Source organism: Mus caroli, unplaced genomic scaffold, assembly GCF_978045245.1.
Source record: "Mus caroli unplaced genomic scaffold, Mus_caroli_1 scaffold_20, whole genome shotgun sequence".
In the NCBI taxonomy this organism is placed as follows: Eukaryota; Metazoa; Chordata; class Mammalia; order Rodentia; family Muridae; genus Mus; species Mus caroli.
Window position 1 is genome coordinate 44327000 of NW_028227275.1, and position 412728 is coordinate 44739727.

A 412728-nucleotide genomic window follows, 5' to 3' on the forward strand; every position below is an offset into this window, starting at 1 on the left:
TCAATCTTATCAGATATTAGAATGGCTACTCCAGCTTGTTTCTTCATGCCATTTGCTTGGAAAATTGTTTTCCAGCCTTTCATTCTGAGGTAGTGTCTATCCTTTTCTCTGAGATGAGTTTCCTGTAAGCAGCAAAATGTTGGGTCTTGTTTGTGTAGCCAGTTTGTTAGTCTATGTCTTTTTATCGGGGAGTTGAGTCCATTGATATTAAGAGATATTAAGGAAAAGTAATTGTTGTTTCCTGTTATTTTTGTTGTTAAAGTTGGCATTTTGTTCTTGTGGCTGTCTTCTTTAGGTTTGTTGAGGGATTACCTTCTTGTTGTTTCTAGGGCGTGGTTCCTGTCCTTGTATTGGTTTTTTTCTGTTATTATCCTTTGAAGGGCTGGATTCGTGGAGAGATAATGTGTGAATTTGGTTTTGTCGTGGAATACTTTGGTTTCTCCATCTATGTTAATTGAGAGTTTGGCTGGGTATAGTAGCCTGGGCTGGAATTTGTGTTCTTTTAGTGTCTGTATAACATCCGTCCAGGATCTTCTGGCTTTCATAGTCTGTGGTGAAAAATCTGGTGTAATTCTGATAGGCTTGCCTTTATATGTTACTTGGCCTTTTTCTCTTACTGCTTTTAGTATTCTATCTTTATTTAGAGCATTTGTTGCTCTGATTATTATGTGTCGGGAGGTATTTCTTTTCTGGTCCAGTCTATTTGGAGTTCTGTAGGCTTCTTGTATGTTCATGGGCATCTCTTTCTTTAGATTTGGGAAGTTTTCTTCTATAATTTTGTTGAAGATGTTTGCTGGTCCTTTGAGTTGAAAATCTTCATTCTCATCCACTCCTATTATCCGTAGGTTTGGTCTTCTCATTGTGTCCTGTATTTCTTGGATGTTTTGAGTTAGGATCTTTTTGCATTTTACATTTTCCTTGATTGTTGTGCCGATGTTCTCTATGGAATCTTCTGCACCTGAGATTCTCTCTTCCATCTCTTGTATTCTGTTGCTGATGCTGGTATCTATGGTTCCAGATTTCTTTCCTAGGGTTTCTATCTCCAGTGTTGCCTCATTTTGGGTTTTCTTTATTGTGTCTACTTCCCTTTTTAGGTCTAGTATGGTTTTGTTCATTTCCATCATCTGTTTGGATGTGTTTTCCTGTTTTTCTGTAAGGACTTCTACCTGTTTGATTATGTTATTGTGTTTTTCTTTAAGGATTTGTAACTCTTTAGCAGTGTTCTCCTGCAGTTCTTTAAGGGATTTTTGTGCTTCCTCTTTATTGTCTTCTGCCTGTTTAGCAGTGTTCTCCTGCCTTTCTTTAAGTGTGTTATTAAAGTCCTTCTTGAAGTCCTCTATCATCATCAGGAGATATGCTTTTAAATCCGTGTCTAGCTTTTCTGGTGTGTTGGGGTGCCCTGGACTGGGCGAAGTGGGGGTGCTGGGTTCTGATGATGGTGAGTGGTCTTGGTTTCTGTTAGTAAGATTATTACGTTTACCTTTCGCCATCTGGTAATCTCTGGGGTTAGTTGTTATCGTTGTCACTGTTTAAAGATTGGAGCAGAAGCTGTGTTCCACTCACCAGCAGTCTCTAAATCCTGCGGCGGGGGTCGTGGGTAGCTGACGGTACCCCGGTGCTGGTCCAGCCGGAAGAGGCCTGTGGTCCTACTCAGGCCGTTTTTCTGCTTCCCTAACTAATGCAGTCTCTGGTCCCGCGTGCAATTGGATTGGAGCAGAAGCTGTGTTCCACTCTCCAGAAGTCTTAAGATCCTGTGGCGGGTGTTGTGGGTAGCTGGTGAGTGTCAGCCGACCCTGCGCCCCAGCTGTCCCGGTGCTTTTCTGACTGGAAGAGGGTTGTGGCCCTATGTAGGCTGGATTTCTCTCTCCCCAACCAGAGCAGTCTCAGGTCCCGCGTGATTGGACTGGAGCAGAAGCTGTGTTCCACTCACCAGCAGTCCCAAAATCCTGTGGCGGGGTCGTGGGTAGCTGGCGGGTGTCAGGCAACCCTGCGCTCCCGCTACCCCGGCGCTGATCCGGCCGGATGAGGCCTGTGGCCCTACTCAGGCCGGTTTCTGCTTCCCTAACTAATGCAGTCTCAGGTCCCGCGCAATTGGATTGGAGCAGAAGCTGTGTTCCACTTACCAGCAGTCCCAAAATCCTGCGGCGGGGGTCGGCTGGGGTCGTGGGTAGCTGGCAGGTGTCAGGCAACCCTGCGCTCCTGCTACCCTGGCGCTGATCCGGCCGGATGAGGCCTGTGGCCCTACTCAGGCCGGTTTCTGCTTCCCTAACTAATGCAGTCTCAGGTCCCACGCAGAGCTACATTTTCTTTATCCATTGTTCAGTTGAGGGACATCGAGGTTCTTTCCAGTTTCTGGCTATTATGAATAAAGCTGCTATGAACATAGAGGAGCAGGTTGTCCTCAGGTTATGGTGGACTATCTTTTGGGTATATGCCCAGGAGTGGTATAGTTGGGTCATTAGGTAGAACTATTTCCAATTTTCTGAGAAACCTCCTGTAGCCAGGCAGGATCCCCAGTGGAGGGACAAGGATGCCAACCCACTCACAAAACTTTCAACCCAAAATTTGTCTGGTCTAAAAGCAATACAAGGACAAAGATGGAGCAGAGACGGAAGGAGTAGCCAACTTGAGACCCATCCCACGGGCAAGCACCAATCCCTGGCACTATTAATGATACTCTGTCTGTTATGCTTGCAGACAGGAATCTAGCACAACTATCTTCTGAAAGGCTCTACCCAGCATCTGACTGAAACAGATGCAAATTTCCACAGCCAAGCTTTGGATGGAGGTCAGGGACTCTTATGGAAGCTGGGGGAAGGATTGAAGACCGTGAAGGGAACAGGGACTCCACAGGAAGACCAACAGACTCAATTAACCTGGACCCTTGGCAGCTCTCAGAGACTGAGTCACTAACCAAAGAACTTATATGGGCTGGACTGAGGCCCCAGCACATAGGGCTGCCTTGTCTGGCCACAGTGGGAGAGAATTCACCTAACCCTGCAGAGACTTGATGCGCTGGGGTGGAGGGATGGCACTTAGAGAGATGATACCCAGGGGGAATGCCTACCCTCTCAGAGGAGAAGGGGAGGGAAGGGGGGAAAGAGACTCTCTGAGGGGGTGAAGCAACATTTGGGATATTAATTAATTAATTATAAAGGACTAAATGAAGTAATGTGGGAAGCCAGCATAAGTCTCTTTCAATTCTTAAGTCTTTTCACCGTTATAAATACTTTATTGACCTATCATTATATATATTTGTAGGGTCAATGTGATAATTTGATACATGTATACAAAAGGTCCAATATGCTAATCATTACTTGATCTCCTTAAGCATGCATTACTTCTGGTTGAGATATCTCTTCAATCCTAGGTTTTTTTGTTTTTGTCTGTTCATTTTGTTTTGTTTTTTACAGAACATGTGGTAATGGCGCTTGAGAATCTGGGACAGAATAATCACAAGTTTGAGGGCTATTTAAGATAAATAACGAAACCTTGCCTCAAAAAAAAAAAAAAAAAAAGTTTAAGTTGTGAAAAATAGTCACTCACATATTCTGCAAGATATGAGAAAACTAGTTCTACCTATGCAGCTTCTTTTTGGCACCATTGCCTAAGCGCCCTCAGAGCACCTCTGCTCTCTCCCCTCCTTCACTGTTTTTGTTTACAGAGGTTAAAGAAAATTTATAATTCTAAAGGTGTAAATTGGCTACCTCTTCTGGCCAATACTTGCTGCCACCTACTGGCCAAAGGAGAGAACTGCAATGAATAAATGACCAAGAACGGGAATGGTGAATTCTGTAGTAGCATTTGTGTGTAGCAGAGAGAGGGTATTAAACAGAACTGTGCCTTTAAAAAAAAATAGACTATCCCACATTAAGAGAAGGAAAATATGTATCTGATTTGCATCTGCCCAGAGGATAACTACTTTGCTTGCTCAACTATTCCTTTATTCCAAGTTCCTCCTCTCAGCTACAAAATTGTAAAGTTGTAGAGATCATTTCTTAATTACGATGATAATATTTCCTAAGATGTTATCTTAAGGAAAACTGGTTCTTCTTGACAAGAAATTGAAAATTGGTGAGAATTACAGAGCCTAAATGTAGTATTTTTATTAACATGAAAAAATGCAAGTGTTAGTTTTAAACTAAAGAGTTCACGAAAAAAATCCAGATTGTCATTTTCTGTCAGAAAACTGGATCAATGGACCCCTGTGAGCCCTGTTTCTACATGGCAATGACAGGACATGGCTGAGCGTCTCAGAAGAGACAGGAGCTTTTCTGCCCATCACAGTCCTTACCACTTCCTGTTACCACCATAGCAGAAGCCCAACGGTCAGTAACCAGTCATTAATCTTCTCCATTATATACTTTCCTATGGAGACTTTTCTTTTAACCTGTGTAGAGCAGAGCTGTCTAGCTGTCCTCTCATGAATACTTCTACTTTTTGTCAAGAAATGACATCAATTGTCATCAGGAATGACACAGATCATACTAAAGACTCCATTTCTCCTCCTTTTCACACATTAGTAAGCAAGAAAATACATGTGAAAATTTGTTGACAAACTTCTGAGACTCATTAAAGATGATTGACTCAACTCTACAGAACCACTCCCACAAACCCTCAACACACACACACACACACACACACATGCCCTTCCATCCACACACACACACTCTTCCATTCTCACACATACCCTTCCATTCACACACACACATACACACACATACACACACACACACCCTTCCATTCACACACACACACCCTTCCATTCACACACACACACACACACACACACACACACACTTCCATTCACACATACACCCTTCCGTTCACCAACACACAAACACACACACACACACACACCCTTCCATTCTTTCCTTGCCCTCTGTCTTCCTGTTCAAAGAAAGACATGAATGATGACAGAGGTGTGGGACACTCTCCTGGATCCTGAGATTAGGTGAGGATGAAGGTTCAGGGCTCAATTTTAGAAAGATAGATGTAAAACACAAACACACACACACACATACACACACATACAAACACACACACACATGTACACATACACACACACATACATACACACACATACACACACACATATACACATACATACACATGCACACACATACACACACACATACACACACACATACACACACATACATACATACACACACACATACACACACATAAACACACACACACACACATAAACACACATACATACACACATACACACACATACATACATACACACACACATACACACACATAAACACACACACACACATACACACACATACACACACATACACACACACATACACACAGACCCTGATAACCATGAAGCTAACAAACTAGTGAACATGATCTAATTGACAGAAATATAGAAGTATTTCATATGAGCCAGCTATTCATATTTTCTCTCAAAAATACTAAATTCAGTCTTAATGAACATATAACATTTTTAATAACACTGAAACAATTAAAGTCTGAGAGGCCTGTGTGCAACAAGAAAAATGTAGACTAGAGCCAGCAAGATGACTTAGCAAGTAGAGTCTCTTGCTTCCTAGCCTGACAATCTGAGTTTAATTCCTGAGATCCATGAAGTAGAAATAAATAACTGAGTCTATGAAAAAACTTAGTTTATTGCTTATATGTATGACTTATGAAAATCCCCAGGGCATAGACAGAATAAAGCCAGCTTCTTTGCCAAAACATCACAGAAAGGACCCCTAGCCCAGTTGCTAATGGAGTCTTTGTTCCCTCTGAAACTTCATAAGCCAAGTCTCTACTGTCTGTATTTCTCTCAGGAGTCTTATCTCTCTAGGAACTGAGTATATAAAGAAAATGTGGGTTGTGTGAACATGGAATATTACACAGCTAAATAGAAGAATGACGTAATGTATAAATGTCATTATTTACAGGCAGGGAAGCCTGACCTTCTGAGAAACAAGCTCTCCGGATAACTAGGCCCTGAACTGCCAGATGATTATACGCAAGACAAGTGACCCCTGTCACATAATCTTGGTCACATGTTTAGGCCGCACTCACTAAACCAGAGAAAGAGTGGTCCCTGTCACATGGCCTAAGGTTTGTACACCCTGTTTTCATAGCACTGTCATGAAGCACGGGCCACACACTAATAAGCTCTCCCTAACTCCTCCTAAGGGACCTTTAAAGACACTTAACTTTGTTTTACAAGGCTGATACTACCCCAGAATTCCACCACATTTCTGTTGGTATTAAGGACCCTATTATCTAAAGGGAAGGGAGGACTCTTAAACCAATGATGGTTCAATTTAACAAGAAAAAGCTAAAAAAGATTTTCAATGTCCCTAGCCCCTAGATCACCACTTCTCTTTTCTTCTCTTTCTTCTTCTTCTTCTTCTTCTTCTTCTTCTTCTTCTTCTTCTTCTTCTTCTTCTTCTTCTTCTTCTTCTTCTTCTTCTTCTTCTTCTTCTTCATTTTAAAATAAACAAAAAGGCTGGAAATGTATATTTCATGCCACATAGGTAAGGAACCGGGCCCCTCCTAGAAACATGCTCTCCAAATAACTGAGCCCTAAATGGCCAGCTGACTACAGGTGGAACAAGTGACCTGTCTAATAATACGATTATCTTTTAACTAAGCACTATGCCCTGACCCAGAAAGTGACCCCTGTGTTGTGGTTTGAATATGCTTGCTCAAGGAGTGGCACTATTAGGAGGTGTGGCCTTGTTGGAGGAAGTGTGGCGTTGTATGGGAGGGCTTAGAGAACCTCCTCATAGTCATGTGGGAGCCAATCTTTTCCCGGCGGTCTTCCAATCAAGATGTAGAACTCTTGGCTCCTCTAGCGCCATGACTGCCTAGACACTGCCTTGATGATGTTGGCCTGAATCTCTGAACCTGTAAGATAGCCCTAATTGAATGTTATCTTTTATAAGAGTTGCCTTAGCCATGGTGTCTCCTCACAGCAACAGAAAACCTGAGTAACACACCCCTGTCACGTGGTATAAGTCATGACTGCTCCACTCTCTTACTTCTGTCACACAACACAGACCACATATTGATCAGGTTCTCTCTGCTCTCTCCCAAGGGACTTCAAAATAAGACTGTTTTGTCTTCTGGGACTGACTCTACATCACATCTCTCTATTGTGGTACTGCTGACATTAATAAAACTCTTACCTGAAGGACAATTCAACTCAGAGCCTCTTCTCAAACTTCCTCTCCCACCCTGAAACCTAACATAATGCTTTTGGGAAATTAGGTTTAACTGAAGATCATCATGTTGGTTGAAATGATTCAAACTCAGAAAGACAAATTCTCAATGTTTGAACTCACATATGGAATGTCATATTAACAGCAGCAGCAACAGCAACAACAACAGAAAAGTACATGCTAGACTGTGAAGAGCCTGGGGAGCAAATGAGAGAGAAGCAAATGAAACGGTAGATTCGGCCAGAAAATTCCAGTCCTGTGTGACTCAGAACAAGTCCCTACGGTTTTAGCTTAATTTGAGACCAGGAGTTTGTCTTGGAACTCTCAACTGAAGCCCATGATGAAAAATTATATGAAAATAATTGATATCATCACTAAAGTAATTTTCACTTTTTTGTGAGGAATTTAGATTTAAAAACAAAGGTGTGAGAATGGAAGGTAGGTTATTTGGAAAGTGGAAGGAAGCAATAGGAAACAGGCAGGGCCAGAGAAGCTAATGGGGTGAATGTAATCAAAGTACTTTACATGCATGTGTGTAAAGCTTAGAAGCACCCTGTGTATATTTAATGCACACTTTTTTTTTTTCAAAAATAGAGATAAAGTCTTATCATGTAACCCAGCTGGTTTCAAACCCATGAACCTCCTGCCTTAGCCTCCCAAGTGCCAGAATCACAGGTATGTACCAGCATGCTGAAAACAGAAAACAAGAAAAAAAATAACAAAGAGGAAGAAAAAGAGAAGAAAATAAACAAAAAGCAAGTGATGTAAGCAAAGACCCAGGACAGCAGGCTGGCAGGAATAAGATGAAGAGGAGAAAAAACAAAACACGTGAAACACTTCTATTTGCATTATTCTAGTGTTCTGCTTCTCTAATAAGAATTAAAAAGTGTCCACAGTACATCAAGTATTTACTTGGAAGGAAATTTAAGAGGCAATTTTTGTGTGAATTTTCCTAAAGAGTTAGCAACAAACCTTTATTTACCCCAGATAAGGCACTGATAACAGATCAAAGAAAGAATTCCATTCAAGTACAGCTTAGTGAGTTTATTGGAGTAGATTTCGGAAGTGTGGGTAAGGAGGATACTTATGGGAGCTTTCATGAATCAGCAACAGCATCACCAAAAAGTCCAGCCAGGATGAATAACAGCTTACACAATTTGCCATCCTGGAGCTTCCTACACAGGTCACAGGCAGGTGAATCATCTCTTTTTGTTGCTTATATAACCTTGTGGAAAGCTTTTGTGGATCTTGTACATTATAGGAACTTTCTGAGTCTTGTAAGTTTCCATTACTTCCTGAGTCTATGAACTTCCCCTTTCCCAAGAGGAGGGATTATTTCAACTCAGAGGAAATATCTACACAACATTGCACCCTGTCCTGTGGCTTTTACATCGATTTGTTGCCTTTTTCATATGGTTCCCTTGTTCTTGGAGTGGGTGATACAAGTTTAATTATTTTTCTTCATCTATTACTGAGCATTGGACCCAGTGACTGAAGAGTCACTTATTCTCAGAAGCTTCACTAGTTATATGTCTCTGCAGTAATTACTGCCCATTGCGGGAGAAAAATCCAAAAACTAAAAACAAGTCTCCCTCCATGACCAGGATTGACAACAACAGTAATCTAAGAGGTTTTAACACAAATATTTTAGAAGGCAGTTTGACAGGCACATCACATCAAAATTATACCAGTGGCCAACTTACTGGGATGAATGACCTACTTAGTCATAGAATTTTGCCCTGTTTACAGTATCAGTTTTGAGTTCCCTTCTATGGCACAGACCTTGAGACAGTCAGTAAGCAGTTGGTTGCATCCACAAGAATTATGCCACTATTGCCCTAGTGGGCCCATATTTTCTGGTAGGTTGGCACCATAACATGCAAGGTCAATAACCAAGGACTTGTAGTGATAAACCTCCCCAAGTCTGCATGGCACCTCTTAACAGCATGAAAGCCTATCAGATGGGATAGAGTTTTCAGCTCAGTCACAGCTTGACTTCTTCATGTCCTTTAACCAAAGTATGTTTAGTCTTTGGCAAAAGAGACTCAGCATCTAATTCTAGCAAACGACATTAGCAATATCTTCAGGGGCCTCACTGACCAACAACTCATAGGGAGGTAGCACACTGAGACTTTCATTCAATAACCTATGTCTCTTGGGAGTAGGGTTTTTTTTTTTTTTTTTTTTTTTTGCTTATAGGATACATTCATTCAAGCACATTGATTTTACTGTTATTTTAAATGTTTTTTCAAGTCTGTAAGACATTCAATGCTTGCTATTGTATTATATAACAAAACTCCTTTCTTTTTTTTTTTTTTAACAAAGGCTGGCCAGCATCTCTGAAGGCCCAGCACTGGTTGCTCCAAGCAAGTCAGTTGATCTCAAATGGCTAAGAATTAATTAACTAATTGATAAGAAAGGAAGGAAAACAAAATGTTAAAAGGATGAATACAACATTCTTTTAAATCCCATCATCTGTATTAACTATTTAATAATTTATTATTTCTGTGAATTGTTGCACAGGTTTTAAAGCTTTCCAGAAGCTAACATGGCATTTAGGTTTTTGTTAATTTTCCCTAAGGAAATTCAGTTCAACACCAATTATGCCACCTTTGTCCTTGAGTGATCCAGATAGACCCACTCTATGGGTTACCTTTTTATTACCCCCCCCCATTGATTGCCTAAACATTTCACAAGCCTTACTTACAGTCCAATCTAAATTGCTCAGATCCACTGAAGTCTACCCTGCCTCATAAAAATTATGTCCCGTTATGGAGCTCAGCAAAGCCAATAAATCCCCATTCTAGTCCTTAGGTTTCTACTGGGTCAACCTCTTCCTTAACTCTCCTACCTGGCCCAACAAACTGGGCATCAAACAACACAGCATCTCTCATGTCCCATTTGGTCAGTAACTCCTGGATTTCCTCTGTTGTCCTCTAGTCCTTGACATTCACAGAGGTGTCAGTCAGCCTGTGGTCATCAAGTGTCCCTAATGGCCCATAGGAACCAGTTCATCAGAGTATGATTTCCCTCATGTCATCTCAGGTTATGTAGTCCCATGAGAAGTGGATAGTTTGGCTCAGTTTAGGTTAGGGTTAGGGTTAGGGTTAACCTATTACATCTACCCCCGTTACTATAGCCTCACAAGCCAGGATATTTCTTTGCTTATTTAAAAGTCTTCCCCAATTCAAGCAGTTCAAAAAGACAGCACATTCTCTGATTACCAAGTTCCCCTGTGTTGCTGTTATGGAGGCTCTATTGGCATGCTGAATTGCAGATGTTTCCTTCTCTCTGTTAAAGATTGGGAACAAGAAGCATCTTCTATCACTTCTACCATGTTCTCATCTTTCTCACTACTTCTTCCCATAGGTTTCCAGCTTTTTAAACCCAGGAAAGGCTATTTAGGACTGATATAACTTGTACTCTTTTTCTTTGGATCCAGTCAGGGTAAGAAATGGCAAGCCAACACCTCCATCTCTTCCTCCCCTTCTCCCGCTTTTGCTGTGGAATCAAATGCTAATGCAGTAGACAGTATCTTCTTGTCTTTCTCCTACTGCAATTCTTCTCTTATATGAGTAAGTTTATTTTGAGAAGATAGCCGAGCCTCAGCTGCATGTCTTATCACCCACGACAAAGGCCACACAGAAGTGATACCACAGATTGCTAGCAATCCAATCTCACACTTGCCTATTTCAGGGATGTCCATCTATTCTCTAGTCCATCAAAGACTTGGCTGTAGTCGATATTTGGTGGTAGTTCTCATTCATTAAAGTGGCAAGCTATGAGAAAGATGGCTAGGCTGTGATTCAGTGCAAGGATACTCCATTCTCAGATGGCCTGGCCTTGGTCTCATATCATACTATCCCATACCACATGGAGAAGCATAGCCATTGAGATGCCCCAGGAACTTCTACCTGCCCATAAATCAACCTAGTTGCATAAATCAGCACCCACTGCAGCGACAATGTAACCATTACTTCCCAATTCACCCTTGGTTTCCTCAGTCCCTGTCTAGATTCCAACTGCTTGACTTTCCCTGGGATAGGGGTGTGTGAGCCAATGTCTGTTTGTCTCGTATAGGACACCAACAACAGAGCAAAGAAATGATTCTACCCAAGTCTCACTTAGTGAACCAGTGAGACTTATTGGGACTACTCATGGAAGCCATGAGTGAGAGGTTAGTTATATGAGCACGTGCCAGTCAAAGGCAATGACACTCCTATTTTAGTTACTTTTCTATTGCTGTGCTAAGACTCCATGACTAAGGCAGCTTATAGAAGAAATAGTTAATTAGGCTTATAATGGCAAAGGCTGAGTCTGTGACCATGGCAACTGGCATGGCACTTCAGCAGTAGCTGACAATTTACATGTTGAAACACTAACCTTAAGGCATAGAGAGAGACGAGAAGAGAAGAGAAGAGAAGAGAAGAGAGGAGAGGAGAGGAGAGGAGAGGAGAGGAGAGGAGAGGAGAGGAGAGGAGAGGAGAGGAGAGGAGACGGGGACAGGGACACGGACGGGGACGGGGACGGGGACGGGGACGGACAGAGGGGATGGACGGAGGGGAAGGAGGGGAAGGAGGGGAAGGAGGGGAAGGAGGGGAAGGAGAGGAAGGAGAGGAAGGAGAGGAAGGAGGAGGAGGAGAAGGAGGAGAAGAAAGAGGAGGGGGAAGAAGAAGAAGAGAAGAAGAGAAGGAGGGAGGGGAAGGAGGGGAAGGAGAGGAAGGAGAGGAAGGAGGAGGAGGAGGAGGAGGAGGAGGGAGAGTTCACTAATTCAGAATGGCATGGGATTTTTGTAATCTCAAGTCTACTCCCAGTGATACACCTTCTCCAACAAGGCAACACTTCCCTAATCCTTCCCAAACAGTTCCACCAACTGGGGACCAAGTATTTTAATATATGAATCTATGGGGGTCAATCTCATTAAAAGCATCACACACCACCAAAAAGCCCACCACCAGGAGTGACAATTTACCTATACAGCATTTCATGACAGTCCACCCTCTCAAGGACTGAGAGTGACAGAGCCCCAAAGAGCAGACTGTTCATAAAATTCCTGGCTGAACTAAATTGACAGCCATTTTCCTAAAGCATGAAAGCAGCAAGCATGCTGGAAGTTTCACCATGGCAACTGTGAACAAAGGAAACTTCCTTACAAGTTTTCCCATCTGTACTTAGAGACCTGTAGATCTGACTTTGAACTTTTGGCAAGCTCACAATTTTTCCTCTCCCCCACATTATTTGACAGCTTTTCTCTAATTGGTCTATTTATTTTTCACTTATTTTATTCATTTATTTACTTCAGTCCCTCAGTTAAGACTCAACTGGCTAGTTCCTTATAAATTTGGACACTTTGTGGTTTTAGAGGCAGCCTTCGGAGCCCAGCTCCCATGGACCCTAACTCTGGATTGTTGGGAACTAAAAAGGGGGGCCCAGGTGAAAACGGTGAAGGGGAAGACCCACACCCCGCCAGAGTTCCACTTATTCTCTGGTCAGTCAGGCGTGGGAGGGTTGCTATCTACCTTCCACTCATCCACCGGTGGGCATCTAAGCCTCTGACCCACTCTTAGGGGGGTGGCAAAGGGACAGCCCTACCTGGGATTCCTGGAGCCACTTTGCTAAAGCCACCAGGGTTATGGGAGAGAGGGATGAGGGAAGAAAGGTTCCCAACACCGGTGAGAGTGAGTGCAGCGGATATTGATGAGCAGAGACTTTCTATGGTTCTAAAGCCTTATTATAGAAAGGCAGGGAGAGAAAGAGAGAGAGAGAGAGAGAGAGAGAGAGAGAGAGAGAGAGAGAGAGAGAGAGCGCTAGAGTGAAAGAGAGAGTAAGAGGGAGAGAGGAGAGAGGAGAGGAGAGGAGAAGACAAAGAGAGAGGAGAGAGAGATTGAGAGTGAGGCATAAGAAGAGAGCAAGCAAGAAGAGAGACGAGTAAATAGAGTAAGAGAGCAAGCAGAGGCTGAACAGCCCTTTTTAAAGTATGCTGTCTTATCTTCTTGTTGCTAGGTAACTGGGGAGGAGTCTAGCATGAAGGTCAGAGCTTGGGCCACTGCCTCCGTGATTTCTAGCCAGGTTTCTCTTGTGGGGGATGTGGGGGGCAGTAACTTAGGCAGGAGCCAGAGTTCCAGGAGCATGAGGAAACGCCTACCGTGTCATGTAGGTGAATTATCACCATTTCTGGGGTTCAGACCTCCGCTCAACTGGAGACCAGCCTGTCTATGCATAGCCCAATTCCCCACACTGGATGGCCCTTCTATTTCCAGAATATGAAACGCGAAGATTAAAGACTGCCTCAAGAGTTGCTGAAAACAGACTCTTTCAAGGCTTCCCCACTCTTGAGGTTTCTGCCCTGGGCAGGGAGTTCACTTAGGCAAGCCGCCAAGACTTCACCTACGATTGCAGGAGAGGGAAATCCCCTTTTTCAGAACTGCAGCTGCAGACTTGAGACTTCATTCTCTGAAAATCTACAAGATCTCAAACACTTCCCAACACTCTAACACTTCCTAGAGCTGTAACACTTTTCAGAAATGTAATGGATATCTGCCAACATCCGTCTGCTACCAAGAATTCAAATCCATTTCATTTAAGTCCTACCTGAGAATCTGTTGATATGTTAAGCTTGTTGGTCCTGAAGTGAAAATAATCTACCCTACGATTGCAGGAGAGGGAAATCCCCTTTTTCAGAACTGCAGCTGCAGACTTGAGACTTCATTCTCTGAAAATCTACAAGATCTCAAACACTTCCCAACACTCTAACACTTCCTAGAGCTGTAACACTTTTCAGAAATGTAATGGATATCTGCCAACATCCGTCTGCTACCAAGAATTCAAATCCATTTCATTTAAGTCCTACCTGAGAATCTGTTGATATGTTAAGCTTGTTGGTCCTGAAGTGAAAATAATCTACCCTATCATACACTCCTCACTACCCACTTCATTTCTAGAGGAAAAAGTCTGCCTCTACAATGACACAAGTCCTCCAACAAGGCCACACCTACACCAACAAGGCCACACCTCTTAATAGTGCTATTCCCTATGAGCCAAGCTTTCAAAATACACAAACTTATGTTCCATTCCTAGTCAAGCTTCCGCAGATATCATGACCAAGGAAATGTATAGAAAAATAGAATTTGTTGGGGCTTAGAGATTCAGAGGGTGAGTCCATAACCACCAGGACAGGGATCATGACAGCAAGCAGGCAGGCATAGTGCTAGAGCAGTAGCTGAGAATTCACATCTGATCCACAACCACAAGGGAAAGAAGGCTGAGAACTAAATGGGCTTTTCATATTAAGAACTAAAACCTCAAAGTCCACCCCCAGTTGACCCATCTCTTTCAACAAGGTCACCCTCCTAATTCTTCCCAAATAGTCCCATCAACTAGTGACCAAGCATTCAAATACATGAGTCTATGGGAGAAGCACAAGAAGATGACTTTAAGTCAAATCTTAGAAAAGTGATAGAGGTATCTAAAGAGGAAGTGAATAAATCCCTTAAAGACATATAGGAAAATAAAATCAAACAGGTGAAGGAAATGAATAAAAACGTTCCAGAACTGAAAATGGAAATAGAAGTAATAAAAAACCCCACAGACTGAGGGACTTGTGGAGATGGAAAACCTAAGGAAGAGAACAGGAACAACATGTGCAAGCATCACCAACAGAATACCAAAGATGGAAGAGAGGATCTCAGGGATAGAAGATACAACCGAAGAAATTGATAATGGGTCAAAGAAAATGCTAAATCTAAAGTGTTTATGACACAAAATGTCCACGAAGTCTAGGACACCATGAAAAGACCAAACCTTAACACTTCTTATAGGGGATCTCAGGAAGGTTGCAGGGCAGAGGGCGAAGGTAAATTGCTGAGCAGCTTCATCCAAGATATTTGCTGGGCCGATGAAGGTGTTGGAACTGGGACAGCCTTTCAGAAGATATTCTCCATCAAAATGTGAGCGTTGAACCTTTGTGTCCTGGCGTTAACCAGTCAGCAGGTGTAGGCTCTTCCTGGGGAGGAAGGCCATTAGCCTGGGAGAGACAGCTCTCTTCTGCCCAGGGTAATGTGCAAAGGGCAACTGATGTATAACCCATTGGTGGTTCTCAGAAGTTGGGGACTGTCTTCGTCCTGGTGGATTGCTTCCTGCAGCATTCTTTCCTATTATCTTTCCTTCATGAGTCATAAGTAACTATTCTTAGACCTTTATTTCACGTTCTTGGATCAAATACAGAACCAAATTTAATTAGTAGGAGGAGTTACTATGAACAAGGCAAATTAAAAACTAAGTTCAATTTGTTCAACCCTTTTGTGTAAAAGAAATGATGGTTATGAGTGAATAAACAAGGATTAGTCTAAATATTGTATTTGGAGGACCAGATGTTCGAGGCAGACAGATACCAGTAATATGAAGCAACCAGGGACAAAGGGAGCAGTCTTTTCTCAAGGAAAGTGCCTCCTATGGTCCCCACAAGGCTCTCCTAATCCCTGACACATCCCTCTCCTCCCATCATGATGACTGACACGCAGCCTCTGGCTCTCCTTTTGATGCTCTCAGCTGTTCTTCCTCCTTGCTGCCCTAATGATTCTCATATCAAGAAGAAACATGATTGACTTTCATTCATTTTGAGTCCAGAGCTAACAGAAGTAGCCTGGGTTTCTAGCCAAGGTAAGCTTCCCCACCATATGGGTGTTAATTACCGACTCATGTTAGCTGATTGATTTAATGCTAGGGCAATTGAACATATCCATGGTTTTCTGCCCGTCCTAAGAAATGCCTTTTAATTGCCTGCATAAATGTGTTTAATGGCCTCTTTAATGCTGAAAATAAAGCTTTAAAGTAGGTCATTTGGGGAATTAGAGATTTAAAGATTGAGGTGGAAATTATGGCTACGTTCAACAGTGATTAAGCACCTAGTTTCTTGAATAATATTAAAACATAACATTTGAAATAATCAGAATATTAAATTATATATCTAGTGTGTGTGTCATTTAATTACAGGTCCAGTGAAACAGAAAAATAAATTCAACTATACATCATTTATTTACAGCTGTGTTCAAACATTTCTTCAGGTTCTCAGGATGAAATTTTTAAATGAAATTCCCAATGGAGGAAACACTGAGATAGGTGAAGGTGTATTAAAACAACCGTGACAGACAGATGAAAGTATTAAAATAGCTATGACAACATCTTTTATCTACATTGTTTCCTTTAAACATTAGTAAGCATATCTGGAAATGTATTTACATTAAAAAAGAGGGAGAAGAGGGAAAGACACTTGATGTACAAGCCTGAGTGTGATCACTGGGACCCATGTAAAAGTAGAAAGAGAGAACTACTTCCATAAGGCTGTCCTCTGACACACACACACACACACACACACACACACACACACACAATGACACATGTCAGCCACACACATAAATCATGTACCCACACAATAATTAAAATTAAAAAAATATGCTCATTACGTTTTCAAGGATTACTTGGTTTACAAGTTAATTACTATCAACTCTGAGTGACATCAGGAGAGCAAAAGCATTCTTGGAGAGCAAGACTTTTATTGGTATCCCCAGACCAAAAACAATTTCTGGCATAATAGTGACAGGTTGCAACAAATATGCATTGAATGATGTGATGGTTTGTATATGCTTGGGCCAGGAAATGGCCGTATTAGGAGATGTGGCCTTGTTGGAATAGGTGAGTCACTGTGGGTATGGGCTTTAATACCCTAGTCCTACCTAGCTGCCTGGAAGTGAGCCTTCCACTAGCAGCATTCACATGTAAAACTCTCAGCTCATCCTGCACCATGCCTGCCTGGATAGAACCCTGCTCCCACCTTGATGATAATGGATTGAAGCTCTAAACCTATAAACCAGCCCCAATTAAAGGTTGTCCTTATAAGAGTTGCCTTGGTCTTGATGTCTGTTCACAGAAGTAAAACCTAATTAAGACAAATGGATAAATGGAAGGATAACGAAATCAAGCACATGATCACCAAAAGCCTTTGGAATGTGGCCAACCTACAGCCTATGGACCATATGAGGCCAAAAAGAGCAATGAATGTGGCCCAACACAAAATCATCCACTTAATTTTTGGAGGTTTTTGTTATAATTATACCATTAGCAATTCTAATGCCTTCCTCTCTACAGATTCAATGTCCCTTGAAAGAGTATGTGTCCATATCTAGATGTAAGCTAAATTTAATAGATATAAATTCATTAAGTACAAAATGGTCTGGATTTATGAGCTACAATATATCTGTTAATATTTTGAGGGGAGATTAGCTTTGGTCATTTATACTTAAGGGGATTTTACCCAACACTTGAAGTAAGGAAAATCTTTTTGTGTTGAAGCACTGCAGATGTTCTCTTCCAGATCATCTGCTTTACTCTGCCATTACAGTCTGTATTTTCCCATTAGATTACACCATGGGGAACTGGTGAGAAAAATATTGTAACCTAGGGAACTCAGTACTATAATTTGACCCAATCCAACAGTGTCAAAGAAGCAGACTCTGCAGACAGTGGCTGGCAAGGTAAAGGACAGGAGACAAAGACTCAACAGCAACGACTTAGGTTTTATTCAGGAGAAACTATAAGTCATCCAGAATTCTGATAGGGATATAGAGAATGTGAGGGTTGTGGGGATTGTGTACATCAAACAAGATAGAGCTCCAGGGAAACAACAATGAATGGAAACTATACCTGTGGTCTGCCGTGGAGCCAGAAAGGAAGAAATTAGTAGGCCCATACTACATGTAAATGGAAACTATGCCTATCATGGACAGCCATGCCCCAGAAATAAGGGAAAAGAGTAAGCCTGGGTGGGATGTGCAAATGCATCAGAGAAACTAGAAGTCCAAAAATACTCCTCTTGTTACTATTCGTTTTTTTTATGAGTATTTTGCTATTTCAAGTATTTTGAAAACAAAATCACAACTCTGTAGGTTCTATTATATAATCTGTTTTATAATTCACCCTTGAGTTTTAGGGAGGCAAGCATAGCACACTCTCCTAGCTTACACATGTTTCAAAACAACGTGAAGAGCTCCACTCATTCTCTTTTGTTAATAAACAGTTTGCAAGATTCCATCTCTCCCCTCCTTTCTCTTTCCATCATTTCTTATTTTGAAAAATTTTTCCCTTATTGGAAAAAGAAATACATGGCTGATTAAACAAATTTAATGATCAGGAGATATGAAAAAAACTATGCCGAATTCCCTTAATCATGTCACCTGCAGACAGACTGTTCAAATACCTCAAGATGACAAGTGTCTAACACTCTGCAGCCCCCCCACACCCCCCTCATATAAGAAAGTCAGACAGTGCTGGGCAGTGATGGCACATACCTTTAATCCCAGCACTTGGGAGGCAGAAGTAGGCAGATTTCTAAGTTCGAGGCCAGGCTGGTCTACAGAGTGAGTTCCAGGACAGCCAGGGCTACAAAGAAACCCTGCCTCAAAAAAAAAAAAAAACCAAGAGAGAGAGAGAGAGAGAGAGAGAGAGAGAGAGAGAGAGAGAGAGAGAGAGAGAGAGAGAGGAAGGAAGAAAGAAAGAAAGAAAGAAAGAAAGAAAGAAAGAAAGAAAGACAGACAGACATTGGCACCATTTTTCTACCCATCTTTTTAACTCAAGTGTACCTTATTAATTATATTAATTTAATATAATTTAATAAAATGTAATTTCCCAGACTAGGTTCCTGTCTGCCCCTATTGTGAGCTAATCCTGTGCCACAGCACTCCATACCCAAATACTCACTAGGAGTGCAGACGCACCTGTGAGCATAGGTAAGACCACTACTTCTGCTCAAATTCCTGGCCCAAAAGGGACCTGCCCAGAGCCATCAGGACACAGGAGCCAAGGAACAACCAGTGACAGGATCCTTCTAGTTTCTGTCTGCACCCTGAAGCTGACCCTTGTGCCACAGCTCTAAATACCCAAATTCCTCCCAGAGAGAACTGGTTTCCCAGGAGTACTGATACAAAGGCTTGCAGGAGGGACAAGGCACAGTCAAAGACAGAAAGACCAGATAACACCAGAGATAACCAGATGGTGAGAGGCAAGGGCAAGAACATAAGCAACATAAACCAAGGCTACTTGGCATCATTAGAAACCAGTTCTCCGGGGCATGGTGGCGCACACCTTTAATCCCAGCACTTGAGAGGCAGAGGCAGGCGGATTTCTGAGTTCGAGGCCAGCCTGGTCTACAGAGTGAGTTCCAGGACAGCCAGGGCTACACAGAGAAACCCAGTCTCGAAAAACAAAAAACAAAACAAAAAAATACAGGAGAACACAGTTAAACAGCTAGAAGTCGTTAAAGAGGAAACTCAAAAACCCCTTAAAGAATTACAGGAAAACATAACCAAACAGGGGAAGGAATTGAACAAAACTTTCCAGGATCTAAAAATGAAAATACAAACAATAAAGAAATCACAAAGGGAGACAACCCTGGAGATAGAAAACCTAGGAGAGAGATGAGGAGTCATAGATGCAAACATCATCAGTAAATGCATGCTGTTCCGAGTAGCTCTCACTTTTCCTCCCTCCCTTTCCCTATCCCACTTCTGTGATCTTCATTCTTCCCTAGATAGTTTCACTTCAATCTTATGTCATTTGTACATCTGTGATTATGATTGTATTTATCAACATAAAAATCTAGGAATGACAATGAAGGAACACAGAAGATATTTGCCCGAGCCTGCCTTAATTTGCTGACTAGGATTGTTTCCAATTGTATTCATTTCCCTAAAAACAGCATAATTTTATTTTTCTGTATGGCTAAAAAAGATTCCAGTGTGTATAGAAAGCACATTTGCTTTAATCAATTCCTCTGTGGCTGGATAGCTAGGTCATTCCAAAACTTAGCTGTTATGAGAAGTGTTGCAGTAAGCACTGTTATCCAAGTATCTCCAGGATGCACTGACTTGGAGTCTTGTGTGTAAGTATCCAGGAGTGGAGAGCTTATTTTTAGATTTTGGGAACCCACCTTCTTGACTTCCACAGTGGCTGAGCTTGTGTACATTCTTGCCACCTGGAATGTACGATAGTTACCTTCTGTCCACATCCTTGCTAGCTTTTTTTTTTAAATGTGTATTTACCTTTTTTAAAAAATGTGTATATACGTGTCTTGTGTTAGTGTGTCTTTGTGTCCGCAAAGACCAGAACTGCTGAGTTATTCCTCTAGCTCCTGGTGTTTGTTTTCCTGATTGCTGCCATTCTAATTGAAGTAAGAAGGAGCCTCAATGTAGGTTGCAAATGTAAATGTCGATAATATTTCCTCAGATGAAGGGATGAGATGAGAGATGTACCTGAGCTGTGCAAATACACAGATTGGGCTAAGCCCAAAGCATTTCTTTCCAGGGCCTAGACCTGGAAGTTTCTAGCCTCCATACAATATAATCTAGGCCTAATAGGTTTCAGCCTCTGAGACGTACTTCCTACAAACTCACCCTTTCTAGTTCTTTCTGATCTCTGGCTGGCTGGTTCAACTTAGCTGTTCTGGTTCAAACTACCCTTCAAGCTGACTGATTCAGTCTGGCTTCTCTTGGCTTCTCACTGAATTGTTCTGCTTGGCCTCAAACCAACTCTGGTAATTTGTTCTAATCTTCTGACTCCTCCTTATTCTCTGGCTTCAACTGCCTTTGTATGAATTCACAAACAAACTCAACTCCACTGAATTGCACTGCACTGCAGTACACTGCACTCATTCTACTCTACTCCACTCCACAGAACTAACTCTGCTCTCCCTGCAAGGTTCTTAAATAGCTTCTCTTTCCTATGCTACTCTCATGAGAGTTGGGGGGTATTTTATCTCTGACTCAATCTGTTAAATCTTTCTCTGGTTTGTCACTTTGTCTGCCCGTCAATTAGACATCACTTTCAAACATGGCTGCTTCCTTCTACAAACTAATATTACCTTAAAGGTATGTACAAGGACATGCCTGTATTCCAACCAGAGGGATTACAGGTGTGTGTCATGGTTGCAGTGCTGCCGGATCACACAGACCTATGCCTTTGGATGTGATCCCTTGTCAGAGCAGCCATGTTGCTGGATTAAAATTCCTCTACAGCAGGTAGTTTGTTTTGAGTCAATGTCTCATGTATGTCATGATGGTCTTGATTTCCTAAATCTAGCCAAAGATGATCTTGGACTTCAGATACTGCTGCCTCTACCTCTCCAATGCTGGGATTACACTAGCAATCAGGAATTAATGAGGTTCTACATGTTGAATTCTGGGTTTTGTGCATACCAGCCAAGTACTCTACCAAATGAGCTGCATGCCTCACTCTCTTAGTTAGGGTTTCTATTGATGTAAACAGACACAATGACCACTGCACCTGTGATAAAGAAAAACATTTAATTGGAGCTGGCTTATAGTTTCAGAGGTTTAGTCCAGTATCATCATGGCAGGAAATGTGGTGATAAGCAGGCAGACATGGTGTTGGAAAAGGAGCTGAGAGTTTTACATCTTGATCCACAGGCAGCAGGACCCTGTTCCATACTGACCAGACTTGAGTTATAAGACCCCCAAAGCCCACCCCCAGTGACACACTTCCTCCAATAAGGCCACACCTATTCCAACAAGGCACTACCTCCTAGTAGTGCCTCTCCCTGTATGCTAAGCATTCATACACATGACTCTATGGGGGCCATTCCTATTCAAATCACCGCACCCTCATGATTTCAGTTTGATTGCTAGTGAGGTTGAACATTTTTTTCATGTGCTTAATAGTCATTTGTATTCAATCTTTTCAGATTTATTTGAGGTTAATTTTATTGATTTATTTATTGTTATTTTTCTCTTTTAGGTGTTTGAATTCTCTATATATTCTAGACATCATTCTTTAGTCAGATTTATTTTAGTTGGCAATGAGACACATTCTACAATTACATGAAAAAAGAGTCTCAATAAGAGACTGCCTTCACCAGGTTTACCTGTAGGCATGCCTATGAGAGATTGTCTTTATATTAATTGATGTGGGAAGACCCAATTTGATGTCGCTGTTCCTGGATTTGAGACTTGCCTTGTATAATAGAGGAGACAGTGAGTTGTGGGAAGCCCAGATCCATCCATTTCTCTCTGATTGTGGATGTGACTAGCTGTTTTAAATTACCTGATATGATGGTCTGTAACCTGGGATTGTGAGCTAAAACAAACCCTTTTTCCAATGTTGCTTTTTGTTGAGGTATTTTATCACAGCAACAGAAAAGAAACTAAGACAGATGTATAGCTAACTAAAATGATCTTTCATTTTTTTTAAAGATTTATTTATTTATTATATGTAAGTACACTGTAGCTGTCTTCAGACACTCCAGAAGAGGGAGTCAGATCTCATTACAGATGGTTGTGAGCCACCATGTGGTTGCTGGGATTTGAACTCCGGACTTTCAGAAGAGCAGTCGGGTGCTCTTACCCACTGAGCCATCTCACCAGCCCCAATCTTTCATTTTTGTAGGCTGTTTCTTCATTTATTGTTTTCTTTGCTGTGCAAAAACCGTTTTAATCTTTTATTTATTCTTCTCTAATACATTCTGAGTCTTTTAAAATGTTCATGAGGTTCCATTTGTCAATTGTCCTGATTTCCAGAGTGACTTTTTTCTGTACTTTTCCCTCTAGCAGTTCAGAGTTCCATATCTTACATTAAGACCTTTGACCCTTTAGAGTTTATTTATAAGGTGAGAGAGAATATCCCACATGTGGATATTCAGGTTTCTGAGTACCATTTATTGAAGAGGACATCTTTTATTCAATGTGTATTTTTTGACATCTTTGTAAAAAAAAAAAAATCAAATGTTTATTGCCGGGTGGGTTCATATCAAAGTCTTCAATCCTATCATATCAATCCATACATCTGTTTTTGTGCCAGTGTAATTGTTACTCTGTGACAGAACTTCAAGTTAACTTGAAATTAGGATCATGACTTTTGAAACCTCAAAGTCCACCCTTAGCTACACATTACCTCAAACAAGGTCACACCTATTCCACCAAGGCCACATCTCCTAGTTCTTTCAAAAGTTGATCAACTGAGGACTAAATCTGTAAATATATAACCTGTTGAATACCCATGGGGAGAGTGGGTATGCTTCTCTTATTCTTTTTAGTGAAAATGATTTGAGGTTTTCTCCCCCAATTTAGTATAAGCATGGCTATGAAAGGACCTTATAATTTCTATTGAACCTCAAAAAAGTGCAAGTGTCTAACATAACAAGTAAAGAATTAAAATTTTGTTTAGAAATTAATCTGATAACCATGCAATATTTGAAGCAAAACGGTGAAACCAAATTTATATTTATTATCACGAAGTTGCAACCAACTAAGTCTTTCCTTAATTCTACATGAGAAACATAATGATTCAAGGGGGAGAAAAAAAGAGCAGTAAAAATTAATCAAAATGTCATAAAATAATATTATTAATGTTGTCCTTCTAATTTGAAGTTTAGTTTAAAAGATATCTCAAATTTATTTTATAAAAAATAAGAAGTTGTGTATACCACCAGCATTTAAAAAGGACGTTTAAATTGGTGATTATAGTCAGGAGTGGTGGTACACACTAAACAAATAAAGAATCCCCAAATTCAGGAGGCAAATCACTGCCAGCCAAGGATACATAATTGGACCCTATTAAAATTATGTTAGTAATAATTTTATTATTATTACTATTATCATTGTTACTATTATTGTTTCAAAGGTGATCACTTCAATTCGAAGTAGAAACTTCAGTTCGAGTTTTCTACAACATGCCACTAGATGGCGCTCCTCTAACTTCCTGGAGGGAAGAAGATCTGCAGCAGTTTGAATCCGTAACTGATGTCTAATTTAACATTTAATGAAACCAACTTAGTGGATCTGACTCAGACTCTCCTTAGATATAAAAAGGAGACTAGACAATTTGAGAATAATATAAATAGTTAATTATGGTTCTCCTGAGCAGCAACAGCGTGTTACTTTCAGGCAGAGATTCTGGAAATCTGTACGTGTTCCTTAGGAAGTACTTTATGTCTTATCAACAATGAGGAGTTCTAGACATTTGTAGATATTGCTTAATAACGGATCTTTGAACTAAATCTTCCCAGCAAAACACATTAACAGTATTCATTAGGTTCAAATATATCAATAGCACTGTTTATAACTATGAATTTATTTTTATGGCTGACATTGCACATGGATTCCGTATAAAGGACAAAAGCTACTTCCATGTGCTGTAGACTTTTCCCCCTTAAATTATCACCGAGGAAGGAACATGAACAGGGAAAGGAAATTGAGATTTCTGTCAATATTCAAAAGTGCAAGTCAGCAGAGAGTTCATTTCTGAAAGATCTCTCATCCGGATAAATTAATATTGACGCAAATGTGGAGGCTGGTTAGGGCGAATGAACAAGGTTAGCCAGTATCGATTGTGCATTCAGTTCCCAGTGGGCTACTGAACATTGTGCTCTTTGCTACCAATCAGAATGAGTTTTAGTACTTCCGGTGGATGTCTTATCTTCCTCACTCTTCATTGACCCACTTCACTTTTTTCTCTGACCGATTCTTGATTCCCCAAGTTCCTGACTCTTGGATTCTTTACCTATTTATATGCTGGCAGTTGCCTTCACTTTTTTTTTTTTTTTGATAAATGTCTAGGCTTATAATTGCTAGTTCGCATGGACATTGTTTGCTTAGATTTTGCAGACATGATCTAACTTTTCCAGAGAGGCTATAGCATTTCACATTCTCATTTTTAGTATATGAATGTCCCTGGTTCTCAATAGTTTCACCAGCATTTGGAGATCTCACTATTTTTAAAAAGTTCACTGCTGGTTAAATATGGGACAAATTCACATGTATGACTGCAGCTCTGATTTTCTTTCCCCAGCTGTTAGTGATGTTGAACAAGATTTACTTTTGCATTTATGTGTTGCTCACATTAAGTTTTTAGGCAGACTTTTGAGCATTCAAATCCAATTCCGTATGAGTTGTCCAGTGAGGTTTGGACTGCGTCTGTGTATGTCTCTTGGCTCTGATTCTGGAAAGAGCATTTCCATGTAGTTTCCCAAAGAGTTTATCGAACAGCAAACGATGCAATAACAACTACGACAAATTCTTCTTTGCCAGTTTAGAAGAACAAATTTATACTTAGCATTAAAAGATTCATCTTCAAAACAAAAAAAAAAGCATAGAAAATAGACATTGTCAAAAGCCCTATCATCTAGAGATAGCTGTGGTTAACGTTTGGTGAATATATTCCCAGACTTTTGTATATTCTGTACAGTCAAAATTAGCTGACAATTCACAATTCCGTCCTTTCTCCCAAGATAAGAGTGATAACCTCTCATTTTATAAATCTTTGTTTTCATTTTAATTCCTGCATTGTTAACCTAGTGTATGTATGTATATGTTAATTTGCCTAGCTTCTCTACTAATGAGTATTTAAGTTTGCTTCTTTAAACAAAGGTTTAATAAATGTTCTTCTAAGAATAGGTTTTAAATTTTAAAAATTCTTTTCTTAGCTTAAATCTCTGGAAGGATCGCTAAGCCAAAATTCATCCACGTACATGCATGTAAGTATGTATACACTAACATATGCACACACAGATGGATCAGCTTATTGGAACTTACAGGCTGGCATTTACAAAGATTATGTTTACTTAGATTACCATCAATATTGGCTGTAAGATTCTTTAAAAATTGTCTCCTTTGCTTGTCCTTCCAACAACCTTTGTTTTCTTCCATTTAAAAATAGAAGCAATAAGTCAAAACAAGTTGTTATTATTATTATTATTATTGAGAAATATGTGAATATTCTCATATATGGTGAATCAGGAAGTCCAATTTCGTTTTTTTGACTTTGGAAAAATTCCTAATACCTCAGTGTCCCTGAGATCATGAAGTTGACTTAGAAATTCCATAAAGGCCCTTCAAAAGAAAAACTATGTGAAACTATGTCAAATAAGCCAGGTGTGGTGACTATAGCCTTTATTCCCAGCATTTGAGAGGTAGAGGCAGGCACATACATCTCCACGAGTTTGAGGTCAACTCCATGTACAGAGTTCAGGAAAATGTGTCTCAGAACAAGCACACAACAACATTCGGCAAACATCCTCAGATGTTGCTGTGACTGTCCTCCTAGCCAGGCATCCTTCATCTTGTGGAAGTTCAGCTCTAGTCCCTTGTAAAAGTCTTGTCTCAGCTAGTGGAGGAGTGTACCTGTGGTGTGTGACTGTGCTTGAATTGCACATGGCCTCAGGGAGGGACTAGAACGGTGGTTCTCAACTTTCTTATTGCTGAGACCCTTTAACACAGTTCCTCATGTAATGGTGACTCCTAACCATAAAGTTATTTTTGTTGCTACTTCACAACTCTAATCTTGCTATTGCTATGAATTGTAATGCAAATATCTTTCTTTTCCAATGGTCTTGGACAACCCCTGTGAAAGGCTCATTCAGGACCCTTGTGGATACCCACAGTTTAAGAACAGACGAACTGGAGCTGTGAATGGGGAAGACTAGAGGAGTGGGGTTCTGTCTATGAAGATACAATGGAGAAGCCTTCATCCCTGTTGGGTAGATGTAAGGAGCCGTCCTCACATTCGCCATTATAAGATGGCACTGACACCTGTGTTCTAAGTAATAAACAAACCATCTGCACATGCGCTGGGGTAGTTTCCCACCCCATGTGCTCTGCCTTTCCCGTGATGACAACTCTGGCTGATAGGCTGCAGCCAATCAGGGAGTGACACGTCCGAGGCGGAGGACAGTCCTCCATAAAAGGGAGGGGGCTCCGCCATCTCTCTCTCTCTCTCTGGCTCTCTTCTCCACTGGCTCCTGATGGGGTAAGCAATAAAGCTTGTGCTGCAGAAGATTCCGGTTGCCCTGAGTGTGTTCTTACCAGGGGGAACAAAAGCGGCGGGCAATAAATGGTGCTGAAACCCGCGAGCTACTACATCACGGGGAAGGAGCAGTTAATGAAGTGTTCCCGGAAAACAGACTGTTGAGAAGGATCCGGTGTGGATTCAGAACTCTTCAGCTGGGGAACTGTGGTAATGAAGTGTTCCCACAAAACAGACTGTTGAGAAGGATCCGGCGTGGGTTCAGAACTCTTCAGCTGGGGAACGGATGCGCGTTCGTTACAGCTTTACAAGGTATGTCTGGTCTTGAACTTTCTCTAGTGTTAAAAGCCCTTTTATTTCTTTTCACATGTCAACAAGTGGTTAAGGCAGGGTGGAGAATTCTGGACAAAATTCAAGACAGTCTATCAGAAGTAAAGCGGGGAGAGAGAGCAGGAGCAAAGAGGAAACATGGCGCGCCAAATAAGTACACAGGCCTTTCCACGGGTCTTGAACCCAAGGAAAAGTTAATGTCAGGGAAGAATACCTGGGGAGAGATTAGAAGGAAAGAGGAGAAAAAACAAAGGAAAAAAGAAAAGTTAATGTCAGGGAAAAATACCTGGGGAGAGATTAGAAGGAAAGAGGAGAAAAGAGATGAGTTTAAAGAGCCAGTTCTTAGTAGCTGTAAATCAGATGAAAAAATTAGCCCTTCTGAGAAAACAGACTTGGAGGAGGGAGCAGCTCGTTATGAGAGAGAAATGCGAGCTTATAGGTCAAGAAAAAAGCCAAAAGCAGCTGGCAAAGGCCAGCTTGCTGCTTGGCCTCAAGGTCATAGTGCACCTCCGCCCTATGCGAGCCCCCTCCCTGCGTAGTGCATCAGCCCTGTGCAGAGAGGCAGTGCGCGGACTCGTTCATTTCAAGAGAGGCACAAAGGAAGATACAACAGGCATTTTCAGTCTTTGAAGGAGCCGAGGGTGGGCATGTCCACGCTCCAGTAGAGTATTTACAGGTTAAAGAGCTTGCTAAGTTGGTTCGTAAATATGGAGCCAATGCTAATTTCACCTTGGTGCAGTTAGGCAGGCTTGCTGGCGAGGCATTAACTCCTGCCGTCTGGCAAATGATTGCAAAAGCCGCTCTCCCCAGTGCGGGCAAATATATGGAATGGAGAGCTCTATGGCAAGAGGCTGCACAAACGCAGGCCCGAGCAAATGCTGCCGCTTTGACTCCAGAGCAGAGAGATTGGACCTTTGACCTGTTAACGGGTCAGGGAGCTTATACCGCTGATCAAACAAATTATCACTGGGGAACTTATGCCCAAATTTCCTCCACGGCTATTAAGGCCTGGAAGGCGCTCTCCCGAACAGGAGAAGCCACTGGACAATTAACAAAGATACAGCGGCTGAACGTCATTGTTCAGAGCCAGATAGGCCCAAAGAGATGGTTAAATGGAAAGATGTTTTAAGTAACAAATGGAAAAGACCGGATCCTAATTTGATAAGATCCAGGGGAGCTGTTTGTGTTTTTCCACAGAATGAAGACAACCCATTTTGGATACCAGAAAGACTCACCCGAAAAATCCAGACTGACCAAGGGAATACTGATGTCCCTCGTCTTGGTGATGTCCAGTGCGATAACAACAAAGGGAGAGCAGCGTTGGGAGATACAGAATTGGACGGCTAAATTTGAACAGACCCTTTGAAAATTGAGACTTGCCCCACGCACTTGGACCTGTCCCTGACCTAAGGACTATCTTTTCAACATTTTCCTTCTTTAAAGAATGGGTGGGGGTGGAATTATTTGGAGCTGTTCTTTGCTGTGGATTAGTGTTGCTTCTCTGATTGGTCTGTAAGCTTAAGGCCCAAATTAGGAGAGACATGGTGGTTATTTCCCAGGCGCTTGCAGCACTAGAACATGGTGCTTCCCCTGATATATGGTTATCTATGCTTAAGCAATAGGTCGCTGGCCACTCAGCTCTTGCACCCCACGAGGCTAGTCTCATTGCACGGGATAGAGTGAGTGTGCTTCAGCAGCCCGAGAGAGTTGCACGGCTAAGCACTGCAGTAGAAGGGCTCTGTGGCATATATGAGCCTATTCTAGGGAGACATGTCATCTTTCAAGAAGGTTGAGTGTCCAAGTGTCCTTCCCCCAGGAAAAACGACACGGGAGCGGACCAAGACCCCTTTGGGTGATGAGCCTGGGAGGAGGTTTTGTGTAAAGCCCCTATTTTACACACTGGGGATTTGACCTCTATCTCCACTCTCATTATTATGGGTGGCCTATTGCTCTTAAATAAAAGAAAAGGGGGAGATGTAAGGAGCCGTCCTCACATTCGCCATTATAAGATGGCACTGACACCTGTGTTCTAAGTAATAAACAAACCATCTGCACATGCGCTGGGGTAGTTTCCCACCCCATGTGCTCTGCCTTTCCCGTGATGACAACTCTGGCTGATAGGCTGCAGCCAATCAGGGAGTGACACGTCCGAGGCGGAGGACAGTCCTCCATAAAAGGGAGGGGGCTCCGCCATCTCTCTCTCTCTCTCTGGCTCTCTTCTCCACTGGCTCCTGATGGGGTAAGCAATAAAGCTTGTGCTGCAGAAGATTCCGGTTGCCCTGAGTGTGTTCTTACCAGGGGGAACAAAAGCGGCGGGCAATAGGTAAGTACTTCCCACACCCACACTCCTGTAACTAAGTCCTCAGATATGCTCTAAAGAGCCCAACAAACTCATTGGTTCTCCAACGTGAACTTTGATGGTATCATATCTGCGTTTGTCCTTGGGGACCATAGGAGAAGCAGTCCAGTGTTTTATATCTTCCCTGGGGTGAAATTTTAGAATAGGCTCAAGAGACGACTCTGCCTAATAGCATTTGTTTCAGAGGACCTGAATTCCGTTGCCAGCACCCACCCACATAGAGGCTCAAAACGTCCTGTAACGCCAATAACCAGAGAGCTATTCCTGAGGGTAACCAGGTACGGATGTGGAAAACACTTATACACACACAAATGAAATTTAAAATTGTGCTAAATAAAAACTCATTAAAAAAAAAAAACCAACAGGGATGAATGTTTAGAATCTTGATAGAAAAATCCATGAAAACAGAAGGGGTCCTATTTGGGAAGAAGGAAAGGAATCAGTCAATAGGACAAGAAAGAGTCATGGGTAATAAACGACCAAAATATACACATATATCAAGATGTTATAATGAAACCCATTATTTTGTAAAATATATGCTAATATATTCTTTAAAAGCTTAAAAAAAGTTTACACTATTTTTGCTCTTTGTTTTTTTTCTGAAAAAAAAAGTTAGGTTAAGCCTATAAATTTGAGATACTTGATGGCTATGCACAAAATACACTCAGTGCCAAATCAGGATGTGCCTTGCGAAGAGAAAGTTGACAGTGTACTGCTGCCTCTGAAATCCTCAGAGGATTAATGTCGGTTCTGTAAGTTGCACCTCTGTCTTGTGGACCTCAGGACTTTGGGACCAATTTTCTCTAAGTCCAAGCGTGGAGCGGAGGACACTACTTATTTTAGGCTGGCCACTACGCCTCAGGGGTGTCTTCCTTGGTTCTTGGCAGGCTCTCTGCTGTCTCCAGACTGACTCAAACGTGCTACTCTTTAACATGACAGGCGGCTTCCACATAAATGATTTGACCGAAAAAGGTGCCAAGAGCAGTTGCACATTAAGAGCTTGGAATTTATCTCCCAACTTTACTCTCCCTCGCCCCTCCTCAGCACAGATTCGTAGCTGAGGAAGTAAGTGAAGGCAACTGAAGGGCCAGTTCGCATCCTTGCCAGGAGCCGGGAGAACGTCAGGAAGTACCCAAGCATCGAGGCTGGCCGAACCTCACAACTGGTAATAATGGGGGAAAAGCGTCCTGGGAAACTGCCTCAGGAAACTTCCCGCAACCTCGCACCAAGCTGTACACTCTCCACTCTTTGGATCCCGCGATCTTAGTATTTCTCTTTCCGAATCCGCGTTCCTCCATGCCCCGCCTCCTAGAGAAAGTTCGCTGGGGGTAAAAAGGAGAATCGTTCCGGGGCGGGGTCTCTAGCGCTCGATTGGAGTTCTGTTGCTAAGCGACGGATAGGAGGCGCGGCCGGCGGGAGAGGCCCGGCGGTCCGCTCGCGGGCAAGGGCGGGCCCGCGGCTGCGCAGCCGCCGTCCTTCGCTCTCGCTCCGGGCCGCGCCTCCAGTTCCGCGTCGGTCACGCCCCCACGCGCAGTCCGAGCTGCGCACGCGTGGTGCGAGCGGCTACCTTCCTTCTGTGGGGCTCGCGGTCGGGTTGAGGGGACCCGGCAGCACCGGCACCGTAGCTGGAGCGGGCCGGGAGCTGGTAAGCCGAGCCGTCTCGAGGGAGGAGCAGCCCGGGTAGTGCCGCGGTGCCCTCCGCGGCCGAGAGAAAAAAAAATGGTATTCGAGTCGGTGGTCGTGGAAGTGTTGAACCGGTTCCTGGGAGACTATGTGGTGAACCTGGACGAGTCCCAGCTCTCCCTGGGCATCTGGAAAGGTAACGGGGTCGCCGCTCCAGGGTCGCGGGCGACGGCGGCGCGGTTTCTCGTGGCTTCGGTCCTTGGCCAGCCCGGCGCCGCCACCTGCAGCTGCCCGCCTCGCCCTTCAAGTTATGTAAAGCGGGGCGGCGGTTCCCGGGCGGGCGGGCGGGCGGGCGGGCGGCGCGAGCCGTGAGGTTGGGGGAGGCGCTGGCTGAAGCCTCGCGTCCCGGTGGGGCCCGGTGCTGGTGACCCTTGGCCTCCGCTGGGCAAGGGAGGCATCCCTGGCAGTTTCGCCCCGGGCTGTCAGGAAGGCTCGGGCGAGCCCACGGGGAGTCGCACGCCGACTTGCACGTGAAGGCCAGGCGCCGTCCGCGAAGACTCTCTTCGTCCCTTCCCTGCCCCACTTCACCGTGCTTTCTAGACCAGTTCCGGTCCGGCCAGGCCACTGAACTTGAACTTGGGTGTTGCTTAGCTGGGACAGGCAAATGACAAGGGGAATAAAAGGAAAGGAAAGCCCCTTTCAGAGTATCTCAGAGTTACTTAGATCTTCAGGTCGCAGCCTGACCAGGTGGGAATGTGGGTGTTTGTAACACCTGAGGTTTTTTGTTTTGTTTTGTTTTTTTGTTTTTAAAAAGAACGAAAAGAAAATGCAGGAAAACAGACGGGCAAAATGTAATTTGGGCTTTCCGTTTCTCCGACCTGACGAAGACGTGATGAGCACTCCTCTCTGTTGCTTAGATGGGAAGGGCTGCATCTACCCCCTTCATTGCAATGGTTTACCTAATACAGTGTCTTATTTTTGGTGCTTCCATCTGTGTTGTATCACACTCTTGTTTATTTTAAGTAGCTATTAGCAAGTAGAGGCCTTTTTTGAAATGAACGTTCCAGGCCAAAGTTAGGGTTAATTATTTGTGTAAATAGTGTGTGCATTCTCTGATAATGTACTTACTTAAAGCTTTCTAAAAGTTCTCGTTTATCTCGAGCCTTCTCATTTTTGAAATAATGAAAACAAGTAATTTAGTTTTATTAAACAAACAAGCCCTCAATGTAGCTAGGTACCTTCTTCCATGATAACGTGGGCAATTGATCTGTAAGAGCTAGCACAGCCTCTTTGAGATCAGATGCTTGCAAGTTGCTTAATCTGCGCTGCTTCTCAGTTGCAGAGTGAAGATAACAAAACTCTATAGCTCAGAAAAAAGCCTGGAAGACTATCTGAGCTGGTACCTGGAGAGATGGCTCAGTGGTTAAAAGCGCTGGCTGCCTTTCCAGATGACTTGGATCCAAGCCTGGTGTCCACATGACAGCTTACAATCATCTCTCCCAGGGCATCTGTCTTTCTCTTCTGGCTCTAGGGGCCACTGCACACAAGCGTGTGGTGCACAGACACACACACAGGCAAAACACTTATACATACAGATGAAAACAATAAAATGAACAAGAAAAAGTTACTTGAATAGTGGTTTGATTTGTAGTGAAATGTTTTTTACATTTAAGGTGCAGGCTGTGCAAATTTATGTATTTAAAGTTGACCTAAAATAAAGTTGAGTCTTGTGAATAGGTTTTTTTTTTTTTTTTTTTTTTTTATAAACCTTAAGAATGTTTCAAACTATCTCAATAATGATACAAAAAGACTACAAGCCTAGGAAATTCCCTCTTCTATTTCTTTGTAATTGATTCTTCCTGGAGTGGCAACTACTTATCTGTTTACAGTCTGCTGGTTTGCTTTTATTTTTAATGCACACCTTTAATCCTAGCACTCGGGAGGCAGAGGCAGGCAGATTTCTGAGTTCGAGGCCAGCCTGGTCTACAAAGTGAGTTCCAGGACAGCCAGGGCTGCACAGAGAAACCCTGTCTCGAAAAACCAAAAAAAAAAAAAAGAGTGTTATAAACTGAATCCTTTGACTATGTAGCTTTATGTAGCCCAGGCTGGCCTGGAACTTAGAATCTTCTTGCTTCGGTTCCTGAGTGCTGGGGTTAAAGGCCTGTGCCATCACACTCGGCTTCTGTGTAGTGGCTTGAGTCAGGCTTCTTAACAGAATGCAGAGAAGTCATCCATGCGTCATTCATGTCCTGCATACATCACCTTGTCCTGCTCAGAAGTATGGGAATGGCAGGACTAGGTGATGTACGCAGGACTTTATGGCTTGTTATAAACACAGGTTTGCCATCTTTGCAGTGTTTCCTTTTTGGCAGTTAAAGGGAAAGCTGCATCAGTTTTTAGTGTGAACATAAATTCTTTCTTTGGAGTAAATACCTAACAGTGGGATTGTGAGTGGTAAGTAAATATGTAACTTTATGAGAAGTGAAATGATATGATTTGGTTAAGGTCTGATTGTCTTCTAAAAGTTCTATGTTGGAAGCTTAGCCCCTAGTCTGGCAATGATAAGAGGTGCTGGATCTTTTAGATGTAGGCCTAACAAGGCATAGTGGCCTCTCACCTTAGCTTTCAGTTTCTTTTTGTGAGCTTTCTCTCTGACTCTCTGTGTGTGTCTCTCTGTCTCTGTCTCTGACTCTGTCTCTCTCTGCCTCTCTTTCTTTCTTCTCTCTCTCTCTCTCTCTCTCTCTCTCTCTCGTGTGTGTGTGTGTGTGTGTGTGTGTGTGTGTGTGTGTGTGAGATCTTCACCATAGCTACTGTTATGCTGTTTGAATTTTCAGCCTGCAAAGCTGAGCCAAATATATTATTTTGTCTATAAGAACCAGTCTCGAGCATTTTATTATGGTCCCTGCCCCCCCATGAATCCAGCCCTCAAACTTAACTAATACACCTTGACACTGATTTCTGAAATGGTTATATTATCTTGCACTATCACCAGTTTTGTATCAAGATTTAGTTGTGCACTATCCTTGAGCATTTGCTAGCCTCACTTCTAAAACGGTTTTTGTTGCGTGTGTATGCAGTATGCAGGTATACATGGTTGCTTGCACGTGTGAATACTTGGTGATCCCCAGTTTGTGGAACTGTTTGGGAATGATTAGGAGGAGGAGGTGCTGGAGGAGGAGGTGTGTGTGTCACTGGGGGCTGGCTTTGAGGTTTGAACACTCTCAGTGCCTCTGCCTGGTGGTTGTAGATCAGGACATGAGCTCTCAGCTGTTCCTTTGCTCTGCCATCATGGACTCTCAACATTCAGAATCTTGAAGCCAAATAAAATGCTTTTATTTTATTTATTTATTTATTTTTCTAAGCTTGCTCTGAGGAACCCTTTGGAGGCTGGAATTACGGAGGGCCTCCATGCCCACCTAGCATTTATGTAAAATTTGAAGATGTGAACTCCAGTTCTTGAGTTTCTGTAGCAAACACTTTACTTGCTAAACCATCTTCCTACCCCTAAAATAGTATTTTAAAATGATGTTCCAGTAGGTATGTAGTATTAAGCACTGTGATTAATTAAGCCTTTAATTTGCAGCTTCTTTGCTACTGGGTGTTGGGTACATTTTCATGATTTTTGCTGTTTGTCAGTGAAATGGCCAGATCTTTGGTTTACTTTAAATTGGGTTGCTTAGTCTTCTTTTTTTCTATTGGGATTTAACTTATGCATCATAAAATTCTCTCTTTGTAACTCTCCAATTTAGTGTTTTGTTTTTTAATGTAACAGTTGTACAGCACTTACCACTAATTGTAGAACATTTAACTACCTCCCACAGCCCCCCCAAAACTTCTCAGCTCATTAGCATACATTACATATTCTTTATTCATGAGTAACCCACCTTTGGAAGCCATTTGTCTTCTGACTTTATAGATTTGCTGACTCTTGACATTTAAGTGTAGCCATGTAATATTCTTTTGTTACTGGCTTTCTTAATTTAAGATATCTTAGATGTCTTTACTATTGAAGGATGGATTAAATAGTATTTAATGGTGTGAATATTTATTGAGTCATCAGTTGGGCATTTATGTTCTAACTTTTATGATATTATAGATACCACTATGAACATTCATGTGAATATTTTTTAAAGCATGTTTAAAATTCCCACTGCTGAGGTGGGTGTGGTAGAATGTGTTTGGAAAACACTGTTTCTTTGATGTTATCCACCACCTCTGGGCTTTCATAATCTTTGCACCCTCCCTTCTTCAAGATCTCTGAACCTTCACTGATAAGTGGATATTAGCCCAGAAACTTAGGATACCCAAGATACAAGATACAAAGCACATGAAACTCAAGAAGAACGAAGACCAAAGTGTGAACACTTTGCCCTTTCTTAGAATTGGGAACAAAACACCCATGGAAGGAGTTACAGAGACAAAGTTTGGAGCTGAGACGAAAGGATGGACCATCTAGAGACTACCATATCCGGGGATCCATCCCATAATCAGCCGCCAAACGCAGACATCATTGCATACACTAGCAAGATTTTGCTGAAAGGACCTTGATATAGCTGTCTCTTGTGAGGCTATGCCAGTGCCTGGTAAACACATAAGTGGATGCTCACAGTCAGCTATTGGATGGATCACAAGGCCCCCAATGGAGGAACTAGAGAAAGTATTCAAGGAGCTAAAGGGATCTGCAACCCTATAGGTGGAACAACAATATGAACTAACCAGTACCCCCCCCCCCCCAGCTCGTGTCCCTAGCTGCATATGTATCAGAAGATGGCCTAGCCGGCCATCATTGGAAAGAGAGGCCCATTGGTCGTGCAAACTTTATATAAGCTCTGGGGGTACTGGTTAGTTCATATTGTTGTTCCACCTATAGGGTTGCAGACCTCTTCAGCTCCTTTGAGCCATTTTTGACTTAGAACATGTCCAGTAGGTTAGACTGGCTTGCCAGTGAGCCTAAGGGTTCCATTAGTCTCTGCTTTCCCAATGCTCAGAAAGGAAGTCCATTGAGATATTGAGTCTCAGATGTTCTGCACTCCTTATGCTTGCATAGAAAGAACTTTACTAGTGGCCCTTTTCCCTAGCCTTGATGTTTCTCTAAATGTGATTTGGCTGTTCTCTCTTGCGATATTTCATGCTTGTTCTTTACTCTTTGATAAGCCTTTTGGCAGTTTAACTATGGAGTGTTGGGGAGATGTCCTTTGTTGTTATGATGTTTGAAGTTCTAAATGCTTCTATACTTAGAGTATTACCTTTCTTACGGTTTGTAGCTTTTCTGCTCTTTGCTGAGTCGGTTTCCTGTGTTTCAGTTCATTATGTTTTCTAAGTATACATATGTTTGTGCTTTTGATGGCATCCCAGAGATTTTATGTATTATGTTCATTTGTTTGTTTGTTTATTTTTACCATATATTTTTTTTACAAACCTGAAAGTCAAATTCTGGTCCTTGCATATGAGATTGATCCCAGCACAGAATAAACTCAGCATGTTGTTACACATCTGTAATCCCAGCACTTGCGAGGTGAGGCAGGAGGATTAGGAGTTCAGAGTTGTCGTTGTTACATAGTGAGTGGGGACCAGTTTAGGTTTCATGAGATAGCTTGTCTCAAAAAAAAGTTCTGTCAAAACGTTCAGTTATACTGGCAAGACCGGCTAATCATAACTAATCCCAATAAGCATGTTCTTCATTGTCTTGGGGTGTGTGTCCCCTGTAGAAAATGATGCTGAGGGTCATCCCGTTCATTGTGGTGGCCCTCAGACACATGGTGGTAGTTGTGGCTGTAGCTATGTGGACTACCTTTCAGTTTCCCAGCACACCGGCATGAATTAAGGAATGAATTATTCGGGTTGCATAGTCCAGAGCTGAGCGTGTGCTGAGGTTTCAGTGTGTCAAGTCAGTGCAGGCACGCATACGGCTCAGGCTCTCCCCCAGAGCCCTTCTTCTGTGTACTCTAAGGGCAGATGTGATGCTGTGCTGCAGTGTTAGCGACTCCATTTCTGCGCACATTGACAGCGAGGGTTATGGAGTCTTTGGTACCTGTGCTAGGAGGTCTCATTTCCTGTTAGTCTAGTATGCAGAAACAACCCCTCTAAGAAAGCACACTTGACCATTTCCCTCTAGCCTTTGAACATCTTGTGAGTTGCTGAGTTTGAAGGGGAAACACCTTCTTTATTCCATTATGCATAGCAATCCACTTTTCTACTGCAGAGTAATTGCTCACCGAGTCCACGGTATTGTGTTGTGAGGACCTGGAGATGAGAAAATACAGGTGGTTTTAGTTCCTGTAGCTAGAAGCTCACAGAAGACTGGTTTTACATGGTACACAGGACCCTCTTACACAAGATGGCTCTCTCTAAGTTCTGTGAAAGCATGCTGTGAACGTGGAGAATGTCTCCAAGCCCTTTTTGCTATGTAGATTCAAATCATTTTTGTCTGTTCAGGCAGTATTTCCTTTAGGTGCCAGATTCTGTGGTAGCGGCAGGTGCTGAGATTTCCTCCTTCGTCCTTCCCCCACATTCTGCCTCTTTCACTTTCTCTTACATTACTGGAAAATCTCTCTTTGTTTACTGTTGAACTTGAGCATTTTCTCACACCCACCCATTATAATAAAGCACTGCTTTTCAGTTCATTGTGTCTTGTGGAGTGATTGAGGAGAAATGAACAAGCGCTGGCTAGCTTTCTCCACTCTCTAATGTCCCCACTGCCTCTTCTCCCACCCAAACCCGACCAATCAATACAATGTGATTGTTGTTGGAAAAATAAATCCTTTCCTGACTCTTCTCTCCAAATCCCTTCTCACTCCCGGAGGCAGTTACTATTTAGATTCTTTAAAACAAGTCATATACACTGTATTTTATTGAGACAAGGTTTTTACTATGCTGCCTAGGACAGTCTCAAATTTACTCTATAACATGTCTGACCTTGAATTTGAAATCTTTAGCTTGTTGTTATTATAGATTATATGGATTATTTTCTACTTGCTGAATTAGACTTGTATTTGTGGTATAAATTATACTTCATTAGGGTATTTTCTATTTACTTATTCTGTTTACTTATATTTTGATTAGGATCTTTGCATCTGTTCATGTTAGTCTCTTGTAATTCCTCATCTGATTCTTAGGGTAGCACTTGCCGCAGAAAGTAAGTTTGGATGCATTCCCTCGGTTTCCGTTTGTTGGAACGCAGTATATAGACCAAGATGGCCCCAGACTTACAGAGATGTGCCTACCTTTGCCTTTCGAGCGGTGGGATTAAAGAAGTGTGTCATCATGCCTGAAATGAAGTGAAACTGAGATTTTTTTGATTGTGGATTTTTCTTTTCTAATGTCTGCATTCAGTGCCACAGTGTCCCCTGTAAGGCTTGCTGTTATTGTACTTACATTTTTTTTAAATTGTATTTTCCTATGATTGAAAATGCCTTTTTGACGTCTTCAGCCTGACATTATTCAGAGCTAGAACTCTGAAATGTTTTGTGCTTTTCTCCCACCCTTCCCTCCCATTGGACTGATTTTTAGTTCAGGTGTGTTGTGATCACTGACTATATAACTTAGAATCTTTCACACTGGCTCAGACACAAGCCTGTCCTATAGGCTGGAGTAAATCTTACCTTGTGAGTGTTGCATATGTGCTCCAGAGGAATGTGCAATCCTCTGTTGGATGAAATGGTCCATAAATGTCAGTTACAGCCAGGGTTTGAGTGATGATCAAGTCAATTGTGTCTGTATTTCCCCCCTCACTATGTGTATAACTGAGAGTAGTTATCCAGATCTCTGACAGTAATAGTGGATTTGCCTTTTTCCAGTTGTACTTCTATCATTTGACTCACATATTTTGACAGTTGTCAGACACATACACATTAAGGAAACTATTACATGACTTTCCTTGGGAGATGTCAAAATTGCTTATTCATCCTAAATATGGTACCAGTGACAGACAAAAGAAATGAGTCCATCCAAGTCTACCATTCATGTAGAACACAGCTCTCACTTCAAAGGGAAACACAAGAATTTATTCTGAGCCAAATTTGAATGACCCATGGCCTGAGAACATTGATTCTGGTTGCCTCAAATAATGTGTTCAGTGTGGATGCAGTTGTGTGAACTTTTATAGTTTAGGACAAAGGAAATTAAGGCATTTACAATACACCGGTGAGAATATTAGCTAGATTTCTAACAGCAAATTTTGAAAAATTCAGCTATAGCTTTTATCAGAGCAAAAGTAGATATATTAAGGGAAACTACTGAAAACTCCTGAGAATGGGAGGGATTCTAAAGGAGGAGTACCTTCAGCTATAGATTTTACATTTTATCTGATCTATTCTTAGTTTGGGGGTTGATTGAAACTAGTGGACTAACTAACTCCAGAGGATATTAGGTTAGATACAGGTTAGCAATGAATGGCAATTAAGAGGACTAGAAAATAACAAGATAATTTAGCTCATGATCTACAAATTCCAGTTACTTATAATTCAGAGTTGGGATGCGTCAGATTTCCTTGCAAAATCTTGACTGTTGTAGCCTTTTGGAGGCACTTATTTAGTTTGTAGCTCTGCTGTTAGCCACGTATCACATGAGGCTCTTGTGCATGTGGAGGCTCTTTCTAGCAAGAAGAAAGCCCATTTCCAGGATTGGTAAAGATTAGTCTGAGGAGGCAGGACAGCAGTCTTCAGGAGAGGGAAATGCTTGATGAAACCTTAATGGAACAGGCCCCAGGGTCATATTAACATAGTTTGGAATTATGACTTGAGTCTGTTTTTTTATATCCTTTGTGTCTGATACAGCATTTGTGTGGACATATTATGGGAGTATATTATACCTAACATTAATCAAGACCTAAGTATGACCTAAAGAAAACCAGGTAGTTTTGGCAACCATACTCCTTTAATCAGACTGGGTTTTTTTTTTTTTTAATTCTTCTTCTGTGTTTATACTTGCTATTTAAGTATAATGAAATATTTGATGTTTCAAGTATTTGAAATAATTTATTATTGTTTTAACTTTTAGTCTTTCAGTCAATTTCTTTTTACAATTAACCTCATGTGGAGTGGCTGGTTCTAACTTAGGAAATATTTTTGTTGTTCAAATTATTATAATTGTTATTTGTGGCTAATAATTTCATTTGTCATACTATTTTGGTATTTTACCAGATGCCAGTTTGTAGAAATAATTGTATAGTTACGTTGTAGAAGAAATCAGATACTAATACAGTATCATTTTAGTTTTTTTCTCCAATAAAATTGAGCTTTTCCCATACACAAAATATTAATCAACAGGGATAGAAACAAAAGGCCAGAAATGTAGGGAATCAGGGTTTCATAGATTTTTTTTCAGTTTAATAAAATTATATTTCTTACTTTATAGTCAGAAATGGAAATGGGACTCCATTAGCAATTGTTTTTATAATGTCCATGTACTTCTCATCATTAATATCTGAATGCTTAGTAGTGTTTTTGCCCTGGCTAAGTGTACCAAGCCCATAAGATTCATGGGCTCATAAAGTATAGTCTCTTGGATTAAAAGTTCTTTAGTTTTGAAAAACAGTTTAATTGTCTTAATTTTAAACAGTAATACTTTTAAGAGTATAACTTTGTTATGACTTTTAGCAAATTTAGCGTGTTAAGAAATATTTAGTTCAGTACTGATGACTCCAGAGAATTTTGGGCTCCGTGTCTGGCCGGTTTTGGTGCATGAATGCTGTTGCCATTGGAGACTGCATTTGGATAAAAGGACCAACCCAAAATCCTAACAAGAGTTAATATAGTTAGTACGAGATCTGGATAGGACATAGGCTTCCCAGAAACTTTAGTTTGTGTATGACAGCATTTTATTATCAAAGAGTAATGCCATAATCCAGTGTTATGTACAGTTAATATTCTTCCCTTTTTCTTAGTAGGAAGAAATTCTATTGTTTTTGGCTGTAGGAGTTTGGATTTAAAGGTACCTCCCAAATATAATCAATCTCTGTCAGTCTGAAAACTATTTAAAAATTCAAGTTATACTGAATATGGGAGAATTCTTTTTATGATGATAGTGAATAATTGAGATTTCTTTAAACACAAAGATTTTATTCAAGTAAAGCCAAGTCTTACTTTACTGGATAAGGCATCAGTCATAACACAAACATGACAATGACAGGATGAAGCGTCTTGTTGTTTCACTGAAACCAATAGTATACCTAAAATTTAGGAAAGTATTTCTACAGATTTCATTTTAAAACTATTTAACTATGAAAGGATTTAACTTAGGTGTGATACTTGTCAACATAGCTAAAGGTGAACACCACCCAGCCTTTTTGAAGTTTGTGTGGATGTATGCTCAGGCATGAGTATAACCTTAAGGTGAAGAATGTAAATCTCAGAGTTTATTTATTGAAGTTTTATCCAACAGGATAAATGTTGGAAATACCTAATAGGTTTCTTTCTGTCCAGGCTGAATGAAATTTCTGATGTGTTATCTTTTCCAATTGATGAAATTCCATCTTTAGCTCCCTGTAGTGGTTGGAATTGGTTTGGCCCTCATGGAGAGATGGCTTTGCTATTAAGAGCACCACATGACTGAAGCTGCAAAGTTCTGCTGCTTGCTGGGACTGGAACATGACCCATTTCCTTTATTTTTTAAAATCAAAGTTTTGTTTCCTGCCTTCTCTGGCTTTCATTAAGCATGTTGTATAACCCTTTCTTCTTGCATATTAAGTATACGTTCTATCAGACTTTCAAAGACGATCTAATCCCAGTTCTTCACAAACTATTCCACAAAATAGAAACAGAAGGTACTCTACCCAACTCATTCTATGAAGCCACAATTACTCTGATACTTAAACCACAAAAAGACCCAACAAAGATAGAGAACTTCAGACCAATTTCCCTTATGAATATCGATGCAAAAATCTTCAATAAAGTTCTCGCTAACTGAATCCAAGAACACATCAAAACAATCATCCATCCTGACCAAGTAGGTTTCATCCCAGGGATGCAGGGATAGTTCAACGTAATCCAGTATATGAACAAACTAAAGACGAAAACCACGTGATCATCTCGTTAGATGTGGAGAAAGCATTTGACAAAATCCAACATCCATTCATGATAAAAGATCAGGAATTCAAGGCCCATACCTAAACATGATAAAAGCAATCTACAGCAAACCAGTAGCCAACATCAAAGTAAATGGTGAGAAGCTGGAAGCAATCCCACTAAAATCAGGGACTAGACAAGGCTGCCCACTCTCTCCCTACCAATTCAACATTGTACTTGAAGTCCTAGCCAGAGCAATTCAACAACAAAAGGAGATAAAGGGGATACAAATTGGAAAGGAAGAAGTCAAAATATCACGGATAGTATATATAAGTGACCCTAAAAATTCTACCAGAGAACTCCTAAGACTGATAAACAGCTTCAATGAAGTAGCTGGATATAAAATTAACTCAAACAAGTCAATGGCCTTTCTGTACACAAAGGATAAACAGGCTGAGAAAGAAATTAGGGAAACAACACCCTTCTCAATAGTCACAAATAATATAAAATACCTTGGCGTGACTCTAATTAAGGAAGTGAAAGATCTGTATGATAAGAACTTCAAGTCTCTGAAGAAAGAAATTAAAGAAGATCTCAGAAGATGGAAAGATCTCCCATGCTCATGGATTGGCAGGATCAATATAGTAAAAATGGCTATCTTGCCAAAAGCAATCTACAGATTCAATGCAATCCCCATCAAAATTCCAACTCAATTCTTCAACGAATTAGAAAGGGCAATCGGCAGATTCATCTGGAATAACAAAAAACCTAGGATAGCAAAATCTCTTCTCAAGGATAAAAGAACCTCTGGTGGAATCACCATGCCTGACCTAAAGCTTTACTACAGAGCAATTGTGATAAAAACTGCATGGTATTGGTATAGCAACAGACAAGTAGACCAATGGAATAGAATTGAAGACCCAGAGATGAACCCACACACCTATGGTCACTTGATCTTTGACAAGGGAGCTAAAACCACCCAGTGGAAAAAAGACAGCATTTTCAACAAATGGTGCTGGCACAATGTTTATGTTCTTTACTGCACCCCGTATCCAATTCTTGGACCTGAGTGAGGCAAGTTTAGCCAGGTATGGGTCAGTGCAGTGCAGGATCTCCACAATGAGTGTGCAGGTAATTAACAGACCTGGGGACGGTGGTGTGGGGGTGGGGGGTGGAGGATGGTCTTTGTGCCTCTGGGGAGGTTGCAGGGTCTCGGGCAAGGTTTTTGTGCCTCTGTAACATTGGCCAGAGAAGGGATGTTGGAAGGTGCTTCATCTGCATCTTCAGGGGCTGAGGGTGGGATGGGTAGAGGGAGGCCTTATAAGGTCAAACAAGGAGTGAAGTCTGATAACTGTCAGGGTAGTAAATTCTAAATAGGGTTTGTGATTGGGGAGCCAGCTTTATGGCACTAGGTTGGGAGAAGGGGGGGGAGGGCAGCCAATTCCTGCTGTCTACATGCTTGAGGTATCCCTGGTTGAAGCTCCCTCAACATGTAACCATCACTAAATTCACAATATGTTATAGCATTGAACTATTTATCTGTAGAACAAAAGTCAAACCCTGTACCCACTAAGCAGTAATTACTCATACTCTACTATCTCCAAACCATGATAGAGATTGTATTTGTTCTGCTTTTGCTGGCTTCTTTCATCTAACAGTGTGGTCTTGTAGTTCATCCCCGTTGTAGCATGAATTCAACTCTTTTTTTTTTTTTTTGGTTTTGGTTTTGGTTTTTCGAGACAGGGTTTCTCTGTGTAGCCCTGGCTGTCCTGGAACTCACTCTGTAGACCAGGCTGGCCTTGAACTCAGAAATCCACCTGCCTCTGCCTCCCAAGTGCTGGGATTAAAGGTGTGCACCACCATGCCCTCAACTCATTTTTTTAAAATAAATATTGTCTTGTGTGTGTGTCTGTGTGTCTGTGTGTCTGTGTTTTGTTTTTCCCTCCAGTTGTTGATGAATACATGAGTTGCTCTTGCCTTTAGAATAATGCGGTAGGAATGTGAATATTTCTCTTTCATCCATGCGTTCAGATAACTGGGGAAATTCTTACAAATAGAATTGCTGAATCATACCATATCCCTCACTTGTCTTTGTGGTTGGTTATCTGGTTGGAATTTCTTTTCCTGTGATTTGGCTTTTTAGCTTATTGTGTGCCCTTACGAGGCAGAGAGAGTCACTTACAGATTATTGTTAGATGCTGTTTTTCTGTTTTCTTGAATCCATTCTGCCAATTTAGTCTGTTGCAGAGCATTGAGCCCGGGAGTTGTACATGTTGAGCAAGTGCTCTACCACTAAGCACTGTCCCAGCCTGTGCAGCTCGCTCACACTGGTCTCACACTTGCTACTTAGAACATTTAGAAATGTTTCCTTCCTGCTAAACCATTTGTGTGTAATTAAAGTGAGAGAGAGTAGTTTTGTGTTCTCATTTTGTCATAGCTTTGTGTGAGTGCATATTGTGCACATGTGTGTATCTTTTTCTCTGTGTGTTTGTGTGAGTGTGTGTGTGAACTCAGAGGAGAGAGGAGGGCATCAGGTATCCTACCCTATTGCTTTCTGCTTTTCCCCCTTGAGACAGATAAATGGCATCTGGGGTATTTTGTGTCTAGGCTAGTGGTGGGCAAGGATTTTCCTGTCAGACCTTCTTAGGTTAGGCAGAAGAATGAACATGAACTGGTCAAAATAAATAACTGTTTTTTTTTTTAATTATATACATTTTTACCTCTGGTGTCATATTTAAAATGAAACATTTAATTTAAAAATGTAATACATTTGAATATATTATTTTCTTTCTTTTTTTCTTTAAAGGAGCTGTGGCCCTCAAGAACCTTGTAATTAAAGAAAATGCATTGGTATGTCTTGCTTATGGAAATTTATGATATTAGTGCATTTAATTGCTACACTTATTTCTAATTTAACATGCCACCATAAAAAAATTACTTAACTATGAAAAAGATTTTGAAAGTTGTTTTTATAAAATGTGAATTTGCAAAGTAGGTCTTTAAATCGTAAAAGATAGAAACTGAATGTACTGCTTTCTCATTTAAAATATTTCTATTTATTTCTCTCCATGTAGTATTACTGTGTAGAGTTTAACTTGTCATCTGGTTTATTTAACATATAACATGAAGTATATTAAACTCTGTGATGTGAACTGTATTCACAATCTTTTGCAACTCTTCCAGCGTCTGTTTTCACAACTCTTTCACATTGCCAAGAGAAACTCTAAGTATTGAATAATAACTTCTGTTCTTGATTTCCACTGGCCTTGGGGATATTTCGTCATTGTACACTGCTACTATACTCATTAAATAATTTTCTAAACTTTGTCTTCCATCCCTACAAATTTACTTCATCCAAATGATACCATGTCATATTCGCACATTGTTGTATGTTTTCTTGGGTCATCCAACTTGTAGCATGGTGCCATTTCTTTTTACGACCTAATAGTCTCCCTCTATGTCACCTTTTTGGGTTTCCATTCAGCCTTATTTTTTTTCCCTCTAGCTTTTGATGAACACTTAGGTTGTTTCTGCTTTGGGTTGTTTCAAGTGGAGCTGCAGCAGATACTTGCTTATGCTCACATAGATCTTTAAGGGTCTGCTTTCAGATTTTTGAGTATATACTTGAGTGAGTGTTTGGCTTTTCTAATACACTTAGCTTTTCCCAGAATGACCCAAGGGTTTTTCTTGCAGCAGCTGAACCACTTTACATTCCCTTCCTAGCAAGTTCTCAATTTTTGACATTTCTCAAATCTTGGAAAAATTACTTTGTATTTTACGAGTTAACCACTATCTTAGTAGATATGAAGTGGTATCTTGATGTCTTTCTTGATGAGCAGTTCTCAGGTAATTACTATTTTCTGAATAGCTAGTGATGTTGAGCATCTTCTCACATACTTGTTCCTGTCTGCCTATGTTCTTTGAAGAGATCTCTATTTAAATCCTTTGTGTGTGTCTATGTTTCAGATGCTCTCACTATGTTCTCTTTGCTGGCTTGGCACTCACTATGCCAGGCTGGTGTTGAACTTAGAGATTTCCCTGCCTTTCCCTTCCAAGCGCTGGGATTAAAGGCATTAGCCAACATACCCAGTTTGCCTTTGTTTTAAAAAATAGAATATAAAATTTATTTAAACCTGCTCACAGAGTTCTATGTGATCAACAATAATAGAATTTGCTAGGATTTAAACAAACTTAGGACAATGATTTAAAATTATAGTATAGCTTTGGGTTAAGCTTTGATTTAGCTTTATTTAGTTAGAGCAGTTTTTAAAAAAGAAATTTTATTCTCTAAACAAAATGTGAAATATATACAGTTTTCTACCGCTATTTTTAATTTATGTTTCAATTATAGTATATTTCATTGCATTTTGCTAATTAAATGTGAAATCATTTACAACTACTATGCACCAAAATTTAACTTAAGTTTTTCAAATAACATGTTGCAGTTCACAATTATTCAAATACTACTAGTGAGTGTTCTGTTGTGTGCTGAGGAATCAATATTGATCATGTGTTAAAACTAAATATGCTAATTTTCATGATAATAAGATTATTTCTTTGCCTTCTGTGTAGTCAAATGTTTTCCTCATCTGTGAGTGTCCTAGGTTGGGTTACTATTGGCGTATTAAAGCTCCAGGACCCAAAGCAACTTTGGCTTAAACTTCCACATTATTGTTCACTATTGAAGGAAGTCAGGGCAGGAACTCAGATAGGGCAGGCACCTGGATGTGGGAGCCAAGTCCATGGAGTAGTGCTGACTACTGGACTCCTCCGATGGCTTGGCCTGCTCGGGCCTGCTTTCTTATAGGACCCGGGACCACCAACCCAATAATGGCACCACCCACAACAGGCTAAAAACTCCCCCATCAGTCACTCATTAAAACAAACAAACAAACAAACAAACAAACAAACAAACAAAAACTGTTTGCCTACAGCCCAGTCTTGTGGAGGCATTTTCTCAGTTGGGGTTCCCTTCTCTCAGGTAACTCTAGCTTGTGTCAAGCTAACAGAAAACTAACCAGTATAACTGACCACTTGTCAACGTGATATACAAACACATCGCTGTTAAGCCACAACTTTTCTTGTTCATACTCACAATTACCTATTAATATTGATATCACAGTATAAAATATTTGTAATTTAAAAGTCCCATGTAGAGTCACACAGTAAATAACTAAATGAGAATGAGCCAAAGTGAAATTCATGTTGATCTCTAGTAGAATTCTAAAACTTTCTCTTTAGAAGACTTTATGATTTCCTAGTAACTGAAACATATCATTTACCCACACATTACAATGCAAAGTTGCCCAGTGTTTTTGCTGAAATGCCATTTCTGGATACCTATTTTTCGTAAAGGACTTAACACAATGGTAACTATAAAGGCTTAAAAATGACTATATAGCACAATAAAAACATCTGCTCTTCCTTATACTCTGTGTTTGTAAAGTCAGATATAGCCGGCCATTTTATCATAACACAATAGGTAGTGATCAGGACACTCACCAACATCATCAAGAGGTGGCCTCACTTGAGTAGTCAGCGTTATTTATTTGGCCAGTTACACCCTTGTCTTGTGATGCAGGATGTATTCACCAATAGTCAGAATATACTACCTTGCTGGGCGCAGTGGCGCATGCCTTTAATCCCAGCACCTGGGAGGCAGAGGTAGGTGGATTTCTGAGTTCGAGGCCAGCCTGGTCTACAGAATGAGTTCCAGGACAGCCAGGGCTACACAGAGAAACCCTGTCTTGGGAAAAAAAAAAAAAAAAGAATATACTACCTCTATGTAGAGAGGTTGCTAAGAATAGCCTCTATAGAGAGGCTACTAGAATCTCTACAAACTTTCCCAGTCTTCCTAACTCTCTATGCAAAGGTATATTTGCTCCAAATACTGAATGTGGCTACAAACATGGCAAGAGAAGAAGAAAAAATAACAAATCATCCTGTTAGAGATAACAATTTTTCATATTTCTCATGGTGAGCTAAAAACTATAAATGTTCATTTAATATCCATTTCTTCATGAGATCTTTTTTAATCAGGAAATCTTCATGAATATATTTAAACAGATAGGTTATACTTTGTTAGGGGCTGACTACAATGTTTTTCTAAGCTGTATATTAAAAAAAAAATTTGGAGGAAAGATTACTTTGTTTTCCTATTTTAATACTGAAGAGATCACCATCCTGACCATCACCATCAATCTTCCTCCTCTTCCTCCTCCTCCTCCTCTTCTTCCTCCTCCCCCCCCCCTCTCCTCCCTCCTCCTTTTCCTTCTCTTTCCCCCTCCTTGCGACTGAGTGGTTTCCACCTAAAATCCCAGCATTAGTGAATGAAGCTAGTCTGTACTACCTGGAATTTTCCAGGCCAGCTAGAGCTATGTTGTGAACCTGTCTTCAAAAACAAGGTTGGTAGCTCAATCCTTCAGTCTCAGCACTCAGGGCGCAGAGGCCCAAGAATCTATGAGTTCCAGGCCCCAGCCTGGCATCTTAAAAATGAGGTTTTGTTGGTGTGATTAAAGTTTTTGAGCTCTTTCATTCTGCATAATGATACCTGATCAGCTTCTTGATTTACAGCATTTCCCCTCTTCTGATATTTGGCTAATCTATTGATAGTGTTCTTTGATATATAAATATTTTTAATTTGATGAAGGACAATTCATCCTTTTTACATTGCTTATGTTCTTGTTATCATTTCCATAAAGATTTTTTTGTATTTTCCTTTAAATATAAAGCTTTAGTTCTTGTGTTTAGTTTTGATCCATGCTGAGTTTTATGTATTGTATAGTTCAGAGATTCTACTTTTTATTTTTACTGTTTGCTACCCATGTTCCCCAGCACCGATTATTGTTAGAACTGTTCTCCCAATGAGTAGGAGAAACAATTGTGAAATTATTATTTTGTAAAATGCCAATTTAGGGAAATCAAGCCTTAATCTATATAAAAGCTCTTCTGTTTGTTACTACTTAAGTATATATTTAGCCATTTACTTTGGAAAGAGAGGCTTTTGGTTATTAAAATATTACATTTAAATGAATACTGAAGGTAAAGAATATGTAAGGTAACTAAAATATCTTGAGGTAATTTTAGGAAGAAAATAATTATCTCTATTTTTGAATTATATGGATAATTTTTTTTGATAAATTTACTTTTCTTTATAGCATGAATTGGATGTACCATTCAAAGTTAAAGTTGGTCATATAGGTAAGCAGTATTTATCCTTGGGGTGTTCTTGGTGGGCATACAGTGTAAATAAAAAACCTGTTGTTGCTGAATTGTGGTTTTCCTAATGTTTATGAGCATTAATTGAAAATAAATTTGTATGCTTTTATGTAGAACTTGGTGTATGCAGTATTTGAACAATAATTGCTCATTTTAGTGGATCTTAATGTTGAGTTGAGAGTCAAAGCAGTATGCAACAGACCTTAAGGAACTATGTCCATTTCTGTGTTTCTGACTAGTTAGCTTGGTATTATTGGATAAGTTCAAAGTGCACAACATCCAGGTTTGGATCACATAGACACTATCCAGGACCAAATGAGCTTGATTGTGCTGTAAAGAATTTCCAGGTTTTTTATTCTAGAAAATAAAGTGCTTTTTTCTTTGTTTGTTTGTTTTGTTTTGGGTTACTTTACCTATGTTTGTAATTTACTAAAGTATGAATTTAAATCAGATAAAGAATGAACTTAGTAGTTCATGTATTGGTAGAGCATAAACTAAATGTAAAAATTTAACATGTTTAGTAAAACTGTCTGGTAGGATCCCTAGCTTGTTCTCTTGTGCATTTATTTAAATGTCAGAGAGGTTGATTGAGATCATAGTGTCTTAAGTTGGAACTTTCAGTTTAGTGTTATTTTTTTTAGTTCCTGTAGTTGGATTTATATAGTGTTATGCTGTGAGAGTATCTGAGAAACTTACATAAAACTATTGGGATGGCTGTCTTCCCAACTTTGTATATTGTACTTACCGTTACTATTAGACTATATACCACCGAAAACTTTTGTCATTGTTAGAATGTAAATTGTCTTGTTCCTTTAATGAGAGTTTAGCATAGTTAAGAAGTAGAAAATAGCAGCAGTTATTTTCCTTCTGACATGTTAGTTATTGGCTGTTTCTGATAGTGCAGGCTGGTAATTTTCTTTTGTTTTGAAGGCTTGTAACCATAGTGTAAGGATTTTTTGTAATTCAAGTTGATTTGATTTCATTTACTGCAACACAGTAATCTAAGGACTATATACTTGGGTGGAATATTCATACTATATTGTAAAACAGCCTTATAAATAAATGTGTTATATGTTGTTTTTAAACATTTGCCAGAAGTTACTTGTTTTACATTGATGATTTTTGAATTTTAGTGTATGTCAGTGTAACCTCAATTCAACAAAAAATTTAAAATATACCAAGAGAGGTTGAGAGCCTGAGTAGTTCTGTTTCTCATTGCAGTGACAGAGTGCCTGACAGAAGCACCAGAGGGAAGGAAGGCTTGGGTTGGTTGGTTTGAGGGTGCAGATCATCATGACATACAAGGGGTGACAGCAGGAGAATGACACGCCTGTCGCATTTTGTCAGTAGTCAGGAAGAGGAAAGGAATGCTGTGTTCAGTTCTCTTTCTCCTCCTTTCTCAGTGTGGGATTCTAGACCTTGAGATTGTATTGCTTGCCTTTATAATGTTTTTCCTCCTCTGCTAATTTCCTTTGGAAATTATCTTATGGACATTCTCAGAGGCTTGTTTCATAGGTGGTTGCAAATCCTGTCAAGTTGATAATCAGTATTAATCATCGCAGGGTTAATTCCAACATCATCATGAAAAACTGTATAAAACAAAATATATGTTTATGTTTATACATATATAGAAGAACAGTAGATAAACCCATTTTATTAAGAGCTTGTTTTTTCCCTTTTTAAAAGCTCACAAGAAGTTAATTTTCAGATACTAGAAATAGAAAGTTCACTAGACAAACAGAATCAATTAAGATGTTAATTGTATATATTTCTCATAGTATGTGCCATCCTTTAATAATATATTTCATTTGTATATGTTGCTTTTATTGTGTTCCTAGTACTTTATTTTTGTATTTATTGTTGTATATGCCACAGTATATTCCCTGATATATTTGTTGAATGAAAAAGTACCCATTTCTAAGTTAGTTGTATAAAAGTACAGTTAATTTTATAGGATTGTATGCTTCCTCTGACACTATTGCTTGTTCTCCATAACTTTCAAAGATTTCTTCTAATGCTTTATAGTAATCGATTGGTAGATGTATGTTGAATGAACAATATTCTTGTCTTTATTATTTTAATGTAGGTAGTCTTAAACTTAAAATTCCATGGAAAAACCTTTATACTCAACCAGTTGAAGCTGTTTTGGAAGAAATTTTTTTACTCATAGTGCCTTCTTCTAGTAAGTCATTTGAAATTTATAATTTAGATTATTTTTAGATGGAAAAATTGTTATATTTTATATTTTTGTTCTAAGAACTCTTGGTGAAGATTTTAGCATCTCAATTTAGGATTTGTTGGTTCCGATTGAATTGCTTTTTTGTTTGTTTGTTTTAATTATCAGTAGATTTTTTTCATATTATTTTCAATGTTGATTTTTGGAATTGAGTATATTTAAATTTGAAGTCATTGAATATTTTACATGATTTTTATAGGAATACAGTATGATCCTATCAAAGAAGAAAAGCAACTCATGGAAGCAAAGCAACAGGAACTAAAAAGAATAGAAAAAGCAAAACAGAAAGTATTTGATAAAGGTAAAATATCAATAAACTGGTAGTAAATATTTATTATATTAGCATATTGTTTTTGGCTGGATGTATTGAGATTATGTTACAAGCAGGAAACAATCTTATTACCTGGAAAGTTACATGTTTTGTGTGTTTTGTTACATATGCCGAAATTTTACCTTACAAAATTTAGGGCAAATAATTGTGAGGATAAAGTCAGTTTTTAATATTAGTAAGTTTACCAAGCACATCTTATTACCTTTCTAGCCTTTGTCTTTATATCCCCCTTATATTGATTAGTCTTGAATATACTTAGTCCTTAAATGTGTTTATGTTTGCCTTAATCTATCCCCCCCTCAGTTCATTGTAGGTCAATGACTCATGACAGTCCATTGATCATCAGTGGAAGGGGAGTCCCATAGAAACCTAATTTTTTCAACTATGCCTTTGTTACTATCACTAGGGACTTTCTATATCTTTATTCTCACATCTTTCCTTTGTAGGTCTTTCCTCTTAGCTTATAAATATACTATATCCAATTCTTATTTTAAATCATAAAATTTTTCCACTCATCTGCTTTTCTTCAACATTGTTCTTCATTGAATAGCTACATATTTTAAGATTGTATAAATGATGAGTTAAATATTCCTACAATATTCTGATTTATGTTATTTTTCTGAGGGAAGAAAAGGGTGCTGCTTTTTAAAAATTTATTATTAATTTTTTCTTAATGAGAGAAAGGCCTTGCTGTATGGCCTAGCCTGGCCTGGAATCCAGCAAGTATCCCTGGTTTTCCTTGGATTCATAGTGGTCTTGTGTTTGTCTCCTTAGTTGCAGGTGTCTGGCCTCTATCTGACTATGAGGTTGTTTGTTTGTTTGTGTGTTTTGTCCTTAGTAAAAACTAAAATAAACTCCCAATAATTCATATTTTACCTCTTGGCAAACATCAATGGAAACTTAACATAATCTGTGGGAATATCACATGTTATTCTACTTTCTTTGACATATTTCTCTCATATTCTTTGTAGTCATCCATTTCCCTAGTCCTCCCTTTCCTAAGTCTGCTAGACCTTTTCCTTTGAAAATTACTTTGTCAAGATAATACATACACACGCACATGCACACACAGATTTAAAAATAACATAGTACGATAAGACTCAATACTTTATAAAAACCAAGTTTGTTAAAAACCAAGTTTGTATCCATCCCTTTAGCCATTCCCTAGAGAAGTACCTTATTACATGACTAGGATGTGAGCTCACAGCTACATTAGGCTGCTTATCTTAATGTGTACACACTTTCTTTTATGTTGACTGTGACAGTCGACCAAGTGTTGTAAATGTTTACTACCGAGGCAGATATTCTGCTCTAGTAACACTTTGTTTGTTTGTTTGTTTGTTTGTTTGTATGATTGTTTGTATATGGTGAGGCAGGGTTTTGCTGCATATGTCTGGCTGGTCTGGAACTCAAAAAGATTTGCCTGCCTCTGCCTCTCTGCCTCTCTGCCTCTCTGCCTCTCTGCCTCTCTGCCTCTCTGCCTCTCTGCCTCTCTGCCTCTCTGCCTCTCTGCCTCTGCCTCTCTGCCTCTCTGCCTCTCTGCCTCTCTGCCTCTCTGCCTCTCTGCCTCTCTGCCTCTCTGCCTCTCTGCCTCTCTGCCTCTCTGCCTCTCTGCCTCTCTGCCTCTCTGCCTCTCTGCCTCTCTGCCTCTGCCTCTCTGCCTCTCTGCCTCTCTGCCTCTGCCTCTCTGCCTCTCTGCCTCTGCCTCTCTGCCTCTCTGCATCTCTGCCTCTCTGCCTCTCTGCCTCTCTGCATCTCTGCCTCTCTGCCTCTCTGCCTCTGCCTCTCTGCCTCTCTGCCTCTCTGCATCTCTGCCTCTCTGCCTCTCTGCCTCTCTGCCTCTGCCTCTCTGCCTCTCTGCCTCTGCCTCTGCCTCTCTGCCTCTCTGCCTCTCTGCCTCTCTGCCTCTCTGCCTCTCTGCCTCTCTGCCTCTCTGCCTCTCTGCCTCTCTGCCTCTCTGCCTCTCTGCCTCTGCCTCTCTGCCTCTCTGCCTCTGCCTCTCTGCCTCTCTGCCTCTCTGCCTCTGCCTCTCTGCCTCTCTGTGCCTCTGCCTCTCTGCCTCTCTGCATCTCTGCCTCTCTGCCTCTCTGCCTCTCTGCATCTCTGCCTCTCTGCCTCTCTGCCTCTCTGCCTCTCTGCCTCTCTGCCTCTCTGCCTCTCTGCCTCTGCCTCTCTGCCTCTCTGCCTCTCTGTGCCTCTGCCTCTCTGCCTCTCTGCATCTCTGCCTCTCTGCCTCTCTGCCTCTCTGCCTCTCTGCCTCTCTGCCTCTCTGCCTCTGCCTCTCTGCCTCTCTGCCTCTGCCTCTGCCTCTCTGCCTCTCTGCCTCTCTGCCTCTCTGCCTCTCTGCCTCTCTGCCTCTCTGCCTCTGCCTCTCTGCCTCTCTGCCTCTCTGTGCCTCTGCCTCTCTGCCTCTCTGCATCTCTGCCTCTCTGCCTCTCTGCCTCTCTGCCTCTCTGCCTCTCTGCCTCTCTGCCTCTCTGCCTCTCTGCCTCTCTGCCTCTCTGCCTCTCTGCCTCTCTGCCTCTCTGCCTCTCTGCCTCTCTGCCTCTCCTCTGCCGGGCTGGGCGAAGGGGAATCCTACACATTTGACTGCTTATCAGAATGATTTTTTTTTTTTTTTTTTTGAGACAGGGTTTGTCTGTCTGTCTTGAAACTGGCTGTTCTGGAACTCACTCTGTAGACCGACCATGCTGGCCTCAAACTCAGAAATCCGCCTGCCTCTGCCTCCCAGGTGCTGGGAGTGTGCACCACCACTGCCCGGCTATCATACAGATCTTAAACTAATTATTTAAAGTAATTTTAATTATAATTTTATTTTACATGTAGGGGTGTTTTGTCGAAAAGTACGTGTGCAACATTTGCATGCATGGTGTCTGGGTATGTCAGAAGGGGGGCAAGTGCAGTTACTCCACCTTGTGGGTCTGGGAATTCAACCTGAAACAGCAGCCAGTGCTCTTAACCAGAGCCATCTCTCTAGCCCTACACTGAGTTCTGTAATACCCCTTCCCATTAAGGACACTCCCAGATGGCCATTTTGTTTAGTGTGATTTATAGTCCCTGAATCTTTCGTTGTCCTGGTTTTAAACTATCTTCCGTTTCAATGACAACACCATCCTGGGTTGTTTACGATTTAAATTTCTTTTTCAGTTTGGCTGAAGCCATCTTCTTTTTTGTTGCTTTTCCCCAAGTCTTTCACCTTCTTCTGGCCTCGTGGATTTACCATTTTTGTTTGTTTTCTTTTCCTTTATTTTTTTCCTTAATGATGCCTTACTGAAAAATGGAAATTCATACAATATTGACCATGTTTAATGAGAATTTATTAGGTCCAAAATACTAATATTTAGTTCTATTTAAAACACTGATGATGCCTCAGTATCAGGATAAAGTCTAAGTGCTTCAGCAAGATGTATTAGATTTAAGCTCACATTGGAGGCATCTACACTTCCCTCCCCTTCATTCCTGAGTCTGCATCTGGCAGCCTCGTCCCCTGCCATGCTGACTGCTCCATAGTTTACTGTCACAGTCTCCCCACTCTGCAGTTTACTTTTTAAATTCAGTATTGTTTTGAAAGTTCTCAACATTAGGGTAACAGTTAAATATTTTAAGATGTGAGTAATGTTCCTGCAGCAACAGTATAGAATGAGAAGAAAGATAATTCTAGGATTAAGTTTAAGGGAACCTGCCACCTCGTGATTGTACAGAGGAAGAAGACACAAACAAGGCTATCAAAGGATGGCAGAAGGAAAATTGAAGTTTATGGTTGCATGGGAAAGGAGCCATATTAAGAAGCAAATAATATCCCACGTCCTGATGGGATTTCAGCTAATATAAAAATGATCATTTTATTTTTGACATCTGGGTCATGTGTTACCTTAAAAATAGTTGGAATCAAATGATGATGACAGAGGAATTGTGGATTGCTGTAGATACGCAGGTGAGGGCAGGTAAAAGATAGAGCTGTGATTGGGCAGTGGAAAAGGAAGGCGGGCTGAGAGTTTTAGAGACAGGACAGAGAGACAGAGAAGAGAAAAGGACAGAGAAAGATGAAGAGGACGAACTAGATCAATGTGGCTTGAAATAGCCACAGGTAGCTATGAGTATCATAGAAGAGCAATAGAATAACATAGGGTAATTTGTCCAGTCTAAGTGGACAGCTTGTGTTTATATCAATTGAGTTTTGAGTTCTTTGAGTGGGCGTTTTATGAGTTAAGAATTTACTGTTATAAATCTGACTGATAATTTACAAGCCTCTGCAGTTTGGATTTGACTGGGTTACAGGTTTGTGACAACTAGCCACAGGGTGCGGATGACTAGGAATGTGAGCGGGTTCAGCAGCAAGTGAACCATGGGGATAGCCATGGGGGCGGGGAGACCGCTGTGGCCTGAGAGTAGCCTGTGCTAGCATGGATTGTTTTTTAATAATTACACACAACAAGGAGTTATCTTCCTATACCTTTACTTCCAAGGTGTGCTAGAAGTAGAGAGCTGTGTGAGTGTTTGAGGCTTCCACACCTCCCTACCCTCCTCTGCTCCTTCTATGTCCCTTATCCCTCTCACATGTATGACCACTTCTATAATAACAGTAGTAATTATTACTTTAATAATAATTATTAAACAATATTAAAACTATTTAGAAGTTTAATATATATGTTTATTCATATATTATATACAATATAAAATATTTATAAATTTAATACATAATATAAATTTGATAAATTGAATTATTAAATAATAATAATAATAATTCTCTGTGTGTGCACATACACAGTGTATGTATAAATGCAACCTGCTCAATCTATTTAGAGTTACGCTGATGTACGTATGTTCAGGTCTGACATCTTGGGATTGGATGACCTTTTATGAGGCTTTTCTTATGAGGAAAACACTGATTCTCCCTTTCTAAGCAGTCATTCATTGTCTGTAGGTCTTGATGTAGGGATGGGGCCTTCTGAGTCTCCTTATCAATGTTGGCATGTCAGCTAATGCTGTTATTGTGCAGTTATTGTTTAGGTAATCATGTTGTTAACAATTGTATGGTTGGGTTTTCTGACAATTGTAGAAGACACTGTGTCATGGCCGATGTGCTTGTCCTCTGGCCCTTACATTCAGGTTATAAAGTTTAGCACCAGTAAGTTTAACACAGTTGGCTGCAGTCTAATGAGACAGGAAGCTAGCTTTGAAACATTGTGCATTTAGTTGCTTTGAGAGAGAGAGAGAGAGAGAGAGAGAGAGAGAGAGAGAGAGAGAGATACCTTTGATATGAGAGATTTGGCAAATCTCAAGTGATCTATTTAAAGTGTTTTACATTTTAACAAGGAAATATGTTACTTTAATATATGGATAATTATAGGGTTTGTGTTTCATTCAATTTAAAAAGGAATATTTGCAATTTTAGAAAAACCTCAGGAGGAGAAACAGGACACTTTTACAGAAAAGTTAATTACTCAAATCATACAGAACCTTCAAGTGCAAATCTCCAATATCCATATTCGTTATGAAGATGATGTAAGTATTGTATCCTCATGTATGTATTTGACTACGTGTGGCTTTTGCTCTGTAGTGGGCAGCTTAGTAAATACAGAGAGCTGATGGCCATGAAGTCTTTTTGTTTTATCGTTGTTTTCAAAGAGAACTTGATTAGACTTTGCTAAACTGTTTGAACATTGAGTTATGAAGGCAGTGTCTTGTGAGTTAATGAGTTCCACAGATTTTTGCCTCCAGCAAAGATCACTGGCTTGAGAATAAATAGAGCTAACTTAACTTCTCTTCAGTAGTTTATTGTTTTAAATACTTACTTAGTTGCTGTTCTAGTTTTTTTTTTTTTTTTTTTTCTGTTGCTGTGATAAATACCCTGACAAACGCATCTTCCCTGCACAGCATTTCTTTCCTTATTGATTGATTACATACCAATTGCAGCCCCTCCCTCCTCTGCTCTCAGTCCTGACAAATTCCTCCCCTCACTACCAAGTCCAGCCTTGGGTGCCACCCTGCCCTGGGACATCCAGTTGCATCAGGACTAAGCATCCTCTCCCACAGAGGCCCAGTCAGGCTGTCCAGCTAGAGGAAGGGAATCCAATGGCAGGCATCAGAGTCAGAGACATCTCCTCCTTCATAAGGAATCCACATGAAGACCAAGCTGCACATCTGCTACAAAAGTGTAGGGGGCCTGATAAAAGCATCTTTGAGAGAGAAACGTCTTACTGTCTACAATTCAGGTCACAATCCATCATTGCAGAAAGTCAGGGCAAGAATGTGAAGCAGAGAGTTGCATGCACATTTGTCAAAGCAGAAACAGTGAATATGCATGCCTATATTCAGCTCACTTTTGCCACTTTTACCCAGCACAAGACCCAAACCCAGGGGTGATGTCATCCAAAGAGGGCTGCATGCCAGTTAATATCATCAAGACATTCACCCCACCTTAAACACTTGACAATTCCTCATTGGGATCCTCTGCTCAGGTGATTCCCGATTGTGGCAAGTTCACTATTAAAGATAACCATTCAATTTGCATTAAATGTTGTTGTATCATTTTTTAAGAGCTGTAACATTTTTGACAAGTTTACTAAATCCTGTGTGGTAGAAAAGGCACAACTCCAGTACATGCGACCTAGAGAATTGTCATTGACCTGGCTTTCTCTTGGTTCTTAGAAGAAACAACTCTTTAAAGAGCCTCCTTGGATTCAAACATTTTTTTAACAATTAAAATTTAACAAGAAGTTGGATTTTTACAATGAAAATATACATAGATTTTTGCATGTACCTTTCTCCTTTACCCTTTTAAAATAAAGTTATTCTTATAACACAAGTTTCATGAACTAACACTTTACACCTGTGAGAGGCACTCAACAGCTATGCATGTGAGAGAGCTTCCAGATGCTGCAGCTTTAAAGATGACAGAAGAGTCTGAGATTGAAACAAAACAAAGTCCAGTGTATACATGGAAAGACCAAGTCTATTTAAAAAATACTCAAAGGAGTATGTCTTTGAGTCTATAAAGTATTTACTATTATTTTACATGCTAAAGTGCATAGAGATTGTTATTTTCAAACACATTGGTGGAGAATTTATGTGCAAACAGAGTGTTTTTTTCTTTCTGCCAAAAGTTGGGGCTGAAAACAGTGGGTTTCTCAGCTACTAAGTTTCAGTCCATCCCAGGAAGGGGCGGAGCTTCTGTGCCCACACAGGTGGCAATGGTGATGGCCTACCTAGTGTGCTTAGCTGCAATCTGGGGCTGAGACCAGGGCCTTGCATTTTGCCTGGTTTGCTCTTAAGGAGAATAGTTGTTACCAGACAGGAGCCTGGAGTAAAGGACTCTCAGAAGGTTCAGGTTCTACAGCAAAGCAGCGGGCTTACTTTTGCCTCTGCCACCCGACTTTCTTTACTGGGTGACACAGAATGTCGTTTTTTAGGAAAAAAAAAATAGAGAGAGAATTGTCCTGAAAAATAATGATTTTGAATATTTGAAATAAGATATTTCTCAGATATTTGACTGTTTCTATGAAGTGATTTTTGCCCAATTGACAAACCATCTAAGTAGTTTATTTTGTTTTTCTTCAGATCACAAATGGAGACAAACCACTCTCTTTTGGTATTTCCCTTCAAAATATCAGCCTTCAGGTATTTGATTCAAAAAGAAAATGTAACTTTTAAATTGTGTAATATAGTTAGATATATGGTTATGTCAGTATCAGAAGTATGCCAGGTATGTGTTTGGTTGGCTGTGGACAGCTGGTCTAGGAAGACATTAGATTTGATTGGAATTGTCGAGTTAACTTTTTAAGTTGATACAGGGATTTTATGTGGTTCTTCTGTAAGTTACCTCTTTTTATTTTACTATGCTTTTCACTTTTATCTTTGTAGCTACATATAATACAATTCAGATTTACTCTAGTTCAGTATTGCATTTTCTATTTAGTTTTTTTTGTATAGATTTTGTTTGTTTATTGTTATTTTTGTTTGTTTGTTTGTTTTAAACATGGTTCTGCAGGTAAAAAAGAAAAGATCAGGAGTCAAGGGGCAGACCCAGATATTACTAGGTAACAGTGGATGTTGTCTGTTGTCAGTGCTGCTGACAGATTGAAAAATATAGGGAATTGCTAGTTACATTTAGTAGGACAAAAATTATTGCTACACTAACAACAGTAATTTTATTTATTGAAAAGCGTTTTATGTGTATTTGTGTGTGCCTGAGTTTATTTTATGTGCACCATATGCACATGACAGCCCACAGAAGTCAGAAGTGGGAGTGTTGGACTGTGTGTAACTGGAGGAACAGGTAATTGTGAGTCACAGTGTCAGTGCTAGGAACTGAACCCTGGTCCTCTGCAACAGTCATCCTCACTCTAACCACTGAATCATCTCTGCAACCCCACAGACAGTGCCTTTCATTATTAACTTTGCAGGTTCCGGGAGACTTGTCTGCCAGACGAGATTCATAGTGTTACAGACTCTCGGCTTGGTGTTCTGATATGGCTTACTTGTATGTTTATTACCACTAGTGGCTGCAGTGATGGGGCTGGGCAGGTTAGATCAGCAGTCTACCACTAAGCCAATTCTTTAGTCTGAAATCTGTGCTTTAAAAGTCACCTCTGGTGAGCATAATTCATGCTAAAGTCTGGGATCCATTCTTCTAATCAGTTCTTCACAGAGCAGCGGCCCATCTCTAATACCAAAGATCTAGCAATCAGTTCTTCACAGAGCAGCGGGCCCATCTCTAATACCAAAGATCTAGCAATCAGTTCTTCACAGAGCAGCGGGCCCATCTCTAATACCAAAGATCTAGCAATCAGTTCTTCACAGAGCAGCGGCCCATCTCTAATACCAAAGATCTAGCAATCAGTTCTTCACAGAGCAGCGGCCCATCTCTAATACCAAAGATCTAGCAATCAGTTCTTCACAGAGCAGCGGGCCCATCTCTAATACCAAAGATCTAGCAATCAGTTCTTCACAGAGCAGCGGGCCCATCTCTAATACCAAAGATCTAGCAATCAGTTCTTCACAGAGCAGCGGGCCCATCTCTAATACCAAAGATCTAGCAATCAGTTCTTCACAGAGCAGCGGCCCATCTCTAATACCAAAGATCTAGCAATCAGTTCTTCACAGAGCAGCGGGCCCATCTCTAATACCAAAGATCTAGCAATCAGTTCTTCACAGAGCAGCGGGCCCATCTCTAATACCAAAGATCTAGCAATCAGTTCTTCACAGAGCAGCGGGCCCATCTCTAATACCAAAGATCTAGCAATCAGTTCTTCACAGAGCAGCGGGCCCATCTCTAATACCAAAGATCTAGCAATCAGTTCTTCACAGAGCAGCGGGCAAGGTGTTAGCCAACACTCTGGAAGCTGAAGCAGCAGCATGAGCTCAAGGCCAGCTGGGCTCCATAACTGAACCCTGTTCTGAAAGAAAAAAATCATATACAAATAAAGATTTGATTACTGTATCTCCCATTTCTTATTTCTAAAACTTTTAATTGTTTTGGTTTGAACCTGGGGCCTTCTGCAGCATTCCTTGATAAAGATTCTTCAGGCACCTGGCCCTGTCTTCAGTGACTGATTATTTTGAGTTTAAAATCTGGAGTCTTGTCTTTAGTGTGTATAAAATCTTTGAAATCTGACCCTAAGTAACATTTGGATTTTTACTTTTCCTTCCTGTGTTTATTCTCCGACCATATCTTGGGCATCTTTAAAAATATGAACAAAAACAAAAAGAAAAACAAAACAAAGCCAATCAATTTAAAACAAAGAAATAAAACCAAAACAAACAAGCTAACAGAACCTACTCTATTGTCTTGCCTTACAATAAGTAGTATATGGTATATATATGTATATATGGTATATATAGCCTATGGTGATTATAAAGCTTTTGAAAGGAGTTCTTTGAACAAGTGTTAGGTTAGTCATCATATCTTCATATCTGGCATGCCTTTGAGCTTGATTTGATTCTTTTTTTTTTTTTTTTTTTTGCCATGTTTTGTCTGTTGTATATTGGGCCTCCAAAATTACCTGTTTGAAATTGCTCATTTCTGTTTGTATTTGACCAGTGAGTTCTTTGAAAGCAAAGGGTTAGTGTGAGTGGTCTGATAATACTATTGTTGACTAAATGATAGATAACTTTTCAAAGGCATTTTCATGGGAAATTGATCTTAGGGTATGATAATGATCTGCTTATTATATATAATGTTCTTTTTTCACACTCCTCTTCAGACAACTGACCAAAACTGGATCCCATGTTTACATGATAATACTGAAAAGCTAGTCCGGAAGGTAAAATCAATTCTATCCTATGGACTTGATAAAAGGGAATTTTAGACAAATGATGATTTGTGTGTGTAAACATGTGAATTAGGTCTATTTACATTACTTCTGAGCATAGCAAAACTTAAAAATTCTTTTAAAAAAGTAACAGACAACCTTTTTATTTTCAGCTAATCCGCTTAGATAATCTCTTTGCTTACTGGAATGTGAACTCTGAGCTGTTTTATCTGAATGATTATGATGAATCGCTGGTAAGTAGATAGATATTTATGTGCATATTTGTTGTATTATATTTTGTATAATGCTTAACTCCTACCAATCCTAGATCTAGTATTGCTTCTAAACAAAATCCAGTAGGAGTTTTAGAAACATAATTAACTGGAGCATTCTTTCATAATAGTTAATAATACATTTTGAATTATTTTTCAGTTGCTTTTAAATACTCATGTAGATAATAGAAATTTGTAGGATAAAGGTATATTTGCATAAATATAAATAACAACTATTTGTCTTTTACTAGAAAGCCTTGAAAAATGGTATTGTGAATGAAAATATTGTTCCAGAAGGTTATGATTTTGGTAAGTTATTAGATAAAATAAAAATATAATTAGAAAAATTAGTAAAACTATTATGTTAATATTGCTGATATACTGGGTTATTTTATATTAAATTTTCTAGTTCAATATATATACATTCAGTATATATATATATGTATATATATGCATACTTTTCACCTTATTAAAATCAAAATATAATCTTTTTAACATATTTTATTGGAATTTTTAGTTATATTTCAAAACTAGGAGAAAACATCTAACTCACAGAATGTTAATGAATTGTGTTAAACCTTAATTACTATTCAATATTGATTATAGTGATGTTTATTAAGACATTTCAGAATCCTAAGTACAGTTTAATAGCTAGGTAGTATAGCTGTAGTGGTGTTATAATCTTTTTGTTTATAAAGTATCCAAATATATATATGTTTTTGAGACAAACTCTCATTCAGTAGCCCAGGCTTGCATCAAACTTATACCAGTCTATCTGCCTTACCTAAAGGCTATAATTAAAGATATATCTCACTTAAAAATGTACTTCTTTTATTGTTATTTTAAGTGAGCATATATAACCCTCTGGCCCCCACTTGGTGTAGCACTGGCCATATGGTACTCACTGTATAGTTTAGGGTGATAACAAATGCACAGAGAAGATAGATCCTCCTGCCTCAGCCTTCCAAGTGCTGGGATTAAAGGCATGTGTCTCTGTGTCTGGCCTGTGTATTACTTTTATAATGATAAGATAATTACTAAAATATAGAGGAAAAAATTATTTTAAAATATTTCTTAGCTTTGCAGATATTCAATGTTAACTGTTCATGCTTAACTTAGTTCTTGAATTTTCTTCCTGATATTGTAAGGCATAGAAAGTCATTCTTCAGAGTGTTGTTGGCCTCCGTGAAAGTTTCCTTTATGTATTGCTATGGTTTTTTTTTATAATCTTTTCATAATTTCCTTAGCTGTCACTTCTGCGAACTCTGGCAGGTTTTGTTATTGCTGCCTTTGTCTTTTGTTTTCAGTTCTGGAGATTGATTGTTACTGAGCTATATACCTGGTTCCTTTGACAGAATCTTATTCTCAGTATTTTAAAATTAGTTTTGTTCCTATTTCCTTCTCAGAGGAAATAAGAAGTCAGATAACTATTACATGTTTGTGATTCTCAGATACATTTAGATTTGACTAATCTGTGGATTAGTCAGAGCTAATTGAAGAAAGAAAATAATAACTGTAAATGGAGATTTGGATAATAGAATCAGATGGTGGAAAGTAGAAAGAATGCTACAGGAATGATGTAGGAATGACAGACAAAAGGAATGGATCCTAAATCTGAGGAACCCTGTGTTCTAAAGAAGACCATCTATCCATGAACATTGTCGAGGGTCAGAATGTTTCTGTACTACTCCGTTAGCAAAACTGGGCGGAAATTGACCTCTGTAACTAGTGAGGCCTCATGGAACTGTATGTTCTGGCTGTGCTCAATGTAGGACTGTCTTAGCACGTTCCTGGCTACTGTTAGCTGCTGTGTAGTGCAGAAGGCTGATACTGAGGAAGTCCTTTGTGCAGTAGGAACCTGACACTGGGGAAGCCATCTTCTATCAGAGTTAGGTGTAGTGAACCTTCCTCTGTAGAAGTCTGTTAAATGAACATGCTGGGACCTGACAGTATAACTCCTGTTGATTCTCTTAACATAGCATTATGCCAGCTGGTAAAGGAAAAAAATACTAAAATGCTAATGGCCTAAAACTATTTTTCCTTTTTTTTTAATAAGCATTGAAAAGTGAATTTGATGTTCATAAGTTGATAGCTGCATACTCATCTCTCTTGCCTTCTACCTACTCTCCTTTCCTTTCTCCTAGTTATTGGGATAAATATAGGCTTTTATATATTGAGCTAGGAATAATTCAGTAGAACCTGAACTTTTAATGATAAAGAGATTTGGGAAGGTTTCTTGATTGATGTGGAAGAAGGGGTTGGTATCTGTTGCATAAGTGGGAGTGGATTTTTAGGGACAGGACGTAATCAGTTCATCTTGTAAGACAGTTTAGTTGTAAGAGAAGAATCTGTGCATTGACTAAATAAGGATGGAGTAGGAGTTCATGGAGTTTCTCTTCAGAGTATGCATGCAAGCATGCTAAAACCATCTTAGCATTGAAGGCATCTGAAGAGAGAAGAGGCTACAAAATGATGGTCTGCATCTGCATCTTTTTGAAGTATGGTTCAGATTAGTAGCATTATCATCACTTGGAAGCTTATTAGAAGTGTACATTTCTTTTTATGTATACTTATACAAAGTTTATTTAGAAAAAAAAATAAATAGCCCATTTACGATTAGCTCCCCAATGGAGGAGCTGGAGAAAGTGCCCAAGGAGCTGAAGGGAACTGCAACCCTATAGGTGGAACAACAATATGAACTAACCAGTACCCCCGGAGCTTGTGTCTCTAGCTGCATATGTAGCAGAAGCTGGCCTAGTTGGCCTTCATTGGGAAGTGAGGCCCCTTGGTCTTGCAAACTTTATATGCCCCAGTACAGGGGAATGCCAGGGCCAAGAAGTGGGCGTGGGTGGATAGGGGAGCAGGGCAGGAGGAGGGTATAGGGGACTTTCAGGTTAGCCTTTGAAATGTAAATGAAGAAAATATCTAATAAAAATTTGAAAAAAAAGTGAGAAAAAAAATCTATTAAAATTTTTACCATCAACAAAATTGAAAAATTAAGCAGATATGTTTGAACTGCTAATAACTAATGTTTACATTAATTATACTAACTAACATAATTATACCAGTGTATAATTGCAAGGTATACATGTCAAAATAGTACATGGATCACATTAATATGTGTAACTTTTGTGTTTGTGTCTATTAAAATAAGGAAGAAATAAAATGAGCTTTAATTTCAGCAGGGTAAGATTGGAACTGAGAATATAAGTCAAAGGTGAAGGGTGGAAGAGAGGCGGCAAATCAATGGTGCATAGATTTGTAGTGTTCAAGTATGGATTTGTATTCACACAGCATATTTATGTTTACTGTATAAAAGATGTGCTGGGGTGATCAGAACAACTATGTAATGTTGTTATATACAACTTAGACTATGATTCAGTATTGGGCCGTGTGTAGATCACACTTTTGCTGCCCTCCTGCGTACACTTGTTACTGTTGGTGCTGTCATTTGATCTGGCTGCTAATCCTGGGCACATGTTTGCCAATTGAAAGGAATAATAGGAGTTTACACAAAGATTATCATAAAGTAGAATCAGTGATTAATACAGTCTTAAAATTTCTATTATTCTCTAGATTAAATCTAGAACTGAAATGGAATCTTCTTAACTAACTTGTGTCTAACCAAACAAAGCAGTGTGGGTACTGGGGCTGTGGAGGGGCTGTGGTAGAGGTTCAAAGATCTTTAGTGTAGATCTATTTAGTGCTTGAAGAGGTTTTAAATAGAACTCTAATTTTTTTCATTTTGTATTATTTTTCAGTTTTTCGACCTATATCAGCTAGTGCCAAACTTCAGATGAATCGACGATCAGATTTTGACTTTTCTGACCCCAAAATAAACCTGGCTGTTGATTTACATACCATAGCAATTGAGTTTAATAAACCACAGGTGATTTCCTTTGATGACATTTAGATTGACTTACTGTTTGATAAAAACAATGTTGAGATTTAAGTGTTTTCTGAAATTCATAGTTTTGTAACATGTCCTTAAAAACTTGATAATTTAATTTTCTCCTTGAGTAGCTGAACAGGAACCCGGAAAGATGTAAGAGTTGTAACTGTCTTTTCCTAGTATTTCAGTCTCATGGAGCTTCTCGAGTCAATTGACATGATGACACAAAACCAGCCGTACAGGAAGTTCAAGCCCAGTGTGCCTCTCCACCTCCACGCCAAAGAGTGGTGAGCACTTTGGTTTTTGGGAAGTTTTAGCAAACGTCCATTATTTCTAACATTTCTAATAGTTACGAATGTATCAAAGCCAGATTTACTATTTTTTTTTAAAAGCTATTCTAAGAGTTGATGCAAACTAATTGGGGGCTAGAAATAAATACAGATTTATTTGTTAATGAATTGATTCCAGAAATTCTTCAAAGTGGAATTTACAAGTAGAAATCTTAAAGTACTGTACTTTCATGTACTGTAGAAGGATCAGTCTAGCGTTCCCTCTCCAGACTTCCCTATTGACACTTTAGACCTGTGTTAGCTTGAACTTTAGTACCTGAGATGGTTCTGAGAGTCTTAGCTGTAATTTCATTTTTAAAATTTTAAAATCTTACTTTTTAAGTTATAGCTCAATTTCTAGAACTTCTAGCCCTTCTTTTAGGTAACTTTTTCTGTAATTATTGACAAATTTTCCCCTTATGCCTTAAGTTATACAGTTTTTTTTTTTAAAAAAAGCAAAATTGAATGTTTTATTTTTATGTTGTAACATATGGTAATAATCAATGGAATATTATAGATTGTTTAGATAGCATACTGTTTTTATAGTCTCCTTATTGTAGTTGTTATTCATGTTAGAGAAGACAAATTAAGTTGTTTTGGTATTGTTGATTTGGGTGTAAGTATGGGGTCTCTCTCTTTCTCTCTTAACTAGGTGGGCTTATGCTATACATAGTATTCTTGAAGTAAATGTTTGTCCCAGTTTACGGATGTGGTCGTGGGAGCATATTAGAAACCATAGATACAAAATGAAACGATACAGAGAATTTTATAAGAAAAAGTTAACAAGTAAGAAGCCATCTCCTGAAATTCTCATGTCTTTGGAGGTTAGCATTTTAAAACAATCATTGAATATTTTACTATGCATAGTTTCTCCCTAGTCTATCTGTCTGTCTTTTTTTTTTTTTTAAACATTTATTTGTGTTTCTGTGTACATGTTCACTGTGGTGCATGTCAGAGGACAACTTGGAGTCTGTTTTCCCTCCTACCATATGAGTTCAAGAGATGAAGATAGGTAGCCTGCTGAGCCTCTTCCAAGGCCCTTCTCGCAGTGTTTAGTGACTGCTGTTTTTTAATTACTTAGGCTGCTTTTTACTGACCATTCTCTGTCTCTCTCATTTGGGTATTTTTGTACTTTTACTTACTGCTTTAGTTGTGTAATAAAAGACTTGTTGAAATCTTCCAGTGAGCTTTTGAAATTTAAATTATTTTCAGGTAAAAGATTTTTGATTCATATATATCATAGTGTGATGCTTCATTTTCTATCATCTTTTGTCTCAGAAGCAATTGCTATGTCACTTTTAATCTTTTGTTGATATCCAGGAGATCTTTCTGCTCTTGTCTCGCTGTGTGTTAGTGGAGTTTCTTCTGTATGTGTAAGCCCCTTCCTAGCTATGAACTTGTGCATCCCTGCTCGGCTCCACCCACCTGTTCTCTCCCTGCACTTCTGCCTTAGTCCTTCATCCTTAAACGGGCGGGCTTCCTTCATTTTCTGCCTAAACATATAATTTGTATCTTAGTTTTGTGGCGGCAGTTATAGTTTTTATCAGCAACATGTTTAATTATCTGTCTTGAACTACATAATACTTTTGTATTACTCTTGACTTTGAGCATTAGTAAGGACCATTTTTAATCGAAGGACCCTTTTCTTTTAGACAAAGTACAGTTTGGATGGACCTGGGGGGACTAGTTTCTTGAAAGAGATGCAGTCATTCTGAGTCTAGATGAATTTCTAAGTGGAAAATTCTGCAGAATTTTAACATTTTTCTTTCAGTTTTAACATAGATGACTTTCTAAAGACAAGGAGCAATGAGGAAATCTTGGGTTGAGAGGCCTTTTAGGTGTTTTTTTTCTTTCCTTAGTTATGTCTTAACCAGAATTTGTTAAGTATACTAGATAGCACAGCTCTGTGTTATGCTATTTTGCTAGAGGAAAAGTAAGTCATAGTCGCTTGTTGTACAGGAGAAAGTGTGACCCTGAAACTTGGAAGTCATCATGGGAAGGCACAGTTGGGATAGGACTGCCTCAGTTTCTGTCCCTGTCTGTAACAACTGGGGAAGGAGAAATGTTAGAGTAGTTTAAAACAGATTCCAAGTACATGTCTGTCTACTTGATTTATCTTAATAATGCCATAAACTATGCCATTATTATAAGATGAAGGATTTACTACATTAGTTAATGGTTTTGATATCTTTACCTTTATTTGAAATTAAAACCCAGGTGAAGGACATTTTAAACAGTGCATGTATGTATCTTTTTGAATGAATTTCTATCTATTTTTGTAAAGATTGTAATGCTGTGATCATGCAGGGACGTTTTATCTGTTCATAAGTTACTCTGTTCTAATTCCCAAGCTCCTAGATGGTGTGCATCAGTGTGTGTTTATGTAAATAAGTCTTGCATCCAAGGATGTAAGAGATAACATACTGATGGTTTTCTATTTTCTGTTTCCCACTGTCTTTCCTTAGTGTAAGTAGCTTATATTCTAAAGTCGAATATGTAAAATTAATATACAGTTAACACATTTTTCCCTATATTTTCAGGAGTTGGAGAAAACTTTGGATGTTTTTAATATAACCATAGCTAGACAACAGGCAGAAGTTGAGGTAATTTCAGATTATCATTAAATTAATAAAAATAAATCAAATGTATTAATATGACAGCTAATGTAATATCATTATTATTTTGCAAAACACTGTTTTCTGGAGAGTTCAGATGTGCTTTTTGTGTGTTATATGAGAAAATGTTATATAAGTTTTTGTAGTACTTGTTAAAATAAGACAAAAATTGCTTGTAAGTTATTGGGCTTATAAAACTTCAGAGTTCATATGTAGATGCAAAGTTAATTCCACCTGCCTGCAGTTTCTGTACCTTGTTAGGCCACAGGGAGAACCATGTATTATTCCAAAGCCTTGTTTGGTAAATGTTACAGCTACTGTACTATATTGTTAGTATATACATTTATTTATGTTTTTCAACTCAAAATAAATTCATTTTGGAAATATCCTGTTTCCATTTCTTTTGATTGCTAAAGCAAGGATGCTTTCTTTTCTATTGGAAATTTTTCTTATTTTAGGTAAAGAAAGCTGGATATAAAATTTACAAAGAAGGAGTAAAAGATCCAGAAGATAATGCAGGATGGTTTGGCTGGTTGTGGACTTGGTCCGAATCAAATGCTAATCAACAACAAGATGTTAAGCCTGGAAGTACGTTCAGTTCATGTTACAGTCGTATAGCTAATCAAGTGTTGACATAAAGTGTTTCCAAAAGTTTTCAAATTAAAACAGATGTAATTATGTATTCATAATGATAAATTGTTAATTATAAAATTGCTATTATCTTAAATATATGTTTAATCAAATAGTTGAAACAACCCTCCTGATGCTGTAGAAGAGCTGAACAGTGTGTGCAGTTGGTGCAGCTCACGTAGTGGAGTAAAAGATAAACACAAACTGCACAGTGCTCTAAGCTGCTGGAAAGCTTTTTGGAAGTTACTTCTTGGGAAGATTTTTTTTCTTCCCTCTCTTTTTGGGATGTGTATGTGTACTTGCCGTGGAGTGAGCCCAGGGCCTTGCTTATTTGCTGGCATGCACTGTACCACTGAGTTGCTGCCTCAGCTCCTTAACCATTTTACATAAACAGGTTTTTGGTTTTTGCTCTGAGGTCTTTGTTTGTTGCTGAGGCTGAGCTTAATTGCCCTGTCTTTCTTTTCTTTTCTTTTCTTTTCTTTTTTTTTTTTGGTTTTTTTTCGAGACAGGGTTTCCCTGTGTAGCCCTGGCTGTCCTGGAACTCACTTTGTAGACCAGGCTGGCCTCAAACTCAGAAATCCGCCTGCCTCTGCCTCCCGAGTGCTGAGATTAAAGGCGTGCGCCACCACGCCCGGCGCTGCCCTGTCTTTCTGACTCAGACTCTGGATATCTGGGAACTGACAATGTGATTTTTACTCAAATAATGAAGATCATAGAGTGGCAGTGTTAGGGACTTAAATACATGATACATCCTGGATTTATCACTTGTTGGCAGCATGATTAAGTTAGGTGTGCTAATTCTAGTTTATCCATCTGAAAACTGAGAGAAAATTAAGATAGTCTATTTACCACTTTGTATTGATTAATGCAGTGCCAGTAAGGATTTGCTCAAAACATTGAAAAAATTATATTGCCAAAGTTTTGATTAGTAACTTCAGAATCATTTCTAAAATTGCCAACACAAATATAAGAATTACTTATAAAAGATACTATAATAACAATAAAATTTGTAGGCCAGCAAGATGTCTGAGTAGATATTGTATTTGTTTCCAAATTTGGTGATCTGAATCTGATCTTTAGGTCCCACATAGTAGGAGAGAATCAAATCCTTAAAATCATTCTCTTACCTTCACACACTCACTCTGTGGTGAACACACACACACACAACACACACTCACAAACACAAATAAGACAAAAATCTAAAATGCATTTATTCATGAAGCTAGGTAAATTATGTTTGTTTTCCATTGTCAGTATTGAGACCATACTGCCCTTATTTATGATTTTAGTTCTGGAAGAAATGTTGACACCTGAAGAAAAGTCGTTACTTTATGAAGCAATTGGTTATAGTGAAACAGCAGTTGACCCAACCTTGCCAAAAACAGTAAGATAGTTTTCTTGTTTTATATCTTTTAATGTTAGATATGCCTGCTCTAATTCTTACAGCAATTATATGTTGCTAACTTTTTGTGTGATATTTTTTGGTATTTATAAATACAGCATTTATCTTAATTTCCAAACTGGACAAAATTATTATTGTAGACGAAGGATTGCTTTTGGTTTTGAGAACACAGGAGTTACACAAATAAGATTGTTTTGTTTATGCCTCTCTCCTCATCCCCACCACTGTTTTATTCTGAATATTCTCTAGTTTGAAGCCTTGAAGTTTTTTGTGCACTTGAAAAGCATGTCTATTGTTCTAAGAGAAAATCACCAAAAGCCGGAGCTGTTAAACATTGTAGTGGAAGGACTTAGTACTTCTATTGTGCAAAGACCAGGAGCACAAGCCATAAAGTGAGTATAAATGTTATTTTCTTTATAGGTTAAGTAGCACTAATCTGAATGTGAAATTCAGAATTTTCAAATGTTTTGATTCTTGATAGGATAATTCCCCATTTGATTTGGTGTGGTGTAGAGACACAGGCACACTAAAAACATTGTGTAAAATTACCTTTAGACTATAAATGTTAGGTATGTGTAAAGTATAAATTCCATGCTTAGACCTAGGTTCAGTCTCAAAGAGATCACATCCTCTATATGGAAATATTAAAAAATTTCCCTAAAATCTGGAATTTGGTTCTAAGCATTTTACATAAATGCTTAGTCTATATCTTTTTTTTTTTTTTTTTTTTGGTCAGCCTATGTCATGAGTAGGCCCATTTTCTAGCTTGGATCACTTGACAGCTTGACACAGTGGTTCTTTGGATAACACAATTATGCCATGTGTCCTTTTTAGTGACTGGAATGTAGTCAAAGACTCGGGCTGGAAGGAGGGCCTCCTCTCCATGTCTTCATTCAGCTTATCAAGGTTTTCAACCATCTGTTGTGCTATGAGCATCCTTGGCCATGGAATATGGTTTTGGGTTTAAAAAGAAAAAGTTGCCTTGCTTTGTTGGGGCACTTAAATTTTTGAAGGGTCATTTTAACCACATGACAATTTTAATTATTGGTTAGCTTTGGAACATTTTAAATAGGATAAGGCTCCACTATGTCAGTAATAGAGTTCTCAGACTGGTCAGTAATTTTCTTTAAAAACAGAACAACAATAAGATATGGTATTGCCAGGGCCAAGAAGTGGGAGTGGGTGGGTAGGGGAGTGGGTGGGGGGAGGGTATGGGGGACTTTTGGGATAGCATTTGAAATGTAAATGAGGAAAATACCTAATAAAATATATATATATATATAAACTTAAAAAAAAAGATACGGTATTGCTGGTAAATAGTGCTCGGCTGCACCCTGAGTTTGATTCCCAGAGCCCTTGTCAAAAGCTGGGGTGGGAGGGAGCAGCCTGAAGTCCTAGAGCAGGCAGTAGACACAGGGAGATCCTTGAAGCTTAGTCCAGCCAACCCAGTTGAATTGGTGAGCCCTAGGTGCCAATAAGAGACTGTTTCAAAGAAATACCAAGGTGGATAGTGTTTCACGAACCTCTGTCTTAAAAAGTATTAGTGTAAGGCTGGAGTTCAGCTTTCAGACATCAGAGTCTTAAGTGCAGCGACTTGTGCTTCAGTGCAATCTTTGTGTGTGACTTTACTGTGCACTATGTAAGTTTTTGAAATTTTTTTTAATATTTGTTTTATTACGTATTTTCCTCAATTACATTTCCAATGCTATCCCAAAAGTCCCCCATACCCCCCCACCCCACTTCCCTACCCACCCTTTCCCATTTTTTGGCCCTGGCGTTCCCCTGTCCTGGGGCATATAAAGTTTGCAAGTCCAATGGGCCTCTCTTTCCAGTGATGGCCGACTAGGCCATCTTTTAATACATATGCAGCTAGAGTCAAGAGCTCCGGGGTACTGGTTAGTTCATAATGTTGTTCCACCTATAGGGTTGCAGGTCCCTTTAGCTCCTTGGGTACTTTCTCCAGCTCCTCCATTGGGAGCCCTGTGATCCATCCAATAGCTGACTGTGAACATCCACTTTAGTGTTTGCTAGGCCCCGGCCTAGTCTCTCAAGAGACAGCTATATCAGGGTCCTTTCAGCAAAATCTTGCTAGTGTATGCAATGGTGTCAGCGTTTGGGGGCTGATTATAGGATGGATCACCGGGTATGGCAGTCTCTAGACGGTCCATCCTTTTGTCTCAGCTCCAAACTTTGTCTCTGTAACTCCTTCCATGGGTGATTGTTTCCAATTCTAAGAAGGGGCAAAGTGTCCACACTTTGGTCTTCATTCTTCTTCAGTTTCATGTGTTTTGCAAATTGTATCTTATATCTCGCTATACTAAGTTTCTAGGCTAATATCCCCTTATCAGTTAGTACATATAATTTGAGTTCTTTTGTGATTGTGTTACCTCACTCAGGATGATGCCCTCCAGGTCCAACCATTTGCCTAGGAATTTCATAAATTCATTCTTTTTAATAGCTGAGTAGTACTCCATTGTGTAAATGTACCACATTTTTTGAATCCATTCCTCTGTTGAGGGGCATCTGGGTTCTTTCTAGCTTCTGGCTATTATAAATAAGGCTGCTATGAACATAGTGGAGCATGTGTCCTTTTTACTGGTTGGGACATCTTCTGGATATATGCCCAGGAGAGATATTGCGGGATCCTCCAGTAATAATATGTCCCATTTTCTGAGGAACCGCCAGACTGATTTCCAGAGTGGTTGTACAAGCTTGCAATCCCACCAACAATGGAGGAGTGTTCCTCTTTCTCCACATCCTCGCCAGCATCTACTGTCACCTGAACTTTTGATCTTAGCCATTCTGACTGCTGTGAGATGGAATCTCAGGGTTGTTTTGATTTGCATTTCTCTGATGATTAAGGATGTTGAACATTTTTTCAGGTGCTTCTCAGCCATTCGGTATTCCTCAGGTGAGAATTCCTTGTTTAGCTCTGAGCCCCATTTTTTAATGGGGTTATTTGATTTTTCTGGAGTCCACCCTCTTGAGTTCTTCATATATATTGGATATTAGTCCCCTATCTGATTTAAGATAGGTAAAGATCTTTTCCCAATCTGTTGGTGGCCTTTTTGTCTTATTGACAGTGTCTTTTGCCTTGCAGAAGCTTTGCAATTTCATGAGGTCCCATTTGTCAATCCTTTATCTTACAGCACAAGCCATTGCTGTTCTATTCCGGAATTTTTCCCCTGTGCCCATATCTTCGAGGCTTTCTCCCACTCTCTCCTCTATAAGTTTCAGTATCTCTGGTTTTATGTGAAGTTCCTTGATCCACTTAGATTTGACCTTAGTATGAGGAGATAGGAATGGATCAATTCACATTCTTCTACTTGATAACTACCAGTTGTGCCAGCACCATTTGTTGAAAATGCTGTCTTTCTTCTACTGGATCGTTTTAGCTCCCTTGTCGAAGATCAAGTGACCTTAGGTGTGTGGGTTCATTTCTGGGTCTTCAACTCTATTCCATTGGTCTACTTGTCTATCACTATACCAGTACCATGCAGTTTGAAGGGCTGGATTCGTGGAAAGATAATGTGTGAATTTGGTTTTGTCGTGGAATACTTTGGTTTCTCCATCTATGTTAATTGAGAGTTTGTGCGGGTATAGTAGCCTGGGCTGGAATTTGTGTTCTCTTAGTGTCTGTATAACGTCTGTCCAGGCTCTTCTTGCTTTCATAGTCTCTGGTGAAAAGTCTGGTGTAATTCTGATAGGCCTGCCTTTATATGTTACTTGACCTTTCTCCTTTACTGCTTTTAATATTCTCTATTTAGTGCATTTGTTGTTCTGATTATTATGTGTCGGGAGGAATTTCTTTTCTGGTTCAGTCTATTTGGAGTTCTGTAGGCTTCTTGTATGATCATGGGCATGTCTTTCTTTAGGTTTGGGAAGTTTTCTTCTATAATTTTGTTGAAGATATTTGCTGACCCTTTAAGTTGAAAATCTTCATTCTCATCAACTGCTATTATCTGTAGGTTTGGTCTTCTCATTGTGTCCTGTATTTCTGGATGTTTTGAGTTAGGATCCTTTTGCATTTTGTATTTTCTTTGATTGTTGTGCCGATGTTCTCTATGGAATCTTCTGCACCTGAGATTCTCTCTTCCATCTCTTGTATTCTGTTGCTGATGCTTGCATCTATGGTTCCAGATTTCTTTCCTAGGGTTTCTATCTCCAGCGTTGCCTCACTTTGGGTTTTCTTTATTGTGTCTACTTCCCTTTTTAGGTCTAGTATGGTTTTGTTCATTTCCATCACCTGTTTGGATGTGTTTTCCTCTTTTTCTTTAAGGACTTCTACCTGTTTGGTTGTGTTTTCCTGTTTTTCTTTAAGGACTTGTAACTCTTTAGCAGTGTTCTCCTGTATTTCTTTAAATGAGTTATTAAAGTCCTTCTTGATGTCCTCCACCATCATCATGAGATATGCTCTTAAATCTGGGTCTAGCTTTTCGGTTGTGTTGGGGTGCCCAGGACTAGGTGGGGTGGGAATGCTGCATTCTGATGATGGTGAGTGGTCTTGATTTCTGTTAGTAGGATTCTTACGTTTGCCTTTTGCCATCTGGTAATCTCTGAAGCTAGTTGTTAATAGTTGTCTCTGGTTAGAACTTGTTCCTCAGGTGATTATGTTAGCCTCTATCAGCAGACCTGGGAGACTAGCTCTCTCCTTAGTTTCAGTGGTCAGAGTACTCTCTGCAGGCAAGCTCTCCTCTTGCAGGGAAGGTGCCCAGATATCTGGTGTTCGAACCTGCCTCCTGGCAGAAGTGTTCCACTCACAAGAGGTCTTAAGATCCTGTGAAGGGTCCTGTGAGGACCTTGGGGGTGTCCAGAATCTCTGCTCACAAGGAACCCCGGTGCTGGAGTGGACCAGAAGGGACTTGTGCCCCTGATCAGGCCTGGTTATCTGCTTCCCTAGTTAATGCAGTCTCAGGTCCCGTGTGATTGGATTGGAGCAGACGCTGTGTTCCACTCACCAGAGGTCTTAGGATCCTGTGGGGGATCCTGTGTGGGTCCTTGCAGATGTCCGGAGACTCAGCGGGCAAGGAACCCCGGTGCTGCAGTGGACCGGAAGGGACTTGTGCCAGTGTTTGAAATTATTAATGTATTCAGTAGAAAGTAACATGTTGATAAAGCATAGAACACTAAAGAAAAATTAAAAAGTAATATTTGTGCATGCAAAAAGAAACAACAAATGTTGCTGCATTCAGCACAACTCTAAGTACAGACTGACTTGAGTGGTAAGTAAGTGAAGAAAAGAAAGACAGACAGGTAGACAGACAGATACAAGCTGGGACTGGGAGAACTGGGCTCTCTGGTGAAGAAACTGCAGAACCCCAGAAGCCCAGTGCATTTATTATACACAGAGAGGCCGGGGTTATAGTGCAGCAGACCAAGGAGGCAGGCTTAGCTCAGTAGTAGGAGCAGTCCTGTAGGCTATAAATGCAGGGGAGAATATAAATATACTTTCAACTTCAGAACATGGAGCAGATGGAGGCTTTCCTACCCTTGTGTGCCTCAATTCCCCCATACTCCTCAGGGCAGAGGGCAGTCACCTTTGCCATTTTCCCAAGCAGCTGAGGCTAAGCTCCATGGCATAACTAGGCCATATCAACCACACACATTACTCAAGACTTCATACATTTAAGGCTTCCTTTACTCCACAAAACCTAACTTGCTTTCTTTATTTTAATTTAATATTTTTAATTACTCAGTTTATATCCCACTCACTGCCTCCTCCTTGGTCACCCCTCCCACAATCCTTTCCCTATTCCTCATTCCTCTTCTCCTCTGAGCAGGTGGGGCAGCCCCTGTGTATCCCCCCAATCCTGGTACTTTAAGCCTCTGAGAGGCCAGGTACTTCTTCCACTGAGGCTAGACAGGGCAGCCAGCTAGAAGAACATATCCCAGTACAGGGAACAGCTTTTGGAATAGCCTCTGCTCCAGTTGTTCAGGACCCACAGGAAGGTCAAGCTGCTCATCTGCTATATATGGGTCCAGCCCATGTATGTTCTTTGGTTGGTAGTTAACTCTCTGAGCGCCCCAAGGGTTCAGGTTAGTTGATTCTATTGGTCTTCCTGAGGAGTTCCTATCCCCTTCGGGCCTGCAATCTTTTCTCCTATTCTTCCATAACAATACCCAAGTGCAATCCTCTGTTTGGCTGTGGGTGTCTCTGTCTTTTTTTTTTTTTCTGTCTTTTAAACATGCTCCTCTGTCCACCTTGCTTCTTCTCTTTGTTCTCCTGCCCTCTCCTTCCGAACTCTTTTGTTATTGTTTTGGGTTTATTATTATTTTATTTTTTTACAGTCCAGTCAAGTCATTTCTCCCCTTTCACAGTTCCTCAGCTAATTCCTCCTCCCCCATTCCTGTTTCCAAGAGGATGTTGCTTCTATCCTCCTACCCCCCCCCACCAGGCCTCCACCCTCCCTGGGGCCTCAAGTCTCTCCAGGGTTCTCTCACTGAGGCCATATAAGGCAGTCCTCTGCTGTATATGTGTCTGGGGCCTCATACAAGCAAATGTATGCTGCCTGTCTGATGACTCATTATCTGAGAGATCTCAGGGGTCCCAGTTAGTTGAGACTGCTGGTTTTCCTATGGAATCACCCTCCTCCTCAACTTCTTCCAGCCTTTTCCTGACTTCAGTTCATTGGTTTGAATGTAAGTATCTGCATCTGTCTTATCTGTTTGTTGGATCTCACTGTGGGCAACCACGCTAGGCTATTGTCTGTAATTACCCATAGCATCAGTAATAGTGTCAGGCCTTGGAGCCTCCCCTTGAGATGAATCCTAAGTTGGGCTGTCACTGAATCTTCTTTCCCTCAGTCTCTTCTCCTGTTGCGGCCGGCCAGCAGCTCGCAACGAACGTTCAACTGAGATGGCAACTCGAGCTGAAAGAGAGGAACTAGACGGGGCGAAAGAAGAAACGGAGCCAAGACAGTTTCATTCTGATCAAAGCTCCATTTTACTTGTTCCGACACTCAGTTATAAAGGAAGGGGGAAGGGACCCGATTCCCGCCAAATAGTCTCGGGGTCCAATAGCAGGGTGAGCACGTGTGTGGCTCCAAACAGCAAAGCAGCATGGTCTAGCAGTGGGCGTGGCAGAACGAATGAGCAGGAAACTCCACCCCTGAGCAAGCAGGTTCCAGGCTGGGGGAGGGGAGACTATATTCTCCATTTTTGTTCCTTGAGTTCTTTTAGACAGGAACACTTCTGGGTCAGAGTTTTGACTGTGGGATGGCTATCCCATTCCTCCACTTGATGCTCTTGTCTTTCTATTGGAGGTGGACTCTACAAGTTCCCTCTCCCCACTGAGGGCATTTCATCTAAGGTCCCTCCCTTTGAGTCCTGAGATTCTCTGACTAACAGGTCTCTGTACATTCTAGAGGCTCCCCCCACCTCCCACCCCCTGAGGTTGATTACTTCCATTCTTTCTGCTGGCCCTTAGGGCTTCTCTCCTGTTTGCCTACCCCACTCCCCAGTACCTGGTCATGTTCCCCTTTTCCACTCCCCCCTCCACTCCCCTCCCTCCCCTCCCCAGTACCTCCCTCCCTTTGCTTACTGTGATTACTGTCTTCTCTCTCCCAAGTGGGATTGAGGTGTTCTCACTTGGGCTCTTCCCCTTATTAACCTTCTTGAGTTCTGTGGATTGTATCCTAGGCATTCTGTACTTTTTAAAAGGCTTATATGCACTTATTAGTGAGTACATACCATGTGTGTCCTTTTGGGTCTGAGATACCTCACTCAGGATATTTTCTAGTTCTATCCATTTGCCTGCAAAACTCATGATGTCCTCATTCTTAATAGCTGAATAGTATTCCATTGTGTAACTGTGCCACATTTTCTGTATCCATTCATCTGTTATGGGACATATGGGTTGTTTCCAGCTTCTGGCTATTAAAGATAAGGCCAATATGAACATAGTGGAACACGCACCCCTGTGGTGTGGTGGGGCATCTTTTGGGTATATCCCCAAGAGTGGTATAGCTGGGACTTTAGGTAGATCTAATTCCAACTTTCTGAGGACCCTCCAGATTGATCTCCAGAGTGGTTGTACTAATTTGCATCCCACCAGCAATGGAGGAGTACTCCTCTTTCTCCACACCTTCACCAACATGTGCCATGGCATCAGATTCACTATTAAATTCAATATCTTCCTGCCTCAAACCTCTTAGTTTCTAGATTATAGGTGTGTATCAACATGCTTGGTGTAGTTTAACCTTTGTTTTAAGAAATAGTTTTATTGAGAATCAGTTCAAATACCTGTAGTTTATCTATTTAGTATATAATTCATTGGTTTTTTTGCAACTATATTAATATGCATTTTTAGATTTATAATGTACAAGGTTATATAACCAGTATCCCTATATAATCTCAGACATCATAACATATGAAGAAACTATTTTACTTCTCAATGCTCTCTTACCCTGCCTCTGACAACTAACTTGGTTCCTATTTTTTTTTTTTTTTCTGGGGCTGAGGAGATATATCAGTGTGTAAGAGACAGACAGACAGATACACACACACACACGCACGCACGCACGCACGCACGCACGCACGCACGCACAGAGATAGAGACAGAGTCAGAGAATTAGTATTGTTTTGGACAATTTATATGAAATCATCTAGTATGTGACCTTTACTATTCTCCTTTTTCACTTAGCATGATGTCTTTAAGGTTCATTTATGTTGAATGAATTTGTAATAATTTTTTATTACCTATATTTTATTATATTGCTGTACCATATTTTGTGTGTCTTCTTTAACCGACAGATAATTGAATTGCTTCTATCATTTCACTACAATGAATACAGATATGAACATGGACAAAGTTTTTTCTGTATATAGGTTTTAAATTTGGATAGTATATCTATGAATAGACTTACAGCCTTTTACTGTAACTATTAATGTTTAACTCAGGAGGAAGTACCAGTTAATTTTCCAAAGCAGGCACATTTTACATTCCTACTACCAGTGAAAGAGATTTCCATTTTCTCCATACCCCACCAGTATTATCCGTTCTTCTGATTATGGTAGCTTAGTAAAAAGTGATACCTCAGTGTGGGTTTAATTTCTATTTCGTTCATAGTTAATGGTTTTAAACATTTTTTCCTTATTTATTGACCATTTTATGTTTCTGTCCATATCTTATTTAGAGAAATGACTTAATAAGCTTCCTCTTCCTTTTAATTGATATGTCTTGTTTTGAGTTAACAGGTTGGTATGCTTCTTGTTATGTATCTGTTTTACATTCTCTCTGGTGGGGATCAAATTCAGGGCTATGTTTATGCTAGACAAGTATTTTACAACTACACTATAGCTCACCCCCAACACCCCCCAAGATTTATGTGGAGTTTGGATTGTAAGGATTGAACTCAAGACACTTCACATTCTAGGCAGGTGCTGTAACCATCCAGCTATACCCTTACCCTCACAGGTAAAATATTCTCACCTTTTCCTGTTCAGTATATTTCTTTTTTTAAAATCATGTCCATTGTAGCAAAAATATTTTAAATTTTGACCTGCTTTGATTTACTTAGACTTAGTTTATTGTATTTGCATTTTGCTATATCTATGAAATTTTCCTTAAACAAAGGCACAATGTATATCTTACATATTTCTATAAGCATTTTATGATGTTACCTCTTTAAATTTAGCTTATGTGCCCCCTTCAAGTAAAGATATCAAATACCAGCTATCATAGCTCTTTATTATAAAACTTAAGATTAATATAACTCTTAATGAAATTATCTACTAAAATGTATTTTATATGAACTGAGTTATAGAAATACAAAGAAAAATATCTTTATCGTGTTTTATAGTTTTATAAGCTGATAAACTTTAAAATTATATTGACTTCTAATTTTTGTTCTTTTATACAGATTTGAAACCAAAATTGATTCATTTCATATTACTGGCTTACCAGATGATTTCAAAAAACCCCACCTACTGTCTTCATTGGATGATACGTCACTCCTCCAGATTACATTTGAGATAAATCCTTTAAATGAAACTGTTTCTCAGAGGTGCATCATAGAGGCTGAGCCTCTAGAGATAATATATGATGCAGTAAGCATTTTCTGTATTCCTAAGTTTCAGTGTGTTTTTGTTCACTTTGAGTTGTGCTTCATGTTAGCGATGCTTATTTTAACAGAGGACAGTCAATAGTATAGTGGAGTTCTTCAGACCTCCGAAAGATGTCCATCTAGCCCAACTTACTTCAGTAACTTTGACAAAACTTGAAGAATTTCGAGCAAAAACAGCAACAGGTAATTTGTGAATTAAATAAAATTTTAAAATTTTACTTTAAATGCATTTCTAGACTGGATATAGTTGAGTAGAAAGTAATCCACTGCATTTGCCAGGTAGATATAAGGAAAATTATATTTTATACTCAGAGCTTAATTTAATAATCACATTTAAGTTAATTGAAAGTTTCCACTTAGGTATTTAGACCTCTGTTTGTGGTAGTAGGAGGCTTCCAGGTTTCATTCTATTATAATGAACTCCAGAATCTGGTGGATTAGGCTGAGGAATCAAAGTCTGTCTTGTTGTGTTCTCAAGGAGAATAGAAGGTATCAGTATATAGTATCTCAGCTTGGATTTACACATTTTCATCTTTGTTTATTATTCATTTGTGCTTATTCTTCTACTGTTTGCTACAGATTCCATTTATATTTCAAATTTCTGAATTTTGTTCCAGTTTATGTACTGTGGAGTATGCAGTAGAAGCCAATCAAAAGTATTCATTAGTAAAGCTGCTGTTTTAGTCATTTCCTCTTACCACATAGAGACAGATAGAACTCACGAATAAATGTAAATTAATTGTATTGAAATCCAGTAGCCAGTCAGATTTAGATATTTTTTCCTCCAAGACTACTCTATAAAAGTAATAAAACAGTAGATTTTCACTCTATAAAATTATAAAAATATCTTAGAAAGTTAAAAAAAAAGAAAGTGGTACACACCTTTAATCCCAGCACTTGGGAGGCAGAGGCAGGTGGATTTCTGAGTTCGAGGCCAGCCTGGTCTACAAAGTGAGTTGCAGGACAGCCAGGGCTACACAGAGAAACCCTGTCTCGAAAAAACCAAATATATATATATATATTAATATATTTTTAATCTTAGAAAACTAAAATTAACTTATTTTGGAATGGACTGACAACTTTTATCTGTTTAGTTTCTTTTCTTTTTTCCCCTTCATTTTCATCTTTAGTTTTGTTGCATTACCCTGTATTATTTCCTTTTTTTTCTTTCTTGTGTCATTGACTTCATTCTTTGTAAATATTTCAGGTAAATGGGAACATGCCCATATTTATCCTTTGTCTCTGATAAGAAAATGGAAAATCTCCCACTTTGAAGTGGGAGATTCTCTGGTAGCTTGATACTTATTTTTGGTTGTCATCTTGCTGGGATAGAAGACAGCTAGGAAATAGAGCATAACCTTTGAGTGTGCATGTAAGGGTATTTCCAGAAAGGATTGACTGAGGCTGGAGACCTGCCTTGAATGTGTAGCACCATCCTATTGTCCTGGAGGGCCACATGAAAGGACAGCTGAAAACAAGAATGGAATAAAGGGGGGTGGAGGGTAGAAAGCCACAGGTTACCTCTGCTTCCTGTCTGCCATGATGTGGACTTCTCTGAGCCACAGCTCTCTGAAACCATGATTCTAAACAGATCCTTCCTTTGAGTTGTTTAATGTGTTGTTCTTCCTGTGACCTGATGTCTAACACCTGAGGATGGCAGTAATAGAGATTGCTTTCAGTGTTTATGAAGAGTTCAGTTGATGTAGCTGTTGATGCTATGCTCAATTTTGGTATACACAGCAGAAATCTAAATGGATGTAATTAATTTTTTTTTGAAATTGAAAGTAGAGTTATTTTCATGTGATATATTCTGATGATGGTTCCCCTCTTTCATGGCCTTCCAGATCCTTTCCACCCTTCCAAGTCTGCACCTTTCTTTTTATTAAGAAAACAAACAGGCAAACAAATAAGACAAACAAGAATAAAACAAAGTGAACAAACTAACAAATAAAAAAGAAACAAAAAACATGGGAGATACATACACCTTTAGAGATATACACACACAAACCCCATAAAAATAGAAAATTGGAAATCATAATATACTAGGGATAAAGCAATATGAGACCAAAAAGAACCCACCAAAAATATGTTTGAGTTCCTTCTGCTTTGGCCATGTACTTGATTATGTGGGGCCTGCCTTTAAGTATGGTTTATGTATCCAGTGAGACTCCCTTGGGGAAACTAGTTATTATTTGTTAGCGTTAGTTAATTGGTGATAGCTTCTTCAGAAAGGCAGCTTGTGTCTACCTCCTCATCTCAGTGATGGGACCCTGTCTTCTTTGGATGTGTGCAGGCCCTATACATGCTGCAACAGTCTCTGAGTTCATATGGTAATGTATTAGTCCTGTTGTGTCTGGAAGATACTGGTTCCATAATATCATCCATCCCTGCTGCCTCTTAGTCTCCTCTTCAGCATAGTTCCCTGAGCCCTGAGGGTAAGGATTTGCTGAAGACTTCCTTTTTAGGTTTGAACGTTCCAAGGTGTCTCATTCTCTGTGTTGTGGTCTCTGTATTAGTTCCCATCTACTGCAGGAGGAAGCTTCTCCGATGATGGCTGGGTGAGATACTTATTTACAGGTATAGAAAATGTTGTAAGTAATTTTACTGCTATATTACTTTAGCAGAACGGTAGTATTTGTTTTTCTTGTGGGCCCATGGCCTACCTAGTCTCAGATTCTTCACCACTGGAGCATTGTCAGGCACAAGGTTGTTAGATTGGGCCTTAGATCCAATCAGATAATGGCTGGTTACTCCTACAGTGTTTGTGCTACTATTGCACCAGCATATCCTACAAGCAGGTCCCCCTTGTAGATTGGAGGGTTTGTAGTGGGTTGTTCATTTACCTTCTCCAATGGTGTGCAGAGTACCAGTATTGTGAACACTATAATCAGTTGGGGTGAAGGCTCTAACTTGGCACCAACCAGCTTAACTTCTGTCTTCAGAGTGATACAGAAGTAAGTGTTGTCTTCAGAAATGAGTCTTTACCAATTAGTTTGTGGAGAGAAATATGTTAAGATTAAATAAGTTTTTTCCTTCTAGTCCCTGCTCCCAGAATGATGGCTCTGAGACTAATTATTTATTAATAAATGCCTGGACCACAATCTTTGACTCATTCTCCTACTAGCTCATAATTTATTCAACCCATTCAGACTATTCTATGTCTTCCACATGTTTAATTACCTCTCTTCAGCTTCATGTGTCCAAGTCTGGGGGAGATATCTTTATTCTATCCTGAGTTCATCCACTTACTGGTTTATGTCTGTCTCCTCAGCATTCCATCCCAAATCTTCCACACCTCTCACTATTCCCAGAATCCTCTTTTACATCCTTGGTGTCCCTTCTCATATTTCCTACCTCTGCTCATTGGCTGTAGGTTTTTTTTTTTTTTTTTTATTGATTGGTGTTGCTTATAAGAGATTCCCTCTACAGACATAGCATTGGCAATAACCTATGTTGTTTAGGGGTTTTCTCAGGCCTCCGTGGCCAACAATTCAATTAGATGGCACTGGAGGCTTCATTTGGTTGCAAGAGATGTCTAGTTGGGACTTTGTTTCTCACCACTATCTTATGATTCTGTTCAGACTTCTTTCATATGTATACATTTAACGAAGCTTCTCCCACAGTGAGTTTCTATGTAATCTCTCAAATGGAGCTTACTGTTAAGTGTCCCACCTCCCACTTCATTTCATCTTCCCTATCCAGTATACTCAGTTTCTCTTTAACTGTGCATCCTGTTTGTCCTCATTTAAGAGAGCCTTCCCTGCTGCCTAGTTCCTTGCTCTGAACCTAACCCTAGTTATTCAGTACACATTTTGGATACTTAAAAGCTAGCATCCACATAAAAGAGAATACATACCATATTTGACTTTTTCTGGTCTGGATTACCGCAGGATGATTTCTTTTCTAGCTCATTTACCTGCAATTTTCTTTCTTTCTTTCTTTCTTTCTTTCTTTCTTTCTTTCTTTCTTTCTTTCTTTCTTTCTTTCTTTCTTAATTTCAGGCTATTTTGTTTGGTTTGTTTTGCTTTTATAATAGCCAAATAATATTCCTTTCATCTGTTGATGTACATCTAGACTGTTCCAATGTCTTGCTGTTATGACTAGAGCAGCTGTGAACATGTTTGTGCAAATGATCTGTAGTAGGATATAGAGACTGTGGTAGTCTCTATATTTGAATATGCTTGGCTCAGGGAATGACACTATGTGGAGGTGTGGCCTTGTTGGAGGAAGTGTGTCACTGGGGGCGTGGACTTTAAGATCCTCATCTTAGCTGTCTGGAAGCCATTCTTCTCACAGCAGCCTTCAGGTGAAGATGTAGACTCAGCTCTTCGTGCACCATGTCTTCCTGGATGCTGCCATGCTCCTACCTTTATGGTAATGGACTAAATGTCTGAACTTATAAGCCAGCCCAATTAAATGTTGTCTTTATAAGAGTTACCTTGGTCATGGTGTCTATTCACAGCAGTAAACCCTAACTAAGACAGAATCCTTTGGGTATATGCTCCTTTGAAGTTTTAATATTCTGTCTTTGTTCTTTATGTTCAATGTTTTGATTATTATGTGTTCTGGGGAATTTCTTTTGGTCCTGTCTGTTTGGTGTTCTGTGTGCTTCTTGTATTTTGATTAGCACTTCCTTTTTAGATTAGGAGAATTTTCTATGCTTTGTTTAAAAGCTAGGTTTCTTCTCTTTTCTTTATTCCTATCAGTTATACATTTGCTCTTTCATGGTGCTCTTGATTTTTGTTCCTAGATATTTTTAGATTTAAAATTTCTTTTGACCGATGTATCCTTTTTTTTTTTTTTTTAACCTTATCTTCTACCTGAGATTCTGGCTTCCTTGTCTTGCGTGCTTGCCTCTGAGGTTTTTTTTATTTGTTTGTTTGGTTCTTTTTACCTCCTAAATGTTTTATCGCAGTCCGGATTTTTGTTAGTAATTCTGTTTATACTGCCATGTCTTGAATTTGTTTTTGTTATTTCATTCCACTGTTCATGCTTGCATAGACTTTATTACGAGATTTATTCCTATCCTCTTTAACGTCCTCAAAGATATTCATGGTTGTTATTTTCAATTCCATGTCTTATCTTCACTTATACTACATTTCTCAGGGTGTGCTGCAGTGGAGTTACTACAATCTGAGGGAGACATTTCTTGGCTGTTTTTGTGATTTGTACTGCTGTCTAGGAGTCTGGGGTTGTGATGACGAGATGATTATAGTTGCTGATATCTGGTTTAGTTTTTATTGGGTAGATGTTTCCGTCCTTGCTCTCTGCTGCCCTCTCTGGAGCCTAGGAATGTTTGATGGTTGTGTGTTGCCTGGTAGAGGAGAGAGAGGGTACTTCCTCAGGTTGATGGGTGGCAGACAAGAATAGAGGTCAGCTCGTAGAAAGCCTGAGGGGACATCAGGAAAGAGCTAAGGGGAAGTTGTTCACACCTTGAGGTACAATTTCCAGGGAACTGGAGGTGTGGTGGGAAGAGGGGATTCTGTAATGTAAGTAGGTTGCATTAAGGCGTAGATTATCTGGAGAGACAGGGATGAAGGGGCTAGGTAAACCCTGGGTCTGAACCAAGAGTTGGAGTCTCCAGTGAATGGGGCAGGGGAACCTGTAAGAAGGTTGTTATTCAGCTGAGGGTGAGAGTAATATGACAGGAAGGATAGTATAATTCCCTTATGTGAGTACCTGCCAGATGGGGCCACTGTGGATGGCTGGCAGAGAGTATTTTCTGAGTATGGGTGGCTGACATAAAGCAGGGAGAGAGGGAGGGAAGCTGGATGCACAACAAGACTTAGAAGAGTCCTCTATATTAAGCAGTCTTATATCACCCACCTAGAAAAAAACTTTAGAATTTCTTTAAAATGACAGTTTTTATATTTCTTTATATTTTCAGGAAAAGCTTCTCCCTATATATACTACTTATTCTGTACATATACAAGTATATATTTTATATACAAGCATTTTTAAACTTCATCATTATCATCATCATTTTGAGACAAAGCCTCACTATATAGCACAGGCTAACCTAAAAGTATCCTTCATTCTCAGTTTCTCAAGTGCTAGAATTATAGGGGTGCACCACTTTACCTAGAAAATTATCAACTTAATTCTCTCTTTTTCTTTCACATACACATGAAACTAATCATTATTATATTTGATAATGGGCATTTGTTTTTAAAACTTTACTTTTCTCTGTTATTGTATATATAACATAGATATTTACTAAAGCTCTTGACTATATTCAAACATATATTCTTAATAAGTCCTTGGTCTTAAAAATTAAAATTCCGATGTGTTCCTACATTTATGCATTTTCTACTTTAACCCTTCTTAATGATAAATTAACATGGTGTTACAAAGCATTAAATTGTTTTCTTTGTAAGATTTGCTTTTGCAGGACAGAAGTAGATCATGATAATGGCAGATATATGAGTTGCTCAAGTATTGAACTTTCTGAGTCAGTTACTTTATAAAAATCATTAGACATCTCTGAAACCTGCTCTGTGATTCAGTGACTCTTCTTACACTCTGGTAACACTTCTTAACCTAGGCGTACTCTGAAGAAAGAAATCACATGTATCCTTGATCTGAATAGCAGGGCTTACACAATAAGTAAACATTATCCTTCGGTATATTACTTTCCATTACAGTTGAGGTCGTAATGAAAATCTGGTTGTGCTGGCTAGTTGTATGTTAACTTGACACATGCTAGAGACACACCTAGGAAGAGGAAACCTTGATTGGGGAAAATGCCTCCCTAAGACTGACCTAGAGGCAAGTCTGGGTGGTATTTTCTTGAGTGATGATTTGTGTGTAAGGGCCCAGCTCATTGTGGATTTTGCCATCCCTGGGCAGGTGGTCCTGAGTGTTATAAGAAAGAAAACTGAGCTAGCCATGAGAAGCAAGGCAATAATCAGCTACTCTCCATGACCTTTGCTTTGGTTCCTACTCTGACTTTTTTCATGATATACTTTGATATGAAATAAATTCTTTCCTCATAAAGTTGCCTTTGACCATGGTGTTTTATTATAGCAACTTAGAAAAATAAATTAATTTAGTATGCTAATTCCATAGATAGGAATGAGTTAAATTTGTTAGAAGATGATGGCCTAAGTGAATGAAGTATTTGAGTAATAAGAAAATTGGGTTTGCTGTTGTTCTGGTTTCCATGTGGTTTTGTGGAAGATGAATTAGTGACTGAGGGCTTTTCATCACTGTCATAAACTCAGTAAGCTATATGTCATTGTTCAGTGTGGCAGTTGTAGATGTATTAGATTCCTGAATTGGGAAAAGTCTAAACAAATTTGAATAGATACAAATAAATGTTTTCTACCACCTAATATATATATTTTAAAGAGTTTGTATTTTTTTTTCTCTATTTCACCTAAATTAACGATCTGGTTTTAAAAACCTTCTTTTTTTTTTTTTTTTTGGTGTCTGTAGATGTGGATCAGTTGAGGACTTGTGTTTGGATCCCCAGATCCCAGGGTAGAAAGGTATCTTTCACAGACAAAAACCCATATCACAAGCCAGGTGTGATCATGCTCCCCTGTGGTCACAGCAGTAGTGAGATGGAGTGGGGAAAAGATGTTCCTCTGGAAATTACAGTAGCCTACTGGGTCTTGTTGCAGGCCAGTTAGAGATCCTGTCTCAAAAATGGAAGTTGTCTGAGGACCAGCAGCAGAAATTGACCTCTAATCTCTTCAGTACACATGCTATGCATGCCCCCATCCTGCGGCTCAGAGGCTCAGAGCACTGGACAACCTTCTAGGGGACTGGAAGTCTGTTCCCAAACCACTTGGAACTCTAGTTACAGGATGTCCAATGGTCTCTTTTTTGCCTCCATCGGGAGCTGGAGGCATACAGACTTATAAACTTAAGTAAAAACAAAATATTTTTTAAACTGTCCCTAAGACTCCCATTTATTATTTTGGGGGATGCTCCAATTCTGTTTTTTTAATTAGTTGTGTGTGTATCGATCATTTACAGAAGATGTAAATTTACACTTCTTTAGGGTATTTCTTGTTTGTATTTTTTATTTTTGAAGAGTAAAACACTTAGGTATAACTTTGAAATCTATAAATACAATTCTCACTATATAGCTGTCCTGGCTAGTTTTGTGTCAACTTGACACAGCTGGAGTTATCACAGAGAAAGGAGCTTCAGTTGAGGAAATGCCTCCATGAGATCCAACTGTAAGGCATTTTCTCAATTAGTGATCAAGGGGAAAAGGCCCCTTGTGGGTGGGACTATCTCTGGGCTGGTAGTCTTGGTTCTATAAGAGAGCAGGCTAAGCAAGCCAGGGGAAGCAGGCCATTAAAGAACATCCCTCCATGGCCTCTGCATCAGCTCCTGCTTCCTGACCTGCTTGAGTTCCAGTCCTGACTTCCTTGGTGATGAACAGCAGTATGGAAGTGTAAGCCGAATAAACCCTTTCCTCCCCAACTTGCTTCTTGGTCATGATGTTTGTGCAGGAATAGAAACCCTGACTAAGACAATAGCCTTGGGTAGTTGAGAATTTAACTTGTAGATTAGGCTGGCCACAAACTCACAGAGATCAGCTTTCCTCAGTCTCCCCATTCTAAACCTTGTCACCACACATGGCTTTTCTAGGACACTTTAAAATCAGTACTGACTTTGTGTATTCTTAAGTTGTATTACCAATTTGTGTTTGTTGAATTTTTATAAATGAAATTGTGAAAAGTATTCATTGCAAAGATTTAATCCTTTTACAGGTTTGCTGTATGTTATTGAAACAAAGAAAGTTCTTGATCTCAGAATTAATGTAAAGGCTTCATATGTTATTGTCCCACAATATGGAAATTTTAGCCCTACATCAAATCTACTTCTCCTGGATCTTGGTCATTTAAAGGTACACACTAATAAATGCTTGATTGATGATATGCCTTGTATGATACTCTTGTTTAAAATGTACTTTGATTTTATTTATTAAGATTAACATATTTTTATGTGTGAGTGTTTTTCTGCATGTATGTAGGTATACCACCTACATGCACTGCCCAAGGAGGTCAGAAGAGGCTCCCAGAGCTCTGGAGCTAGAGCTGCAGGCTGTTTGGAGCCACCATGTGTGTGCTGGGAACTGAACCCAGGTTCTCTGCAAGAGCTGCAAGTGCTTTTAACTTCAGTGCCATCTCTCCAGCCCCAGAATGTACACATTAGGTAGTTGATTAGGCTTGTTGATATTTAAATATATAGCAGAAAAATAATCCTTGTGGTCGGTGAATAAATTTCACTTCATCAGGTAGTTCTGGTCATCCTTGTATTTTCAAAATCAAAGATTTTTGAGACCTGTAAGCCAGTGATAATTGTAAGAATTGTATTTATAGATTTGAAAGTTATTCCTAAGTTTTTTTACTCTTTAAATCTTATTTGATTAAGAATGGAGACAGTTCTGGAAGTAATTATTTTTCTGAAATTTTTACATCCATACACATGACATTTTAATTGCAAATATAAAGTATTAAAGTAATAATTATAAGTATTAATAATTATAAGTATTAAAGTAATAATTATAAGTTTAAAGATTCTTATTTTGTGTCATTTTCTTTTTGTCTGTATGTACATTTTCTTCCCAAAAGTTAAGTAGAAACATTTTTTTATATATCTGCATCTGAATTGTTCAGTATAATACCCATTAGCATCATAAAATTATTTAAGTTAAAGAAAAAGTAATTAACTAAAAATAAAAAATTCAACTTATGAGAGTGTTTCCTAGTCCGAGCTGGTTAGTGGCTTCTGTGATGGACAGTCCAGAGGCACAGTGTTTCTATTATTTCTATTCTACTGTTCATAGCCATTACATGTGGGAGAACAGCTGCAGAAGTCTGCAGACAGCTGAGGCTGGCTTCAGCTGCCTAAGAAGTTTGTTCTTTCCCTTTTCCTTTGTACTTGGTAGTTAAGTAGACCCAGGGGATATATATTTATACTATGAATATAATAAAGTGTGCATAGCTAATTATTCATATTTGATTTGGATTTATTTTTAAGTTTATTGGTATATTGCCTATATTGTATATCTGTGCAGTCTTCGAGTGCCTGACGATTGCATGGGCTAGAAGAGAACTTTGGGAAGTGATGTGAGCTGCCACATGGGTACCAGAAATCAAACTCATGTCCTCTAGAAGAGCAGCTAGTGTTGTTAACCACTTAGCCACCTGTCCAGCCCCCAATCTTTTTAGTTTTATGTTTGTTTTTTTTTTGTTTGTTTGTTTGTTTGTTTGGGTGGTTGGTTTTGAGACAGGGCTTCACTATGTAGTCCTGGTGTCCTGGGACTTACAGTATAGACCAGGGTGGCCTTGAACCCACTGCCTGCCTCTGCTTCCTTAGTGCTGGCTTTAAGTACATATACTACTATGCCTGATGAGATAATCATTTTTGACAGTCTACTTCCCATGAGCTGTATGTAATAGAGTAAAAAAAAGTTAATATATATGTATATTAGTTGTATATATATCTATATTTACTTATAGATACAAATACATATACAATGTGAATGTGTGTTAATACATGTTTTTTGCATGTCTCATGGATATTGATTTTTTAATAGCTGTATATATCTTTGTCTGTGAATTTATCCTGTCCTATTGATTTTTTATGTTATATATCTAAACAGTAATTTAATTTTGAAGGACTTTACGTAGTCTAAACTATAAAAATTAAATTTAAGGTGACAAGTAAACGTCGATCACTGCTGCCAGATGTGAGACCCAGTGAGGCCAGCCGTGAAGATATAATGCACAGAGCATATGACTCCTTTGATGTTCAGCTTACAAGCATACAGTTGCTCTACAGTAGAGTGGGTAAGTACAACAGATGCTAATGGCTGATTTTTACCAGTGATCAATTAGGTTTGGAGACACTCTGAAGATGTATCTGAAGGCTTTCTCTGTAAGCCATTGGAACTTTCCTGTATTTGAGTTAAAATTGCCAGTTAATATTGCCTAGTGAATATAATTGATAGTGAAAGTGTAAAACCCTAAACACAGATCCAATATTTCAGAGTAGTCATTTACTAAGATGTATATGACATGTGTGTTTGGCTGGCTGTGTTAATACATCTGAGTGATGTTTTTATTTGTAAGCCCATTATAATGATTTTATTTAAGTAAGAAAACAAACTGACTACTAACTAAATAAAAAATGAATGCTAACATTTCCTGGCTTGAAACCAGGAAATTTTGTCCCCCAGTCCATTTAGGTAAAATTTTATCTCTTACTGGGACTGGGTCTTGTTCATTTTAGCCTAGACTACTGGTTAGTAAGCTCCAAAAACCTGTCCGTTACTACTTTGTTCATGCTGGGATTTCAAGAGTGCATCAGCAGCCTATCTTTTTTTAAGTGGGTGCAGGGGACTGAACTCAGGTGCTCATCGATGGTCAAGTACTTTACAATGAGTCATCTCTGCAGCCCGGCCTCACTTACATCTAAGGCTGTGAATTACGTATTTGCTCACTCGCATGTGGCTGTTAACAATATAGTGAATGTTTCAGGTCATATGTTTTGTAGGTCTGAGTATGAATTGCAGGGTTAGTCTTAGTATTTTGACTATAGGAAAGTTTTGAGTCTGTTTTCTAAAAGGTAATGGTTATAAATCCCTGTGAGAAAGTATAAACATTGCCAGAGAAGTGCTAATTAACAATCTTAAATCAGTGGTAGCATTTATTAGTATTCATCAAACACACATTTTTCTGACTTTTGCTTTGCCTTACAATGGCATTATTTTGGTGGTAAAATATCTGGTTGGCATAGTGACTGTTAATGGATATACAGTAGGTTTAACTAAAACTGTGCTGCCTTTTACAATGTGAAGCAGTATAGGGGAAACAAATGGCAACGTAAAGACTTCCTGGTTTTGTGTCATCTAGATAATTGTAGGTTTTTATGTTATAAAGAGTATGCTAATAATCAGCATGAACTGATTCTCTACTAGGTGATAATTGGAAAGAGGCACGAAAGCTCAATGTATCTACACAGCATATTTTGATACCTATGCATGTCAATGTGGAGCTCTCTAAAGCCATAGTTTTCATGGATATCAAGATGCCCAAGTATGTATTATGTATTATCTGTTTTATATACTTGTAGATTTTTCTCAATAAATCTATAAAGAACGAAATACTGTATTTCATTGACTTTACTACATAGTATGCATATTATACCATCTGTCATTGACACTGTTTTCAATGTATAGTTCAGTGGCATCTTAGTAAATTCACATTATTATGTAGCCTTCACCATCATCCATCTCAAGAATTTTATTAACAGTTTTCCAAGGTGAATGTCCTTGCTCATTAAATAGGAACCTTCCGTTCTATTCTGCCTTTTGCCTCTGGCTTCCAACCCCTTGTTATATTTTATATTTATGAATTTTATGGTTTTAGGTACTGAATATAAGTGAAATCATATCACGTTTATCCTTTCTTCTTATTGTTATATCACTTTACAGTGTATTCAATGATCGTCTATGAAATGTATGATGATTAATGCTTTCCAGTCCTCTTTTGAAAACAGAATTTCTATTGATCCATGCCTGGTCCTATCAATTCTTAAAAGTAGGGTGTTGGGCTGGTGAGATGGCTCAGTGGGTAAGAGCACCCGAATGCTCTTCCGAAGGTCCAGAGTTCAAATCCCAGCAACCACATGGTAGCTCACAACCATCCGTAATGAGATCTGGCGCCCTCTTCTGGAGTGTCTGAAGATAGCTACAGTGTACTTACATATAATAAATAAATAAATCTTAAAAAAAAAAACTTTAAAAAGTAGGGTGTTGAAGGTTACTACAATTGCTAAGAGTCTCTTTCTTCTCCTTAGTTCTTTCAGTATTTAATTCATTGATATGAATTGTGTAATCACTTTTAAACCATACTGTATAGGATTAATTACAAATATTTAGGTTATTAGAAATAAAGCTATGGTTTTCTGAATGAATTCAGATACATTTTTAGAGACCAATGTTTAACAACCAAAATGTATAATTAAAGAAAATGAATTTTAGGGAAAAGGTGGGAGTAAAAGCAATGAGTTAAAACAGTCTGATGAAGACCATACTTTTAAAAAAATTTTTACACCTGTGTGCATGTACATATTTGTGCATGTGTGCATGGACAGATGTGTGGAAGCAGAGGTTGACATCAGTCTTCTGTTACTCCTTACCTTGTTTTTTGACACTGAACCTAAAGCACACTGATTGTCTAAGACAGTCTGGGAGCACCAGAGATGCACCTGTCTCTCTTTTTCCATTCGTGTCTCAGGATTCCAGACACTGCCACTGTGTCCTTCTTTTCGTTGGTGCTGGGTATCTCACATCATGGACTTGCATTTGCTGGCAGGCACTTTCCCAATGGAACCATTTTCCCAGCTTCTCTTCATTTTTAAAATGTTATTTATCTTATGCTTCTGGAGTTGTGGAGGTGCTTGCCTGGGCAGGTACCACAGTGGGCATGTGAAAGTCAAAGGACAACCTCATGGTGTCATTTCTCACCTTCCACATATGGGTTCTGGGGAATCAAACTTAGGTCACTGGGCAAGTGTCCCTTAAGGATACGTGCCTTTACCCCCTGAGACATCTCTGGGGCCCCAGCTCCTCTTTAGTTGAGTAGTTTATCTGTAAGCAAAGGAGACTTGTAAGAGAGTTAAAAATAAAACAACTTAGATTTAGTCTTGAATTATGTCTCAGATGTAAAGTCTCTTGCTGAAGGGTTCTTGAAGGAACCATGCACGTATGAGAACTTACACATCGAGTGAGCAATGGGTTATGACCCTCACAGGTCTAAGTACACCTTGATAAGCATACATAAACTGTAAGACAGTCACATAAGGAACTGGTCATTAATGTCTGTACTTGGCAACTACTAGACAATAAATGAAATAATATAGAAAAGAACCCTCTGAAGACTATTAAGGCTGGCTCATCTAGGGTTTATAAGGTAAGTTGTAATTGTAGTGATTTGTAGCTTCAAAATTGTGTTTTTAAATATTTGCTGAATTTAAGGGTTTCACGCTAGTCCTCTTCCTTTTTCTGCCTTGTTTAAAGAATGGGGTAGGTGCTAAGCATTGAACTCAGGACCTCCTGCTTGCCCAGCAAGCTTTCTGGCACTGACACACCTCCTCAGTTCCATCCTTTATTAATTAGTATTCTTAAACCAGAATGAGAATTACTCTATAATGATTCCCATCTCTAAACAATAGATTCAAGATTTCTGGAAAGTTACCTCTTGTTTCATTACGAATCTCGGATAAAAAACTGCAAGGCATTATGGAGTTGTTGGGAAGCATTCCAAAGCCTGAACCTGTAACCGATGTATCTGCCCCTGCCAGATCATTCCAGGTATTGCCTCTTTCAGAATTAATGAAAGATTACATTGAAAAGTAGATTTCAAAGTAGTAGTTGAAATAACCATAGGAGAAATTATTTATAGTTATTTTAATTTTCAATAGAATTGTGTCTTTTTAAAACCAGCTTGATGGCCATTTATGAGTATTTAAAATTATGAAAAAAATAACCCACTGCTTTGAATTTACTTGTATATGTAATAGATTTTACTTCTGTCTATTACATAAATTCCTAACAGTGAAGTGGAGGGAAAATATGTAAATTTTAAATTTTGGTTAATTTTCTAACTTTTCCCTGTTGATTACTTAGTTATTAACAGTGAAGGAGTGTCTGCTACTCTAATTAGTCTTAAGTGTTAGCCATTCTTAGTATTTTACACTAGGAAGATGTTGCCTTCTGCATTCAATTTGTATGTCTTTTAAAGAACATGTTTGCCTAAAGCTAATGACTGCTTGAATTTTACTTTTTGAACTGTTACTGTTATGAAATATATGTATGCATTATGGTATTTTAATTATGGAAATTTATTGGTCATTTTTAATTTTTCACATTTGATTTTTAGTTCATTTTTTTCACTTAGTTTTACTATGCATGACGGTTTAATTTGTACATAGTCACAGGTTTTTTTTCACACCTTTGATTTCATGACTGTATATTATGTATTTTTCTCTTTCTAAGATACTTTAAGAAAGAAAATCTCTAAACTTATTTTTCTTTCCACCCCCTTGGATTATTCAAAGATCATTAAATTTTCTTCTTTTCATATAATTTACAATTTGACAAAAATAGCAGCACTAGTCTGGATAGCCTTGTTTTCCACTGCATTTGACAGTGAACTGCTGACATTCTGTCCTCTTACCCTGATCACGTCAGTGGTTCATAGGATCCGCCTGCTGTGCGGTTGAGCTTCCTGCTTTATTAACACTGATGAAGAGCATATGTTTTGAGTTTTGATCAAATAAGTTTTATTATTTTCTTTTTGGATAAAGCTTTTTAGTGTGATATCTCTGAAATCTTTATCTAATAATAAAGTTGAAATTTTTTTCTTGTGTTTTCTAAAAATTTAATAGTCTCTTTTTTAGAGTTGCTTTTAAAGTGTATCTGAATTTTACGCTAATGTTCATAATGTAATCTTTATGTATTCAGTCTAGTTTTACATGTCTTTCTAATTATGTCAGTTTGTTTCTTTCTTTTTCTAAAAAGGACTTTTGTATTTATTTTATGTACATGGGTACACTGTAACTGTCTTCAAACACCCCAGAAAAGGGCATTGGGTCCCATTACAGATGGTTGTGAGCCACTATGTGGTTGCTGGGAATTGAACTCAGAACCTCTGGAAGAGCAGTTTGTACTCTTAACCGCTGAGCCATCTGTCCAGCCCTCAGTTTCATTTTTGAAAACTGTATAGTTTTTCTATATGTTAAATATATATGTATGTGTCTGTTTCTGGTTTTTGGTTTTGTTTTTTTGTTTTTTTGGGGTTTTTTTTGTTGTTGTTGTTGTTTTTGCCAAGTTAAAATAGATCTCAGAATCCTTACAGATCCCTAACGAATTTACTATAGGAGCTCCATGAATATACTTATAATCAAACTTATAAAAGTACTGACTTTAAAAAATAATTATTATAGAGATATTTTTATGCAAGTATATGCTATACTTGAGCATATTACCTCTGTAAAACCACTTCTTCCTCTTTTTAGACTGGGCCAAAGATGACAGATTTGTTATTCTGCTTCGTCTTCAAGTTTTAGGATTAATGCCATGATCTCCAGTGACTACCTTGGTGTGGTGTCAGGGTCAGGGGAAGTGAGTGCTGGAAGGGGAGTCAAACCCAGAATTTTTCAGCAAGCACTCTCCACCAACTGAGCTACAACTCCAGTCACTCAAAAGCACTTGCCCTTTCATATATTTTATTATTAATTTTCTTACTTTCGACCTGTTTTCTTTTAACATTGTTTGAATTGATTGAGTAGCTTTTTGTGCAGATTATCATATAAATTTGAATAAAAGGTCTGTGTTCTAATTGACACTAAGTTACTTTTGTTTCAGATTCAAGCATCTACTTTGCCAGTATCACACATTTCTCAGAAGTTAATCCCTTTATTGGAACAGCCTGTTACTGAAGATGGTAAAATGAAACTGCTTCATAGAATATTTTCTATTACATATGCCTAATTGAAGTAGTTTACATTTTGAGGGATATTTTCTTCAAATGACTATGTGTAGGGTATAAATATCTTTTCCTTTTAACCTTTCTTTCTCTATAAAGGATCATTAGTAAGAGCAATGTCAGTAAAGGTATTAAAATTTATGTTATGTGTGCATGGGAGACAATCAGAAATGAGTCATTCAAAGAAGTGATTAAAAGTTGGGCTTCTAGGCCGAGGGAGGCAAGTTGAGGAAGGTGACTTGGAAAGAATTGCCAAGATGGAGGTGAGGCTATCATGCAAAGCAGAGTTAGCAAGCTTATCTAAAGCCTGACCATGCTACAGGGGAAGGCAGCACATTGGCAGTGATGAGGAAGAAAAACACAAAACCCACAAAGTCAGTGGGTGGGTGGGTCTAGGAAGAATTTGGGGAGGGACAGTGAATGTGATCAAAATACATTGTCTGAAATCCTCAATAGTTTTTAAATAATCAAAAATACTATGTTTTTAAAAAAGAATGCCTATATTATAGAGGGAGACAGCAGTTCAAATGTAACTTCCTATGTGTGTTTTAAAACCCATGTAAAAAGAAGCTTGTTTCTCTAAGCTGTTGTAAACCAACCATCACGATATCATGCTTATGCAAGATGGCAGGTATCATTGGAAATACAGAAAATGCCAGGCAGCAGCAGTGTTCCTAAGTTGCTGAGACATTTTTACCAAATTCTTTAAATAATACAAATATTCTTTAAAGTTACATTTGTACTGGAATCACTTTGACAAGAATAAGTTCTAATTTTTTTTTTAAGATTTATTTATTTATTATATGTAAGTACACTGTAGCTGTCTTCAGACACTCCAGAAGAGGGCGCCAGATCTCATTACGGATGGTTGTGAGCCACCATGTGGTTGCTGGGATTTGAACTCTGGACCTTCGGAAGAGCAGTTCGGTGCTCTTACCCACTGAGCCATCTCACCAGCCCATAAGTTCTAATTTTAATCTAAGAATCCCTAACAAGTCATTATTGAGTTTGGGATTGAAAAAAAAAAGAAAGTTTGTGGATGCCTAATTTAAAATGTATTACTTGAAGAAATTTAAGATAGTGAGCTTTTTATTTCTATTTTTCAAGGGAAAGGAATCAAATTAGCATCTGCATTTACATATAAAACTTATTTTTAATTTTTAAAATATCTCACTATCAAGTATCTTTTTTTTTTCACGGCCATGTTCTACATTTTAAAGACTTTAGAAAAGACTAGCAGAGAAAATGTTGTGTTCTCTTGTTTTCAGAGAGCATGTGTATGTGGTAAGCCGAGAGATTTTTAAGTCTGAGTTAGTTGATCTAACAGGGCTAGTTAATTAGGGATGTACTTCATTTTAGTGTGCGTGTGTTTTACTAATTTCTTTTTAGATATTTTTTCTTCTTTGACCGTTTCATATTTGCATAGTGTTTTTCATTGTATCCATCCACCTCTACTCATTTTAATTCCCCCTAGAGCTTAGCATTCTGTCTTCCGTGACTTATGCCTCCCTTTCAACGGCACTAATAACCCCAGAGTCCAAATAGAGCAACACATGTACACATGAGTATGGCTGTCCTCTTGAGACTTGACAGCCTGGCAGTGGCCATGTCCGTAAAGAATCACTTTGCCTTCCCAGGATCCATCTTCTTCCAGTAGTGTGACTAAGTGGCTTAATAACTCAGTTTTAGATCCTAAAGTTTTAATATAAATTCAGAGGAGTCTATGGCAGCGTGCTCACTTAAAAGTCCTTGTACACGTGATAGAAAAGGCTTTAAGTAAGATACCACAGCCCAACCTGCTAAAGAAAACAAGTTATCAGCAGCTAACAATAGTTTCTTCCTAAATTCTCATTAACCCTTGCCTATAGTGAAAGTTTAAAGAATGTCACCGCCCCTGTGCTGAATTTGCACACAGGCAATGATTAATCAATATAGTATATTTCATTCTCAAAGAACTTTCCTAGCCAGTGTCTGAGCATTGGAACCATCTATTTACCTAAGTAATTTACTCTTCCCTAAAATTGTTGTTACAGTCCTCCTCATCTTCCCCTCCTTTGTAAAGAAGACTGTGAATATATGAACCTCCTTGGGTCACGTGGACAACCACAGTCTTGTGTTGATTCTCTTCAGTTCACATTAATTCATTTTTCTACCTTTACCACTGTCTCTGGCTAGTTCCTTCCAGCAAGCCTGTGAATGTTAGACATCAAAGGGAAGCTTCTCCTTTTTAGGCCATAGTAAGTTTACTGACACATGATAAGTCATGCTTGGGGCAGGAGGATGAGAGCTCCTCATGTTACTCAATTAAAAACGGGTTTTTTTTAATTTTTAATATTTTTATTACATATTTTCCTCAATTACATTTCCAATGCTATCCCAAAAGTCCCCCATAGCGCCCCCCACTTCCCTACCCACCCATTCCCATTCTTTTGGCCCTGGCATTCCCCTATATTGGGGCATATAAAGTTTGCAAGTCCAATGGGCCTCTCTTTCCATTGATGGCCGACTAGGCCATCTTTCGATACATATGCAGCTAGAGACAAGAGCTCCGGGGTTCTGGTTAGTACATCATGTTGTTCCAACAATAGGGTTGCAGATCCCTTTAGCTCCTTGGGTACTTTCTCTAGCTTCTCCATTGGGAGCCCTGTGATACATCCAATAGCTGACTGTGAACATCCACTCCTGTGTTTGCTAGGCCCCGGCATCGTCTCACAAGAGACAGCTATATCAGGGTCCTTTCAGCAAAATCTTGCTAGTGTATGCAATGGTGTCAGCGTTTAGAAGCTGATTATGGGATGGATCCCTGGATACGGCAGTCTCTAAATGGTCCATCCTTTCATCACAGCTACGAACTTTGTCTCTGTAACTCCTTCCCTGGGTGTTTTGTTCCCAATTCTAAGAAGGTGCACAGTGTCCACACTTTGGTCTTCATTCTTCTTGAGTTTCATGCGTTTATCAAATTGTATCTTATATCTTGGGTATCCTAAGTTTTGGGCTAATATCCACTTATTAGTGAATACATATTGTGTGAGTTCTTTTGTGATTGTGTTATTTCACTCAAGATGATGCCCTCCAGGTCCATCCATTTGGCTAGGAATTTCATAAATTCATTCTTTTTAATAGCTGAGTAGTACTCCATTGTGTAAATGTACCATAATTTCTGTATCCATTCCTCTGTTGAGGGACATCTGGGTTCTTTCCAGCTTCTGGCTATTATAAATAGGGCTGCTATGAACATAGTGGAGCATGTGTCCTTTTTACCGGTTGGGACATCTTCTGGATATATGCCCAGGAGAGGTATTGCTGGATCCTCCAGTAGTACTATGTCCAATTTTCTGAGGAACCGCCAGACTGATTTCCAGAGTGGTTGTACAAGCTTGCAATCCCACCAACAATGGAGGCGTGTTCCTCTTTCTCCACATCCTCGCCAGCATCTGCTGTCGCCTGAATTTTTGATCTTAGCCATTCTGACTGGTGTGAGGTGGAATCTCAGGGTTGTTTTGATTTGCATTTCCCTGATGATTAAGGATGTTGAACATTTTTTCAGGTGTTTCTCTGCCATTCGGTATTCCTCAGGTGAGAATTCTTTGTTCAGTTCTGAGCCCCATTTTTTAATGGGGTTATTTGACTTTCTGGAGTCCACCTTCTTGAGTTCTTTATATATATTGGATATTAGTCCCTTATCTGATTTAGGATAGGTGAAGATCCTTTCCCAATCTGTTGGTGGTTTTTTTGTCTTATTGATGGTGTCTTTAGCCTTGCAGAAGCTTTGTAGTTTCATGAGGTCCCACTTGTCAATTCTCGATCTTACAGCACAAGCCATTACTGTTCTATTCAGGAATTTTTCCCCTGTGCCCATATCTTCAAGGCTTTTCCCCACTTTCTCCTCTATAAGTTTCAGTGTCTCTGGTTTTATGTGAAGTTCCTTGATCCACTTAGACTTGACCTTAGTACAAGGAGATAGGAATGGATCGATTCGCATTCTTATACATGTTAACAACCAGTTGTGCCAGCACCATTTGTTGAAGATGCTGTCTTTCTTCCACTGGATGTTTTTAGCTCCCTTGTCGAAGATCAAGTGACCATAGGTGTGTGGGTTCATTTCTGGGTCTTCAATTCTATTCCATTGGTCTATTTGTCTGTCACTATACCAGTACCATGCAGTTTTTATCACAATTGCTCTGTAGTAGAGCTTTAGGTCCGGCATGGTGATTCCACCAGAGGTTCTTTTATCCTTGAGAAGAGTTTTTGCTATCCTAGGTTTTTTGTTATTCCAGATGAATTTGCAGATTGCGCTTTCTAATTCGTTGAAGAATTGATTTGGAATTTTGATGGGGATTGCATTGAATCTGTAGATTGCTTTTGGCAAGATAGCCATTTTTACAATGTTGATCCTGCCAATCCATGAGCATGGGAGATCTTTCCATCTTCTGAGATCTTCTATAATTTCTTTCTTCAGAGACTTGAAGTTTTTATTATACAGATCTTTCACTTCCTTAGTTAGAGTCACGCCAAGATATTTTATATTATTTGTGACTATTGAGAAGGGTGTTGTTTCCCTAATTTCTTTCTCAGCCTGTTTATTCTTTGTGTAGAGAAAGGCCATTGATTTGTTTGAGTTAATTTTATATCCAGCTACTTCACCGAAGCTGTTTATCAGGCTTAGGAGTTCTCTGGTGGAATTTTTAGGGTCACTTATATATACTATCATATCATCTGCAAAAAGTGATATTTTGACTTCATCTTTTCCCATTTGTATGCCTTTGATCTCCTTTTGTTGTCGAATTGCTCTGGCTAGGACTTCAAGTACAATGTTGAATAGGTATGGAGAAAGTGGACAGCCTTGTCTAGTCCCTGATTTTAGAGGGATTGCTTCAAGCTTCTCACCATTTACTTTGATGTTGGCTACTGGTTTGCTGTAGATTGCTTTTATCATGTTTAGGTATGGGCCTTGAATTCCTGATCTTTCCAAGACTTTTATCATGAATGGGTGTTGGATCTTGTCAAATGCTTTTTCCGCATCTAACGAGATGACCATGTGGTTTTTGTCTTTGAGTTTGTTTATATACTGGATTACGTTGATGGATTTAAGTATATTGAACCATCCCTGCATCCCTGGGATGAAACCTACTTGGTCAGGATGGATGATTGTTTTGATGTGTTCTTGGATTCGGTTAGCAAGAACTTTATTGAGGATTTTTGCATCAATATTCATAAGGGATATTGGTCTGAAGTTTTCTATCTTTGTTGGGTCTTTTTGTGGTTTAGGTATCAGAGTAATTGTGGCTTCATAGAATGAGTTGGGTAGAGTACCTTCTGTTTCTATTTTGTGGAGTAGTTTGTGAAGAACTGGGATTAGATCTTCTTTGAAGGTCTGATAGAACTCTGCACTAAACCCATCTAGTCCTGGGCTTTTTTTAGTTGGGAGACTATTAATGACTGCTTCTATTTCTTTGGGGGATATAGGGCTGTTTAGATCATTAACCTGATCTTGATTCAACTTTGGTACCTGGTTTCTGTCTAGGAACTTCTCCATTTCATCCAGGTTCTCCAGTTTTGTTGAGTATAGCCTTTGGTAGAAGGATCTGATGGTGTTTTGGATGTCTTCAGGATCTGTTGTTATGTCTCCTTTTTCATTTCTGATTTTGTTAATTAGGATGCTTTCCCTGTGCCCTCTAGTGAGTCTGGCTAAGGGTTTATCTATCTTGTTGATTGTCTCAAAGAACCAGCTCCTTGATTGGTTGATTCTTTGAATAGTTCTTCTTGTTTCCACTTGGTTGATTTCGCCCCTGAGTTTGATTGTTTCCTGCTGTCTACTCCTCTTGGGTGAATTTGCTTCCTTTTGTTCTAGTGCTTTTAGGTATGTTGTCAAGCTGCTAATGTGTGCTCTCTCTAGTTTCCTTTTGGAGGCACTCAGAGCTATGAGTTTTCCTCTTAGAAATGCTTTCATTGCGTCCCATAAGTTTGGGTATGTTGTGGCTTCATTTTCATTGAACTCTAAAAAGTCCTTAATTTCTTTCTTCATTCCTTCCTTGACCAAGGTATCATTGAGAAGAGTGTTGTTCAGTTTCCACGTGAAGGTTGGCTTTCTATTATTTATTTTGTTATTGAAGATCAGCCTTAGTCCATGGTGATCTGATAGGATGCATGGGACAATTTCAATATTTTTGTATCTGTTGAGGCCTGTTTTGTGACCAATTATGTGGTCAATTTTGGAGAAGGTACCATGAGGTGCTGAAAAGAAGGTATATCCTTTTGTTTTAGGATAGAATGTTCTGTAGATATCTGCCAGATCCATTTGATTCATAACTTCTGTTAGTTTCACTGTGTCCCTGTTTAGTTTCTGTTTCCACGATCTGTCCATTGGTGAAAGTGGTATGTTGAAGTCTCCCACTATTATTGTATGAGGTGCAATGTGTGCTTTGAGATTTACTAAAGTTTCTTTAATGAATGTGGCTGCCTTTGTATTTGGAGCATAGATATTCAGGATTGATAGTTCCTCTTGGAGGATTTTACCTTTGATGAGTATGAAGTGTCCCTCCCTGTCTTTTTTAATGACATTGGGTTGGAAGTCAATCTTATCAGATATTAGAATGGCTACTCCAGCTTGTTTCTTCATACCATTTGCTTGGAAAATTGTTTTCCAGCCTTTCATTCTGAGGTAGTGTCTATCTTTTTCTCTGAGATGAGTTTCCTGTAAGCAGCAAAATGTTGGGTCTTGTTTGTGTAGCCAGTTTGTTAGTCTATGTCTTTTTATCGGGGAGTTGAGTCCATTGATACTAAGAGATATTAAGGAAAAGTAATTGTTGTTTCCTGTTATTTTTGTTGTTAAAGTTGGCATTCTGTTCTTGTGGCTGTCTTCTTTTAGGTTTGTTGAGGGATTACCTTCTTGTTGTTTCTAGGGCGTGGTTCCTGTCCTTGTATTGGTTTTTTTCTGTTATTATCCTTTGAAGGGCTGGATTCGTGGAGAGATAATGTGTGAATTTGGTTTTGTCGTGGAATACTTTGGTTTCTCCATCTATGTTAATTGAGAGTTTGGCTGGGTATAGTAGCCTGGGCTGGAATTTGTGTTCTTTTAGTGTCTGTATAACATCCGTCCAGGATCTTCTGGCTTTCATAGTCTCTGGTGAAAAATCTGGTGTAATTCTGATAGGCTTGCCTTTATATGTTACTTGGCCTTTTTCTCTTACTGCTTTTAGTATTCTATCTTTATTTAGAGCATTTGTTGTTGTGATTATTATGTGTCGGGAGGTATTTCCTTTCTGGTCCAGTCTATTTGGAGTTCTGTAGGCTTCTTGTATGTTCATGGGCATCTCTTTCTTTAGATTTGGGAAGTTTTCTTCTATAATTTTGTTGAAGATGTTTGCTGGTTTTTTGAGTTGAAAATCTTCATTCTCATCCACTCCTATTATCCGTAGGTTTGGTCTTCTCATTGTGTCCTGTATTTCTTGGATGTTTTGAGTTAGGATCTTTTTGCATTTTACATTTTCCTTGATTGTTGTGCCGATGTTCTCTATGGAATCTTCTGCACCTGAGATTCTCTCTTCCATCTCTTGTATTCTGTTGCTGATGCTCGTATCTATGGTTCCAGATTTCTTTCCTAGGGTTTCTATCTCCAGTGTTGCCTCATTTTGGGTTTTCTTTATTGTGTCTACTTCCCTTTTTAGGTCTAGTATGGTTTTGTTCATTTCCATCATCTGTTTGGATGTGTTTTCCTGTTTTTCTTTAAGGACTTCTACCTGTTTGATTATGTTATCCTGTTTTTCTTTAACGATTTGTAACTCTTTAGCAGTGTTCTCCTGCAATTCTTTAAGGGATTTTTGTGCTTCCTCTTTAATGTCTTCTACCTGTTTACCAGTGTTCCTTTGTATTTCTTTAAGTGTGTTATTAAAGTCCTTCTTGAAGTCCTCTACCATCATCAGGAGATATGCTTTTAGATCCGTGTCTAGCTTTTCCGGTGTGTTGGGGTGCCCTGGACTGGGCGAAGTGGGTGTGCTGGGTTCTGATGATGGTGAGTGGTCTTGGTTTCTGTTAGTAAGATTATTACGTTTACCTTTCGCCATCTGGTAATCTCTGGGGTTAGTTGTTATCGTTGTCACTGTTTAAAGATTGGAGCAGAAGCTGTGTTAACTCACCAGAAGTCTTAAGATCCTGTGGTGGGTGTTGTGGGTAGCTGGCGAGTGTCAGCCGACTCTGCCGACTCTGCGCCCTAGCTACCCCGGTGCTTTTCTGACCGGAAGAGACTTGTGGCCCTACGTAGGCCAGATTTCTGCCTCTCCAACCAAAGCAGTCTCAGGTCCCGCGTGATTGGACTGGAGCAGAAGCTGTGTTCCACTCACCAGCAGTCTCAAAATCCTGTGGCGGGGGTCGTGGGTAGCTGGAGGGTGTCAGCCGACCCTGCGCTCTAGCTATCCCGTTGCTGGTCTGGCCGGATGAGGCCTGTGGCCCTACTCAGGCCGGTTTCTGCTTCCCTAACTAATGCACTCTCAGGTCCTGCCTAAAAACGGTTTTGATTTCTTAAGTAGTTGATTAGCTCGATTTTTCATGTAGTATTTTCAGATTATGGCTAGTTACACACAACTTAAATGACACTAAATCAAGCTGCAGTCAAAGGGGTGCTTTATTAACATTTCTGGCCCTGGGCTCTGTGCTAATATTGCAGAGTTTTAAACTAAGTTCTATTATACTTTCCAAGTTCAGTGAGCATGGTAGCTTATTACTTTTAGTATTCATATTGTACACAATCACAGGTATTGTTTTCTGCTATAAACATTTTTTATCTAACTTTGAAATATACTAATGCTTTTTTAAAAGTTGATTTTTTTTTTTGAGTTGGAAGAGATAGCTCATTAGTTAAGAGTTCGTTCTGTGCTTGCATAGGATCATAGTTCAGTTCGTAGCACTCAGCTCAAGGGAGTCTGTGGCCTTTATCCACTCCCTTCATTCATATGCCTGCCAACAGATACATATGCATAAAATAAATAAAAATGACTCTTAAGAAGTTGGTTTTAATGGATGACTGTGAGCATCCACTTTTCTATCACACAGGCACTGGCAGTGCCTCTCAGGAGACAGCTATATCAGGCTTCTGTCAGCAAGCTCGTTAGTATCTGTGATAGTGTCTGGGTTTTGTGGTTGTTTATGGGATGGATCCCCAGGTGGGACAGTTTCTGGATAGTCATGCCTTCAGTCTCTGCTCTCAACTTGGTCTCTATAACTCCTTCCATGGGTATTTTGTTACCCCTTCTAAGAAGAATCAAAGTGTCCACACTTTGGTCTTCCTTCTTCTTGAGTTTCATGTGTTTTCAGTCATCCATTAAACGGAGCACATGGTCCCCGATGAAGGAGCTAGAGAAAATACCCAAAGAGCTGAAGGGGTTTGCAACCCCCTAGGAGGAACAATATGAACTAAACAGTAACCCTAGAGCTCCCGGGGACTAAACCACCAACCAAAGAAAACACATGGAGAGAGACTCATGGCTCTAGCTGCATATGTAGCTGAGGATGACCTAGTCGGTCATCAATGGGAGGAGAGGCCCTTGGTCCTGTGAAGGTTCCATGCTCCAGTATAGGGGAATGCCTGGGCCAGGAAGCAGGAGTGGGTGGGTTGGGGAGCAGGGGGAGGGTGGAGAGGATAGGGGATTTTCGGAGGGGAAACTAGGAAAGGAGATAACATTTGAAATGTAAATAAAGAAAATATCTAATTTAAAAAAAGAAATTGAGGCCGGGTATGGTGGCGCACGCCTTTAATCCCAGCACTTGGGAGGCAGAGGCAGGCGGATTTCTGATCTCGAGGCCAGCCTGGTCTACAAAGTGAGCTTCAGGACAGCCAGGGCTATACAGAGAAACCCTGTCTCGACCCCGCCCCCCCCCCAAAAAAAAGAAATTGGTTTTAAGCTAAATATAAAATATTTTATAATTTTTATACATTTTGTCCTTTGCAATGTTAAATTTATTTAAAAGTAATTTCTGTATTCTTTTTTCTAAGCTTTTGTGTTGGACTTTTAATATATACCCATAGCATTTTAATGCTTAAATTTATTTCAGAAAAATTATAAAAATCTTAAGCATATGTTATTTCTATTGTTGACTAAAACAAAATATTTCATGAAATTTAGACTCAGAGGAAGAATTTTTTGATGCACCATGTAGTCCCTTGGAAGAGTATCCTCAGATGTCATGTAGAGATAAATGTACTCGACAGAAAAAATTACAAAAGAAAGATTGTGTGATGAATCTTGTTCAACTCAGGATGAGATTTGAAGTAGCAGAGGTAAGTTACATTAAATGTGGGCTATGTGAATTGTCATTTATACTTTGTACCGTTTACTCAAATAGTCTTCTTGCTAATAGACACTGCCCAAGGCATATGGTGTATGGTTTTCTTCCCTTTTTTTTTTTTTTTTTTTTTTTTAAGATCTATCTTACTTAAGAATTAGTGTTTAAGTGGTATATTGTGGGCAGTTTTTCAGTACATGTTTTTGATGATGATTCTGTAAGTATGCTTTATATGTGTGTTGATATAAAATCAATATTAAATTTTGTAATATACTACATAATACATCTTGTGTATTTATATATTGTTATCACATATGGACCTGTGTACTTTGCCTTTCCCCTGCAGGTGTCCATTCAGTTTTATCACCTTGTGGGAAACTGTGAGCTACCTGTGCTGGAGATGGGTGCTTTAGGATTGGGGACAGAAGCTGAGTTTAGAACATTTGACTTGAAAGGAAGTGCCTTTTTGAAAGAATTATGGTTAAAATGTCCAGAATATTTAGGTAAGACTATTAAAATATGTACATTATTTTCATAATTTGATTAACTTCTGTATTAGTCAGGGTTTTACTGCTGTGAACAGACACCATGACCAAGGCAAGTCTTATAAAAAAAACAACATTTAATTGGGGCTGGCTTACAGGTTCAGAGGTTCAGTCCATTATCATCAAAGTGGGAGCAGGGCAGCATCCAGGCTGTCATGGCTCATCCAAAGGCTGCTAGTGGAAGACTGACTTCCAGGCAACTGGGGTGAGAGTTTTAAGCCCGCACCCACAGTGACACACCCATTCCAACCAGGTCACACCTATTCTACCAAGGCCACACCTCCAGAATATACAAACCATCACACCTGCTACGGAATTTTCTGTTGATCAATAAATCATGCTCCTTTGTCTAGAAACATTATTGGTTGCCTATCCACTAACTTCATAAACAACATTTTGATTTCTTCTGGGTTTTGGCAGTTATTAATAAAGATGCTATAAATATCTATATACAAACTTTGGAATAGAGCTAAGATGCGCCTTTCTTTGGTAACTACTAAGGAGCATAGCCCCTAGATTATATGTGAAGTATAGAACGTTTGTACTGAATCTCCAAACACTTCCTGGGCTCATGTCACTTTTTCATTTCTGCTGGTAATAAATAAGAGTGCTTGTTGTTCTGTCCTTGTCACATCTTGTTAGTGTCCAGACTTGAGTCCTTCTAATAGGTATGTAATGGCAGTTTGATTTTTTTCTGATTTCATATGATGCAGAGAATCCTTTCATGTTTGTCCTAACTTCTTTGGTGAGTAACATCTGCTAAGTTCATTGGCTTTTTTTTAAAATCATATATCAAATTAAGTGGTTTAGCCTAAAATTAAGTCAGAGATGATACATGGTACAGTTTCCCAGTCTACTTGTTTTCCAGCATGTGGGAACTTGAGTGAGGTAGACTGTGTTACAGTTATCTCTCAGTCTCTCAAACTTGAGTGTGGTAGATTGTCACAGTTGTGTATTTGTATTTGTGTAATTATACTACAATTATCCCTTAGTCACATGTAGAAGGTGTTAAATTCTGTTCTGTTATGCCAAACTTATGTGTAAATGAAGTGTGGCTCTTCTTTAGGATTGGAAACTGTAGTGAGTAGTACCTCAAATAGAAAACTGGTTCATATACTCTTAAGCTTTTAGGTTTGAAGGACTGTATGCACATTGTTCTGTTTTCTCTGCAAGACATGGTCATTAGTTTGTGGTTCTTTAAGTCTCGAGATGCTGATTTTCAACAGCCCTAAGTATTTGATAATGACGTTCTAAGTGCTATACAGATACCTCTTGCCTAGGAGTTCTCATAGGATTTTTAGTTTTGAACTGGATCAAAAATATAACTAGTAATTATTTTATAGTGCTAAGACTGATTTCTATCTGGTATATAGAAAATAATATATTTTTTTTGATCCATCTCAACAACTAGTGTTTTCAGTGATACTCACTGTTTTCTTTCAAGGCATAGTTATGACTCAATACTAGAATTCTTCATGCCCTAAAAATTAGGTTGGTTCTTTAACAGCTTGCTTGTTTTAGTTACAGGCTTAAGACCAGTGTTAAAGTACAAGAGAAGAGTACATTGTATGGAGAATGAAATTTTTTTGAGTTTAAAAAACTCTCCTTATTGAGGAGAAGCTAGGGAAATAATTTTCAATCATAATTACTAATTTATCTTCAGTTAATTTTCCCACCAAGAAATAATTGTTAAATTATTTTTAGATGAAAACAAGAAACCAGTTTATTTGATCACGACCCTGGATAACACAATGGAAGATTTATTAACATTGGAATTCATGAAGGTAAGTAGCTTTGATCTCACCTCATAGGCATGTGGATGTGCTATTGAAATTCAAAATTTAGCGTACTTAATCCACACTCTTAACATAAGCTTGTCTCTTCCTCTAAGGTTCTTTTTGTTTTGTCATTATTGTCATGTGGTCTTGATTTACAAATACTTCATACAGCAAAATAAGTTCCCTGTGTTCCAAGAAAAAATGCCCTATAGGTTGACTTTATGCCTTATTGTGCGGTACAGGAGGATGAATTTACTTCATTTCTGCCACTGTCTAGTTACTTGCTTTTTAAGTGTCCTTTGTGATGATTCATAATGTCTGTTTTAAAATTTTGTGAATATTAATATTTTTAAAAAGGGGGTGGGAGTAGGGACTGGAGAGATGGCTCTGTGGTTAAGAGAACTGAATCCTGAGTTCAATTCCCCACAACCATCACAGTGGCTCACATCCATGTGTAATGGGATCTGATGCCCTCTTCTGGGGTGTCTGAAGACAGCTACAATATACTAATATATATTAAATAAATACTATTTTAAAAAAATTTATGAGTCTTCTGTATGTGCTGTGGTCTATTTATGAATTATTCTTTATTTTGCCCTTCTGATGCTTTCATAGTTATTTTGAAATGAATTTTGCCAAGATAATTTTATTGTATTTAAAACAATTTTTCTTTCTATTATTAGTGGAGATTTAAAAAAATTTTTTGCTATTAAAATTGTATCAGGTTTTAGAATACACAAAATCTAAAGAATATAAATAAAACAATTGTATCATATGCATATTAAATGGATATATATACACATATAAAGTGGCTTGCAAACTGATAATTTTGAAAAAGGCACAATTTATTCTTTTTGAATAGTAATCCATTTAATTTGCATATACATATATATATACATACATACACATACATACATACACATATATTGTGCGTGCATATTTATAGTATATGTATATGATATACATATCTATAGCACTAAGTATAAAGCATAATATTCACTGACACTTATGATTAATGTATGTATAGTGTACAAATCTTGAGAATTTTACACCTATCAAGCAATTGTAGGTATAGATTACATGCATTTCTAACATGTCCTAACTGATACATTTTCTTTTTGGATAGGTTGAAAAAAATGCACCAAATTTGAATAGTACCTATAACAATGTTTTACAACTTATTAAGGTATGACTATATAATTATTTATTTAAAATTAAATACTGTATTCCTGTGCCTAGATGTTTTACTAATAGTTATTTTATAATTGAAATCATAAGATCCTTGAGCATAAAGCTGAGTATTTTATTTTATGAGATATTTTCTTTATTTACATTTCAAATGTTATCCCCTTTCCTGGTTTCCCCTCCGAAAATCCCCTATTCCCTCCCCCTCCCCTTGCTCCCCAACCCTCCCACTCCCATTCCTGGTCCTGGCATTCCCCTATACTGGGGCATAGATCCTTCACAGGACCTAGGGCCTCTCCTCCCATTGATGACAGACTAGGCCATCCTCTGCTACATATACAGCTAGAGCCATAAGTTCCACCATGTGTTTTTTTTTGATTGGTGGTTTAGTACCAAGAAGCTCTGGGGGTACTGGTTAGTTTATATTGATGTTCCTTCTATGGGGCTTCAAATCTCTTCATCTCCTTGGGTACTTTCTCTAGCTCCTTCTTTGGTGACCCTGTTCTCCGTCCAATGGATGATTGTAGCATCCACTTCTGTAGTTGCCAGCCACTGGCAGAGCCCCTCAGGAGACAGCTATATCAGGCTCCTGTCCGCAAGCTCTTGGTGGCATCTGCCATAGTATCTGTGTTTGGTGGTTGTTTATGGGATGGATCCCCAAGTGGGGCAGTCTCTGGATGGTCCATCCTTTCGTCTCAGCTTCAAACTTTGTTTCTGTAACTCCTTCCATGGGTATTTTGTTCCCCCTTCTAAGAAGGATTCTGAGCTTCTGGGCTAATATCCACTTATCAGTGAGTGCATATCAGGTGTGTTCTTTTGTGATTGGCTTACCTCACTCAGGATGATGCCCTCCAGATCCATCCATTTGCTTAAGAATTTCATGAATTCGTTGTTTTTAATTGCTGAGTAAGTACTCCATTGTGTAAATGTATCACATTTTCTGTATCCATTCCTCTGTTGAGGGACATCTGGGTTCTTTCCAGCTTCTGACTATTATAAATAAGGCTGCTATGAACATAGTGGAGCATGTGTCCTTATTACAAGTTGGAACATCTTCTGGGTAAATCATGTGTTTTATATCACAAAACATATGGTATTATTAAAACCATCAAGTCAGATTTTTATTGACCTAGTACTAAAGTCAGTTTTGTTCCATAGGTGAATTTTTCCTCTTTGGATATTCATTTACACACTGAAGCACTTCTGAATACAATGAATTATCTTAATAATATTCTTCCGGAATTAAGGGAAAAATCTGCCTCAGTGCCTGCTGCAGAGCCGGAAGACAAAGGGGACATCATTAAAAAACTTGGTATATTTCTTTTAAGTTTATTTTTTGTTTTTGTCACCAATTGAAACAGTAATTTTAGGCTCCTTTTAATTAGACAAATAATCTAAAATGATTCATCAGATACCAGGTTAATTTTAGAAAACTGAAATAAAGGAAACTGATTACTATTAAAGAAAAATTGCTTATGTTATAATAGATTTAAGTTGTAAATTAGATGAGAAATATTTAATTTAAAGTTTGTGTATGATATTTCAGATTTGAAAAATGTAACTGGCAGCATTTGAGTATTATCATGGTTTCTTTTTAATCAGGGTGCAGATTAGGATTGAAGATGCCCTCAAATCCAAATGTCCTTGAGTATAATAGTGATGTTCCAAAATCCTTTGATTTTGGAGCATTTGAAACTTCGCACTAGAGATGCTCTATCTGTTATCATTTAGAATAATGAGCACCTCTGCTTTCCATGATGATGGTGTCTCAAAGATTCAGTTATTGGTATGGTTTCTCAGTTTCAAAGGATTAGTCACCTCTAGGACCATTCTTTGGCCTGCTTGTTTTTGTATTCATTAGGTAATTGTTTTTTATAGTGTTCACAATTCAGTAGGGAATAATTTATTTTCGCTTATAGTTGAATTGTAAATCTGATTACTTATGGTGATATTTTATCTGCCTTCTATGTGTAGTGTGGTAATTTCTAAACCTTTCCTTGTGTTGTTACAATGTGATTTTTGTTTTGTAGCTTTAAAGCTACCCACGAATGAAGATATTATTACCTTGCAGCTTTTGGCAGAATTATCTTGTCTACAGATTTTTATTCAGGATCAGAAACAAAACATTTCTGAAATTAAAATTGAAGGTAATAACATCTCATAAAATATATTTAATATTAACAAATTGAAGAAGACAGAACAATCATTTATTGTTTTATTCCCCTAGGGCTTGATTCTGAGATGATTATGAAACCTTTAGTCACTGAAATAAATGCAAAGCTAAGGAATATAATTGTGTTAGATTCTGATAAAATGGCTATCTACAAAAAGGTGAGATTTTGTTTTTATTAAATACTAATACATCATTAATATGTAATGTTCATATCAATTAAATAGTAATTGTCATATATTACCAGTGTTTCTTATGCATGGTGGGGCTAGATTAAGGCACAAATGATTTATTAGCTTTGATGCTTAAGATTTGTGTGATCCTTTTTGTTATATAATTTAGCTTTTATTTATAAAATTAAAATTATAATTTTTCCCAAGTAAATAATGTTCTTGGAAGAAAGAACCTTTGTGGTGGTTGGGAGAGGAGTGTTGCTAATAATTCTTCTCTCTCCAAAATAAATATTCTGTTCTTCAAATATCCTAAGCTGCCTGTTTCGTATTAGAAGGTGTGAACGATTTCAAGTGTATTTTCAAGGATGCTCACCAGTATATATAACTATTAAAATAAGAGAATTCTTTGAAAACAATGTCGATGGCTAGTTATTTTGTTAGTAATTCTTGAATAATAAGGAATTTAAGCAGACTATGTGTTGAAGGAAGTGGTGATAAATACTAAAGTGTGAGATAAGAAAACCCTGAATCAGTTCTCTTTGAGTCAGTATGTGAGCACTTAAGAGTTTAACAAGAGAGAATAGTTTCTTCATTGCTGGACCAAGTCTGTTATCAATATTATTATTCATTTCTTTTTTCTTTTTTTTTATTTGTTATTTTATTTATTGACATTTCAAATGTTATCTCCCTTCCCAGTTTCCCTTCCACAAATTGCCATCCTCTCCCTTCTCCCCGCTGCCTGTATGAGGGAGGGTTCTCCCCAACCCACCAACCTACTTCACCACCCTAGCGTTCCCCTACCCTTGGTCATCCAACCTCCACAGGACCAAGGGGCTCCCTCCCATTGATGCCCGACAAGGCCATCCTCTGTTACATATGCAGCTGGAGCTGTGGGTCCCCACCATGTGTATTCTTTGGTTGGTGGTTTATTCCCCGGAAGCTTTGTGTGTGTGTCGGGGGGGGGGGGAGGATCTAGTTAATTGATATTGTTGTTCTTACTATGGGGTTGCAAACCCCTTCAGCTCTTTTATTCCTTCTCCTAACTCTTCCATTGGGATCCCCATGCTCAGTCCGATGTTTAGTTGCTTGCATCCACATCTGTATTGGTCAGGCTCTGGCAGAGCCTCTCAGAGGACAGCTATACCAGGTTCCTGTCAGCAAGCACTTCTTGGCATCAGCAATAGTGTCTGAGCTTGGTGTCTGCAGATGGGATGGATCCCTAGGTGAGGCAGTCTCTGGATGGCATTTCCTACAGTCTCTGCTCCACTCTTTGTCCCTGCATTTCCTTTTGACAGGAGGAATTCTGGGTTAATATTTTTGAGGTGTATTACATTTTGTGATCATTTTGTGTTAGCCATACATTATTGTCCTCTGGGTTTGGGTTTTACTGTTAAACTAAACTCATTATTGCTAAAGATTTTAACTTTCAGATCAAGTCATTGTGTACTGGAACACTATTCTCTATTTACAAGTGAATTGTTGTCTAGTGCTCTAGTTACTGGTAAAGACAAAAACCATGTCTGATATCACTACCTGATAGTGTACTGAAATAAGACAGCTTGATGCTAGTTTTTATAATTTCTTTTTATAAAAAGGACATCTTGGAAATAGTGAGATTTGTTTGTTTGTTTATTTAAAGGTTTATTTATTTAATGTATATGAGTACAGTGTTGCTGTCTTCAGACACACCAGAAGAGTGCACTGGATCCCATAACAGATAGTTGTGAGCCACCATGTGGTTGATGGGAATTAAACACAGGACCCCTGGAAGAGCAGTCTGTGCTCTTAACTGCTGAGCCATCTCTCCAGCTCCAGAAATTATGAGTTTTTAATAATTAGCTTTTAGTGCTTGTTAATTCTGGGTAACAAATGCAAATATTTGGGTTTTTTGTGTGTGTGTGTGTGTGTTTCTCTGTTTGTTATCAAGTTAATTATGGCTTCATAAAATGAGTTGAAAAATTTGTCTTCTCTGGCCCACATTGGACCACTCCCCTGGTAATCTCTTACTTAGTCCAAACAATTGAAAAGCACTTGCTTGCTGTAACTGTAAGACACTTCAGCCTCAATCTCTTGACACTCATACTGAAAGTAACTTTGAAATACTTTACCTGTGTCTAGTTTCTACTTGGCTCCTTGTACTTTGGCTTGGTCGCATAGAATGCTTCTCCTTATACACCCCCCATACCTCATTAGAAGTCGTTATTTTTCTTTGGTCTTGGGAATTGATGCTTTTTTCCCCTTCAGGATTCCATCATGCTATTCACAACAGCTATCTCTGTAATGAAGCTCGTCATTGGCCTGAAGGCTAAGTTGTCCTGGGCGTGATCATGGTTGCCCACGATCATCAAACTCTGTCTTTTTCTGAATAAAGGTCTTCTGAAGGGTTAATTTATGCCAGCTACTTTCTACCACAAATTTGTATGAAATTTGTGTTGATTTCTTTTTTAAATGTTTGGTGTGCTAGCAAAGAATGTGTATGGTTAAGTCTAGGATTGATTTTACTTTTTTCCTACATTATATGTTGAGGCCGACCAGCGGCTCACATGTCCGGGTTCGAGCCTGGAAGGCATCTTGGAATCTGGAAGAAAAGAGGGAGCCTAGGCGGGTTGAGAAATAATGGAACCAAGACATGCTAGTCTGTTCAAGGTTCAAGGTTTAATGTCGAGGAACACGCCTTATAAAGAAAAGGGGAGGGCTGGTGAGATGGCTCAGTGGGTAAGAGCACCCGACTGCTCTTCCAAAGGTCCGAAGTTCAAATCCCAGCAACCACATGGTGGCTCACAACCACCCGTAATGAGATCTGATGCCCTCTTCTGGTGTGTCTGAAGACAGCTATAGTGTACTTACATATAATAAATAAATAAATCTTTTTAAAAAAAAAAAAAAAAAAGAAAAGGGGAGAAATTCCATTCCTGCCAGTTCATCCTTGGAGCCTAGAACCAGCTGCAGGTGATGACTTGCAGAATAGGGCGTAGTCTCCAGAATAGCTCCGGAGCCTCTCAACATGTAGCAGTATCTTGAGGAGGAACAGCCAGCAATGGCAGAACAATAGAGTGATCTAGGGAGGAAGGCTCCACCCTAGATAATCTTCTTAGTGGCAGCAAGGTCAAGTTCTGGCTTAGCCTGCTTCAGGCTTATGGGAGACTACAATTATAAATTACTACTATCACTTACTGATTGTAACAGTAAATTATTAATCCACTCTGAGCTCCCAGCGGGCACATGCATGGCTCTGCACCTGCCCAAGAGCTCTGGATTCATGAAAGAAAGGCATGCATATGCAACCTATATATTTAATAGCCTTAACTAGCTCAATGGCTGGTCACTTGCAAACTTCCCTATGGCTATCACATACTCCCTTCAGGTATTTCTGAATTAATCTTCACTAAATCTGTATTTTATTTCTGCTATCCCAGACCCAATTGGGGGAGTGGCCGTTTGGACCACTTTCCCAGATTCTTATATTTGGCTGCCTCTTAAGTCTGATCTCTCTGTTTCCCATCATAGTGATTCTTTTCCTCCTCCTAACCTTTGTGCCTTGTCCAGAAAATCTAAAAGTTCCGCCTCTGTTTCCCTATCCAGCCATTGACCATTGGCAACTTTCTTTCCCAATTAGAGCCAACTGGGGGCAGGTTTCCTAAAGCCTAAGTGCTGGACACAACAAAAAGTTATTTGGGTCGCACAATTGGCATGAGAACGCAAGCTGCTACTTTTTAATTTAAATAATTATCATACATTCCATTCACATCTGAATATTTTTTAGCCTCTAGACTACAAAAAGCATGTAAAGGTTTACTACTGAGGTCACTCAGCTGGCAGAGTTTCATCTGCCAACCCGGATGTGAGTGCCAGGTATTCTGGGTCTTTATTTTAGACTGTGTCTTGTTCTACATACTTTTTCTGTTCCTACAATAAACCACAGAGGCAGGCGGATTTCTGAGTTCAAGGCCAGCCTGGTCTACAAAGTGAGTTCCAGGACAACCAGGGCTACACAGAGAAACCCTGTCTCAAAAAACCAACCCCCCCCCCAAAAAAAAAAAAAAACTTGGGGAAGATAGGACTTATTTTATCTTACAACTTCAAGATTATAATCTATCACCAAGGGAGCCAAAGTTGGAACTCAAGCAGGAAACTTGGAGGCAGCATAACCATGATGAACAAGCCAGTTTGCAGTGTTTCTAGTGATCTAACTCAGTAGGCTCTAGGGATCCAACTGAGTAACAATAACAAGAAAAGTAACTAATAGACCTCCTGTCTACCAACCTCAATACTAAGAATCAAGTCTGCATGCATCAGGAATATGGGACAACACCAACGTTATTAAGGAAAGCGCTAAACATGTAAAAAGGCAACTTCCTACAGGACTAGAGTAGAGGGAAGGTCAAAATGTTAGCACAGAGCAGAGTCCCAGCAATGTAGCCTCCCTCCACTGTAGGCAGACTAGACAACGGCAGGAGTGTGAAGCATTGGTGAAGTCCGTAGACTGGGCATGGCGGTGCACCTTTTATTCCTGTGATCTGGAAGCAAAGTGTAGAGCCACGTGTAAGTAGCAAGTGGCAGACTAGCCAGGGCTACATAGAGAAAAGGGAATGCTGTTACTTAGATGGCTTTCTTCTTTACCTAGCCCATAGTTATGATCTTTCCCCAGTTAGTTGGTTTTCTACCCCCTACAGACAGACTGAAAGCTGGGCCTCACTAACGTCCAAGGTATCTTTCTCCCATTCCTCCCTCCCTCACCCCCACACCCATGCTTTGGACCTTTTAAAATAATTCATTTATTTATTTTATGTGAATGAATATTTTGTCATCTGTCTCTGTGTCTTTTGTTCTGTGTACCATGGTTGTGTCTGATGTCCATGGAGACCAGAAGAGGTTGTTAGATCCTGTAGAACTGGAGATATAAGTGATTTTGAGCTACCATGTGGATGCTGGAAATTGAACCCCAGTTCTTTAGAAGGGTGGTCGGTGTTGATAGCCCCTGAGCTATCTTAGTAGCCCAGTATTTGAGTGGGATGAATGGAAATGTTTTCATTTTTCCAGGACCTGTTCCGAGTAAAACCCTAATTCTCCTTAGTCTTTCCTTATGCATTCCCAGCAGAGGCCAGCAAAGGAAGGCCCTGCCATGGAGGAAGGACTGTTTCAGTTTCTCAGGGACTTGGTGTCCTACATTGGTGTTCCCTCAACCTCCATGTTTTAGCTGAATTGTTCTTACTTAACTCACAATATTTGCCATCCCTTCCTCTTGGAATCTTCCTGATTTTTCTTAGATGATAGTATACTTTGTTGTATTGTTACTTCATATTTCTAATAGCAATGAGAAAATTATAATAATTCTTTGGCTATTTGTTATTTTTAGGGTGTGAAATGGTCTTCAGTCTAGCTCTGTGCATCACATCGGAAGCCTAACTTCCTGTTTTGCATTTCGTCCTTCTGCCTTCCAAAATTGCTCATACTTTTTGTTCTTGGGACTTGTTGTTCTGTGGTTGGTTTTCCTGGTGCTTTTCAACCCCTAGTTACTGCATTTAGAATTTAAGAGTCAAGAAAACTATAAACTTAATACTGTGTTCCAAAAAAAAAAAAGTTTCTTGTCTCCTACATTTTAAACTGGCAATATGGAGCTGGAAATTTTAAGCAATTCTATTTTAGTAATTAATTCTTAATCAATTCTTAATCAATGAAGAATGAAAAGTTTAAATCTAAGATATTCCAATGAAGAATATGAAAAAAAAAAGATTCAAAGTCTCAGACCTAGAGGAATGAGACATTTGAGTATAGGGAACCTGTGCCTGTGGTGTGTCTGTCTCAGCTTTGAAAGTTAACTAAAGTTGTTTCTGTGATGCCTCAGCGCAAAGCAGAAAATCCAAGAGAGATACAGATCTCTTCTCCTCTGTTATCAAACATAAGACAACAACAGAAAACACATTAGGGTACAAATTCTAATAAAGCATTTTCAATTGTTGTCTCATTTGTACTTTCTCAAATTTCTGGAAGATTTTCCAAATAGTAGAATATTTTATTATTTTGCTTCATTTCATTTTTGTCTTGGAGTATAATATTTCAAATATTGATTTTTGACATTTGGGGTTCTTGTCTCTTTAAGGCTCTTTATATCACTGGAAAAGAAGTTTTCAGCTTCAAAATGATTTCTTACATGGATGCAACTGCTGGCTATGCATACACAGATATGAGTGTGGTTGACATTCGGGTTCATTTAACTGTTGGTTGCATTGAAGTAGTGTTCATCACAAAATTCCTGTATTCTATATTGGTATGTATTTTAATAAATTATTTTTCTAGAAAGAAATTGCTATGTTTTAAAAATAGATGAAGACCCAGCTTAAAAATTATGCATGCATTAAAATTTTAGATTATGTACATAAACACACATGTGTGTATGTAACGTACGTTTACACACACAAATATATACATATATACATACATTATATATTTATGTGTACATGTATATATATTATATATTGTGTTATATATACATATATATGTGTGTGTGTGTATATATATATATATATTTTTTTTTTTTTTTTTTAAGATATGTCCCTAGCTGGCCTAGAACTTAGAGAATAGACCAGGATGACCTGGAACTTACAGAGATCCACCTGCCTTTGCTTCCCAAGTGCTGAGAATTAATGTATATTTCATCATGTCTGGCCTAACAATATATTTTACAAATTAAAACTAAAGTAACAAAGGATATTTCTTCATGTTGCTTTTTCCTTATGCAAAAATACTTCATAGAAAAATTTTATGGTAGCTTCAGGATAAAAGACCACATTTGATTAAAAGAAGTCCAAAATAGAATAGAGACCAAGCTAGGAAGATTTGTACAAATATATATATATATATATATATATATATATATATATATATATATATATATATATATATATATATATACACACACACACGTATTTTAAACAATTTCTTATATACCATAACAACCAAAATGTTTAATATGTCTTTTATATAATATTTTATATAATATTTTGATAAATATTTTAGTTAATTTAGATAATTATTTTAGTTAATGTATAGTATACTATATGTATGTGTGTATATACATATATATATATTACAGTATACTTTAATTGAACTTATTGTTTAAATCATAAATGTAAACATTTGCGTTTTCTACCTTTTAGTTCAAAAACTATATACCAAATATACATAAAGTCACCATTAAGAAATGAAGAAAAGTATACTTTGGATTCAAAATTATTCCATTTTATAGATACCATAGACTTTGAGAAATAAAATTGAATCTTGAAATGATTTTTCCATAGAACTTCTGAGTTCTTTAGTTCTGCCTTTCATAAGTTTTTTCTATTCCTATTGTACCCTTGCTGTCAGCTATTTAATTTTCCTGGTATTATACTGATTTCTAGTCTCTTTTGTTGTTTTTGTTTTTGTTGTTGTTATTGTTGTTGTTGTTGTGTGTGCTCTCTCCCTTATAAATTAGAGCAGAGTCTCATTTAGCTTGCTGGTTTGCCTAACTCAGTCTGTGTATTACCTCCACACTTACTGACTGCTGAGATGAGAGGGTAACACACCTGTCTGGCTTTGTTTGTGGGTGCTGAGGATACAACCTCCATCCTCACAGGTGTGAATGAGGGCTCCCTTTCCCCTCCTCCTCAACAGCATTTATTTTTAGTTGTTTTCTTGATCTTAGCCTTTCCAACTGGGTAAAGATGGAATAATTTGAATTTTCTTAGTTAATAAGGACATTGAACACTGTGTGAGATATTTTGTAGCTATTTGTTTTGAGGTATTTTTGTTTAGAGATTTGTCTCATGAATCTTTGGAGTCTTGATTGTTGAGTTTTTTGTTTTGGCACTTTTTTTTTAATTCTTTATGTAGTCTAGATAGTAATCCTTTATTGGATGGATGTCTGGCAAAGATTCCTTCATAGTCTATGAACTTAATCTTCACTCAGCTGCTGGTTTCCTTGGTGTACAATTTCTAGTTTTGTGAGTCCTAGTTGTCAGTTTTTGGCTTTCCTTCAGGAGTACCCTGGAGACTAAACTTGCGTGTTCAGCTGGTAGCAGACACTTGGGTGAACCATTTAACTAGTCCTGAGAGTTCTTAAATACTTCATAGACTTTAAATCTAAACTGCAAACATGAGTGAAGTGTAAAAAGTGATTAGGTCTTAGAGAAAGTACACCATAAGGAAATAATACTATTGAACATTCAGATATCCCTCTTGGCATTGTTCTGGTGACTAAATTTGTATTTTATAACTATATTTGCTGTTCTTTATTTATTTATTTACGTATTTATTTTGCTTTATGGAGGTAGAATTACAGTTAATATAATTTATAACTGTTTAATGTTTTATTAAATATGATATGATTAATATTCTATCACCTTTATAGGCATTTATAGATAATTTTCAAGCAGTTAAAGATGCCTTGGCTGAAGCAACTGTTCAAGCAGCAGAGATGGCTGCTGATGGTGTAAAGGAACTGGCTCGAAAGAGCTCTAGGTTTGCATTGGATGTTAACATCAAGGCTCCAGTTGTGCTCATTCCACAGTCTCCAGTGTCTCAGAACGTTTTTGTTGCTGATTTTGGATTAATTACAATGAAAAATATATTTGTTACTGTAACAGAGACCCAGAGTAATATCCCACCTGTAATTGATTTGATAACAATAAAGTTGAGTAAAATGAGACTATACAGGTAAGCTTTTCACAATGTATTTGTATAAAAGAAAATGATCCTTTTCTTATTTTACTGTAACTGCTGTGTGATTTTTTTTTGAAGATGTCTTCTAGTTAGATCAATTATAGCCTTTCAAAAGACAACCTAGAAATACTTGAAAACTGCTTCTTAGATAATGAAAAAAAATATTTATGATGCTTTTGTCTTTGTTTTTACTTGGGTGATTTCAGCCCTGAGTCTGATTATTTCCTGCCATCTCCTCCTCTTGGGTGCATTTGTTTCTTTTTGTTCTAGAGCTTTCAGATGTGCCGTTGAGCTGCGAGTGTATGACCTCTTCAATTTCTTTATGGAGGTGCTCAGAGCTATGTGTCTTCCTCTTAGAACCTGCTTTCATTGTGTCCCATAAGTTTGAGTATGATGTGCCTTCATTTTTGTTAAACTCTTAAAAAGCTTTAATTTTTTTTAATTTCTTTCCTGACCAAGTTATTATTGAGTAGAGAGTTGTTCAGCTCCCATGAGTCTGTGGGCTTTCTGTTAATATCATCCTGAGTAAGGTAACCCAGACACAAAAGAACACACATGGTATTTACTTACTGATAAGTGGATTTTTAGCCCAAAAGGCAGAATACCCATGATACAACCCACAAAACATATGCATCTTAAGAAGAAGGCAGACCAAAGTGTGGATTATTCATCCCTACATAGAAGGAGGAACAAAATAATCACAGGAGCCCTGCAGTGTTGGCGCATGCCTTCAATCCCAGCACTTGGGAGGCAGAGGCAGGTGGATTTCTGAGTTTGAGGCCAGCCTGGTCTACAGAGTGAGTTTCAGGACAGCCAAGGCTACACAGAGAAACCCTGTCTCGAAAAACCAACCCCCCCCCAAATAAATAAATAAATAAATAAATAATAAAAATAATAATAATCACAGGAGGTAGAGGGAGGGAGGGGTCTGGAAGGGTTAGAGGAAGGGAAGGAAAAAGGGGAGGCAGGATCAGGTATTGGAAGGGACAGGAGAGAAGTACAGAGTCAGGAAATCAAATAAAAATATGTAGCCATGGAGGATGAGGAACTGGGGGTAGCCACTAGAAAGTCCCAGACTGCAGGGAAGCAAGAGGCTCCCAAGACCCAATGGTGATTACTTAAGCCGAAATACTCAACAAAGAGGAGATACAGCTTGTAAAGACCACAGCCAGTAGATAGGCATGGCCCCAGTTGATAATAGCTCTTAGTATACAATGATAACTCTAATTCTAAGCTAAAGCTATTTTATAAACTTGGAGAATCTAAACTGCAAAAACTATCTTGTTTGGTTTAAAGAAATGATAGGATGTAATTTAAATGGTCTGCATTCAAATTATATTGATGGCTTTTATATCAGTATTTGTGGGTACTTAAATTATAGTACTTGTTTGTTGTATCTCCAAAATAATTATCTTTACTTATAAAAGTTGCTAACTCTTTTAAATATCCAGAGTTAACAGTTAATTTATTTGTTCTGATTTGTTTTATTTGCACATATCTTTAACAGTATAATTATATTTAAGTTTCATGTTTTAAATTTTCTTCTATCTTAATAATATGTCTCAGTACTTTTTCAAGTTCATTACTTTTTTTCAGTTATATTTATTTATTTATTTACACTCTAGATTTTATTCTTCCCTCCACACCCCCTGGTTCACCCTCCAACTAGACTGTTCAACATCCCATACCTCCTCCTCCCTTCTGTCTCTACAAGGATGTTCCCACCTCCCACCCCATCCCCACCTGACCTCTAAATTCTCTGGGGACTCCAGTCTTTTGAGGGTTAGGTGCATCATCTCTGACTGAGCACAGACCCGACAGTCCTCTGCTGTATATGTGTTGGGGGCCTCATATCAGCTGGTGTATGCTGCCTGGTTGGTGGCCTAGTGTCTGAGAGATCTTTGGGGTCCAGGTTAATTGAGACTGCTGGTCCTCCTACAGGGTCATGCTCCTCAGCTTCTTTCCACCTTTCTCTAATTCAACCACAGGGGTCAGCAGCTTCTGTCCATTGGTTAGGTGCAAAAATCTGCATCTGACTCTTTCAGCTGCTTGGGTCTTCTAGAGTGAGGTCATGCTAGGTCCCTTTTTGTAAGCACTCCATAGCCTCAGTGATAGTGTCAGGCTTTAGGACCTCCCCTTGAGCTGGATCTCACTTTGTGCCTGTCACTGGACCTTCTTTTCCTCAGGCTCCTTTCCATTTCTATCCCTGCAGTTCTTTCAGACAGGAACAATTACGGGTCAGAGGTTTGACTGTGGGATGGCAACCCCATCCCTCATTTGATGCCCTGTGTTCCTGTTGGTAAAGTAGTCTTTTTACACAGCCATTACTTTTTTTTTTCTACAGAGTAGAATTTTATCCAGAAATATTTATGGAATTTTTATTTTCATGAAAAACAAAAACATGTAACATTGTATGGCCTTGTGTATTCTGTTATGTATATTTCCCTGTGGGGCTTTAGATGTCTTTTCTCACTACCATTAAATGGAGATTTTAACTATTTATACTTATTTAAATGTAATTTTATTCTAATGGCCTCATACAAGATATTCTGAGAGATTCCCTAAATAAGCCCATGTTATTAAGGGTGAGCTGGTAGCTAAAATTGAAGTCACGACTTACCCTAGTTTAAAGATTTTGAAGGTAGTTAAAATATAAGGGATATTATGGTTGAGTAGCCGTCGTTGTCCCTTAAAGGTCCTAAGCAAGCTTCTGGGGATTACAGCATCCTGAGTGGGATTTGGCTTCGCTATCACACCATCTGGAGTGACATAGGGGGCATCTTTGTGTGCAGTTGTACATCTTCTACTGTTCTGATCCACAGATAATTTCATATGGTGCAACTTTGTTTCTTGCAGAGTAGTATGGTGTTCTGACACATGTGTATTCATATAAAATGCTTTTTTTAAAATGAGATCTGTTTACTGAATTTATAGAGGTAATCTTTCCCAGCTTAGTGGTTTTGACCTTTCTCTGAAAAATCCTATTTTTAAGTCTTACTTCCCTATGATATATGTAACAGTTTAGAGAAAGTCACTTAAGTTTTTAGTGAGATGGGACATCCCATTTTGATATGTAATTTTATTTTTCTCTACACAAAAGTTGCCAGTGTCTCCTATTTAATAAAGACCAATACTCTAAAGTTAATCATCCTCTCTTTTCTTCTTACTGAATGTATATAGAACAATTTATATTTTCCAAAAGGTCTCAGTTTATGAATGATACATACCAGGAAGTGCTGGACCTGCTACTACCTTTGAACTTGGAAGTGATTGTCGAACGGAACTTATCCTGGGAATGGTACAAGGAAGTCCCTTGTTTTAATATAAAAGCTCAGCTAAAGCCCATGGAGGTAATATTTTCATTGCTCTGATTTCTTTTAGGTTTGAATAGGATTTTCTTGGCAACATAAATTTCTTTGCTACATTTTAAGAATAATCCAGTTGGTTAGAATTAAAATAGTAGCTTATAAACTAGAATGTATTTAATGTTCTCTGTTCTTTCTCAATCAGATATTTGAGTGCCTGCTCTTTGCTAACCTTTATGCTAGATATTAAAGATACATTGACAGGAATGCTATGATGTCTCTTTCTTCATAAGACTTGCTACCCTAAGCCAGGTTGTTGGTGAAAGTGGTCTAAATAAAATATGTAATTTATAGCAAGGAAGTAAAGAAGTGGATAAAGCACTAGTAGTGCTCTATTCCCTCGTGTAAAGTGAAGCCGAGCAAGTACTGTAGCTACTTGTAATCTCAGCACTAAGTCAGTACAGACCGGACTCTTGGGGGGCATGCTGTCTATCTGGACCCTAACCTCAGTAAATAAAGAAGGGAACAATTGAGATGACACCTAACATCAACTTTGGGCCTCCTGCATATATACATGTGGACATGTACTTACATACATGTATAAGGACCACACACATATTCAAAACAATAGACAATTAAACTTATAGTTTATAATAATTTACATGAATGAAGTTTATTTGATAGATATGTTCGTGAAGAATTTATGGAAAGGTCTAGGCTTGCAAAATTGAGGAGTCATTAGTGATATTTGACACTATTGAAATATATGGAATAACTTAGCAAAGCACATATAGATATGTGTGTGTGTGTGTATGTATATATACACATATATATATGTATATATATATATACATACATACATACACATATATACACATCTACCATGGAGAAACCCTTTGCTCTGAGATCAGTTACAAGCAGAACTACTTCCTTTACAGTGTCCCAGGAAGAATCCTCTGTAGCAAGTTAAGGTGATGCTGCAGCCTGCCTGTAAATACCTGGCTGTCCTCTGGAAGGGAGTTCTGAGGAAGAGGAGTCTTCCCTCTGTCCCAGTTCTTCAGATCAGTTAGCCACCTTTGCAGTACATTCTAGAAGAGATATATTTAGATCACTCCCCCTTTAATCTGCAGTGTCAGTGAGAGAATAGAATTGAATCTGTTAGTCCATGCATGCATACCAATTACTCTAGTTTGTGAGTTTTTAGCTTGTAGTATTCTTTTTAGGGTTATTCTTAGAGCTTACTCTTACATGTAAGATCAGCAGTCCTAGGATCTTTACAGTCCTTCTAACATCTCTTTCTGGTTGCTTAACAAGAATAGAGAGTGACAATTAAAATCAGTATCTGATGGACATTTACTAGACTGTACTAATTAAGAAATAGAGTTTGTGATTATACTAGGTGCAATTCTTGTTTGATAGTAACCACAAATCCAGTGCTCTAACAGGAAGAGGAGCACAAATTCCCAGGCAGAGGCAGTGTGAGCAGTTAGATGCAACAGTTTAAGTAGGTGATATCTTTGAAGTATAATGGGGCAGTGCAAATAACAGTTAAATTTTGTGAGGTTAAAATTACTTCATTTAAAAAGTAGAAACTAAACACTGGACAGCTGAGTACAATGTAGTTAGGAAAGTTGTCTTAATTAAATGCATAAAATTAGGATGAGCTCAAATCCCTAGAATCCATGTTTAAAAAAAATGATTGTAATCTTAGCTCTTAAGAGGGTGGACAGATCCTGTTCAAGGAGCAATTCTCTCAAAAACAAAACAAAACAAAACAAGACAAAACAAACAAGAAGCCACTCATAGTGCTGGAGCAGTGGCTGAGAACTACATCCAAGCCAGAGACTGTGGCAGGACTTTTGAAACTTCAAGGCCTACTCCCATACTTCCACCTACTGGGGGATACCTCCTAATCCATCTAATTCCATCCAAGAGTTCTACTTCCTGGTGACTAGGCATTCAAACCAATGAGTGTATGGGGCCATTCTTATGCAAACTATCACATGAAAGCATTTACTTAGAAAAAAAGCCTGACCTCCCCCAAGCAAGAATTCTGTTAACAAACTACCTTTGACCGGGGAAATACCTCCTCCCCTTGTTTAAATATCCTATAGACTTATCCTGCCAATTTTGACACTGCTCATCACTCCCATACTTTTGTGTTGTTTATGTTTCTCTGGAGACCTGCAATTAACATTAAAGCATAACATAAAAAGAACCTGCAACTTTCATTCTTTTGTGTGTATGTTTGTGATGGTGATAAGTGTGCCATGGTGTAATGGACTAAACTTGTGAAACTGTACATAAGCCTCCAATTCAATTTTTTCTTTTGTAAGAGTTGCCTTGGTCATGGTGTCTCCTCACAGCTATAGAACAGTGACCAAGACACCTCAGATGATTAGATAAGGCACTCTTACATTGTGGAAGGTAATGGAGTTTACTCATTCTTTTTGAATTAAACATTAACTTAAACTTTACAAAAAATAATGTTTATAGAAACATTTTAAGTAATGTTTAAAAAAATATCTACATATTATGACAAAGTGAACATGACACTCAATTATCTGTCATGGCACTTAAAATAGGTCTTTGCTTTTGGTTTGGTCACAACAAAGAATTTTAAAGTTGTTGAATTAGTTCTTAATTATTTGTAAGGTAAGTGTCTTACTCCTTTAGCTACAGCTTCTTATAAAATCAAGATTGCGCTCTTTATATATAGGACTTTTGTGAAAAACAATAATTCATATAAATCATATTGTAAACTTTATTTTTCATTACACAAACATATTTGTTTATTCTGTATTTTTACAATAGTGTGCCTCCTAATCAAAATCTAAAGTGGTTAGATGGGTACATGAAGGTGAAAGCTCACTTTAAAAATTTAAAATGACTGAGTTGTATAGTACATCCATAAAAATACTTTATTGGAATTGACAAAAATCTGTATTTTATAAACTACTAATTACCACTTGTTCTGCAGAAAACTGGATATTCAGTCAGTAAAAATTTTTAGAGCCTTAAAATTTTGTCTATGGCAAACCAGTGTACATTTCTCTTCTGTGAATTCAGGGAGTGGGAGCAAATCTTGGGGTCAGGAGAGATATCTCAGTGTTAAGAGAACTGGCTACTCTTCCAGAGGACCTAGAAATAAAGTCCCAGCATCACGTGGCAGATTATAAGTTATTGTAACTCTAGTCCTACCGGACCTTTTGTCCTCCTCTTCTGCCCTCTGCCAGAAGCAGACATGTATGTGTTGCACAGACAAAACACCCATACGCATAAAATAACTTCTTTAAAAGCAAATCTTCTCCCTTTGTGTGTGTATTTTCTTTTTGTAAAGTCTTACTTTGTTTTTAACAGTTCATTCTTAGTCAGGAAGATTTAACAACCGTGTTTCAAACATTGCATGGCAATATATGGTATGGACAAAATCCGAATGCTCCACCTTCTGCAAATAAAGACCCAGAGGCCGGGACCAGCGGGGTCACCAGCGGGGTCACCAGCACTCCCGCCCATTCGCCAGGTCTGTGCTCAGCTTGACTTGCTCTCAGGACTCTCCCTCCTCTCTTCTCTCTTGCCTCTCTATTTATTCCACAACGTTTCTTTCTTTAGTTCTTGGTAAAAGAGGACTTAATAATTCTCTAACTAGTTAGTTTCACATAGGCAATTTTAAATAATCTGTTTTTAGTTCTGTGATTTTATATGTAATATATGTATGTAATCAAAGTTCTTAGTTCTGTTTTGACAAAACTGTGAATTCTTGTTTTTCTTCCTATAAATGCTTATATTCCGTTTTGCAGCATATGTAATAGATGGCTTCTTATATACTGATATTTTAGGAATATGAGAAAACTAGAAATATGACAATAGGATAATCACTGTAGTTGATGGATTTTAACAGAAGTTGGTGTTAGTTTGGGTTTTATGGCTGTTCAGAGACACCATGTCCAAGGCAGCTCTTATGAAGGAAAACATTTCACTGGAGCTGGCTTACAGCTTCAGAGATTTAATCCATTATCACCATAGTGAGAAACATGGCAGCATGCAGGCAGACATGGTGCTGGAGGAGCTGAGAGTTCTACTTCTTGATCTGTAGACAACAGACAAAAGGAGACTTGTGTGTCACACTGGGCATAGCTTGATCATAGGAGACCTCAAAGCCTACCGCAACAGTGACATACTTCCTCCAATAAAGCCACACCTACTTCAGTAAGGTCGTGTCTCTCCTAAAAGTGCCACTCCCTGTAGACCAAGCATTCAATCACAGGAGTCTGTGGGGGCCACTCCCATTTAAACCACCACAGTTGGAGAGTTGGATTGTTGAAAAATAGTAAAAGGAATCCTAATAGAAAAAACAAAACCTTGTTCCAGTGTTGGGGCCAAGGTGCTGTGTAAATATGGCTGGTTCTGACTATGGCACCAATACATGAGCCAGTAGGCTTAGGTAGGGGACTAGGATGATTTTGAGGCTCAAAAATAAAATCATATCCTTATTTTAATTTCTATATGTGATCCCAAATCTCTGTTTTTAAAGTAAAATACCTGCTTTTCCAAAACCCTGAAATATGTTACAGCATTACTACTCAGATCATACACAGTCAATAAAATATGAACTCCATTCTTTATTGTGAAATATGAGTGGTACCAAATGAGGTTAAAGCAATAGAACACAGACATAAAAGAAACAAAGAGAAAAAAGACATTGTATTGTGAGTGAAAAAGAAGAGGCACACTGAATTCTAGGGAAAGTAGGCCGACAAATCAAACAGGGTCTTCCTAAGGACTTTGCAGTGGGGTAAAAGTAACAATTAAATGGGCCCTCCGAAGATAGAAAAGAATTCTTGGAGACTACAAGTACAAGATATGTGATTGCTCATTTTTTTCAAAATAACATTAACCAGAGTATTAGAATGTAAGTGTTGCAGCATACGACCTGAGGTAATAGCCATAGTCTAAAAGAGTCAAACACCAGGGATGGAGAAGTGAGATGAAACGAAGAATGATGCTTCAGTTCAGAGGTTCCTTCCAGTCCCAGTATGCTAATTTTCAGTGGTAGAGATACCTCAGAGAATGGAAGAAAAAGTTTGAAAGAAGTAACTTAGTTCAACGTGCCACACTTACGAAACTTGCTCAGCCATAGAGAACACATGATATCAACAAGCTGGGTGAACTAAGACTCAGATGTAAACTCAAATTACTGAAATGTTAGGCCTAAAATAGGTAAGGCTTTTAAAATTTTAGAGAAAAACAGTCTGCCTATGAGAAGCTTATAAGGAGCAATAAAAAGAAAATTGGTTTTTGCTGTTGCTGCTCTTTCAGTTAATGTGGTAAAGTAGGACTGCTGAGTGATAAGAGACAGTGAAACTATTTCAGATTTAAACAAGGTGACTTTGAAGCTAGGATTCTGTACTTGATCAAATATTACTCCCAAATTTGAAAATAAAATAATTCTATTGTAGTAACTCACAGTTTACTCAAATCCTTTCAAATCCTCTTCTAAAGAAATTATTTCTAAAATATATCCCAGCAAGAAAAATGAAGACTCAGGAAAGAAGAAACTATCCCAAACAATAGCAGTAACCTTGGAGAACAATAGGGACCCAAAATCGTCCCCTGGCTGGAGTCAGTGTCATTGCAGAGGAGTTCACAGTGCTTCACACACAGCGGCCTCCCAGTCAAGTGTTGGTTATTACATTCACCTCCCCCTCACTCAGAAGGCTTGCGGGAGAGGCTAAGCAGACAGAGACTGAGGACTGCTCAGAGGGAGAGTGCATACTTAGTATACATAAGACCTGGCTGTGACCCCCTGATGATACAAAAGGAAGAGGAAAGGAACGGCATCGATTTCATAAAGGATGTATAAAAACTCAACTACATATGTACATGATAAGCTATCTGGTCTTAAACATCTACAGTAATGTGGTACAGAACTGAGATACACTAAAGTTTAAATGATTTCTTAGTAAATTAGTTATCTGTAAAATAAGAGAATCTGCTTGTATTCGAGAGATACATTAATAAAGTTATCTAACAGAAGCAGTAGTATGATGAGCTGTAGCATGATGAACTCTTAAGTCGCTTGCTTGGTTGGAGCCTGGAGTCAAATACATGAAGCGTTCTGCATGGTAAACCTTTGTAGGTGACCTCTAGACCAAGGAGTACCGTGGTTCTAGAGCTGTTTTCTGTCCCCGTCTACTGAAAGCCACACATGAATGGGGAAATGACAGAGAAAGACTGATTAAATAAGAGAATAATTGTCACTAACTTGAGATAAAACAGGTGAAGCAAATGATAAAATTCACAAGGTCACAGTGTGTAGATGATTGCCAAGCAAGCCTGGAAACCTGAGTTGACCCACTTTCAGTCCACCGAAACCATTATGTATCCATACACACAATAATGCCAATAAAGTATTTCTTTATTGGAAAGACTGATAAAACTGATAACCCCTCAAGCAAGAAAAGTGAAACAAGAAAGAACACAAAATAGTGGTATCGTTTTCATCAGAGCAGTAGAGACCACAAGCAGATCAGGAATAAGTGTGAGTAACTTTTTGCAGCAGAGATGAAATGTATGCATGAAAAGAAAGAAAAGGGCTGGTGAGGTTGCTCAATTCTATTAATGTTTTAAAAATATTTTATTGAATTATTAAGTTGGTGCATATATATTCCATTTTAAGTAAATTTATCTCCGTTAAATTACAAATTACTTTTGTCTGAAGTTAGGTTAAGTGAGAATTAAGAGTTGTTTTGTTTGTATTATAAGTTAAATTAATATATACATGTGTATATATTTTGATTTAAAATTTAAGTATATAGAAAATAAAAGTTTCGAATACCAATTAGAACAAGTTTTAAAATAACATCTAAAATACATTGTTTTGTCTTAGTTTCTTTAAAGTAAAATTTGATTAAAAACTGTTAGATAATATATGTATATATGTGCATATATATGTATATAAAATATTCATCTTAAACATTTTATTTAACCTCCAAAGTAAGTCCCATGTTCATGATTCTAGATTTATAAAAGTAGGATTGTAGTTTCTCAAGAGGAAACAGAAGTTCTGAGTGTTTAATTCTTTCTCTCCCATTATTATGAAAATGTTAATCCAGAGTTCCATGTGAGAGTTTTTAACCGTTTTAATTTCTTGAATATCATTTTATTGCAGCCATTAATCAATAATTTGATAAGTCTTAAGGGTGCTTTGATTACCTGGTCTTAGGATGGTTTTCTCTTCTTCCTTATCTTTAATCTCTCAGCTACTGTGGTGACTGCTGCTGTGGTGGAGGTGCATCCACAGGCTTCTCAAGCCCACACGACACTGAACGTAAGCTTCCACACTGATTATCTCACCATGGCACTCTACAGTCCGGGCCCTGATCAGGTAATAGAAACTGTGTTTATATTTGTAAAGAAATTATCTAAATAAAAGGTATAGAACTAATTACTAATAGCTATTAATTAATTGTTGTTACTGTTTTATTTGTATTTTGTAGTATAATTGATATTTGTAATAATTATCTCATACATTTTTATTGAGTTATCTTTATTATGATGAAAATATGAAAAAAATGAAAGTAGTACACATATATTTGTAACCTTTTCATTAGAAAGCCCTTTGAAAATAGAGGATTCGAGGCTTATAGTGCTGAGCACTAGAGTCTGTTTAACATGCACAAAGTCCTGGGTTCAGTCTAGTGTCTAGAAAAGAATAAAAAGAGAAGGACCAGGTATGGTGGTGCACACCTTTAATCTCAGCACTTGGGATGCAGAAGCAGGAAGGTTTGTGGGAGTTCAAGGGTAGCATGGACTACAAAGGACAACCAAGGCCATACAGGAGACCCTCTCTCAGCAACAGCAGCAACAACAGCCACTACCACCAGCACCACCTCACCATCATCATCTTCATCATCACCATCATCATCTTATCATCAATGAAAATTAAAAGAGAAAGAAAATAGAGAAGTTGATGGTTCATATAGGTCAGAGTCATAACTTGTAGACAGTTCTATCCTGAAGTATTCTTTGATCCTGTATTTCTGTGTGATTTTATGTGGATTCCTTTTCTACAGGCCTCCTTTACAGATGTTCGCGATCCTTCTCTGGAACTTGCTGAATTTAAGTTGGAGAATATTATAAGTAGTTTAAAAATATATACAGATGATTCTACAGTCTTTTCTTTCTCAGTAAAAAACTGTATTTTAGATGATAAAAGGTCACATGTCATGAAAGCCACTCCTAGGTATGTATTATCATCATTTTGAGCTATTGTACAAAGATTGCTTCATTCTTATAGATCTCACCCTGAGAAAGTGCCTTCCACTCCAAGTGTCTTCATGAGGGCTTGAGAACTGTACTTCACTGCATCATGATACGTGCTCAGAGTGGGAATGTTGATGGAGTTTTTAAAATATAGAGAAATAGTGTAATTAGATGGGAAATGTATGAAACCCTGAAGAAAAGATAAACTAACATTCAGAACTCGATAATTTTTAGATACAGTTTTTCCCCCTTTGTGAAACAATTGTATTCTAAAAATTTTATAAGTTCATTTTTCCCAAGATATATGTTCCCAGAACATTTGTTTGCTCTCGGTAAGGATAGAGAAGTCTTTAAGCTTTATTACTATGCTTAGTTATTTTTAATTTACCCATGCATACCACCTTGTCATTTTGTTTTCAGAATGATAGGACTGACTGTTGGCTTTGACAAGAAGGACATGGTAGATATAAAGTATAGAAAAATCAAAAATTTTGTTGTGACTGATGCAGTTGTCCAAGAAATGTACGTTTGTGCAAGTGTGGAGTTTCTGATGACTGTTGCCCATATCTTTTTTGATGCCTACATGACTAGTATGGCTTTAGAAACCAGTGTTCAAACAAGGACGACTAGAGAAGGTTAGTTACCAAATAACAATTTTAATGTCTATATTGCTGCAACTATAGTTACCATGATTAGTGTTTTCAGTAATCAGAGTAGACACATTAATACATTGAAAATCTATTTTCTTAATAAGGAAAAAACCTTAATGTGTTTTCTAAGAGGATAAGCAGATTATATTTTTACCATAATACTTTTATTGATTATTTTGGGAATTTCACATTATGAACCCTACATACTCAGTTTGTATTTTTAGGATGTGTTTTGACTTTTGTGTTTTTGAAACCGGATCTCATGTAGCTCATGCTCTACTCACACTCACTGGTGAGGCTGAGGAGCTTCCAGTTCTCTGCCTGCCTGGCCTTCGCTGTTTGAAGGTGTGAAGATGGGATTTAAAATTATGAGACTTGAGTTAAGTAACTGTTCTCTAAAGTCAGTAATAAGCAGGAAAGATAAGAAACCAACTGTTCTTTAAAATTATGTTATTTTAATTTAAAGTATTCATAAACTTTACATTCACTTTTAGCTTTTACTATATAGTTTTTCTGTTACCTTTTATATATTCATTATGATATAGTTGGAAGAGTTGAGGTTGGAAATTTGATTTAGATCCAATTCTGCCATTAAACAGTAGAGGCTTTTTCCCACGCTCTGATTCATATCTAAGTAAATGGAGGTTTGATGGAGGAGCATGTTCATAGCATATACACAGCTAGTTCTGCTTACATTCCTGGGACGAGGCCTCGTGGGGAGGATAATTCCTATGTCAAAAAGAAATACACAATTGATGCCTTTGAGATGAATTATTTTATTTTATTTTTCACATTGAATGAAGTAACTACCTATTCCTCATAAACTCTTCCTAAGTAATATTGGTAATCAAAATGTATGTGTTTATTTTTATTTTAGCACCTGCACAGGAATTAGGGAAGTGGGAAATGAATATTCTTATTAAAAATCCAGAGATTGTGTTTGTGGCTGACATGACAAGAAATGATGCTCCTGCCTTAGTCATTACGACACAGTGTGAAATTTGCTGCAAAGGTGAACCTACAAGCAATACAGTGACTGCTGCCATTAAAGATCTCCAAGTCAGAGCGTGCCCATTTCTTCCAGTCAAGAGAAAGGGCAAAGTCACCACTGTGAGTTTAGGATCTAATCTACTTAATTGCAATTTATTTTGGGGTTACTATAACCTCTTCAGAAAATGATTACTGTCTTTTTTTTTCAGTCTTGTTAAAATTGACTGTTTCTGGAGTTCTCAAGGCTGGTGGCTCATGACTAAGAAAATGGGGGAAATAGAAAGTGACATCTATGACTCAACTTTGTTGAGATTATAGTTCTTCCATTCACCATGCCCTTTTGGCTTGGATATAGCCATATAACCTTGAAAGACTAGAAGTTAGACAGATGCCCTCATAGGAAGGCAGTATGTTGAGGGGCCATGACTGGGTACTCCTCATGTGCCTGACCCAAGACAAAAACGTCTGGCAGCCTAAACCATAGGCCCCTGTTTATAATGTGATTCAAGGAGTTCAAGACCAGATCTGTAGATGTTTACACAACAGCTGTGGACCAGTCCAGCATCTGTGAGAGGGAAAGTGCTGCAAGGAATCCTATGATCCAAACTGCATCTATATTCTAACATTATATTCTTACTCTTTGCTCATCCAGTCAGTAAATCACAGATAAGTCTGACTTTACAGAAGTATTGATCTTATATTTTCAAAATTAGGATACAAAGTAGTCCGCTATTAGCAAGACGCCTGCTCTCCCACAGTTTTACAGCACAGTAGAGATATACTTCTCTTTCTAGAAACATGATAATGATGGTTACTGCTAAAGCAAAAAACACTCTTGGTAAAAATATCACCAAGAACACTGCCTCTCCCCACCCCAAAAAGTATATAAAGAACATGGTATAGGAAAATCGAGGGAGGATGGGCTCAGTGACAGAAAACTTGCAATGAATGATTTTCTTTTGTGACTTAGAAAGTGGAACTCGTGACAAACTTCTTGTATATGTAGTTAGGGAAAATACCAAGTTTTCTGGTTTCTTGCTGTGAATAGCAAAAGGCTAGAAAGAAGGAAGCAAATGAGAAAATTTAAACAGAAAGAACCAGGACTTAATGCTTTCAATAATTCTCAGCCTTTCCAAATGGAAAAAAACAAGGTCTGAAAATCATAAATGGATAACCAAAGTGTAAAGGAATAGTGAAGATTGTGACTGTGTGCCTATGCAGTCTTTCTCAAATGAGACCCTTAGGAAACTTTGGAGAGAGTGAAATATCACTTGGGAGAGAAGTGACTTTCAAGAGCCTAGAAGTTACAATTCTGCTTGCCATAATTAGGAAAAAGTTAATTCATTGACCATTCCAGATTATTTAGTGAGTTTAATGAAATTATAGTTTTTCCTAGTACCTTGCAACTTTAACTTTTCCTATGAGTGGCCTTTTTATACACATTTTACTGTGGAACAAATAGTATGATAGACTTTTGTAAACTGAAATAATGACATAATATAGCCAGAGCTTCGTGTAGTTTTCAAATACTTAAGCATGTTTTTAAAATTTTGTTGTGTGTGTGTATTTGAATAGTTTTACCAGTGTTTGTTATGCTTCATTAAGCTTAGTACATGTCAGATAAACCCCTAAGTTTACCTAGTGAACTTTCAGAAGGAAATAAGTGGTATATCTTCTTAGCAGCAGGACAAATGAAATGAAATGAGGTGAGACTGAGTCCTCAGAAAATCAGTACAGGGTAAACGCTGCATTTTACTTAGGGAACCCAACTTGAAGATGCCTAGGGTCATGACCTGAGGATTTGCAGCTGAGTAGTCCAAGCTTAGTAGCTTTCCTGTAACTACAGTAAAGCTCTCACCCAAGGGTATTAGTCTTCTGAAGTGCCACTTGGACCACATGATCTCGCTCAGAACTCATTGTTCTTATCACATCAGGTTCTCCCCAGACCCACTTCTAGGCCAGAGTAAATGACCAAAAAAGAAGCATTCTTATCAATGCTGGGAACTACAGTAACTTTGAGAACTAACATAATAGCAGCATTGAGAAGTATATCTGATAGGTTGCCACTGTATACTGCATAACCTCCCTATCGTTAGCATGTGCCGGTAATCACTGAGATAAAAAACGTTACAGATCAGTTGCTCTGGGTATGACTAGCTGATATGCTCATGCCCAAGATCAGAAATACTTTTGGTACCATTCTTGCATATCTCAGCATTCACTATGAGGTTCTTAAACTTCTTCAAATAAATGTCAGAATTGGGCTGTGGACGATAAATGCTGCTTTTTGCATTGTCCTATTTATATTATTGCTAATATATTTGTTTATGCTTTATTTTTATAACAATAGTGTGTTGATTCACTTTTTAGTTACATTATTTACTTTTTAAACGTAATTATTATTAGAAAAGACTTTAAGCAGAAATATTTGAACACTTAAATATGAGTTTAATGATTTTTATTTTGCAGGTTTTGCAGCCTTGTGACTTGTTTTATCAGGCTACTCAATTAGGTAGAGATCCACAAATGATTGACATATCAGTAAAATCTCTTACGCTAAAGGTAAGTTCAAACAAACATTTAAAGTTGATTTGCTGATAGGTTTGGCTCAGCTACTCAAGAAGCTAAAGTGTGAGAGCTGTGAGTGCTCGGGCTCTCTCTGAAGTACAGAGCACTGAGCTCCCAGTCAGTCTGGGCACTTTAGTGAGACTCTGTCTAACCACTACTAGTACTACCCAGGGTAAAGCACTTGTAGCATTTACTGGGACCAGGTTGTGCCCCTCGCTCACAAAATAATTAAGTAGTTTTGGAAGTATATAATTATAACTTCATAAAATATTATTAATGGAAACTTCATGATATGTGCTATATCTTATTGACTTAGGACTATTTTATGGTTGATATCTAGTATACGTATAATTGTCATATTTAATTGGCTTAATAATAACAAAAAACAAATATTTTAACAAACTTATCTAAAAATTTTTGTAGTTGAAAATTACATTTATTGTCTACAGTACATTTCTAGTTCTGCCTTAATTGAATTCTTCATGTTCATTCAGCAAATATATTTAACCCATTTTTTAAATTGTTTTTTTCCATTTAGGTTTCACCAGTTATCATAAATACCATAATAACTATTACTTCGGCACTTTACACAACTAAGGAAACTGTCCCAGAAGAAAACACGTCTAATATAGCGCACTTATGGGACAAGAGGGATACAAGGAATTTAAAACTGTGGTTTCTGGAGGAATCAAATGAAAGTGAAAAAGTAGTTCCCACGAACGAACTGATGCCGGGAGGAGAGACGCTGAGCTTGCATATTGATTCTATTTTTATTGTTCTGGAGGCTGGCATCGGTCATAGAACAGTGCCGATGCTGTTGGCAAAGGCATGCTTCTCGGGGGAAAGCAAAAACTGGCGCACTTTAATAAATCTTCACTGTCACCTGGAACTGGAAGTAAGTGTGTCTATCACTTTTCAGATTTTATAATGCTTCACATAGAATATTCTGGAATCTTTTATCACTGTTTAAATTGACTTTATTATAAATAATGATACTGGCTTTAAAGCTTTTAGAAAAAACCTTACAAATTTATGCCCTGGAGTGATTGCTTATATGTATATGTATGTGTATGTGCATGTATATACACATATGTTTGTGAGAGAATATATATGTGTGCTATGTATAATATATACATACATATATATTGCTTTTATATATCCATACTACATATTTGAGCTGGTTTTTATAACCTTAAGAGGGAATTCAGTGGAGACAACCCAACAGTTAGTAGCTTCGTGCTCTTCCAGAGATCAGAGTCTGGTTCCCAGCACCCATATCTCTCAGCTCACAACTGCCGGCCGGCAGCTCTGCCCCTGCCACTTCTGGGAAAATCTGACACCTTCTTTGGACCTCTTTGGGCACAAGCATATACACGGCACATATTGACACAAACACACATATGTACATAGAAATAAAATGAAAATCTTCTTTTAGTGAGATTATCAATAGATAGTTGTTCAGGTTGAAAATTCTTATTTTTAAGAACTAAAGTTAAATTTTTCTTTGAAAGGTAGATTAACTGTATGAATACTTGGGTAATCTCTTCTAATTATTAAAGCATCATTACTGGGGATATTCCTGAGGTGTGGAGTGGTTCCTTAGAATGTGTGAGACCTTGGACTTCAATTCTAAACCCTACCAAAAAAATTTTTTTAAAGAGAGAAAAAAGAATCACAGTAAACATATTTTACCTTAGAATATATAAAATCATTTCAATGGATATTTGAGATAAAATTAATTATGAAAATGGCTGGAAATGTAGGTCAGTAGTGGGATATATGTGTGTGTAACACTAATCTTAATACCAGTGCTGCAGACACAGAAAAATTACATACAGTTATCTCCAGTGATACTTAAAGTTATTTTACTTAATATTTATTGGAAAACAACCTAGTAGTCTACATTATAAAAGTGAGAGTGAAAATTTAAAAGCTTCTACTTTTACATGAAATGAAAGAGAATTGTGTCCTAACAGAATCGTAACTGATTGTGACTACACTGCTGATTTCAAATTGTGGTTAGAATTATATGTATTTTGTAGAGGACTTTATCTTTGCTATCCAAGAGGTACAGGGCATTCAATCACTGAAATCATATGGAAGGTAGGAAAGTCCACTACAATACCCCAACACTGTGTGTTAAATCATAGTCATTGGTATAGATTGGCACGTTTTCAAGTGTCAGTAATATGTAATAGATGAGTACAGGACTTACTGCTTGGTACAGGAGACACTCCAACGAAAGGTGCTCTAGAAAAGGTTCTAGGGTTTACAGGAAGGCTCTAGCAACCAGGGATCAATTCCCAGGACCTTTGTGGAGGAAAAAGAAAGAACTGACTCCTATAAGTTCTCCTCTGACTGAAATATGTGTACACGTGTGTAAATAAATAGAGCTTTAAAAGAGTACTGTTGTACTAAAATGTGTAGGTGAAATTTTGTGTCCAAAGGTAAGTCAGGTGAAGAAAGTATGGAAGGAGAGTGTATAGACAACTACTGATTGGCATGTAGAAGAGTTTTGTGAAGAAGAAACAGCATACTCACAAGGTATGGTGGAAAGATTTTATAAATTATTTTAGATAATAGAATGCGCTATTTAAAAAACTAAAAATTCTCCTTTTAGGTTCACTATTATAATGAAATGTTTGGTGTTTGGGAACCCTTACTGGAACCCTTAGAAATTGATCAGACTGATGATTTTAGACCTTGGAATCTTGGCATCAAGGTATGTATGTATATGCTATTTTCTTAAGGCAGTTTCAGGTTTACTGAAAAATTGATAAAGTATAGTTTCTAAATATATCCTCTGCATATATATAATTTCATTATTAACAGCTTCAATCAAAGTATATTTGAAGTCTGCGAAACAGTTTTGAAGGAAAAGCTTTCCAGAGCTTTTGAGAGGATATCTATATTACATTATACAGTTTATCTTATTTACTTGTTTGTTGTTTATTTGTTTGTGTGTGGTGATTTTCATGAATATATGTCTGTGAGCCAGGCAATGGTGATACAAGCCTTTAATCCCAGCACTTGGGAGGCAGTGGCAGGTGGATTTCTGAGTTCGAGGCCAGCCTGGTCTACAGAGTGAGTTCCAGGACAGCCAGGGCTACACAGAGAAACCCTGTCTCGAAACTCTCTCCCCCAAAACCCTCCTAAAAAAAAAAAAAAAAAAAGTATGTCTGTGCACCGTATGCCTTCCTGGTATCCACAGACAGCAGAAGAAGGGGTCAGATCCCTTGAAAGTTGAGTCACAGGCCATTGTGAGCCACTATTGTGCTGGGAGTCAAACTCAGGTTCTCTGCAAAAAAGCAAGTGCTTTTAAGCACTGAGCCATCTCTTAAGCCCCATATAAGACCAGACACGTAGTAGATTTCTGTACAGTCAAAGTCTATTGACTGTTCCCTTACACTGTAGCTGTGGTCTTTTAGGTTGTAGTCAATCCCAAATTTTGTTTGTTCTGTGACTGACTGACTGACTGACTTCCTCCCACCTACCTCCTTTCCTCCTTCTCTCCTTTTTTTTTTTCCTTCCTACTTTGTACCTCCATCTTTCAGGCCTACCTTTTTCTAACTTTCCTCTCCTCTACTATTTCTTCCTTCCTATAACGTATAAAGCAAGGAATTATCTAATTACAGTATGTTTCCTACCTAATGATGGACTCTACTTGTAGACACATCGTTAGGGTCTTAAAGTAAGGTAAAATATCTGTGAGTTCAAGGCCAGCCTTGTCTACAGAACAAATTCTAGGACAGGCAGGACTGACTACACAGAGAAACTCTGTCTTGAATAACTAAGAAAAGACAAGTAAAGTAAAATAACAACTGAATGTCTATCTTGGCGTGCCTACCATAGTATATTTCAATTACTCAATTCTCTAGGTTATATCAGATGAAGGATTTGGATAAACAAATTTCATTGATAGATTTTAGATTAGACTGTACATGGGACATGAGTCTTTGAATTTTTGGAAGAAGTAAACAGTGCGTAATCTTACAAATTCCCCTTCACAGCACTGCTTTGCTACTTTTGGGTGAGTGTGTTAGTCCCCACTTCTGTTTGTTACCAGGACACTAAACTGTCTCCTTGGCTGTTGTCAAGTGCGTGCCTTTGATTTACCCGAAGAATCCATACATACTTAGTTACTTTCAAAGTTTTTCTTCTAAGTTACCAAATTTATTGTATAGAATTTATTTTCCTTTAGTATTTCCTCCTGTAAGCTTTGTGACATTACTTGTCATGTTTAAGAAATTTCATCGGACGATCTGACCCATGGGGTCCACAACTCTCTCTCTCTCTAATGATGCTTGTTTTTACTGCATAGGTAAGTTATGGTACATTCCTAAAATCAATTCTTATGTCTAATTTTAATTCATCCTTTTAGATGAAAAAGAAAGCAAAAGAGGCCATTGTTGAGTCTGACAGTGAAGCAGAAAACTACAAAGTACCAGAATATAAGACTGCCATAAGTTTTTATTCTAGAGACCAGTTAAACATTACCTTATCCAAATGTGGCCTTGTGATGTTAAATAATTTAGTTGAGGTAAGAAAAAACAAGAATTTGAAAGTTTAAATATTGAAATATTTCACATTGACCCTTAAATGAGTTAAGTTGTTATATACCTATTTACTGTGCTCATATCCTTGCCTCTCATGTCCCTTCCTCCCATATTTCCCTGCTAGGCGTTTACTGAAGCTGCTACTGGATCGTCATCTGTCTTCCTAAGAGATCTAGCACCATTCATGATTTTCAATTCTCTTGGACTTACTGTCTCTGTCTCACCAAGCGATTCTTTTAGTGTTCTCAACGTTCCTTTGGCAAAATCATATGAACTGAAAAATGATGAGAGTTTAAGTATGGATTATGTACGAACGAAGGACAATGATCATTTCAATGCAATGACCAGCCTAAGCAGCAAGCTCTTCTTCATTCTCCTTAGTAAGTGAGATATTTTCCTTCTTGGGGCTTTGTAAAGTAATTTTCAAAAGCAATTTTACTCATTTGTAGTATCTTAGCAGTTTTTTTATAACAATATGTTTTCTAATACATTGGGAACTATATTAATTACTTTTCTATTAGTGAGATAAAATAGTGTACCCAACACGAGTTACAGCCGAAAGACTTGGCTTGGCCTTATGGTTCCAGAGGTTTAGAGTCTCTGATGGCAGAGTAAAGGCAGCAGGCATGGGGATTGCAAATAACAAGGAGCATTCACATCTTGAACTGCAAAGAACAAGATGAGAGTGATGTGCTTCCTCCAGAAGGCTACACCTCCTAAAGAGTTCTTAAACAGCACTGCCAAGTAGGAATCATGTGTTCACATGCCAGAATCGGTGGAGGGCGATGTCATTTAAACCACCAAAGGGACATTAATGTCTTCTCCAGTAGGTTGATTTCTTTGGTCACTAACTCTTGGTATTTCAATTTCCGACTTTGTTTGTCCAGACCATGGTATTATTAGAACATTGACTAAGGATGATAAATGCTGGATCTCACTTAGCTTTTCCTTATTGTGTCTGTCAGGTGTTCTCACTGTGTTTGTTATGACTAAATATGCATTTTACAAAAATGAATGAATTTTTAAATGTTTGAGTTAATACAGATATTGTATTTTCTTTGTTTTCATATATGTGTGTATACCACATGTTTATTTCATCCCCTGAAACTGGGTTATGGTTGATTGTGAGCTACCATTTTGATGCTGGGAACTGAACCCAGGTCTTCTCCGAGAGCAACAAAAACTCGTAACTACGGATCCATCTCTCTAGCCCCTTTAAAATCTTAATATTTTGCCTTGTAATGTGGAAGTCATTTCTGCTTTCCACAAATTTTATATTTTAATTGGAAGTAAAAAAAGTATATAATTTCTTTAATTTCTATAAAATGTGCTTTTCTTACGCACACTACTCTGATTCTCCGCACTTGAGTAAGATACTGAAGGCAGGATTTGAGTAAGCACTTGAGTAAGATACTGAAGGCAGGATTTGAGTAAGCACTTGAGTAAGATACTGAAGGCGGGATTTGAGTAAGCACTTGAGTAAGATACTGAAGGCAGGATTTGAGTAAGCACTTGAGTAAGATACTGAAGGCGGGATTTGAGTAAGCACTTGAGTAAGATACTGAAGGCGGGATTTGAGTAAGCACTTGAGTAAGATACTGAAGGCGGGATTTGAGTAAGCACTTGAGTAAGATACTGAAGGCGGGATTTGAGTAAGCACTTGAGTAAGATACTGAAGGCGGGATTTGAGTAAGCACTTGAGTAAGATACTGAAGGCGGGATTTGAGTAAGCACTTGAGTAAGATACTGAAGGCGGGATTTGAGTAAGCACTTGAGTAAGATACTGAAGGCGGGATTTGAGTAAGCACTTGAGTAAGATGCTGAAGGCGGGATTTGAGTAAGCACTTGAGTAAGATACTGAAGGCGGGATTTGAGTAAGCACTTGAGTAAGATACTGAAGGCGGGATTTGAGTAAGCACTTGAGTAAGATACTGAAGGCGGGATTTGAGTAAGCACTTGAGTAAGATACTGAAGGCGGGATTTGAGTAAGCACTTGAGTAAGATACTGAAGGCGGGATTTGAGTAAGCACTTGAGTAAGATACTGAAGGCGGGATTTGAGTAAGCACTTGAGTAAGATACTGAAGGCGGGATTTGAGTAAGCACTTGAGTAAGATACTGAAGGCGGGATTTGAGTAAGCACTTGAGTAAGATACTGAAGGCGGGATTTGAGTAAGCACTTGAGTAAGATACTGAAGGCGGGATTTGAGTAAGCACTTGAGTAAGATACTGAAGGCGGGATTTGAGTAAGCACTTGAGTAAGATACTGAAGGCGGGATTTGAGTAAGCACTTGAGTAAGATACTGAAGGCAGGATTTGAGTAAGCACTTGAGTAAGATGCTGAAGGCAGGATTTGAGTAAGCACTTGAGTAAGATACTGAAGGCAGGATTTGAGTAAGCACTTGAGTAAGATACTGAAGGCAGGATTTGAATGGGGCCATCTGAAAGGCTCACTAGACACAGAAGGCTACTAAAACACAGTTGTTCTCATCGAGAAGTAGTGTTAACTGAAGGGGATTACTGCGACATTGTCTATGATGTCTATTACTTTTACCTGTCAGTGAGATTTAGTTTTAAGAGTGGGGAGTCAAATTTATGCAAATTCAGTAATTTCACTTCCAATATAATATGTACATTTGTTAAGTGCATATTTCATTAATCAAATCTAAGTTGTATCTTAAAAGTGACACAGTTAGAAAATTAAAATGGAAAACTACCCTCACCTTGCTGTCTTTAGCCTCAGGAAGACTGAGACAGTGCTTATCATGACAGCAAACTAGCAATAATAACTGTTGGATTTTACAACCATCCCTCTCATTACTGTTTGTTTTCTTAATTATCATGGTTTTAGCTTAAATTCCTAAGTGAGAAATTTTTTCAGTTGTGTTTTTGATAAAATGCTTTGAAGGATTAAGGTGAATATTGTCAAAATAGGTGAGTTCTTAAAATAATCCCTTAATGTTGATTATATTCAAAGGCTTTTTTCATTTAGTAGATGGTTATCTGGTACTTAACATACATTTAAAATTATTATGTGGTGCATTACAATTAACTCTGGAGTATCTGTATTTAATTTAGCGCCTGCTAACCACTCTGTCGCTGACAAGATCCCTTTAACAAAAGTGGGACGCCGTCTGTACACTGTAAGACACAGAGAATCTGGGGTGGAAAGATCTATCATTTGTCAAGTTGACACCGTTGAAGGAAGTAAGAAGGTGACAATCCGCTCACCAGTGCAGGTATGAAGTAAAGACGTTGCTTAGAGGACCTTTGTATGCATCTGTGTGAGGTGGGCCACGGATGTCAGCCTTGCAGGAAGGGAGCCCTGAGTTGATCCCAGCAGCACACACACACCTGTGCTGGCATACATTTGTAATCCCAGCACCCTGGGGGGAAAGGCACGAGGGAGCATCCTTCTTTGCCCAGTCAGTTTTGTACCTGCCTTGGATACAAGAAACCCTGTTTCAGAAAAATGGAAAGAGACATATTCGAGTAAATCGTTGCTAAAAGCTTACACACTGTTACAGAGACATTGCCAATGGTAAGCCTCTCATCCTGTGACATGAGCAGCGGGACAGTACCATTGTTCATAGAGCTGCTTTATACAAGGTGCTCAGTATTCTATCAAAGTCTTCAGCATATTTTGCTTAGTCTTTATACCATGTTTATATCTTAATAGTAAAACTTATTAAAGAAATTATAGACTTGTTGAGATATACACAATACAGCATATGAAGTTTTGACATAAAGATTCATTTCAGAAACCTTCCTAAGCCACCAAGGTAATGAATGTATTTAATACTCTAAACACTTCATTGTGTCCTTACTTTCTCATCCTACATATCCATTAGCGCAACGTAGTTATATGGTCTTAAATTTAATACAGGTGTAATAAAGAACAGAATTTGGCATTTTCACTCAGCAGCGTATGTAGCTGCACTGGTTACTGAGAAGTAGATCTGCAATGTGGAGAATACCACGTTTACATTTTGAGAGAGTCTTTGTAAATGGAGAGGAGGTGAGGTTTGAGGCTCCGAGTTTCCATTTGGTTTTCCAATTGCTCCAACCCAGATGATCGTTTTTCCCTAGATTGTAACTGGCTTTATCTATTGGTGATTTATTTCTGCACTCTTCTGTTTTTCATCAATCTGTTTATTGTTATGCCAATACCATACTTTCTTAATTACTCTCAGACTCAGAGTAATAAATCATAATATACCACTGTAATTTTTCCTAAGTTCTTTTAACTATTTTAGTTTCCTTTTTAAAAAATAATATGGGCTTTTTATAATTAATTTTTAATTTTGATTATCCATTACTATAAATCAGAATATAGATTATTATAATACTCATAGATAATGTCTCCTTTATTAGACTTATATACTTGTTCTAGTAGATTTCAACAATTACACTTGCAAATAAAGACATTTTTACTTAATATATGTTAGTTGATCTTCTTGTCATTTTTATCTTTATTGAAAGGATATAAACAAAATTATTTATGTGATAAGTGACCTAGATTTTCAAACATTAAGCAAAAATATTCCTATTATAAATCCTTGTCTTAAAAATATTAAATTTCTATCGCACTCTTAGATTTGGTTTACTAAAATTATGTTTAAATTTTTTTGCATTATTTCCTGAGCCTTAAGTCGACATTGTGTTATGTTTTAATTGGGAGCAGACAGTCCACAATCAGTTGGTGTCTGCATTTACACCAATTGTGGCTTTCTGTAATGACCTTTGTCTGCTGTAAAAGAAATTGCTTTGATAAGGGTAGGAGCGACATGTATTGGTGAGTATACAGTTAGGTGGCTGTTGGTTAGCCCCAGAATTAGAGCTTTCAAAATGTCTTGCCATTGTCATCATTGTTGTGGCTCAGGTGGGCAGAAATATTGATTTGCTTTTTCTCCCATGGCAACTAGGATGGGTCTTCTGTACTGTGAGAGCTAGTCTTCAGGAGGAGGCTTCCAGATCAGCTCCAGTTTAATTCCTTAAAGTTGTGTGTCTGTAGTGGACGGTGTTTGGTAGTCGGGCGTTACCTTCTATTTCTGGAAGGCACCCGGGACAATAACAATACCCTGTATCGTTTTGAGGGCTGTTAACTTGCCTTACCTACATTTTAAAAGGTTTCCTATACCTGGGACTGGGATTTTTATTAGTCTATAATTTTGAAAGGAACATGGTCTCCCAAAGTAGTATGACTTCAGTTAAACTGTGTGTGTGTGTGTGTGTGTGTGTGTGTGTGTGTGTGTGTTTATATATGTAATTTTAATTTAACATAATATGATTCTCCATGGCTTTTTTTATATGTGTAGTCATCTATAACACCTCAAACCTTTGCTTTTTGACCAAAGGATGCAACAATGTTACAGATAAGCAAAATACTTTAGAGATTTTTACCAAAATAATTCTTATTATTGACAATGATAATTTACTACATTTGGTATATTTTAAGTGGTTTAAAATTTTAATTTCTTGTATTTAATGAGGAAAAATAATATCAAAAATAAAATTTATACACTTGACCACACAGCATGTAATTAATAGTGTCAAGAATTGGTTTTAGGGGTTTTGTTCCTTTAGATCCTCTTAGTGTCCATGTTGATTTCATTGTACTGCTGTTGATGGTCATGAACATAGGAATTGTTCAGCAGAATGACTCAGCTGCAGCCATGTTTTCCATTAGTTTATAAAGATGAGGCAGTTTGTATCTATCACGTTAGAGACTCTGTCATCTGAGGTGAGGCACGGGCACTGGTGTTTGATGAGAGCTGCTGCTAAGTGCTCTGCTTCCAAAGCAGTAACTTGCAGTGGTTCCTCATCAGGGAAAGTCAAGGAACATGGAACATGATGGGATTCAGATATGTTTGAGCATGCGGTCCCCAACTGATGACTCTGTTTGGAAGGTTGTGAATATTTTAGAAACTGTAGTCTCTTTGGAGAGAGTTGTTCATGGTGGCAAGACCTTGAGGCTTTATATCTGAGACCCATTTTGTGACTAGCAGTGCAACCAGTGGCTGCAAACTTCTGCAACTATGCCCTCCTCACCAGGGTCGGCTGTGTCCCCTCACAGTGCAAAGCAAAAGACATCTTCCTTCTTTAAGCTGCTGCTTGTCAAGTATTTAGTCACAGATTAGTCACAGGAAAAAAAAAACACAGAGCACAAGATTAAAATGGACATTGCTGCAGTGTGTGTGTGTGTGTGTGTGTGTGTGTGTGTGTGAGAGAGAGATGTGTATGTGAGAGTCTGCAGTTGTGTGTCTATGCTAGTATGTGTGAGAGGGTGTATGTGAGTGCATGGATATAGAACAGTTTTTTATTATGTACTTACTATTCTTTTCCTTTCTTTTTCTTAGAATTATCTCTTTTTTTCAGCGTTACTGTCTTTTTGATTTTTAAAATTGTTATTATGTGTATGTTTTTCTGCATGTATGCCTGTATAGCATTTGCATGCCAGATGCCCACAGAGGCCAGAAGAGGGTATTGGATGCCCTGGGACTGGAGTTTAGGTGGTTGTGAACTGTCATGGGGGTTCTGGGATGAAACCCTGGTCCCCGTGAGAGCAGTTTTGAATTGGGCCACTGAGCCCTTGCTTCAGTGCCTCTTCCAAATGTTAAATTTGTTTATGTGCTAGTGTTTCCCGAATTAAATATGGTAGGAAAACAAGGAGACAGATTCAGGCCTCAGTAACTAGCTGTACATTTTAAACAATATTGGGGTCTTCGAATGTATTTACATCAGCAGTTAATTGAATATAAAATTTATTTATATAAAGATTATGATCAGCAGAAATGTGATTATAATTTTAACTGTCTTGACCTTGTGTAAGTAATTACAGATATGAGTTCATGTCCAGAATGCAGCATTTCACAGAACTCCTTCCTCCAGCTCTTAGATTTTTCTGCTTCTCACATTGTTCTCTGAACCTTGAGAGTTGAGTGAGTGAGTGTGTGTGTGTGTGTGTGTGTGTGTGTGTGTGTGTACTTGTACTGGGCAGATTCATACATTTATAAGGTATATTTTACTTACCATAACTCTCAGCTCTGTTCTCCCTTAAGTTTTGTTTATTCTTTGATACCTATTACAGCATATTTTTACCACATCTATCCCACACCCCATCTCCAAATGCTCCCTAAACACTCTCCTCTTAAATCCCTTTCCCAACTTCATGCCTTCTTATGTTTTGTTTTGTTTTTTTAAATAGCACATGAATCCCAAGTAATGCTGCTCTAATGTGCATCTGTATAGGACCATGCATTGGAACACAGACAGCCTACCAGGGACAGCACTCCTGAAGAAAACTGGCTCTCCCTCTGCCCCAGCAGCCATCCCTGACAAAGCTCCCCATCTGGGGTGCTGCCTCATACACTCCTCTCTTGTCTGTGGTGGAATGTTGGGTGGCTTAAAGTTATAATTTCATTTTCAAAAGATAAATAACTGTGTGTTTGCTTCTTCTAATTTATATGACCAAGCTGAGGATTGCCTGATCCTTTCTATGTTAATACATAGATAGACATTTTTAAAATATCTTTTCTTATTTGAGTATTAAAAATATTTTGCTATTTTCCAGATTAAGAATCATTTTTCAATCCCAATTTCCGTTTTTGAAGGAGATACTTTATTGGGAATTGCTTCACCTGAAAATGAATTTAACATACCATTAGCATCTTACCGGTGAGTTTGTCTTTTTAACTTACCCTAAACTATTTTAGAGAATTTTCAGTTTCAGATTCATTATAGATATTTTTTTGAATTATCAAACTTTGACTATCTGTACTCTTAGATATCTAATCTTGATTTCGAGGTACCTAGGCATCTTCTCTAAAGTAAAAATTATTGCATTTTAACCTGCACATTATTTATACTTTTATTAATACAGTTATTACATATTCACATGTTCATGCGTTTTAAAATGTCTAAAGTAACATAATATGGTTTCTACATTTGCAGACTGAAATGATATTTACTTTTCAAAGTTTTATAGTAGAAGTTTTAAAAATTTCTTTAGAAAGCAGTATCATTTATATGTGTCTATTAGTAGTTTGGGAATAGAACTGTAATATTAAATATTTAAAGTAATTAAACTTGATGTAAATGTTATATTTTCAGAAAAATAAATTATGATAAAATAAGACTTAACATTATATCTTTTTGTATCATAATAAATAATGGTTTTGGAGATTGAATTTTAACTGGAAGATACCTTCTGTAGCATTCAGCAGTATAGCTTGGCATTTTGGAAAGCACACTAACTGCTTGAGCATACTCAGTTTTGTACTTTCAGTTATATGTTCTGGTTGGTGCTTAATAGGCCCTATAAGTGTTTTGATATCCAGGCATCTTGCCTCATGCCTATAATTCCAACACTTGGAACTTGAGCCAAGAAGCTGCTATAAGCATGAGGGTAGCTTAGGGTCCATAGGGAGTTCCAAGTCAGCCAGGGTGATGGCTTCAACCTTGTTCCCAGAATTTAATATAAATAAATAATGAAATAAACAAATGCTTTGACAAACTATGAATGTGCTGGCCTTCATTTAAGGGGATTTAATTTTATGTAATACTAGAAATCAGAATGTAAAGTAGATTCAAAGTTAGATAATATAGAGGTAAAAAAGACAAACTGTTTTGACATTAGTTTAGTGTGTGAATCAGGAGAGCATATTTAAATATCACCTCTGACTCCAGAGCACTAGTAGCTGGAAGTCACAAGAAATGACAAAAAGGTGGAAGGTTCAATGTCCCATTGAGTCAAGTTACAGTAGCATTACATGTAACACAGAAATACAGAGAAGATGTTGAAACTTGTACAGCTAGATGTTAGGAAAATGATGAGAGATAAAGACTGTTCTGACAGATCATCCATAAGAGATAGTTAGAACTATAACTAGATTGACAGATGAAAGAGAGGATTAGTTTAGAAGCAGCGTGTTTGCCCAAGAAGTACAGTTTTATCCCCAACACTGTGGAAAATGGTAAGTTAATTAATTAGTTAACTAACAATTTTATAATACATACAAAGATATGTCTTAAAAATGATTCTTGGTTGTAGCTTAGTTTTAGAAAGTTATGCTTAGGGCTGGGGAGATTGATCAACGGGTAACATGCTAAGACGTGAACTCTTGAGAGTCATGTAAAAGCTGTGTGTGGCAACGTGTCTGTAATCACAACACTGAGACACAGGAGGTGACTCTCTGGCTTGGAGGCAGCCAGTCTACCAAACCGGAGCTCCACATGGTTTCCACGTGCAAATGCATGCACCCTCACACACATACACGGACCACATGTAAATGCACACATCCTATATACATGCACACATTACATACACTTTTCTTCAAAAATATTGAAATTTAAACATATATTGAATGTATGAATATTGAAGCTTGTAGTTATAATAATCATTAAAATAGTTTGGTGAGCCTCTGGAAGATGGGTTTTTGGTGGTGCTTGCTGGTTGGTTGGTTTTATTTTTTGGCGGTGTCGGAGGTGGGGGTGTTTGTTTTAGTTTTATTTTGTTGTTACTTGTTTATTTTGTTTTGTTTGTCTGTTTTTGGAGTCAGGGCCTCCCTGTGTAGACCTGGCTGTCCTGGAACTATAGACTGTGTCTACACTATGCTGGCCTCAAACTCAGAGATCTGCCTGCCCCTACCTCCTCCACAAGCCACTGCCACCTGGCCTAATTTCAGGTCTCTTAAAATGTTTTTAAATTTTACTTATTATATTCTTGGTGCAGATCATCCCTTTCCCTGGTGCCAGAAGGCCAGGACTACCAGCTATGTGAAGGAATCGACTTTGAAGAAATCATAAAATATGATGGACAGCTTCTGAAGAAGAAATGTAGATCTACAAACCCTTCTAAGAAATCATTTGTTATTAATATTGTCCCAGAAAAGGATAGTTTGACTTCCCTGTCAGTGTATTCGGAAGATGGCTGGGACTTACCATATGTGCTGCACTTGTGGCCACCCATCCTCATCCGCAACCTTCTGCCCTACAAAATCGCTTATTACATCGAGGTACGGCCCAGCTCTGAGTGCTGTCCTGTCTTCAAGGTGTTAAGCCTCATTCTTTTCAAGTTCTGAACAGAATGGTTTGAAGCTGTAACAGAGGTTGCAGCATTATTTAATAACAGGCATTTACCAAATGAAAACTTTCATATCATGTTTTAAAAGATAATTTAGGACCTGCAAGCCTGATGACCTGAGTTGAGTGTCCACAATTCACATGATAGAGAGAACCCACTACAGAAAGTGCTCCTGTGACCTCCACAGCAGGTCGTAGCATGTGCACACACGTGTGTGAGCTTTGTTTTTCACACATATAATAAATAAACTAAACTAAAACATTTTCCAAAAAAAGGTCATTTATAAGAAAAGATTTTTTTATTAATTTATCTTAGAAATAAATCTATTGAACTGTACATAATTATGTACAAATATGGTATATGACTTGTACAAAAATGTGTAGGAATGTATCATAAATGGCATATAATCACCCTCTAAAGATGGCACTTATTTTGTAAGATTTATTTTTCAGTCTTTTGATATGAAGTTCAGATGTTGTATGTTTAAGTATGATAGATAATGAATTACAAAACAACTGAGGGCATTGATATTGAAGTGATATTTAAGTGCAATACTGGGCTGGTGAGATGGCTCAGTGGGTAAGAGCACCCGACTGCTCTTCCGAAGTTCAAATCCCAGTTCCAGAGTTCAAATCCCAGCAACCACATGGTGGCTCACAACCATCCGCAACGAGATCTGGCGCCCTCTTCTGGAGTGTCTGAAGACAGCTACAGTGTACTTACATATAATAAATAAATAAATCTTTTTAAAAAAAAGTGCAATACTTACATAATTAATGCTTTACAGACAGTTTTATTTCATATAAAGATGCTTTTTTATTAAGTACTGTCCATTTTAGATTAAATAGGGTTTTTTCTTTTCTAAGTTTTTTTTGTAAATATTTTTAAATACTTCTCAGTATAATAAAGTAGCTCTTCACTGTTGTCTGTTATTCTCTGTAGGTTTATTTAGCTCTGTGAGTTACAGTATGTTTACAGTTCTGCGATGCATTTTTAAGTAGGAGGAATTAACTTACCTGTGGTTATATTTTTAATGTGACAGATTACCATAATGATAATAGTTGATTCTTGGCCATCATGACTTGTAGTTATATCCTAACTCTAGCAGTTACTAACTTATGTTTTAGGTAGATTATATTTTTTGTATTTATATATTTGTATTAAATGGAAATAGTTATAAAACTAGCCGTTCATAGTAGTTTAACCTATATCATTTTATAGGTACAGTAGCCCAATGTAGATCAACCACTGGGGTAGATTTACAGCTTGAAGAACACTGATGGCTTGTTCTGACAGTTATTTCAAGAAGAGTTCTGGGTGGTATTTTGAAAGACTGAGTGCATTTGGAAGTGTGTTTTTCAGAAGCATGTTTAAGTTTGGTTTTTGTTTTACTTTCTTACTCCAGGGCATTGAGAACACTGTTGTTACTCTAAGTGAAGGACATTCATCACAGATCTATAATGTAGAAATGGACCAAGCCAAGCTACACTTAAAATTACTTGACTATCTTAATCATGATTGGAAAAGTGAATTTTATATAAGATCTAGTCAACAAGACATCAATTTCATCAACTTTACCTGTCTCACAGAAATGGAAAAGAGTGACTTGGATATTGCTATCCATATGACTTACAACACTGGTCAGACAGTTGTGGCATTTCATAGTCCATATTGGATGGTCAATAAAACCAATCGGATGTTACAGTACAAAGCAGATGGAATTCACCGAAAGCATCCACCCAATTATACAAAACCAGTTCTCTTTTCCTTTCAGCCAAATCACTTTTTTAACAACAATAAGGTGTGTGTCATTTTTTCCCCTAACTTTTCCTCTTTAAATAAACATTCTGTTTCAGTTTTTAGATCTTTGACCAATAAAATCTGAAATTTAAATAAATATTTGAGGTTAAAGGGTTAGCATCGCTGGGGACAGTAGCACTTACAGCAAATCCCAGCATTTGGGAGGCAGGAGGATGTTGATTCTTGATGCTTGTGTATGTATGTACATGCTAAGTTAAATCCAGCCTGGATCTTAGAAATATCTAACCATAAAAATACTGTGAGCATTTAGTGTTAAGAAAAATGTATTACATTATTCATATATTTTTGGCTAAAATGTGCAAGGCTTTTGAGTTTGACCTTCCACATCGCATATAGCTGGATGGTATATAAATTATAATTTATCTCAAATTCTCCCCCTAGGTTCAGCTTATGGTAACTGATAGTGAGCTTTCAGATCAGTTTTCAATTGATACTGTTGGTAGTCATGGAGCCATTAAATGCAAAGGTCTGAAAATGGAATACCAAGTAAGTTTCTTCTGTGCTAAAGAAACTTTCATTTACATTGTATCTATTAGATACTTAAGTTTTATAAGTGTACAATGGTTTTCAAACAGTTTTCATGTTTTGCTTATAGGTTGGTGTCACTATAAATCTCAGCAGTTTTAACATTACCAGAATTGTGACATTTATTCCTTTTTATATGATTAAAAACAAAAGCAAATACCATATATCAGTAGCAGAAGAAGGAAGTGATAAATGGCTTTCTCTTGACTTAGAGCAGGTATGTAAATGAATTTTATAATGTACTTTCTACTCCTGTGTACAATGTACATGATAGACATATATGAAAATACCACAGGGAAGCCTGACTTGTAAAGTGGAAGTATGCAGATTAAAGCATTCTTCTTTTAATTGTGTTTTATTTTTAATGTTACATTCCTTAAATTATCATACAGTTTTAATTCTCCTGCACCCTAATTTTGTTTCAGTTCTGTCTTAGGGTTTTACTGCTGTGTAGAGACACCATGACCAACACAACTCTTATAAGGGCAAACTTTTAATTAGGGCTAGCTTATAGGTTTTGAGGTTCAGTCTGTTATCAAGGCAGGGAGTATGGTAGTGTCCAAGCAGACAGGGTGCTCCAGAAGGAACTGAGAGTTCTACATCTTCTCCCAAAGGCAAACAGGATAAGACTTAACTCCCACGTGGCTTCGGGAGGAGGGTCTCAAAGCCCACCCCCACAGTGACAATTTCCTTCAGAAGGCCACATCTACTCCAACAAGGCCACATATCCTAATAATACCACTTCCTGGGCCAAACATATTCAAATCATCACAAGTTCCATGAAATGTTACTGACTTCTAGGCTTTACCTAATTATTAAAAAGTGGGCCTTTGCTCCCTAATGTTACTGAGCTTAAATATGACAAGAGACCTTGCAGGTTCTGATAAGCTTGGTTAAATAACCATAGTAGACATTTGGAAATAACTAGAAGTATAGATAAGATATCATTCAAGAGCAGCAATTAATATTCTTTATGAAGCTGATGGAAATGTCTTTATATGCTAAGTCAAACTTATTTCTTGAAAGAAGGTAAGAGTCACTTAAAGTTTTCATTTTGTGTCAGGTAGCTGGAGGTGTTTTCTAATTGATGAACTGAGGTTTATGCATTATCTAGATTTAACGAGCTATTATTCTAAAGTGGTAAGATGTTAGACAAGTGTTTATTATTTCTATTCATGACTCCTTCCTATCTATAAGAACTATTCTTGGGCATATCTTGAAGTTTTAAATTTTCTTCTAGGGTTGAATTTGAAGTAAATGATAAAAGTTTTTTGTCCACATGAGTTTTAATCTTTTTTTTTTATTAGGTATTTTCCTCAATTACATTTCCAATGCTATCCAAAAAGTCCCCAATACACTCCCCGCCCCCAGTCCCCCACCCACCCATCCCCACCCCTTGGCCCTGGCTTTTTTTTTTTTTTTTTTTATGCCAAGTTCTGGTCCTAAAGTCTTACAACTTTGCTACCAATATCTTTAGTTTCTATTTTCTTGAAAATTATGCTATGATTCTCTCATTTCTTTAGAGGTAACAAGGCTTCTCTGCTGCATTATATGTTTTTTCTCTTTTATTAATATATTGCTATATCTGTATATGAGTTACTGGTTATTTTTCCTGAGTTACTTACACATCTGTGGATTACTGCTGCTTCCTGTAAAACATGAAACTAATGTCTCTTTAAACAGTAATTCTGTTTCATTTTAAGGTCTACTAATTTAAGCTTCCATAATGCCTAAAGTTTTTCCTTAAAAAATAGATTGGGGACCATGAGATAGACTTCTTAGCAGCATGGATATATTTAGGCTTAGATTTAAAAACCTATGTTAATAAAGGTTCTTAAACACTTCAACCTCCATTATAGTCCACTGGCAAAGGTGAGGGAGGATAAAAGGCTAATGGACAAGGAGGACATGGACCTGTTTAGAATTAGTTCTTTAGGGTGATTCCAATCTCTATGTCAGCAGTCCATTCCACTAGCCTTATACCACGCACAAATCAACAGTGGCAATTGGATTCAGAAGAAACCATGAGGCTCCGCCAATCGGCCAGCATCCACAGGAGTCCACAGAAGTGGCAAAAAGCCACGAGACTATCACCAGAAGTTCTTTGGTGCATTTCTTTCAATGAAGCCACAACAAATGATCTTCTTTTCAGAGATCAGCTAAATAAAAATAGCCCAATGAAGACCAGCAAGGCGCACCAATGCCAGAGCATCATCCACTGTCTGTTATGTTATACTCTTTTCAAATATCACTCGCCTCCCTAGCCACCTGCTCCAGCAAAACTTCCATGCCTTTTCACCAGGCAGCTTAGAATTCTAGATACATCTATATGGTGGTAACTATAGCTTTCTTTTACCTTTGTATACTTTGTAGACATATCTTTTCTCTAATTTATAACATTCTCATCTTGCATATTTTATCACTCACAGATAATGTGAGTGATTTCAAAAACTACACCTATAGTGTTTTTCAATTTTTATTTTATCTTTTTCAGTCTTATCTATGATAAATTTTCTTTTGCTATCATAAAATTTTGCATTCTTATTTGACTTGTAGTGATTATTTTAAGATGTATGGCCAACATTATTACCTCTTGTTAAGCTTACTCTCTCCTTTCCAGGTACAAAGGTTAAAAGAAAAACAACAACAACAAAAAACAACAACAAAAAACAACAACAAAAAAAATCTTGGCATATTGTCCAGTCTTAAGAGATCCCCTACATAGTACTGCATTGTTATTTTATATGTTAGGTTATTAAACATTAAAACACACTGTGAAACTTGGTCTCTAAAGGAACACCAGGCTTGAGGATGGTTAGAATGCACAGCGGTTTTAATATATTTACTTCCTCATTGAGAATAGGTTTCTATGAGTATTGCTTCTATTTTGAGTCTTGCAGTTTCAGGAGTGATGGCAGCAGAGTGGACAGAAATGTTTAAAGTTTACTTGCTACTCTCTAAAGCTATTAAATGACATAAGTATTTATGATGATATCTACTTAAATATGTGTTTTTAGAGTATCCCCTTTTGGCCTGAGAATGCCTCCAATATTCTTCTTATTCAAGTTGAGAGGAGTGAAGATCCTCCAAAAAGGATATATTTTAACAAACAAGATAATTGTATTTTATTGAGACTGAATAATGAGGTGAGTGCTTTGTTTTGAAATCATTATTTTGTGTATATTATTGGAAAGACTAATGTTTACATTTTAGTGCTACACTTTGCTTTTTGTAGCAAATAATTTTCTGATAATTTTTCTCCTTTACTATAAATGAGCCATCATTCATTTTTATGAAAGAAATGTACAATAATTTTTTATATAGAAAGTTGGCAGGCATGTCTAGAGTAAACCCTGGGATATACTGAAATTTCACTTGCATATAATATCATTAACTATCATTTTTTATCATTAACTAGAAGTGACAAAAGTCTGGACTGTCTTCTAATTGTTCACAAAAAGCTAATTGTAAAGTTATGAATAGTTTTATTATTAAATGCTATCAGTTAATATTCTGAGCAAAATGATCACATTAAAATTTTTTCCATCCTTTAAGCTTGGAGGTATTATTGCAGAAGTTAATTTGGCTGAGCACTCTACAGTTATTACATTTTCAGATTACCATGATGGAGCAGCTACATTCCTATTAATAAACCATACCAAGAGTGACCCTGTTCAGTACAACCAAAGGTGAGGAAATTGTCACAGTACTGTAATTTATGATTAGCATGTTTGGATGAGGAAACCGCAGCTCCTTCTAGCAATTCCTTAAGAAATTGCTATTAATGTTATTATTGTGTTTTGTTAAAAATGATTCCTTTTATTCAATTATATAGAAGTTGAACTGATTTTGTAATTAAAGTCACTTTTAAATGAGTCAAAGACACATGAAAGAACTAAAGTCCTTGCCACGGATATTAGTCATTGTGAGGTCTGCTGAAGAAATACCAGAATCAGTCAAGGGTCTTCAAATTTTGCCTTTTGTCTTTTGTCTTGTTTTGGTGTATGACATTTAAGGCAGGATCTCACTATGTAGTATAGGCTGACTTTGAACTTAGTATGGAGTTGGCAATGTCCTTAAGCTCAGGAGATTCACCAGCCTTGGGGCCACTAAGTACTTGGTGTATGTGTGTGAACCACCACAGTTAGCTAATTTACTCTGTCTGACTCTCCTTCTTGATCTCTCTCTCTCTCTCTCTCTCTCTCTCTCTCTCTCTCTCTCTTCTCCTCTCCCTCTCTCTTCTCCTCTCCCTCTCCCTCTCCCTCTCCCTCTTCTCTTCTCTTCTCTTCTCTTCTCTTCTCTTCTCTTCTCTTCTCTTCTCTTCTCTTCTCTTCCTCTCTCTCTCCCCTCTCTCCCCTCTCTTCTCTCTCTCTCTCTCTCTCTCTCTCTCTCTCTCTCTCTCTCTCTCTCTCTCTCTATCTGTCATCTCTCTATGTCTTTATGTGTGTGTCTGTGACTGTCTTCACTCTTTCTGGGTACGTGTGTCTTTCTCTCTGTCTCTCTATGTCTCAACTGTCTGTCATCTATCACACATGTATTATGTGGTCTGTATGTAGATATAAACATGTTTGTACACATGACTGGTGTTATAGATGTGTATTTGCATGGAGATTAGAAATACATGTTGGTTATCTTCCTCTCTGGCTCTCCATCTTATGGACAGGGTCTCTTACCTAACCTGGCGTTTAATGAGTCAACAAGACTGACAAGGCATTGAGTTCCAGGTGTCCTCCCGTCTCTGCTTCCTCGGTTGTTAGGATTACAGGTGCATGCTTTTAAACTGACTGAGCCATCACTGTAGTCCTGAAATGTTTTTCATGGTTTAAAAAGATATGATGTGTCAAATTTTCACAAATTTCAAGCATTTTTACTGTGTTTCCGTAATACTGCTTGTTGACTTGCTCTCCCTGGGTTGCTTTGATTTCTTACACAGCCCAAGACGACATGCTCACAATGGGCTGGGTTCTCTCATGTCAGTCATTAATCAGGAAAATACCCCATTGACATGCTCACAGGCCAGTCTGATGGAGGAATTCCTCAGTTAAGGTTCCATTTTCAAGTCCCAGAAACTACCCAGTATATACAGCAAGACCTTTGCTTACAAAATAAGAACTAATTAAGCTAAGATTTTATGTGGATAAGAATATTTTAGAATAAAACAAAAGGTAACTTTAAATACTTGAAGATCTTTATTTCCTCATAAAAATGTTTGCCTTCAAATATTTTTGTTCTCTTAGATATACATTTTTCATTGGAATAGGTATAATATTCTGAAAGAAAGCTGACTTCCGCTTTTCTTGTAGAAGGAAAAAAATCCTTTTCTAGGATTTTTTATAGATCTCAATTAATAGGATAAGAATGAAATATTATTTAGTATTTTTATGTATTTGTCAACTGCATTTAATTTAATACATATTTTTACTGTCTAATGTCAGTTCTCTCGGTGAAATAGAAGATTCTCTACCTCCTGGAAAAGCAGTCTATTATACATGGGCTGACCCAGTGGGCTCTAGAAAGCTGAAGTGGAGCTGTGGGCAAAGCTATGGTGAAGTAACCCATAAGGATGTAAGTACCAAGAACTGCAAGTCTGACTGTCTTCATCATCTGTTTTTACTGTGAGGAAAGATGGTGGACTTGAGGAGGTCTTCATTCAGCATTCATCCCTTAAGTACCTGTACCCTGTACTTACAGACACCTTAAGTAGATTTCAGCTCTGTAAGATACCTAAACTAAAGAGAGTTCATTTCTCAGTGGCAAGCTGTAAAAACAAATGATGATCATTTCAGGCCCTGAAATCACTGGTTTTACAGCTCTTGACCACTGTCCGTCCTGTTGCCCTCTATAAGCATTTTTACTTTGTATACTTTTCTTCAGGAAAAAGTATGTTTACCAGTTAAGAAATGCTGTGTTCAAAGTTTCATATGTGCATATCACATGTGTGTTTTTTAAACTTTAGTTACTTTTATGTGTTGGTGAGTGTGCCTGAGTACTGTGTACGTGTACCACATGCATCCAGGTTCCCATGGACATCAGAAGTGGGTGTCAGATCCTTTCATCCTGCCTGCGTATGGTGGTTGTGAGCTGCGTGGTGTGGATGCTGGGAAATGAACCTGAGTCCCCCTCCAGAGTGACATGTGCTTTTAACCACTAGCCATTTCTTTAGACCTCCTGTACTAGTTGGATTTTTTAAAATTTTCTTTCAATAGTAGTTGATTTGATTTTGATTTTAATGCAGATTTCATATCATTAGCACTGTAATCCTTTTAAAATTCTTTACTAGTAGGGTTTGTTTTCTTTCATTTGATTTGGTTTACTTTGTTTTTTGAGAACAGGACCTTTCTTAATAGCCCTGGCTGTCCTGGAATGTGCTATGCAGGCCAGGCTGGCATCAACTGACCAAGATCCACCTGCCTCTCTCTCCCAAGGATTAAAGGCCTAGATGATGTCTTGATTATCACATTGCATAGTTAAATAATAATGAGTGTTTGAAATTTATAAAGATAAGTCTGAAATTTGGAATATTAGAGATTCTGATTTGAAAATACATGTTTTCATATGAGCTAACCAGTACCCCCAGAGCTCATGTCTCTAGCTGCATATGTAGCAGAGGATGACCCTAGTTGGCCACCAATGGGCGGAGAGGCTCTTGGTCTTGCGAAGATTCTATGCCCCAGTATAGGGGAATGCCAGGGCCAGGAAGTAGAAGTGGGTGGGCTAGGGAGCAGGGGGAGGGGATAGGGAATTTTCGGAGAGGAAACTAGGAAAGGGGATAGCATTTGAAATGTAATGAAGAAAACATCTAATTAAAAAATAAATAAAAATGTAAAAAAAAAGCAAAAGAAAATACATGTTTTCTTAATTGTCTGAACTTCCAGTACTATGTATTTTATTTTAAAAGTTTTTGTACGCTGTGTTATAGTAACTAGATAATAATTTTATGGTAACTTCAATTTTTAATTTCTTTGTAACATAAATGTAAACTAAATATTAAACTTTTCTATTAATCAGAATATTTATTAGCTAGAATTTATGGTTAACTGTTAATTTACTTCATTTTTTAATCATTGGATTTAAAGACCTGATATCAATATAGTATTTATTCATTAACTTGCAATTTTTATCTCTATGGTATTATTATGTACATGGATATGTATATGGACATATACACATGAGTGCAAATGTACCACAGGCCTTCATGAGGACAACCTATGTGAATCATTTCTCTTCTGCCATGAGTCCTAGAGACAGACTCAGGTCACAAGGCTTTTGTCGAGTCATCTAATGTCTCCTAAAGCAGTATTTATAAAGGAGTTTCCTAAGTCATTAGCCCTGTGGAAAACATCAGTACTGTATTTTGTTGTTGTTATATATGAGTTTTACTTGTCTTATAATTTGAAACAAGGGCTCCCACTGTAGCCCTGGTTAGTTTGAGCTCATGGCAATCCTTTTGCCTTACCCCCCCCCCAAGTCCTATGATTACAGATGTGTAGATTGTGAGTTATTGCACCGGGCTTCATCAGTGCTTTATAAGGCTTTTATAATGACTGCATCAGTGCTTTATAAGGCTTTTATAATGACTGAGATAGCAAGTACCCTTTCTTACTCTTCAATGTAAGGAAATGTGAACTTGAGGTTTAAACAACCTTTAATATGTACTGTATTTACCATAGAGTTAAAATGAAGTAGGAAAAAATATTTTGTGTTACTGATTTAGCCTATAAGACTTCAGAGTTTATTATGATCTAAAAAGCATTTAACTGATTTGGCTTTATGATTAACAATGTCATTATAATGTAGCAGCTGACATGAGATTATTTTAGTAAAAAAATATTCAAAGTATTATACAGATATTCATTCTGTTGATTGTCATGAATTGTCTGAAATAGCTCATGTGAGAGGTGTGTTCCTTTGTTTGCTGCCTCAGCTTTAGGCAGTTTTTATTCTTACCGTGTAAATGTCAGGTATAGACTTCCTTCTCATTGGGTTCTGTGCAGAGTACAAACTCCGATTCCCTTTTTTTTTTTTTTTTTTTAGGATATGATGACACCCATAAGTGTGGGGAACAAAACAATTTATTTAGTGTCGTTCTTTGAAGGCCTGCAGCGTATTATTTTATTCACTGAAGACCCAAGAGTGTTTAAAGTAACGTATGAAAGTGAAAAGGCAGAGTTAGCAGAGCTGGAAGTTGTGCTGGCGTTACAGGATGTCGGGATTTCACTTGTCAATAACTATACAAAGCAAGAAGTAGCCTACATAGGCATTACAAGGTTAGAGCCGTTCATATTTGAAAGCTAAAACTCAAGAGTGTGGCCCTCAAAGGTTTTTACCTTGCTGGTCTTCTCACGAGCTTCTATTCTCTCTACCCCCATGTGTTCCATCATGCTAGTCTCTATTCTCTGTGCACTGCAGAACTCTACTGCTCAAGGGTATTTGGTGAAGCTGCTCATGTGTCTGAAATGTCTCCCTCATTGTCTCCCTTAAGGGGCACCTTCTTAATGGGGCCTAGTGACCATGCCTTTTTAAATAACATTCCTGGTAGATTAGACTGCAGATCCATCTTAGACTATAGACATTTTCTTGGTTCAGAAACATTTCTCTCTCCCAGATCCTCAGATTGATTTGTTCATGATAACTATTTATTCTCTCTAACTCCCTAGCTAAAATGGAGAATGACAGGGATGTTCAGCAGTGTTTTTCTTCTACCTAGAATACTAACTGAATAAAAGCTAAAGCATATTAAATAAGTAATACACTAGCTAAATGGCTATAAACTAATACACTGATTTCCTATGTAAGTTCTGATGTGGTTTGGGAGGCAAAACCAAAGAAGAAGGCCAGGTGGAAGCCTATGAGTGTGAAGCACACAGAGAAGCTGGAGAAGGAGTTCAGGGAGTACATGGAGGCCTCGCCCTTGGAGGACAAAGTGGTCGAGTTGGACAACAGCATTCCGGTAAGTTCTAAAGTGCTAATGGGAACTTGTAGTTTACAGTCTACTTTGAATTACTTCTGAATTTTAAGGAGAAACTGACTCCTACGTGAAAAACCACATAGTTAACACAAATGTATAGACTTCATATCAGCTTTGTTTAAAAGAATAGTTATGTTAAAAAATTGAAACATGCTCAAGATTCTAGTAACTAAATCTATGATGTAACAAGAAACCAGATTTTCTTTTTTTTTTTCTTTTTTTTTTTTTTAGATTTATTTATTTATTATATGTAAGTACACTGTAGCTGTCTTCAGACACTCCAGAAGAGGGCACCAGATCTCGTTTCGGATGGTTGTGAGCCACCATGTGGTTGCTGGGATTTGAACTCCTGACCTTCGGAAGAGCAGTCGGGTGCTCTTACCCACTGAGCCATCTCACCAGCCCCAGATTTTCTTATTTTAAGGTTATTTTTCTTTTATTGGGTTATTCTATTAAAACCAGTTTTAGAAATTAAATATAAAAGTGATGTAGCCAAGCTATAATCTTTATATAAATATATATTCTAATTTAGGGGTATGAACATAAAGTTTTAGAAACTTTTTGTTTGGGGTTTGATTTGGTTTAGTTAGTTTTGCCCTAGTTGGCCTGACACTCGCCATGTGGACCAAGCTGTCCTTGAGGATGGCAGTCCTCCGTCTCTGCTGCCACAATTCTGAGATGCACATATGAGTGTTCAGCTTTAATGTGTTTTCTCAGCTAGCATACAAGGTCATGGCTTCACAACTGTATCATTATACTTTGCTTCTACTCGTTTCCCACCTCACCACCCTCTTCTATAGACTTGACATTTTAAGTTAGGGTGCCCCAAAGTCATTTTTATATAAATTTATAATTTTAATAAATGGTCAAAACAAAAACCCATCTCATTATGGAGGGGCAATATTTTTCAGGTTCGTTTAACACCTAGTGGCAATGACATGAAAATTCTGCAACCACATGTGATACCTGTCCGGAGAAATTACCTGCCAGCACTAAAAGTAGAATATAACACATCTGCACATCAGTCGTCATTCAGAATTCAGATTTATAGAATACAGGTGAGTCTGAAAGGGAAGGCAGAGCAGTAAAAACCCAGCTATGTCCGCCTAGCCTGTTTTATCTAGTGTGAAGCCAGAGAAGACAAGATGGAAGCTCTTGAGTAAAAACAAACTGGAAAAGCAACCAGAATTACACCTGTCTGTAATCACAGCACTAGAGAAGCTGAGGCAGGAGGCTCACCATGAGTCCAAGGCCAGCCTGTGCCATGGAATGAGACTCTCTGTCTGAGAAGGAAAGATGGCATGAAGCGGGGAGGGTCAGTTTGAGAGAAAGAGAGATAGAAAGAAAAAGAAGAAAGAAAGAAAGAAAGGATAGAAAAGATAAGGAGGAAGACAAAGAAGGGAGACCGGAAGCTGCGGACAGGAGGGATGCTTGTAGTCAGGTTGTGTGTGATATGCTATAAACTAATTATTGTCTCATTTTCTTAGATCCAAAATCAGATTCAGGGTGCTATTTTCCCTTTCGTGTTTTATCCTATTAAACCTCCAAAGTCTGTCACCATGGACTCAGGTTTGTGCTACTTTTAGGTTGTGGTATACACTTGTGTGGCTAGTGGGTCTATTTGGCTATAACAGTAGCATTCTCAAATTTAGTTTTTATAGATGATTAGATAATAAAACTGCTTAATGAAGGACTAGGAGTTCTCCATCAGAACCTTAAAGTATAAGAATGGTTATTTTAAAATATATATATTAGAGTTTTTAGAAATAGGAATTTTAAGACATAGTACTGATACATAAACTAATAACCTATAATGTTTAAAATATTAGAAAATAAATAAACAATGAGAAAATTTAGATCCAGTGGGTATTTTTAAAGATTGTATTGTTTGCTTTATGCATATGTCTTAAGAATGTATGTGTACATCATGTGCATGCCTGGTTCCTGCAGCGACCAGAAGAGGTCATCAGATCCCCTGGAACTGGAGTCATGGTGGTTGTGAGCTGCCAGTGTAGGTGCGGTGCTGGGAAGTGCAAAAGTGCCATTAACCCTTTAGTCAGTTCTCCAGCCCTTAGGTTCAGGATCTTCTGAATGGTCCTGTGTTCTCCAAACGAGAGCAACTGACACTCTTTTCAACCTCTCTTCGTTCTTTCGTTTTTCTTCTCTTTCTTGTTTATCCCTCGTCACTGTACTTTCTCTCTGCTCCCTGCCACCTTTACATTCTACCTCTCTTTGCTTCCTTTTTCTGTGTTCCCACCACAGACCTTAAATCATGGACGGCACACTTTGTAGTGGCTTTTTACAATTTCTTTGTAGGTCTTCTCACTCTGTTACATACATATGCTAGTTAACTTAGGAGCCGAACCATGCAAGCCTCCAGACTGTGTTTGCACAACTTGCTGTTGTCTCTTAATTCCTACTTCTATTATAAAGTCATTAATTTTTATAATTATCCTTCAAGTGGCTGCAGATAACTAAAAAGGTTGTTCTGAGGACTGAGAGGAAGACTAAATGACCTTAGAGATGCCATTAATTGTATTTGATGCTGCTGGCTAACTACATGATGAATTTGATATGTATATTCAGTTTAAAGACAATGCCCAGCCTTTGGCTTAAAATGTGATGAGCATAATCATATTTTTAACCTTCACAGCACCAAAGCCGTTTACAGATGTCAGTATTGTCATGAGATCTGCAGGACATTCCCAAATATCACGCATTAAGTAAGTGTCTTCATATAGTTCTTGTGTGTTTATTTAATTGTTTTGTCTAAACATTTGAATATATTTTTGTTCTTGTTAAAACCAGATTTTATGTGAGCCAGATATTTAAGTGTAAAATAATAAAATTTAAAGGTAAAATAAAATCTATTAAGTATTTCATAATCTTAGAAAGTCGGAAGATTCTAAATGTGATTTATGTGAAGGTTAGCAGTAGTTGTCTCTAGACCTCAGGTACTTTATTATTTTCTGTTTATACACATTTTTTCCTGTCTCGAGTTATTTATAATGACCATACATTGTTTTAGGAACAGTGACAAAAGTAAACTTTCCATCTTTATTCACAACTCACGCATTCCAAGAAGCAGATTCTGGAGCACAGCATCCATCCAGGTGATGGATTCCTCTCTGTTTCTCCTGGCCACTGACATGAACTGTTATGGGCTAGGGGGAGATCTCAGTGCACAGAGTCTCTTGAAGCACAAGCCTAGTAAAACCTGACTTTGATCCCTGGAGCCACATGCCCACCACACATGCACACTGATAAAAAGATAAAATTTAAAAATAAATAATAATATTATTATGTATATGTATAGTTAAGCATTCTCATATTTTTATTTTCTAATTTAAAATTTTCCCTTTATTTTTATTTTATGTGTATAAGTGTCTTCCCTGCATACCATTATATATGTGTGGTGCTTGCTAAGACCTGAAGAGGGCATGTGTACCCTGGGGCTGGAATTACAGACAATTATGAGCCCTCTGTGGGTGGTGGAACTCAAACCTTTGTCCTCTGGAAGAGAAGCCAGTGAATTCTCTTAACCACTGAGCCATCTCTTTAGCTAGCTAGATTAATGTATGATTTTCTCAGAATATTTCAGACTATAAAATACTTTTAGGACTTGCTTTTTTTAATTAATTTTTTTATTTAAATGTAATGATTTACCACATGTATTTGTTCATTGTGGTTGTGGTGTAATTGCCTGTTCCATGACTTGTCAGTAGTCAGTTTCTTTTCTGTGGCCACTTTCCTATGTGGAGTTACTTGCTGGTACAGTGTAGCACAGTTCATTGCATTTGTTCATTTAGTCCCAAGTTTCCAAGCTCTAAAGTTGATCTCATTTATCTTATCTAAGTCCCTGAATGTAGTTACTGGATTTGTTTGTTTGTTTGTTTCCTACATTTTAATACAGGTATTTCAAAGTGTTGATTCAAGAAATGGACCTCAGTTTGGATCTTGGATTTGTGTATGCTCTCGCAGAACTTGTCACAAAAGCGGAAGTGACTGAGAAAACAGAGGTAAGATGTGGAGTGACAGCATTTGACAGAAAATATTATGAAAAGAGAAGGTCTAAGAAAATACTACAAACTCTGTGAATAAAGTTGTCATTACCTGATGAAATTCAAGACTCTCTCATCACATCTCAGATGTCTTAATTCTGTGTAAATGTTAATATCCTCTTTGCCCATAATATTTATATGCACAAAATCTTAGTGTATGGTGTTTGTTGAGGACTTAGTTCATACTTTTTATGAGAATTTCATACTTGTATACAGGGAAATAGCCTATTCATCCCCATGACTCCAGGCCACTTGTACCCCCATCACTTAGCATATTTTTAAGGTCTCTCTATGTTGTAACATGTATTAGTACTTCATTCCTTTTTATGACCGAGTAATAACTCTTTATATGAGTTTGTTACATTATGCCTATTCATTGGCCACTTGAAATCTGGATTGCTTTTACATTTTACAAGTATGATGATATTTAGTATGTACGTATTTTTATGTAAACTTAAGCTTTTCATTTCTGATGTGTGTATATACCTAAGAGTGTGTTTGCTGAGTCACATAGTAATAATGTTTAATCATATTTAGTCTTTTAGCAAATTCACTCTAATAATTTCCCATGTGGTTTACAGTGACTCCACCATTTCTCATCCGTTCATTTTTCAGTATATGAGCACTGTGACTCCTCAGCCTTCCCTACAACAATTACTATTGTTTGTGGGGTTTGTTCATGCCTTCCTAGTGGGTATGAACTTGCTTCTCACTGGGTCTTGTATGACTGAAAATGATGCTATTTATCTAAACATTAATTTGTGGGAAGATGTAGAGCAGTACTATGGCATGCATATGGAAGTCACATTTACAGCTCCCAGGCTTTGTTTCTCTTCTGCCTTGTGAGTGCCACCATCAGGCTTGGCCGTAAGCATATTTACCCACTGAGCCATCTCAGCCCACTGAGAAGAATCTTTTGATGTGCTAATATGTGTGCACCTTACTGCTCTGGCTCTCCAGGTTGTGTAATGGGTTATCTGTCTTCTTATTGATAAATTACCAAATTCTTTGTGCATTCTAATTGGTCTTTTACCAGCTGTATGAGTTTCAAGTGTTTTCTACTGTTCTGGCAGTATTTTAGAAGCATGGATATTTTTAATGTTAATGAGGTACAAGTTAGTTTTTCTTTTATTATTTGTGCTTTCTAAGTGTCATTTGCTAAAATAGTAAAACAATAGAAAAAAAAAACAATGAAAGTAAAAGACAGATTTTTTGAAAGAACCACAGAAGGACGCTTACGTCTGACTTTACCCAAATAAGTGAGTGATAAAGAAATACCACCAATAGTTTTATGCCAATAAATTACAAAACTTAGATGAAATGGACAAAATCTTAAAAATCAGAGGGAAGTAGTGAAAATGACTCAGAGGAAACCAATCATTTAAAACAATTCCTAAGACAGGAGGTGCGACCCTAGATCTACCTGAACCCTAAGATGTGAAGCCTGACCCTAAATCTTCCTGATCTCTAAGATGCAAGTTGTAACCTGATCCTAAATCTCCCTGAAGGGCAATGCTAACCCAGCTGCATCATCATTAGTTCTGCTACACATTGCACAAGTGGCTCCAATAAACAGGAAGAGGGAACCTTCTTCTCCTTCTCCACCCATACTATAAAGCCATTACTATTCCAACACTAAGATAAAACTTAAAAGGCACTAAAAGAAAACCACAGACTCAGATCTTTCATGAATATGAACATAAAAGACCTCAGCAAAATACTAGGGAACCAAGTATATCTGTCTGTCTGTCAAGATATATAAGAACAATACTGTATAAATGTAGGTATTAAATATACAGTCAAAAACTACAAAGAACTCAGGGTAAACACTGAAAATCTTACCCTATAGATAAGAAACAGCCCATTGATGCCTGTTCTCACGTCTGTCCAACATCTCACTAGCTTCAAGAAAAGCAAGTAGGGATGAAAAAGCAAAAGCACATACATCCAAACCACAGAATTCAAACGACCTCTTTTCTCAGATGATCTAATCTTTCATGCAAAAAGCCAAAAGAAGATACATACCTAAAGGTAACAGATGAATTATGTAAGTTATAAATGACAAGAACCAGCATACCAAAATCAGTTCTATTTCTTATGTATGTATTATAACCCCACACCGAAACTATATAAACAACTTTAACGCATAATAATCCAGCAAAAATAAATACCTGAGGATAAATTTAAACTACAAAATCTACACTCTGTAAATCACAGTGTAGCGTTTGAAGAACTTGACAAACTGCTCTTAAAATTTAGTGCAATCACAAAGGCTCAAGTCAGCCTAAATAATTTTGAAGAACAACAAAGTACTGGATCATACTCCAATTTAAAACTTAGCGCAAAGCATGATGGTAAGAACAATTAAGGCTGGCAGAAGGATAGACACACAGATTTCTGGAACAAAAGTGTATGGTTTTTTTTTTTTTCCACAAAAACCACAAGTATGTAATAAAGTAATGAGCAGTGTTTCAAGACCTGTTGCTGAGATGGCTGCCAGCCACTTCAATGAGAATTGGGGTCTTTACGGCCTAACTGTCAACGTCCTATTATCTTTTTAATATGTGGTTGGACAGGTGAGTGATTGATATACAATATAAGAAAATGAGATCTTTTCACATCTGCATAATTTCTGTAACTTAAGTTCTTGAGACATTTTTTTAGCATACATAAGTAACTTAGGTCTATGCTTATTTGGAAAAGAAGTGTTGGTGATTACCAAAAATAAAACCACCACTACCTCATGTGAAATTGTTTAGTGCCATCTCCTTTGTACATCATCTCACTAGCCTCTAAATTGTGGTAAGACAAGTACCAAAGTGCTACAGATTGTTACAGAACTCAGTTTAAAGAAGCAAATAGCCACAGAGGATGTTGCTGGAATGTATTAGTGCTCTTTTCAAGTAAGATGTATAGTCACATGAAGAAAAGCTAAGTATCATTTAAGAGAAACATAAAAGATACATCTCTCATGTAATTTGTGCCAGACTTCCCTAGCAGTAATGATACAAGTTAATTCTGAGACAGTAACTTCCAATTAAGGATAATGCTGACTGGGTGTTAAGGAAGGATTTTCTTCCATGTGAGAGGCATTGGCTTTAAATATCTTTCATAAACGGGTCCTTTCGGTGTTTGTATTCCTGGTGTAGGTGGAATATTTTCATAAGGATGTAGAAGCATTTGAACAAGAATATGAAGTGGTTTCATCAGTAGATCAATCACAAGTCAATCTCTTTGAATATTTTCATATATCTCCTATCAAGGTAAGAACAATAAATCATTTTTATTTTATAAACTAAATAATTATAAATTGGTTTGATCTCTTTGAAGGGAATTAGCACTTAAATTCTCTCCTTTAACAGCATAGTAGCTGTATAGTTTTACGGCTACGTAGAATGAAGGAGAAGTAGTGATTCTTAACAGTTTTTTAAAAATCTTTTTACCTTTTAGAAATAATACTGAAATCCTCTACAACCTGAGTCTATATCTTAACTCTGTTTTTTGACTTTGATTTTTTTTTCACAAATTATGATGTATCATTTCATGTATGGTGTATGTTTTAGCTAGAAATTCATAAAGTGGACTTAAGAGACACAGGGCAATACACCTTCATGTACACACACATGTACATGCATACATGCACACTGAAACACAAAAAGAGTTGAGCACAGAATATAGTTGTTTTAATTTTATTAACATATGTGTGTATGTGTGTGTGATGAATGAATGTGAGTATAGGCTGCATTTGTCACAATGGGAAGGAACTTAAAGGATAACATTCTCTGCTTCCATTGTGGGTTCTGGGTTTGAACTCAACCTGACAGGCTTATGTACCGAGTAACTTTACCTGCTAAGCCCATCTCACCAGCCCAGATGTCAGTTTTGGTTTTTCTTTAAATGTGTGTGTGCACTTGTCACTGCAAGCATGGAAGTATGCAGGAGGCAGTTCTCTCCTGTGAGCATGTGATTTCCAGGGATTGAATTCAGGTTGTCAGACTTGGTAGCAAGCCCCTTTATCTACTACTAGGCCATCTTGATAGTACTATCTAAATGTCTAACACAATTTCTGCAAGTTATTTGTAGCACATTCAAGTTAGTACACAATCCTGTCTGTGGGATTTATATACAGTACAACACAAAAGTCCAAGGTTTGTTTGCTTCCTTGCTTGCTTGTTGGGGAATAGAGTTTCTTTGTGTAGCGTTGGCTGTTCTGGAACTCAAGAGTTTCATCTGCCTCTGCCTCCTGAGTGCCAGGAATTAAAGGCATGCACCACCATTCCTGGCTATAAAAGTGGCTTTATGGTGATAACTTAATTTTAATAGTTGACTTTGTAAATTTTCAGAGATATGTGGTTATTTTTAACAACTTAAAAATCTAGGTTGTTAGTGTCACTATCATATATTTTCCTAGGTTCAGCACAATGTCAAGGGAATAGAGTTGAAGCTGCTTGTGGTAGTATTTGTTCAGCATTCGTTATGCTGAGGCAAGAGGGGTTCAAGTCCAGGTAACTTGGGCTAAGTAGTCAGATCCTGTCTCATAAAAATCAAACAGGAGGAGAATTCAGTCCATATGTGTAGTTGAACTAAGTGTTTAGCTGAACATCTTAAATTATGAATTTTAAACAGAGCTATGTTGGATTTTGACTTTGTTAAACGTTTTGTTATTAAGTTTTGGCATAATTCAGGTAACTTTTGAGATCTTAGTTATGATTTAGTGAACTCATTATCAAACTGTTTAGAAGTTAAAGTTGCCACACTGCGGGGAAAGTGCTTTAATGAATCTCTCTCTCTCTCCAGTTGCATTTGAGTGTTTCCCTGAGCTCTGGGAGAGATGAAGCGAAAGACTCAGAACAACATGGCGGACTAATTCCTGTTCATTCTTTAAATCTTTTGCTGAAGAGTATTGGTGCCACCCTTACAGATGTACAAGATGTAGTTTTTAAGTATGTTCAATACTTATATCTATAAACTGATGAATGGTTCATTTATGTTGATTTAAAATTTTTGTAAATGTAAGAAGAATATTGAAAATTATAGGCAAAATGTGGTTTCTGTCTTTAAGTGGATTATAATCAAAATAACACCAAGTATTTTGTCTACCCTTAATGACTAAATTAAGAATAATTTTTGAGTATTTCTTAAGGAAAGGAAGTATCAGATATTCAGTTTTATGTACATTAGAAACTCTGGCCTGAATAAAGATCTCTTAAAAGAAGTCGATACTTAAGAGGTGTGGTGTTAGAAAGGTAAAGCTTTCAAGCCCGTAAGAGGAAGGCTTGTCAGATAGTAAGTGACTAGACAGAGGACAATGAAGGGATTGATTTATATGTACTATAGTCAAACATTGGTTTTTAGGCTAGGCACCACAGGACACACACATAGTCACAGCACTGAGATCTAAGGTGGGAAGATGACTTGAGTTCAGGAGTTCAAGATGAGCACGAACAACATATTGACTCATCCCAGAATCAGACAAAACCCATTTCTGTTTGAATGAGTCAGAATAGAAGCTCATGGCTATCAGTGATTCAAAGAGGCTGAGTAAAGACTGCTTTACAAAAGAATGGCCTTCCCAGGTAACATGTCTTAGCAAGTCTACTTATTAAGAACAGCATGAAAGTCAGAGCTAGCTGTGAACCTAACTGGGAATCAGTCAAAAACAGGAACATAGAATCTAAATAAGGTGAACTATATATTCCTGTTCTCTTTTTTTATTAGATATTTTCTTCATTTGCATTTCAAATGCTATCCCAAAAGTCCCCTATACCCTCCTCCGACCCTGCTCTCCAACCCACCCACTCCCACTTCCTGGCCCTGACATTCCCCTGTACTGGGGCATATGATCTTCCCAAGACTAAGGGCCTCTCCTCCCATTGATGGCCGACTAGGCCATCCTCTGCTACATATGCAAGTAGAGACACAGCTCTGGGGGGTACTGATTAGTTCATATTGTTGTTCCTCCTATAGGGTGGCAGACCCCTTTAGCTCCTTAGGTACTTTCTCTTTATTAGGGGCCCTGTGTTCCATCCCATAGATGACTGTGAGCATCCACTTCTATATTTGCCAGGCACTGGCATAGCCTCACAAGAGATAGCTATATCAGGGTCCTGTCAGCAAAATCTTTCTGGCGTATGCAATAGTGTGTAGGTTTGGTGGTTGTATATGAGATGTTTCCCCGGGTGGGGCACTCTCTGGACGGTCCTTCCTTCCATCTCAGCTCTGAACTTTGTCTCTGTAACTCCTTCCATGAGTATTTTGTTCCCCATTCTAAGAAGGAGTGAAATATCCACATTTTTGGTCTTCCTTGTTGAGTTTCATGTGTTTTGCAAATTGTATCTTGGGTATTTTAAGTTTCTGGGCTAATATCTGCTTATCAGTGAGTGCATATCATGTGGTACATTTACACAATGGAGTACTACTTAGCAATTAAAAACAATGAATTTATGAAATTGTTAGGCAAATGGATGGATCTGGAGGATATCATCCTGAGTGAGGTGACCCAGTCACAAAAGAACACACATGATATTCCTGTTCTCATAGGCTGATTAAAAAAAAAAAAAAAAAAAAAAAAGAACTGTCCAGGTAGTACATCGTTCATTACCTCTGCTTCCCAGAAGGAAGACCTGCAGCAACTGACCATCTTCAGACAGCCCCTGCATTCACCTCAGCTTGTCAAAACATTTTCTTTTGGGCCCTTATAGGGTAAAGTTGAGAAATAGTTCTACAGGTACACAACCGAGGTCTTCCCCTTGGTCTTTGGTGGTTTTCTTCATAGGATAAGAGTTATAGATTTTACCAGACTTCTAGAGAATTTCTTTGACTAGACTATGCTAAGAATTGCATAGGATAAATATATTGGAAGAGATCTGGAAAAGAAAATTCTAAAGAAAATAAAACTAAGTCATCAATAGTTAACGTTTTTTTTTTCTGCCTCTATGCATACATATTTATGTATACATAAATATATATGTTAATATGTTTTTTCAGGCTTGCCTTTTTTGAACTCAACTACCAGTTCCATACAACATCTGAATTGCAATCTGAAGTAATAAGACACTATTCCAAACAGGTTAGTATGAGATTATCTTACACAGAGAAAGATGTAAGCTAGTGAAACCTTGTGTCTGCTGTGGTTCTGCATTTCTGCTGGCCTCTGGGGTGTCAGGATGCTGCTAGGGGAGGCAAAATGCAAGGGCATTAGGCTGCATTTCTTCCTTACCACTGGGGTGCCAGGCTCATAGGACGCCATCACGCCCACCGCTCAGGGGAGGCAAAGCGCAGTCTAAAATAGGGGTCCCAGTTATGTTTCTCCAGGAGATAAAAGTGGGGGGCTGGGATGGAGGCTGTGGTTTTCAAACTCCTATACACTCAGATACAGCTAGGAACTGCAAAGAGTTGAGAATGGGGGCTCCCATCCTCCTGTGTACCAGATGCTGCTGGGAAGAACAAGGAGATGGGAACAGGCCTGTGATGAGCCCATGGTGGGGAAATCCAGCTTAGCTTCAAGTGAGTGCCAGAAGTGTGGAAGGGCCTTCAGTGGGAGACTTAGGTGAGGCTCTGTAGGATGAAAGCCGTCCCACCCAGCCCCCAGCAGCCCTTGCTTGTCCAGACTGCTTTATTCGTGGCAGATGAGGACGGGTATGACACTTACTCAGGGTGAACCCGAGATGAAATACCTCTTGCAGGAAGGGATTCCCAGAAAGGGATGTTCATTGACTAAACACTCGGAACCTGTCTAGAGACCCAGTCAGCATGGAGAACTCTAGGCAATATGCAACATGACCTATTGTCATGGTCCTCTTAGTGGTGTCTCGTGGTCACATGCTACAGGACAGGAATCTGTACGGGAGCTACTCCCAACACCTGTTGTTCTCAACTATGAGTTTTATAAGGGTTCTGAGCTTTGCTTACCAGTTTTTCTGTCTGGTGGCACAGTCCACTGTCCCACATCTGTCTGTGCAGGTATAGTACAGATTTTTCAGGAGTACAAATTGCAAGTTTCAAAATTTTGAACTTGGGTTTTTTCTACCCTCAAATTTATTCACATGAACTTAAGCTAAACCACCATTTGAATTTTTTATACTTGTTCTTAAAACAAAACAATAAATAAAAATAAACACTATTAGAATTTTTCTGAATAAGTGTAGATTATAAATATATGAACTTTTTATTACTGTTTAATTCATCATACTTTGTTACTTGAAATGATCGGTCAATGATGAACACAGCTATTTTTACTGTGGAGTTACTGAGTCAGCTCTATGCCTGTTTCTGTGGATCTTGTCAAGTCTAGAAAGATTCCTCAATCTCAGGGTTTAGACCTGAGTTCTGGTCAGGCATCTGCTTTTTCCATGTACTTTGTGACCCTGGGAAATCTGTAAGATGCAGATGATAGTAACTCACAAGAAATGGAACACTGAAAACTTTTTCTGTATTCTAGACTCTAGAATCTAGTTTCATTTTATCTCTTCTAAGTTGCTTTTCAAAAACTAAGTATAGTCGGCTGTAGAGAATGGCTCAGTCACTAAAGAGGGCTTGCCTTGCAAGCTTGGTGAGTTGAATTTCATCCCCAGAACCCATGTGAAAATGCTGGATACGCTAGTAATACTAGTAATCCCAGCCAGTGCTGAGTGGTCAGAGACAAGATCACTAGGGTTCTCGTGCCATTAGTCTAGGCTAGTTCGGCCCTGTCTCAAAGAAGGATAGTAGTGTTCCTCAAGATGATGCCTCAAGGCAGGTTGGACTCTGCCTTCCACAGTTACCCACACATAATATGCACTCCCACGCTAATATGTATCTTTAATAATTATATTTTAAATGAAGAATTGTGATAAGGGCTGGACAGTACTTGCTGCTCTTCCATTGGACAAGGTTTGATTCTCAGGACCCACATGCAACCCATAGCTCTCTGCACCTTCAGTTCCAGAGGATCTGACACCTTCTTCTTGCATCCAAGGTCACTGCATGCATATGGCACTCGAACATATATGCAGGCAAAACAATCATGCACATAAAATAAACTGAAAAACAAAAAGAATAATGATAAGATTTGGGTCTTGAAATTTCTAGTAAAATGTTAGCCTGAGCAAACTGGATCTGAATACTAAATAATCTATAAGGATAGATATTGATTGGTATATATATTTTTTTATTTTTAGGCTATTAAACAAATGTATGTACTCATTCTTGGACTTGATGTTTTGGGAAATCCCTTTGGCTTAATTAGAGAATTTTCAGAAGGAGTAGAAGCGTTTTTTTATGAACCTTACCAGGTAAAATATTTGTTTGCATTATTTAATGAATAATGTGAAATGGTGCTTTCTTAATGTATAATATATTTTAGTTGTTAACTTGAGCTATACATGTAAACATGTACATTTGAGAGACCCACAGGGGAAATTTCTACTTTCTCCTTCAAAATTTCAACTTGCGATTTTCTTATGATTCCTAATTTTAAGCGTTGATTTGTAACAATAGTAAGTACAGTTCAGGTTGTAGAAAATGAAGTACACTGTGTATGGTAATTTTGTTTTGCACAAATGTATATAATAACAAGGGAATAGAAAAGTCTTAAAAAGGGAATAGAAAAGTATTCTACATCTCTTCAACTTTTCATGAGCACATTTAGAGTATCCCTACTTATAAAGTGCATAACAAAAACAAAGTAGAACTAATTTTTCTATACATTGTGATTTAAAAATTAGAAATGATAAGAATTTTAAGTTTTAGTTTTCTAAGAAATGATTAAGACTACTGTAAGCTGTGCACGCTTCTGTCACTACAGTTGACAGTGAGGAGCAAACTTCTTTCTTTGTCTGCATCTGTTCCGTCTGTTAGACTCTGTCTAACATTACCTAGGGGCTGTGGTTTCGCTGGCATCATTTCCTTTGTTCTTCCAGTCCTATCACACCATGTCTTTAATACCACTCCTTTTATCACTGTAGGGGGCCATCCAGGGTCCTGAAGAGTTTGTGGAGGGAATGGCGCTAGGATTGAAAGCACTGGTTGGCGGAGCAGTTGGTAAGCAGCAGGAAACCCAGCAGCACTGCCCAAACCAGTGACAGCTGAGTCTTTGCTTGACATACTGCTTACTCTCTGTTAGGTGGACTAGCTGGTGCCGCCTCCAAAATCACCAGTGCTATGGCGAAAGGAGTAGCGGCCATGACAATGGATGAAGACTACCAGCAGAAGAGGAGAGAAGCAATGAATAAGCAGCCTGCTGGCTTTCGAGAGGGCATCACTCGAGGAGGAAAAGGCCTTGTCTCTGTAAGACTTCCCTGGGCTTATAAACACATCGGGAAAATCACTTTTAAGTCACAATTGTATTTGTAAAGAAGTAGGTACAAGTCTACTTAAGTTAACTAACCATTGTAATGTGGCATATAAAATAGTCCCATAATCTCCGAAAACATTGTTTAAATAAAACACCTAGGAAATAAATGTGCTAATCATTGTGATCTATAGGAAGAAAGAACTCTAAAATTTTGTTTGTAGCAAAATGGTCTTATAAGCATCATATGGAAATATAACTTTTCACTTGTGCTTTTCCTGCAGGGTTTTGTAAGTGGCATTACAGGGATTGTTACAAAGCCAATTAAAGGCAAGTGTTGTAGTTGCTTTGGCTGTCACATAGCTCACAAGTTGCATTTTCATTTGGTCCAGTTGCTTGAGCTGATTGTGTTTTATAGGTGCTCAAAAGGAAGGAGCAGCGGGTTTCTTCAAAGGTGTTGGAAAAGGTTTAGTTGGAGCAGTGACAAGGCCAACGGGTGGCATCATAGACATGGCCAGCAGTACCTTTCAGGGAATCAAAAGGTAAATTCTCTTTATGACTGACAGATGAATAACATTGAAGCCTTGACATATAGCTACTGTTGGTTTGCAGGCTCCTCGTTGTGAACACTATGGCAGATTGTGTGCCTTACAAATTTTGATTCTAAGTTGCTGCTGTAATGTGACTTGAGCGGTATAGAGTTCTCTTTGTCATCTGTTTCCAGCAGCTGGTGTCAGGAATGCTTTGGCCAGCTACACTCTAACTCACTGCACCACATCAGTGTATGCTGTATGTGGCAGTTTAGTTTTAAAGCCACAAGCCATGGAGCAAGGTATGCAGACTTGTCACAGAGCTGCTAGATTTACCCTCATTTGCCAAAACCTCGCCATTCTTTATGTTCTTTCCTCTGTGAATATGCTAGGAAAGAAGTAAGAACAACAGAATTGAAAGATGCCTTGTAAATTTATTGGGCTTTACATTTCTGATACACACCCAAATGGAAAAACCAAGTTACCTAGTATGAGAGTCTGGAGTTTAGGAGAGAGGTCCCAAGGTTCCATTAAAGTTTGAGTCTAGGTCCTGAAATGCCATGTTTATAACAGAGTTTGTGAGTTCTTAAGAGTAAAAATGGAAAAGAGAAAAACCTCTGAGGACCTGAGACTTGGGAACAACACTTAGGAGGTAGGTAATGAGGACCCAGCAAAAGAGACAGAAAAAGAAATGGTCAGGAAAGTGGGATGATAATCAAGAAAGCAGTATTTAACGACTGCAAAGTAGACAATCAGAGTTGGTACTACTGTGTAAGAGAAAGAACTCACTTCACCCTACAGGACTCACTTCTGGGACCACTCTAAAATTTTATTTTACCTGTACTTTAACTCGGGATACTTTGTATTTTCTTTCCTTTCTTTATTTTTATCTTTTTTTGACCAATATTTAATATACTGTATATTTTACCTACTGTCTCTTATTAAAATGCAACTTCTGTGGGTGCAGTGACTCTTACCTCTTCCCACGACTAGCACTGAACATATGGTAGTCTGGGGTTTTGGTAGTGGTGGTGGTGATGTTTTGTGATTAAGCTAATAGTACATTTATATGCACTGGTAGGAAATAATGTAGAGGGAACTCTCCCATACTGCATCATTATATGTCCTCTGGCCACTGTAGCAAATTACTGTAGACCTGGTGACAAGAGAGAACCTTTTTCTCACAATTCCATTTGGAGAGAATTTGTCCCTTGAGTGTGCTAGCGTCAGGTAGCAGTCCTTGCTTTGTAGCTGCAGTTTTGCTTCCTGCCCTCCTCTTCATATTCCTGTCTCCTTTGTATATCTGGTGCCATTTAGAGTGTACGTGTATTATTCCCTCACTTTGCAGTCCTCAATGTAGTCACACTATATAGACTCTGCCACAAAGGAACACTCACTCATTCTGGAGATTATAACATTAGACTTCTGTGGGTCTACCATCCAGATATTATAGAGACCTTTTCCATCTTCCACAGTGACATTTTGGAAAATTACAGTGTAATAAGACAAACGGGATATTGGCAGAGTCTGCTGATCTAATTGAGATTTTCCCAGTTTGACATACTAATGTACTTGTCTGTTACCAATTGTGCATGCTTTTGTTTTTGTCGTTCTTGTAGGTTAATTTAGCTACAGCTATCGTAAAGTTATCAAACAGTTCCAATACAAAAAAAAAAAAATCCCTCCTGGTTCTTTTTATACTTAGATTAAAAACTGCCTTTAAACCCTTTTCACTTTTTTCAGTTGGCATGTTGATCTTTTATTGGTGAGTGGTAAGGGTTCTTATACATTCTGGGTACATACTATAAAAATCATCAACTTGAAGCGCATGTCACATACACTAGGTTTTAGTGCTGTGCTGCTGCCATTGCCAACAGAGTCCCCCTTCACCTTCCCCAGAAGAATCGTCACGCTTGTTAGCAGTTACCATTTCCATCTCCCCTTAACATTCGCCATCACCATTTCCTTTGTGTGTGTGGCTTTACCTGTTTTAGATAATGTATGTAAATGGAATCATACAATGTGGAGCCTTTCGTGAGTGGCTTCTGTCATCGACCAAGTTTTCAGAGTTCTTTTATGATGTAGGAAAAAGTAGAGCTTCCCTTTTATTGAGTAATATTTTATTATGTAGATCTATCGCAGTATTACTCTCATTTCTGTTCCTCTGATAAAACCATGTTAGTCATATCCATGTCCAAGGGCAATTTATAGAAGAGTTTATTTTGGTTTGCAGTGGTTGTCCAGGTCCAGTCTATAGTGGTGGGGAGGGCCTGACAACCCTGACAACAGACGACGCGGGTGGGAAGGTTGCGGTCACACTTCTACCCACAAGGAGGAACAGAGATGTGAACTGGACATGTGGCAAGTCTATAAGCTCTGAAAGACTACCTCTAGTGGCACACTTCCTGCAAAGTGTTCCACATCCCTCAAGTCTCAGACCCCTCTGCTACAACCAGTACTACCAGCTCAGGGCCAGGTATTCAAGTGCATGAGCCTATAGGAGACATTTTTCATCTAAAACTATCTTTAGTTGCCTGTCAATCAGCATATGAATATTTAAATTTTGTTCACCTTTTAGGACTGTTACCCACAGTCAAAGATGTTGGCATATATCTTTAGTCCCAGTACTTGGGAGGTAGACACAAGTAATTCTCAGAGAGTGTGAGGCTGCCCTGGTCTACGTAGCGAGTTTCAGTAAAACCGTGTCTTAAGGGGAAAAAAATAAAATAAAACCATGTTAGTCATATGCCACTGAAAACACACATGAGCTTTCTGTGGACAAATGGTATGTGTTTTTTTCCATTGTTCCATTTTCCCAAGGGTTTTCACCTCCTCTTTAAACACTGTACTATAGGTATCCTAGTCCTCTGTATAAAGGCGATACTCAACACTCTCTTCTCAGAAAAGCCTTTCATCTCACATTGTGTTTTACCTAGGCTTTTACTGCTGGGAACAGACACCATGACCAAGGCAAGTCTTATAAAGAAAAACATTTAATTGGGGCTGGCGTAATAGGTTCAGAGGTTCAGTTCATTATCATCAAGGTGGGATCATGGCAGCATCCAGGCAGACTTGCTGTAGGGGGAGCTAAGAGTCCCACCTCTTGTTCTGAAGGCTGCTAGAAGACTGGCTTCCAGGCATCTAGGACAAGGGTATTAAGGCCAACACCCACAGTGGCACACCCACTACAACAAGGCTACACCTCCTAATAGTGCCACTCCCCGGGCCAAACATATACAAACTATCACAAGTATGTAGGGAGACAGATGGATATATCTAGGCAGGCATGATGCAGGCAGAGGTGAGAGTTCTACATCTTCATCTGAAGGCTGCTAGTGGAAGACTCAATTCCAGGCAAATAGGACTAGTGCTGTAAAGGTCACATCCACAGTGACACACCTATTCCAACAGGGCCACACCTCCTAATAGTGTTACTCCCTGGCCCAAGCATATACAAACCATCACAGGTGCATAGGTGACAAAGAACATACATTTGTTAACTTGATGGTGGAGGTAGTTGCTGAATGGACAGAGGTAGAAGATGAGTGTGGGAAAACAAGAAGGAACAAATGAGGAAAGTACAGAATACTCATTGGATTAGGTTTTCCCTCCCCAGATATCACATCCCTATCCAAAACAAGGTATTTATATATATTACACTGTATTCATTCTATTAGAGAATTAGCTAAATCTCAGATATAAAATATGACAGAATAGTTCAGGTTAGAGTATGCGCAGGATACTAGCCACAGTTTAACTGGTTTATATTTCAGTATGAGGGGAGTAGTTTCCCTTCACATAATGTTGACTGAGGAAGGTTCCTGTCCACAAATAAGACAAGCCCCTCTCTTCACTGCCTTTTCTCTGTTCCTCTATGAGATAGTCCTGGCAAGAGCGGCATGAGGGCAGAAGGGTTTCTCTGCTCATGTCAGTGAACAGTCACAAAGCAGAGATCTTTGTCACACGTGAGGAGCAGGGTTCAACACCTTTTCTACCTCATGTCCTTCCTTATAGAATTTTATGATTTTGTCTGGTTCTGGCCTTCCTCATCTGTGCTTGCTCTGCCTCATTTTCATAGCTATTAGGTATAAAGTAGTATCTCATTGAAGTTTGAAGTTACAGTTGCTTAATGGCATATGACATTGAACATCGATGTGGGTTTTGGTCAAATGTGTACTTCCCATTTAAAGCAAACCAAAACAAAATCTGTTTTCTGGTTATTATCATTACAAAGAAAGTCCAAGGAAATTAACAGAATGTTTATAATTTTCCTAGGAAATTTACATTATTTTTTTTAAAGATTTATTTATTTATTATATGTAAGTACACTGTAGCTGTCTTCAGACACACCAGAAGAGGGAGTCAGATCTCATTACAGATGGTTGTGAGCCACCATGTGGTTGCTGGGATTTGAACTCTGGACCTTTGGAAGAGCAGTCGGGTGCTCTTACCCACTGAGCCATCTCACCAGCCCGGAAATTTACATTATTTATGTCATAAAAGCACTTAGAAGTTGAGATGTTATATGGTGTTCTTATTTATCTAAGATTATGTTAGTCTTATTTTTATTATTTTACTATTAAGATTATTTGGTAGTTGTTTTGATACTGTTTTAAAGTGTTTTTGATGTTTTTAATTGATATAGAACCGTGTTACTTCCTTTCCTCCAGCCCTCCCCAGCGACCCTCCTACAAACCCCCTCCCAAGTCCCATACTCTCAAGCTGAGAGCCACTTTTGCTTAGATTATATTTTTACATGCATATTTCTGTGTATGCGCAAATAAATATAAGTACCGCTTGCTCATTATTTGTGTGAATATTGTCTTAAGGCTGAGCACGACCAATGGGGGCTCATTACTGGAGAGGTTAGTTTTCTTTCTCCCAGCAGTCACCAGTTCTTTGTCCAGGAGGGGACTCCAAGAAATGGTTCCCTTCAACAGTAACATGGCCACTGAGACCATTGTTGTAGTCTTGTTTTTACAGCCATTTCTAAGAGGTTGGCCCACAGTCGACTGCCTTGAATTCTGGCTCTTAGGATTCTTTCCACTTCTTCTTCTTCTCTGACATTCCCTGAGCCACAAGTGCAGATTTTAAAAATTCATCTTTATATGTTTATATACATATAAGAAGATATATGTTATACACATATATGTGATCTTATTTTTGGTTTTAGAGCTACAGAGACTTCTGAAGTAGAAAGTTTGCGGCCGCCCAGATTCTTTAATGAAGATGGGGTCATCAGACCTTACAGGCTGCGCGATGGTTCAGGAAATCAAATGCTACAGGTAAGTGAAGAAATGTCTTACAGACTCAAATCACAGTTCATAACTTAGGGTGCTTTAAAATAGTTTCACAATACCTTAAAATAGAGTAGGCTTTTATTTGGCTTATTTAACCTTTTTATACTTTTATTTACTTAGTGCATTTATTTACTATGAGATTTTTTTTTCTTTTTTACAGGCATCAAAAAGTTTGATATGAAAACTGTTAATGCATGACTTTGCAAGTGAAAGCCAACAGTAGATTTTAGTGTTAAACTTTTACAAACTCTGTGCAGCTGTTTCAGTATTTTGAATATAAAGAAAAGATTTTGTGTTATGAACATCAGTCAGTCTAATCTTTCCATAGACTATTCCTGGTTCTGGGTGTTCTAGATCTGGCCAAAGCCAGGGTGCCTTATAAGCCCTTTAAACTTGGTAGCATATACTTATCTTACCTTCTTAGGTTGTTTGAGGTTCTTCTTCCACCTTTCATACCACTACCAGTTTTTAATATTAAATATAATCTTCATTTCTAACTTATTCATGAAGGAATGGAAAATAAAACTCAAGAACACTGCCACTATTGGTCCTCTGTGGTTCTTCAGCATCCTTTGAGGATGCTTAGGTTAGTGTGTGTAGAGCCTTGTGGGATTTGATGCAGTATCTTCTCGTAAGGAAATACGATTTGGAGGACAATAGATAGCCTGAGGCTAGAATGCTTTGTCAGTTCAGACAGCTTTGTTGCTTGATACCTCAAGTTTTAAAACTTAGATTATGGTGGAAACAATACCTCATATCCCAGATTATCCCATTGTAAGGTGGTTTCTGTGGGTTTGGTGTGGAATATTAAATTAAGCCATATATTTGAAAATAAGGAGTCAGTATTTTTAAAGGTTTGAAAAATATTCATGATAATAATAAACTATTGAAACATGAAGTTTCTCAAGTTTAAAATAAGCAGGATAAACTAAACTTCTACTTAGCTACTGCATGTAGAGTATGCATTAATTCATTGAGTGTGCTGTATATCTTCTCTTGATCTTCTGTTCAATATATTAAAATGTACCTATAGCACAGAAGTGCAGTATTTAGTAAAGTAACTTTTACCTCAATTTTTACATCTTATTACCAAAATACTTGCAAATTGAGATAGAATTGGTAGTGTCTTGGGAGGTTGTGCCTAAAGGACATGTTCTGAAATCTCACCTCTGAGAGTTTATTCTTCTTCTTCAAAGACAGGGAAGTTGTAGTTGTCATATCTGCCTAGTCCAGTTGAAGCATTTCTACCCAGGTCTGCCTGCGCTTTTTAGAGAAGAATTAACAAGTAACTTTTTACTACATGGAAAGTTGAATAGTTTTCATAACATAATTAAAAAATAAGAATATTTCTCAAGAACTGTTTTAATATATTTGCTACAAAATAGGAATTCATAGTGAGGAGAATTTAGAAATATACTGTCCTCATTATCCAGGAACAGATTATATTCGAAGTTTCTCATTATTGATAATAGGATTTCAGTGGCAAGAAAGTTTATCCCACACCTTAATTTATTTCTTGAATTTAAAACCATGAATTTTTATTTGTCATATTTAAAGATACACATTATTTTTAGTAGACAAGTCTCTGCTAAAGATTCTGTTTCAGTACATAAAATCTCCTGATCTTTGTCAGCTTTGTATATTTTTCAGCAAGAGTGTTAAACATGCTATAACTTGAATACTTACAGGAATTTATAAGATGTTTACTGTTAGCATTATTTGTTTATAGATGTTAAAAAGTTAGTTGCTGTTCTAATAGTAGTAGTGCTTTTCTAAAATAAAACTGCTAGTTTTAGCACAGTTCTTAAAATAGAATGGAATAAAATACAAACTAAAAGGGATAGAGTTCTTCTATAGTAAGCAAGAACTCTTAGTATAGTAAGCAAGAAGTCTTCTCTTGAGCACTACATAAACCAGGCGTGGTGGTACCTGCCTGTAATCCAGCAGGTGGGAGGCGGAGGCAGCATGATCAGAATTCCAAAGTCATCTTAAACCACATAGCAAGTTTGAAGTCAGCCTGCAGTAATGAGACCCTGTCTCAAAAACTAGCAATGTAATCTGCCTGGGTTTCACCTAAATGAGTCAGTGACAGTGCTTTAGAAAGTATTTGTTTTACTCTACCTTCTGATGTTTCTCTCTCTCTTTTTTTTTTCCTGTTTTTCTACAAAATGGTTCTGTCTCGACTAAATTACATATGCTTATACATTATAGTTAAATATAAAATATATTCATTTTATCTATCTAAAAGGCAGGATATTATTTCAGTGCTTCCTAGTAGCCAGTTAGGTGACTTATAAAGAAATAAAATAATCAGTATATTCTTAGAACACCTCAGTGATACACAGAGCCATTTCTGACATGAGTTTGTATGTGGAAGTTGTTTTAGGCCTGTTAAATTAAAAGTATTATATTCACAGTTACAACATGAGTCACAGATGAAAACTCTGCTTTCAAATTAACGCCTTAACATTTCATAACTTTAACATCTTTTCCTGCTACTTAACTAACCTTTATGCTTCTTTTTCCTTTACCATGCTTACAGAACATTCAGGCCTACAGGGGATGGATTCTGACTCACAGTAGCAGTAGTGAGGAGGAGGAAGAGACTTAGTCAGAGCTTAATTGAGAAAGTGTGTATGGTCCTTTGCATTTCCCTGGATTGTTTGTGTATCTGCTGTCAGTCCATCCATGTGTCCATTGTTAGGGACAAAAGTTAGCACTGTTTCCTTTGAAAATGTTTTTCTGACCATCATGATAAAGCAAAGTAATTTCTTTATTTACATACAGGAAAATGTATTTATCAGTCAGAGTGTAGAGTATATCATAATTATAAATTTGCTTTTATATATCCTAGCTTTGTATCCCACAGTTTGTCATTAAGATCGGAAGTGAGATTTAAATGTAGTTTTAATGTTCATGAGCTCTACTCCAAATCATCTGCATATTTGTTAGCAAAACATCTTTTTAAAAATAAAAATATTCTGTGAAATTTTGAGCTGTAATGTAATATCATTGTTTAAAGAAAAGAGTGGGCGGGAGAAAGCCTAGGAATACCATTGAATGTTTTATATGTATTTAGCACTTAAAGGCATTTTGTCAAATTTCTTTTCATAATAAACTTGCATAACTTGATGTTGTGTGGATTTTTTTTCTATTCCAAAATCATCTCTAAGTTGAACTACTATATAAAAATACATGAGTTGTCGTAGAAGGTTAGTTATACATAGAATCCAAAGTCTTTGCTAGTCATTCTGTTATTACTTGTTTTCTCATATACTTCTGAGACGACAGTTAACAAGTTGATTGGGCAGTTATATTTATTAGCTAACTAACATATCAATATATTATATCCCTATCAAAATAGTATTAATTAATTCAAGATAATAGAATTTATATAATAAATTGTAAATTTAGATATATTTTTCTAAAAGTTATGAAGAAAAGCTATGATTGTCTCTGAGTTTTACAGGCAAGTTTGTCTTATATTTTGGCACTGAATTTTTTTTAACTTCAGACAGACAATTCTCTCATCCTACTTTGCTACTATATTGGATGTTGTAAAACCAGCAAAACCCAAATGCCTTACAAAGGTGAATTAGTATTTAGTAGTTATGATATATCATCACTTATGACTACTATGTCTTTTGATCAATAAAGGAATAAGGAGTATCTAACTTACACTAAACATTTGGCTTATATTGGAATTAAATTGGGTGTCAGGAGATCATTTACTTACTATTTTAGATGTTTGGGTTTTTTAATTGACGATTTGACTTTTGTATTAACTCCTGCATTTACCAAGTTTTCATTCCATTAATCATCTCTTATGTTAAGTATGGCCACCCTACAACAGCAGAAAGGGACAGCTCTTTGAAAATTTGTCATGATCCAAGACCTATTTAGCTAGACCTAAAAATAAGCAAATGTCGAAGATGTTTTTAATACAATAATCCTCTAGAAAATATGTAAGTCAATATAGTGACTATAGAATAACAGCACACTGAATTTGACACACACCTACTGCTTTCTAACCTGTATCTAGTATCACAAGATACCTCTTCTGTGAGACACTGGAACAACACAGTTGTCATACCTTGTTGGCATAAAGGAGGAAAAGTGGAAAACTGGTTTTCTGCGCTTGGAGATTTACAGCATAAGGCACTTTTCAAAGACCAAGCCCCAAACTCTTGGTTTGCAAGACATCAGTTGCGTTTTCCTGTGATCAGACCATGACGCTTACTTCTGTCTTCCCAGTTTCACGGAGATGCCCTTAACCTATTAAGAATTTAGCTTGAAAATGTTCTGATTATGTTGGCAGTGGCTTGCCATTTTAGTTAAAAAGAAATTTAGAGTAAAATCACATTTCCTTAAAATCTCTTCAACAGTAAGATTAAAAACATCGCAGTCGTCTGTAAGCTTTAGTGTATTCTTCAGGCTCCTCTACTTAGCTTAGTCCCTAGGAGTGTGGTATATCCTTAGCCGTATAATCGCCCCTTTCTGTTTCTCTGCCACAGTGAAAGCTTTTCAAGTGCTAATTGGTTTTCCAGTTTTACTTTTTAAAAAGCATTGCTTTTATCAGAGAAAAGTTTAACGATGAGAAGCATCGCTCTGTTGCTTTGTACTACTGTCATCTTGGTTGGAGGTGTAGAGCTGGAGAGACAAGTGCTTAACTGTTCCGCACCTACCTAAAGGATAGCGAGAGTCACATTTGAGGGTCTTATGAGGTAAATCGTTCCTTCCTTCCTTTCTTTATGACAGTATAATGAGCAAGGCTTTCTTTTTTAATTGTTAAAAAAATGTTTAATGTTGTTTCTCATTAGGGAAATGAAGTTCAAAGGTATAATAAGCATGATTGTGGCCAGCTAGTGCCACTAATACAATCAATACAGTATGATACAATACAATACAATGTAACACAGTACAATATAACCCTAAATGAAGGACATTTCTCATAAGTTGGTGACATTGTAGTGTAATTGGAAAGTTTTATGCTGCCCATGAGAATGTAAAAGTGTACATATACTTTGGAAAATAGATTTGTATTTTATATAATAATTAAACACAGTAAACATATGATTTAGTTATTTTTATCTTGAGAAATAACGCATTTCCGCACAGGTTTTTCTATTAGTGCTTATAGAAGCACTGTTTAAATATGAAAAAGTGAATATAATTTCCATAACCTCTAAAAAGAAAAAAAAATGTTCTTCCAATTAAGTGGGAAATTATTGAACCAAAAGAAAAAATACTGATACATATTTTCCTGTGTACATTGAAAAGCAAAATTAAAGGGAAATGAAATAGCGGGTCACAAACACTTGAGTTTTGTAGTTTAATTTCCATTCAGCGTCAACATTTTATCTAAGGAGACAAGTATTTCTCTGGTTGCCCAGAGCCACTTGAGGGTAGCATTTCAGAGACTTGTACCTGTTATGCAGGTGTTCTGCCTATAAGCTATACTCCAGCTCACCAAGGCATCCTGGTAACTGATGTGATTTATAGATATCATGCCTGGTTATGACTGTATATGGCTTCCCTCCTTTGGAAGAAAGAAGGCAGACTAGTAGAGCAAGCTGGCCAGTCCTGGTATAGAAGCACAGGTGGGCGATGGTGTGCGTCCAGCCAGAAAGTCTACAAAAGAAGCAATATTTGAAATTTCATTTCGTAATACTGTACCTTTTTATATAGCTTAACTTTATATTCTAAATTTCTCCATGTTCTTTGCTTCTGTAAATAAAATAGGGATAGTCTTTTTTCCCTGAGTAATTACCATTGGGAATTCTTTATTCTCAGCTGTGTCTCTCTGGCATTTGAATAATGTACTGAAAACCAGCAAGATAAAAATTCTGAAACCATATATATAAATAAATAAGTTTCTAACAGCCTTTAAATCAGTTAGCACTCGCATTATAGATGAATAGAAATCCAGAATAACATTAATTTCAATATTTTTTTTGAACCAAGAAGGCAAAACAAATATCAATTTAATCAGACTCTTACCAATTTTAGCCTTGAGCCTGCCACGATGGCTTAGTGAGTAAAGGCACTTGCTGCCAGGCCTGACGACCTGACTTGGATACCTAGAGCTCACATGGTGTCCTCCACACACATTACCCAGCCTACACAGGACCAGATCATAGGCACACACACAAACAAATAAACTCTAGCTTTTTTTTAAATCATTAAAAATGCTTTTAATTGGTGCAACACTGAGTTCACATTTAAGATCATGATATAAAATTTACAAACTGGAACCTTGTGGATGTCTTTTAACTGTGATATTTCATACTTGATATGAAAAATATTCTATTATATTTATGTCTCAAGGTCATTATACACTGGAGAACATTATTACTCTCATGGCTACTGTTTTGTCTGGCTTAAATCCTATAGGAAAGTTCCACATTCAACTTTACAATGGAAGGATGGTCAGAACAGGCTGCCCTCTTACCTGGTCTCTTTCTGATGCATTTTCAAGCCTCAGTTTTTTGTTACAGATTTCTATACAAATGAATTTATCAGAGTTTCCAAATATTAAAGGTCCAAGAGACTTAAGTAAAATACTATCAAGTACAGACAATAATTTAGATAAATAATGGTGAGCATGTAAAAAGAATGGCTGTTTTATTCATTATCTTCACCTTGCTCCTTTGTAATAAACCACGATGAATTAGAAACTTGCATACTTAATCTAAGTTCAATGAATACATGAATAAAAGACATAGGAAATGTTGAATCAAAGGATAATAAAGTACATGATTCAGTATAGCCCTGAATTAGAGAACAATTTGAAAAATTTAGGATTTTCATAAGTTAATGGTTTTAATATGATAAAGCACTTTTATATTCATAATTACCTCTCAATATGGTTAAGTCAGTGTAGAGAAAGAGGAAAGCAATACTGAAATGTCTTCTGATCTCACCCACACACCATGGCACATGCTCCTCCCCCAGGCATTATGTAACCTGTCTCACACAACTTTTAAAGTAAGAATTGACGGAAAAAGATTGTTCATCTTTTGTTTTCTTACCACTTATGGGTTATTTCCTTTTTAAGTCTTAGAGACACAAATGGGCAGCTGACATAGAAGTTTTCCTTTTTCATTAAGTGTATTTTCACCTTTTGACGTTTCTTGTTCTATAAAAATTCTTACCTTTAAAAATTAAGTCTCTTGGACTATATTCTGAGAGTGCATGGGTATATATGGTCCATACTTCCTTAGCATGTAATTATTGAGAGCTTAGTTGCCCAGGACAGTAGTACACTCTTTACCATTTCAGAGGTTTTAATTTGACCCATATTGTCATTGAATTCTTTACAGAGTTATAATAGTTGTAATTGTGTAAGTTGTAGGAAGGAGTCGTTGTTGTTGTTGTTGTTGCTGTTGTTGTATGTCTTTTCTTTCAGAAATTACAGGTCTTTAATTAGCTTCAAACACTTCCTTAATAGCCATTGGAGGATAACTACCTTCAGCATCGTGGTCTTTCCTTTTACTTCAGGAAGTTAATCTGGAAGAAAGGGCTTAAAACTAGCAGTCAGACCACCAGAATAGTACTGGACACACTCCTGGCTTCATCTAAAGTTTTGAGTAAGTGGACAAGAAGTAGGAGGCATAGTTTATTTAGTCCCACTCTTCGTTTTGTAACTTTCCCTCTCCAGAAAGATATTTCTGAATGGAAGGAGAAAACTGAAGAGAGACACATTTATATATGTGGCATGCATATGTATACATATATATGTATGCCAATTAGAATGTGTAATGTCTCAGCGAAAGCAGAGCTTGGGGGAAGGGCACAGACTACCTTGGGTGCAATTTTGATTGCTACTCTAGCAGAACTTGTCACTCCAGGTGCTGGTGAATGTCCCACTACATTTGTTTGCAGTGGACACTGCTAGAACTGTCTGGTAGTGTGTAAGCAGTACTTTATAAACAAGACTTTGAAGTTTATTATGTCTTCTTTAAAGTGATGGCTCTACTTAGGGGAGTTTCCATTCATTTTAACAGAAATTGTATTAATATAAATTACCTTTATAAATACAGTAAATAGAATAAGATTATTTGACTTCTAAGTCTTTTTTTTTTAATTCGTTATCAGTACAGTTGTTACATGTAAATATAATAAGAACAGGTAAATTACTATAATAGAAGTTTGATACATATTAACACTTTTAAACCCTTGGATGTTAAACTAAGGTAGGTTCCATTTGAACTTTGTCCCCTTTTTTAACCAAGGAGTAGATGGACTTTATTATTTATTTACACACACACACACACACACACACACACACACACACGCATGCTTAAACACTATTGTTAGTGCTAGTTTAGAAAATATGTAGCCCTAATTAAGCTAAATGTGCAAAATTCTGAGTCTAGGCCCATGATGCCTGTTTATTTGCTAGAAGTTTGCTCGTTATTCCTCAGTTTCTGGGAACAGACAGGTTCTTGCATGGGGGAAGCTCACTGAGGTCAGAGATCTACCACGCTGGTTGTCAGCACCAACTAGTATTATGAAAGGTATTTTTGGTTTGTTACATGAAATAATTTTCATACAAAATTGACTATGAGCCTGCTTTATCCATCTGTCCTATGTGTAGAGAAATGCCATTTGTTTCTCAGCTGTGTCTGTAAAATTCAAATGATATTGGTATCTTAGTCACTTATGATAATTCTGATGGATTATATAACAGTCTTCCATCATACAGGACCCTTTGGGATGTACTGTAGAGAAACATACCCTGAGATATGTTTGTGGCACCTCAGTTCTGAGGAAGTCTCTAGGGTAGTTGCAGTGTTGGAATGCAATGGTGAGAGGCTGGATATGTCTTGTGAAATTAACTTGTGAGTAAGTTGCCAGGCTACTCTGAAGTTTAAAATTGCCTGAACAAAAGAGATGTTACATATACATAATTGATTTTTCTGGACCTGACTTGGAGTTATGGTTTATGTGAAACTATAAAGCAGTATACAGTTTTAATACTATTTATTCAATTCTCTATTGAATTCCTAATATTTGTATCTTATGGGATTTTGTTGTTTTTGGTTTTTGGATTTGGTTTTGTTTTGGGTTTTGCGGGGGAGTTGGAAGAATTTCAGGTCATAGTGCTTAACACAGTAATCAAAGTTTTGGTTCCCTCATAGCCTTGATTATTCAAGTGATAGGGAATAAGCATATGCAATGATAGAGGCTGTGTCTGTAACATATAACAGTTCTTACAGTCTCATCCCGTTCACTAAAATGCCAAGCTCTACAGAATATAGGAATTAAGACACGAAATACCCATCCAAAGAGAGAATGATCTCAGGGGATGACTTCATGAACGTTGAAGCTCTTTAAAAAGAGACCTCTGTGGGAACTAATGGGGGCAGGGGAAGGAGGGGGAAGGGAGGATAGCCCATGTCTGGCCAGAGGTCCTTCTGTGCTCTGGGCAGGCAGACACCGGAGGGCATCTAAGCCACTGACCCCACTCGACCTGGGGGGGGGGTGTGGAAAGGGGCAGCCCCCGACCAGGGGCCCCTGGGGGTGACACCCTGTAGTCCCAGGGTTATGGGAGAGAGGGCTGGGTGAGAAAGGGTCCCATGCGGGCGAGAGTCTGCACACTGGGCCTTGATGAACAGAGACAGTCTGTGGTTTTAGAGCTTTATTGTAAAAGGCAGGGAGAAAGAGAAAAGGTGGAAAGAGAGAGACCAGCCATGGCCAAGAGGAGAGAAGGGGGAAAGGAGAGAGAAGAAAGGCTAGAGAGTGAGAGGAGAGCAGAGGAGAGGAGAGCAGAGGAGAGGAGAGGAGAGGAGAGGAGAGGAGAGGAGAGGAGAGGAGAGGAGAGGAGAGGAGAGGAGAGGAGAGGAGAGGAGATAGGAGAATAAGGGGAATAAGAGAGCGAGGTGGGGCCAAGCAGCCCTCTTACAGTATGCTGTTATCTTTACTGTTGCTAGGTAACTGGGGAGGAGTCTAGCCTGAAGGTTAGAAGCGTGGGCATTGCTTAAGTGACTAAAAGCCATGCTTCTCCTGTGGGGGCTGTGGGGGCTGTGGAGGTGGTAACTTTGACAGGAGCCAGGGTCCAGGAGACATGAGAGAACTCCTTCCATCCCATGTAGGTGAATTATCACCACCAGGTCCCGGGGTTCAACATCTCAGCTCAACTGGAGACCAGACTGTCTGTGTATAGCCCAATGCCCAACAGACCTCTTAGAATTTATAGGTTATTTAAATCTATATCTCAGCAAATTACCAAAATGAGATTCCACAGCATTTGCTGTAATATTCTATAAAATACATATAGTCATCTATCAATGGAAAAGAGAATTGGTTCCAGGACCCTCCGAGATACCTAAATCTCTGGATGAATGTGCAGTGGCATAGTACTTACAGAGAGCATAAGTATATTCTCATATATCTTAAATCATCTGCAGATGACTTATAATTTCAAATTCTATGTAAGTGCAATGTAAATAGTTATCATATTCCTCAGGAACATTAATGAAGACCATTCATTTACAGTTACAATTTTTAAAAAATACTTAGGATTCCAAAGATGATTGGGTGCCAAAACCACAAATACAGAAGTCAGCTATAATGCTGTGCTAACTCATTTTGATATTTAAAATGATTACTTGAGATACAGTAAGCCCTTCTGAGTCAGAACTTGGCTTCTTGAGCCAAATAAACCTTAATTTATGTTTAACCTTTCAGTTTATTAACTTCTTAATATCTTGTTATGGCTGCCTGACCTCTGCTCCACACTGCAAAATGGATAATTGTAGTTGTCTTTGATATTGTTGCTAGGATTAAAACAAGTAAGGTAGTGGATGTGTTTATTAGTGTGCCTAATAAGAACTCTATTGTATGTTTATTATTCCAGATGAATACCAATTTTTGCTAGCTCTTGGCCACCATTAATAAATTATAAATTCCTCACTTGTCTCCTCTTTGCCAAGATAAAAGCATCATTAAATCTCATCTTTTTTCTTTCCTTTCAAGGTTAGTAGAATAGTTAAAATACCATAATTTCATCATACTAATTGTTTAAAATAGCAATAACCTCATATGGACTGTTTCTAATTATACAGTATTGTAAAGAAATGTGTTATCTCAAGTCTGTATAGGAAGGATAGATAAATACTAATGAGTAGCTGTTGAGCTTGAAGTGCTTGGATGAAATTCTTGGAACTCTGCACTTCATGATTTTTCACGCACAGGCTGTACTTGTAGAATGTATTAGGTGAGCTAAGAGTCGGCCAGAGCAGTGCGTTTAGCTACCTCATTAGCATAATTCTTTGCTTTCTCCGGGCTGTCTTTTAGCTGTATAGATGGTAACAGTTCACATCTCTTGAGATTTCACTTTTTTTGCTTGATTGTATATAAAAGAGTTATACTCAGCTTTCGTTACCTAAGCTATCACCATAGCCTGTGCTTCAGCTCACAGTCAGGATAACTGGTGAAAATGCATTAAAATTTAAATTTTTTAACTGACTTGCCTTTCTGTTCATTGTGTAAGAAAGTACTGAGCTTTGAAATCCTTGTTTCTACCCTGGCTCATTATGAAACTTGGTTGAAAACGTTCCTCTTTTATCATGGATTTAAGTTTCTAATTAAGGTGACTTAGTAAAACTTTTATCTACTCCTCAAATTTTCTTAAAAGATAAGATTCTTCTGAGCACAACATTCAGTTGCCTGCCTTTCTCCCTGTTCCTTCCTCTCCCTCACTCTCCCTATCTTTCCTGGGACAGTCTTGTAGTAGTATGTAGTACTATGTAGTAGAGGCTGACCTGGAACTTGTGAGGAAATGCAAGCTGGCCTGTGTCATCCTGTTTAGTCCTGGATTACAGATGGGCACCACGTGGGTCACTTTAATTTTAATTCCACATGTTGCTATCTTATTTATTTATTTATTTATTTATGTTTTTGAGATGGGGTCTCTGTGTAACTCGCTTTTCTGGAACTCACTACTGTGTAGATCAGGCTGGCCTCAAACAGAGATATGCTTGCCTCTGTTTCCCATGTTCCCAAGTATTGGGATTAAAGACATGTGCCACCATTCCTGGTGTGGCTATATTTAAAAAACAAAGCACACACCCACACCATTATAAAACACTGTTCTATGAGAGTAATGTATTTTGATCATATTTTAATTGGATTTATATTTAATAAAGTACCATAGAAACTTGTCTTTTCCAAATTCAGACAGTAACAAAAACCATGTGACTTGTTACCTTACCTTCAAATCCTGGCTTACATAGTGAATACAGTTTTAGTTCTGTTCCTATTTCTTTTAGAAAGTCATAATTAATTGATATATACTATTAATGAATAGGGAAAAATTGTTTTTCATTCATCACTACACTACATATGTCCTAAGGTACCGGTTGTGGTAAAGTCCTTGTACTTCAGCCAAACCCTTTATCTAAATCTTGGACCTATCGAGGCCCAACTTCTGTTGCACTTGGTCTTTTATCTTCTACATGCTACCTGAAATTGTTGTGATGGACATTTTCAGAACTAGTATGTTTGGAATAAATGGGTGTAGGATTTTGACCTTTGATCAAAAACATTCACCTAACTTTAGTTGCTTCAGACTGCCTCCATAACTGGCATCCACCAGGATTATCAAAGACATTTTTAAGGTAGCATATGGAGAGTGTCGCTGAGACTGTGAGGGGTACCATGACATAGTGGAAACTGGGCACTGAAAGTCAGAGAGCCGGTGTTCTGAGCCGTGTTTGCAACGAATCCCACTCAGCCATCTAACTGTTAGCTTACTCCGCAATTGTGGAGCACGAAGCCCCTAGACCTCAGTCTCTTCGTGTAGAAAGGAAGGACTGCGGTGGGTGAATCGTAACATTGACGTCCAAGTCTGTGGGGTGTTTGCTGGTATTTAGGAAAGCATGAATCTTCATATAAAATATATTTCCAAAGCCAAATAATGAGCTATGAAATTGTGAGCCAAAGTCCATTTCTAGACTGTGATGTGGCTGGTCACCTGTCACATCCTCTCCTTGGCTTCTGCCACCTTAGTTTCAAAGTTTTAGACTCTGCCTGTGCTGTTCTTTCTCAGTTTACATGTTGATGATGGAGACACCTGCAAAGCTATGCTGCGCAGTGACTGTCTTTGTTTATTAAAGCATATCTACTGTAATAACAGGGACACAGTTTATTGCGTTCCATAGTGTGCTCTGACCAGAATGTCCACTTGATTTTACAGTGTTGTGTACAAAATTGAGGGTGAATTACAGAGAATATTGCACCAATTATGCGTTGTGACTATTGAAATTGGTTTAAATTAACCAAGCACATCTTAGAATTGGCCTTAAGTGAAAAGCAATGAAAGATTCAACTATAATATCCTGTCTTGATAGTGACATAGAAGCTATGTACTGGGAGTTGAACATTGGCTCTTATGTGCTTTGAAGGTTATTATTTACTAAAGGGATGTATAGACTTTTGACTTTCATAGTAGTGGTGTAAATTTGTATTCTTGGTTTCAGAATTTGGCCATAAAAGCAAAGAGAAGATGTTTATAAGCTTATTTATTTCAAATGAAAACACATTGACGTGTGCAAAGTTAGAAAGATAACCACTTCTGCTACTGTCAGTTCTCTCCCCAGTCCAGAGAACAAGGGCAGAGGAAGAATGAGGAAAGGAGGGAAAATCCATCAGGGCACGGGGTCCCCAAGATGAGTAACAGTCATCCAAGAAGATCACATGTATTTTCCCTCCCCCCGCCCCCATCAGTAAAAGATGCTCTGCTGCTTGGTGGTGCACATCTGCATCTGCAGCACCAAGCCAGGAGGATTGGGAGTTTGATGTCAGCCTGCAGTACCAAGTCAAACTGGATCTTAGAGCTTTATAGTTTTATCATGAAGGCAGTGCATATTATTTATAAAGCAAGAATAAATTGTCTTTTCCTTACCATTATGAAGGGGGATTTTTTTCCTTCCATTTTGAAATGAGTTACTAGGTTTTTCAGATACACTGCTATCTATAAATAATTTCTAGCCTTCCTTTTTAAAATTTGATGCTGTTTTCTCTTAGCTTAATGCATTTATCTATTCTACCTAAGTTTTTATATTTACTTACATAACTTATAAACTATCTGATAATCCCTAGCAATCTCTCCTCAATCTGTGTCTGTGTCCCCTTTTCATTTGGTGTTTAACTTCCCTACATATTGAAGAAGAGAATGAAGATATTTTCTATAATATTAAAATCTCAGAGTTAAACTCTTGCATGTCAGCTACTTGTAGACCTCACCCAGCTTCCTGGCATTTGGTTTCTTTCCTTTGTCAGTAAAGAGGACACTCTTCTTAGTCTTTGGTACCAAGATGTTTAGGAAGTTACCGATTTTTTCTAAACTAAAGAATGGTTTTTAATTTAATGTAGCTTCATGGGACCCAATCTTTTACACTGTTCTTTTATAACCCCTTGAGATTTCTGCATGGCTCCTCAATTCTTAATATGCATCTTTTTTAGTATTTTTAGCTAAAAATACATTGCTTGCCTTTAAAACATTAGTCTACCCTAATTTATATTTTAAAAAGCCAAGGTACTTGAATTCTAAACAAATGATGTTGAAACAAATAATAGCTATATTGTATATCCTGGAGCAAAGGATTGTTAGCAGGCAATATTATAGTATTTTAACAGTCTTGAACATGAATTGTTGGTAGGGTTTAGGTTTGTCTAGAAACTCTGCTTCATATTTTTTAAACCGGTTCTTAGACTGGTGAAGAAAATCATATGTGGAAAAACAGATGGGCCACCTGTCTTTTTACTAGTAATTTCTACATTTAAATATATGTACTTAAATGTTCCTGTATAAATGTAGTACGAGGTACTGTAATACCTATTGGATTGAGTTTGAACCTGTAAACTAACATCTTCTAAAAGGCTACTACTTAAATATTTCCATTGGGTATTTGTTTAATCTCAAATAAAGGAGTTTGATAAACACCTTTACAAAGGAAAGAAGTAGTAACTTATGCACATTTAATTCAGTTTTTGGTGTATTTACTATATTATGTTAATGATTTGCTTCCTTAATAAGCCTTAAGAATTTTTTTTTGAGAATCATAAAATGGAATATTTTAGTTTTCTTATTTTTTTATAGGTCATGGAAAATGGAAGATTTGCAAAATACAAGTATTTTACCCATGTCATGATCAATAAAACAGATATGTTCATGATAACAAGACGGTAACTTCTTTTCCTTCTCTAATATAATTGATATGAGTGGCAGGTGCTTGTGTTTATCAGTTCCATATAGCCAGATTGCATTCAACTCTGGTCCTATGTTCATGGTCTGCTCTGTGTGTGCTGGCAGATGAATACAGTCATACATAAACAGAATTAGAAGGTAGTTTACACTTACCTCAGCCACTTCACGGGGTACAGAAGTTTTGTATAACTGACCAAACAGGTAGACTTTATCCTCTAGTACTAACTACTGCATTTATTCTAGACGGTACCAGTAGTCTTCATCAGAATGTATACTTTTTTTCTCATTACTGGCTCTACCAATGGGAATAGAATTATGAACAGCTATGACATCTTTCAGAAGGGCTATAGACCAGAGGACCACAGGGTGGTTTCAGCATCTAAGACTGATGTATATAACTGAGATGGAAGAGCCTGACTGGCTTCTTTCTCAGCCATGGTCTGTTTCCTAAGTAAGTCTCTGAAAGTGTATGCTATCAACTTAAAATTGATGTCTCAACTTTAAAGAACAACTGCAGGAGACTGTCCTGTGAGGGAAGTGTTAAGTAGAATCATAGATGAAATGCATGTTTCTAATTTCTCCTCCAAAGTAGAACAAGAAATGATTGAAATGTTAGATATTTTTTTAAAATTCTCTCTGATTTTTGATAGTGATGGGCTTGATTTCCTCTGGAAAACTCCAAGGATTTTCAGTATGTTGACTCTTTAGGCAGGCATTTTACCATTAAGCATAATAAATTAAGCATACACAAGCCATAAATTAAATTAATATTGTTTGTAGAGATGTAGAAATGTCTCAGCAGTTAAAGACAACAGTTGAACCATTGCAGAGGATGCAGGTTTGGTCCTTAGCACCTATATCAGTGCTACACAGTCACCTGTAACTCCAGTTCCAGCATGGTCCAATGGCCTCTTCAGACCTCTGCACACGTATACATACATACACTCAGGCCTACACACATAAAAGTTTTCTGAAAAATAAGCTTTTAGTTTGATTTACAGTTTGTCTAGGTGAATATTCCATGTGTGCTTGCAAAATTATAAAAATAAAAATGAAGCCAGGCGTGGTGGCACACGCCTTTAATCCCAGCACTCGGGAGGCAGAGGCAGGTGGATTTCTGAGTTCGATGCCAGCCTGGTCTACAAAGTGAGCTCCAGGACAGCCGGGGCTATACAGGGGCTATACAGAGAAACCCTGTCTCAAAAAAAACAAAAAACAAAAAAAAAATGAAAATCTTACACATTTTTGACTTAGGTTCATCAATTCTCAAAGTGAATTATCTCTTCCCCTTCCCTTAGTGGCGTGTTGTTCGTAACAAAGGGAACATTTGGACAGCTTACATGTGAGTGGCAATACACTTTTGATGAATTCACCAAAGAGCCATTCATTGTCCATGGGAGAAGACTGCGCATTGAAGCCAAGGTATGTATGTAGAATGGACTTTTTTGTATACTTATGTGTTCTAAAACAGTGCATCGATTTTGTCTCTTTGATCTGTCTTTTTTGAATGCTGCTTTGTGGTGGAATAGCTTTCCTTTACATTGTAAGCATCTGTAAACAAGAAAAGGCATTTCTCCACTGTGTTTCTACAAGGGTTTTCTTTTAAATAAAGTTATGAATTCTGTTCTATGAATTCTGTTTCTAGGAACGGGTGAAGTCTGTATTCCATGCCAAAGAATTTGGAAAAATAATTAACTTTAAGACTCCAGAAGATGCTAGGGTAAATATAATTCATCTTTTATTTAAGCTACATAGAAGCATCTCACTTTGAAGCCATGTAAGTGAATTATTTTTTCACAGCAGGTGAATTTTGTTTAGGGTTTTTGTTTTTAATAGCCTTGGTACATATAACTAAATGGTATCCTTCAAACACTTGCCAGTACATTCAGCACTTCTTAGGCTTTTCAAATCAAATTGCTCCTCTTTAGTTTTTGGGGTTTTGTTTGGGGGTTGTTTGTTTGTTTGTAAGACTGGCCTCGCTGAATAGTCTAGGATATTGTAGATCCCACAGTTCTGCTTTAGCCTCTGAAGAGCTGGAGTCACAGGTTTCAGCAGGTTCTTTTAAATGGTTACTTCAGTTTTTACAAGTCAGCAAACACTAAGAATCATTTTGTTCAAATGTTAATCTGTCCATTCCCCCACATTGTTAATTTCATGACTGCACAGTTACAGTGATGTACAGAAAAAGTAAGAAACCAGTAGTTATCCCAGGCAGTGAGGCCTGGCCTGTAGTCAGAAAAGCTAGATTTCAGGATTTCCTCTCTCGCTTGCTACAACAGCTGAGGGAAGTCGTTAACCTCAGTTCCCTTGAAATGGGAATGGTCTACACTGAAAAGTACTATGATCCTTTGGTGATCCTGACAGTTAGAAGAAAGCCTATGAACTGATGTCACATTAATTGTAATGTAGACACAGCTCGGCACAGGATTGTAATGTGTGAGGGAACTCACTTGAAGGGCACCAGGCCTTCCACCTCATCAGTGTGCCCAGAATCAGAACAAAGACTGACCTCCTGGCTTCTTGCATCTCCATTGAGTATGATTATCTGCCAGTTCACTTGTCACTTCTAGACCCTAATTGTTCTCCTCCTTGTACCCATTAGCACATGCTGTGCAATTTCTATCAAGATGTTGTGATTAAAGGCAATATTGGCATGGTAATCCTAGGAAGTGGGAATGAATTACCAAGAAACAGGAATAAGACACTGAAGCATTAATACACATGTGACCTTGTACAAGAGGACAGAGTATGCTTACTTTATTAATGATTCCATTTCATTCATTTTTATTGAGCTATATTTTATGGATTTGTGTATGTGTATGACTCACTCTTGGTAAGGTACGTACATCTAGGCTTTTTTTCTATCTTCTTGATTACCATTTTTTGGCACACAGCTATTCATAATAACCTCTAATGAACTTTGTTTCTCTGGTATCATTATGTAATGTCATTTCTATTTCTGACTCTTTATTCTAGACAAGACTTTGTTTAATGTGTTTATCTTTTCAAAGAACAAGTACTTCATTGATTTTTTTTTCTCCCTTCATTTATTCTGTTTTGATTCTTTCCCTCAAATCTGGAGTTTGGTTTGTTCTTCTTTGTTAAAATACAGTGCTAAGTGGTTAAATATGTTCTAAGAGATGCAGTCATTTCTTATAAATTACATATTAGAGTTGGGTTTGGGGTTGTATGGGGTCCTAGTCCAGTCAGTCACACTGTTCTTTTAGTTGAAGTTTTTATGTTCTACGTAATTATTCATAGATGTGGTCTTAATGTAGCCCATGTGGGACTTGAGTTTCTGCTGAGTGCTAAGTTTGTCATGGCCATGCCTGTTCTAGCCTTGGTTCTGTTCTCCAGCATGTGGGATCTCGCTTAATGTTCTGCTACTAAGCTAGAGCCGTGGTCATTATCATCAGCCCTACCATAGCTCCACCGTACCATTGGCCAGGAGTTAGCCTTGGCTCTTCACCAGTTTTGCTGTGACATGGCTGGGGTTCACGTGTGAGACCGTGCTTAACCGCCTCTCTTGCCGCCGCTGTGTGAGGACTTCTTTCCATGCTGAGTTGCTTGAAGTTGAGGCACAGGGTACTGTGGGCAACTCTTGTATTTCTTCTCCAGTGTCTTTCTGTTTCCTTACTTAACAAGCAAGGGTCTGGTCTGACCTGATTTCCTTGTCTCTAGTGAGAACAGTTCCATGGACCTTAGAGAAATATTAGAGACTATGAGCTGTGTCCATGCTCTCTTCTACAGTATGTAGATTAACTATTGGTTATCAGTTTATGTCTAAACTTTATGATGGCGTTGAGATTTCTTTATATTTTGTTTCATTGCAAATTCACTGAGAATTAGTAAGTGTTGCTCTACTTCCCCCCAACAGTGGATCCTCACAAAGCTGGAGGAAGCAAGAGAACCGTCCCCGAGACTGTGAAGAGGGCGGGCACGCTGTGCAGAGACATGGAAATCCCTTACTACAAAGTCCTGTGGAGAAGAGGAGTCATTTCAGGGATCCTGTGGGCTTACATGCTTTTTAAAGAGACAGAATCAATCGGAGAAACAGCTCTGTGATTAAAGTGCAGATGGTCCTTTCAGTTTCCTAATCTGAATCATGCATCCGGTTATGATTCTTAATATTTTATCAAAAGAACTGTTTACCCCAGTATCTCCTCAGCAGTGCTAGAGAGGTCGTTCCCAGTCTAATGAAGGGAATGTGCTCTTCCCAGTTAACAGTACAGCCTTCCCTCGTGCGCATGGAGAATGAGCACACTAAGCACTGCCCCAGGAGTGACAAGACTTGGGCAGTTTCTGCAGAATCATGAAGTTCTTTTTACAAATAAATATTTTGGTATTTTCCTTATTTTTTTAAACAAATCATTTGGATTTTATGAACATGCATAGTATAACTGTGAAAAACAATCTTTTTTAAGATTGGACATAATACCCCTTGGGCCATAAACTAAAGAAAGGCTTTACAAACTGAATATCATACCCCTAAAATAAAGACCCTTCCAGATCCTTTTAGCCTTAGAAATGCTTCCTCAGGAGAACTCCATGGATTTACCCAGTTTGGTTTTTTAATAGACAGTTGTTTTCAAAGTAAAAATGTAAGCCTTAATAATGTTTACCTTCTGTTCACTGGTAACAGGAATTTTAAAAATGCAAAAAAGATAAACTCCAACATCTTAGCTATAATGAATTATGCTCTAGAATGAAGAGCCCTTTCTTGAGTTACAGTGCAAATCCTAAAATCTAACCAGTTACCTACCCTGTTGCTTGAGGTTAAGGTTGTTATCCAGGCGAGGAAAAATACTTGTTTAAACAGGCTTGTCACTACAACAATTCTGAGCCCTGCCATAATAGAAAACTAAGGCTGCAGGCTTCTCCCCTTTGGTTTTTGTCCAAGCACTTTGCTCTTTACTGTTGACGGACTGTTTAAAGTTAAACAGGATGTACTGGATGTCCAGTTGTGAACTGTAAACAGAATGTCTTAATCGGTTATTGAATAACACACAGTGTTTAATGTATATTGCATGTGTTACCAACTTGTCATAAACTGGTGTTGAAAGTCTGTTTGGTCAATGGATATTTAATCCGCAGGCTTGCCAAGCCCTTGCTTTGCTGTAAAAGCTGAAGTGAATAGCATTGCCAGACTGTAAGTTGCTGCCCAATCCTGCCTGCTATTGTTTCTATGTCATTGCCAAGAAAATAGTGCTATTGGTAGCATCCCCCAGAATGCTTTCCCTGCTAAACATAAATTGGATCAAAAGATGACAAATCTCTATAGTTGTATATCCCGAAGATGACCTTTCTTCAAGGTAAGGTACACATTTTCTCTATGGCTGAGCCCCTCCACGTTTGCAGATTAAATCTGTGAAGATCGGTATTATCTCCTCACCTGGAATGTTGCTTTCCTTGCATCCCAGTCACTGCCGAGAGCTAAATTCCTTATTGATTACTTCTTTCATGAGCTCAGAAAAAGTAGATCCATAACTCCCCTGGTATGCCATGGTAAAACCCAAAAGTAATAGCACAGCAATTCTGTACCTTCTGCCACAGCAGCACGGGCTTTATTACTCTACACACACATAGCTTATGTGCCTAGCCTCCTCGTTCCTATATCAATGAAACCCAAGACATAGCTCTCATTCTTTATGAATCCTATACCCACCACTCTCTCAGACTATGCAGATTGTTTTAGATCATCTGTCTAAACAGTAAAAACTAGGAACACTAGCCATTCAATGAGGCATTAGCTTAACTAAGTCTTATCATTTACAGTTACATGTTTGATTCAGTAGTCTTTTTCAGAATCCAGCATGTTTTTAAAAAAAATCATCCTGGAATCACAGTGTTCAGGCTTGTTGTGGGGGGTGGGGAGGAGAGAGAGTGTGTGTGTGTGTGTGTGTGTGTATGACATACACACACGTGAGCATTCTCTAGCATCTGATATCTTGGAGTTTTCCATGGTCTCTATCATGATTGTCTCCTTTTCTTCTGATATATGCAGTAGCAGTAGAATCCCAGTGAGTCACTATGCTAGTATCTTATCTCTTAGAAGCATCCCACAAGGTGGTGTCCCATGCCTTCCTGATTTTAAAAATCAAAATACTCAGCACTGAATGTCCTGTAGTTTGTTCTTGCCATGTTGTTTGATTCTTCACCATGTGCCAATTGCTCCCTTGCACAGGCCTCTGCATTAATAACTGAGACAAAAGCACAGAAAGCATAAGCCATATGTGTTTATAGAATAGGGGCCTAGAGTGGTCAGATCTGCCTGTGCTGCAGGCCTTTGCTTTGGGGGCTTTTCTGTGTGTTTGATGTAGTTGAAATCCTCAATGGCAGTGTTTTTCAAGTTATAGATCTTAACCAGTGGGTCATGAAGTCAGTTTAATAGCTAAAGACAACCATATTTCAAAATTGGAATGTAAAGAAGTACATGAACAAGAGAACACATAAGAACAAATACTCTTTGTTTACAATTTAAAGTGGAATATACCACTTTGTACTGTTAGATTTCTTTAAACAACAACAAAAAAAAAAGATTAAAAAGAATAAATAGCCCGAAAGACTAGGGAGGGCATCGTGGGCCATCTGGTAACTGTTGGAGCTGTGCTCTCCATCCTGGGAATAGGATGGCTTGAGTTGGTAAGGAAGAGCAGATTTGGAGCAAGCAGTAATCTTTAGGGTGGAAAGTCAAGAGAACTCTTATTCTAGTATCTGAAGTGTTTTTACCTCCGTTTCCTCATAGATCAGTAGGATCAGATAAGGCATAGAAAATGAATTCTGCAGATGACACCTAAAAAGTCCACAGGCTGTGGTCATCTTACTCCCATTTGCCTTCTGTCTGACTCATCATGCAGGTAGGAAAAAAAAAAAAAATCCTGAAAATGGGTAGCTAGCTATGTAGGAGACATTATTGTAGAACCAGTGCACTCACTTGCTGAGGGTGCCATATACATATCAGTACCCTTTAACTAGATTACTGCATGTCCTCATTTTCACAAGACCCAGATAGGAAAGACTTGCATTTCTTACACCAGATTGAATATGACCTCATCAGTCTGGTTTCCTTTGGTGCTCCACAGAACCATGTATCACTCCTCCCTCTAGAAAGGAGCCCTTCACACTGCCTGAGCATTTACCTTTATACTTCATTGTTAATGCTAACCAACTGTGTTCTTTATGATCTGTTCTATGTAGCATGGAGATGTGAGCACTAGTCCCACTAGCATGGCTTCCCCACTGACCCAGGAGGTGCTGCCTTCTAAATTTGAAGGGGCTGCATCTTACACAGAAACCCCATGGATGCTTGTTCGATTGGAACCTCTTCTACTTTATTGCCTTTCTTGTAAAATAACTTACCTCATGTCATTTAACGTATTTTTATGTTAACGTTTTGGGCTCTTGATTTTTTTTTTCTTTTTTAAGCATTATAGCATTCTTTAAATAAGGAAAATTCAGGTTACCCAAAGCTTGACACATAGGAAATCTAACTTCAGATTTTATAGGTCAATAAGAGTATTTTTTCAAAATTGAGTTATTTATACAAATATAAATTTGAGTTGTAGTTTAACACTGACTGTGATATATATCAAGTTGCCTTGATTTAGAATCTCTGTCACTGAACATATTTGTGTGATATCAGTGTTTCCTTCTAGTAACTTTGTGACAAAGCTGTTAAAGTAAAAATGTCTAGTGGTTAGAAGGGTTGCCTAAAGCAGAGCATGATGCAGGCCTCAGTGTTTCTTGTGATGTCCTCATACCGCTGTTGATTAATTGACTATCCAAAAATCGCCGGTATTTGGGCAGAAAAACATTTCAAAACCAATATTACTATCATTTATAATAGAATGTTCTAAGTGTCGATGCTAGTACACTTATGCCCACCAGTAATTATAGATTATATTTGGGACTTATTAGAACACTGTATATAAAGTTTTTTTTACATGGTCACCTCTGTACACAAGTGTATTATAGTTAAGAAAATTGCCAGGGAAGATATACTTTAAAAGTACTTCATAGGTTTGAAATTGTATAGTTCCATTTTTATGAAGTGTCCAGACTAGTGTCTTAATTATTTTCATACTGACTAAGTAGCCTGCCCTTCTTTGGTATGTTTATGATTTGGTGCAAACATGGCCAGTGGTTATTATGGTTTTTAAGCATCTCTTTCTTCACTGTGTCTGTATCCCTTCAGTTTCCTAGTCCTGGTAATCCATGACCTATGACCTATCACGTAGTGGCTGCCTTAGTTTTGTGTATTTTGATATAGTCTTGTTAAATAACACAGGCATTTCTAATGTGGTTCTTATTCTTAAAACTCAGCTTAGTCTCTTTCTTGCTAAAACTTTGTTGAAAATCCCAACTAACACTTGAAACAGTGTTTCTTGAAGGGGTAGATTTGGATTGCATGCTAAGATGACTCTAGTTTAACCACATGTGAGTCTAATAAAGCTTTCTGGTCCATCTGGTTTGGTTGTTATTGAGTAGAACCAGGAGCATTCTCCTTCTCCTGCCTGTCTAAAATCTGAGTATTTAACTAATACTGAGATTCATCACTGTTAGATTAATAACTAAGTTACTCCGAGAGATCAGTGTCCTGACTTCTCAGTTGCCTTCTAGCCAAGCATACTCAGCATTGACTAACGGCTTGATGGAATACATGATGGACTCGGCTACCACCTTCAGGTGGCTAATTTCTTCAGTAGTTGGTACGTATACTTTAAAAGAAGGGCTAAGGGAGTACCGACAGAAATTACTAAGTTATCTCTGACGTGGAGAGTGTGGCCTTGCTGTAACTAGAAAAGGTGTTTGTTGCCAAAATTTGATTTATTCCACAACTGCCTTGCAACGAAAGAAATCATTTTCTTGTATGTGAACCAAAAGCTAAATTGTCAGTAGCTCAGTGCTAGAAAATACTTGAAAACAGGAATCCCACATTGTTTGACCCCTTCGTTCTGATTACATTGGTATGCTGCTTTTTAGTGTAGTGGCAAGTGATAGGGATCAGGAAAGTGAATGCTGGCTGTGCCATTTTCAATGTCTTGAAAAGCTCCTCCTTTGTCTCTGCCTTGATGACTAATGGTTTCAAATAAGATTTAGCATCTATCTGATTGTCCAGTTCTTCTGCCTGGAGTGAAGACCGACTTTTTAAACATAATGCTACTTTGGTTTCACACTTGAAATTGTTCCAACAAATGGACAAGGTGGAGGCCCAGGCACCGGGTTAAGGAATGGCTTCTTAGTTCAGGTCTAGGAATTAAGCCATGTGCTTCTGCAACAGCTGTAGCCAGTCCCAGAATTAACTACGTAATCCCACACTGACCAAAAGCATTGAAGCTGAAAATACATGTAGTCTACTGCCCCTCTAGAACCCCCAGTCCAGCAGTGCACTATGGAGAAGTTAAGGCTTCCCCTCATGATGGTATGGCTGACTGGGAGCTGCAGCTTACAACTGCCCAGCGTCTCGAGAGTACCAGGCCAAAACTCACTAGCTTGAGAAAGGATCGTATTTCAAAGTACAGTTTCTACTGGATGCATGTCACTTTCTCACTGTTGTAAATGCTGAACCATTTTAAGTTGGAGACCTCTGAAGATTGGTGAGAGATGGAGCCATCCGTAAGTACAGACATACTTATGGGTCAGCAGTCCGTGCAAAGCCACCCGAGCCCTTAAGTATGATGAAGTACTCTGCTTCCTGGGAGTCAGGACCTGCACCATTTACTGAGCCAGCCGTGAAAGAGCTCCAGCACACCGTGATGAGTGAAGACTCATCAAAGGGAGGAATCCGAGAAGCTGCAGAACCATTAAAACGGTAACGTTTTTCTTTGAACCAGAACGGTCAGGCACGAGCTCTAAGAAGCACGTCATCCTTGGTGTTCAGGGTAGAACAGTGTATTCTTAGTATCCAGAAAGGCACAGCGCACACAGTTCAAACAGCACATTGGAGATTGCCATCAGAGCTTTGGCAAGGTTTACATAACATCTGTTAACAAGTTCTGCTTTAGCCATTCCATAAGCTATAAGACCTGGCCATACACATTAGGACATACACACATGCAGTATCTAAAGTCTACTTATCATGTCAGAGTTGGTTTTATCAAATTGTGGCAAAATCAATGTTTGAATAATATTAATTTGGATTAGAAAGTTGACATGAAAAGAACTGCTTTTTAAAGAAATCTTTGGTTTGGGATGTACCTCGGTTGGCAGAACATTTGCCTAACATGCACAAAGCCCTGGGTCCCATCCCAAGCATCACATAAACTAATCATGTGACACATACATCCAAGCATTACTAACCTGTAAATATCAATGTGAAATCACACTATTTGAGACCTCTTAATGCTAGGAATTAGCCACAGTGTGAGAACTGCCTTAAATAAGTTGTGTATATGAATACAAGGGAATCAGAAGTCCAATGCCATCATTGGCCACATAGCATGTTTGAGACCAGAAAAGAATACGTGAGGCCCTGTCTCAGAAAAGAAAAAAAATCTTAGCTAAGTATGGACCAGCTAGGCAGGAGGACCAAGGGCCATGCTCAATTACACAGCAAATTTGAGTTGGAAGCCAGCCTGGGCTACTTAAGATCCTGTTTTTAAAATTAAAAAACAAAAAAAAGCATAGAAAGAAGTCTTTGGTTGTTTAGTAAATTGTTACATGAGTCATACTTCAGCATTAAGGGGAAGAAATGTTAAAAATGTTTCTTAAAAGATTTATTTTAAAATTATCAAACCAATGAAGATGTTTAAGTCACCTAAATGAATCTCAGAGGTCTGAAGGCATGATACAAGTCCCTCTGTTGCATGAATTTTTTTGCATGATTTTTAATAGCTGTTGAACACTAGTTTAAAAAAAGGAGAGGAAGAATCACTCAAAAATTATACCTAATCTTTCAACCAAAAGGTGAGAAAAGAGTTAGACAATCAAGAATTAAAGACACTTAAAAGGGTTGCTAAAGTATTTTTCACATTGCACTACCCATCTCTGTCCCTGTGGGCTACGTAATGTCCTTAGGTCCTGGTCCAGATGGTCAGAAGCACTTGTAGATCAGGCAGGAAGAGCTCAGATCACCCTCTGTTTGGGTAGGCCCTCCATTTACACCAAGTTGAACTCCCGTAGGTTTAGCTGTAGGATGGTGTCTTTGACAGCAGCAAACACAAAGCGGATATTCTCGGTGTCTGTAGCACATGTGAAGTGAGAATAGATAACTTTCTCTTTGTCAGGATTCTGATCTTGGTACAGCTTCAGGATAAAGTCCCTGGCCGCTTTGACATCTTGCTTTGGTCCTGGTCATGAGAAGAATAAAGGAAGATACACTCACTATCATGTCCTCTCACAGTCCATTTTTAATGTATTTTTGTTCTTATCTGGGATCAAAATCTAACCAATATAACTTACCTTATATCTAAGGAAAGTTTACCTGGAGCAATTAACATTTCATTTTGAATCCATGAAATTGTGTGTGTGTGTACACACGCACATGCATATGATCTTGTTACTCTCAAGAATGTCATGCATCTCTATAAACAGATAGACAGGGTCTTTCATTGGCCTACAGCTCACCAACTAGGCTCAACTAGGCGGGCAGCAAATCCCAGGGATCTGCTGTCTCCCTGTCCCAGCTCTGTGATTACAAGTCCTCACAATATGCCTGGCTTTTTTATGTGGCTTTTGGTGTTTTTACCAAGCCATTCCCTAGCCCAATATTTGGTCTTTTTGCTCTGGTGTATCTAATAATTTTACTGTGAAGTGGTTTGTCTAAAAATAGTGGCCTAATGGCCTAGTTTTGTTTCTAACACTTTTGAAGTGATACATACTAATTTGTACAGGCAGCTTTGGGCTGGGGGGCCAGGGGTGTGTTGCAAAATCTGGTATTGTGAGGTTGATCTTAAAGCTTAACAGTCCTAAACTATGCTACCATTAAATACCAGAGTATCTAATCAAAGGAAAAGGGGGTACACTGAAATATTAACATATAAATATCAATGTCAAGAGTATACTATCTGAGACCTCTTGTTCCAGGAGTGATTAGGAAGAGTGAGAACTCCTGCCTTGAGCAAGCTTCATGCGTGCAAGACTTCAACACACTCCCTGTGTCTAAGATGATGCCACCCTGTAACCCCACAAAGCAGCAGGTCTGCTGACTAAAGAGCCAACTCTGCTCCGAAGAGTCACCAGGGGGACAGAAAGGGCCTGGCACACAAATGGAAGGCTGTGGTGCAGGAAGGCCACAAGGTCTTTGCTGGGTGAGGTGCCTGAGGTGGGGCCAGTCAGCCTAGTGTGTTGGCATGTGTGTTCAGGCCCTTGCATGGCAGATGCTGAGGCGAAACCATGAACACAGCAGTGAGAACTGTAATTTGAATTGGCAAGTGAGAGCCTGTCTGGGAGGCCCCAGAATGCCATGCTGAAGACTGATCCTGGGGAGGACGTCTGTAAGGTCAGTGTGTGAAAGCACCATTCCCCGAAGGAGTAACTTACCTGTGTACTCTGGGAAGTAGCTAATTAGATGAGAGTACATGATTTTCTCTTCCAAAAGATCCTTCTTATTTAAGAACAGAATCACAGAGGAGTTCAGAAACCAGGGGTAGGTGATGATGGTTTTAAACAGGGCTTTGCTCTCCTCCATACGGTTCTAGTGAGAAACAGGTTACGGTAAGCCAAGAAGAAAGGCAAGGCTTGGAAAGAGCATGCTAAGTGTGTCCATCAGTCCTCTCTCCCCTGGGGCACTGCTCTTGTGATGGAAAGCACCTCGGTCCCACCAGACTAGCAGACTAGCTTCCTCCCCCCTCCCTCACCTACCTAGTTGACTTTCCTGGTCCGACTCTGGAGCACTCTACTCTCTTGCCCTTTCATGTAACTTTGAGCAGGAAGTTTACTTTGTTTCACAAGGTGTTCATGTTCCTTAATTGTTCTGTGAGATACCAGCTTCAGGTGAAAGTGTGCTTCTAAACAATGCCTCAGGTATATTGTAACACAGGAGGAAGGAAAGGGCTTCCAAGAGGACCACAACCTGGAGCCCTCGGGCATGCTGGACTGGTCAGAAGGGAGCTAACAAGCCAGAGCACCTTAGCTGTGCTAAGATTAGATGAGCAGAGTACTCCAAAACTTTCACTTTCCCAAACCCACAGAGAAGTGAGTCTGGTGACAACTATGCTTACAGACCGTCATTTCAAATAACACCCTTCAAAGAAAATACTAAAAACTCTCAAATTGAGGAGGCAGGGAGCTCGGAAACAAATTGTATTCCCTGACAACTGTGGGCAGCATTTTCTCTGCAGTATTTCTAAGAGGAAAAAAAAGGCAAGATCTTTCCTGTAGAATAGAAAGCATCCTGTAGAACAGCATCAAAGCTCAAGGAATGCTCCAAAGGGTCGAGCCCTGAGTCTACTTCCCTGCAAGGCACAGAGAAGTCCACAAAGTGTTATCAGAGAAAACTCGTCCACTTTTAAAGCTTCTCTCGAGTACAGTATATCCTAACCTCCAAGGGGGAAAAATCTGTATAGCATGTTATTTCCAACTAGAAAGAACAGGCCCAAATATCAGCATTTACATTCTCTCCAAACACCTGTGGTTTTCTGGAGGACAGAATATATTTAATCTTTAAGAATATTGAACTGGGGGGGGGATAAAATATGGAGTGTAATATTAATTAGTTAATTTTTTAAAAAGAATATTGGACTGACCTCATGGTCCCATGAGCAACCAATCCTTTGACTCTTCTGATAAACACCGTAAGTAACTCCCAAGAATCCCTAACTTTTAGCTCTTTTTTGAAGTTCCATTTGAAAGAGCTAGGCAAGGCAGTGGTGGCCCACACCTTTAATCGCAGCACTTGGGAGGCAGAGGCAGGTGGATTTCTGAGTTCAGGGACAGCCTGGTCTACAAAGTGAGTGCCAGGACAGCCAGGGCTACACAGAGAAACCCTGTCTCGAAAAAACCAAAAAAAAAAAAAAAAAAAAAGAGCTAGGCAGTAACCACTGTTACTCTGATGGCACAAGTAAATGCGTTAATTAATATAGTAGCATTCATCAGAGAGAAGCATTCACTGAAGATAAAGTTTGTTCATGGGCCACCACCTGATACCAGGCATTGGTGATTTACACTCACATCCTTGAAACAACAGTCAAGAAATCATGTATTAAGTTCAGAGGGAATGACTACTAGGAGGACATTGGTACTACTATTGGGAAATAACCTCACAAAGTGACTGACATTCCTGGTCACTTTCTGTCCTGCCACCACCTTGCAGCTTTGCAGGAGGCACAGTACCTGCCTGGTCTGGATCAGCCCTGGATGCCCTGTGTGAGACCCTTGCAGGGGGAGTAAGAACAAATGCAATCTCGGGTCGCTCCATTCAGTGGGCAGCTCTGCCCTGACAACTCAGCTAGGAACCCAGTTTGGGAGTGCCATTCTCTGGAGGATAAGGAGTCTGCTCGTGGTATCTGTTAGAAACAGTATTGCTTGTTAGAAACAGGAAGCCTAGCATGATGAAGCCCTGGGTTCAATCCATACAGTGACAAACGGGTCTTATCCCAGCCCTTGGGAGGCAGGCAGTATGAGGCTGGAGGATCCAAAGGTTACTTCTCGCTTTATAGTCAGTTTGAGGCCAGCTTAGAAGACATGAGACCTAGTCTTAGAAGGGATGTGGTTCGGAGAGAGGATTGTTAGACAACATTGTATGTATTAGGGTCTCTGAAGGGAATTGGGAATGAAACTGGCCCCACTGGAATCCAGTAAATATATAGTACAAAATCAAAGTCCAGAAGATTATTTTTTTTCCCAGCAGCCAATGCTGGCTTTGTGTGGCCAGTTGGATTTTAGCTCCCCTGACCCAGTCCCAGCACACTCTGCTTTTTCCTGGTTTCCACCCTTTGTGATACACTACATTTAACCTGGGGGAATGTTGGGAACAGTCCTTGTTCTCAGGCCACAGCTGCTGTCAGTCAACCAAGCCAGCGACTCTGCTATTTGACCCGGACACTCCATTTTCCCCATGGTTCCTTAGGAAATTCTAGTGGGCAACTACACTAGACCCAGTGTTCTGGTCCACCACTCTTGGTATGCAGTAGGTTAAACTGTCTAAATTAGTCACAGAATGATTGTGTCTTCTGTCTCTTTGGGTTTTTTGTTGATTGTTTCTTGTTGGTTTGCTTTGAGTTTCTTGAGACAGGGCCTCACTATGCAGCCTTGGCTGGCCTGGAACTCTCAGAGATCTGCCTGTCTCTGCCTCCCAAGTGCTGGGACTAAAGTGTGTGCCACCAAACCTGGCTGTGAAATCTAATGATAACTATCTCAAAGTGTGTTTTGCTGTTAAGTAGCAGGTGACTGTAGTTACGTTACACAGGATCTGAAGCACTGAGTCTGCAGTGCGCCTGTAGGTTACTTTGGTAAAAGACACCTGAGTGCTGGCAGAGAAGGGTCTATTTTCTCACTAGCTAGCTTCTTGAAACACTGAAGAAATAAAACTCCCTTTCCACAGTTGCCACCCCTGCCCCAGCAGCATACCTCTAAGTTCCCAAACCCCAACATACCTCATTGTCACACTCAGCCAGAACCTGGTCATATTCACTCAGAGCAACCAAGAAAATGATGGAGGTGACACTCTCAAAGCAGTGAATCCATTTCCGTCGTTCAGATCGCTGGCCACCAACATCCACCATCCTGCTCAATAGAGGTAGACAGTCAAAGGTGGGAACACACAACTCTAGGGAAAGGATACAAGCCATTGCACCATTGAGCTAGTGCCCTTTGAGGCTCTCGGTAATTTTTAGAGGGAAGGGGGGCTCTTAAGGTTAGTGTGTTAGAACAGTGCTGCACAGGCAGTGAAGAACATTGGTGGTTTCCAAGCAAAAGACTGAGATGGAGCCTGCCTGAAGATGCTGGATAAGAAGCTGCTGTAGCACCCCTAGCACAAATCACCAACGTCCACTTAGGCTTAACTCCAGCCACCCACATAGAGTCATAGGACATGAAAGAGACAAAGGCAAGCCATCTTTCTGGTACCTCTGCTTTCTTCAGGTAGGTCCTATATGTAAATGTATAATTTGTACTGTGCTTTTTATAACTCTGTGTGTGTGTGTGTGTGTGTGTGTGTGTGTGTGTGTGTGTGTCATGCACATGAGTACAGATGCCCTGGAGGCCAAAAGAAGTTATTGGACTTCTTGGAGCTAGAGTTCCAGGTAGCTGAGCCACTCAATGTGGGTGCTGGGAACTGAACTTTCTTAGCCACTGAGCCACCCCTCTAGCTTCCCTCCATCCTGGTCTTGCTTTCACAGTTCATCTCAGTTATCCCCAGATCCTTTCAGTTAGCTGGCTCCCACTCCTTCCCATCTACATGTGCTCTCTGCTCAGTATGAAGATCCAAAGACGGTACCTGTGTCCAGGAGATATTTCAGGGACTCGGCACAGGGATTGCTGACATAAAGCCCTAAGCACTATAATGAATCCAGTGGTACCCTGTCTAAAGGAATAGCTGCCATGTCACTGAGGTCTGCTGCTACTGCACAAGATGCAGGCTCACTATTACCGGGTCTATGGATACTTTAGAGAAAACTAGTAGGTTTTAGGTAAAATACTTATTCTTAAGTGTTAGTGCAAATATTTTGTTCTAACACCGTGGCAGACTCTATAGGTCAAAGCACATAAACTGCCAGGTCACACCCACCACCCCTACACCCCACCTCATCCATACACCAATTTCTGAAGACCCCAAACTAGTTTGGTTAGACAGTCCACAGGCTCATTGCTGTGCATACATATTCACTGAGGAATACAGGCATACACAAAATAATTTTTTAAGTGCTTTAATTTTTTCAGTGCTTTTTAAGTGCCCTGTATTTTTATTTATATTTCCTATACAAAGTTCAGGAAATATTAGTTCCTCATGAGTGTTGTTATATAAATAGAAATATTACATATGTATATATATATACATGTATATATATATATATATATATATATATATACATGCATACACACACACAAGTACTCCATATATTATAAACTTTTAATATACGCCTTTATATTGGTTTTTCTTTCAGGATAAATCTCAGACAAGGTAACAAGGGAAAGAAAAATCCTATTCAACATTAGGGAAAGGACATCAGTAGATTGTATGGTCACAGGAGTGCTCATCTACGTGACTACACATAAGAAGGCTTCTTCCCGGTAAGAAGAGGCCAGAAGTCCCTCTGTTGTGGAGTGTGATATCCCAGAAGGCTATCCTAACCTAAGAGGGGCTTAGGAACTGAACATCTAAGACTCACCTCCGAACTCGCCCCCTGAACAACAAATCCTTAAAGGACGCTGTCTTGGAGACAGACTTACCGGAAGATGATGTTTTCCAGGTCAAATGGATATTCTATGATGCCAGTGGTGGGCACTCGAACACGAAGCACATCCTGTTGTGTTGGCACGAAAGAGGGCATGGCGATACGCTCAATGTCCGTCAGGTAACTGTGACATTAAAGAGTCAAGATGCCGAGGCTCCATTTTGAGAAGGGAAAATACCCTGCCTTGCTCAGGGGAAGTCCTCCCTGACCACAGGGTCCCCACAAGAAATGGATGCAGCAGTGACATTCGGAGGTTACTATGCCAGGCCTCTATCCTCCCAAGATGGTTCTAAAGGGACCAGGAGTCAGAAGCACATCTGTGAGTCCAGTTCTCAGTGCATCGTCTATGAGAAAAGCAGCAGCCTAGAGACCCTGTTCACTGTAGGCTTTGAACTAAGAGCAGCTTATATGAAAATATGCAGATGACCAACTGGCCATGGGAAAAGTCCCTCAAAGGAAAATAACATTTTCCTTTTAAGCACACTATGAGTGAGACCTCTAAAACAATCAAAATTTGTCTGATGTTATTTGGAACTATGTATTAAAAGTTCTGACTTTAAAATATATCAATTTTTTAAGTGAAATAAAAGAATGCCTTTAAAAAAAAAACCTTCAGGCTGGGACAGGTGGGATGCTTAGCTTTGAATTTTGTGTGTGTGTGTGTGTGTGTGTGTGTGTGTGTGTGTGTGTGTGTGTGTGGTTTTTCGAGACAGGGTTTCTCTGTGTAGCCCTGGCTGTACTAGAACTCACTTTGTAGACCAGGCTGGCCTTGAACTCAGAAATCCGCCTGCCTCTGCCTCCCGAGTGCTGGGATTAAAGGCGTGCACCACCATGCCCAGCGATGCTTAGCTTTGAAATGGTAGTGTAGATTAGACTTCTCGGAAGCCTCGTAGTCTCACACAGGGCAGCTGAACTGCCGTGGGTTAACATGCAGCTCGACATGGTTTCTGAAGTTGCTTCTATCTGCTGTTTTGTAGTCACTGAGAGGGTAGTTAAGAGGTTTAATCATAAAATGCTACATTGCTTTGATGAGAATGTTTACAACTTCTTCAGGCTGCCTTTCTCTAGTCTTCCAAGAAGGGTCATTTTGCTTTTTTAGATTTACTTTTTTGTTTTGTTTTGTTTTGTTTTTTCGAGACAGGGTTTCTCTGTGTAGTCCTGGCTCTCTTGGAACTCACTCTGTAGACCAGGCTGGCCTCGAACTCAGAAATCTGCCTGCCTCTGCTCCCAAGTGCTAGGATAAAATGATCCATCTTTGAAATTATTTTTGTGTTCTTAATAGCCACCAAGCCTGGCTATTAAGTCCTGACCTCGGCTACTTAAGATGCAAAGTAAAACCTACCGCATTGCATTGCATTGCACTCCGAATGTGAACAATGGAAGGAACTTGCCTGTTAGCCTGCTGCTGTGACTTGTAAACTGAAATGCTGAAGACACTCTGTTCTCTTTACTAGGGTTTCCGCTGACTGAGCACAGGAGGTGAGTGGACAGTCTTAGTTCAGAATGATCTGATTGTGTAGATTTACAGTGTGTGTACTGCTGGCTAAGTGTGAGAGCATCTGCACCTCTGTGCACATCCCATAGGCTCCCCTTATTACTGAACTCTTAAAACTGGCATTGGGACATTACAACAATATTTTGCGCCAATTTTATAAACCTTTACAGTACAATATTTATTACTTTTCTGAGGCAGACCAAAGATATATTTCTCAAGGTTCTGCGGCCATCAGCAGCAGCATTTCATGGAGGATTTTTTTATACATTTGTAATAGATAGCAATGAAACAGATTGCAGGGCTTTTTGTTGTTGTTGTTGCTATTGTTGTTGTTACCATTATTATTTTTTAATTGGAAACCATGTACCAAGTTTCTGGTCAAGATTGTGTAGGAGAAGTTAAACATAATTGCATTCTATTAATCAATACGAGTGTCTTTCTTATGCATATAGTTACCTTGAAAATAAAGTTCTAAGAACTAAAAAAACAAAAACAAAAACAAAACCCTTCAGACAGGCTGTGAAGCCCGGGTGTCAGAGTGCTTGCCTGGTATGCACACAACCCGGGTAATTCCTCAGCACCTTCTACAACAGATGTGGTGGCGAATGTCTGCAATCCCAGAACTCAGGAGGAAAGTTAGGAGGACCACAAGTTCAGTTTATGCTGAACTACGTGGAGAGTTCAAGGCCAGCCTAGGCTCCAGACTGTGTCTTCAAAAGTTGTTTAATCACTCAAGTCCTTACAAAAGACCTCACTAGCAATGGAGTGGGTGGCTCTGCTGCTCTCTGTAGCACAACCTAGCTGTCCCAACCTAGAGATTGAAAATGCTGGGCCTGCTCCCCAGCTTATTATTTTACTGCATTCAGTCTTCTCCCTTTATCCAATGTTCCACTTCACGCTTTCAAATACCCATGGCCATTTATGACCCAAAAGTAGGAAATGTGAAAATAATGCCAGAAATAAATGATCCATCTTTGAAATTATTTTTGTGTTCTGCAAAGCTAAGGACAAGAATTCATAAGTTTTCAGTCTAGTGCCATTCTGAGTAGTAAGAGAACATCTGTGGCTGTTCCGAGAGGGGAAACACACTTTTTCTAGTGTAGCCACACTGTGTACACTGCCCACCTGCCAGTCACTCACTAGCTGTCGCAGCTCTCACACTGTGCCATGGGGTCACACTGCCAATAACGAGTAGCTCTAATCTTAACTACCTTAGTTTTAGCCTGTGTACATCTCTTACTGTTACATTTATAAGTTCATTTTATCATGCTTATGTATGTAAAGAACAAATACAGAATGCAGTATCATTTGTGATTTGGGGCATCTGCTAGGGACTCTGGAAAGTGGTCCAAAATTAGGTTAAGTGGGAGGTAAGGAAGACACACTACAGCGATTGATTGATTGAACTAGCAGACTACATTGTCTGAGATTAGAGGTCACTAACTGGTTGCCACATAGCCCTTAGCCCACTATCTGGTACACTCATTTGCACAGTATAAATGACATCTAATTACGCAGACATTACTAGCAGATGACTGAGAACCACTGACTTGGACCAAGAAAATGCACAAGTAACTTATGTCATAGACTGGGAGTGGGGGTTGGGGTTGTTGTTCTGTTTCATTTTGCTTTTTGCTATTTTGAGACAGGGTCTAACTCAGGTTGCCTGCTGACCTGAAACTCACCTGACTGAGAATGTCTAAGAATGTTTGACCCCCTGCTCTCACTTCTCCAGTGCTGGTATCTAGGCATGTACCCCCACATCCACTGACTCTCAAGGCTGGCGACTACCTCCCTTTATTAAATGCTATTGTCTTCTCTAGAACTCTGTTCACCTCCCCAGCCACCCCTCACACGCCTGGCAGCGAGCGGACTTGCTTCTGTTTTCAAGATTTACACTGAGTTAATCTTACAGTCGTTCTGGCGAGCGTTCTCCAAATGGTTGTAAATCCAGAGGCTCGTCTCAGAGCCAGTAACAGTGGGCAGCTTCTGGGAGGAAACAAGAGAACCTACTAGCTTTGACATTTGGTCCCTGGACAGAATGCTCATCTCATTGAGAGGCTGGCTTCCTCACTCCCTGCTGCCAAGTCTAGCATCTTAGTGGTTTCTTTCCTTTTTCCCGACATCGTGCTTTTCTGCTGATGTAATTAGATCAATTGTGCCAACCTGGATTGAACTGAGTGCTGCCTGGGACAAATGTCTAAGGAAAGTCATTAAAAGCCATGGGCCGTAACGATGCCTTCCCTGACAGCTGCTTTGTCCAGTCCAAGCTAGTTCAGGAAGAGGCCAACACATAAAAGGAACTGAGTGGGTTTGGGGAGTTTTGCGGTCCTGGTAGGAGGAACCAAACTGCTGGAGCATAATACAAGCTGCAACCCCAAGAAATAAGCTGTGTGCTCAGTCACCTGTGGGTCACACCGAGCCCTAGGGGACTCTTAAGAAAGAAGAAATGTTGTGATATCTCCAAGATAGTGTGCGATAGAAATCTTGATGATGTTGATGGTTTAAATCTAAAGCTTTATGGATCCAAACAAAATACATTAAGTGGTTGACTTTCTGAGAGGGTCAAATAAACCTTGTGCTGGTCTTGCAATGCCAATGTCGATCACTAGAGGGCACTACAAGATCGGCAACCAATTTAAGCAAAGCCTAAGCCTGCCTGCAGTTTCCAGAGGGATACAGAGAGGAAGAAAGTGAAAAACCACAGGCAGGTGTGTTCTTTGCTTAAATCATAACCTCTGCTCCAAAACTTAGATCCGTTCCACAAAGGAATCTCCAACTTAATTGGGTGAGAGAAGGTGGGTGCTAACCCCAAGGGACGTCTGGGAATCCACAGAGAATTAGGGGAGAAGAGGCCAAGAAGCAGGCCAAGAGGTCAGGGGAAACACCCCCCCACACACACACACATCCTCACTCCCCACCCACACCCAACCCGCCCCCTCCCCCCTTCGCCTCCTGGGAAGTGAAGCCTTGCAGAGTTGGCTTAGCAGCAGCTGCCGGCTGAATACTCACTATTTGGCAGAGTCTGACAGCTGGTACTCCCTCCTCCTGTCGTAACACTCCTGGATTCCGGGATCCAGCCACAGCTGCTTGATGGCTGCCACCTGGTCTCTGGAGAGGGCAGAGACTTTGTCTACTTCCACTTCCCTGATGATCTGGGCATTTTCCTGTCCAACGGACACAGAAAAGGATGACAGATAAGGGGATGATCTGGGGTGGAGGGCTCTGACATGTTGTGCACAGCCAAGCCCTCAGAAACCAGAAGACTAGGCGGGTTGATTTGGTTGCTCAGTCTAGAGACATGAAACACAGACGGCAGTAGACCTGCGCCTCCAGTCCAGCAATAACAGAGGCAGTTGCTCAGACCCAGCACCCAGGTGTGAACAGAGACACCCACGCCATGTAGCCACCTTCACGTTTTCTGTTCATTCCAACATCTATGTAGCCAGCAATGGACATAAACTGTTGTATCAGTCACAAACCAGGATTGTTTGGTAGAAGAGGACTGGCCCCAGGTGTAAGAACAGGGACACACTATCTCTGTAAACTGAAAAATCAGTGCTTACTGTCATCCAGCCCTTTTTCTCCCTCTTAAGTTTTTTTTTTTTTTCTTTTTCTTTACATTTCTTTGAAGTAGGTTTTACTTTGTAGAGCAGGGTTAAAGTTCAGTAGAAATCTTCAGCTCAACAGAAAGTTCCCATATGGCAGCCACATAGTCCTGTGCATCAGCGCACAGTTCTTTCCCACCTAGGAACCACTCCCAGATCACCTGCTCTGCCCGACAACCACTAGACAGTGTTTATTGTAGCTGTTACTCCGTTAGCACACTAAGGGTTACAGGCAGGAGCTCTGTGAGAGCATATGCCCAGTGGCTACTTCTCACTTGCAATCCTAGCACACATCCATCGCACCTGAACCTCTGCATGTGATTCCTTCCACTGTCCTTAGCCAGAGAGCATGATCCAGGGTCCTGGAGGGCCATTAGTAGAGCATAGGTACTGTCCCCGCCTTCTGGCTTCCCATTGCTGCTCTGTTGTTTCCTCTTGCCCTATGACTGCCTCTACCCTCTACATCTGAAGTGGCCATGTGCCTCTGTCTTCAAACAAGTCTGGAAAACTTCACAAAAGCCGAGTAAAAAATCTCACTTGTGCTTTTATCCAAGAGCCCAGCTCCGTTTCTGCAAGCAGTTGGTGCTTTCTTTGATAATGTGAGCTCAATAAACACATGTGGCACATGTATCTATGTAGCATGTCAGGAATCCACAGCCATGGGATGTGACTAGTGTGGGGAGACGCCTGTGAAGAGAGGGGTGAGTCCACAGAGGAATCTGGGGACTCACTGTGGTGCCTCTCAGCCAGTTACCTTGCTAACTCCGCCCCTTCTTGCATGTCATGCACCATAGGCTGTTTTCCTAAATTTAACAGTGACGTCCAGCTTTGCTGTTGAGAATTAAAGCCAAACAGTTGACAGAGAACTGGGTGGGGCACTGCCATGCTACATGGCAGTGGGGGGTGGGGGGAGGTCAGCATCATTGTATGCCCAGGAAGCAGATGAATAAAGTGAGCCTGCTGGTCTTTTTTTTTTTAATATATTTTATTACGTATTTTCCTCAATTACATTTTCAATGCTATCCCAAAAGTCCCCCATACCCTCCCCCCTCTCCCCCATTTCCCTACCCACCCATTCCCATTTTTTTTTTTTTTTTTTGGCCCTGGCATTCCCCTGGGGCATATAAAGTTTGTGTGTCCAATGGGCCTCTCTTTCCAGTGATGGCCGACTAGGCCATCTTTTGATACATATGCAGCTAGAGTCAAGAGCTCCGGGGTACTGGTTAGTTCATAATGTGTTCCATCTATAGGGTTTCAGATCCCTTTAGCTCCTTGGGTACTTTCTCTAGCTCCTTCATTGGAGGCCCTGTGATCCATCCACTAGCTGACTGTGAGCATCCACTTCTGTGTTTGCTGGGCCCCTGGTCTTAAGAGTCTGAGGGAGAAACAGTCAGAATGGAAGGCAGAAGAGTTTGGGAGCAAGCCAGCAGTTGCAGAAACATCACCAATGACCAGGCTCTCATAGAGAGTTCAGCACGGACGTGGATGAATGTGGCAGAATAACCCGTTATTTTACACAACTGCAATATACTAATAAGAAGAGGAAACACGGGGCTCAACTAGAACTTTCCTTTTCCCGTTTCTCAAAAATCAACATTTTTGCTGCTGGGAGAGGAAACACAGAAGACGGATGTGTCACACGGAAGTTCCCAGGCCACCCGTGAAAGGGCCACAAGTGAAGTGGTGGTGCCTTCACCTAGGGCCCTGGCTTCTGCTGAGTGTCCCTGTCAAGCACAGTGAGCTTCTAGCTGCAACCCAGCAGGCTGCCCAACCTGCCAGGCCCTCATCACAGGGGCTGCTATTATGCCAACTGCCCAGCACAGCAGCCATCTCTGCGGGGGCCTTTTGTTAGGTAAGTAAGTGTTTGTGGTTTACATTTGTCTATGTATTTTAATTGGCAAGTTGATTCTATATAGTTATGGTATATATACCACATGTTCTCTTGACATATGTAAATAATGTATATGGCTAAGCCGAGCTATTTAAGACTCTGTGTGTGTGTGTGTGTGTGTGTGTGTGTGTGTGTATGATTTTTGCATGGTAAGGAACACTAAAGAGCTACTCTCTTGAACATATTTCCTTATGTTCAAGGAAATAATACACCATCACTAACTTAATCACCAGGATGTATGGGAGGTCTCTTGAACAAATTTCTCTTTTCCAGATGATGTTTTAATTAAAATTAAAATTAAAATTAATATTCATTGCTATGCTATCAATGATTAAAAAAAAAAACTTAACTAGATACTATGGGAAAGGTCTACTGACATTCAATATCCATAAGTGCAGCAAGCTTTGCTTTAAAAATGAGGTTAAAAATGTATATATATATATATATATATATATATATATATATATAATATTTCAAAATGGAAGTTCCCTGCAACACAGGATTGTCAATTACAGTCTCTGATCCATGTTTTCACAACTCTGCCCATGTCCAGAGTCCGCTGCACACTCTACTAAAGCTTGTGAGTGAGGCTTTGAGGCTCCACAGCCATTGGTGTTTGGAGTCTTGCAAGCATTGCTATCAAGGAAATACCAGGCAGCTGTGCTGGAGGTGCTCCCCCTATAATTCACATGCACACATGCACAGCTATAGTGAATGGTGATAATCCACAAAAGAGGCAGGGCCTGTGGCCTTGACTAAACTGTAACGATGGCTTCAGTCTTTCCCTTCTACATGTCCCTGAGCTGTAGCTAATTATGAGAAGACACTGGACCTTTCGGGACACAGAAGGGAAGCAGTAGCCACGGAGCTTGGAAAAGCAGAGATCCGCTCCAGCTTGCACACACTCTGGCTGGCTTTCTAGTAGACCTCACTGGCATGAGGCAGCACTTAGGCCCTCAGCGTTCCCAAACAACTGCTGAAATCATATTCAGTTTCTCCAAAGCTTGGTTCAGCTTCATGGCCTACATAGACACATGGGCAGGCCTATGGGAGAGCATGCCTGCTCTTCCAAATCACCTGCTCTGTCACCATGGAGAGGGTAAGGTCTACACCCTCCCCATGGGCTCCAGTCCCATCCCCCACTTCACATCCAGTCTTGCTGACCCATAGAAACTTTTCACCCTCACTGCCAGATACACAGAGGCAGCAGCTTTCCAATGTCTACCTCTCCATTCCACGGTTACGGCACAGTCCCTGTAATTAACTCACCCATTCTAGTCTCAGTCTCAAACCCAATGTGATATACCAATGCCTCCATTAAAGGCCTCCTGATTCTATTCAGGGTCAAATTTCCCGTCATCATGGGTCCAAGTAAAACTACCATCTCAGGCATCAGTTGGGATGACCTGAGTGTCTCTAGTTCATCTTAGCAAGGACAGCCAATCTCATTGTTCCATCTGTGACTGGTCCTCCATGGATATTGTAATACTGAGGTATCTTTGGGTGGGAAGTACACATGACCCTTATACAGATGTTGAGAGATCAAAGATGAGGAGCAACTGGAGTTAAAGATGGGTAGAAGGATAAGGACCGTATTTCTACCAAAGGATGCCTGAAGTATGGCAGAAGGGTGCTGTTCCCACAACCCCTCACACCTTTGCCACCATGAACCTGGCTGTGCTGGCCACTACTGACAGGACTTCCCAAGTGTGGGGCCAGGGATTCTCTTGGCTACATCAGGTTTCACAAAACATTCTTTCTCCTAAGATGTCTGAACCTTCCAGTTCTAGGATAGAGAAACACATTCAAGGCATAATTTATCAGAGAACACCTGGAAGATGCACTCCAACCCTCAAGTTTGTAGTTGTCCCCCAGTGTTCTCCAGGAATCGTCTCCAGGATGCCCCCACAGATACTAAATCCCAAGGATGACCAAGACCTTCTCTGAGATACCAGAGCATCTTCATAGGACCTCCTCATACCCACTGAACCACCCATGTAGATGCTTTGATAAGTTGTTATATATTCTTACTTAGACACTTTTGTCCAAGCAGAGACCCATAGTTCACATGCAACTCAGGACAGCTATGACTACAGCCTAACACAAAACCACAAACTTACTTAAAACAAGATGTTTTGTAACCTGATTGCCCACCTCCCACGCATGGTTTTTGTAGATGATGTCATGACATAATGTCAAAGGGATGGGCACTCCTGGAAGGGAAGGATGATAGGAGAAACAGTCATAGAGTGGCACATGTCTTTAATCCCAGCACTCAGGAGGCAGAGGCAGGCAGAGCTCTGAGTTCAAGGTTAGCCTGGTCTACACAGTGAGTTCTAGGACAGCCAGGACAATACAGAAAAACCATATCTCAAAAAAACCAAACCAAAAAAACAAACAAACAAACAAGAAACCCAAAGGGAGAGAGAAAGAAGAAAAATTGCCTGCATGTTGAGAGCAAGCCCTGGGTTTTATTTTTTAAGTATTTTAAACCTAAGGCACCTAGACTCATCACAGAGGAACCCACCAGGAGGGAGACCTCACTATGTGACTGAAGAAAGCTGCCCCTCATGTGATCCCTTTGTGGTTAGCTGGGTTGCATGCGCCCAGAGGCCTTGCAATGTGTCCCCTGGACAGATAGGGTTTCCTGCTCCCAACTTGCTCCTCCTGCCCTGGCTCTGAAGAGTGGCCTTAGTCTCCAGCCTTGTTTGTGTTACAGGAGACAGTTCCGCCCAACAAACCTAAGATCTGCTCTTTTTCTTCTCTTTCAGTTTCTGTTCTTTGTCCAGCTCTGTACCCTTGTACCCAGACACTGCTGACATTTATTTCATGCCCCTGCCCAGTCCAATGGGAGTCCTTGTGGGGTGGAGAAGCTTCACTGTATATTGCTATTCAGGGATCCAGGTTCACACCAGCAGGTGTCTCTACCAACATCCTGGGCTCTGGACTCCTCCAACCTGCAGAAGAACTAAGAGAGCAGGGAACAGCGAGGCAGAAGCTCTGTGAGCGAGGTCTGGATGCAGAAGACATCACTTCTAGGCACAGTTCAGTGGGCCAGCATTGGTCAGAAGTATCCACTGAGTGTAGGCGAGGCAGGAAAATCTGGCTGCCTGTGCTCGGATGGAAAAAAAAAAAAAAGTGGAATTGGTTGAAGGTGGAGTGACGTCTATGCTACTTACAGACTCACAAAACCGCTTGTGCCAAGGTGACTTCTGACATATGAATGATTCCAGTGTAGTCGGTCAGACTGCAGCTAGTGGACCAAAGCCAGCCCTGACTCAGTTTGTGAATAACATTCTTCTGGAGCATAGCCTTGCCCGTCACACTGCCTCCTTTCACACTGACAGCAACAGTGCCAAGTTGCTGGGTCAGAACCCAGATGGACTGCAGGGCTTTAAACAGTCCCTTGCCGCCGCCCCCCCCCCCACACACACACACACAATGCTACACCTGGAAACAGCTGGATAACTAAATGCACCCATGTAGCACACCCCTGTCCCTCTATAACTGAATTAATTCACCTGGGGGCTGTTTGATGAAGGTATCATTCATTCTACACTGGGTGTTGTGGGTTTTTGTTTTATTTATTTATTTATTTAGTCATTCATTCATTCATTCATTTATTCGTTTGTTTGTTTGTTTAAAAAAGACCAGGCTATGTTTTGGTAGGGTGAAGTATGGTGAGGTGGGAATGGTAACTGGGGGGGAGGGGGGCATGCTGAGGCATCTCTTTCCCCTGAGGTACCAGTCACAAGATGGTGGTATGGTATAGAGTAGAGTTTATTTGGGGGCACGAGAAGGGGAGTTGAGAAGGCAGAGAAAGAGAAAGGGCAGTGTACTGGCTAGTTTTGTGTCAACTTGACACATGCTGGTGTTATCACAGAGAAAGGAGCTTTAGTTGAGGAAATGCCTCCATGAGATCCAACTGTAAGGTATTTTCTCAATTAGTGATCAAGGGGGAAAGGCCCCTTGTGGGTGGGACCATCTCTGGACTGACAGTCTTGGTTCTATAAGAGAGCAGGCTGAGCAAGCCAGGGGAAGCAAGCCAGTAAGAACCATCCCTCCATGGCCTCTGCATCAGCTCCTGCTTCCTGCCCTGTGTGAGTTCCAGTCCTGACTTCCTTGGTGATGAACAGCAACGTGGAAGTGTAAGCTGAATAAACCCTTTCCTCCCCAACTTGCTTCTTGGTCATGATGTTTGTGCAGGAATAGAAACCCTAAGTAGGGAGGCGGGAGTGATCTGCGAGCGAAACCTACACCATGAGTCTCCTCAATAAACCCAAGAGTAAGATGACCCCAGAGGAGCTGCAGAAGCGGGAGGAGGAGGAATTCAACACAGGTCCCCTCTCAGTGCTCACGCAGTCAGTCAAGAACAACACGCAAGTGCTCATTAACTGTCGCAACAACAAGAAGCTGCTGGGCAGGGTGAAGGCCTTTGACAGGCACTGCAACATGGTGCTGGAAAATGTGAAGGAGATGTAGACTGAGGTCCCCAAGAGTGGCAAGGGCAAGAAGAAGTCCAAGCCTGTCAACAAGGACCGCTACATCTCCAAGATGTTCCTGCGTGGGGACTTGGTCATCGTGGTGCTGCGGAACCCGCTCATCGCTGGCAAGTAAAGCCTGCTCCCTGCCCTGCCCTGCGAAGGCCTGCAGAACCCTGCCCAAAGGACGAGAAATAAAACCCTGTGCTTTTTGTTTTGTTTTGTTTTTAAAAAAAAAAAAGAAAGAAAGAAACCCTAACTAAGACAGGCAGAGAAAGAGAAAGGGCAGAGAGAGCAAGGAGAGGCCAAACAGCCCTTTTATAGCAAGCCAGGCCTATCTGGCTGTTGCTAGGTAGCTATTGGGTGGAGCTTATAAAGGAATGCCAACACTGGGTACTAACCAATACTAGAAAGTGACTGTGAAAGCCCTCATCAGCTGTTCTTATATTCAACCTTACAGTCCCATGGAGATGCTAACAGACATCCATATAGTATTGCTGGATCCAAACAACTCTATTTAAAAAATTGGGTACAGAGCTAAACAAAGAATTCTCAACTGAGGAATACTGAATGGCTGAGAAGCACCAAAAAAAAAAAAAAAAAAAAAAATGTTCAACATCCTTAATCATCAGGGAAATGCAAATCAAAACAACCCTGAAATTCTACCTCACACCAGTCAGAATGGCTAAGATCAAAAATTCAGGTGACAGCAGATGCTGGCAAGGATGTGGAGAAAGAGGAACATTCCTCCATTGCTAGTGGGACTGCAAGCTGGTACAACCACTCTGGAAATCAGTCTGGCGGTATCTGGGATTTTTAATGACGTTTTCTCCCCCGCCCTTTTTTTTATTAGATATTTTCTTCATTTACATTTCAAATGCTATCCCGAAAGTCCCCTCCCCCTGCCCTGCTCCCCAATCCACCCACTCCTGCCTGCTTCCTGACCCTGGCATTCCCCTTGTCTTAGTCAGGGTTTCTATTCCTGCACAAACATCATGACCAAGAAGCAGTTGGGGAGGAAAGGGTTTATTCAGCTTACATTTCCATACTGCTGTTCATCACCAAAGGAAGTCAGGACTGGAACTCAGGCAGGTCAGGAAGCAGGAGCTGATGCAGAGGCCATGGAGGGATGTTCCTTTACTGGCTTGCTTCCCCTGGCTTGCTCAGCCTGCTCTTTTATAGAACCCAAGGCTACCAGCCCAGAGATGGTCCCACCCACAAGGGGCCTTTCCCCCTTGATCACTAATTGAGAAAATGCCTTACAGTTGGATCTCATGGAGGCATTTCCTCAACTGAAGCTCCTTTCTCTGTGATAACTCCAGCTGTGTCAAGTTGACACAAAACTAGCCAGTACACCCCTGCACTGGGGCATATAATCTTCACAAGACCAAGGGCCTCTCCTCCCAATGATTGCCAAGTAGGCCATCTTCTGCTACATATACAGCTAGAGACACAAGCTCTGGGGGTACTGGTTAGTTCATATTGTTGTTCCTCCTATAGGGTTGCAGACCCCTTTAGCTCCTTGGGTACTTTCTCTAGCTCCTCCATTGAGGGCCCCATGTTCCATCCAATAGATGACTGTGAGCATTCACTTCTGTATTTGCCAGGCACTGGCATAGCCTCACAAGAGACAGCTATATCAGGGTCCTGTCAGCAAAATCTTGCTAGCATATGCAATAGTATATGGGTTTGGTGGCTGTTTATGGGATGGATCCCCCAGTGGGGCCATCTCTGGATGGTCCATCCTTCTATCTCAGCTCCAAACTTTGCCTCTGTAACTCCCTCTATGGGTATTTTGTTCCCCATTCCAAGGAGGAACAAAGTACACACACTTTGGTCTTCCTTCTTCTTGAGTTTCATGTGTTTCAAAAATTGTGTCTTGGGTATTCTAAGTTTCTGGGCTAATATCCACATGTCAGTGAGTGCATATCATGTGAGTTCTACCTGGGATTTTTAAACAGCCCTGACAGGTAAGAAAGCAGGGCCAGAGGTCAAGTTTCTATGACTCACATCTCCATCTAGTGGTATCTTCTGTAACTGCAAGTCCGTTGACAAACAGGACTCCAGTGCCTATAGTCTCAGCCAGACCCACGTGGCTAGGTTTTACATTGAAAATTCTCTAGGAGGTAATATTAACTAATGACCCAGACATTCTCATTTTTCCAAAGGAACGTGGGAAAGAATGAGTTATATTTTTAGTGGAAGGCATAATAAAGCTAACACAACAACCACCTAGAGTTAAGAGTCCCTGGGAGGCCTGGCTTTTAGCAACTCCTCGGAGGTGTTGCGGGATCTGATGAGAGTAGTGAGGCAACTGAGGTCTGGGATGGAGAAAAACTACCTGGCTCTCAGTCCTCAGGGCTCTACTGCTAGCTTTTTGCTGCTATACGCAAAGCCACCCAAGAAGGCAGCCAGTTCCTTTGTACCCTAGGGCCTGTGTGTGGCTAAAGTGTCCTTTTCACAGGATTTAACATTGTGTTCCTAACATTGTTTCCTGTTGCTTGCCTTTCTGGGTAGGAGAGGGAGTGGGGAGACGGGGATGGTGATCAGGTGTGGGAGAGAGTAGGACTGAGAACGGAATCAGTGAAGGGCATCTCTGGGACTGGCTGGAGACCTGGGACTGGGGGCCAGGGGTGATACAAGGGAGTCAATGGAGGAAGACCCTAGTTGAGATGTCTTTGATCACATCTAGGCTGTAGACACTGCATCCCACCCGCTGCCCTTCAAACCCCCATCCCTGCCCAGTGATGGTTTCACCAGGGTGGGTTCATGCTCAACATCAAAGCCTGCATTTTCGAAACGAAGACATTGCAACACATCTCCAGAGAGCCATCCAACAGCAGCTCCCGCCCCCGGCCCCCTTTATTTTTCTGGTGTTTCACTTTTTCCAGTCTTTTCAATCGCTTGAAAAACTCTTAAGCGGACAAGAAATATGTGGGTCACAGCTTGCTTTAATAATGTGTTTTGGAAATAGTTTTAATCCTGGATGCATGTTTGCTGGTTGTTTTCCTTTTGCAGTGAGAACCCACAGGCATTTCAGCCTAGGAGCAGAATGGAGGAAGAGGTCTTCCCAAGGACCCCTAGTCCTCTGCTCCATGGGGAGGCACTAGAGCTCCCAGCCCCACCATTTTCAAAGCCTGTGCCCTGCCTTAGTCTAGACTGGACATGAAAAGAGGTGCCCACCTCTAACAACAGCCAGCTCTTCCTCTGCCAGACATTGCCCACTCCCTTTTAAAGCGAAGCCGTCACAGGGCACAGCTTGGAAGGGGGCAAACAAGCTTCCAGGGAACTTCAGGTGCCATGGAGCACGTGAGGGGGGGTAGCTGCCACTTCTGGTTGTGGTTAGACAGAGGGGCAAGGGATAAGTTGACTGCATGCCCGTGATGCTGTGGTGTTTCCAGCACCAGTGGAAGGAGACCCCATTGTAACTCAACAAGGTTAGTTAGATCAGAGTCTGGATTTAATTAGCCAAGCAATCAAAGGCTTGTCAGGACACAGGGTCAAATAAAAGTGTAGGACACTCAGCCCCAGTTCGAACTTCAGATACATAGTGGATACTTTTTTAAGTACAAGCGTATCTCCTGCCTTTAAAAAACCCTGCAATGTAGAATGAGCTCAAGTGACTGAGGTGAAGACACTGAAGACTTGGTTGCTCTGGATTGGATTGGGAGTTATTTATCAACAGCAGTGTTTTTGTTCCCCACCCCCTGCCCCCGCCCCTGGTGGCCTCTTGGTGAGACAAGAAAGCAGAAATCATGCTCTTTTGTCCCTGACAACAGCTCCACGTACTTCCAGTGACCTGGGAGGGTCACCAACCCCCTTTTTCACATGCCAGAGAAAAGTCGATCTCTCCTCCTTCTCACTCCTCACCCAGCCCACCTCCCCTCTCGGAACTCTGTCACCAACAGCGAGAGCAGAAGTTCCTCCTAGTCACAGACTGGGAATTGAAGACATTTGGTTAATAAAAACCCTGCACTTGTACTGAACACATACCAAGACCCCTTTCTGTGTCACTGTCCCCCAAGCAACACAGTGTGACAGTTTGTCCAGTGTCTCCATGGTTTTCAGCATTATGGCATTACAGGTAATCTAGAGACGACTCAACAGACACAGGAGGAGGCCCCACAGACTACATGTAGACGCCAGGAAAATGTATAGAAGGAACTTGAGCATCTAGGTGGTAGGTCTCTCTGCTCCCCATCATTCTTGTCCTCCAGGGTCACAGCTTGCTTTAATAATATATAATTCCTTAGATATGATAGAAACCAAAATTCATGCACACTAACATATTTAACAGTTAATGCTTCTTGAAACAGTCATAATGGTAAACTTAGATAGATCCGTGTGTGTGTGTGTGTGTGTGTGTGTGTGTGTGTGTGTGTGTGTGTGTGAGACTTCATTTTTTTTTTAAAGCAAGAGGTGGAGTGGTTTATAACTGTAATCCCTGCTACTAGGAGGCTGAAGTGGAAAGATTGAGCACTCGAGACCAGGCTAGACAACATGGTGAGACACTACCTCAAAAACTAAGTTAGAGCCTGCTGCCCTGTGTCTACTTCTCCCTAGAGACCAGGGTGGGCTGGACGGAAAGAAGCTTAGTTGGTGTGGGTGGGGACAGTACAGGATCTTGGTCGGGCAAGCACACCTAGGAACTGCTTCAGGGAACCAGTTCAGTTTACTTGGTGGGGGGAGGTGGCCAGAGTCTCTGGGGCAAGGTTTGTGTGGCTGTGTACCATTGTCCAGGGCAGGGGTGTTGGAAGATGCTTCATCTATATACTTAGGGGCTGTAAGGTGGAGACAGGGCAGGTGGACCATATAAGGTCAAACAAGGAGTGAAGCCTGATAACTGTCAGGGTGAAAAATTCTTACTAGGGTTGATGGTCAGACAGCCAACATGATGGTGCCAGGTTGGGAAGGGGTGGTAGCCAACTCCTGCCACCATTATCTGAGGTATCTGGGGTTGAAGTTCTCTTGATTCTTCCTCAGTAATTCTGGGCCATTATTGTTCCACAACTGACATTACGTGTGCATCAGGGTTGCTGGTTCCTTGTAAGTGAAATTAACAGTCCTTCATCTAGTTCTCAGGCAAACGCTATTCCATGCCACACTATAGCAGGTGAATCACAGATACAGGTGGCTGAGGGAACAGCCTCTAAACTTGGAGCACTCTAGCTCTGAAGTTGCTAATTCAGTTTAACCATGAAACACTGTTCCATTAACTGTGATAAGTAGCAAACATTTGGCCTTCAGCTTCACCAAGCCTTGACCCATGGTCCCTTGTGAGTCCTGAGGCACACCCTGAACTGTCCTCACTATGTGTTGGAAGTTGCTGTTCAAAGAGAGATCCTTGGAACAGCATCAGTGAGACTGCTCATAAACACGGAATATGGCTAACACAGCCAGAGACTTGGTTCTTGGACTGGAATAAAAGCAAGCTGAGCATCAGCATCTATATCTCTCTGCTTCCTGACTGTGAGTGTGATGTGATCAGACATCTCACATTTCCCTATACCTCAAACCAAGAAGGGGAAAAAAAAAAACCCTTCCACCCCTAAGTCCCTTTTATCAGGCATTGTCACAGCGGTGTGTGAAATAAACAGTACAGTAGATTTGTACCAGGAGTGGGGATGCTGCCATGACAAATCTGACCGTGTAGCTCTTAGATGTTTGGAACTGCTTTTGAATGGGAGGAGGGACTATGGCAAAGTTTAGAACAATGAAAGCCACAGAATTTTATAAGCAGTGCATACTAGGCCATTCTTGAAGTAGGTTGGAAGACCAGAATACTAAGATAAACAGGGACTGTGGAAGGCAAACTCATACATTTCAGAGGGAAACAAAGTCTATTTAGAACTAAGTTAGAAACCATTCATATGGTATTCTGGCAAAAAGTTTGGCTGCACTCTGCTGTGTCCTGAAAACCCAAGTGAAACTGAACGCAAACACCGTGAGCTATTTGAGGGATAAAATCTCAATGTAGGAGAACATTGAGGCTGTGGTGTGGTTATTCCTTAGTGCTGTGCTCTGGTCTACAATGAGAGCAAGAGAGCAACAGATGTACCAGGGAGACTGGGAAAACGTACCAGTTGGTGAGAAAGAAGGGAGTTTACAGTTCCAGGCAAGGCAGGGGCTGGAAAAGCAGCTGTAATCATTAAAGAAGTTAGAAGACCTCAAAAGAAATGCCACTCTGCACTTGGATGGTAGGAAAGGTGCTTTGAGGATGACAACCCATCCATTAAGGGCTCCAGCATGTGACAAAGTTAATTGAAAGGAAGGATAATGAGCTGAGATTGCCTCTGACTAGGGTTCCTGCTTACACCCAGGGAAGTATTTCCCTAGGGTTAGCTTGAAAGCACTCTGGCTACTACAACTGTGATCCAAGGGGCCAGGCTCTGTCTTGGAGCTGTCGGCAGAATATAGTAGCATCAGGTGGTGGTTTTAATGCCCCTCCTACGTTTATATTTGAGCACGTGATTCCACATCGATGTCACTGTTTGGGGAGGTTATGGAACTGTTAGGAAGTAGGGAGGAAGTACTTCACTGGGGGATGGGCTTATAGTCTTACATCACTTCCTGTTCTTATTCCCTGCTTCCCGTTGTGGATGAAAGATGTGATCATCTAGCTTCCTGCTCTTCCTGCCTCCTGCCTCACCATGATGAATTTCCCCTCTGGAACCGTAAACAAAAATAAAGTCTTTCTTCCCAAAGTTGCTTTTGCTCATGGTATTTCATCACAGCAACTAAACAGCAACTTGTACACATTATTCCGGTGGTACTTGTTTCATAGGCATGAAAGATGCAAGAATGGCAGGGATGTGGAGGCTCCCATCAAGGCTGGAGGAGGCCAGGTAATGTGTATCATGTTTGAGTTCTCTGCAAGGAGGCCCTGAGGACATGAGCAACATGAAGATGTCACCGACACCAAGGCTTCAGAGTCATGAGGACGGCAAGACCTTGTCTGATATGAGTATAGATGTTGGCAATGTGTACAGAAAACATCAATCACAGCTTTCTCCTCCAGGATGGCTGCAGCCTGAGACTGTTCCCTACTGAGAGCCACCTGCTTCCTCTTTCAGCTGAGGCCATGTCAGCCCTGCTATGATGGACTATAGAGAACCAAATAAACCCTACCTTGAGTTGCTTTGAGCTCAGTGACTTTATCCCTATCTATATCTGTATTCCTCTGGTGATGACTCCAGGGTCTTAAGATGCTGAGGTTGGAGCACAGGGTCAGAGGAGGATTTGGGTCCACGCGTTTTCAATCATGATCTTCTCTGCTGCTGTCACAAAGTACACGGCCTCAAGATCCACACTTGTTTTTAACTGTGGATTCTCCCTGAAACCAACACATTGACAGCTGTCATGTGGACACTCGAAGGCCTGAGGCTGCTAATAACAAGTTGGTGCTGCTAGATGTCATTTTAAGGTCCTGTCTCACACGTGGGCTGGTCAGTCCTGGGTAAATGCTGACCTTTGCTTTTAAACATCCCCTCTCAGAGCTCTGGCAGGACCAAGACCACGGGATTAAATGTTAAAAAAAAAAAAAGGACCTTTATCCTTAACCTTTAGTTTTTAACTCCAGCCAAACATTTCTGTCATTTAGAAAGCGTGATTTGCTCTTAGATAAAGGATGTTTTTCCTCATCCACCGGGAACAGATGAGGCTTCTCCGGTGACATCAAAAGCAATTCGAAATGCTTCACAATGATCATTTGGTTTCCATTTCAGGGGTGAGCGATGGAAGAATGATGCCAACTTCAAAAGCAGACGGCCCACAAGGGCCAGCAAGGCCAGGAAACGCAGGATGAGGTGTGGCCAGCCAGCCTGACAGCCCTGTGCCCTCCCCTGTCACCCACATCATGTCCACTGGACTCTCTTTGCATATATTTAAATTCCTGTTTATAGGCACTATGGATGCCCATATGCGTATGATTACATATATGTGGGCTGTATGTAGATAAGGATTTGATGCTGGGATCAAAGTCAGGGCTGACACTGTACTAGGCAAGTGCGCTACCAAGTTAGAAGAAATGTTTTTCTTTTAAGTAAGGGCTTCTGACTACAAGATCTTCGTTTTACCCACCCACCCCCCTTTTTTAAAATCTTGTATCATTCTTATTTCCCTCTTATTAAAAAATTTATTGATGTATAACTTGCATACAATGGACTGATTTGAAATATACAGTCAATATTCATAGTTGTGCAACTATCATGTTTAAATTTAGAAAATGTCTACAACCCCCTAGAGACCAACAGTAGTCTACAGGGTAAACTATGTTCTCCACAGAGATGCACTGAAGTTCAAACCCCTGCATTTTAGATGTGACCCTGTTTGGAAATGGCCTTTCCAGATGTAATCTGGTTAAGACGAGGTCTTACAGGTACCTTTACCACAGCAGGAGAATTTAGACTCAAACATACAGAGAAGGCAGTGAAACAAGACAAGACTCCAAGGGAAGATGGTGGCAGAGGTTAGCCCTCTGCTACCCAAAGCTAAAGGAGTAGGGAACCCCAGCTATGATGCCTGTGAACTACAATAATGACTAGCATGGCAAGATAACCTTAAGGATACAGTAGTGGCACACACACCTTGTTGGTAACCAACAGCTCTATCATTGAGTTTAAGGCTTGCTCATCAAGAGGAAATCATGCTTCTTACTTGGAAACCCAGCCAGCTATCTAAGAAAGTTGTGAATCTTAGAGAAGAACAGACAATGGCCACTTCACTAAAACAGCATCACGCCGTACCACATTCTAAATATTTGTCATTACACCCACAGATAAGGCAGGTGGACATTTCTAATCTTTACCAATGTTTCTGGGACTCCTTTGCCTGGGAACACAGACAGACCATGCTTCACTTAAGATGTGAGTAGTTTGCAAGGCTCACGCCTTTACTTGCTTCATGCTTCTCTATTTTCTTAGCTGTTGCAATGCATCATGAAAGCTTGTGAAGATCACAAAATAGGCAAGTGCCTGGAACCTGAATAATAACTCTGGAAAGCTGAGCCCTCGTCCCTTTGGATAGACATGTAGTGTGAGCAAAGCATGCATGTTCTAAGCCACCAGAGTTGGGAATCATTTGTTTTTACCTACTGCACATCTTAACTTATTATAACAGGTAAAAATGCTATTCTTTTTAAAACTCTAATTTTATAACACACACACACACCTGGTTCAGGCAATTTTATCTCTCAGCATCCACCTAAAATCCACACCCCACAGCAAGTCCGCACGGAACCATATGACCTATACATGCATTGCTGGTCTGTGTGCCCCAGCTTCTCAAATGTGCCCCATCATCTTTTCCTCTCTCATGACTAGGAACTGAATAGTACTGTCATCCAACACACTACCCATTTACTCCCTCCCATTACATGAGAACTTCTGTTCATCCTTCCAGACTCAGTGCGTGGCATGCTTGGTGCCAGGGACAGAGAGGGCTGGACCAGGAAGGAGCTGAATAGATAGAAGTGGATGTGGTGCTTGTAACATGCAAGCTGTCAGGGGAGAAGCTCAGAAATAGTTCTAGGATGAACTGTACCTTTTTTTGACTTTTGGGGGAATTTCAGATAAATCATTTACAAGCATGTATCCAAGTTCTATTTCATGTACTTTTGAAGGCAACAACAAAATAGTCTGGTTAACAAGTATTAGGTTGAGTGAACAACAGCCTCTCTGGGGACTTGTGAGGGCATAGAAATGACTGTAGCCTCGCATGGGAGGGAAAGGACAATCCGAAGATCTGAGCATATATAAACAAACACACATGGGAAGCTGGTGAGACAATGTGCACCAGCAACTGAGATGCAGGATGACAGAGCTCCCTGGGGGGGTCTCTCCTCAGTGGCATCACCCTATTCATTTTATCACTCCTCCCTGAGGAGCCTTCCTCCCTCTCCAAATCCCACCATTCCTTTGCATCTTTCCTCCAGCTTCCTCCCAGAGCCAGAGTCAGGCTGAGACACACAAGCCTACAGAACCTCGTATCTCACAAGCTATGCAGGTCTGTACAACAAGAGCTACAGATGGATCCTTGGTGCTATTCAGAAGACAAGTCAAGGGTTCTGGGTTCTCAGAGATTTAAAAAAAAAAAGAAAGAAAGAAAGAAAGAAAGAAAGAAAGAAAGAAAGAAAGAAAGAAAGAAAGTAAGTAAGTGCAGGCTGTAGGGTTATGTCCTCTTAGACCGTGAAAATACTTCCCTGACTGATTTGATATGGCAAGAGTCTAGGGGGGCTCTGTGAACTGTATTGGTTTGATAAAAACACACATAGCTAAGATATGTAAGAAAAGAGGAACTCTGTCACCCTGATTAATACACTTGGGGAAGGAGAATCAAATGACAATAACTTGGCTTAGAAGGACTTGAGGAGGGAGAATGCTTTAGAAACAAACAACAACAGAATTCTGTTCCTCCAGGCAGCATCTAGCTTCCTAGGAAATGACGCAGGTCTTGGATGTTCTATCTCACTGAAATGACAAAATTATATGAACACAGCTGTTGGCTGGGATGAATTAAAATAGCCTATAATGTCAGCGCACTGCAAACTGGCTCTTCTATCTCTGGTAAATGAGCAGGCAGAGTCCCAGCACAGGAAGCAATGGCTCTAGGTCACCCACAGAGCACAGCAAGAGCAGCTGCCTTACTGCTCTCTTTTGAATTAATGAAAGCAGGACATATTCATCCTTGATATCTGGAGTCAGTGAGGGAGCTGATACCAGGGCCCCTCTCCAATAAGAAAACCCACAGATGCTCAAGTCACTCTGTAAATACAGCATTTTCTTATGTATCTAGGCACATCATTCCGGGCACTGCAACTCATCTTCTCTAGGTTATTTATAATAATTTATATAAGTAAATCATCTTTCTTTGGTTGAATCTGCAATAGAACACGTAGATATGGAGGAGTGCTTAATAATTCACACACAGAATCCAAGTTCCTACACAGAAGTGCAGAGGCACCCACATTCGGTATGCAGTGACCATCAATAGCAAGGAACTGTGGCCAGAACAGGGCCATCCATCAGCCCTTCTAAGCCCAGCAGTCTCAATACATACACTCCCCTAACATTTTGTTAAGATGGCAGCCATGGTAACTTTTAAAGAAAGCCCTGTAAAGGGCAATAAGTACAGTATATTGGAGACTGAGGAGCAGCAGCAAGAAAGTTTAGGGAAAGCAGATGCAGGCCCAATAAACGCTAAGCTCTGGGGATGGAAAGAGGGATCGTCATAACCATTTAGAGTCAGAGTGTGGGAAGTCAGACTCCAGAACACCCAAGTTCCTACTGGGCCTAGAGGAGAAGGAAGGGTAGGGTGGGGTTGAAGCTCCGTGGAGAATCACCACACTAAAGTGCAAAGCCCTTGATCTGATCCCCAGCTCCGAAAAAACGAACAAAAAAGTCACCAAGAAAAAGGGGAAAGGAGAGAGGTGAGAGGCAACGTCCCTGAGAGCAGAGGGTGGGCAGAGTCTGTAGGTGACACACCCAAGTTCCCACCCTCTCCTATCATTGTAACCTTGTCAGAGTTTGCCACTGACTACATGGTCACACCTTATGGTTTGGGGGGAAAGTGCATTTTAAAAAGAATGCACTGGAGCCATAGAGAGGGCTCCAGCTACCTAATCCCACAAAGATTCAAGCTCCAACTCTCCACCCGTCTATGTTACCAGGCTTTATATCATCTTCAAAAGTGCTAATTTTTAAGAAAAAATGTAATTGTCAAGGTAAAAAGGCAGGTAAAGGCCACCTCCAACATAAAATAGCAAAGAGACAAATAAAATGAACTTAACTGGGAGAAACAGATGCGACACAGTGAACAGAACAAGAATTATATGAAACTATCTTCAAGAGTCAGAGAAAGAATCTGAAGCAAGAAAGAAGTAATGAAGAGAGCAACTTTATTCATAATAATCAGAAACTGGAAACAACCCAGAGGTCCCTCAGCTGAAGAACAGATAAAGAAAATGTGGTTCATTTACACAATGGAATGCTACTCAGTTATTAAAAACAAAGGCATCATGAAAATTTCAGGCAAAGGGATAGAACTATAAAATATTATTCTGAGTAAGGTAACCCAGACCCAGAAAGACATGCATGGTATGAATTCACTTATAAGTAGACATTAGCCATAAAGTACAGGGTAACCATGCAACAATCCACAGACCCAATGAAGCCAAATAACAAAGAGAGCCTGAGGGAGGATGCTTGAATCTCACTCAGAAGAGGAAATAAAATAGGCATCAGAAGTTGATGGAGGGAGGGAACAGGATGGGAGAAGGGATGGGGAAGGGAATGGGAGTGGGGTGGGAAAGAGAATAGAAATTGGTTAGGGGGGCATCTCTGGGACAAGCCGGAGACCTGGGACAGGGGAGGATACTAGGAGGATACAGAGGTGAACCTAGCTGAGACTCTTTGCTGCAGAGGCTATGGAGCCTGAAGTGGCCAATTCCTGTAGCCAGGCATGACTTCCAGTGAAGGGAGGGGGACACCAACTCATCCAGAAAACATTCAGCCCCAAATTTGCCCTGTCTACAAGATATGTAGGGATAAAGAGAGCAGAGATTGAGGGAATGACCAACCAATGACTGGCCCAACTAAAGACCTTCCACTTGGGAGAGAGCCAGCCCTTGACAATATTAATGATACTCTGCTATGCTTGTGGACAGGAGCCTAGATAACTGTCTTCTGAGAGGCTTCATCCAGCAGCTGATAGAGACAGATAGATACAGAGACCCACAGCCAAACATCAGGCAGAGCTAAGGGAGACTTGCTGAAGAGTTGGATTGAGCATTGAAGAAATGGAGGAGTCAAGAAGACCCACAGAACCAACTAACCAGTGCCCATGGGGGCTCGAAGAGATGGAACCATCAAGCAAAAAACATGTATGGGCTGGACCTAGGCCCCTTACACACATGTAACAGAGGTGCACCCTGGTCTTCATGTGGGTCCCTCCTCCAATTGTTAGGGGACTTTGGACTTGGACTCTGTTTCTTGTCTTTGGATCTCATTTCCCTTGCTGGGCTGCCTTGTCTGGCCTCAGTAGAGAGAGGGTGCACTTATTTCTGCTGCTACTTGGTGTCCCAGGGCAAGCTGATGGGGTGGGGGTGTTCCCATTATCAGAGAAAGGAAGAGGAAAATGGGGAATGGGGGCAGGAGGGTGGGACTGGGAGGAGAGGAGGGAGGGGGCTACAATTGGGATATAAAGCATATATAAATAAATAAAAACATATTAAACTAAAAAAAGGAAAAAGGTAGTGACAAGAGAGTTTGGAGGCTAACAATATTTTAGTATTTAATATCAATAAGCAGGTGATAGAAAGTTGATAAAGTTCCTGAACAGGTATAAAATATAAAAAGAAAGGGGTAGAAATTAAGAATGAGAGAACCTCGCATGAGGTCCTATCTTCCATGAGCACCCATGGGAGGTTACACCTGATCTTTACTTCTACAGAGACCCAGAGGAAATTGAGGAGGAGCAGGCTGTTGCTAAGAAGGCTGTGACCAAGGAGGAATCCAGGATAAATGGACCGCACCAACTCCTGAGGTCACTGAGGTGGCCGACTGCTCTGAGGGTGTACAGGCGCCCTCTGTGCCCATCCAGCAGTTCCCCACGGACTGCAGAGTGCAGCCAGCCACTGAGGATTGATCACCAGCTCCCAAAGCACAGACCGCCAAGTGGGTTGGAGCCACCACTGAGTGGTCCTGAGCTGCTCGGCAAAGGGGAAAACCTGAAAGGAAAATAAAGTTCCTAAAAGCTGAAAAAATAAAGAATGAGAGAAGAACCCAGTCTCCTATAGCAGTCTCCTATCTGGCTAATTGAAGGACAGAGGCAGCCATAAGAGAACACAGAGAGACTTTCTCCAAGAAAAGGCTCAGAGCTAAACCCTATGAAACTTCAGACTGAAAGGGCTCTGGAGAAAACAGCACAATGGATGGAAAGTGTGCCCCTTACTAATAAGAGGTACAGAAGATATTAAATTCTTCAGTAAGGGAGACCAACCATATTACAAAGAATAAATAATTTTACTGGTGATACAGTTTTCAAATTGAAAATAAATATTAGCTAAAAAACAGTAGATAAATGATATCAGAATAAGATGAGGACAACTTTTGACCTAGAATTCAGAAAAATATTGACACTGTGTTCACGCCAGGAAAAAATAATCTAAGATATTCAAGGAGTACAAAAAAAAGTTTCTTTAATGAATGTGGCAGCCCTTGCATTTGGAGCATAGATACTCAGAATTGAGAGTTCCTCTTGGAAGATTTTATCTTTGATGAGTATTAAGTGTCCCTCCTTGTCTTTTTTGATAACTTTGGGTTGGAAGTCGATTTTATTAGGTATTAGAATGGCTACTCCAGCTTGTTTCTTCAGACCATTTGCTTGGAAAATTGTTTTCCAGCCTTTCATTCTGAGGTAGTCTGTCTTTTTCCCTGAGATGGGTTTCCTGTAAGCAGCAAAATGTTGGGTCCTGTTTGTGTAGCCAGTCTGTTATTCCTGTCTTTTTTATTGGGGAATTGAGTCCATTGATATTAAGAGATATTAAGGAAAAGTAATTGTTGCTTCCTATTATTTTTGTTGTTAGAGTTGGTATTCTGTTCTTGTGGCTGTCTTCTTTTAGGTTTGTTGAAGGGTTACTTTCTTGCTTTTTCTAGGGCATGGTTTCCGTCCTTGTATTGAGTTTTTTTTTTTTTTTCCTGTTATTATCCTTTGAAGGGCTGGATTCGTGGAAAGATAATGTGTAAATCTGGTTTTGTCGTGGGATACTTTGGTTTCTCCATCTATGGTAATTGAAAGTTTGGCTGGGTATAGTAGCCTGGGCTGTTACAAAACACATGAAACTCAAGAAGAACAAAGACCAAAGTGTGGACACTTTGCCCCTTCTTAGAATTGGGAACAAAACACCCATGGAAGGAGTTACAGAGACAAAATTTAGAGTTGAGACGAAAGGATGGACCATCTAGAGACTGCCATACCCGGGGATCCATCCCATAATCAGCCTCTAAACGCTGACACCATTGCACACACTAGCAAGATTTTGCTGAAAGGACCCAAATATAGCTGTCTCTTGTGAGGCTATGCCGGGGCCTGGCAAACACAGAAGTGGATGCTCACAGTCAGCTATTAGATGGATCACAGGGCCCCCAATAGAGGAGCTAAAGAAAGTACCCAAGGAGCCAAAGGGGTCTGCAACCCTATAGGTGGAACAACAATATGAACTAACCAGTACCCCCCCCCCCCGAGCTCATGTCTCTAGATGCATATGTAGCAGAAGATGGCCTAGTCAGCCATCATTGGAAAGAGAGGCCCATTGGTCTTGCAAACTTTACAAGCCTCAGTACAGGGGAATGACAGGGCCAAGAAGTGGGAGTGGGAGAGTAGGGGAGTGGGGGGGAGGGTATGGGGGACTTTTGGGACAGCATTGGAAATGTAAATGAAGAAAATACCTAATTAAAAAAAAAGCTTATTTAAAAAAAAGAAAATGAGAAAAATGTATAAAAAATATTAAGAAAATGTACCTGTTAAATAAAAATCAAAATTTAACCCCCTCCCAAAGAAAAAGCCGGGCGTGGTGGCACATGCCTTTAATCCCAGCACTTGGAAGGCAGAGGCAGGAAGATTTCTGAGTTCAAGGCCAGCCTGGTCTACAGAGCAAGTTCCAGGACAGCCAGGACTACACAGAGAAACCCTGTCTCAAAAAAAAAAAAAAAAAAAAAGCCTTTCTCTTAGAAGGCTATGACTGAAGGATATATTCTGACAAACATCAGATGAATGAGGAAGGAAAAAAAGGGAAGAAATGAAAACAGTAAAGAAGAAAAGGGAACTCTCATAAATTAGATGGCAACCAACCAAGAAACTAGTCAATTAGTTTACTACAGGTGAATGTGAAGGGTCTGAAATAAAACAGAATCTATTTATATATGATATGATTTTTTAGGTTAAAAAATGTACAACATAAAGTTGAGGAATAAACAAATAATAAAGCATTCAAACTTGGAGATTACAAGCAACAGAAATTGACAAAAACTTTGAAAACAATTGTTTTGCCAATGGACTTACAGTGTGTGTGTGTGTGTGTGTGTGTTTCAGTGAGCACAAGCACACACAGTACACACTGAAAGTCAGAGGGAAATGTTGAATGTCTTTCTCCATCACTTTCTCCTTATTCTTGAGACACAGTCTCTTACTGAACCTAGAATACAGACCTGGGCTACTATATCCAACTCTTACATGGTAATCTAAACTCAAATCATATATATATGTGTGTGTGTGTGTGTGTGTGTGTGTATACACACATACATTTATACATGCTAAGGCTTTGTGTATGCTAGGCAAACACTACTACTAACTACATTCCCAGACATGAGTACTTGTTAGCAGTATTTCTACCACATAATATTGTATAGTAGATCATATACATTTCAGTAAAAGTGAACTGTTTTAAAATATAATGAAATGACTTGCTGTATCTTCTAAGTTAGATTTCTCCTACATCTTAGGTATCAATTTCTGATATCAAAACTTGGATTGTTGGTATAGTATTTTCAACAAGAAATGTCCTTCATAGGCTCAGGCATTCTAACACGTGGTTCCCAGTTAGTGGCATTGTTTGGGAGAGGTTATGGAACCTATAGGAAATGGAGCCTGGCTGGAGAAAGTATGTTGTTGGGTGGATAGTCTCTGAGGATTGATTGCCTGCCCTATTTCTACTTTATGCTTTGTCTCTGCTGTGAGGTCAAGATACAGTGTCTTGGCTTTCTGCTCCAGCTACTTGCAGTCATGCTTCCTCATCACGATGGACTCTTCTTTTGGAACCAAAAGCCAAATAAACTTTTTTTCCTTAAGTTACTTATGGTCCTAGCATTTGAGAAAACTAAGGAATAAGAATAAGAAAAAAGTAAATAATACAGAAGTTAGTACCAGGAGTGGGGTTGTTGCTGTGGAGGACTTGACCATGTTGTTGGGGGGTGGATGTGCAAGACTTTGAATGTTTGGACTGGAAAAGTAGTTGAATGTTGCAAGCAGAGTTACCAGGTCACAATAGTCAGAGCCTGGAAGATAGTACTGCTGAGAGTAATGCAGACAGTAGAAGCCCGGCTTAAGGAGTTTCAAAGTGGAAATAAGACTGCGTTAGCAACTTGATTAAAGGCCATTCATGTGATATTTTGACAAAAAACCTGACTATTTTCTGCCCGTGTCCTGAAATTTTACATGAGGCTAAATTTAAAAGTAATGGATTCATTTCTTCAGTGGAGCAAATTAAAGATAATATAGCATTGCATCTGTGGAAAAGTTACTACTAATAACTCTTCTGTAGGTCTACAATGAAAATAAGCAAGTAGGGCAGAAAGAAATATAAAATATACAGGCTAGAAAGAAAACAAGCACTATGAAACTTAGTGTCACCACAAAGGTTTGTGCTGAGAGAGACACTTAATTGTTAAGAATATTAACACCATTAAAGAGAAGTTGTAGGTCAGATTCAACCCAACTAAGTCTCTGACTTGTGTAAAAGGGCTTGTTCTAGTTAGGATTTTATTGCTGTAAGGAGGCATCATGACCACAGCATCTCTTATAAAGGTAACTGTGCTTGGCTTATAGTGCAAAGGTTTAGTTCATTGTCATCATGGTGGGAAACATAACGAGAAGCATGGTGACACCATGCAGACATGGTGCCAGAGAAGTACCTGAGAGTTCTACATCTGGATCCCCAGACAACAGGAAGAAACGGAGACTCACCTCCTCCAACAAAGCTACACCTACTCCAACAAGACCACACCTCCTAACAATGCTACTTCTTATGATCTATGAGGCCATTTTCAACCAAACTACCACAGGGTTTAAGGAGCTTGCCTGCCTGCCTGCCTGCCTTCTTACCTCCCTCCCTCCATTCTTCCCCCTGCTCTCCTTTCTGAGACAAAAATTTCATTATGTTGCCCTGGATGGGCTGGAACACACTTGTAGACTAGACTGTCCTAAAAACACCTACCTGCCTTTGCTTCACCTCTACAGCACTAGGACTAAAGCCATAAAAGTTCTCAACTTGTAAAGAGATTTTTTTGTTCCTAAAAAGCATATAAAAGAGCTAGGCATGGTCCCAGTACTTAGGAGACAGAAGCAGGTGGATCTGTTGAGTTCAAGTCAACCTGATCAACATAGTGAGTTCCTGGACAGCCAAAGCTATATAGAAAGATCCTTCCAAAAGAAAGGGAGGAAGGGAGGGACTAAAGGAGGAAAGAAGGAAAAAAAAAGAAAAAAGAAGAAGAAAAGAAAGGCAGGCTTACAAAAGCTGTTGCAAATGTGGTCCAAGAAGACCGGGTTCCATCCCAAATTGGTACATAAATATTATATAAACAGAGGTAAACTTTCTTTGTGTTAAGGCACTGAAATTTGGGAGTTTAAGGAGCTACTAGTTAATATGACTTACCTTGACTATGAAGTAAATGAAAACAGATGATTTAAAAAATGGTGTGGTGAACAGGAAGGTATTATGTTCCCCAGTTTGATGTGTATATGGTAAACAAGAGACTGGAAATATCTATGACCCTAGGCACTTCAGAAGCCATTATGAGATACAACTCATAGTTCTGAGATGATGTAGCTAAACTCAAGAGAAACTCACTTGCTCTGTTAAGTAAGTAGAAATCACAGCCTTTAAGAGACTGGCTTTCTTCCTGGATAAGATGTTTCATGAAAGGACAAGGGAGTGCCCAATGCCAGGGAAGCTCTGGGCTTGCTCTGCAGGAAACTGTGTCAAGACAAGAAAGATGATGGCACGTTGTACTGCTGCACACTAGGATACTGCACGGGGGACAGTGGCATGTCTACACTAAACACTGGGATACTGCACTGGGGACAGTGGCATGTCTACACTGCCCTCGGAATCTTTTACAGTGCCCCCAAGATGAGTACATAGGGAAGGAATTTCCTGTTTTTTCCTTCCTTTAGCGAAAATGACATTTCAAACCATGATGATGGAAAAGTACCATTTTTGAAGCAGTTGTCTCCTGGGGGAACTTGCCTGTGATCTGTTCACAGAAGGAATGAACAGTGGCATCAAGTCTGATTGGTTCATCTGTCACCACTAGTCCAGGTGACAGATCTTCACAGGACATATGGAGATGCCTTAGCTCTAATGCTGAGTCACAGAAAAGCTTTGACCCAGAATTCCTTGCTTATTTAGAGCCCTGGCCTAGAGTTTTAAGGACCATTATAGACTCTTTAGATCAGTTATTTGAGTTCTCAATCTTTGGGGGAATCCAACGACCCTTTCACAGGGGTCACATATTAGATATCCTGCATATCAGATGTTTATATTATGATTCATAACACTAGGAAAGTTACAGTTATGAAGCAGCAAAGAAAATAATTTTATGGTTGCAGTCACCACAACATAAGGAACTGTATTAAAGGGCCTCAGCATTAGGAAGGTTGAGAAGCAGTGCCTTAAATGTTCCTCCTTCCCCGAGTCAGCAGGAACAGGAATATCTAGAGGGTCTTCCAAGATAAAAATGTTTTATCCCTACCAGGTCATTGCTAGTCTTGGAATGTTCTTAGCATACTATCCTTCCATTATTTCATAATCACATTGACACTACATCCTGTCACAGTGACCCTAGAGGTAAAAGCTGAGACTCAAAGCTTCAAGTGCTAACTGATGCCCTTCCACCTCTGCATCCTGGGCTGCTGCTTCCACTCAGGGGATACGGGCAGAGCCTCAAGCTCAGTCATGGGGAAGCCAGCTAAAAACAGATGCCATAAGACAAGAAAGCAGGAGGAAGACCTGGATCTAGCAGAGTCAGGATCATTTTACAGCTGAACTTCCTAGGCAAGTTCATTCATCAGAAAGGGATGAAGAGGCATCTGATGGCAGAAGGGACATCAGAGCTAGTCCTCAGAAGAAAAATTTACCTTTCCAGGAAGCTGTTGCTTTTAATTGAAAGAAAATCAGTGAAGTGCTTACAACGCATCGAGATTCGTCACACTGTATGCGTGACATGGAATATGCTTAGTGCTACTCGAAGAATATTTTTAGAGAACAGAAAGACGCACAGAAGAGTATGAGACATGCTTGGCGCCACCGTCCTGCTTCTGTCAGTACTCACTTTCGGTCTTCACATCACATGAAGTTCCATAGATGGTTCTCTACTTCTCTCTAGACGTTGCACTGTTTCTGAAAGGTGCACCAGCATTTCTAATAAGAATCTGAACCAAGGAGCGAGCATGGGCTAGACCTAGGCCCCTTGCACGTACATAGCAGATGTGCAGTTTGGTCTTCATGCAGGTCCCCCAACAGCTAGAGCAGGAGCTGTCCCTGACTCTATTGCCTGCCTATGGATCCTGTTCCACTCACTAGGCCACCTTGTCTGGCCTCAGTGAGAGAGGATTCACCTAATTCTACAAAGATTTGATGTTCTGTGTTTGTGTGTGTGTGTGTGTGTTTTTGTGTGTTTTATCCAGGGTGGGGTTGCCACTTCTCAGAGGAGAAGGGGAAGGGAAAAATGGAGGGAGAATCTGCATGAGGGGGTATGGGGAGAGAGGGGAGACTAATATTGGGATGTGAAGCAAATACATAAAAAAAGGAAGAGAGGAAAGGAAAGAAGAAAAGAAAAAGAGAAAGAAAGAAAAGAGGAAAGGGAAGGGGGGAGGGGAGGGGAGGGGAGGGGAGGGGAGGGGAGGGGAGGGGAGGGGAGGGGAGGGGAGGGGAGGAGAGGGGAGGAGAGGAGAGGAGAGGAGAGGAGAGGAGAGGAGAGGAGAGGAGAGGAGAGGAGAGGAGAGGAGAGGAGAGGAGAGGAGAGGAGAGGAGAGGAGAGGAGAGGAGAGGAGAGGAGAGGAGAGGAGAGGAGAGGAGAGGAGAGGAGAGGAGAGGAGAGGAGAGGAGAGGAGAGGAGAGGAGAGGAGAGGAGAGGAGAGGGAGAGGCTGGCAGAAGCTGTTGTAGGAAGTCTTCCTTTCCTGGATGTCGTCACAGGGGAGCTTTCTAAGCAGTGGAAGTGCAGGCTACATGAATGATAACGCTTACTGGTTTCATCTCTAGTTTCAGATTGTTTCAGAGAACTCAGAACCAAGACAGAAAGGAGGAAGAACCAGGCATCCATAGCAAACTCACTTGGGCATGAATTCTACTCCTGCTGGGTAGACAACACTGGGCCAGTAATTTCAAACCAAGCTCCCCAGCTCCCAGTAGTGTAGCTATGGTAAAGGAATTGAACCTCATTGAGACTTTCTTAACCTACAGACTAAAAGCACCACCTCCTGGGCTGTAAGCTGACCTGGGTGGGGTTCATGTCCCTACCTTATGCCTTCCTGACACCATGGACTCATTCATCTCTGATAATTACGGCACAGCTGTGAAATGTTCTACTGATGTATTTCCTTCTCCATGAACTGAGAGATTCTTAAAAACCAACACATATTACATATGCATAGTCATTTATCATTTCTGTGTTGGAAATTTTCAAACTCTCCTGCTCTATATAAATATATAGCATGTGTTTGTCATAGCCATACGGCTGTACTGCAGGACACTAAATCTCATTCCTACCATGCAATTGCAATTTAGCACACATTACCTAACCTCCCCTATCCCCAGCCTGTGCTGCCTCCAATGGCTGAGGTTCTACAATCCACTTCTGTAAAATTAACTTTTAATATATGCTTTTCTGTGCCTGGCTTATTTCACTTAACACAATACCTTTGTGAACTGTCAACTTTTTGAGGATAAGAGCAATGCACCTGTTACATAAAAATGTTCTAGGAACTTTTCAGGGAAAAGCTTATTGAAAACAAACAGATTTATGATGTAACACATTATATTCAGGCATTTTATGACATATAAAACCCAGAGACAAGTACCATATAACTATTTGTCCACACGAATTAGTACAAATGGTGTTGGCAGCCAGTGTCACTAGCTTAGAGCAATGCTTCCTTCCATTGCTGTACCCGTAAATGTGTCTTTGATGGTAACCGAGTCCCTCAAGACAATGAAATCAGCCATCTGGAGTCAAAGTCAAACATACTATTTACATTTCACTGCAAACGATCTGACCTCTTTGTTTCTGGCTTCTCTTCTGTAAAGTAGATGGGAACAAGCTGTGCCTGGGCAACCCTTGATTCCCTAGGTTAACAACACACCTTGAACAAGCCTAGGCCCACAGCAGATACTCAGACTGTACAATGCAGTTATTGAGGGGGAAATAGATATAGAAACCACCCTCTAGGTTTACAGTAGACACTGTGTGTCTGAATAAGGCTCAGTGTAATGGAGAACACCTTTAAAATAACAAGTTTGATTAATATTCCATGACTGGAGGCAGGCCAATGTATTAGTCAGTTTACGGTTGCCTCTCAACACCCAGGTCTCCGCTGCGAGTGCCACGGAAATAGCTTTTCCCACACTGTGATGATCAATCTTAGAACCATTGATGGGTTATTATGGCTTAAATGTGGAAAGTCCCCATCATGAGCCTTCATGATGCATTGAACAGTTGGTCCCTCACTAGTGGTGCTGTTTGAGAGAGACTGTAGACCTTGGGAGGTAGAACTTAGCTGCCAGACACAGGTCATGGAGTGACAGTCTCTGTGTCCTGAGTCACCAGGATGTGAAGAAGTCATGCTGCGAGGCCATACTGCCAGAACCTGAGCTCTACCCTGCCGTGCTGAGCCACACACGTTCTGAACTGGGGGTCGTGTAAACCCCTCTCCTGTGAGATGTTGCTGCCGGGCATTTAGTCACAATAATGATAGAAGGAAACAATGCATGGGCTTCTCTGCCCTTCCAGACTCTGTGGAAAACAGGATGAAAGCTGTGGGCTCCAGGGAGTAGGTCACTGCCTTTGTGTTTCCTCATGTCTCCACTCTAAAAGGTCCCAGAGCAGAGCGTTCTGCAAAATCCACAGACTTTTGGAGAATGCCAGCAGCCACAGGGGATAAGAAGAGCTCCAATTCTGGCGCAATGTAAGAGCAAGCATGCTACTACAGATCAGGGAAATGATAGGGAAAGGGCACATGATCAGGGATCCCCCAAACATGCTGAAACCTAAAATATGGGACAGATTAACTCAATCTGCTGCTAGCTCTGATACTTGTTAACACCTCATTTAAAGCACTGGCTTTCTAAATAGTCTTTGTATTATTTTTTATTTCAAAAGCACATTTCATTTTTCATGATTACAATGGTTCATTACAACATTCATAGATTATTAAACAAAAATCCCAGTCTCCACTGTAGGATACCTGACTTTATTTTGCTTGGGGTAGGAAAGCCCAAGAGAATCCTTAAAACAATACAGACTATTGACATTGTCCTTGGTTGCTGGCCAGAACTTGATGATAAGACCATATTGCTGAACATGCTATATTCTTTGGTCTCAGACATGGAAAAATCAAGCTGGAATTGATCAGGAAATTTCCTCCCTGATCACTACCTTCCATACTGCCAGAAGATACCATGCTTATTACTGTCTAAGAAAAGCCATCAACAGCCTTAGCCAGCTGTGACTCTCCAGCTGTGAGCTACAGGAACAACTGGCCTGGTAACATACACACATTGTTGTTATAGTAGGATAAATGTTACGGAGATAACCAATGACTTTCTGATTAGATTTAAGGCTTCCTTCACAAGAGAAACTCATGTCTGCCTGGTACTACAAACCTGGCTAGTAACCCAATGACTTGGAAAATCAGAAACCCTAGAGGAGAACCTATTAAAATTATTTTGCTAAATGGACATAATATCAAACTGCCTTCTAAATACTTATCTTCATATCCAAAGATCAGTTCAACTCTCAGACCTCATTGGAGAAGCTTTGTTTGTTGCGGTGGGCAACAGTTAATACAGAGACTCACAGATGAATAAGTGACTTTGGAGTCCTTAAGCTCTGACTGACTGATCACCTATCAGACTCCTGCCCCATCTTCTCAAGACAAGGGGACACCACGGAAGAGTGGCAGGATTCTCGCAAGAGCCTCTGGTTGGAGAGGACAGCTACAATCAATGTTTTCTGGATTTGGCAGGGCTATTGGACTCATGATCTCGGGACAGCTGTGGGTACCTGTACAAGACCTGCACAGGATCAATCCAGCCAACATCCCAGCCTGTATGGAGAGAGACACATGAAACCCTACACTTTGCTGAGAAGTTACTGGCAGTTAATGGGCACTGGGGAAGGGAGAATCATCTTCTTCAAGGGTGTGGCTCCTGGTAAGCTGCCTATGCTCCAGTAAATGGTCCTGCATCAGCACTTATATAAGCACCAATTAGACTTGATGGACACTTTTAAAAAATGCAATAAAGGAGATGTGTTAGGGAGGGTCTAGAATGAGTTAGAAGGGGATGGTGGGGGAAATTATGATATAAACATATTGTATCCATGTATGAAATTCATGAAAATGTTTTTAAATGTATGAAAATTTACAATAAGAGTAAAGAAAATGGATACTCAAGAATACAGTAAAAACCACACCTGATGGAAAGAGTGATTTTTCGGTTAACATGGACATTGGAGTATTACGCTATATGACAATTTTCTGCTGCTCTAGTGGACTGACTCTGCCCTGTATGGAGATGGGCTCTGTGGGGCCAGCTTGCTAACCCCAGGGGCTCCTTATTCCTGCTGAACTTCCAATCATTGTCATCTCCAGCTGCGTCTAAAGTGCATAAGACAGTAGGAAAGCCCTAGGAGTTCATGAAAGGGAGTCTTTGGATCTTGTGGTCTCTTCTAGTCTTCCTTATGTAGTCCTTCTACCTGTCGAGACTTGTATAGCTTTGTACTGTGCACACTGTCTACAGTGTGGAGTTGTACTTAGGTGAAGAAATGGGGGACTATATATATAGTCTGTCTTACTGGAAGTGTAAGCCCCATTTTCTCTTTAGTGATTAAGTACAGTATCTCCTGTTCTAGAGGTCAGTCTTGGGTTGATCTCCATATCCCATTAAGCTGTGATAAAAAGAAGCAGCCTCATAGGTGACCCTCAAGGTGACTTAAGAAGAGGTAAAGATGCAGATGGTAAAGAACATAAACTGGAGACAAAAGCGCCTCTGCGGTGAACAAAGGAGGGACATGAAAAATTATTATTTCAAAAACTAACTTAGTAGCCAATAGGAAGCTTTAAAAGTGACCTTAGGAAATGCTCAATGCTAGCTCCCCTGCCTCCCTGTTCCTCTTCCCGGGGTCTATTTGCTTACTCTGATTTCTAAACATGCTTTGTAGAATATAATAGTATCCGATTGGCTGAGTCAGGGCATAGATGCATCCCTCCCACACAGGCCACAGAGCCAGAATTCCAGCGCAGACATCAGCAGGTGGGCCGTGCATCAAAGCAAGCACGCATGCTGGCCTCTTGTAAGATCCTATCATCCCTCTACCTGTCTTGCCTCAGAATAGCCATTGAACAGGCTTCATCACCCACTCTTGTTAAGTTTCCAGCCGAGAACTGAGAATTTAAACAATTTCCAGCTTGTGTAATAAGTAATGGAAACAAATCTTTTTACCACCTTCTTTCTATGAGAAATTCTTTTCACGGGCTCTAATAAACACTGTCACTGTTTGAAGCCTTAAATATCTGACTGTCTGCTGCAGACTACACAAACGCCCCATCTTAACTGTGTGGGACCCGCTCTCTCAGAGAATCTGCTTTTTGTAAAATTTCAGCCTGCTTGGCTATCTCACAAGACCACATAGAGTGTTCTTCCAACAGCCTCTGGAACTGCCTTAAGAGGCAGGAGCTCCCCAAAGCCTCATCACCAAGTTTTCAGCCTGTTCCTAAGCAAGAAAAAGAACAAAATGTATGCCCCCAAAGGAAATACTGCTGCCACCACAGAACAAAACAATATACATCAAACCCACACTCATTTCAGTACCCCTGCTGGAGGAGGCTGTAGACTCTGAGCTATGGAGTTCTGGAATAAAAGGCTCTCGAAAGTCAACAGTCCCTGATCATTCATGCTCACTGCTATCTGAGAAGATGTAGATTTAGAGATGTGAGTTGAAAGAAGAGGGTCTCCGGAACCCTCTCCTTGATGTAAGCCAAGCTCCTAATACAGCATCAATACATAGCGCATACTTGCTTGGTTGGGAAGTCTGGCCAAGGATGTGGTTTAGTGAGCAGCCTATACGTGAAGGCGTAAGCAGGCATTTTCAGATGGAGAATTTTTTTTTTTACTTGATACTTGAATCAGACACTGTTTCAATGTTTATATTAGTTTTTAAAACCTCTTTAAATAAACTTGGCAGAGCCTCTTTGAATAACATCATGAGTCATCTAGTCATGGATTACCCCCAAACCAAGCCAAATCTTAGTGGTCTTTCTCCTGGCCTAAATACAGTTTGCACAGCTCTCAGACGAAGGCTCTAGAGGCCTATTGTAAATCACTAAGTCTCTGTGGCCAGCTCTCAGGAATTTTAAAGGCAGGATAAATCATAATTCATTCTTGCATTGTGATAACACAAAGCTATGTCTGAATTAAAAATAAAATGTTAAAATGTTAAAAACGGATGGGTATGAATGAACCAATGAAGAAGTTACAAATTTTGAGTCACACACTGTTACTCAGAAACCTTCAGATCTAAAAGAGGCGGGGGACATAAGCCAATATGTGGTTTCCCAACAGAGAAAGAACTACATACAGGGAGAGAAAGGACCACCATTTCTGCCTTATTTATTTTTGTTTGTGGCTTGGAAATACATCATTCTACAAAAACATCATTACTACCAAACAGTGCCCTTCTTTTAGCTAGGTGAGAGATCCAGAGTAACAAATACATTTCCCTTTTTGTTTGTTTGTTTTTAGGATTTTTTTACTTCATTTGTATATGTTTGTTGCAGAGAGGGAGGTGGGGTGGTGGTATGCATTTGAGTGCTGTGCTTCCAGAGGCCAGCAGAGGGCACCAGGTCCCTCAGAATGAGCATTATAGGCAGGTGTGCACTTCATGGGGGTGATAGGAGCTAAACTACAGTCCTACGGAGGAGTCGTTTGTGTTCTTAACCAATGAGCCATCTCTTTGGCTTATTTTTTTCCTCTTTTATGTGAAATAGGTTAGACCAACTACCTTATACAAGTATAATGAAAGCCATTTGAAAGATTAAAATGTTTTAGGTAAATCATTTAAAAATATATAAAGAATTAAAGGGAATTTATTTTAATAAACATATTTAACCCAATGGATCAAAAAGATAATTTCCAAAGAAAATCAATGTAAAAATTATTCATGTATGTGTTAACTTTTTTGTTTATATTGTCTTTGAAATGCAGTTTATATTTTATACTTTATTTAACACATCCATATTTAGACTAGGAGCCTTTCTGGGACTCAATAGCTCCAGGGAGCTGGCAGGCAACGGGCTGGACAGCAAAGGGCTAAGGCTTATCAGCAGATCCCTTCCCTTGGGCTATCACTTGTCTTCCACCCTCTCCAAGACTCCTTTTCACCTATCCTGACATCACAGCACTTAGAGGAATGTCACCCTTATAAGTCACATGACATCCTGTTCTGAAGCTTAGACAACACATTCTGAATGAAAAGACAAGACACAGGCTTATTCCCACTTCTCAGTAGTAGAATGAATGGAGACACATAACGACCAAATTTTCAAGCTGTAACTACAACCCGAGTCTTTAAAAGCACCTCTGCACACCATGGCGGTGGCTTCCATCTCACTTTACCCTTAGAAATCACGACACAGTGCTTTGTAGCAAGGAAGAGAGAGCCCACTGAAGTCACAAGGAGAAAGTCTGTTGCTTATACTACTCCGAGGTCCCAATGGCTCGCTGGGGTGAGGGAGAGGTTAGGTCTCAAAAGGAAATTATTTCCACAACTTGAAAGAGATTTTTGGTCCTCTGCCAAAGGCAGGAGAACCTTTGTAAAAATAAATCAATTCCTCATTTCCAAAGAACGACCATGTAGAGCATGTATGCTGGATCAAATGCCGTGACTGAGAAATGTCACCATCAGAGCCAAGAACACCCGAGTCCCGCCCCCACACCCCCTAGAACCTTACTGAGACTCATAAAAGACAGCTGTCTCTCTCCCGGTTTTCACCGAGTCTAACTGTATATACACTGTTTCTTGCTTTAGGAAGCAAACAAAGCATTACTCCAGCAATTACAAATTATATTCTGCCTTTTTTGATCTTTGGAAACAGGTTTTTGTTTGGTTGTTGTTGTTGTTTTGTCCTACGTTTCCTATCTCCCTCGGGATCCTCACTCTCATTTGGTGAGTTTAGTCATGTGAAAGTCTCAGATGCTGGCAAATCTCCTGCCTCCTCTCTGATCCCTCTTGCTCTGCCCTCCTTGTATCTTTACTGACAATATCAGTCATTACCATTGCCCCAGCCTCCATACACACTGAAGAAAGAGGAAAATGTAATTGGAATGTACATTTAGCACTGCCAAGAATCAGGAAACATGATGTTTATTCTCTTTATTTTAAAGTAGTTTGTGACGGTGGAGGTGATAAATCTGACATTGTCTTGGTTGCTTAGTGAAGGTCTTGTGACCTATGGGAGAGATAAGTATGGTCTGAGGCAAAGCCAGGTGGGAAAATTAGTTCAATAAAAAATATCTACAATGTGTACATGAGTTTTTGTGTGTATGCATGCATTACGTATGTGTTGTTGCGTATATGCCTGCATGCTTATGACTTTGTATCTCTACCTACAGTAAAGGGAAGAAATATCAAACAGCCAAGCAGCAACCAGTTCATTTAGACGTTAATTCTGACGTGCCCTCTGTGGAAGGAACCAAGTCTCCTTAGAGAAACGACTGTGTTCATGACAGGGCAAAGCCAGCCTGTGCCAAAACTCATGAAAGCATTTAAGGAATAGTAAGAGACATATGAAGAGTTTGACAGGGCTTCAACTGGCTGATGCCCACCATCAAAGGAGATGGGAGAGTGTAAGCTCGGTAAGTGGTTGCCTTTCAAGCAACAGGACCTGGGGTCTAACCCAGATGATGCTTTAAAAACAAACAAACAAACAAACAAATGAGACAGGCATGGTGGACGATGCTTTGTAATCCTAGTATTGGAGAGCTGGAGGGAGGCAGATTCCTAAGGCGCCAACAGCTTACTCTAATTTGTTATTTATAGGGGAGGGATGGAAGGAGGGGGGAAGGGAGAGGAAGAGAAAGAAGGAGAGGGAAAGAGACAGGGGAGAGAGAGAGAGAGAGAGAGAGAGAGAGAGAGAGAGAGAGAGATTGGCTTTTTCCATTGCTGAGACAAAACACCTGGTAAGAATCAGCTTAGGAGAGAAAGAGCTGACAGGCTTTGGCCGGCTGTGCCTGGGTACAGTCCATCATGGTGGGGAGGCATGGTGGGAGGAGCTTGAAGCAGCTGGTCCCACATCAGATGATAGGAAGCAGAGAGCAGTGAACTCTGGTGCTCGGCTCCCCTCCTCCTTTTTATTTGTCCTGAAGTTAGGACGGGTCTTTCCACACTTATTAATATAATCTAGATGATTCTTTATAGCCATGCCCAGACCCTAGCCTAATCTAGATAGTCTCTCACAGAGGATTATCTCCTGAGTCTAGAGCTGGTAAAATTGACCATGAATATTAGCCATTCACCACAAGTGTACCCCTTTTAACTTGACACCAAAACACTTTTAATCGATATGCTTCTACTCGTTGACTTCTAGGCTCATGGCCATCTATTAATGCAAAATGCAGTCAGGCCAGCTTCAGAGTTCCCATAGTTTTTAACTTTAATGTCCTTTAAATGCCTTTGAGTGCAAATGTCATCTGAGACTGGAAGCAATCACTTAACTCTGCATGCCTACAAGAAACAAACAAGTCAACAACACTATAATCTTCTAATATACAATGGCACAGACTAAGCATCCCCACTCCAAAGGAAGAGATGGAGTCATAATGACGAATGGTCAGATTACAACAAGAGCACACAGACCACACCGTGGAGGGCAGCATACCATGCAGCTCTGTGTCTAGCTTCTGGAGCTCATGAAAAAAATCCTTTTGGCTCTGAGGGCTTGGGTAGCTCCAGCTCTCCAGCTCTATGTCTCCATAGAGTTGGCTCCATTCTGTGCCTGCAGTTTTCCTCAGCAGATGCCTCATGGTCCCAGCATCTTGAACATCCTCAGGTCTTGTTTGCAATCTGGACTTCATCTTCATAAGTTCATGCAGTAGTCTCTCAAGGTGTCCGTGCAGAAACTCTAACCCTGCCACACACTGACTGACCTCAGCAGCTCTCTAAAACCATGCAACAAGACTCAGTGACATGTTTCACTTCCATCTTTCATGCCTGGAAAACCAGAGACATATGGATAACACTGCTAACCTCTGCTGCTAACTCTTCTTTATGCAATGTTGACCCAGAGAATGCTGGAAAGTAGCCATGCCACAGCCTGAATATTTGTATATTGGAAGATTACTGTTTTGAAATTTCTTTCACCAAAGAAATTACTCTATTATTCTTAAACTCAGCCTCCCTGAAGTTCTCAGGACTTGAGCAGATTAAATACAGTCAGATTCTTCACAATAATATCAAACAAAAAGCTTTCAGCCTAGTCCTTAACAGAGTGTCTGTTTCCTTTTCAAACTCCACGGACCATGTCTCCATGGTCTGTTTCTTTGGACATCCTGGGCTCCTAAACTCCACTTGAGTAGTCCATTCTATTCTCCGTAACAGGATCTGGGACTTCTAGACCCTGAGGTTTCCAAGTTCTTCCACACTCCTCCCATAAAATAGTTTCAAAAGCAAAGGAATTATATAGTCAGGTTCATCATAGGAACAACCCCAATCCTTGAACACATTTTCTTCTAGCTTAGTTATGCTACTTGTTGCTATGGCAAAATACTTGGCAGGATTCGGCTTAAGAGAGGAAAGGTTGACTTTGGTCCACAGTACAGTCCATGATGGTGGAGAGCCATGACGGTGGAGAGCCATGATGTCAGGGGCCTGAGATCACATTGCAACAGCAGGACTGATGATAGCTGCTTCTCAGTTCTCTCTCTCCTGTTTGCTTCTCCAGCTCTTTGGACAGGTCTTCCAGGCTCAGTTAATTAACTGAAGTCTAAATGATTGCACATGAACATGTCCAACTTAGTCTAGATAGATGGTCCCCCATCCTCCTAATGCTGCAACCCTTTAACACAGTTCCTCACGCTGTGGTGACCCTCAACCATAAAACTATTTTTGCTGCGACTTAATTGCTATAATTTCCCTACTGTTGTAAATTATAATGTAAATATCTGTGTTTTCTGATGCTCTTAGTCATCCCTGTGAAAGCGTCATTTGACACTCAAAGAGGTCACTTCCCAGGGGTTGAGAGCTGCTGGTCTAGATAATCCTTTACTCTGTGTAGACCTGGCTGTCTGGAACTCACTCTGTAGATCAGGGTGATCTCGAACGCAGAGATCCACCTGCCTCTGTCTCCCAAATGCTAGAATTAAAGGCATGTATCACCACTGTCCAGCCTTAACCTCCTTAATATTAATCACTTCATAACTCTCAAAGAATGATATCAAGGTTGGAACGTGGCTTCCACATTACACATATATAAAGAATAATTTTAATATGTTAAAATAAAAAAGAACAAATAAGAACCTAGTGAATGACCAAATATGCCCGACATAAATCTTGCCATTTTTAGCTGTGTAATTATCACTATCAGCCTTCTCTAGATTTTTCCCACCTTTGCACATGGAAACTTTGTGTCCACCAATAAACAACAACTACCCTGCCCATCCTCCAACTCCTAGCCCTTCTCTCCTTTCTGACTCCACTATGTGTCCTTTCATAGCTAGCTTAACTTCCTTGAGTGGATTTTCTCATTATGTTCATGCTGTAACAGGAGCTAGGATTTCATTCCTTTTAGGGCAGAATAACATTCTGGTGTGTATACATACCGCATTTTGTTTATGGACATCTGGATTGTTCTAATCATTTGGCTATTGTAAATAAGGTTCACGTGACTACTGGAGTTTCAAATATCAGTCCCCTGTGACCAAATTTAGGGTAGTATATATGGAGAAGCAGTAATTCTATACTTATATCTTGAGACCTATCTCAAAAAAAATATTGCTATAGAAAATTGCCAGTGAACAAATGTGCAAACAACTGTCCATGTACAATGCCACTCTCAAAACAATACACTGCCAGTTGCCACTGGTTGGAGAATGGGATGGCTAATGTCATCCTATCAACCACAAAGCACAGGCATTTCTCAATGACGAGGTCTGCTGGAAACTACCTTCTTCAGGCAATTAAAGTTTAGCATCAACAATGAGAAGCAAAGGCATTGAGGGCCCTTACTTCCCAGTGAGAAGGGCTATTGCTGTGCGGTTGTCTTTACTCTCTAATGAAGATTTACTCAGTTCCAATTTACCATCTTTGCACACACTCCTTACAATGTGCAGTGTGCAAATCACTGATTTTTAAGAACATTCACAGAGCTGATTAGCCACTACAAAGATTTTTAAAGATTATTTAATTTGTGAAGATTATAATCTGATTACATAATTCCCCCTTCTCTTTCCTTCCTCTGAGCTCTCCCATACACCCTTTCTTTGCTCTTTTTCAAATTCATGGCCTCCTTCTTCATTAGCCGTTATTACAATCATATGTGTATATATATACACACACATATACATATATATTACATAATATGTAGTGTATTTATTATGTGTAGGTATTCCTAGATACATAAATGCAACCTGCTCAGTCTGTATAATGTTACTTGCATGCATATTTTCAGGGCTGACCTTTGGTATTGGATGGCCAATTGGTGTGCTCTTCCCTGGGGAGGATTATTGAAGAAAAAGACAGAATTCACCTCTCTCCATCTCTCTGCTCTATTCTGGACCTGAGCAGATTGGATGATGCCTCCCTACACTAGTCTTTAGTTCATCTTGTAATGCAAATGTTAGTCACTTCAGGAAATGCCCTCGCAGGCATACTTAGAAATCATGTTTTAGCTCCTATTCTGACATTTGTTAGCTCGGGCAAGGTGGTGTATGAAGTTAACCACCAGCCTGCTCTGGGTGACACACACCTGAATTCCCAAAATTAAGGAGGTGGGAAACAGAAAAGTTCAAGGTTGTCCCTAGTTATACAGTAAGTCTGAGGCCAGGCTGGTATACATGAGATAAGATAAATAACAAAGAAACAAAATTAATCACTATACCACAAATAACATATGAGGTTTCTCACACACAGTTTTCCTGTAGATGCTGAGCCCTAACTAAGAGAATGCCATTTATGATCATGAGTTTCTGCAATACAAATGACCAGAATGCCCCAAAAATGCCTGCACCCCTAGAGACAGAAAGAAAAAGAGTAAGCACAAACATTACATTTACAGGAAAAATAAGTAGAACGCACACTGAAATGCTTACAAAATGCTTGCTTGGTTACTAGATTGAGAAAAAAACACATGGTGCTTTTTGACTGTTCAGTTGTCTTAGTTAGGGTTTTACTTATTGCTTTTAACAGACACCATGACCAAGGCAAAGGTTATAAAGACAACATTTAATTGGGGCTGACTTACAGGTTCAGAGGTTCAGTCCATTATCATGGCAAAGTCCAGGTAGGCATGGTATAGGAGGGACTGAAAGTTCTCTATCAGGAGAACATTCCAAACAGGAGGAGACTGACTTCCAGGCAGCTAGGATGACAGACTTAAAGCCCACACCCACAGTGACACACTTACTCCAACAAGGCTACACCTCCTAATAGTGCTACTCCCTAGGCCAAGCATATACAAACCATCACATTCTACTCCCTGGCCTCCATAGGCTTGTTCAAACACATGAGTCTATGCGGGCTATACCTAGCCACAGCATAATAAAAATATACATTTAGTCCAACTCCCAAAGTTCCCATAGTCTATAGCAGTCTTAAACATGGTAAAAGTCCAAAGTTCAAAATCTCTTCTGAGATTCATCTAGTCACTTTACTGTAATCCCTGAAGCAAGACAGGAAACCAGCTGGGCAAACTCCAAACTCTGCATCTCCATGTCTGATGTCAAAGCAGTTTTCAGGTCTCCAACTCCTTTTTCATCTTTGTTTCTCCTGGGCTGGTTCCACTCCCTGTTAGCAGCTTTTCTCACCAGATAACCCATAGCTCTGGCATCCCAAACATCTTGGGGTTTCCAAGAAACTTCAATGTTACAGCTTCTTGTTTCAATGTGTGGGATCCACACATGATCTTCTGGGCTCCTCCAAAGGGCTGGCGTCACTTCTCCAGCTCTGCCCTCTGTAGCACTCTAAGTTCAGGTTGATCTACTCCACTGGTGCTCCTGTTCTTGGTGATCATCCCATGGTACTGGCATCTCCAATACACTGGGGTCTTCTACTTCAACTAGGCATCACCAATAATCCTTCATAGGCTCTCTTTATGGTGTCAAGCCTCAACTTCTTTGCATGACCCCTTCAGTCCTGGACCATCAATGGTTACTGGAGGCTGCACCTTCACCAGTGGCCTTCCATGGCCTCTCACAATGACAAACCTCAGCTTCTCTCCAACCCCCCCTTATACCTTCAAAACCAGTACCACCTGGGTGATTCTTACACATAACCAAGTGTAGCTGCAGCACAAAGCACAACCTTGGCTATCTCTGAAACACCATTTCTTGGTGCTCTCAGAAAACACTTCTCAGATTTCACCCCAGTGATGCTGGTCTCTTCTTACTCACCAATAACTTCTTAGCTACAGCTAAGTAGCCTCGATTGTCCCTCTGCCATCCTATTGCCATATAATAATCAAATCACTAAGTGTACAGAACAAAGAAAGAGTATAAAAAGTCACAAGAGTGTGGCTAGAGAGATGGCTCAGCAGTTAAAAGCACAGACTGTTCTTCCAGAGATACTAGTTCAATTCTGAGCAACCACATGGTGGCTCACAAACATCTGTAATGGGATCTATGTCTTCTTCTGCTGTGTCTTGAGACAGCTACAGTATACTTGTATACATAAAAATGAATAAGTAAGTCTTAAAGAAAAGAAAGAAAAATCTGCAAGAGAAAAAAGCCAAGTAAAATAAATATAAAGGCAGACCTATTAGAATTACACCAGACTTCTCATTGGAGGCTTTAAAAGCCAAAAGGGCCTGGACAGATATCTTGTAGTCTCTAAGAGATGGCAGATACCAGTCCAGACTCAACAAAACATTAAATCACCATAGATGGAGAAACCAAGATATTCCTTTAAAAAAAAAAAAAACAACAAATTTAAACAATACCTTTCTCCAAATCCAGCCCTACAGAGGATACTAGAAGGAAAACTCCAACCCAAGGAGGTTAACCATACCCAAGAAAACACAGAAAACGAATAACCCCACACCAGCAAAATCAAAAGAAAGGAAACACACACACACAATCACACATACACACACACACACACACCACACTACCACCACCATCACCATGTAAATAACATGATTAACAATCATTGGTGATTAATATCTCTGAATATCAATGGACTCTATTCCCCAATTAGAAACAAAAACAGACTAACAGAATGGGTGTGAAGACATCCATCATTCTGCTACATACAAACTACACATCTCAGCAACTAAGATGGACATTCTGTCAGAGGAAAGGGCTGAACAAAGATTTTCTAAGCAAACAGACCCAAGAAGCAAGCTGGAGTAGCCATTTTAGTATCTAATTAAATAGACTTTCCACCAAAATTAATCAAAATAGATTTATGAGGACACTTCATACTCATCAAAGGAGAAACCCACCAAGATGATATCTCAATTCTGAATGTCTATACCCCAAATGCAAGGGCACCCACTTTAGAAAAATAAACATTATTAAAGCTTAAATCACACATGGAACCACATGTGTTAATAGTGGGATACTTCCACACCCCATTCTCATCAATGGGCAGGTCATTCAGACAGAAACAAAGCAGAAAAATAATGAAAATAACAGACATTATGAATGAAATGGATCTAATAGATATTTATAGAACATTTCACACAAACACAAAAGAATATACCCTTGCCAGCACCTCATGAAACTTTCTCCAAAATTGATCATATACTTAGTCACAAAGCAAGTCTCAACAGATACAAGAATATTGGAACAACCCCCAATATCTTATCAGACTACTTATAGACTGTATCTTATAGACTGAAGCTGGAATTCAACAACATCAGAAACAACAGAAAGCCTACAAACTCAGGGAAACTGAGCAACTCTTTACTCAATGATCACTGGGTCAGGGGAGAAATTCTAGAATTCAATGAAAATGAATATACAACATACCCAAACTTATGGGGCACAATGAAAGCAGTGCTAAGAGAAAAGTTCATGGCACTAAGTGCCTTCATAAAGAATTTGGAGAGATTCCCATACTAGCAACTTAACATACCTAAAAGCTCTAGAACAAACAAACAAACAAACAAACAAACAAACAAAAAAGGCAAACACACCCAAGAGGAGTAGACAGCAGGAGATAATTAAATTTACGATTGAAATCAATAAATTAGAAAAAAGAGAACAATACAAAGAATCAATGACACTAAGAGTTGGTTCTTTGAGAAAATCAATGAGTTAGCCAAACTAACTAAAATTACAGTCAATATCCAAATTACCAAAATCAGAAATAAAAAGGGAGACATAACAACAGACACTGAGGAAATCATTAGGTCTTACTTCAAAAACCTGTACAACACAAAGTTGGAAAATCTACAGGAAATGGGTATTCTGCTTGATAGATACCACTTTATTAAAGTTAAATCAAGATCAGGTAAACAATTTAAATAGACCTACAAACCCCAAGGAAATCGAGGCAATCTGTAAAAGTCTCCAAACCAAAAAAGCCCAGGGCTAGATGGTTTTAACAAGGAATTTTGCCAGGCCTTCAAAGAACTAATACCAATACTCCTCAAACGCTTCCACAAAATAGAAACAGAAGGATCATTGCCGAACTCATTCTACAAGGGCACAATCACCTTGATAGCTAAACCACACAAAGACTCAACAAAAAAAGAGAATTTCAGACCAACTTCCCTTCTGAACATTGATGTCAAAATGCTCAATAAAATACTCGAATAACATCATTCATCACAATCATGTAGTTTACATCCCAGAGATGCAGGGATGGTTCAATATATGAAAATCCATCAAGGTAATCTACCATATAAACAAACTGACAGGAAAAACAAACAAACAAACAAACAAACTATGATCATCTCACTAGATGCCTAAAAACTCTGTAGCCCTCCGTCACACAAATGATAAAGAGGTTGAATAGAATATTAGGGAAGAAAACACCCTTCACAATAGCCACAAATAATGTATAAATATCTTGGTGTAACTCTAACCAAGCAAGTGAAAAACCTGTATGTAAAGAACTTTAAGTCTTTGAAGAAAGAAATCAAAGAAGATAACAGAAGATGGACCTCTTGAACTGGAAAGCATCTGTAAGGCAAAGGACACCATCAAAAGGACAAAGGACAGTCTACAGAAAGGGAAAGGATCTTCATCATTTCTACATCTGACAGACGACTGATGTTCAAAATATATAAATTACTCAAGAATTAGACACCAACAAACCAAATAATCCAATAAGAATGGGGAACAGATTTAAACAGAGAATCCTTGGCAGAGGAATACTTAATGGCCAAGAAACACTTAAAGAAATGTTCAACGTTGTTAATCATCAGGGAAATGCAAAGTACAGAGACTCTGAGATTTCTTCGTACACCAGTCAGAATGGCTAAGATAAGAACCCAAGTGACAGCTCATGCTGGTGAGGATGCACAGCAAGGGAACACTCCTCCATTGCTGGTGGGAGTTTAAACTTGTACAATGACTTTGGAACTCAATATGGTGGCTTCTCAGAAAATAGGAAATAGTTCTACCTCAAGACCCAGCTACACCACTCCTAGGCATACATGCAAAAGATGCTCCACCATCCCACAAAGACACTTGCTCAACTATGTTCATAGCAGCTTTATTCATAATAGCCAGAAACTGGAAACAACCCAGATGTCCCTCAATTGAAGAATGAATAAAGAAAGTACAATACGTTTACACAACGGAATATTACTCAGTTATTAAAAACAATGCCATCCTGAAATTTGTAGGCAAATGGATAGAACTAGTAAAGATCTTTCTGAGTGAAGTAACCCAGTCACAGAAAGACAAACATGGTATGTACTCACTTGTAAGTGGATATTAGCCATGAAGTACAGGAAAATCATGCTACAATCCACAGACCCAAGGAAGCTAAGTAACAAGAAGGACCTAAGGGAGGATGACGCTTGAATTCCAATGAGAAGAGAGAATAAAATAAACATCAGGAGGTAGGAGGGGAATAGGATGATTCAAGTGTAGGGAGGATGGCGGGAAAGAAAACTGGGAGAGAGAATTGGAATCAGTGGGGGGAGGGTTATCTCTGGGACAAGCTAGAAATCTAAAATACTGGAGACTCCTAGGAATCTATGAGGGTGACCCTAGCTAAGACTCCTAGCAATAGGGGATATGGAACATAAAAGGTCACCTCCTATAACCAGGTAAGACTTCCAGTGGCCTACAAGAGGTACATGGATAAAGAAGGAGCAGAAAGTGGGGGAAAGGCTAACCAATGACTAGTCTATAACTTGAGTCCAATGCCATGGGAGAGAGCCCACTCCTGACACTATTAATAATATTCTGCTGACAGGAGCCTAGCATAACAGTCGTCTGAGTGGCTTTACCCATCAGCTGATGGAAACAGATGCAGAGACTCACAGACAAACAGGGACTCTTGTGGAAGAGGGGTGTGTGGGGGGGAGGAGGATTAAAAGAGCCAGAGAGGTCAAGGACACCATAAGAAACCCTATAGAATCAACTAACCTGGACCCAAAGGTGCTCACAGAAATTGAACCACTAACCAGAGAACATGCCTGGGATAGATGTAGGCCCCTACACACATGTAACCGATGCACAGCTTGGTCCTCATGTGGGACCTCTAATACAGGAGCAGGGACTGCCTCTTACTCTGTTGCCTGCCTCTGGATTCCTCCCCACTAACAGAATGGCTTTGTCTAGCCTCACTAGAAGAAGATGTGCCCAGTCCTACTACAACTGATTTGCCAAGGCAGCTTGATATCCCCGGGAGGTCTTGCTTGCCTTCTCTGAGGGGGCAGGAGGGCGGGTAAAGTGAGAGAGGGAGGAGCAGGGACGGAGGAGGGAAGGGAAGCTCAGACTGGGATGTAAAGTAATAAATTAATTAATGAAAAAATTAAAAGAGCTGAGGGGAAAATAATTGAAAAGAAAAGAAAAAAAAAAGAAAAGAAATGAAGAGAAAAGAAAATTTCACTCCCTTAGAGAAAACATGAACTAGAGAAAGTACCCAAGGAGCTAAAGGGATCTGCAACCCTATAGGTGGAACATTATGAACTAACCAGTACCCCAGAGCTCTTGACTCTAGCTGCATATGTATCAAAAGATGGCCTAGTCAGCCATCACTGGAAAGAGAGGCCCATTGGACATGCAAACTTTATATGCCCCAGTACAGGGGAACCCCAGGGCCAAAAAGTGGGAGTGGGTGGGTAGGGGAGTGGGAGGAAGGGTATGGGGGACTTTTGGCATAGCATTGTAAATGTAAATGAGGAAAATACCTAATAAAAATATTTTAAAAAAGAGAAAACATGAACTAAAAACATTTTTTTAAAAAATGTGTCTTCCATGTCTCTAGAGTGATATTTCATTCTAGCAAGCTCAAATGTCTACCTAAGGTCTTGCTACTTGAAGACTCCTGAGAGTGTAAACACAGCACATTACAAGTTGCTGCTCCATGCTCCTCCTCACCTGCCTGGGACACCCCATCCCCCAAGCCTTTCAGCCCTTAGCTGTCATGATCATGCACGAGAGCTGGCTTGATCTAGCAGACACTTCAGTCCTTTTCACTTTTACAGGGTCACCCAGGCGCCATTTTCCTGTCAAACACCTACACCCATCAGTCTCACACTTGAAAATGTTCAGAAAAAGCATGTACTCAATATTAAACCGAACCTTTCCTGGCCACCATTCTTTAAGCAGTACAGTCTAGATGATGTCTAGAGCATTTCTCTCATACTGGGTAAGCTATCTAGAGAGGACTTAGAGTATTATGGAAAATGCATGTCTGCTGTATGCAGGCTACTGCACTAACACACGGCACTTAGGCATCTGCAGATTTTCCTTTCTGGAGTGGGGGAGTTCTGATTTCTTTAGAGAACTTTAGATGTAAGTACTTGGTTTTTGCATTAAACCAAATCTTTAGACAATCTTAAATAGAGGAACTAGAACACAATACTAATGTCCCATGTCCTTCTGTGCCACAGCACACTGTCCTCAGACCTGTCCTGCAAACTCAGCTTTGGTTCACAATCAGTGGCTCTTGGGCATCGCACCAAGGAGTAAACCTCCATCTGTGATCCAAGATACTCCTGGGACAGACCAAAGGACAGGGTTGGAATGTTCTCGTTGGTCCTTTCTATATCAGGCTCAGAGGTTATAATTAGCAGTTCTGTGGGGAGTGAGGCTGAGAGCAAGCATGGAGAGGAGTGAGAGGCCATAATGTCTAGGGATGTTCCAGACATCCAAGAAGATTTGTAAGTGATACAGCCCAGACCTTGGTAGTGGTGGAAGGTGGTGGGTGGTGGGTGGTGTATGTGTATGTGTGTGTGTTGTAGAGGGGTGATCTTACAACCCACTACAGTAAGGGAGTGCCAGATTCTTGGCATATTAGTGAGATTTCTCAGGGTTGGAGTGATCGACTCCTCGGTTAAGAGCACTGCCTGCTCTTCCAGAGGATCCAGATTTGATTCCTAGCACCCACAAGGCAGTTCACAACTGACTATAACTCCAGTTCGCGGAGATCTACCACCTTCTTCTGACCTCCTTGGGCACTACAGTCACATGGTGCACAGACATATGTGCAGTCAAAATAACCAATCACACAACGTAAAAATACAGGGAACAAATACTCTTAAGAGATTTCTTGGAAAACTTGAAATCAAGCTCCAAGACAGGGTACCAGACATATTTTTTCTCATCTCCAAAAGTTTTTTTTTTTTTTTTAAGCAAGAAGGAATAGAGGATAAAAGAACCTTCATAAGACGATCCTAATCTTATGAATTCTGATTATTCTTATTGTACTATTCTCTAATTCTAAGATGGAATTTCTACTTCCTAAATAGGAAAAGTTCAGACCAACGGCTCCAGCAGCTTTGTTTATAAGCAAGGAAGTAAAATTAGAGACAGGCAGTAATATGGCCAAATTACCCAACTTCATAGCCACAAAAAGGCACAATAATGGTTCCCAGTGTGCTCTCTGAGCAGGCTTCAGGGGGATCTGCCAATATAGAACGACCTTCCCCATGTAGGTCCATTTGCTGGCCCTTGTGATTTACAGGCTCTGGGATGATGGGACACCCTGATTAGAATATCCAAACTTGAGGCCACTGCTGAAGCATTAAAGGGATTTTAGCCGCTTACATTTTAAGCTAATGATGATTATGTTAAACTCATGAGGTAAAATTTACTTTGCATTTTCAATACACAAGAAAGTGGTAATGTAAAGGGATTTGTACCACACTGCTGAGATAAACTTAATTCACATTTTAGAAGAAATTTGAATATAATTGAAAATCAACAGTGAGATTATCCTTCCTACTGTGTCAGGCACTCTCTCCAAAGTTAATAGTTTCCATTAATTGCTCATTCTTTCATGAAAAAGTAATACAGAAGTAGTTGCCTTGGTGCTAGGACAGAAGCTAGGGCCTTGAGCCTGGTCAAGTGTTCCACACTGACCTACAGCCCTCTTCTTAGGGCTGGGATTTTAAAGCATGTTCTAATGAAGTTATTCAGATTGGCCTTGAACTCAAGCTGCAAACAAGGCAGTCCTTAAACTCGTGATTCTCCTGCCTCCAGCCCAGCTCTTGTCACTTTACATGCATGTGTCTTCCTACAGCTTTCTTTTCTCTTGTCTACTGTGCTTGTGTAGGTTTTATTGTCAACTTGATACCACCTAGAGTCCCCTGGAAAGATGGCACATCAATGGACAGATTCCCAAGATCAGACAGGCCTGTGGCCGTGTCTATGGGAGAATGTATTGATAAATGATTGACAGGACAAAATGTCCAGCCTGCTGTGTGGGTCAGCATCCCTAGGCAAGTGGGCTGGGGCTGACTAAGACTGTTAACAGAGCATGATCCTGGGAATGGGCAGGAAGGGGAGGGAGAAGGAGAGAGAACCAATGAGCAACATTCCTCCAAGGTTCCTCAATTCCTGCTTGAGTTTCTGCTCTGACTTCCTTCAGTGATAGGCTCTTACCTGGAAGTGTAAGCTAAAGCAAACCTTTCCTTCCCTAATTTGTTTTGATTAAAATGTTTTATTATAGTAACAGTAAGCAAATCAGAATGTTAGCTATATTCTGATGATTATCCTATTAAAATAGTACAGTTTCGCCTTATTTTCTTAAGAGCAAGCCTTTGAATGCTCCTGCTAAATTGAGTCCCTTTTAGATCATTGTCAGAATACGCTCTTTTACATTGATCTTCCCTGGCACTGGTTCAAAATTCATTGTCACACTTTCATCATTCCAGTTTGCAAAATAAATCTCCAGCAACGTCCAGCAAGTTTAATTCTCTCTTAGGAAAATGGAAAAAAAAAAGGAACATTCTCTACTCGGCCATTTCACAGAAAGCTTCCCAATCCCTTCACTGCATCCAGTGGATACGCTGGTCCTCATACTCGGCAGAGACAGTCATGGAAGGTGGTCAGATATCAGCTAGGAAGGAAGGAATTCACCAGGTGGTCTGGAACATAGGTCTTGAGACAACCTGTGTCCCCATTATTGGCTGTCTCCACAATCAAATATATATGTCCCTGCTACCAATGGCTTTGACATACACTTGAGAGACATGATCAGGGTATAGTCACAAGCAGCTTCCTGGCTATCAGGACACTCTGACAGATGACTTTGGAAAAGTTACCTCACATCCACAAACCTCAAAGCCTATAAAGTAGATCGCCTGACAGAATCCACGTTAGAAGATTCAGGATCTGGCATACTGGGCCTGGCATGGACTCACCCTCATGGTAGTGCCAGAGTACATATGGTTGCCAAGCACAGGTCGCCATGGAACTGGAGATGCAGGAGGAGGCATGCCAACTGATGAACACTCCTGTGTTTCCTCTTTTCTCCCTGTTCTTCTGTTCTTCGAGCAAGGGAGGTCTTCTGGAACTCATTGTAACCCTCATGTATATGTGTGTCACCTTGCAGGATGGGGATGTCACTCTGGAAACAGCAACATTGCCCATCCCGGTTTATTCGGCTCACCACATGCTTCATTTCCTTGTCTTATTTCTTAATCACTTTAAGACTTAGTTAGTAAGGAGACTATATTTCCTATTAAGTTTCGCTTTTAGCTCATAACCAAGCTGTTTTCTACAGAGTCGATGTGTGTGTGTGTGTGTGTGTGTGTGTGTGTGTGTGTGTGTGTGTGTATACATGTATACATATGGAGGCCAGAGGCCAATGTCCAATGTCTATCCTTAATCACTCGCCATCTAATGCACATCAGTTAAAAGACAGCATTGTCTAGTAAGTATGTGTCCTGGCTGTGCCTGTGCTCGGACCAGCTATTCTAAGTCCCCACCTCATTCACTTCCTGATACAGTAGACTCTAACCTGGAGTTGTGAGCTAAAAGTAACCCTTTCCCCTCTAAGTTGCTTCTGACCAGGGTGTATTTTCTTAGCAAAAGAAATAAAACCAGGGGCTGGAGAGATGGCTCAGTGGTTAAGAGCACTGACTGCTCTTCCAGAGGTCCTGAGTTCAATTCCCAGCAACCACATTGTGGCTCACAACCACCTGTAATGGGATCTGATGTCCTCTTCTGGTGTGTCTGAAGACAGCTACAGTGTACTCATATAAATAAAATAAATAAATCTTTAAAAAGAAAGAAAGAAAGAAAACCAGAACAATATAAATAGCCACTCATGTAAATGATTGGGAAAGTAGAAGTGGTTTTTAAAAAATTCAGAAGAGTCAGTCGTCTTCCTGTCCTTAATAAACTGTGCACTCACACACAGGCAAATGGTTTTTAACCAAGCATTATAAATTGCCAAGTTAGACAAAGCATCCCCATCGTTTATACTAATTACAGAAAGAACAGGCCAAAATATTTTAAAATTTGATTTAGGTGAAATACAAAGCAATTGATAAATATGAAACTTATTCTATGATAACTTAGAAAGTTCTAAATTGTACCTGACACAGTTTAGGAGGTCAGACATCCCAATCAATAATTTGATTCCCTTGGAGTCATTACTATGTTCCATTTAAAACAGCCTCTCCCTATGCCATTGCCTTGAGGAAAGATTTTAATGCAGAAAGAAAGCTTTCTAGAGTCTTTTGCCTGAGATACGCTCCTCTAAATTCAATCTGGGCAGGACTCCAAACCAACCCTTAGCAAGGAATTTAGCCCTTGGCTTGTGTTTATCAGTGAAACCACTAGTTCAGAGAAGATATACCTGTGCAAAGCACTGACCCTGATGCCCAACCACCAGCAGCCACCACCCACCAACTACCACCATGCACCACCGCCCATGACTTACCAATCACCACAAACCAACCAACACCAACCGCCTACCTCCCACCACCAACCACCAACCACTACAAACCAGCACCCATCAACTTCTCCACCAATAACTACCAACCACTGCATGCCAATCACCACCAAGGATCACCTTCCAATCAACAGCAGTCCATCCAACCACTACCAACTACCACCAACCATCACCAGCCACCACCAACCACCACTACTCACCACTCACCACCAGCTGCCAACACCTACCAGCACCAAGCATAACAGCTCTGCAGAAGCAGCTGTGAAGGGATTTGGGCTCACATAGAAATTTTATAATCATCATGGACATTGCTATTTTCATCAAACATCATTCAGTGGTGAGGAAAGCTCACATGTTCTCCTTCATGATTGGGATGATAATAAATTAGATTTAAATTATATAATTATCTCCCAGACTAGTTTGAGCATCGTAACCAGGTCATGAAAGTATTTTAAGGCAACTTCATAGAAGGAACAAATGTATCCTAGATTATGTAGATTAATGTTCCAATGTTCAAGCCAACCTCATTGCTCATCATTGGCCCTGTCTTAGGTCGGGTTTTTCATTGCTGTGAGGAGACACCATCTCCACAGCAATTCATATAAAAGAAGACATTTCATTGGGGCTGGCTTACAGTTCCAGAGGTTTGGTCGACTATCATCATGATGGGAAGCATGGCAGCCTGAGGCAGACATGGTGCTGGAGGAGCCAAGAGTTCTATATCTTGATCTTAAGGTAGCAGAAGGAGACTGGATGTGTTTCATATTGGCCATAGCTTGAGCATTTAGTACTTTAATGCCCTGCCTCCAAAGTGACACACTTCCTCTAACAAGGCCACATCTCCTCCAATAAGGCCATACTTCCTAGTAGTGCTACTTCTTATAGCCAAGCATCCAAACAAATGAGTCTACGGGGGCCATACCTATTCAATCCACCACAGGCCCTCATTCTCCTTATTCACAGATCAGACTTAAAAGGACTGTGAGGTTTAATTGTGATGGAAATCACAGAGAAAACCAGTTGCCATCATCTTATTCTTTATTTCCCAAACTCACACATTTCCGGCAACAGCCATGTTCACCCAGGGAAAAGCATGGTTTAATCTAAACCTCTGCTTGGGATTTCAGTGGAGAATTTGTTGTTCTTGCCATGACACCAGGTAGAACTCCAAGTTCTCAGTAAAAGTATACCGTGGTTTTTAATATCCAAGAGGACATGGGAAGCCGGGCCCTGAGGTTAACATTTAACTGAAAACTAGCAGTCCTGGGCCACAGCCCAAGTCAGAACATTGGCCTGGCTGTTCCCAAAGGTTTGCAGAGCTCAACTTTTCAAACTGGATGCGGAAGTGGGACAGAAAAACATATTTAAACAGATGTTTTAGAAATTAAAAAATAAAGATCTTAAAATACCCAAAGCCCTGAGAAACTGTCCTGCTAAAATGTGACATAAATTGACTGTGTCCCTTTAGCTGGGCTTGACTTCCTAACACAAGCTTTTAGTCACTTCTCAGGATCTGAGGCCTGGAACTGAAACTGGAAGTCACATAGGGAGGTGTGTGTGTATGTGTATGTGTGTGTGTGTGTGTGTACACGTACATCGTATGTATATGTACATATGTGTTTGTTGTCAAAGGTCTTTTGGGGTGTTAAAGAGGTTTGAAGTTCAGCAACTGCTTCCAGTCAGAGTTGAAAGCTCTTGTCTCTTACCTTTAGAGACATTGTACTCTAGATTATGTATCTGAAGTTTCTACTTACTGAGATAATTGCTCAGTTAAACCAAAGACAAAGACAGCCTTAATTGCCTTTTACTTCACAGTGATGAAAATTTCATTTCTTATTGATGAATCTCTATTTTCCATTCCTCGGGATGCATGTGTATTTCCATGTCTGGGAATTTCCACGAATTTCTGAGTTTTCCCCATCCTGCTTAGTTATTAACTCTTTTTAAGAATTGTTATTTCTGTACTGCTGTGATGCGTACTCACTGTAGGTAAGTTACATAAACCTGGCAAGCAGCCGGGCGTGGTGGCGCACGCCTTTAATCCCAGCACTCGGGAGGCAGAGGCAGGCGGATTTCTGAGTTCGAGGCCAGCCTGGTCTACAAAGTGAGTGCCAGGACAGCCAGGGCTACACAGAGAAACCCTGTCTCGAAAAAAAAACAAAAAAACAAAAAACAAAAAACCTGGCAAGCACAGACCCTGGAAGGGAGAGGGCTGGGGAGCTTCTGGAACGGGCTTCCAGGCAATGCGGCAAACTTCTCTTGTCTGAGGAAGTACCGAATAAAGAAACACAAGGCTCTTGAGAAGTTAGATGGTTGTCCTATGCTTTTAGGAGGCTCCGTTTCCAATTATCCATTCCGATCTGAAAACCTCAGAGAATGGAAACATTAGCTTCCTGTCAGGATGGTCTGCAAGGACGGCTTCCAAGCTCATAAAGCCACAGGCAGCACAACACAGGGAGCTCCTCCGGTTTCAGTGAAAAGCGAAGAGAACGAGCAAGTGCCTTTGTACTATTGACTACAGGAGTCATACATTCATATAACATGTTTATAAAACACAATTGAGAGTCATTTACAAAAGTCAGGGCCCATCAACAGAGTGAGCAAATACATGTGAATTATGTCCTTAAAATTAAATATCTGAGGTTTAAGAAATTAATCCAGCCGGGCGGTGGTGGCGCACGCCTTTAATCCCAGCACTTGGGAGGCAGAGGCAGGCGGATTTCTGAGTTCGAGGCCAGCCTGGTCTACAAAGTGAGTTCCAGGACAGCCAGGGCTATACAGAGAAACCCTGTCTCGAAAAACCAAAAAAAAAAAAAAAAAAAAAAAAGAAATTAATCCAAGCATGGCATGGTGCTACATGCCTTTAATCCCAGGACTCAGGAGGCAGAGGCAATAGGCAGGTAGATTTCTGTGAGTTCAAGGCCAATGTGATTTAGAGTAAGTTGCAGGACAGCCAGAGTGGTTACACAGAGAAACCCTGCCTTGAAAATCAAAGGAAAAAAGAAAGAAAGTTAGGTGGTTTGAATATGTTTGGCCCAGGGAGTGGTACTATTAGAAGGTGTGGCCTTGTTGAAGGAGGTGTGTCATTGTGGGACTAGGCAATGAGACCTTCCTCCTAACCACCTTTGAGTCAGTTCTCTCCCAGTGGCCTTCAGATGAAGATGTAGAACTCTCAGCTCCTCCTGTACTGTGCCTGCCTGGATGCTGCCATGCTCCTGCCTTGATGATGATGGACTGAACCTCTGAACCTGTAAGCCAGCCCCAATTAAATGTTGTCCTTATAAGAGTTGCCTTAGTCATGGTGTCTCTTCTCAGCAATGACCCTAAAACAGACAGACAGACAAAGTGGAAAGAAGGAAGGAAGGAAAGAAGGAAGGAAGGGAACAAAAGAAAATCAAAGCTGTGTCTTAATTTCAAAAACAAGTTGATAAAAAAGAAGAAAATAAGAATCTAAATTTCTTTAATACGCAATCTTTCAAGTACTAAGGAAAGATTTTAAAATATCTGAGGTTCACTAGTATTTGAAAGTCTTCAAAGCAAACATTATTTCCCTTCTCCATACTTTTAAGCATAACACACACACACACACACACACACACACACCAAGAAATGGAAACTAGGGATGAATACTCATCAGTAGGAAATGAAGACAAGATTTCATTACTATAAAATAAAAGTGAATTAAAGTTTTCTTTGTATGTGGCTTAACTGAGCAATTATTTCAAACTATCCAGTATTTGGTAAAGAAGGTAGCACATGGCATCTCTACTTTTCTTTTCCACTTCTCGAGTTAGGGAATCCTATAGCTGAAGCTGGGCTGGAAATTGCTATGCAGCCTTCCCACTTCTGCTTCCCAAGTGCTGGGGCTACAGGCTTGTCCTACCACACCAGTCTAATCAGTTTGTCACTGTATGTCTTAAGCATTGTATCCAATTTCATATTTGGATTCAGGACTCGCCCACAGAGAAGAGCAATAGAATTAGTAACAGACAACAGAGAAGCAATAAGGAACGGATGAGAGAAAATGACCTGAACAAATAATAAACACGAAGTCCAATTTTGGTTTTGAGTTTGCCCAATACTGAACCTACACCACTTTGGTAATTTAATTTGGGAGGCATTTAGTTTGCTCACGTATTCTGCATACACAGTAGACATGAATCTACCAATGGGAAGACTGTATGGTTAAATAGCATTGCCACTAAACATCAGGCCTATCTAGAACTTCAAAGTGCACTCCTATTTGGAAATGATGTCACTAGGATGTAAGTAAGGTCATCCTTGATTAGTGGTGGCAAATTTGAACCCAGACAGAGAGGATGCCACTATGTAAGCACAATGAAACACAGGGGTGTGATGTGCTGACACACAGAAACTGGTGTAACATGGACACAGGCTCCGAACTTCTAGCAACCAGTGGGAAACAGAAAGTTAATTTCCGCCCAGTGCCTTCAGTTGGTACCAATTAACCTTGACTTTTACCATCCAGAATAATGAGAGAATAATCTTGTTTGCAGGCCTCGATTAAGGTACTTTGTTACTGCAGCCCCAGGAAATGAGTGCAGACAACCAGGCACACAGAGATGGCTGAGGGGAAAAAATGGAGACCGGAGCAAGTAGGAGAGGTGACAGAATGTCAGAGCCTATAAAACTTCTTCTTTAGAATATGAACTCAGAACACCTTTAAGAGGCCATGAAGGAAAACCAAACAAAAACTGAAACCAGAGGTCTTGACTACCTAACCTAATTAGGTTTCACAAACACACATCACTAAGGGAAGCAAAACTAGTTTCCACTTGAGCCCTCATCCATTGTTCCGTTTATAAACCCTTCCCTGAATTCCAAGCTTTATCCCGCTAGCCTACTATGACCATCAAAGAAACTGCAGCTTATCACCACGGAAAGCAGATGAAGGAAACCATCAGGAGGCCATTTCTACCTTGCTTCCTCTCAAAGCATCTGAAATCTCCTTAGAAATTCTGCTTTTAGGATGCTAAGTAGGATATCAATGGACACTTTCCAAAGGTAACACATGTACTGAAAAGCAACGGGTGTGCAGATCATGACAGTCACGTCTACAACTTGAGAAGTAGCTTAGCATGCACCTCACACTTTCCTGCACTTTAGTTCAGTCCACGTGTTTCCAGCATGGCTGTTGGAAGGTGAAACTGTAGTCAAGACACAGTCCTTCAGATGACTCTGGAAGGAAGGGACGGTAAGTGAGCTGTGCCAGCAAAGTGAATATCTTTACAACTTGGTGCATACTGTGCCCCAAATAAAGAATTGCCAGGGAATAAAAATGTCAATTTCTTATCTGCTTTGAAAATTTCTCAGTCATATATAGAAGGTACACATGAGCATAGAAGTGCCACAGATCTTGATAAAATTATCCATCTAGCTGTGATGTTAGCAGCAACATTGCTCTTAAATAGATTCTATCAGGTTGTTCATATGTAGCCCAGACTGGCCTTCAATTCACGATCACGATCTCTCTCTCTCTCTCTCTCTCTCTCTCTCTCTCTCTCTCTCTCTCTCTCTCTCTCTCTCTCCTCTCCCTCCCTCCCTCCCTCCCAGGAGCTAGAATTACAGGCACCTAGCTAAACTCTTATTTCTAATCTGGATTCAAAACAAACTCCAGCCTGTTCCAGTGTAGCATATGTAATTCTACTTGGCCCCTTCTCCAGCCTTGCCTTTTATTTTCCCTTCATCGGTAGGAGATTTGCATCATGAATGACCAGTGGCAACAGAAAGCAAATGTCAGCTTGGTGTGCTCATATCGCGACAGCACTTTTCTAGCTGAGACGCCAGAGCTGCTTTCATAAAATGTCACTTAGTTCCCAAGAAAGGCCAGCTCCCAACACAAACTCTAGCAATTTCTCTCAGCAGTCTACAGCACCTTAGTGAAAACATTTCCTGAGACTGAGAATTCTTGGAAAGCTAGATGCCATAAAACCAGCAGCAGCATTTCCCCACCGAGGCAAACAATGGGTCTCTCCACTCAGAGGGAAAACAGCCATCTTCTTTTGCCAGTCCCTGAAATGAGCAATGTTAACAAATGCCCAAGTTTCAGAGTCTCTGCACACTACATAACACCACGAGCTCATTTCCTACAGAAAATGTCAGGCCGAAATAAGACCAACAGGACTATCAAAATGCATCACATGCCTCCCAAGTAGCTCTTCCTTTACTGAGTAAGGACCTCTAATACTCCGGCACTCGACCAAATTGCTTAGCAAACCCTTTTGTTCAAAGGCATTCACTGACCCCACTAGGAAGGCGTACATTGCGACACAGCCAACCCTCTCGAGTACAGTACCTTATTCTGCTCACACATGTATTGTATCCTCAGGGTATCCATTGCTCTGATCATGGCTTGCATGGCCGTGAAGATGTTTTGATAAACCAGCTTCGTGAAGCCCTTTCTATCTTCATCACTGTAGCCAGACCCATGGATTATCCTCATCTGCTTGATAAAGGTGCTTTTCCCACTCTCACCAGTTCCTAAGAGAAAAACAATGAGTGAAGAACAGTTAGCAGACTCCAAAAAGGAGCCCTGGCAGCATTGGTCCATATCCCGGATAACATTGGTTGGTGGGATGGGCTTGCTAAGAGTCTACCAGAAGCTTATGAGGTAGTGCCTGTCCATCTTCCTTTCCTCAAGTCCTGAAACAGGTCAGACACCTGCCTGACCACTCTGAGCATGAAGAATTTGCTGCCGTTCTTATTGACAGTGATGGAGCCTCTTCAATGTTCAGGAATGGTTTGAGCAGCAAAACTCTTGGAGAAGTGAAGGCTCAACCTGTGTCCTTGATCCTTGCACAAGGAAGCATCATTTGCCGTTATGCCAACTATCTATGACAGTTGTTCATGCCAATCAATATCTCAGGAGGTCTCCAAACTCCTAACACTAACCTGTGGCACCAAGAAGCATATATCATTGAACTATTCCACTGGTCTCTAATGTACAGAGAAGTACAGACATGATATATAGAAAATAGGATCCCAATATCCCATATTTCTCTCAGATTGGGAATCCGCTAAAAAGGTAGTAAACATATTTATATAATGAAGCTCAATATATCTAAAATTGTCTATGATAAATGGAATCAATTGTATGAGGTATCCATGGCTCATCTCCAAATCTAAGTATTGCTTTATAATTTTTATTAACAGTTTGGTTGTTAATAAGGTTTCCAGCAAAGATGAGGGAAAAGCTATCTCAGAACTAGAATTACTCACTCTATACCCTTTAAATAAATAGACTTTACAAAGTGAAAATTACATTTCATAATTTGTTACAAATAGAGAAAAGTTGTCTAATGGTGTTTCTGTCAAAAGAAAATTTTATTTAAAAAAAAACTCACTAATACAACATAGAAATTCTGCTATAACAAAGGGTAAAGATTATTTTTTATGGAATGATTGATTTATTGTGACTCTCTATAGTCGTTCATTTCCAGCGTCTCAACAGAATACGCAGACTGTACAAATGTCATCAAATTCTATCATCTCTTAGCACTTTATTGACTTAGTCACATCAATACCGTGTTGTACTTTTTTAAAAAAATATTTTACTTATAGATAGATACGTGTTTTCCAAAGTAGGAGGCTAGAATACATACATAATAGCTACTGAGTTTATTACAATTAGTGACTTTTAAACTTACATGGGCTTTCCTCTATATCCTTCCCCGGACTTTAAAAACTCAGAGAGTAGGGCCTAGAACAAAGGCCCTGGAGAGACAAAGCTTTTATGAATTTTTTAACATTCTTCTGGTAAAAACAAGTATTTCTTAAGACTGATTTTGTCAAAACACACACCGTTCTCCTGTTTGTTTCTTTGTTAAACCCTCAATGTGTTCCCTTCGCCTCAAGAAGTCAGACAAAGGTAGATAAAAGGGCTTGGTGGTGTGGGCCCTCTGTCCTTAGCAGCCTTTCCTTGAAGACTCTTCCTTCTCCACTCTATAACCCACCCACACCGGTCTGCCCTCAGATCAAGCCTTCTTGGCCCCTTCACCTTGGCTCATTCCTCTTCCTGCTTTTATTGCTTGCCTTTATTCTTGGCCATGCCTGGCCTTCCTAACCAAGTCAAATTCAATACACAGGGACTGGCCTTACCCACAGTTATGAGGATCTTCTCATCTCGAGTAAATTAATCAAGATACTTCCTCCTCGCAGCTATCATCACAGGCTAGCCTTAATCTAGACCAGTGTTTCTCAATCTTGCTAATGCTGTGGCCCTTTAATATACATCCTCATGTTGTGGTGACTCACCCCAACTATAACAGTCTTTTCATTGCTACTTCATAACTGTAATTTTGGTACTGTTACAAATAGTAATATAAATAATTGATATGCAGGATATCTGATATGACTCCTGGGAAAGGGGCCGTGACCCACGGGTTGAGAACCAATGATGTAGACATTCTCACAGGTATGCCTGGGAGCCTGTCTCCTCAGTGTCAAGTTGATAATTAATACTAACCATTACACGAATGCCAGCCACCTTTGTGCCTGGTACGGTACCTGACCTTTGGTATCATAAATATTGAGCAGCGCTTGATGTTAGGTCTCAGTTGCTCTCCGCCTCATTATTTGAGTCAGGGTCTCTCCCAAAATCTGCAACTCCTGGAATCAGCTAGCTGGTTGACCAGGAAGTTCTAGCTAGAGCTCCACCTGCCTCCACCTTCCCAGCTCTAGCATCATGGCTATGTACCACCATTCTAGCTTTTTACATGACTGCTAAAGAAATGCATTCAGATCTTTATATGTAGGCAGCAAGCACTGAATCGTCCCCTGAGATCCCTTCTGAATTATCTTTTAACTAACATGGAAATAACTCAGTGTTGTGCAACCAACTGTCAGAACTCTTTTAATCTTACAAAATGGAAACCCACCCTCAGCCTTGGTGAACACCCTCAATTTCTGCTTTGTCTACCTTGACTCCTCTTGACACCTCACTGACATGAAGTTATACAATCTTTGTTCTTTTGTGCCTGACTTACTTCAGCATCCTCAAGTTCGTGTCCATACTCAGCAGTCCTTCCCTGAATAGCAGATCTCTAAAGTTTTCAAATACAAGATTTTTTTTTAAATCTACCAAGTTACAATTACCAAGGCTCAACACTTGGGAAAACAGAATATGCCCATTCTCTGTGCCCTAGCCTGTGTTCCATGTGTGTCAAGAGACTCCGATCACATAGGTAAGTAAAGGAAGACCCTAGAAGGAGCCTCATACTGATATTCAATGGCCTCTCCAGCATGACAATTGGATGCTGATACCAACAAATATTAAAGTAGTCGCTATACTGGGGAGTCTACCCGAGTCGCCCCCTTTAATCTTCAGAACCACTCTGAAATAAGTGCTGTTCTCTGCAGTACAGAGGTGAGAACCCAGAGATTCAGATTGCCTATGTAAAGTGTGCACTACACATAGGTCAAGAGAAAGACCTGAAATTGATTCACCTGGACTCCACTAACAAGCTCCACTATCAAGGAAGATCTGGCTCAGAAACCAAAGTACTTGGTGGTACTGGACTCCGAAGAGTAAATTTTCAGTCCAGCCATACACTGGATAAAGCCCAGACAAGCCACCGTCTTTCAGATACATCCTGCTCAGGTCCTGCTGGGCTGTGCTCAGCACCTTCTTGTGATGTTCCCCATGAAGAAGTCAGCACATGGGGAGTTAACTTTACTGTGTTTCTTCCTGTGACTCAGCTCTCATATTAACTAGGTTTTCCTAGATCTACTCCAAGAACTGCATGAAAACTGAGCAGAGGACCAACTCCCTCTCCTAAATGTTACTATCAATGCTTGACCCAAAGTCCTAAAGCGGATTAGCTCTCTGTTCCCATGGAATTCTGGGGTCCCTCTCCCCCAATTCCAATACTCTGTTGTTTTAGTCTCTTCCGCCAGCAGCACTGAGCATCTGGTCCCATGCCAGTTCATCCCAAACAAATATTAGTCCTGTGTTTTACAGATGAAGAAGTCAAGGTGAACATGGAGATTATGTAACTTCTTCAAGCAAACTGTCACTGTGACCTTGAAGCCATACTCACTCAAGACAGCTTGAAATTCAGCAGCAAGATAAAAATGCTGCCAGTAGCAGGGCTCATTCCCTTACACCAGCACAAAGGCAGTCACAAACATTTCAAAAACCTCTGTATTTGGGGCATTAAAACCAACCAACCAACCAACCAGAAAACCTACTTTAGAACACTTTTTAAGATTAAATAACAAAAGTACTTAAGAAAACCATTATTTAAAAGTACTCTTTAAATCTTTTGTTTCAAACACCCAAACACACACACAAGCACATTCACATGCACACGCACACACACACACACACACACACATACACACACACAGGAGGCAAAGAAGAGAATAGACTGACTGACACAATCACTGAAGACTAAGATCAAGAACACAAAGAAGCCATGTAGAGGAGGTCTTCTGTTCTCATTAAAGCTGCACTACAACCCAGCTGGTACCATCTTTTTTTTTTTTTTTTTTTAGAAGAGAAACTGAGAATCATAAAGACTGCACAGGTTGTTCAAGTCTATCCAGCTTGACAGTATTGGCCTGCATCTGAATCAGGTCTGCATCGGCACATGCTCTTCCCATGACAATGTGGTACTTCCCTAAATAAAAGGTCTCCCCTACTACACAAACTGAAATTACAAAAGGAAAGCCTTGTTCCTTCAGCCTGCAGAACTGTGTTAGACCAGGGATGGCTCCAGCAGCAGGGGGCAGCAGGCAAGAGGGAGTGAAGGTAGGTCATGACATCATGCCTTCTACAATGACAGTTGTAGCAGGGCCACAGGGATTGGTGAGCTCAAATCAAGGATCTGAGCTTATCCATTTACCAGTTCCAAAAAGAAACTCCACATTCAGACTTCATGTACACATTTATTCATTTATTCAGAGGAAAAGTGAACATCCAACAGCATATCTTTGGGGATGAAAACTACTAATGTTTTTTACTGGGTGGTTTTTAATTGAAGAGTGGCTGGCTTAGCTCTCCTTCCCCACCCCACCACTTTAGCCAATTATCTTCTAAAACATGGGTGTGGGCCCATGCTGCTGGGCTAATTGCATCAGTCCAAACTGAGCCTGGTGGGGTTACTCCAGCAAATGGAGGAGAGAAGGAACCCTCCACTCACATCAGATTATGATTCCAAACAGGGGCCAAGCCTTTTGTCTGGAAAGGGAATGTTGGTGTTAGATTACCAGGAATTGCTCCAGGAGAAATTCCACCCAGACTCGGCATGCAGCAACACAGGTTCGGTCTTCAGTAAAAAATAAGGGAAATGGCACCTCTCTGTTTACTTTCCATGTCTCCATTTGCATATTTGAAAATAAAATCCAATGATGGTTACTAAATCTAAGTCACTAAATGATATCTCAACCAACAAGGGGATGCCAATGTACACAATGGGAGTCATATATGTCAGACCATATCAAATGTCCATGCACATGATGAGCTCTAAGCTTATAGTGAAACCGAACAATTCCCATCATGCCATATTGTCACTTACCATTTAACATTGAGGGATGTTCAAGTACACAAATACCACCGTGTTATAACTGCCTACAGTATTCAGGACAGTGATATATTGCATAGATTTGCAGTCTATACACACAGCCTATGCTTGTAGAGGCTGAATCATCTTGGTTTGTGTAAATATAATCTATTATGTTTGGACAATGGCGAAATGTGTTTTTCAGAACATATGGCCATCATTAGGTTAGGCATGTCTGCACTTTTCAATTCTTATCTGTGTCCGCCAAGAGCCTGCTATGTGAGCTGCTTGCCTGTCCTCTCACTGCCACTGCCTTCCATAATAAAGGCAATGGGCAACAGCTGGCAAGACACTCGGGCCAGTAACAGATTCACCAAAAGACCTCCTGTCTGCTTCCTATCACCATAATTGCTGACATCTCAGCAGGAGAGCATCAAGACACTCCTCCTTCCACCCCACCCCACCCATCTCTTGCTGTGAAACTCCACTTAGGCAGTTTTGCCCCCTTTTCCATTAAGCAACTGTTCTTTCTTTGACCAGTACCCTCAGCACTGGGTTAATGGACATGGGTCTCTTGAGTATAGATAACACATGTTCTATTCTCCTCTCCACAGGCTCCCTGCTGACTATGAGCAAGGGCTGTGGGCCTCTGGTCTTGTAGGGATGAAAGTCTTCCTACAGTCATCTTCTTGACTATACTGTCCAGAAGTGTCTCCTAAGCCTCAGTCATGTGTGCATTAATATTGTGATTTGGGCATCTCCATATGATACCTGTGTGATTATCTAATATTTTATTTTCTATATTGTCCAGATGTTTGTTATAAGTTATGAAAACCTTGTATTTCCTGTGATGACTAAAGTAAATAAACGTGACTTTACAATATCCCAGCAGAAATTCTTCCCAGCTTTTTGGGGAATTACTCACAGAGGATCATCCTATGTAGCTAAAACTATTCCTTCTACTGCTCATCCAAGAGGCTCTCCTAACCCTGAACCCTTCCCTCTCCAGGGCCTCTGAAATTCCACCAGGAGCCTTATGCAGATACAGAACAGCAAGGCTACAAACACAGAGCTGAAAACAGGCCCAAACCAACAACTACAACAACAACAAAAAAAAAACTCCATACACACAAAAACATCTGTACACTAAGACCCTACACTTCTGAGACTGAGAACACAATATAAGGTCAAGTATTAATTTAACTTCAAATAACACAAGAAAGCTCATTGTGAGGGTGAGGGGGTGGCAGTAAGTTGCTTTTAGAGGCCAGGAAAAAATAGAAGGCAAAACAAAATAAACCTTTTGAATGATAGACAAGAGATAACTGAACAGAAAACCAATTGTTCTAGAATGTACCCAGAATCCAGAAAGACTGGCTCCCTGAGAGCTAAGGCAGAGAACTAATCAAGTTCCCGAGACAGGCAGTGACCTAGCACATTTCCTGACTTGCAACCCCGCCTCCCAGAAGTCAGTGTTCTCCGCCTAGGGTTACAGCAGACACTCCGGAGACAGTACAGCTTAACTCACAAAAATGAAGACAGATGGGGGTGTCACCTAACTTACATTAGCAACAGGCTGAAGGGCTATGCACACGGCCGATGTGATTACCAAGTGGGCTTTCTCTAAACAGAGATCTTATTTCTCTTGATAGAGGACACACTAGTGTTCAGGGATGGATAGTTATGGCTTATAGACCTCCATGAGGATTCCCTTTAGGAAAGCAGTTAGGAGGGGGTTGTCTGGAGGGGGAAGACCTGCTGGAGATGCAAAGCCAGCTCTTTCATGCCAGGTTCCTGCTGCTCGGCTTTCTGATGAAGACCTGGTGCCAAACATACTGTGGGGCTCAGGTTCTATGTCAAGCCTTTGGTGGAGTCTTGATAAATAAACTCAGAAACCGCCTTTTGTAACCTTTACATTGAAGCAGTTCTCACCTGCAGAGGCCTGCCCAGAGGAAATTGTTGTAACTTTGTTTGGTCCACTCCAGCTTGGGCTGACCTTGGGTCACGGAAGTTTCTGCAGCTGCCTGGGCTGCTGTCCTGTGACTTGTCCTTCCGCAGATATGGGTTTATGAGAAAAGTGGGCCAGCTCTGGGTAAAGCCAAAGAACTACTCAAGAAGCAGGGAGCACACAATGAAATGCAGATTCTCTGCTTCCTAGTCCCCAGCTGAGTCTCATCTGCCTCAGTGAGAGCCTGGGAATATGCAGCTGTGGCCAGTAGTATGGAGGCTTCTGTGACCTGGAGGGAGACACTGCTGCAGGGTCCCCCTGAAGGACATTTCTGACAGAATCCACCTGGGACAGAAATGTTCCAGCTGCTACATCGTCTTCAGTTGAATCATCTTCAGTTGAGTTTTCCTACCAAGTTCCGATTTCATTTCTTCATGAATCCTCATGCCCCCAAGGCTCTACTCTTCCATTTCCAAGGAGAAAATATTTTTGGAGAAGCAGTAAGAGTCACTTATTCAAGTCTGCCCAAGCCTCATTTCACCATCAAACCTGTGGCACCTTCCCTAGCTTCTATTCTCTTATGTTGAGGACTTCCTGTGTTTAGCCATAAAAGGACAAGGACGATTGTCTTGTGCAACAACTGAATGGGAAGCAAATAGAGACAGATTCGCAGCTACTCTTTGAGAACCAGGAGCTAACCGGAGGTTTTTAAAACAAAAAGGGAAAGTTGAAAGAAATTAAATAAATGAAATTTAATTAATTAAATTAAAAGCCAGCTTAAGATATATATTTTTTAAAAAGAGGAGGGGTTTAACATATGCTGCATTGCATCTGATGATCATCCTATGTAAAATGCCCAGTTATCTTTATGATCTAAGGCAAAAGAAAAAAAGCCATGATTCTAAGCATATCAGCCCCTCTCAGAGGGAGATGTCACATCCATGGATGTAAGATACAGATGAGAGATACTTTTTAAGAGTTCATCTAGGCCAACAGGGTCCCTACAAAAGCTTAAGTGCCTACCCAAAAGCCAGATGACTTAGTTCAATCCTGAGGACCCCCATGGCAGAGGAACTGAGTACCCCAAGCTGCCCTCTGACTCCCACATGCATACAGCTCCCCATCCACACCTCCACAAAACAATCAAACCTGCAATAAAAAATTTAAAGGACCCTAACTATACTGACTTTTTAAGACTATTTTCCTATCATTAAGCTACCATGTAACACCTATGTAAGCAACATTCCTATCTCCTTAGGGACCATTGGTAATACAGATCTGAGCTAAAGCACGAGAGAGCATGTAAGCAGCTTCTATACAGTCACAGCACCGTTTAACAGCAGGAGACACAGTGTAGTATGGACGACTAGGACAGGTCTAGGAATCAGTTCCTCAAGTGATAGCAAGAGCAACCATGTGACCCATCGTCTCGTCACTTTTATTAAGATGTACTTTCAAATTCAAAGCATCTGTGAGAAGTTTCTTTTTAAGATTAAAAACTTAGGTATGTGAGTGTTTGGCTGCATGTCTGTGCATCCCATGTGTGCTTATGAAGGTCAGAAGAGGGTATTAGCTCCCCCTGGAGCAAGAGCTATGGATGATTGTGAGCTGCCATGGGGATGTTGGGAACTGAAGCTTGCTCCCTAACAAATGTGCTTAACTGCTAAGTTGTCTACCCAGCTCTCTTGCTCTTAGACAGGGACACACCCGTTATCTTTTAATCATAAGGACTTTTTGAGGTCTTAGATTTTAAACATAAAGTACAGAAAACAGTGCACTTTCCACATTTTGCTATCAATACATTTCAAAGGTCATATACAGAGAGACACCAAGTGGAGTTTCCATTTTAAATTAAGTTGAGCTATTTACTTATATAATCAAATCTTCATAATGTTATAAAGGTGGGATGCACTAAAAATTCAATATAAGCATTTAGCTCAGTATTAATTATCTTACATCAGGAAGCATTTGGCACTGGTTTGTGTTCATTTCTTGGATGCAGTTACATGATCCAAAGATCTCTGTAATGGGCAAGCATCAATCCTTCTGCAAAGAGCTACACAACTCAGCTGCTTTCTGGCACACTTCTCGAATCTCAGCATTCAGGAGACTATCACAGGAGGCTTGTAAATTTGAGGCCAGCCTGGGCTACATAGTAAGACCCTGGGCCTCCACATCTATCTGTCACCCCTCTCCCAAGAGGTTAAAATAAAAAGCTATACAGTTTAGTTTATTCTGTGTCCGTGGCTCATTTATAAAACCCTAGGAAAGTAACATACTTGTTTTCAACAAGACTGCATTTTGGAGCTTTCTCTAGAGCTCCATTAATTTACCCTGGAGATTAATAAATCCCATGAATGTCAAGGAGAATCCTATCCTCCTTGTATGTTTTATGGCTAACAGATAGAACAGCAGAATTTCCATCAGCATCACTCACGCCTCTTATTAGAAAGATCGTGAATTCACCTGCTGAAGGAGACTGACTCCTGGTTGATTTACAAAAAGGGCAAACGTACGGGTTTTCAGGAATGGCTTTAGAGCCTCCCACATATCACTGCTACTTCTGAAAATAAGCACCACTTCCCATTCTTACAGTAACATCCACTGAGAAATCCTAGCATCAGGGCACTGGTAGGGAGTGGCTCGCAGCCTGTGGAGGGTGCTGGGGCCACACTAACATTAGAACAGCTGACTCCAAGAGAGCCTGCAGTCAGAACCGCCCTGGCACATCATGACAACTATTGTAGAGTTGGATATGTTGTGAGTGGAAGGAATGTGAACTCAGTACGAGCAGTTAGTGGTCCTTAACCGCTGAGCCATCTCTCCAGCCCTATTTATTTCATTTTCAAAAACAACCTAAAGATTCATATTATCTTTGGTGGTTACTTTTGGTTTGTTATCCTGACTTGATTGAGTGGAGCCTGGAAAATAGATACCAAGATGTAGGATGGTTGTAAATATACTGGATGATGTGGAAAGGGAGTTTGTGGGAGGAAGATGGAAGTGTGGAGGAATGGGATAGGAAAAGACTAAATGGTAAAGATTGTGCAAATATGGATAATTCTAATGTTCTCTCAGAAGAGGGTATGCGGATGGAAACACAGTTAGCAAAAGCCATCCTGACGAGGCTTTAGATGAAAATGAAGAACCTGTTGGCAACTGGTCCAGTGCTCATTCTTGAGTCAGCAAAGCAATGGTCTGGCTACTTTTCCTGAGTCTTATAGGAAATTACGCTTAAAGGTAACAGAATGAGTCTGACAGGCATAATAGATTCGGGCTGCTGTGTGGCTGTTACTACATGTTGCTCTCTTTCATTTTTGATATCACAGTGCAATTATATAATTTCCCCCTTCCTGTTCTTCTCTTACTAGATGCTTTTAGCCAAAAAGAAAATTTGTGGCAAAGATGAGCAGAGAACAAAACCTTGAAAAATCCTCAGCTTGAGCTAAGGAAACATCAGGACAGAAGGAACCCACAAGCCAGGTGATGGAGGAATGTGTGGCCAAGAGACCTTCAGACATGACCTGGCCACTGCACGCAGGACCTCACTGCAGCTGCAGGTGTCTGCATATGTGTGACCTTCAAGATTGGGGCCTGTGAACATTTCCTTGTGAGTGGTAGAGTTCCATGAAGTCCTCCCTGCACCCTGAGGGATTATTGGCAGTTAATGGTAGTGAGTTTAGGGGTGTCGTTTTCTTCAGTGGTAAAGTCACTGCTAGGCTGCCAGTGCACTGGCGAATTAACTTCTTACCCATGTTTATGCAGACAACTCTGGATTCCCTGGGTCCCATGCAAGTTAAAGACGTGAAACTGCGAGGAAGCTATGAGGAAGAAGGTTTGTAGGAGGATGAGAGGGAGAAATGAGGTGAATTTGACTAAAATTCATTATACGCATCTATGAAATGGTTCAGGAATTTTTCGTTTGTTTGTCCATTTTGTTTTTTTCGAGACAGGGTTTCTTTGTATAGCCCTGGTTGTCCTGGAACTTACTCTGTAGACCAGGCTGGCCTTGAACTCAGAAATCCACCTGCCACTGCCTCCCAAGTGCTGCGATTAAAGGCATGCATCACCACCTCCCAGCCTGTCCAGCAATTTTTAAAAGTTAATTCACAGGCTGGTCAGAAAGGCAAGATATTTAGAGATGCATCCAGGACAGCGTAGTTTCTAAAGAGGTGCACACCATTGAAAAGAAACCTAATGTCTGCATGGGTACAATAGGAAATATAATAGAAGAGTGGTCTATGAGATCAGGGGAAGCTATCACAGGCTCAAGGATATCAACATGAAAAATTGTTTCCAAGACCTCCAGTTGAGACATAGCCAGAGGTATAGAGGCCATGAGGGCCTTGTGCTCACAGATAAGTACTAGGGAAAGCAGGAATGTTAAACACACAGGCTCTCTCTTCAAGGTAAGGAGAACTGTACCTGGTTCTTGCCTGGAGGCCTGAGAATGAATGTCGATAATAAACAGGCTGGTGATCTCTGCTATATGAAGGGCCAGCCCACACCTGAACCCCCAGACTATTATGTTTGTTCAGACTCTTCCTCTCTAGACTTTTATCTTCAGTACTGCGTCTAAGTTAATAAAACCCATCTTTATGGGAGCGGTCACATGTACTTTACGATAGTCCAGGTAACTTGTGCGCTATCTGTTGGGCCAGGCCCATCCTGACTTCCCACAGACTCTTCTGTTTGTCTCTGTCATTCTCCCTAGATCTTTATCTTGTGCATTGTTTTTGAGTCAACAGAACCCATCTCTATGGAAGAGGACATATGTACTTTGTAAAGAGTATCAATGTAATCATATCTTAAACTTTGTTATACACACGGAATTAAATTACTACCAGAAAACTTTATTCCAAAATGATGCCATGCTTAAATATGGCTAAAATAAACTTTGCAGGGTCAGACTCTAGAAGTCTGAATCACCATCGCTAGCTAAGCTGTGCTGAACCAGGTTCCTTTCTTGCCTCACGTGGCTCATTACCCTGGTGTTTGCAGAGGCCCCCAGAGTGAGGTACCCTGCACGGCCCAAAATATCCCAGGATCTGTTTTCTGCTACTTAGCTATTACTTAGATACTTAGACACTTAGATACTACTAAAGTTCAAGTAGGTCCAGGTACAGTTTGAGCTGGTGGTAATCTTTTTCATTATCTATGTGACTCTGGTTTTGGCCTCCACCAAGATTTCAAAGGGAGGATGGGAAGGTCTGGTTATGTGTGGCAGGTGTTAGCACCCTTGCAAGCAGGCCCTGACAGGGCAACGTGTGGAGTTGTGACAAGAAATCTGCAAGTGAAATAGAGACCTTAGAAAGAGCAAATCTGTTATGCTTGTCAGAGGACGCTATAGACAGCAAGCAGAGACAGTATCACCAAGTGGGTTAGGTTACATTCAGCAAGGTTGTCGGAGAAGGGCTGCCTAGGCCACATCAGACTGCAGTGTATAGACATGGAGTCAAGGGATGTGAAGCTTCAGTATTATAAAAGCTAGCCAGCAGTGAGGAAGTGTCTAGGTGGCCTCCAGCTTGATTTTTCCACATCTTGCAACCAAGGTACATAGTGTCTTCAGCAGTAGAGTCTTATCTCCTAGCCCTGGCAAGTAACCAAGAAGAATGACAGGGGCCTGTACAGTTTTGCCTGATGGATTTTGTGAGGATATTTTATCATAGCAATAGGAAAAGAAACCAAGATAGCTACTACCTGAATAAGTTATCTATCCAACGGTATCCTAAAGGCAGGGGCTGGGGAGCTTTCCACTAAAACTCAAATGGATGTAGCTCAACAGGATCACAAACATAGAAAAGAAATTCGATTGTTACAAGGCCAAGTTCATCATTCCCTTCCCCATCATTTGGTGGGATTCCCTCACAACAGCAAGAAGTATAAAGAAGTAAAGGAGAATGGTCTGGGGAGTCTTGCTTCCACTTTAGCCCTATGATACAGACATGACCTCATGGCCGTCCCATTGGAAAGTGGAAGAAACATGTTATAGCATGATAATGATAACAAGGCTATCAATTTGAGGTCAACAGAGTCTCAGTGAAGCTAAGAGCATATGCGTACTACATCCTCTGATTCTCTTTCTTCACATTCTACCAGAGCCTTAGACAAGTTTCTTAAGCTCTTTGGAGCCTGGTTTTGACAGCAATTAAGAGTGTATAGTAATGCCATTAAGTCAGCATTTATTGTAAGAATTAAAATCACATTTCAATGTAGAAATAAGTATGTATGCATTACTTATAATAATTGGTAAGAGGGTGATTGTAGAAATGGAGATTAAAGAAGCCAATGCATTAATTTGAGAGAGATGCTATATTTAGGAGACAAAGTTAGAAGCAGAATTACTATCTTTGAAGTTAGTAACTTGGTGACATTTTTATGAATAATGAAGAAATTTGAAAAATGATCATAAGCTGTTACATAGCCAGTGGCTTTAAATAATGGCAATGTGTTCTCTCACACAGGGAGACCACACCATGTTGCTCCCCTAGCTCACAGAGGGAGACCACCCTCTGCTTCTCCCCTAGCTCTAGTGTGTCTAACGGTGCTGGGTGATTCTGGGCTTGTGGCCATTATCCAGTTACCTCTCCTCTGTGCCTATATTCACATCTCACATCACTCTTCTGTAGGGATATAATCATGTTGGATTTAAGGCCCAATCAAATGTACCCTGAGTGCCTCATCATTTATCATGTTCACAAAGACCCCATTTCTAAAGAAGGCCACACTTAGAGGTTCTAAATCCATCATGACTTTAGAGAGTAGAAGTACTTGACAAACCACTAGAACGTCTGTTTCTCACTGATGCCCTTGCTGGATAGAATAACTATTAGTCACAATAGGGTTTTTACAGAAGTGTCCACAATGATAGGGATTCCTACATATTTTATAAGTGTGCTAAACCAAAATTTAAAAAAAGTTAATTTGAGAATTTCATACAATATATTTTTATCGTTCTGCCAACTAACTCCTTCAAAATCCATCCCACTTCCCTAATCCCTTAATTTTGTGTTTTCTTGTCTTTTCTTTTCATTTTTAAGCAACCAGTTGACTCACATTTCAGCTGGCCATATACTTTTGGGTGGGGGGCCATCCACTGGAGCATAGCGGCGTACTTGAAGCCACACCATTTAAGGGAACTGACTCTCCTCCTCCCAGAAGCCAGCTACTACCTATAGTTCCTCACTAATGACTAGGGGCTCACCAATCCCTTCCCTTTCCATTGTAGCCAACCTTTTTATCCTCCATCACAAAAGGGAGAGAAAGAGTTGGGTGTGTCCTCTTTGCAAGCACCATTTGTACTTTTGCTAGCATGTTAAACAATTGTCTTCTTAACTTTGTCTAAAAAAGAGAAAGGTGTAAAAGGAAGAATGTGTCATAATGTAACCCCATATAGGAACTCACTGTGTACACCAGGCTAGTCTCAAATGCAGAGAGATTTATCTGCTTCTGCCTCTCCAAATTGAGATTAAAGGTATGAACCACCATGCCAAGCTATATTTCTTTTCTAGATGAAGATTTTTCTTAGCTATCTTATTTGAGGGATAAAGGTATTGGTGCCAGCTTAATTTCTTACCAGCGATCCAAGTTTGGACTCAGGGATCCAATTTCCATTTAATTTGGTGGGAGCATCATTCAACTCTCTTAATTTGAAAGCCTTTTATTAAGATATACATTCTCCTGCCCAGCCCAAGTCCCCTACATCCGTCCTTAGTCTCTGCTGTATTGTAAGCTTACTCACACATATGTGGTACTGCTGGAGTCCAGACAGCATTTAAGATTTCCACCTACAGCCTCCATGCTTCCTGACACCCTAGAGCCCCAAATCAGCTGACCTCCACAGCTACTTCATTTTAATCCCCAACTTCCTTAACAACTATGGGCCAACCATTCTCCCTTAATTATCAGTGGTTTCAAAAATATTCTCATCTCAGCTTCAGTTTTCCCCACAGTTAGATTAAAAGTAGCTTTGTGCTTTGTCTCCTTCCCAAACACCTAGCAACTTGCAGAAGTCAGATAACCAATGCTTGCTGGCTGAAAAGTTAAAGGAACAGCAGCCTGCAGATGCTCCTGCATGCCAGGGATTGTCACAGCGCCTCTCCCATAGTTAGACAAGGGAACACAAATTCAGAGTGCCTGGCTGTGGTCCTCTTTCATCTTCTCCACACTCAAGGGAACAAAAAGAATACAGAGTGTGTATGTCTGATTCATACCATCCTCTCTGCTTTCAGCCTTGCTCTCAGAGGTACTCAAGGCCCTGGAATTTCATTGTCCTAAAACCCTGAGCCCAGATATGGGGTTTATACAGGCCCTTCTCTAACCTGAGAAGAATATACCACTGGGCTATCTTTCCATAGGCCTGAAGACAAGAGATGGATATTTGGGAAGGGGGCTAGGCTGATCTCAGACTCTGTGGGTGGAAAGGCCAGTGAGGACACCAGCCAGGGCTTGTATCTGCCCTTCTTCAGTTCCTGTAAGTGCCCAATATGCACTCAAGCTGAAGAGGTAAGTAGCAATAACCAAATGTCCTCCTGTTCTGGATTTGTCCAGGACATGTTTCACCTGGGTCCATTCTGGTGTGGATGTACTCAACAAAGACTTTACTAATTAAAGGAGAGTATACTGAAAGCAGATAAAATCTTCATCTTTCATCCCAGATTTTTAAGACTTGAAAGAGACTTTGCAAGCATGTAAACATGGCTCCGATTGTTAGTTAAAATCACTCTAAGTGGGGTCCCAAGTCATCAGGCCACCTGAGACTCTAAAGCTTTTTCCTTCCCCTTCTCCTGAAGCCTGGTCAATTATCTAGTGACACAGAATTCAATTTGAAATGAGTTCCTGGGGAATGGCGTATGAAAATCCTGAAGCAGCATCAGAAAGTAGCAATTCTCAAGGGTTATTCAGATAAACTTCAAAAGTATTTGTTCCTAATAAAATGCTGAAACCGCAATCATTAGTGAGGCAAGACCGTGCAAGAGACAGAGATGGAAGAGGGCAAAGAGAAATGCCTGCACAGAAACTATGTGTGCCCAATACTATATTGACATGTTCAGTAAGTGCTATTTCAGTGCACTGGGATTAGATCTTAGTCATACATAGGAGGAAAAGAAAACCAGGCCTATATGGCATATTAAAAGAAACCCAAAATCAAAAATCAAAAATACAGACGATTTAAATGACCAAAAGCCTTCAAGAACTTAAGGTGAAGTTTGTTTAGCACTGCATTGGGGCAATTCAGGTTATTTTAACCACATGAAACCACAAAGATTGTATGATGGAAGAACTTTAACATAGGGAAATGTTTGTATTATTCACTTAAAAAGCCATTCATGACAAATCAAAATTTAGGACGTGCCGTTTGCTGCCACGTCAGACTCTGATATGATTTCTCACCAAGAACGCTTACAAAATGAAGAAGCAGGCTCACTATGTCTTCTCCCTGAATCATTATGAAATGTAAGTGTCCAACTCCAGACGGCTCACATAAACAGACTATATTCTCTGGGATCTAGTTGAATTACATATATTTGTGGGTGTTTGTTTCCTTCCTTCCTTCCTGTGTTATTTTTTATATTATTTTTATATATGAATGTTTGTTTGAATGTATATCTGTGCACCAAGTGCAACCAGTGTCCATGGAAGTCAGAAGAGGGATCCGGTGGGGCTGGTGTTACAGATGGTTGGGAGCTACCATGTGAATGCTGGGAATTGAACCCAAGTCCTGTGAAAGTGTTCTTAACCACTGAACCATCTCTCCAGTTCCCTTTTCTCTAAAATTTAAGTGTGGAGCCAGTGAGATGATTCCATAGCTAAGGGAGCTTGTCACTGGGCCTGCAGACCTAGATTATTTTTTTTAATTAGGTATTTTCTTCATTTACATTTCAAATGCTATCCCAAAAGTCCCCCATACCCTCCACCCAACTCCCCTACCCACCCACTCCCACTTCTTGGCTCTGGCGTTCCCCTATACTGAGGCATATAAAGTTTGCATGACCAATGGGCCTCTCTTTCCACTGGTGGCCGACTAGGCTATCTTCTGATACATATGCAGCTAGAGACACGAGCTCTGGAGGGTACTGGTTAGTTCATATGGTTGTTCCACCTATATGGTTCTAGATCCCTTTAGCTCCTTGGGTACTTTCTCTAGCTCCTCCATTGGGGGCCCTGTGATCCATCCAACAGCTGACTGTGAGCATCCACTTCTGTGTTTGCTAGGCCCCGGCATAGCCTCACAAGGGACAGCTATATCAGGGTCCTTTCAGCAAAATATTGCTAGTGTATGCAATGGTGTCAGCGTTTGGAGGCTGATTATGGGATGGATCCCTGGATATGGCAGTCTCTAGATGGTAGGTCCTTTCGTCTCAGCTCCAAACTTTGTCTCTGTAACTCCTTCCATGGGTGTTTTGTTCCCAATTCTAAGTAGGGGCAAAGTGTTCACACTTTGGTCTTCGTTCTTCTTGAGTTTCATGAGCTTCACAAATTGTATCTTATATCTTGGGTATTCTAAGTATCTGGGCTAATATCCACTTATCAGTGAGTACATATCATGTGAGTTCTTTTGTGATTGGGTTTCCTCACTCAGGATGATGCCCTCCAGGTCCATCCATTTGCCTAGGAATTTCATAAATTCATTCTTTTTAATAGCTGAGTAGTACTCCATTGTGTAAATGTACCACATTTTCTGTATCCATTCCTCTGTCGAGGCAGACCTGGATTCTATCTCTGGAATCCACAGGGGGGGGGGGGCGCGCGGGGGGGGCTGACTCCCACAGGCATCCTCTCTGTTTTCTGACATCATCTATTCAAACGCTCGCTCTTTTGTTTTTCCTTGTGGTTTTCTTAGCTCTTGAGAAGACATATTCTTCCACATGGGCTCCCACACATGCACATGTATACACACACACATAAAAAGTGAAAATTTTTTTTCTAATACAATACAAATGATCCCTAACCCGGAAGCTGTTAGTTTTACCCAAGGGAGTGTCACTGGGGAAACAAAGTGCTCTTAAAGGCAGGCTGCACACCCAACAGCAGGTGGCCAACAGAAAATAAATCAATGACATCTTTGGTTGTTCCTTGTCTTACAATATCATGTCTGTGCATTTAAAAAAAAAAAAACGTTTGTTTTATTTTCCTACTTACTTATTTACTGCCTGCCTGCTTGTCTGTCTGTCTGTTGTTTCTTAACCTGTAGATTCTGCATATATATTATAGCTTTTGGCTTTGTTTTTTTTTTTTATTGAATTCTTAAATGTGTGAACTCTTATCTTTTTTATTTTCCTTGGGTTTTTTCCTTCTGTTTGCTTTGTCTTATTCTGATTTGTTTTTAATATATTCTATTATATTTTATTTAATTATTACCTTTTAGATTCCTGCTTTGTTTTCCCATTTGTTATTTTTAAGGAGAGACAGAGAAGGTATTGATCTGGGGATGAGATGGGGAGAAACTGTAAGAAAAACCATAATCAGAATACATTGTATGAAAAATGATATTTTCAATAAAAAAGAAATACAAATGTAGACGTGATATTTGTATCTATTTGACTAGCAAAAAAATCAGATAAAATGTTGGTGGATATTTGGGAAAATGAACCTTTCATATATCACACTTGGGGAAGCAAACAGGTCAGGTGCTTCAGAGAGTCCTTGGTAATACTTATTTTTAAATAATAAAATGGCACATTCCAGAATACCTATAGAGGTTAGGGGGCAAGTAAAGCACTATGGGTCAGGAAGAGACCGTCCAAGGGCAGCAACACAGAGTACAGTAATATAAAGAGGAAAGAGGGATGATGAAGCAAGGTTAAGTGGGGTGGGGTGTGGTGAGGCCGGGAGATAGAGGAATATGGAGATGGATAAATAATGCTAAGGGAGACACTTCGTAAAATAAATGTGTGTGTGTGTGTGTGTGTGTGTGTGTGTTTGTGTGTGTGTGTTAAATACACCACACACTATAAGATTTTTTTAAAAAAAGGTCAGTAGCAGCAAAGGGTTACCTTTTTTTGAGTTGTTGGACAATGGGGTTGCATAGACCTCCAAACATTACATGGCATTACTAGTGCTCTTAATCACCCTCCAGAGCTTGATATAAGATGCTATTGCTTAAGATACCACATACTTGAGTCATAAAACATCTAAAAATCAATATGCTATCCATCTAGAAACTTCCTCCCTACTGGCTAATTTTCATACTGCTGGAAGGTGCTATATGTGTGACAGGAAGAAAAGGTCATCAAGTCCCCCAGCTGTGAACCCTGTGGGCTATAGTGACAACTGTCCTGACGACATATGCCTGCTGGTGCAATGGTGGCATTGAACACTGTAGAAGTAACCAAAGTAGAAGCCATACTTGGCATTGTTAATGGGGCTAGATATCTGTAGTGAATACATTCTCTGCTAGGGCCGATGACCTAATACTATCTTTTTTGCTAAATAGACGTATAATTAAATGAGTCATAATGACTTATTGCCACACTCATGCACCAGTGTATCTTCCATCCCCCTTCAGAGAAGCTTGTTCTTGCAATATGTAGTTGTTAATACAGAGATTCAAACTGCAGAGAATAGAAGCCTGGGAATGCTCAGACTTAAAATGAGATCTCTGTATCACATGCCTTGTTCGAAAGGCTCAAATACCTTCAAGGAAGATCCAGAGGTGGTAGATAAGCTCAAGGAGATGGGATTTTCTAAACACCAAATGGTGTTGCACATATGAACTCAGTGACGGTGATGGCATGTGTAAGATATATGCAAGTTCAAGGCAAACAAAAGGGAGGTGGCTATGAAGTCTCACTACTAATAGCCTTTGATAGTTGCTGGGAAAGGGAGAGTCAGTCTTCCTGAATGATGTCATTCCCGGTAGGTTGACCACACTCCAGGGTGTGTCCATACCCAAGAGGACTTGAATAACACAAATTGTGCTCAATGGGTTTCAAAAAAGAAGAGAAATTGCCGTTGAGTGCATCTGGATGCGAGCATGGACCTAAGACAAGCTGTGGGTGTACAAACATGAATATGATAAAAAAAATACATCATATGAATTCCAAAAGAACTAATTAAAAAATAGAAGAAAAAAAGGCGCCTTCCAGGAGAGTCATTATGTCATGCTATGTAATTACTCAGCTTTAGAAGTAAAAATAATCTTATGATTATATTAGAGAATAGTCAATGATAAAATATTTAGAAGTTAAATCTAAACTTTCAAGAATCTGTTAAAAATATAAACTCCCACATAAAAATTATTTTCTCTCTCCCAAACAGTCCTACATTTCCCTAATCAGAGATTGCTTGGACATTGCTTTTTATCTCACTCGTGAATCTTACAAATCTCAGTGGAACCATTTTACTTTTAATTATAATTATCAAATGTGCTTTATAAGGCAATAACCTTGCTTCATTCTGAGATGAGCCACTGGTGAAATAGACATTAGCCATGGGACCTCTGGAGACTTGACTGCAGCCATCCCAACAGGCATGCAGTACCTGGGACCAGATGAATGCACAAAGGAGAAAGGAAGGGGGGAACAAGAGAAAATGGGAAGAAAAAGACTAGTGGGGAGAGGGATAGAGATCTCTCAACCAGTCATTGGCTCAATGGGATTATGATGTAATGTAGAAGCAGATGTGTTTCCTAAATATCTTCTCCCTGGAACAATTCTGGCTCACTGGGAGATAACCAGAACAAAGTGAGCACCACAGCATCACAGTATGATCAGAGACAGAAGAGCACAAGGACCAATATTCTCCTGAAGTCTTCCAATTCATAATTACTTGAGCAGTATTTTAAGAACAAAATATTGGTTAATAAAGAGAATGAATGGCCCAGAAAGTCTTTTGGGAAGAAGGCAAACTCATCATTTCAAGAACTAAGAAAACCAGGAGGAAAACTGAGAGCATTTGAATAAGTGATACAAGAAAACAGAGTATACAATTCTTGCTCTTCCAGGGGAACAAGTGGTCCAGCAGTTAATGGTAGCTGTCCCGTAGGAGGGGGCACCATAAAATTGCAAGTATCTTCATAACTTTCAGCATCAACCTAGACAGCTTATAAGCAAGAGAGGACAGAAAACTGCTATCTCAAGATAGGTATCCATTGCAAATATGCACAACTTCTAATCACATTTTAAAGACAGCATCAAAAGAGTCCTTAGAGAACACAGTGTCCCGTCCCTCCATTCTGCCTAAGAACTCAGAAAAGCAAATGCCTTGACTCTCCTAAGACTTTAGAACCTCTAAGAGTTGCAAGCCAGGACCCCAGCCCATACATTCCACACACTGCTATTTCACTCTTCCTTCCACACCCTTCCACCCTCTGAAATCTGTCTCTGCTCCCTCGTCTTCTGGGAGGAACTTTTTAAAGATTCTTAAGATGTTGTTGGATATTTGAGTATATATTGGAAAGCACATATCATTACAGTGATGTTGCAAACATTCTTCAGTGTGGTGTGGCATTTTGTTCACCAGAAGGAGGTTCTTCGCTGGGGAACATTTAGAGGAACCATGTCATGAAGTCTGTAAGTAACTTCTGTGTCACACTGAACAAGACAGATGGGTGCTAGCTGGGCAGGCAAGCAATTATAGGGAGATGTTGACAACTATTGAACATAATGGGAAATGTACACCATGCTAGTCTTTCACATTTTGTGTTTAGAATGCTGATGATAAAGATGAGAGACAATGAGATATATTTTTAAATCCTTTTTGTAATTTTATGTCTCTCCATTAACAGTACAGTAAAGAAGCTACAAAACCATATTACAGACAACTGTTTTACAGCAAACAAACAAAAACAAACAGACAAGTCATCCATTGACTTTGTTTTGCTCTATACTTTAACAGCTCTGAAATGTCACATTTAGTGTTATCTCTCGTAGGAAGCTCGATGGAAATGGGGAAACCCTGCCCTGGAAAGAAAGCAGGTGACCAGCTGGGTCTTCTCCACTATTAACTCCTTGTTCTTCCTTCTCTCTTGGGTCTGACTTAAAGCCTGTGCTTCTTGAACTTTGACATAAACCAGGGCTCCCCAGATTCTTAGCTCTACATCATAAACACTCTGAATACATATAAGAAATGCCACTTGTGACTTTATTTCCTATTAAGTATTTGAAGTTCAATTCTCAGAATGAAGCTGGTCTGTCTGGAGGCGGTCCTCACAGGACTTGATCCTAAGCCCCTTCTGCTTCTTATCAACAAGCAGAAGTTCTGGAAGGGCTGTGGCTAGGGCATGGCTAGGGTGTGGCTAACTGTGCTCAACAAAGCACAGACAAAACACAAGCAAGATATGGCCCTGCTCTCAAGCTGCTTCTTATATGTAGAAGGCATGGCATATTATTGACTGCAACCTAGTGTTCAATGAAATGAGAGAGACTGGTGAGTTAGATGACACAGTAACAGAGGGTAGTAGGGGCCTATGTCCTGATGCTTTCATGAACGCAGAAGAGTGTGCTCCAAACGAAGAGCATAGCTTGCCAGCAGGCACTTGAGAAAAGCAATGTTTACACCGGGGTGATGGCAAGCCTGTGTGTGTGAGCTAAGTGCAAGCTTATACTTGGAAAAACTGATTAAAGCAAAGGAAATGGTTGACCCAACAGAATCAATTCTGTGGCCATTTCTTCCTATCAGATTTATATATAAAAACAAAGACTCATCCATTAAGAAACAAAAGTATCTATGTACATTCTCCCTGAATCATTTAGTGTTGGGGTGGGATGCAAAAGAGCCTTCCATTCCCTTCCTCTGGGGGCTTGGCCGTGGCTTAAGAGTTCACTCACATTCTCAGGATCAGCTTTCAAATCACTGTACCCAACTTGCAAATGGAAAGTGTTCCAAAGGCACCCTTGTAAGTGTGTGCACTCCGGAGCTAAATCAAAAGATTGTTCTCATCGGCTCAGCTCAGTTGAACCACACCCCGGGGCTGCCATGAGAATCCTCTAGGGAGCTCTAAAGCACTAGATAGATACTGCCAGAGCTCAACTCTAGAAATTTCCATAGTGATTCTGTTTTCAGGGTTGATATAACTGAAGCAGAGTTATTCTGTTTCTACAGTTTAGTTAAAAAAAAAAAAACCTGAATAAGTTATAAGAAATCACAGTATAATTATAAGGAAGTAATGTATGCCAAAACAGAAGTAAGATATCTCAATAAAATCAACTCATTAATAGTTATAGATATATTATAATATCTATAATAGATATTTTTCCTTGCTAGGCCTAAAGAGTTTCAGAAAGCTTAAAGCTTTTGTTGTTGTCAAGATAAGAGCGTCTTATATAGCCCATGGTAGCCTGAAACTTACTGTCTGTAATGTGGAAGAAGAGGACAAAATGTGGTTAAATTTATCTCAACTGCCTTTCCTGGAAGTGGGAAACTAATTTGTTGTCTGAAATAAACAAAACCTTTTTTAGAGACCAAAAAAAAAAAAAAAAAAAATGCAAAATCATTGAAAGAGCAGAGAGAGAGAGAGAGAGAGAGAGAGAGAGAGAGAGAGAGAGAGAGAGAGAGAATAAGATGGTATGTGTGTGGTTATAACTGCCCTGTAGTTAAAACTGTGTTTATCAAGGGATGATAGATGAAGTGTGTATACACACAGTGAAGCATCACTCAGCCTTAAAAGGGAAGGGGTTTCTGGTTGATGCACTTTGAAAGCACTATGCCAAATGAAAGAATCCAGACACAAAAGGCAAAGACTATTTAACCCCACTTTATCTAAGAAACATAGCTAAAACACACAGGGTCAGAGAAACAGGGGGACTGAAGGTTACAAGACACTGGGGGAGGTTAGGAGGGGCGCAGAGAGAATGGAAGATAACTTCCATGAATTTAAAGAGCTTCTCTGAAGGATGCAGGAAAAGTTCCAGAAAGGGATAGGGGTACAGGTTACACAACATTGTAAATGTACTTAATGGAAATGAACACACACTCGAAAATGGTAAGATGGTAAATTTCATGATATGTCTATTTTACCACCAGAAAACTTGGATTTAATAACCGAATTGACTTAACTACAAAATCAATACTTAGCACAAAACACAGAAAGTTTAAATCTGATTACCATTTCTTTAGCCGCTTATTACTAGAGTTTATCAGCTCCACTTTCTATTTTCCTAGTTACATAGATTATACCAACAAACTATTGAGGGCCTCTCTTTCTCAGACAACTCCTCTTCCTTTAACTTCTCATCTTAGGAAAAGTGCAAATGACCCACCATATATTGACTGTCTTTAGGAGATTGTACTGACTGATGAACTAAGACCTCTCCAATCCATGATCAACTTTCAAGCCCATGAACTAGCTAACATAGTTAGAATGATTCTCTCTATGAGTCTATAGATGTTTGTGGACTGGATGCTTATACTTCAATAAGAAACCTAATAGTTGTTTTAAAAACCCATATTAACAATATAGATTCATAAAACACAACTTAAAATGGCTATTGACATAGGTAATATGGATATCTTTGTGTAAGGGTATAGATGCAACTTCCCTCTTTCAAGATTATGTGAGCAGGTAAGGTAGCAAACAACCTGTTATAGCTTGAATGTGAAATGCCCTTCACAGACCCATACATTGAACACATGGTCCCCAGTTGATGGTACTATTTGGGAAGGTAGTAGAAACAATAGGAGGCAGGAACTAGATGGAGGAATTGAGATCATTGGAGTTGTGCCTCTACTTGCTCCCCAGTCCCTTCCTTTCTCTTGGCTTTCTGTCTGTCAAAAGATAGACCACCTCCCCACACACAAATACTGATGCCTACCCAAGCTCAAGGACTGAGCACTCTAAAACCAGGAGCCAATATGAATGTTTCCTTCCCTTAAATTGCTTCTGTTGAGCATCTGGTCACCGCAATATGAAACGAATGCATGATTCATCGTGTAAATAAGGGAGAAAGTAGTCTTGTTCATGTGTGAACAGAGTTGGTAAGTGCTGTAGAAAGCCTAAGGAAAAAGTCTGTATAGTCTTGCAAAGACAAACCATTCAGTTTCAGGTCCATTGACTAAGCCCAACTTGTTGACCTTTGTAAGTGGATACTGGTGGTCTTACGGAGATGGATGATGTTTGCCATTGAGGATAGGGTTATGCAACTCCATTTTAAAAGAAAGCTGAATCCAAACTACATACATGGATAATGTAACAAATTAATATTACCTATGAACATGCTGTTAAAGTATGGGGCTTATAAGTTCTCAGGCAAATTTTATAGAAAAGATAAGACCATTAAACACACTTTGAGTATTTTGTACAGACCAAAGTCTGCCATAACCATCCTTTTGGCTTTGAATGGGTGCAAGCAGCAGATGGAGAAAAACAGTGATAGATGGTAAATCATCAAATTGATGCCTTGACACCATAAATCTCCCCCCCCCTCACCTTTAGTCTCCCTCAACTTGCAAAACTTTTATGGAGATATTTTAATCTTCCCAATCTGGTAAGATTTTTGTTTATGCAAAGGAAATGCCCTGCTGCATGGATTCTCAGAACAGTCAATCCCTCACCTTTCCTTCACTCTAAAAGACTTTTACCCAGCAAAAGGGTAAAAGACACAGTCATCACCTAGTTACAATAAAAACCAGCAGAATCTCTTGGTTTGGTGTACTTGATAGTCTTAGTTTGTGGTCTGGCATGTCTTTTCTCCCCCTTCCAAGGAGAAATTGCCTTACTGACCTTGGATAGACAGACAGACGGATAGATAGATAGATAGATAGATAGATAGATAGATAGATAGATAGGAAAATTATATTAAAGATTGAACAGTTAAATTAAATGACAAAGGGGGACTAAACCTAAAAGTGGTATACAAATGCAGAGGAACAAGATAAAAAACCCCACATATGTGGCACAGTGAGGACACAGAAGAGAGCCATCAAGCTCGAATAGCATTTATTCTAGGAAACAGAAAGCAGTGTGGAAAGGTGGGTTGCACATAACTGGGCTGTGGAAGATGGTTTGGAAAGTCTAGTCATCCTTAACCAAGTCCCACATGCTGGGACACACTCCTTTGCTATTACATTTGGCCCCCAGAATTACAACAAAAGATTCAGTACTTATTTCATGCTTGCTTTAACCTCCGTGCTCAACCCCTGTAAACACTATAACTTAAAATTCTGAAACTGTAAGATCAAGCAACATTGTGTTTATAATTTTCTCTTCCAAATGAAATTTCCATTAAGTTTCTCTGCTGCAGTATTTCCAATGGAATGTTTCAATGAAATGGACCCTGTTCTCAGTAGACTTATTCTATGTGGCCTTTGTCTAGATTAATCAACTTCAGATCCCAGGGCCTCCTGCTGGTCTTAATTAGAATATCTCTGCCCCAGGCAGCGTCAGATCTCAGTATTAGATCTTCCAGCTTCTAAGAACAAAAATATGGGTACCATTATCGGATGTCCAATGACTCTCACATCTGAATGAAACCAATTTGGAATCCTCCCGCAAATGAAGTGATTCAGCAGCAGAGGATAGAAATCTCACATCTTTATCACACACGAGTGCACAGTACATGTAAAAACCCTGAGAGCTGAAAGCAAATGAGGCGGCTCATGTGCAGGAAACACAGTCGATTCACAATGGAATTCAATGTAAAGCCATTGTTCTTATGTTGTATGCTATCATTAGGAGGGAAGTACCAGATCCATTTCCTTAGAATGGTAAGTCTATTTCCATGGCAACCAGAGAATGTGCTTTTTGCTCCAGGATAAATGAACAGCATCCCCATTAAGTCATGCATTTTCTAGGCATTTCTAGGACCAATACCAGCTCTAAGTCCTGACAACCACCCATTTGCTTCCTTTTTTAAAAAAAACTTATTTTTTATAGATACAGAAGAGACTCATAGTAGAAATCTAAGAGACCAGCATCCTGACCAACACTGACCCTGGATCCATTACAAAATATTCCTGATGCTGAATACCTTGTCTTGTTAAATGAAATTAAATTGGCTTCACTTCCACTGGCACTAACACTGTAACTGCTGTGCATTTAAGCAGAACATGGCAATAGGTGGAAGGGGTAGGATTTTTGGTATGAGTTCCCCCAACACTCCAATCAAATGCTGGCCATGACTCATGAGTCTAACTGAACAATTTTTTAGGCCTATAAACCTTTCTTTAGACAGTGTCTGTGAAAAGCAACTCAGGTCTTGCTTCCTTGTATGTCTTTCTGTTAAGTTTGTCTAGACGAGCTTTAAAGCTCAGAACTCCTTTTACAGTCTCTCTTTGACAGCATTGTCATGAAGTTGAATGGCTCTGGGTTAGTCAACACCTTCACAAAAAAGCTTTCAATCCCCAAAGCTCAAATGACCTGTTTTCACTGCAAAATATGGGCCTATTCATATTCCATGCACACAACAAAAACCCCTTGCCAATGTGCCCCTAAGGGACCTTTGAGTAGGCTCTCGCCCAGTTACCTCTGTAAGGAACGTCAATAGTTAATTGAAAGAGACAGAGTCTAACTCAGTCCTTTCTTCCCACTCCTATATCTCCATCCTAGCCACAGTTTAGAATCAAAATCTGGACGCTATTGTGAATGCCAGGAAGTGCTTGATGACAGAAGCCTGATACGGCTGTCTCTTGAGAGGCTCTGCCAGAGCCTGACAAATACAGAGGCAAATGATCACAGCCAACCATTGGAATGAGTGTGGGGTCCCCAATGGAGGAATTGGAGAAGGGACTTAAGGAGCTGAGGGGGTTTGCAGCCCCATGGAGGGAGCAACCATGTCAACGGGCCAGACCACCCCCCCAAAGCTCCCTGGGACTGGACCACCAACCAAAGAATACGCATGCAGGGACCCATGGCTCCAGCCTCATATGTGGCAGAGGATGGCCTTGTTGGACATCAGTGGGAGGAGAGGCCCTTGGGCTTGAGGGTGTTTGATGCCTCAGTGTAGGGGAATGTCAGAGAAGGAAGAAGGGAATGGGTAGGTGGATAGGTAGGGGAGCACCCTCATAGAGGCAGGGGGAGGGGAGAGGGGATGAGGGTTTCTGAAGGGGAGAGCTGGAAAGGGGAAACACTTGAAATGTAAATAAAGAAAATATAAAGAGAGAGAGAGAGAGAGAGAGAGAGAGGAAGGAAGGAAGGAAGGAAGGAAGGAAGGAAGGAAGGAGAGAGAGAGAAAGAAAGAAAGAAAGAAAGAAAGAAAGAAAGAAAGAAAGAAAGAAAGAAAGAAAGAAAGAGAGAGAGAGAGAGAAAATCTTGGTGTTGAACTCTTTAGATATTTCCACTTAATAGGTTCAGTGTGGATCCCAGTAAGGACGTTTGAAAGTGTGTCCCTAATGACTCTGGTGCACAGCTCCACTGATCCCTAGAGACCATTAGACCTATGAACTCACGAATCTAAAGCCTTTATTATGCAAGTTATTTAGCAATATGTTTCCCTTATTTCTTCATTGGCCACCACCTCCAAAAGTCCTCTTTGTGGAGGATGTTGGTTCAGTACTCTTTCTATCCACTTATACATATGCATACTCACAAATATATCAGTGAACGTTAGAATACAACATGAAAATCCTATAATGATTTCACTTTTCAAAATAATTTGCAACATGCCATATTGTCTTGCTGGTTTCACTTAGCAATCTCTACTTGGCTTGCCTCTACCTCTTTCCCAGTTGCTGCTGAGAACAAACTTGCCCCAGTTATATTGAAAGCTCATCCCTCAAAGTCTCAGGTGTCCTCTGTGGTATCGAAAAAGGTGCATGTGGCTGCTGGCTGGGATTCAGGTTTAAAACATGCACTAGTCTGGAGAGAGTGTGTGTGGGCATGTATGTATGAGCACATGCATTTGTGTGTAAGGGGCCAGGGTCAGCCTTGGGTGTTCTTCCCTAGAAGCCCTTCACCTTGCTTTTTTGAGATAGTCTCTCCCTGGAATCTGCAGTGTACTGTGAGCCCCACCGATCTGCTTGTCTGCTTCTCCATTGCAGGGATTGCAAGCACAAGTCTCCATACTCAGATCTGCTCATGAGAGCTAAAGATTGGGCGCCAGCACTCCTGTTTGAGTAGCAATCACGTTGCCAAGTAAACAATCTTCTCAGGCCTCACTCCAGACTTTAAATACTGAATTCTGGACAATATGTAAAAGATCTCATTGATAGCTTTTCCTTTTTAAAGATTTTATCATATTCATATATATATATATAGATAGATATACATATACACACACACACACACACATATATATATATATATATATATATATATATATATATATATATATGATGAATACATTGTAGCTGTCTTTAAACACAAGAGGACCTTGGATCCCATAACAGATGGTTGTAAGCTACTATGTGGTTGTGGTTGCTGGGAATGGAACTCAGGACCTCTGGAAGAGCAGTTAGTGCTTTTAACCACTGAGCCATCTCTTCAGCCCCCTCATTGATAACTTTTATTGATTACATACTAATGTGATGATGTTAGATAATTGGAGTAAATAAAGCACAATACTAAAAATAGCCAAGTTCAACTGGTTTTGTTCACTTTCATAATTGTAATAATCATAAGATGTAAGGTTCTTGTGTGTTTCACATTATGTCTATGAAATGGCTCTGTTCTAACTGAGGGCCTCTATAGTTCATCTGCTATTCTAAAATCTACCATAATGGACATTCTTCTATACTATGTGGTCCTTGGCAAGGGTTTTCTGTCTCCAAGACAAAGTACAGAAGCATTTTTTTTCCTACAAGGTGGGGCTTTAACTGTCATGTACTGCACAGAGCTGCCAGGATGTGAAAGTCTGCATTCCACAGGACAGGCTCAACGTATCAAGAATGGAGGGTTCAAACCCCAGTTCAGCAAGAAGCACACATGGCAGTGATCCCCAAAGGCAGATATTAAACCAAAGGATCACCTGAGCCTTTGAAACTTTCGTACACACACTAGAATACTCGTCAAATTAGACATGCCAACTAGTTAAATGAACCCTTTCCCATCCACTGCACATGAAAACATTCAGATTAATGAAGAATAAAATTCAGCCTGGAAAATTCTGAAGGGACTCAAATGGCACCCAATATACATTCTAAGCTTCCACTACTCCCAGCAGGAACAATATGGCTCAAAATATTTAGAGGTTTAAAGTACCCCCGACACTTAAAAGAAATGCTTCTAATTCTAGAACACAATACACCTTGAGTCCTAATAATGTTAGTTCATAACCACTAACACATGTTTGCTCTCTAAGCCCTGGCCAAACGCTGAATCTTGGGAGCTGTTCTTCAATCACCTCAAATGTTTCTTGAGTCTCAGAACTTCTTTTTAAAGATTTGTTTTCTACTAACAAGTAAGGGCCTGAAGTTCCCAGCAAACACTATTCTTAGAACAACTTTTATGTACAGAAACTGATAGTGGTAATCATGTGACAGTCCAGGTGCTCACTCTCAGACACTACATGTTAGTTACTGATGATCTTGCCAGAAAATCTCAGAGCAGAAACGGTGGCACACACCCATGATCCCAGCACTAGGGAGGCTGAAGGAACAAAATATCCGGATCCAGGCAAGGCTAGCCTACATAGCAAGACCCCGACCCAAAGATAAACAAACAAACATACACAAACAAATATATACATTTTTTTTTAACAAATGTAAATCTGTTGTGCAAATCCAGGGACAAAAAGATTGTAAGAACCAGAGGACCAATGAGTTTTCTATAAGATTGTGTCTCCTTGCAACATCAGAAGCTAAAGTCCCAAACATGAGCTGAGTAAGGAGGACACAGATGCTGAACTGGACTGGGGAAAGTCCTCAACCCTGCACAAAAAGGTTCAGATAACTAAGTAAAGCGGGGAGTGGGAGTAGTGGTCTTCCCCAGAGAGGAGCACCCTAAGCAGTTCCCAAGTGCCAGCCATCCCCGAAAACGTACATACAGGTAACATTATATAGATTCAGCAGATTATGTTTAAGAATATATATATATGTTTATATAAATATTTAACGTCATACAATAACAGCTGATGAAAAAGAAGCCATGAATTTGAAGGAAAGCAAATGGTGTATGGAAGGGCTGAGAGGGGAGAGGGGAGGAGGGAAATGTTGCAATTAAAGCGCAATCTTTAAAATAAACAAAAGCATCAACCGCAGAGAAACAGAGAAGAGACAGGAAAGACAAGCTGGGCTCTAAGCTCTGGGAAGAAAACACCAACTTTGTTTAGCTGCAGTGCCAGGAAGAGCTCTTAGCGCACAATCAGACTTCAAATACATGATTAAAAAACACTCAGTGGTAAACAGTGGTTACCCCGGTTTTAAGTAAAGCATTGAAGATTGATCAAAAGTTTCATTCACAAACAGAAGTGAAGACCCAGCATCTGTGAGGCTCTGGACAGGCCCACAGGCAGAGCAGCAGAGAGAGTCCCTCTCACTAGCCAACCACAGCCTCAGGAAAGGCACAGAAAGGACTGGTGAAGACTTTTGGGGCAACCAGGGTCTCTCCCCAGTCCTCTTCTCACTCAGAACTGAACGACAGACTGCAAAGCAAGAGGCTTTGCAAAACCCTTCAGCTGGCAGAGTGAAGGACTCTAGGATACAAATAAAATCTCAAAGCCTCTCATATGGGTCTGTCTTAGTTAGGGTTTCTATTCCTGAACAAACATCATGACCAAGAAGCAGTTGGGGAGGAAAGGGTTTATTCAGCTTACACTTCCACATTGCTGTTCATCACCAAGGAAGTCAGGACTGGAACTCAAGCAGGTCAGGAAGCAGGAGCTGATGCAGAGGCCATGGAGGAATGTTCTTTACTGGCTTGCTTCCCCTGGCTTGCTTAGCCTGCTCTCTTATAGAACCCAAGGCTACCAGCCCAGGGATGGTCCCAACCACAAGGTGCCTTTCCCCCTTAATCACTAATTGAGAAAATGCCTTACAGTTGGATCTCATGGAGGCATTTCCTCAACTGAAGCTCCTTTTTCTGTGATAACTCCAGCTGTGTCAAGTTGACAAAAAACTAGCCAATACAGGGTCATATACCATATATCCTGCATGTCAAATATTTACATTATGACCCATAACAGTAGCAATTACAGTTATGAAGTAGGAATGAGATAACTTTATGCTCTGGAGTCACCACTACATGGGGATCTTTATTAAAGTGTCCCAGCATTAGGAAGATGAAGAACTACTGCCCTTGGGCTTCTAAGAAGGCATTTATATGTAGGGTTTGTGTTAGAATTGCCTAATCATTAAAGACACCTGATACAACAGTGGAAACCCAGGAACAGCCTCCTTTGGCCTCACCCATATCAAAAGACCACCTTCCAAGTGCCTAAAAAATCTGGACTGAATGTAATGACAACAAATCAGACCAATTCAAAGCAGGACAAAGCACTTATAGCTACCATAAACAAAAGGAATTAGCTGTCAGAGTAGCAGGCCAAGAAGCTGACTTCTCAAGAGCCTTGCATGGGAGTTGTAACTAGGGGTGAGGAAGCATAGCTGGCCCTGTGAATTGCTTTCCATTGCTGTGATAAAATATTCTGAATAAAAGCAACTTGGGGGAGGAGAGGGAAGTCTGGGCAGGAACTCAAAGCAAGAGCCCGGAGGTAGGAACTGAAGCAGAAGCTGTGGAGAGCTACTTCTTACTGGCTTGTTCCTCATGGCTCTCTTAGCTTGCTATTTCATTAGACAATCAGGACCATCTGCCCACAGTGGACTGGGCCTTTCCATATCAATCAATCACTAATTAGTGATCACTAAGTCAATCTCTAGACTTGCCTGTTGGTCATCGTATGAAGGTATTTTCTCACCTCCAAATTGGCTTTCATCAGCCATGAGGGAATTTGGCTAGCAAGTTATAAGGAATTGATGAAGGGTGCAGGGGCAACATAAATGTTCTCAAGAAATAAAAGATTAAGGGACAGAAACAAAGCACTCAGTCTGCAGGGACGAGTTGTAAAATCCACTAACCAAAGAGCAGGATGAGATGTGATCCATTAAAAAAAAGCCAGTCTCCCAGTATGACCCTAAATCCTGATCAGTTCTGCCTTCTGGTAGTTCTTGCTTCTGCTCTTCCATGAAGTAAAATGTATACATTAAGATTTTTCAGTAGGTCATTGACTCTATTGAAAAATTAAATATTTTTAAAGCCCAATAATTAACCTAAAGGGCATTTCCATGCCTTAAAAATTTGCAAAACCATGCTGCCTATCTGTTATTTGGGGGACTCTGCATATTTTAAAACAAGGTTGGCCCAGATCCAATGGGAACATGTTGAGCACTTCGGGGTCATAATTGCTGGAGCAGTCATCCTCTAAACATCCCACTGTGACTCCATGGAGATGGTGCTATAGGTAGGCAAGCATGTGCTATAGAACCAGATAAGTCAGAATTCCAAGAAGACACTAGGAATGATCAACCAACTCACTATTGCTACTCAATAATAATATCATTTCAGCAAATCACATCGGCTACTATTAGATCATAGCTCATAAATATCAGAAGTTTAAGGTCATCCTCAGCTACAGATTCTCGAGGCCATCCTGGGCTACCTGAAAGAGAGGAAGAAGAACAGTGGGGGAGAGGTGATTAGTATTGGTCAACCTGTGCATACTTTTAGCAAACCAGCTAAGCTAGATCTTCTGTGTAAAGGAGATGAGGTTGCAGGAGAGGGGAGAGGAACATTGAGATCAAAGATGGAGGTCTCAGCTTCCTTTAGAATGTCATCTATGCTCAAGGGATTGAATGTAGATGAGGGAGCACAATTTCTGGAGCACCATGATGGGGTGATAAAGGCAAGATGGAAAACAAGGGATAAACAATAGGAGGGCCAGCTTTCGTAAAAAACTTCAGCAGAAAATAGAATGGCGACATCCAACTAAAGTCACCAGCAACCAAAACTCTTGGACTTTTATGTCCCACTACCCTTGGGCTTTTTAAACCTCCGTCTGCTTCACTGTGATAACTAAACCAAAGTTAGACGAAATTTCAGGGATAGCATACAACTAACTCCATCACAGATGAAGAGCATGCAAGTAGCTAATCAGAATAAAGAACTACAGAAAGATACTTTGGCTGACACTGAGAGGAGATAGGTGAGTCTTCACCATTCATCTTCACAGCTCAGCCTTGGCACAGCAATCAAGCTTCATCTGAAAGGTATTTAAGGCAGGAATCGTGGCGTGGTGGCACACGCTTTTAATCCCAGCACTTGGGAGGCAGAGGCAGGCAGATTTCTGAGTTCGAGGCCAGCCTAGTCTACAGAGTGAGTTCCAGGACAGCCAGGGCTACACAGAGAAACCCTGTCTTAAAAAAAAAAAAAAAAAAAGACCCATTTAGAGAGATCGCTATGGTATTTTCAAGCAAAGTGATTTTTTTCAGGTTGCTTTGGGCCTATTAATAATTATTAGAAGAGCAAACATTTCTACAAGTTGGAATTTAGAGTCACAGGTGTGTGTGTGTGTGTGTGTGTGTGCCACATACTCCTGCTCCCAGCAGGTTAACAGGAACATTCTCTTCTTTCATTTTAAGATGATTGGGAATAGAAGAATCCTCCCAGGCTGTGAGAGTCTGTTTACAGCTGACAAAAGCCACTGTGCAGAATGGGCTCTGAGATCTATCACAAGGTATAATAAAGTGTCCTTTCTTACAGTTTCATCTTTTCACTAAGGTAGAAGAGACATGGAGAGAGACTCTTCCCCCATCCACAAACATCTTCATCTTAGGATACTAATGGATTCGCCACTGAGAATCTGCAATTTGATGAATCTGTTTGGATTTTCTGAAAAAAGGTCAATGTGTCATTTTAACTCCAGTAAGTGGCCCTTTTCACCTCCCCACTGTGATAACTGAGGATCATCACAGACACTCAGTCGCTGTCCGGTCAGCAATTTATTTTCTCCCTAACCGAAAGCTGCACTCACACTCCCCGATCTTTATGGAGATACCATTAATATTCCATCTAGCAACAGCTTTGTAACAACAGTGGGTGAATGCTGTAAACCTTCCTCAATTTGTGGCTGTCCTCAGAAACAAAGTAAATGTTTGCCAGTGTCAACGCTACGGTGAAAATATGAGCTCAGTCTGCCAACCTGAAAACATCAAACATCGGAACCCCACCTTAGCAGCCAACTGCTCAGGAACAAGGGTGTCTTCCTTGTTCGGGTCCAGCATTTCTGATGGGGCAATCTGATGCTCATGCACGGACAGCTAACGGATCCCACGGGAACAGCACAACAATGGCAGTTATGCTCCTGAGCCTTGACAAGCAGTTGCAAATTGAGAACTTCATACCAGGACTACTCAATCCAGAATACAATTCAGTGCAGACTGCTTGCTTGCCCAGCATGTACGGGCAAGGCTTTAAACTTCAGTGCAGGAGGGGGAGAGACGTGCTTCAGAGTCGATGCCTAGGTGCTAGGGATATGCAGAGCCACAGACTGCCTAGAGAGTTAAGGCAGGGCAGGGGAGGTTGTTACACTCATGTTACTCAAGAATACATATACTCAAAAACCAAGCTATATGAGTTTGGACAACTGGGTAATTTGAGGGCAAGGGGAATAAGTATCTGCTTCATAATTTCTTTAACACCCATACTTCAGAGCAAAAATCTTGATAAATCACCCTTATCCAATCTGAATTTATACCATTGATTGATATAAAGAAACAGAGGCATTTGCAGGCATTAAATGAGAGTCTCTTGGACCCCAAGCTTGTTAGTGAATTCAAGTCAAGGTATTTTAAAAATACACCAATCTGACCATCCTCTCAAAGGTATTACTGGCCACCCTTCCCCTAGGATAGTCATTAGAGGGCAAAGTTCTATCTCCCAAAATGCCAAAGGAATAGTTTACTACAAACCCAATTACAATATTTTTAACATAGATACCTTAAACGTCTGCTACTCCCTATGTACAGATGAACACTGTAGAATCTTGCTATTTACTACTCATATTCAAAACATATTCTACAAAATCTTGTGCGGTTCTTGGGAATTGTTCCTTCAGTAGAGCTGGGGCAGGGTCAGTTTGATGCACACCAAAATGCTCTGTCTGAACTACAACACAAGCCTGCATTAACTTGTCTTCCCTCCTAAGTGATCTCAAAATGGACATTTTCCAAACAGCTACGTGTTGAATAGAAGTCAACACAGAAAGCATACGAGTGCTCGGGCGCACATGGTACCTCCATGTCAACCCCATCCAAGGTTCAGGGACTATCAGGGGAAAGGGGGATGAGTCTACGAACCGGAAGGTGGGGAGGACTGAAGCAAAATAGTGTCTTCTAAACGTGGCAGGTCCTCAGTGCTCATGGTCTCACAGCAGCTGTGACTGCCTGCCGAAAGTTAAGCCAGTCAGCACTCTAGCACGGAGGACTAATGAGCATCCCTACCTACACCTGAAGAGGGGAGTCAGCTTTCCTTAAGGGTGTGGCCCTGGTAGGTCCACCAAGATCCAATGGATGCCTCCATACCTGAGAGTATATAGCCAGGACTCAATGGGTTGTTTAAAAAAAGCAAAACAACAAACAAAAACAAAACAAAAAAAGAGGACACAGAGTTGAGAAAGGGATGGGGGAGGGGTGGATCTGGAAGGAGTAACAGGGATGATCAGAACAGATTGTCTTAAATTCTCAAGGAATTAATAAAGATCCAAATTTAAAAAGAATTGAAAAGTGTTTCTCCCTCACCATGGAGTGTATACAGTGTAGTGTGAAGTCTGTCAGAAGTCAAAATAGGCAAAAGGTGGTAGGTAGAGCAAAGCATGATGCTGGACACCAGGTTGAGATAGCCCCACCTTTAACCAGAGGCGCACTGGGCCTGCTTTGCTTCATTGGCTCCTGGTGTAGTTTAGAAACCTATGGTTTGTCTAGGACAGCGGTTCCCAACCTTTCTAATGCTGAAACCCTTTAATACAGTTCCTCGTGTTGTGGTGACCTCCCAACCATAAAATTATATTTATTGCTACTTCATAACTGTAATTTTTCTACTGTTATGAATCATAGTGTAAGTATCTGTGTTTTCCAAAACTCTCTGGCCACCCAGTGAAAGGGTCATTTGACCCTAAGGGGTTGTGACCCACAGGCTGAGAACCACTGCTGTAGGGACAGTGAAAGACCTTGCCCAGAATAAGGTCTCAATCGACATCTACATAGGGCTTCCCACGAAACTCAGCCGTTGGAATAGCTATGACGGTGAACCAAATCAGTCAGTCCAAGTATTGAAAAAACTGTGTGTTGTCACCATGCCAAAGTCTGAAAATGCAGATCAGCACAGCTGCCCTAAGATGCACAACAGTTTCAAAAATCTCAGTAACAGTAAAGAAAATATTTTCGTGGCACTCTACCCAGATCCTCAGTTTGAACAGTGATGACTGTCCTAACGCCTCTCACGCCTGCCTTGTTCCCATCTGAAGCTCCCTATTGTATAGTTCAATAATAAGACTCAAATATGTTTTATTTTGAGACTACATTTCCCCTTCCCTTTCTTCCCTCCACCCCTTCTCATTTACCCCTCCTCTCCTTCTTTCAAATTTGTGCCCTCTTTTTAAATTGTTACTACATGCATATATACATTATGTATATTTTCCCACCCACTTTGCATGTCCATTGTTAATGCCCTTGCTCAGGTCATGTTTAGGCAGGGGGTGAGGACTTCACTGCATAGCCACACACTTGTGCACATCTGTGCACATCTCATCTTTATGAAAGAATGGGCTGAAAATGCAAAAACTGAACAGTCATTGCCAGGTGCCCTCGTTTGCACTCTGACCAAAAGTAACATAAAGAAGAAAGTATTTATTCAGCTTACATGTCCCAGGTCACAGTCCATCCATCCCTGAGAGAAATTCGCCAAGGCACTCAAGGCAGGAACCTGCAGGCAGGAACTGAAGCAGAGGCTGTGGAGAACGCTGTTCACTAGACTGCTCCTCATGACTCAACCTGCTTTCTTACACAACCCAAGAGCACACACCCAGGGGTAGGACCGCACACAGTGCAGTGGGCCCTCTTACATCAACCATTTCCAAGAAAATGTCTCACAGACTTGCCTACAGGCCAACCTGATGAAGGTGGAGGTGATGGTCACTCTGAGCTGAGACTACTTTAGTGAACACTGAAAGCGCACACCCTGCCCAATGCGCCCCAGTTCCTCTCCCAAAGGATGCACTCCTGAGTCCAGGAGAGCTAGAAACGGGGAGGGGCATCCCAAGTCCTGCCTTCTTTCCACAACAAAGATTTGGAAGCAAGCAGCATTGGATTGTCCAGGTTGGTACTTGGGGCTGAAAGATGACCCTAAGGGTCACATTCTTTCAATTTCTCAAAATTGGCTTCTCTAGTTTCATAAAGTGATGTTAGCTTTGCAAACTGAAAAGGAAATCTGGACGCCTGCAAGCCCTCTGCTCCTGGCTTTTCAGAGGCTGCTTGCTCTGCTACTGAGGGCGGCTGGCTGTTCATGGTTCTTTCCCAGTCGCAGGCATTTCAATGACTGACTGACATACAATAGTAAGCTGGACTCACTGATTCCTTTAGGTCTGCTGACCCATGTCTATAAGCCAACAGCAAGAGGTAGCTTCTCCCATTGTCAAGTGGCCTGTTTGTCCTGTCCCAGCTGCTGCTCCCCTCTGCAAGGTAATTCCATATCCTGTTGTGTCACGTGTCAATCCAGCTATCCATGCCCATTTAATGAAGCAGTCCCTTTGGGAAACTTGCCTTCATCTGGCAATATTGGGTGAGTTAGAAATATTATGATTCTACTTCCTGCTTTCCTTATTTTTCACTTAATAGAAAGTGACCCTGTAGCTCACCTGCCTCTGTCCTGGTTTGCCGCAACACTCCTATTTATCCCTCTCACCACAGTGCTAGCATTCCCTCTAAGGAGGGCTAGCTCCCCATGCCTATTTCACAGACTCTGCAAGAGCATGTGAGGGGAAAATTTGCAGGAAAGAAAGGACACTCATTTCCAGGGTGTGCAGGAAACCCCTGTCACAAGTTCAGCTGGAACAGGTTGCAGGAGGAAACCATATAATTGTTGTATCTTTTCAAGAATCGTACCTGTACCTAACTGTTTCAGGGACAACCTAAGAGAAAGGTGAAGGGCCTGGGTGCAAGGGAAGACCTCTCCACACTGACATCTCTTGACTATGTACACACCAGTGAGTGATTTAACCATTGTGCGCCTTACTTTCCTCACATGGACAGTGAATAGCAGCAATGCCTACTTTGTGAGCATACAAATACTACAACATGAGTCCATGCCTCACACATTCAAAATGCTAGGAGGTATTTCCCTCTATAAACAGTTGCTCTGGATCTAAATCCTGTTGCCAGATGGCTACAATGTGGGCTGGACTGCGGAAGGACCACTTTCAAGGGAAAGATGAGGTGAAGTCCTTTGGCTCTGGGGTTGGCAAAGCTATCTGGTCAGATCCTGTCTCTAAAGAAATAAATGATTAATGACGAAAACAGGTCACTATAGTTGAATCTCAAGTGACTGACTCAAGTCTCACGGTTTGACACCGTTGTCCAATCCTTAGGGCCCAGAATACCTGAGCACAAACAAGCCTTGCAGTCCACATCCCCGTGGACCGTTATCTTTGGCCAAACATTCAACTTCATCTGATGGTGGCTTGCCTCTCCTATATTTAATAAATATAAAGGTCAACAAAGATGACCTTGATGGACACTGGAGACTTCTACGTTTGAAATCTTAGTCTGTAACAATCCACTCTCTGACCATAACTTCAGATCAAGTCAATTTCCTGGCATTTATGAACACCTTGGGTTTCTCAAAGCCCTCGTTGCTCCTCCACACATTCTCTCCTGGGATACTTTCTGGATCACGCTGGGGAATGGCACAAGCCTTTTGAAACCTTAAGCCGACCCCAGTGACATACTCCTCCAACAAGGCCCTGGTCCTAATCCTTCCCAAACAGGTACAAACTGGGGACCAAGTTCTCAAATGCCCAAGACTTAAAGGGGAACATCTCATTACACTGTCCCTTCCCAATGTTTGCTCATTACATCCAAAGCTTTCAGTCCAGGATTGAGCATGCTCGGCACGAAATAAGTCCCCAGATAACTGCAGAACATGTTTGACTGGAGTGCTTCCTCAGTGACAGTATGGAATGGCACCAGTTGCTTTTCTGCTTCTGCTTCAAATCTACTTGTCTCTCATCCTTATCACTATCCTGGACCATTTCACACCCTTTCCCTCTCTTCAGTTAGTTTCTATCAAAGATATCACTATCTCTCCTTACCCACCAGAGTAAAGTCTAATCCTGGACCATCCAGCTGACTCTCTGGAGAGCTTGCCCATCCCCTTGAACTTGAAGTTCAAGCCATCATCTGATGAGGGTTTACACATCCATCTTTTACAGCAGTTAGATCTGGATTTCCTTTTGTTCTCTCTGGCACACTAGACACAGAACTTTTCCAAAATAGAGCTCTATTTCTTTGTCCCAGTTTGCCACAAGATTTGAATTAATTACTCCACTGCTATCGCTTGATGCCTTCCACTTCCCTCATTGCACAGTGTGTCTGCGATGGCCTGGATATTTGTCTGTATTTCCGAAATCCCCTCAAGGCATTGAACTGGGTAAAGTCCTGCTAGTCTTTGTATTCTCAGGCTCTGAGCAGTTTCCAGGATGTACTCAAAAGCCACTGGCACAGGACTGGAAAGATGGCTCAGTGACTAAGAGCATTTGCTGCTCTTGCAGATCACCTGGGTTTGGTTCCCAGCATCCACATGGTAGTCACAACTGTGTGTACTCTAGTTCCAAGGGGATCCAACACCCTCTTCACCAGGCAAGCATGTGATACACATATATACATGCAGGCAATCAAGCACTCATCCACATGAAAAATTAATTAATTACATTAAGAAGCCATTGGCTGTGTTTACGGAAACACCACTAACTGCCAGGCCTGGGTTTTCACAGCTCTGTGGAGCACGTTAAATTAGAATACCCTTGGGTTTCTTCTGGTACTAGCACCTGAAACTTGTTTGCACAAATTATACATGAATGGATGCTCAGAAATTGCCAGGCAGCACTTAGGAATCTGGGAAATGCTTAAGAGCCTCACCCCATCTCTAATTGGCGTAATTCCCCCAAAACGCCGGAAAAGACAGCATCACCTTTGTTTTGTGAATTTGCTCAGAAAATAAAGGCAAGGCTTACCAACTAGGTTGGGTTAGGACAGGAGGGGCAGCCGGGAAGAAAAGCAAGCTCAGGTTACAGCTCAGGTCAGCAGGCCACACAAACCCCTAGTTCGGGAACTTTGGACTCCTCTCAGTCCAGACGCCAAAATAAATTACTCTAAGCTTATGAAATTCCTGTAAACTTCCATTTGTGACTTTCATCGTTTTTATTGCATATTGTTAGTTGACAGGGTGGAAATTAAAAGCAAAACACACAAAAAGACATTTTGAGTCTGACCACAGTTGTCCTCTCTGTGAGGGTAGCTATGGACAGATGCTGAACTGCCTAACCATTGTGTCTGGTGTCCGTGGGATTCTGAGGAGACCCTCATCACCTCCTCTCCAAAATTTCTAGTGGCATTTAGAGTTGGAGAGAGCTCCGCGGTTAAGAGCATTCCCTGTGCTTGCAGAAAACAGTTTAGCTCGCAGCACCTCAGGAGGTTCCTAACCACTGGGACTTCAGCTGCAGGGGGCCTGACACCTTTTGGTCTCCGTGGGTATTCACACACATAAATAACAATAATTTAAAAACTAAACCTTTGACTTCCGCTTCCGGCTCTCCAGGCACAAGGATCCCAGGAGCCAAAGTAGCGGGGAAAATGAGGCCTTTGACTGAAGGCCCGTGTAATGTTTGTCGTGTAAATCAAACATTACACTGATCCCGTGTAATGTTTGAGAAGATTGCGAAATACACTGGAGAGAATCTACAACTGCTGGTGGACAGACCCGACGGCACTTACTGTTTCCAGCTGCACAACAACCGACCGAGTGTACTAAGTGAGTGAGATGATGCTGAAGCTGGCCGCCAACATCTCCAGAGATAAGCTAGTGTCGCTGGGGAGCTGGGAACGTGTTTTGGAAAGTTTACTAAGACCCTCAAGTTCCGTTTGCACGTTACAGCTCTGGATTACACTGCACCCTATGCCAAATATAAAGTGTGGATAACGCCGGGAGCAGAGCAGTCCTTTTTGTATGGACCATGTGTTGAAATCCGGTCTGGGTAGAATTACTGAAAACACGTCTCAGTACCAGGGAGAAGTGGTTTATTCCATGGTGGATATTCCTCTGGGTTTTGGGGTGGCAGCAAAGGCCAGAAAAGTGGACCCCATGGCAATTGTGGTGTTCCAACAAGCAGACATTGTGGATTATGTACGCCATGAAGAGACACTGAATTAGGACGGTCATCCCAAGAACATTTTGCTGTGTGACAGGACTTAGCTTTGTTTCCTATGTGCTGGACAACACTGATATATACTGCTTGGGTTCTTATCAACACAAATGGCTCAAAAATAGGGTCTCTGGCCCTCTAGTCAAAAACAGTTGGATCAGACGTATAAGGCCAGCCCGGGCTACTTGGAGAGTTTGAGGCTAGCCTGGGCTACATAGTGAGACTTTTCTCAAGAATCCAAAACAGACAAACCAGAACCTGAGAGTGTTTTGTGTGAGTAAATTGAGTGTTTCTATTTTGTGTCTGCATCATCTTTGTTTGAATCAGAAGACTTGTTCTCAGTGATGGTTTCTAAGTTACTTCACTGAGGACAGGAGTAATCTTATTGCTCTCTGTGATAACACTGTTTTCCAGGCTCATAATAGCACAGTGAACTTTTTACTGTTTGTTAATGTTAAAGGTAGAAACAGCCATATAAGCCTCTGGTTTTACATATGGAATTTAATAAATTTAAAAAAATTTTTTTAAAAAAACTAAACCTTTTTTCTTAAAAAGAAAAAATAAAGTGTGTGTGTGGGGAGGGGAGCATGACATTTGGGGACCAGACGGATGGCTCAGAACTTGAAAACACTTGTTCTTGCAGGGAACTTGGGCTGGGTTTGCAGCACTTACACTGTAGCCCACCACTGTCTGTTACTCCATGTCCTCGTGTTCAATCTCCTCTTTTGACCTCCGGGAGCACCAGGCATATACATGGTGCACATGGTGCACATACATACATGCAAGCACATACAGATAAAAAGAAATAAATCTAAAAAAGAATAAAAAACCAAACAAACAAAAACAAGACCAAAAAAGTATCTGCCAGCTAAATTTGGCCTTTAAACCCAAAATTATAAATTGATTTTTTTCTACATTTGTACATTTTTGTCAAATGGACTTTATCTTTAACGATGGCTTTGGTAGTTTATTTCACCTGAGAACCACATTATATACATATTTCTTTAGAGAAATAATTCCTACTTTGGGAGTGAATACACGAGCATCATTTTATTAATGAGAACAGACTCAAAGTTCAGATAGCTGCTTTGTCCTGCCACTAGGACTTCGCTTGCCTTAGAGAACCTTCTAGTAACTCTTGATCAATCCCCCCCAAGTCACCTCTTGTACCATCCTGTAACCCGCTCTTTCCCCACCATTCCCGTCATGTTGTAGCTGATGCAGTAGCAGAAGAGCCAGGAACCCCAACTCCCAATGCCTGTGAGTGCTGTGGAGGAATCTTAGAGAGACTAGACATAAGAGCCAAGTTGTGACTGCATGCAATTAGAATATGGTACACCCAAATATACCTTTTTCATAATGGTGATTTTAAAGTGTTTATTTCGACGAGCTTCAGGCACACTGGAAGTAAACAGGGTAGAAATTCCCCGTTTTCTCATGAAGGAAATCTTCTGGCCAGAGCATCTTTAGCTCTGTACTAGAACTAAAGGATCACTCCCCATGTCAGACTCTGGATGCTGTGACAAAATACCCATACAAATGACTTAAAGAGTGGGAGTTTACTCTCCACGTCATCTCTGTCTAGGCTTAGCTGGCTCCCTTTCTTTGGGATGGGGAGTCTAGGAGCACCGGAGGGTCCAATGGAGGGAGCACAACTGCTCACCATGATGGGAAGGAGATGAAGGAAGGGGCCAGGGACAAGATGCACCCTTCGAAGATGCACCACAGTGACCTACAGCCGCCAACCAGGCCTCAGTTCCTAGGATTTCCTTAATGGATTCATGTGACGTTGTCAGATCCTTCATGATCCATCACCTCTCTGAAATCCATCAGTGAGGGTGATGACTCAGTGGGTAAAGTGCTTGCCACCCTGCATGATAGCCTGGGTTTGATCCCCAGGACCTATATGGTAAAAAGAAAGAACTGACTCATATAAATAAGTGTCCTCTAACCTCACATCTGCACCATGGCCTGTACACACATGCACACACACACACACACACACACACACACACACAAGAGGGGGGGGCGGGGAGAACATTAGCTGACAAGAAAGTCTTTAAATGATCCATGAGCCTCTGAATGGAACTTTGGATCTGGATTTAAACCATAACACTTACCAATGGAACAGGTGCCCATGTAAAGCTGTGTGACTCACTTTCCCTTGCTGACCATGACTTTCGTGGGTGTTTCCCTACAGCCTGACTTCAGCCTGACTTCACACTGCCCTTCTGAGTACCCGGTAATTACCACTTACTCCAATAATGCAACTCTAGCCTTCTGGTTTCTCACCTCTGGACCTACCTGTTCTACTTTACCTATGCTCTCAAGGTAGAGAACAGAAAATAGAATTGTCCTACACATGGTATGCTCAGTGCAGGGCAGAACAGGGTTGTCAATATTCTCTCAAGTGGGGTGCCTCTATTGACACAGCCTGCATCTGTCCATTAAACCCACCTGTCTTTTATTGGCACTTCCAGATTTATCTCTTGAACTGAGGATTGCTGGATGTAGTACTGATAAATCCTTGCACCAATGTCTTTGTGTGCCTATAGGGCATCTCTGTTGCTCACTTGCTGGAAAGCATCTTCTTGCTTACGTGAATCTCTGTGTCTTTCACATGCAGTCCTAGAGGGACTACTGTTCAAAGCAATTGCCCTCCTTTATACCTACTGGCTAAACATGACCCAGGGAGTACCAGCCAGTCTACCGCTCTCAAAACATAGACACAGGAATTAGAGACAAACCAAAGCCACGGCCGAAGTAGACACACGATGTCTGTTCTCCAGCATCCCAGAGCATCTTCAGAATTCAATAAATTATATCATTCCCCAGTATTAGTTTTTTATTGGACCTTCACAAATTACCACAAACTCAGTGGCCTGAAGCAACATAAACCAAAAGTGTTGCATTGGAAATATATGAAGAACTTTAGAGACTCAGCAACAGGGAACCACAAGAAAAATCATCTGAGACATTTCTTCAAAGGAGATAAATCAATGGCCAAAAAGTGTCCAAAATAAATCATCAGGGAAATGCAAATAAAAACCAGGGGGCATCATTTCATAGCTACTACGATAGATATACAATTCTTGAGACAGAAGAAATCAATTACCAGCAGTGTTCTTGTTACTGCCCCGCCTACTGACCCTTGCAGCATGATAAATAAATCTTACTGTTGAAAAATGAACAACAAAATCCCAGAAAGCCAAGCATTGGTGTACAGAAATTTGACTCCTTGTATAACCCGCATGGGGGTGTAAAGTAGGTTGGCTGGTATGGAAAATGGTTTGAAGTTGTCTCCAAAGGTCATCATATAAGCTTTGCGAGGAGCATGTCTGCTCCCAAGTTCATACCCCAAATCATCAGAAACAGGGACTCAAACTATTACCTATAAGTTATGGCAGTTCCATATACAATAACCAACACAGAAATAACAAAAATGTATATCAACAGATGGATAAATCATGTTCTCCTATGATGGGATGTTTTTCAGATGAAAAAGAATGAGATACTAGCCCCTGTTACAGTATGAGTTAACCCTTAGCCACCACACTAGGTACAAGCAGCCTTGCCTTACACTAATCCACTCACACCTAAAGCTCTAAGTCCATGGAGACTGCCTGGATTGCTGATTACCTTGTGAAGCAGGAAACCACTACACAAACCAGGGACTTTCTTTCTGAAGCCATGAACATGTCTTGAACCAGCTCCTGACCACATAACACAGTGAAGATGATAAACGCCATTGAACTGTGGCTTCAAGTGGGTGATTTTGTTCTGTACCTTTTGCTCCCATTGAAACACACATGCATTTACTCTCTCATAGTTCCAAAGATCAAAGGCCCTGAAAGCAAAATCTGGCAGGGATGTGTCACTTCTTGGGTCCCAGGCAGGCAGCCATTGCTTGCCTTTGCTGTGGCCACTCCTTTATTATTTTCTAAGTCAGTCTCATACTCAGATCTCTATCACTAATGTAGATTTCTGCTCTTACAACTCCTTCTCTGACTCAACCCTTCCTTACCCTCCCCCACACTGGGCCCTTATGAGAATCCTGACTCTAATTAAATCAGATATGGCCCTTTTGCCATATGGAGTAACAAAGACCCAGTCCTATGGTCTCACTGTGTCCCCAACCGCTCATGTGACAGAAACTTAACAACCAAATACTTATGTTAATGGAATTTGGAGATACACAGTTTGAGGGAAGTAATTAAGGTTAGACTAGGTTAAAACTCCTGTGACTTTTCGTCAGTCACTCTCCTCTAGAGTCAAACAAAACAAAACAAAACAAAAAATCTCTTGCTTCCAGCGTACATGTTCACTGTTCCATTCAGAATAGTTCCAAAAGCCGTAGTCAAGCCAGTCAACTTTCCAGCAAAGATGTGGGGAGCATGTGAGCCCCTACCTCTGGCCGAGATGCTCTGGGGGCACTTGCAGCTTTGCAAGAACAAGAAACTAGCATGCCTGTCTGTCCCAAAGGCCCTCATCAGGTCTGAGCATTCGTGAGAACCATGCTTGTCCTTAGACTACACCAACCCCAAATGCAAGCCAACGGACTCTACTTTTTATAAGTCACCCACTCTAGGGGGTGTTTGGATGCAGAAACAGAAAATGGAGGAAGACAGCAAGTTTCAGGGATTCAAACTTGGTCATTTTGGGAAGGTCATTTCTGTGTGTCCCCTCTTATACCCCTCCAATTATCTTTTTCCTTGCTTCAGTTAGCCATGACATTTTAGCACTATACTACTACTATTCTGGCTTGTAGGCTTCCCCCCATTTTTAATTTTTAAAAATTCATTCTTTAGCAGTTCATAAGTGTACCTGATGGGCTGTGATTAGACTTATCCCCTGCCCCTTTGTCTCATCTCATTCTGTCTCACTCTTTGGACTCTTTCTTTCCAATATTTATTTTAAAAACATAATAACACACTGAGTTTAACTAGGGTTGCTTACATGCTCCTGGGTGTGAGATTACGTGCTGATTCATAACTGTGACTATACCTCTCCACCCAGCAGTCACTAGCTGCCAATAGCACCTCAGTTAATGGGAGGTTGCTGGAATGTTGACTGGCTTGATCTTGGGATGCAGGTGACTACAGCCTTCAGAGCCATTCTGAACGGAACGGTGAGCATGCAAGCTGCAAGCGGGATGTGATGGTTTCTGACTCTGGAGGAGAGTGACAGAGGAAAACCTGGGGGTAGGGGTAGGGAGGCATAAAGAGTCTCTAGGGGTTAAGAGAGTAAAAAAGAGAGAGGGAGGGAGAGAGGGAAGGACAGAGAGACAGAGAGACAGAGAGAGACAGAAACACAGAGAGAGAGAGAGAGAGAGAGAGAGAGAGAGAGAGAGAGAGAGAGACAGAGAGAGAGAGAGTTCTGTATCACCCTGGACAGTTAGAGTCACAGCAAAAAGGATAGAGCTGGAGCACCTGCATCTCTGCCCTCCACCCATAAGTGCCAGGCACCACAGCAATGGGGAGTCCTATGATGGCCTCAAGAAAAGCCAAGAGTCCAGATATGGTGGCACACATCTTACATCTGTAATCCTAGCAATCCGGAGACTGAGGCGAGAGGAGTTTGAGTCTGAGCTAACATGAACTTCACAAAAAAAACAAAAGGAAAACAAAAGCAAGAAGAAAAGGAAGAAGAGGAGGAAGAGGTGGAGAAGGAAGAGGGGCAGGTGCCAGAACAACTTAGACGGGTTTGCTTTTAGACAGTAGTGCCTAAAGACTCCCTGTTCTCTTATTAAAATCAACCTTGAGTGGCAGAACTCTCAGATGTCTCAGGGAGCTGTGTGACGCACTAACTCTCAGGACCCATTCACCAACCTGGCATTGCTTTCTCACTGGTCTGGCGAGCAAAGAGATGTCAGTTTCAGAAAGCTGCTGGGTAGGCTAGGCCAGCTCCTTCCAGGGTCTCTGAAGGGAAAGACCATTAAACTGTCTGCTAAAGAGTTAGTACTGCCAATCAATCTGACTTTAACCTAGAAATCTTATTTATGTAAAACACAGCGAGGCATTTTATTAGTATGCGGGGGTTCCTGGAAGAGCAAAGAGCATTCTTAGTTCAGTGTATGATCTTAAGAGTTCAGGCATCAACTGTATTTCATTCCCAGAAGCCATCGCCTGTGGCAGCCCTGACTTTATTGGTACATGTTTGTTGAAATGGGAGGGGGCTGTTTGTTCGTCCAGGGTGGAGAAGCATTGAAGGTAGCTCCATATTGCCTTTTTCCTCTCCTCTCGGGTTATAATCTTTAGTCAGTACACACAGAGTAAACCGTACGTGACCCAAAGCGAGGCTGAGGGCTGCGGTTACCTGCACAAGGACGCTGTTCCTGGGTCAGCTCATACCGGATTTTAATTATGAGCGCCCAGAGTTATTACCAAGAAGTGCCTTTTCTAAAATGCTGCTCCGCAGACTTTGTCTTGTGTAACCAGGAAACATTAAATGGGAGGAAAAACAATGTCTCCGCTCCTCTCAAAGGTCGGGAAAAATGGTACAAAGCCACTTAGGAACACAGCAAAGGACCCACCGCTCCCCAGCCTTCCGTGGCTCATCTACTTAGTTATCTCTCTCTCTCTCTCTCTCTCTCTCTCTCTCTCTCTCTCTCTCTCTCTCTCTCTCTCTCTGTAAAATGGTTTCTAGACACAGCCTTTGCATCAGAGGAATCTGATGTATCAGTTTTGTTTAGGGAGCACGGGTAAGGCTCACAGAAGCAACAGAACTAAGGTTGAGCCGCCCCTCCCCCACCGTTTTCCGTGTACCCTGAAACCACCCTCAGATGTCCCACATTCCCCACAACAGCCTTGAGGTTGCACAGTCTTTCCTTTCTTCCCACAAGGCTCACAGTTCCCCAGCCACGAGAACCAGTCACTACTACAGATTGAAGGGCAGATGAAGTCTAGCACACACGGTAAATGTAGTAATCTTATTATTATTTTTTTCATTTTAAAAATTAATTATTTTTATGTGTGTGAGTGTTTTGCCTGTAAGTATGTCTGTGTACTACCTGCATGTGGTACACAGATTCCCCGAGACTTCAACTGTAACAGTTCTGAGCTACCATGTATGTGATAGGAATCAAGCCTATATCCTCTGGAAAAGCAGCCAGTGCTTTTAACTGCTGAGCCATCCCTTCAGCTCCTTAAATTTTTTTTATTTATGTATATGTGTATCTATGCATGTGCACTTGGGTACCTTTGGAAGCAGAAGAAGTTGTCAGACCCTCTGGAGATGGAGATATAGGTAGCTGTGAGCTGCTATGTGGGTACTGAGAGTCAAACTCTGGTCCTCTTTAACAGCAACAAGTGCTTGGCTGGTGAGCCATCTCTCTAGCCACACAGGGAAACCATCTTCAGGAACCATTAAGTCATGAGTCAAGCAAACAGCTCCTAGGCTACCCACATGCTAATTTATTAAATGATATTGTTACTCATCAATACAAACCTCCCACATGAGCCCATTTTCAGAGAGTGGAAGTGCACATTAGGCTATCCTATCACTTTTCTGATTAGAAAACCGTAGGACAAACATCTTAATAAGTATGGCATACTAGCCAGGCATGGTGGCACATGACTTTTATTTCATTTATTTTACTTCTCTGAGTTGGATGCCAGCCTGGTTTACAAAATGAGTTCTAGGACAGTCAGGGCTGCACAGAGAAAATCTGTATCAAAAAGTCAAGATGATGATGATGACAATGATGATGATGGCGACAACAACGACAACAACAACAACAATGACATACTCTACACACTGAGTATATTTTTACACATTTCAAGGTGCTATCACCCAGGAATATTGCTAGGTCTAAGCATGGCTTTGCAACACAAGATTCCATTCTTCTCTAAGAACAAAGAAAGGAGACAACCTTAAAAGAATCTTCCAGAAAGGTAGATGTCACACTGAAATGTTGCACTTGGAAATCATCTTGTGACTGCTTCCAAGATTATTTGCCTCAGACAGCCTTTTCACAGCCTTTTCTCGTCCCTACCCCTTCACACTGCCACTCAGGGCTCCTATTGAATAGAGCGTTGACCTCTGCTCTCAAATCCTTGGTTGCCCATTGTGAAATTATAGGACAAACACTTATGGGAAGAAATAAAATCAATCTACTGGTCTTGTCCTGCCTTCCCTCTCTCCCTCTCCCATCCCCCATCCCTCACCCTACTACACCAGAAGAGCTAAAGGTTTAGAATGAAATGTCCCTGGATTCAAACCAAGGCCCCTCCCTTCCAAATGGAATGACCTTTTGGGGAGTTTCCCACCAGCCTTTTTTCCTATGAAGATAATTACATGGCACACAACTGTCTGAGGTTGGTAGAGGTTACAAGGGTTCTTTTCAGGCAGTGCATGAGAAGCATAGGTAACCATCTCTCTCTGCAATAGCAAAAGTGTTAGAGGATACAGATGATCATTCCAACCCAGAATCCACTCTCTTGCTCAAAAATCTAATGAGCTAATCTCAAAGCCCCCTGGCTGGCTCTACTGATAATGCTTCTCAGATGAGCTCTGTTCAATACCCCTCCCCAACACACCCCTCAATTTGCAAGCTATATCTGATCCACTCAAGTGACTTGTGTCATGTTCAACACATTCCTTTCTCAGTCAGAGGAATCTTGACTCCAAATTCTAATATTTAAATTGGAGGTGGTAGATGAACAAAAGAGTCAACGGGATAGAGAGATGGTTCCATGACTAAGAACACTTGCTGCTCTTTTAGAAGACCTTGGTTCAGTGTCCAACACTCACGCAGTACTTCATAGCCATCTATACCCCCAGTTCCACGGGATCCAATGCCCACTTCTGACCTCCAAGGCTACCAGTATGCCTGATTAGTTCACTTTCATTAGCTAAAAAGATTGTGGAATTTTTTTGGTTTTGTTTTTGTTTTTTGTTTTTTGGTTTTGTTTTTTGTTTTTTTGAGCCTCAGTTTTCTAAACCCTCATGAACTACAATGTCTGACCTCATGGAAGCACTGACCTAGGTGGCAATGTGAGCAGTGACCACCCATTTAAAGGGAGGACAAAGGACAAGCCTTGTCTAGTTTTACTTGGGTCGTTTTAATTCCACACAGACCACACTAGCCTGACTTTCTTCTTAGCATACCTCTTTGGCTCACTGAAGGGTGGTAATTTCTACCCTGGTCTCAAGCCTTCATTAATACTTGATTCATTCATTTACTTTCTTTTCTTCTCCCATTTTAACCCTGACTGATACAATGATTGCTGCACAAGACTTTATTTCTTGCTGTGTTATTCCTTATCAAGTACCAGTCCTTTGACCCAGAACCCATAGAGGGCCTATGCCTTGCTTAGCATCAGATACAAACAACCATTTGATTAATACTTTTCCAAATTAAATTTGTTCTTTGACATTTTTATGCATCTGCTCAATGCATCCTCACCCCATGCCCCCTTTCCTTGTTTCCTCCCACCGACCCCTACCAATGACCTCTCTCTACAAGTTCCTTTTCTGTATTCATGTGTTTTGTTTTGTTTTGTTTTGCTTTGTTTTGAGACTCAATGAGTATAAACCCAGACCATCTATATGACCATAGGTTTGAAACTCTCCATCGGATCCTGTTGGGCTCACCAGTGGTTACACAATTGATGTCTGTGACTGCCCATTTCTCAGAAATTGTTGGTAGCCACTAGTTCATGTGGGAGGAGGGCAGGGCCTCTTTGAGCCCCTCCCCCCCCCATCCCTAGTTTATGGACAGCCCCCATCTTCTCTGGCTCAGTGTATGAGTACATTGACTTTAGTTGCACTGAGATCATGATCGGAGCAACTGCATCAAGCCCAGAAGGTGGTCTTCTTCCTATCTCCCAGACCTTACACTCTCTGTCACCCTTCTGCGCTGTCCCTGAGCCTTACAGAGAGGATGGATCTCCATCACGGAGGTCCAACTATATCTCAGGAACACACACTTTGTTTGTTTCTGAAGTGATGTTTCATTATGTAGTGCACAGTAGTCTCCAGCACACAGTCTTCTTGCCTCTGCCTCCCAAGAGCTGGGATCACAGGCTGATCCATCACACCCAGTCAATACACCTGACCTTTGAAGGCTGAAAAGGATGGAAAGCTTCCTGGAGTCCGAGCTACCAGTATCTGGCTGCCCTTTTACACCCAGATCAGGACCAGGAGGTCTCAGTGCACCTGCAAAGAACCTCAACCACTCTCTTTTCTATGTCTCCTTTCAACTATGCCATCTGTGGACCATGCGCACACCATCTTAAAAAAGCTGTGACAAATGTCTTCATTCCTGTTATCCAGGGTGCCCATGAGAAGGCTGGATGATGAAGAAGAAGATGCCTGATACTGTACATCTGGTCACCATTTAGAAAGTACTTTGTAGGCTGGCATGGTAGTGAACTCTTGTAACCCCAGCACTTGGATGCCTGAAACAGGAGGATCAGTAATTTAGGGCCAGGCAGAGCTGCTTAGGTAGAACTTTGGCAAGTGAAGTGGGTGCAGGAGAAGGAAAAGAAAAGGGAAGAAAAAAGATGTAGGAGGGAGGAGGAGAAGGAGGAAGAGAAGGAGAAGGTATTTTGAATGATTTCTTTTTTGCCTACCATCTCAGAATGGAGTCTACACCTATGGTCTCATAGGCAGAATTCTCTGTAGCACAGGGAAGTGTATGTGGTTAGTTAGAGAGTTAAGACTACATAATTACACAGACTAAATAAACTACAAGTACATGATATATGTATATGATGTTTATGTATGTGATATATATGTGTATATGTATGTATATGTGTATACTCTATCTATCTATCTATCTATCTATCTATCTATCTATCTATCTATCTATCTATCTATCTACCTAATCTGAAAAGCTTGAATCTGAAATGCTCCCCATGGGGTCATGTTTTTCATGCTAGTTCCCATGATGGTGACACTGTTTTGGTAGGATGGGCTTTCATAGTTATGCCAGACTCCTGGTCCTGGCATCACTGTTTCTACTTCCTGGTCCACCATAATGTGCTCAGCCTCACATTCCCTCGGCCATGGGCTGGCGTGTTCCTCCTCACCCTCCTCTTCAGGAAGACCAAAAACCTCAGAAACCAGGAGCACAAATAAATCTGTCCTCCCTTACAGTGTTTGGTATTTGGTCATAACCACACAAGGGTCACAAATGCAGCAATTGAAGAAGGTAAGTTTTCATGACTGCCCTTCTGCTCGGCTCTCCAGCTGTCCCTACACAGTATAATTACCAAAACAAGTCACACTGTGTCTCCTCAATCCAGATTTCATTTCTTTCAGACTCAGAAGAACTTGAGATGGCTGACATTACAGCATTCAGCCAGCCAGCTGTGGTAAGGGGACTACCTACCCTACCCAGTCTTTCAAGTTTGAAGTGGATCCCATAACAATTTGAAAACTTAATAGTTTGACTGATATCTATAACAGGTAAAGTGAACAAAGGCCCCATGAGCTATAATAAGAAGCCCCCTGTTGGGATATGATGGAGTTTGCAATTTTCTCGCAGTGGACTGCATTGAAGTTGACCTTGGCCCTGTTGTGTTTGCTGGAACTTCTAGCCAATGCTAGTACCTTTACTTTGTGCTTGGGAGGGCAGTGTTCAGTCCGAGTCCACTGCAAAGAATTCTCATTTTGAAAAGCAGAGATATGTCTGTGTTTTGGAAGAATAAGTACCCAGTGAACTTTTTGGAACAGAAAAAGAAGTGATCATCACTTCGTGTATAAGCATGGATTTTTAAATTAAGCCTTTCCCGAGGCCTTGATCTGCCTGCATACCATTCCCCAGGAGTTCCACTATCCTTCAGTGCCCTGCTCAAACTTCACCTCTTGCAGGAAAGCCTCTGCCTACCTCCAGACCCCACATCTCTTCCCACTGGGCTTTGCATGGCTGTGTTGCTGGGTACCCAGCCCCATTCTACTGTTGCCTATTGTTGTGACATCTTGACATTTGCATCACTAATACCATGTGACATGGCCTAGCAGTCCACAGCGGATGCACGGTGAATGTTTGATAAATGAATGCCTAGACTTATTCTTTGGCAGATCTTGTGAAGGATTTGATGAGGGTAATGTGAGTGAATTACACTTCTGGACTCCAAATGGGCTGCAGTAACTGTGGGCACAGAGGATGAATCCATTACAAACACCTCTAGCGCTTGCTCCCTGCTCTGTTTCAGTTTAATGATGGATGACAGCCATTCCTCCAGGCATTCCATGTAATCTGTGCTGAACAAGCACAAGACACGCACCTTGCCAAAGATGAGAACAGTGGCTATTTAATTTCCCTAACCTTGAGGTCTTACAAGTACACACTAGTAGTGGGGTCCTGGCTCAAGTCCTCTGTCCATATCCAACCCATCAGACCACGCCCTTCCGGACCGTTGTTCCCAAAGCTAAATACTGATGGTGTGATAATAAAACACAGCTATTCTCATTTCCCTCTTGCTGCCTGCTGATCTCAGGAAACCCAAACTATCACTCACAGACATGTGAATATGATAACGTTAAGTCTGGGCCCTGGCAGAAACAGGAAATGAATTTCACTGTAGCAAAACTCAAATGCTACCATTTAGAGAGCTAGGGAAGACACACTGGAGGCTGTTAGGGTTTGTCCACAAGACAAGAACCTCTTCATGGCTTCATCTATTTTTTTTTTAAACTGAGATATGAGTCCTTTAGAATATTGACCAGGCATGGAGCTATGTTTATCTCCCAGAACAGAGAAAATGGAAAGTGCCCACCCAGGCTCCCTCCCACCCCAGGTAGGAAGCTACTCTCTGCTCAGCATGCCTCCGGTCCATGAATACCTTGCCAAGTGTACTGAATATAAAGATGCCTGGCATCACCAGTGGTTTTAGACATAAAATGCGACAAGACTGTGTCCTGCTGGATTTGACCTGCTCCTCTCTGAAAGGGAGCTACGTGTCAGCTCATGAAAGCCAGTGTCAGGAAATGAGTGTCGTTCACTGCACCAAATATAAATGTAAGTGCTGAGGTTACTGTAGGAATGTGATTTTTCTGAAGATGGAAATTAAGCTGTATTTTTTTTAAGCTGATTATGATTATGAAGCCTCCTCAAAGAAGAGTGATGGTTTAAGAGTAATTTCGTCCAAGCAAAGTCATCTAGCTGGGTTTGGTAAGGGCTTCCTTTCATCACACAGCACTGTTCTCTTGTAGGTCTCCTCCCCCAGCATCCTAGGCCAAGTGCTTCTGATGGCAAGATACACTGTGGATGAAGTGTATGCTGGGGCACGCTTCCTGAGCTAATCTCAGGGGAAAGGTCTAGAAAGAGATAAGGCTGCCCTCAGCTCTCCCCATCTTATTTCAGTTCTTGAGCTTCAGTCCTGGGGAGTGCGCTGGCCCTTAGTGCCTTGCTCCCGATGAACACAGGCTGGCATTCTGCCCACCGGAACTGCTCTGAGGACGAGTCTGTGTCCAGATCTCAATTCTCTCCGTGGATACTGCATTAGTCTCTGAGCATGAGGTCTCTGGAGAACTGACAGGCAAATTTAGCAGAAATGGCTGTAACTCAGCAGCCTCAAATGGAAGCAGTATAACTCTAAAGATACAGCTTTGTGATATATGCAAAGCCAGCAGCATGAAGATTGGTCATACCAAGAAACCAATGAACAGCATCTCCCTCAAGATTCTTTCTCTAACCCTGATTTAGGAAAAAAAAAAGTATTTTTTAATTTCATAAGCATGGCTGTTTTGCTTGCATGTATGCATGCATGTGTGTTGCATGCATCTGGTGCCCATGGGACCAGAAAATGATATTAGATCCCCTGGAACTAGAATTACAGATGGTTGTGAACTACCATGTAGCTGCTGAATGCCAAGCCCGTGTTCCCTGTCCTCCTTACCAAATTTTAAAATACTGATCTTCCCGTCTCCTCCATCTTTGGTTCTCTTCTTGCTGGAATTCTTTCCCAAGTAGAAAGGAAAAGAAGATCACCTGAGAAAATTCTATCTCTAATAAAATTTTCTACTCAAAGGGTTTTAATTCAAGACATGGAAACCTCAGTCAGCGCTAAGACCTGGCTGACAGATTCCCTAGCCCATTTATAGTCCATATAACTCTGGCATTGTTCTGTAGGTCTAAGCAAAGAGTTCCTGTTTAGGAGGGAGAGCACAGTCTAGAAGCACCCTGAGTATGCATCCCATTGAGCAGTCTTTGTTTTCCTGCACTTAGGGAAGAGGGGGCATTTCAGATAAAACCTATTCCTTAGTTTAGATCCCACTCACAATGAACCTGTGAAGACAGAAAGTCTCGATGAGTCTGTGATGGTTTCTGAACTCTAGGAAGATATTTTATTATGTTAGACATCTATCTCCCCAGTCCAGTCATAGTCCTCAGAGTTGATGTTGGGTTCTCTTCAGTACTCAGTCAATAATTTGTAATCAGTCAACCTCTAAACCCCACTCCCTCTCTTGTTCTTTCCCTCTCTCCCTCCCTCCTTCCCTCTTTCTTTCCTTCCTTCCTCCCCCCCCGCCCCCCCCCACTTTAGGAGCTTGAACACAAGCCCTCAAGCACTTTATTGAGCTGCATCTGGCTCCCATCAGCAACACTCTGAGAAATACAAGATATGAATGTGCCTCAAATCCAGAGAACCGCATTTTTTCTGGAGTTTATATGGAGAGCTCCATTGCTCTGGAAACTCAAGGAAGAAGCAAACAACCCAGGATAAGTCGCTCTTCCGTGTTCTCAGCCATTGCTGGGGTTCTGTTTGTTTGGTTGTTTTTGTTTTGTTTTGTTGTTTTTTGTTTGTTTGTTTGAGACTGGGTTTCTCTGTGTAGCCCTGGCTGTCCTGGAACTCACTCTGTAGACCAGGCTGGCCTCAAACTCAGAAATCTGCCTGCCTCTGCCTCCCGAGTGCTGGGATTAAAGGCGTGCACCACCACTGCCTGGCGCCATTCCTGTTTTAACTACAAGTAGAATGCAGAACATGCCTGGGCTCTGGACAAAGAGCTGAGAGGTTTCCATCCTGCCTGTGTGTGCTTTGATCAGTCCTGTAGTGAGCAACATCTAGAAGTGCCTCCTTCCCTTGAGAAGGCCTTTGGTCAAAACAGAGATTCATTCACTTGCTGCCTGAGCTCCTATTTACTTACTTTACATATAATTTTAATTCTTTGAGAATTTCATACAATGTATTTTTATCATATTTTCCTCTTAATCCTTCAGAGACAGGCCCTGCTCCCACTGTTAGGAGTACCACAAGAACACCAAGCTAATCAGCCACAACATACATGCAGAGGATTAGGTTAGACTCCTCTCGGCTCCCTGACCTCTGCAAGTCTCTGTGAGTCCTAGTCAGTTGATTCTTTGGCCATGCCCTTGTGGTGCATCCCTGACCCCTCTGGTTCCTCAAATCCTTTCTCCCTCTCCTCCACAGGACTCCCCAATCTCTACCTTATGTTTGATTCTGGGACTCTGCATCTGCTCCCATCAGTTGCTGGATGAAGTCTCTCTGGTCTCTTTGGTGGCAATTCTGCCAGCTCCAGTCCGAGAAAACTCTGCAGGCAGGACAAACTGTAGGCCGAAGTTTTGTGGCTAGGTTGATGTCCCAACCCCACCTAATTACAGAAGATGACTGGTTTAGGCTCCATGTCCCCCATTATTAGGAATCTTTGCTAGGGTTATAGAGTGGGAATTAAATTCAATCAGAAAGCAGTTGGTTGCTCCCATAACATTTGTGCCACTATTACATCAGCGGGGATATCTTGTGGTACCAGAGCTTTCAGCCAGGTAAGACCATTGATGACTTTCTTCACTAGTCTATATCAGTTTCTGGTCCTAGGAAAGCTCTCCAGCTTCCTAGTCAATATCAACTTGTTTCCTCTATGTACCGTGACCGATGTATGTGGTATCTTCAAAAACAGAGTCTGATAATCAAATCTTTGTGGGCAACCAGGAACAATGGCAATAGTGTGTATTATTTTGTGGTTCTTCAGGATACTTCTGACCAACAACTCATGTGGAGACAGACAGCTCCTAGATATGACAACCAGTTTCCCACACGTGGATCTACTGCACTTGCTGTATACAAACTAGGGGTAAGTCTTCTCCTTGCCTCATGGCCTTGGAATTATAGGTACTGTTTGGAAAAGCCCTGACATCACCCAAAACTGCCTCTTAACAACAGTAGGCAATCCCTATAACTCTTAGTGATCCCAGCTTCATCAGTCCCACCAACACTTGCTTTTCATGACCTAGAGGCATTCCCATCCACCTCCCACAGCTCCAGAACCATGGGTACCAATATCTGCCTACTGTTGGAAGGGGTCATTCACTGGATCTCAACTGCCTCTTAAACCTTACACTCAGTAACAAGATTTCAGAAACTCCCAAGACAGGATCTCTGTGCCAGTGTGATTTCTGTGGCTCATGGCTGCCCACTCTGGCAATGAAATCTTATCTGCAGACTCACTTGGCCCATCCCTTCACTGTTTTAGAATCGTGAGCCTCTGGGCATCTTTCATTACGTCCTGTGTTCTCTTGCTTGCTTAATCTCCTGCATTTATTACTGCCCTCCCAGGAGCAGCTTCCCTGGCTTGTTCTGTTTAAATGGGAGCTTGGTCGCATGCTCCATTTATGGCAGTACCTAGTTTAATACATGAACACTGCATTTGATCACTGTCTGACATAAAGCTGACTCTTGTTCACAGCTTTTACTTCACGGAGATTCCCTTGTCTATCTTTTTCAGACACTGAAATTGCCACCATACCAATGCTTGCAGCCTCTCTCTGCAATAGACTAAATAGACTATTTTTTCAAGGTAGACAAAACCAATTTACCATTCTCTGACAGCATAGCAAATGCAGCTAGTAATAATGAGTTTGGTGAATTGTGCCAACGAGAATCCCATAATTATTAAGCCTACTTATTCTATGCCTGAGTGGGCACTTCTCTAGCTTCTTAGTGTTACTCAAGTACCCCCAGGAGAAAGCTAGTTTATAGCACTGGGTATGTTTGGTCCACTCTCCTCTCCACATGAAACCAAGATTTTCTGCTCTGCACCCACAGGAAAACATCATTTCTTGCATGAGCCCCTTTTCCTTTTCCTTTCAAATTATCTGCTGTCTCATCTTCAAATTCTTCATAGTTTTGAGTAAAAACTACACTCAAAACCCTACACCTTGCATTTGCAGGATTTGGGGAAATTGTGTAACTTATTCTGAACATATTTGAACTACCACCTAACTTATGAATAGGCTACATGTCTTAGATGATAATTCTTCAACTCTCTCGCCTTCTATAAAGTAGGGCAAACATCCTATGATGTTAGGTTCCCAACAAATACAAGGTTGTCCAAGTGTGACCTACAGAGCTCCACACATCATCCTCCCATAGATAACCATTGCATGGATGGATTATAGTCTTTGTTCAAAAAGAAGTCTGATTATATTAGAATCAGACAACATCTGCTACTTCAAAGCCTTGCCCTGCTTCTTGATTATTACATTCTTTTTTGTGAATTAGAATGGGGAAGAGGTGGGGCATGGAATGCTTTGGTCTAATGACTGCAAATGTCTAACATTCATTAAAGCAGACCTCAACCCATGCCTATTTGGGCTACCAGAAATGAGGGCCAGGTTCCAACCAGCTGGGGGGAAGCAATGAGAGTGTGAGGATTAGTCTGAGTCTTTAGTTCTAACACTGAAAAGAGCAGCTAAGGATGGTCAAGAGCATGTCATTGAACATAAGACCACAAAAATATCTAGACTCCCTAATACTCACTATAAACCATATGAAATATTATATTCAATATGGGATAGATATTTTATAAAATAATTAAACAGCTATTAATTTTGTAAATGTAAACCTTCAGATCTATTTACTACTGAGACCGTATTGCTAGAGCCCTGTCTTAGTTATAATTCTATTGTTGTGATAAGATGCTATAGCTAAAGCAACTTAGAGGAGAAGCAGTTTATTTGGGACTTATGGTTTCAGAGGGCTAGAGACTATGACCATACAGTGGGGGACATGACAGTAGGCTGGTAGGCATGGCACCAGAGCAGTAGTTGAGAGTTTATATCTTAAGACACAAGAAAAGTCAGAAAGAGTTAACTGGGAATGGCTTGGGCTTTGGACACCTCAGATCTCACTCCGAGTGACACACCTCCTCCAATGAAACCACACCTCCTGATTCTTCCCTAACAGTTCCACCAACCAGAGGCCAAGTATTCGAACATATGAGCCTATGAGGGTCATCCTTATTCAAACCATCACAAGTCAATACTCAAGTGCCCAAGGTTTCCTCTTCACTCCCCTTTACTCTATGAAGAATTCCTGGTTCAAAACATTTGAACTTTTGAAGAGTTCAGAACACTCTTCTCTGTCCAAAACCACAAGTCAACATGGCAGTCTTCTGTTCTCACACACCGCCACTCACCCTCTGGGTGGGCACAGAGGAGGCTCAAGGGAGCGCTGTTGCCTAAATGCCTCACAGAGCCCTTGTCTTTGTTTCTTTGTCATTTGTCATGGCTGAAAGTGACTAAAAATGTTCCAGTCCATTTTAAAAGGAGACCAATATTATGGGCTACCATATTAAATTGGAAGCCAGAGTGCTTTGATTGACATTTTAATTCTTTAATTCGCCTTAGCTACTTCAACTTTCTGTAATAAACTATGTAATGTTTAACTTCTACTTAAAAAAAAAAAGAAGAAGAGAGGGGGGAGGGAGGAAGGGAGGAGAGAGAGAGAGAGAGAGAGAGAGAGAGAGAGAGAGAGAGAGAGAGAGAGAAAGAGAGAGAGAGAGAGAAGGTATTTTTCTACTATAAAGTCAGACTAGATAACTGGCACTATGTAGTCAGAAGATTATCCTCTGGCAAAGAACAGTCCTTGATAAGTATAATACACTATGCTGAGAGACATCTCCTCTTCCTGTTAATGGGGAGGAACAATTCAAACAATGGAGTAATTCAGGCAATGTTTACTAGGGCAAGAAGAGCTGCATTCCTCCCTGGCAGCCCGAAATGAGACAGAAACACTGTACCTGTTTTATTATTCTTCAGAGAGGAAGGCAACTGTTCTGTCCTGGCAAGGCCTTGACCTGGGAGCCCCGTGTCCAATTGCTTTGGGGGAAGTCCACTAGCTATTCAAAAATTATTGTTTTCTCTTTTAGAAAGCTATCTTATAGAGAAAGGTTCTGAGAATGTAATTTTCTAGTGAGTAGGTTAATTGACCTCATTCTTATTAAATCTCTCTCTCTTTTTAAGAGGCTGTATCTAAGCAAGCACATTTCTCCCCATAAACCCATTAACTTGGTTGTTATTTTTGGAAGAACTAGTTAATGAGTATTATCCTGCAGTTATGCAAAGCCAGAATCTGAACCTCTCGGGTTCTTTCTTTGTTAGTGTGTTTAATCTACTCTTTTCAGAAGGCAAAGAGCCATTATCCAAGCAAGTGAAAGTAATATCAAAGCTGGGATCTGTGTCAGGTGCTATACTACCTGTATGGACAAAGCCATCAGTCCTACAGAAGAGCCCAGGGAGAATTGGCTTAGGTTTGCTGCAATACGTTAGTTGCAGTAAATGGGTTTAATGAGCTAAAGTTCATGAGGAAGCCATTTTCTGGGTAGATGTAAAATATACTGTGAAGATCAACATCTTGACCATCTTTAAGTCTTCTGATTTGCATTGAATGCTTTTCCTCTCTATAAATTCCTAAACTGAAGCTCGACCCCATGTGATTATGTGAAGAAGTATAGCCTTTAGGTTATTTGAGGTAATGAGGTTGGAGCCCCAGTGGTGGGACTAGTACCCTCAAAGAAGGTTGAGATACCAGGATCTTCTTTCTCTCCCATACCAGAAGAAAGCAGTCATACAAGCCAAGATGAGAAAGCTCCCAGAACCCAACCACACTGGCACCTTGACCTCAGAAACAGAAATTAATGCCTGTTGTTTAAAGTGTGTGGTATTTTGTCAGCGACCCAAGATGGTGAGAGCATCTTTTATTTCTGGAAAAGAATCGCTTTACATGAGGTTGTCTGAGATTCTCTGAAATTTCAATTCAAGAAGACAGATTGTGAGCAAATTAGAGTAAGAAGCGATATCAGGACTGATGGGTCACATGCTTCCTGTGCCAGTACTCGGACCTAAGTGCAGACCCCAAAAGCCTCATAAACAGCCATATACATTGCATAAATAATCAAATAAGAAATAAATAAATATCTTCTTTTAAGGGTGTTTGTGTGACAGTACATAGCCTTGGGTATCCATATCCAAAGGTTAGGAAATGGAGACAAGCATGTCCTGGAGCTCACTAGTCAATCTCTGTAGGTAAAATGATGACCTGCAGGTTCAGTAAGAGACTCAAAAACATAAGATTTGTGATAGAGGAAGACATGCATTGTCAACCTCTGGCCTCCAAGAATACACACTTGGACAACCACACATGCATACACACACACACACACACACACACACTCAAAGAGAGAGAAAAAAGAGAGAGGGAGATCAAATGAGCTGAGAAACTGCAAAGACATATTTAGGAAACCCGAATAAAAGATGTTCAGTGAATCTTGGAAACACTGTGACCCAGAAGTAGAGAATCACATTCCAGGCCACTATATAAAACTGCATCATATTGACTATAGATGAGACGCTAATCTGGATAGAAGCTACAGTAGCTGACTGTAGCATAGGCCTTTCCAAATTCCCCTTCTCGGATAGAAAGAGGGCAGAAATCTCAGAGCCTTCCAGGGCAGGATTCCCACAAAGCTGTGTTGCTGGGGCTGACACTGGGCTCAGAAGGCAATGTGCTACACCAAGCAAGGAATTTCTCAAGGCGTGGGTCTAACACTCTTGCCATGTAAGGCTTTGGACTTGCTGCTACATGCCACTGTTTGGTTTTCCCTGCCTTCCTCTTTGGGGGTGGGAATAAGGACCCATCCTATGCCTGTCCCACCACTGTACTTTGGAAGCATAGAACTTGCCTGCTTTCATGGGTTTTCGGTTGGGAATTCTGCCTGAGAACAATTCTTGAGTCTCACACACACCTGATTTGGATGACACTGGGATGAGACTGTGGTCTCCAGAGATGAAGATACCAGGTCTGACTTCTGCTCTGATAGCCCACTAGGCAGACAGATGTAGTTCTCTGGGAAAGCAGCCTCACTCCACAGGTCAGCACAGGTGAGGAACATCCATCAGTCGCCTGCAGAAACTGGAAAGATGCCTGCCTCGGGAAACCACCCTTGTACCCTAGTCCTGTGACCAGAGTGGCAGCCCTGATGACCTCCATGTTGCCTTTGAAGTCACCTTTCTCATTTCTCGAGGGACAAAATACATTCACAGCCAAACAGCAAACCCCCTCCCCTGCCTTCTCCTACCCTACAGAGGCCAAGAAGTCCACTGTCCTTCCTTTAACCTGCCCTGTTTTTTCCTGTTTCCTTTGATATTAGATGGCGGTATTTATTCTAGAACAACAATATTTCTATTCCTGGCTTCTGCTGAGATATCCAATTAAGTATGTAGTTCACAACCACGAAAATCTCCTTAGCAAATCCCATCCAACCACACCTTGGATGGTCTTTTCACGACCATCACAGTTCACAGTTTGGTTTGGTTTTCCTTAGAAATGCTGTCTTCAGTCGATTTCTCTGCTTTCCAGTTTCCTATGAGAAGTCAAGAACAACCCAGCCGGTCCTTCAGTTACTGCCTAGAAACCTCCACAGTGAGTTATCCATTTTCCCAGCTAAATATCAACTTCGTTGGTTGCAAATTCTGCCTCCTACAAAACACTAGAAGATGAACACAACTCAGTGGAAATCTTAGCTTCTCTACCGGGGTCACCATTCATCCAGACTCCAGCTACCTGTTCCCTGTTTCCACCTGACATCTTACCAGAATAACTATTGCCATTCTTATTTCTACTATTCTGTCTGTGGCTACTGATATATTCTCTATAACAATGGTGAGTTTTTCTCTAACGTTCATCTTTTTTTCCTGACTCCACACCAACATCATCCCTGATGTCACTTCTAGTAAGTTTTCCCGGATCTACCCATTATCCAGTTCCAAAGCCAATTACACATCTTCAAGTTATTTGTTACAGCAGTTCTCTTGGTACCAAGATGTCTACTGGTTTCTAAGGAAGAATGAGCTAGCAAAAATACCAAGCAGTTGGCTTAGACAACAGAATGGTCTTTCTCATAATTCTGACACTTATGGAGTCTAAGATTCGTCTCCAGTGTCAGTTGTCGAAAGGGCCTACTTTCTAGCTTGCAGGCAGCCACTCTGCCACCTTAGCTGTCACCCTCACAGGGCAAACAGTGGGCAAGTAAAAATTCTAACATCACTTGTGAGACCACTGTATATCAGAGCTCTATCCTTGTGGCTTTATGCAACACCGCTGACCTCCAGAAGGTTCCATGAGATGGCTCAGATACCAGATACCATCATGAAGATGTTTAGGGTTTCACCATATGAATTTTGGGAGAGTTATAAACATTCGGTCCATAATATACTCCTTTAATACTCACAAATTTAAGACAAATAAACTATGTATTCGTTAAGGTCAGTGTCTATATGTCCAATCAATTGCAGTCAGCTAAGCAGAGTACTACCTCTACACATTTCCACTACAGCAGACTACGTGTAAAAGTATCGAGATGTACAAAGCCTCAGCTCTTGCCTGTGAAGGGACAGAGAAACGTAGCACAAACCCTGTTTTGCTTTCCTATCAGCCACAAGTGGTAGAAATTGACTTCCCATTATCTTCCCCCTCTCACTTGAAAAACAACACTCTAGTTTCCCCCTTAAGTTTTTTTCTTCTCTCTTGTATTTCAAGAATGATTTTTTTCCCAAACTTGGCCATTAATATTGTAGAGTCAGATAGAAAGGAAAAAAGATTAGGTAGGTGGGAAATGTATGCTTTAAAACACACTTGGAAGGGCTGAAGAGCGAGCTCAGTGTTTATTTAACTCAGCACACTTTGATAGTAGAGACCATGTGATCTTAGGATCCAAAACAAAGGGTTCTTCCATGCCACATTTGCACAAGAAGTAGCACTGGGCGTCAACAGATTTGCATCAGTTTCCTGCCGCAAGTTCCCATGGACAGGCTCTGGCAAAGACTGGAGCAGTCAGGCAGCCGGCTGTGTAGCACAAGAGGAACTCTGAGCTTAGGAAAATGGGATCTTTAACAGTGGCCAGTGAGATGTTAACTGTGTTACTCTTTACTATATATTATTTATATTAAGCTTATGTATTAGATTTATGTGTCTATGTACATGTGTATTAATAAGTGTGTGTGTCCACAGAGGCCAGAAGAAAGCATCAAATTCACTGGAGCTGCAGTCCCAAGCAATTGTGAGACATCCAACCACATGGTTGCTGGCAGCTAGTTAGGTCCTCGCAAGAGCAGCACCTTTTACTTTTGAGGAACATACACTATTGTTGTTATACCAGCATCCCCAAAGAGAAAACGCCTAAAGGAGACGATTACTGTGGATTTTACTTACAGGATCTCGGAAGCATGAGCATCATCACCCAATGAGAGCCAAGAAGGAGGGAGGCAGAGGCTTCAGTGCGGCTGCACATCTTCTGCCTTTCTAGCCCCCTTTACTACACATGATCACCCAAAGAAAACAAAAACAGTCAATCAAAGGTAGTGAAAATGGTAGGCCTGATGTGTGTGTGTGTGTGTGTGTGTGTGTGTGTGTGTGTGTGTGTGTTGGGTTTGAATAATGTCCTTAAGACAGCCACACCTAGCTATTTGAATGATCCTGATAGTATTCACCTTCTGTGTTTCTACACTCTTGTTCCTCTGTGAACACTCTCATAAACTGATGGTTTCTAAGTACCAGTTGCCCACAACCACGCAAGCACTAAGACCCCTATGCAAGGTACAATTTAAACAGTATCAACAAAACTTGGTGGTCCAGACCTGTGATCCTAGACACTAGGTGGACAATCACGTAAGCTACAGAGTTCAAGGTCAGTTTGAAAAACTTAACGAGAATAATTCTCAGTTATTCTTAGTGGAGGCTGAGCATACAGGTCCACTCCTGTAATCCCAGCACTCAGGAGGCAGAAGCAGGTGGATGTCTCTGAGTTTGAAGCCAATCTAGTCTACATAGCAAGTTAGGGGCCAACCAGAGCTACACAGTGAGACTCTGTAATTTTTTTTAAAATAATTTTAAAAGAGTGTTATCTGAGACTGTAGCTCAGAGGTAAAACAGATGCTTAGCATGCTCAAGGGCCTGGGTTCAATTCTCAGAACTACAAAACAAACCATCTCAACATAGGAATCTGGGGGCTTGGAGAAGGCCCAGTGGTTACGAGCATGGGTTGGTTTTACAAAGGGCCAGGTGTGATTCCCAGCAGTCACATGGTGGCTCACAACTGGTCCTACCTCCCATTCCAGCGCAGCTAACGGTTTCTTCTGACTCAGAGGGCACGAGGCATACACGTGGTACAGAGATACATGCAGGCAAAGCATGTATTCAAACAAACTAAAAATAAATATAGTTTAAAAGATGAAGCTATACATCCCTGTTCATTGTCATGTTTTTCACAGCAGCCAAAGTATGAAAACAAACCACGGTCTATTGATGATACACAAATAAGGAGTGTGTGATACATGCTTATAATGGTATGCCAGTCACCCTTTAAAGGGGGCGGGGGACTGTTGTCATTTGCTATAGTACAGATGAACCTAGAAGACCCTATCCTGAAGTGAAACAAGCCAGGCACAGAAAAACATATACTGTAAGGTGTGGAAGTTGAGATAGTTCAACTCACAGAGCCTTAGCCAAATGATGGTGCCTCAGGCTAGGAAAATGGAAATATGGAGAGGTTGTGGAAAAAAGCAGTAACCTTTCATTTTTGTAAGTCCCAGAGATGTACCAGATGGCACGGTGTCCATAGATTACAAGACTACATCTATTCCAAGGCAGCCATGGGCTCATGGGTTACAGCTCGTGCCTGTAACCACAGCACTTGGGAGTAAAGAAGGAAAGATCAGGTGTTCAAGATGAAATGAAGCTAAATAGTGAGTTTGAGGCTGGCCTAGATTCCATGAGACCCTGTCTGAGGCTAGCCTAGATTCCACGAGGCCCTGTCTGAAAAGGAGGAGAAAGAGAAACAGGAAGAAGAGCAGGATGGGTGAAAGGAGAAGACAGAGAGGAGGAAGAGGAGGTGGTAATGCTGTACACCTTAAAATTGCCAAGAGGGTAAATCCAGAGAAAGATGCTTTCACTCCCAGTGTTAACTACAGAAGCAGGAGGCAGCTTTCACAAGAGCCATAGTCACAGAAAATTCTGTTTCCCTAGGAAGAACAAAAGCTTAGCTGCTAAAACAAACAAATAGCAATGCTGTGACAGACACGGGCACCAGAAGCGGGTGACCAGCCACTGGATTATGTGTCTCCAATTTCAACATCAACCTTTGAGAGAAAAACAAGTCCCCAGTACCTTTCAGAAACTACCCCCCAAAGCAACTGGAAAGTCAAAAAGAATGCTTTGTAAGCCGGGAGCGGAAACTCAATCTTAAGGGCGTTGGTTTACTGGGCAGAATACAGAAGCAGCCTCGGCAGCCCCGATGCTGGCCGCTGAAGACGTGCATGTGTTTACAGAATGGCAAGGGGAGGGAAGCATCTTCACACGGGAGACTAAAGACTTCCCCGCACTGGATAATTTGGAAGACGTGTCTAGTCTGCCCAACTTCATAACTAGTCTGTGTCTTAGTTAGGGTTTCTCTTGCTTTGATGAAACACCATTGCTAAAAAGCAAGTTGAAGAGGAAAGGATGTATTTGCCTTACACTTCCATATCGTTATTCATCATCGAAGGAAGTCAGCACAGGAGTTAAAGCAGGGCAGGAACCTGGAAGCAGAAGCGGATGCAGAGGCCGTGGAGGGGTGCTGCTTACTAGCTATTCATGGCTTGCTCAGCCTGACTTCTCTTAGCGCCCAGGACCACCAGTCAGGGATGGCACCACCCACAATGGGCTGGACCTTTCCCCATCATGCACTGGGCATCACTGGCTTATCAGGCTGCGTACAACGTGATTCTATGGGGGAATTTTCTCAATTGAGGAGTAAAGTCATCCTCTCGGATGACTTTATCTTGTGTCAGTTGACTGAAAACTATGCAGCAGTCTGGGAAGATCAGACTTCCCAATTTCACACAACGTGGTTACCCGTGGTTAGAGCCCGGGAAATACGCAAAAGATTTACCAATGTATTTACTGAGGTCTGGGCACTGACAAATCAGAACACAGTGATGGCTGGACCATACGGAAGCTAACCGTTGGGGCAGGATGCTGCTTCTTATTTGCTAAGCAGAGGAAGGTCTGGCATGGACCCACTTAGCAGCTAGAGGAGGAAGTGGCGATCAAGCCAATGGCTTTTCACCAAGAGGCCACTTCAGTACCTAATACCTAAAACAGGCATGCCAGTAACTTAATACCTAAGACGGGCCTGCCAATCAGAAGCTGACGCCTCACCCTTGAAACAGTTCTTTCCAGGCACAGATCTGAGATCAGAGGAGGAAACATATGTATGTGCTCTTCAACATCCTGAGAGTCCTCTCTGCATATCTTCACTGCCACCCTGAAGCACAAGCGCCATGACAGCACATACACTTGGGTCTCAGAGACCAGAACAGGACCCCGCCCACAGTGAGCTCCCAGATTCTTGAAGGAAGAATTGATTCTAGTTCATCGTCCCCATCTGAAAAATGTTTCTCTGTCATGAACACGTTATCTCATCACTAGAATGCCTTAGAGAACCTTTTTTTTTTTTTTTTTTTTTTTTTTTGTTTTTTTGAGACAGGGTTTCTCTGTATAGCCCTGGCTGTCCTAGAACTCACTTTGTAGACCAGGCTGGCCTCGAACTCAGAAATCCGCCTGCCTCTGCCTCCTGAGTGCTGGGGTTAAAGGTGTGAGCCACCACGGCCCACATTTTATCATTAAATTGTTACATTAGAAGGAACTCTGTGCTGCTTAAGCAGAAACGAATGAAGTAACCACATGAGAAAGCAACTACTGAATGCAGCTGCTCGCAGCAATGAGGGATAGTGCTGACGGGGGGGGCTTTTAGATGTCACTTGCTTGTGATCTTGTTTTCCAGGTTTCAGACCTGAGCCACTCGATATAATAGCCTGTAGACGTGTGAGCTATTGAGCATTAACACATGGGTCTGCGCTCAGATGTGCTGTCAGTGTAAAGCACACGGCAGGGAGAAGGGGCAGCAAGAACTTCCTGCACTCGGCTCCACACTAAGTATGTTAGGGTCAGCTCCTTAATCTTCCTTTACTTTGATTTTCTCCTGAGCAGTAACTTGTAAGGACTGAATCAATTATTAAAACTGTTACAAAGCGATCCTGCACTGCATCGGCACTATACATGTTCAGTACCATTGCTCTTGTTCAGCTCTTTTAAATTGAAGACTCTTAGGAATGACAGGTCATCTCGGTCCTTGAGACATTTGCATTGATAGGTAGTTCTAAAATCACAAGTTACTAGTCTGACTAGGGAATTCGCTTTTTTCTCCCGGGAACCTGTTCTGATGGGGTGAGAGTGGTGAGCCTCTAGAGACTTGAGTCCCATGAGAAATTCAAACACTTAGTGAGCCAGGCAGGAAGAAGGACTTGAGGCTTTGCCACTGATCAATCAGCACAAACAGCAACCTGATCCTGTTTCCTCTGGTGTGCTGGATGGAAGCAAGAGTCAGTATCACCTTGAATGAGCTACAGCTATCACTGGAGAGTTACCATGGAAACTCAGGACAACCTTAACAAAGACTGAATCTCCTCTCCTCGATTTACTGATGCGAACTGGATCTCTTGATTTGCCAAGGGTACTACTGCGAATTAGAAGCCATGCTGGGATTTCTACCAAAGAGTTCTGGCAACTCAGGCACAGAGCTGAGGTGATACCTAACTCTTTCAGGGATTGGGAGTTAAAGGCACTAAAGAAAAAGCAATCCAGCAATGCAAAAGGAACGTTCCGAATACTGGAAGATACAGGAGCTATAAATAGCTCTAACAGCCCCAGCGACCCTCAGCGCATAATCAACATATTCTGAGTTCCCCACTCATTATAATTTAGGAGAAAGACTTCTGCTTTGGCCAACATGATTCTCCTTCCAGAGAAAAATGACTTCAAATAAGTTTCACATGCTCAAGATGAAAACCTTGAACCAAAAAAAAAAAAAACAAAAAACAAAAAAACCCACAAACAAAACCAAAAAAAAACAAACAGCAACAAAACAAAACAACAACAAAAACAAACACTGTGGAGATGATACGTTTTTGGACATTTTATGGTTGGTATCAAGATATAATCACATTGTCCATAGAATTAACTATTCCAGTAGCAAATTCAAATTACTTTGTGAGTGGTAATTTCACAATATCTGTTGAGATAAGTGTGCATACATGTGCATACTTGGGTGCACATACAGAATCAGTCTTACTGGGCTGTACTGTACTAAAAGCTATTATCTTTGGTGTCTAGTCTCATTCTGGTGCGCTGTATCACAAACCAAAGTCTCTTCCTTATTCCTTCTGCCTGCTCATCTCCTAATAGAAACAAATTAAACTATAAGTAAGGGAGAGGGAGAAAGACTTCCTAGTTGAATGGCAACCTGAATGTAGCCAGGGAAAGTTTAAGCAGTTTTCTCAGGCATGAACTATCTTCAACTCCATATCTGCACATGAAAGGCAGATGGAACCCCTGGAAGGAGTGAGTCAGTTGGCTTTTTAGAACAAAGAGCATTTGAATGTAAATCTTCCTGGTGGTAAAGCTATTTGAAGTGCCCAAATGAGGATGCCTCAGCCCCACTTGGGAGAGAGAAGAAAACAACCACAAGTAGGGAGGGAGGGAGAGACCAGGAAGGGAGGGAGGGACCTGGGAGGGAAAATGGAGGGGAGGTGGGGAGAGTTAGTGGGAGGGAGAGGGGTTCCTGATATGGTATTGGGTGAGAGATAAGGACTGAAGCCCTGAGGACCAGCAGAAAGAATGTATACAGGCAACCTCTAGAGATAGGAGGTTGGGGGAACCCCCAGAATGCACCAGAGACCTGGGAGGTGAGAGAATCTCAGGACTCAAAGGGAGGGGCCTTAGATGAAATGCCTGACAGTAGGGAGAGGGAACTTACAGAGCCCACCTCCAGCAGGAAGACAGGATATCAAGTGAGGGAGGGGTTTGCCATCCCACAGTCAAAACTCTCACCCACAATTGTTCCTGTCTGAAAGAACTGCAGGAATAGAAATGGAGAGGAGCCTGAGGAAAAGAAGGTCCAGAGACAGGCCCAAAGTGGGATCCAGCTCAAGGGGAGGTCCCAAGGCCTGACACTATTACTGAGGCTATGGAGTGCTCACAAAAGGGGACCTAGCATGACCGAACTACGGAAGAACCAACAAGCAGCTGAAAGGATCAGATGCAGATATTTGCACCCAACCAATGGACAGAAGCAGCTGACCCCTGTTGTTGAATTAGGGAAGGCTGAAAGAATTTGAGGAGAAGGGTGATCCTATAGGAGGACCAGCAGTCTCAATTAATCTGGACCCCCAAGATCTTTCAAACACTGGACCACCAAAGAGGCAGCATACACCAGCTGATATGAGGCCCCCAACACACAAACAGTAGAGGACTGCCGGGTCTGTGTTCATTCAGAGATGATGCACCTAACCCTCAAGAGACTGGAGGTTCCAGGGAGTTTAGAGGTCAGGTTGAGTGGGGGTGGAGGCATCCATGTGGAGACAGGGGTGTGGGGAGGAGGTGTGGGATGTGGATCAGTAGGAGGGTAGACAGAGTTGGGTGAGGGAGTAAAATATGGAGTGTTAAAAAATTAATTAATTAAAAACACAGGTTGATCTCGCAGAGGACCAGGGTTTGGATCCCAGCACCTACATGGTAGCTATAACCAACCATAACTCCAGGTCCAGGGGATCCGATCTCCTTTTTTGCAAGCAAAATACTTTAGTGGATGATCCATACCTGAAGTCACAGTCAAGGCCAGGTACACAAAACTCTGGTACAGAATGGAATTGTCTTCAGACATCGTATATGAAGTAACTATGAGCCGTAATTGTACCTTCATGCCAAGACTTGGCTTCCACCAACAAGTTATAGTACCACACATATGCAAATATTTCCAAATCTGGAAAAAGCCCCAAATCTAAAAAAATTCTGCTTGGAAGCATTTTGGAGAATAGGATGATACTCTACCTGTATAGACAAGAATTTCAAAAATTACCTTATGTCCTGCGTATCTTGAATCTGAGATCTAATTTTGTTTTCCTTTTAAAGTTAACAGCCCAGCATGACAGCACATGCCTATAATTCTCAAATCTGAGAACATCCTGGGCTAAGAGTGAAAATAAATTCATTAAAGTGTCAGCAGAAGAGTTAGAGATGGTGGTCCTAAGAAAGCAGAAGAAACTTCGAGTGAGAAACTCGTCAGCAGAAATCGGGAAGTAAAAAGATACTCTGCCACGGCGATTAGCAGTGAGGCAAACACTGATAGAAAGTGGGATGAAGAAATAAGGGATGCTATGGGATTTAAAAACCTGTCTGGGCTTCAATCATAACTTGTGGGTCCTGGTTTAAATCTCTTTCTGGTTGATTGAATTTTGTGAGCCCCAAATAGGCTAAAGAAAAGCAAGATCTGCCGGCATCACTTTGGTGCTTAGATTTTCACTTTTAAACAATATTTCCATTTCTTACTAAAATTAACATTTTAAAAATATTGGGGATTCAGAAGTTCTTAAGATGTGCAAGTGTCTTAAATGCTTAAATGAAAGTTAACAAATTTAACAAATGCCCTAAACTATTTAATAACTATTGACTAATTCAGTGAATTATTAAGTGGCATTAATTATATTACAAGCAGATTGAAAAGTGATCAAGGAATTAAGTGAAATCCAGAGTTACTGATTTTTAAAGAATTCTAAATGTTAAAGGAAGTTAAATAGGTATTTAAGGGAAAGTCAGTTTTTAATATTTTTCAATTTTAAATTCAATTAAACCAAGTAGCTATAAGTGTTCCTTTGCTCCTAGGAAACTCTTTCAAACCCTTCTAAACTGGACTTCAGAAAACCAGCAAGCACATGATGGTGTGGAGGATGGGCAAATCAGAGACCCACAGCCAGTAGCATTATCCTGATTCCCTGATCCATGTTAGATGTTGGTTTTTCTGTCTTACAATGTCTTGGGATTTGGAATGAATTCCTGGTTATATTATTGAGTATTGAGAATCTAAGAGGACAGCTGAGTTAACAGTATTTTTTTTTAGGTACACTATCTGGCAAGTTGTTATTACAAAAGAGCCCAAACCTTCATGGCTTCTGGGCTGATAGGACTAGGTCAGTTCATGGTTATCAGAACCATGGTGGGTCTTTTCAAGCGGTGCCTTCTCATTTCCTGTCCTACTTCCTCATGGTAAGAACAGCTGCTGAGCTCTGAGTACTGGGACCCTATCCTTCCCTAGGAGGGAAGACTCACTTCCTATTAAGGAAGCAACTCAGAAATTGCCTACATTGATTCTATTGGTATCCCAATGCCTGTAACTTAGTCATACCAGTACCCCTAACGTCAAGGAAAGCTTTGAAATGGAGTCTTTAAGTAGGTGTGCCTAGATGAAAATCTGAGTATCGAAGGAGGAGGAAGTAGTAGATATCTGAGTGACATTTATGCTTCCTAAGCCACTCTTAATGCTTAGAAGAAAGATCATGTTCAGAGTGTTCACATGCCTGCATCAAGAAAATGTGATCACCCAGGCAACATGGTGCAAGCAATGACTGATTGCTTCCTTTGGAATATCAGTTTGTCATGCAGCATCAGAGCAGAAGGAAGTTGTCATTCGTATAAATGGAGAGTCGGTCATGAATGTAGGTTTATCCTATTAACAGATGCCTGAACTCATCATGCTCTCTCATGTTTTTTTTAACTCAAAATGTCCTTTCATTTATACAATACTAGAAATGTCAAATGACAATGTATTGTTAAATTTTGAAAGTATTTAGGGAGTCCAGCCACTATACAAAGCTCTAAAGTCTTCTGGTAATTAAAAGCCCCTCATCTAAAGAAGTTTGAATGCAGCAGAAAGATGGATAGTGAACAGAGCCTACACTAGAAAGCTTTTGTTTTTTTTTAAGTTAAATGTGTGGAGGGAAGTGGGGTATGTGCATGTGAGTGCAGATGCCTGTGGAGCCCACTAGAGGGCATTAGATTTCCCTGAAGCTTAAATTACAGGCAGATTTGAGCCACCAAATATGTATGCTGGGAACCCAATTCAAGTCCTTTGAAAAGTGTTCTTAACCACCAAGCCCTATCTCCAGCTCCCAAAATTTATTTTTAATCTGTGTGTGTGTGTGTGTGTGTGTGTGTGTGTGTGTGTGTGTGTTATTTTTGCTTTTGTAATATAGAATGTCCCATAAAGAATATTCTGGGAGCCTTAATTTGGACTGGAGGGTCAGTGGAGACTTCTAGGAGGAAGAGATATTAAGATGTATTCTGAAGATGCATGCCAGTTAACCAGACTAGTAAGAAAGAGGTGTGTGGGTTGAGGCTGATAGATTGGCATCACAGAAGGTGGTGTGCTGGGGGAGGAGAAAGGGTTTAAAAGTTCCACCAGAGGTTCTAAGGTCAAAGCTAAGTCATCCTGGGGACAATGGTGGAGAGACCATCAGAGGAGAGATAGAAGGTCACCAGGGCTATATGCAGCTCCATGTTTGTTTTGTTTTGTTTTGTTTGTTTGTTTTGTTTTGTTTTTGTTTTTCGAGACAGGGTTTCTCTGTGTAGCCCTGGCTGTCCTGGAACTCACTTTGTAGACCAGGCCGGCCTCGAACTCAGAAATCCACCTGCCTCTGCCTCCCAAGTGCTCGATTAAAGGCGTGAGCCACCACAGCCTGGCTCCATGTTTGTGACCATAGGTAATACGGAGACAGAAAGGTCTATATCAGGAAAACAGCAATGTCACATGTGTCTCTAATGGGCTACTCTGACTGGAGGCTATAGACTGAAACCCAGGCTGGGGTGGAAATAACACACAGAGACAAGGGGTAGAGGAAAGCAGTGTAGGACCGCAGCAAGGGGCACAGCGGAGATTAGATACTTGCATAGACTTTGTTGAGATGTTTGCCTTGGGAGACAGAAACAAGACCGTGACCAAGACCAAGGCTCTAAAGTCAAAGAATCTGAGTTCAAGCCCCAGCTTTACCGTGAGCATTGAGCTTGGTCCCAGGGTCTCAGTTTCCTCATCTGTGGATTGGATAGGAATACAGCAGTAGTATCTCAACTATGCATGAGGAGGAATAGAAAGTATCACTCATTTACCATGCCCAGAATAATGGCCATATAATCCTTACTGCATTATCAGTCAGCCCCATTGTCAGCGTTACAGAAAACAATAGATTCTGGTTTGAATAAGTTATTTCAGACTAAAGCAACAGAAGACTTAGAAAAGTTTCTCAACTACAATTCTAGTTACATATCAAAGTCTTACCACATATAGTCACCAGGGAAAATATCTATGGAAACACAGAAAATACATTTCCCAAACCTCATCTTATTCCTAAGGTCTTGGGCTCAATTAAGCACAAATACATATGCAAAAGAGCAGTTATAAAAATATTATACATGTAAAATATCTTCAATTTTCTTATTGTCCCATCTTCAAGGCCTACCTCAGGTCATCTCAAACCACAGAAGTCTCCAGCTTCAGGAACGAATTCTTTGCATCACTCAGGAAGGATTTCATACAAGCCAGTTTAGAAAAATAAACACATATATATGTATATGTGTGAGTGTTACATATATACTACATATATACATATGCATACATATGTATACATACTATACATATATATAGTATATATGTATACTATATATGTATATGTATACACACAATATATATGTTGTATACACTAGTATATATATATATATGTGTGTGTATAATATTATATAGTATATATTATTTAAATATATACACAAATGTACATATGTATGTATCTGTGTATGTATACACAGCAGTGTTTAAGTTCAGTGCTGGTGGAGAACTGGGGCTCAGGGATCAGCATCGTCCTCCATGTAGAGTTCAAGGTTTCATGTGAAGCTTTTCCTAGGCTCCTCCACTGCCTGGATGACTTCTCCATAGTGGTTTAGATACTGAAGACCAACATGTATTGGGATGTGCACACGTGATTTCTCCTATTGTGGAGTCTTCTTTATATGCCAAACTCTTCAACAAAGCAACTCTTTCAGGTCCTATGTGATAAGACCACTTGAAATAGATCGCAGCAGGCTGATGGCACAATACAATGGCCTAGTTTCTAATCTAATTTTAGTACAAGAAAGATCTAATCAAATCAAATCCATGTCAATATTAGAGCGGTTTTACTATTTTTATATTTCTATTATCTGGTTAGAGAAAACCAAAAAAGGGAAAGAAAAGAAATTCATTTCGCATTTTATCTATTCAAAGCACCATTTTTGAGTTTGAGGTGCCTTGTGCATTTATGTGTCCTTCCTTATGATGGTGTTTGTCTCCCTGAAAGGCTATTATCAAGCAAGAGCATGACTTAGAATCAATGCTGTCATAGAAACCAAGAAATTGAGCATGAAGATGGAGACCTCAATGAAGGAGGGTAGAAACAGGGCTACTCCTCAATCTGGGCTTGTTTGCAAGTCACTAGTGGCCACCCAGCCCGTTGTCATCTCCTCACTCATCCAGATCCTCCCTACCTAACAATGGGAAGGAGCTTTCAGACTGCATTAAGAACTAAGATTTGTGGTGTTTTATGAACAATAGAATCAAGGATGCTACAGAGCTGTGAGTGTCTATGTGGCTAGCATATAGGCTATTCTGTGTATGCAGCCCTGCTTGGGCAGTCTGACAGGCATTATCTCACTACTGTAAAGATTAGATGATGCTTCTGCTTTGTCACCTTTGTTTATCTGATTCTGGTTAGTAGTGCAATTAGCTTACATTCCCAATTCCATGCTCATGGGAAACAAATTTAAAAGATAGGCGAGTTCCTGTAGGCCTTATGCACGGCAGGCTGCAGGGAGCACTGCTGTGGGAGCACCTGAGTCATAGGACGGTGATCAACATGGCAATGCAGAAGGGGCCTTTCAAGAAAATGAATCGTACCTTCTCCTCGCATTCACTAAAAGTCATACAAAATATGACGTTACCATAAGCCACTATACTTTGAGAAAAGTATGATTATATGAGAAGAAATAATCAACCAATATTTCATGTGAGTGGGTTTTCAAAGAGAAGATAGATAGATAGATGATAGATAGATAGATAGATAGATAGATAGATAGATAGATAGATAGATGATAGATAGATAGATAGATAGATAGATAGATAGATAGATGATAGATAGATAGATAGATAGATAGATAGATGATAGATAGATAGATAGATAGATAGATAGATAGATAGATGATAGATAGATAGATAGATGATAGATAGATAGATAGATAGATGATAGATAGATAGTTAGATAGATGATAGATAGATAGATAGATAGATAGATAGATAGATGATAGATAGATGATAGATAGATAGATAGATAGATAGATAGATAGATAGATGATAGATAGATAGATGATAGATAGATAGATAGGTAGATAGATAGATAGATTGATAGATGATAGATAGATAGATAGATGATAGATAGATAGATAGATAGATAGATAGATAGATAGATAGATAGATAGATGATTGGTGATTGATAGTGATAAAAAGACGATCAATAGATATATCTCAATTGCTCTAGAATATGCTTTCTTGGCATTACTAAGTCATTCTAGGAAAAAAATGTCTATGGGCTACAAGAGCCATTGCAGATTATGAGATTACAGCTTTTTAGGCATATATCAAAATGCCAGGACCCACAAAAATATGAGTGCTTCAATGAGACAACGATAAAAACATGTGCGTGTGCTTGCTCTTTCTTCTTGGTCATTGCCTGGCAGCTGAACAAATGCAAAAAAAGGGCCCCAGATATTGCCTATCATGGAATTCAGTGGTACTAACCCATAGTCCCAACTTGGGAGGCAGAATCAAGAGGCTCATAAGTTTGAGGAGAACCTAGATGATTTAGTTAGGTCTCCAGAAAGGAAACACAACAAAACGTCCCACTCTGATTCTGAGGCCCATTTATCAAGAGAGTGAAGGGGAGAAGAATGCTTCAACTTCAAGATAGTTGATCCCTTGGGCAGATCAATCACTGATGCTTCTGGGTTGTCTATAGACATATTGACTTTGCAGTTCCAGTGACCAACAGAGGCTGATCAAGTCACAAGATCCAGGCTGAGGATTTAAATTAAGCCTGCACAGGTCCTGGGATCACTCGGAGGGCTTATTAATATATGGATTGCTGGCTTCAGGCCTCAAGTTGATTCAAAGAGCCACAATGCAGACTGCACGTTGGCACTTCCACCAAGGACGCAGAAGGTGCTGATGCTGGCCCTGCAGCCCTGGCGAGTCACAAGTGGAGAACTGTCTGCTGGTAGAAAACATGTTGATAGAACTGATACAATTTATGAGTTCACAGTTCATCTTACGGGTGAAGGATGGCTCTAGGTCCAGAGACAATGTCTTCCTTGTGGTCATAAACTGGTACTCGGTTTCTTTTCCTGCACACAACATCAACTTAAGTCTCTGGAGCTTAAACAAGTGATGATTCATCTCATAGTTCTGTACCCCCAGGAGACTCCTAGCAATGCTTCCCTGTCACAGGCAGGCTAGCTGTGTAACATTGGCCCTATGTGTCTATAATGGAGCTAAGAAGTTCCTGTTGTCGATGTCTGTCCAACTCCATCTATTTGAGATAAGTTTCGATCCACAAACACTGCTGTTATATTCAGTGTAGTGACATACCATACAGGTTCCTAGCTGAGAAGCCATAGGCTGTCCCATACAGCCTACTGTAGAGCAAGCTATCCCATGCCATTTTTGGGCGCTTCTCAGAATGTTCACCACCACTTGGTAATTGGTGTCTGCATTCCCAGGGGACTTACTTACTTTTCTCCATGAAGGAACACCAGCAGCAGAAACAACAAACTGTTGGTCCTCTTGCTCCAGCAGGCAGCAGGATGGGAAGCAAAGGGGCCATGGGTTCACTGCGAATTTAAATGCTCCCAGAGTTCTTCAGGAAAACAAAACAGTTCCATTAAGAAGAACAGGGTCACGAACTAGGCAAATTCTTTTCCTGGCTCTAGTCCTCGATTTCTAGTCTTATCATTTCCCAGTCCTCTTCGCTGTTAATTGCCTCTCCTTGCCAAATTCCAAGAATACTGCTTAGTCCCCTTTGTATTGATCCTTTTTGTAATGGACTCCATAAGCCCAAGGAACATGCCAGAAGGGAGATAGTAACAGAGAAGTCTGGATCGTCTGGCTCCTCTGGCCCTGAAACTTCTGGCTGTCTATAGCCGAATGTATGTCAACTTAACCTCATCAAAAAAAAAAATCTGTGAGCAGGTATACATAGGGAAAAATAGACATAAGAAATTAATTTTCATACCAGCAATCTCCCTCTGTAAGTTTCTTAAATATGCTTTTTTGTGTATATTGGAACCTGCTTGGCTATCTCATCATTAAAGTTGCTTCTCACTTACTGTGATTAACAGTAAGTGCTAGTAGGGACCATGCACATAGGAAGCACCTTCTGTGTTCACACTCCAGAAAGCATCTGGCTGGACTGCTCTTCTTGGATACCTTTTCATTTTCTTTTTTAAAGAAACATTATTTAGGGAAAAAACACTGGAAATAATACCAACTTATTAGATTTGTGTTCTAGTTTTATTACTAAGCAACAAAAGTCTTAACAGTTATGAAGACTTGATCTTTCTGTTTGTAAAATGGGATGTCTATGGGTTTCTATTGCTATGATAAACATTATGACCAAAAGCAACTTGGGGAGGAAAGGGGTTGTTTCATCTAATGCTTCCAGGTACCAGTCTATCATTGTGTGAAGTCACAGTAGGAACTCAAGCAGGGCAGGAACCTAAAGACAAGAGCTGATGGAGAAGCCACAGAGGAGGGCAGCTTCCTGTCTTGCTTTCGTGACTTGCTCGCTCTGCTTTCTCCTATAATCCAAGACCACCTGCCCCAGAGTGGCACTGTACAGTAATTTGGGCCCTCTCACATTGATCATTAACAAAGACAATGCCCCATACACTTGCCTACAGACCAATCTTAAGAGAGGCATTTTCTCAACTAAGATTCCCTCGTCCTAGGTATGTCTAGGAAGATATGTTTGTGTCATGTTGACAAAAATCAACCAGCATACCAGACATATTAACAAGAAGTCCTTGAAAAATAGTTGATATGTTATAGTCAGTGGCCTGTACAGGCTCTGATGTGCAGAGAATTGTTCCAGCTTGTTCGTGATCATGTGGCCCTGTCAGGAGACTGGACAGCATAGCCCTGGTCTCAGGAGTTTGTGATATAATTAATGGGTAAAGGAACTGCAGGTCTGTTTCAAGATGGCCGCTACATTGCAACTGAACGGGGTAGTGGCACCAAGCAACTAGAAGCTGAGGCTGCAAACGCTGCTGACAGGGACCAGCCCAGCTGAGGGATGAACTCTGAGCAGAGATGTGAAGATAAAAAAGATACAGTTAAGACAGGAGAGTGGGAGTGGGAAACAAAGGCGAATGCTCCAGGCAGAAAAAGAAGCAAGCTCAGAGAGTCAGAGGCAAACAGCAACAAAAAAACTAGGCTGTTTTCAAAACCAGAAAGTAAGTGAACCTTGGCCTGAGGATGGTGAGCCAGAGAAAGAAAAATCCATGCTATTTGCATTCTGAGAGGCTTTGGGAACTTACTCTAAGGCTTTGAATTGCATCGGTGTGATATGATCTAAGTTTCGGATGGACCATGAAAGGCAAATATGGATAGCAGAGTCGGGACACCGCAGAGATCCAGGAGGGCTGTAACAGCCTGGGCCCACAGCTTCAGAAGTTCAGGGAAGACTTTAGTGCCAGAGACAGGGCTGGCAGTGGCTTGTGAGAGCGTCCTGGGATAGCAGGATGCGTGTGTCACATGTTTATATCTCCATAAAATAAACACACAATAAAAAAGAAGCACTAGACAGGATTGCAGCACTGTTAACTATGCCTTCAGAGTCGAAGACATCTGCTTCCTTTCCATCCTCTGCTTCCGTTGTCTGAAGGTTTCTATCAGATTTTTCTTTCAGTTTGCATTTACCAACCCACTTAGACTTCCTTCTTCCTTTATGAAAGCCTCATATCTTTGCTTTGGACCTTTGTCATTTGGGGTTGCCTGGCACCTAGCACCCATTATTGGTGGGAGGCTGGGAATTCCAAAAGAGATAGACACCATCCCAGGCCTCTTTGTATGGTAGAAGCTCAAGATTGGCACACGGTTATTCAACCAGCACTGAAAGTTTTTATTTTGTTTAGTTGGAGATGGGGTCTCATTGTGTAGCTGTGGCGGTGTGGGTTTCAATATGCTAACCAGTCTGGGCTTGAACTCACAGAGATCTACCTGTATCTGCTTTTCAAGTGTTTAGATTAACGGCCTGTGCTGTCACCTCTGGTCATCCAGTACTGGAAGTAAATAGCACAGACTATGAGCCAGGTGATAAACATCACAAAAGTAGTGACTCATTCTGTTGAATTATTCATATCATCCACTCAATGTGTTTGCTATTCGCAGTTAATAGATGAGGAAGTTAGATTAATTCAAGGATGCTCTATAGCATATAGAACTTAGATCTTAAGCCCAGCAAGGCTGGCTCCAAAAGCATGCCCCAATCATCAAGGACACTCCCAGCAACCTAGTGGTTGGGTCAAATCAGATGGCCTAGAGTTTTGAAAAATGATACAAAGCTACAAGGCTACAGCAATGGCCACAGTTGATGTGCAGAGCTGCTGGGCAGCATAAATGTCCAGTGCAGCACTAGCAGCAGCTACTGGTCTTGTGTCACGTCACCTGGCTGTTGGTGGCAGGCTGGCCTGATGCCAGGGCTCTCTGTGTCAAGGCTTTCTTGGAGCCTGCCATTTTGCTGAGTCTGCTGTCCAATTTTCATCAACTCCCAGTTTTCTACTTTCCTCTTAGTAGATTATTCTTTTGCTGAAATGATCTGCAAGCAAGAACCCTGGCCAGTGCTGTTAATTTACACAGCAGCAGGCAGCTAGCCACCATCATAAAAGTCAGGGCTCCAGCAGCGGCCATTGCATCTTCTGACCTCAGTCCCACAGTACGTCTCTTTCCGATGACAGTGTGCACAGTCAAGGTTAATGTATATTAGTGACTGCCAGGACTGGAGTAAATATCCCATGGCCAGGATTGGGGGTTCCAGAAGGAACACTGTCAGAGGTGCACCCTGTGTCTTCCCTTCCACAGCGGAAGGAAGTCAAGCCAGAGTACTCTGTCAGTCCAGGAGGATGGTGGGGCTGAGAAAGGTCATCTACACCAACCATCCTGGCTAGTGCCCTTTACCAGTCTTCATTTGTCAAATGTGGGGTTAACTCTGTGAGACTAAATTCCACCATCATCTTTAGAGCATAGTATGTTTGCTACAGAGATTGCTAGAATCCCTTTTCTGTGCTTGCTCATAGCACTGCATGTCACAAAGGGAAATGTGTACAATAGGTTTTTTTTTTTATTAGTTTGTGGGTTTTGTGTGTGTGTGTGTGTGTGTGTGTGTGTGTGTGATTGAGGAGATATCATGGATACAGATTAAAGAAAACTATTATGTAGATTAGAAAGCATCTTTCAACACTGGTGTGTGTGTGTGTGTGTGTGTGCTTGCATGATGTGAGTATATGAGTACAGGCATGTTGCACACCATGGTGCACACAAGGAGAGAATAACAGAGAATAACAGCAGCCAGCAGCTCTCATCTTGCACCTTGTTTGAAGCAGACTCTTGTTCACAGCTTGCCAGGCTACTTGGCTGCCAAGCTTTTACAAATTCTTCTGCCTCTTCCACACTGCACGAGTGCTAGAACAGCAGACACATGCACGGCGACACCTTTACAGGTGTTCTGGGAATTCACACTCCGATGCTCATGCTTGTGCGCCACTGAACCTTCTCCCACTGAGCTCCCATCCCCCCACCCCCACCCCCCCACCCCACACCTGCCAGCCAGGAAAGTGTATTTGAAGGCAGTGGGGGCATTGAGAATGAGAGCATTATTTTGTTGTCTTTCTCCAAACTTCACTGATAGTCCTTCCTGGTTTGTATCTGCTCACAGCAAGATTCATTACAACCTCAAAACTTGCATCTCCTAGTGCCTGGTTTAAAATTTTAACTCTTTAGGACTTTGGTATTGGGGATTGACAAACTGACAGATTTGATGGTTTTTGTCTCAAATCTTAAAGCATCTTAAAACTAAGGGGGAAAGCCAAGCGTGGTGGCGCACACCTTTAATCTCAGCACTTGGAAGGCAGAGGCAGGCAGATTTCTGAGTTCGAGGCCAGCCTGGTCTACAGAGTGAGTTCCAGGACAGCCAGGGCTACACAGAGAAACCCTGTCTCGAAAAACCAAAATAAATAAATAAATAAATAAAAATTAAAAAAAAAAAACTAAAAAAAAAAACAAAAAACCTAAGAGGAAGTTCTTCACTATCAGTCATCAAAGTCCTTGCAGAAGTGGCTAGTGGCTAACAAAGTGGATACAAGGTGGTCCTGGAACACCTCACTGTGCCAGGAAGATTGTCACAACGCAATGGGGGCCATCTTGGAAGGGATTTCCTTGCACAAATCTTGTACACTGCGAGAACCAAGTGAGTCCCCACTGTAATAAATAGATAAATAAATAAGTGAAGAAAGACAGAAGCAAAGAGAGTCAAAGGGTAGGCTCCTAAGCAGTATGCCAAGTGCCTCCCAGTGAGCACCGGGAGACTCGCAGACACAGAAGATATTTTCACAGCCACCCCATAATACCATTAACCAGCCAGGAATTTTTAAAAAGTCAGAAAATTGAGAAGAATATTTTAGTATATGGGAATGTTACTTAGGGATGGAAAACTTACCTAGCCCATGCAAGGCCTAGGGGGGAGGGTACAACAAAGGACATTTTGAGAAGGAACAGTGTGGTTCAAGGGGCAGGACAAGCAACATCTTGACCAGGTAGTCAAACTTAAAGTCATCAATGAGAAGCAGATGGCCACCATTTACCTCAGGTGTGTCCCTTCGGGACAGAACACTTATGTGGCGTTCCAGCCAAGAATGTCTACCTGGACTATAGTCATAAAAGAATCAGACAGAGCTTAAACACTTGGTTTGAAGAGGAGAGAGAAATGTTTTCTTCAAAGATGCAATGTCATGAGAACCTGTAAAGTGTTCCAGTTAAAGAAACAAAAAGATATGAAAATCGGACATGATCTCTCTGCTGACATTGAACCCTGGCTTGGGAGGACATTGCCACTTCAGACATTCTTGGGCTGATTAACAAACCTAGGATATGAGAAACAGGCTGGGCACAAATATCCTACCATAGTTAAACTTACCAAGGGTTCACAAATGGACTGTGTTCATGTAAGATCTTGTTCTGTTTTAGGAACAATTCATGGATGTTGTTAGAGGAAAAGGCTACAGTGCGTACAACATGCTCTGGAGAAAACGCACAGGAGAAGAAAAAGAGGCCCAAGTTATACAGCAAGCTAATTAGGAAAAGAATATACCTGAGTAGTTTGTAAATTCTGTGTGTCCATGAGTGTGTGTGTGTGTGTGTGTGTGTGTGTTTGTGTTTGTGGTGTGTATGTGAGTATGTGTGCTTGTGTGTGTAGTATGTATGTGAGTGTTGGTGATGTGTGAGTGTACGTGGTGTGTGTGTATGTATGTGTTCTTACCCACTAAGGCTCCTTCAATTCTTATTCTTGTGTTTTTCAGATAGCTAAAAATATTTTCATAGAAAACTGAATGATTTGGGGGGAGAAGAATAGCCCCTTTCACAAAGGGGCATGGGGGGATTTATAGGAATCACGAGATGTTCTAGATCGAGTCTATGCCTATGTTTATAAAATCCTCATGTTTGCCATCTGTACACTTAGAGCTGGTAACTTTCACTACATGGAAAATACCTCAAAAGTGTTGTCTTGAAAAGTACAGAGGAAAAAGTCAAAAGGCTGCCCTGGACAGACAGACAGAAAGAAAGTGGGTGCCTCCCCTGCCTCTTCAGAAGTCCCCAGCGTCTGCTGCATTATGAGTGGAACAGGTCGTCTACCTGGTAGTTGAGGCTTATTCATTGATGTTAATCATCGTTATATTAAGATCTATTTTACAGTAAGACCTAAATCACAAAAACTCCATGAACCACCCCCCCCCCAAAGGGTCATGCATATTTCTCAGATCCTGGGAATATCACTCACTGTCCTCACTATCTGTTTTTAGCAGGAGAGTTTGTATTCATTTCTCGCTGGCGTGTGGACCACGCAAGCCCTAGCTTGTGAACAGTCTGTCACTACCATCTCACGGTCCCTGCTTTATAAAGCCCCTCCATCGTGACCCCTGCTCTTTCCCACTCCCCCTGTGCTGCCATGTCAGGGTTGCCATTAAGCTTTCAAGACACCACAATTAGGTTGGTTGTGGTTTGTTTTTTTTTTTTTTTTTTTTTTTCGAGACAGGGTTTCTCTATATAGCCCTGGCTGTCCTGGAACTCACTTTGTAGACCAGGCTGGCCTCGAACTCAGAAATCCTCCTGCCTCTGCCTCCCGAATGCTGGGATTAAAGGCGTGCGCCACCACACCCGGCTCACAATTAGTTTTAAGAGGAGATTTTGTTTTAGCTGATCCAATAACACCTGTTTGGACCCAGACTTTTATTATTTATTATAACTAAGAAAAGTGACCAATATCAATTTACAGTCTAGGAAACCCTGAGAGAAACACAAAGCAAAATATCTGTTAAAAAGCTACTTGGTGAAATTTAAACAAACCACTACACGGCCAGAATTGGTCAACTTAAATAGTTGATGATATCTCCTTGGTGCCTAAAAATTTCCAAAGAGAGAGAAAAAAAGAGGGTCAACAAGAGTTCAAGGCACACAATGTGACAGGCAAAGATGAAAGGACCACATTCACAGGCAAGAAATGGTAGAGCCAGCGTTTGGAACAGAGGTCGAAACAAAAACTCCAGTTTTGACTCCCACACTGTTACTGGGGCAGAACAGAAAGAAGGGAAAGTTAAGGGGACACAGGCGGGAAGCAAGCTTCATATTCTGTGGTCTAGTTTGTATTTCTGCTGGCCAAGATTCAAGGCCATCAACACAACTGATAGCATCAGAGTTTCCTACAGAGATAGTACCGCTCTTCCTAATGACATCTCGGACAAGGATTTTACTACTTAGGGCTGGGACCAGAATGTTCAAACCTTGCATGCCAGCATCTCTCATCTTTAAGGCCAAACAATGGACTTTGCAAAACCACCTTCATTAACATCTTAGTGGTGCACGCCTTTAATCCCAGCACTCAGGAGGCAGAGGCAGGCGGATTTCTGAGTTCGAGGCCAGCCTGGTCTACAGAGTGAGTTTCAGGACAGCCAGGGCTACACAGAGAAACCCTGTCTCGAAAAACCAAATAAATAAATAAATAAATAAATAAATAAATAAATAAATAAATAATTTATTCTTAATTTATAAATGCAATGTAATTTAATTTAAAGACAGAGTCCCTGTGGCCCTTTCTGGCCTCCAACTTACTATAGAGCTTCCTATATTGATTCTTCTGCCCCCAGCTTCCTTGTGGGACTATAGTTGTGAGCCTCCATCCCCCAGCTAGGAAAACCGTTAAGATAAGAGAAATAAATAAACCAACTCACATTTATCTTCTTCATTTTTAAATTTTGCTTAAACCTAGTTGTAAGTCACCCATGTTTGAGTTGTACAGTGGGTTTTTCTTTTTTCTTAAGACCTGTTGTGATGATTCATTCGTGTTTAATGTCAATGTAACAGGATCCAGAACATCTTTGGAGAGTTATTTAGATTAGGTTGGTCTCTGCGGAGTTAAATAGGTCAATTGATGAGGGAAGACCCATCTTAAGGATTGTGGCACTATTCTCACACTTGGGTCTTAGAGACTGGATACAAAGAACAAGGTTGACTGAGCACAGATGATCTCCTTCTGTCCCTTGACTATGGATACAGTGTGACCAGCTGCCTCAAGTTCCTGCCACCAGGACTTTCACCACAATGGAACTGTGGGACACAATGAACCTTTCCTTCCATAAGATACTGTTTTCAGATGATTTCATTGTAGCAAGAAGAAGAAAGGCAGCATGACATCATCTTCCTTCCCTCTGAACCATGTATTATCCAGTGTCTCTATTTAATAAACCCACTAACTTAGCTTCATTCTGACTTGTCTTGAAATACTTTTCTGTGCTGCAGTCAAGGATAGCTTTACCTAAGTGAAGAGCACCAAGAAGGGAATTCACAGGTGATAGCCCCTATGATTGGATGGCTTCCCAACATTGTTGACATCATGGGCTGAATTATACCCTCCTGACAACATTTATTTCTTTGAGTCTCAACCACCAATACTTTAGAGAATAACTGAATTCAGAAAGAAGGTCTTTAAAGAGATTATATATATATATATCTTTAAACCCAATTTAACAGCACTGGACTCCCTGTGTGAGGAAGAGAAAATACCAGGAATGAACACTCATGGTGGAAAGGCCAAGGGAGGACACAGCAAGGCTCCTGTCTGCAAGCCAAAGCCAAAGCCTCAGATTAAACAAACCTGTCAGCCCCTTGATCTGTGGACTCCAGCTTCTGACCCAGGAGAAAATGAATTCCCATTGCCTAAGCCTCCCAACCTGTAGTATTTTATCATGGCGGCCCGGATGGAAGAATGTATTTGACTTAAGTTAAATACCACATTCCCCTTCCTCCCAGACAGTTCCCAGATGAAGTCTATACCCAAGGTTAACAGTCCCAGTGACTGGAAACACTCATCTCACCTCTGCATCAGCCTGTGCATCCTGATTCCTGCCACATTTGAGTTTCTGTCCTGACTTCCTCCAGTGATGAACAATGATGTAGAAATAGGTCATGGTGTTTCGCCACAGCAACAATCACCCTAAGACAATCATTTATGCAGAGACATTGTCTTGGGATCTGCCTCCCATGTATGTGCCCACCTGAGGGTAGATGTTTTGTTTGGGTAGAATGGAATAATCCGGTCATACTTATAGACCGCCCCTTCCCATGTGGCATTAAAGTAGAAAAAAACTCCTAGTCAAGAGAATAGAGTTTCCAACCTGGATAGAGACCTAACATGGGTCAGGTAGTTCACTGGGCCAAGGGACTAGCCAAGGAAAGCAGGTGTGATGGTTTGTATATGCTTGGCCCAGGGAGTGGCACCACTAGGAGATGTAGCCTTGTTGAAGTAGGTGTGGGCTTGTTGGAGCAGGTGTGTCACTGTGAGTGTGGGCTTTAAGACCCTCATCCTAGTTGTCTGGAAGTCAGTCTTCCGCTAGCAGCCTTCAGATGAAGATGTAGACCTCTCAGCTCATCCTGCACCATGCTTGCCTGGATGCTGCCATGTTCCTGCCTTGATGATAATGGACTGAACCTCTGATCCTGTAAGCCAGCCATTGTCCTTCTAAGAAGTAGCCTTGGTTGCGGTGTCTGTTCACAGCACTAAAACCCTAAGACAGCTTATTTACCTTAAGCCATACCAAGAGGCTAGATGGAATAATTAGTCCTCCGATGAGATACTGTACCTTTTCTTCCCAGAATCCCTATGTAGCTTGTAGGTCAGCTCACTAAAAAAAAAAAAAAAAGTTCCTCCGAGAAGCTTAACTTTGTCTTTCCTTCCTTTTTTAAAGTGTGCTTTCCTTAACTCTTTGGGTTTCTTTTCTCAAAATGTCTCCCATCCCAAATGGCTGCTTGCCTGCCATGTGTCTGACCTCCACACCAGCTCAAACAAAATTGCCCTTTCCCCTTCTTTCCTCAGTTCTCCTCCCCAGGGAGCTGCTGAGGTTTTATAGTTTATCTGCCTGGTTTTTCCTTCCCTTCCTTCCCAACCTCCCCCTCCCTCCCCGTTCCCTCCTCCTCTTCCCCACTCTCTCCCTCCTCCTCTCCTCTTTTAAACTAATAAAATCATCCTCGAGCTTCTGTTTGAGCCCGGTCTTAAAGTGGGGAGCCCGATGTCCAGCGTTGTCCAGCGAGACGCTCGGCCTGTACCCAGTTATGAGCTCTCTGTGACCCAAGCCCGCATGCAGTAGCCAGCTGCTGGTGCAGCTCTCCCTGGCCTCTTTCTTGCAGTGATTCCTAGGCAGCCCCAGCAAGGCCCACTCAGTCTGCCTAAGTGTCCTCTGCAGGCCCCGGGATGCTGCAACTGCCGTGTGGCCCTAGGCCTCCATTCCAGCTCTCAGCAAACTCCAGGCTGGCCTGTGGGCTGTTCCCCAAAGTAGAAGCCTGAAGGGAGGCCCTAGACTCCACAGGAGAAGCCTCGTGAGAAGGTAGCCACAGGCCATGCCAACCATTATCAGACTGTAGTCCCCTGAAGATAAATCTGAGAAACTTCTGCAGTGGTTCCGATTGGGAAGTGAAGTCACAGAGGGTCAAGCTGCAGGCCTCTCAGTCCATAAATTACTTTGTTCCCACCAATCTAACTCTTCTCTTCCCCTAGGCTTAAGGCCTCAGCACTAGCAAAGGTGCCACCCAGGCTCAGGACAGGACTCAAGACTGCTGGCACTTCTATCCACAAGGGCATCCCCTGGAATTCACAGCACAGAGCCATTCTCTGTCTGGCTGCTTTCCAGCTGCCTCTGCTGAGCCAGCAGGGAGCCAGCACTGTGGGGGGTCCTTTCTTCCCCAAGGAGTTCCCGCTGCTCTCTCTGGCCTGGGTTCATCCTTTTGAGCTCACTGACCTGGGCCCAGTGGTCACCCTGTCTGCAGCTGTACCTCACATGGAAGTTTCAGTTTCTCCTTGCACCAAACGGCCTTCCGCTCTGCATCTGTCCTTAGGAACACCACACTCCTTTGGTCCAGCTCCAGCCTCTGCATCAAGGCCCTAGGATTTTTATCTGTGGTCTGGCAAAGATGTCAGTGTGAGGACTGTCCATTCCTTTCCCACTCCGGCTGCAGAGGCCTGTGGGATGGTGAACTCCCACGGACAGGTCTCAGGGGTGAAAATCCAATCTCTGCCTCCCCAATGGTGTACAAGACAGGTATCACTACTTTCCTACCAGGGTTGGTTTTGTCCAGTTTTGTCCAATCAGAAGGAATTGCGACTAAATTAAACTATATCCTTTATGGTCTTTATCTCCTCCTGTCAAGAAAGCACCCTACCAATATACTACTGGCTGTAGCCGGACAATAACGTGTATCCCTCAGTACTGGCCACTGACCCACACTTTTATAAAGCCCAGATTGGACTCTGCGGCTCTATGGTACACTTAAAGCACCCTTACCCCCAGCTGCAGACACATACATCACTGTGAGAGCTTCTGGGGACAGTAGTCCACACGGGATCCCAAAGTCCCATTTGTGAACTGGGACTTTTACAACTGAGACACCAGACCATCAAATGAGCTAATCCAGATACTCCAGAAACTGGTGAAGTTCCATCGCACAGACACAATAGCACATATCCTCCCCTGGTTCCTGAATCTTGTGAGTCACAGCCTCTTCATTTAGCTTGAGAACTGGACTACACCACAATCCATCTTTAGCTGGAGAGAACCTGGGATTTTAAGTCCATACCTGAAGCTCCAGTAGCTCCATAGAATTTGGAAATGAACAGGGAAATTGTCACCATAGTGATTGATAGTCTCAGCTGGGAGACAAGAACAAGAAGTACTTTAGGGAGTCAGAGTGGAACAAGAGGTAGGAAGGCCTGAGGGTTCAGTTACAGAGCCTAAAAGTGACTTAACAAACGATGTGCCTTTAAGCATTCCTCCCCTACTTTGTACGTCTAGGTCTGTCAAAGAGGCCTATTAGTAATACACTATGGATCAGCTTGCTACATCATTTGCCTTACAAGGGGCCAGCCTCAGTATAGTCCTAACAGTACTTCACACGAATCTAAATATTTCAGAGTGAACTAAAGTTTAGTCTGCCCTTGACAAGAGACGGTATCCATCTGAACTCAAATGAAGGCATAGTCCATCACCTTAGTGTTCACGCGATACTCCACACTTGACAAACTGAACTTGATGGCAGACTGCAGGGTTCAGCTAGAGTTCCCAGGCCTATTCCAAGTCTGGGTGAGCAGCCCTGACCCCAGGGGTGGAAAGCGGCCCTTCCTTCCCATCCCCACCCCACACTCCACCCACTTTAGGAACCTCTTAGGTATAGCTGTGGACCTCAAGATACTGTCCCAAGCATCTTTACAGCCTCAGCAAACAGCTTTCCTTGGGGCTTACTCCCCTAATCAGGTCTCTCCTCACTGGCTAAGACCCTTATAGTAAGCTAGGAGTCCTTTTGGCAGGACTTTCCTCCGGCCTTAGAGAAGAATCAGGCGTGTGGAATCTGGGTGGTCAGCCCTTTGAACTTGCAGGTTTGAGGAAAACCAAAGGAGGCCCTTTAAACTCAGCAGTAGCCAGTTACATAGTGGAGGGCTTGCTGGGATGTGAAGGCAGTGCAGACTAAAAGCCCTCTCCTTCAGTCGGTCTTCAAAAGAGACTGCTTAATTAAATAATTAAACAAATGGTGAAAGAGAGGACTCCAGCCTGAAAGGACAGAGGAAATGCAAGCAGCTATTTTGGGGGTGGGGATGGGGGTGAAAGAAAAGGGCCAGTGTCCAACAATGGATGGGGGCTGAATGACACTCTACAGGCCAGAAGAAAGAGATCCTTGCCTTGGGGGAATTAATCAGAGTTTAAACTCTTCTCTCTTTGTTTTTAAAACACTTCTGCAGAGGTCTTCTAAAAGCCTAAGGAGGCACTGCACTGGTAGAGGTAGCCCGGGACATTGAAGTTAAACTAAGGTGGGCCAAGGGAGACTTAAGCTGCTCTCGTGATGCAGGCTCCGGGTGTCATCAGCAGAAGGCCCTGGTGTCAGAAGAGAGAATAGCAGTAGGGGTGTCACTTCCGAGGCGCGCTTGCTATCATTTTCCCCTTTTCTCCAGTTTGTCAGTTTCTAGGGTTTCCTTTACAGTGAGGACAGAGCCTTCCCACCATGACCTTACCTGGCAGGTAAAAACTATGCTGCACGCTGCACGTGACCCTGCCGTCAGACCCTCAACAAGAACCGAACCTAAACTGCGAGGCAGGCCATTCCCCACCACCCACCAACAACTAAGTTTGGGGGTTCCCGCAGCAGCCCCCTGCTGGGAGCCCAAGGGCAAAGCGGACAGGCCTGGGGGGGGGGGGAGAAACTGACAAGGGCCCAAGAGCAAGAGCCCTGGCCTGCTCTGAGATATCGGGAGTCTGCGATCGACGGTCGCCCAGCTCCCCAGGTGCAAAAAGACCGGTTCCCCGAAGGGACATAGAGAAACTCAGCACACCACCCCGCAGGCTTGTTGGGACAGGAAAGAGCCGGGACGCGAACACCAGAGCTGCGCGCTGGATAAAGACGGCCACTCACCCAGCAACAGCAGCTTGAGCTCGCGGCGCGCGTCCTTCTTGTCGCGGCGAAGCTGCCGCTCGATCTCCGCGCTGATGCGCTGAGACTCTTTCTCCTCCGCAGACAAACAGCAGCAGCCAGCCATGGCTTGCTACCTCGACGGAGCGACAGGGACCTGGAGCTTAACGCCCGGCCGCGCGGATTATCCGCGCCAGAAGCAAGGTTTAAAGAGGAAACCACCTGAACCAACTGTGGTATGGAGTAAGAGGCTCGGATCTCCTAGGCTAACGTTTTCTCGAAGGCAGTTCCGAGGTCCGGCGAGTCCTGAGCGCTTGTGTGGTCCGGGATCAAGCACCCAACCCCGCGCTTGGGAGGGAGAGAAGAGCGAACTGGGCAGTGTGACTGGCGCTGTCTCCAGAAGATGTGCGTTCCCGGACACTGTAGCTGGGTACCCAGGTAGGCAACGCACACCGCGAATCAAAAGTTGGGGTGTCGGTGCTGCTGCTAGAATGGTCTCTCCGGGACTGTAGGATGTCGCAGGCTAGCAGCAGGTGTGGCCTGTCTTGCAAATAAAGAGCTGTTTGTAAAGTTCCAAAAACCTCAACCCGTAGACTTTTGCGGAATGGAAGGTTCCTCCAGCACTGACCGCTCTATGTGACAGGAGGAGGCGGGGCGTCTCGAACCTGCAGCCGCCAAGGCTGCAGGAGTTGCCTGAAGACCTACCCCAAGCCGATGGTGCCTGGGGACAAAGGAGAGCAACAAGAGGCTGGGTCGCAGAGCAGTCTCACACCTGCCTCCTTGGCGGTGGCGCCCTAGTGCAGGCAGGGCCACTTGCCAAGCTTGCTGTAACCAGCAGACACTGGCTGCCAGCCCCCTTCCCGCTGCCAGATCCGGGTTCCGACAGGTGAGGGAGTTTCGTCAACTCCCAACCTCAGTGCCAGGGGTGGAGGCAGCGCACTAGCAGACCCGAGCCAAACGTCTGCAGCCCGTTCACACACCGCATGCCAGCAGCTAGGCTCAGGCCTTTTTTTTTTTTTTTTTTTTTTTTCCCAACTGAGGCTGAGCTTTGCCCACCAGCTTCTCCACCGCTCACACTTGGGTTTTCTAGGCTGGCTCCCTCTGCTTCCCGGATGCCACAACTCAATTTGAGCTTAGCGCAAACCTTGGGTCAGCTTGTAGCTTGCCTGCCTAGTGCAGATGGGCCTGCTGGCTGGCGTAGGAACTGCAGCTGCCTTCCGGGGTCTGGCAAAAGAGCAGAGTGCTAGTTAACGCCTCCCAGCCTATCCTACCTCCTGGCACCGGATGAGGGGGCCAGGGACTGGAGGGGTGAGGGAAAACGGCTGGCTGCTTTGCATTTGATGATGGGAAAGACTTCTGCTTTGTAGAAAGAGTTGGCACCTTCCCGGCACACCTGGCCAGTTCCCTGCCCAGCCCTGCAGCCAGACTGCCGCCTCGGGACAGCTCCTGAAACTCTGCGTGCGGATGTAGGAAATCTGAAAGAACCCCTGACAACTCAAATGCACAAAGATTGCACAAAGCAAACTACCCTGATTTTGTCTGTGCAGATTTAAAGGTGCGGATAAGGGATCCTCGGGACCAAAGCAAATCTTCTTTGCCTTCTATTCAAGTTGGCATATGACATGTGCACAGTTACGGAATCAGACGCTAATTCTTCCTCTGTGAAGAGCAATGGAAGCAGGAGTGGGGCGCTGTGGTCGTTATATAAGAACTTGGCAGCTAATGCTATCTGGCTAAGTCTTATTTACTTTACAGTTTAAGAAGTGCGGACCGATCAGGCTTTAAAATGCCCTGTATTTTAGTATCCTTCCAAGCATAATTGACGACAACAGTGTCCCCTACTGGAAAGTTTGTGGATTTTTTTTTCTCTCTGTAATCTGTCACCCACTTTTTCCTTTAGCTCCTACAGGTGTTGAAAACACCACCATTGGCTCCTCAAACTAACATCTCAATCACGGCCTTTAGTCTTCCACAGAGCAAACCTGAATTCCAAGTTAACTGGACTAACTGACCTGTTCAGTCTCCAGTTACGAGCCTTCCAAAACAGATCCTGACAGATCGTCCCTGGCGAACTTGGCCGTACCTACCGGAACCCTTGGTACCAGAACCCTTGGTACCTACCTGAACCCTTGGTACCTACCGGAACCCTTGGTACCGGAACCCTTGGTCCTTACCGGAACCCTTCAGTGTTCCCATTCATTTGATCAAACCTGTATTCCTTCTATAGGACACCGAGCTGAAGAAGTCCCCCAGGTTTATAAGCAAAAAATTCTATCTTCAGCTAACAATAAACACTCAATGAGTAAAATGTCAACAGCAGGAAATAAGCCAAATTAACTATGTTTGGTCCACACAGGACAATATTATGTATCCATTAAGGTGATCTATGAATAACATTATGTCCCAATGAATAACACCTTAGGATGTTTGGATGAATGACAGCCTGCATACAGCATCGTGGTGCCACCATCTACCTCAGGGCTGGGGATGTAGCTCAGTGATAAAGCCCTCTGTGCATTTAACATCCAGCACTGGAAAAAAAGTCATACCATCCAATGAGAGCATAACCATCCTAGCTTGTATAAGAACACTCGGAAGCATCCATGAACCATTGCAGCTGAGTAGCCACAAACTCAGTGCACTGTATTCCCACCGTTCACTCATGACGACAGAAGAACAACAAACTGGGGAGAATCTTCAAAACACATCCAGCAGAAAAGACAAGGCACAGACATATAAGCAGTACAACGGAAATGGTATGGGGAGAATACACACCTGCATTTTTAAGAGCATAGAGTACTTACATCAGGAAGGTTAGCTGCTCTGAGTCAAAACTGGCCGGCTGGTTTTAAATTATCTGATAGAGGTACCCGAAGCCCCTCCCGTCATATTTACATGCACTTTCCTTAACTGTGAGCAGAGCAATGGACTAGAATCCATTCAAGGGACTCACCCAACTCTAACATTTAATCATTTCTTCAATGATTTTTCACACTTAAAAAAAAAGGCAAGGGATTGTAGAGCTAGCTTACCCGTTAAAAGCCCTGGCTGCTCTTCCATAGGGCCAGGTTCCATTGCCAGCACCCACTAGGTGGCTCACAACTGAAAACTCCAGTTCCAGGGAATTCAACAGCCTCTTTTTGCTTCTGCATGTGCTGCACACATGTGGTGTGCAGACATACATGTAGGCAAAATACCTATACACATAAAACACAGTTTTAAAGATGTTAAAATAAATGTGAACTTTCCAAAGGTCCTGAGTTCAAATCCCAGCAACCACATGGTGGCTCACAACCATCCGTAACAAGATCTAACACCCTCTTCTGGAGTGTCTGAAGACAGCTACAGTGTACTTACATATAATAAATAAATAAATCTTTAAAAATAAATAAATAAATAAATAAATAAATAAATAAATAAATAAATGTGAACTTTATTTTGGGGACATCAAAATCTCCCGAGAACCATACAATGGACAGCACAAGGCAGTTAGTTTCCTATTCCTGTATTTATTTGTTTCTCTTTCACGTCATCTCTCAGACCTAGGGTACGAGATCAGGATGATTTCATGGCATGATACTTGAAGCACCTTCCCAGGAAAGGCTGGCTTTGAAGGAAGTGTTTACTCACGGGCAACACTTCTCTTCATCATTCCCATCTACTTTAGTTGCACCTCATTCCTCACAGCCTCCATCTGGGCTGCCAAGTGCTGAGCTTCACGGCCAGATAACTGTACGGGTCCTCAGGATGCTCACTGGGCCCCTGCCAGCCTAATACCAGGTGCTGGGGATTCTGGTAACACGATGTACTGAGCTGTGGCCCACCAGAAAGAATTAAAGTTGAGACCTCACTATCCTGTTTTTCCATAAGAAGCATCACTCCATGATAGTGGCTTTCAGAAGCCAAAGATTGTGTATCTCCTTTAGCTTAACTTCCTTGCCTGCCCTGCTAACGAATCTCAGACAAATGTACTGTTGTGTCCTCTGAAGGCTTTGGTGCACCCTGTCCCCTTTTCCAGGAATGCCATCTCTTACTTCAAGCAAAGTTAGGTCACTTCTTTTCCAAACACATCTTTTCTGAGAAGACACCTCCACTCCTCCATTAGAAGCCTGTGTCCATCCCATCCCATCCTAGCACACCTGTCTATATCTGCTAATTCATGTTACTCACAGGTAGTTTTTCTTGTTTAACCTGCTAGTCTTATACTAGCAAGTCTTAGCCAGGATGTATAAAACTGAAACCAAGGGTGGGAAAATCACCTAAGATGGTTCTACTTGTAGTATAAAGTGGTGGTGGTGGTGGTGGTGGTGGTGGTGGTGGTGGTGGTGGTGGCATCTAGCCAGGTATGATGCAGGCAAAGCTGAGAGTTCTACATCTTCATCTGAAGGCTGCTAGTGGAAGACTGACTTCCAGGCAGCTAGGGTGAGGGTCTTAAGCCCACACCCACAATGACACACCTACTCCAACAAGGCCATACCTTCTCACAGTGCCACTCCTTGGCCCAAGCACATACAAATCATCACAATGATGATGATGTGAAGATGGAAGTCAGAAAATGAACACTTGCTTTAGAAAGAGCCTGCACGTGTATGCTGCCCACTCTCCCCTTAGAGAAAATGACTTCCCCGGTTGTAATGCAGAGCTATGAGGGAAGGTACATCAGAGAGCTAGAAAGATGCTGTTCTCTTTGGGAAATATATTACCTGAGAATTTAAGAAGTACTATGTGATTCAGGTGTGCTGTTTCTAGGGATACACCTGGAGCACTCTAAGTTACTGTATCACAGGGTCTGCACGTTCATGTTTATTGATGCATAGTCACAACAGCCAGGGCATGCAACCAATTTGCCAATTTGGGAGTCTACCAATATCTGTGTGCGATGATCATAGAGATGTGGGCAGTAACTCTTAGAGTAAAGGTCAATGGGCTTGCTCCTCCACAGCCCGCACACAGTGGGAATGACTCCTGCTTTCCCTATTCATTTTATTGAGTCTGATGTGTTTCCAGTTTTCCATTCAGTTTTCAAGTTCACTGTGTTCTCTGAAACGGCTTGACTCTCTCCCCCTCAGGCTGGGGCCCACTCTTATCATCTGCAGCTCAGCAGGTGAAGACTGATGGAGTATTGCTGGCTGTGTAGATGAGGGGAATAATAACTGGTGTGCACAGCATCTATTTTTCTATGGGAATCAACATGTCAATGTATTGCTCCACAATATTCTCTATTGGAAGCCCGCAGACTGTTTATTCAATGTGTCCAATGGGGTGAGCAAGAACAATGGACACAGAAGGCTGTCATCTAGCGCACAAGGCTGTGAATAGCCAGGAATGGGTATCCATTGGTTTGGGGATCTGACTTTTTATGAGAGTTGAGGACGTAAAGAACTGAAGAAATAGAAATCTTTAAGAAGACAATCTGGAGGTTTTTATCTTGCTGACTTTCTTTTCAATTTTGCTTGCTTCACACTCTTCTCTTGAGTAAAAAAATACTGACACTCTAATACATTCACACACACACACATACATACACACATACACATGCACACCCTTCTGTACACTGTTGTGCTCTTAAAATCATAGATAAGCATAAATAAGAACATACACAGAGGAACGCTGTCACATTGATGACAGTATGTTTTCTCTTTTCTTCTGCCTCATTCAGGAATAACATGTCTACCTCTGGTTCATTCTTGTTTGTAGTGTCGTACTGTTCCGTGTTGGGGACAGAGCACCTGTGATCCAGCCTGTCCTCCTTAAAACATCTTTAACTTTTGGTTAGTTTTGGCCAATGAAACAATCTCTAGCCGTGACTTTGTATAAGGATCTTTAAACACCACTGTTTTTATGTCTATGGGTAGATTCCTAGAAAATGTTGCTATATTGTGCATATATAACATATTACATAAATGTATATACATACATTTTTTATTTTAATGGATGTGGCCAGATTCATTCAAAAAAAAAAAGTCATTCTCATCTGCTGCCAACAGCATCAGCTCCCATCTCTACCTCCCCGCCAACATTAATACTGCTGCTCATTAACTTTTGGCAGCTTGAAGGGAATAAAGTGATATTAAAGAGCTGTTTCCTTTGCTTCCTGTGCTTGCTAATGCTATGCGTCCTCCTTGTGACTTGCCCATTCATGTCCTTTGCTCATTTTTAAAAATTGGGTTATTTGTCTCCTCCTTGACAACCTGAAAACTCTTCAATAATGTGTGTTGGCTCTTTGTCACAAACTGGCAAATACAGTGTTTGCCTCCTGTTTGCCTCCATCCCCTGCTATCTATCTATCTATCTATCCATCTATCTATCTATAAGACAAGTTCTCACTATATAACTCTGAATGGATAGCCTGGAGTTTGTTATGAGACCCAGGCTGACCATGAACCCACAAAGATTCACACCTGTCTCCTACATCCCTAACCAGTAATACACATTATCCACTATACAGTATCTCGTGTTTATTCTTGTGGAATGTAAGAGACAGAAGACCAGTTTTGTTACCAGGTTGCACTACAGACTCTTCCACTAAGCTATTGTGTACTTCTCTGTCAATACCATCTTGATCCTACAGAAAGTTTTGGAATGTTTTGCCATCTGAGAGGCAGACCCTCTTAGTGAGTCCCACTCTTCTGGCTGTGTATAGACTTGTTTTCAGATGTAGACAGCCATGTATCAATGTCCCTCCCTCAGCTTCACCCTAACATTGACCCCAATTGTCTTGCCTTCTGGACACACTAATTTGCATATCTAAGAGATGCCTCAAATTAAGAAATCTGAGACAAAATTCCGAATTTATTAACCAACTCTTTTTCTGTCATATTTCCCATCTTAGAACTATCAGACACATCTTGTATCCCACCTATTCCTTGTGGATCCTCTCTTTAGTTGTATTCAAATGTGCTGGAACCAGATTCAAGATGTATTGCATATTGCATATATATGTATGTGTGTGTGTGTGTATAAAATGTGCACTGGTGTTTGGTCTTCAAGTATGTCTGTGTGAGAGTGTTGGAGATCCTGGAACTGGCGTTACAGACAGTTGTGAGCTGCCATGTGGGTACTGGGAATTGAATCTGGGTCCTCTGGAAGAGCAGCTACAGTTTTTAACTGCTGAACCATCTCTCCAGCCCCTTGGACACTGCATTTTTATAAAAGGAGGTTTCTGAGTTGACCTTAGAATGTCACATGTGGCTGCCCAGGTATATTCTTTTCTATTTTTGTTGCCACCGGGTCTGAACAAGCTACCACCATCTCTGACCTGGACTGAAACAACAGTTTTATGACTGGATTTCCTGCTCTACTCTTCACTCTCTAAAGCCTACCCATCATGAAACAGGGTTTTGATAATACATACCGTTAATTCCTAGTTTCAAATTCTCCTATGAATTTCCTCCAGAAAATAAACTCCTCCTCTAGACCATGAAGCCACACACAGAAGTCATTGCCTGGCTCTGCCATTGATGCTAACAGTCCCAGTGCTGACCCCGTTCCACCTTTACCATGCTGCCCTCTCTGGACAGCTGCTGGCCCCTGCAGCTGCTGCTCTGCTGACTGTATCATGCCTCCTCCAAAACACGAAATGCTCTGTCTGTGCTTGTCCCACATGTTTCAAAACCAAGGGGACTTGCTAAGTTCAGCCTTCCCTGACAACTTGCTTCGTGTGGCATACCCTACCTCCATGACCACTTGGTACTATTACCATAGTCCTGTACTAACACTGGGGTATTTATCACTACCTTTTTCTTGTTCTCTCTTATTCCATCAGAATAAAAAGATAATCTCCACAGGAGGCAAGATGATGACCATCTTATTCTAGGTCAGGAAGGCTGCATCATCTTAAAATTATATCTTCAAACTCTCCGTACCCACTTCTCAGTGATAAGTCTAGGATGTAGGAAAGCCAAAGCCTATATTCCCTGACTTCCAGGAATCTAGTTGCCTAAAAAATTGCCCAGAGAAGTACAGAATGACGTGTCAGGTGTCAACAAGCCCTCTACAAGGCTGGGATTGTTGGGGGCCCAAAACGAGGCCAGGACCATGGGGGGCTCCGAGGCTGAGGCAGGGGGACTTAAGCTGCAGCTCTGTAGGCGAAGACCTTCTCCATGCTCCCTATGGCAGTGGTAGATGAAAGAGACAGTCCTTGGTTCTAAACTGTTTGTTTACTGTTTATTGTGAAAATGGATACATACCAGCTTCTCAGGGTGGACCAGAGATTACCTTTTGCAGGGATGAATGTCCAGGAACAGAAGCTTATTAGCTAAAACTTTAGGGCCTCTAGGTACCTCATTTATCACAGAGAACTCTGTTTTGAGCTATGTGACCAATGTGGGGAGTGTGGCATGTGTGTGTTCCAGGCCAGGAATGTGGCAGAGAGGAGGGAGGCACCTACCATCTCAGGTGTGTGTATCCAAGTTTCTGGGGTCTCAGACCTGCTCTACCTTACCAAGTTTCCTGGCATAGTCCACTGTCACACAAGGACTCTGATCTGTGGACACATAACCTGATTGTGTTTTCAAGGATTTATTGATGGCAAGTGGTAGAAACCAGATACAAATTGACTTCAGCTAAAAGTACAATTTATTGGACCATGGGATAGGCTTAATTGGAAGTTCTGCTGGACCCAGGTCCTTGAATGATGTTACAAAGAGAACATCTACTGGTTGACAAACACTTGTTGAATGAAACAATGATGATCCCCATCACACTTGATTCTTCTGAAGATTCGGGAAGTTGGCATGTCAAAGTTGTAAGCCTCAAGTATGGAGCTGGTAAGCACTCAACAGGAGAAGTGAATTTGGGTTTAGTGATGGTTAATTTTGGTTGCAACTTGACTGGACTTGGAATCAACTAGGAGAAAAGCTGTTGGACACAGCTATGAGAGATATTCTTGATCAGGTTAATTAAAGAGGGTAGAGCTACCTCAAATGTGGGCAGTATCTTCTGTCAGCAGCCCAGATAAAAGAACTTTGAGGGGATTTTTTTTTCTCAATGGCTTTTGCCTACTTGCTTTTATGACTTCCTGTAAGTTCATCTACTTTGTGAATTCATTCCCTCTGCTGCTACTGCTGACACCGCTGCTACCGTCTTTTGTTGAGATGTTCTTACCCAACTTAGAGTCAGCTTGTGCCCCAAGAAACTAGGGTTGACCATTTGTCCTCTATAAACCAATTAAAAGTGGAGAGCAGAAAAAGGATATTTATTCAATGTGGCCACACAGGGCAGAGGGACAGCAAGACCCCAAGAACCTCCCCCTCTTCTCCAGCCCTTCAGGCTTCTGAAGTTAGATCGAAGTTTAAATAGAGGGCCAATGCTATGCATATCTAAGCAGTCCCTGTCAAGCATGGTCTTGTCCAATGCTGACCCATCATTGTCTGGGTTTCAGTCTTACCATTAAAGGAATCTGACAAGTTGTTAGAAGTGTGCAAAGTCTTTCCAGGAGACAAGTGTTCTTTTGGCTGGTCCCTTTCCTTCTCTCAGCATGAGATTCCTGAAGAAATTCCAGTTTCTTTGGAGTTCATTGTTAGATTGAGAGACACAGTGTCTCTTTAGAGTATCATCATTTTCTAGGCATGCTCCAAGAGGAAGGGATAATTCATCCTGCATGGTCCTTTGGAGTTATTCCAGCATCTGGCAGCAACAGCAGATAGGAATCAAACTTTCGCTTCCTAGCAAGGACAGAGCAGTAGGCAGAGACCTTGCCTGACCTGTCTGGCTGACATCAGAATGGAACCATTGGGTCCCATTGAAAACAAACATTCATTTTAAATATTTTGAGTCAAATATGCAGATTCAAGGGCATTATGAATGAAGCATACATCCTAGGACACTCCAGGCTCTGCTTTCTTAAACTTAATATGCATTAAGTATTTTCCTTCATGATTTAAAAATCTGTAAGGCTGGTAAGTACTCATTGGAAATGTGTTGCTGGGACAGTAACATGAAGCTGTTGTCTGCCTTTGGAACTGTCTGAGGCAGCCCTTGAAGACCCAAGACCCATGTGCTCATTTGCCCATTTCTGACATCACTGGGAAGATTAGAAACAGCCAGAGCAATCCTCTACTTGAGAGATGAGGCATGCACTTTATCTTAAACATGGGTTGGTTTGTGGCTCTTTGGGCTGATAAATTTCCAGCTCTGTCTCCTAGATGTCACAAGAGACCACATCACTTCATCTTCTTAGCTGGGCTCTGAGCTCTCATCTCAGGCAGTTCTCTTCCACCATAGTGTCAAAACCCCCATGTCTATTCATGTCTGCTGAGCGCTTCAGTGACAAGAGCCCTTTCATTTCCCCCCAAGTCCAGCAAATGCTAAGACTCACACTAATAGAAGTGTGTGCATCACCTTGCCTGATGGACATGTTATGAACAAAGCAACAGAATTCTTAAGGGACCAACCTTGCTTACCTCTAGTCATATAGTTGAATTGGCCCAGGATAGCCTAAATATTAAAGTTTGTTCAACATTTAAGTTATTAATAAATTTTTGTAACTTCAGATTACAGTGTGCAATCTACATTGGCAGCCAGTTCTTTTGGGATCACACTCTTGTTTGACAGTTACCTAGTGCCTATAAAAGGAACAGTGGAACAGAATAACACAAAGTAGACAGATATTAAATATAAACATTTCAGCAGATTCCATGGAGAAAAGACATCATGGCCCAGTGTCAGCTGAGAGGACCACATGGAGACCATCGAGGGCAGGTGACCATCTTGGACTAAGATGGACTCATCTTTCCTTCTCTCTCTTCCTGGTGTTGAAACTTAGACAAAAGCAAAGACATAAAATACTATGACTTGACTGAGGAAGCTGTAAATGGCGAGTTGACTCTGTATTAACTTGTATTAACCATTCAGTCCAGATAAGAACCAGCTACATATATTATATGTCTGAGAATATTGGCCTACAAACATCAAGCCCTCTGTGAATTCTAGAAAACAATGTGTGACTGACAAATAGAATCACATCCTGTCCTATAAGAAGGAGGGTTTGGTAGTGGCCCACTTCCCAGCTAACTTTGGCAATATCTGGAAATATTTTTGGTTGTCACAACTCAAGGAGAGGGGTTACAATACCTAGTGAATAGAGGCCAGGATATCTAAGCATGCATTTCATGGGACAGCTTCCACCCAAGACAAATTCATCCACAGAGATCCCAGCCTAATATCACTACTGAGCAACCTAGAGAAAAATCAGTCTAGATTCCTAAGAGAAAAGCAAAGGAAGAAAATGCAAGATTTATCTATATTAAAGTTAGCTACCACCAAGGGCAGGCACAGCAGAGGCAGGTGAGCATAAGGAATAGTTTGGCAACCTAGGACTCTACTTGTCTTGGGCAGTGCATGCCTCTTCTTCTAATAATGCATTTGGGAATCTAGCTGTTTTACCTGCATGTACTATGTACACACACACACACACACACACACACACACCTTTCCAAGCAATACACCCAACAACCTTGGACTTCACCTGCAATGGGCTTCAAGTACACCTTCCTATAAAACCAACGAAATAAGACTCTCCCTGCATAAAAATGATCAAACTTGAACAGATTCTGTTTATTCTTACTCGCATCGTATTAGAGGGGAAGGATGAAAAGGCCCATCTGGCCTAAATTGGGTTTGATGCATTTATAATAAGGCAAAACTATGTTCTCAACTGACCAGAATCTCCTATGTTTTTTCTTAAGCACAATTGGGAATAAATATAATTAAAGTCCAATGTATTTGGAGAAGGGACATGCACATTTAAAAAAAATGACTGTACCTTCTAGCCTATAAATCAAGTCAGAGACCCACCATCTACTAGACATCTAGTAAGCAAACTCCTCTTCCCATCAAAGGAAACACTGAACAGTACTCAGGTCTCTTGAGTACCAAGTAGGCACTGTCAATCTTGAGTGTATTTCTTCCAAACCTATTGTGGTGGTTTGAATATGCTTGGCCCAGAGAGTGGCATTATTAGGAGTTGTGACCTTGTTGGAGGAAGTATGTCATTGTGGGGATGAGCTTTGAACCCTCCTTCTTGCTGCCTGGAAATAGTCTCTCCTGTCTGCCTTCTGATCAAGATGTAGAATTTTCTGCTCCTCTAGTCCCATGCCTGCCTGGATGCTGCCATGCTCCTGCCTTGATGATAATGGACTGAACCTTTGAATCCTAAGGCAAGCCTCATTTGTACTTTTCCTTGGCTATATACAGGCTATGGGCTGTCAGCAAAGGGGGAATGCCTCTCATCAAAGGACTCCACAAAGTTAAGGGTGGGCGTTCTATTCAGCTGGCCAGCCAGCTAGCCTCTGCATTACAGAGATACAGTGTTCAGACTGACCAAGCCTGGGGTAAGTGCATCTCCCTAGACCAATTGTCATGACTGAGAATATGTGGCTAGGCCACAGTTGGGTCATGTGCTTATCCTTGGAACCAGAAGGAACCATTAGTTTCCTGTAAATCACAAAGACGGAGTGGGTTTTTGTGAAACAAGAGATGAATTATCTCTCAAGGGAGACTGAGCAAACAAGCCTGTCTTTTCCCCAACAGCAGCAGCTTCTACTTCTACTGAGAGTGAAAATTGCTGCAACAATTAACCAGGGATCATCAGATTCTGAATTAAAATGAAAATCCCAGCATTGCCCCCAGGGAGAGGGTGTGGCTTTGTCTTAAACACACAAACACAGTTCAAGCCTGTGGACCTCTGGGAGGAGAAATACACTGAAGAATAAGGGCTCGCTCACTCACCTAGTGTCATCTGGGAATCACTCAGCTATTGCCGCTGACACACAGTGGGTGAGATACGAGCTGTGATATTAGATGGGAGGGAGAATTCAGATCCATCAGCCTTGAGCTTTGTGATGACATTACATAATTGTTTCGGCTTTAATCTGTAATTTTGATTTTCATTTGTAAACTGGGGTGGGGGGAGATTAGTAACATTTACCACAAAATTCTGTCTCAGCAAAAGTTTGCTCTGCTCCTATTACCAATCATTATCTTCCATATTTTTGGTGACAGATTGTTACAGTAATGGGAGTGATTCCTGCCAGAAAAAGATGCATTGCTACAACATCTAGAAGTAAAGGATCACTGGGAACCTGTTGTAGAGATAATTTCTGCTGTGCTAGGTCTGGAGGCTAAACGGGAATCCCAGACCTTGTGAATGGATAGCACCCCAGAGAAGAGTGGCATTCTGATGACATCCATGCCCCCTCCATCTCGAGGCTCTTATAGTATAAAATCTGAGACTTTCCCCAGGATATGGGAACAGTTGTGCTTGGAGGGATGCAGGGCCTCTCGTGCCATCACTGGGCAAATCCCAGGCTGCACCGGATATGTTGACCACTGCAGGCTTCACATTTGACTTAACTCGGCATCTCTGGAGGTCAGACAGAGGTGCTGTGCTTCCACCAGCTCTCCAGGTGATGCTGAGGTGAGAGAGCATTTGTTCAGTGGGAAGAAGAGGCTCATTTGCCCTGGTCAGCTTGGCCCCTCGTTCTGCCAGTCTCTCAGCTGCTTTTGCAGTGACAAAACAACTCTAGATGCCTGTGGCTTTGCACGGGACCTTGGCCACTAGCAGGCTGAGAGGGCACTGTTCTTTGTCCTCTCAGTGACATTTGTTTGAGGAGACACAGCAAGAGGCAGGGAGAGGATGAAGAGAGAGAAAAGCAGGAATTCCTGAGGGGCTGCAGCCTTTGGTGAAACTCATCCTATAATTTTACCTCAGAGTTCTGAGACAGTATTTGATTTCCTTGTGTCATAGGAACTGCATTGCATACAGCCTGAGGCTCTGTTACCAGTAGTCTATATTTCTACTTCCTTGCTCTCCCTCCCTCCCTCCTTCTCTATCCCTCTCACTGTCTTCCACCTCCCTCCTGCCTCTTTGGTTTTTCAAGACAGCATTTCTCTGTGTAACAGTCTTGACTGGCCTGGAACTCACAGAGATCCACCTGCTTCCACCTCCTCAGTGTTGGGATTAAAGGCATGTGCTACCACCACTCCTTAAAGGAGTAAAATAAGGATCACACAGAATTGCAAATGTAACAAGGAAACTTTACTTATAACCAAAGCAACAGTATAGGTGTTTTAGTTAGAGTTTCTATTGCTGTGAAGAGACACCATGACCAAGGCAACTCTTATAAGGACAGCATTTAATTGAGGCTGGCTTACAGGTTCTGAGGTTCAGTCCATTATCATCATAGTGGGAAGCAAGGCAGTATCTAGGTAGGCATGGTGTTGGAGGAACTGAGAGTTCTATGTCTTGTTCCAAAGGCAAACAGGAGAAGAGGTCTGGTTTCCATGTGTGCCTAGGAGGAGGGTCTCCCACAGTGACATACTTCCTCCAAGAAGGCCACACCTCCTCCCACAAGGCCACACCTCTTAATAGTGCCACTCTCTGGGCCAACCATATTCAAACCACCACAAGGCCCAACACAAAACAGTAAACCCACATAAAACATTATGAGGGTTTGGTGATTTATTTATTTATTTTTGAAACTCAATTCTGTGGTTCTTGTATGTTAACTTTGAGGATGATAATGTTACATCATAATACCAAAAGGTTGGACATATCCAAGAGTATAAGATACCCAACTTGATGAGTACCCTAAAGGTTGGTGGTCACCTTTGGAAATGAATGGACCATTACTACCTGAGTGATACCAATAGGGAATGAGCCAAAAGATGGAGATAGAAGGAGAACTTCTTTTACTTACATCCTTTAGTCTTGACCACTTGAATGGTTAAAAGCTCTTATTTAGACCTGGGTAAATTAAGTTTTTTATCATTTGCAACAACAAAAAAATCATAGCTGATGTTCCTGATCCAAGAGAACTAAGGGGATAATTAGCAGAAGAGAAGCTAGTGGCTAAGAAAAAAAAATGAGCTTCACACATCCATTAATGATTACTTGATAATGTCACCTGTCATTTTTCTGTTACCATAACAAGTGACTAAGATAAGCACCTATATGTACAACAGGTTTCCAGCCTAAATAGTTCCAGAGTCTAGTCCAAGGATGGTTGTCACCGTGGCTCTTGGTCTTCAGAAAGATACCTACTCAATGGCCAAGGAGCAAAACCACAAATGAACTAACTTGATTATTAAATAATTAATTATTTCAACTGAGAAAAAGAAAGAGGCAAGAGTCTCACTTTTCCTTTGGAAGGCATACTAGCAGTTTTCTAAATTAAAGGCTTCTCGCTATGACCTCCCTCTTGAGTTTATCACCCTAGAGGCCAATCCAACCCACTTCATCATGGATCTTCACAGACCCCTGAAGACTCAAACCAGAACGCCCTAACCATTCAGCACTGTCAGAGCTTCAGTAAGACATGCTAATGCTAACAGGACCATTACATTCTTCTTTCTGAGGCCAGAGAGATGGTTCAGTGGCTGAGAAAGCACACAACTTGCAGAGGAGTCAAGTTCAGTTCCCAGGTCCCATGTCTGGCAGCATAGAATCTCTGGTAACTCCAGTTTCAGGGGGTTCTGATGCTCCTGACCTCTGAGGTTACCCCAGATCAGGATGCAGTTATACTCATTGAAAATTAGGAAGTAGATCTTTTTAGCATTTCTCTAGGACTATGTTTTGGTTTGACTTTCTTTCCTGGATGTTGTTGATTGTCCTCAGCTACTCTTCAAGGATTGGTGGTCAGATAGATTTTTTTTCCCCTAACGATTGCATGCTTTAGTCAACTATTTAGATGCAACGCACTTGTAAATGCTTTGAACTCATAGAAAAGCTGCATGCTAATTACCCAAGTCACTTCTTCCTTGCAGCTGTCTCTCAAATGAGGCATCAGCTGATTAAGAGCCTACTTGTCAGAAAGAACTGTGCCAGGATCAAAACTATTCTGTTGAATCTGAGAAAAAGTAAAAGAAACAAGGACACTGCTGATAAGGTCGAACATTCTAGCATTGGTTCAGTGGAATTTGGCGAGCTGAGAGTCTGATGATATAATCAAACTAAAAGACTCCTTTAGCCTGAAGGTTTTGGGGTATTTGTTTGTTTGTTTGTTTGTTTCTGTTTTGGATGGTTATTCAAATGGCTCCCCTCTGGCCATTGTTCCTTTGTTTATTTGATACAGAAGCAGAGCTACCAGGACCACTGAAGCCATTAAGTGCTCCAAAGGATGTCTTTGTCAGTGCAAACAACCCCGACTCCCACGCCCACATCTCAACCTTCCTCAGTAAGTTGCTGTCTTAGTTATTGTTCTAGTGCTGTAAGGAGACACCATGACCAAGACAACTCCTATAAAAGAAAGCATTTAACTGAGGCTTGTTTACATTTCAGAGGATCAGTCCATGATCAATCATCCTGGCAGGAAAACAGTCAAACAGGGCTTTGAAGCAATAGCTGAGAGCTTCATGTCCTGATCCCTATGCAGCAGGCAAAGGGAGTGGAGAGACTGGGGCTTTTGAGACCTCAAAGTCCACTCTTAGTGACACACCTCCTCCAACAGGCCACACCTCCTAATCCTTCCTAAACAGTCCATCAGCTGGGGACTAAGCATGTAAACACAGGAGCCTAAGGGGGCTACTTTCATTCAAACCAGCAGATAAGCTGGGGCTCCTGTTCTGAATCCTGCCACCTGGTCCAGGATTATTTCTGATTTCCAATCCCAAGCTTGGCCTCAAGGCTACCTTTCATGCCATCCTGACATGAACTATCAGTCAGCTTAGACTTGCCTCTTTTGTAAATGTTTATCAGAGTCTACAGCATTAGAAACAGCAGGGCCCGTTCTCTTTGGAGATAGAACACCAGAGAAACTGGTCTCTGGTAACCTGACGCAGCTATGCTGCACACAGCTGAAAAGTTCTCTGCGGTGTTCCATGAGCTCTGGGATCAGAGGCTAAGCTCTTTGGGACAGATAATATTTTTTTCTATTAAAAACATTTTCTTAACAAGTATGCTATTGTGTAACTCTCTCTTTGATAGTCATTTCTCAGAATACTTTTAAATGAAAGGTTGGTTTCTCAGTTCCTCTCACTACAATTTTGGTATGACTAACATTTTCCCTCCCTTTTTTATTTTTGAATTATGAGAACTTTCCAGACATAACAATAAGCACTTGCAAATTCTTTACCTAAGTTTTCTGTGTGTCAATGTGTTCCTCTGTATTTGTGTTATCTTCTTTCTCTCTCTTTTCCAAAACTCTATCTCCTAAGCCTTGACATGCTGTCAACAGCATGACTCACCTCCCCGAAACAGTTCAACCAGAATAAGGACAATCTCTTGTAGAACAAACAGCCAGGATGATTACACCTGAAAAATATTACATCCCTCAACTCCGTTTAACGGAAATTCCATATTAAAAATTATCTAGTATCTTTTGTAGCTGTTTCTATTTAAATCCAGGCTATAATAAGGTTTTTCTCTTTTCTTTTCAAATTCACACCACTTGTATAATACCTATTTTTCCATATGTTTTAGGTAAGCAAGAAAGAATCTGTTTTCCTTCATATTTGAGGTTCTACATCACAATGGTTTCCCCAAATCTCTGCCAAAGAATCCTTTGAATTGTATCCTGTTTTTGCAACTATGTGTGTAGGCACTGAAGGTCATCTGGGCTGTTCTTACTTCACCGTACTACTAGGGACCATACTAGTAAATACAGACTAAAATAAAATACAGGAATAGATAAATGCAAATAAAAGACAAAATCAGTTGACTTTATTTTCAAATGGCAAGTGGCCTTGATTTATGAAGCATCTGTTCACAAGGGTCAACAGGCCTTCTTAGAAATAGTACAGAGCTACAGGCCATGCCTGCCAGAACACCAGACCTCTCCTCCCACCTTCTTCCCTGTCGCATCCACCCCCGACAAGCAGGAAAGACGCAACACCATGTTGTCCTTCTTCAAGCAGGTTTATTCAGGAACGCTTCACATTGCAATAAACCCCCCGGGCGCCTTAAATACCCTACTGACTCCTCCCAATCACCCTAGTCACGTAGTGGCAATCCATTAGTTCACAGCAAATGAGGACACCTCAGGTGAGCTGAGGAGGCATGGCGTCTGCGCAGTGCAGGCGACTGGGATATGGCTAAGTCAGAGGTAATGAGGAAGTCAGGCGCAGGTCATCTTGAAGCAGCGGCCACACCTGCTCCTCACACTTCCCCACCCCCTCACATGTACCAGCCCCCAAGTAGGGCAGGAGCTCCCTACTCAATCACAGGCCATGCCTGCCACAAGACCAGGTAGGCTGCTCGTAGATCTTCTCCACTCTGTCCCCCCAGACCCAACTCTCAGGGTCGCCTGAGGGCTGTGATAGATCATTTTCCCCTGTCCTCCTCTTCCTCAAGCCTTTAACTGGGGAAGGTGAGGTAAGAGGAGGGCTCAAGGGCGTGCACATGGATAGAATTCATCTTGCAGGTAGATTGGGGGTGGATGGGACAGAAGCAGGAACAGGTTGGGGGGCACTGAGGGAAAGCGTGTGAGAAGAGACAGCTGGAAGTGGGGAGCTCTGCAAGTGGTTGTGAGGAAACCCGGTGCAGTGGAAACTTCCTGCAGTTGTGAGAGCAGGTCTAGTGAGGGTTCCTAATGGAGGATATGGAGCCGTGTTTTCTAGACAGACGAGGCTTCCACGGGTGGGACTGGGTTACAGTCAGTTGAATTGATGGCCAAGAGGGTGCTAAACAACCCAGGCTGATGCTAGGACAGAATGTTACTCTCTGAAAACTGACAGTGAAGTCCCATTGCCAAGGATAGTATAGACCCAGTGCACCTCTATGTGTTAGTCTCTTTGGTGCAGGAAGATACTTTGCCGTTTACAGAAGGAGAACTGTGGACACCAACCCATTTCCAAACTGCTCATCTTATAATCTGTCCTGACTGAAAGATGTTCTGGGCAATGGTGGCACAGAATGTGTGGGAGTGGCCAACCAATATCTGGTTTAACTTGGGAACCATGCCAAGGGAGGGAGCCCATGTCCTACACTGCCTGAGTGGCCAGAGACTGGAGAATGGATAGCCCAGAGACCTAAGGTAGAACCAAACATGACTGGAAAGTAATAATAGTAATAATAATAATAAATTAATATAATATAATGATATTATTAATAAAATTATATATTATATTATATTTTATAATGATTGCATTATAAAATGGTGTAATTATGATAAATATAACAATAAAAATAAATATAATAATTATTCTTATCATCATCAATGAAATGATTCTTAATGATATTCTACTATACTCATAGATCGGGACCTTGTCCAGTTGTCATCAGAGATGGGAGCAGGTGCAGAGACCCACAGCTAGAAATGATTCAGAGAGAGAATCTAGGAGGTCTCCACTGGACCTTCCCCCTCAGAGATCAGAGAACCCTACAGAAGATAGGGAAGAAAGACTATGGGAGTCAGAGGGGTTGGAGGACACCAGGAGAACCTGGTCTACCAAATCAACTAAGCAGAGCTCATTTGAACTCAGAGACTGAAGTGGCAAGCATAGGACCTTCTTGGGTCTGCATCGAGTCCTCTGTGTATACATTATGACTGTTAGCATGGTGTTTTGTGGGACTCCTACCAGTGGGAGCGGGGACTCTTTTGCCTGCTCTTGGAACTCTTTTTCTCTTATTGGGTTGCCTTGTCCAGACCTGATATGAAGGCTTTTGCCTTGTCTTATTGTATCTCCCCACCCCCCAATTTTGTTTTTTATTATAGCATCTTTGCTTAATTTACAGTGAGCAGAAAATAAGCTGGGTCTTGTTTTGATCCAAACATTGATGTTTTAAAGGTTGTACACAATATTTGTTAAAAAGAACAAATAAACATATCCTTTTTAGAAGCTTCTATAAGAAAGAAAACACAAAGTTTAACTGTACAACTTTCCTCTTTGCTAGAATTGCAAAATATCACTACAGTTTTAGACTTTGTTGTTTAAACTGTATATCCAGGAAAATCTAAAAAAAATTAAAGAAATGTGCATATAAATGATTGCATAGAAGAACAAGAACATTAACTGCAAACAATAAAGAAATAAAAGTTAGACATACTATTAAATATACAAAGGTTCTAGAATTAATCCTCCAAACACTTTCTACAAACAGTTCTTAAAACCATTTTTTGTTGTCTACAAGCAAGGACTAGATTTATAAAAACAAAATTGAAAGGAAAAATAAGGTAATTGTCTAGGAGGATTGTCCCCCACAGTCTCTTCACTCACATCTGTAGGCAAGTGGTCTAAGATCTTAGAGATGCTAGCTTTGTTTTCTGAAGTGACACCGAACATTTCAAGCCACTTTGTTGTCTCCAAAACAATCTTGAAGAGAAGTACTAGAAATTATAAATATTTAAGGGTATCATTTCATTTGTAGTCATGTCCTACATTACCAAAAACTAAGTAATGTGGCTTTTGCTTAAAACCTAACTTTACCCAAAAATTCAGAGCCCCACAGAATCACTTAGGAGTGTCATCTTCTCAACTTGTCTCACATTAGTAAGCTGAGGTGTGAAGAGCAAGCCTCCCCTATGAAGAACAGGCAGATTTTGGTACAAGCACACATGGCAAGTGCTGCGAGCATCAAAATTCAGTTTGTTTTACACTATGTATATAAACAAAGAAAATGCATTTTCAAACAGTTTACTTGTTTCTAACAGAAAAAGCAAACAACAAAACAAAACCCCTTAATAACAATGATCAAGAATAGTTAAATTTTAGAGCAACTATGCTAAGAACAGTCTTTTCCCTTTACAATGGTTTCTATGCTCATTGACACACTCAAAACTTAAGGGAGAGGTTTTTTTCCCCTTATACTTTAATGTTCCAAATCTTAGAAACCTGCAGGGATTGAGATGGGAGGGGGGAGCAGTAAAGGCTCCACGTTTCAGTGAAAAGGGCACTCTCTCTCCCTGAAAACGCTATTCAACCCAGTTGGCATCAACCCCCAGACGGTGGAGTTAACAAAAGAACTATTCCACATTGCATCATAAATAGTCATCATGGGCTTAGACATCTTGACAAGACATAAAGTTCCACCCTGAACCTAAGTGTGTCTGAGCAGACAAGGTTATAATGTGGCTACCACTTCACTCCTGTATCATTTTATCTTATTAGCAAGTTCCATCTCTAGGTTAACAGTTCTACCAAATATGGTTGTGAGAATTTATTTTTAATAAGACAATGTTGCAAATTATGCAAATTATGCAAATTATGCAAATTATGCAAATTATGGTCAACCAACATCTTTTCACCAAATACTTCAATCATAAAAAAGGAGAATCATTACAAAAATATACAGAGGCACCACAAATTGGTAGCTGCCCATAACATGAAACAAAATGGACTCCTAAGAGTGGCTTTTCAACAGCTATCTTTTTAATTATAACCATTGCCCAGTACAGGGAAAACTAACAAGTTTGTTTGTTTTTAAATGCATCATTGCAGCATTGTATTCCTGATAATTTAAGTTTACCAAACTATGAGTAAATGAATGATACATGCCTAGAAGTATCGTAATTTATACTATCAGTGGCCACTGGACTTGGGACTAGTCCAAGACCTTGATCTAGATTTTGACCTAGACCTAGACTGCCATCTTGACCAAGATTTGGATCTAGGTGGTTTTTTTTCCTTGATTCCTTTTCATATCTTGAGCCGGAATTATAATGTGTTTTGGAATCTGTTTTCGAGGTGCCTCTAGTTTTGGTGTGAGATGCAGACCTAGAATGTGATTTAGCCTTCAATTCTTTCTTGGGCTGAGACTTGGACCGTGATCTTAAATTGGATCTAGATCTTGAAATAGATGGATTTCGGTGTTTGAATTTATCATTGTCGGGATGGCTTCAGCTATGCCATGGTCTTCCAGTCGGTCTACTGTTTCTAAAACTGTAAGATCTCCTCCTATAGTTATACTCAAAGGAGCGACTCCTTGGTCTCCTCCTTCTTAACTTCGGCTTCGAAAACATCTCTATCAGTCATAATTGTCATATCTTGAAGATATATATATATATATATATATATATATATATTCCTCTCTTCGTTGGCTTTCATTTGATTTGGTGTCTTCCGATCTCCCTGTGCGAACTGTATTTTAATGTGATGCCCACACTGAAATTCTGTCCAAAGTATGTAAGGCACCTTCAGCATCACAAACATCCTCAAATTGAACATGTGCAAATCCTCTTGGATCTCGAGTGTAGAAGTCAAGTGGAACATAAACAGCTACTATTGGACCAGAATGACCAAATTCTCGACGTAAATCTCCAGACCTGGTGTGGTCCACCACGTTTCTGATGAACAGAGACATGTTGTGGGGAGGGGTTAGGTATGGGGACATGATGGTGTCTCACATCCACTCACATATTAGCACAGACCTAGAGGGCTCTGCTGTCTTATTGTATCTTGTTTTGTCTTGTTTGACTGATGGTTTGGTTTGGTTTGGTTTGGTTTGGTTTGGTTTGGTTTTTTGGAGGCCTGCTCTTTTCTGAAGAGGAAACAGAGGGGGAGTGGATCTGGGAGAGTGGTACAGGGTAGCTGGAGAAGTAGAGGGGAGGAAATTATGATCAGGATATATTTTATGAGAGAAGAATCTAGTTCTTTAAAAAAGCATAGAGCAGTCGTCCGTCCCCTAGATCTATCAAATTGGACATTGAATAGGAATGATAACCAGACAATGGATCCTAGTGCCTGGCTTCCAGAGGAGAAAGTATTATATTTCCAACTTCTCTTGAAGGCTGAAGTTGTTCTTGAGACAATTTTGGCCAATAAAGCGGAAACAGAGCAAAGATGCAGCTGCCTCCCATGTGCTCTCCTCCCCTTATCACTGCACTCACTCAGTGTGTTCTCAGTATGTTCCCTCTTCTGTGAGAGCAGTTCCAGCCATCTTTAGTGGGGTACCACTTCTCCAGAACTTAAGTACACACACGCAAGTACACATTACTGCATACATCTTTCCAAACGTATTGTTTTATCTTTTTCTGAAAAGCGGTTCCAGATCGTTCCTATCTCTCTGCTTTGCCACCATTTAAGCCTGACCTTCAGAGCTGTAGAGTACTTGCCAAGTACGTATAAAGCTTTGGAGTCACTCTCCAGCACCACACCATGATGCCAGCACTGAGGGGGCGGAGGAAGATTAGGAGTTCAAGATCACCCTTCGGCTACTTAGCAAGTCTGAGACCAGACTGAACTACGTGAGACCCTGTTTCAATCATAAATTCAAAACAAAACAAAACAATCTTTACACAGGGGAGTTTTGAGTTCCCAGTATCCAGCTTCTTCTATTAGACTAGAAGTCTGCATTAGGTTTATTTTCTCTGCCGGTGGAGGGGGTTTGCAGCCCCATGGGGGAAGCAACAGTGTCAACCGGCCAGACCCCTCGCAGCTCCCGGGGACTGGACCACCAACCAAAGAGTACACATGGATTGAACCACAGCTCCGGTCACATATGTGGCAGAGGATGGCCTTGTTGGACATCAGTGGGAGGAGCGGCCCTTGGGCCTGAGCAGGGGTTCGATGACCCAGTGTAGGGGAATGTCACAGCTCCAAGACGGGGAGTGAGTGGGTGGGTAGGTGGGGGAGCACTCTCAGAGAGGCAGGGAGAGAGGAGATGGGATGCGGAGTTCTGAAGGGGAGACTTGACAAGGAGAAAACATTTGAAATGTAAATAAAGAAAATATCAAAAAAAAAAAAGAATTAAAAGACAGGAAAAATGTTGAGCACAATATCCAACAGCTGGTGAAGTCTCTCAGATGGAGCAGACAGCACTAGAGTTAGCAGGTTAAGAAAGGCTGTTTATTACGGAGGAGAAAGCATACAGTAAGGCTAGCAGAGAGAAAGACCCTATGCCAAGCAGTGGGGAAACTGAAGCTGCCCCCATCCTCAAGTGTTGGAATTCTAAGGATCTCTGAGAGGGTCTTCCTCCCCTAAATTAGGGTTTGTCACAGACATCATTAACAGGTCCCCATCTGTCCTTGAAATTGCTGGACCTGGCCCACAGGCAGCAGGGCCCGACATGGGGGAGGAAAGGTGTACCGGGGCTATATTTAAGCTGCAAGGCTTTTGTCAGGGAGGGTCAGGGAAAAGCCAGCCATCTTTATTATCATCTCCTTATGACCTGTCTCCTTGTCTGTCTGCCAGCTCCAAGTCCCTCCATTCTTTGCTAGCTGTAATTAATTCCTGGCTAGGTGTAGCAGGTTTGATAAAAGGCTTATGAAGTACTCACCCACAATGCCTTACTAATTGCTTTGTATGCCATAGAAGTAGCTGGTGAGTGACTCTGCCCATTAAACATTTATTAAGTGCTCTATTTGCAAAGACTGCACCTAACCACACAGGTTGCCACACCTTTTCAGCAAAGAGCCAAATAGTAAATACTTAAGGCTCTGTGTGTCAAGATGGAGATCTGGGAGTGTAATGTAGAAGCTTGTATAACCATTTAAAATGTAAATACTAAGACACTTAAAACCACCTGTATGTCCCAACTATACACACACACACACACAAAATTCACAATAAACCAAAGGATTGAATAAAAGGGTGAAAATTAAAAAACCTCAAATATAAACCTCCACACCCTTAGATTAGGCAATGTCTATTTGACACACATACAAACACAGGTAACTTGGCCTCCACTGAAGTAACTTTCATGTACCAAGTAAGAAAATAAAAGATTGTAGCTAAAATGGGAGAAAGTTTCTCTAGGAGTTTTCTTTTTATTTTTTATTTTTGTGCACATTTTTATTAGATATTTTCTTTATGTACATTTCAAATTTCAAATGCTATCCTGAAAGTTCCCTATACCCTCCCCCTGCCCTGCTCCCCTACCCACCCATTCCCGCTTCTTGGCCCTGGCATTCCCCTGTACTGGGGCATATAAAGTTTGCAATACCAAGGGGCCTCTCTTCCCAATGATGGCTAACTAGGCCATCTTCTGCTACATATGCAGCTAGAGACATGAGCTCTGGGGATACTGGTTAGTTCATATTGTTGTTCCACCTATAAGGTTGCAGACCCTTTCAGCTCCTTGGGTGCCTTCTCTAGCTTCTCCATTGGGGGCCCTGTGTTCTGTCTTATAGATGACTGTGAGCATCCACTTCTGTATTTGCCAGGCACTGGCATAGCCTCATATGAGACAGCTATACCAGAGTCCGTTCATCAAAAACTTGCTGGCATATGCAATAGTGTCTGGGTTTGGTGGCTGATTATGGAATGAATCCCAGGTGGGGTAGTCTCTGGATAGTCCATCCGTCTTAGCTCTAAACTTTGTCTCTGTAACTCCTTCCATGAGTATTTTGTTCCCTATTCTAAGGAGGAATGAAGTATCCACCCATTGGTCTTCCCTCTTCTTGATTTTCTTGTGTTTTGCAAATTGTATCTTGGGTGTTCTATGTTTCTGGGATAATATCCACTTATCAGTGAGAGCATATCTAATGACTTATTTTGTGATTGGGTAACCTCACTAAGGATGATATCCTCCAGATACATCCATTTGTCTAAGAATTTTATAAATCCATTGTTTTTAATAGCTGAGTAGTACTCCATTGTGTAAATGTATCACATTTTCTGTATCCATTCTTCTGTTGAGGGACATCTGGGTTCTTTCCAGCTTCTGGCTATTATAAACAAGGCTGCCATGAACATAGTGGAACATGTGTTCTTATTGCCAGTTGGAACTTCTTCTGGGTATATGCCCAGGAGAAGTATTGTTGGATCTTCTGGTAGTATTATGTTCAATTTTCTGAGGAACCTCCAGACTGACTTCCAGAGTGGTTGTACAAGCTTGCAATCCCACTAACAATGGAGGAGTGTTCCTCTTTCTTAGCATCCTTGCCAGCATCTGCTGTCACCTGAATTTTTGATCTTAGTCATTCTGACTAGTGTGAGGTGGAATCTCAGGGTTGTTTTGATTTGCATTTCCCTGATGATTAAGGATGTTGAACATTTTTTCAGGTGCCATTTGGTATTCCTCAGGTGAGAATTCTTTGTTTAGCTCTGTACACCATTTTTTAATGGGGTTATTTGAATTTCTGGAGTCCAGCTTCTTGAGCTCTTTGTATATATTGAATATTAGTCCCCTATCAGATTTAGGATTGGTAAAAATCCTTTCCCAATCTGTTGGTGGCTTTTTTTGTCTTATTGACAGAGTCTCTTGCCTTACAGAAGCTTTGCAGTTTTATGAGGTCCCATTTGTCTCTCTGGGAGTTTTTTATCCAGAAAAAAAAAATCTACATATCCTGCCCTCAAGTACAAAAGAATGAACAATACAATTACAATTTTTTTTTAAAAGGACAAGGAACTTGTGTAGACTTCACAACAATAACAACAACAACACAAGTCTGTTAAATACAAGGCCAATAAATCAATGAAAAGGTATTTAATAATGTCACTCGCTAAGCTAAGGAAATGCAAATCAATAAAGTAGCATTTCAAATCTAACACAGAAAGTAAACAAACATGACAACAATCAATGAGAAGTATCACGGATATGGAAAAACTGAAGCCCTCACGCTTGCCTAGTAGGAATGTAAAGGGCTACAAAAGGTGAGGGGAGCATTTGATAATTCCTCAAAAAGCTAAGTATAGAACTGGCGTATCAGTTGTACTTGTCAACAAGAGCCCACAAGAATTGCAAGTGAGCACTCAGAGAGATCCTTGCGCACCAGTGTTCACTGTGGCATTAGTCACAATAGCCACCACACAAACAAACCAAGTGACTCTCATTCAGCTACAGAAGAGAAAGAAGTCTTAACATGTGCTATGTGGTGGTTAATTTTAGATGCCCATTTGACTGGATTAAATGATGCTCAGACAGAGGGTCAAATAGTATGTCTGCATATCCAGGTGCATGTCTAAGAGAGCCTCTCAAAGTAAGATTAGCATTGGAATCAGTGAGTGAGCATATTAGTTACTGTTCCCAGGGTGACAAAGATACATGCCACAGGCAACTTGAGGGCTGAGAGGATTATATTGTCTCATAGTTACAGAGGGTATAGTCAGTCCACTGTGACAAGAAAGGCATGGTTGCTGCATGGTCTTGGCCCATGATGACGGGAGCCCATAGCACGGTTTGTTCATAACTCAATAGATCAGGAAACCGATCAGATCAGAAGCTGGGCCAAGCTATCACCCTAAGGATCCATTGTGGCTTGTCTACAGCTACCATCTTGGTTCTATGTCCCTATAATTTCATACTCTCCCAAAACAGTGGTATAAGTTAAAGATGCAATATTTAAACCCACAAACCTGTGGTGAATGTTTCATATTCAATCCATTGTACTCGGTAACTTTCAAAATGAGTGGGTTCCAAATCAGCTGAGGGCCCAAATAGAGCAAAAGAGCAAAGAAAGTGCTGTCCTGTCCACCCCCTCCTCTCTCCATAGACACATAGGTGGATAGATGATAGATGGATAGATGGATGGATGGATAGATAGATGGAGAGATAGAGATAGAGAGATAGAGAAAGAGATAGTTGGATAGATAGAGATACAGATCTAGGTATTCTGGGGCTTGAGTATTCCTCATCACCTGCCCTTACGTATTAGAACTCTAGCTCTCTAGTCTTGTTCTCTAGAACTTGGACCAGAGGCCTTCCTGATTCTGTGGAGTAATGGGTAGCTAAGCCATATTGCTGCTTCCTAGGTCCCCCAGATTGTGAGTGACAAGTTGTGAGACTTCTCAACTTCCATAATCATGGGAGCCAATTAACTCTTCTAAATCACTTTTCATACATTCATCTACACAGATATGTATGACTCAACAGTGGGGTACATTCTAAGAAATGTCAACTTGGCTAATGTACGGCATCATAGAATGTGCGTACACACATCTAGATGCTGGAGTCTATTGCACACCTAGGCCTTTTGCACTGAGGTCCATGAGGAACAAAATGATTAAAGCAAGCAGAACAGAAAACAAAACCATCAAGAGATGAAGTAATCTTGGGTCATGTGATAGTGCTGTGAGAGGAACTGGGCATACTGATAGGTTTACTGGACTTAGCAAGCTTCTTGCTAAACTTGGAGATAAATTCCGAAGCCAAAAAACAAGAGCCTGGTTAAGAAGAGATGAGAGGAGCTTTTTTTTTTTTTTTTTTTTTTTTTTTTTTGTCAAAGAGAGAAAATTAGGCTGTAGGAGAAGTAGGAAACAAAGAGACCAAGACAGAGAAATTGGACACCCAGAGAGCAGAACAAATGAAGTCACAGTTTTGCTGTCTCCAATGAGGCATCTGAGTGTAATAACAGCCTTCTCTGTGAGTGCAGTACTGGGGCTTGCCATTCACATGCCCAGGTCAAGGTGCACTCCCCTTGACTCTGTGCCATGCTGGTGGCCTCTGGACTGCTATACAGTGTCCCTCACCCTCATGGTTCTCATAGAGATTAGCCACTGGGAACCACTGCCCTGAACTTGTTCTTGTTCTTAAATCACAGACCAGAGTATCCGTTGGTGGTCTCCTGTAACTAAGCTGTAGCAGCATCCCTCTTCAGTGTCAAAGCGCCAACATGATGGTTCTTAATGCTGCTCGCTTGGTGTACTGCACCACTTTTTAAAAGTTTCTCTTTCCTTTACGGAGGCTCTGCCCTAGCATCAGGAGGCTTATGACAGGAGTTCAAATGGAGAACCATAGGCCCACTGTAAATCTTCATGTTCCAAGGAGGGTCCACAGTCAGCACTGATGGGGGTTGGTCTGGTGGTGCTATGTATTCAAATGCTAAACATTGCCCCCAAGCTCTGGTTGCAGTCCAGACAAGGGCATTCTCGTGTACATCAAATGATGTTGTATAATTTTTGCTTACCAATCTTCTCTGACTGGTTAAATGAAAGTGGCTGACAGCCAATTACTGGAGAGAATAGAGGGAGGAAGGGCTTCAGTTACCAGGCTGGGGGTTGGGGTTCCAGGTAGGGACCACAAGGGTGTGAATGAAAGACACACACACACACACACACACACACACACACACACGGAGAGAGAGAGAAGGAGGGGGAGGGGGAGGGGGAGAGGGAGAGGGAGAGACTGGGGGGCTAGAGAGAACAGGAGGTTGTCATTAGATGGGATGGATCAGGAACACTTGGCTGAGAGAGGTGCACCCTGAGGACAGAAACAGCCCAGGCACGACTCAGACAGCAAGTAACGTGGGGAGCACAGCTGGAAAGTAACCAGTTTAGAATAGAAAAATCATTTAGGGGTAATTGCCCAGTAATTGTGCTAAATCTGATTAAATAAATCAATAGAACTCTGTCTCAATTATTGGGGGGCTGGCCGGGTCATAATAAAAACCAATAGAGTTATTAAATTTTCAACAGCAACGTAGCACAGTCTCCACAACCAGCATCCTTTGTCCCCTGCCTTTGAGTTTCTGTCCTCAGAAACTGAGGAATAAATCCAGACGTGTGGGTGTTTAAAGCATGGCCTCTCTCCACACTACTCTCTGGCTACTTTTCCATGTAGTTTAGGTAGTTCTGATTTCCTCTGACTTTGATGGCCTGTCCTTGGTGGAGCCATCCAAGCATCCTATGTTGCACACTGGAACCCTGGGTGAGACAAGTGTGTTTTATCACATTTGACCCAAGGGCTCCAGCCAGCAAGCAGTCACTTTCTAAAGCACGTTCAGGTCCCAGCTTTCCTCTTATTCTCACCACATCCAAGGCTGAGGGAAGAATGGGAATTGGAGCCAGATCCCCAGCCTCCCTTCCAGTGCCCTTTTATCCTGTTGCAAGCTCAGAAGGGGCTACACTCAGAATAATTTCAGGCTTTGCTATTGCAGCTAACACTGCCAAGCCCTGGCCAGAGTCAAAGACATCCTCAGGGCTGGATGCAGCTTCTTCATGATGTAGCAAAATGCTGAGGACACAATTCAGAGAAAATGAATGAACAAAGAAAGGCGGTTTTACTTTATTTGATTAATGGCTAGAGAAAGATCATATCACCACTTCCTTCTTGTAGCGCACACGCGCGCGCGCGCGCACACAACACACACACACACACACACACGCACACACGCACACACGCACGCACGCACGCACGTGCCTGTTCATATGCAAGTGTATATCATGGTGTGTATACTGAGGTCAGTGGACAAGCTCTGATGTTGCTCCTTGCCCTTCATGATTTTTGAGACAGGCTATGTTGCTATTTGTGGACCAGGTTGGCTGGCTCACCACTTTCCAGGAAATCTCCTGTTTCATTTCCCATCTCACCCTAGAATCCCTGTGATTACAGATACATGCTACCACATCTTTAAGATGGAAATTCAAACTCAAGTCAAGAGCTTTCCCCCGCTGAGCCATCTCCCCCAGCCCTGGGTAGATCCTTTTCAACTGAACCAGTGAGATAACCAAACAGGATCCTTTTGGTCTGTATTTGCTACTGTTCTTGTAAAACTTAAATAGAGAACAAGCTGTAACAGCAGTCACAGAAAGGCTCGTGTTGGGCCAGCCACACCTTTCTATTCCCAGTACTGAGGATACAGAGATAGGGGCAATCTGTGAGTTTGGAGCCAGCTTGATCTACATAGCAAGGTTTTGGCCAGCCAAGGCTACATAGTGAAACCCTGTTCAAGAAAAAAAAAAAAAAAGGCTGGGGGCTACATGCTGTTGCCATCTCCCCAATCTCCAGCTTGATATATTTGATATCTTAGTCTTTCTGCCCATTAATTGATGATCTTTATGTATTTCATATACTGAATCCTTCCAGGTCCAATCACATTAATGTCTGTTTCTTTATTCCCCAGAATATTTCCATGTCGGCATGATTTCTTGAAAACACTGCCAATATTTAAAAGAAGCCATACTGATTTTGTGCTAAGATTCCGTGTTCGTATGAGTTGAATAAACGGTGTTTGTAATGTAAATAAACGACTGTAAGAATACAAGCCCATTGCTCTTCTGGGGAGGGAAAGTCGTTTGAGGATTGACAGTGAAGGAATTCTGAGGGCAGAGTGTTTCAAACTCCCCACATGATTTCTTTTCAATAGATCGTCTCTTGGCACCAAGCAAACATTTTAAATTGCCAGTTGTTCTCTGAGGTTGACAATAAATCCAAGCAGGAATAGGTTTAATATGCACCCAGAATTTTGATGAAAGTGACTTTTGATTCTCTGCATTCCCATAAAGCCAAACAAACTTAGTATTCTGATACTGCCACTTCCTTTTCTGTTATAGAAACCAAAACAAAAATCAAATAATAACAGAGACAAGACAATAAATACAAAACCGGATACAGTTTCACAAGGATATGATTCTGCCTCAGAGATGAGGAAACTGAAGCCAAGAGACATAAAGAGTTACCTAAGGTCTATCTAAGGTCAAGAAGGTTGGCTTCATGATGCATTTCAATACATGATTGATCACTAGATGGAGGAGACTTTTTCATGTCATCAGACCAAAAAATATAGAGATATTGGCTAACCAAAGGAGCAAACTATATTAGCTATCACAGAAAACAGAGCAGCAGCTAAGGGGAAAGGTCCGGTAGTACCTCCGTGATTGATGACAGGTCTCAATTGTCCACTTGATGAAATCCAGAGTCCCCTAGGAGATAGGTTCTCTGGCCATCCTTGAGGAGGATTGTCTTGATTGGGCTAATTGGGGCGGGAAGACCCACCCACTGTGGGCGGCACCATTCCCTGGGCTGAGAACCAAGACCACATATAAAGGAGAACATGAGCTGAGCTGAGCACGCTCTACCAGCTCTCTCAAGCTCCTGCTGCTGCTCCCACCTTCCAGCCATCACGGACTGGCTCCTTGAAATGTGAGCCGAAATAAGCCCTTTCTCCTTTAAGTTATTTTTGTCACGGTAGGGTTCTTGTTTGTTTGTTTTATTTTGTTTGTTTGTTTGTTTTGCTTTTTTCCTATCTTTATTTAAGCAATAGAAAAAGTACCTACCACACCCCTCCCCCTAAGTAGCATAAAGGAGTCAGAGAGCAGATTGAGACTATGTCCACAAGGTCTCCTGGACTCCCATGCATATCAGTCATGACTTGGTCACAAAAGATAGGATGGTAGAGAATACTGAGAGAAGCAATGAACTGGATGTCTTTTGGCCTTTGTAGCACTTTGAATCACCATGGAGCTACTGGGGAAAAAAAATCAAACAAACAAACAAACCAGCCTGGATATTCAGGTCACAGCTCAGCCCCATTTTATCTATATGTTCTCAGTGTGGTTCAGTTTGTGTTCTAAGTTGAGAGTCACTGCTCTGGACAAGCTTAATGACAGGCAGATGTGGGTTATCCCTAATCTTGAGGCTGACCCTCTCCTTTCCTCTCTAATGTCCCTTGGAGCTACTCTTAGAAACAAAGCATTGTCCCTCACCTTTTTAATAGTTAAATCATGACACATGGGCTTCCTCTTGTTGACTCTCTTCAGTGTTACTTTAATCGATCATTACTTTCTAATAAATCTCACCCCTAAACTTAGCGATTGACACGAATGACTATCCTGTGGGTTGGCTGGACAATGGCAATGCTGACCTGGATTCCTTCTCACAGCTGCATTCAGCTGGGTTAAAGGTCAAAAGGCAGTCTTAGTCACACATCTGCAGCTGGTGTTGGTGACAGCTGGGCCCTCTGGATCCTTGTCCTTGAGACTTTTCATCTTCTCTATCTACACTGGCTTCCTTAATAAAAGCCACATGAACATTCCAAGAGGATGAAAGAGAAGTTGGAAGTCTTAAGGACAGATCTCAGAAATCACTATAACACCACTTTGGCTGCATTTTACTGATTTTGATAGAACAGAATACATCTTATATACCGCACTACAGGAAATGTATTTGCCTGAGGGCCTCAGCTTTTATGATTCTTGAGCTTGTACAGAGGCCACAGATGAGATAAGGTAGGCCTTTACTTTGTTTTAACTCAGATTTCTTCCCTCCTTTTTTTTCTAGAGGATTCTCTAGTGGCTTTGCAAAACCTTTCTTAGATGCTTCTGCCTGGTGCCCTCTCTCCCTTTACACACAGGTTGAATTTATATTGTGTCCTTGTGGCTCTCCCAACTTTTTCTTAGGATTTTTTTTTTCTCACATAGTCTTCCCCTCATATGATCTGTGCATGTTTGCTCTGCCTTGACATGTTTGGGAGGACATGGATTAAACTAGTGTGATATTTAGATGTGTCACTGTCACTGAGGAGGTCGGGTATTTGTCATGATATTAGCTTAGAGAGAGATACACCCTGAAAGACACATGGAGCTGAGAATCTGGGAACCATAAAGGGAAAAAGAAGAATAAAGTATAGATCTTTGTGGGAGAAGAGCAGTCACAGGGCAGAGGGACATGAGTGTTCCTGCCATCTTTGAAAATAAGTGGCATGGTTTCCCTTCAAACATGGCCCATTTCTTATTCTTGGCCCTACATTGTAGGTGAGTTTGTTTCCGTTCCTATTACTGGATGGACATGTGGTCCGTTGCTTGCCTATAAGAGATCACTGTTGGTTTAGAGATGCAGCATGGTTAAAACAGATGAGAAGTAAGGCTTTTTCTGGCACTTCTGGGAGAGAGGTGACTTTTCCATTGAACTTAAACAGGAAGCAGGTAGCTCTCCATGTGGCTTCAAGTATTTTAATATCTCTTAACTGTGTCTCCATTTATATTATTTTGTATTATTATATGAAAGATTACCATGCATTCGTGGTTTAAGATAACATATGTATTAATTCACAGTTCTGAGGTTCAGGACATCCCTATAGAGACCTTTTGTTCAGAGTCTCCTGGAGGAGAAGATGAAGGGTATCAGGAGGTCTGAGTGCTCAGTTGGAGGTTTACCAAGGAAATAATCCACTTCTGGTTCCATTAGGTGGTTGGCAAATTCTTTTTTTTTTTTTAAAGTTATTTGCCTGAAGGTCTTGGATTTCTGCTAACCATTGACTACAGCCCACACTCAGTATCTAGTTGCCCACAGACTGTCCTGGATATATATCCCATAATATGGTAATCATAGCCTCAAAGGAAGCAAGGAAGCTGCACAATTGTAGGGCCAGCATCCTGCCAACTTTGCCATATTCAATTAGAGGCAAGTTATAAGCTTAACCAGTATTAAAGACAAGGGGATTTTATAAGGCTCATCCCAAGCCATATTAGCAAGTACCTGACTAGCCAAGATCCAAGGAGTGCCAAGGAAGGAGCAGGGGCATTCATTGCCGAAAGGAAGCTTTGGCTCTGTCCCTCTCCTCCCAGCGGGTCACACCAGGGTCTGTCTGTTTGAGTCACAACTGAATTCACCTTCTCTAGCTAGTCCTTCATAGTGAAAAGTCACTTAAATAAAATAGCACAAAGGAATCGGGCTTTGTCTTATTTTATTTTATTGTGGAAATATTGAAAAAATACTTGAATTTGGAATTAGTTAGACTACTTAAAGATGACCCCAATTTTGTCAGTAACATTTGAATCATTATAACCAGGAGCCGGATGAATCTGTGACTTCTATCCCTTAGGCCTGAGTAGGGCCTATAAATGATCACATTTATATTACAGAGCTCCTTTCCAGCCTGTCTGATTTGGTGCGTATTGGCTTCAGTGTCCACTGTGAACACACAGGTAATACCTTCTATAGTCTTCATGGCCCACTCAGTAGTAATGAATGATGGCATAGTGGTCAAGCTTGTCTCTTCTGGGCATGCTCAGGATATTTGGGCTGCCCGGGAAGCTGTAGAAAATGAAGAACAACTTTGACCAGTAATGAAGATCCATTTCATGTCGTTTCAGGGTAGATTAAAGTGGTTTCTTCTGCATTTCCCAGATAATAATTTCCCAGTATTGAGTCTTTCCATGACAGCCTCCTTTCTCACAAGTGGGCATTTGGAAAATTCAAGAAGAGGACACCGTTCTTAGGGAGAACTGAGAAGTTGCCCCACTCCCTCCCTCTTTCCCATTTCAGGTCATGATAGCAAGGACAGAGTCACCATGGGCATCCCATCACCTACCTGTATCATCTAGTTATTGTGGGACGATAGGAGAGGAGATGCTTAGCCCAAGCGTTTCTAGAACATACTCGTCTTAAACTGTGCTTCCCCCCACCGTGTGGCTGCCAGCCACGTGTGCTACAAAGATTTTGAAAGGAAAAGAGAAGCAGCTATGAATTTCATGTTGAGCCCCATCAAACCTCCTAATACTGATGAGGAGGAATCAGGAGGTGGTCCTCTGCAAGGCTTCCAGTGTCCTGTGGGAAGAAAAGAAGACTAGATAGATATTGCAAGAAGCCTGCCTCTGCAGCCAGGCAAGGGGATTCTCAGTGGACTGAAACTGTCAAGGCCTTGGTCTTGGACTTTCTTCTCAGCTGTGAGAAACAAATGTCCACTGCTTGATCCACCCAGCCTGTGCTATAGCTTCTGAGCTAACCAAGGTGGGAAGGAACTCATTCATAATTTTCTTATAGATTCCATGTTGAAATAATATATTGGCTCCATTGGGTTTGATAACATAACTTAGCATCCTCTCAGTGGAAGGTACAGGCTACACAGCTGTTAGCTGCTTCCTGTTTCTATCAGACGTTGTTTTGTTTTTAAGCATTGAGCATTTAAAAATTAAATCAGTATTTTTAAATAAAAGCAAAACAAAACATTTTGTTTTGAGGTTGGATAGCATGGCACATACCTGTAATCTCACTCAGTACTTGGGCGGTAGAGGCAGGAGTTCAAGAGTTAGAAGCAAGCCTTGGCTTTATAGTGAATTTGAGACTAGTGTGACCTACAAGAGAAACCTGTGTGTGTGTGGGGGGGGGCAGGGGTGTCTTTCTCTTTCATACACACAAAGGCTTCAAAATACTTAGCTATTGATAAGTTACAAAGAAATCCCCTGAACCTTTTCTTGTAGTTTGCCACAAAGGCAACTTCTTGGAAATTTATAGTTCAAAATTATAAGCTGAATTCTGACGGTCATATGGGTCATGATTCACACAATTCAGAAGGGTCCCAAGACCACGGGGGGAATAGCTCTCCAGACTCATGTATTTGTTTCTTGTTCAGTTTTGAGCTATCTTTTGGGGATACCAGCACTTTGTCAGACATATGGACTGTAAATATGTACTCTGATTTTCATTCTCTTTATGGGATCTTTCTGAAATTTTTTTTTTTGATGAAGTCTTATTTATCAAGGCTTTGTGTCTTAATTAACATGCATCTAGCAACAAAGTCTAAGAAACAATGCCTTATATCCTAATTTTTTTTTCTGTTTTTCCCCCTAAACATTGTACAGTTCTGCGATTTTATGTGGTTTTTGTTTGGATCCATTTGAGTTCATCTTTCTGTATGTGTCAAATCTGCTGATGGAGATTCTCCCTGCGGATAACCTATTCCTAGCACCATTTGCAGACAAGTCTATCTCATCTTTCTTCTTTGAAATGGTTTGTGCTGTTGTGGAACACCCAGTAGGTATATTTGTGTAGAACTGCTTCTGGATCCTCTGTTCCATGGATGCAGGGGTCTGCTTGTCACCGGTACCATACAGCAGTGCCATCAATCTTAGACTCAGGTAGACTGATTGATTATTCAGCTCAGTTTTCGTCCTCAAAATTGTTTAAAGCCTTCTATCTCCTTCAACCTTTCTTCTGATAATCAATATAGGATAAATCTTGTTCATATGTACAAGAAAAAAGTCGCTGGCAGTTACATAGAGGTGGATTAAACCTGCATATTAGTTTGCACGTCTCTAGGATGCTCTGGTTTCTTCTCCTCAGTGAACACAGCTTGCTTATTTACTTCCAGGTCTTAAGTATTTTCTCAGCATCTTTTCGTTTCCAGCATTCAAGTCCTGCACATTGGTAAGATGTATGCCTAAGATTTTCTTGTTTTCACTTTTTAAAAGTGACTGAAATGGCACTGTGGCTTTCATTTCGGCTGTCACGACTTGCATGGGGGAATTGCTTTTCATGTATTTATTTATACATTGAGAAGTTAATGAACCTACCTACTAGCTGTGAGTGGTCTCCCTTTCCCGCCTCTCTGTACAACGGAACCTAGGGCTCCTGCAAGCTAAGCATGAGCTCAGCTATGAAGCCCTACCTCCAGCTCCCATTCTGTGGTTCCACTCTCATCTGAATTTTCGTTCAATTATTATGATTTTAGGTTGTAAAATTGTCACTTTGTTTCATATGCATTTACTGAGAGTGTCTGTAGTGAGACTATTTTTTTTTCCTTGCAGTCAAGGTTTTAATTGATCATTGGAGTAGTTTCATGTTTACTTCCTTTACATTGTTCGATAATCCCTACCTTTGTGTCAGCATCTCTCAGTGGTGACTTTTCATTTATTTTGAGATACTCCTGATTGTTAGCATGATGATTGAACTTCAGGTGAAACCTGGACATTTTGCCTGTGTGCAGCAGAGGTCAGGTCAGCCTCTGGGTCATGACTTGCTCAGTAGTTAGCAACCTTGGTTTTTTGAGACAAAGTCTCCCACTGGCCTGAGCCTAATCCTGAAGACTTAGGCTAGCCTGGGCATTGAATGCCTGTCTCCACCTCCCCAGGGGTGGATCTATAGGCACATGCCACCATTCCTGGTTTGTCCTCTCTCTCTCTCTCATCTTAGTTTTGAGGATTAGAACTCTGGTCCTCACATTTGCTCAGTGTGCTAGCTTATGCTTGTCTTATGTCAACAGAAACTAGAGCCATTTGAAATCTTAATTGAGAAAATGTCTCCATAAGATCTAGCTGTGAAGCCTTTTCTTAGTTAGTGATGGTGACAGTCCAGTCAATTGTGAGAGGTGCTTCAGATTTTATAAGAAAGCAGGCTGAGCAAGCCAAGGCTATGGTAAGCAGCACCCTTCCATGTTCTGCTCCTGCTTCCAGGTTCCTACCCTGTTTGAGATCCTGTTCTGGCTTCCTTTGATGAGCAATAGTGATGCAGAAGTGTAAGACAAATACACCCTTTCCTCCCCAACTTGCTTTTTGGCCATGGTGTTTTACATCAGCAATAGAATCCCTCAGATACCCACCAAGCACTTTACTGACTAAATTACCTTCCCAGGCCCCCCTGGGTAATTTCTTATGGTTTTCTATCATCTTTAACAATGTCTTGAGGACCATTTGTTTTCTCCATGAGCATGGAACCTAATTACCACCTTTTCTTCCAATCCATCTATTAATCATGGGCCACTTACATGAGTGAAGATATTTCTGCCACAATAAATATCCTGGCTGTTGTTGTTGTTGTTGCCCATTTAGTTCTTTTCATAACTTTTCCTCTTAACGTTTTTTAACTAAAACTATAAGTGAAAAGACCTGTGAAATAACTACTGTGGGTCAAATACAGTGGAAACACCATATCCCATTTAGTTTGTACAGCAGCCTTAAGATGTCAGCAGTGTTACGACTCCTAGTTTACAATTAACTATGAGCTTAGAGAGGATACATGTAGCCTACCTCAGCTAACTGGATAATTAGAGTCAATTCAGGAATCCAAGATCGGCCATGGAACTGCTTAGAAGTCTTCCTTCCTACCACAGTGCAAGTCCATAGGTAAAGTGGTGACCTACAGGGATGAGAACACCCAGAGCTCCTGCAGTCCTGCATCATTTTTCTTTAGGCTTTGGAGATTTACCTCTGTTTACACTGAAGACTGAAGCTCGCATGGCTGAGGTTGCCAGAGTCTTGGGAAGAGACGAGTCCTGTATCTCGCAGAGTGAACTTTTGTGCAAGATTTGAACTGTTGTGAATGTCAGCGGAAGGTAATGCATGTCACAGATCTGTTCCCAAGATGCCGATGCCCTACCTTGATTTATCTCAGAGGTCATACTCTGCTCCTGTGGACTGATAGGCTCACTGCTCAGTTATAAGAGAGAAAAGTCACTGTACATTCATTTAATCTTCTTAAATCTTGCATTCCTAAGAAAGACCTATACATTGGCAGACATAATCTATGGGGATGGATTTGCTTTGAATAGAAGCACATTTACACCCAATTTCCAGATCATCCAATATTCTCTGAACTCTCTGCCCTAAATGTCCCTGATACTATGGGGTTTCTTAACCACCAGAAAGAGAAGAGTCAGGAATTAGAATGAAGGAACCTTTTCCTGGCTTCTCTGGCTTTTGCCTAGGCTCCATATTTCCCCACCCTGAAGAAGGCTTGGGAAGTTGATATTAAGTTACATATGCCCAACGTGTTGGCCACTCAAACCGTGATAATAAAATAGAACTTTTGGGTTAGTAGGAAAGAAGAAGAAACTTGCTCCTTTAGGTGTCCTTGCACATATTTTAGATGCCCTCCTCCATCTGTAAGACACCCAGAGGTTACCATTATATAATAAAACCATTTGGTAGGGTCTCCTAAGAAAGCAGGCATTGGTATCAGGATCCAGTGGCAAAATGTGTACTTAGAAGTTAGCAAGACTCAATACAGCAGGAGCAGGGAAGATCTCACTGTTCTGTTTTTTCCTCAAAAGAGTCACATTGCCTGCAGTGCAGAAGATGGCAGGCACTACCTTATTTAGCGCTTTCTAGTCTAGGAACCCTTTTTTCCCTCATGCTTGGGTTTTATGGGACTCTCCCTATCTTCAATGGCTGGCCAGACTAGCTTGTGTTATTCTGCCTAGCATGGGCTAAGGGGGAGCGGGGCTGCATTCTATCTTAACTACCAACCTGGCTCTGTGTCACAGGGCCTGACAGACTCTGAGATGGTGCCAACAGAAACAAGGGATATTCTTCCTCATTTTTCAAACTAGTAACAACTCCATTTACTATGACTATCTTTTCCCTAATTTCTTAGATGCGGTGGTTTTATAGATTTAGATTTCCTGGTAACATTATTACCTTGTGCAAGGTTGTGACTCCCAAAGCAGGTTCCTTACATCCCTGGTCCACATCTGTATTCAGTAATCCCTTCTCTGGTCCATCAGACAGTTGTTTTGTTTTGGTATCTCTGTATCTTTTGGTGGTTCACATTCATCAAGGTGTGCAACTTCGTAGGACTTAGAACAAAATGGCCCATTTTCTCTGTAGACTCTTCAATCTGACCTTCCCTCCGGGCAAGACAGTTAATCCTCAACTGTGTGCTTCGCCGCCCATATTTGGGCCTCTGCAGTTGCCACTACAGCAGACCGTACGCCATTCCATATCACATGGAGGACAGTCACAGGGACCTGGCCCTGCAGACACTCCACCTCTGGGCAGCTACGTGTGTCATCACCCACAGCAGAGACAGTGGAATGACTCCTTCTATTCATCTTTGCTTCTGTCATGTCCCTGCCCAGATGCCATGCTTTCACCACTTTTCCCGAGGA

At 40.6% G+C, this 412728-nt stretch overlaps 2 protein-coding genes and 3 pseudogenes across 5 annotated transcripts; 3 read left to right on the top strand and 2 right to left on the bottom strand.

Moving 5' to 3' along the window:
* The first annotated feature begins 31220 nt into the window (after window positions 1-31220).
* Vps13a (vacuolar protein sorting 13 homolog A) lies at window positions 31221-205075 on the top strand. 3 transcript variants are annotated; one of them, XM_021151796.2, is made up of 72 exons: window positions 31221-31510; window positions 45124-45167; window positions 49475-49517; window positions 51622-51717; window positions 51971-52072; window positions 57498-57607; window positions 59663-59722; window positions 62308-62367; window positions 62529-62609; window positions 62879-62936; window positions 66389-66516; window positions 66700-66806; window positions 67501-67672; window positions 69389-69451; window positions 69922-70051; window positions 71383-71477; window positions 71745-71887; window positions 81356-81542; window positions 81628-81742; window positions 90289-90425; window positions 92241-92373; window positions 93504-93621; window positions 95762-95900; window positions 97956-98034; window positions 108195-108349; window positions 108701-108857; window positions 110604-110683; window positions 111804-111863; window positions 113021-113174; window positions 113893-114009; window positions 114090-114193; window positions 120306-120473; window positions 122595-122899; window positions 126108-126255; window positions 129571-129733; window positions 133473-133597; window positions 134286-134455; window positions 134896-135110; window positions 136003-136235; window positions 138585-138677; window positions 139222-139578; window positions 141304-141405; window positions 143065-143223; window positions 143364-143619; window positions 146316-146476; window positions 150811-150914; window positions 152971-153253; window positions 154727-155122; window positions 155524-155628; window positions 155738-155884; window positions 158685-158813; window positions 159223-159356; window positions 161103-161232; window positions 163702-163934; window positions 164464-164617; window positions 165547-165693; window positions 166123-166204; window positions 167289-167358; window positions 168549-168654; window positions 171846-171959; window positions 173494-173639; window positions 175684-175765; window positions 177855-177968; window positions 178641-178716; window positions 178799-178962; window positions 179251-179296; window positions 179385-179508; window positions 184670-184781; window positions 199903-199988; window positions 201309-201432; window positions 201656-201730; window positions 203888-205075. In XM_021151796.2, exons 1-72 carry the CDS (start codon window positions 31411-31413, stop codon window positions 203936-203938), a joined length of 9516 nt encoding a protein of 3171 aa, XP_021007455.1. In that variant the 5' UTR covers window positions 31221-31410; the 3' UTR covers window positions 203939-205075. The 3 variants fall into 3 exon arrangements, with proteins under 3 accessions (XP_021007455.1, XP_021007457.1, XP_021007456.1); XM_021151798.3 differs by lacking the exons at window positions 199903-199988; window positions 201309-201432; window positions 201656-201730; window positions 203888-205075 and adding an exon at window positions 187339-187930; XM_021151797.2 differs by lacking the exons at window positions 199903-199988; window positions 201309-201432; window positions 201656-201730; window positions 203888-205075 and adding an exon at window positions 184957-187332.
* Window positions 205076-209593: 4518 nt separating this feature from the next.
* Window positions 209594-373590, bottom strand: Gna14 (G protein subunit alpha 14). 2 transcript variants are annotated; one of them, XM_021151829.2, is made up of 7 exons: window positions 372596-373590; window positions 279703-279887; window positions 221851-222005; window positions 217339-217467; window positions 215544-215673; window positions 212491-212644; window positions 209594-211298 (listed from the first exon to the last, which is right to left on the bottom strand). In XM_021151829.2, the coding sequence occupies exons 1-7, from the start codon at window positions 372717-372719 to the stop codon at window positions 211108-211110; spliced, it is 1068 nt and encodes a 355-aa protein (XP_021007488.1). In that variant the 5' UTR covers window positions 372720-373590; the 3' UTR covers window positions 209594-211107. The 2 variants fall into 2 exon arrangements, with proteins under 2 accessions (XP_021007488.1, XP_029328347.1); XM_029472487.2 differs by lacking the exon at window positions 372596-373590 and adding an exon at window positions 320948-320999.
* Window positions 228569-228967, top strand: LOC110285573 (small nuclear ribonucleoprotein Sm D2 pseudogene; annotated as a pseudogene).
* On the top strand, window positions 321479-322143 carry LOC110285946 (60S ribosome subunit biogenesis protein NIP7 homolog pseudogene; annotated as a pseudogene).
* Window positions 373591-394024: 20434 nt separating the features above from the next.
* On the bottom strand, window positions 394025-394859 carry LOC110286016 (uncharacterized; annotated as a pseudogene).
* Window positions 394860-412728: the final 17869 nt, after the last annotated feature.

Coding starts and splice junctions, on each gene's coding strand:
- Vps13a (XM_021151796.2), top strand. CDS start 31,411: ATGGTATTCGAGTCGGTGGTCGTGGAAGTGTTGAACCGGTTCCTGGGA. Junction 95,901..97,955: donor CCCCTGCCAGATCATTCCAG/GTATTGCCTCTT, acceptor CTTTTGTTTCAG/ATTCAAGCATCTACTTTGCC. Junction 129,734..133,472: donor CACTCCCGCCCATTCGCCAG/GTCTGTGCTCAG, acceptor TTAATCTCTCAG/CTACTGTGGTGACTGCTGCT.
- Gna14 (XM_021151829.2), bottom strand. CDS start 372,719: ATGGCTGGCTGCTGCTGTTTGTCTGCGGAGGAGAAAGAGTCTCAGCGC. Junction 279,888..372,595: donor GCTCAAGCTGCTGTTGCTGG/GTGAGTGGCCGT, acceptor TTTTTCTCTTAG/GAACTGGTGAGAGTGGGAAA. Junction 211,299..212,490: donor CTACTTCCCAGAGTACACAG/GTAAGTTACTCC, acceptor TCTCATGACCAG/GACCAAAGCAAGATGTCAAA.